Source organism: Hylobates moloch, unplaced genomic scaffold, assembly GCF_009828535.3.
Source record: "Hylobates moloch isolate HMO894 unplaced genomic scaffold, HMol_V3 SCAFFOLD_2, whole genome shotgun sequence".
In the NCBI taxonomy this organism is placed as follows: Eukaryota; Metazoa; Chordata; class Mammalia; order Primates; family Hylobatidae; genus Hylobates; species Hylobates moloch.
This window is the reverse complement of record NW_026652277.1, coordinates 154,316,649-154,893,364: the sequence shown is the minus strand read 5'-3', so window position 1 is coordinate 154,893,364 and position 576,716 is coordinate 154,316,649. Positions and strand designations below refer to the sequence as shown.

The window sequence follows — 576,716 nt, the reverse complement described above, 5'->3', positions numbered from 1 at the left end:
TTAATGACTTTTAAATATATAACATATAAAATATAAAAATATTTATAAAATATATATAAATACAAATATTAAAATATTGAAGAAATCATGAATATATGAAAAGGTGATATTATGGAGATGTTCTTCAATTAAGCATCTATATATATTTCAAACTGTATATGTATTTGTTTCTGCCTATGTAAACAGGAAAGGGTGAACAAAAGCATGTGAGCGGACCAAATAATCCCAGAAAAGTAGGAACTGTGCCAAGAACAGGAAGATCTGATCAGCTCTGCTGATTTTATACAACAGGCAGAGAGAGGAAGGCCCAGCCCCTGTGGGTTCTCATAGGAAGTTCAGTTAGAAAGAGAGGCCACAGGAGGCTTCCGAAAGGACATATTCACCAAATGTTCTAAAGAAGAAAACTACCCAGACAAACTCAATCTCCTATTTTCTAGGAAAGGAAAATTTCTACTAATTATGGCTACTAATTTTAATAAAATACTAATGATAAGTACTTGTATTTTAAGATATCAGCAATCTATATCTATATACCAAAATGTACAGCTATTCTCAAAAACTTAAAGGATACCCCATTTGAAGAAAGACACTTCTCAAAAACTGAGAATCTTCATAAAAGGCAAAGACCTGCGAGTTCCATAATGAATGACTACATTTTTATAAAATAGACTCAGCCTGTTATCAACACTTGGGTTTGAATTTCTTGGATGTTGCCACTCAAAAACTTGTGATTTCTACCCAAGAACCTGCAATGTCAGCTATCCTGCAATAACCTTCATTTTTCTTTGGGTCCAGTAGGGTTACAAAAATCATAAGCTAGTAATAAAACAATGGCTGGCAGGATTATTCAAACCCCTAGAAAATGTAAAAAATAAAACCCTGGGAATGTGCAGGATAAGAACAAAAAGTAATATTTTATCTCTTCTGTTCATAATCATTTTGGTATAGCATCTTTAATTGGTTTTGTAAACTTTGCAATATTTTATACATTTGTGTTTCTTATGGGATTTAAAGTACTTATGAATCTTCATTTAAATTAAAATGTAAAAGGCCTTTAATTAAATGTTTAATAAATGTTTAAATATTTGGTGAAATCTAATTGGTAAAACTCATAAGACTTTTTTTTTATTACTTGTGTAAGTGCCATGTAATCCTTTAGGGAAATGTCACCTTTTTAAAAATGGCAATTGATTGGCGGGGTGCAGTGGCTCACACCTGTAATTCCAGCATTATGGGAGGCCAAGGTGGGTGGATCACCTGAGGTCAGGAATTCAAGACCAGCCTGGCCAACATGGTGAAACCCCATCTCTACTAAAAATACAAAAAAAATAGCCAGGCGTGGTGGCACACACCTGTAGTCCCAGCTACTCGGGAGGCTGAGGCAGGAGAATCACTTGAACCCAGGAGGTGGAGGTTGCAGTGAGCTGAGATTGCACCACTGCACTCCAGCCTGGGTGACAAGAGCGAGACCCTGTCTCAAAAAAAAAAAGGCAATTGATTAATAAATTAAAATTATGTATTAATTGAACATTAAACAACCATTAAGAACATATTTTCTTCAAACATTAAATCTCCTAGGATTAAATAATCTGTCAACCTCCTTCTGCTCTGAGTCTCATGGCCTCAGTAGCACTAGATCCAGTCTCAGTTAAGGTGACCTAATTACTACAGATGATTTGACTCAGTAAAAATACATTGAACATATATTGTACACCACATCCAATGTGCTGGAATGTGTAACCCATAACTCGAAACACCTGCTCTCTTGACCAATACCAGTTATACCACAGGAATAACTGTAGTTCATATCTCTTACCCTATGTCTAGAAATAAAGTAGGGTGTAGAGTGATGGATTCTGCTATGGAGTATGCCAGAGAGACAGCTTCAGACATCAATGAGGACTTGCGAGGTAGAAGTGCTTAAAAGAGAAAAGAAAAATCTATTTGCCAAATCGTTCCTTCCTCACAGCATTAAACTAATAAATGTTTGCATCATGAAGCACCATGTTACAGAAGCATCCATTTACTTGCTTCTGTTCATGCTCCAAAACATGTTTTAGAGGCTTTCACAAACTAGTGTGAGATGTGCAGCAGTTGCACATAGTAGTAGCTAAGAAATACTTTTCCACATTGAACAATTCATTTTTTTCCTAAAACTATATCTAACAGGTGTAGATGTAATATCTCAATTACTTATCTAGACAACTAAAGCAAGATGGAACACTATAATTATAAGTTGTGTTATTTTCATTAATATATGTAGTAAGATTTAATTAAAATTACAAAACATTGTTTCAGCTTAGACCATCTTGATTCTAAAATCTCATCAATTGTACATATAATTTATTAGTTAATTTTATTTTACCTTTTATTTTAACAAGATATCCCAAATATGTTAGTGAAAAATAACTTTTTAAAAATGAAATTATAATTTTTATATTTCACTTTAATATTTATTTTAATTATAGATACATATAAATATATTTAAATTCCAAACAGTCTGAACACAATTATATTTTTTAATACTAAATCATTGAGAATAACTACAAGTCAAGAATACGGTAGGAGTTGATAATCTGGATTTCATAATATAAAACAAATCTTATATAATTTTTTCATCTGCATAATGACAGACTTGATCAAACATGTATCAAAGGGGCGGGGGATGGGAGTTGAACAATGAGAGCACATGGACACAGGGAGGGGAACAACACACACTGGGGCCTGTTGGGGGAGGTGGGGGAGTGGGAGGGAGGGAGAGCATTAGGAAAAATAGCTAATGCATGTTGGGCTTAATACCTAGGGGATGGGTTGATAGGTACAGCAAACCACCATGGCACACATTTACCTATGAAACAAACCTGCACATCCTGCACATGTACCCCAGAAATTAAAATTTAAATTTAAAAAAAGGAGATGGGGGAGGTAAAAAGAAAAAGATATACAAGAACATCTTCAAAGAAATGGTTAGCTTAAACTCAAAATCTGAAAACAATAGGAGAAACTAGACTTTAAAATCTTTCATAAAAATTTAATTACTGGTGAAAACAATGAAAATAAGCAAGAAAAATATTATCATCAAATGCACAGCTTAATCAGTTCAGACCGAATCCTTGCAACTTCACGTTCTTTACTAAATGAAGAAGTAATTACTGATCATGACACATCACTTGCACACATAAAATTATTTAACTGAAAAGACTGAACAAACGGCAGTCAATCAATAGTTTAAACAAAGGCAAGAAAACACCAACAGAAAACACCAATGTGATGTTCTTAAAAGAGTAAGATTATATGTCTATTTAATCAAGTATAATGATGCTTATCTGGAAATAGTAGCAAAATAGTTAAAGGAAACAAACAATGGGAATTTTCTAGACTCTTCTAAAGCAGCTCGTATGGCAGCACAAGGGTAGAGTTGAGGCAGGAGAACAAGTCTGTGTTTCTACTACTCAATCAATATGGCAGAGACAGCGATTTTCTCATGAGACGAATTGGTAGCTGGGTATGAGCTGTCTTGAAGGAACTCAATACAAGAGGGCTACTGGAACTGGAGGAATCCGGGAGGAATTTGCTGTAGGGTAGGCTACTGAGGGCTGAAACTTGAGGGGTCACAAAGCGTCAGTAGGTGTGGTAGCCAGATTCCAAGATTGCCCCCAAAATCCCTGCCTCCTGCTCTTCACACCCTGTGTAGTCCCCTCCCGTATTATATCAGACCTGACCATTATAGCAGAAGTGAGAGTATGTCACTTTTGAGACTGAGTTATAAAAGACACTATATACAGTATTCCCCACCCCGTCTATCCATGGAGGATCTGTTCCCCAGTGGAAAACCCTCGGTGGATGCCTGAAACTGCAGATAGTATAGAATCCTATATACACTATGTTTTTGCCATCTGATAATTGACCCAGCTACTAAGTGACTCATGGCCGGGCAGCACATACAGCGTGAATCCACTGGACAAAAGAATGATTCATGTTCCCGGCAGGATGAAGCAGGGACAGTGCAAGATTTCATTATGCCACTCAAAATGGCATGCAACTGAAAACTTACGAAGGGTTTATTTCTGAAATTTTTCATTTAAGAGTTTTGGCCTGCAGTTGGCAGTGGTAACTGAAATTACAGAAAGCGAAACTCAGATAAGAGGGTACTACTGCATATCTACAGATCTATACTTCTATCTCTATCTCTGTCTCCTATCTTTATCTCTCAGATCACTCCTCTAAGGAAAACCAGCTACCATGTCATGAGCAACCTTATGGAGAAATCCATAATGTGATGAAGTGAAGCCTCCTGCCAGCAACCACCTGAATGAACTTGGGTTTCTGTTTATATCCTCCAGCCTCAGTTAAGCCTTAAGAAGGCTGTATCCCCAGCTCAGCTTGAATGCAACTTCATGAACCAGAACCACCCAACTAATCTGTTCCAAATTCGTAACTCTCAATTATATGAGAAAGCAAATCTTTGTTGTCTTAAATTGCTACCTTTAGGGATAATTTGCTATGCAGCAATAGATAAGTAGATTAGACAGGTAATTCCTCAAGGAATTGTGCAGGATGGGTAGATAGCCTTATAGGAGCAAAGAAAGAAATCACTAACATGCTTTACAAATTATTCACCTGTTGATGGACACTTGGGTCGCTTCCATTTTTTGGCTATTACAAATAATGCTGCTATGAACATGGGTGAACAAATCTCTCTTCAAGTCCCTGCTTTAAATTCTTTTGGGTGTATACCCAGAAATGGCATTGCTGAATCATATGGTAATTCGATTTTTATTTTTTTTAGGAACTGCCATAGTGTTTTCCATAGAGACTGCACCGTTTTACACTCCCATTAACAGTGCTTCATTCCAATTTCCCACATTCTCACCAATACTTGTTATTTTGGGTTTTTTTTTAATAGTAGCCATCCTAATGGGTATAAGGTGTTATATGGTTTTGATTTGCAATCCTCTAAATATTAATGATGTTGAGCATGTTTTCATGTGCTTATTGATCATTTTTATGTCTTCTTTGGAGAAATGTCTATACAGGTCCTTTGCCCATTTTTTAATCAATTTTTTTGGTTTTCTTGTTTTTGAGTTGTAGTTCTCTATGTATTTGGAATATTAACCATTTATCGTATATAGGATTTGCAAACATTTTCTCCCATTCTGTGGATTGACTTTCACTTTGTTGATTGTGTTTTTTGATGCACTGAAGTTTTTAATTTTGATGTAGACTAATGTATTTATTTTTTCTTTTGCTGCTATACTTTCAATAGTTTACCAGCCTTTGATCTACATGATCTACATGAGTGAAGAGAGACACTAGGAAAAAAAGGTGTTATCAGTGATGAAATAAAAGTTATTGAAACCTAAGGATGAAATGAACAGGTAAACTAAATCTGAATAGGATAAGGAATATCAATCTTAAAACCTTGAAGATTTAAAAAGTGTTAACTATGGGCCGGGCGCGGTGGCTCATGCCTGTAATCCCAGCACTTTGGGAGGCTGACGCGGGCAGATCACGAGGTCAAGAGATTGAGACCATCCTGGCTAACACAGTGAAACCACGTCTCTGATAAAAATACAAAAAAAGTTAGCGAGGTGTGGTGGCAGGTGCCTGTAGTGCCAGCTACTCAGGAGGCTGAGGCAGGAGAATGGCGTGAAGCTGGAAGGCAGAGCTTGCAGTGAGCCAAGATCATGCCACTCTGAGCAACAGAGCGAGACTCCGTCTCAAACCAAAAAAAAAAAAAAAAAAGTTAACTGTATTAGTCCTAGTTCTTCAGAGAAACAAATCCAATTAGATAGATGATAGATAGATAGATAGATAGATAGATAGATAGATAGATAGATAGATGATAGATAGATAGATAGATAGATAGATAGATAGATAGATAGATAGATGATATAAAAGGAGATTCATTATGGGAATTGGCTCATATAGTCACAGAGGCTGAGAAGTCCCACGATATGCCATCTGCTAGCTGGAGAATCAGGAAAGCTGATGATGTGTGACTCTAAAGGCCAGAAAAGCCAATGGTGTAACTCAGTCAAAGCCTGCTAGTCTGGGTCCCAGAGTCTGAAGGTCTGAGAACCAAAAGCTCTGATGTCCAAGGGCAGGAAGAAATGGGTGTCCCAGCTCAAGAAAGAGGAAATCCCTCCTTCTTCCACCTTTTTGTTCTATTCTGGCCCTCAACGAATTGAATGACGCCTGCCCACGTTGTTGAGGGTGGAACTTCTTTACCTAGTCCACTGATTCAGATGTTAATCTATTCCCGAAACACCCTCACGACACACCTAGAAATAATGTTTTGCCAGTTATCTGAGAATCCCTCAGCCCTTTCAGGTTGATGTCTAAAATTAACCATCACATTAACTAATATTCACTTTATTAAGTCAAAATATCTTAATAAAGTGTGTGCATTGTGTTTAAAGGACATCTTAATACAGGATCATCTATAGCTCTGCACATGGCTCGAACTGGGCATGAACAAAGAATTCCCACACAGTGAACTTAACATAAGATACTCAGAACAGAGAGGCCATGGCCAGCCCGTTAAATTCCACAATTCATTTGCTAAGAGCCTAGAAATCTTATGAAGCACCTAATCTCTTTTTCTGAATAATAATAATACTTCCATTTCTAGAAAAATCTATTAATTCTATGATCCAGAGTACTGTTTCTAACATAATGCACCTATTAAATGAAACATAGTCCCTTGAATCTTTGGCACTAAAAGCACCATCTGAAAGGAAATACCAATTCTAAACTCCAAGCCGAAGGAACATATGCAACGCTTACACTGTTTTTGGTACGCTTCAATTCTACCTTTTAAGTTATGAAGCTGTTTGAAATTCTAGTTCACACATAAGAAGATTCTAGGCCATCAATGCAGCATATACAGAATTTCCTCCTCATTAAGGAAATTAAATCTATTTACATTTAGGGAAAAAAACTTTATATGAGCATTTGCCTGAAATTCAGGTGGTATTGAAACATTTCCTGCAATGAAAAAATAACACAGACAATAAATGCTGCTTTAGTGTCTTATGTAATCATTGCATGCCATCACCTGGAGTGTTTTCTGTCCTTAGGAGCAGAACCCTATTGCACTTTGTTGGGGTGGAATGAGAGTAGGGACAATATATAAATATCTTTTAAAGAGGATCTAATAAAGTCACAAATAACAGAGTCAAATGGAGTACTAAAGGAAAGTAGGATCATTCAGACTCATCCTGTAACTTTGAGATTGACGTCGAGATGAAAGCTTCAGATGTTTAAGTGGTAATTTCCTTGTTTGTGAAAGGTTTTATTGGGAACAGGCCCCCCAAAATCTGGCCATAAACTGGCCCAAAAAACGACCATAAGCAAAATCTCTGCAGCACTGTGACATGTTCATGATGGCCATGATGCCCATGCTGGAAGGTTGTGGGTTTACCGGAATGACGGCAAGGAACACCTGACCCACCCAGGGCAGAAAACCACTTAAAGTCGTTCTTAATCCACAAACAATAGCATGAGCAATCTGTGCCTTAAGGACATGCTCCTGCTGCAGATAACTAGCCAAACCCATCCCTTTATTTCGGCCCATCCCTTTGTTTCCCATAAGGAATACTTTTAGTTAATCTATAATCTATAGAAACAATGCTTATCACTGGCTTGCTGTTAATAAATAAGTGGGTAAATCTCTGTTTGAGCCTCTCAGCTCTGGAGGCTATGAGACCTCTGATTTCCCACTCCACACCTCCATATTTCTGTGTGTGTGTCTTTAATTCCTCTAGCGCTGCTGGGTTAGGGTCTCCCTGACCGAGCTGGTCTCAGCAGGTTTCAGGGTGGCTGGGGACATGTACTAGAAACAATATACTGGACTGTCTGAATCATGAGTTTGATCCAAAGTGGTGCTTCCAATGTATATGTTTCCATGTGTGTTATGCATAAACATACACACACATCATTATGCTAATGTATGCATGTCTAGGCACACACATGTACAACTGTGCATAGCAATATTATTTTCTAAAGAGAAGAATTATGTTTTCTTTTTTAACATGCAAGAAATGTCCATTTTTTGCTTTTGCCCCAAATTTTTACGTTTATAAAGTTTTACTACAGCTAAGGAATTTTGCAATGCCTGAATAATAACACAGATTATTACTAGCCATACTAACTTGGAAACTCCCTAGATGTTTCTCTTAAAACTTTGGTTTTGGGGTGGTCAGATGTGGAAAGAAAAGGGGAAGAAATGCAGAAGAGGTGAAAAGGAGTCTGATGAGAAAGTATGCCTGTTTTCTACTACTAACTAAATCATGTTTCTCAAACTTTGGATACTTTTTTTCCAAACATGCTTCTCAAACTTTGGAAACTCGAGGAGCTCTTTTCAAAATATACGTGTGCAGCCCACAACACTGGAAATTCTTTCAGGGAGTCTGGGGCAAGAATCAGCAAACTTTTTCTGTGTAAAGATTAGAGAGTAAATATTTTAGGCTCAAGGCCATATAATATTTGTCAAAACCACTCAGTTCAGCCATTGTAGGGCAAAAGCAGCCATAGACCACATGTTAACAAATGAGCATGACTGTGTTCCAATAAAGTGCCATTTACAGGGCAGATTTGGCCTCCAAGCTGTAGTTTGCCCACCTCTGATGTTGACTGACACCCAGGAATACTATACTTGGAAAAGTGTTATGCATCTATAAAATTCTCAATAAAATTTATTTTTAAAACTTACCAAAAACTCAACAGGAAAGTGATAAAGGGTTAGAATAGGCAGTTCCAAAACGAGAGGGAGACGAGAGAGAGAGAAAGAGAGAGAGAAGGAAGGAAGGAAGGAAGGGAGGGAGGGAGGGAGGGATGGACGGATGGGGCGCAGTGGCTCACGTCTGTAATCCCAGCACTTTGGGAGGCCAAGGTGAGTGGATCATCTGAGGTCAGGAGTTCAAGACCAGCCTGGCCAACATGGTGAAACCCCATCTCTACTAAAAAATACAAAAATTATCCGGGCATGGTGGCAGGCACCTTAATCCCAGCTACTTTGGAGGCAGAGGCAGGAGAATCGCTTGAACCCGGGAAGTGGAGGTTGCAGTGAGCTGAGATAAAGCCATTGCACTCAAACCTGGGGGACAAGAATGAGACTTCTCTCAAAAAAAAAAAAAAAAAGAAGGAAGGAAGGAAAAGAAAGAAAAAGAAAGGAAGGAGGGAAGGGAAGGGAAGGGAAGGGAAGGGAAGGGAGAAAGAAAATGATTTTATAAAGAAAGGAAAAAATACTAAACATAATTTTTTAAATGCAAGCTAAAACAAGACACCATCTTTTACCCAATAAATTGGCAAAAACTAAAAAGTCAGATAAGACACAATTTTGCAAAGCCATGGGGAAGCCAGCACACTCAGTACCCTTAGTATGAGGATAGGATAATACTACTTCAGAGGGCAGTTTGGACACAAATTATAAAATTACTGAGCACAAATATTTACGTATAAAGAGGGATTATAATAGCAATACATTGGAAGCAATCTAAAAATCCTCCAAGAGGGACATGGTTGAAAAATTACAGCATATCTGTTAAGTCATATGCTATATAAGCACTATAAAGAATAAGGTAGACCAGTATGCTGACTATAATGTTGGTTATCCCCCCAAAACTATTCTCATTTTTTCTTCGGTGGGGCTGCGCCACTTGAGATGACTGTTTTCAAACTTTTTGCAGCTAACTGTAGCCAGTTATCTGAGTTCTCACCACATGGAAATGAATGAAATTGGTATGTTCATCTTCCAGTTCCTCTTCTGAAAGATGTTTACTTTCAAATCACCTTTCCTTTTTCTATGTCTTTAGCAGCTGTGGAAGCTATGATTTGAAGACAATTGCTTGACTTCACTCAAATGCGTCCCTGAATGATTTCCTGGAACAGAACCTGCACTGTATTGCACTGTAATATGTGAGAGAAATAAATATCTATCATATTTAAACCAGGGCATTTTGGCTTCTCTTTACAGCAGCTTGGTACTTGCCCTAAATAATACAGAAACGTGCATAGTGCTGCCATAACTGAAACCTAAGATGTGGCATTGGTATAATGAGAGAATCACAGGTGATGGGGACGTGGGTATTTCAGGCTAAAATGTTGACCACCCTTGTTCTATTGTCACAAAACATTTCGCAAAACTATTACCTACGATAACTGGAGAAGCAGATCACTTCTCCTGTTACTTCAAATGAAGCTATTGGAAAGAATCCAAATGTCAATCTGTGTTGGCTGCTCTTTGCTGTCTATAAACAGGTTTTTAAAAAAGTGATCAACTAAGACAAGAATTGGCAAGTTTGAAAGCAGAGCTGGAAGCAAGTAGAGATCATCCAAAAAGATGAGACTTGTTAAGGGTTGAAAAGCCAACTGATATGTAAAGAGGCTTAAAATAGCACTTAATTGAACCAGAGCTGCAGGTAACAAAACCATTACTCACACCCTTTCTCAAAGGCCTGTTAAGACTCCTCAGCCACACAGAGAGGAAGCCTCAGGCAAAGAACAAATCCAGGGTGTTGCCTTCCTACCCAAGCCAATTTTTTTTTTCAGGTAGCTTCAAGGTACCTACCATTCAAACAGGAAAGAAAAGTATGTCAAACCTACAAGCCAGGAAATAGGTCAGCCTGAATATCCACGTGCAGAAAAGAACATTGAGAGTGGTCAGTGGCCCAGGTACTGAATGAAAGTAAGCAGACCCAAAGCCAACTGAGTTCTTAGTCAGAAGCAGTGTTTCGATAAAACACCCTGGTGAAAAGACATTCAATAAGTCACGTGAGTATGATGGGCTCAGAAGGCAAACCCAAATCTGGATGTGTCTACCCCATTGAGGACAAATCACTGCCCCCTCCAAGATGTTCACGGGCTGCTTCCTGCCATTGACTGACAGGACACTCAGGCCTGCAGTGGCCAGGTCAGCCTCAGTGAGAGGAGGCCTATGCTTCTGAGCCATGTGGGACCCCCGTCCCTGCTGCACAGACATTTGCTCATGAGCACATTGAGAAAATGCCAGGGTGTCTGGGAAAGAGACTGAGTAGGTCACATGTCCACAGAACAGGTCACCTTGTCCATTGATCCTTGACATTCTGCAGTTTTATTTGTGCTATAAGGTTGGATCCAGTCTTGCTATGCTCCTCCTGCTTCATGGTTTAATGGTCCAGAGAAGACCCATTCATGATGAGAAGTGTGGGCCACATGGTCACAGGGGACCCCAGGGTCAGGCTTTTAGCCTACCTCAGAGACCACTAATAAGCCAACAGATGTTTTCCAGAATGAGGCTAGTTATTTGCTGAAGAGGGTAGGATTTTAGTCCAAAACCCTGGAAGCCATGGCTGTGTGTCTACTGTCAGGGTTTGCTACCAACTTTCTGCTTGGTCTCCTGTCTAGTGTTACCTCTTCCATCTAATTTTCATATTACAGCCAGAGTGATGTTTCTAAAACCGAAATCTGGCCCTGGCTAAAATCTGATCATTAATTTGTACATCTTTAATAAGCATCAATTATGTGCCTGTTCTAGGTCTCGAGAATTCAGCAGAGACAAAGTAGAAGGCCCTTGTTTTATCCTTTGAATCTGTGAAAGAAGCTGACCTCATAATGTGACACAAGGGGCACTAGCCCTGCAGTGGTGGCAAAATTTCACCATTAGATATTCATTCTTTGAACAAAGCTGTTCATCTTATGCTAAAATGCAAATGTGCTTGAGCACAGTAAAGCTTTGTCATTCATGGTCATAAACAATTTTGGGTAAATTTATTTATATGATGAGTTCCAATATGACAACCCAAGCTTATCTAGATGAGTTTTGTGGCATCCTCGATAGGGGCTTTTATAGACAGGAAAAATTACTAAGGGGATACTGTGATTTTCTTAAATTAATACTTTATTTATTAAAATTACAAATTCAAATTCCTCACTATTCCTTGAATTTTTAAGTTCAACTCATAAACCTTATTACTTTGTTTATGAATCTGGTAACTTTTAACCATCACTTTTAAGTAGCCTTTTATACTTTAATTGAATTAGTTTAAATATTAAAAAACTTGATATATTTTTTACCCTTTTTGAATACTTCAATTGTACAACAAAAAAGTTCAAGAACTGTAAGATGTCTAAGCCTTTACCCTACTTGGAAACTAACTAATTGACTTGTCATCGTTTCTTAGATGCTGGCAGAAGACTTGAGACTCTTGGATCAGAGACAAAGGGCTTTAATACTCACAGCAATAGCTTTAACCAGAGTGTCATTCTTTTGCATCAGTTCACTTTTTATTAGGTCTGGAATAGGACCCAAATACAATGTAATGACTAAATTTAATGTGGTACCCTAAATGGGATCCAGGTACAGAAAAAAAAAAGGACATTAAGTAAAAACTAAATAAAGCATGGACATTAGTTAACAATAATGTATCAATTAATTTAGTTCATTATTTGTGACAAATGTACCATATTAATATAAGATTTTAACAATAGGGGAAACCAGGTGTGGGGTATATATATGAGAACTCTCTGTACTACTCACAATCATTTTGAAAATTTGAAAATATTCTTGTTTTTTTAAGTTAAGCAAATGAAAAATATTAGATAAAATGACAATATATATTGTACTTGAATTTAGAAACATTAAGAAAATTATAGCCAAATGACTGAAGTTTGGGAACACTGGTTTTGAGAATCACAGGGATGGCTGAACTATGCTGAACCCTTGATCCTTCCCACCAGTGTGACAGGAAGATGCGTGATTACACCACAGTACTATCTACCCACAGCTTACAATTTCAGATGGTTCTTCCACAGCACTAAGTAGAAGAGTCTTCCATGAACCATCCTGAGAATGAGCAGGCACTAACCACCAAAAGCAGAGCTGAAACTTCTCTGAGAGTGAGACATGTCTTTCTCTAGAGGAACTGGGGCTTCTTAGTGGCCGGGTTCTCAGGGGATTTCTTAGTGGAGAGTTACTATAAACATCTAAGCTCTGGTTTACCACAAAGCTTTGGCCCTTCAGACACCTGGTGTCTTTTAGCAGCACCCTCAGCAAACATGAGTCCTTGTCTACAGATAAGACCTCAGGCTCAGGGAATAGGGATTGGAAGTTGAGGATCACGCCACTGATGCCCCATTCTCAGGAGCCCTCTACCATCTCTCTTCTCACCCTGTTCACAATCACCTATGGATTGTAGCACTTGTCCCCCTCCCCAACCTCAACATCTAAGGTCCCAAAGTGATAGAGTGCCAACATTCCTTATCTGTAAAATAGAGGACACCAGGAGAGGGCTGGTCTACATCAGCAAGTCTGGAGTTTTAGCCTATGCAAGAATTGTCTGGAAGGCTTGTGAAAACACAGGGAACTGGGCCCCACCTCCAGAGTTCCTGTTTCATAAAGTCGGTAATTTGCATTTCTAACAAATCCCAGGTGACACTGATGCTCTGGTTGGGAGCTGCACTTTGAGAACCACTGGTTTAAATGATCTCGGGGCATCTTTCAAATTTCATAGTCATTAAATCCATGTGTCTCAGACTCATGTGATCATGAGACTCACCTGGAATCTTGGTTAAATGCACAGATCGGCCGGGCGCGGTGGCTCATGCTTGTAATCCCAGCACTTTGGGAGGCCGAGGCGGGCGGATCACGAGGTCAGGAGATCGAGACCACGGTGAAACCCCGTCTCTACCGGGCGTGGTGGGCCTTGTCCAGTCACTACTGAGAGGTGAGAGAGAATGGGTGAACCGGAGGAGTTGCAGTGAGCAGACGCACAGATCAGCAGACCCCACCCCAAACTTTCTGACTCAGAATTACAAGGTGAGCAGCCCAGGTGATTCTTATGATCGGAGGAATTTGGGAATCTTTATAATACCAAAAGCCAGTGCACCATCAGTGAATATGGTCTTTGAGCAGGACATGGTGAGAAATTGAGGGCATTCAAAGATGGCACACAGGCCCAGGAGAAATGAGTGAAGCTGAAGGAGGGGGTGAGAAGGGATCAACAGGGTCAAAGTTTTGCCTTGACCCTTGCCCATGGCACGCATAGCACTGCAAAAATCATCTCAACCACTTGACATGAGCCTTTGCTACTCCACTGTCCATTAGATGGGGAGGGAAGGAGGCTCAAGGGAATACAAATGGCCAAGGTGATGCTGGGTCAAAGGGCAACTTCAGAAGGACATAAATTTAACATTCATTGAGTGTTTTGGCCATAAACACTTTGGGGTAAATTCATTTATATGATGAGTTCCAATATGACAGCAACGTAAGCTTGTCTATTAGTTTTACGTCATCCTTGACAGTGGCATTTGTACACAAACAGGTCAATCCACTAGCATGGTGTACTGGGAGGGCTGGAAGAGCTAGAATGGCAGTGCCCATCAAAATACAGCTCAAAGACCCCAGTCATTTTCCCAACAGAAAACAGTACCCAATTAAGCTGGAAGCAAGAAAGCGCATAGTGTCTGTAGTTAAGGGGTTGCTTGCCCATGGACTTCTAAAATCCTGTAATTCTCCCTGTAATACCCTCATTTTGCCCATTTTAAAGCCTTTGGGGGAATACTGTATGGTACAGGATCTCAGGGCAATGAATGAGGTCGTGATCCCAGTCCACCCGTTAGTGGCAGATCCATGTACTCTTCTGACTCGAGTGCCAAGGAATGCAAAATGGTTTTAAGCTTTTTTGGTCAGATGCCTCCTGGGTTGGACTACACACAAGAAGGTCATCCACATGTTGGAGTATACTCCCACTTTCTAACTGAAAATTCCTCAGATCCCTTTCTAGGGCTCGGGCAAAAAAAAAAAAAAAAAAAAAAAAGGCAGCTGTCCCAAAAGCCCTGAGGGAGTAATGTCCAAGGGTAGTGTTTTGTTTTTCTCTGCCATTCAAAAGGAAAAAGGTATTGAGACTCCAGGCTCAGAGGGCTTAAGTGGCGTGACCAATGTCAGAGGCTATAATAGTTGCAAATAAGGACTAAAACCTCTTCTAATCCCTAGACCGATGCGTTTCTTCCAGAGAGTGTTATTTGAAGGTAACGTCATCCATTTCTTTAAACTATTTTACCTATGAGTCCCAGAAAATGAAATTCCATCATTAAGATATTCATTCCTTTGAGCCTTTTAACATCAGTGTCAGATGTCTCTCTTAAAATAAAAATATTTTAAGCCTCTATCAACTAACACATCAATAGGGCTAAACAGAGACGTAGCAGAAAGCCGGGCCTAATATAGTAGGTAATGAAAGGCATGCCACCACCATAACCCCAACCTGCCTGGCAGGAAGTCAAAAGAGAAAGAGTAAGAAGAGAAAGAACCGTGAGTATGGAGACAGGCTTTCTCAGTGGGTGTTTGGGAAGTTCCAGGGCCAGGAAGGCATAATAACTCCTGCTTCTCAATTTTGCCTGTGTAGTCCCCAGAAAATACTAGTTGATTTGAATTAAATAGGAACAATATTATCTCTAACTGAAAGCAATCTGAGGCTTTAGTTTGGCCTAAATTCTCCTCTTATAGACTTTTTTTTTTTTTTTTTTTTTTTTAAGACAGAGTCTCATTCTGTTGCTCAGGCTGGAGGGCAGTGGCACAATCTCAGATTACTGCAGCCTCCACCTCCTGGGTTGAAGTGATTGTCCTGCCTCAGCCTCCTGAGTAGCTAGGATTACAGGTGTGAGCCACCATGCTTGGCTAATTTTTCTATCTTTATTAGAGACGGGGTTTCACCATGTTGGCCAGGCTGGTCTTGAACTCCTGAACTCAAGTGATCCACTCACCTCAGCCTCCCAAAGTGCTGGAATTACAGGCATGAGCCATGGTGCCTGGCCTCCTTTAATAGATTAAGGAGCAGAAAGAAGCTTTCTTCTTATAGAGAAAGACACTATCCCGTGATGGCAACCCAAGATGCCCTATTTAAAAGAATGATTCAGAATGACACTACCCAAAAAAGAACTCAGTCAGGATAAGAATCAAGGCCTTTCTCTCTTTTTTCTCTGAAAGTCAGGATTCTGGGCAGTGTCATTTTTCCCTGGTGATAACCCTCCTTTCTTTCCTGCCACATCATGGGGCTGCTCTATTAAACCAGAGACCCAAGGATAAGGTTGTTAGAAAATTGGAGAGTGGCAGCGAAAGAGCAGATGCTCCCGCCTTATAAATTAGCAGAAGATTATGCACGGCCAGCTGTACCATGGAACTGCCCGGGTTTTATACCACACCGCGATCCTCTGTGTTTATCATATGGTCCGGCATCTGGTCAATTCTGTCCCTAGCTCCCATATATCTATTCAAATCAAGCTTTGGCTGGGGATTTATTTATGTATATAGCTTCAGTCTCAATCAGGATCCCTCCTGAGGTCTTAACTTGCAACATGGCAGGGAATTAACTCAGCAAGTCCTTTGTATCACAACTCTAAGTCACTCATTCACCTGAAGGTAAACTTTTTTTTTTTTTTTTTCTGCAAGGTTTAGGAAGTGAGGGGGTGGCCAAATGAGGAAGATATGTACGTGTGACAAGAGAGAGTCAGAGAGAGAGAGAGAGAAAGACAAGCCTCAAAGTGTTTATACACCAACAAAACCAGACATGGATACTCTGAAATAAGGTAAAAGTAACGTACCGTATGCCTTGAATAAGAAAAAAAGGAAAGAGATTTTCCTGTGTTTAAAAAATCTTGGGCTAAACCTGAAGTTATATAAAAGTTTCCTAAGCATTTTTTTCCTTTGTAACAAGATACTATTTCCAAGAAGAAAATCCACTAATTGATTTCTTGGCATTGAGTGTTTGCCTGGGGTGTCTTTTTCCATTTATTTTAACAGGTAGATATATGGGCCTGTCATTGTGGTTAGGCCAAAAGAAAGTTCTCATTCTCCTCTCACACCGTGCATCAAAACAAATTCTAGGCCGGGCGCAGTGGGTCACGCTTGTAATCCCAGCACTTTGGGAGGCCAAGGCGGGCGAATCACGAGGTCAGGAGATCGAGACCACGGTGAAACCCTGTCCCTACTAAAAATACAAAAAATTAGCCGGGTGTGGTGGCGGGCGCCTGTAGTCCCAGCTACTTGGGAGGCTGAGGCAGGAGAATGGCGTGAACTCAGGAGGCGGAGCTTGCACTGAGCCGAGATTGCGCCACTGCACTCCAGCCTGGGCGACAGAGCAAGACTCTGTCTCAAAAAAAAAAAAAAAAAAAAATGCAGTAAGTTCAAAGTAAGAGTTTAAAAAAGCAAGGGAGATTGTGGGAAATGAGCTGCCACCTTTTTTCCCCAGATTTTTATCTCATTTTAACTTTCTTTTAGGTACAATGGATGCAGACATGTCTGTAAACATTACTAATTTGAAATTACTCCTCTTGAATTAGAAGCATATTATTTGATGGAATACTGTAAATGTGCTCACAGATGTTTCCTCACATGCTTCAAAACATACGTGCCCCAACACGGTCAGCCAAGTGGCTTTTAAATATTGATGATACAAGAAAAATTACCTTGGTTTTATATAATTGGGCACCATTGAGGTTTTGCAAGGCTTCAGATTTTACTGGTAATAAAAGCTATAAATTAAGTCTTCCCTTACTACCAATCTCTTCATCTCAGACCTGCCCCAAAACCCTACTTGTCTGACATAATAAACAGTTGAACCCCAGCATAATTAACCAATTTTATAAGATGGTTTTATGATCAACCTAGAATATAGATGACACAAATGTCTTCCCATGTTACAGGGTGGCAAGCCCATTTTCATCAAACATTTATGAGAAGATCATTTTCTCTGACCACTTCATTCCCAAGGCCAGGGCTGATAGGAGGTAGGATAGGGGGTGAGGGAGACAGTGAGGAAATGAAGGTTCTGTCACCAAGAAAATTTCCTGGTGAGTGTGATATCAGGCAGTGAGAGAGTTTGAGAAGCAAAGAGCAGTGGTTTGCTTTTATTTTTTGGTTTTTGTCTTGTGGTGGTGGTGTGGGGTTTGTTTTCAGCTACAGGCTTTCAATCACAATGAAACATTTCAAAAGTAAATGACATTTAACTTGAATAACTGAACAAATAATTCTTCTAACATCATCTGAAGAGAAGCTATTTACCTTCTGATGCATTGGTGAGGGGCCATATGGTATTGTTATGCAATTTATGCATAGGAATTCCTGTTTTCATACTGAAGTATGTACACACACACGTATATACAGTGTTAGTTCTACTGCTCTCTCATCAGCGGATTTCAGAGATATTTCCATTTAGTCTCATTGAAGGTCTGGTGTGGGAGGATATGAGAGAGGAAGTCACTGGGCCCAGGGGAAACCGAGCTTGGGTGCAACCTCTGAAGCCAGAAGAAGGGGAAGCCACCAGGAACCTAGTTATCTCATCCAGGCAACCAGTGATGATTTACATGCATAGCCGTCCTCAGACAGCCCCGCTGCGTGGCTGACAATTACAGGATGTTTGAAACCCTGCTCTTTGTGTCTAGTAAATATTATTTCTATTGTCATGTCAAAACACTAGGCCTTTTTTCAATTATTCAGCTTTTCTTTTACAATCATCGATTGTACTGTGGAAAAAAACTCAGGAGAAAACTCTGTTATACACCAGCCAGAATCCTTTAATGAGTAATTTTGCACATTCACCGTAAACTTAAACTTGAAGCTTACACTCGTCAGTGTTTTGGGTTGCAAACAACAGTAGATTTTCTGGCTAACCTGAATTTGTTAGAAGGATATAAATAAGCTCCCAGCGTTGTTGGGAAAACTCAGCATACTTAGGCAGAAACGAAGGTAGGCAAAGCCCCACCAACATCCTGCAGGGTCCTGCTGATCCCGGGTACTTGCTATTACGCCACTAGCCTACACCTGACATCACAAATAATATGCAAGTGGCCGAGCCTTTGAGATGCCCGGCCACGCTTTGGTCACATGACCATGCTCCAGCAGCCAGGGGTCAAAGAGTCGAAGAAAGATCGTCCCCCTTTGACTTCCACTATGGTGAGACAAGCCCTGTCCCTCACCCATCTTCAGATTCTCCCCAAACAGGAAGGATACTGGGCATCCAGAAGCACAAAATGTTTAGGGCTTGGTGATCGGTGCTTTAACTACATTTCCTCACTTAATTATGACAATAGCCGTATCATTCCTTTCTTAAAGATGAGAAATCAAGGCTCAAAAAAGACAAGCAATTGCCCGTCATGATGAGATCTAAGATCTTGAAGCCCCATTGCAAACATCAAAGAAGTCTTACATTATGATTAATCTCACTCAAATGTTAGGTGTCTTTGAGTGTATTTCCTTAGAAAAGTTGTGATCTGAATGTGGTAACACTCTTGACCAAAACATAGGTTTCATTAAAAAACAAAACAAAACCATTTCTTCAAACACAGCCGTGTCATAATATGAGTCTTTAAGAATAAGTTAGTGCCTATCAATTCCATATTACAAGCTGAAAGCATAATTTCTTTAAGCTTACCTGTCAATTTATCTGAAAATATGGAAGGAATAACACATTCTTAGTTTACAACAAGGAATTTATGGCTTAAAGATGCTTAGAGGGGATTCAGTTTTTTGCTTCTGCGTAGAACCACAGCACGCTACTGACCTCCTGTGGCCATATTTCAAGATACTGTCTTCAATTTAAAAGCAGCTGCTTTTTTTTTTTTTTTTTTTTTTTAAAAAAAAAAAAAAAAACAGCTTTTTCAAAGAGAACGGCAATTGCAGGAGAGGTCCCCTGGGTGTTTGATCCTGATTTGTGTCATCATTTAGAAACTAGTTGTTGTTGTACTCATATGTGGAATTACTGAGCCAGTAAGTCCAACTGTGCTCTGCCCAAAAGCCACAGTCTTGTTCCTAATAATTTGCCCAAGTCTTTGCCCACAACACAACTTCTATATTTTAAAAAAATATTCACTGAACACCTATTGTGTTTGGGGCATCTGACAAACACTTTACCTTGTCTCATTTAATCATTGCAACAACTATATTATTGCCATTTTATAGAGAAATTGAAGTTCAAGAAAGATCAGTATTTTTTCCCAAAATCAGAGGCACAAAATGGGATTTTGATCAAAGCATTCAATCCCCTTCCCCATCTTCAAGGTCTGTAATATGGTTTGGATACATGTCTCCACCCAAATCCCATGTCAAATTGTAATCCCCAGTGTTGGAAGTGGGGCCTGGTCAGAGATGATTGGACAATTGGAGCGATTTCTTGTCAATGGTTTCACAGCATGCTCTTGGTGCTGTTCTTGTGATAGTGAGTAAGTTCTCAAGAGATCTGGTGGTTTAAAAGCGTGCAGCACCTCCCCACTTCCTCTCTCTTGCTCCCGCTCCAGCCACGTAAGACTCCTGCTCTCCCTTTGCCTTTTACCATGATTGGAAGCTTCCTGAGGCCTCCCCAGAAGCAGAAGCCACCATGCTTTCTGCACAGACTTGCAGAATCATGAGCCAATTAAACCTCTTTTCTTTATAAGTTGCCCAGTTTCAGGTATTTCTTGATAGTAGTGCAAGCACGGACTAAAACAGTCTGCTAATGTCTCCCATGAAGGCTTCCATGACTGCTTGGCACACAGAAATATCACCTCCTCAGGACTTTAGTACTTGGCTCATACTCCTTTATATTATTATTTTTATATGTGTAGTAAAAACCTTGGTCAAAGGCCAGATGGGAGGGATGTTCGTTTGTAAATCTAGAACAAAAAATCCTCCCAGGGTCAATATCTGCACATGTAGTTGTGAACAATAATGATGGCTCACATTTACCAGCTGCTACCTGTGAGCCAGAGATGTCTCGATATGCTTAACATGTTCTAAATGACTGAGCATGAGGCTTCGAGGCTTAGCTGGTTACAGCGGCTGTCTAGGAAGTGAGTGAATCTTTTTTACACCAACTCTGCAATGTGGATGTTACTAATATCCCTGGTTTATAGATGAGAAGACTGAGATGTTAAATCTGTTGTTTTCATGGGTTGAATTGTGTCTCCACAAAACTCGTATGTTGAAGTTCTTACTCCCAGTACCCCAAATGCGGCCTTATTCAAAAATATGATGTGCAGATGTAATTAGTTAAGATGGGGTCTTATTGGAGTAGAGTGGGCCCTTAATCCAATATGACTGGTGTCCTTCAAAAAGAATGCTATGTGAAAACACAGACACACACACACATAGTGATTATACCATGTAATGGCCGGACACGGTGGCTCACGCCTGTAATCCCAGCACTTTGGGAAGCCAAGCCAGGTGGATCACTTGAGGTCAGGAGTTCGAGACCAGCCTGACTAACATGGGGAAATGCTGTCTCTACTAAAAACACAAAAATTATCTGGGCGTGGTGGTGGGTGCCTATAATCCCAGCTACTCGGGAGGCTGAGGCAGGAGAATGGCTTGTACCCAGGGGGCCGAAGTTGCAGTGAGCCGAGATTGCACCACTGCACTCCAGCCTGGGCGACAAAGAGAGACTCTGTCATACACACAAAAAAGACTGGAATTATGCTGCCGCAAGCCAAAGATTGCTGCCAAACCACCAGCAGCTGGGAGTAAGGCCTGGAACAGAGTCTCCTTGGTGGCCCTCAGAAGGAATCAACCCTATTAACACCATGGTCTGACTTGCAGCCCGCAGAACTGTGAGACGACATATTTCTGCTGTTCTAAGCCACCCAACTTGTGGTGCTTTGTTACAGCCCCAGTGAAACCAGGAAGCAGCCCCAGGAAGGTACAGTGCTTGGCTAAGGTCTCAGAGCCACCAGGTGGGGAAGCACAAAAGCAGACCCCAGCAGTATGGCATGAGAGCCAGTGCTCTTCCCTGCACTGCACAGGCTAGAGAGAAACAGGAGAAGGAAGGAGGTAAGTGATTGCAGAAGTACCTCACATCCCTTGGGAGGGTGGCCAGTACCTAGAGCCAGGGGGAAGGGATTTTATACAGAATCCCCACACTGCAGAAGCAGTCACTGTGTGTGTCCCAGTCTCCAGTTGTACTTCTTATCACCCAGGATTCTGGGCAGTCATACTGATATGATATTGAGCAACATACCATCTGCAGCAACAACAGGGGCAAGGGGAATGGGTGCCCATGCCTCCTTTGACCTTTCCATGAGCCCTGTCTTCCAGCTGTCACACACCCACAGCAATAAACAGGGTGCTCCAAAAAGGCTAGTGAGGTTTTTTAAGATTAATTGTTTTATTGGCATTTAATTGCTGTGTTAGTTTATTTGCATTGCTCTAAAGGAATACCTGAGGCTGGGTAATTTGCAAAGAAAAAAAAGGTTTATTTGGTTCACAGTTCTGCAGGTAATACAAGCATGGCACCAGCATCTGCTCCTGGTGAGGCCTCAGGGAGGTTCCAATCATCGCAGAAGGCAAAGGGGGAGCATGCGTGTCACATGGCAAGAGGGGGAGCAGGAGAAATGGGGAGGAGGTGCCAGGCTGTTTTTAAACAACCAGATCTCATGTGAACTCATAGAGCGAGAACAGACTCATCACCATGAGGGTGACCCCAAGCCATTCATGAGGGATCCACCCCCATGATCCAAATACCTCCCACCAGGCCCCACTTCCAACATCGGGGGTCACATTTCAACATGAGAGGAAAAACATTTGGAGGAGAAAAGCATCCAAATTACATCCATTGCCATAAAATAAATTGTACATATTTACAGTGCACAATTTGATAAGTTATGACATCAGTACACATCCATGAAACCATCACCACAACTAAGATACTGAATGTTCCATCATCCACAGAAGTCTCATCACACCCCTGTGTACTCTGTCCCGCCTCGCCATCCTACCCACCTCTCTGTCCACAGGCGATCTTTCACTTGTCTGCTCTCTTTCGCTATGGATAGCTTGGATTTATAGAATCTCATATCAAGAGAATCACACAGTATATTCTATTTTAACTTGGCATAATTATCTTGAGATTCATCCATGTGTTGTGTTATATCAATAGTTCATTCCTTTTTATGTCTGAATAGAATGCCACCATACGAGTATATCACAATGTGTTTATCCATTCACCTATTGATAGGTACTTGGATTGTTTCCACTTCAGAGATATTACAAATAGTCTCGTCCATACATTGTGACAGACTCTTTGTATGGACGGATGCTTTTATTTTTCTTGGGTAAATACATAGGAGTGAAAGGCTGGGACCTATGGTAAGTGTATTGTCACTTTTTAAGGAATGGTCAAATGATTTTCTGTTGTGATTGTACTGTTGTACGTTCCAACCAAGAGTGTGACAGTGTTCTGGTTGCTCCATCTCCTCTTCACCGATATTTGATATTGTCCATTTTTTTTAGATTTGTGCCACTGTAATAGGGGCATATCTCATTGTGGTTTTAATCTGCGTCACCCTAATGATTAATGGTATTCGTGGCGCATCTTTCGGCTTGCTTATTTGCTATACCTTCTTCAGTATATATAACTCTATATCTCATCTATGAGACGTTTAATTTTGGTGACTCTCTGAACATTTCTTCTTAGTTTTTGCCCTCCCCCATCCCTAATTCTTGACTTCTATGCAGATTTAAGCTCTACTTATTACCTTGATGTTCTCCATACTATATAATATTGAGATTAAGATGCCTCCTTGGTGGAGGCAGTGAGACCAGGAGAGACATTTGAGGTTCTTTCTTGCTTTCCCCACATCGCCCCATGACAATTCCTGCCTGGCCTAGAGTCCAGGGGTGTCTTAGTCTGTTTGGGCAGCCATAACAAAGTACTACAAACTGGGTAGCTTATAAACAACAGCAATTTATTTCTCCAAGTTCTGGAGGCTGGGAAGTTCAAGATCAAGGCATTGGCAGATTCAGTATGTGGTGAACATCCTCTTCCTGGTTCACAGATGGCAACTTCTTGCTATGTCTTCACATAGCGGAAGGGGGAGGGAGCTTTCTGGGGTCCCTCTTATAAGGGCACTAATCTCATTCACAAGGGCTTCACCCTCATATTTCATCACCCCCTCCAAAGGCCCTGTCTCCTAATGTCATCACACAGGTGATTAGGTTTCAACATGTGACTTCGGGGGTGGCACAAACATTCATTCCATAGCAAAGAGGTTCCAGGTGAACAGCACAAAAGTACAGCTCAGGTGAAAAGCTGACAAAAACAGGTGCAGACCACTCCCCTGTCTAAACCACTAGGTTGCTGAGGAGTCCAGAAGAGCTTGTCTCCCTCCAAGACACCTCCCTACTAAGGGTTAAAGATGGAGACCTGGCCTGGCCTAGAGTCACCTGGTACACAGGCAGCAGTTGGGAGTGGATCACGCTGCTCCCTTCTGCCTGGGCATGAGGCCTCCTGCATTTCATCTGCTCCCCTCTCCTTAAACTCACGAGGTGCCCACCCTAGGCCTGGCTTTTGACCCTTCCCCAATCCACAGCACCAAGTGGTGTATATAGAAACAAACTACTAAATCATGATTCAAACTTTTAGGGAATACTCCAGAATAAAAGAAGAAAGGTATTTATAGGAAACCAAAAACAAAAAATGAGTAAATAACTTTTTCAAAAGACAATTCCATCACTGACATTAATGGGAACTGCTTCTTGGGTCCTTGAGATGTTTACTTCTGCAAGGTATCAGAACTCTTGGCCGCCCTCTAGCCCTTTCATTACCTGACTGGTCAATTTAGAAAGACTAATGAGGCATTCTTAGCTCTGCTTGGCCTTTCTTCCTCTTGGGGGTGAGCCAGCCGGAGAGTGCAGGAGCTCTCCTCTGCTGTTCTGGACCAGGGGCCTGTCTGCCGCAGGCCAGTGCTGCTTGGGCAGAGTGAGTAAATGGGCCCGGCTGCCAGTCAGAGAGTAAGCCCGTTTGACTCGCATGCTAAGCTGCATACTCCACCTTAGACTCCCATTAGTAATAAAGGTGAGACTTTAGCTTCAATATTTACCTTTTTCTTTCATTTTTCAACTAGTTTAGAACTTATGCAAAAAAAAGGGGGGGGGATGCGCATTATCTCCTGAAGACCTCAGCAACTGGCAGCCAGAATACACTTTTCAGTCAGTCAGTGGAGGCTCAAAAAATCCTTTTTCTCCTACTAACTGTTGCATACCCTCCATCTGCTACTCAAAATCCTTTTTTTCCCTGCTAACTGTTGCATAGCCTCCACCTGCTACTCAAAGTGTGGTCTGCAGAACAGCAGTGTGAGTATTACCTGGGTGCTTGGGAGAAATGCACAGTGTCAGGCCCCACCTCACACAGCAATGGAATCTGCATTCGAACCACATGCCAAGGGGATTCATATGCATGAAAGCTAGTAGCAAATATTAATAAGAAGGTAAGTGTTGCTCTCTCTCAGCTCATTCTCAACAGTTATTTTATTAAACATTTATCATTTTATTTAGCTTTTCATTTTTAGATAGTATTTTACAACAAATTTCTTCACAAATTTGTGCAATAGTGATAAAATGTATCAATATAAAACCAATTTTGCAAATACATAGCACAACTTATATTTTTAAAAAGAAGGTAAAATAAAAACTTTTTTAATAAAAATTGTATTTTATATAATAGAAAAATAGATAAGCTATATTGAGCACATTTGTGTTCATTTCTTTCTTTCTTTCTATTTTCTATTTTTTTTTTTTTTTTTTTTTTTGAGATAAAGTCTTGCTTTGTTTCCCAGTCTGGAGTGCAGTGGCATGATCTTGGATTGGCTCACTTCAACGTCCACTTCCCAGGCTCAAGCAACCCTCCCATCTCAGCCTCCCCAGTAGCTGGGACTACAGGCATGCACCACCATGCCCAGCTAATTTTTGTTTTGTTTTGTTGAGATGGGGTTTCGCCATGTTGCCTAGGCTGGTCTCAAACTCTTGAGCTCAAGCAATCCAACTGCCGTGACCTCTCAAAGTGCTGGGATTACGGGCATGAGCCACTATGCCCAGCCTCATGTTAGTTTCTATAGTAGTAGAATTCAGTATCTCGGTTTCCAGTCAATAGTTTAGTTTTGCTATAACACATAGGGCCTTCAGAGTTTATTTAAGTAGAATAAAACTTTCATATATGAGCCTTTCTGACAGCCTTGTTTTCATTTTTGGTCAATGATTCACTGCTTTTGACAGAAAAGGGGGAGAGGCAAAGGAAGATGTGACTCATTTATTTCTTCTTTTCAACAGAATGTCAGCCTGAGTCTTACTGCACACATTTCAAGATCATATTGTTGTGAGATAATAATACCTTAGGCTTATGTGGTATGCTGCCATTAGCAAAGCACCTTCCCAGGTATTATCTTGTCTATCCTCCCACTAACTGGCAAGGTGGGTGACATTAAGCTTTGCCTACTGATGAAAAAAGTCAGGCATACTGAGGTTGACTTGCCTGAGAATACGTGGTGGGAAATGGCCAAGCAAAGACAGACAAACCGTTCCCCCAACTCCAAGCCCAGGGTCAGCTCCAGACTCAGCCTAGATGGCATTAGTCTCAATGTGCTGTGTTCCACAGAACTAGAGTCTGGATATGGAAATAATAGAAACTACTATTGGCACTGCTTTAAATGCTTTACCTTTGAAAATTTACATCTATTAACACACTTAATTCTCATAACGACCCAATAATCTAGCTATTTTTATTATTCTCCTTATATAGATCATATATATGTATATATGGCCTCGGTTTCAGCTTCTAAGAAAATTCATCAATTATCAGGTAAAAAAATGGCTTCTATTAAATTTCAAAACACAAATCTCCTTATTACTAGGATAAATACATGAGTCTGGGTTATAAATGACTTCAGATATCAAATGACATACATTTAGTAGTATAATGGTAAATGTCTCAAAACCAGATTTCTGAGGAGAAAAGTCCCCAATTTGTAGATTTTGCCAATTTCTGAAATATAAATATTTCTATTTTGGTCGATTCTAAGCTATCCACTTGACATCACTGCACCCGGAGATGGGAAGCGATGAGTACATTCTGCCCTTACAAGTTGGTACTGACACATCACTGGTGCAGAGCCACAGACAGTCTATTTCAGTTGGTATTCTTCACACTCTTCAGTAAGCCCAAATGGTTTTGCCTTTGCCTTTTAAAATATTTTTGCAAGAATTTTGAACACTTTTTTGAGTTACTGTTAATTTTTCCAAATGTTTTTCTAGACTGGATTATGCTAATAGTCCCTACACAGCAGGAAGACCTGTATATAAGGCAAACTCTTATAACGCGCCACACATAAATATTTTAGACTTTGCAGGCCACGTGCTGTCTCTGCCACATATTCTTTGTTTTTATCATCCTTTTAAAAGACAAGATTTATTCTTAGGCCAGGGGCTGTTTAAAAACAGTTGGGTTTGTCCCACAGGCTGTAGTTTGCTGATGCCTGATCTAAGCCTTGGGAACACAGATCAGGGAGAGAAATGAGACTGGTCATGTGGTCAGACACTCCTGATTTTACTGTTTATGTGATATTGGCAGGTCAAAGCTTTCTACCTTACAGGATTATAAGGGTTAAAGTAATTAATTCCTATGAAAGTTCTTTCTAAAGTATAGTATTTCAAGAACCATGGGGTATCATTGATAGCATTATCCTGAATTGCTCATGAACTACTGCAGCTACAGTCCCAGTTTAATCAAAACCTTTACTCACAGCAGAAAGTACCAGCTCTTTAAATATCTGGAAGCCCAACAGCCGGGGAGGACTGAAACAAACTCAGATCATTATTATAAACCCCTCTATCTGTTCTAAGCCACTCTTGGGAAATATCCAGGCCTTCTGGCAATGGATAACAATTTCAACCTTAGCTCTATTTCACATTGTTCAGGTCTCTGACCCTGCGAAGATATTGTCTGACATAGATTAGGTGCTCAATCTATACCGAGTGAATGAATGATTATTTTCAATTACCTGAGTGCTCACCTTCTATGAATCATAGTTCCCCCAAGCCATAGTCCCAAACCATATGCTCAATCAGCCACCTGCCCAACCCAACACTAAGAGGACACCCTCTCCATGTATGGAGATGTTTTTCCTCACTCAGTGGACAGGAAAGAAATGAAAAGAATACTATGTGGGTAACTAATCTACCTCTCCATAATTATTGAATAGATGTCTGAATTTCTTTATAGCTGAAAAATCAACATATTAGGATTGGAATTACATCCTAATGAAATTTAAGAAGAAAAGGAAGAAATTCCACTTTTGAACTGACTGAGAAACCTAATCTGACAATTTAAGGAGGAGTATTCCAAGAGCTGGGTTGATAGGAGGACACCCCAGGAAGAGGTGATCTTAAGCTTCACTTCCATCCCATTCTTATAATATGTAATGTTTAGACAAGGCCTCCTTATTTACAAATGCTTTACAATAATTTATTAATCTGGTACACCTTATGACCTGGCATTTTAGAGTACTTTAAAAACAAAGATTAATTACTCTAGGGCTTAGCAAAAAGGTGGAGGCGTAATAAATGATTCATTAAACTTTGTGGGGTTGAGGAAGGCTTTATCCATTTCACAGAGAGAATATTTGCTATGTCCGGACAGCACAGAGGGATCCAGGAAGGGCCACATAAGAATTCAGAAGCAGAACTGAATTAGAACAAATGCATTTTCATTTCACTACAAAACTATTGTGACGTGAAGTCCCCTTTTACTCTTATAGCTTTTAAACATGATTTCTATTTGAACATACTTGGTAGAATTTTGAATTCTAATGTCAAAATCAAAACTCATTTCTCTCAATTCTACTTCCTCATTCATCTCTCACCTTCAATCTGCAATATGAGCTGGGACCCTGTTTTTAACTTCAAGTGGGGACAGTTCCATCTATCTGAAATGTGTTTATACTTTGTGTTTTAAGTAAATTTTCTAACTATATGGCCAATGTGTTAAAGGATGATAAAGAAAGGTAGATTTAAGAATCTAGTTTCAGAAAGAGAATGCAAACTTTATTTTCAGATGCCAGAGAGGAAAAAAGTACAACTACACTTTTTACTTCTATCAGTACATTAGGAAAAAGAAGTTGGCAATGAATTACAATATTTGTTAGAATCCAAAGAGACGTCAGAAAGTCCCACTGAACATAGAAGTGAGAGTAATTAGGAAAACCGGTATCGAAATAAAGAGAAGGAGATCTTCATAGAGCAATTCAAATTGGTCGATACGTTTTTACAGAGTTATGAAATCATGCAGCATTTTGTTGTATTTCACTTTTATTCATCTCTAGTGAGGCCATATCCTAACCAGGACATTCATTCCAGTAAAAGAAGGATGGAAATACTACAAATTTGTGATATTTAAACCAAATGAGTGAAAAAAGAATTTTTTAAAAATCAACTCTGGTGGATTAAAAGAATTAAGCCAAAATGATTCTAACTTCACATAATGGATCCTAAAAGAACTAGCAATGAATTGCTATCACCAAATCTCACAGTATAGATAAAAACTGCACTGGTGTTCATCTTCACCATGCCATTGTGAAATTAAATAATAGTAACTGTCAACTCTTTAAATGACTTTGTTCCCTATGAATTAGCCATTTTGTGGATTATCTGTAACAACACTTTCATCCCAGACCCATTTACTTCTCTGCTATGCTACATGTTATGAAGCATCTTCCCTGACATCCGTTGGTATCTTCAAAAGAATAAATTTATTTAGAAAGCAATATAAGCCTAATGTTTTCCAAACTTCATTGCAAGCAATACTAGTCCTAGGAGATGTTCTATAAAAAAGAGGTTCATCATCAAATAGATTTGAGCATTACTGCTTAGGATTCCTCTCTTGATGATTCACAATGCATTTTGGATTTTAAAATTTCTGAAAAGTCTTGCAGTAAAGAAACTCGCTGGAGCTTAGCCTGGGGGCCCATGCCTGTAGGCCCAGCTATCTGGGAGACTGAACTGGGAGGATTGCTCCAGCCTGGTAGTTCCAGGGCAGCCTGGGCGGGACCCCATCTTAAACAAAGCAAAATATCTTATTAATTGTTTTTTATTTTGCTTACATATTGAAATGATAATGTTTTTGATATATTAGATTAAATAAAATATTAAAATTTTTTTGAAAGGTTATAGCCACATTTCAAAGCCAAACCTTAGAGTACCAGAATCACCCACACAATGCTAGGGCCTGGGATTTGCACCAACTCATTCTCTGCTTTCCCATGCCTTGTCCCCGCACTAGAATGCCTGAATCCCTCTTCATTTCCTCCCTGTGGCCTGCCCTAGTTACCTGCTAAGATCAGCATTGTTTTTTAAGATAAAACTCTCTGAAGTTCTTTGAGCTTAGATGGAAATTATACTTCTGTCTTTAGTTGAAAGCTGGCAGTATTTGAAAAATACATGCACCTAAACAAGACAATATTAGGAGTGTGTCTAAGAAAAATAGAATAAAAACATAAATACTAATTATTAAAATGTCAGCTTTGGGGGACAGAGGTGCATAGTGGTTTTTAGACTAAGTAAAGGCATTGGAACTATAACTATTTCCCCATAAAATTACATTCGCTCAAAACACCCACAGGCAATTGTTGAGAACGGCCAAGAAGTGGAGAAGAAAGTAGAAAAGAAAGCCATGAGAGGTGGCCTGTTGAATTCTGTAATGTTTCTTTCTGACAACAAAATAACAAGAAAAATAATCTCATGTAAGAAAATGCTAATAAATTATTCTTCCTCATTTCCCCTCCATTGTTTTCACAGCATCCAGGAATTTTCAAACATAGCAGTCACAACAAGTGTAATCAAAAGGTTCTCAGTGAAATTATGTTTAATGTCTGTCTCACCCACTAGAGTGTGATGCTTATAAGGGCAAGTGCTGTGACTGCTTGTTTGCTTCTGTGTCGTTCAGACTAGCACAGTGCCAGCACTTAACAGTTGTCAATACAATATCTGTGGAGAAAGAAGGAAGGAAGGGAGGGATGCTGCATGAGATGATCAATATATTCTCATAGAACAAGAGGAAAAAGTATATAACTAAGTATTTTCCTATTCTCATCAATTTGAAGCAAGAAAAGTCACAAATTAACACATTTTTCATTATTATGCTGAGCAGGGTGTAAAAAATAGTGCTGCTTCAACAAAACAGAAAAGGACTCAGGTATTCTCATATTTCTTTTCTGAGCCTAGATTTGAGCAGGGCCATTACATGTGATTGTAATTCCTGTAGGTAAGCAGATGGTCAGGCAGCACACCAAGAATTATAATAATCTATGTGGGATGTTTCTAAGACATGAGTTAATGCTTTCAAACCCATAAAGCTCCATTTAATGGAGATGAACCACATTATAGACCCACGTGCAAGCATGTGCTCATCAAAATGATCTCAACTGAATCAACAGCTCAGCTCATTTGCACCTCCCAACCTTCTGGAACCGACCCGAAAGATGCATCCTCAAACCCATTTCTTCTTACTAAGGATTGCAATTAGATATAGAAAAATACATATAACTAGCAGTGCTGACATGTGTTTGAGGGTTCCAATCCCTTGATCCAGAACAAATATGGGCAACAAGGTAAACTGTGCTGCTATAAGAAAAAATTCTTAAATTACAATCCACTGCCTCTCTCAGATTTCAAGGAACACACCAGAGGTGATTTTGAAAGCAATGGAAGGGGGCATAAATGGAAAGATTCCCAAGAGTAAACTGATTTCCACTGATTATCCACAATTAATTGAGAGTCAGTTTTGGTGCAGTGGAAAGAAGGCAAGACTCGGAATCCAAAGATCTAGATGTGAATTAGGACTCAGACACTATTACCAATCAATGGCATCAAGTGGTTATTGAGCCTCTCTCAGTCTCAGCATTCTCATCCATAAAATGGGGATAAACAATACCTGCCTCACAGCATGGCTGTGAAATAACCTGTGTGAAGTGCCTGGAACACAGGCCACTGCCAGTGAACGGATTTTCCTTTTCTTTCTTCTTATATTTTTCTATTTTAGTAATAATACTTTCATTTTTTACAACATCTTACTGTTTTCAAAGCTCTTCTTCATAGTTTTTCTTAACCCATCTCACTGCAGCATATGATACAAACATCAATTTTGTTTCACATGTGAGAAAACCAAGGCTCATTCTAAAACCCAAGCTATTTTACTTCTAGTACTGTGCTAATGCCACTAGACTGAATATTTAATACCCAAAACCATATGCAGAAATAGATCAAAACAGTGAGCAGATTCTAAGATAAAAATATAATAATCCAAGTTTTTAAAAGATGATAATAGGTCATACAGACAAAATGATATGGAAATCCAGGTGACATCATTTCATTTTTACTACCTGGTGGGGGCTACAAAAGACTAGAAATAAATATCTCATTAAGAATTATAGCGTGCATGATATAAGATTGAGTAGGCTTATGGAGAGCTGTGAAATGATTCATTTAAACATTTATTCTTATTGCAATTATTGTTTGCAGAAATCTACTAATAACATACACATATATAAATATATAACCTTTATTAACCGTTCTTGCCATTGCAAAATTACAGTTAAATAGGAAGTATGTATCAATTTTAGTAACTTAATAAAATAATGAAGCAATTCATAATATGCTTAATTGCTACTGGGGAAATATCTTTTTGGTTCTTGTCTATTTTCATTTCATTCCTGCAATCAGTGTACATGCCATCACCAGATGTCTTCATTTAAAAATGAAGTTTAGAACAATTTTATGAAATAAAATCTCAGAAATAAAAAGATGGAACAGAGGTAAAATAAAGAGTTTTAACAAATTTTGGAAGACAAAAGGAATAAACGTTAGTATTTGGAAAGAGGGCATATGTGAAGTCCCCAGCATACTGCCTGCTGGATAGTAGGCTTTCTAGTTCAATTTTCCTTTTCTGCCAGGTGAAGATATTCAGACGAACAAAAGGTAGAGATGATGAGTCAACAAAGATTGAATCTGAGAGCAGAGACAGAAGCAAAGAAGGGTCAAGGTAATGAGAAAGCCAGGTGGGAGGGGGTCCCTGGAAAAACTCCAGCTGGCCTGGGCCCTGGGAGGAATGCACGCTGGGGTGGAGCCACAGAGGTTCCCGCTGTTTGCAGCAGGGAGGATCCCGGCCCCTCCTCTTCCTGTGTGGAAACTGGAGTTCAAACAGCGGGCTGGGAAGCACCCCAGCAGGAACTCTGGCCTTGCGGAAAGTCCCTGTTCCCCCCTTTTTTTCCTTTTTGCCCAATAAATTCCATAATTCTCACCCTTCAATCGTCTGAGAGCCTAAATTTTCCTGGCCGTGTGATAAGGACCACTGTCTTTAGCTGAGCTAAGGAAAAAGCCCTGCAATAGTAACAGGTTCATGTTTTATAGAACTAAAAGAACCCATCAATAATTTCTTGAAAACCCACTGTGTGAAGTCTGGCGGGATTTCTGTAGTGGGGGTTCAGCTGTACCACCAAGATCCCAACCTCAGACTGAAGTATTGGTTTCCCAGCAGCCAGAGGTGTTGGCTGCTCACAGCTGTGTCTCTCTTATGGAACTGCCCTTGGCTGAAGAAAGCTGCTTTACTCAAAGTATGCTGCCCTCTTCAGAAGCAGCCAGCACCCAGGGACTAATGGCTGCAGGTTCCAAGGCCCAGTAGCCCCTTGCTATAAATGGAACAACTCTGAAGGGCCATCCCAGCTCCAGGGCCCCCTCTGGGCTTGGCCAAAGCTTCTGTTGAAACTACATCACAGTTGTGCCTCTCTAGGAATATCGCTTCCCTTGCACCTTCCCAGTGTTGATCCTTGGAGCACTCACCAATAAACTGCTGCCCATACATCTCCATGTCAGAGCTGTTTTCAGGGGACCCAACCGAAGACAGTTGGTTACACAGCACAAAAATTTTAGAAGATAACATCAAAAAAACCTTTCTAGACCTTGGCTTAGGCAAAGATTTCAGGAACCCAAAAGCAAATGTAACAAAAACAAAGATCAATAGATGAGACTTAAACTAAAAAGCTGCTTCACTGCAAAAGAAATAATCAGCAGAGTAAACAGACAACCCACAGAATGGGAGAAAATCTTCCCAATCTATACATCTGACAAAGGACTAATACCCAGAATCTACAAGGAACCCAAAAAAGTCAGCAAGAAAAAAATAAACAATCCCATCAAAAAGTGGACTAAGGACATGAATAGACAATTCTCAAAAGAAGATACGTAAATGGCCAACAAACATGAAAAAATGCTCAACATCACTAATAATTGGGGAAATACAAATCAAAACCACAATGTGATACAAACCTCACTCCTGCAAGAATAGCCATAATCAAAAAATCAAAAATTAATAGATGTTGGCATGGATGTGGTGAAAACGGAAGACTTTTACACTGCTAGTGGGAATGTAAACTAGCACAAACACTCTGGAAAATAGTGTGGAGATCCATAAGGAACTAAAAGTAGATCTACCATTTGATCCAGCAATCCCACTACTGGATATCTACCCAGAGGAAAAGAAGTCATTGTATGAAAAAGATACTTGCACACATGTTTATAGCAGCACAATTTGCAATTGCAAAAATATGGAATCAGCCCAAACGCCCATCAATCAATGAGTGGATAAAGAAATTATGGTATATATATATACCATGGAATACTACTCGACCATAAAAATGAATGAAATAATGGCATTCGCAGCAACCTGGATTAAATTGCAGACCATTATTCTAAGTGAAGTAACTCAGGAATGGAAAGCCAAACATCATGTGTCCTCATTCATAAGTGGGAGCTAAGCTATGAGGATGCAAAGGCATAAGAATGATACAATGGACTTTGAGGACTCGGGGGAAAGTGTAGGAGGTGGGTAAGGGATAAAAGACTATATATTGGGTACAGTGTACACTGCTCAGGTGATGGGTGCACCAAAATCTCAAAAATCACCACTAAAGAACTTAGTCATGTAACCAAACACCACCTGTTCCCCCAAAACTGATTGAAAAATAAATAAATAAACAGTTGGTTACAGAAGTGGTCCCAGGAGGCAGACTCCATTATGAAATCTGGGAAATTGATTACCCATTTGGCCAGTTGTGATAAGGACCCCCCACCCAAAGCATGGCAGGTAGAGAACTGATACTCTGACACATTGTAGAGGTCAATTGTAACTGTTCAGTGACTGGAATGAGATAGCACTGGGAAACGATGTGCTGGCTCAGGTCTTTGAGAGGTATGATGGGCATCAATGTTAGAAGGGCTATGGAACTAGGGAAACCTGATTGACCTAGGGGGACTGGCTTCCCTGAAGAAGTGGTTGCAGTTCAAGCTGACACTAAAGGGTGAGTTTGCATGTGAAGGGAGGGAGGGATGATCAGAAAAGAGCTTTCCAGTCAAAGGAAACAGCATATACAGAAGTTCTAATGCAGAAAAGTGCCTGGCAATTAGAGGAAGGGCAAAATGGCCAATGAATCTCTAGAGAGTGGAAGCATGGCTGTCAGCAGAGGCTGGGGAAATAGGCAGGGGCCAACTCACAGCCATGGCAGGATTTGTCTTGTCACTTTAGGAGGAGTGATAAACCATTGAAGGATTTGAAGCAAGGAAGCTACAAGATAAGATTTAACTTTTAAGAATCTCTTTGGCTATTTATGAACTGACTGGAGGAAACAAAAATTAAAATGAAGAAAAGAGCTGCTCAAGGCTGTTACCATTCCTATACTGGGATGTGACTGCTCTCACTAGAGCCTCATCTACTCATTGAGCTACTAAACCACCTTCTTGGTGATGGAAGGCAAGATCCACCGCCTGACACCTACAGAAATGATCTGGGCAATTTTCCTTTAGTTTAATCTCTGTTAAACACTAGAATGTGGGCTCGGCAGTAATAGAGACTTTGTTTCTTGTATCACTGCTGTATCCCCAGCCCCTAAAACAGTGCTTGGGGCTTAGAAGATGGCACTCAATAAATGTCTGGTGAGTCATCGAATAAATACATTTTATTTTATTTATATATATTTTTAGTAATATATATATTGAGACGGTCTCACCCTGTGGCCCAGGCTGGAGTGCAGTGGTACAATCACTACTCCTTGCAGCCTCAAACCCCCGGACTCAATCAATCCTTCCACCTCAGACTCCTGAGTAGCTGGGCTCACAGGCATGTGCCACCACACCCAGCTAATTTTTGTATTTTTTGTAGAGATGAGTTATCGCCATGTTGCCCCAAGCTGGTCTCAAACTTCTGGGATCAAGTAACCCTCCCACCTTTTCCTCCCAAAGTGCTGGGATTACAGGTATGAGCCACAGGGTCTGGCCTGAATAAGTGAATTTTAAAGGAAATACTCCTAATCGGAGTGGAGCAAGTTTCTGAGGATTATTCATGCCTTGAAATCAATAAGTGTGAGCAAAGTCTTCAAGGGGAGACAGCAGACCACAATGAAGCAATCCATAGCAACTCGCCTATTTATTATATTTATATGGTGGATAAGTAATGGAGACAAACAGGTGTTGCCTGCAGGTGGGAGATCTTAATGAGACTGGCTGAAGATAAACTTCCCAGGCGAGCTGTAACCTTGTGCTGCAAATAATTTCATTCAAAGTAAGAGCAGCTGACATGTTTTGGCACAAACTGGTCACTGACCCTTGTTTTTCAATTCCTATTTTTTTGTTTTGTTCTTAAATGGAAGAATTTTGGTGTTATTGTTGAATATCATCTAAACCAGCTGTGAAACCCAAATGCTTTCCAGTCCTTGCCTGTAGGTCTGGACCTGAAGAAAAGCCTATCAGCTCTTGAGTGACAGGGAAATGTCCTGGCAGCTGTGTTCCTAGTCCTGAGCTCCGTTTTAGGGCTGAGATTAAGCTGAGAGCCGCACTTGAGACCACTCATCTCTTCAAACCTTTCTGTGCTGCTCAGAACCGAAAATCAATTTTATGTAGGAACAGTATGTGATTCCATATTGAGAAGGCCTGTACAGGTGAGCCTGTGCCCTCTCTCACAGCTGTAAACCAGGACATTGCATATTCATGCTTAAGGAGACCTGGCAGGACACCTAGGCTGAGGAGCGTGAGAGAACAGTGACATCCAGTGGCTAGCTGGCTGCATCTCCAATGTGCTGGGCACAGAGATGGCTGAGGGTGGAGCCCACTCTGCCCCAGATCCCAACTTCTGCTTTTTGTCCTTTCAAGCTGGAGAACCCTGTGAAACTCCAGGAAAATTCTAATTGCAGACCAGGTTCTACCAATAATATTTATCCTTCCATATTCTCTGCCACACTGTTTACTTTCAGGATAAGCACCTATCTCTTGCTATAGTTACTGCGTTTTAAATTGCATCATAAAATTTAATAAATGTTCATGTTCAACAGTTGATAAAATGTAAAATTCCAAAATTATATTTTTTCTAGTTTTTCAAAACAAAGTTTGTTATTCAGTCAACAAATGTTTACTGTGTACCTACTAGGTGCCAAGCAGTTAATAAAACAGAAATTCTTTTTTTTAATTATCATACTTTAAGTTCTGGGATACATGTGCAGAACGTGCAGGTTTGTTACATAGGTATACACATGCCATGGTGGTTTGCTGCACCCATCAACCCTTCATCTACATTAGGTATTTCTCCTAATGTTATCCCTCCTCTAGGCCCCCAACCCCCAGCAGGCCCCGGTGTGTGACGTTCCCCTCCCTGTGTCCATGTGTACTCATTGTTCAACTCCCAATTATGAGTGAGAACATGCAGCATTTGGTTTTCTGTTCCTGCGTTAGTTTGCTGAGAATGATGATTTCCAGCTTCATCCATGTCCCTGCAAAGGACAAGAACTCATCCTTTTTTATGGCTGCATAGTATTCCATGGTGTATATGTGCCACATTTTCTTTATCCAGTCTATCATTGATGGGCATTTGGGTTGGTTCCAAGTCTTTGCTATTGTGAACAGTATTGCAATAAACATACGTGTGCATGTGTCTTTATAGTAGAATGATTTATAATCCTTTGGGTATATACCCAGTAATGGGATTGCTGGGTCAAATGGTATTTCTGGTTCTAGATCCTTGAGGAATCACCACACTGTCTTCCACAATGGTTGAACTAATTTGCACTCCCACCAACAGGGTAAAAGTGTTCCTATTTCTCCACATCCTCTCCAGCATCTGTTGTTTCCTGACTTTTTACTAATCACCATTCTAACTGATGCAAGATGGTATCTCATTGTGGTTTTGATTTGCATTTCTCTAATGACCAGCAATGATGAGGTTTTTTTCATGTTTGTTGGCCACATAAATGTCTTCTTTTGAGAAGTGCCTGTTCATATCCTTAGCCCACTTTTTGATGGGGTTGTTTTTTTCTTGTAAATTTAAGTTCCTTGTAGATTCTGGATATTAGCCCTTTGTCAGATGAATAGATTGCAAAAATTTTCTCCCACTCTGTAGGTTGCCTGTTCACTCTGATGATAGTTTCTTTTGCGGTGCAGAGGTTCTTTAGTTTAATTAGATCCCATTTGTCAATTTTGGCTTTTGTTGCCATTGCTTTTGGTGTTTTAGTCATGAAGTCTTTGCCCATGCCTATGTCCTGAATGGTATTAGCTAGGTTTTCTTCTAGGGGTTTTATGGCTTTAGGTCTTATGTTTAAGTCTTTAATCCATCTTGAGTTAATTTTTGTATAAAGTGTAAGGAAGGAGTCCAGTTTCAGTTTTCTGCTAGCCAGTTTTCCCAACACCATTTATTAAATAGGGAATCCTTTCCCCATTGCTTGTTTTTGTCAGGTTTGTCAAAGATCAGATGATTGTAGATGTGTGACATTATTTCTGAGGCCTCTGTTATGTTCCATTGGTTTATATATCTGTTTTGGTACCAGTATCATGCTGTTTTGGTTACTGTAGCCTTGTAGTATAGTTTAAAGTCAGGTAGCGTGATGCCTCCAGCTTTGTTATTTTTGCTTAAGATTGTCTTGGCTATAGGGGCTCTTTTTTGGTTCCATACGAAACTTAAAGTAGTTTTTTCTAATTCTGTGAAGAAAGTTAATGGTAGCTTGATTGGGATAGCATTGAATCTATAAATTACTTTGCATGGTAAGGCCATTTTCACAATATTGATTCTTCCTAGCCATGAGCATGGATTGTTTTTCCATTTGTTTATGTCCTCTCTTATTTCCTTGAGCAGTGGTTTGTAGTTCTCCTTGAAGAGGTCCTTCATATCCCTTGTAAGTTGATTCCTAGATATTTTATTCTCTTTGTAGCAATTGTGAATGGGAGTTCACTCATGATTTGGCTCTCTGTCTATTATTGGTGTATAGGAATGCTTGTGATTTTTGCACATTGATTTTGTATCCTGAGACTTTGCTGAAGTGGCTTATCACCTTAAGGAGATTTTGGACTGAGATGATGGGGTTTTCTAAATATACAATCATGTCATCTGCAAACAGAGACAATCTGACTTCCTCTCTTCCTGTTTGAATACCCGTTATTTATTTCTCTTGCCTGATTGCCCTGGCCAGAACTTGCAATACTATGTTGAATAGGAGTGGTGAGAGACAGCATCCTTGTCTTGTGCCAGTTTTCAAAGGGAATGCTTCCAGGTTTGCCCATTCAGTATGATATTGGCTGCAGGTTTGTCATAAATAGCACTTATTATTTTTAGATATGTTCCATCAATACCTAGTTTATTGAGAATGTTTAGTATGAAGGGGTGTTGAATTTTATCGAAGGCCTTTTCTGCATCTATTTAGATAATCATGTGGTTTTTGTCATTGGTTCTGTTTATGTGATGGATTACGTTTATTGATTTGTGTATGTTGAATCAGACTTGCATCCCAGGGATGAAACCGACTTGATCTTGGTGGAGAAGCTTTTTGATGTGCTGCTGGATTCGGTTTGCCAGTATTTTATTAAGGATTTTCGCATCAATGTTCATCAGGGATATTGGCCTAAAATTTTCTTTTTTTGTTGTGTCTCTGCCAGGTTTTGGTATCAGGATGATGCTGGCCTTACAAAATGAGTTAGGGAAGATTCTCTCTCTTTTTATTCTTTGGAATAGTTTCAGAAAGAATGGTACCAGCTCCTCTTTGTACCTCTCGTAGAATTCGGCTGCGAATCCATCTGGTCCTGGGCTTTTTTTGGTTGGTAGGCTATTAATTGCTGCCTCACTTTCAGAACTTGTTATTGATCTATTCAGGGATTTTACTTCTTCCTGGTTTAGTCTTGGGAGGCTGTATGTGTCCAGGAATTTATCCATTTCTTCTAGATTTTCTAGTTTATTTGTGTAGAGGTGTTTATAGTATTCTCTGATGGAAGTTTGTATTTCTGTGGGATCAGCAGTGATATCCCCGTTATCATTTTTTATTGTGTCTATTTGATTCTTCTCTCTTTTCTTCTTTATTAGTCTGGCTAGCGGTCTATCTATTTTCTTAATCTTTTCAAAAAACCAGTTCCTGGATTCAGTGATTTTTTGAAGGGTTTTTCATGTCTCTATCTCCTTCAGTTCTGCTCTGATCTTAATTATTTCTTGTCTTCTGCCAGCTTTTGAATTTGTTTGCTCTTGCTTCTCTAGTTCTTTTCATTGTGATGTTACGGTGTCAATTTTAGATCTTTCCTGCTTTCTCCTGTGGGCATTTAGTGCTATAAATTTCCCTCTAAACACTGCTTTAGCTGTGGCCCAGAGATTCTGGTAGGTTGTGTCTTTGTTCCCATTGGTTTCAAATAACTTATTTATTTCTGCCTTAATTTTGTTATTTACCTAGTAGTCATTCAGGAGCAGGTTGTTCAGTTCCCATGTAGTTGTGCTGTTTTGAGTGAGTTTCTTAATCCTGAGTTCTAATTTGATTGCACTGTGGACTGAGAGAGTCTGTTCTTTTGCATTTGCTGAGGAGTGTTTTACTTCCACTTATGTGGTTGATTTTAGAATAAGTGCGACATGGTGCTGAGAAGAACATATATTCTGTTGATTTGGGGTAGAGAGTTCTGTAGATGTCTATGAGATCCACTTGGTCCAGAGCTGAGTTCAAGTCCTGAATATCCCTGTTAATTTTCAGTCTCATTGATGTGTCTAATATTGACAGTGGGGTGTTAAAGTCTCCCACTATTATTGTGTGGGAGTCTAAGTCTCTTTGTAGGTCTCAAAGAACTTGCTTTATGAATCTGGGTGCTACTGTGTGGATGCATATATATTTAGAATAGTTAGCTCTTCTTGTTGCATTGATCCCTTTACAATTGTGTAATGCCCTTCTGTGTCTTTTTTGATATTTGTTGGTTTAAAGTCTGTTTTATCAGACACTAGGATTGCAACCCCTGCTTTTTCTTTCTTTCCATTTGCTTAGTAAATATTCCTCCATCCCTTTATTTTGAGCCTATGTGTGTCTTTGCACATTTGATGAGTTTCCTGAATACAGCACACTGATGGGTCTTGACTCTTCATCCAATTTGCCAGTCTGTGTCTTTTAATTTGGGCATTTAGCCCATTTACATTTAAGGTTAATATTCTTATGTGTGAATTTGATCCTGTCATTATGATGCTAGCTGGTTATTTTGCCCATTAGTTGATGCAGTTTCTTTGTAGTGTCGATGGTCTTTACAATTTGGTATGTTTTTGCAGTGGCTGGTACTGGTTTTTCCTTCCCATATTTAGTGATTCCTTCAGGAACTCTCAGAAGCCAGACCTAGTGGAGACAAAAATCTCTCAGCATTTGCTTGTCTGTAAAGGATTTTATTTCTCCTTTGCTTATGAAGTTCAGTTTGGCTGGATATGGAATTTTGGATTGAAAATTCTGTTAAGAATATTGAATATTGGCCCCCACTGTCTTCTGACTTGTAGGGTTTCTGCAGAGAGATCTGCTGTTAGTCTGATGGGCTTCCCTTTGTGGTAACCTGACCTTTCTCTCTGGCTGCCCTTAACACTTTTTCCTTCATTTCAACCTTGATGAATCTGAAGATTATGTGTCTTGGGGTTGCTCTTCTTGAGGAGTATCTTTGTGATGTTCTCTGTATGTCTTGAATTTGAATGTTGGCCTGTCTTGCTAGGTTGAGGAAGTTCTCCCGGATAATATCCTGAAGAGCGTTTTCCAACTTGGTTTCATTCTCCTCGTCACTTTCAGGTACACCAATCAAACGTAGGTTTGGTGTTTTCACATAGTCCCATATTTCTTGGAGGCTTTATTCCTTCCTGTTCATTCTTTTTTCTCTAATCTTGTCTTCATGCTTTATTTCATTAAGTTGATCTTCAATCTCTGATATCCTTTCTTCCACTTGATCAATTTGGCTATTGATACTTGTGTATGCTTCACGAAGTCCTCATGCTGTGTTTTTCAGCTCCATCAGGTCATTTATGTTCTTCTCTAAACTGGTTATTCTAGTTTGCAATTCCTCTAACCTTTATTCAAGGTTCTTAGCTTCGTTGCATTGTGTTAGAACACACTCCTTTAGCTCGGAGGAGTTTGTTATTACCCACCTTCTGAATCCTACTTCTGTCAATTCTTCAAACTCATTCTCCATCTAGTTTTGTTCCCTTGCTGACAAGGAGTTGTGATCCTTTGGAGGAGAAGAGGCGTTGGTTTTTGGAATTTTCAGCCTTTTTGCACTGGCTTTTTCCTCATCTTCGTGGATTTATCTACCTTTGGTCTTTGATGTTGGTGACCTTCAGATGGGGTTTTCATGTGGACCTCCTTTTGTTGATGCTGATGCTATTCCTTTCTGTTTGTTAGTTTTCCTCCTAACAGTCAGGCCCCTCTGCTGCAGGTCTTCTGGAGTTTGTTGGAGGTCCACTCCAGACCCTCTTTGCCTGGGTATCACCAGTGGAGGCTGCAGAACAGCAAATATTGCTCTCTGTTTCTTCCTCTGGAAGCTTTGTCCCAGAGGGGCACCCACCAGATGCCAACCAGAGCTCTCCTGTATGAGGTGTCTGTTGACCCCTGCTGGGAGGTGTCTCCCAGTCAGGAGGCACAGGGGTCAGGGACCTACTTGAGGCAGTCTGTCCCTTAGCAGAGCTCAAGCACCATGCTGGGAGATCCACTGCTCTCTTCAGAGCTGCCAGGCAGGAACATTTAAGTCTGCTGAAGCTGCACCCACAGCCACCCTTTCCCTCAGGTGCTCTGTACCAGGAGATGGGAGTTTTATCTATAAGCCCTTGACTGGGGCTGCTGCCTTTCTTTCAGAGATGCCCTGCCCAGAGAGAAGGAATCTAAAGAGGCAGTCTGGCTACAGAGGCTTTGCCGAGCTGTGGTGGGCTCTGCCCAGTTCAAACTTCCTGGCAGCTTTGTTTACACTGTGAGGGGAAAACCACATACTCAATCCTCAGTAATGGCAGACACTCCTCCCCGCACCAAGCTGGAGCATCCCGGGTTGCCTTGAGACTGCTGTGGTGGCAGCAAGAATTTCAAGCCAGTAGATCTTAGCTTGCTGGGCTCCATGGGGGTGGGATTCACTGAGCCAGACCACTTGGCTCTCTGGCTTAAGCCCCCTTTCCAGGGCAGTGAACGGTTCTGTCTCACTGGCGTTCCAGGTGCCACTGGGGTATGAGAAAAAACTCCTGCAGCTAGCTTGGTGTCTGCCCAAATGGCTGCCCAGTTTTGTGCTTGAAACCCAGGGCCCTAGTGGTATAAGCACCCGAGAGAATCTCCTGGTCTGCAGGTTGCAAAGACCACGGGAAAAGTGTAGTATCTGGGCTAGATAGCACCATCCCTCATAGCACAGTTTCTCATGGCTTCCCTTGGCTAGGGGAGGTAGTTCCCTGACCCCTTGTGCTTCCCAGTTGAGGCAATGCTCCACCCTCTTTCGGCTCACCCTCTGTGAGCTGCACCCACTGTCTTAACCAGTCCCAATGAGATGAGCCATGTACCTCAGTTGGAAATGCAGAAATCACCTGCCTTCTGCATTGATCTCACTGGGAGCTGCAGAACGGAGCTGTTCCTATCTGGTCATCTTACCAGCCGCTAAAACTCTCTTGGAAGTTACATTCTTATTGGGGAAGACAATAACATATGCAAATGTTTATGCATATGCACACATGCATACACAGACATACCATAATGTCAGGTCAAGGTAAATGCTAAGAAGGAAAATGAAACTAACTAAAGCATAGAATTTGACAGAGGGATTGGTGTTATTTTGGAGGGTGGTCATACAAAGTCTCTCTGAAAACATTTGAGCAGAAACTGGAATTAAGTGAAAGATCAGATTATAATCATATCAGGGAAGGACTTCCACACAAATAGAAAGGAAAATGATTAAGATAACTTTCATGCAGAACCAAGGTTCTAGAGAAAATTTTAAATTGAGATCATCAGTGTTAAAAGGAAAATAATTATACCTGAAAGCAATTTTAATTCTATTTTTAGTTAAAGAAGAAAAGAAGCTCTGAGCCTAAGCTCAACTTTCATATTTTAGACAGAAGGCACAAAAGCTAATTACGGTCAATCTAGCTGGGCTCAGTGGCTCATGCCTGTAATCCCAACACTTTGGGAGGCTGAGGTGGGTAGATTGCTTGAGCTCAGGAGTTTGAGACCAGCCCGGGCAACACAATGAGACCTCTGTCTCTACAAAAAATTCCCCCCAAAAATTAGCCAGGCATGATGACATGTATCTGCAGTCCCAGCTACTTGGGAAGCTGAGGTAGGAGGATCGGTCGCCTGAATCTGGGAGGCAGAGGTTGCAGTGAGCCAAGATCGTGCCACTGCACTCCAGCCTAAGCGACAAAGTGAGACCCTGTCTCAAAAAAAAATAAAGTTAATTGTGGTCAATCTTTGGATTAGAAACATAGACTCAAAATAGTGTAGTAAAATAACAAAATGCCACTATTTATAAACAATTTATTTTCATGAAAAGGCAAAGAGACCATTAGTCCGGAGTGAGAATAGCCACTCAGGGCCCCACTCTAAGAACATCAACAGGAGCAATGCAACTACAAGCATCCCATTGGTGGTAAGGGCATTTTACACACATGCACACATACACAGGCACACACACACACTTAGAAAGTTTTACATTCATTAAGGTGTTTGATAATAGAAAAGGGAAAGATATGCCTTTTTTCCTTGTATTTCCTCTTTATTGAAGTCTAGCTTACATTCTTATTTCTGCTCATCAAGAAGCACCAAAGGACTAAAAGAAAAAAGTACTCTGGGGTTGCCCTGTCTTTCCTTGTCCATCTCTATTGCCATTTCTAGCACATGCGGCTGATTAACACAGGAAAGAAACAGGAGTAAGAAAGGCTATGATAACTGATATGCAATAATGTACACATCTCTTAAGAGTATGCTTAATTTCTAAAATGTATATATTTAACCACCACCCAGATCAAGACACAGAAAATCCATCCCCACCTTCTCAGAAATCTCCTTCATTCCTCCATCTACCTAAATTTAACCACTATTCTGACTTCTATCGGGATACATTTATGTAGCCTGTATTTTGGACTTCTTACAAATGAAATCACAATAGCATATATTCTTTTTTGTGTCTGAGTTCTTTTACTCAGCAGTCTTTCTGTGAAATTCATTCATCTTGCTCTATATAGCAGTAATCATTTATTTACATTGCTGTTTAGTATTCCATTATATGAATATACTACAGTTTATCCTCTCGATGAACTTTTGGGTTATTTCTTGTTTGGGGTTATTATGAATCAATCTTGGGGTTATTAACATTTTTGTGCATGTCTTTTGGTGAAAATAAGCATTTATTTTTGTTGAGTGTATATCTAGGATTAAAATTACTGTTTCATAAACTGGGCCATTTATCTAATTTGCAAAGCTCAGTGCAAAATGAAAATGTAAGGTCAGTCATTTAAAAAGTGGGGGGAAAATTGTCATTTGAGGTATGAAAATGTAAAGCTTTTCCTTTTTTCCACTTTCTCTCTCTCTCTCAACTTGTCTTGGTATTCTTTTATCTGCAATTTAATGTCATTCTAAGTAGAAAAAAATTAAACTGTTTAAACATTAGCTTGAATTTTGCCATTCATTTTGTATTGTACCCAGTGGCAGTTTTAAATACAGATATGAGAGCATTTAACCTGTATGCAGAATCACTAAATTATGTAATTTGTATTCATTAGCTTGTACATGCATCGGCATTTCATTCTTGAAAATGCTACACAGAACTAAGTTAAATATTTTTCTTTCACTTCTTTAAACATGCACATTATGCTAATACTTTCTACATTCAGTTTATTGCTGAAAAAGAAAAGCTAAAAGTAAAAGAACTCTAGGTTGCCCTATCTTTCCTTTTCCATCTCTACTGCCATTTCTAGCCATGTGGTTAATACATGAAAGTAACACGAGTAAGAAAAGCTATGATAGGATTTATTGGCTGTTTTGCATGTGTGTGGTTTAAAATCGCATTGCCTTCTCTCTGCATTCAAAGCAAATTCTGGTTCAAATGGAAATGAGGGCTCTCCTGGCTTTCAGAGTCCCCTACTTACCATGTACTCCTTTGAGTCTTATTGAACTCCCAGATACTTGGCTCCAACTAAAATTCTAGGCTCATGGAGATGGTGAATGCTAGACCTGAATGTATCAAGAAACAGCAGCAGACACGCAAATTGACCTTACCTCCTCTGGGCATGCTCCATATCAGGCCTCTGAGCCCAAGCTAAGCCATCATATCCCCTGTGACCTGCACGTACACATCCAGATGGCCAGTTCCTGCCTTAACTGATGACATTCCACCACAAAAGAAATGAAAATGGCCAGTTCCTGCCTTAACTGATGACATTATCTTGTGAAATTCCTTCTCCTGGCTCATCTTGGCTCAAAAGCTCCCCTACTGAGCCCCTTGTGACCCCCACTCCTACCCGCCACAGAACAACTCCCCTTTGACTGTAATTTTCCTTTACCTACCCAAATCTTATAAAACGGCCTCACCCCTATCTCCCTTCTCTGACTCTCTTTCAGACTCAGCCCTCCTGCACCCAGGTGATTAAAAGCTTTATTGCTCACACAAAGCCTGTTTGGTGGTCTCTTCACACAGACGCAAGTGAAACTTGGTGCTGTGACTCGGATCGGGGGACCTCCCTTGGGAAATCAATCCCCTGTCCTCCTGCTCTTTGCTCCATGAGAAAGATCCACCTACGACCTCAGGTCCTCAGACCGACCAGCCCAAGGAACATCTCACCAATTTTAAATCGGGTAAGCGGCCTCCTTACTCTCTTCTCCAACCTCCCTCATTATCCCTCAACCACTTTCTCCTTTCAATCTTGTCATCACCCTTCAATCTCTCCCTTGTCTTAATTTCAATTCCTTTCATTTTCTGGTAGAGACAAAGGAGACACATTTTATCCGTGGACCCAAAACTCCGGTGCCGGTCACGGACTCGGGAAGGCAGCCTTCCCTTGGTGTTTAATCATTGCAGGGACACCTCTCTGATTATTCACCCACGTTTCAGAGGTGTCTGACCACGCAGGGACACCTGCCTTGGTCCTTCACCCTTAGCAGCAAGTCCTGCTTTTCTGGGGGAGGGGCAAGAACCCGACCCCTTCTCTCCCTGTCTCTACCCCTTCTCTGCTTTTCTGGGGGGCAAGAATCCCCCAATCCCTTATTTCCACGCCCTGACCTCTTATCTCTGTGCCCCGATCCCTTATTTCTGCACCCCCACCTCTTATCTCTGAGGCCCAACCCCTTATTTCTGTACCCCAACCCCTTTTCCACTTTTCTGGAAGGCAAGAACTCCCCAACCCCTTCTCTCTGTGTCTCTACCCCTTCTCTGCTTTTCTGGAAGGTAAGAACCCCCCCAACCCCTTCTCTCCATGTCTCTACCCATCTCTGCTTTTCTGGAGGGCAAGACTCCCCCCAACCCCTTCTGTCCATGTCTCTACTCTTTTTTCTGGACTTGCCTCCTTCACTATGTGCAACCTTCCACCCTCCATTCCTCCCACTTCTCCCTTAGCCTGTGTTCTCAAGAACTTAAAACCTCTTCAACTCACACCTGACCTAAAACCTAAATGCCTTATTTTCTTCTACAATGCCACTTGGCCCCAATACAAACTGGACAGTTGTTCCAAATAGCCAGAAAATGGCACTTTCAATTTTTCCATCCTACGAGATCCAGATAATTCTTGTAAAATGGGCAAACGGTCTGAGGTGCCTGATGTCCAAGCATTCTTTTACACATTGTTCCCTCCCTACTCTCTGTTCCCAATGCGACTCGTCCCAAATCTTCCTTCTTTCCCTCCTGCTTGTTCCCTCAGTCCCAACTCCAAGCGTCGCTGAGTCTTTCTAATCTTCCTTTTCTACAGACCCATCTGACCTTTCCCCTCCTCCCCAGGCTGCTCCTCGCAATTCTTCCTCAGCCTCTGCTCCCCATCCCTGTAATCCTTTTATCACCTCCCCTCCTCACACCTGGTCCGGCTTACAGTTTTGTTCTGAGACTAGCCCTCCCCCACCTGCCCAGCAATTTCCTTTTAAAAAGGTGGCTGAAGCTAAAGGCATAGTCAAGGTTAATGCTCCTTTTTCTTTATCCGACCTCTCCCAAATCAGTTAGCATTTAGGCTCTTTCATCAAATATGAAAAACCCAGCCCAGTTCATGGCTCGTTCAGCAGCAACCCTGAGACACTTTACAGCCCTAGACCCTAAAATGTCAAAAGGCCATCTTATTCTCAATATACATTTTATTACCCAATCCGCTCCTGACATTAAATAAAACTCCAAAAATTAAATTCTGGCCCTCAAACCCCACAACAGGACTTAATTAATCTCACCCTCAAGGTGTACAATAATAGAGTAGAGGTAGCCAAGTAGCAATGCATTTCTGAGTTGGCAATTCCTTGCCTCCACTGTGAGACAAACCCCAGCCACATCTCCAGCACACAAGAACTCCAAACACCTGAACCGCAGCTGCCAGGGGTTCCTCCAGAACCTCCTCCCCCAGGAGCTTGCTACAAGTGCTGGAAATCTGGCCACTGGGCCAAGGAATGCCCACAGCCCAGGATTCCTCCTAAGCCGTGTCCCATCTGTGTGGGACCCCACTGAAAATCAGACTGTTCAACTCACCTGGCAGCCACTCCCAGAGACCCTGGAACTCTGGCCGAAGACTCTCTGACTGACTCCTTCCCAGATCTTCTTGGGTTAGCAGCTGAAGACTGACGCTGCCCAATCACCTCGGAAGCCTGTGGGACCATCACAGACGCTCTGGATAACTCTCACAGTGGAGGGTAAGTCCATCCCCTTCTTAATCAATACAGAGGCTACCCACTCCACATTACCTTCTTTTCAAGGATCTGTTTCCCTTACCTCCATAACTGTTGTATGTATTGATGGCCAGGCTTCTAAGCCTCTTAAAACTCCCCAACTCTGGTGCCAACTTAGACAATACTTTTTAAAGCCCTCCTTTTTAGTTATCCCCACCTGCCCAGTTCCCTTATTAGGCTGAGACACTTTAACTAAATTATCTGCTTCCCTGACTATTCCTGGACTACAGCCACATCTCATTGCTGCCCTTCTTCCCAATCCAAAGACTCCTTTGCGTCCTCCTCTTGTATCCCCCACCTTAACCCACAAGTATGGGATACTTCTACTGCCTCCTTGGCTACTGATCATGCACCCCTTACCATCTCATTAAAATCTAATCACCCTTACTCCACCCAACGCCTATATCCCATCCCGCAGCATGATTTAAAAGGATTAAAGCCTGTTATCACCCACCTGCTACAGCATGGCCTTTTAAAGCCTATAAACTCTCCTTACAGTTCCCCCATTTTACCTGTCCTAGAACCAGACAAGCCTTACAGGTTAGTTCAGGATCTGAGCCTTATCAACCTAATTGTTTTGCCCATCCACCCCATGGTGCCAAACCCATATACTCTCCTATCCTCAATACCTCCCTCCGCAACCCATTATTCTGTTGTGGATCTCAAACATGCTTTCTTTACTATCCTTTTGCACCCTTCATCCCAGCCTCTCTTCGCTTTCACTTAGACTGACCCTGACACCCATCAGGCTCAGCAAATTACCTGGGCTGTACCGCCACAAGGCTTCACAGATAGCCCCCATTACTTCAGTCAAGCCCAAATTTCATCCTCATCTGTTACCTATCTCAGCATAATTCTCATAAAAACACATGTGCTCTCCCTGCTGATCGTGTCCAACTAATCTCCCAAACCTCAATCCCTTCTACAAAACAACAACTCCTTTCCTTCCTAGGCATGGTTAGATACTTTTGACTTTGGATACCTGGTTTTGCCGTCCTAACAAAATCATTATATAAACTCACAAAAGGAAACCTAGCTGACCCCATAGATCCTAAATCCTTTCCCCACTCCTCTTTCCATTCCTTGAAGACGGCTTTAGAGACTGCCCCCACCCTAGCTCTCCCTGACTCATCCCAACCCTTTTCATTACCCACAGCCGAAGTGCAGGGCTGTGCAGTCAGAATTCTTACACAAGGACCATGACCGCACCCTGTAGCCTTTTTATCCAAACAACTTGACCTTACTGTTTTGCCTAGCCCTCAAGTCTGCATGTGGCAGCTGCCACAGCCCTAATACTTTTAGAGGCCCTTAAAATCACAAACTATGCTCAACTCACTCTCTACAGTTCTCATAACTTCCAAAATCTATTTTCTTCCTCACACCTGACACATATACTTTCTGCTCCCAGGCTCCTTCAGCTGTATTCACCCTTTGTTGAGTCTCCCACAATTACCATTGTTCCTGGCCCAGACTTCAATCTGGCCTCCCACATTATCCCTGATACCACACCTGATCCCCATGATTGTATCTCTCTGATCCACCTGACATACCTGACATTCACTCCATTTCCCCATATTCTTTCATGTTTCTCACCCTGAACACACTTGGTTTATTGATGGCAGTTCCACAAGGCCTAGTCGCCACTCACCAGCAAAGGCAGGCTATGCTATAGTATCTTCCATATCTATCATTGAGGCTACTGCTCTGCCCCCCTCCACTACCTCTCAGCAAGCCGAACTCATTGCCTTAAGTCAAGCCCTCACTCTTGCAAAAGGACTAAACATCAATATTTATCGTGACTCTAAATATGCCTTCCATATCCTGCACCACCATGCAAGAGGTTTCCTCACTACACAAGGGTCCTCTATCATTAATGTCTCTTTAATAAAAACGCTTCTCAAAGCTGCTTTACTTCCAAAGGAAGCTAGAGTCATTCACTGCAACGGCCATCAAAGGGCATCAGATCCCATCACTCAGGACAATGCTTATGTTGATAAGATAGGTAAAAAAGCAGCTAGCATTCCAACTTATATCCCTCACTTTCAGTTTTTCTCCTTCACATCAGTCACTCCCACCTACTCCCCCGCTGAAACTTACACCTATCAATCTCTTCCCACACAAGGCAAATGGTTCTTAGACCAAGGAAAATATCTCCTTCTAGCCTCACAGGCCCATTCTATTCTGTCGTCATTTCATAACCTCTTCCATGTAAGTTACAAGCCACTAGCCCATCTCTTGGAACCTCTCATTTCCTTTCCATCCTAGAAATACATCCTCAAGGAAATCACTTCTCAGTGTTCCATCTGCTATTCTACTACCCCTCAGGGATTGTTCAGGCCTCCTCCCTTTCCTACACATCAAGCTCGGGGATTTGCCCCTGCCCGGGACTGGCAAATTGACTTTACTCACATGCCCCAAGTCAGGAAACTAAAATACCTCTTAGTCTGGGTAGACACTTTCACTGGATGGGTAGGCCTTTCCTACAGGGTCTCAGAAGGCCGCCGCTGTCATTTCTTCCCTTCTGTCAGACATAATTCCTCGGTTTGGCCTTCCCACCTCTATACAGTCCAATAGCAGACTGGCCTTTATTAATCAAATCAGCCAAGCATTTTTTCAGGCTCCTGGTGTTCAGTGAAACCTTTATATCCCTTATGGTCCTCAGTCTTCAGGAAAGGTAGAACGGACTAATGGTCTTTTAAAAACACACCTCACCAAGCTCAGCCACCAACTTTAAAAGGACTGGACAATACTTTTACCACTTTCCCTTCTCAGAATTCAGGCCTGTCCTCGGAATGCTACAGGGTACAGCCCATTTGAGCTCCTGTATGGATGCTCCTTTTTATTAAGCCCCAGTCTCATTCCAGACACCAGACCAACTTGGACTGTGTCCCAAAAAACTTATCATCCCTACTATCTTCTGTCTAGTCATACTCCTATTCACCGTTCTCAACTACTCATACATGCCCTGCTCTTGTTTACACTGCTGGTTTACACTGTTGTTTCTCCAAGACAGCACAGCTGATATCTCCCGGTGCTATGCCCAAACTGCCACTCTTAACTCTTGAAGTAAATAAATAATCTTTGCTGGCAGGACTATGCTGAATCTCCTTAAGCACTCTCTAATTAGATGTCCTGGGTCCTCCCAATTCTTAGAACTTTAATACCTGTTTTTCTCCTTCTGTTATTCTGTTTAGTTTTTCAATTCATACAAAACCATATCCAGGCCATCACCAATAATTCTAAATGACAAATGTTCCTTCTAACAACCCCACAATGTCACCCCTTACCACAAAATCTTCCTTCAGCTTAATCTCTCCCACTCTAGGTTCCCACACCATCCCTAATCCCGCTCGAAGCAGCCCTGAGAAAGATCGTCCATTATCTCTCCATACCATCCCCCAAAATTTTCGCCATCCCAACACTTTACCACTATTTCATTTTATTTTTCTTATTAATATAAGAAGACAGGAATGTCAGGCCTCTGAGCCCGAGCTAAGCCATCATATCCCCTGTAACCTGCACGTACACATCCAGATGGCCGGTTCCTGCCTTAACTGATGACATTCCACCATAAAAGAAATGAAAATGGCCTGTTCCTGCCTTAACTGATGACATTATCTTGTGAAATTCCTTCTCCTGGCTCATCCTAGCTCAAAAGTTCCCCTACTGAGCACCTTGTGACCCTCACTCCTGCCCATCAGAGAACAACCCCCATTTGACTATAATTTTCCTTTACCTACCCAAATCTTATAAAACGGCCCCACCCCTTTGCTGACTCTCTTTTCAGACTCAGCCCGCCTGCACCCAGGTGATTAAAAGCTTTATTGCTCACACAAAGCCTGTTTGGTGGTCTCTTCACATGGACACGAGTGAAACTCCACATTTTCATAATATTACCAAAACAAGTTTAAAAATAAAATTATTAAGAGTTTCAAGACATGGATAGGTAAGCATTAAACCACACACAAAGCTCTTCGGAGTTTGGGACCCTGAGCGACTGTACAGATTGCCTGCCCATGATGCTGGCTCCATCTGGAAAATCATTTGTTTTCTGATATAACCAGTTTAACCAATTTAACACCAGCAACGTCAGAATGTTCTAGATGTTCCAATGTCTCACCAGCACTTGGTATTGTTTAACCATCAAAACGGAAGTGTACTAGTATCTCCTTGTGGTTTTAATTTACATTTCCCTGATGACCAGTGATGTTGAGAGACCTGTTTTCTATTTTGATATCTTCTTTTGTAAAGTATCTGTTCAAAGTTTTGCCCGTTTTTATACTGGGTTGGTCTATCTTTTTCTTGCTGATTTGTAAGAGGTATATTATCTGCTTTCTTTTGACACACATATGTATTGCAAGTATCTTCTGACCTCTACTCTTTCACTCTCTTAATGGTGTCTTTTGGTAATCAACAGTTGTTAATTCTAATGAAATCTAATTTACTAATCTGTAGCTTTATAGTAAATTTTGATATCTTGATGTAAGTTGCCCAATCTTATTTTTCTTGTCTTTTTTTTTTTTTTTTTTTGAGACAGGGTCTCGCTCTGTCACCCAGGCTGGAGTGCAGTGGCACAATCTTGGCTCACTGCAACCTCTGACCCCCGGGCTCAGGTGATTCTCCCACCTCAGCCTCCTGAGTAACTGAGATTACAGGCACACACCATCACGCCTGGGTAATTTTTATGTTTTTAGTAGAGACAGGTTTTTGCCATGCTGCCCAGGCTGGCCCAAACTTACTTTTCTTCTTCAAGATTATCTTGGTTCTTCTAGGCCCTATTTTAAAATTAAAAGCCCCCAACTAACCCATGTGCTAACCTAGCATTTTCAACTCTTCAGATCTTAATTCCTTAAATTACCCAGAAAAGAGAACTATGCTACATCTGAGGTGAAACCAGACTACCTCTGAATTTGAATTAAAGCAAACTGTTAATATTGTGCTTTGTTTTTCCACACCACAAAAGAGGAATCTTCAGTTTCTTTTCACATACTCTAGCTAATTAGCATCCCTGGCAGGTACAACCACCAGCTGAATTATTATCAACAGTTGTTGCATTGAGAATTTTTTCGGTAATCATGAATGCCAAGGTCATTCAACACTTGCAAGGATTTTCATCTTCTTTATGACCATCATTTTTTATGGTACTGACTAAAGTAACTTCTGCAACTATTTACAAACCCTTCTAGAAGCCATTGTTTCTGTTGTCAGCAGTAATGTTTCCATAATAGTTCTCAACCAGAAAATAGAAATGACGAAACAACATTACAAATCATTGAGTTAAAAAAACGTCTTTGAAATTAAGTGAAAAGTACCTAATATCCAGAATATATGTATATATAAAACATAGTGTTCTGCATAATATATGTTATATATGATGCATACATATTCTTCCAGTTTGCAGTTTCTCTTAACTCTCTTTTAGTGTCTTTTCATGGCAGAAATTCTTTATGTTAATGTAGTCAGACTGTCAATCTTCTGATTTATGACTAGTCTTTTTATGTCTAAGAAACGATCTCTGACCCCAGGGTCATATAGATGTTCTACTATCTGGTCTTCGAAAATCTTCCTTCGCATTTAGCTCTTATATTGGCTTGTTAGGACCTGCAATAACAAAGTACCACAAACTGAGTGGCTTAAATAACAGAAAGTGTCTGACGTTTTGAGGGGCTAGAAGTCTGAAATCAAGGTGTTGGCAGGATTTGTTCCTTCTGAGGCCTATGAGAAAAAATCTGTTCCATGTCTCTCTCTCTCTCTCCTGGCTTCTGGTGGTTTACAAGGAGTCTCTGGTGTTCCTTAGCTTACAGACACATCACGCCATCTCTGCTTTTATGTCCATGTGACATTGTCCCTGTGCATGTGTCTGTGCCCAAATTTCCCCTGATTATAAGGACACAGTCATTTGGATGAAGGGCCCACCCTACTCCAGTATAACCTCATCTTAACTTCACTGATTACATCTGCAATAACCTTATTTCTGAATAAGGTCATATTCTGAGGTACTGGGAGTTAGGACTTCAACATTTGAATTTGGGGGGACATCATTCAACCCCTAACAGCTCTTTAATTTACCTAGATTATTTTTGTAGGTGATGTAAAATAAAGTACGTACTCAGTTTTCCCAGAACCACTCACTGAAAATCCCATCCTTTCCCCACTAATCTGAAATGTCCCTTTCACTTATCAAATGTCCCTAAATTTGGGACTCTATATACTGTTTCATAGATCTTTTTGTCTACCACAATGTCTGAAGGTAATTTTACAAGTCTTGTTATGTATAAGGGAAAGTCTCCCTCTCTAAACTTTTTCAAAAATGTCTTGATTATTTTTAGACCTTTGCAATTCCACTCAAATTTTATAATCACTTTGTCAAGTTTCATAAAAATCTGTTACAATGTTGTTGGAATTGTATTACATCTGTAACCTAATTTGAGAGATATTGAGTCCTCAGTCCATAACCACAATCCATATCCCTCCATTTAAAAAGGTCCTCTTCAAAGTCACTCAATGAAAGTTCATACATTTTCCTATAAAGATCTTGTGTGTCTTAGATATTTTTCATGTTATTACAAAATGGTACTTTTATTTCATTTTAACTATGTATTATTGACGTGCAATTGCTTTGAGGATATTGAATGCATGAATAGAATCCTATAAACTCTCACATTCATATTTGTAAATTACCCAGAGATACTTTTCCACTGTCTGTGCATATAATCATATTATCTATGAAAGATAAAAATTTTATCATCATTTGTAATTCTTGTAACTTTCTCTCTTTTTCTTCCCTGCCATAATGGCCAGGACATCCAGCATAATATTGAATTCAGAAGGAATGACAGGAGACACACATGGTTTATTCCTGACCTTAAAGAGATACTTTCAGTATGTCATCATTAAGTATATGCTCATGAAGCACTAAGATCTTCAATATTAGATGAAGGAAATTGACTTCTATTCAGAAGTTGCCAGATTTTTTTTGTTTTGTCCTATTTAAATAGATACCTGATTTTTCTCCTTTATTTGTATTTGTAGTGAATTACAACTACTGATTTTTCTAATGTTAAAACAACTTTACGTTTTTTGAATAAACGCTGCTTTGTTATGATGGATTCGCATCCATTTTCTCAGTGTAATTTTTTGGCAATAGCTTTATGGAGCTGTAATTCACATACCATGCAAGGTATTCATGTGAAGTGTGTAATTCAGTGGTTTTTAGCATGTTTGCAATATTGAGCTACCATCATCACAATCAATTTGGAAATATTTTCATTACCCCAGAAAAAAACTCTGTACTGTTTAGCCATCACCCTCAAACCACTCTCAACCACCACCTGCTCCAGTGCCTGAAAACAACTAATCTATTGTCTGTCTCTATAAATTTGCCTATTATGGACATTCCATATAAATAGAATTTATTCCATATAAATAGAATGTGTGGCCTTTTGTGACTGGCCTCTTTCACTTAGCATACGTTTTCAAGGCTAATCCATCCATGTATCCATACTCCATTCTTTTTGACAAATAATGTTTTATTGCATGGATACGCCTCATTTTATTTATCCATTCATCAGTTGATGGACATTTGGGTTGTTTCCAATTTGGGGCTATTATAAATAATGTTGCTATGAATATTAGTGTACAAGTGTTTGTGTGGACATATATTTTCATTTCTCTTTGTTAGATACCTAGAAGTGCTGGGTCATATCATAGCTCTTTGTTTAACCATTTTAGTAACAGACACACTGTTTTCCAAAGTGGCTGACTCATTTTATAGGCTCACCAGCAGTGTATGAAGGCTTTGATTTCTCTACATCCTTGACAATATTGTTGTCTTTGTTATTATAATACGGCACTTTTACCCTCGTGGGTATGAAGTGTGGGTTTCACTGTGGTTTTAAACTTCATTTTCCTGATGAGTAATGATGTCAAGCTTCTTCTCCTGTGCTTATTAGCCATTTGTAGATCTTCTTTGGAGAAATGTCTTGTCAAGCCCTGTGCCCATTTTTTACTTGAGTTATTTGTCTTTTCATTATCAAGCTGTAAGAGTTATTTATATATTTTAGAATCAAGTCTCATTAGACATACGATTTCCAAATATTTTCTGTCCTTCATTTGGGGTCTTTTCGCTGTTTTGGTGGTGTTCTTTGAAGTGCAATAATTTTTAATTTTTATAAGTACAATTTACCTATATTTTAAATTTTGATAAGTACAATTTACCTATGTTTTCTTTTGTTGCTTGTGTTTTTTCTGTCATATTTAAGAAACCTTTTTCCCACTCAAGGTCATGAAGTTTATCTTATATTTTCTTCTAGGGGTTTTATAACTTCAGCTCTTACACTAGGTCTTTGATCTATTTTGAGTTAATTTTTGCATATAGTATGAGACAAAGTTCAAAGAATTTTATTCTTTGGCTATGGATATACAGTGTTCTGCATCATTTGTTGAAAAGACTACTCTTTTTCCATTGAATTGTGTTGGCACCCTTGTCAAAAGTCAATTGACCATAAATTATTATTACTTTGAAACTCTCATTATATGTCATTGATGTATATGTCTGTCCTTATGTCACTGCAACATTAGCTTGGTAGTAAGTTTTTAATCAGGAAATTTGAGTCCTCCAACTTTGCTCTTTAAGATTATTTTGACCATTCTGGCTCCCTTAAATTTCAATATGAACTTTAAGATTAACTTGTCAATATCTGCAGAGAAACTGGCTGGTATTTTGTTAATGATTGCATTGAATCTGTAGATCAATTTGGGGAATATTACCATATTATCAATATTAAATCTTCCAATTATAAGCATTGAATTCTTTCCATTTATTTAGATCTTCTTTAATTTCCTTCAGCAATGTTTTTTAGTTTTTGTAGTATAAGTTTGTACTTCTTTTACTGAATTTATTCCTCAGCATTTTATAGTTTTTGATACTATATTTTAAGTGGAATTGCATTCGTTTTTCTGATTGTTTGTTGCAACCATGTAAAAGAACAATTGATTTTTGTATACTGATCTTGTATCTTTCAACTTTGCTGAACTCATTCATTAGTTCTAATAGTTTTTTAATGGGTCCCTCCAGATTTTCCATAGACATGATCTACATCTAAGAGTATGTCATCTGTGAATAGAGATAGTTTTACTTCTTCCTTTTCATGCCTTTTATTTATTTATTCCTGCTGAATTGCCCTGTCTGAAACCTCCAGTACAATACTAAACAGAAGGGGTGAGTGTGGACATCTCATCTTGATCTTCATTTCATAGGGAAAGCATTCAGTCTTTCACTATTAATTGTGATCTTAGCTGTTTCTTCACACATGCCATTTATCAGGTTGAAGAATCCATTTTATTTTTAGTTTCTTGAGTATTATGAAGGGGTGCTAGACTTTTTCAAATGCTTTTTCTGAATCTATGGAGACAATCATTCCAGTGGTTTCTGTCCTTTGTTCTGTTGATATGGTATATTACATTAATTGATTTTTGGATATTAAACTAACTTTGCGTTGCTCAGCTAAATCCCACTTAGTCATAATATATAATCTTTTCTATATGTTGGTGGATTCAGTTTGCTAGTATTTTGTTGAGAATGTTTGTGTCTATATTCATAAGGAATATTGATGTGTAGTTTCATTTTATTATTATATCTGTGTCTGGTTTTGGTATTAGAGTAACACTGGCCACTTAGAATGAGTTAAGAAGTGTTCTCTTCATTTTTGGAAGTGTCTATGAGAGATCGATAGTCATTCCTCTTTAAATGTTTGGTAGAATTCACCAGTGAAGCCATCTGGGCCCAAGACATTTTTAAGATGTCTTTCCACGTACATTTTATGAATAAGTTCATCTACATCTAAAAGATAATCTTGCTAGGATTTTGATAGGAATGGAATTAACCTATTCTTTCTTTGGAAAGAATTGACAGCCTTACAAAACCTTTTTAAAAAATTAAAAAGAAAACAAAGACTTTACAACCTTGACTTTTAAATGTATTAATTCATTGAATACTTACATTACTGTGCAGTGGTATAGTTATACGTGATTGATATATTTGAATATTTGAATAACCATGCCTTCCTATGCTAAGTAAATAAAGAAGTACTTAACTGAATTATCAAAACTAACACCAAAACTTTACATTTCACTTTAAATGTATAAATCCTTTTTATGCAAATCTCTGTTAGGTTTAGCTCATATTAATTCAATACACAGAATAAGAAAACAGCTGATGAAAGAAGAAGAAAAGTCAGGATGTATGGATGATAAACAAGATATGATTCTGACTTTCAAATAATAGCTAATTTGTCCCTTTCCAAGTTACTTCATATCCTGTACAGGATAGTTGAACACTGAAATGGAGATGTGAGGATTTCAGAAAGGGAGTGTGTCTGCACTCCTAGATGTGTGTGTATTTTCTGTGTGGGTGCATATACATGCTGGTTAAGAAACAGACCCTTTGGATTTGCAGCTTAAAATATATAGAAAAAAACTTCAGAGAAGTTTTAGTTTTAACAAAATTCATTAGGAATGTACTACATTCCCAGCATTACACTAGACACTGGAGATATAGAAGAGAACAAGGCCGGGCACCATGGCTCACGCCTGTAATACCAGCATTTAGCGAGGCTGAGGAGGGCAGATCACCTAAGATCAGGAGTTCAAGACCAGCCTGGCCAACATGGTGAAACCCTGTTTCTACTAAAAATACAAAAAAATTAGCCAGGTGTAGGTGAATCCCAGCTACTCTGGAGGCTGAGTCAGGAGAATCACTTGAACCTGGGAGGCGAAGGTTGCAGTGAGCCAAGATCACACCATTGCACTCCAGCCTGGGCAACAACAGCAAGACTCCATCTCAAAAAAAAAAAAAAAGAGAGAGAGAGAGAACAAGGTACAGTTCTTGCCCTCAAGAAGTTCACAGTCTAATAGCCATATATGTAACCGCTTCAATGTAGTGTTATAAATACATATATAACTGATACATATTTTTGACATTATCAGAACTGTGTGATATATACAAAATACATATAACAGTGGCACAAAGGAGCCATAAGAAACACTGGAAATAATGCAAGAAATATACTGAAGATGAAGATGGAAGGATATGATGATTGAGTAGAGCCACAAAGGTCTAGCAGAACTCCCAGACTTTTCACTTGGGTAACAGAAAATATAGACCCTGTACAGATGAGTTCAGCTTGGGACAAGTTGAAATTTAGGTACATAGGACTTACAAGTAGAGCTGGGGAATTAAGAGAGGGATTTCTAGAGCTCAGCAAAGAGGCCTAGATTGGAGATTGAAAACTGAAATTGGCCTGGTGCAGTGCCTCACATCTGTAATCCCAACGCCTTGGGAGCCAAGGCAGGAGGACCACTTGAGGCCAGGAGTTCAAGACCAGCCTGGGCAACATAGCAACACTCATCTCTACAAACATAAAAATAAAATTTAAAAGTTAGCCAGGCATGGTGGCACAAACTGTAGTCCTGGCTACTCCGGAGGTTGAGGTAGGAGGACTGCATGAACCCAGGAGTTTGACGCTGCCGTGAGGTATGATTGTGCCACTGCACTCCAGCCTGTGCCACAGACATCGTCCCCCCCACACCAAAAAAAAAATTGAAATCACCTATGGAAATATTGTAGAGTGAGAAAAAAAGTGAATAAAAAGACAAAACTAAAGAACTCTAATGTGTAGGGGATTGTTAGAGAAAGAGGAACCTAGGGAGAAAATCCAGATGCCACTGATTGTATATTATAAAGGTAGTCTGTGGTTGCCTGGGGACAGGGCTGGGGGTGGGGGTGGATGTCAATGAAATTCACAGAGTCCATCACAGGTGTATTCCCCAGGAAGCAGACTCCAAGGTAGACTTTAGTATGTACGGTGTTACTGGGGAGGGCTCTTGTGATAAACACCTGTTGGAGGGAGGAAAAGGAAGCAAGAGTGGACACAGGTGAGCTGTGAGGAAGGTTCAGCAACAGCCTTGGCCAAAGGAGCTCTGGACTTAGAATGGACAGAATTGCCCCAAGTTGGACCAAGATGACTAGGTCTTCATTGTCCCACATCTGATTAGTCATTGGAACTGAGCCTTGGAAAGGGACCTGACCTTGGGTGAATCAGTTCTCAGCCACTGAGAGAGTCCTTGAAAAGGCTGACAGCTGGAGGCTTCTAATATTAGCACTCCCAGGAGCTTGGACAAAAAATCCTTCTTTGAAGTGGAGTCTGGGTGGTGCATCATAGTGTCTAACACAGAGACCAAGGCCACACTGTTTGGATAGAGTGGAACTGAGAATTAATCCATATATGACAACAGAGCCGTGCAGTTTCCTCAACATTAGGCCATCAGTTGGCCCATAACCCATCCTCCACTTGTTCATTAAAGGATGGAGAGATGAAGAGTTATGTCACTCTTTGAACTCTCACTTGGGGGCCAGAAAAATGCTTATTTGGAATTTGGATAAACTGAAGGGGCCATTTCTGTAGTTATTTGACTCTTCCTCTATTCTTTAGGCATCAAGAAAAGAGTAAGTTTCTTTGCTTTCAGCCATATATATATATACCTGTCTATATAAAAATGACCCATCTTTTAAGAAATTGTTTCTCCTTGGTTTCCTCCAGATTAAAGCACACAGAAACTTTCTCTTTCTCTCTCTCTGTCTCTGTCACACACACACACACAAACACACGCACACACACACACACACAGAGTACCTTTATATTCTGCAATTTCCAAACAATGGAATACCATTCTCCAATAAAATAAACCAGGGTTCCATGGAAAAATAGCTGGTCTTAAGGCTAGCAGAGATAAATCCAAGATGAGGCTGGAGTCTCTTACATTACCAGAAAGTAAGGAAGAGCTCAGGACAAATCAAAACAGGATGGGGGTGTATCAAGGCGATACAGGAGTCAACCTGAAGGAGCTCACAATGGCAAAAGCTGGAACAATTTGAGCAAGAAAATAAATAATGTAGCATTGGACTATAACCCAAAGTATAAAATAAATACATTTGAGTCCATATTAATTTAAATAAATGATTTAAATAAATCAATAAGTAAATAGGGAGAAGAGAAGGGACAGATCTTCCTTGCAGAAGATTTCCAAATAACATACAAAGACACTTCCTCCCTTCAGGAGGGGGAGCTTAATTTTGGCCACCACCACTGTCCCTCCCCAAGGGTAGGTTAGACTTAATGATTGTCTTCTAAAATACAGAGTAGGAAAACGTAAAACAATACCTTTACAGTAGAGAAACCTGGCAAACACTTCCTTAAGCAAGTGATGAAGGTTAACGTCATTATCAATGTCATGTGATGTCATATACTCTTGATATGATATGATAAAAAAAGCACTTCACTTCTGTGATACTTTTTTAAGAAACCATTAACTTCAGTCTAATCATGACAAAAAACATCAAACAAACCCAGACTGGGGCACATTCTATAGGATATCTGGCCAATACTCTTCAAGATCATCAAGGTCATTAAAAAAAAAAGGAAAACCTGAGAAACTATCAGAGCAAAGACTGAGAAGACATGCCGACTAAATGTAGCACGGTACTCTGGATTGGATCCTGGAACGGAAATAGAAAAACTAGAGAAATCCAGGCCAGGTGTGGTGGTTCACCTGGGGTGGCCACGGCAGGTGGATCACTTGAGGTCAAGAGTTCAAGACCAGCCTAGCCAACATGGTGAAACCCCCCCATCTCTACTAAAATACAAAAATTAGCTGAGCGTCGTGGTGGGTGCCTGCAATCCCAGCTACTTGGAAGGCTGAGGCAGGAGAATCACATGAACCCTGGAGACAGAGGTTGCAGTGAGCAAGAGATGATGCCACCGCACTCCAGCCTGGGCGACAGAGTGAGTGAGACGCCATCTCAAAACAAAAAAAAAGAAAAAAGAAAAACTAGAGAAATCCAAACAAAATCTAAAGTTTGCTTAACAGTAATGTGCCAACGGAAATGGAAGTTTCTTAGTTTTAAAAATTTACCACGGTGATGCAACTGTGTGAGGAGTGTACAGAAACTCTGTGCTACTGCCTTTGAAACTTTTCGGTATACAAGTAAAAAACTAAAAACTAAAAAGCTGCTTTTGTTAAAACATGGTATTGGTGCAAAATGGACAAATAGACCAAAGAGTAGACATCTAAAAATGACCCAATGCATATATCTTCAATAGCTTTTCAACAATAATGGCTAAAGCAATTTAATGTGGAACGAAAGTCTTTTTAACAAATAGTACAAAAACAATAAGACATCCATTTGGAAAAAAAATCTCTACTCTTTTCTCATACCATATACAAAAATTAGCTCAATGTATTGTAGACCTAATTATAAAAGCTAAAACTACAACATTTCTAGGAAAAACCATCTGTCAACCTTGGGATACACAAAGACTTCTTAGACGAGACACCACAATCATAAAGAAAAAAATGAAAAACTTGACTGTATCAATATTAAAAACTTTTGATCTTGCAGACATCATTGTAAAAATGAAAAGGCAAGCGATGAAATGGGCAAAAATATTTGCAACACACATATCTGACAAAGAACTTGTACCCAGAATACATAAAGGACACCTACAACTCAATGATGAAACAACCCAAATGTCTATCAACCGGAGAATGGGCAATCAAATGGAGTATATTCAAATAATGAGACGTCAGGGAAACATGAATATTTTCACGTTTCTGGATGGTTTGTCTTTCTGAGCAAAGGAAATTGGCATGCCATAGACTGTCTCCTCTTCCACAGAATCATTTCCTCCTCACATTGCAAGGGTGTTAGACCTGGAGCCATCTGGTCTCATTCAGAGAGTAATAAAATTTATCTCCCCACCATAGCCAAATGTTTATATTCCAGGGTAGGTACTTTCCCCTTTGCCTTCCTGAGAGAATTAACTTACTTTCCAAGAAGTGTGTTGACATTAGGGAGCTAGAGTTTTTCTTCCTCTCTCAGAAGAAGACAGTGGCAACTAAGTGGTGTGTAACCTATATAAACTCAATATTAGATTCTCTTTTTATTTTGCTTTTAATTTGTTTGAAGTAATTCATTACATATGCTGAATATTAGGTCTTTGGCAATTCACGCTGTTTTACAGTTCAGATCTCAAAACCCAGTAAGATATCTATATAAAAAATATTAATCTTTACTCTTTCCTCATATACAAAAATTAGCTCAATGTATTGTAGACCTAATTATAAAAGCTAAATCATAACATTTTCTAAAGTGTAAGAGGCATATAAGGAAATTATTAAAAGCACAAACTTTGAAAATAGATGAACGAGCATTCAGTTTCCAGCTTCTGTTGCTTATTAAAGGAATGACCTTTCCAAGTCTGTCTCCTTGTTTTGAAACTTGGGGTAATATGACTAACTCTCAGAATTGTTGTAAGGATTGAAGGAGGTAGTTAGGAAATTTAAATTTCTTAGGTAGGATCTGACTCAAAGAAAGAATTCAGTAACTTCGTATTATTGGTATGTATTATCCTTGGAAACCATTTAGGAATTAAACTAGGATAGAAAGAAATTATTTTTTGTCTGTGGTATTAGTGTTTGGGGTAGGAGGTAAGGAGTAGTGGTTTATGGCCTTCTTCATCATGAAGCCTGGACGTCCTATACATCAGGATCCACAAAATTAAGCTCTCAATGGGGTAAATCATGGCAAGAGGAGTTGTAAAGTTAAGAAGTAGAAGAAAACCTCAATTCAAAAACATCATTTCAAAAGTCTGAAGAACACACCAAAGATTATATTGCCTGGGAAGGCTTAGATGGGGAGGAACCAGGACTGCTGCTTCCCAAAGTTAACAGAGGTGGGTAAGAGGTTAGATTTAAAGGTACTAAGGAAACTCACTAAGGTGAGTTCTGGGTCACAGATGCAAACGAAAGAAAAACTGACTCCACTCTTTATTTCAATGCATGGGAAACATCAACCGAATACATGGTGAGTTCTCAGGTCACACTCATCCTGTAGAACCCTAGGCATTCTGAGGACAGAGTGGTGAGTTTGTGAACATGTAAAAGACAAGCCTTAGAGGTAAAATTTTGACTGCCTTCTGACAAGTGCCAAGGGGAACTTGAAGAGGAAAGCAGAGAGGGGTCGAGAGGCATGCAGAAAACTGTTGGTTCTCAGGCAAGTGACAGCCCACTCATGGGGGAAGAAACTCTAAGTCACAGTTACCCCATCCCCTACCCCGTTCCCACTTCCCAGCTGGAGGAAAAACTTGGTGAAATAATGAAATGTCACTGTTCAAGCTCAGAAGGCTTAAGAGATAAGGGAAGGCTTTGTATAGGTCTGCTTTAGCCTCTTGAAGGAACTGAACGATTCATATTTGAACAGAAATGCATACAAAAGTTTAGATATCCAAAAATGATTGGCCCCAAACACTTCTGTAGCAAATATTTACCCTATTTAACCCACAAGACTTAAGATGATAATGATGAAATTAAACTAATACAATTTATAATTAAAAAGTAAGAACAACAGCAACTCAAGATAATATTGATAATGTACTGATCACACAGAGTCCTTCCTAAAATGTTCTGGGATTACAGTGGAATCAATAAGAGTCCAGCTGGGAAAACAGAAACCACACTAGTTATTTCAACAGAAAGAATTTGCTGTAAGGAATTGTTAAACAGATGTTGGAGTACTAAAAAAGTAAAACGGGGATAATGAGATTGAAAGAGACAGAGTGACTACCGGAAGCAACTACCACCGGTTAAAGGAACACAGGGCAGATGTGGGGTTTAGATCCTAGAAGTGAAGCCTCCATGAAACTGGGACTCAGACCTTTGAGAATGGGGCGTAGCCTACTCAGTGTCGGTATTTCTCAGGAGATGCAGTGAAGCTGATTCTGGGAGTACAGGAAGAAGCTGGGAACTAGAAATAATTGCTCCTGGAACTAGCTGTCCCTTCCAGGGTAAAGAGGCACTGTGGGGCCTTAGTGACAAGAACAGCAAATAAATAGGAAGCAAGTCTCTTCTTTCCTTGTCCAGCTTTCAGGATTCCTTCAGGGCCCCTTTTGGTGGAAAGGAAAAGAACCAGCTAACAAACAAGAAAAGTGGTTTGAAGAGGCCTCACGTCAGCACCACCAAGCTAACATCCCAGCCTAAGGGGCCCTCTGACCCAGAATCCTCCTCTGTTTCTAAGTCTTTCAGGGAGGAGAAAGTAGCATATTTAGGCGACTCAGAAGATCCTGCCCCATCCTCTATCTCCTTACGCCCTCCTCACCAAAAAAAGATCTTTTTTTAATACTGAAGACCTCCTTAAAAAAAAAAAAGAAAGAAAAGAAAAGAAAACAATAGTTGCTCTAATTTGAGTGTCGTTTCCCTTTATTGGAGCATTTGAAAACAGGCATTTAAGGGCAAAAGAGATGGAACACATCTGAGGTAAATCGTGTATCTCTCTATCTTCAGGCTGTGCCCAACCTTTAGAACCACCTCGAAAGGTACAAAGCTGAGAGCCTCTCTCAGATTTTTCATATAGTTTTTCAAGACTTACCTCTTAATTGCACCCTTTCCCCCTCCCATTATAAAGAGCATGGAACCTAGAACCCACCGCCTTGTGTGGAAGTTCACACACCACTGGTCACAGGCCACTCACAAGTTTGGGGCACTTCACGCTCATTCCTAGACTTTCTGAGTTTCCCTTGCCTCATCTGAAAAAGGGCCAGGACCTAATTGCAGGTTATGAGAGTTGAATGAAATCAAATAACAACTTTTCAATCAATGACAGACTGCATATACAAAGGTCCCATACGGTTATAATGGAGCTGAAAAATTCCTATTGTCTCTAAAGACCTTCCAGGAGGACAGGATGTGGAGGTGGCATTAGTGGCACTGACAATCCTGACCCTGTGCAGGCCTAGGCTGATGTGTGTGGTTGTGCCTTAGTTTATAACAAAAAAGTTTAAAAAGTAAAAAAAAAAAAAAAAAAAAAAGAAAAATTTAAAAATAGAAAAAACTTATAGAAAGAATACAAAGAAAAAATATTTTCATACTGCTGCACAATGTGTTTGTGTTTTAAGTTAAACGTTATTACAAGTCAAAAAGTTTAGGTCAGGTGTGGTGGTTCACGCCTGTAATCCCAGCACTTTGGGAGGCCAAGGAGGGTAGATCACTGGAGGTCAGGCGCTCCAGACCAGCCTGGCCAACACGGTGAAAACCAGTCTCTACTAAAAATACAAAAAAATTAGCCGGGCGTGGGGACACACACATGTAATCCCAGCTACTCTGGAGGCTAAGGCAGGAGAATCATCAGAACTGGAAGGCAGATGTTGCAGTGAGCCAAGATCGCACCATTGCACGCCAGCCTGGGCTACAGAGCAAGGCTCCATCTCAAAAATAAATAAATAAATAAATAAATAAATAAATAAATAAATAAATAAAAAATAAATAAATAAATAAATAAATAAATAAATAAATAAATAAATAAATAATAAAGTTTAAAAGATTTAAAAGTAGAAAGTAAAAAATCATAGTAAGCTAAGGTTAATTTATTATTATTGAAGAAATAATTTTTTAATAAATTTAGCACAGCCTAAGTGTAATACAGTGTTGATACAGCCTATAGTAGTACACAGTGATGTCCTACGCCTTCACATTCACTCACCACTCACCGACTCAGCCAGAGCGACTTTCAGTCCTGCAAGCTCCATTCATGGAAAGTGCCCTGTACAGGTGTACCATTTTAAAAATCTTTCATACTGTACTTTTGCTGTACCTTTTCTACGTTCAGACATGTTTAGATACACAGATATTTACCATTGTGTTACAATTGTTTGCAGTATTCAGTATGGTCACTTGCTGCACAGGTTTGTAGCCTAGGAGCAAGCAACAGCCTGTACCATACAGCCGAGGCGTGTAAGAGGCTATACCACATAGGCGTGTGTAAGTACACTCTAAGATGTTCACACAAGAAACTCGCCTAAGACATTTCTCAGGAGGTAATCCTGTCATCTTAAATGGTGCATGACTGTAAGATCTACGGCTGAGTGCCTAACTGTATATTGAGAAATAACTCTCTATTTCATCCGTCTTCCGATATTGAACTTTAAGTGACCATCAGACCGGCCTGAATACCAGAATCTCTTTGCAAAGCACTCGCCTCGCTCATTACCAGAAGGAGGTTTTACCTGCCTAGTGACCCGGTTGGTCTGGGCATGAACCCCGAGAGGTGGAAACTCTCAGACTCTCAGGACTGACAGCCAAGTGGCTGGGGACTATAAATCCGCGAGAACTGCCGTCGCGCTGCCATCCAGCTGGGTAGCCGGGACAGCGTTCGTGGGGGCTCTGCTAGTCGCTCGCCTTTGGTTTCTGGGGAAGCCCGGGGACGCGGCTGCGGCGGAGGCGCCCGGAGCGTCGCGCGCAGAGCCCCGGGCGCGGAGGGGGGCGCCGCGCCGCCGCGCTTGGCCCCAGCGGGCGTGGGACTGAGCAGTCTGCTGCCCCCCGACATGTGACCCAGCCCCGCCGCCCATGCGGGCTCCCGGCCGCCCGGCCCTGCGGCCGCTGCTGCTGCCGCCGCTGCTGCTGCTGCTCCTGGCGGCGCCTTGGGAACGGGCAGGTAGGTGGGTCGCGCCGCCAGGTGCGGGTCGGGGATGTCTCCGGGCCGGGTCCCCGCCGGGCAGAGCACGCGGCCGAGCTCTCCCCTCCCGCCCGCTGGCCGGGTTTCGCTTTCGGGCGGGCAGAGGACTTGGTGCGCGGAGGCCGGCGCTTCCAGCCCAGGGGCTGCAGGGAGCCCGGGGGACACTCGGCGCCGCCTCGCGCACCCTGGCTCGTGGATTGAGGTGGGGTGGGGGGAGTTCGGTGGGGGGCGCTCTGCGCGGTGCCCACAGCCTATGACTTGCGGTCGGGGACGGTAACCATGCGGGGCCCCTCGCCGGCCAGTCCCAGGCTCCCGCCACCACCGCCGCGGCCACGCCGAGGGGCCCCTGTGGATTCCGCGTCTCGGCTGCCGGGCCCCGCAGTCCTGCAAGCCGCGCGTCGCGAGATCCGCGCTTTAAAAGCCAAACTCCCGGAAAGCGTCAGCCCCGAAGGAATAGGATCCAGAAAGACGCAGCTTCTTAAAGTAAGCTCCCCCTGCCCTGGGTACGCCGTTGTTTCCTTTGCAGTTATGACCATGTACAGATAGTGCTCTTTGATTTTTCAGAAATAACAAAACTTTTAACTCGTTTACGACATAAGGTAACTGAAGAGCTCTTTCGTTTTGTTTGGTTTTTAAGTTTAAATTCTCTACCAATTGGAATCCAGTAAACCAGAATGATTCATTAACCTGATTGCTTTTTTTTCCCTGTATTTCTCGTATATAAGAAAAAGATTTTTTAAAAAAACAAAAACCAAGATATCCGGGATCCCTTTTTTAAAAAATTATTTTAAAAAACAACAACAAAGCTTCTCCAAATACTGTGCTTTGTACACTTGGTTCAGTCCCCGCTGACTTTTAACCCAGAACTGAACAGTAAGAGTGAATGCAGGAAGAAAGTTGACGGTGAATCTGGAGTCCTTGGTAGTTAAAGAAAAAGTTAAGTTCAGCATAGTTAACAACGGTAAGAAAAGTATGCACACAGATCTTGGAGAGATTTTGAATGATAGCTATTATACATAAAGTATTTTATCTTCTAAATTTATCAGAAATTATAGTTATTTTGCCTTTTAATATTCGCGGGTAAGCTGAATGGGAAGAAACGACTGACGTGCAAATATTGAGCCTTCAACTAACAGACAGAAATTTGTTTTTATTTTTAATCGAAGAGAGAAGGCTGGGCGCTGTGGCTCACACATGTAATCCTAACACTTTGAGAGACAGAGGCATAGGCGGGAGAATTGCTTGAGGCCAGGAGTTTCAGACCAGCCTGGGCAACATAGGGAGCCTGTCTATACTAAAAATTAAAAATTAAAAATAAAAAACTAGCCAGATGTGGTGGCAAAGACCTGTAGTCCTAGCTACTCCGTGTACCTAGGAGTTCCAGACTGCAGTGAGTTATGATCACACCACTGCACTCCAGTCTGGGCAAGGGTGAGACCCTGTCTTTGGGGAAAAAAACAAAAACAAAGAAAAAGAGAGATAAAATTGTTGGGTGCTGACATTACCAGGTAGTAATATTCTTGACTTCAAAATAAAATTTGCAAAACAAACAGTAAGAACTCTTTTCTGACCCAAGAGATCTTGATACTACTTTCTTAGCTCTTCTTAGGGTATTCCTGTCCTCTCCTGGGTCTTTGGGTTAAGGTCTAAGGACTGCTGGGAAGACCACCTTAAAAGATGTATGTAGTTACCTGGATACTACCTGCTCTTAACTGAAGGATTATCTACAATGTCTTCTGTACATGGGCTTACTAAGGTTCTATGACTCTGCCACTCTCAGGTAGATTAATGCTTTAATGCTCTCATTTTTTGAACTTTTGAAAAATTTCGTCTTGCAGTTCAGTGCCAGATCAGGCTGTAAAATACCAAAACATCCAAAGAGGAAAAAAAAAAAAAAACTCAGCATGTCATGAACCCTGTAGGGAAATCTTGGTATTTCATTTCAGATAAAGTTGTAATGGAATTCAAAATGTCTATGCAGCTGTCTCAAGGCAGTTGCAACGCACTGTCATTCACTCTTGGACCCCTCCAGGGACAGAATTTCACAGGGACGTTTATCCTTATGGCTTATCAAACTCTGCCCTGTTGGCCATTCTCATATCCTGTCCTCAGGAAAGATAAAGAACCATGATTAGCATAATATAAACAGGCATTTAAACTCACTAAGATAGAGTGGGAGACGGTGACTTCTCAGGTCATCTGTCTCCTCTGCTCAAAGCCCTTCAGAGGCTTCTACTGTTCCTGGAATCATTCTCAGTTCTTCTACAAGATCCTGTGTGGCCAACGCCTGCCTGTCTCTCCAGCCTTATCTCACACCACCTAATTCCTGCTATCCTGGCTTTTTTCTACTTCCCAGAGCAAGCCAAAGTGTTTCCCATCTCACTCATACTGGCAGTTCCTCTGGAAGTTCCCACTGGAGATTCGTACTGGCAGCCCCTCTGCTAGAATGCTGCTGTCCCACTCTATTCCCAGCTAGCTCCTGCTCAGACTTTGGCCTCTCACTGCCAATGTGCTTCCCTCAAGAAGGTCTTCCCTAGGGAGTTCAACAATGAAAACACATGGACACAAGGAGGGGAACATCACACATCAGGGCCTGTCGGGCCGTGGGGGCTAGGGGAGAGATAGCGTTAGGAGAAATACCTAATGTAGATGACAGATTGATGAGTGCAACAAACCACCATGGCACATGTATACCTATGTAAGAAACCTGCATGTTCTGCACATGTATTCCAGAACTTAAAGTATATATATATATATAAAAAACAGGGTCTTCCCTAAATCCCCAAAGAGGGAAAAAGTACAGCTTAAGGCCGGGCGCGGTGGCTCACGATTGTAATCCCAGCACTTTGGGAGGCCGAGGCGGGCGGATCACGAGGTCAGGAGATCGAGACCACGGTGAAACCCCGTCTCTACTAAAAATACAAAAAATTAGCCGGGCGAGGTGGCGGGCGCCTGTAGTCCCAGCTACTCAGAGAGGCTGAGGCAGGAGAATGGTGTGAACCCAGGAGGCAGAGCTTGCAGTGAGCCGAGATCGCGCCACTGCACTCCAGCCTGGGTGACAGAGCGAGACTCCGTCTCAAAAAAAAAAAAAAAAAAAAAAAGTACAGCTTATGATGTCTATTAACAAATAAACTTAACTTGAGTTTTGGAGCTTTAGATTGCCATCTAAATATCAAAACAACAACTATGCTTATTAGAGTGAATTAATGGAGTGAGAGTATTTGTCAAAATGTCTCTTCTTTGACACAAACATGGCAGCATTCAGTATTTTATTTCACTGAGAAGTTATTCCAGGACATACTTCACTCACACATACATACACAGACACATAAATGATTCTAGTGAACTAATTAAACTTGCAGAATTATTTTCTTTTATTAACTTTTAATTTTGAACTAATTTGGGACTTGCAGAAAAGTTTCAGAAATAGCACAAAGAATTCCCATATCCCCCTCACCTAGTTTCTCCCAATTAGAACATCTTATGTAACCATTGTACAATGTTCAGACCAAGAAATTAACACTGATATAACACTACTCGCTAAACTATAGACCTTGCTGGAGTATCACCCATTTTTCCAATAATGCCCTTCTTCTGTTTCGGGATCCAGTCCAGGATCTCCCATTACATATAGTGGTCATGACCCCTTAGTCTCCTCCAACTGGTGACAGTTCCTCAGCCTTTCTTTGCTTTCCTGACCTTGATACTTTTGAAGAGTCCCAGTTACCTCTTCCTTAGAATATTGCTCAGTTTGGGTTCATGTAAAGTTTCCTCAAGCTTAGAATGAGGTTATTCAATTTTGGCAGAAATGCCACATAAAATTGTCACTTCAAAGGATTTGTAATATCAACATGTCTTCTTATTGGTGATGTTAACCTTGATCGCTTGGTTAAGGTGGTCTCTTCAGAGTTTCTTACTATAAAGTTATGATTTTTCACTTTGTGACTAATAAATATTTTGCAGAGAGATACTTTGAGATTATGCAAAAATCCTGCTTATCCCCAAACTCACACCCAACTATTTTTAGTATCCATCAGTGGATTTTGACTGCAAAAACTACTATACCTAGTAGTGGTTTTTTATTTCACTCTTTTCTTCCACATTTATTTATTGGAATTCTATTACAAGGAAGGGTCACCTTTTTTGCCTGTTTAGGTATTTATTCATTTGGTTAAGTATATCGGTATGGACTCATGGATGTGTCTTATTCTTTCATTTATAATCCAATACTATCATTATCAGTTTTATTGCTCATGCTGTTCCAGCTTTGGCCACTAAGAGTTCCTTCAGTTTGGCTCCTGTGTCCCTCTAAGGAACCCCATCTTTTTTGAGCACTTCATTAACTTTCTAGCACCAACAACATTTCAGACTCATCTAGTGTTTTCCCTGCCCCAGGCCTGGAATTAATGACTTCCTCAGGAAGCTCTGGTTCCTTCTATTGGAGAAAGGTGTGTAGAAACCAAGATCTGGGTGTGAGACATGCTTATTGCCACTGGAATGTTGTTTCTAGGTACTCTCGGTGGACAGAGCTGGGAAATATGTGTGTGTAAACTAACCTAGTTAACAGTCAAGGTTCATTCTAGCCTTCCTCTTTCATTTACAGCTTCTTTGTCTAAGAGTGAGAAACCTAGATGTCATTATCTACAATAGACTTATTTGCCTGATTCTAATATAAATAGTTTCAGGATTGCTAACTCATGCTCCTATGAGAAAAACATGTACTTACTAAATTATAGCCTTTATGTACAGTTTTCTGGTCTTAAGCTTTATAATATCCCATGAAGATACTATTGACCAAAGTTACCTGGCTTAGTCCTTTTTTTTCTTTACTCCTTTTGGTGTGGTTATTCTATCCATTTGGGATAAGTTCAGTTCATTTGTTAAACTGCTTGTATTACAATTTGGGTTCCCCCCCATGCTAGTTGTTTTGTTTGTGTCATTTGGGGCATTTGGCAGCTAGGTGAAATATTACTGTGCTTATAAAAGTCAGAGCTATACAAACCGGTTTTCTCAGAGAAGTGTGGCTCCCTTCTGAGCCCTACTACCTCCTTTCTATTCCTCACCATACCATCACCTCTTTCCCATTACACTATAAATGTAATTACGATGTTGTGCTTACGTTGTCATTGTGATATTCTGACATCATTTCTGCTTTGTTCTTGGTCCACATTCCATGCCATCTCCTTCGTTTCTTGTTTATTTTTCCCTGAATTTCTTTTGCACCGATGAGCAAATATGTGTATGTTTTAAGATCCAGGTCTAAATCTGATTTCTGTACTGCAGCTAATGGAGGATTTGCTCGCTCAAATGTTCTTTTTATCAAAAAAGCATGTCTTCTTTTCCAGCCTCTCTCCTATTGCCTTTCAAGCAGACTTGGGGTGATTTCTTATCTATAGATTTGCAGGCCTCCCGATCTATCAGCTTGAGGCCCAGCCCCAGCCTCCCCAGCCAGTATCATGTACCCAACATCCAAACGTATGGCTATAGGTATCTCCAGCCTCACTCCTCACAATGTGCACTCCTCCTGCCTGGAACTACTCAGCTTCCTATAGAATGAATTCAGGGAAGGCAGTATTCGCCACCTGGAGAGCAGCCAAGGAGATTGGTTACCCATGGGAAGCAGCGTGGAATAGGAACAAGGTAGTAGGGCTGAGGAGGAAGCACTGCTTCCCTGATTATACCTTTTCATTTAGCTCTGACTCTTAGAACCATAAGGTAGGACATATATGTTTCATTTACTCATAAACTGTGGGTAAAGACAATAGGGAAGTGGGATTATTGCTTTAAAGTTAAGATTTTAGTATAAATATTTCAACATAAAACATTTTGCTGTTTTTATAAGTTTTTAATAAAACTGCATATCTCTATGTTGCCTTTTTTAGTGCTTGGCATAGTATTTTTCACAAAATGGTTGTTCTGTAAAGTTGTTTGGTTTTCTTAAAAGCAACCTTCGTTATATGCATTACATTTTAAAAATGACTTTCTATTTGCACCGTTTTCTTCAAAGTACGATTTTACCAGGTGTCATTGACATGTTGACTTCCACATTGATTTAAAAAAATGATCATCTGAGGCTTAAGGCAGCTTATATTTTATGGAGTAAAATCACGTTATCCATCTTAATTATAACATTATACTTTTGCTATCATCGTGATGTTCTGACAGCATTTTTACACTTTCTTATTCTACAGTTTATGACTACATGACACAAAATTAGCTACCAGAAACATGAATTAAATCACTTTAATCAATTCCAAGTTCTATCAATTACATATGAAATTGGAGAACACGGCCGAGGGCAATGGCTCACGCATGTAATCCCAGAGCTTTGGGAGGTTGAGGCAGGAGGGTCACTTGAGGCCAGGAATTTGAGAGCAGCCAGGAGAGACCCCATCTCCACAAAAAAATTTTTTTTTAAATAGCCAGGCTTGGTAATAGCTGCTTGGGAAGCTGAGGGAGGAGGATCACTTGAGCCTAGGAGTTTGAGGCTGCAGTGAGCTATGACCACACCACTGCAACTCCAGCCTGGGCAACACAGCAAGACTCTGTCTAAAAAAAAAAGGAGAACAGAAGAACTATAGAAAGAAAATATGCTAGTCAGAGATGTTAAAATTAAATACTGCTTCTGCTTTATCTTTCAGAATTCCTTTTGATGTAGAAACCCAGAGTTGACAGGACCTTAAAGGTCACCCCACCCAGCTGCCACTCTCTTGATTGTCCTCTGCAGCATCACTTCCAAGTAATGACCTGTCTGCTATGTGAGCACCTCTCATCACAGGATACTCACTACCCTGCACCCAGGCAGGCAGGATGTCCTGTCACTGCAGATTTCAACTATTAAAAAGTTCTTTCATAAAATGAGCTGAGCCTTGATCCTTCAATTTTTACTCACTTTTAGTCCTCATTCTAAGCCAATGAAGTCATACTGGGCAAGCTGTTCAGATCACTGAATTCAACCATCACATTTCCTCTGTGTCTTCTTTCCTCTCCAGAAAACCACCTCCCCAGAAAACTGCCAGGTGCCTTCTCTCTCCCAGTATTTCCAGTATATGTTCCAGTTTGTTTGCAACCTCTCGGGCTGACTTCCTATAGATCATGATGAGACTGCTGGTCTACAACATTCTAAACACTGAACCTTGGAAGGTTCATTTACCCTCCAATGATTCACATCAGGTTCTTGATGAACGCAGCCTCTGATGTCTAAACAGTGCCCTCCTTTCTTATCTTTGTTGTCATCTATGAGACACAGACCCTCATTCAAACTCAGAATTTCATATTAGTACAATTTCATTTTGCTCTAGAGGTGATTTGTTTCTGTTTGCTTCTTACAGTATAGAGAATGAAAGTATGGCATAGTGTTTTATCTAGAACTTGTGATGATGGTCTTAAATGCACCTAAGGCTACTCTTTTCTGAAAGGACCATTTTTATTGACTATAAATATTATCTATACGAAATTGGGTCTGTTTTTTGAGGGTAGCGATCCCTGCATTACACTTTGCACCACCAAAATGGATACTTCAGGCACTATCCACTGTTCAAGCAAATGCCAACTCTACCCACAACACAGAGAAAAGGCATACTTAGTCCTGTACAGACTTGTGGGGAAGCTTTGTTTATACTTCTTGATTTCAACATGTATACCATGTATACTTTTCACCCAGCTTCCTCTCGGCTGGATAATCCAAAGTTCCATTCCATACAGCTACATTTGCATTTTGATGACGTGGGATATTTTGGCAGCTATGTGCTCCTAGTTAAAGCATTTGTTTACATTGTCAACCCTATTTAAATTTCCTCCTTACCAACTTTGCAGGGCTTTCTTTTCTATTTTTTTTCTCAACATCAGTCCCCTCATCTTCACTCTCAGGAGACTCCAGCAGCTCTTAGAGCATTCATTTTTCTTTTCAATAAACATTGTGCTCATTGTTGAGGAAAGATACAAGCAAGCAACAGACACCTACTCTATTAGCTTCTCAAGGCTGCCATGGCAAAGTGTCACAAACTGGGTGGCTTAAGATAAGGCAACTTTATTGCCTCACAGTCCTGGAGCCTGGAAGTCTGAAATCAAGGTGTCAGCAGGGTGGATTCTTTCTGAAGGCTGTGAGGGAGAATCCATTCTGTGCCTCTTCGTGCTTCTAGTGGTGCTGGCAATCTTAGGCACCCCTTGGCTTGTAGACACAACACCCTTTGATCTCTCCCTGATCTTCACATGGCGTTCTTCCTGTTTGCCTTCACATAGTCTTCCAGAAGACTCTGCATGTCTGTCTGTGTTTAGAGTTCCATTTTTATGAGGACACCAGTCATACTACATTTCGGCCCACCCTACTGACCTCATTGTAACTTGCTCATCTCTTTAAAGACCTTATTTCTGAATGAGATCCCATTCTGAGGTACTAGAAGTTAGGATGTCAACATATTTCTTTTGGGCAACACAATTCAACTCATCACATCTACCGTACCCTCAAAGACTTATAGAGTAGCAAGCAGGATCCATGGGCTTGGCATCTATGGTGGAAAAGAATCTGTTTTCTCAGCCACATGCAGTGGTTCCTCCTCTCCAACATGTTTAGGAGGCTGTGTCCAATGAAGGAAAACTTTTGCAGGAGGGTAAGAGCTGAAAGCCTCTACTGAGAATGTTGAGGGCCGGGACGAGGTCTTCTCTTGTGCTTTCCATAACTTGACCATAAGGCAGAGCTGTCTATGGGTACTTAATAAAGACTAAAGACATTTAAATTTATCCAGCAGAGGAGCTCACTCTTCTGAGACCTCTGCCTCCCATCTTGGCTGCTCTAGGGAGCACTTGCCCTGAGAAATCCTCTCCCTTGTTCCAACAAAGGCCATTTTCATATGTAAGGCATAACTACCCATAGTCTTCCAGCCCAGCATCCCTCTCCATTTCCAACGAACCTATCTATGTTGCAGAATGTCTATAAATTATCTACTAAATGCTCAACTTATTATTTTAAAAATTAGCTTATCAATTTTCAGTGCAAAGTAGAATATCATATGCAGCCTGTAATTCAGGGAATGAGGTATTTGAAGTGATCAGATTTAACAAAATAGGATTACCTTAATACCCCATGCATCCATTTTGAGTTTTCAAAACGTTTAACTATATCCCAACTCAGTGTAATTTCTGAATAATCCTTCGAGTGCTTTTTGCTCACTCATTCATTCAGTGTCATCCTTTTATACACGTGAGGAGCTATTCTAGGCTTCAGGGTGAACAAGAAAACAAGGTGCCGTTCTTAATTTAGTCTTCAGAGAAATATAGACAAGTAAGTGATTGCATTAAAATGTAAATGCCAGAATTGAGGAAAACAGTTTCTTTAGAAGCATAGGATAACACAACTGATCTAATAATGGTGTCAGGCAGGGCTTCCTATAGGAAGGTCCTTTAAACTGAGACTTATAAGAGTTGTTCGTTAATTAATATACATGTATGCATTTGTATATATCACATCACATTCTCCTTACTCAAGGATAAAAGGTGAATCAGAAAAGAAATTTGATATCCAAGTAAATGCCTTTCTATGAATAAATACCTTAAATACTTTTAAGAAAAACCATATTAATTCAATCAGTAGTCGTAAGTAGGTTGCCATCTATATTATATAAAATATTTATAATTTAATATAAATTTAGATCTTTTTAAAAATGTGGTAATATACACCATGGAATACTATGCAGCCATAAAAAGGAATGGGATCATGTCCTTTTGCAGGGACATGGATGGAGCTGGAGGCCATTATCCTCAGCAAACTAACACAGGAACAGAAAACCAAACACCACATGTTCCCACTCTTTTTTTTTTTTTTTTTTTTTTCTGAGACGGAGTCTCGCTCTTTTGCCCAGGCTGGAGTGCAGTGGCGCGATCTCGGCTCACTGCAACCTCCGCCTTCCAGGTTCTCACCATTCTCCTGCCTCAGCCTCCCAAGTAGCTAGGACTACAGGGGCCTGCCACCATGCCCGGCTAATTTTTTTTTAATATTTTTAGTAGAGACAGGGTTTCACCATGTTAGCCAGGATGGTCTCGATCTCCTGACCTTGTGATCCGCCCACCTTGGCCTCCCAAAGTGCTGGGATTACAGGCGTGAGCCACCACACCTGGCCCACATGTTCTCACTCTTAAATGGGAGCTGAACAATGAGAACATATGGACACAGGGAGGGGAACAACACATACCTGGGCCCATGAGGGGTGCTGGGGGAGGGAGAGCATCAGGATAAATAGCTAATGCATGCGGGACTTATTACCTAGGTGATGGGTTGATAGGTGCAGCAAACCATCATGGCACATGTTTACCTGTGTAACAAACCTGCACATTCTGCACGTGAATCCTGAAACTTAAAATAAAATAAAATTAAATATGAAAAATAAAATAAATTCAGGTCTTTTAAATTTAAATATTAGCAAACAAATAAAGCTAAGTCTTGCTATCAGCATATTCCGTATATAAATTACCAAGTAGTTAATATTCCTTTTCACATACATTTCTTTCTTGTAACACTAAAAGTGAACAAACAAACAAAAATCCAATAATAGCAAAATCCCATAGAAAGGATGATTTTTCTGAGTGGTAGTCATATAGTGGGTAGGAGTCAGGAGCTTTGTGACTGTAGGACACTGACCTCAAGATCATTGGCAGCCTCAACAAGCCACTGTGGTCTGCGGCTCTTTGCAATACTCACTCAAACCACAGTAATCAAAAGGCACACATTATGCTGTGGCTTCTGACATAGGTACTATTTACCACTTCCTGAGTCAACCCAGTCCGACTCTGTTAACTTTCATGAACAAGATCAAAGGGACTGTCTTGCCTGGTCCAGTATCCAAGTTGTTTCTGGAGGTGTTCCAATGAAACAGTGAATTGAATAGTGTCCTCTCAAAAGTAATTTCCACCTACAACCTCAGAATATGACCTGATTTGGAAGTAGAGTTTTTGCAGATGTAATTAGTTCAGAATTTTGTATTGGTGCATTCTCGCCTTGCTACAAAGAAATACCTGTGACTGGGAAATTTATAAAGAAAAGAAGTTTAATTGGCACTTGGTTCTACAGGCTACACTGGAAGCATGGTGCTGGCATCTGCTTGGCTTTTGGGGAGGCCTCAGGAAACTTACAATCATGGCAAAAGGTGGAAGGGAGGAAGCATGTCACATGGTCTGAGCAGAAACAAGAGAAAGCGATGGTGGGGAGGTGCTACACACTTTAAACGACCAGATCTTGTGAGAACTCACTATCAAGAGAACAGCACCAAGAGGGTGGTGCTAAACCACTAATGCCCACTTTGTGGGCATTTCATTCATGAGAAATCCACCCCCGTGGTCCAATCACCTCCCACCAGGCCCTACCTCTTACATTGGGAATTTTTAGTACTTCAACATGAGATTTGGGCAAGGACACATATCCAAACTATATTAGATTTCATGATGAAATCATCTCAGAATTAGGGTGGACTGGTGTCCTTGTAAGAAGAGGATGGGACTCAGAAAAGCCACATGAAGGCCAAGGTGGGCAGAGACTGGAGTGATGTTGCCATGAGCCAAGGAACACCTGGGGCCACCAGGAGCTGAAAGAGGCAAGGAAAGATTGTTTTCTAGAACCATCTGAGGGAGTGTGGCCCTGCTGACTCCTTGATATCAGACATCCAGCCTCTAGAGCTGTGAGATAATGAATCTCCATTGTTTTAAGCCACCTACTTTGTGGTACTTTGTTTTGGCAGCCTTAGGAAACTAATGCAAGGGACTTGAACTCTTCTTTGTGGGCATCTCTTCATTATTGCCCTGCTTTTATCCTGACTACTCTTGTTTTACATCTTGTGGCAAAATAATGTAAGTACCTCAAAGAGCCAGTCTTCTGCAAGGCCTGTTCAGCATGTGGAATCTCTGTTCACTTTACTGCATTTGGTTACACAACTTTATCAAGGCGTAATTCAGCCTTGAAGAGGTCTGATCCTAGTCCTGGTCACCCTCAAAACAATTCGCCATTCTGATAGTGTTCTTGATGGCTACCGAACACTTCCATCTTCCTGGTGTGTGATTGGAAAGTATGAGATTCCAGTTGAGATCATGCCGTCAATCTCATTTGCCTCCAAATTCGGAGCAACAATCAGCAGAAGTAAATACTATTCATTATTTTCTTGAAAGTTAAAAGAAATGAAACATTGAAATTACTGTACACAGATGCTTCCACTGAAACAGAAAGTGAGAACTTGGAGCCAGGATCTCAGGGCCACGTGGAAAGAATAGCAATCGGGAAATCAGAGGATGGAAGTTCAGCCCCTCCTCATCCGCTGCCCTCTGTGGGCAAGTCACTTACCTTGAATGGGCTTCGGTTTTCTCATCTATGAAGGAGTAGGGGTCCATGATTTCTGAGGCCCAGAGATGACCACTGCCTGGGCAGTACCAGGCCATCACTTCACCTGCCTTGTGCCCTCCACCTGCCTGAGGGAACCTTCCCTGTCACTCTGTCCTTGGGGCTGGCCTCTGTACCCTGGTTCCCACCAGCTGTCTCCTGCCACTGAGACTAGCCCCTGCCTAACACATTTCTTACATTTCCCCCAGGAGACTCCCCACATTACCACCTATGCAACAACACAACAATCTTTTTCCTCTCCACAGAGCTTATTCTAATTCATACCAAGTGGATACCTTACTGGATTTATTTTCCTTTTTTTCTTTTCTTTTTTTTTTTTTTTTTTTTTTGAGACAGATTCTTGCTCTGTCGCCCAGGCTGCAGTGCAGTGGCACGATCTTGGCTCACTACAACCTCTGCCTCCCAGGTTCAAGTGATTCTCATGACTCAGCCTCCCAAGTAGCTAGGATTACAGGCACGTGCTCTGCCATGCCTGGCTAATTTTTGTATTTTTAGTAGAGATGGGGTTTCGCCATGTTGGCCAGGCTGGTCTAGAACTCCCGGTCTTAAGTGATCTGCCCACCTCAGCCTCCCAAAATGCTATAACTACAGGCATGAGCCAACACACCCAGCCTCATACTGGATAACCATCCTTTTTCATTTTCTTGATCACAACCTGATACAGGATTATACGAAGGACATAGTTCTGTACAGTGAAGCATCACTTGATGATGGGGATACCTTCTCAGAAGTGTGTCCTTAGGCAATTTCATCCTTGTGCAAACATCATAGAATGTACTTGCCCAAACCTAAATGAAATAGCCTACCACCACACACCTAGGATATATGGCATAGCCAGTTGCTCCTAGGTTACCAACCTGTACTGCATGCTACTGTACTGAATACTGTAGGCATTTGTAACACAATGGTATTTGTGTATCTAAAAATAGATACACATCTTATATATACATCATCTTATGGGACGAGCATCATTGACTGAACGTCGTTATGCAGCGCATGACGTTATTTCTGAAGTGTGCAGTGGTTTAAGTTGATCTTTGAGCTAGCAGTGCAGTTTCCCAGCTACACCCAGCTGTACATTGTATCATCCAGGGCCCCAGCAACAGCACTGTTTGTTAATTTATTGTGGCCGTTATGGGCTGAAAGGTAACTTGTGCAGGAAGGGTATCCAGCATAGGTAAGTGAATTGGATGTGCTTGGAGGAAATGGGCTGTTTTAAGTCTTTTGATGTCCACTGCCATTGGCCTGCCATTTGCCTGCTTCCCACAGATAAGTAATTCGTGGCAATGTTTATTACTGATAATAATGGCAGTGATTCATATAATAACAATAGTTACTGTTAATGGTAAGGAACAGTAAATATTTACAATGAATAGTAACTGTTGAGATGGGTGGCTGGGAGGAAATAAGTATAAAAGGTGAGAATGGGTACATAATAGTGGAGGAGGTGAGGGGGAGGTGATGCTGAAAGCATACTCCAGAGATGTCCAAGGAGTGTTTGAATCATCCCTGTACTGATCCACTGGGCAAACTGAAAAGTTACTACATCTGAGTATCAGGAAACACTTTTTTTCATTTTTTCCCTTTCAAAAAGAAAAAGAACAAACTCTTGGGGTTAATCAATAAACTAACATTATTTTCACTGCCTTTCTCAAATGATTGGTTAAGATTAAATCATTGGAGAAAGGCAACAAAAATAATGTTAGTTATTGCCTTGTCCCACTGTTCCTTTTTCTTTACTCTTTCTATCCCTCCTAAGGACAATGTCACATGTGAAAGTGTAAATTAAATACATAAATATAAAACTTTGGGATAGCTGATGATGGGGACACGTGGTCTTTATGAGTAAAGGAGGCACCCAGAAGTGTGTGTCATGAGGGAAAAGAGTTACACTGTTTTTCATCCCATTAATTTTATTTATTATTTGCCAAATAGCCTTGCTGTTGCTTTTCAGCTTACTGAAGTACTTACTGATATATGCATTGAAAACTGGTGGCCGAGCATGGTGGCTCACGCCTGTCATCCCAACAGTTTGGGTGGCTGAGGTAGGAGGATCGCTTGAGCCCAAAAGTTTGAGACCAGCTTGGGCAACATTAGTGAGACCCCGTCTCTACAAAACAATGTTTTAAAACTTAGCCAGGCATGGTGGCATGCATCTGTAGTCCCAGCTACTCGGGAGACTGAGGAGGGAGGATCACTCAAGCCCAGGATTTTGAGGCTGCAGTGAGCTATGATCACGCCACTGCACTCCAGCCTGGGTGATAGAGTCAGACTCTGTCTCAAAAAAAAAAAAAAAAAAAAAAAAAAATCACAAACTGCTGACATTTTCCACCATAATTCTTTAATGAAAATGGAAGAATCTCTATTTTCCTCCCTTTCTCTAATGCTCTTTTGTCCATCATTTACCATTTAATCATTTCTGCCTCATTTTTTTACTTTTTCTGTTATTTGTTTCTTGCACTTTTATCTTGTTGACTTTCCTTCTGAAAATTTCAAGTCATGAAGATATTAATGGAAGAATTGCATTGCCTCTAGGAGAATAAAAAGAAGTACTAGTGTTGAAAATGATTTGAGGAATAAAGTGTTGATATTTAAGAAATAGTTACTGACTGAACTTGGAGTTTCCAACAGCTCTTCTTTTCAGTACTTTAGTGGTCCCAAACAGTTTGTCTTTGACCTTTTTCTTTCTTTTATATTTTCCCTTCTGAGTCATATTATCAAGTAGTAAAGATTTCAATCCACATTCAAATCTACTTTTCCAGTTACTATGATGATCATTACTACCAATTGAGACACTTTGGAGATTATAACATGTGAAGAACATTAGGTACTCACTCTCAAAAAGTTTATTTTATCTTATTTTGAGATGCAGTCTCACTCTGTTGCCCAGGCAGGAGTGCAATGGAGTGATCTCAGCTCTCTACAACCTCCGCCTCCCAGGTTCAGGCAATTCTTCTGTCTCAGCCTCTTGAGTAGCTGAGACTACAGTCACACACCGCCATGCCTGGCTAATTTTGTATTATTAATAGAGATGGAGTTTCACCATATTGGTTAGGCTGATCTCGAACTCAGGTGATCCGCGCACCTTGGCCTCCGAAAGCGCTGGGATTACAGGTGTAAGCCACCGTACCTGGCCCAAAAAGTTTATTTTCTAAAAGGTAAGGGAAGAGCTTTATATAATCTAAGAGATGACATAAAGTAGTGGGACTGGTTTTCTAACAATGGGGCTGGCTTATACAAATTAATAATAGTCTTATGGGAGGCTACACACAAAAATCTCACAACAATGAATTTCATAAGCTCCCTTTTCTCAGTTGCAGGTACAGCTTGGCACACACTGCTCAGAATATCCCACTGAGTGGCAAACTTTCAACTTGGGGGAATGAATTTTATTGTTGAAAGCATTCCAAGCCACTTCCCACAAGTTTGAGTGATCAAGCTGGGAAATGTTATATTGAGCAAAAACAAGATGTAACTATTTAAAAAATGAGATTGAATTTTTTTGCATGTTTCTGAGCTACCTCTGAAGATAATTGTAGCTGAAAGGAAGCATCCCTCAAATGCCATGAGCTAAGAAGTATCATGAGAATAATCATAAACCCTCCCAAGTAAACGACTTTGAAGATACACACTCTTTTTAGTGGGTAAAATTCAATAGATTTATTTTATTTTAAATAGTCTCTATGTTAAAGTCTTACTTGCTATGAAGCACCAACAGCAAAATACTAAAAAAAAACATGTTTAAGCACGTAGATTTACTTACTGAGGTGTGGCCATAAAGAAATAACACCAATTTTTCTGTATGACTTATGTATTGCTCATCCATATAAATGTGCAGGTACCTGGCAGAGAAAGTATATATTGATGGGTGTGCCCCAGACTCAGAAAATATCTCCTCCATGAGAGCAGGGCCTTCTGTCAATTTCTTTCTTTTTTTTTTTTTTTAGATGGAGTCTCACTCTGTCACCCAGGCTGGAGTGCAGTGACGCGATCTCAGCTCACTGCAACCTGTCTCCCGGGTTCAAGCGATTCTCCTGCCTCAGCCTCCCAAGTAGCTGGGACTACAGGGGCACGCCACCATGCCCAGCTAATTTTTGTAATTTTAATAGAGACAGGGTTTCACCATGTTGGCCAGACTGGTCTTGGACTCCTGACCTCAGGTGATCCAACCACCTCGGCCTCCCAGAGTGCTAGGATTATAGGCGTGAGCCACTGCGCCCAGCCCTTCTGTCTATTTCTGTCCTCAACTGTACCCCCATGCCTGTCATATATTCTACTTCTAGCCCATAGTAGGTGCCAGTAACTATTTGTCACACGAATATAACTATGAACAGTTCTGCCAGGAAAAGTTTAAAAGAATAATACTTGAGTTTACCTCATTGACTTTCTTATATCTTTCCTTAGAAGCTACAATCTTTAATATGCAAAATTGATCTTGGTCATATAATCTTTTCTTCCCACAACACTACTTGGGAGCATTTCCCACTCACCTAAATGTAAGTATCCCAGGTGAGAGCCCCGTCTTGGCCAGCACCCTTGGGCCTGAGCATCCACCAAATGGCTGAAAAACCATGGGCAAGTCATTCAACCTCCCTGGGCCTCTATCCACTAAGCTGTAAAATGAGGATAGTAACTTTGGAGGACAATACTGAGCAAATAATTACTGAGCTCTTTGTGCCGGGCACTGTTCCAGGAGCTCTGTGTGAAGAATCTTAATCATTGCAACAAGCCTAAGAGGTAGATAGTACTGTTCCATTTTCCAAATGGGGAAATTGAGGCACAGAGGTTAAGTAACTGGCTTGAGGGCGCATAGCTGGTAAGATGTAGAGCATGGAGTAGGCTCCAGTGTGACTCTAGAACTTTTGTTCTGGAATCTCTCCCTGAGCTACTCACATAAACAATTACTAGAAACCACTGGGTTAGGGCAGTTGGCAGTACGTTGTAAGAATGGACAGTATTATTACAGAGAAAACTGAGGCAGCGCACCGGTCCAGCAATTAGTCAGAGCAATAATAGTGAGGTGGTGGTTAGGGGAAGAAAATCAAGTGCAAAGGAACTAATGCTAGCACCAAATCGTGCTCTGTCCTTTACAGAAGACAGTTGTGCGGCTTTTTTCTCAAGTAGGTCCTCACTGAATCATATTGTAAGTGCTGTTTAGAAGACTTACTTTTCAGCCAGGCGTGATGGCTCGTGCCTGTAATCCCAGCACTTTGGGAGGCCAAGGCGGGTGGACCACCTGAGATCAGGAGTTTGAGGCCAGCCTGGCCAACATGGTGAAACCCCATCTCTACTAAAAATACAAAAATTAGCTGGGCGTGGTGGCGGACGCATGCAAACCCAGCTACTCAGGAGGCTGAGGCAGGAGAATCGCTTGAAACTGGGAGGCGGAGGTTGCAGTGAGCCAAGATTGCACCACTGCACTCCAGCCTGGGCAACAAGAGTGACACTCCATCTCAAAAAAAAAGAAGAAGAAGACTTACTTTTTGTGGGAACTTGATATATAATTAGGAAGAAGAAGGGAGATCAATTAATATTTTTCAAGAGAAAGGGTTTGTAACTTGGGACAGAAGAAAACATGCCGTTCCTTTCAGCATAATGAAATTAAAACAATGCTGAAGATAATCTATGTGAAGGCAGTCATACCTGTTTTGCTCTTTGGTGGTTAGAATGTCATTGTTTACACCATCAGCTTCCTGAAATTAGTCAATCATCCCCTGGTGTTTTTGTACTGCCTTTTAACCTTGTTCCCACAGTAGAAAACTCACCTGGGATGGAAATTTTCTTTCCCTACAAGCCTATGAAGGTATTTTCCTATTTAAAAATACACATAAAATATGTAGCAACCACTTGCCATGCCATGGGTTACTGTGCCTTCATTAAAACGCAGCTGTTGAGTATCTTCTGACTGTGCAGGTCCTGTGTGTAATGTAAGCTTACCAAGGTGATTTCAAGCTACACAGATTTGGTAGTTCAAGCTGTTCCGCTTCAACTCAATGCTCGTGTGAATCTAGGATCTGCCGTGATTTATGTCAGCCCCAAGAGTTCCTGGTCAGTTCATTTCCAAAGCATTTATTTGCCAGACACTGAGAATACAAAGACCTTATAAGACCTGGTGTCCAACAGATCAGAGCCTCTGATTCCTTCACAGCTTCAGCTTTAGAAGGGTAAAGGGGGTAGGACATCTGGGGACCTTTTCTGAGCAAGGTGGAGCAGGGCTTCTGAAATGCTAAGGCTGCACCAGTTGGTCATAAGCTTCAGAAACTTGAATGGTCCCAAAGGGGAGTCTCCAGAAGTGATCACATTTGGCTCTCCAGTCTCTTGCGATTTGTTTGCTTTCTGTACTGGTTAATGAATGTGCTGGCCATAATGGGAAAGTCTAAATGCCTCAGCCACAAAAGAGAGGTTGGGTTAACCACAGAGGCTGATTACCCTGGCTGTTTATGAGTTCACCCTGAGAACCTTACCCTTTTAACTGGTGTTCATCAGTCAGTCACGTATGTATAGGCTTTTCCTTGAGTACAACAAAAAAGAAATAACTTTTACTGTCAGACATATAATTAAAACTGTAACATACTTAGAGGACAACCCTAGTATTCACTTTGAAGCCATTAGGAAAAGGTCATAAACCATTTTGCTATACTTACAGACCTGTATTCAAGGTAACTCTTAGAACCAATGTAGCAGCCGCATTTTATAAAACTCCACTAATGATAAATTTACCCATTTAGATCTGTCTTCTTAATCCATTATCTTCCTACTGGAAGGACCTAAGAGCAAATAGAGGACTTTTTCCTTTGGTGCTAGAGCATAAATGAAGCTGAGCTAGAAGAATTTCCCAAAGGCCAAATGCGTTAGTTCATTCCAGCTGCTAGAACAGAATGTGATAGATTGAATGAATTATAAACAACAGTAGTTTATTTCTCACACTTCTAAGGCTGGGAAGTCCAAGATTAAGGCAGATTTGGTGGATGGGGAGGGCCCACTTCCTGGTTCATAGATGGTCATCTTCTCACTATGTCCTCACATGTTGGGAGGGGCGAGGGACCTCTCTGGGGCCTCTTTTATAAGGGCACTAATCCCACTCATGAGGGCTCTGCCCTTATGACTTAATTACCCCCCAAAGGCCCCACCTCCAAACACCATATATTGGGTGTTAGGATTTAACCTGTGAATTTTTTGGTGGGGAGAAGGCAAACACACATTCCATTTATGGTGCCAAGGTATAATATAATGAAAGGGAAATAAACACTGAGAGGGGACACAAATCTTGATGTGGCTTACAAGCTACAGGAAATCAATCATTACCTCGAAGTTCATTAAATGGATAGTTCCTTGCCAACTCCTCACAGCTTTGTGAAGGCAGAGGCCATCTTTAACCCACAACTCAAAGGGGCATCCTCACATATCCTTCCATCGTTCAAAGCTCAAAGAGAGTCCAGAGTTGATGCCCCTTCCCTCAGTCTTCTGAGTTCTGCCTCCTCTGGAAAGATCAGTCTCCTGACCAGGTGTCTGTGGTCAGGACTGCTCACTTTAGTGGAGACCACACATACCCTACACATCACAGCACAGTCATGTCATTAAAATAGCACAAGCCAATATTTATTCAATGATGCACACATGGAAGACCAAGGGGTCTCTTAGTTCCAAAAGAATACTGGAGGCGGAAGGGACCTAAACTGCAAAGGTGTGAAAAAACAGGGTAGGTTCAGGTATTGAAGGTATTTTGGTGTGTCTGGTGAACACGGTGCATTTGGCAGAATTGCAAAAGGAGACGTTGGACCTGCCCATCTGAAGAATGTGTGTACCAAACCAAAGTCATGATGTTCTGGCACTCCCCAAACATAAAACTATGTGCACCAATCCAATGGCTTTTTAATTTGGGATGTGAAATCTCAGATATCTCAGAGAATCAGAGCCGTGCTTCCAGACCATAAATCTATTTGTTAAAATGCATTTGTTACCCATAAATTGGCACACATTTCCTGATAGCAACGTGGGTGTGACACGTTTTCACTTTGGTGTTGATTCAATGACCTTATCAGTACTAGCAGGTTAGAAAATTGATTTCTCTCCACTGAAACGTTTATTCCGGAATGTCTTTCATCGTGCTTTTCAAACGTGAAACAAACACAGTGCCTGAAAACTTTGCAAATTTTTTTAAACAAAAGAGAATACTAGTTATCAAATCGTATTTCTTTTTTAAATGTACTATTTCTTTTTCTTTAAAGGCGCTAACTCTTGTTGTGTTTTCGTTTTTAGGTAGAGTCTCACTCTGCCACCCAGCCTGGAATGCAGTGGTGCGATCTTGGCTCACTGCAACCTCTACCTCCTGCGTTCAAGCAATTCTCCTGCCTCAGCCTCCCAAGTAGCTGGGATTACAGGTGCCTGCCTCTGTATCTGGCTAATTTTTGTATTTTTAGTAGAGACAGTGTTTCACCATGTTGGCCAGGCTGGTCTCAAACTCCTGACCTCAAGTGATCTGCCTGCCTTGGCTTTCCTAAGTGCTGGGATTACAGGTGTGAGCCCACACACCCGGCCTAATTCTATTTTTTAATCACTCCTTTGCATCATCAAAATAGATAAAAGCATGACTATTCCTTGCTAGATCTTCATCTGTTAATTTTACTTGCACAGCACAGCCACTCTCTTCCTGATGGGACCTGTGCAGTTCTGCTTCATCGGCAGGTCCCACTTCTAGTTTGAAACTTGAGCTCCAAGCTTCCCACGCAACTCCCCCTCCACAGCCTGCATCTTGGTGCACAATGGGGCTACTGCAGTTATGGTCTCACTGGCTTCTCCCTTCTCCTCTTGGTCTATCCAGTCTTTTCTCCCTTCAGCAGTGAAGTGATCCATTTGAAATATAAATAGGTTCATATTTTCCCCTGCAGCAAAGGATTCAATACTTTCCCACGAATTTCAAATATAAACCAGACTTTTTCCCAGAGTTTAGAGAGATGGGGGAATCTAGCTCCTTTGTACTCCTTAGATTTCATCTTGGCCACTGTCCTCTTTGTCAGCTTTCCAAACTGATCTTTTGACAGTTCCAAAGACACTGTCTTTTTGGATAGGCCCTTTCCCATCTCAGGGGTCTCTGCCTAGAACACTGCCCTCTCCTAAGGCCCTGTGTATTTACAGGTTCTGTGACCCACCACTCCAGCCTTACTCCCTTGCTTAGTCTGATCACCAAATTTTTTATGTATACATTTGTTTTTGTTTTTTACGTTTTAATGATGTCTCTCTTCCTACTTCCCTAGAAGCTCTGCAAGGGCAGGAACTTACCTGTCTATTCACCATAAGGTATCCACATGGTAGGCACTGTGTTAGTATTCAAGGGCTGCCATAGCAAAGTACCACTGGGTTGCTTAAAACAACACAATTTATTCTCTCACAGTTTGGGAAGCTAGAAGTCAAAATCAAGGTGTTGGCAGCACCACACTCCTTCTGAAGACTAGAGGAGCCTGCTTCCTTGCTTCTTCCAACTCCTGGTGGTCCCAGGCATTTTTGGCTTGTAGGTGCATCACTCCAGTCCTTCATCGTCACATGGTATTCTCCTTGTGTCTCTGTGTCTTCCCATGGCTGTCTTCTTATAAGGATATCTGTTATACTGAATCAGGAGCCCACCTGACTTCAGTATGATCTCATGTTAACGGTATCTGCAACAACTCCATTTCCAAATCGGTCACATTCTGAAGTACTCAGAGGTTAGGACTTTAATATATATTTTATTTTTATTTATTTGTTTTTGCAAGAGATACCCATAAGCGTACCCAATAAATATGAGTTGAATGACTGAATAAGATGAGTGTCGAACTGATGTTTCTCATCAATACAGATAGGATTGACTATAGTATGATTTATATGGGAGACAAAGAGCCAAAGTGCAAGGCCAAGGTGAAATATGTGTATCCATATCTATAAATTTAACTGTGGTTTCAAATTAATAGAAATCCTGTTCTCAGCAACTAAACATAAATCAGAGTAGAGTCCAACACAGTCTTCTAGGAATCCCTACCTTTGTGGTCACCATATCATCTGGAGAATGTGTCAAAAGAGGAGGAGTTTCCGCTTGCATTCCCTAGGACCAGATAAGGGAGGACATATTCTAGCAGGAAAAGGAACGGACCTCCTGTGACAAAATGTGGTGGGATCCCAAAAAATTTGCTGAATAGATTAGTATCTAACATTTTTAAATTCCCAAATTATTTGATGTATTAATATCATAGATTAATACATGTTTTCTCGTGAGCCTTTTCTTATCTTTAAATTCTGTTTAAATTCTACTTGGTTTACAACCCTGGCATGTGAGTGAGGAGGTTAAGAATGTGGGTTCTGAACTCAGCTCCTCCACTTACTAGCTGTGTGAATTTGTGGCAACTTACTAAACTCCTCTGTGCCTTAGTTTCCTCATCTGTATAATAGAGATGATAACAATAGTACCTACCATAGGGCTGTGATGGAAACTGAATGAGTTGGTTTGTGTAAAGCACATAGACCATGCTGGCTGTGTGGTAAGGATTTAGTAAGTGTTAGCAACTATTTTTATTATATGCCAACCAACTTGCTCATATCGACTAAATACATTTTAACATATAAAGGCTTTCACAATATTTATTATTTTTATTAAAACAGAGCCTCTTCGCCTGTCATAAGTGGATCCCACTTTCAACATTTTATTTTTTGAGACAGAATCTCGCTCTGTTGCCCAGGCTGGAGTGCAGTGGCTCTCTGCAACCTCTGCCTTCCTGGTTCAAGTGATTTTCCTGCCCCAACCTCCCAAGTAGCTGGGACTACAGGTGCCCACCACCATGCAGGCTAATTTTTGTTTCTTGTGGTTTTTTTTGCTAGAAACAGGGTTTCACCATGTTGCCCAGGCTGGTCTCGAACTCCTGACCTCAAGTGATCTACCTGCCTTGGCCTCCCAAAGTGCTGGGGTTACAGGTGTGAGATACCACGCCTGGCCACAACATTATTTTTAATCATACCCAAACGTATGATACCATTTCCAAGTGAAACCAGAACTAATCCAAAGGAACAAGCAGTCCATGTGAGAGAATTCTTTTAACTCCTCTTTGCAGAAAAGTCAAACCTCTCTGTAGTAAGAACCATCTATTTCCATTGATCAAAGACACATTATTAAAAGTCCATAATTAACAAAATACTACTAATCCACAGCAATTTATAAACATCCATTTCTGAAAATAAAATGTCGACAAGCAGAGAGACAAGATGTGCTTTGCCTAATCTAAGGAAAGATGACTAACATGGCTTAATTTGTTCTGACTTAAGAAAAAAAAAAAAAGGTTTCAAAACCAGCAGACCATGTTATAACAGGAATATTTTGTGTCCTGGAGAGATTTAGAGATGGGCTGATATCAAGACGTGACCTACTTTTCTCATAACAGGTCTGCCCCTGAATAATAGTTTGATTTATTGACAACAGGATGATCCAAAACTGAAACATTTTCTGCCTCTGCCGTCAGAAAGATAACGTCAATCCAAAGGAAGAACCTGCAGGTCTAAAAGCTGTAGTATTTTTTCCCCAGATACAGTGTACAAAATATAACATTCATTTTTAAGTGGATTTCTGTTAAAGATGTTTATTACTCTGAAACCTTGTCAGTGTATTTGCAATGAGCTTAACTAAGCATTTGTTTTTTTAAAAAAAATTCAAAAAGTTTTTACTGTGATCTTCACTTGCTATTAAAAAGATAGTAAGTTTCTGGTCTTCTCCTTGGGTAGTTTTTAATTTTCTTCATAAACATAAAATCAAACTATTAGAAAGAACATTTCTCAAAATTGTTAAGGTAAGTGCCATTTATTAAATTATTGGGAATGGAGGATTTTTTTTTTTAGTGATTGGTCTGTCTCAGATGCTTTTCAGTTTTAGAATCATTGTTGTATTCATTCTCTACTATTAAGTAACAAATTACCTTACACTTAATAGCTTTAAACAACAAATATTATCTCACATATTTTTTGAGGGTCAGGATTCCAGTAAGGGCTTAGCCAAGTGGTTTTGGCTGAAGGTCTTTCGCAAGAGTGTAGTCAAGAGGCAAGCTGGGGCTGCAGTCATCCAAAGGCTGGACTGGGGTCGGAGGATCCACTTCTAAGACCACTAACGTTCCTCTTGGCAGGAGGCTTCACTCAGTTCTTCAGCAGCTTTGGGAAGCCTCAGTTACTTTGCCACATGGGCCTCCACAGGGCCACTCACAACAAAGCAACTGGTGTTGCCCATGCAAATGATCCAAGACAAAGAAAACAAGATAGAAGCCACAGTGCCTTTTATTACCTAATCTCAGAAGTGTCTTTTGTCATGGCTTTTGTTATATTTTATTGGACATGTAGACCAACCCAGGCACAATGTGGGAGAGAACGATACAACCTGTGAATGCCAAGAGGAAGGGATTATTGGAGGCCAGCTACCACAGTCATGGTGATAGATAACATTTACCCATAATATAGACGTGCAGGGGAGGCATACGTAGTTCACAGCATTTATAATGAAATATATTCTCTTCTCAAAGAATAGAATGGCATAAGAACATTATTTTTTAATGTTATTATTGTCACATTATTCATTCTGTTGGTTTAATATCATTACCAGAGTTTGCTAACATTTCAACAATTGGCATAGCATTTGTGAAGGACCATTTAGACAATTACAAAGCATTAATCAAAATGTCTACTGAATCAATGAACATTAATTATTGACAGCACATTCCAGAGTATAGTTTATTTCAGAAGAGAAAAAATGCTTTGTTTCCTTATGACAGCAACCAAAAAAACTAAATTAAAATAAAATTGCCTATCTATTTCTTTTACTCCAAGTTGTTTCTCAAAACTTTTTTGGGTATGTTTTAGGCATCTTGAGAGTTCTGTCATTTGTTTACTCACATTAAAAAAACAAATAGGGCTGGGCGCAGTGGCTCATACCTATAATCCCAGCACTTTGGGAGGCCAAGATGGCAGAATCACCTGAGGTCAGGAGTTGGAGACCAGCCTGGCCAACATGGCAAAACCCCATCTCTACTATAAATACAAAAAAATTAGCCAGGCATGGTGGTGAGTGCCTGTAATCCCAACTACTTCGGAGGCTGAGGCAAGAGAATCATTTGAACCTGGGAAGTGGAAGTTGCAGTGAGCTGAGGTCATGCCACTGCACTCCAGCATGGGTGACAGAGTGAGAGTCTGTCTCAGAAAAAAAAAAAAGAAGACAAATAGAATACAGTGTTGTAGAAGATAAAGATTTGTACAGATTGAACCTTGAGACAATATGCCTGGACTATACCATCTAAGATAACTTCTGTTTTCTATCTCCAAACTCATGTTGCCACAAACCAAAATGTTCAATTTCCTTTTCAGTTCTATAAAGCTGTGTTTTGACAATGTCTTCCACCAGTGATATTATAATACACAGTCTATTTTATTTTGTATAAGATGCTAACGACTCTTCATACATTAGGGCCATCTAAAAATGTAGGCCACGGCATTTTATATCTGGAAAGATCCTTGGAAATTTTTATGTTAAATGGGTTCTGCATTTTTGAAGAGCTGAGAAGTGTTATACTCAATGTGCTGCCTCCCCATGTTCTGTTTTGTCTCCAAAAATCTGATTAAAATTGAGAACCTAATAGTACCACAAAGCAGTATTAAATCGTTGATAAATATTCACTGTATATAATCTCCAGAAAATACCAACACCACTTGCTACCCAATGGTTCCAAAGAATTACAAGAAGAAATCAAAGACTGATGTTGGGCAGGCTATGTCCTTTTGAGATTCCCCTACCCCTAACACACACACACACACACACACACACACACACACACGCATGCACGCACACGGCAGTGGTCAATTGATTGTGCCTCTCTGTGAGTAATATTTTTTTAAAAAATAAAACTAAAAATTTTTTAAATGAGCAAGGTTAAAAGTAGGAGTCATTACAATTATAGCACAAGCATACCTACACTCAGCCATCTTTACACTAAAGAGCTAATTTTGCATAGAATCAAGGTGATATTACAAAGTTTAATTCTAAAGTAAATAATTTTTCTTTTCACTTGGCTTGCAAAATAACAATACATTGTATAGAACTAATCTTAACCAAAGATTACCTCACACATAATTCCTTTCTCTGACATTAGTCCCAGCTACTTTACTCAAGAATTATGATACTTAGCCAAGATTGGAGCTGCCATCGGTGACTGAACTAAATTTTATTTCCTAAGTTTGATTTGCAGTATTAATATTTTGTATTTTTCAAGTTCATTGATTGACTAGAATGTGCATATTTGTGACAGGATAAGTTCTTCATAAAACCTGATTGGTTATCACTCCGTGCTTTGTGATCTTTCCAATATTTTAAATTAATATTTTGATTCCTACATATTCCCACTGAATTTTTTCATTTACTTTAATTCAAGGCTTATCTTTGCTTTATTTTATAAGAAAGTAGCCTCTCCTTTCCTTTTCCAAGTTTTTAGTAGTTTCTCAATTCTTTACCATTTCTCCACAAGGATTTCTATAAATTAATCCTCTAGGATACAGTTTTTCTTAGAGTGCCCCTATGTGAACATACCAGTGTTTATTTCAATAAATCGTCTTATTTCATTGGTTCCTTTTCTAATTATTGCTTTACTATATTCTTTAGTAAAGGCAGTCCCAATTCTAACCTTTGAAACTCTGGCCTCTCGGGGCCACCTACTCTAAATTTTATTTTTCTATCTAATAAAGAGATTGTTTTAGTTCTCTGCTGTGCATAACAAACTACCACCAAAACTTAGTGGTTTAAAACAATCTTTTTATTATTTCTTAAACTTCTGGAGATTAACTGGGGCTCTGCCAGATGATTCTTCTGCTGGTCTCACACGAGGTCTCTCATGCAGCTTCAGTCTGTGACAGAAGGGGCTAGAATGGCCACAGTGACTTCATTGTGGCCCCTTTATTAGAAGGCTGGGCTCAGCTGGGACACCAGGACAACTGAGCCTCTCTTCATGCAATCTCTCAGCATGGTCTCTCCAGCAAGTTAGCTGTTATTTTACATAGCAACTCGGGAATTTTGTTTGAAAAGCAAAAGTCCTGGCTTAGTCCCAGAGCCACCTCTGCCACATTCTCTTTTTCATTTCAGAGATGTTACACAGGGCATGCATACTGGAAGGCCATATTGGGGGCCATCTCTGGAGTCTAGCTGCTACAGGAATCATGTTTTCCTTTTCTACCACTAAGACCTCAATTCCTTTCTGCTCCTTTTTCAGTTTCCTGTGTCTCTGGTGGTTTTCCTAAACCTGCAAACATCACCTTCTTATCCATCAACATGAAGAATGTCCTACAATGGACTCCACCAGAGGGTCTTCAAGGAGTTAAAGTTACTTACACTGTGCAGTATTTCATGTAAGTTTCTTCTTTTCCTTTTGGCTAGCTTACAAACACAAGACTCAGACTCCTGTGAATTGTGCAAAGATAAACTCTCTGTGGTATTAAATGTGTTTGAAAGAGAGAAAAGTTTTAAATATTTCAGGTTAAGTTTTCTTGATGTTTTGTAAGATTAAATTAGAAAACAGTTTCTTCATGGAGACAGAGGCATTGGGGGGCTCAGGCAAGGTGAGGTTATTTGGACAGAGAAAAGAAGTTTCTAATAATAAAACATTATTAGGTGGCTGAGCAAACAAGGCAATCCATCATCTCTGAAATTTCTAAGCTGTTTGGAATTATAGGCATCCTTAGACTCCTTGAAACCGCGTGCACATTTTGTGTGATCAGCTGTTGGCACTTAAAGATAGCAGTGAATAGACATTTCATCTGGCCCTCAAAACTCATTGCAAGCAGGAAAGAATGCAAAACAGATAGTCAGTGTCCATCTTCAGAGAGACAAAGGAAATGGCCACAACCCTGACCACAAACTAGGAACCATCCGAGCCAAATCCTGTGGAATCTGAAGAAAAACAGCTGCAGAAACTGAAAGCAAACCTATACCTTCCCAGCTCCAACCACAGGAAATGATTTCACAAAATAAGTGTCACAGTATGAAGAGGCCCACCTAACAATCTGAGAGCATGGAAATCTAAGGATTGCCACCACCAGAAATTAAGGAAATGTCCCCATGGACTCCCAGTTTGGTGCCACAGAATGTCAGAGACGGATGAACTGAAATAGAAATCAGGCACACAGGACTTGTCCATTGTGGAGGCCCTGTCACAGCCCAGGGAGAAGCTGGGAATGAGCCGGGGTCAGGAGGAAAGGGAGGTGGCACTGGCTGGGAGACAGCCTAGGAAGGCTACAACATCAGCCTCCTGCGGCCCAAAACCTGAGGGCAGACAGGCTTCCCAGGGAGCAAAGGGAATAATAGATTTGGTGAGAGGGTATTTGATGGAAACAGAAGTTTAAAATTATGGAGAGCATTGGCCCAACACAGTGGCTCTTACCTGTATCTCAGCACTTTAGGAGGCCGAGACTTCTGGATCACATGAGCTCACAAGTTCGAAACCAACCTGGACAACATGACAAAACCCTGTCTCTACAAAAAATACAAAAATTATGGAGAGCAAAAGCTCATTATCTGAGCCCTATTCTTATATCCATTTGCCTGTTCAACAAACAGCTGGCCCCACTCAAAGAGTAATAGTCCCAAGGGAACTAGCATAGCGCCTATTCATAATTACTGGAACAGGGAAAGAGGAAAAAAGAATACAAGTTTCCAGAAAGCTTTGCTATGGAAGTAAGGAAGAATTAAAATAAATAACAGTCCATAATTTTGTTAGAGTGCATAAACAACAGGATCTGTAAAGGTAAAACTCAAAGAAGAGAAAACAGTGAAAGAAGAGATTCTAAGACAACAGGGAGAACATGCTTTCTTTTAAGGAAGTGTGCAGAGCTTAGGAAAATGCTGGCATATAAAAATACTGTATCAAGGTGAAAAACCTGTTAGAGCTAAGTGATAGTAATGGTTGAACAGGTAATAAAGACTGTTTGGAACTATGTATCATAAATGTGTGGTATGTCTAGAAAAATTTGGTAAAAACAATAGCAAGACATATCCTGGTGAAGTTATTGGACTTTAAGATATTTAAATGACTCATGGCCATTTTAGCAAAAGCAGAACTCAAGTTGGGAGAAAGGGAGAATTTCACTCTGGCAACACTCAATAGAATATATCTTGTGAGGAAAACACAAGCGTAACCTAAGACTCTTACTAAGTTCAGTAGACTGGTGTTTGGAAGCAGGTGGGAACTCAGGAGATCACTTTTCTGAGACCTTCCTGGAGGATGAGGTGGAGCACTAACTAAAGATGACCTCCAGCTAACAGAGAGATAAAGACAAACCCAAAAGAAGAACTTAGTGATGACAAAAAGACGGGTAGCATGCATGGAATTCATCTAAATGTAGAACTAAGACTAAATAGTGATGGAAATGTAATTATAGAAGTTTCTTAGAAATAATTTGAATTTAAACAATAATATACGGTGGAAAAGGGGGGAAACTATAAGTGTACTGATTTTCGTAGCCAGAAGCCATTAAATGTCATCTAAAATGACAATATTTTATTATTTTAATAATTAACCTCTCAATATTTTTCACAAACCATTTTCTTAATTTAAAAGCTCTTTTAGGAACAAATATCTCTTGTGATGACAAACATTTGCACTTCTGTAGTTCCTTTAATCTCACTTCAATTTCTTTTTTCTATCAAAGTTCAAGGCACACTGAATTGACTACTTTTATTAAAACCATATGTATGGTATAATCTAATTTTTGTCCATCTATTTTGCTATCATATCGTCCTTCTGTTTATACAGAAGCACAATGAGATATCCAGAATCACACACACCAAATGTTCCAGGGTAATGGGTTTTAGGATGATTTGTTTCTCTTTTGATTATACTTTCTGAATTGTTTGTTTGAATTAAAAAACATTTACCATATTTTCAAAAAAGCATAAAGTCAGTTTTGTCTTTGAAAAAAAAATTCAGATCACTAAAACCAGTGAAAGACTTCAACAGTGACTCACAGTGACCTCATTTATCCAGAACCTCGTTCTCATTTCCAAGGAGTTTCTCAGGAGCCAGTGTTAGAGGAAAGAAATCACTTTGCAAAGAGAAAAGGCTCGTGAGCATGTCCTTGCCTCCTTATCCATTAGGTGGAGCAAAGAGCTTGCTCTGTCCTTTATGTTTTATGTGATTCAGAAAGGGATTTTTAAAAAATAGACAGAGTCATCACTGCTCTGTGTGAGCAGATCACTCAGATGGTGCAACTTTTAAAAATATGTGTTTAAAAAGAAGCTTGCCACGTTGGAGTTCTTACATGCCTGTGCATGTGAAAGAGGGACAGGAATATAGGGCAACGTATTTCACTGCCAGAGGGCTCCAAGCTCAGCTCTGGAGTCAGATAGTCCCCAGTTCATAGCCAGGCTATGAACCTAGCTGGGAAGGTTACAGATTATACTTTTATACTTTTGAGTGAAGTTTGTTTCCAAGATGAAAATTTACCAAAAGTTTAAATTCTATCCACCAAAACAATTAATGCAAAAAAATAGAATGTAGCACTAAAAACAGAAGTTTTGGCATCAGGGAAGAGTGGTTCAAATCCCAGGAATGCCGTTTACTAGTCATGTGAATTTGAGTGGATCCCTTAATCTCCCTGAGCCTCAGCTGTCTCATCTGTAAAATGGGATGAAAATAAGAGCACCTACCCCCTAGGGTTGTTATGATAATTAGATGAGATAAAGCTTGTAAATCAGACCACTGAGGGCCCCATATGGCTCTTTGCCATGCGTGAGCGTCATTACTGGAATATTTGCTGAGTTATTCTCGTCATCATTCATTTATTTTGTTGAAAATCTTGTAAAGAGCCTTTTCTCCTGCATCAGCATCTGTCATGGGAAGCTGCCTTGCCTTTGGCAGAGTGAGGAAGTTTGAGGAGGGAGGGGTCACATAGGCAATGGCAATAGTCTTCAAGCCACAACTCAGGACTCTTTGATGACTCATGAAATGAATGTTGAGAGACATTATTTTTAATGGAAAGGAATGGAATGGTGTGGAATGGAGTGGAATGAAAAATAACTGAATGCAAGGCATGTGGTAAAGTTTAAATATTTTCTTGTACAATTTTTGTTTTAATATGTTAGATAGTTTTATATTTTGTGAGCTGAATCACAATGTAAAATGTATTTTTTTTCCCTGTGGATCGTGGTTAAAAAAAAAATTGAAAGCCCCTAAGTAACAGTGATCACTTGGATGGAGAAGTTGATCGGTAAGATCTGACTATATTTCTGATGTCTTTTGGTAGGTATGGTACTTAGGAAATGGGAAAAATTTACTTTCAGAAATCTGTTGCCATATTCTGAAAAGAGAAAATATCCTTAAGCTTTGGCAATACATGGACATACCCTCTTTCTCAAGACGCTCTCTTCCCTTGACCTTTATGATATTTTTTTCTCGTCCCTCTTTAGTTGCTGTTTCCAGATCTTCTTTCTATCCAACCTTTAAATCTTGACACTCCTGAAATTTTATCCTAGACTTTGTTTTGTCTCCATGGATCATTCATTCATGCTTGTGCCATCAATGAGCAGTTTGATGACATTGACTCCAAAATCCCTACCTCCCATGCACATACTCAGGCTCAAGGCATCAAAAGTGAACATCTTATCTTCCCCTCCTACCCTGCCTCCCCATCCATTTCCCACTGTTCTGTCTCAGTGCTCTTTATCGTAGTAAATATCACCACCATTCCACCCATCTGCCCCAGACAGAAAGAGACAGCATCCTTAACACCTTCGTTTCCCTAATCTGTTACATGTTTTCTATCACCAAGTCCTATCTCCTAATATTTCTTGCTTTTGTCCTGTCCTTATTTATCCTACTGCCCCCGTCCTTGTCCAAGCGACCTACATCTTCCCCTGGACCACCGTAGTGTCCTCTCAGCTGCTCCCTAGGCTGCCACTTGTAACTCATCACCTTTCCCATGCTGCCTCCCCTGTCCCTTTCACTGGCTTATCACGTTACCTGAACTCTACACTTCAGTCTCTCCCACCTGAAAAGGGCTAAAAATATTGCCACCTCCCTATTTGCTATGGGAGTTGTGTTTTTAATACAGAAAACAAAAATCAATATGACCAACCTAGTCAATATTATCATGATCACTATAATTATCAAAAATGCAGATTTCTGTATGCACTCCTGCCTCATGTATTTTCCCTAGAATCATTGATGCTTAGAGTTTTATATGCTATGAGAACATCAAAGTAGTTTTTCTTCCAAGTAAAAAAATGACAAACTGCTCTTCAAACAATCCATCAAACTGACCTTGTGTACATAGTAGACTGAAAACCTACATAGATAATTACTAGAAGAATTGATCAGACAATATGTAAAAATTTCACTGTAGCCAAAGAATAACAATAAAATATATGCTTTCAAAATATACTATCCATATTATAATTCACAGAAAGAAAGGTGATTACAGAAACTCTGACTCATGTTCCTGACAGCTAATGAAAAAAATTGCCCGCAGCAAAAGTGGATTCTTTTTTATCTCAATGACAGGCACTTTTGTTTTTCTGAAGAGAAGGTCATCAGTTCCACTCAGTTTTATAAAACGACTGAGTTTTTTTATTGTAAAGTATAGAGGGCACCTCATTATTAATTCAACTTCTTTCTTAGCAGATATGGGCAAAAGAAATGGCTGAATAAATCAGAATGCAGAAATATCAATAGAACCTACTGTGATCTTTCTGCTGAAACTTCTGACTATGAACACCAGTATTATGCCAAAGTTAAGGCCATTTGGGGAACAAAGTGTTCCAAATGGGCTGAAAGTGGACGGTTCTATCCTTTTTTAGAAAGTAAGTAATGCCATTATTGCAATGATCAGTTAAACATGTATTAATATCAGGTTTAACAGTCTCAGCCTCATAGACGGCCTTGCCCAGAGGCTTGGCTCTATTCTGGACCAGTGGGTTGAGTGAGCAGGACAAAGTCCTTAACCTTGCTGGCTCTGAGTCTCACCTTGATTGACTGATTGACTGATTGACTGTAGAGACAGGGCCTCATTATGTTGCCAGGCTGGTCTCAAACTCCTGGGCTCATGCTATCTTCCCACCTCAGCTTCTCAAAGTGTTAGAGTTACAGGCGTGAGCCACCGCACCCAGCCTGAGTCTCATCTTTAGAGTGAAAGGTTTAGCCAAGTGATCTCTAAGACCTCTCCCAGATCCAAAATTGATACTAGATGACAATGATATCAAATTTTGACTTTGTCTTACTACTTAGTGGAAGCTACGTAATTTGAGGAACAAAATGACTTTATTTAATGTGGGTTTATGGACTATTAATGTCTCCACAAGATTGATTAAAGATTGTCCTGATTATCCAACTATGCTGCTTCTTGTATGAACTTGGTAGTGTGATGATGTAATTTCCAAGTGTAACTCAGAATTAAGGAAACTTCTTCCTGGTATTTACTTTTATAATGTTGCCATCCCCTGAGCTATGGCTGACTCAGTCATGAAGGACCCACTCAGGGCTGCCATAATGAGCTCTGCAAGCGCTCCATAAGTCCGGGAGCCCTTCCGGATCAGAGGTCAGAAAACTACCCTTGGGACAAATCCAACAACCCCCTTTCTGTTTTTCTACAAGCCAAGAGTTAAGAATGTATTTATATTTTTAGTTTCTAAAAATCCAAGGAATATTTTATGGCATTAGAAAAGTAAAGGAAATTGGAATATTGATGTCTATTCATAAATAAAGTTTTATTGGGACACAAGCCACACTCATTTGTTTACATAGTTACCTTAGATTGCTTTTGCAATACAAGAGTGCAGTAGTGCAACAGAGATCATATGGCCTGCGATGCCTGAAATATTTACTGTCCAGATCTTTAGGATAAAAGTCGCCTGGTCTCTGTTCTAGATCATTCTAATCACATCTCTGACTTTCCACTTACCAAATCATGTTGTTGTCATTTATCACCAACTTCTCAATTCACAAAAATATTACAAACAGTTTTGATTGTATTAACCATCTACTGTTTATGCATGTGACTAAGGAAACAGAACACTTGAATTTGCTGTTCTAACATTGGATCAGGCTGTGTGAAATGGTTTCAAGATTTGGCATAACTCAGGCCCACCTTAGTACATTTTGAGGCATCTCCTGTAAGAAGGTGTCTTTTAAGGCCAGGCACGGTGGCTCACACCTGTAATCCCAAAACTTTGGGAGGCCGAGGTGGACGGATCACAAGATCAGGAGTTCGAGACCAGCCTGGCCAACAAGATGAAACCTCGCCTCTACTAAAAACACAAAAATTAGCTGGGTGTGTTGGCGGGTACCTGTAATCCCAGCTACTTGGGAGGCTGAGGCAGGAGAATTGCTTGAACCCAGGAGGCGGAGGTTGCAGTGAGCCAAGATTGCACCATTGCACTCCAGCCTAGGCGACAGGGCAAGACTCCATCTCAAAAAAAAAAAAAAAAAGAATGTCTTTTAGGGCCTTGATCCAAGTAGGATTATATGGTAGCTTTATCTAAGGTAATTTTTCATCTGAACATGATAATACCCTCTTTCTCCCCCTTTAAGCACAAATTGGCCCACCAGAGGTGGCACTGACTACAGATGAGAAGTCGATTTCTGTTGTCCTGACAGCTCCAGAGAAGTGGAAGAGAAATCCAGAAGACCTTCCTGTTTCCATGCAACAAATATACTCCAATCTGAAGTATAATGTGTCTGTGTTGAATACTAAATCAAATAGAACGGTAAGCCTGAAATGGAATGGGGCATACATTCCTGTACCACTCTGTAGCTAATGTGGGAACAAACAACCCTGATGCATTGATTCTCTGCACGTGAATCTGGGAAGTCATGATATTCAAAAGATACGCCACACAAAATACAATTCTATATACAGAAATTTTACAGAACTCACTTCAGATCTTTACAGAAACTCTGTTGACAGGATATGGTGTTATTGGAGTGTAGAGAGATTGTACACTTCACTTTGATGGAGAGCTTTCACTTGCACAGTCTTTCTCTGAGAAGAAAAAAAAAATGTGAGCAAGGACCCAGGACAATGAATAAAAACTCTATCCATGTGTTGTTTAGAATTGTTCTCAGCATTGGTCCAGTTCCTGACTATATTCTGCTGAGCTAAAGGAAAAGAGTATATTGAAACTGTTGCTGAAAAAAAAAAAAAAAGCTTATACTGATAGTGAAGAATTAAATGGTGCCTTGGTCTTTTATTTCCTTCTACAGTTATTTGTCTGGGGTGGTCCCAGAAATGTCTGGCTCTAACCAGTGTTTGCAATTCCCTATCCTAGTGGTCCCAGTGTGTGACCAACCACACACTGGTGCTCACCTGGCTAGAGCCGAACACTCTTTACTGCGTCCACGTGGAGTCCTTCGTCCCAGGGCCCCCTCGCCGTGCTCAGCCTTCTGAGAAGCAGTGTGCCAGGACTTTGAAAGGTAAGCTTTAAAAAATCTTTGCTGGTCTAGGAAGGAGATCTGCTAAAACTAGAAGTCAGTATGACGGTTTAGACAAGGTTTTGACAAATCCGTGTCTAACAGAAACAGGTTGAGGCAAAGGCAGAAACAACTACCACCAGCAATGCGTGGAGCAACCCGGGACTCTGCCATTGAGCTTGGCCGACGTTCGGAAGTGTTCTCACACCCTCGGAGAACTCATACAGGTCCCGTGTCCACTGCCAGCTGCTTTCCATGGTCCTTCGGCCACCTGCCTTGTGAATTAACAATGATGAACTTTTACACATGCCTTTTTTCTTCTTTAAAATCATAATCAGGCTGGGCATGGTGGCCCACACCTGAAATCTCAGCACTTTGGGAGGCCAAGGAGGGAGGATGGCTTGAGCCCAGGAGTTTAAGACCAGCCTGGGCAACATAGTGAGACCTCATGTCTACAAAAAGTAAAATCAACCAGGCTTGGTAGTGCATGCCTGTAGTCCTAGCTACTTGGGAGGCTGAGGTGGGAGGATCACCTGAGCCCAGGAGAGGCTGCAGTGAGCCATAGGTGCACCACTGCACTCCAGCTTAGGCAACAGAGTGAGACCTTGTCTCAAAAAATAAAAAATAAAATCATAACCACTCTGATCAATAGAAATTCTGTGATCTTCAAGAACATCAGACAACTTTATTGCTAGAAACAAAGCGTTATTCTAAAGCAGAATTCATTTTTTACTTTCCCTGGGGAATACTAATTATAGGTGCTTCCAGTTGTGTTCAAGTGCCACTAATTGGCTGCATGAGGGTCTGGGATCCGCAAATCAGTGATCACTTCCTTATCCTTACAGTTGCTTCTCTCTGTTTCCTTTTATTTATCTCCTTCTCACATTTTCTATACTGGGCTGCCAAGGAACCGTGATTGGAGATACCCATTCCTATGAGAAGACATAGAGTTGTGAGCTTGGCATTTGTTTAATTTTTCTGCCTTCACAGTGAGAGGAGCTTCAACTCAAAACTTGCAAATTGAAAAAAAATAAATCCTAAAGTTTGCCTGCATCGAAGGGCTCTTCATCCATTATTCCTCCGCTTCTTTTCCAAACAGCTGGTCTAGAGACAGAGGCCCACGACCTCCACCCCATGCCTTGGCTCTATCACCAGCCATGGATAGGAATCCATAACCCCTGCTTTCCTCCTCCCTCACCCCTCCCACCTTTCAAGATGAAATGGTCCCAAAGTAAAGGGAACTTTGTGAGTACATATGAAAAGCACAAGGCTTTGCTTTGGACTCTCTGTCTTTATCATAGCTTTTCTTTTACGATGAAGGAGTCTCTACCATATATCAAATGAAACTAAAATGCCAAGCAAAACAAAGCATATTGAAGAAATCATATTTGTATTTGGGAGAAGTGCTGTCTTTACTAACACCTTGATCAGTGCCAGCTGGTGGGAATGAATTTCCAGTGGAAATCATTAACGCAATTGGAGCAAAAGCAGATTAAATTCAAAACTTCTCAGTAAGCAGATGAAGCCCACTTTCTCACTAATATGAAAAAAGTGGCCAAGTGCAGTGGATCATGCCTATAATAACAGCACTTTGGGAGGCCGAGGCAGGAGGATCACTTGAGCCCAGGAGTTCAAGACCAGCCTGGGCAACATGGTGAAACCCCATCTCTACTAAAAATACAAAAATTAGCCAGGCATGGTGGCACACACCTTTAGTCCAAGCTACCTGTGAAGCTGAGATGGGAGGATCACCTGAGCCTGGGGAAGTCAAGGCTACAGTGAGCTGTGACTGTGCCACGGCGCTCCAGCCTGGGCAACAGAGTGAAACCCTGTCTCAAAAAAAAAAAAAAAAAAAAAAAAGAAAGAAAGAAAAATTAACGGAATAACAAGGCTCTATTTCTGGTTCTATACCCCTGCTATCCCAGCTGTTAGATCACCAAAGATATCTTTCCAACACACTGGTGTGAGGACCTGCTTTCTGAATAATCAGTATTACCTCTATTGGAACTATTCTTTAAAACATATTTCTACTCTCTAGGCCCCCATTCCTAAAATACAATTACAGTTTATTAGGTTTGTTGTAGTAAATATGGGTTAGTGTATACTAAATGCTATCAGTCATTGTTATGACATTTTTCAATTAGGACAGGCTCAATCCAGGGACCAGGGATTGTATTAAGAGGGTTGGACTGAGTTATAGGCTACAAGCAGCGCAGGTGGTGTTCTGACACCTGCAGCATCCGCATTGCAGCATTGGCACGTCTCTGTGTGGAACCTGGTGATGAATGTGCTCCTTGGGAATTGTGCAGGGTAACAGGCCCGCATGTGGAACTTTTCCCACCGACTCTTGTTGACCACCCTCATCAGCCATGACACATCTGTTTCCAGGCTGTCAACTGGATAGTTAACCAGATAGTGACTTTGCTGCTTTCTCTTGGGCCCAAGCATCAAGAGCATCCAACATTCTTCTGCATTAGAATGCTCCGGTCACACTCCTGCTGGTTTTGTTAGTGTGTAAGGAGCACACTTGGACTTTTGTCATTTATGCTGAAGCTGCTCTTTTTCCTACAGCTGTATCAGTCAGGATTCTCCAGAGAAACAGGACCAATAGAATACATATAGATGCACATATCGATATATTTATTCGTTTAGAAATATTGACTTGTTTTAAGGCGTTGGCTCACAGGATTGTAGAGGCTGGCAAGTCTGAATTTATAGGATAGGCAGGCTGGAGACCCACGGAAGAGTTATTGTTTGCAGTTCACACCCAAAGGTAGTCTGCTGGCAGAATTCCCTGTTCCTTAGGGTCATCAAGACATTTTTTATGAAAGTCTTCAATTGATTGGATGAGACTCACCCATGTTATAGATAGTAATCTGCTTTACTCAAAAACCTACTGATCGAAATGTTAGACTCCCATTAAAAAAAAACAAAACAACAAAAAAAAACCTTCACAGAAAGCTCTAGAATAATGTTTAGCCAAATATCTGCATACTGTGGCCTAGCCAACTGGACATGTAAAATGTACCATCACAACTTCCAAGTATACCACAGTGGCTTAAAAAGTATGAGCTAGTCACAGTGAGCTCTAGTCATCAGCTATATGGCCTGATCAATGGTGTGGGCCAGGGCTGCTTTTATTAAAACGATTTCCCAGGTCTTTTCATTCCTCTGCGGACTTTTACTCATCATGAGCCTACAGCACAGCGGGCCCGGGAAGGGAGTTAACTGCCATTCGCACTGTACGCTGTCCAGCCACCTCCCTACACACATCCCCAGGCTCCAGCCCTACCCAGAAAGTCCAGCCAAACAGTGCAAGAACGGTTCTGCTACTCACATAAAAGTGGCGTCATGCATTCATGTCCTTCAGTGAACATGCAGAAAGATTGAGTCAAACAGGTGGCGTGGAAAAGTGGAGCAATTCAATGGGATATTCACTGGAGGATTTTGTTGTTTGAAATTCTGTGACTTACTTGAATATCAAATACACTTACTTTCAAATATAGGAACCTGCATGAATCTCATAGCCAGACATACGACGGTGGAATGTGCTGACTTGGATGACTGATGTATTCTTAGTGTAAACATTTGAGGTACATTCAGATGATTCCTTCAGACCGTCTCTTGTCAGGGAGAGTAAGAATTCTGAGACCGCTTATAACATTTAGCTTAAGCTTCTCAATGTAGAGGTGAGAAAACTGAGTTCCCAAATGTAAGTGATCTTCCCAGAAGCAGCTTAACGATACCAGTTTTTTCCCATCACATCAAATCACAACTATCTAATCCCTTCCCCCGACTTCCTACCTTTTTTTTTTTTTTTTTTTTTAACAGATCAATCTTCAGAGTTCAAGGCTAAAATCATCTTCTGGTATGTTTTGCCCGTATCTGTTACCGTGTTTCTTTTTTCTGTGATGGGCTATTCCATCTACCGATATATCCACGTTGGCAAAGAGAAACACCCAGAAAATTTGGTGAGTACTTGGTGTGGCAGGGGTCTTTATTATAATAGTACACCTCCAGGAGGACAGAAGAGGAGGTTCTAGAACAGATTCAGTTCCCTTTAAGGGCAGAGTGAATTTAAAGTTAAATAGCTGGTGAATTAAAAAACACTTTCTGGGCTGGGCATGGTGGCTCACGCCTGTAATCCCAGCACTTTGGGAGGCCGAGGCAGTTGGATCACTTGAGGCCAGGAGTTCAAGACCAGCCTGGCCAACAGTGTGAAACCCCATCTCTACTAAAAATGCAAAAATTAGCTGAGTATGGTGATGCACGCCTATAATCCCAGCTACTCGGGAGGCTGAGACAGGAGAGTCACTTGAACCCAGGAGGCCAAGATTGCAGGAAGCCGACACTGCACCACTGCACTCCAGCCTGGGCGACAGAGTAAGACTCGTCTCAAAACAAACAAACAAACAAACAAACAAACAAAAATGCTTTCTGGATTAGCTCACTAACAGAATCTTTTTCCTTAGCTTTGAAAAGATGTTCTATTTAATGACCAGATTATACAAGGTCCCACAGATAAGTTCAGTCATGATCCCTGCCCTGCCCTTCTAGAAGTTCAAGCCTAGCTGGGGACTAGAATTTCAAAATAATACGTGAAGGCTAAGATGAGAGCAGGCACTGGGAACTCTGGGGGTACAAGGAGGGCCCCAAAACCCTATACAGGGGCTCAGCTCTCATGCCAGGGCTTGGCTATGAGAGGTGAGTAGGAGTTAGCATCCGTAGTGCAGACAGAAGAAACAGCAAGGTGGATGTGTGGAAACTGCATGACATCCCTAAACCAGGAGGCTCCAGATGAGGAGCTAGAGAAGAAGATGAGACTGGAGAGTGGGCGGTGGGTCCAAGTAAGGGGAGAGCTGGGGTGCTGTTCTAAGGAGCTCAGCCTCATTCTACTGGCAAAGAGAAATCTCCATAGGGTTTCAGGTTAGGAGCATCATAGTCAGTATCAAGGTTTAGATCCAACCAGATATTAGTTCCAGGACAACTTGGAGCGGAGTAAGACTAGAAACAGGAAAAGCACCTAGGAAACTGTAGCTTTGTCCAGGGGAGAGATATTCAAGTCTAACAGGCGAGAATGTTAGATTCAAGTCTAACAGCCCTGGACTGGAGAAATACCCACCCAGCGAACCACTTCTCGCTTCCAACTATCTTTCGTGTGTCTTGGGTCTCTTGCCTCCCAGTGAGTGAGGTTTTCTGTATATTGCAAGCATAACTTTCATTTACATGAGTTGGTAAGAGTAGGTCTTTAAAACTATCTGGTGACAAGATATTCTACCTAACAGCTGTTTTTAATGTCTCTCTAAAGTGAAAAGGTGAAAACCATTCTCTTTTCTCTTTATAGATTTTGATTTATGGAAATGAATTTGACAAAAGATTCTTTGTGCCTGCTGAAAAAATCGTGATTAACTTTATCACCCTCAATATCTCGGATGATTCTAAAATTTCTCATCAGGATATGAGTTTACTGGGAAAAAGCAGTGATGTATCCAGCCTTAATGATCCTCAGCCCAGCGGGAACCTGAGGCACCCTCAGGAGGAAGAGGAGGTGAAACATTTAGGGTATGCTTCGCATTTGATGGAAATTTTTTGCGACTCTGACGAAAACACGGAAGGTACTTCCCTCACCCAGCAAGAGTCCCTCAGCAGAACAATACCCCCGGATAAAACAGTCATTGAATATGAATATGATGTCAGAACCACTGACATTTGTGCGGGGCCTGAAGAGCCGGAGCTCAGTTTGCAGGAGGAGGTGTCCACGCAAGGAACATTATTGGAGTCGCAGGCAGCGTTGGCAATCTTGGGCCCGCAAACGTTACAGTACTCATACACCCCTCAGCTCCAAGACTTAGACCCCCTGGCGGGGGAGCACACAGACTCAGAGGAGGGGCCAGAGGAAGAGCCATCGACGACCCTGGTCGACTGGGACCCCCATACTGGCAGGCTGTGTATTCCTTCACTGTCCAGCTTCAACCACGACTCAGAGGGCTGCGAGCCTCCTGAGGGGGTTGGGCTCGGGGAGGAGGGTCTTCTGTCTAGACTCTATGAGGAGCCGGCTCCAGACAGGCCACCAGGAGAAAATGAAACCTATCTCATGCAATTCATGGAGGAATGGGGGTTATATGTGCAGATGGAAAACTGATGCCAACACTTCTTTTGCCTTTTGTTTCCTGTGCAAACAAGTGAGTCACCCCTTTGATCCCAGCCATAAAGTACCTGGGATGAAAGAAGTTTTTTCCAGTTTGTCAGTGTCTGTGAGAATTACTTATTTCTTTTCTCTATTCTCATAGCATGTGTGTGATTAGTTCATGCATGTAGGTCTCTTAACGATGGTGGTGGGCGCCTGGAGTCCAGGGGCTGGCTGGTTGTTCTATGCAGAGAAAGCAGTCAATAAATGTTTGCCAGACTGGGTGCAGAATTTATTCAGGTGGGTGTACTCTCGCCTCTTGGTTCATTATTTTCCAACAAGCACACTTGTACAGTTATTTTCTGGGGACTTCCCATGTGCACATAGCACTGTAAAAAATATTTCCCAAAGATCATTCGTTTTATAAATACCACTTTTTCAGAATTGGGTTTATTGTGAGCCGGAGGAGATACTTAAAACATGCACATACACCAGGTTGGTGGGAAGTTGGTCACATGTGAAAACCTCAATTATTTAATCATCATGATTCATATTTTGAGTGAATACATCAGGCACAGACCTTCATGATATCACACACTCTTGGCTACTTTAAGAGGCCATCTTTAATACTTTATGAGTAGTTCTGGAGTGTAAACATAAATGAGCATTCTTTTGTAGTCCTCTCAATAATTTAGTAGGGACTTATTGTCTCTCACAACCAACCTAAAAGAAAATGACACATTTTATAATAGAATATTACATTTATTTCTGGAAATGTGTTTTCAAAAAGATATTTACATAGTCTGTAAACTAGAAAGTGTTCAGTAAAGCACTAGGTTACTGTGTTACTATTATAATATTAAACATTAGAATAGGCTGTGGTTCAAAGACTCTTTGGAATATCTATGAATGAATATCCTCTATTCTTATAATATTAAAACCCATAAGTAAATATAGGACATACAAGAGAAATAAGTTAAATGACTATGTAAGGGAGAGTTTATTAAAATTTGACAAAATTTACTGTAGGAACTAAACTATGCCATAAAATAATAGCTTTCTAGTTCAATTCCAGTAACTGTTCCCATCTCCTTTACCACTTGCTAAGAAAATTAAATTCTTCAGTCATGCTGCTTTGAAATGGGACACAATCTATGAAGTTGAACCATATATAATTGTTGATATTTGGCTGTTTTTAATCTGACAATCAGTAACTTCATATGGTTTGCCTTAATATATATTTGTTTTAATCATGAACTCATAATCCACTGTTGCTCTTTCATGAGAATAGATATCACCCATATTTCCTTATTGACATTTTTGGTACAGGCGGACAACCCTGCTAGGAGAGATGGATTCTGGGGTCATGACCTTTCGTGATTGTCCACAAATGCAAACAGTTTCAGATCTAATGGTTTAATTTAGAGAGTAATTATATTAATCAGGGTGTTCTGTTATTCTCAATCTTTATAGAAACGATTCTGCTGGTTTTGAAGACAGATGTATTATGCTAACTGTAAAAGTAGTTCAAGAGTGAGAAAGAGTGAATTGTTATTAAGAGCAAAAGAAAAATAAAGTGATCGATGATAGTTTTGCTTATTAATTCCATTCACAAAATATTCTCTAAGCATCTAATATGTCTTTCAGTGTCCTCATCTGTGCAATAGAAATAAGAGCTGCCTTAGGGCTGTTTTGAGGATTGAAAGAGTTGGACTATAGAAGGTACTTAGACCTGTGCTGGGCACATAGTGAGTGCTCCCTAAGTGTTTGTCATCATCATCATTAACTGCCAGGTCCCATTACTAACTGCCAGAAAGAAACGCCATTTAGACATACAACTATAGTGATTCAAAGGCATACCTTGTCTAACTCTGTTTTTCTTACCGGAGAGTAAATAGTAATTTGCTTCCTACTTTGTGCCCTCAGATTGAAATCCTTCAGTGGTTCAGCCACATTATCTGGCCTCGTAAAAGGGGAATCTAATTCTGAGTTGCTTTTACATCTCTTGTTATTCCAAGCATGTCAGAAATATTGAGCATTCTCTAATTTTGCTGTTTCAGTTCTTTGCAACATATGTATATATTGAATCTGTATATGTATACACACACATTCAAACATGAGCATACAGTAGCTATTTCTCATGGGGGTGGTGACATCTTCTTAGATGTGGTATATCTGTGTGGGAGGCAGCTGTCATGCATCCTGTACCTCCTGTGGCCACGCCTCACCATCTCCAAGAAGCCACCCTCTGGTCCACTTCAGATTCCATCTCTATGCCTGAGGTTCAAGTGGAGCTGAGAAGTTGAAGTTTCAGAGTCTAAGTCCAGTTGGCCCTCTGTATCTGTGGGTTCAGCATCCATGGATTCAACCAATAGCAAATCAAACATTCATTTTTTTAAAAATCCACAAAGTTCCAGAAAGTGAAACTTGAATTTGCATCACACTGAGTACTACACTGAATGCACGTACATGAAGTGATGTCTAGGCCTATTGGGCATTACAAGCAATCTAGAGATGATGGAAAGTACACGGGAGAATAAATCTACACCATTTTATACCATGGACTTGAGCATCCATGGATTTTGGTATCCTCAGGGGTCCCGGAACCAATCCCCAATGAATACCAAGGGACAACTATACTGTCCATCGTATCCCTGGTCATTCCCAGGATTTTATATACCACTTGAACATTAGTTAAGTTTTCTTTATCTAATAGAAATAAAAAACATCTATTAGCAGCTCCATTTCCACACCCCATAAATCCTAAACAACTGGTGAACGAAAATACCACCGCTACAAAGTGAATGAAACGTAGTGCCACGTCTTCCTCTCAAGAAGGAAGTGAGGGAAGTGAACTGTCACTGGAGCCCATAACATGGGAAAGATCTGGTGCCCGCCCATGCTGAGCCCAACTGGAAGGAAATCAGTGCAGAGAAAAACTATTTGTACAGCGCAGAGCACAAGACCGCCAGCTTGGTAAATCTAATGAGAACATTAAACAGAGGATTGGTTGTCATGGATGAGTACCCCTGGGTCATTAATCAAGTTATTTCTGGCCCACACATTACCACCCCCACATCTTGCAGATTAATTTTTGCTAAATTATCTTAGAAGAACTTTTCCTTTTTAATTCCCCACATTATATCTTCCATAAACCTATCTACAGATATTTTTCAAAGATTTTGCTCAAAAGCATGTACCTATAATTTTTAAAAAAATAGTGCTATGGTTATGGGTATTTTAATAATAGCTTTTATTTTCATTATAGAAGACATATAGTGAGATATATGTACACATATTCATTGTAGAGTAACTAGAAATAAATAGGGGAAGAAAGAAAAATTACCTGTAATACTGTCACCCAGATTTAACCACCATAAACATATTTGAATAGAGAAATGATTCTCAACTGGGAGAATTTTTGTCCCCCAGGGGATATGTGGCAATGTCTAGAAAATTTTTGATCGTCACCACTCAGGAGGAGGGTGCTGCCGGCATGTAGTGGGGCAAGGCCAGGAATAAATACTGCTAAACATCCTACCATAACAAAGAGTTATCCAGCCCAAAATGCCATAGTGCCTCAGTTCATAAACCTTGGTGTAGGACTTTCCGGACATTTTCATTGCATGCATGTAAATATTTTTGCCAAAAGTGGGGATTATATTGGATTATTTTATAACTTGCTCCTTTCACTCAAAAATACGTAACTATCTGATTTTAACTACAGATTAAGTTTGTAATGCACCAATCTTATTCAAGCTAGAACATTTGAAACAACAGATTGGGAATTATTTTTTCCAAACATAATGCTTTAAAACAGTTTTAGGCCAGGCGTGGTGGCTCCCACCTGTAATCCTGGCACTTTGGGAGGCCGAGGTGGGCAGATCACGTGAGGTCAGGAGTTTGAGATCAGCCTGGCCGACATGGTGAAACCCCATCTGTACTAAAAATACAAAAATTAGCCAGGCGTGGTGGCATGTGCCTATAATCCCAGCTACTCAGGAGGCTGAGGCGGGAGAATCACTTGAACCTGGGAGGCAGAGGTTTCAGTGAACCACGATGGCACCACTGCACACCAGCTGGGGTGACAGAGCGAGACTCCGTCTCGAATAAAATAAAAATGAAAATAAAATAGATTTAGCCAAGCAGCAACCAAAAATACTGTAAGTCCTTTAAAGATAACTGAACCTCTCAAAAACACTATTTCCTGAAAATTACTACCTCTCCAAACTGGCTGGATGACTATTCTGGTCATGTATCGTCCCTTATTGGAGTTAGACTGTCTGTGCTTAGTTTCCACTACCACTTCTCCCAAGCTTTGGGTCCTCAGTGACATGCGCTTGAAGGCAGCCTTGGCCATGCAGGCCATTACTTTGACCATCTCAGCAGGACTGATGTTCCTCCAGCCTCCTTGGCCCGTGTGGTGGCTGCAAAACTTCAGTCCTACTAGTTTTAATCTTTAACAGATTTTCCCTTTGATTTTCACTTCTGGTTTTCATGCCAGTGAGTTAAGGTTCTTTCAATATTGCTACATGCAAGACTCCCTTGAGAGAGGGGGTGAAGGCTGGTGCGTGAGGCTGTTTGGCGGTGCTTTCTGTTGTGCTTGTGTTGATGGGTGGAGGCTCCTTCTGTCCCGAGGAACTGATGCTCTGGCTCTTTGCTATAACTGGAAGCAGATGAGGCATTTTCTCCCTTACTCTCCCCAATAGATCTCTTTAGATTTCTCAATCTGTCATTTTCTGGATTAGGTGGTATTCAGAGGCTTTCCACCAACTCAGAAGATGGACATATGGCTCATGTTTATGTTTTCCTGCACAGGCCACTGAGACAGATGAGCACTGGTGGGGATAAATACCATTGGTCATTTGCCTGTCCCTGGAACTCACTTTTGAGGGGCATATGAATTAGATACTGCTCTTAAATGTCTCATACAGTTAAAATTATTTACGTATTATTCTTTCTTCTCAGGCAAGCGCATTCTTTCCCATTCTGAAATTGGTTTGAAATGAAAAAACATCAGGATATTTGATACGAGAGGAAAAGAAAAAAATGATAGAGATTTTAGCCCCAAGCCCCAAAAAGGAGGTGTGGCATATTGGATCTCTATTAAATTTGTTGACTTTTTGCTTTAAAAAGGATTTGCCAGCATTTGATTAACAAAAGGATATATGGACAAATGGAAACACACCTTAGAACTTTTCAAAGTGACTGATTGAGGGATTGATAAGCCAAAGAAGAATCAGTATGGTATATTGATTGCAAGGAAAGACTCTTGAAGCTGAGATGCTTGGTCTCTGTAGCTTCCTAGGTTTGTCACCTCAAGCAACTTAACTTAATCTCTTTGGACCAAATTCCCTCATCAGTGAAATGAGGATGATAACTTTACATACCTCAGAGGGCAGCAGATTTAAATGAATCAATATATTTGAAGCGCTTAAAACAGTGCCTGACACAAAATAAGTGCTCAATAAATAAAACAATAAAAACAGCACCAGATGCACATATAAGAATGTTCATAGAAGCATCATTCATTTTTTAATCTGCAAAAGAACACAAAGGCTTATCAGCAGAAGAAAGCTTTGAAAATGAACTACAACTTCACAGGGTAACATGATTGAACCTCACAAACATAATATTGAGCAAAAGGATTGATTTCTAAAAGAACACAGAGAGCATAATTCCACCTGTATAAAATACCCAAACATAGAAAACTAAACCCTGTATTGTCTAGGGATACATATATATGTGGTAAGACAAGGAAATGACTAAAAGTTTGAGATTGTGGTTCCCCCTTGGGTACCAAGGACAGAGGTCACATTGGAATTGGCAATGGTCTCCTTAAATGGTGGTGAAAACAAGAGTTTTCCTTTGGTTATTCTTCTTTAGACTGAGCATGTATAGTATACATGCCCAATATATGTCTATTTAATTAAGCAAAACAACAATGGAATCCCAAAGCCCCTGAATTCTAGTGTCATACTCATGGGTTCCATAATCAGTATTAGCTTTGTGACATTGGTCAAAGCATTTGAAATTATAAGAGCTGTCATACATTTTCCCTTGGAATTCAGAAACAAGTATATTAATGGTCATATTCTGTTTATAAAAGCTCTTAGTTTGCAAACTTTTTACTAAGTCTAAAATTCTGAACAGGAAAGAGACGTTGACAGATTGGTTTAGGTTCTATGCAGAAAGGCATGAGCTTAAAACCTTAAGCTTTACTGAGAACTGTCATTATTCAAAATAAACAAATACCTGAACCCTGGTAGGAAATGAGGAGGACACGTGATTCACACAAACTTCTGAAATGCAAGCACCTTTTTCTCACAGGTAATAATGCATTAATAAGTAATAAGATCTCAAACAGGCTGTCCCACTGATAAAAATTACGTAGTGTAAACAAATCCCTTTTTTAAGAAACAGCTAATAGTTTATCTCTGTTAGCTGATTTTAGCATGCAGGGAAGAAGGGTTAGGATTTTTCAGATGCTCTGCCTTTACACTTCAGCTGATTGTTCCTTTCTGTAATAAGCTTGCCTTGGTTACAATCGCTTAGTGACCATTAGCAAATAGAATGTGTTTGCTTTTCCTAAGGTCCATGTTTCCTGCCAGCTTGTTGCCACCAGCTTCCAAAATAAAATATTGTGAAATTACAGATTGAAACAACACTTTCACGTAGAAGCATCTTTAGTCGAGGCATAATGAGGAACTTTAAACATTTAACCTCTGGGAGAAAAAAGAGTATAAACGTATAAACAGAAGTATAGATAAGACATTCATATAAACAGAATTATAGTTAAGTATAATTAAGGTGTTTCCTTACTGGGCACAGTGGCTCATGCTTGTAATCCTAGCACTTTGGGAGGCCTGAGGCGGGAGGATCACTTGAGCCTAGGAGTTCGAGACCAGCCTGGGCAACTAACAAGACCCTGTCTCTACTTAAAATTCAAAAACATTAACCTGATGTGGTGACAAGTGTCTGCGGTCCCAGCTACTCGAGAGGCCAAGGCAGCAGGATGGCTTGAGCCCAGGGGTCAAGGCTGCAGTGAGCCATGATGGTGCCAATGCATTCCAACCTGGGCAGCAAAGCAAGACCCTGTCTCAAAAAAAAAAGTTTCTTGTTAGCAACCCACATCAACTAAACCCTAGGCTCAAATACCACGAGCGTTGTGTTCGTTTTGAGCAGCACCTTTAACAAGGGCTTTAGCCAACCAGAAAACAACTTTAAAAAGTCTCGAAGCCAAGACTTAAGGGGAAGTGCGGAGAGAAAGAATCCAGGACTTAGGGAACCCCCGATAACCATGTGCAAAGGACTTTCTTGCAAACGAGGACATTAGATATATATGTCTGTTGCTTCAGAGAATAAAATTAGGACACATATTTGGGAGTCTCTGGAAGGCAGAGTTCAGTTCTGAGTAAGGGAGGGTCTTCTACAATTAAGTGGCAGCTCTGAGGTACTGAGTTTCCCGTCACTGGAAAGGTTCAAGTACAGGCTGGTTTCTGCTACAGCTTTTGTAGACAGATTCCTCCACAGGGTTGGGAGTTGGGATAGATGATCTCTAAGGTCCCTTTCACTTCTAAATGCCTAATATGAAGTATGAAAAAACAATATTTGAAACCTTTTTTTTTTTTTTTTGAAATGGAGTCTCACTCTGTCTCCCGGGCTGGAGTGCAGTGGCGCGATCTCGGCTCACTGCAACCTCCACCTCCCGGGTTCAAGCGATTCACCTGCCTCAGCCTCCCGAGTAGCTAGGACTATAGGTTAATACCACCACGCCCAGCTAATGTTTTGTATTTTTAGTAGAGACGGGGTTTCACCGTGTTAGCCAGGATAGTCTCGATCTCCTGACCTCATGATCCACCCGCCTCGGCTTCCCAAAGTGCTGGGATTACAGGCGTGACCCACTGCACCTGCCCTGAAATTACTTTTCTTTCCTTTTTCTTCCACGCAATTGACTAGCTTGCAACTCATTCTCTATTTTCCATATACTGCCATAGACTTGCCCTTTGTGTACAGTGAAGAGGAGCCAAGTAATACTCATCTGATATGGTTTGGCTGTGTCCCCATTCAAATCTCAACTTCAATTGTATCTCCCAGAATTCTCATGTGTTGTGGGAGGGACCAGGGGGAGGTAATTGAATTATGGGGGCTAGTCTTTTCTGTGCTATTCTCGTGATGGTGAATAAGTCTCTTGAGATCTGATGGGTTTATCAGGGGTTTCCACTTTTGCTTCCTCCTCATTTTTCTCTTGCCATCACCATGTAAGAAGTGTCTTTCACCTCCTGCCATGATTCTGAGGCCTCCCCAGCCATGTGGAGCTGTAAGTCCAATTAAATCTCTTTTTGGGTATGTCTTTATCAGCAGCATAAAAACAGACAAATATACCATCCTTGAATGGGACACACAGGAGCCCAGAAGTTCCCCCCTGAGGAGTCAGCACCAGACTGACACCTCTGAGTTCTCATCCTTACAAAAAATAAGTTCCAGTCTAGAAATGTCATCTTCCCCTCCCCCTTCCTCATGGCCATGATGCTTAAGCAAGTCCTTTTTACTTCCTTCTTTTTTCCTTAATGAAGTTTTTGGGTTGCCAGAAAAGGAAATACTGTACAAATGAGACTCAAAGCTAACTTATTTCCATAAATCTCTGACTCCTAGATATGTTCCCAGTACCTAAAACTGTACTGATCATATAGTAGTTGCTCAATGAAATATTTGCTGATAGAATGTTTGAATAAAGGAATCTTTAAATTTATATTAATTAGTCCTCAAAAATAGACCCACACAATAGTTAACTGATCTTTGACAAAGGCCCAAAGGCAATTCAATGGAGAAAGGGTTGAGCATTCAACAAATGGTGCTGGAATAATTGGATAGATAATGCCAAAAAAAAAAAAAACGAATCTAGACAAAGACCTACCTTTCACAAAAATTAACTCAAAATAGATCATAGACTAAATGTGAAATTCAAAACTATAAAACTTCCAAAAGAAAAACATATAGCAGAAAATCTAAATGATCTTGGGTTGGCAATGAGTTGTTAGTTACAACACCAAATACATAATCCAAAACGGGGTTCTGGCCAAAGGAAGAGCAAGTGCTCAGTCTCTGAGATGCACATGCACTTGTACTTTGAAGAGAAGGTCAGAAAGCAGGCAGCTGATCATAGAGAGGCAGGAGGAGCCTGGGAGAAGATCTGGGCAGGAGGCAGACAGAGACCAGATCACAGAAGCCTGATGGTTCTGTGTAAGGAGTTTGAGTCACACTTTAATGGCAATGGGGAGCCACTAGAGAGTTTTAAGCAGGAAACCGATATGACTTGATACAGTTAATAAATGTCTATTCACTCTAAATCTGAATGACCCTTTGATGATGGATCAGTGGGCACCTTCAACTTTAAAAGAGAGAATATGGAAGAAGAAAATGAGCTCTTTTGTTTGGGAGGTGGGGTTGGTTATGTTTTTTATTTTTATTTGTTTTTGTTTTGCTGGGAGTTTGGAATAAAGCATTGAGTCTGGGGAATACTAACTTTAAGATACTTGCACTATGATCATGGGAAGATGCCAAGGAATATATGGGGATACAAATCAAAAAGTTGGGGAAAAGGATAGAGCTTAAGGATGAATCATTCTCATAAATAGAATCAGAGGACAAACTAGCTAAGGGAGAGCATAGACTACAAAGAAGGGAAGTCAAGAATAGAATTATGCCTAGATTTGTGGGCATTTAAAGAGAAGGCAGAGGAAGGATGTTGAAAGATAAGGGGAAATGGGGAAATTATAAAGGACACTTTGGCCAAGCTCCATATAGTCTCTAGTAAAGGAATAGAAAACCCAAAGTGAGAAATTTTCAGAGAGACTGTAACTAGAATGAAGACTCAAGTCAGAGGAACTAATATGAAGAACTCAGTAGAGGCAATACTATCTTCTGTATCAGCAAAATCAGCTGAAAAGGCAGCAGGTTGAAGCCATAAGTAAAAGCTCTGGTCAAAATGAAATTGGGGCCCAGAAAATTTATCTTATAAAAATAATTGGGCAAATGCACAAGAATATAAGATGTTCATTGCTGTATTTCCAATAGCAAATATTTTTCAGTAATTTGCATCTCCAACAATAAAGAATTAATTGAATTGATTTTATTACATCTGTATGGGCAAAATTAAGTAGCCATTAGAATAAAGGAAAGTGTTCATGCTTTATTTAGCAGAAAAATGTTTTTAAAATTGAATGTATCATATTTTTATAAATATGCATACATTTTGATATATTCATATTTATAAATATGTACATATAAGTGCATAGTATTTATTTCTGCTTACCTGTTTTCAGTTTTCATCATGGATATATATTACTTGTGACATTTTAAAAGTATTTTTAAAAGAAAAATGTGGAAATTCTATTATGAGCACATTTACTCTGTTACTGGCACCACCCTCAGGATTAGAGAGGCCTCTAGGCTATTGTATTTTAAAGACCAAAGCCTCAAAGAAAAAGTAATTAGGATGGAATGGTGAGAATTCAATGAACGGTATCTTTCCAACAGTGTTATTAAGGACAGGCACAGCATATAAGCTCAGATGGAAACATTCAAAATGCATTTGAACCGAGGAAGTAAAACCAGTTGAGTACAGCTGAAGATGAATAATCCCGTGAGATATTTCTCTATGTGAAATTAAGGAACAATAAGACTAGTGTCAGTAAGGAAAGCTCTTCAACCCAGTCACAGAAAAGGGAGCTCATACAACCTGTGAACCATTATGATTTAATGTTAATTGTTTAAAAGAACCAGAGGAAACTCTGTAGTTGCAAGTGGTGTGTGAATTTTTAAAATATTTTAATACTGTTAGAAAACAGATGCTCACTTATGGAAGCCGTTTTTGTTTGTATAGAATCCGAAATACAAATGTGCAATCGTATAAGCAAATGTCTCCACCTTCAGGTTTGCCTTTTAAATACTATTTGAGGCCCATGGTATGTAGAATAAAAATTATTAAAGTTTCAAAGTTTACAAGGATTTTCTAAAGACCCTACATATCTGATGGGAGAGGGAGCTAGTAAACAAATATTTCTGTGTCATATTTCTATTTTCAGGGGAAGAATGGAAGGCAACGCCTCCGAATTAAATTTTGGGACCCCCAGTAAAATTTCAGGAAAGCCCAGAATTGATCTCAGAATGCACAAACTCGGCATGTCTTTGGCAGAGAAGACTCCGGGATTTCAGCGCGTTCATTGCCCTCCACTAAGGAGCTGCTCAGCAAAGGGGCTTCCCTCTGCTCTGCTCTCGGGTTCGGAATCCGGAGCGAGTTTCCAGTGAGCGGCGCCCGCTGAGCGAGTGGGAAAGCATCGCGCGTACCTTTCCCCGCGCGCGTCTGCGGATCGGTGCAGGCGAGGTGGGTGGGTAAGTGCAGGGGAGCGGGGCGGAGGGCGGCAACGCACAGCAGTCAAGTCTTCCTTGAAATGCTGCAGGGAAAGCCAGACATTTACATCTAAAAATGGCTCGATCTGATTCCACAGTCTTGCCAGGAAAGTCTGTCATTTCTTCGTGACCCTCCGCTGAGGGCTAGGACCCGTTCTTAACAGAGAGCTTTACATTGGCAGCACCCCCGCGTGCGTTCAGAAACGGAGTAGGGTTACTCGCTGTGCCTGGTGCAGCCCCCTACACGTCCTGAGCCTGCCAGGATGCAGGCCACATCTTTCCCGGGGTGGCTTTGGACTGACTGTGTCCCTTCATAGTCACCATGGCCCCTGATTGGAGGCAGCAAGGCCAGGGAGAGGTGATGAGAACCCCATCCCTCCAGACGGGCTCCTCCCACATCCGCCTCCCCCTTACTGGGAGTCTTGGCCCCCATACCAGATAAATGCTTCCAGAGTGACCTCCCCATAAAGAGGTGGCTGAAACGGAAACAGCTTACCTCGGGTTCAGGCTTGCAGAAAATCACAGCTGCTTCAGGAAAATTCAAAAGAATTTCCACACACACAACCATGTCTCCTCCAGCCAAGGGACATAAATCTCCACCCAGAAGACCCACTGCTCAGTTTAGTTTTAGTTCTAGCACCCATCCCCTGCAGCACCGTGTTCCTCTTAATCAGAGATTTTGCAATGAGAACATCTGCTATTCAAGCTCACAAATTTGGCAATCTGATGTAATAACGTATCTTTCATATGCAAGAAGGAACATTGTTGGGAGTGTTTTTGGAAGTTGGTTTTCCTTGTGCAATTTCATTATTTTGTTTTTCTCCCTCACTTCACAGCCAACTGAGATTTTAAAGCTGAGAAAAACTCAAGACATATAAACCATGACTCACAGCTATTTGTAAAAGATAAAATGCTTCTATTCCTCAGGCTTTAACTTTGAAAATTAAATATTCAAATAAAAAATAACATTACTCCAATAGATGTCGGTGATAAAAATCATGAAAACAGTTTCTGAAAAGCTTCATAACACATCCAGATGGTTATTTCCCCCTGTCCAATTCTGACCTAATTCTGAGATTTTCTTTTTAAATACATCTTGACTTAATTGTTTACAAGTTGCCTCTTAAAAGCTTTTTTCCAGCAGAAGCCCCTGAGGAACCTTCTAGGGGTCTAAAAGGTTTCAGGGGACATTTTACTCCCCAAGGTCAGCCGAATGAGGCCTCCTTTTCTTTAGGGTATGACAGTCCTTTTCCGGACCTGTCAGCATGCAGAGTGCCTGTGGGGACAGAGGGCTGCTCCGGTGCCCTGAGGTGCCACCACTTGCCTCTCTCCACACCCCAGAGCCAGTCAGGAAGCTAATTGGTGTCTGCTACTCTCGAAGCAGCTGAAAACCTGAAGCGATGGAAAGGTTGCTTGTCAGGGTCTTAAGATCTGATTCAATAAGACAACAACGTAGACTTTTCAATTCTCCTAAGAAAAATTCTTTTTGAAAGAGAAATATGTCTAGAGCCAACCGTTATCTGCTCAAGGACTAAAGACATCTATAAATTTCCTCAGTTTTATCTTACACTCTAAAGGGAGATGACTAGAAAAGGTCAAGATGATCTAAATTGGTTTCTATAAATCTAGTAAAGACGTTGTTACTAAGCATCTACTGTATTGGGGTACTGGGGACGGAAGGATAAATGTTGGGTGCCCTGCCCTCAAGGAACTTACAAAACCTCCTCCGTATACCAGTCATTTAAGACGAGGTGTTTTCTTCGCCAGCAGAGAAAGTCGCTACTAAATGGATTTCGTACTTCCCTGACCTTTTGTCAGTGATTCCCAAGTCTTCGTTTAAAATGTCAGCTGTAATGAGGTGATGCCCTCTGGAGAGACTGGAGCCTCTAACTCTTTCTTCACAACAGCCAGAAATCTGAGTGACATCCTGGACTCTTTTTTCTCCCTCGCCTTTCACCTCAATCTGTCATCCAGCAGTGCAAATTCTACCTCCATCATCTTTAAAGTCTGACACATTTCTGCATCCCCACTACCCCGATCTTAATTTGGGGTTTCAGATGTCTTACCTGAAATACTTGAAATGCATTTTAGCTTATCTTCTGATTTAAGCCGAATCAGGCACTTAATCATTCTCCACATTATATTGTAATTGCCTTTTTATTTGTCACCCTTTCTGCTAGATTAGAAGCCCCTTAGGGCAGACACTGAGTCCTTAATCTCTGTATCCTGTGCACCTAGCACAGTCATAGGCTAATAGCTGGCATTCAGCCCACACTAATTAAATGTATGTAAGAAAGGTACATGGACGCACGTATGCATTGAGTATCTCCAAAATGGTTTGACAGTTCCGCCTTTCCTGTTTCCTCCCTGATGTCAATAATCACTCTCTATATTTTAGCAGCACCCTTCTACCCTAGTAAATTGTTGGTTTTAACATGCTGTGGGTGGTAAACTGGATAATCAAAGTTATTTAGACAGTGAATAGTAAGGGTGAATAGGCTCTTACTGAGTCCCTCTTCTACAACTAAAACAAATGAGCTTCAGTGAATTGATTTTGTGAAAACTGTTTCAGTGCCTCAGGGAACTTAGTTCCATTGCTGTATTCCGGATTTCAGGAGTTGCCCTTAAGTCCGACTTCTAGGTAACTAAGGTGTTACTATATAAAATATTTTACTATTCAATGATTTTAATTTCTACTTTTATTTCAACAGGAATCTTTCAAATTTGCTTCCGAAAATGTATAGCAAGGGTCTTGCTGTCACTGCTTTTTAATGATAAATATGATTTCTTACCAAAAACGTGTCCTTAAAATTTGTCTTGGTAGAAAATATGAATATTTCTATTTTTATTTAGATCTTTGCTGCTTAACTTTTTTTGTTTGTTTTTTGTTGTTGTTTTTTTTTCTGAGACATAGTCTTGCCCGAGTGCAGTGGTGCGATCTCAGCTCCCTGCAACCACCTCCCAGGTTCAAGCAATTCTCGTGCCTCAGCCTCCTAATAGCTGGGATTACAGGTGCGTGCTACCACACCTGGCACTAATTCTTTTGCATTTTTAGAAGAGACGAGGTTTCACCATGTTGGCCAGGCTGGTCTCGAACTCCTGACCCCAGGTGATCTGCCCGCCTCAGTTTCCCAAAGTGCTGCTGTTTAACTTTTTTGAAGCACGGTTTAATATTGAGACAGGATGTCAAAAATCCATGCTAAAATGAGTTTAGAGTACCCTTAACTAAAAACCTATGAGCATTTGCATTATGCTGTTGAAAATCTCCCCCAGTCCTGTTCTTAATGGGTTGTCAATGGAAAGCTGAGCAAGACAGCCCTAAGATACTTCTGAGGACAGGGCTTTGGTTTCTGCTTTTTAAGCTGTGATTGGTTATATTTATTTTTTGGAGTGAATCTGCTAAACACCTTGTAAAAGGAAGTGGAGCATCAAAGCCAGACAATCCTCTGTGAAAGCATCGTAAGTGCCTCAGTTGGAAGTACAAGTCCAGTCCATGCCATCTCCTCTGAAACTGCCTTCCACCTGAGCCCCAGCAAAGTGTGGGCCTGGACAGCCAGGCATCCTCAGCCCATTGGAACAGGGCACCTGACCCTGGACTAGCAAATGCATGGGCTGGGCTAAGCCAATTAGATTCTTTCTCTCAGAAATGGAGACAGAATTAGTGGGTGGATGTTGCGTACTTGAGTCAGGGTGGAAGCAGCTGATCTAGAGAGAGGAAGGAGAGAGAAGCAGGGAGACAACCGCTCTGAGGCCGTAGGGGAGGCACAGAATGTGACCTCAATTCAGAGTACTGTCGCCTATATAATTTGTGGGGCCCGGTGCAAAATGAAAATCTCGAGCCCCTTGTTTAAAAGTAAGAGGAAAATGTCATTAAAGGCACTAAAATATAAAGATTGTTTTTCATTAAAAATATTTTCTGGGCCGGGCTCGGTGGCTCACGCCTGTAATCCCAGCACTTTGGGAGGCCGAGGAGGGCAGATCATGAGTTCAGGAGTTCGAGACCAGCCTGACCAACATGGTGAGACCCCGTCTCTACTAAAAATACAAAAATTAGCTGGGTGTGGTGACACATGCCTGTAATCCCAGCTACTCAGGAGGCTGAGGCAAGAGAATCACTTGAACCCGGGAGGCAGAGGTTGCGGTGAGCGGAGATCATGCCATTGTTACTCCAGCCTAGGCAACAAGAGCGAAACGCCATCTCAAAAAAAAAAAATTCTTATTTATAAAATGTAATGGGGGCATACATATTAGTTAGCTTGCATTGTCATAAAATACCGCAGATGGTGGCTTAAACAACAGACATTTATTTTCTCACAGTTCTGGAGGCTCGAAGTCCAAGAGGAAGGTGCCAGGAGAGTTGGTTTCTGCTGAGGGCTCTCTTCCTGGCTTGTGGACAACCACCTTCTCACCGTGTCTTCACATGGTCTTTCCTGGTGTGCTTGCTGAATGAGTGCTCTCTCTGGTGTTTCCTCCTCTTCTTATTAGGACACCAGTGCTATTGAATTAGGACCTACCATTAAGGCCTCATTTAACCTTAATGATCTCCTTAAAGGCCCTATCTCCAAATACAGTCACATTAAGGGTTACGGATTCAACATATGAATCTTGGGTGACCACAGTTCAGTCCATAACAAGGGGTAATCATGATACATACGTAACAACGTAGAATTATGAATTGAAGAAAATATTTTTGGTGTCCTAATCTTATATAACATAATAAATAATGTGCTTATTATTTCTCTTCTGTCTGTGAGTTTCTTCTCTTATTTTTGTAACAATACTACTGCTACCACCACCGCCAATACAGTCATCCCTTGGGATCCAAGGGGAATCAGTTCCAGGAACCCCCTTGGATAATAAAATTCTCAGATACTTAAGTCTCTTATATAAAATGGCATTGTATTTGCATATAACCTACATATGTCCTCCTGCATACTTTAAATAATCTCTAGATTACTTATAATACCTAATACAATGTAAATGCTATATAAATAGTTGTCATATTATATTTTTTACTGTGTATTGTTTGTTATTGTGGTTTTTTTAATTGGTTTTTCTTTTCTGAATATTTTCCATCCTCAGTTGGTTGAATCTGTCGATGCAGAGCCCAAGGATGTCTATACTTTATTAGTATGGTATCTTGATTGATCATGAGGTTTTTCTGGCTCACTTCTGCAGATTTGTTTACTAAGTCATCAAAATTTATACTTTTGGCAACTTCATTTTTAGTTGATATAATTGAAAGCCACATGAGTCGCTCTTGGAATATGCAAGATTGCAAATAAATTTGGTAATTTTAATTTTAAGGAGGATCTTTCTGCTGATGTGAATGTTACTGGAGCTGTTAGGAGTATTTTATAGGCTGTGACAACATTAGGATAAATGTCTGATAAATCATACATATTAATACATCGAGAGCTGACAATTCTTTTCGAATAATTTTTCTAAAAAGACTTAACTCTTCATATAAACCAGTTTCGTGTCTGAATTTTATTTTAAATGCAAATTGTACAATGGTTTTTTATTTCCTCTTACATTTTCTGTAACTTGTGGAGGTTTTACAAGAAACTGGCTTTATGATTTGTTGAAAATGCAAACACCTGTTTATGCATTCTATCACTGTATCTTCAATTACAAGATAAAATTTAATTTTAAATGTCTTCTTCATCAATAATTGATTCATCCATTGCTTTATATGAAAATACCAGGTTTTTTTTCACCAAATGAGAATGTCTTTAAATTTAATTTGTTTCTAAGCTTGTGAATATTTGTTTTGCAATGTTGTGGTAGTTTCCAAACCAGGGATTCTAAATTCTAAAGACTCTTAATAACTCCCTGACAGGTTTTATTGCAATGTCTATGTGTACATTTTTATTTTTGTAATAGTTTACTGACAAAGTTTGACTGCCTGACAGCCAGCAGTTTCTAGCCAAGAAGTTATGGTTTGTGCAGATGCCCCAGGAATGGGCTCCAGGGACAGACCAGCAAACTGACCTCCCAACACGAGTCCTAGCACTGCCTTCATGTGGAGCTTCTCCTGTCTCCAGGGCTATGGCTGCTGTCTCTGCAGTTGCTGCTTCTGCTGCTGTTATCACCATCATCACTACCACCAATCTGGGCCCAGGTCCCATCCTGGCCTGTGCAGCTGAGCTAACTGCTTGGCAAGCACATTGCTCATTGCACGCTGTACCACGAGCCTGAGCCAACAAGGGCGTGTGCTGCCACTTCACATATGCTCCATTGTCCCATCAGACTTAATAACACAAGTCCAAAAAACACATATGTTCCATTGTCCCATCAGACTTAATAACAGAAGTCCAAAGACAGAATGTGATTGCTCAGTGACAGCATAGCATGAAACCAAACACAGGGCCCTTGCACACTCCCTGTGCAACTGTACAGGTCACTGCCCATAAAGCAGCCCTACCTCAAGTCCTCATTGGCAGGTTCTGGCACCATCCCTCAGATATCTAAGCTGTCTGTACTTAAATCTTGTCTTAGGAAGCTCCTAAAGCCTATTATTATATTTTTACCAAAAAAAAATCCCCTATTGGATAGACACCACTGTATGCCCAGTCATTGCCCATTCTCTCATCTTCACTAAAAAAAAAAAAAAAAAAAAAAAAAAAAGCAAAGAATGAAAAGTTATTATTTTCAAGGGAACCATATGTCACCTTCCCAGAATTCCATACGTCTAAAGGTAATTATGTGATTCAGTTATAGACGATGGGAAAGAAACCAGAAGTCTGCTAGAGATTTCTGGAAAATACCTGCTTTCCTAGTAGACATACAGCCTTTTCTGTTCTGTTCCTCTTCTTCTTCCTGCCAGGAATGCAGATGTGAGGCTGAAGGCAGTAGAGCCATCTCGCAATCATGCAGCAACAAGCAAGGCAGAGCTGGCATGTTGTTGACCGATAACATCGGGAAGCTGCTGTATTAATCCTGGACTGCCAATGTCTGAACTTCTTGGTATATTGGGAACATAAACTCTTTTGGTTAGGCACTGGGTCAGATTTCTACTACATGCAGCCAAATGCAATCTTAATTGAGATACCCCTTTACCTCAGTTAGCTTTAGCTGTTCTCGCAACTTGCTGTTTGTGCTCCACCCACAGCATATGAGATCCCGTTTGCCCACAGCACCCTCCCTCAGTGTGATGTCGTCCCCCAACCAGTATTTGCAGGTTTTTTTAATCCCAAAACTGCTCTCAGGCTGCCAAATCTGTTGGCCCTAGAGCAAGAAGTGCCATCTCCTGGGATTTTTTTTTTTTTTGAGACAGGATCTTGCTGTCATCCAGGCCGGAGGGCAGTGGCACAAACTTCCGGGCTCAAGCGATCCTCCTGCTTCAGCCTTCCTAGTGGTTGGGACTATAGGTGAGTGCCACCACTCCCAGCTAATTGTTTTTATTTTTTGTAGAGATGGGGGTCGGCAGGGATCTCACTTTTTGCCCGGGCTGGTCTTGAACTCCTGGACTCAAGCCATCCTTCTGCCTTGATCTCTCAAAGTGCTGGGATTACAGGCATGAGCCACCACGCCCAGCCTGGGATCTATTCTTAACCCTTGCCCCACCCCAGGGTGGTCTTCCTGCAGGATTAGGAGTTAGACTCTCTGGGACTCTGATATCACACCCTGGCTTGGCCTTCCCTTCCCTGTCCTACCTCCCCACCCTGCTACCGGTTTCTTCTGGAGATATTTCCTGATAGACTACAGTAGTCCTCCCTTACCTGAGGTTTAACTTTCTGCATGCAGTTTCAGTTATTGGCAGTCAACTTAGATCTGAAAATATTAAATAAAATATCCAGAAATAAAAAATTTATAAATTTTAAATTGCATGCCGTTCTGAGTGGCATGATGAAATCTCAAGCCATCCTGCTCTATCCCATGTGAGACATGAATCCTGCCTTTATCCAGTGTATCCATATCATAGATGCAACCGTCCATTAGCCACTTAGATGTCGGCTCAGTTATCAGATCAACTCTCTGTATCGCGAGGCTTGTGTTCAAGTCATCCTTATTTTTACTTAATAATGGCCCCAAGGTGTAAAGGTAGTAATGTTGGTGTGTTGTCATTTTACTATTAGTTATTGCTGTCAATCTCTTGACTGTGCCTAATTTATAAATTAAACTTTATGTTAGGTACATATGCTAGAGAAATCATATTATATATAGGGTTCTATCTGCAGTTTTGGGCATCCATTGGGGGGCCTACCTACCCAAGGCAGGTAACCCCTGGGGATGAGGGGGGACTACTGAACTTTCACATGAATTTTCATCTCAGGGGCCACTTCTGGAAATTCAGCCTAAGACACAAAGATCCCTGAATAGAATAGGTGTTAACAGGAATTTAAAAATCACTTAAAACTCAATCCATTTTGATGTTTCTTGTACATTTGAGGCTTCAGTAGGAAAAAAGGTATGAAATCCTCATCACTCTTCATATATCCCAACAGATACCCTAGGAATTTTTTGACAGTTCAATTATAATTTGATAGTTCAAATAAATATACATTTATTTAAATATACCACAAATCAGGCTGGGTGCAGTGACTCAGGCCTCTAATCTTACCACTTTGGGAGGCTGAGGCAGGATGATTGCTTGAGACCAGGGGTTCAAGACCAACCTGGGCAACATAGTGAGACCCCTCTCTACAAAAAAAGAAAACTGTTTTAATTAGCCAGGTATGGTGCCACACACTTGTAGTCTTACCTACTTGGAAGGCTATGACAGGGAGATCCCTTGAGCTCAGGAGTTCCAGGCTGCAGTTAGCTATGATCGCAAGGCTGCACTCCAGCTTAGGCAACAGAGTGAAAGACCCTGTCTCTTGAAAATACAGATTAGATAGATAGATAGACAGATGATAGATAGATAGATAGATGATAGATAGATAGATAACTCAAATATAATTGCCATAAGAAGAGAATGTCACTATTTTTATACCAACAAGATGAATAAAACACACAAAAAATTTAAAATATGTATCTGTCAAACTTTTTTAGGGCTCTCGTTCACACCTGAGAACAGCTTTAATGGAGAAAACACCCCGGCATGGGGCTGGCTCCATGGGGACCATAGTCTGTCACTCTGAGCCTCCTCATTACCTCCTAAGACTATAGTTTCCTAATCCTAAACTCCTGGTAATCTTGCTGATCTTTTCTGTTAGTGATTTGAGAAACACATTTCAGGGCGCTGTTTTGCATGTAAAATAAAGCTGCTTTTTTTTTTTTTTTTTTTTTTTTTAAGAGATAGGTCTTGCTCGGTCACCCAGGCTGGAGTGCAGTGGCAGGATTGCAACTCACTGGAGCCTCCAAATCCTGGGCTCAAGCGATCCTCCCGCCTCAGCCTCCTGAGTATCTGGGACTACAGGCGTGCACCACCACACCAGGCTGTTTATTATTTTTGTTATTATTTTGTAAAGACAGAGTCTCACCATCTTGCTCAGGCTGGTCTTAAACTCCTGGGCTCAAGTGACGCTCCCCCTGTGGCCTCCCAAAGCGCAAAGAAAACTTAACAGCTTTTTTTTTTTGAGACGGAGTCTTGCTCTGTCACCCAGGCTGGAGTGCAGTGGCGCGATCTCGGCTCACTGCAAGCTCCGCCTCCCGGGTTCACGCCATTCTCCTGCCTCAGCCTCTCCGAGTAGCTGGGACTACAGGCGCCCGCCACCACGCCCGGCTAATTTTTTTTTTTTTTGTATTTTTAATAGAGACGGGGTTTCACCGTGGTCTCGATCTCCTGACCTCGTGATCCGCCCGCCTCGGCCTCCCAAAGTGCTGGGATTACAAGCGTGAGCCACCGCGCCCGGCGAAAACTTAACAGCTTTATCCACAGTGTGATTTTCTTTTCTCTTGATGCTGTGAATTATCCCCTTGATGTCAATGAAGCTGGGGTTGTTTTGAAAGACTTAAATCAATACTTTCATTGAGAAAATTGGACCTTGCTGGCTAAAGATGAAAAGCTGGAACCCTTTCCAACAGCTCACTTCTGTGGGCTGAGATCAGGGGCAGATGGCTCAGTGTCCCTTGAGGTGATTTGATTACCCGTCATGGCCGGACGCCTGGTCTGGGTACGTGAAGAGAAGCACAGACAGACAGCTGTAGTTACACTGTTTAAAAAAGCAGAGGTACTTTTTCAATTCAATGACAGGAAAGCAAAATGCCCCTTCAGGTTTGAAGGAAAAATAATTTTTTTCAAAATGGAAAATTTCTTCCTGTCTTAAAGGGTCTGTTTCAATAATACATGCCCTTCGGGCTGAATCTTTGTCCTTCTAGAGTTCCATCAAGCTTGGTTAAGAAAATGTCCCAATAAAAAGCTCCATTCATTCCAAAGACTCGTAGAACTAGAGGGTTGAGGGAGAAACTTCAGGATCATACAATGCTGACTTCAACTCTTTTGTTTTTCAGTAGGAAGCCAGTGACCTCCTGGCATTTTGGTAGCACATAACCATGCACTTTATCCAGTGGGGTGGATAGGAAGGTGCACGAGTGTCCCATGAAGGCTTTTTGGTTGCATAATCAGAAACCTACTCCAACTACTTTAAATAAGGAAGAAAAATCAAGAGGAGGGTATGTGATGGAAAGAACCCTGGGGGCTCTCACAGAATCCAAGGACAAAGGGTGCAACTGAAAATCACTGGAAACTTGAGAAACTCCAGAGACTTCAGGAACCCCCTGAGCATCTTCCACCTCTCAGAAACCACAGGGCTTCTTGCATACCTGCTCCTTCATCTTGCACCTGCCCGCCCCAACTGCAGCCCCATCTCTCTGGCTTCAGCTCTCAGCTCCAGCACTCACCACGGACCGACTCAATGTCCCAAGTCCTCAAGAGGGAAACCCATTTGGTTCTTTCTCACTGCCATGCCAGCCTGGCCACTGGTGAGTCTACTGAAGGAACCCTCAGGTCAAGTGTCCAATTATAGTGCACTCATCAGAGGCTTGAAGCTGGGGAGGCAGGGCCACTTATTCAGCTGTGGAAGTGACCCAGAGGCAGGAAACAACTGGCATCTTTTATAACTTGAGATGGTTTGTTCTCCACTCATTTTCGAATGACTGTCAAATACGAACAAAATTATAGCATGTCAAAGTAGTTTATGGAATACAAAAGTAGTCTGGCACATTGTTTTATTGTTATTGCTGCAATATCCCACGTCTTTAAATTTAAAAATAAGAAAACATATCAATAGATACCAATAAGACATTTGGTAAAATTCAATAACCATTCATCATTTTTAAATGGAAAAAATGTTAAAACACCATTCAAAAAGCAAATAGCAAGCTAATTAAAATATATACTAGACAAGAGGTTAATATCTTTAGTACAGAAATATTTCTTTCAAGATCATTTTTTAAAATTAGCTTCTCAATAGAAAAAATGGACAAAGCAAGTGGCCAAAAGGCAATTCATACATCCAAAAATACTCAGCCTTATGAGAGATTTAAATACAAAAACAATACTAAAGTATTATTGGTACTCATCAAGTAGGCGAAGATTGAGATAATGATTATACTTAAGGCTATTTAGGGTATGGTAAAATACACATGCAATGTTTTTGGAAGCACATGTGGTAAAACTTTCCGGCTGGGTGCAGTGGCTCATGCCTGTAATCCCAGCACTTTGGGAAGCCGAGGCAGACAGATCACTTGAGGTCGGAGTTTGAGACCAGCCTGGCCAACATGGTGAAACCTCGACTCTACTAGAAATACAAAAATTAGCCAGGTGTGGTGGTGGGCATCTGCAGTCCCAGCTGCTTGGGAGGCTGAGGCAGGAGAATCGCTTGAGCCTGGGAGGTAGAGTTTGCAGTGAGCAGAGATTGTGCCGCTGCACTCCAGCCTGGGCGACAGAGTGAGACACTGTCTCAAAAAAAAAAAAAAAAAACCTTTCTGGATAGCCTTTTGATATTATTCAGCAAAAGCCTTAAAATCAATTATGTGATTTTACTACGAATGTATCAGATGTATTCTCATACTTATGTAAGTAGCTTATACTATAGTGTCCCTTAAAATAAAGGAAAATTATAAACAAAAATGCATAACAATTAGGAATTTCAATAATTTATGGTATAACAATAAAGATGACATGAGAAGCTGGATAGAAATACACATAAAATAGTTTACAGTTTTATTTTTAGGTAAAAATTTTCATATTACCTATGATTTTCATTTTCTTCTTTGTGCTTTTTTGCATTTTCCAAAATTTGTCTAATGTATAGTAATCTGTCATCAAGAAAGAAAAAAAAATGCAAGCATTTACAGAGATGCAAAAGGAAAATAAAAAATTTAAAATAGCGATAAATGGGGAAAGATTGGAGCTGACCTTGAAATCAGTACCAAGAAAAATGAGAAATGCAGCAATTATTGTTTCATATTTTATATCCTGTCACTGTGAGAAATAAAAAGGAACAAAACAGAGATTAGTCCACGGAAAACAGTTTAGAAAAACTAGCCAGATGCAGTAAAACAGGCTTCTTGAATATATCAATCACAGGCCAGAGAATGTAAAATAGTAAGGAGGAAAATATGCAAATCTGTGATTCATAAAAGATAATCATATCTAACTTATATTCCCAAAGTTGTTGTAAGGATTTAAAAAAATAACAGATTTGAAAGCCTTTTGACATTTTGTAAAAAGTGGTATAATGGTAGGAATAATAATTATATGGCTGAGTTATTTTTAGAAAATTATAAAAATTATGTGATCCCTTCCAAACAATAGTCACTATTGCCCCTCTTGCCAAAAATCACACTTTATGATATTAATATGTTCTCATTATTGGTGTCCAGCAGAACAGAGCTATAAAAACAATGGCTTATGGCAGAAAAATGGTCACTATCCCTCTGCCCCCACGACCCTACACCTTTCTGGGTTTGGCACATACAGAAGCCCAGATATGAAGAGAAATCACTCAGTAGTGCAGTTCTAGAGAGAGCAAAGGACTTGAAGCATAAGAATCCACAGGAGATCCACTAGGGGTGAATGTGCTCTGATTGTCTTGCAGATACCACACATGCAATATCCAAGGTCATTTCCCCCAACCTCTATTCAGAAAGGGTGAGGGAGTGGAATTCTTCTCTACAGGCAGCAGAGGTCACAGGGTCTAGGAGAAATAATAGAGAGGAGGCAGAAGGTTCAAGAAGAAATCAGAATGTCTAAATAGAAAGGGGTGTGCAAGAATGGGGCCCTGGCTCTAAGGGCCAAGCCTGAAGGACCAGCCCTCACTTAGGAGCTGGGAGACAAGGTGAACAGTTTATAGGAGCCACCTCTAACCACTAGCCCCCATCTCCACTCAGCTTCCTCCTTGGGCTCTGAAATGGTTGAAAGACAAAGTTCAAACCTGAAGTTGGGAACTGTTTTGTGCCTGATTAACTCACATCCTGAATCAAGAGCAGTATCTCAAATAGAGAATAATTAATACATTGATTTAAAAAAGAAAGTTTCTGAGGACCTATTTCCAAATGTGTTTTACTTATCTGATACTCTCTCCTGCCTCTCCATCAATATCAGGATCAAAATTTAATGTCCTTCATCCCTCCATATATGTATGTCTATGCCATACCAAAAACCCAACTACTAGGTTCAAATCCCAGCTTCATCACTTTTAGATGCATGATTTTCATTAGACCATTTAACTTCCTTGTGACTCATTTTCTTCATCTGAATAATAGGGAATAGAACACTTATTTTATGCGGTGCCAGCAAAGTGAGTAAGATCAGGCAAGGAAATCACTTGAGAGTGCTACGTACTGGAAATTGCACCATTTAAGTAGTGGTCTTTAAAAGAATCAATTAACATTATTTTGTTTTTAACATGATACTTTGCAAGTTTCATAACACCACTGTTAAAAAATGTAATGGCCTGTAATCCCAGCACTTTGAGAGGCCAAGGCGAGCAGATCATTTGAGGCCAGGAGTTCGACCCACCTAGACAACATGGTGAAATGCCATCTCTATTTAAAAAAAAAAAAAAAGAAAGAAAAGAAAAAGTGCAAAAAATTAACCAGATGTGGTGGCATGCACCTTAATCCCAGCTGCTCCAGAGGCTGAGGCAGGAGAATCCCTTGAACCCAGGAGGTGGAGGTTGCCCTGAGAATGAGCCGAGATCGCACCACTGCACTCCAGCCTGGGCAAGAGAGAGACCCTGTCTCAAAAAAAAAAAAAAAAGGATGCAATGAGACAGAGAAACTTTTATTAAATGAGATTCCTCTGAGGAAGTGCTGTATTTTTATTGGGTAGAAATATTTTGATAAACTGATTGGCATTTAGGGTAAGACCTCAGGGTCATGCTTCAGGTGAGAAAAACGCTAAATTGAGATTCAAGGGGCAAGATGCAGAATTCATTCTACTTCTGAGAAAGAAGGAAGAGAAGAAAAGCAAAATGGAGTGGGGATTGGGGTGGGAGAGAGAGAGAGAGAAGGAGAGAGATAGAAAAAAAAAAACTTTAGAATTTTATGCTCGGGTTACCTAACCAAGCAGTCATAAGGAGAGAGAGTATCCATGGCTAGGATGTCTAGGAGAAAACTATTTCCTCTTGGGATTTAAGAGGGGATTTTCATATAGTTTTGTGCAGTCCTCTCATTTTCCTGGCATTTGTACCTGGAGGAACAGTTAGTTCTCATCTAGACCCTGGCTAACAAACTAGGTTATGTCTCCAGAACTACTAACAGGGCAATGTGAGTTACATGAGTGTAGGATGAGAAGGGGTACTAGTTTGAAATATCCGCCTTCATATAGGGATAGCCAATAGATTTTTCACTCAATGCTGCCCTTTTTTATTTTTAGTCTCCCAAAGACCTCTCGCTTTAGGGAATTTAAGGTGTTTCACACGTCTACACACCCAGTTGGTCTAGGGTTCACTGCACCTGCTCCTGTTTCTTCCGGTGTTGGTTTCTCCACCCCAGCATATTTACTTGATTTCAGCAAAGGCTAAACTTTTGGCAGTTTCACTTCTCTTGCCATACATACCAGTAGGCCCATTAGGAAAAATGAGCTTCTGTTTATCAATTTACATTTAAATGTGTATGTCTTTATATTTCTGTTATACCTGGTATTATAGCATTCAATTTCTTCATATCATTATATGTGTTTTACCTATAAGATTTTAATAAATTGCATAATATTGAATCATATGTATTTATAGTAATTTATGTAACTAATCTATAATGGGTAATGATCATCCTTCTGTACAACTTTTGTTCCCGTCTCACTTAAAAGATTTCCCTGGTCATGTACCCAGAGGACACACACACTATTAATGTTCTTAACATATATTTTCTAGGTGTTTTCTAGGGGGAAAACAATACCAGTTTATAATCTTACCAGACGCCGCTATCAGCCCTGAGTGTTATCAAGTGTTTTAAACTTTTAAGTTTGCCAGGCCTGGCATCATGGCTCATGCCTATAATCCCAGCACTTTGGGAGGCCGAGGCAGGTAGATCACTTGAGGTCAGGACAAGTTCAAGTCCAGTCTGGCCAATATGATGAAACCCTGTCTCTACTAAAAATACAAAAATTAGCTTGGCGTGGTGGCACATGTCTGTAATCTCAGCTACTTGAGAGGCTGAGGCACAAGAATCACTTGAACCTGGGAGGCAGAGGTTATAGTGAGCCAAGATTGTGCAACTGCACTTTAGCCTGGGGGACAGAGTGGGAAAAAAAAAAGTTTGCCAATTTCATGTGCAAAAATATCTTGTTTTCATATCTTTGTGTTCACTTTATTTTCATTATTCATTTATTCAGTGAATATTTATTGTGCCACCATATGCCAAGCACAGCTGCAGGCCTTGAACATACAGTAGTGAGCAAAATGCCTCCCTCGTGGAGTCTGGGTGTGAGTGAGGGTGTCATTTTACATTAGGGGGTCAGGAAAAGTCTCTCTGATATGGTCACATATGAGCAGGAACCTCAGTGAGTCCCCTCCTGTCACCTTGGAGCCTGTGGAGGCCTGCTGGGAACAGGACTTCTTAAAAGGAAATATGTCTGGAAGGCTGTGGTCCAACGCCTTTTTTGCTGGCTATATGCGGGGCCTCCAGAACAAAAGGGTGCATACAGCCCTTCTTAAAATTGAAGGTGGTTATGCCCGAGATGAAACTGAATTCTATTTGGGCAAGAGATGTTCTTGTGTATACAAAGCAAAGAGCAACACGATGATCCCTGGCAGCAAACCAAACAAAAGCAGAGTAATCTGGGGAAAGGTAACCTGGGCCCACAGGAACAGTGGCATGGTTGCTGCCAAATTCCACAGCAATCTTCTGCTAAGGCCAGCCTGGCGCGGTGGTTCACACCTGTAATCCCAGCACTTTGGGAGGCCAAAGCGTGTGGATCACTTGAGGTCAGGAGTTCGAGACCAGCCTGGCCAACACGGCAAAACCCTGCCTCTGCTAAAAAATAAAAATTAAAAAATTAGCCAGGTGTGGTGGCGGCGCACACCTGTGCTCCCAGCTACTCGGGAGGCTGAGGCAGGAGAATCGCTTGAAACCAGCAGAAGAAGGTTGCAGTGGGCTAAGATTGCACCACTGCACTCCAGCCTGAGTGACAGAGTGAGACTCCATCTCAAAAAATAAAAATAAAAATAGAGAGAGAGAAGAAAAGAAACAGACACAGAGAGGAGAACACCAGTTAAAGACAGAGACACACAGGGAGAAGACAGCCACATGAAGATGGAAGCACAGATGGAGTTATTTGCCACAAACCAAGGAAGGCTTGGGCCACCAGAAGCTGGAAGATGCAAGGAAGGAGTCTTTCCTGTGAACTTCAGAGAGAACATGGCCCTGCCTGCACCTTCATTTCAGACTTCCAGCCTCCAGAGCTGTGAGAGAATAAATTTCTGTTGTTTGAAGTCACACAGTTTGTGGCACTTTATTATAACAGCCCTGGGAAACTAATATACCCGCTTTATTATATATTAAATTATCTCGTTGAGTGGGATCTGTCTCTTGATTCCCTTCATTCATTATATCAATATAACACTATTTTATTAAAGTGTGTTGATTGAATACTTCATGCTTTTCCCCCATTACTTACCTTTTCTAAATTTTCTTAGCTTATCTCACACATTGTCCTTCACAATAAGCTTTATTTTTAGAATAGAATGTGTCAAGCTTAACACTGTGTCTCGCACCTGTAATCCCAGCTACACAGAAGGATCCCTTGAGGTGAGGAGTTCAAGATCAGCCTGGGCAACACAGCAAGACTCCATCTATAAAATAATAATAATAATCAGCTGGCTGTGATGACAGGCACCTGTAGTCTCAACTACTCAGGAGGCTGAGGCAAGAGGATTGCTTGAGCCCAGGAGTTCAAGGCAGCAGTGAGCTGTGATCACGCCACTGCACTTCAGCCCAGATGATAGAGTCAGACCCCATCTCTAAGAGAAATTTTAAAATAAAGAACAAATGTGTCAAGTCCTGTTTCCTCCAAAACATAAACCTAATAATTTCAGTATACAAAGTAATTCATTATTTAACAAGAATAAACATTTACAATATGATTAAATTGAATAATAAAATTTTCTCTTTATTTTAAATTATTTCAGTTTTTACAATTGATTTACATTTAACGATTATATTTACTCTAGATAATTCGATCAATATGTGTTTTTAAAACACTTATGTGCTGAGGTTTGGGCACAAAATAAAAAGAAAAAAATTATAGGTCTTAAAAAATAATAAAAAATGCATACTGCCTATAGTTGAAAAGAACTATTTATAAATAATTAGATTTATAGTTGTTATTATTATAGATAATGATGCATGTCTGATTTCCAAATTATTTAAATTTTTAAAAATTCTTTCCCATCACTTACTTCAAGTAAAGAGTAAAATAGACATTCTGCCTCAAGGAATTATTTCCACATTCACCACCCATGCAGTCCAATGCCCCAATTCCAATCATGAATGTTTGTCCAAAACATTCTGCTTTCCCAAAATCTTCCTCTTCCCTATATCATGAATGCTTGGATCCCACTGATCCTTCAAGAACCCCTCAAGAGCTGCTTATACGATGCTAAACGCCCTGAAGCCATCCGAATTAGAAGCAGTTCTTCCCTCTGCTCAAGTTTTTACTTTTTGTCTGTAGCTCATTTGGCACTTATCATTTATTGTATCTTTTATTTATGTTTATGGTTTTGACGATGATTTATTAAGTCATATTAGTTTGAGCAATATCTTTTGTTTTATTGTGCCCTAAAACTTTTTAAAAATCAGATTGGCTCATGCCACTTATTCCCCCTGAATTTGTGCTTCCAAATAACCTGTTCTTATATGGAGAAGATGATGAGAACTGGCCTCACCTAAGACATTTTTATGATGGGGAATTCCCAGCATTTAAAATCCATTTTTATATAGGTCAGGGTTGGTCCCTGTGGCTATTTCTCTGAATGCCAGATGCAGACATCAGTACTACCGTGATATTTTCCAGTGTGCTTCAAATCTAACTTTCTCAATGTGATAAAATAAGCAGTGGGCAAAGGGGTCTGAAAGACTGGATTCAAGCTCTGACTTTATTCTTTTTTTTATTATTATTTTTTAGATGGAGTCTCGCTCTGTCGCCCAGGCTGGCACAATCTCAGCTCACTGCAACCTCTGCCTCCCGGGTTCAAGTGATTCTTTCACCTTTGCCTCCCAGGTAGCTGGAAATGCAGGCACACACCATTATGCCCAGCTAATTTTTGTATTTTTTGCAGAGACGAGGGTTTCACCATGTTGGCCAGGCTGGTCTCGAACTCCTGACCTCAGGTGATCCACCCACCTTGGCCTCCCAAAGTGCTGGGATTACAGGCATGAGCCACTGCGCCTGGCCTAAGCTCTGGCTTTGTTCTAATCTTTTACTTCTCCGGGCCCCAGTTTCTTCATCTATATAGTGATGTTATTGCACCAGATCACTGAGAGATAGGGTTGGAATTCTTTGTTTTATTTTCATTTCAACAGCAGTGGAGACTTTTTTGAAAATTCAAGTGGGAGGAGGGGCAGTGGATAACAGGAAGCTGCTCTTGTGGTAGCTGGGAGAAGGGCTGGGAACCTGCCTCTACTTCCCTCACAGCAGCCCTGGAATCTCCTCTTCTGCTGACCCCAGGATGGCTCCTAAGAACACACTTTGAAACCATTAAACTGGGTCCAAGTTTCCTAAGCTTCAGGCATTCACATGCTACCTTGCGATTTTTGCCGGAATCAGCATATATTGTGTGCTATTTATTCATTCATTCAGCCATTCAACAAGGATTTACTGAGGACCTACTCTGGGATGGAGATCCAGCTAAACCAAAGTCCCTCTGTTGGGGTTGTGGCTACATTCTTAGGAAGCCGTATCTCTCGGTAGTTAGGAGTCTAGGCTCTGAATTCAGACAGATCTATGTTTGTCTGGATTCAGACAGGTCTGCCCTTTAAATTTTTGTGAATTGGACAAGTTATTATGCAACTCCTTTTTGCTTCAATTCAGTTTTCTGGAAAACAAAATTTAACTCACGGGGCTATTGTGAGGATTAAATGAGGAACTACATTCAAAGCACTTAGTACAAGACTCAGCACACAGCTCTTAGTAACAGCTGTTATCTACTTATTTTTTTAACTATTTTTTTAGCCTTATTCTGAGCAAATAAATTTAATACACAAGATGTATATTTCTAACACACTTGAAGATATATGCACAACAATTTCATTTGAAAATGTTTTTCTTCAATTAGCTGGGCATGCTGGCATGTGCCTATAGTCCCAGCTACACTGGAGGCTGAGGCAGGATTATCACTTGAGCCCAGGAGTTCATGGCTGCAGTGAGCTATGATCACCACCACTGCATTCCAGCCTGGGTGGGAAAGCAGGACCCTGTCTCTTAAAAAAAAAAAAAAAAGAAGAAGAAGAAAGAAAATGTTTGTCATCACACATGAAGTCATTTCAGAATACCTATGGTACAGGTGACACATTTGGGAAGCATAATTACATCATTCCTTCTACTATGACCAACCAGTCCATGCTTGGGCTGCATGGACTGTAAGACCTCATTTTGCTTTGTGTACTGCTATCACTCCTATTCATCTTAAGAAAACAGTCATTAGATGTGCTTAATTGCCTCAGCATTTCGTATCTAGGGAACGGCCTGCACCCACTTCTTTGTCATCCAGATAATGATCGCAGTTGCACAAGGTGTGATGAAACCAGGCCCAGATCATGCATGCAACTCAACAAAGACAACAAGACAATCCATGGAAAGATACTAAAATATTTATACCATACAGTGCTTAGGAAAGATTTCTCAGGGACGGAGACAAGAGCAAAGCCCTATGAAGTTAGCGATGTTCAGCACACAAGCTCACCCATCTCCCCATAGTGCTGCTCCCGCCCCAGAGGGCCTATGGAAGCCTGCAATACTCCCTCTCCTGTCTCCCTCTTCCCCAAGATGGAGCCTGGGGACTCTGCAAGGTCAAGGACACCAGGCAATCCCGAGCCAAAGACCTTGCTAGCCTCCTATTTGCTGCCACAAGAAAGCAGCCTTTTCTAAGGCCAGACACCAACTCCCTCCTCCACTCCACGTGCTACACACAAACTTTCATCACCATGAATTACCTGGCAGTTATTAAGAGAGTCATATGGCACACAGAGATAGAGTATGTCAGAGGTAAACACAGACGTTTTCCAGTGACTAGGCTGGGGCCAGCCCTCTGGGCAATTCAGGAACTCTCTGGACACCCAGTTTCTGCTTCAGCACTAAACAGAGACCACCACCTTCGTTACCCTCCTCACCCACCCTATAGCTTACAACCTGATGGGCAACCATATTTGGGTATAGTCAAAGGGCTGTGTCCTAGTCCTTTGTCTGTTACCAGCCAGTGGTGTGACCCTGGACAAGTGTCACTCTCTCAGCCTTATTTTCTTCTTTTGTACAATGAGGAGTGTGTTTGATGGGATTCCTCACGTCCCTTCCAAAACTAGCATTCTAGTTGTAGTTCTTCCAATCTGATTCTAACGACCTCCCTTCTCCACGACAACCCTTCCAATATTTAACTGTAGTGTTCAAGTCATCCCTTCCTCTGCAAACATCCCCTTCTCTTCCACACGTTCCTGTCACTCCTGGTTTCCAGATCCCTCTCTGCTCTGGTCATCCTCCTCTGGACGGGGGCCAGCTCATCAGCTCGGTTCAGATAAGGGGCACAGCAGAGCTTGCCTGGGACTTCTTCCAGAGCACCTGCTCATTGCCAGAACCAAGGCTGACTCAATTAGAACATCTGGTCACCTTCCCGTCCCCAGCGCCTCCTCATCCTGTGGCAAAACCACTGGCTTCGCAGATATAGTTAGATTTAAATTATTAGCCATTAGGAAAAGACAGAAAGGTACCCACTGGCTACGCATGGTGGCCCAAGCCTATAATCCCAGCACTTTGGGAGGCTGAGGCAGGAGGATCACTTGAGCCAAGGAGTTTGAGACCAGCTTGGGCAGCATCATGAGAACCCCATCTCTACAAAAAAAATAGAAAATTAGCCCATGTGGTGGTGCACACCTGTAGCCCCAGCTACTCAGGAGGCTGAGTTGGGAGGATCACTCGAACCTGGGAGGTTGAGGATGCAGTCAGCCAAGATGGCGCCACCGCACTCCAGCCTGGGCGACAGAGTGAGCAAGTTTTTGTTTTGGTGACCCTGCCTCAACACAAAAACAAAAGCAAAAACAAAAGTTACCCGCTAATGCATAACCTCATATTTTCCAAGACATTCATTTAAGGAAAAAGAAAAACATGAAGAAAACTCTTTGTAATAAGTGCTGTGAGGCACCTGAGCTCCTCAAAGAGCAACCTGAAGTCCCAGTGGGGAGAAAGCCATGGCTTCTGCAGTTAGAGAAAAAGCACCCACTAGGCTAGGTGAGCGGAGCCAAGAAGATATTGCTGCCACCGTGTGGCAACAGTTGTTGTATTACCTCTGTCCAGCCCCGGAAGGACTTAGGGATGAACGGCTGAGGAAAACACGTATTGGCTGGTTTCCGTATTAGGAATCCTGAGACCAAAAATTAATGAAGTCAGCACACTTGACCAAAATGTCACCAGATTGGTTCTCCTGTCTGCATTCTTCTCATCTCTCCGACCACTCACTTTCCTCCCAGCCCTCTTTAACATCAGGAACTAAATGTGCTTTGGACTAGACCTTGCGGCATGAGGGTCATCCTTATGGTAGCAAGTGTGGCAGCATCTGACTGCCAACCTCCAACTCCCACCAGAGTGGGGAGTGATTTCTGAACCACAGCACCCATCTCTCTATCTCTTTCTCTCTCTCTCTTTCAATTCTTAACCTTCTGTTACACTCCTGGGACAGATCACATGTGTGAACCTTCTTGTCTCTTTGCCCCTACCTGAAGCGGGTGTGAGCAGTGGCTAACCGAAGTGAGTGTAAGCAGTGGCTAACTGAAGGGGTTGTAAGCAGTGGCTAACACCCTTTCTTGGTCATTTTGCACATCCCTTCAAGCTAGTTAGCTTAACCCCCTGGTCCCGTGCCCCAGCTAACACCAATGTAGAGAAAATGTCTTTGTCCATAATCTAAGCGGAAGATGGAAATCTGACTTCCATCTCTGCAGGAAGATGAACTGCCCCCTGCCCCCTTTTTAATAGTATTATGGCCATAGATTGCTGTCCTATGTGATCGCCGCCAGGAACTCTACCTAGAGATCTCCAGGCTGGATGGTGCCTCCAAGAAGGCACAGTCATAGCATAGTGGCTCTAGGGGTGCACATCACAGCTTCCTGTGGTTGGTCCCTCCAGATTCAGACTCTATGTGCCTGTGCCTGTGTCTACGCCGGTCAGCAGCAACATCTTCTTCCCTCACAGATGTGTCCCTTTTCCTTCTGCTTGTCCCACTGCAGGGAAGTGGAAGGTTGGAGGACCAATGTACAGAAGCAGGGGTGACTATGTATATCTGGTCTAGAGTAATCCCTGGGTGTGATTCTAGGAAGTTTGTCAACCTTAAACTAACTTACTTCCCCATCACTAATTGACGAGTTCTACTGACTGAACAAAAAGTGCAAAAAAGAAGGTAGTGAATTCATCAGTCATAGAAAAGGGCTATATTAAGCTTGCTGTACAGCTCAAACTGATATTTACCTAAGCACCTTCTTCCCCAGACAGCTATAAAAATAACTGTTGCCATCACAAAGAGAAAGAAAAGGACCTAACTGTTCTGGTTAAAAGGTGATGAGGGGCCAGGTGTGGTGGCTCGCGACTGTAATTCCAGCAATTTGAGAAGCGGAGGTAGGCGGATCACCTGAGATCAGGAGTTCAAGACCAGCCTAGCCAACATGTTGAAACCCCATCTCTACAAAAATACAAAAATTAATTGGGCGTGGTGGCATATATCTGTTGTCCCAGCTACTTGGGGGACGGAGGCAGAAGAAGTGCTTGAACGTGGGAGGCAGAGCTTGCAGTGAGCTGAGATTGCGCCACTGCACTCCAGCCTGGGCAACAGAGTGAGACTCCATCTCAAAAAAAAAAAAAAAAAAGAAAAGAAAGAAAAGAAAAAACAAGGTGATGAGGAGAAATCATCTAAAGAAGGGAAAGAGATGGAAACATAAACAAAATGAAACATACTAAATATTCACTACATGATCTGGAGCAGAGGATAGAATCACCCGCACATCACAAACCTGTACTTTCTGAGGAGAAGGATTTACAAACTAACCCATTCCCAAGTGAGGCTGCTTAGCCACATGCAAGATGTAGCATCATGGGAATTCATCCGGGCAGTCACCTCCCAGGTCTTGTGAGCGCCACCGTCCTGTTCTGGTCCCTCATGTGCAGTGAGGCACAGATAGAGATATGAAATTTCTAGAATAAGATCTGGAAAGAGCCACATCAAATGGTGACAGTGGTTACCTTGGGGAATGGAGGTGGGGAAATTAAGAATAGAGAGAGATGATTAATGGGAACATTAACCTATTACATCTTTTTTTGTTTGCAAAGAGAATGTATTCATTTATCACTTGCATGATTTTTTAAAATACATTAAAGATATTACAAAATGCAGTAGAAGGAGTAAGGACGTAAGTTGTACTACTTGGCCTACCTGGGCCCCAGCTCTGTCTATATCTTACTGGTGGGTCTAGCTTTGGGCAAGACACTAAAATTCTTGAGCCTCCATTTCCTCATCTGCAAAATGAAGGCATTAATATGTAACTCACAGGGTTGCTGTATTGATTGAGAATATAATAGAAAGAAACTGAAATACAGTTGGTCCTCAATAAATGCTTAAGAAAAGAGAGATCGTGGTTGGACACAGTGGCTCATGCCTGTAATCCCAGCACTTTGGGAGGCCGAGGCAGTGGATCACCTGAGGTCAGGAGTTTGAGACCAGCCTGACCAACATGGTGAAACCCTGTCTCTACTAAAAATACAAAATTAGCTGGGCGTGGTGGCACATGCCTGTAATCCCAGCTACTCGGGAGGCTGAGGCACGAGAATCACTTGAATCCGGGAGGCAGAGGTTGCAGTGAGCCAAAATCGCACCGTTGCACTCCAGCCTAGGCAACAAGAGCAAAACTGTGTCTCAAAAAAAAAAGAAAGAAAAGAAAAGGAAAGAAAGGAAAAAAAAGAAAGAAAAGAGAGTTCATTACCCAGATGAGAGAGGTGATGAAGGCTTATAAAGACGGTGGCAAAGAAGATGAAAAAGAAGAGAAAGATGGGAGAGACATTTCAGAGACATGACAGAAATGAAGGCAATTTGCCAACAAAGCCAAGGCTTAGGACCCTGCACCCCCTTGCTATCCCAAGCTGACCTTTGTGCCTCTTTTCTCCTTCCAGGCTGCTAGGATGTTGCTGTTGTGTGAGAATATGAAGGGGGATGAGAAAAGAAGAATGGAATGGAATGAATTCAAGACCAAATAAAGCCCGTGGTGAGACTTTTAAATATTTATATTCAGCAATGGCAGTTTTGTAAAAGAATTTGCAATGCACCTACTTTCTGTAAATGAGTGGGTACCCCCATCCTAGGGATATCCTCATCCTAATACCTCTCATTAGGATAGCCTGTCTCTCCCTCTAAGCCATTCTTGGTGGAGATATCATCTTCCAGAAGACAAAAATTGTTCTTGAGAAACAAAAATATCTTACTATGTTAACGTGTAAGGTACAGATACACACAGAGTACACACGCAGATAAGCAGTATGTTTGTGGTATTGAATTTTGTGGGGAGGATATCAGAAAAAAAATCTAAAAAGGTTCTTTAGAGAGGTGACAAAGAAAAAAAGTCAGGAAACTCTAGCCTATACCCTAATCACCTTTGGAGCAGGGATTCTGAATTCACGTTCACTGTGGAATTCTCATTGGGAATGTCTCCATTGTGGAATGTCTCCATCGGGAACATTCAATGGGCTTAAATGATAAACAATGTGAGCTCGCTTCCTTGGAAGTCAGTTAGGTAGTGAGGTGTTGTGGCCAATTTCGGTCCTCATGAAGTAACCTTAAAAGAGAGCACCTTCTGGAAGCTCCCCTAGGCCTCCCCTCCACTACCATCTCATTTGCCTGACTTGAGTGAAGTGCCTTTTCCAGAACCAATCACAAGCAAGGGACTGAAATACCCCTGAGACCTGCAGGACCAGGACCTGGGAAGTGTTGGCTTCCCCGGGGCACAGACGCCGCCCAGGGGCAGGGGAGTGGCAGGGACCCAGATAAAATGAGGGTTCTATAAGGAAGGAAAGAGGAATGAATAGACGTCGGTCTTGGTGGGGCAGACAATGGTGTCCATGTAATTACTGACTCAAATGTTCCCGAACAGTTTTGTTAAGAGAAACAGGCTTCTACCTTGTTACCTCCATATTTTATTAGCTTTTGACAGACCAAACAACTTTTAAAGTTGTAATTTTGGTCACATTTATTTTGGCTAGCTATTATTTAGACACTCGAAGCATAGTTGAATCTTTTCATGTCATATGCATTTCACTGTATGTTGTGGTCTCTTATTTAAGCAATGTGAGAGATGAGAGAGAGAGCACGCGTGTGTGTGTCTTAGGATTTTTCTGGGGACAGGAATAGTATGTTAAATAGGGAACATGGATCTGAGAACCTGGGGACCAAGGCTATTATTGCCTTCTCTTTACTGAGTCAAGTGGGTGACACCAGACAAGTTAGGTGGGTGACACCTAGTCCTCTGAGCTTTGATTTTCTCACTTCTTATGAAATAAAGAAAAGATTATCAAAGTCTCTGCCATCTCCCAGATTCTATGTCTTGGAATTTGCTTTTTTTAAAAAACTATATTATAGATTATAGAGGTTTGTAGGGTTTTATTATACTGTTGCTTTGGCTAAATATTTGGAAGCTTATCAGTAATTATGTCTGATATTTTGAACAGAAGCAAGCTCTCAATTATAATATTGTTTTGATGGAAAAATATAATCTATTTAACTATAAAACCTTGCCACATCACAGTATCCAAGAAGAAATATTTGCACCATCAGATGAAGCCTGCTATATTCAGTTTTAAATGAATACATTCAATCTTTTGGCAGGATGGATGGATGGATGGATGGATGGATGGATGGATGGGTGGATGGATGGATGGACACACAGATATCTGAATGAATACATGTTCTTGCTGTTTGATCTTAGGTATAATTCACAGGTGACACCGAGGAAATTAAGTAGCAGGTGTATGTCATTCAGCAATTAGGAACGGTTGGACATTGTCCCTATTCTAATAATAGGCCTATGGATGGTCTGCAGCTTGAGTCCACATCAGCAGCACACTCTATTTGTCAGCTTCCCAAAGGACATTCTGGCATTTTCATTAGACTCTGCTTTCTTTCTATTAACACATCTGAACAGAATGCGCCCTTGCAAAGGGAGGCCAGTGACAGCATTCAAGTCTGTAATGTCAAAGAAAATCTCCAGCGGTAGACACACTTCCCTGGTCTCCTTTCCCTTAAGGATTATGCGATGTATATACCTAACGAGTCAGAGTGTGTTTTCTTTCTATGCAGTATCCCACATCCAAATAAATAATGAAATAAATACACAAGCACAAACACCACATGCACCTTTTGCCATTTACTGAGTCAGTAAGACTTTGACATTAGTAAGAGCAGCAATGAATTATGAATGTTTCTAAGAGAAATTTTTAATCCAGGAGGACTTTTTAAAAGGCACTTTTCGATTCTGGCCTTATAGATTAGTATAATCAAATAGCTGTTGTTTAAATTATTTAGTTATTCCCAACTAATATATAAAGCCCAACTGACAAAAACCAATTCTAAAATCCAGGCTGAGAAACTCCACTGGCTCCGCTTCCTCATGCTCCCCATTCAGTGGAAGACCTACACTGTCAACACCGCATTGTGATTGTTGCTTTAGCAGCCACTTCCTGCAGCTGCCATCTGGCTGATTAGAAGTGGGGAAGGCCTATGGTGACAAGCCCTCGGGGCATTTTTCCAACCCTTTAGTAAACAGGAGGAAACGCTTGGGACTCTAATTACAGACTAATAAATAGTTCAAGCAGCCTTAAAAAGAAGAGGTTATGGGTCTGAAAGGAGTTGATCCCTTCATCTACCATATTCCACACTCTCTCTTAGCGCCCCTTTTTCATTTTAGAAGATTCCCTATTCTTTTCTTTTTTGTCTTTCCTTTTTTTGTTTTTTTAAGATGGAGTCTCACTCTGTCCCCCAGGCTGGAGTACAGTGGCACAATTTCAGCTCACTGCAACCTCCACCCCCCAGGTTCAAGCAATTCTCCTGCCTCAGCCTCCTGAGAAGCTGGGATTACAGGCGTGTGCTACCATGCCCGGCTAGTTTTCATATTTTTAGTAGAGAGGGGTTTCACTATGTTGGCCAGGGTGGTCTCGAACCCCCGACCTCAGGTGATCTGCCTGCCTCAGCCTCCCAAGGTGCTGGGGTTATAGGAGTGAGTCACTGCACCCAGCCCTTTCTTTCTTTCTTCTTTCTTTCTTTCTTTCTTCTTTCTTTCTTTCGTTCTTTCTTTTTCTTTCTTTCTTTCTTCTTTCTTTTCTTTCTTTCTTTCTTTCTTTCTTCTTTCTTTCTTTTTCTTTCTTTCTTTCTTCTTTCTTTTCTTTCTTTCTTTCTTTCTTTCTTTCTTTCTTTCTTTCTTTCTTTCTTTCTTTCTTTCTTTCTTTCTTTCTTTCTTTCTTTCTTTCTTTCTTTCTTTCTTTTTCTTTCTTTCTATTACAAATCTGAATGGCCAACCCATGGCCCCATTGTTAAGAACCTAAGCATTTCTGCTCTGCATCATGCCTATGACCCTATCCAATGATTCATTTATGAATGTCTATTATGCACCAGGTGTGGAGCTAAATGATGGGAATTCAAAGACAAAGTAAAATCTTGTCTTGAAAGTACTTAAAACATAATCGATCCAATACCCTTCACTATCGTTATTTATCTGCATCTCTCTCTCTCTCTTTCTGTCTCTGCCACTTGTTTATTTTTGCTCCATGTAGCCCAGAAGTTAAGAATACAGGCTCTGCTCCCGAATGGGACTTGAATCTCATTTCCACCTTCCATCCCCACACGTCCAGAGTTCTTGTCCTGTTCATATGTTCAGTAACTTACTCATGGTCACTGAACTTTTAAAAGTGGAACCAGAAAGGGGCAGAGCCATGATCCAAAGCCAAGCAGTCTGACTTCTGATTCCATGCACCAAACCACAGTGCTTGTTAAAAATTGGGGAAAATATTTCAATATCTGTATCAGACCAACGGTTAATATTAAAACCTTTTCTGCTTTTCAAAAATACACGTTATTTTTCACTTAAAAATATATAATGTAAAGTTCTTTCCAGGTTCTTACTATTTTTTTTTTTTTTAAGTCAGTCCCACCCAGGCTGCAGTGCAGCAGCGCAGTCTTGGCTCACTGCCACCTTCACCTCCCGGATTCAAGCAATTCTCATGCCTCAGCCTCCCAAGTAGCTGGGATTACAGACATGCACCACCACGCCTGGCTAATTTTTGTATTTTTAGTAGAGACAGGGTTTTGCCATGTTGGCCAGGCTGGTCTCGAACTCCTGGCCCCAAGTGATCCTCCTGTCTCAGCCTCCCAAAGTGCTGGGATTACAGGTGTGAGCCACTGCACCCAGCCTTAATATACATTTATATAATTATTTTAATAATTTAAAAATCCTATATACATGTAATCCATATAGCCAGGTATGCATATATGTATAGCATACACATCTGTATATATGTATATCTACAAATATATGTATTATGTCATAGTATTTATTATTTATATGTTTATAAATATATATTTATATATTTAACCAATCTCCATTGAGCATTTAGGCTGTTAACAATTTTCACTATTATAAATCACAGTGGCCATACGCCTGATAAACACAGGTATGTCTATTTATTTCTTCAGGATAAATACCTACAAGTAAAATGCCAGATCAAAGAATATTCACTTTCTAATACTTTTAAGAGCTGAAGCCTAAGCACCCTTTGGGAAGCCTGAAGCCAACAGGATGTGAGAGCATCTGTTTCCACCACACCCTTGACAATGCTGATAAAATTTTGTCAGACTGAGAAGTAAAAGCTTTTCAAATATCTGTTTCTGTTGATTAATAGTTGAACATTTCTTTGTTAGGTAATAATCATTTGTAATTATTTTGCAAATTACCTTTCTTGTTTTTTAATAGAGTTTTGAAATTTTTCTTATTGATTATAATTTTTTCTTTTATTAACCTTTTGTCTGATACAGATGTTGAAATATTTTCCCCCAATTTTTAATAAGCTTGGTAATGGAGAATTTTTTTGCCCTATAAAAGTTATATGTGGCTGGGCACAATGGCTCACACCTGTAATCCCACCACTTTGGGAGGCTGAGGTGGGCAGATCACTTGAGCCCAGGAGTTCAAGACCAGCCTCAGCAACATGGTGAAACCCAGTCTCTACAAAAAATACAAAAATCAGCTGGGTGTGGTGGCATGCGCCTGTGGTCCCAGCTACTCCTTCTAGGGAGGCTGAGGTGGGAGGGTCGCTTAAGCCTGGGAGATGGAGGTTGCAGTGAATCATGATCCCGCCACTGCACTCCTGCCTGGGTGACAGAGTGAGACCCTGTGTAGCAGGATGAGCCACAGACAAAACTCCTCAGACACTGGGTTAAAGAAGGAAGGAGGTTTATTTGGCTGGGAACTTCAGCAGACTTGCACCTCAAAAGCCCAACTCTCCGAGTAAGCAATTCCTGTCCCTTTTAAGGGCTTACAACTCTAAGGGGGTCCGTGTGAGAGTGTCCTGATGGATTGAGCAAGCAGGGGGTACTGCATGCACCAGTAATCAGAACAGAACAGAACAGAACAGGACAGGGATTGTCACAATGCTTTTCCATACAATGTCTGGAATCTATAGATAACATAACCGGTTAGGTCAGGGGTCGATCTTTAACTACCAGGTCGAGGGCGTGGTGCCGGGCTGTCTGCCTGTGGATTTCATTTCTGCCTGTGGATTTCATTTCTGCCTTTTAGTTTTTGCTTCTTTCTTTGGAGGCAGAAATTGGGCATAAGACAATATGAGGGGTGGTCTCCTCCCTTACCTGTACCCCTCCGAAAACAGAAAAAAATTATATGTGTGTGAACACGAAGCAGGATATTTCCCTGACCCCTTTGTGGGACTCGAGACAGGGGTGCATCGTTTACTCAGCCCACAACCCTCCATTCCTCACAGGAGGGAGTGCACGAGCCAATGAGGCGGGGATTGGAGTGCACGAGGCCTGGAACTGGCCAGCCGCCTCGGCACCAGCAGGAGCAAGCTCTGTGCAGGCCCCATGGCAACATCCAGGTGGGGGTGCCTGTGACACCTGGAGCCCCAGAGGGTGTGTTACAGTGCTCTTTTAGCTCTGCTGTCCTCTGATAGCTTAAGTGTTAACAGCTCAGTGAGCCCTTTGCCTCATCGTGTGAGATGACTGCCCTCCACCAGCGAGGGCAAAGGGCCAGTGTGACAGCCTTTCATGTCCACACTTGTGGCTCCCAAGCTCTTGTCTGGCGTCCAGGAAAAATGAGGTCACACAAACGAATTGAAGGATGGCAAATGCAGGGGATTTTATTGCCAAGGAAAGTGGCTCTCAGAGGAAATGGGAGATGAAAAGGGGATGGGGGGGTAGGTAATCTTCCCCTGAAGTCCAGCTGTCTCCTCTCAGTGGACAGGGGAACTGAAAAGGGGATGGGGGATAGGTAATCTTCCCCTGAAGTCCAGCCCTCTTTGGCCAGATTCTTCTCCAAATTCTTCTCTGAAGCTCAAGCTGTCCCTCTGAAGTCAAGCTGCTCTCTCCAACTTCCAGCCGTAGACCCCAATGCCCAGCTGCTTCTCCTCTCTGTTGGCTGAGTCTGGAGTCTTCTATGCACAGGATAGGGGCAGGGTGGGCCATGGGTAGTTTAGGGAAAGGCAGCATTCACATGGGAAAACAGGGATAGAAGTTCTCACTTTGGACCACAGGTTTCAGGCTTTTTGGCTTGAGGGTGAGATTTCATCAGGGACCAGACTTTTCTGCCTAGAATTTCTCTGCCCCCATCCCTATCATGCATATAAATGGCATTCTCAGTGCCAAGATTATACGTATATTCACTTATATTAGGATTGTCGTGCAACCACCAGAAGCATGACTGACATCAGTAGAGGGAAATAAGGCATTGTAACCTAACCAGACAGAAATATGACTAAGTTGAAGTATTTCCACTTTGTAGATAATAATTTTATTTAATTTTTAATAACTGAAAAGATGGGGAAGAAGCAAAATATCAGACTAATCATGAAATGATTCCACAGATCCTTATCTGGCAGCTCAGAGTAATTGAGTGACTTGGCCAAGGTCATGGTATTAATGGATGAAATGGATTTGAACCATGACCACCTGGCATCAGAGTCTAAGCTCTACATCATTTAACTTCTCTGAAAAACTAAGTCCCTTATTCCATCCCCACACCTCGTAGTTCATCTTCACTCTATTCATGGCTTTGAAGAGCTGAAGCCCAAGCGCTAGAACTCAGAGCTAAAAGAGCACTGTAACAAGCCCTCTGGGGCTCCAGGTGTCACAGGCACCCCCACCTGGATGTTGCTTAATCGCCTAGATGCTCTCCTTGTGGTCCCTTACTCTGGCCGGAGAAACTTTGACTTCACCTGTGGATGTCAGGCTCCTGCAGGTTCTTAGGAGCGTTCTGGCTGTTGGCAAGGTTGCCTTCCTTTGGGCTTTTTGAGTTGCCGGCTTTGGTGGTGAACCAGTGCATTGGCTCCTGACTGCTACCTACTTTTCAGGGCTCAGTGCAAAATGACAATGTGGGGTCCCTTTTTCAAAAACCAAGAGAAAGGATTTTTCTTTCTTCCCCTCACGGTTTCTCTCTTGCCCCTTCCTGGTGGTTGTTATTTGCTATGTAATGCCACACACCCACGGGCACAAGAATACCTCAAGGTGAGGGCAGATCCTCAGAAGCAAGGGGTTGGCGTGGGGGGGCGGGGGGTGAGCATGCGCATGAGACCACCAGGGCCTGCACTGGGGCAGGGGGTGGTTGCAGTAGGGGAACCTGGGACTGGGTGGTCGGGGGGAGCCTGGGACTTAGGGGGTGGGTGGGAGGGGAGCCTGGTACTGAGTGGTGGGTGGTGGGTGGTGGTAGGGGAGCCTGGGACTGGGTGGGTGGATGGTGGGGTAACCTGGGACTGGGTGGTTGTGGGGAGCCTGGGGCTGGGTGGGCGGTGGTGGGGGAGCCTGGGACTGGGTGGGTGGATGGTGGGGGAGAGCCTGGGACTGGGTGGGTGGGTGGAAGGGGAGCCTGCAGCCAGGGCCAGGAAAGGCAGGGAGGTGGCAGGAGGCTCCAAGGTCCCAGCTTCTGCTCCATCATCCCATTAGGACTTCACTTAAAAGACACCATGTATTCAAAGATAAATCAGAATTCCAAGACGGCAACTGCAGACATTGGGAGTGCGGGGCCCCCTTCTGAGCTCAGAGCCTGTGTGCCAGCACTAGTCGCAGGCCTATGCAGCCATCCCTGCCCCAGCTCCTCTTTCTCCATTGCAGTGCCTCCTCCTTGAGCTCCAGTCTGCCTGCACTGGGCCGTAATTAACATTTTTCTTCCTCCCCTCCTAACTACCCCAGCCCACAGCCCACAGCCCACTACCCACAACCACTGAGCTGGCTGAGATAAGCACGAACAGCCACAAGGAAAGCCAAGAGGCCCTTCTGTGTGAGGCCGACTAGAGTCCCAGAGTGCATTCCGCTTAATTACCAGGAGAAATTCTCTAGAACTGCTTTGGATACTATTCCTAGAACCAATTAGCCCAAACCTTTCATTTACATGCAACCCGAAGATGCAAAAACAAATAACTATGGTACTGTATTTTAACAGCGTAAACAGCTCTGTTTGTTTAGCTAAAACAGATGAATAGCTTTCCAAAAATACACAGAAGAGCACTTCCGGCCTGATGAATGCATAACAATGACAGCTGCGAAGTCACAAAGGAAGTACCATTTAGGTGGCATTTGCTAACAAGTTGTATTTTAGGAGAGAAAGAAAAAAGTTAACATAATTAAAGTCAAAGCCAAAGTAGAAGTCTTTTCCCACCTACTCGATTTTATAAATTAACAACTTGATTATCAGTTTGAAATATGATCTAGTTGCCATCAGCCAGGAGCAGGGTAGAGCATTTCATAAGGGGAGGCTCTGTCTCAGAGGACTTTTTTGACTTTACATTTAAATAGAAATTATATACAAGACATTATTCTATAATTGGGACTATAACATTTGCTTTTGCTTTCATAAAGATATATGTTAACAATGGGATACAGGCTGGGCATAGTGGCTCACACTTGTAATCCCAGCACTTTGGGAGGCCAAGGTGAGTGGATCACATGAGGCCAGGAGTTTGAGACCAGCCTGGACAACATGGCAAAACCCCATCTCTACTAAAAATACAAAAAAAAAAAAAAAAAAAATTAGTCGGGCATGGTGGCACGTGCCTGTAGTCCCCGCTACTAGAGAGCCTGAGGCAGGAGAATTGCTTGAACCTGGGAGGCGGAGGTTGCAATGAGCTGAAATTATATCACTGCACTCCTGAGATCACGTCACTGTTTTTTGAAACAGAGTGAAACTCTGTTTAAAAAAACAAACAAACAAACAAAAACCTATCGGTTACATATATATGCTTAGGAGCCATATTTAGAAAGCAGAATTTCTACAAATAGGCAGATGAGTTTCTCAATTCCAGTGAACAGTTAAAAGCTATGCTAAAAAAATATAAAACCAATTTTCAAATATTTTTTAATTTTAAAGTTGTGTGCTCAAAATAAGTTGAGTTTCATGAACTTTGAATTCATGCAAAGATTTTAAATTTTTATTTTGTTGTTTTACTTCTCATGTCTCATTCAAAGATGGCTTTTAAATTGTAACTTAATTAATTTTCCACGCAAAAAGGCTAATCTTACCAAGGATGATTCTGAATTACATTGGTAACAATGTCAACCTGATAGCAAACATTTCCTGCTATTAATAGAGATCTGTCAATTTGCAAATGAATAGACTGATCCAAGAAATGGCCTGTTTCTGAATGACACTCGAAATGTTCATGTGTATTACACACAAAATAAGGTTACACACAAAATAAAGACCCTTAGCCATTTTGAAAGTGCTGAGAGATAGTATACTCCAGTTTAGAGAGAACTGAACTAGATTATTCCAGCTCTAAGGACAGTTTAATTTAATTTGGGAAGAGGAAGCAACATTTGCAACTAAAACAATGTTAATGATGGAAACCTGGGACACAGAATCAACCTGCCCAGGCTTTATCTTAAGTCCTCTCCCCTTTTTTCCAAATTGTCCCCTTCCTATCTTCTAATCTTCACCTGATTTATAAACCTGGAATTCTAATCTTAATTCCTTTCTTGATTAAATCCCTGAATAAAAATCAACCCCTCCAACACACTGTCTCACAACCAAACGTGTATTATTATTTAGCCTGCTTTGGTGTTAATTGACAAAACAAAACTCAAGACAAAAACACTGGGTTCTAAATTTTGTGCTGGTGAGAGTGAGTCGATGGTCGGTTTATAACACAGAGGGGCCAGCCACAGTCAAAACTGAATTAAGTCTTTTGTGCTCTTTCAGTTCTCCCTTATTTCCCTGCTTGACTGGTACTCCCTCTTCCCCACAGCCCTCTCTACACCCTCCTCCCATCCTTGCCCATCCTATCGTTCAAAAGAGTTCTTACCTCCTTTTTCATTAATGCATCCATCATGCCCTACATTGGTGATCCTCAAAATAGGCACATGTTATATTATGGAAATAACTTCCCAGATCCTCACCATCCTTAGGAGCTTCTGCCTAAAACCATTCTCCCTCAGAAAGAGCCTATGTGGTTCAGGTGTCTTGCTGGTTCTCTGTTCCCATCTCCCTTTTCACAGGCACCCTTTCTTCACCAGAATAAAAAGGAAGGCACCCATCTCATCTACCAGGACTTGCCACCATGGATTGCCTCAGGGCTTAAAAGCCTCTGAGGTACCCAAAATGAAATTATTCTGAAATCCTTGTGTTGGTGCTGAGACCATGAAAGACTCCAGCAACTGGAGAACAAATCCTTTTCCAAGTCAAGTGGTTCCCACCTATTTGGAGGAAGGACTGATAAATCATTAAAAATTTTTTTGGCTGGGTTCAGTGGCTCACACCTGTAATCCCAGCACTTTGGGAGGCCGAGGCGGGCGGATCACGAGGTCAGGAGAGTGAGACCATCCTGGCTAACATGGTGAAACCCCATCTCTACTAAAAATACAAAAATTAGCTGGGCGTGGTGGTGGGTGCCTTAGTCCCAGCTACTGAAGAGGTTAAGGCAGGAGAATTGCTTGAACCTGGGAGGCGGAGGTTGCAGTGAGCCAAGATCGTGCCACTGCACTCCAGCCTGGGCGACAGAGCAAGACTCCGTCTCAAAAAAAAAACAAAACAAAACAAAAAAAAAACAAAAACAAACAAACAAAAAATTCACAATATCTCACCATATGATTTTGTTAGGATATAACTTGGAGAAGTGAATGGCTTTCCTACAACAAAACACTTCTCATTTCCAACTACTTATTTTAGTGAACAAAGTTTCTCAACACTTACATGTGTAAAAATGACAAATACGATGAGAATTGGAATGTAACCCTAGGCCTTTCTGATTTTACTATCATTTGTTCTACTAACTAATGCACTAGCAATATACCAATGGTGATGAGATTTTGTCTGAGAAAGCACATTTCAAGGCTACTGCACACTAATTGTTCAAAAAGACCCATGACACAGAATACTTCTCTTTATTGTGTCAGAAATGTTATGAGAATTGGAGCTGAACCCTATCTTTTCCTAAATAATATTCATCCATGAATATGTAAAATAACTTTGTTTTTTGCTTTTTTAATCCTGCTCCTCCTGTAATGAAATAACTTTGTAAATGCCCTATCTCGTTAAGAGATGTGGTTCTAATGGAATGGTATCTTTATATTTAGTAACTACTAATACTTGTAATATAATGATGTTGAGGACCTATGAGTACTAATAATAATTGTAATGATAACTAAATCCAAAAGAAAACCTTTAAACACTTGGAGTCCTATGGTTAAAGAAAATAGAACATCAATTTCAATTTATATACATATTTTTGTATCAGAAATATATTTAACATTATTAAGCATAGAAAACACTAGGATAAAATTCTATTGGAGAATGAAATTGAAATATGATTTCAAAGAGTTTAAGGAAAAAGGATAGGATATAAAATTTCTCTCTCATATCTACCTATGCCTTTCTTATCATTGTGCTACCTAGCCTCCATTGAATACATTAAAAATAATGTATCAATGTTATTTTAAAGCAAAAGTGGAAATTACTATCCTTCGCAATTGTGTAGATTTAAGTTGAATTTTTTTTAATGTCAATTTTAAAATGTCCAAGGAATACATAGCATTTAAAAATCCTCTTTGGAGACACACAAGCAAAAAAGTTTTAAGCCCACTGCTCCACCTCATTCCAGTGCACACCTCTTCCCTCCCCTGTGTTGCCATCCATAAGGTTCTGCTTTCAGCTATGGTGCAGTAGTTAGAAGCACAGGCTTTTGAGTCAGAAGGACATAGGACAAGGACCAGGTGAGGCAAGCAAGGACCAAAGGTGCAAATCTTGAGACACTCATCTACCGTTCACACTCAACATCAACCCTGCACACACACGTACAGATCAGAGAGTTCGCCTCCCTAAGTATTGCACTCTAGGTGCCCCTCTTGCCTCAGCCTAGTCTCTTCCACTTATTACCGAGTGATCTCAGTAGATTATTTAGCTCCTGTGAGCCTCAGTGATCCCCTTAATAAAATGGGGGAGATAATACTATTGTCCAGAGTTGCAAGAGAGGATTAAATTAGAGAGCATGCAGAGAACTTGGCAAAGTGCCCATCTGTGGTCGCCAGTAATAAGTGGTTGCTCTTTATTCTGACACCAAGGAAGTGTCTGATAAACAGTTCTAATGAGACAATGATCACTGGATGGCTTAATGGATTATCATTCCCAAAAAGGTTGATTTTAGGAGGCCTTTGGAGAGGCAATATTTCTCTCTCTCTCTCTCACACACACACACACACATACACAGAGCCAGAGTGGCCGACCGGTGAAGTCTGTAGGGGATAAAAGGTAATATATCTTTTCTTCACCACCGTGAGGTTTTCGATGACACCCCCATAACGAAGGACAGATTAACAAGATAAAAGCATAACCAATCACATTTAACCTAAGTTTTATGTGACACAGGAGCCTTCAGAAGTAAAGACGCCATGACCTAGGAGACATTGTATGTTTTATGCTTAGGTTTGATGAAGAATTGACAGCGTGTAGAAATGTGATTGGACAAAAGGGTGTGATCTCATGGTAATAGACTGAAGGGGGGATCCCAGTAAGGCCTGTTTAGATTTTTCTTGGTCCGGTTCTAGGGCAGGACCCTTCTGGAATGAGGGTTTTGTGGCCCAGTGTCAGGTGAGGTAGGTCAGAGAATCCCCTATGACCAATGCTTCTGGGGAGAAGGTGGGAGAAGCCAGAGTGACCTTCTTGCTTCAGTAGTTTTCTCCATCGCCAAGGTGCCATATTTTGGGATACGTTCTGAGCCTTAACAGGGCTCTCCTCCTTTCCTCCTGTCTGTCTTCTGCTCACACTCCTATGTGCCCTCTCTGTGCTTGGGAACATCCCTGTCTTTCAAAGCAAACTCGAAAAGAGCAGGAACCTTGCCTTTCCTTTGCAGTTAGCGTAGACATAGGTTATAAGCACTCAGTCTGCATAGTACTTTAGCATAACTATATTATAGTACAATATAACCTAACAGCATGGTCTCCAAAAAGGCACTATTATGGAAATAACTAACATGTGCAGAAAGGGTTGGCCTCCACGTGGGTGCAGTGAATAATTCTATGAAAAGCCTAGTGAAGATTTAATAATCTCCTTTCCTGCCCAACTATTAGCATCTGCCTATAGAAACTGTACCCACCCTCAAGCTTCCAGTTACCAAACAGTGAGTGTGGATCAGGCAGGGCGACCTACAGGATGCAGAGCTGAGGAAACCCAGTGCTTGCCTGCAATTACCTTAAAATTGAGAGGATATATTTAATTTCTCCTCTTGGCTTTTTATTTTCTCTTTTCTAGCTTCACAACATCAAAACTGGTATTCTCATTTGTTTGTTTGTTTTTTGTTTGGTTTTATATGTCCAGGGTCACAGGGATACCAAGGGTTCACTCAACCCTGCTGTGTAAGGGAATTTTACTCATTCAAATACCCATTAGCAAATATTTTCGAGTGCCTAGTCTATGTCAAGCAACTGTTGTAGGTGCTAAGGACGTAGCAGAAACAACAACAACAGAAAAAAACCCTGCTGTTAAGATGGGGTGAAGGAGGTGTCCTTTTCAATAAATTAAAACTGCAGCTGGATGTGGTGGCTCATGCCAGCGCTTTGGGAGGCCAAGGCAAATGGATTGCTCAAGGCCAGGAGTTCAGACAAGCCAAGGCAACATGGCGAAACCCCATCTCCACAGAAAATACAAAAAATTAGCCAAGTATGGTAGAGCACACTTACAGTCCCGGCTACTCGGGAGTCTGAGATGGGAGGATGGCCTGAGTCTGGGAGGCCGAGGCTGTAGTGAGCCATGATCATGCCACTGCACTCCAGCCTAGGTGACAGAGTGAGACTCTGTCTCAAAAAAAAAAAAAAAAAAAAAAAAATTAATTAATACCTAAACCCTCAAGGCTTAAGCAGACAGTGAGAGCCCGGTCTCTCTCCTGAGCCACCTGCTCCTTAGGCTTCTCTCACTTCAATTACTTCTGCCATCATTTACCTTGGGCCCTAGGGATGGGCCAGACCCCCTTTAACTGTCTACTGTACACTGAGGCCAGGAGGCCAAAGCTGCTAGCTCTGTGATTTTGTAAATAAAGTTTGACTGGAACCCAGCCACACTCATTCATTTATGTGTCATCTGTGGCTGCTTTCCCACTACAACAACAGAGTTGAATAGTGGCTACAGAGACCATATGGCCTGCAAAACCTAAAACACTGAAAATATTTACTATCTGATCCTTTAAGGAAAAATAACAAAAGACTCCTAGTCTAGAGGCCTAACCCAAGCCTGCACCTGCCCTGAGCTCCTCAGCATATCCGAAAAAGGCTTAAACTTTCAAAAGGACCTTACTAAATATATACAGAAAACAAAAATGGAAATGAATGCAGAGAAGAAAATAAGCATGCAAACATTCTGAGCCTGGGCTTTGGTATCTGACCCTGTCATGGCTGACTCAGCACGGTTCACTGCTTGTGTCTTCAGTTCCTATCTTCCAATCCAGCCCTAACAGCAAACCCAGAACTGCAGATTCCTTCTCCTGCTCCCAGCCTGTTCTGTGTGGAGATCATCATCTCATGGTCTAACATTTGGGAACTACCTCCGGGACATCTTGATACCCTCAGGTCAGAACCCTGGCACACTTCCATTCCACACTCCTCCTGGGACTCTTTTTTTTTTTTTAAAAAAAAAAAAAAGACTTTTTTTTAAAGAGCAGTTTTAAATTCACAGCAAAATTGAGAGAAATGTACAGAGATTTCCCATTTATCCACTACTCCCACACAGGCGTAACCTCCCCAGTATCAACCGGAGTGGTACATTTGTTACAGCTGATGAGCTTACATTGACACATCATTATCCAAAATCCATAGTTTACGTTAGGGTTCACTCTTGGTGCTGTACATTCTATGGATTTGGACAAAGGTAAAATGATGTATATCTACCATTTGTTGTCTGTTGTTGTTGTCGTTGTTGTTGTTTTGAGTTGGGGTCTTGGTCTGTTGCCCAAGCTGGAGTGCAGTGGTGCAATCATGGCTCTCTGCAGCCTCGAACTCTTGGGCTCAAGCAATCCTCCCACCTCAGCCTCCTGAGTGGCTGGGACTACAGGCATGCAACATTGGGCCCACCTAAGTTTCTTGTTGTTTGTTTTTTGTTTTGTACAGACAGGGTCTGACTATGTTTCCCAGGCTAGTCTCTAACTCCTGGCTCCAAGCAATCCTCCTGACTCAGCTTCCTGAAGTGCTGGGATTATAGGCATGAACCTGTGCCCAGCCTGTAGCCACCATGATAGTATAATATAGAACCGTTTCACTGCCCTTAAAATCTGTGCTGCACCCATTCATCCCTCTCACCACCCGGTCCCTGGTAACCACTGATCTTTTTAGTGTCTCCATAGTTTTGCCTTTTCCAGAATGCCATGTAGTTGGAATCACACAATATGTAGCCTTTTCAGATTGGCTTCTTTCCCTCAATAATATGCATTTAAGTTTCCTCCATGTCTTTTCATGACTTGAGTAAAATTTTAGGCCTGAGTAAAATTCCATTGTCTGGACGAACCACAATTTGTTTATCCATTTACCTACTGACAAACACCTTGATTGTTTCCAAATTTTGGCAATTATAAGTAAAGCTGCCATACATATCTGTGTGTATGTTTCTGTATGGACATAAGAATTCAATTCATTTGGGTAAATACCAAAGAGTACAATTTTTGGATCATATGGTAAGAGTATGTTTAGTTTTGTAAGAAACTGCCAAACTGTCTTCCAAATGGCTGTATTGTTTTTCATTCTCACCAGCAATGAGTGAGAGTTCCTGTTGCTCCACATCTTCATCAGCACTTGGTGTTGTCAGCGTTCTAGATTTTGGCCATTTTCATAGGTGTATAGTGGTATCTCATGGTTGTTTTAATTTGCATTTCCAGAGTGACATATGATGTGGAGCATCTTTTCATATGCTTATTTGCCATCTTTATATCTTCTTTGATTAGGTGCCTGTTAAGGTCTTTGATTTCATTTTTTAAATCAAGTTGTTTCTTTTATTGTTGAGGTTTAAGAGTTCTTTGTATGTTTGGGACAACAGTCCTTTTTTTAGATACATTTTCACAAACATTTTCACCTAGTCACTGGCTTTTTTTTTTTTTTTTTGAAATGAAGTTTCACTCTGTTGCTAAGCCTGGAGTGCAGTGGTGCAATCTCAACTTACTGCAATCTCTGCCCCTAGGTTCAAGCAATTCTCAGCCCCATGAGTAGCTGGGATTACAGGCAAGTGTCACCATGCCCAGCTGATTTTTGTACTTTGTTAGTAGAGATGGGGTTTCACCATGTTGGTCAGGCTGGTCTCGAACTCCTGACCTCAAGTGATCTGCCCACCTCCTCCTCCCAAAATGCTGGGATTACAGGCATGAGCCACAGCGCCCAGCTCAGCTTTTCTTCTTATTCTCTTGACGTTGTCTTTTGCAGAGCAGAAATTTTTAATTTTAATAAAATCCAACATACCAGATTTTTTTTTTCATGGCTCATGGCTTTGGTGTTGCATCTAAAAAGTCATCTCCGAGATGGGCATGGTGGCTCACACCTGTAATCTCACACTTTGAGAGGATCACTTTGGCCCAAGGGCTCAAGTGAGATTAGCCTGGGCAACATGGTGAAACCCCATCTCTACCAAAAAAAAAAAAAAGCTAGCCAGGCATGGTGGTGCACACCTGTAGTTTCAGCTACTTGGGAGGCTGAGGTGGGAGGATCACTTGAGCCCAAGAAGTTGAGGCTGCAGTGAACTGTGATCTCTCCACTGCACTCTAGCCTAGGTGACAAAGCAAGACCCTGTCTCAAAAATGAAAACAAAAATAGCAAGTCATTGGCAAACCCAAGGTCAGCTAGATTTTCTTCTGTTATTTTCTAGGAGTTTTCTAGTTTTGCATTTTATATGTAGGTCTGTGATCCATTTTGGGTTAGTTTTTGTGAGGAGTATAAGGTTCATGTATAAGGTTTGTGTTTAGATTCATTTTTTTACATGAAGATGTCCAGTGTTTCAGCATCATTGCTGAAAAGACGATCTTTGTTCCATTATTTTGCCCCTGCTCTTTTGTCAAAGATCAGTTAACTATATTTATGTGGTTCTATTTCTGGACTCTATTCTGTCCCATTGATATATTTGTTTATTCTTCTACCAATACCACATTGTCTAGATTACTGTAGCTTTACGGTAAGTTTTGAAGTCGGCTAGTGTCAGTCCTCCAACTTTGTTCTTCTCCTTCAATATCGTGTTGGCTTTCCTAGGTCGTTTGCATCTCCATATAAACTTTAGAATCAGTCTGTTGACATCCAAAAGACAACTTGCTGAGCCTCCCGGAACTCTTTCTCTCTGATATTTTCTATAAATATCAAGTGCTGCAGTTTTTTCTCCAATGACTGACCCAATCAACGACCTCACCCTTCATAAAAAGGCCAGGTCCAGACTACAAAACCAATAATATTAAAATTTCTGATAAAGATAATATCCCAGTGAGAGAGTAACTTTCATGTAGTGGCAGTTGGTTCTGTCACCTCCCAATTTCAGAAACCCCATCTCATAGGCTAGAAATTACCTGAGGAAATCAAACCTATTGATGGACAATAATCTGAGAACAACATGAAAAACGTCCAAACATAAGTGTAGGTATAAATGCAGTTGCTGAGGGCTCTGGAATAAAAGAATGGTCAGAGGAGTGGAAAGAAGAGGCAGGGAAGGCTTCTTTGAAGGGGTGGAATTTGAACAAATGTGGGACAGGAATGGACAAGGAACATCTGTATCACTTAGAAACTCTGCTGTGACTGTGCCGCTCTCCATTTCCCCCTCTACATGATTTCTTCCCTTTTCAATTGTCTCAATAGCGACGGCCACAGCAGCGGGTGGCTAGGGGCCTGGTCACAGCAGCAGAAGTATTAATGGCTGTGTTTACTGAAAACAAAACGACGGGGGCGGGGGTGGGGGCGTGGAGAGCATTAGGAAAAATAGCTAATGGATGCTGGGCTGAATACCTGGGGGATGGGTTGATCTGCGCAGCAAACCACCATGGCACTGGCTTACTTATGTAACAAACCTGCATATCCTGTACCTGTACCCAGGAACTTAAAATAAAAGTTGAAGAAAACAACAACAAAAGAAGAGATCGTAACGGTATGGAGATAATTAGGCCTTTGGTAATCAAGAGTAAAATGGAATTTCCTCAAAAAAATCACCCTTTCATTCCCATTTTATTAGTAAAACACCCACTAAAACTAGAGGAAGTAACTGTAAGAGGTTTTCTTTCATCTAGGCAAGATGAATTTTTATAATTGTAAGGTAGCTGCTTGCAGAAACTGATTTCCGCAAAAAGTACAAAATTTCCCCAGTATTGCATACTTCCCCCCACCCAATAACTGGTTTTTAATTCAGTAGTTTTAATTCAATGATGAAGGATCACACAGTCACGGAATAAATATTCTTTTCCTTATAAATTAAGTGGCTGTAGACTTTGATGTAAGATAACAATGAGAAGAATTATTAATAAAGACAAGATTAAGCTTAATCATTTGCCTTTGGATTTTTATCTTCCACTCTATATTAGTATTTCTAAGAAGCAGCAGATGAGGTCAAAAATATATTATGACTAACATTTACTTTACTTCACTTCAAAGGAAAAAAATTCTTTGTTTCTGTGAAATTGTTGGGCCCCTGTTCAGCATCAATTTCCTTCTAATGGGCACTCTTTTCCATCTTGCAAATTACATTTAAATTCCATATATTTTACTTTGATACATTTCCAAAGGAAGATTCAGACAAATTGTGTTTTTTCTTTTAAGTGTAATATTAAAATCCCACCCTATGCCACTCCTCTAGGTGCCTTGTTAAAATTTTTTAAAAATCATCAACTTTCTTCTGTCTGTGGAGGTTTATTGGGGTAGAGGGGGTTGGAACAAGATGAAGGGGCTGCGTTCATTAGAGAATTGTTCCAGGATGAAAAAGCTCCCAGGAATATATAATGTGCCTCAGAAGAATTAAGGAGGAAAAAGCAATGGTTGGAAGGAATCTGATCTTGTGGGTGGCAGACGCACAGGAGAGACTGCTCATGCATGACATGTTTCAGATCTTTTGACACAGTCATGCAAGCAACAGAAAGTTATATGGTTTTTAGTCTTCTAGATAGCTGTGGAATGAGAACGTGGGTGGATCCGGAAGAAAATGAACTTCTCCTTATTTTTTATTTAAATGACTTTTGAGCTAGTTCTAGACTGTGGAAGAGTTGATAAACCACCCAGTTCATATACACTCATACCACCCCACTCCTCCACACTCACATCAAAGTTGTCCACAGACCTTCCCTAGCCAAATCATCATTTGCTCAAATTGCATGGATGCAATTTGACTGATACATGTGGTCATCGTGTTTATGCCCAGGGAAGATAGATGAAAGAACCCACTATTTGCCTCTAATGAGAAAGTCAGACAAGTAGATTTAAAATGACACACAAAGCCAGAAGTCCACTGACAGGAGCAGGAAGTTAGGAACCAGGCACGTAACCCAGCTGGGAATGAGTCTGCAGGGGCTAAGGACACCTTCCTAGGAGAGGTAACAGCTGACTGGATTTTGAAGATGGACAGGAGTTGTTCAGGAAAAGGAAGGACATTTCTGGCATTCTCAGCTGTGCAATTCCCAGATGTAAGACATGGCATGGGAAATTGTGTTTTGAAAAGAAAGCAGAGACAAACACAAAGAGTCTTGGAGGCTACAGTAATTGTGGACATGATTCTGAGGTTGATGGGAAGCAATGACTAGGATATTTAAGAAGGGAGTCATCTGATTTGCGTTAACAGCATCAGTATAGTCTGTCATCTCCTCCCTAAATGACTCGAATCAGGGAAACCAACTAAGGCAACGACAGGGCTGGGGAAGTCAGTGTGAGGACAAAGAAACACATACGATTCAAGAGATATTTATAAGAAAGGGGTGTACCAAACGGGTTGGATGTGGGTAGTGAGTGAGAGCTAAGGCAACCACATAGATGGTTGCACAATTCAGGGCTCAGGAATAGGGGGCTTCATAGGGGAGGAAGTAGGATGGGGGACAATGGTGGGCACAGTTTAGATGAGATGAGTTCAATCAATGGAACTATCCCATGAACAATTGGATCTGAAGCTCAGAAGACAAGAAGAGTAGAAAGAAATATTTGGGTGCCATCCAGGGGATAGGAGCAGTCACTGTTGGGGACAAGATGGGCAACGAGAGATATGGAGCCCACAACATTTACAAGGGACGCTGAGAGAGAAACAGAGATTGAGAAGGGCAGACGGGCAGAAATAAACCATGAAAGGATGTAAAAGCCAAGGCGAGAAATGTGCTTTAGAAATAGAGTGATCTGCCACAGAAAAGTAATGAGATCAAGCTGAAGAAAGGACTTGGCTTTGACATCCTCGTGGATCTTGGCAGAGCAGTTGTAGAGGAGTGGTCAGGGTAGAACCCAGACCTCAAAGACTGAAGACCAAATGGAGATGGGAAAGCAGAGAAAGGAACAGCAACTGGAATCTCAAGAGGCAAAAAGGCAAGTAGGAAGAAGAGACAGAAAAAAGGAGAAGATCCAGGCCAAGGCGGGGGTAGAGTGAGGTAGAGAGAGAAATTTAAGGTTTTCTTTAAGAAGATACCATCTCCTTCTCTTTCCTGCCCACTGAGAACTCCAGCACTAATCTAATCCAATTTTCAGGTAAAAATAAATAACAGTGTGTATTGTCCAGGAATCAATACACATGGAATGCTTACTGCATGTCAGTGGCTTTATGTATTTTTTTCCCTTTTGTCATCCCAGCAGCTCTACCCCATGGACATTTTTATATTGTCTCACTTTGAACTTCTGAAGATACTAAATCAGGAAGGTTCACTGATTTGCCCAAAGGCCCACTGTAGGTAAAAGCGGAGTGGGAATTTGGTTCCAGGTCTTCCTGAATCTAAGCTACTGATGGTAGTGAGAGAGAAGGCCAGCCACTCTACAGCAATTTCACCCCCCTGGGGTCTGTTTCCTTATATGTGAAATGAAAGCATTGGGCTGGGAGGTCACAATGAGGTACTTGCTTACTCTCTTTGGTGCACCTTGCAGTCAAGACTCAAGAGTTCTATTGAAGAAGCAAACCATTTGGCAAACAAACCATGTGAAAATCCACCTATTTTATTTTGCCACTCTGGCTTCCATCTACATACCTGAGCACACAATTCTATTATTTTCAAACTCTAATTTAATTGAGGTGGTTTTAGCACCATAAGTGGCTAGCTCAGCATGCCGAAGGCCCACTACATTAAACACAAATGCCTTTGTTAGGCAGTTTCAGAAGAGTTTTTCTGGGAAGGGTTTTGTTGTGTTTTGTTTTGTTTTGTTTTGTTTTTTGAAACAGGGTGTCACTCTGTCACCCAGGCTTGGGTGCAGTACTGCAGCTTTGACCTCCTGGGCTCAAGTGATCCTCCCACCTAAGCCTCCAGTGTAGCTGGAACCACAGGTGTGCACCCATGACACCTGTGGCTAATTTTTTTATTTTTTTGTAAAGATGGGGGGTGCGTGTGGGGGGGATCTAATCATGTTGCCCAGGCTAGTCTCGAACTCCTGGGCTCAAGCAGTCCTCCCACCTCAGCCTCTCAAAGTGCTGCGATTATAGGCATGAGCCTATAATCTGGGAATCTTTTTTTCTTCACTTTATATCAGGTTTCTTAATATATATATTTAGATTTTAACTTTTCATGGATGTGTGATATACATTTACAATAGTGAACACATCCTAAGCATTCAGCTTGAAAGATTTTCACAAGATGAACACACTGTTGTAACCAGCACTCAAATGGTTGACTCTTTTTGACAATTATTTGTTCTTTGTTCCCACAGTTATAAAGCTTGCTTGGTAATTCAACTCTCTACCTCACAGTGAATTTAGAAGGGCTAGCTAATTATAGCTTTAAATGTAAAACACTTTGACAAACTTGAAGTAGGTAGAGAGCTGCTTAAATTGATTATAATATCACATGGTTTCTACTTAAATTATTTCACCTGGGAGAATGTCAAACTGTCCTCATTAGCAGATCATGAAAGAAATGTGTTGGAAATTCACTTTAATGGAGACTTGCGAATTGGTGGCTCATTACCTGAAATATTCCTGTTTAAGTTCTCTGAGTCAGCCTCCTTCTCTTCCCATGCCTTTCTCTGTATTCCCTTTTTTATAGCAATGGGAAACTTTGCATTTGAAAATAATAGTGGTCCCTAAAATCTCCACGTATTATGAATTGGTTATATATTGGCTGCCACTGATCTCCAGCCGCAAGTCTTAGATTTCAGGTGTTAATGATGTTTTATGCAAAGTCACATTCAGATTCTAACCATCTCCAAGCATGGACAACCTTTCAGAGTCCGATCTTCTTGTAGGTCATTTCTGGTCTGGAGGAGCATGGTTTGAAACAGCTAAAGTATTCTCTTCTCAGTGTAGAGGGAAGGAAACAGGAAAGCAACTGACATGTTTTGAGGGCTCAATTTCCACTACCTTATTGGGCAATGGTGGGGACAGTGAAAGAGCCCTCTGTGACAATGATTCTGTTGGTGAAATCTAGAGTCTCAGAGTGAACATCAAGAAGAAAAGTTCATTAAATTGTGCAAAATTTTCATCCAAAAAAGTCAACAGCAAATCAGCCATTGTGGGAGAAAGATGTGAAGTGCTGGGGTTCAGAAAAATGATACCTGAGAACATTGCACTTTGACATGCTGAGCTAAACAAGCAGCCCTGGCATCTCTCTGATCTTCCCACACCTCCTTGTTTATCTGATCCTCTTTCCAGAAGCACCAAGAGGCACTCTTTCTGGACATTTTCTTATCTGACTAGGAAAACTTCTTTCCAAAACAAATGCCTTGTCTTAAGACCTTCTATGTAGAAATCTCATCAAATAACCAGGCAATATTAACCACTTGAGAAGAGAAGACTCTGTGAGTCATCAACATGCTCAGACAGACTTTTCATCTAGTTTCCTGAGGGCAGCTCCCAGAGATTACCTAGGAGACTTTATGTAATAGACAGCCTTTGTTCCTACGCATTCAGTCCCTCATCTTCCTATAACTTGTTCATCCCATCCAGCTTCCAAAGAGAAACATTTACAAAATAATGCCTGCCTCGCATGTCCACATGACTCTCCCATGAAGAGAGTATCCAGGCATCAAACATCTGCCCCTCTTTGAGTCTAATGCTTTGTGTATGGCTCTTATGTTCATATGCACTTTTGTAAATTTTGGGTATCTTTTCCTCCTATTAATCTGCCTATTGTAAGTTCATTTTTAGTGAACCTTTGGAGTAAGGAAGGGAAGCTTTTCCTTGGTCCCTACGGATGTGAAGAAAAATAATGCTTCTTGTGGCACAGAAAAAGGAGTCTCCTTAATATTATTTAGTTACGCTGTTTGTGTCCAATAATTCCAACATGACTGGGAACTGCTGGAATGATTGGTTCCAGTATTAGTCCATTTTCATACTGCTATAAAGAACTACCTGAAACTGGGTAATTTATAAAGAAAAGAGGTTTAATTGACTGACAGTTTCATGGACTGTACAGGAAGCATGGCTGGGAGGCCTCAGGAAACTTACAACCATGACAGAGGGCCTAGAGGAAGTGAGCACCTTCTTCACGTGGCGGCAGGAGAGAGAGAAAGAGAGAGAGAAGGGGAAGGTGCTACACACTTTTAAACAACCAGATCTCAGGATAACTCACTCACTATCATGAAAACAGCAAGAGGGAAGTCAGGCCCCATGATTCAATCACCTCCCACCAGCCCACACATAGGGATTATAATTCAACATGAGATTTCAGTGGGGACATAGAGCCAAACCATATCAGTTCCCTTTCTGATAGTTATTTTGATAAATCTGGTCTTTTTATATAATCTCTAGGAAATAAATTTTTCTTTTTTTCTTTTCTTTTCTTTTTTTTTTTTTTTTTGAGATGGAGTCTCCTCTGTCCCCCAGGCTGGAGTGCAGTGGCACGATCTCAGCTCACTGCCAGCTCCGCCTCCCAGGTTCACGCCGTTCTCCTGCCTCAACCTCCCAAGTAGCTGGGACTACAGGTGCCTGCCACCACACCCGGCTGGTTTTTTTTGGATTTTTAGTAAAGATGGGGTTTCACCGTGTTAGCCAGGCTGCTCTCGATCTCCTGACCTCGTGATCTGCCTGCCTTGGCCTCCCAAAGTGCTGGGACTACAGGTGTGAGCCACTGCGCCCAGCGAGGAAATTAATTTTTCTTTACTTGCTACCTGCCTGGAAGATCTAGCTCACAATCTAGATTTGTCTTCACTGTAGATAAATAGTTCCCATTCCCAAATTATGTGCCTCCAATCTTTCAAGCTTAGAGATTTACCAGGGGAGTGAGATTTAGCCCAGCTTTGGAAGTTACTAACTTTATTCTCTGTCTTGGAGCAAGCATCTATAGTTAGCAAATTCAGGGTCTATTGTTATTTTTGTTTTGTTTTGCTTTGCCTTTGGAACTGGCTTATGTACTATCTAGGATTCTTACATCACTTGTTATGAATATGTCTTATCTTCTCAAAGAGAATGATAGTTCCTTGAATGTAGAAAGTAAGTCTTATAATTCTTCCTATGCCCAAAGGGCCTTACACAACGTAGTGCTAAAAACTATTTGTTAATTGGACGGTTGGTAAAGGGAAAAAAAAGAGCCTAATAGACCATATTACTATTTTTTACATTTAGGAATATGCTACCTGATTTTGAGGTTTTTCAAGCTTAAATTACTGTTGCAGACAATCAATGAATCAACATCCAATAGAGTATCAGAGGCAACAGCACCTTTCCTCTTATAATTCTAATGATAGCTTCAGATGAGGACCATAACCAATTCTGACCCACCCTGGAAGAGCTAAGGCTTTTTGCCCACAAGCACCTAACGAAGACATCACAAATAAGCTGAATGCCTCCCTACAAAACATTTTAGATTACATTCTTGCTCTCACTCACCTCGATCAATTTGTACAGTCTCAAGAAAACATCATTTTACATATCTGACAATGAAAATTATTCTCTCAGCAAGTGTAACACCCCTCTTAAGCAATCCATGCAAGTGACATGAATAGAAGGAAATAAGAAAGGTACTTCTGAATACATGTAAATGAGCAATGTAGGGGCTTCCTTGACCTTCTCAGAGAAGACAGTCTTTATAAATCCTGAAGAGTGGTATTATTAAGTATTTCAAATGCAAAATATGAATATATCTGTTTTGCTAATTAAGATGTCTGTTCAACCAAGTACTTGGCATCTCATTTAAATAATTACCTAGTAGAGTATATTGCACTTCTATTTGGTATATTAAGAGTGTTCAGTCAGGAGAAACCCTAGCCTGCTTAGGAAAGTTTGTTAATTAAAAGATTTGAAGATTTAAATAGAGTACCTCCAGGTTTGGGAGAATCCTCAAAGTTAAGTCAGTAGAAGTTGTAGCTCTTATTGTTCATCTGGAACTAACAACAAGCTCTGTTAGGCATTTGAACATATTCTTAGACAAATAGAAGTGACTCCGTTGAATAGGCCACTTTAGAATGCCACCTTTGCTATCCTCCCAGAGGTGGACTCTTCCTGCTTCTCCAGCTTTGCTCGTCTCCCCAAGGATCTTTTTCCATTACTGAATCTGAAAACAAAATCAAAAAAAGTTTTTTGGCCCTAGCTGTTCAGCTTATATAATGATGTCTTGCCCAGGTTTGAGGACAGCCTAATTTTCCAGTAAGAGATTAAGAGCCAACTTAATAAAAAGTAAAGAAGAAACTGGATGTCTGTGCTATAATTTGGTTTTAATATTTTGACAGCAATCCAATAGCAGGAAATTCAGGAAGGACTTTCGAAGAGTTACCTGTTTTCAAGGTCTGCCATTGAAGGGTCTATGAATCCCCTTGTAGCAAGTGTTTCATTCATTTTTATGATGAATGTTTTTTGGAAACTAAATTTAGTTTGGGGAAATAGTTTCAGGCTGGGCACAGTGGCTCATGCCTGTAATCCCAGCACTTTGGGAGGATGAGGCAGGAGGATCACTTGAAGCCAGGAACTTGAGACAAGCCTGGGCAAGATAGCATGACCTTATCTCTACAGAATTTTAAAAAATAGGTGGGCATAGTGGCACACACCTGCAGTCTCAGCTACTGAAGAGACTGAGGCAGAAGGATTGCTTAAGCCCAGGAATTGGAGGCTATAGTGAGCCATGATGGTGCCTCTACACTCTAGACTGGATGACAGAGCAAGACATTGCCTCTTAAAAAAAAAAAAAGAAGAGGAAAGAAAGAAAAATTATTTCAAGAAATCAAAACACGTTTTCAGTGCACCAGAAGGAATTCATGCATTGAGTAAGCACTCACCAAATGCCTACTCACAAGGAATGCAGAGATGAACAAACCCAAGCCCTGCTCCTTGGCAGCTCAGTCTAATGGGACCACAAGCACAGAAACATAAATAAAAATACAACGCAGGATGCAAGTACTATGCCAGGTGTTGAATAGACCCTTCTAGATAAGCTAGAGAAAATTGACTAGGCCCTTCAGAAAAACTGTTTAGAATACTTCTGTAAAACAGGCTGGGTGCAGTGGCTTATGCCTGTAATCCCAGCAGTTTGGGAGGCCGAGGCAGGAGGATCACTTGAGGTCAGGAGTTCAAGACAAGCCTGGCCAACATGGTGAAACCCCATCTCTATTAAAAATACAAAAATTAGCCGAGGGTGGTGGTGTACATCTGTAATCCCAGCTACTTGGGAGGCTGAAGCAGGAGAGTCGCTTGAACCTGGAAGGCAGAGGTTGTAGTGAGATCACACCACTGCATTCCAGCCGGGGCAACAGAGCGACACTCTGTCTATAAAAAGAAAAAAAAAATCTGTAATACGAACTATGTCTTTTGTTAGAAGTTCACATTTTAAGCTTTAAAAAAAAACAACTGAGATGTAAACATCATTCTAAAAAAATACAGCATGTGCTCCTGGCTTCCAGTCTTCATACAACTTCCTGCTGATATGACTGAGAACTTAGTAATTAGATTTGCTTCCTATATCAGCAATTAGGCAGTTGTCTTCTAAAGAACACTTCTTTAACTTTTCTTATGGAACCATTAAACTTAAAAATCCTTCTGGACTGGGCACGGTGGCTCATGCCTGTAATCCCAGCATTTTGAGAGGCTGAGGCAGGTAGATCGCTTGAAGTCAGGAGTTTGAGACCAGTCTGGCCAACATGGTGAAACCTCATCTCTACTAAAAATACAAAAATTGGTTGGATGTGGTGGCACACACCTGTGATCCCAGCTACTAGGGAGGCTGAGGCAGGAGAATTGCTTGAACCTGGGAGGTGGAGGTTGCAGTGAGCCGAGATCACACCATTGCACTCCAGCCTGGGCAACAGAGCAAACTGGCAACAGAGCACCCTGGGCTTCTTTGCATTTGAGTCAGCAACCACATACTTTTTTCTCGTTGTTTTATAATCTGAGGTTCTCTTGGGCATGACTTAGATTGTGTTGGCACTGGGATGCACACTTTATAACACTGGCGCCCCTGAAAGCATCTTAGACACCATCGGAGTTACTGACTCCCAGCAAACTCTTATGCTATCCTTCATAAGACCCCCTTGCTTTCTCCTCATTCACCCTCTTCTAGGACTTCTTCTCACACTCATTTGATTCACTTTCTTGCCATCTCTTTTTTCTTATCTTTTTTTTTTCTCTTTAGGTATTGCCTAACTCTGTTAAGACAGCGCAGCACTAACTTAGTACCCTCTAATGGCTCTGTTAAGACCCACATTCCTCCAAACTTGGATGAGGTTGACCAGTTTCCCAGGATGTTTTCTGCTGTGGGGCCCTGTTAGGGAGACTGCTGGCCTCCAGTGTGTTCAGTCTAATCATTTCCTATTTATTAGTTATATTGATTACCACCCCCAGAGGAGTGACAGAAATCCTGGCACAGATATTAACTCCAAAATACAGAACAAATTTCATCTGCCAAAAGCTATTTCAAACACTGTTCAAAAGATTAAAGAAAGGCCAGGACAGCTTCACCCTTCATTTTTTTGTCTGACCTATTTCTACCTTCCCTGTCTGAATTGTTAACAATGTTCTGTATTATTTTTCAAGACAGGCATCCTAGCCAAAAAAAAAAAGTTTCTTTATGAACATTTTTATTGGATTGAGCCAGGGCAAGCCTCTTAAAACTTGCCTGTAGGGAGCTCCTGGGTGCCAGGGGTGCTGGTGAGAGCACTTCTGACTGAGTGAATGTCCAAACACATGCGCCAAGCCTTCCTGCTCCTCTGCTTTTTTTTGTTTGTTTGTTTTGAGACAGAGTTTCACTCTTGTAGCCCAGGCTGGAGTGCAATGGCGCTATCTTGGCTCACTGCAACCTCTGCCTCCTGGGTTCAAGCGATTCTCCTTCCTCAGCCTCCCGAGTAGCCGGGATTACAGGCACCCACCACACCTCCAGCTAGTTTTTTGTATTTTTAGTAGAGACGAGGGTTCACCATGTTGGCCAGGCTGGTCTTGAACTCCTGATCTCAGGCGATCCACCTGCCTCGGCCTCCCAAAGTGCTGGGATTACAGACATGAGCCGCTGCACCCGGCCCTGCTCTACCTTTTATGCAGACTCTACCCAGCCCATTTCTTACCCAGCAGATCTAATTTATAGCATTTGATTTTCTAAGAATGGCACTATAGGCAATTCAGACTTATCTATCAAGCCATCTTCAAGGGAGCTGTAGTTGCCAATTGAAAGAGAAAACTAAAGTTAGTCTGATTTCATGACTTTGATTTCTTTTGTCAAGCAGTAACCAATATTTACTGAGCGCTGGACCAAATTCCAGGCACAGTGTTGGTCACCAGGGAGTACTGGAGCAGATAAGATAGCAGAATGCCTGCCTTTGTGAGGTGTACAGTCAGGCCTCTGCCTCCCCTTCTACAATCATCTCTCCATATGGGTGTGGAATTAAAGAGGACAGTATTTGCTCAAAGTCATTCATCAAATGAAAAAGGCAGTGCTATCCTATGATTACAGCAGTGCTCTGGAGGGCTTAGGTAATATTAAGCAAAGTGAATTTCCCTTTATACCATTGCAATGACAGTAAGTGCCTACAGAAATGGCCGCTTACCAAGTCAGTAATAACGTTTATAAAATATGTAGCAGATTTTGGAAGACAGCCACTAGGTGAATTGCAAAATGTAAAACTTTTCTCTATTTGCCTACCCAATTCATCTGAAAATTAAATGCTACTCCTTAAGGAAAAACAGAAACTAGCCATTTGAACTGGGTTGCTTATTATGGACTGCTTTACGAGTGTAGCAGTTATTGACAAAAAAGCATAGTTGCCCTCCAGAGAGCCAGCAATCAGCGTGGATGCACTCTACATACAGGCAGGGCTTTTGAATTCCAGTTATGACCTTTGTTAACTCTCACTAATCCAAGGCAGGGATGCTATACAGCAGAGATTCACAACTGGTCGTGTTCTATTAAATTATACAATAGATTAGCATTCTAGTCACACCATAATTGTATGAAAAGCCAGCCCCAAGACCAACAGCACCCCACATTCATTAAGAGGTCTTTGATAGGGCCGGGCGTGGTGGCTCACGCTTGTAATCCCAGCACTCTGGGAGGCCGAGGCGGGCGGATCACAAGGTCAGGAGATCGAGACCACGGTGAAACCTCGTCTCTACCAAAAATACAAAAAATTAGCCGGGCGTGGTGGCGGGCGCCTGTAGTCCCAGCTACCCGGAGAGGCTGAGGCAGGAGAATGGCGTGAACCCGGGAGGCGGAGGTTGCAGTGAGCCGAGATCGCGCCACTGCACTCCAGCCTGGGCGACAGAGCAAGACTCCGTCTCAAAAAAAAAAAAAAAAAAAGAGGTCTTTGATACAAGGAAACACACACACACACACACAGAGAGAGAGAGAGAGAGACAGACAGACAGACAGACAGACAGACAGACACGGTCTACATGAAGTCGAGTAGCCAAACAAAAATCAACAAATTTGGTCTACTGCCCAGATACCTTGAAATTTGATGCTCTGCATCAAGTCCCCAAAACATCAAGTTGAATGGGTTTTTACATTTTTTCCAGCTAGGCTTTTTGGTATCAAATTATTGAAATTAAACTTTCTTCCATCACACCGAAAGAGAGGCTTGATTCAGAGGCAGGAATGGATCCAACACATTTGGAATAATATCACATGGAGGGATAAAAACCAATGGCTTGCTTTTTTCTAATAAGTAATTATTCTTTCCGTGGCAACAAGTTTATTTTATGGATTTTTTCAGAACGTATCACAGAGGTTAATCCATTGTTACATTCTTGGAAGCTTTGAAGGTCTACCAAAGCTTACATTTAGTTTACATTTAGTTTACATTAAAGGAGGGGTTTGAAAAAATGGTGATTTCTCTCCTTTAGCTTTCATGGTCTCAAATCTTTTCTATGACGAGATAAAAGGAATAGATGACAAACACACATGCCTTCAATGCCTTTTTTGAACATATCTATTATATTCAATTGACTCTCTGTTGGCATAAACCATGAACTCATCCTTTTTTTTTTTTTCTTTTTTTAGGCTAGTCAAGTGAAGTAGTGGGAATGGAGAAGGAGCAAAGAAATCTGCAACTGGTTGTGATTAATTAGTTGTAAACACCACTACATTCAGACCACCCCATGAACTAATTCTTATCTGAGTTATAATGTAGGATGTTGTACTCATCAAAACTATCAACTATTAATATCAATGAAAACATTAAATGATAGCAGCTTACCCTTATATACAGTACTGTGCCTTCCACAGTTCAGTAAATTCAAAGCAAACTAACGTAGAGGGTACTGGGAGTGTGGAATCTGGGACATGACTGGTTACAAGCTGAGGGCTGGTCAGGATGAGGGAGGAAGAAGAAGAAATAGGGCAGGTAGAAGCCCTCAATTACTGTCTCTTTGTCTTTCTCATGTGAGGTGAGGTGACAGTGGATTAGTTGGAATACGGGCCACAGAGTTGAAGTAAAAAGAATCCTACATATAAAAGCTCAACAGACAAAAGTGTATTTTCTCTCCTAATAGTCTGAAAGCAGGGATGGGGGTAGAATGGTAGAAAGCCTTGCTCAAAGGATGATTCAGGGTCCCAGTTTCTTTCTGTCTATGCTCTGATGTCCGCTGGAGCATTGTCATGGCTGCGCCAGTGCCACAGCCACCGTTGGGCTGTGGGACTGGAAAGGAAGGAAGGAAAGGACAAGAAGGTATCTTTTTTTTTTAAGTGGCTTTATTAAGACATAATTCCCATACCATACAATTCATCCATTTAAAGTGTACAAGTCAACAGATTTTAGTATTACATTATTAATATTTTTAATTGTAGTAAAATATATGTAACACAAATTTTGTCATTTTAACCATTTTTAAATGTACAATTCAGTGGCAGTAATTACATCTACAATGCTGTACAACCATCACTACTATCTATTTCCAAAACTTTTCATCAACAAGCAGTTTTAAACAAGTGATACAGATGTTGTCCATGTTCCTTCCCTTCTGCTTCCCATTGCTGCTTGTACCTGAATAAATCTGGAGTTCTGACTGCAAGGAAGCATTGCTGGGTGGAGGGTGGGGGGGTGACAAATGGGCAGACAACCAACGTTGCATTGGTTGTAACGTTTTCCAGGGTAAGTCTCCACTCAGCATATGAGTTTTGCATAGTGGGACGGAAAAGGGGTGATGTTTTAATAACAATGACTTTTCCACATTCTGGGAAGTGATGAAGAATTATGTTGGAGAATGTCTATTCTTTAGTTTTAGAGAACACTGTTATAGCCTTTCTGGTTTCTTCTTGAGAAAATGAAGAACAGGGGTCCTTGAGTCTAGAGTAAGAGTAATTATGAAAGAAGAGTCTGTTCTGATTTACAGAGGGTCCAGCCACATAGCAGAAGGCAGGGCCCAAGGAGGGAGGACCGAGAAACTCCAAGCAGGGACTTCTGACATTAGCTTTCACGTTTTCCTTTCCTACATTGAGATGCCCTTATAGTAGGTTGCATCAAGCATTCAGTAAATCTCGTCAACTGCATCCCAATGCCAGGTTTGTTCTGCAGTGCTTTGGGTAAAAACAGGAGTGCAGGAGTAGGTTAAGAAAAGCAGGCTGAAAAAACAATTTTGGATACCAAGAAATGATCAGTCCATTTAGGCAGATGTAGATAGAAATTGCTGGGTGCTGGAGGATTGGGAAGAAATGGATAGTGACTTCCAATGGGTGTAGGGTTTTTTATTTTTTGAGGTGAAGGAAATGTTCTAATATTAGACAGTAGTTATGGTTGCACAACTCTATAAATATACTAAAGATCACTAGTTGTACACTTAAATCAGGCTAATTTTATGGTATCTAAATTATATTGCAATGAGGTTTTTTTTTTTAAATTAAAAAAAAATAGAGACAAGGTCTCATTATGTTGCCCAGGCTGGTCTCAAACTCCTGGGCTCAAGTGATCCTCCCACCTCAGCCTCCCAAAGTGCTGGGATTACAGGTGTGAGCCACCATGCCCAGCCTCAGTGAAGCTGTTTTTTTAAAAAAGTGATCATCAGCACAGCAGCCTGGAGCAGGAAGTAACCAGCAGCACTGAGCTATGCTGCTAAGATAGGGCAGCGGAGCCCAATGACTCCTTTGAAATACTAGTGCAGGTCTGTGCTTTCCAAGGTTATATAAGGTGAAAGAATAGGTTATATTATTTGAATATTAAAGGAGATATTGACCCAAAAGGTTGGATAGCTTGGGGCTACTTGGTTATAACAATTGAGACCTTTCTCTACTCTACTGTTCATGGTCCCTCAACTACTTTCTTGGTTCCTAAGCTCTCACAAACAGAAAACTACACACACACACACACACACACACACACCACGTTGCTTCTAATAGCGTTGTATCCTCTTCCCTTCTGAGGACAGCAGAAACGAGTGAATGCTAGAGCCAGGGTCCTCATGGAGCTGCACAACTAACAAGCCCTGGAACTCCCTACTGCCACTTCCACCACCTCCAGCTTTAGGATATCAGACTGAATGCTTCTCACTGAGAGGCAGAATGGCACAGTGGGGAAACATGGGCCCTGAAGCCAGACTACCAGGGTTCATGTCAAATCCCAGACCTACAAGTTACTAGCTATAACACCTAGGGCAAGTTATGTAGCCCCTCCGTACTTCAGTTTACCCCTTGAATGATTGGGCTAATATTCATACCAACATATAGGAATGTTGTGAGAATAAAATTAATTTGTAAATATAAAACATTTAGAACTGAACCTAGCAAACAGCAGGCATACTAATAATAAGCACTGGGTATTATTGGTATTACTATTATATTATTTATAGTAGCATGCAATTTAGAATATCCTGCAATCTCCAGTGAATTTGTGAAGCATAAACATAGGAATCAATTGACTTGCAAATTGAAGAGAAAGAGAGTAGGTAAACTCATGGGTTATTTAGGACTATGGGTGGTACATGCTAGACAGTGATTTGCAAGAGACCAAAGAGGCCTATCTAGTCCGTAGCTGGATGCAAGGGACAACGGGAAGCCAGCTTGTGCTTCTTCGCTCACATCCCTGGAGAAAATCAGAACCAAAAACAAACAAACAATAACTCTCTTTTGGTCCTCTACCCAACCCTGCTTGATAAGAGCCATTAATTTATGTTTGTGTCACTTGGGACTCTTTGGGTTGCAAGTATCAGGAGTCCCAAATCAAAATAGCTTAAGCAATTAACAACAACAACGAAGACTTTGTTTTATGTAACTGATGATCTGAGGAAAAGTGCAAACTCAAGGTGAAAAGTCAGCTTAATACCAGGGCCAATTAAGATCACTAAGACTCAGTCTCCCCAGAAACCCACACTCCACCCCGTTCACCTTTCTGTGTTGTTTCCTTCCTATTACATCTTTTCCTCGTGGCAAGATGGCAACAGCACCTCTGCTTCACCCTACTCCATTCTCCTACGTACAAATCCAGTGAGAAAAAAATATGCAACCTAATTAAGTCTTGCCAAAAGCATCCTTGCACCTCATTGGCTCTGACCAGGTCCCATGACTGTCACTGAACTAACCTGGGTAGCCAAGTGGAGGACATACTTTGGATTGGCTGGAATCTCATTCTGAGGGTGCAGGGATGGAGTCAATACCATATGAACCACCTGAGCTCAGAGTGGGAAGGGGATGGTTTCCCAGGAGGGATTTGGGATTCTGTTTTATGGGTTGTGTGTCCTTCTATTCTGTTATACTCTGCTCTGCCCACAGGCTATCTTCCAAACCCTACTGTTTTATCTTAGGAGCAGGACAAAGCCGACAGGGAGAGAAATATTTCAGAATTAGAAGTACTTGTGATGTATGTAAGGAGGAGGGGACATAGCCAGGGAGAGGGTACCATTTCAGTAGATGCTGTGATGAAGTCCATCCTGGCAGATTTAACATGGTTTCTAGAGACTAAGGCAACAGATGAGTCAGGCTAGCAGTCATCACTGGGAAATTAACATGAAACATACAAGAGTCAGAGAAGGTGGTTGAAACACGGTAAAAGAAAATCCAGAAGTGGAAGAGACTGTGTTATGCAGAAGTGAAGCACTCCAAGAAGGAAAAGGGGTAATTGATACTAATTACAGCCGTCATGGCATGCCAATCTTAATATGCATGGACTCTTGCTCAAGATGCACTTGGATTTGAATGTTACCCACATGCATATGTCACCATGGCTGAATGCAGAAGTGGCCAACACTCAACATGCAGTATGGGAGGGCGGGAGTTACAAGAAGGGCCAGTAGTTTTGGGCACTTTTCTTTTCTCTTGGGAGCTTCCTTAGGAAAGTCTAGGTTCCCTTCACAGCTTCTGTTTTTAGAGAAATTGAGCAGACTTTTCAAAAGTCTTCACCCAGGACTTCTGGTTATAGCTCCAATATATGAAGAACTTAGAAGTGGTTACTTACATCCTTATAATAAGAAAAAAGATGAACAAAAACTGAAAATCAATGACATTTCTTGGACCAATCAGAGAACTGAGGTCACGGGGCAAATTGCCACCCCTAAACCTGGAGAGAAGTAAATCCAGAAAGTTTATAGCTGAGATCTCCTTACCTGGAGCAGAGGCCACTGGGGCCATTTGTCAAAACACTTAAATGGTAATTTTGATAAATTTCTGGAGGCTGAATATGGACTATCAAGAGAGGGAGAAATTCCTGGGGATCACATTTTCATGGGCCTGACCTCCAGGAGCCCCACAGGTGGTGGAGAGGTGAGAAGGCACCCCTTACCCTTTTGATGGGGGAGGGGAGAGTAATCACTGATTACCAGAGCACTCCCCATGACAATACCGGGGCCAATTTTCCTAAGATTCAGCTGGGTGTGGTGGCTCATGCCTGTAATCCCAGCACTTAGGGAGGCTGAGGCAGGTGGATCACCTGAGGTCAGGAGTTCGAGACCAGCCTGGCCAACATGGTGAAACCCCGTCTCTACTAAAAATACAAAAATTAGCTAGGCGTGGTGGCAGGCACCTGTAATCCCAGCTACTCGGGAGCCTGTGGCAGGAGAATGGCTTCAACCCGGGAGGCGGAGGTTGCAGTGAGCCGAGATCACGCCACTGCACTCCAGCCTGGGTGACAGAGTGAGGTTCCATCTCAAAAAAAAAAAAAAAGAAAGATTACTAAGACTCATGCTTATGACTCCCAGGGTCAAAGGCTCACCAGAGCCTTATCCCACCGGGAGAAAGGGCATCTCTCCCATTCTAGGCTCCTCTAACCTTCGTGTCTCGTGTAAGGAGTGGGGGAAACAACCCAGCAAACACTTGTGAAGGTCAGAGACTAGGGACACAGGCCCACTGAAAGGCTGAAGTTTAATAAGATTGCAGACCACTTCCCCTCCCCCACACCTTACCTCCACACCCACAGTGGATTCCAGCTGAAAGAGTGGCAATGTGCCTGGCTCTAAGGAAGGAGGACTTCTCAGGGAAGCTCAAAGACAACAGGGAGACAAAAACAAGGACACTAGAGGAAGTTAGCAGCCTCTGGCACCTACAGTCACAGCAAACATTCAACAGAACCTGACTTCTAGCCAGATTAGCATGAAACTTCACACTAGAGGCCTGTTTGCCTCAGTTTATATTTTCTAATACAGCATGTAACTTCCAAAAAAAAAATTATAAGGCAGGCATGCTAAATAGGTGAGGAAAAAACACATCTGAAGAGACAAAGCAAGTGTCAGAACTAGATTCGGATATAACACAGTTCTGGAATTATCAGATGGAGAATTTAAAATAACTGTGATTAATATGGTAAGGGCTCTAATGGGAAAAGCAGATACATCCAAGAGCAGATGGGTAATGTAAACAGAGAGAAGAAAAACTAAGAATCAAAAGGAAATGCTAGAAGCTAACAATGACACTGTGACAGAAATGAAGAATGCCTTTGATGGGCTCATCCAAAGACTGAACACAGCCAGAGAATCAGTGAGCTTGAACATAGGTCAATAGGAAGTTCCCAAACTGAAATGCAAAAAAGTCTTCGGTCAGTTAAGGACTTAAGAGTTTCACCCACTTTTGTCTTCGTGAAGTATTGTTAGGCGCTTGGACTACTGTGTCTTCTGACAATGAGTGATTGCTTTTGTAGGACTGCTGGTCTTAAAAGAGTTCAGGTCAGTGCTCAGCTCTGCTCGGCAACCCCGGTAACATGCATGCACCCTCTCACCTACACAGTTCTGGCAGTCATTGCCCCATTGTTTCTTTTTTATTTATTTATTTATTTATTTATTTATTTATTTATTTATTGAGACAGAGTCTCGCTCTATCACCCAGGCTGGATTGCAGTGGTGCGATCTCGGCTCACTGCAAGCTCCACCTCCCGGGTTCACACCATTCTCCTGCCTCAGCCTCCTGAGTAGCTGGGACTACAGGCGCCCGCCAACACGCCCGGCTAATTTTTTGTATTTTTAGTAGAAACGGGGTTTCACCGTGTTAGCCAGGATGGTCTCGATCTCCTGACTTCGTGATCCACCCGTCTCAGCCTCCCACAGTGCTGGGATTACAGGCGTGAGCCACCACTCCTGGCCTATTTCTTTATTTTTGAGATAAGGTCTTACTCTGTCACCCAGGCTGGAGTGCCATGGCACGATCACGGCTCACTGCAGCCTCAACTTTCCTGGGCTCAGGTGATCCCCCCACCTCAGCCTCCCAGGTAGATGGGACAATAAGCACACACCACCACGCCTGGCCAATTTTTTTGTATTTTTTGTAGAGGCAGGGTTTCACCATATTGCTCAGGCTGGTCCTGAATTCCTGGGCTTAAGTGATCTGCCCACCCCAGCCTCCCAAAGTGCTGGGATCACAAGTGTCGGCCACTGTGCCCGGTCTTTCCCCAGTGTTTCTGATTGATCTATTCCTCAATAATCGAAAGCTAGGCCCAGGCACAGTGGTTCATGCCTGTAATTCTAATGCTTTAGGAGGCTGAGGTGAGAGGATTGCTTGAGACCAGGAGTTCGAGATCAGCCTGGGCAACATAACGAGAACTTCATCTCTATAAAAAAAATTTTTTTAATTGGCCAGGCATGATGGCATGCAGCTATAGTCCCAGCTACTCGGGAGGCTGAGGTGGGAGCATCGCTTGAGCCCAGGAGTTTGAGGCTGCAGTGAACTATGATCGCACCACTGCACTCCAGCCTGGGTGACAGAGCAAGACCTTGTCTCAGTAAAATAAAATGAGGCTAGACAGCATTTAGGGGGAGGGGGCCAGCAACAGGCCCAGCGTTGAGAAGGTCTGTCTGACATCATGCTGTGTTTTAGAGACAGATTCCAGTTGGGAAGTGACAGGTGAGTGTGAAGCTGGGCCTGAGCCATGAAGAATTGATATAGGAACAGGTTGTCGAAGCGGGGGCCCAGTTGGGCAGTAGGTGGGGGTGTAATCTCACAAACAAGGGAGAATCCAAGTTGTCAGAATGGGGTAGACTGACAAAGACTGGATGAGTCTAGCAACAATGGTGAGTGACTTCCAGTGGAGTCCCACCCATACGGATATCCTGGAGCTCCTCAGAATCCCCCTGCCTGCTTGATGCAAGACCTTACCAGAGCCCGAAGGTCAGGGTGGACCAGAGTCTTGGATTGCCTCCAGTGCTACTGACAGTGGAGGAAGGATTACTTTTATATGTCAGCTTGGCTAGGCTGTGGTACCCAGCTGCTTGGTCAAATAGCAGTCTAGATGTTGCTGCAAAGACATTTGTAAGATGTGTCATCCAATTAGTTGAAGGCCTACAGACCAAAGAGCGAGGTTTCCAGAAGTAGCAACATCAATTCTGCCTCAAGACTGCAACATAGAAACCCTGCCTGAGTCTCCTACCTGCCAGCATGGCCTACAGACTTCAGACTGCCCCATCATTACCACTTACTTAAAATCTCAGTCTCTTATGGGTTCCGTTTCTCTAGAGAAGTGAAATACAGTGTCTCTGCAAGTTCATTGACAGGAAAGAGTTAATCCTTTTGCTATAAATGTAAACCCACATTTTTAACCAAAGGATATATATATATTTTTTTCAGTGAAAAACAATCATTCCACTTATCTGGCAGTGATAGCCACAAGAAGTATATACTTCATCCAACTTTGCTGCTTTTCATTAATTCTCAGCTTTATATAGTTGCAACGCGATGTTGCCCTTTGGCATGTTAGCATTAAAATTAACACTTATTTTTGAAGAAGTCATCATAACCGTGGAAAACCATTTCTAACTGCAGTATGTGAGGTCTCCTGCATCTTAAATGGCTTGTGGAGGCACCTCTGGAAATAGTCAATTGCCTGTGGAAACCAGCAAACCAGGGCCAGTCACAAACCACAATTACACTTGCTCAACCGCTTGTGGAGCCAAACTGATGGAGCTGAAACTTCATTTTTGCTTCTGCTTTTTGCTTTGATTTGATTTTTAGAAAAGAAAGAAAAATATAACATGCTACTATCTGAGAATCTCAGCAACATGCTGGCAGATCTCAGTGCCCCCTCACTCTCAAAGTATCTCTCCTGCCTGGAGCTCACAGAAGGCTTCCTCCTTGGTGGACGTGACCATATATTACTTCTCATACTCCATGTTAACTGAAGTCTGGTGTGGATGGCTTTCATACCTCAGTGCGATGGAGTGTTTTATCATTTTCTGTTTGTTTGTTTGGCCTGTTACCAGGCTGTAGAGCAATGGCGCGATCTCAGCTCACTGCAACCTCCACCTCCCAAGTTCAAGCGATTCTCCTGCCTCAGCCTCCCGAGTAGCTGGGACTACAGGCGCGCGCCACCACGCTCTGTTTGTTTGTTTTTGAGACAGGGTCTCACTCTGTTGCCCAGGCTGTAGTGTAGTGACAAAATCAGAACTCACTGAAGGCTTGACTTCCCCGGCTCAGGTGATCGTCCTACCACAGCCTCCTGAGTAGCTGGGACTACAGGTGCACACCACAATGCTTGGCTAATTTTTGATATTTTTTGGCCAGAGATGGGGTTTTGCTATATTGCTCAGGCTTGCTTCAACTCCTGAGCTCAAGCCATTTGCTTGCCTTGGCCTCCCAAAGTGCTGAGATTACAGGCATGAGCCACTGCACCAGGCCATTAACAGCTTCCTTCACTGGAAGATGTGTTTCTGTTTTTGTTGTTATTTCAAACCAAACAGCTTTGTTAATTTAGGAAGTTTCCAGTGGTGCGGCCCCTACACACCAGATACTATGACCACACATTGGAGGCAAACACAAACAACTATACAGCAACAATAGAACATGTGTCTAAAATAAATTTCTAACAATGTATCTTTTAATAGTTAGACTCATACTTTATTTTGACAAATTTAAGATAGAAAAATATCATAATGTGAATATAGCAGTTGCTCTTTTGGTAACATGGTTTGGGATGTGCAGTGCAACTTGAAAGGACTTGCTTTACAGGTGGTCCCTCTTCTGGCTGGGTTTCAGTTAATTCTGAATTATATTCCAGCCATTGCATTTGCTTGAAAGAATATTGGACACAGTAAAAAAAAAAAAAAGAACAGGTTTGGCATTCAATAATAAATATTATAAAGCAATGAACCAAAACAACTTTTAAAATAATTACTAAAAGCAAACTTCAGACTTCATGATTAAAGCTAAGAACTCATATTTTCAAAATAGCTTTAACAGTTTCTATCAATATATAATACAATAATAAGACACTTATTTTTTAAAAACGAGTAGAATCAGAGTAAATATGATATTTCAGATGACTATAAACAGTAAACATCAATTCAGTATATTTATATATCATTTCAGCAATATACTCTTTGCCCAGCTGGCGATAAAAACTGTAGTTCTGTCATCAAAAAATGCATCCCTGAATGTCATCTTTGAACTTACTAAGTGCTGTCATCATTTCTACACTCCATCTTTGGAGGGGGTGGCTTAGGGACTCTTGGTACATGCAGATATCTAGTTATGGTTATGATGACAAAAAATAAATGTGCCAGGAGTCTGAAGCAGAAACCGTGGCCTTACTTTGTTAAGTACCTTCACATTCTTTTGTCTCTGTGATGCCTCAGGTGAAGTCACACTAAATAATTCACACAGGTGCTAATTTTGTTGCTCTGTGTCAATACCTTTCAGCTTCTTTCTTTTCTTCCCTTTCCCACTCCTCAAAGAATAAAACGGGGAGGCCTCTCATTAAAACATGTCATTTCTAACATATAAGTGTATGCACATAGGTACATACATGCATCTCCTTCTCAAGGATTGGGTAACTCCTCGTTTTCTATCAAATAATCCTTCTTCATATACCTGGTTCCCCTAACCAACCTCCACACCTCGAGGTAAGCATCTTTTAACGACCTCCTGCTCCCTTCTTCAGAGCTCCCAGCCACCAGCGGGACTCCTCGGGGGCTGCCCCTGACCTCTTGCCTGCTCTGCTGAGCGGGGCCACCTGCTGCCTCCCCACCTTCTGACCGGCCATTTCCTCCCTCCCAGGGCAGCTCCTCCATCACGAATGGCAGCTGGTCTCCACTTAGCTGCGCCTCCTCTCCCCCAGGCTGGGCCTCCAGGTCCTCGTAGTTGCTTTGCTTTCTGGTCTCCATGAACTTGGCCACACAGTAAATGATGGAGCCCAGGGTGTTCACCACCACGCCGGCAATGAACAGAGAGGTGGGCTCCACGTCGCTGAAGGCCACCATGCCCACTGTGATGGTGGCGATGCTCTTCACCACGCCCACAAAGCTGGTGGTCACGGCCGAGTTGATGTAGGTGCAGTGCAGCGTGGTGAAGTTCATGGCGCAGCCGATCAGGATGCAGGCCACGAAGATGCAGACCATGGCCGGGTCCTTCCAGCCCGGGAAGGTCCAGGCGTGGATGGAGTCGGTGCTGGCGAAGGAGCAGATGACCAGCAGCGGGGTGGCAGAGACGGCGATGACGTACTGAGCGGTGAGCGGCCCGTGCTCGGTGTCTGCGCTGGCCTTCTGGATGAGCACCAGGTAGGCAGCGTGCACCAGCACCGCCAGCACTCCCGTGACGTACCCGATGGGGTCGCCCGTCAGGTCGCCGGCTCCTGAGGCGCACGAGGAGGACGGCCGAGCCCAGGCAGGAAGGAAAAAGAGAGAAGACAGCAAGTTGGCGTGGGCCGGGACCCACGGGGAAAACGCGTCGGGTAGGAAAGGAGACTGGGTTGGCGCCCCAGCTCTGCCCACCGGATTCCTGAGTGACAGACGCCCGCCGTCCCTCGGCCGCCCGTGTCAAATGCGACAGCCAAACTCAGTCAGTGCTCAGAGCGCCTTCCCGCCATATCCCCGGGTCACCCCATCTTCCCCTGTCCACGACAAAGGCCCCGGAGAGCGCAGATGCCCTCGGGGCAGGTGCTGTGGCTTCCGCGAGCTGGCACCGAGGTCACTCGGGCGCGTGGTACCTGCACCCCGCAGCCCCTGCCCCGTGGGGCACCCAAGGGAGAGGGAGCCCCAGCCAGTGGCCAGTAACCCCGAGTGGGCCAGGCGGGGGGAGAACGCCTGTCCTGGCCCCCAGTGAAGCTTCCCCCTGCCCAGGCTCTCGTCTCGCTTAGCACCTGGGTCGTCTGCCTCAGGGCCGCAGCCCCCTGCGCAGCACGAGACACCCCGCAGTAGCCCCGGGAACCTAAGCTTCGCCCCCATCCCCCACCTCCATTCCAGCCCCTCGTGACCCAAGGAAGTTCACGGCCCCCTCCTTCCGGCTTGGTCCAGGCTTGAAGGACTCCAGCTCCCAGGCTCAGGCGGCCCTCCCACCTCTCCCGGAGAATGGGGTGACAGGGGAAGACCAGGAGAGGGGGCGACAGGAAGGGCGATGCCGGATGAAGCAGGGGCGAGGGCCGGAAGCCAGGACATTAGGGGGCAGGGGGACTTGGTGGGGCGCTGGGGAGCTCGCTGGGTCTCCGAAGTCCCTTTTGCGAGCTGAGCGACCACTCTCAAAGCTCTCCGCCTCTCTCTGCCTCAGTCTCCCCATCTAGAAGTGAGGTCGTTGCACTCAGTGATCCCCGCGGTCTCTGCCCGACGGAGCGGGGTGGGTGGGGTCGGCTGGGGGTCGGCGCGGGGCCCGCTCACCTGCCAGGGCGGCGCCGCAGGTGGTGATGAGCACCGCCGCCAGCACCCCTGGCGAGGGCGCGCCGTTCTTGAGCACCAGAACGCCGATGAGCATGGTGACCAGGGGCAGGCAGCGCTTGAAGACCACGTACATGGGCAGGCTGAGGCCGCGCAGGGACCAGAGCGTGAGGCTGGACTGCAGCGTGGAGAGCACCGCGACCCCCGCGAAGGAGCGCGCCAGGCTCAGACCGAAGGGGGGCACGGCGATGAGCCCGAGGCGCCGCAGCAGCTCCAGGCTCAGCGCAGCGGTGGAGCTGGTCAGGCACTGCACCAGGGTCAGGAAGGAGAACTGGTAGCGGCTGATGAGGAACTTGAGCAAGATGTTGAGGGAGCCCGAGAAGACCCCGTGTGCGATGGCCACCGAGATGCCCAGCACGCGGCCCCGGCACAGCTGCCTCATCGCGCCGGCCTCGCCGCACCCAGCGGTGGCGGAGCTCCGCGACCTGCGCGCGAGGAGCCGGGAGGAGCGGAGTGAGGGCGGCGGGGGCGCCCGCCCAGCGCGGCGGCGAAGGGCAGGGGGCGCCGGCTGGGCTGCAGAGGGCAGCTCTGGCCAGGCGTTCTCGCGGTTCGGCAGCTCTGCGTCCGACTGCCCCGCAGCTCCGGGGAGGCAGTGACGAGGGCGGGGGACTCCGAAAAGTGGCGGAGGTGGCGGGGGGGCCGGTCTGAGAGGAGTGGCGGGAATCCTAGCGACAGCTATTCGTAAGTGGGTGATGAGCCGCGGTGGGTTGTGTCCCGCGCGGTTTCACCGTCAGGGAAGACGCTCTGCGGAGGGAAGCGGGCGGCTGGGAGCCCCGGGGCTGCTGCCGCAGGGCGGGAAGGGGGCTCTTGGAGTGCGGCGCCCCTCTCCCCCCACAGAGCCAGCGGCTCTCGCTTGCCCCTTCCCCCCGGCCGAGGGGCTTGAGTTGGAGGGATCGGGACACAGCTAAAGATTTTGGAAACAGCGCATCAGGATCGAGCGCCGTTTATTGGTCGCAACAAGTGACGGCGCCCCCAGCCCCCTCGCCCCGGAGCTGCAGCGGGTTTTTCCACCCACTGTCCCTCCCGGTGCAGCGGCGGGACCTTGTCCAGCTGCCCGCCAGGGAAGCGAAAACCGTCGGTGCCGGCGGGCCCCTGAAGCTCGCGATCCCGGCGCCGACGCCCGGGCATCGGAGGAGGAACCCGCGGCCCGGGGCGCTGTCCAGGGGGTGCCTCGGAGCCCGGAAGCTGGCTCCTTCCGGTGCCAGGCCACGCGCACCGCTCTCCGCGCGTCTTCCAGAGAGGGTCCCGGGATTATGCGCGCAGCTCCGGGGAAGCTTTCAGGGGATTCAGTGGTCTCGCCCAGCAGCGGAGCCTGGTGGCGGGGACACACATTCGAATTGAGGCAAAGATGTAAATAAGCAAACGCGCAGAAACGAAGTCACTACGGCGAGGAGCCACCACCAGGAACCGAGGAGCTCGGGGGCGACGCTTCCCGAAGCGTGAGAGGAGAGGCTGGCTGCGCTCGCAGAATAGGGGAGTAGATAGATGGGGAGGGGGCGGGAACCCGGGGCCCCTCACTCTGCAGGGAGACTCCGCGTAGCGTTCTCTGGATACAGGGAAATGATCCCAGGGAACCCTCACCATGCGGGACCGTCGTGGGTTGCTTTCGGAAGCAGGACAACCCGGCGGCGGAGGGCGGGGAGAGTCACCACCTCCCTGGGCCAGGGTTCACACCTTTGCACCGCAGGACTTGTGAACGGTGTGTTTCCTCTATGACTAAGAGAAAAAGGGAATTCTAATTTTGGAGAGGGAGTAAGGCTTCGGTGACTCTTTGTTCTGAATTCAGTTCCCTGGAAAGTAACTCGCGCGGACCTGTGGTTAAATCAGCAGCAGCCAAGGGTTTCGCTCAGCCGAGGTAACCGTTGAGCGCCAGACAGTTTGGTTTTCAGGCGATTTGAAATTTGTGGCCTTGGCCAGGGTTTGGCTATAAGGGAAAGGTTCGAGATCGCTGCGCTCCAGCACCCCTTTCGTTCACCGCCAGTAGTTTATTTCTGTTAGCCCCGGGGATCGCAACCTCCTAACCTTTTAACGCTGCATCACGTTGCCTTAATAGACAGGATCCATTTCTCTCGCGGTTCTTCTGTTTTCTGCCTCTTGCTTCCACCTCTGTGCTGAACGCGACACTTCAGCCAAAATGTTGAAGTCGTGATTTACCGCAACAGGGGAAGAAAAAAAATTACAGCAGGGATCAGCAGCATCACAACAGCCCTTCATTTGGCCCAGCATTTGGGGCTCTGGATGCTCACTTTGGTGAGCTCTAGAGAGCTTGGTTTCAACCAGTCCACCAGCTCATGTGCCCGGCGCCTAGGAGGGCCACCTCCCTGCTCCCGACAGGTGGGCACTCAAAAAGTTTGTGAATGGCCCAGGGTGCCAACTTTCCAGGAATAGCTGGAAAGCATTATACTGAAACACGTGCTTCCGGTTCTCTGGGGAGCCCTTGGTTTTTGTTGCTAAAACTTGTGGTTACACACTATTGGCTGCTTAAGTGACTCTGTTTTTGTAGAGTTAATGTTATTTAGGAAATAATGAAGTCTGAAGCACCAGTTCAAATTATGTGTATGTGTGTGGTATAACTGTATATTCAAAATATATTGATTAAAAACTCTGAAAATTAACTTTTTACAGACATCAGCAAATAACAGATTTCTGCTTCTAGAGACTATTCCAATGAAAGTATGGCTGCTTTAAGCCATCCTAAGTGCATATTATTAATATAAAGAAGTGGCTGCACAGACCTACTTTTGGAATGATTCATTTCTGCCCGCAATTATAATTGCATCCATTTGTGATACTAACATTAGATAAAAGATTTGGGGCTGATTCAGCTATCTTACTCTTCTCATTTAGGCAAGACAATTTAGCTTAATATTTGAAACCTACAGAGGCATAAAACTGCACATTTTCTCCACTTTGTTGCATATAATTCTTTTGGAAAGAAAAAAACCTTAACCCCCATCTCCCACAAAACCAGATACTAGATGAGCTCCTTTTAAAAATTGTGAAAAATTAAGAATACCATGTTTAGCAAGGTTAAATGATCTAGATGAACAAAAATGTAGATCCAAAGGTCAAATAGCTATTTGGCCTATTGGTATCAGGGTACCAAGGGTCTAGACTCAAGCACATCACCTTTGGAGCTACTTAATAAATATTAATGACATTAAATAAATCCTTTAGTTTATCCATTCATTAAAAAAACATATAGTACAAGTATTTTGTGCTAGGTATTCTGTTAGCCACAGAGGACTCAAAGATGAACACAGCGCCTTCATCCTTACCAACAGTGGGATTGTGTGGCAGAAAAAGGGGGAGCGCCAGGAGGGCAAGTAATCAGCTTTGACAGCAGTAGAAGAGAAAGCTTCCTGGAGAAGGAATTACAGTCTCTTTGAAAACTTATTTCATTATTTCTAATTATAAAAGTAACACATGCTCATTATGGTACATAAAAGAAAAACAAATTTATAAATAAGTAAACGTGGTCTCTTCAGTGTTCACCATCCCCAACCCTACTACACAGAGCTTGCTGTGTTCAGTGTGGAACCTTTCAGTCTTTTTTGTATGTATGTTTTTACACACAAAAACTCCCCCTTTAAAAAAATAACAAAACTAGGATATCATATATATTTGTCCATAATTTCCTACTTTAAAAAGCGTATTATGGTAATTCGCCTTCTAGATAGTCTCCAGTGATACCCGCTTCCTGGTATTCACACCCTTATGTTAACTCCTCCCACGCTGTACCAGGGTTGGTCTGTGTAGCTAACAGAACCTGGCAGAAGTGATGGAGGTCACTCCTGACTTTAGGTTATAAAACACTGAGGCTTCCATCTTGTATGTCCTTTTTTCTCTTGTATCATTGAGTCTGGGGAAACCGAATGCCACACTGTAGGGACATTCTGCCTATGGAGAGTCCCATGTGGTTGAGTAATTGAGGCCTGATAACCATGTAAATAGCTGTGATGTCATAAGAAAACCTGAGCTCAAACAACTCAGCTGTTTCTGGATTCCTGACCATAGAAACTGTGAGATGATAAACGTGTTGTTTTAAACTACTAAGTTTTGGAGTGATTTTTTACATAGAAATAGCATATTTTTTCAAATGACTTATTCTTTTCAATAACTGTCCTACAGTATAACCTTTCTGTAGACAGGCATTTGGGTTTTAGCAAACGATGTAATGAATACCCTTGGACATAGCCATACTTCTACAGGTTATTTTGGGAAAGGGGGAGAGAGGGAATCCTAGAAGTGGAATTGCTGGGTCAAAGTGTAATTTAAAATTTTGGCCGGGTACGGTGGCTCACACCTGTAATCTCAGCACTTTAGGAGGCCAAGGCAGGCAGATCACTTGAGGTAGGGAGTTCAAGACCAGCCTGGTCAACATGGTGAAACCCTGTCTCTACTAAAATTACAAAAATTAGCAAGGTATGGTGGCGCGTGCCTGTAATCTCAACTGCTCTGGAGGCTGAGGCAGCAGAATCACTGAAACCGGGAGGTGGCACAGGTTGCCTTGAGCCGAGATCATGCCGCTGCACTCCAGCCTGGGTAAAAGAGTGAGACTCCATCTCAAAAATAATAACATAAAATAAAATAAAATCTTGATTTATTGCCAAATTGCCTTCTAAAAAAGCATGTGTTCTCACTTTAACCAATACTAGATATTATCAATATTTTTAATGTTTGCCAAACTGATAAGCAAAAATAGAGATCTCATTTTTAATTTGCATTTATCAGTGAGAGAGTCTGACTGAAACTTTTTGAAATGTAGTAAACGTTTGTCTCTCCACTTCTGTGAATTATTTATTGATATCCTCATCCAATTTTTGTTTGGTTGTCTTCTTAGTGATTTTTTTTTTTTTTTTTGAGACGGAATTTCGCTCTTGTTGCCCAGGCTGGAGTGCAATGTCTCGATCTCAGCTCACTGCAACCTCTGCCTCCAGGGTTCAAGCGATTCTCCTGTCTAGGCCTCCTGAGTAGCTGGGACTACAGGCGTGCACCACCACATTCAGCTAATTTTTTATATTTTTAGTAGAGATGGGGTTTCACCATGTTGGCCAGACTGGTCTCAGACTCCTAAATTCAGGTGATCCACCTGCCTCGGCCTCCCAAAGTGCTGGGATCACAGGCGTGAGCCACCATGCCCGGCCTTCTTAGTGATTTTTAAGAGCTCTTTGTAAAGTTTGGCTATTAACCATCCATTCTATATATGTTGCCAGTATATCCTTTTGTTATGTTCTCTTTTAGCTTTGCTAGTGATGTGTTTTGCAATTTTAATTTTTGTATGTTGTCAATCTTATTCTTTAGTTATTTAATGGGACTTTTATTTTTATTTATTATTATTATTATTTCTTGAGATGGAGTTTCGCTCTTGTTATCCAGGATGGAGTGCAATGTTGCAATCTCGGCTCACTGCAGCCTCCGCCTCCTGGGTTAAAGCAATTCTCCTGCCTCAGCCTCCCAAGTAGCTGGGATTACAAGCACTCGCCACCATGCCTGGCTAATATTTTGTAGTTTTAGTAGTGATGGGGTTTCACCATGTTGGCCAGGCTGGCCTCAGGTGATCCGCCCACCTTGGCCTCCCAAAATGCTGGGATTATAGGCTTGAGCCATCACGCCCAGCCTAATGTGACTTTTAAATGATGGGTAAGAATTTACCAAGCCAAGAGCAGGGCAGTCCAGGCACATGGACCAGCTGAAAATCTGCAACACTTACATGAGGAATTTGTGAGCACACTGGTTGTGTGTGAAGAGAAGCAGTACTGCAGACAGAGGCAAGGGCTATCCCCAGAGGACCCTGGCTGCTTGGTTAGTAAGCTTGAATTTTTTCCCATAGGTAATCCTATAAGCAGAGAAAGGTTTTATACTGAAATTGATGTAATCAGATTGCATTTGAGATCCGTCTCCGGCAGCTGTGTTGAGGAGGATGGCTCTGAGGACACAGAACTGGAAACAGACACACCATTTAGGAAGCTGCTGCAATTGTCCAGAGAACTAATGATGGCCTGAACTGGGGCAATGGTGGTTGGACTGAGGGGAAGAGATATAAGGGAGCAGTGTTTAGGGGGTAAAAAGGATCTCATTCGATGTATGTGGAGAAGTGGGAATAAGGAAAGGACCGAGGATGGTGTTTAGGTCTTTAGTTTGACCCAAATGGATCTTTTATAACAGCTTGACTTTTGACAACAAATGAAAAGGCGTGTGTAGGAGTAAAAGCTGGGTTAGTAGGCAAGTGAGTTTGGTTGGAACAAAATGAATGCAAAGCCTTGTGGGAAACCCAGGTGGGGAAGGTAGGTGTACAGATCTGGGAATATTCAGTATTAACATGAAAGTAAAAAACATTTAAGTGGATCAGCATATACGAGGAGAAGCCTGTTAAGAAATTCGAGCTCATTTTTGGAAGAGCCAAATTATTGCTAAGATACACAGTTAAGAAGTGCCAAAGGCAGAAAGGATAGCTGACTCTCAGCCTGGATCTCCCTGGGCGTGATGGACCTTGGTAGGGTCACTCCAGACTAAGGCTCAGCTTAGCTCTTGAGACTTGGAAACTCAATTCTGTCAATTCTGTCAGGAATAATCAGGATCTACTCACCAGAGAGTTCTACATCTTAACTATTTCTCAGTGTGCTAATTTCTGTTACTCCTAAGAAAAGGAGGCTATGTGGCAGGACCATGGGTTTGGATTCAATCATTCCAGATTTCAAATTCGTTTCATTATTTTTTGGCTATTATGACTCCTGAGAACGTTGGCTTCCTTGTCCTGAAAACAAGGAGGGCTACCTTGCAGGGATGTTATAGAGATTAAAAGTGGTAACATATATAAAGCATCTCACACAGTGCCCTGACCACAAATCAGTAACTGAGTTCCCTTTTCCTTTATCCACTCTTTAGTGCTGTTCTGTCACTGCAGGTGTAGGAGGAGCTTGTGGGGAGGCAGACAAGATGAAAGCTAAGAGCTCAGCAGCCAGGAGACAAATGCTGATTTCCCAACCCGGAAAGAATGACTGGTCATCCTCTGAAGTCCAAAAGCTGCTTAGCTTGTGAGCTACCAAGGATTCAAAAATCTTGCACATTGTCTTTCAGGATAGAATCCAGGTCTGCTCCTCAGAGTTTTCCAATTCTAGTTCCAGGGAACCAACTAGATAAGCATTCACCCACTCTCATATTGATAGACTCCAAGAACCTGAGTTATGTATTATGAGGCCAATGATCTAAATATCTCTAACATCCCTGGAATAGAGGGAAAAAAAAATAAATCAAGGGAGAGGTTAGTTTTTAAATTACAAGTCTTTGTTTCGAAAGATACGTGATAGAACATTTTGTTAATAAAATCTCTTGCATTCTAGAAGGAAAGGGAATAATTTCATTTCATTGTAAATATTATTTGGGTTAGACGTTTTTTGAGACAGGGTCTGTCACCTAGGCTAGAATGCCTTAGTCTGGTCACTGCAGCCTCAACTTCCCAGGATCAAGTGATCCTCCTGACTTAGCCTCCCGAGTATCTGGGACTACAGGCGTGTGCCACCATGTCTGACTACTTTGGGTTGGATACTTTTAAGGGTCTATCACAAATTCTGCTGATACAGAGAACACCCATTGTAGACCCACTTTTACTGACCACACCTTGGTGTAATGCCATTAGTTCATATAGAGGCAAGCAGCAAGAAAAAAGGCTGTCAAACTCATCAGTGTGACAACTCTAAGGATGTGGTTAAGCACCAGGTTCATTGCAGTGCACTTAGGTTAAGCAGTGTCCTCTTTATGGGACCTCTCAAAAGCAATCTGTATTGCTGATTTAAGAACCAAAAAAAAGCTGGGCACTGTGGCATGTACCCGTAGTCCCAGGTAATTGGGAGCCTGAAGTGAAAGGATGGCTTGACCCTAGGAGTTCAAAACCAGTTTTGGGCAACAGAGTGAGGCCCCATTCTCAAAGAACGGAAAAAAAAAAAAAAAAAGAACCAAAAAGAGTTGTATTTTCTCTGAAACCATTCACGTAACTAATAGTTGCTGAGCCCCTTCTGTTGCCTGTGCCAGGCAGGGTGGTAGGGCCAAGCCTGGCACAAGGACAGAGTCTGCCCTCTAGGCTATAGGCACTGAACTGTGTAACTAATCAGATTTCCTATTTACGAAGCTAGAAACCTTAGCAGCAAATCTTTGGCCCAGTCAGTAGTAACTTTACAGGACTTTGAGATATGTATACTCAAGCCCCACTCTTAGCTCCACTTTCTGTCTTTGGTTCCACTTCTTAATTTATGCTGTTTTGTTTTTATATCTTAAGCTGTCTTAAATTTTTTCTGCAACAACAAGGAAATCTATAAAGAAGATAATATACATATATTTTAGTTTATTTTTGCTCTGATTATTATGAGCGTATTTTGTTCTTTAAAAAGAACTTAAGAATTATAATCTTTGCCATTTACAGCATATCTTAATATTACGTAGAAAATATAAGTGTTATGCAAAGTAGTTTGTTTTGCTGATTTTTTCTTCTTTAACTGACTTTTTTTGTTTTGTTTTTTTTTTTTCAGTTCATCTGCACCTAGAGCTTTTTCAAGAAAACTTAGGGAGGTGGCAAGGAGCATGTATAGCAGTACTTAGGCCTGGTTTCAAAGGCAATAGCTAGAAGCCTTAGTGGGACCTAAAACTTTTTGTTTAATTGACAGTTTGAAAAATTTTTGATATTAGAGAAGTACGAAGACAAAATTATAGAATCATGGGTACAATATCTAAAAATATGTGAATAAATGCTAAAAAAAAAAAAAAACAACAGTGAGCTCTTAGCTCACAGCATTCCACGTTCTTAAAAACATGGTACCAGTCCTTGAGATAATCTCATTCAGTCTATGTGTCAAGCACTGAGTAGATGCTCAATAAACAGCTACTAAATAAAAGAATAAATTAAATATATTCTAGTGTCCTGTTACTGAACCACAGATATATCTATATTATATACAGTAATGTATTCACATATACAATGTATTAGAAAGAGCAGTCTTTTGGGGGAAGTTATAAAGTGATAAATGATCAATAGACACAGTTTATTTATCACAGCAGTGATTATATTTTACATTAAAAATGACAAATTAAAAATGAAATATATCACTATCTATATAAGTATAATCTACTTATCTCCCATATTTTAATCCATTTGATGACCCAGAGACTACATTTTAATAGATATTACAAGATATACCATAACATTAATTATTTCTTAGAATTTTAAGAAATATGGCTTATGTATCTATCAGGCTTAACGAGTGAGCCAAAGTCTTTATCAGCTCCCTCAGAACTGATTCCAGGGTAAATTGGAAAGATTTGAAATCTGAATAGCATATAAAAGCATAATGTCTATGTTTTCCATAGTTAATTTATTTGCTGTTAGGCAGTTCTTCAGCCAACATCCTCTGTTTCTCACATAGTAATGTATCTCAAGCAGGAATAGTAAGACAGGCAGGGTCATAGATCTTTATTGTTTCATCCCAAGAACAGTCAGCCACCTAGAAAACAAAAATGAAGTAAGAAGAAATGTATTTAGACATACAAAAATTCAAAATTGGCAGCAAAAACCCAAGTCATTTAGGGTGTCGTAAATCATCCACTAGTAAACATGTTTTTGAATAGGGAAAACACAGGGCTAAGTTTTTGATAAAAGGTCCATATTCCCTTTTTAGGATATACCTCAGGGTATTCCAACTGATTCCCATTGATTGAGTATATTCCAATTGCTATATTTCAATTGATTGAGGTTTCCTATAAGAATGTCCCCCAACTTCACTCCACCCAACAGCTACATAATTCCCTACTATCTGAGATAAATGTTGAAAAGATACCTTCCAGACTGTGAACAAGATGCTGTGCTCAATATTGTGGGACTGGAGAGGAAGATAAAGTAAAGCTTTCGCCTTCAAAAAATGGCTCATTCAAGACTGAGTGTGGAAGGTGCACTAACAGAGACTCTTAGGGGGACTATATGATTCCAGCTGGGACAGTGTCAGACAACTTCACAATGCCATGGCATTCCCACTGGACCTCTGTAGGAGGCAGACATAAAAGACAAGGACATTCACATCTACAAAGCCATAGGAAAACATGAAGGGAAGAAAAGTCCAGGGTGTTCAGGAACTATGCATTAAAAACTTAGTGAATATGGCAATGTCTCTGGGCATAAAATTAATATATGAAAATCAACTGTATTTCTATATACTCGTTTTTTAATAGAAATGGATGAGGCAATTTTTAAAATTTATGTGGAAATGCCAGGACTTAGCCAAAAGAATCTTGAAACGAAACAACAAAGCTGCACTACTTACACTAGCTGACTTCCAAACTCAGTATGAAACTACTGTAATCAAGACCGTGAAGGATTAGGATAAACACAAGTAGATCAAAGGAAGAGAACAGAGTTCAGGAATAGGCCCCATACTTGGACAAATGGCTTTCAACAAAGGTACCAAAACAATTAAAGAGCAAAAAGAAAAAAATAGTCTTTTCAATAAATGGTGGTAGAACAACTGAATACCCATAGGGAAAAAAGTGAATCCTGACCCCAACTTTGCACATAAAAATGAATTTGAGATGGGCCACAGACCTAAATATAAAAGCAAACAGTATAACACTTTTAGAAAAAAAAAAAACAGAAAAATATATTCTCAATACACGGCTAAGTAAAGATTTCTTAGGGATACAAAAAGTAATAATCAAAAATTTGCTAAGTTACACTCAATCAAAAATAAAACTTTTGCTCATCAAAAGACACTGTTAAGAAAATGAACAGGCAAGACACAGTTATATAAAATATTCATAAAATATACACCTGACAACTTGTATCAAGAATACATAAAGAACCAATACAACTCAATAATAAAAGACAATCTAATTAAAAATGATGGGCAAAAGGAAGCACATAAAAAAGTGCTCAACATCATTACGGATTAGGCAAATGCAAATAAAAATGACAATGAGATACCACCATATACTCACATTATGGATAAAATTAAAGATTGACAACACCAAATGTCAGCAGGGATGTGGAACAGCTGTGATCGCATACATTGCTGGTAGGGAGGTACATGGTACCACCATTTTGGAAAACAATTCGGCCGTTTCTTACCAAGTTAAACACAAACCTATCTTTTGACCCAGTGATTCCACTCCCAGATATTTGTCCAAGAAAAATGAAAACATATGTTTGCAAAACAACGTATACACGAATGTTCATAGCAACTTCATTCACGATAGCAAAAAATCGAAAACAAGGCTGGGCGCAGTGGTTCATACCTGTAATCCCAGCATTTTGGGAGGCTGAGGCAGATGGATCACCTCAGGTCAGGAGTTCGAGACCAGCCTGGGCAGCATGGTGAAACTCCGCCTCTACCTAAAATACATAAAATGAGCCAGGTGTGGTGCGCACCTGTAATCCCAGCTACTAGGGATGCTGAGGTGGGAGAATCGCTTGAACCTGGGAGGCAGAGGTTGCAGTGAGCCGAGATCATGCCACTGCACTCCAGCCTGGGCAACAGAGTGAGACTCTGTCTAAAAAAAAAAAAAAAAAGGAGAACAACCAAAATACCCACTAACAAAAGAATTGATAACAAATTGTAGTAAATTCATACAACAGAATGTGCTCAGCAAAACAAAGGGAGGAATTGCTAACAGGCTCAGTACCATGGATGAAGCTCACAGGTAAGAGGCCAGAAACAAGTGAGGACATACAGAAGAGTTCCTTATAGAATTCTAAGACAGGCAAAACTCATCTAAGGTAAACAAACAAACAAACAAAAAATCAGAACAATGTTACTCTTCTCACCTGGAGGGAAGGGTGAGGATAGGGGAGATTGGAAGAGGTAAAAGGAAACTGGAGGAAAGATCAAATAACTGGGATGATGTGAATTTCACAGGCATAGCTATTTGTCAAAAATGTATATCTAAGATTTGCAAATTTCAATATATGTTAATTATACCTAAAAATAGCAAAAATAATGTTAGCGATAACTAAACGATGTGTGAGAGTACAGGAATAAATAAAATAAGAATGTTCATAGTTGTTCAAGCTAAGTAACGAAGTTCATTATCCAATTCTGTTACTTTGTATGTTTTCAAAATTTTCCACAATTTAAAAAAAAGAAGAAAAGAAACAAGGTAGGCAGTAAAATGAAAGATGAAGTAGCAAGAGAGTGCTTTTGACTAAAAGTATTTGCACCCCATTTCCCAGCCTTTCATGGTTATTACAAAGGCTGAAAATTACACAAGAGAACCCTCGTTTTGACTAATGTAATTTCTTGGCTATCACTAATTTTGAATACAAGAACCATTCAAATTAATCAGAGTAATATTAGCTCCTTATCATTCACTAGCAATATTCTGAGATCAGAATCCAAGCTACAGAGAGCATTAAAGACTTTTTAGTCAAACTTTTAAATGTAGAAACCACACTCTTCAAGATCTGGTTGTTCCCACTTCATTTCACATTGCACCAGGCTCACACCTCAAATCCAAGCATGCTGTTTATGCCTTTTTGCTCTTGTTCCTTTACTGATTGCTTCCCTTTAAAAACTCCTCCCTCCCTTTCTGTCTGCTCCTCTGTCCCCTTTGCCTTGCTCTGCCAGAGATGTCTCTTTTTTAAAAAATCAGTTTAGGTATCACCTCCTCTATGAAGTCATTTATTGTACCCATAATACTTGATTGTACTTATTTTACCGACTGAAGACAAACAGTTGTCTTCAGCTCTTTGAGGGCATGGACCATGTCTTATTGGAACATAACTCAATGAATATTAGCTCAACAAATTAATTTTATAGATTACAATTTCAGAGGTTAACTCTGTCCTCATGTTCACACTAGAGTAGCAGAGCTACAGCCAGAACCTAAACCTGTTGAATGCATCCACTAAAAACAGTGCCTCGTAGAAAAGGCAAACTGAAAACCATTATTTGCCTAATCTTGTAGTTTTCAGTTTTTATACCATAGGATACAAAGATCATTATGTTAAATTACCCCTGTCTCATCTATGCTTATTTTTTTCAAGTGCTGGGCCTTTCCACATGTTAAGCATCCGCTACTGGAGAGAAGAGAATCAGAGAAATAACAGTCAGGTTTCTAGTGCAAGGTATCTATAAATTATGTTTCTGAAACCTTATTCAGCACTCTTCAATCCAGCTTCTTATTTATTCAGGACTTATAATAACTACCAAATGTCAAGTCCACTGATTCAGCAAATGTTCATAAATCTATACTTAATTGGATTAAGATAGATCTAAAACTGCAATGATATAGAATTATGAATCGATTAATTCAAATTGATGAAAATAGTATTCCTCTATTTGTTAATTAAACCCTATCTGGTTCTACAAATTTAAGCAAGCTAACAATAAAGAAAATAATAATAAGGTAAGAAAAAAGCACTTTACTAACTAACAAAGAGGCTCTAGATTCTCCAAGGTTGCTGTGTAGGAACTTCCTGGCAAGGAAAAACTATTGTGCCATGTGGTCCCCAGGGGACCTCTTATTAATTATCATCACCACTGCAATGGCTTCTGGTAGCACTGCTTCCCCTCTAATTCTAGAACTGAAAGTAAACACGGGGTTCTTTCTTAATGCCCCATGGTACCTATCTGTGGTCAGCCTAAGAGACATTTAAAAAAGACTATACTAAAAATAAGGGCTAACAAAAAGTCACATAATAAAGACTTTGTTTAAAAAAAAAAGTGTTAACAAACAGAAAAAATAAGTAAAGAAAATGGCATGAAAATAAATAATCTGCTTTATAGGATGAGATATACTCGTTCTTTACCTTGTCAAACAAAGAGGCATCTTTCCTGGCTCCCAGCCTGCTTCCTCATGACAAAAGCTTCCCCTCCCATCCCCAGGAATGCACGCCTGGCCATGAAGACTCCTTCAGCGCCAGACTCAGGATACAGAATGAGAAAGATGATGACAGGAATATCCTTTTCCACCTACCCAAGATTCTCTTTCTCAGTTTCAGTCCCTTATATGAGAACCCCACTTATTTGCCCATTATCTTGCTATCAGAAAAATTGTGAATGACTGAAACCAGAAAAAAAGATGACTAAGTGTTCTTCCAGTGGGAGGCTGGCATTGTCTTAGGGACCATATGGGTTACCTGTTTCTCCAGAGCTCTATGCGTTTCACTTTCTGACTGGATTACTTTACAACTCTGTAAATTACAGGAAACCGATAGCAAGGCAAATGATTCCTATTCATAAAAGTTGCCAGGGAATTCTGTCCTGTAGAGATGCAACTGATGCCCCCCCTTACCCCCTGCAAGAGATGACTCCAAACCTTAAGTCTTATTGCCCTGTGGATAGTGTCCAGTTTTACACCTATTAGCAAATTCATTTCAGCACTCAATGATTGCCTGTGTCTGCTCTTTAGTTCCTTTAAGCTAGCTGTCAAATCTTACATGAGTTACATAAATTAGTTAAATAAAATCTTTGACACATGTTCATACTATGAGAGTCATGTCACCATTTTGAAAATTATCCTTTAACATGGCCACACACAGGGATTCAGTTTACTGTCTCAAGGGGGTAACCATTATTTCAATGAAACATAATAACTCTTGCTTTCTTGTAGGACATACATAGTGAGTAACAGAAAAACCATTTCATTAACAGAACAAACATTATGAAATGGGGAAAAAGGGTAGACAATTATATTTAAAAAAGAGGCTGAGAATAGTTGCTAAAATTGGGCATGAAATTAAAGGCAAACAATAATATAAGATACACAGATATGATCAATTTACCAGCTCATCAGAGGATATAAAAGTTTTTCCTAGTACTTGACTGTAAGAGAAATATATAATATGCTCCCACTACAAAAATTATTCAGTGCCAAAAGAGTGGCTTTATAAAAAATACATCTTTCTTCACATGGCTGTAAAACGCCCAACATCTCAACCCTCCAGTAGGCCAAAGGCATACATTAAACTCTAGTTTACTGGAGGCACTTCTAGAAGACGGTGGTTCTCAAGCTTTAGTGTCCATGAGAATCACCTGGAGGTCATACAGACTGGTCCCCATCTCCCCAGCCTCAGACTTCAAAGTGGGGTCCTGGGATCAGCATCACTGGCTCCACTTTGGGGCTGACACAGGCTGGGGTCTTGAAGCCAAGGTCCACAGATAGGTTTCAGAAAGTCCATACATACAACATTTTGTGTATATTTATGTTCTGGTGGGAAGGGAGAGAGAATCCATAATTTTCCTCAGAGTCTCAACCCCTGACCCCAAACATGAATCCAGAGTCTTCTTCAGCTGGGCATTGTAATCGTCTGCCGTCCTTTCCAAGACTCAGCTAGGACTGAGGACCTCTGAGAAACAGTATAACATATATCAATTTTTTAACTGGGTTTCCGTCATGTGAACTAAGATGGGGTACTTGTGCAGGAATTTTTTGTTGTTGATTAAAAGAAATTCAAAACTTGGCAGGATTGAAATATCCTTAAGGAAGAATTCTCTTCCTTTCCTGAGGAGAAAGAATAAGAATATGCCACTAATACAATGGAAAACACCTTGTGCCACATTTTTACATTTTTATTTAAAATTTAAGTTTCCAATCTGATAGGTTAATATGAGATAGGAGGAGACAGAATTAGGAGGAGGACTAAGAGGAAACATGATTGAACTATCTTTAAACAAAAACCCAAGTCCTCCCTGAAGCATTCCTAAATCAAAAGTTTATGTAGCTTCCTGGTCCTATTCTACATAAGCCAGTATCCAGAATTTCTACTGAAAGGCATGAGAAAATTTTATTAATCATTTAAGCTATGGTTAATAACAACATTTTTATTTACTTTCCTTGAGATTTGTATCCTGCTGAGTTCTAAATGGGCTGATGTGGTTTATAGATTAAACCGCAAAGCCAAATAAAGATTAATAATTTAAAAAAAAAGCCAACTCCAAATAACAAAATCTGTTCTAAAGGGAACAAATGGAGCAAAAGATTTCAGGCATCAGAGCTGAGCACATCGTAATACTGGCAAAATATGCTTTATAACAATGAACGAGGAAGCGAAAGCATGCTGGGTAATATAGTATCTGTTTTCTAGTAACATTCATGCATGTTTAAAAACTAAACCTCAAGATAATTCTTTTTTTTAGAGTCAGGGAGTGTATCTTGATTAAATCTGTAAATCTATATTCCTTGTATTCTACATACGTAAACCTTTGATAGATGCTTGTTGAATAAATGAATCCATGTATGAGCCATAGTTTTCTGCAAGATTTTGTTGAGTAGAGAGAGCCTCTCACATAATAAAAAGCATCCGATTAGGTGTGAGGTCAGAGATGTGGGTAAAAGCAACAAGTTTTATGGGATTTGGAAGATATATATTTTGTTTGTTTTTAATTTCAGGAGTATTTAGAGAAGTTTCACAGGGAGCTTGCCTTTGTGTCCTAAGAACTGTTTGTCAAATATTCCTCAGCATTACAAAGCTATCTAAAAGATAATTTATGTATACATCTATTCATCCATTTATTCAACAAAGACTTATTAAGAGCCTCCTCTGTGTCAGAAGTATGTACAGGTTACGACAATAAACACAAGAGTCCTGGTCTCTGGCTCCACAGATCTTGATTGTAATGGAGAGACAGGTAAGCAAAGAGACACCTATACTGTAGAGTAATATGTAAAATGATAGAGGAATTATGGGGTCCCATAAAAGTAGGCAAGCTGCCATTATAATCGAACGTGAGCGAAGTGCCTGCTTTCAGGTGGAAGCAATATCTAAGCTGAGGCTTAAAGGAGGAGCCCGCCAGACAGCATTTGTTGCTGTTTTTGGGTCAGGGGCACAATGGAAAAAAGGAAAATGTTCTAGGCAGTGGGATACATCAGAGTAAGTGAAGAACTGAAAGTTTTAGTTTTAAGGCAATTTAAAAGTTATAATTGCATTATAACTCCTCTGAAGAAACTCAATCTTTCGAGAGGCAGTTTTTTTCTGAATCCCATCTAGGGTTTTTTGAAGGCTGGGGCATCTCTTGTTTGACCCTCTTCCCTTACAGGATGAGTGTGCACGTGGACACTCCAGGGCAGGGGCCTCCAGGCTCTACTGCTTCTGCCCAAGGATATACAAGTGGAAAATGTATTCCTTTACTCACAAGCCCCTGCTGTGGTACATTTCATCCCTATGCCCTTCTGAATTTCCTTTAAGCTAAGACCAACATGCTAATCTTTTCATCAAAGTCAGAATTAAAATTACTGACATTACAGAAAAAAAATGGTTTGTCAAAATGTTATATTTCTTAATGTAAAATCTGAAGAGAGAATCAATTTTATTATTTCAAAAGATGTTATCTACTAGGGTAGTAAAAAAACTAAACTAATAGGGTAAGATGTCATATAAGTTCTATTCCTAATTATTTCATTTTCACTTTAATACAGCAAAATAGGTATTTCTGTTGTAAGAATAAGCACACCAATCAGAAATATGAATTACTTGCTTTGAACTAATGTGTCAGTTTCTTCAAAACATATAAGAAAGCTTGAAAAACTGAACAGAAATTTATGTCAATAAAGCCTATTAATTTCTAAACAGAGGTATGTATGGCATATACATTAAGACATCTTCATACATGGAATGCCAGAGAGCAACTGTATTAAACCAGTATTTCAGCATTTCCTAGGTGCAAAATACCAGACTAAATGCTACATAAATCCAAAGATAGTAAAGAAACATGCATTCACTAAGGAGACTATAATAAAAATTTACCAACGGTGGATCAAATCACATGTATTACAGAACATCTTCAATAATAATGGTCCCATAAATGTGGATTTTAGAGAAGGAAACATTAAAATGGAAATATAACACTTTAAATACGTGTAAAATTTAGAAAATGAATTTATATCCCTTAATTGTTATCAATTCCCTGTACTTTATTAAAATGTTTACACATGCAACTGATAAGGTAACTTATTTCAAATGATTTAATGTGATTGTTAATAATAATCAAGAATTCCAACTGACTCATTAGGAGCTTTACTTTATTAAGAAGTTTTCCATTTCCTATTTATCATTATACCCTTTTTTTCTCTATTTTGTGGACAATTGCTTTTGCCCTTGGGAAACTTGTTCAATCTACTATAATTATCTTTATGACACATGGCCTCTTTAGCAAAAATGAATAATAGAAACAGGCAGAAAGATACAGACAGAATGAAAAAAAAAATCACAGTTAACTCTACATTTTGAAAAAGCAGCCAAGACATTATACTGCAGTATATTAAATTTGGGACTAAAGGAAGAAACATGCTTTACTTACTCAACCAGCTTACAATAGAAAGTGACTACAGGAGAGAATATCGTTTATTATGATAATCATTATGGAGTTTATGCAAAAGCAAGGAAAGAGTTGACCAATAAACTAAAAAAATCCTTTCAATTAATTCATTCAATAGCTATTTAGCACATATGTATCAGGTGGTTGACATTAATCCACTGTGTATTTCCGGGCACTCGAGATATTTAGTTGACACAAAATATTTACTGAAGCAGAGAAGGAAAGAAGAGGAGGAGAGAAGGAAGAGAAGAACTTAATTCTGGAGTCAAAAAGGCAGAAATAATTTCCATAGGCAGAGGCGGAGGAGAGCAACAGAAACAGGGGTGAAAACATGGATACAACAAATAACAAAATGTAATTGTTCTGCAATAGAGGATTACATAGGATGGTGAGAACTAAAATTAAAAAGGAAAACAGATTATATTGAATCCTGAAAGCAAGATTAAAAGTTCAGACTCTACACTGAAGGGAATGAATGGGCTTCCTCTTGAAGGTTTCTGAGCAAAGATGACAATGATAAAAATGACAATTTAACTGGATTGATTTGTAAATTAAAACTAGTATTTAATAGTATGGCAGGAGGTTAATGGTCAGAGTGGTTTAAAAGCATCACAGGAGTGATTGACCAGGAATTCCAAAAAGAGAAAGATAGGTTAGGAGGCAAATATAGTAGCATCTGTATTGGATGACAAATGCCTTAAAAAAGGGACAGCAATAGGATAAATGTATTCTGTTGCAGGAACATGATATGTCTGTCCATTTATTCCAGTCTTTTTTCAAAGGTCTCTTAGCAAAGTAACATAATCTTCTTAATCTAGAGTCCTGTATGTTTTTAATTTTTTTTCTTTGGGAATCCTACACCCATACACACACACACACATGCATGCACACACATACACAGTTGTTGCCATGTAAAAGTAATTTTTCCCATTTTATTTTCTAACTGATAATTGTTATATCTATAGGTTATTCAATGTTATATATTTATTTTAACTGACTTTCTTATTGGACTCTCTTATTATTTTTAATAGGTTTAAAGTTGATATATTTAATACTTATTCAATTTGACAATCGTATGAATTACAAATGACAATAAAATGTTCTACCTTTAAAAAATTTATATTCTACTTTGTTTTCTCCTATTTCTAACTGGCCACACAATTTTTAGAACCATGTTCATTTACAGTGGTGATGGTGGCAGTTCTCACCTTGCTCCTACCTTTAACATATTTCAGGTCAAGCACTAACAAAATCAGATTTGCATTATGGAAACCTCTCCCTGGAGGCAACATGGAGAATCAATGGGATGATGGAAAGAGCTTAGAGACCAGGTTTGAGATTGTTGCAGTAATCCATGGTGAAGGTACAAATAAGTGCTTATCTAAGGCAGTGAGGTAGAAAGGCATTGTCTGGATTTCAGAGATATTGATGAGAAATAAGTCATAAACTCGATACCAAGTTGAATTTAGGAAGTGTGAAGAGACAGGAAAACCAGGATTACTTCCCAGATCTCTAGTATGGCCCCGAAATGCAATCAATTGACCAGGTTAGGAATATTGAAGGAAAAGCATGACATCTACTCGGATCTCACAGTAAAGTCTGCTGGATACATAGGGCAAGTATCGCTAGCATAGAATTACATGACAGCTTTAAGGAGAAGTTGCCCCAAAGTAAGAGGGCTAAGATTGAATATTGGAGAACATCTACTTTTGGAGGGATGGCGATGAAGATATTTAGCAAAGAGGCAAGGAAGAAGAGGTCGGCATAGTAGCACTGAAAAAATAGGACAGGAAGATTTTTTTCAAATATCAAAATTATACGGCTAAATAAGAAAAAAGTCTGAAAAAAGGCTAATTTGGGTTTCAGGAGTTTACTGGTGATCTTTTTGGGCTTAACTTCAATTGAATGATGAAAGGAAGACAGGTTTAAAAGAGAGTGTAGATTCTGAGAAACTAAAAGCAAGAGGTCAATCTACTAATTCTAGATAGTTAATAATAGAAGAGAAATAGAACTTACTGATAGTGTGACAGGACAGTGGGGTAAGCCCCATAGAGCTTTGAAAACAGAAGAACCGATTGAAGATCTAAAAACAGTGAATAAGTGAAGAAGCAAAGATGTGCATGAGGGAACCAGCGAGAAAATTAGAAAGCCACTGGAAGGATGGGAAAAAATAGAGATAAAATGCAAACATTTCGGGGTGACAGAGACGGAAGAAGATGCTCATTCCTGGGAACTCTCTTTTAACAGTAAGTAGAACATAAGGTCAAACGTCCAGATACTGACACTGAAAAAGGTTGAGGAAAGATTACAGTGGAGAATGGGCTAAAAAAATCAAAGACTTCAAAGGTAAAATCAGAAAGACTTCAAAGGTAAGTTGAGTAGGACCAAGAGCCCAGATGAAGTTTTTTAAAAAGTAATCTGAAGTGTGCCTAGTCAGTATGTTTGGTGGGTTTTTAGAAGCAATGCTTCATAATCAAGAGAAAGGAAATTGAATAGGAAAGTGAGTGATTCAGGAATGGAAGATGAGAGGCAGATGTCAACAGTAATGGGATGCTATAATTGCAAGGGATATGTATTAGTCCATTTTCACGCTGCTGATAAAGACATACCTGACAATAGGAAGAAAAAGAGGTTTAATGGACTTACAGTTCCACATGGCTGGGGAGGCCTCACAACCATGGCAGAAGACAAGGAGGAGCATGTCACGTCTTACATGGATGGCAGCAGTTAAAAAAAAAAAAGAACTTGTGCAGGGAAACTCCCCCTTACAGAACCATCAGATCTCATGAGACTCCTTCACTATCATGAGAACAGTGCAGGAAAGACCTGCCCCCATAATTCAATCACTTCCCACCGGGTTCCTCCCATGCCATGTGGGAATTGTGGGAGTTACAATTCAAGGTGAGATTTGGGTGGGGACACAGCCAAACTATATCAGGGTGTCTATGTAGTGCAGAGGGCAGCAGACCCAGCCTAATACCATCCATCTAAGGAGCACACTGATATCCTACAGAGCTGGACCTGGGAAATGTTTTATGACTTGGCGAAAACAACAAGGACTTGTTATATCATTGTAAGCTAAAAAATTACACAATTATGAAAGCATCAATGAGGAAACAGCAGAGACTAATGCCTGAGGACACTGACTGCTTCTGGCACTTGTTCTTTTTAACTCTAAACCTAGTCTGTGACAGACACAGAAAATATCACCTGACATAAAAGGTGAACAGGACACAAATATCCTAAATATCAATAATGCTTGCCATCTTCTAAAATTCAGTTTTCTAAACTCATTAGAGAATTCTTAAATACTGTTATCTACTGTCAACCATTAAACCTGATATCGAAGATTATGGGAATAGAGATTTGAACCAAAACAAGAGCTGAATTTTTAAATGATATCTAACCAGGCACAGTGGCTCATACCTGTAATCCCGGTACTTTGGGAGGCTGAGGTGGGAGGATCACTTGAGCCCAGGAGATCCAGACCAGCCTGGGCAACACAGTGAGACCTCATCTCTACAAAAAATTAAAAAAATAAAAAAGTGGTGCACACCTGTAGTCCCAGCTACTCAGTAGGGTAGGGTGGGGTGAGGGTAGAGGCTTGAGGTGGGAGGATTGTTTGCACCCAGGAAGTTGAAGCTACAATGAGCCATGACATACCACTGCATTCCAGCCTGGGTGCCACAGTGAGACCCTGTCTCAAATAATAATAATAATTAAAAATAAAAATACATCTAAAGAACTAGTTTAAATCAGAACCAAATCTAATCATCTTTCACTGAAACAAAACAAAAATATACAAAACTACTTCTACTCTATTAATATTTTAAAGAAAACTCATTATATAAGAGCTACGTGTTCCTAGCATGGACAGATTTAGATATTCATTCATTAAAGATTATCTTAGGTGGGGCATGGTAGCTCATGCCTATAATGCCAGCACTTTGGGAGGCTGAGGCAGGAAGACTGCTTGAGCTCAGGAGTTCTAGACCAACCTGGGCAACATAGCAAGATCCTGTCTCTATGAGAAAAAAAAGAGAAAGAAAAGATTGTTTTCCCAAACTTTGAAAAATACACACACACATAGAGACTGGAAGGGTAGCTACCATTGGGAAGGAGGGGTTCAGATTTGGGAAGAGGCTTCTGGAATGCAAGCGATGTTCTGCATCTCAACGTGGATAGTGGTTATACAGGGGTAGTCACTTCTGGATAACTAACTGAGCTGTACACTTAAAAATATGTGCATTTTAAAATATAAATTTACATTTCAATTAAATGTAAGAAACATAATAATATGGTAAAACAGATTTTTAAAAGAAACATAATAATATGGTATAAGAGATTCTTTCTCAAGTGGGGAAACTATAGGTAATCTTTTTTCTTTCTTCTAAATGTAATTTCCAAAATTTTGTCATGAGGAAAACATTAAAGCTTATTAAACATACAGCGGCAACATCTGAAAGTGGTAGTGTTTACTTTAAAAGAGATTAAAATAATAAATAACTATGCCCCCAAAAGAATGTATAAAGATATGTAAACTTGTATCCAGCTTGTAAATGCTAAACTAAACATCACTGAGCATTTGGAAGAGCAGAATTGATACTGCAGAACACAAAGTCAGGAATTCTAAAGATAAACTAATATAGAAATTCCAGTTACATAAGTAGGTGTATTATAGGTCTAGAATCACAAACCTACAAAAAGAAAAAGAGTATCCAATTTAGAAATAATAAGATAAGAAAGCAAAGATAAAATGTTAGAACTGTACAAATCATGATCAGAAAAAAAAAAAAATTTCAAAGAAAACGATGCCTTCAGCCTGGTTAACAAGAGAGGGCGTAGAGCATTTCTCAGCAATTATCCTTAAAGAATGACCCCAGACATTTATTTGTCAAGTTTTAAACTTTTAAAGACAAGATCTTACATTCTGTTAAGAAGAAAGGTGGTGTAATATAAGAATGCCCTTGACCTCATTTCTCAGATCTCTAAGAAAGGAGAAGCTAAAAAGAAAAAGCATTATACACAGAAGAACTCAGATAAATCTCTTTTAAGACTGAGAATATATAAAAACACAGAGCCTGAAAGTAACATCAGCAAGGTCCTAGAGCTGCTAAGATCACAAAAGACAATAGGTATATGAAAGCAGATGGAAAGACACTAAGAGGTGAGAGAAAGATACTTTCTAAGGAAATAAAAAATGATCAAAGAGTAAAATTAAATTAACTTACAATCTGTAAATCTGACACATTATGAGACTAAAGGATAAATATAGTATGTTAAAAATAAGTTGGCTGGGTACAGTGGCTCACGCTTGTAATCTCAGCACTTTGGGAGGCCGAGGTGGGCGGATCACCTGAGGTTGGGAGTTTGCGACCTGCCTGGCCAACATAGAGAAACCCCACCTCTACCAAAAATACAAAATTAGCTGGGCGTGGTGGCACATGCCTGTAATCCCAGCTACTCGGGAGGCTGGGGCAGGAGAATTGCTTGAACCCAGGAGATGGAGGTTGCAGTGAGCTGAGATCACACCATTGCACTCCAGCCTGGGCAACAAGAGCAACATTCCGTCTCAAAACAAACAAACAAAAATAAAACTTAAACCACCTACTATACCAACAAAGGTTAGTGTGGCAGATTTTAAGTGACTATGAATTCTTCACAGGTTCTCCCATCAAGCGGTAGAGTCTATTTCCCACTCTTTGAATCTGGGCTGGCCTCGCAACTTGCTTTGCAACAGAAGGAATGCTGTGTGGCTTCCAAGTCCAGTTCTCAAGAGGACTTGCAGCTTTTGCTCTTGCCCTCTTGGAAACATACAACTGTTAAGTGCAGAGACCTGGGCACACCTAGAGACACATGGCCTGGAAGACAACCAGCACTACCCACCAGACACACTGAACCAGGCCTAATAGGACCACCCGGCCCTAGTTAAGCCACCAGATGGCTAGAACCACATGGGTGGCCACAGGAAAGACCAAAAGAAGAACTGCTAGGGTGAGCCTGGTCCAAATTGCTGACTCACAGAATTGTGAGCAAATAAAATTGTTGTTTTAGGCCACTAAGTCTTGGGAGTTGTTCGTTACACAGTAATAGATAACTGACAAAAGTGAGGGGAAAAATATGGAGATACACGTAGAACTTGATTCATACCTCCCCTAGAAAAGAGTTTGATGTGACTTGTAAAAATACAAATTATCTCTCTCCTATAGCCGCCCAAGATGCCGAAAGGAGACCAAGGGCAAGACGGTGGCCCCAGCCCCTGCTGTCTTGACGCAACAGGCCAAGAAAATGGTGAATCCCCTGTTTGAGTAAAGGCCTAAGAATTCTGGCACTGGACAGGACATCCAGCCCAAAAGGGACCTCGCCCACTTTGTGAAATGGCCCCGCTATGTCAGGCTGCAGCAGCAAAGAGTTATCCTCTACAGGAGCCTGAAAGTGTCTCCTGTGATGAACCAGTTCACCCAGGCCCTGGGACCACCAAACAGCTACTCAACTACATAAGCTGGCCCATAATACAGACCAGAGACAAAGCAAGAGAAGAAGCAGAGACTTGGCCCAGGCTGAGAAGAAAGCTGCTGGCAAAGGGGATGTCCCCACTAAGAGACCACCTGTCCTTCAAGCTGGGGTTAACACCGTCACCACCTTGGTGGAGGAGAAGAAGAAGGCTCAGCTGGCGGTGACTGCACATGACATGGATCCCACCAAGCTGGTCGTCTTCCTGCCTGCCCTGTCTCGTAAAATGGGGGTCCCTGACTGCGCTGTCAAGGGAAAGAAAGGCAAGACTGGTCCGCAGGATGGTCCACATCACCGTCACCTTCACACAGATTAACTTGGAAGACAAAAGGGCTTTGGCTAAGATGGTGGAAGCTATCAGGACCAATTACAATGACAGAGATGATGAGATCTGCTGTCACTGGGGGGGCAAGGTCCTTGGTCCCAAGTCTGTGGCTCACACTGCCAAGCTGGAAAAGGCAAAGGCTAAAGAACCTGCCACTAAACTGGATTAAATGTACACTGTTGAGTTTTCTGTACATAAAAATAATTAAAATAATACAAATTATCCTTTAAAAATATGTAAATTAATAATATACAACTCAATATATATATTATACATATATTATACATATATATTGTAATATATACAACTCAAATGTCTGTGTTTAAAATACTGGTTGAGATCACCATCTTAATTTGAATAAAATCTATTACTTAGGGATGTATGTCCTCTGATTAAGTCCTCTCATCATAAAGTTGCTTTTAATAAGGTAGGCCTACTATGTGTGGAGGATTTAGAAAACATTTGGTATTCTTCAGACCTGGGCGAGGAAGCTCCATAGCTGAGGAAATGGAGGCGCTGCAGCTGCTGCCACAGGTGCTAGTCTGGGCTCACAAAGGACAGGTAATAGAAATACATAAGGATGAGGATTTAATGAATATTTACTTAGGATCCTTTGTTTGCGGGTGCCATGTTTCAGTATGTACATTGCAACTTTTTAAGACTAAAATAGAAAACAGGTAAAATTATTTTAGTAAAATCCATCTATAATAAGTGTATCAGAAAAGGAACTAGCTCATTTGAAACACATTATATTTATGCTGAAAAAATGCCATTTCACTCATCACTATTTCAGTTTTTTCTCTTCTTATATCCTATTAAGTCATTTTAAATGATTATTTCTAATGGTAATGGGAATATTGTAATACCAAATGAGAATCTTTTAAACTCAGAATTACATCTTTAATTCCTAAAATGAAAAATTCATAGGCTGAGAGCTCAAGCCTGTAACGCCAGCACTTTGGGAGGCCAAGGAGGGTGGATCACTTGAGGTTAGGAGTTCGAGACCAGCCTGGCTAACATGGTGAAACCCCATCTCTACTAAAAATATAAAGATTAGGCCAGGCATGGTGGTTCATGTCTGTAATCCCAGCACTTTGGGAGGCCAAAGCAGGTGGATCACTTGAGGTTAGCAGTTTGAGACCAGTCTGGTCAACATGACGAAACCCCATCTCTACTAAAAATACAAAAAATTAGCCAGGCATGGTGGCATGTGCCTGTAATCCCAGCTACTCAGGAGGCTGCAGCAGGAGAATCACTTGAACCTGGGAGGCGAAGGTTGCAGTGAGCCGAGATTGCGCCACTGCACTCCAGCCTGGGCAACAGAGCAAATCTCTGCCAAAAAAAAAAAAAAATTAATTGGGTGTGGTGTGACATGCCTGTAATCCCAGATACTAGCGAGGCTGAGGTGGGAGAATTGTTTGAATCTGGGAGGTGGAGGTTGCAGTGAGCCAAGATTGCACCACTGCACTCCAGCCTGGGTGACAGTGTGAAACTCTGTCTCAAAACAAACAAACAAACAAACAAAAAAACAAAAAACACTTACATATTTATTTAAATTTCAGAACACATTAACGTGAAGCGGGATTTTCTTTTTGTTTAACTTATGAGAGTTATCATAAAAGCACAATTTCACAGTCATGCTCTAGAATTTCCACATATTATTTTGTGTTTCATTGATATGCTGGTTCTTTCACACAGCCTGTATTTAAAGGGCCTTATCACTCAACATATTGTAGTGTTTCTGATTGACTTTACAATTTCTAAAATGAAAAGGCTTGTTTTTAAAAAAAACCTGAGGGATATTTAAAGTCCAAAGTGTCTACTCTCAAGTCCTCAAGAGAACAAAAAGGGAGACATACATTGTTTATTAAATAGCAGACATTGTCCTTTACTTGTTCTCCATCAGAAGCCTCCCATTCGACAAGTGGTGTGAAGACAAGGGCGACAGTCCTGAAAGGGTAGTGACCTGCATGCCCATGGTCTCAACTGCCTAGTGGGACAGCTGAGTCAGGACCACATGCTCCTGACTCCTGCCAACCTGTGGCGACAATCCTGCCGTATTCCATCTTTCTCTTGTCACTTTTCTGTTGGGAGATGCCTAGAGAAAGCCTTCACAATGTTAGGATAATACCTCCTGGGAAGGTTCCTTTTTCTCTCAGGGAAATCAGTCTTTCAAGAGGAGAAAGGTATGTCAACTTTCTTGATACCTCTTATTCCCTAGTAGTTTAATGCTCAAACCCTCCAGCTTATATAGCTAAAATGGCAACAATTTTATTCATAAAAGCAACGCATGCCACACAGAGTTGGCTGTGAACTTGGGCAGAAGAGAATATCATGAGATTGTATCCCTTACCTGAGTGGGGCTCTGAAGACTGAAGTCTAAACCACAAGTAAACTCTGTATGATGCTCCACTGTTTCAAGAAGAGAGTCAGGCTTTGAAAAGTTCCAGAATCTGTGAAGATAAATAAAAGGGAATAATTTAAATGCTAAAACTACCAAAAAACTTATATTAAGAAAAAATAGATATTTGACATAGCAAATATTTTATCCAAACAGGCTCAACCAATTCATAAATACAGAACCCCACTATTAAGCCCTACATAAAAAATCCAGTAAGAAAAAAAATGTACTCCATCCTATTACATATAAAAAAACCCTACATCAATCTACCCTTATAAAAGATTATTCTACTCCCATTAGTATACCTTTTGGGACAGAAGCTTAACAAGTTTTAATTTAAAAAATGTTTTTATATTGCACAAGGACATTGAGATGATAGTCAGTATGCTTTTGTAGCAATTTCTAAAAGCATTCATGGCTATAAAATAAGGATATTGAATTAAATGAACTCTAACATTTTGTGATTTTAAATACGACTTCATTTCTCAACAATTGACATGAAAGATCTTAGGCTTAATTTAAATTTCAACAGCAATTAGAATTCTTTGAAAAAAATCTGTTCTCTTATGAAAATCTCTGTAATTCTGAAACTATCTTTTTTCTTTTTTGAGGCACAGCCTTTCTTACAGATTCCACATCAATATAATTCCTAGAATCAAGAAAAACAGAAATGTATTTTCCTGAGCCAATATTATGTATTCTACTTAACCTCCATAGACTGAAAGTGGTAATATTTACCATAATCAAGCTCTCATTTGTACTGTGCAGACAAGAATTTGGTCCTGTTTTCAATACATAACATAGTACTTTATTTCTAATGCTTTATTTGCTCATCATCTTTTTTATTTGACTCTAAACATACTATAAAAATGGCACATTCAGGATCATAGAGTCATATCCTAATTCAGCTGCTCTAATGATGTACAACATGGCACACTGAAGGTTTAACAGATCCCTTTGAAAGAGAGTAAATACACAGAACCAAGAGCCACAGTTTGTTTAACCTGGTGGTATTATTTCCCTAATAAATACAGAGTTGGCCCTATTAAATTTTGAAAAGGGTTGTTGCTATGGATAATGCACTGTGTGGGTACCAAAGAAACAATGAGTAAATAGCTCATTTGTCAGATTACCGAAATCTACAAAATATTTGAGAAGAGTGATTTTACTTTTGAAAATTTGCCTGTTCAACCAAATGAGGGAACAAGCTGTATGCATTCTCAGAAATCCTAACAGTGGTCTCCATTGTCTTTGTATATTTGTTTCTTTGAATTCTAGAGACAGTGAATTATACCAAAATCTAATTTTCTGGGTCCCGATAATGTTTAGAGAAGCAAAAGTAAACACATAATTTTGTAATTTCATTTCTAAAACATGGTTATTCACTGATTTGCATTATCTGAAACAATAATCAAATGATTCTGCATGTGGCTACTATGTTCCAAAAAATACTCAAAATGATTTTAAAATAGGCATTTAATATGGCAAAAAATGAGTTAAAGGAAAATTAAGGGTAGGAAAGTAAGATGGCATCTGCAACGAGATTGGTACATTCCATGAAGTTCTATGTCCTTCACAGGGAAGGACCTCAAGATGCTAAGCTTTCTAGCAGCCAAAGGAAAAAGGGAGACAATCAAGACCCAAATGCATGGTGTCCACAACCAAATTGCTCCTGGAAAGCTCAGAAGGAAATTCTCCCTTGGGAGTTCAGTGACATGAAACCCAGTGTTTATGTAATAAGATCATCCTCAACATCTGTGAGGAAACATACAGATGCTTTGCCAGCTGCTGCTTATGAGTGAATGGCATCACCCTAAAGGGCAGTTTAAAAGAATGGGTCTAAGGGAAAGTCAATTTTATGTAATCCGGGTATTTAGCTCTCTGACTTCATTTGAAATTTAGATTTTATTTCAGCAGAATGGATAGGCTAAATATTCTTTATGTAAACCATAAAAATTGGTTTCTTTTAGAACGTAAGGATAATACAAAGCAACGAGAATTTATTTATACTCTCCTGATAAATTCCTGGAATGCAGTTTCTGTTGTTTTGAGCCAGCTTAGGACAAAGCTGTATTGAGATAAGATAAGGTGGGCCTTATGAAAATTAAGATGCCTCACAAAGACACATGTGTGCAGCTATCCAACTTCAGCCTGAAAGTATGATGAGGGAAGTCACACGTTCAGGAGAACTGTGATTCTATTCAAAAAGTCCATCTGAATTTGCTCTAATATACAGCTAATGGGTAGTCAAAGCCTCACAGAGTTCTACACCACAGAATCACAGACATAATTTTAACCTGGGAAAAACTACCCAGTATTTATCTGCATATTGCAAAGAGTTAATCAAAGAAAATACATGCTGAAACTCTTTGCTGAAGGGAGGGTTAGTCTACTGAATGGCATAAAGACACTTCATTATACCATTTCACAGCTCTGGTAGAAATTATGTAACACACCAAGTGTATAACATTATGGTGCAAAAACTAAGAGAGGTTCATTTCCAACATAATGGCTGACCTGGTTTCTAGACCAACATTTTAAAAACAACTAAAAACTCTGGACGAGACATAAAAACAAATAACCACCTTAAAACTTCATTAAAGCATTAGTGAGGAACACTATAGTAAAAACCAAGTAAAGACTGGAACCCAGAGCAGTAAATGGAAAAACGAGGCCAGCTTTTGCCTTGAGAGGATTTGCTAAACAGAGACAACCTAAGCTTCAGATTTCTTCACCCCAAGGGGATCAGGAGTCAGGAAAATTTTTTCAATCAATATTAATATGCATAATTTAAAAATAATATTCGGTAGTGAAATACCAAAAATATTGTTAAATACAGTAAATTATACAAGTTGAGAAAACCAAATGCTAAACGGTATGTCAATATACTATAATTTATTGTTTGCTAATGGCTTTTTAATAACAAAACAAATATATGTATTTCTTTCCCCATTCTCACTAATTAGCAACCACTGTTAACAGTTTAATGAGTATACTTCCAGAGTTTTTCTATGTATCTCTATTGAAGTTCCAACCAGAAAGAGTGAGTTGAAAGGAGGGGCTAACAGGGAGAAAGTGGGTGTTTCTCCAAGTTTTCTCAAGTTTGCAATTAAGGGAGTGGGCATGGTCTCTCCTTGCAACCTTCTTCTGGATTCAAACATCCCATAAGTGCTATATATCCAAGGGCCTTCATGCATCTATCGTGTAAGTAAAATGAGCTCCTTTTTGCTGGGAGAAGTCATACTATAATACATCATTAAGTGGTCAAATAAGGTACATTATTCTTAAGTGAAATGTTTGTTTTGATCCAGCATATACACTACTTGGTGCCTTTTTGTCTCTTTGCTGATGAAATCACTGACTAATCTCCCTCATGGGAAGTAAATATACTGGATAAGCCTCCAACTATTAAAAATATTACAGAACTGTAGGAACATTTTTCATTTAAATTGTATATCATAATATAATGTCTTGGTTGAGTTATTTTTTGCTTTTTGGTTCCACAATTCTTTAACAATGCAAGTATACAGCACTGTATTACATCTCTCTTCTTTAAACATTTTATTATTACTTTTATTTTTTTGAGATGGAGTCTCACTCTGTCGCCCAGGCTGGAGTGCAGTGGCGCGATCTCAGCTCACTGCAACCTCCGCCTCCCGGGTTCAAGCGATTCTCTTGCCTCAGCCTCCTGAGTAGCTGGGATTACAGGCGCACGCCACTATGCTCAGCTAATTTTTGTATTTTTAGTAGAGACAGGGTTTCACCATGTTGGTCAGGCTGGTCTTGAACTCCTTACCTCGTGATCTGCCCGCCTCGGCCTCCCAAAGTGCTGGGATTACAGGCACGTGCCACCATCCCCTGCTAATTTTTGTATTTTTAGTAGAGATGGGGTTTCACCATGTTGGTCAGGCTGGTCTTGAATTCCTGACCTCGTGATCTGCCCACCTTGGCCTCCCAAAGTGCTGGGATTACAGGCATGAGCCACCGTTCCTGGCCTATTATTACTTTTTTTGGAGACAGCGAAATCATAGGGCACTGCAGCCTCAAACTCCTGGCCTCAAGCAATCTCCCCACCCCACCCTCCCAAAAAGCTGGGACTACAGGTGGGTACCACTATGCCTGGCTCATCATAGTCTGTATTAAATACAACATCAAAATCATTTCAACAATTAAGCTGAAATTACTTACTTTCTACTTTAACTAAATGTAATTTGAAATCTCTATACTAACACTTTTGAAATTTAGCCAACAGATGAATTCAGCAGAAGGTTTAAAATATTTTTTTAAAGTTCTTTCTTTTCCTTTTCTGTACTCAACTTACGAGTTAGTCCTGAATTACTTACAAGTCTTTCCTTACTATGAGAAAGGGACAATGTTCTGGCTATTTTTCAATGTCTTACATGTACATTAATTTTTGTTGTGTTTTTATAATTTTAAGCAAATTTCACTATTATACTCCTCTCCATTTGCAGTGCTTGGGCACAGTAGTCTTTAGAGCAAGGAGCAAAAATGTCACAACACTTACTTTCACATCATTTAGTTACTCACTCACTCAACAATTGATGAGCCCTTCCATGTGCCAGGTAGGTGCTAAGCACCCTATGCAAGACAGACATGGCCTCAGTCCTCCTGTGCAGCTCATAGTTCAATGGGATCAACTGACATGTTTTTAAAAATCACCAAAACACAAATGTAATGACAATTGACAAGTGCGCCAAAAGACAATGCAGGATGACTTAAGAGGACATCCTGAGGAAGTGACATCTGAGCTGCAAATCTGAAGGTTGAGGAGTTAGCCAGGGAGAGAGCAGAAGAATAGCTTATTCCTTGTCTGCAAGGAGCCTGACAGTGTGTGACCAGAGGGGCCCATGAGGCTGGCACAGGGAAAGGGAAGAATGTTCCAGGGCGTAGGCAGGGCCAGGTCAAACAGGTCTTGTAGGTCATTTGAAGAATTTGGGATTTTCTCTTTAAAAAAAGAAAAAAAAGCCACTGAAGGATTTTAAGCAGCAACTTAAATTTGTGTGGTCAGTTTGCCCTATTTTAAAACATTTTAATAAACATTTTTCATTTAGAAAAGTTCTAAATTTACAGATAACTTGTGAAGATAGTAAAGAGGGGTCCCACACACCTCAACAGCCAGGTTCCCCTACTGTTAACATCTGTCTATGGTCAGCTTTGCCTTCAAAGGTGTCTCTGGCCATAGTGAGAAGAATGGACTTGAGGGCTTGAGTGGGTATGGGAAGATCAGTGGTCCAAAAAGAGGTAATAGCAGCTTGGACTTAAGGTACTGACTGTGATGGTGAAGAAAAGTTGATGGACTGGAGATTTATTTAGGCAGAAGGATTAATACAACCTGGTGATTAACGGAACAGAAGACATCAAAAAAGATTCTCATGTTTCTTGTTTCATTCATAGTACTCATAATACTTCCATGCATTTATTTCTTAATACAAATCTATCCTCCTTTAATAGGCAATAAGCTCCTTGAATTCAGGGACAGTGTCCTATTCTTCTTTGTATCTTTTGCATGTATAAAAGTGTCTGCCACATGGTCAACCAAAGAATTTATGGGCACTCATGAATGAATGAGTGAATGAATGAGCAAATAAATATACAATGGGTATAATTCTCATTTCAAAGGTGAAGACAATATGATCCAAGAAATTAAGCAATCCATGGTTATAGAGCTAATAAATGGCAGCCCCAAAACACAGACTCTCCTGACATCATGTCTAGTACTTTTTCTACTAAAAAAGATGGCACCATACATTTTTTTCTCTAGGCCTAGGTCATGCCAGAAAATTTTAAATATAGGTGGGCAGGATCTGGAATTCTTCAGGCAGTTTTGATTAACACCCTGAAAATTCAAATAGGCCCGGACCAAATCAGGTATCCCCCAAACTCTTCAAACTACAAAAATAATTTCATAAGCCAAAGCCCATGCCAAGAGTCCATTAGTCAGCCTCTTACAATAAAAATCCTAAGGAAATTATGAGCCAGAATACATCTGAACTACCATGGCAAGGACTTTGGGAATTTTCTTTTCTCTCTTTTAATATTTTTTATATGCACTTACTGCATCCTCTAGTCTACTCTGCTGTCTCTTTCTAACATATGTATCACTCAACTCTATTTCTATAACCACTCAGATTTCCATCCTTTTGCAATGAACCCCCTATAGAACACATGGACTCATGGGCCTATTACTTTATGATCTGTAACACTTTTGGAAGGGATTAAAAAATAGAAGTGGTCGGGCTCGGTAGCTCATGCCTGTAATCCCAACACTTTGCAAGGGCAAGGCGGGTGGATCACTTGAGGCCAGGAGTTCAAGCCCAGCCTGGCCAACGTGATGAAACCCTGTCTCTACCAAAAATACAAAAATTAGCCAGGCATGGATGGTAGTGGATGCCTATAGTCCCAGCTATTTGGGAGGCTGAGGCAGGAGGATCACTTGAGCCCAGGAGGTAGAGGCTGCAGTGAACCGCGATCTGCAGTGAGCCTGAGGAACAGAGTGAGACTCAGTCTCAAAAAAAAAAAAAAAAAAAAGAAGTTGTTGAACAATTTTATAGAGTTAAACTATTCATTCACTCAAAAATATTTATTGATGGTAACATTTATTTGCATGACTGGATTAAAAACCGTTTTTTGGTTTTGGAACTTGTATTAATAATAACAAAAATAAAGTTTAAAACAGAAAAAAACCCTAACTACCTGCTAAATGAAGAATACATGATCAATTGTGAAAAACTACTGAACAATTTTCAAAGATGTCTCTTGGAATGCTCAATCACTAATACCCAGAAACCCCACAATTACAAACTTTGAAGGTTACATATGATAAAATTCTAGACGTAAGCTTCCTTCTCAAAATGAGTCCATCACAGTATTTCATCGACAACTCTAATCAGATCAGTATTTTAGAGAAGCAGACTTTACTTCATCACAATAAACATTAAGCCCGGGAACCACATACCACAAAGCCTAGCATACTTTGACAAATTAAAGAAAATCATCAGGCTGATGGAAGGCCTGCTCTGAGAGTATTTATGGCAGAGATCCACAGGGATGCTGGATGACTTTCTGAAGAATGCCACATCTCAATAAGAGGAGATAAAGGAAAAGAGGCAAAACTCCTATGCGGTTTGTGTATTGCTTACTGGTACAAATCAAAGAATCACAAAATAATTTTTGCAATACAGTTTCAAATAAATACTTGACTAAAAAAGAAGTAAAACTGGAAGAACTCTACTCATGAAATAGTATCACTATTTTAGGGATAAGAATAGTCTGTGTATATCTGAAGCGTAACTGGTAGCACCAAAATGTGCCCACCTAGAGCAAAAGAGCATTTCACCAATGGATAACGCTGACCACATGGGGTTGCTTTAGAACTTCACCCCACACCTAAATGTTGACAATCATTAAGCTTACAGCAGCTGCCTATGCTTTGGTCATTTATTAGCGACATTACCATGAAATACTTAATGTCCTGATCTCTGCAGCTAAGCATTTATGAATAAACCTACTCAGGCTGTCATGTAGTGGAATGTCTGCACTGTTTACGATGATCTCCTTTATTTAACAACTCTCTCCTCAGCAGAGGGTGGACACAGTGATGGGGGTGAGGAGGGGTAGAAGACAGACACCGACAAAGAGAAAAAAACAGAGACAGAACAGACCAAATAATTCTGTTCCTTTTCTTGTAACTGGACATGAAAGCTTGAGGTAAAAAAAGAAAAAAAAAATCAGCCTGCAGGAGGAGGAGGAATGACAAAGTTGGCTGTACAGTTTCAATGCCTTCCACAGGCCGCACTACACACCGTGCTCCTGCCTTTGGGCTCTGAGGGACCCCATAGTCTGAGAAATATTTCCCTGCTTATATTTAAGCTATCTAAGGATGGTTTCTGTTTTACACATGTGTGCACAGACACACATACTGTAAATAATATAGTGGAGAAAGATAAGGGACTCTGCTGTATTTAGGATGAAAACACATGAATAATTACGGTTTTTTAAATCTCCACATGGTTCATTCCATTAAGTCCAATCTCCAAGAATTCCATTTTAGAATATTTAGTGTTGCCACACCCTAGACTAGGGTTTCAGGACAGACCTCAAAGGGTGTATTATTCATCCTTATGGTCTCTGGGAACTGTGTAAACTACTACCAGCTGACTGGCAGTACCCAGATGCTCTAAGTAAATAGGCTTACTATGTGTGCAAATAAGAGAGAGGGAAAGACAGGCTTTTCTGCTCAATTATCTTTTTCTTAAAAACTATAATTGCACACATTAGAGTCAACTAATTCTACAAGGTTTGTAACAGAAAACAGCAGCTTCCTGCTGTACTTCCTCAATCTTTCACCTCAGAGGCAATCACTCTAAATTCTTTTAGTTGCTTTTTCTGATATTTTACTCTGTATTTCTAAATAATATGCTCATGGAGCTCATTTATTTTGTCATTTTCAGATATTATCTTTTGACTTCCTACTATGAAAAATGAGAAAAAGCAATATCTACATTTAAAAAATACAAATACATGCAACAAAATCTACTCAGTTGCCTTATTGAAACCACACAATAGGATTTTTTAAAAAGTATGATGCAAATTAATTTACAAAGTCCATTTTTTCTGTTGGAACTAATCAGAATTTACAAAGTCCATAATTTTCTGTTGGAACTAATCAGTACAATTCAAAGTTCAAAGCAGTGACTTATACTGCATTAAGCTAAGGCTTAAGATTCCTTGTTCCTTTTAGATTTATCTATTTATTCATGTGCTTGCATTCGGTTATGAATTAGACATGGATCTGGTTTGATTCTTAAAGAAAAATGTTAGTAACAAATAATTCTGAAAATGCTCTGCAGTTATAAAGCAAGCTATTCAAAATCAAAAGTCTTACAAGTTTCTTTCCAATTAATGTATGTTGTTTCATTTTATAGGAAATTATTTTCATTTTCATCTGGTACTTAACTTACAAACTTCACTTCATGAAAAGATCTTTCCAGTATGACAGTAATTAACACAAGAATTCTCTAATTTAAACAAGCCAAATGGAAAAACTCTTTTGGGACATATTAAAAAATGAACATATCAACAAACTTGGGAGTTATTGCTTCATACATATAAATATGTATCTTAACCCAAAGGTATATGAAGCTTAGAGATTTGTCAGTATATTGCATATTACACTTGATTTGTAGAAAAAAAATAAAAATGTTTATCTGTCACTTTAGTAAACAAATACGACGGTTCCAAATGTGCTAAATAGTAACATTCTATTAGTTAGTCAGTGCTGACTTACCCACAATTGAACAGCAAGTTTTCTCCTTGGAAAAGATTTCTCATCCCAACAGGACTTTCTACCTTAAATTGTTTTATTAATGACTGCTTCAGAAATATTTAAAGTGGAAACCACATTAAAATACAAGTGTTTGAGCTTCTACAGTCAGAGTGACCAAAGGATATCACAATTTTTCATTTAATTCAAATTCACTTACATTTATAAACATGTACTTAGCATATCCACACCCCAGGAGCCAGGGACGAAACAATAAAACAGACAAGTCCTACCCTGTCATCAGGCAATGTGCTTTATTAACAGAGAATAAATTCAGTACTAAAATATCCTTGCAAGGATTACACAAATCGGGGAATGCAAATATTCCCATTCTTAAAAGGAAACCAAAGATGACTACATTAAGATGCTTTTCTAAAGTCATTGGTGAGGTGTGGTGAACCTATCTCACAAAGCAAAAAACGGTGATAGGGTTACAAAGACATTTCTAGCTAAGATATCTGAAGACACAGAACATTTTAAAAATCTCTGATCATCCTAAGAATTTAACTGTAGTTCCTGCAAATGTTAACAATCAGTATCATATCATTAGCTACATGATTTCTTATGGTTTGATGAACAAAAGTAGAGGAATGAAAAACAACTATCTTAAAAGATGAGGTAAAATGATCATTTGAAGCTGCGTGGCAGCTCGTATTCAGCCACATTTCTTATCTGTTTACTCTGACTGACCTTTTTTTGTTGGTAAGGGGGACTAGGCAAAGTTGAAATGAAAGGTTTGTGAGGCAGAGTACATATTCAACTATACTATCTGTTTACTTTGGCTGACCTTTTTTTAAGGGGAAGGGGAAGAAAGAGAAGTATCTGCCTGTGGAAATCTCTGTGCTAATAAACATAAGGATCAAAAAAGCCCATCAGCCACACCAAAGTTAAGACACTTACTAGATAAGGGCAAATCCCATGAGAGTATCTGTGACAAAAGGTATTTCTGCATCCTCTGCTTTAAGATTTTAAGTTTACTACAATCCAATTAAAGATCATTTTCCCACTTAACACAATATAATAAAGCTAGTCATCTTATTCTACAATTAAACTAATACCATTAAATAATAACATTAACTAGAAGGTATTTTAGGGTCTTATTTTGCATGAGTAAATACAAGTTTGCTTTTTTCTCAAATGTTTTTATTTTGAAAATTATCAACCCACAGTAAACCTCAAAGAATAAAATGAACACCCATATGTCCTTTGTCTAGTTTACCAACTGTTAAAATTTTGCCACATTTGTTTTATCTTTCTCTCTTTACACATATGATATGAAGGAATATTTTTGCTGAACCATTTAAAAATAAACTGCAGACATCATAATTTGTCTTTGTCATTTTGCTGGTTTTCAGCAACTTTGATCAGAAATATAAGAACATATTTACAGTGACATGACAACAAGTACAAAGTCTGAAGAATATATATGGGAATAAAAAATAAAATTCTGAATGCCAGATATGGGCCAGGCTCTATGGGAACAGCCTTGCATATATTGATATTTAAATCTCGTAGCAGTACATCTTATGACTGAGGAAACAAAGGCTCAGGGGGGTTAAGTCACTTTGTAAGAGATTAAATGTAACTAAATTACATTAATTATATATTAATATACAACTAAATTATAATATAGCTAGTAATGGCAAATTCAGGATTTTAAGCTGTATCTCTTTTTCTATTACATCACGCTGCCTCCTTATGAAATAATTTTTTCAACAAATGTATGTAGGTAATACATAATAATTTAGGGGAAAATTTCTAAACAGGTTGAAATGAAGTGGTCACCTGGTAACAGGTTTTGTTTGTTTTTTTCAAAACAGGGTCTCACTCTGTTGCCCAGGCAGGAGTACAATGGTGCAAACATGGCTCACTGCAGCTTCCATCTCCTGGGCTCAAGGGATCTTCCTGCCTCAGCACCCAAGTAGCTGAGATCACAGGTGTATGCCACCATACCTGGCTAATGTTTTAATTTTGTAGAGGTGGGGTCTCACCATGTTGTTCAGGCTGGTCTCGAATTCCTGGGCTCAAGAAATTTTCCCGCCTTGGCCTCCCAAAGTGCTAGGAATACAGGCATAAGCCACTGTGACCAGCCCCTCTGGTAATAGATTTGAATCAAATGCCCAGACATATTCAACTTTGTATGGTGACCACTGTCCTGGTTCACGCTGCACCATATTCACTAGGTTCACTCTCCTACTTCACCTTCACAGTGCAATGAAAATTCCTATTCACAAAGCTCCTCAGTGGCTGTAAGCAATATAATTATGTTACTAATGTAATGCTAGGTAAGGCATGAATGATTAATATCTAACTCTCCCTAAAGTACTTACATTTAAAAATGGGAAACGTTATTACTACTAGTATTCTCATTTAAAACGTCTGCTATTTTTTTGAGCTCTTATTATGTGCCAGAGTATTTACAGATACTACTTCATTTAATCCTCTGAACATCCCAGCAAGGTAGATCACAGTATCATTTCCCATATTTCACAACTAGTAAACACAGAAGTCAGCTTTTCACTTCAAGTATGACTCACTCAAAGGTCTACATGCTCACCCCACTACATAATACATGTCTCATCTATAGAACGTTCCTAAGTATCTCCAAAGAACAGGGATGTGGAAGGACAGAGTTGATTCTAGATAACTTCCTATCCCCAATTCGTACTTCTCTTTCACCTCCAAGGAGCAGATGACAACAAAAGGCTAGATGGGGCTGCTTGCTCTTGCTGCTGTAAAATAAAATTACCTCACTCTTGAAGACTAGAGTGCTGAAATGGCCTCAAGCTCAAGGAGACAGCCTTCTGTCACCATCCATTCTAGCCTTAATAATGACAAAAGTAGCAAACACTTACATAGTACTTACTATGTGCCAGCATTTGTGTATATTAGCTCTTCTAACCATCACAACAATCCCATGTGGTGGGTACTACTAGCATCTCCATTTATAGGGATGGGGAAACTGAGCCATCAAGTTTTAAAATAACTTGCTCAAGTTTATACGGCTAGTAGAAGGCAGTCTGGCTCCAAAGTCTGTGGTCCTACTATGTTACCTGGGAATGTGCCAACCCATAATTACTCCATTGAATATATATCTTCCAGTACTCCCTATTTACATTTGTGACTACACATGTCCCACGATACCAACAAAACTGACAGGCTTAGGGTTCTCCTAGGTGTGTTACTACTTGTCTCCAAGCCTTCATTTTTATCGTTTCCTCAAAAAGACATTCCAAACTGTCTATTACAATGGCTGACAGATAACAGACATTCTGTAAATATGCCTGAATTTTAAAGCAGAGTACAGTTGTACAATTTTGTCACCAAAAAGTAGCTTAACAGTTGAGTTGGAAACATTAATGTTGCTGACATAGGCAGAGAGAGACTCACATAACACAAACTGTGGCTGAATAGAGTCTGACAACACTGAAATTAAAATTCACTTTACATTTTTCTTGCCCCCAAATCCATATGTCTAAAAAAATTAAGTGCTTGGTTTGGCTTATTATTATCAAAGGCCATTAAGACCACTGATAAAAAAGTTTTAAAGGTTATAATATTTATAAAAGTATCATGAAACTGGAGTGTTACTCTGAGGCTAAACTGTCATTTTAGCTTTATCAATTAAAATCTTCAAATATCTGAGAATTTGCTACAATGTGGAAGACATGGAATGCTGCTCTTTCTAATGAAAAAAACCATGAATTATAACAGCGTTTACTTTTGTTTGGTTGTCACACATACCTGGTTTGCTGATTTCTGTTTATGAAATGATCTACTTGGTATGAAACCAAAAACAAGCATTCACAACTCAAATAATGCTTATGCACGGTTGGCACAACAAATGTGGCTTGGCAGAAAGAGAAGTTAACTAACTTAAGGGACAGTATATAGGAAAAAGATAATATGCTAAAATCTATGATGATAACATTCATGGAAGAATAGAAATAATCTACTATGAAACATTTTAACTTTAGTATTATCTTGAGTGAAGTTTACAAAGAATCAAGATGTATTTTGATAGACTATACTGTCCACCAGCTGAAGGGAGTTCTGATATTCTTCAGAAAAGTTGAAGTTTTTATTTAACATAAACCATACTAAATAATTTCCAATGCTATGTTATATATCACTTCTTAGATCTTCATTAGTTATTCTGTGAAATGTAATGAGCTACTATAGACGTAAAGGTCTTAAAGCATCTATTATATTTGGTAAATAGCAACATAAAATAGAAATATGAAACTTACATTTTCTAAAATATCCACCATATCATCAGTTTTGATATAACACCCACCATATAAACAATTTTTAAATTAAATGTGAAAAATTTACAAACCTAAATATAATAATGGGCAACTAATTAAAAACTTATATTTAAAAAGCTTGTGTTACAAATATTAGCCATCCAGAGAATCTAAAGGTAGTATCTGTACAGTTATCAGTCCTAAAAATTAAACAGGTTACTGCTGGTCTTATATCTGAAATCTTTTTCTTCTTGTTAAAATGGTTTTCTGACACTAAAAATATCATCAATCCAATCAGATTTAAAATTCTTCAGAGGATAAATTTAACTCATATCACATGGAGTAAAAATCCACCAAAAACGCACCTTTTCTGACCTTTCCAATCAGTGATCACCACATTCAAATAATGAGACTAGACTCACACAGGCATTAGAATGATTAAAGTCTTATTCTTGACATGTGTTGAGAATTACAAATATACATACATGTAATACAGTCAAAAGTGAAGGGTTTTCAAATGATTTTGGTTTCCTTTTCTATTTATTTTCCTTGTTACAAGAAAGTTTTCAATAATCCTATATTGGAATATGCAATCACTAGCCTCCAGTTACATTTAGTATGGAGGTGAAACAGTAATTTAGTAGCTACAATGTATGTTAAAATTAAAATTGTATTTCTAAAAAAAATGATGTTGCTTCTATATACTGCCTGTGAAGCAATGCTCTACTTCGTACTGGGAAAATGTTTACCAATTTTTCAAGAAAAAGGAGAATTCCAGGTTTTTGGCTTGTTTGAATAGGGATAAGGTTCCCATTAACTGAGATAAATAACACAGATAAACAAGCAAAGAAGGAGTTCAGTGTGAGATTCCTGCTTGGACACTCAGGTGCCTGTGTCCAGAAACAGCTGAATATGCAGGCCTAAGGCTCTCAAGAAAGGCCAGACCTGACACAGGGGCTGGAAATTATCATCTAGAATGGGCATGTAAAAAAACTTCTAAACCAAAGGAAGACGATCAAGTTTAAGGGGAAGAGCAGGAGACTGATTCTATGATGAACCCTAAGAAGGAAGGGTCAGAGGAGAGTAAGAAAAACAAATAAATGAAAAAGAACATGGAATCCCTAGGATAAGGAGTTTCCAGAAGGGAAGGTATGATCGACAGTGTAAAACAGAAAAAGGTTCAGCATGACAAATGCTGACAAGTGGACTGGATTTGGTTGTACAGAGGTCGCTAGTGGCTTTTGCCAGAGCAATTTCAGTAAAGAAGGAGGGACTGAAGCCAGTTGTGCCATTAGGAAGAACCATAAGTGCCTATGCCTATAAGCTTTCAAAGGTCTACAAAAATGCCTGAGAGCTGAACATTTAAATTAAACTTTTAAAATAATTAAATTTAAAATTAATAAATTAACATTACTAATTGATAAACCTGGCACTCAGAAACATTTCATTCCACTTGGAAACAATTTCTAGGTTAGGGTTGTTTCTTTTTTACTTCACATGAATTCCTTAGCAAGCATAATGATTGCCAAGAAATCATAATCAATCATAAGTGAGTTACTCAATCCAAATCACTTCAAAAGCAAAAGCCACAAATCTTTTCAAAATAATTAACCCTATTTAATCAGTGATGTGGATCCATTTTAAAGGTTCAAGTGATCCGGAGTGAGACTTCCAACACAGAGTACCCTGGGACAGTGAAGACCTTAAAACGGCCCTGGTGAATGGAAGTTTATGGGGACACTAAAAGCTCGGCTAAGAAAAAAAGAGAGATGTAAGAGAGGAGTTAAAGGCAAATGCAGGATGAAGGAAAATGTTACAGGCTGAGGAAAAAGTCACTAGAGAGTTGGAGACTAAAGATATAGAGAGATATGGGGGGAGAAGAGGTCGCTTCACGGCGTAAAGTCCTGAAGAAAACAAGTATGAGGGATCAACAGCACGCATGTCTAAGGGTTCTAAATAACAGGAGGAATGAAGAGGTACAGATCTAGAGAAAATCAGCAGGCCTAGCTTAGAAATTAAGATAATTTGTGCTTGAGTCCCACAATTATTATTATTATTATTTTAAATGTAAGATCTTTTGCTGAATGTGAGGGAATAGGGTTGGAAAGATGGCTTTAGAAGAGAGGCAAAGGGCCAGGTGCAGTGGCTCACGCCTATAATCCCAGCACTTTGTGAGGCTGTGATGGGCAGATCACTTGAGGTCAGGAGTTCGAGACCAGCCTGGCCAACATGGTAAAACCCCATCTCTACTAAACATACAAAGATTAGCTGGGTGTGGTGGTATGTGCCTGTAGTCCCAGATGGTCAGGAGGCTAAGGTGGGAGAATCGCCTGAACCCTGGAGGTAGAGGTTACAATGAGCCAAGATCGCACAACTGTACTGCAGCCTGGGTGAAAGAGCGAGACTGTCTAAAAAAAAAAGAAGAAGAAGAAGAGAGGGAAAAGCAGTTAAGAATTATCACAGTATTTTCAAGAATGTCTTCTCATATAATTCTTGTAATCACCCTGTGAGCTTGTGAGCACAGATATCACTAGTTGCAATATTACATATTAATAAAAGAAATCTGGACTCTAAGTTATGCAGGATCATTGCTTTCAAGTATCTTTTTAACTTTATGTTTAACTTATGTTAAAGATCTCCTATTATTGAACTATAAATCTCAATTTTTCCAAGTGCTTACAAATATAGCTACAACACCTTTCATCTGGTCTCAGGACCATGACCTAAGTCACGTCCCTCCCCAGGGGCACTAAATATCTATCCCCCACTCCCTGTCCTTGCTCAGGACTCAGCACTTAACAGTGGAAAGAAAAGTAAGACTCAGTGTCAAAAACTATGATGATTCTGAGCATCGTTTGATACTCCCAAGATTTTCAGAAATGTAGTTCACATCCAGTCTTAACAAACATTCCTGAGACAAACTTACATCTACAAAAGCAAGGCATTTTCCCACAGGGTATTTAGGGGTACTTAAATACATAAAACAGGGAGTGGTCAGTCAGTAGGATTAAGATCATAATGACAATTCTGAGAATAAAGTCTCAGTAGTCATTAGATTTTTCTCTTTAATCAGAAACAAAGCAATGAAATGGATTTAAGATGTCCCAATTAAAACTGTTAAGAATACCAAATATGAGATCACCAAAAGATTAATGTCTCATCTCAGTTTATGCCTTCTTGCTTCAAATGCCAGAAAGGTGTTCGCATTCCAAGAACTAGATCCTATATGTGGAAATCTTTTTGAACCCGTGAGTGACAATATGTAAGAGAAGATTCCACGTTCTCTCTTCATCCTACTTAATCTATCTGGTGGATCTGACATTACTGGCCATTCACACCTTGTTGAAAGCCCCTCCTCCCACAGCTTCTGTGACTATTGCATGCTCTAAGGTTGCCTCCTGTTCCTGCTGGACTGCTCCTTCCTGCTTTCCAACATTAATTCCCTCCTGGAGGCTTATTCATTCTTATGGACTGAATTATCAGTAAGCTAATGGTGTCCAAATCTACATACACAGCGTTAACCTCCAGCCAATGATCTAGCTCCACAGTTCCAGTTTCTTCCTTTCTGTTGTGTTGCCATTCGTTGGTTCCCAAGCTGAAAACTCTATAATTATTTTATATGGAATACTAAAAACAAACAAACAAAAGCCTGGTTACAGTATACTTTTGAGAGCGGGGAGCCTCCATGTGGTTACGCTTCCCAGCTATCTGCCTGCTTGTATTGAATGAATCAAGAAAACCAAGTTAAGGCATGAAATACATCTCAAGGCATTGTTGTAATTTATTCTATTAGAAGTACATTTTATACAAACAAAGTTACATAGACTGGGCCATATCTAATATGGACTCAGAAGTGAGGAGAGAGGAGATTTGGGTAGTCTAGGCAATGAGGCCGTGTAAATCCAAAACTGTTACTGTATTCTTACAAAAACCAATACAGAACAACAAAGAGAACAAATAAAACTACACAAACCTCAGGTCTTCCACACATCCAAACTTCAAATTAACTGTAAGAAGAAAAATCAAAACAGAATCCCTATGAGCTCTCTTCCTTGTTCCAGCTGCAAGCCTGTGTGAATGGCAAGGACAGTTTGGGGAACACTGAGTGGTACAGAGAGGGCAGGAGCTAGGATTAGGTCTAACGCTGACCTAAAACCATCATGAGAAAGAGAAAGTGCATCCTATGAGTGAAAATACTGGAAAAAGGCATATACAGATTTTAAAGTACACTGGATACAGGGAGGTGATCTTGGAAAGTTGATAGTTTAGGGGGGAAAGATAATTAAAAGGAAGGAAAGGTGCCAACCTCAAATCATCAACCTTGTCCATAGATACAAAGAGACAAAAAAGTCTTTATTTATTTTTAAAAACACACACATACACAAATAAATGGTTACAAGAATTCCAACAATTCATCTGACAAAAACTTCCCTCAAAAAAAAAAAGAAAAAAACAACAGTGTAGTAGAAAACCGTAACATATTCTAAACTGAATCAAATATCTTCAAGCAAGCATTTAGGGACATGGAAGAAAAAACACAACAAAACCCTTGATCAGGAACTCAAAAACAAAGAAAAGAAGTGGACAAAAACAGAAAGAACTGAAACAGACCTGACTGAACTTAAGAAAGAAACACAAGAAAAAAGGCAAAATCATTTCACAAATAAACACAGAATTCCATTGGAGCCCAAGAAGAGCAGATTCACACAAAAACATAATAAGGGCATTGAGGACAACAGAAAAACAACCAAAAGAATGAAAATGAGATAAAGAAATAAAGAAGGAAAATGTATCAGACAGAAAGTACCTGATAGAGAAGACAGGTAAAGGAGAGTCCTTTTATACATAATGGGAGTTCCACAGACAATAAAACAATTAAGTAGAACTATTATTTAAAATTATAATCCAAAAAACTTTCTGGGAATAAAAGAAGACCCGAATCTATATACTTACAGAGCTCACTGAGCCTGTAGCAAGAAAAACTGAAATGCAACAAGAGTTCTTCTTCCCCAGGGTCTCGAGGAGGAGGGAAAGGGTTGATGGTTGGGGTGGGGGTGGTGCCAAACAACTTACAAGTACAAGAGAGTTAGACTGGCATCAGAATTCTCAAAAATGACATAGAAAGCAAGGTAAAAACATAGTAGCATTTTCAAAAACCTCAAAGAAAGAAATGTAAATCAAGCAGTTTATATTCAGCTAAACTATCCTCCAAGTAGGAAAGCTACAGAAAAATAATTTTAAACATACGAGAGTTCGTGAGAATTCTATGCCCATCAGTCCCTCTTGAGAAATCTATGGCATTTCCTCAAGATAAACTGTATCAGATAATGGGGGAAACTTAGGAATAAAAAATTGATAATGAGCACTTAATATATTTAATTATACATTTAAGACTAAAACAAAGGTAGAAACTAAGTAAAAATATATCATACGATATGTGCTATATGTTACATGTTGCATGTTCTAACAAAGCATAAATGAAACAAAATTGATGGAAAAGGGAAAAATAAAAAGCGAAAGTAGAACAAGTTCACTGGTTATTATATAAGAAATAGGTGGGATTTCACAAAAATATAATGAAAAACTCACAACCAGGCAATAAATGGTTAATTTTTTAAAGAAAACTTATGAAGGCATTTAAAAAGTTGTAACACCAAAGGCAACCACTAAAACACATAAAAACTTACCTAAATGTCAAAAAAATTTTAAGTCAAAGAAAAAAAAACACAACAAAAAAACACATCACACACAGAAACATAGCAAATAAAATACAAATAATAATAACATAAAATATGACACATTCGATGCTAAACATTTTTATCAAGAAATATGAAAGAGTTAAACTTACATATTCTAATGAAAAGACTATTTGTTCACTAAGCGAGATCCTAACATACGTGCTATATAAAAACATACCTAGAACAAAATGGTTCAACAAAATTGTTTAAAGATAAAGGTATGGGGGTTCAACATACGCAAATCAATAAACGTAACCCATCACATAAACAGAACCAATGACAAAAACCCCATGATTATCTCAATAGATGCACAAAAGGCTTTCGACAAAATTCAACACCCTTCATGCTAAAAACTCTCGATAAACTAGGTATTGAAGGAACGTATCTCAAAATAATAAGAGCTACTTATGACAAACCCACAGCCAATATCATACTGAACGGGCAAGAGCTGGAACCATTCCCTTTGAAACCGGCACAAGACAAGGATGCCCTCTCTCTCACCTCTCCTATTCAACATAGTATTGGAAGTTCTGGCCAGGGCAATCAGGCAAGAGAAAGGAATAAAGGGTATTCAAATAGGAAGAGAGGAAGTCAAATCGTCTGTGTTTGCAGATGACATGACTGTATATTTAAGAAAGCCCCATCGTCTCAGCCCAAAATCTCCTTAAGCTGATTAGCAACTTCAGCAAAGTCTCAGGATACAAAATCAATGTGCAAAAATCACAAGCATTCCTATGCACCAATAATAGACAAAAAGAGAGTCAAATCATGAGTGAACTCTCATTCACAAATGCAACAAAGGGAATAAAATACCTAGGAATCCAACTTACAAGGGATGTGAAGGACCTCTTCAAGGAGAACTACAAACCACTGCTCAAGGAAGTAAGAGAGGACACAAACAAATGGAAAAACAATCCATGCTCATGGATAGGAAGAACCAATATCATGAAAATGGCCATACCACCCAAAGTAATTTATAGATTCAATGCTATCCCCATCAAGCTACCATTGACTTTCTTAACAGAATTAGAAAAAAACTACTTTAAATTTCATATGGAACCAAAAAAGAGCCCATAAAGCCAAGACACTCCTACAAAGCTGGAGGTATCACGCTACCCGACTTCAAAGAATACTACAAGACTACAGTAATCAAAACAGCATGGTACTGGTACCAAAACAGATATATAGACCAATGGAACAGAACAGAGGCCTCAGAAATAACACCACACATCTACAACCATCTGCTCTTTGACAAACCTGACAAAAACAAGCAATGGGGGAAGGTTTCCCTATTTAATAATTGGTTTTGGAAAAACTGGTTAGCCATATGCAGAAAACTGAAACTGGACCCCTTCCTTACACCTTACACAAAAATTAACTCAAGATGGATTAAAGACTTAAATGTAAAACCCAAAACCATAAAAACCCTAGAAGAAAACCTAGGCAATACCATTCAGGACATAGGCATGGGCAAAGACTTCATGACTAAAACACCAAAAGCAATGGCAACAAAAGCCAAAATTAACAAATGGGATCTAATTAAACTAAACAGCTTCTGTACAGCAAAACAAACTATCATCAGAGTAAACAAGCAACCTACAGAACAGGAGAAAATTTTTGCAATCTATCCATCTCACAAAGGGCTAATATCCAGAATCAACAATAAATAAACAACCCCATCAAAAAGTGGGTGAAGGATATGAAGAGATACTTCTCAAAAGAAGATAATAATGTGGCCAACAAACGTATGAAAAAAAGCTCACCATCACTGGTCATTAGAGAAACACAAATCAAAACCACAATGAGATACCACCTCACAACAGTTAGAATGGTGATCATTAAAAAGTCAAGAAATAACAGATGCTAGAGAGGATATGGAGAAATACGAAGGCTTTTACACTGTTGGTGCGAGTGTAAATTAGTTCAACCACTGTGGAAGACAGTGTGGTGATTCCTGAAGGATCTAGAACCAGAAATACCATTTGACTCAGCAATCCCATTACAGGGTATATACCCAAAGGATTATAAATCATTCTACAATAAAGACACATGCACACATATGTTTATTGCAGCACTGTTCACAATAGCAAAGACTTGGAACCAACCAAAATGCCCATCAATGATAGACTGAATAAGGAAAATGTGGTACATATACACCATGGAACACTATACAGCCATAAAAAATGATGAGTTCAAGTCCTTTGCAGGGGCATGGATGAAGCTGGAAACCATCATTCTCAGCAAACTAACACAGGAACAGAAAACCAAACACTGCATGTTCTCACTCATAAGTGGGAGGTGAACAATGAGATCACATGGACACAGGGAGGGGAACATCACACATTGGGGCCTTTCGGGGGGTGGGGGACTAGAGGAGGAATAGTATTAGGAGAAACACCTAATGTAGATGACTGGTTGATGGGTGCAGAAAACCACCATAGCACATATATACCTATGTTAACAAACCTGCACGTTCTGCACATGCATCCCAGAACTTAAAGTATAATAAAAAAAATTTAATAAAAGAATTGAAAATATGATAAAACAAAAAAATAAAGGTATGGGGAAAAGTACATCTGGAAAGTAAACAGTATGAAAGCAAGAGCAATGATTCTGATATGAGACAAGGCATAACTGAAGCAAAAAGCATTAACTGTGACAAAGAAGGATATTCTTTAATGCTAAAAGTCTCAATTCACCATAATATCTACATACCAGAAACACAGCATCTGTTTCTATAAAATCAAAACTACAAAAGATGCAGGGAGATATAGAAGCCTGCTAATGATAGGAGATTTTAACATACCACTCTCAGTAACATACCATTCTCAGACTAAGTGGACCAATAATAAGAAAGGATACAGAAGGCCTAAACAACATAATCTGCAAGCTTATGATTATATACTGAACTTTACAGCCTGAAAATGGAGAATATACATTCTTCTCAACTGCAAATGAAACATTCGCAAAAACTGATCATTTATTAGGTTCTACCTCCCCCAAATTTCAATATGTTCCATAAAACAGAATGACTACAATAGTATTCTCTGATTTTAATGCAATAAAACTAGAAATTATTAACAAATTTTTTTAAGTTAAAAGGCATTTTCATATGGAAACGAAATAATTTCCTATTATACAACTCTTGGAAGAAAAGGCAAGTGTAAACGGAACTTACAAATTTTTTTAAATGATAATGAAAACATTATATATCAGAATCTATGGGCTATAGTTTGAATAATAACCAGAAAAAAAATTTATAGCCTTAAACACTTTATTAACAAAATGAAAGAATAAAAATAAATTCCCATCTCAAGAAGCTGAAAAAAAAGAACAAAAAGAAAGTACCAAAAAGGAAATAATAAAAATAAAAGCAGTGATTGATAAAAAAAAAAGTAATTCTTTTTTTTTCTTTTTTGAGACAAGAGTTTTGCTCTTGCTGCCCAGGCTAGAGTGCAATGGCACGATCTCGGCTCACTGCAACCTCTGCCACCTGGGTTCAAGCAATTCTCCTGCCTCAGCCTCCCCAGTAGCAGGGATTACAGGCATGTGCCACCATGCCCAGCTAATTTTGTATTTTTAGTAGAGACAGGGTTTCGCCATGTTGGTCAGGCTGGTCTTGAACTCCTGACCTCAGGTGATCCACCCGCCTCAGCCTCCCAAAGTGCTGGGATTACAGGCATGAGCCACTGCACCCAGCTGAGAAAAGTAGTTCTAATTAATAAATTAAAATTCTGCCTGCTGAAGAAAAATAACAAAATAAACATACCACTAGATATTCAAAGAACTCATAAAGACACAAAATCAGAAATAACAAGAGTAAAACAACCAATGAAAGAGAAGAAATCCTACAACATTCCTTTACAGACTTTTTTTTTTTTTTTTTGAGGCAAAGTTTCACTCTGTCACCCAGGCTGGAGTGCAGTGGCATGATTTTAGCTCAATGCAATCTCCGCCTCCTGGGTTCAAACAATTCCACCTCAGCCTCCCAAGTAGCTGGGATTACAGGCACCTGCCATCATGCCTGGCTAATTTTTCTATTTTTAGTAGAGACAGGTTTCACCATGTTGGCCAGGCTGGTCTCGAACCCTTAACCTCAGATGATCTGCCCACCTCGGCCTCCCAAAGTGCTGGGAATACAGGCATGAGCCACTGTGTCCACCCACTTTACAGACTCCTTTACAAATAAATTTGAAAACCTAAAAGCAAGGGACAATTTCCAAACTTGATCCCATTAGAGATACAAAGTTTAAACAGACTCATTTCCATAAAAGAAATGAAGTTATCAAGAAACTACTCCACAAAAAGCACCATGCTCCACTAGTTTTGCAGAGCAATCCTACCAAGGATTCAAAGACCAAATAGCCTCAATGCTGTACAAGTTGTTCCAGAGCTTTGGAAACAAAGGAAAATTTCTTAATTCTTTTTTATGAAGCAAGTAAAACACAGACACATAAAACAAAATGAAAAAAGGAAGAAAACTGCAACTAATATCACCTTTGAATATTGATGCAAACGCTTTAAATAAAATATTAGCAAACACAATTCAACACCATGGTGAGAAAATGATACACAAAGAACATGAGAGACTTACTCCAGGAATGCAAGGTTGGTTCAATCCATTAATATAGTACATCATAGCCATATCTCTAAGAAGAAAAATCATGATTATCTCCATAAATGCTGGAAAAAAAAGCCTTCAACAAAACTTAAGATCCATTCCTGATTTAAAAAAAAAAAAAAAACTCAAGAAAATAAGAATTCATGCATACTTTCTTAGTATGACAAACAAGTAAACATATGTAATTTGCATTAAAGTCAGAATCTTATTTTTAATAGAGAAACACTAAAGGCATTTGTACTCATATCAGGAATCAGACATTCTCTATAAACTAGCACTGTATTAGTGGTATTTGTGGAGGGAATTTTAAGAAAAATCAATTAGAGGCAGCAGAATTGGAAATGAAGGTGTAGAACCACCCTTTATTTGCAGGTGATAAGATCATACATCTGGAAAACCCTAATGAATCAATGATCTTTACATGGCAGAGAAACAGGTACTCTCAAACATTGCTGCTGAGTATCAAAATTGGCATATTCCTTACAGATGGGAATTCTGTAATATTTAAGAAAACTACATATGTTTACCTTTTAACTCAGCAATCCCACTTCTAGGAATACCAGACATTAATTCTCTAGTAACACAAAGCTATCATTCACTGTGGCACTGTTTATTTACAAAACATTGAAAACAAGCTAAATTTCCATAGATAGGAAGGTAGCCAAATAAACTATAGCACATCCACACAATGGTGTATTATGGAGAATGAGAATGATCTCTTTGATACAGAATGATTTCCAGGATATATTTTAGTGAAAAAATGCAAAATTTAAAGGAGTATGTACCCAAAGTATCCCACTCTTTGTGTAAGAAAGGGGGAAATGAGAAAATATATATCCATCTATGTATATTAGCAAGACTAGTCACCTATAGACTATGGAACAGAATAAAACAGAAAGGCCAAGGAAATAGAAAGGGGGAAATGACACCTTTCTGAACTTTTGAAACCATGTCAATGTTTTGCCTAGACAAAATCAACAAGGACGGGAGGAAAACCCTAAAATAGAATACAAACAGAAACAAAGGAATCAAACTATGTTTCAAGTGAATAACATAACCATACTCTAACAGAGAAGAGGAGAATTAACCTAAGTAACTTCTGAATATAGTATTCGAACTAAAGACAAAAAAAACTCTAAGAAAGTGCTGAGCTCTAATTAGTAAGATTGTTTTTTTCAAAGGTATGGCTTTGCAATTCTGCAACTACTTTCTAAGCATTACAGGGTTTAACACGTAAGAAAATATATTGTGAATAAAATGGAAGTCAAGAGTTACAAATTTGGAAAGGGAAAATAAATCCTGTGTGGTGTGGAACTGTAACTGGATGTATAAATAGAGACACACACCCACACACACCCTTATCTAGATATACATGCACATATATACACATACACGTTAATATATCTACATTCACAAAAAAATCATACACTCATGTTCATTGTTTTTTCATCTAAGCAATCTTAGCCTTAAGACTCATATAATTAGACCAGAAGAAATGAAATTTCCAAATTTCTAAATCTAAATTTAGAATATATTGGCTATGTGATCGATAGTGCAGGAAAGTGTTACCATAGGAACATCTATTAGAAAAGACGGCTTTTAAACAGAATAGCCAGGCTAATATTTGAAGGAAAAAATTTACTCATATATGTGACTGGATCATGAAAACAGGAAAAATATAATACTAATCCTAGTAAATATTTAAAGGTACCCATCTCAGATTATTTTCATGTTAGTAAGAGTAATCATATTATCTTTTATAAAAGTTGCAAAGATGCAAATGTTACCTGGTATTTCACAATGAACTGTATTAAAAACCACTGTACCTTACAGTAAAATCATATGAGCAAGAGGCCAGCACAGAAGCATGAAATGGCGAAAACTACAAAACAAAAGAAAAAAAACCCTTTTTGAAGTCAGCTGTGATTATAACACTGCTTTCTATGATCATTCCATAAATATTATAATAAATTTAAGTTGAGTCAGAGCTGTCACTTAAAATTATGCTTTTTCAAAGCATATATGCTATAATTTGAGGCAAAAATCTCCTGGCCTTTTAAGTATCCATCTTCAGGAAAAATATTTTTACATTCTCCAAAGAAAATTATCCCTCGAGCTTTTTAGAACTCATTTAGAATAAAATATTCCCAAAATGTTGCTATTCTAGAAAAATTAAATACAATTTCATATTGGCTATCCAAAAATGATTCTTACAGGCCAGATGCAGCAGCTCACACCTGTAACCCCAGCACTTTGGGAGGCTGAGGAGGGCAGATCACCTCAGGTCAGGAGTTCGACACCAGCCTGGCCAATATGGTGAAACCCCGTCTCTACTAAAAATACAAAAATTAGCTGGGCATGGTGGCATATGCCTGTAATCTCAGCTTCTCGGGAAGCTGAAGCAGGTGAACTGCTTTAACCCAGAAGGTAAAGGTTGCAGTCAGCCGAGATCATGCCACTGCACTCCAGCCCGGGCGACAGAGAGAGACTCTGGCTCAAAAATAACAAAAGCAAACAAAGTAACAAACAAAAATGATTCTTACAAATATAAGGGATTTAAGTATATAACAGTACAAATATATAATTATATAATTTACCAATTTTACAAATATATGATTGCTATAATCACAAGTTATCAAAATAAACATTTAAATGTTAAAAACATCTTTAAGATATTTTTATGTTATTTGTATATTACAGCTAATGGAAAATGATATCAAGGATAAAAAGCAAATTTACAGACAAGTAACGTCTTCTAGATGAGTAAAAATATACTTAATGAGTTGACCTTTGCAATTATATTTCTTCAGTGTTTGTCTTACCAGCACTTTAATAGTTAAATACACATATACAACTACATTTGACCAGCACTTAGTTTGCAAAGTGCTTTCACTACATTACCTTATTTCATTCTCAGAATCACTCTGAAATATACATAGAGCATATTTTTCAACTGCTAAAACTTGTCCACATAAAATAAATTTTTATTAAAAAATAAAACAGAGCACTGTGTCTCCTATGTTGTATTGCAGACAGTGAAACTTAAAATATTAACTTAACTAAAAATTTAGAATTTTTGGCCAGGCACAGTGACTCGGCCTGTAATCCCAGCACTTTGGAAGGCTAAGGCAGGCGGATCACTTGAGATCAGGAGTTCAAGACCAGCCTGGCCAACACTGTGAAACCTCATCTCCACTAAAAATAGAAAAAAATTAGCTGGGTATGGTGGCGCACACCTGTAGTCCCAGCTACTTAGGAGGCTGAGGCAGGAGAACTGCTTGAACCCAGGAGGCAGAGGTTGCAGTGAGCCAAGATCGTGCCTGGGTGACAGGGCAAGACTCCATCTCAAAAAAAAGAAAAAAAATTTAGAATTTTTAAAATAGTAGGCATAATGTAATTATCTTATCAAAATAATCAATAAGGTACTTTTTTACCCTTAACGTAAAAAAAAAAAAAAAAAAAAAGGATGAAATCAGGAGATGTCAGTTAATAAGATGCTTTCCACAGTCATTTAGCAGAACCTGCCTAAATGAAAGCCAGGAAACTAACCTAAGTCATCTTATAACCCAGATAAATTTACTGGGACCATCATTAAAAATTGACCTCATCCTCTGCTGTTCACAGAGTAGAAAACTTTCTATATCCCAAACATCTGTGAATGGTCATGTATGTTATCATGTTAGAAAAAAGAATTAACCATCTCTTTATACCTGTTTCAACAAAGAGACTCTCACTAATTAGAAACTTATAAAGAACATAATACTAAAAGTGAATTACTATAGTTAAAAGAATAATGTTAAAGGAAATAACAGATTGGGGGTGAAAGAATGAGAAAAAGATCCTTATTTAACCTTAAGTATTGAATGTCTACATTGCCCAAATTCATTCAATAATTATTCAAATATTTTTATCTAATTTTAGCTTTCACTATTAATTAATTGGGTAACAAAAACACATATAAAAAAGAATTAGTAACTCTAATCCCTAAACCCAGAATACTTTTTAATATATGCTTCATTGATTATATTTATATGATTTTATTCTACATATAAAAGAAAAGATAAAAACTTACTTTCACCCTCCTAATAGCATAGGTATGACCAAGAAGTTCAAACACTGGTTGCCGTACATTCCTTAAGTCCCAGCCTCTCAAACTACAGTCAACCGCCCCTGTCACCAGCAAATTCTAAAAACAATTCAGAGAAACATAAACTGTGACATCTTTGCAATTAAACAGTATACAGGCTTTCCTACTAGAAACAACATCTACTTTCTGATAATTATTTAACATGAACCCAGGAGTCATTTTTGAGAAGTTGTATAACAAGTATAGACAGGAATCAACATAGACATTAATAGCAAAAAACTAATATGACTTGTGAGAAAAAGAGCTCAATATGCTTTATGTACACGATGGAACACTACACACAGCTGGAAAAGGCATAGTTCCAAATAGCATTGTGCATTTTCTAATTCACCTTTAGAAGTGGCAGTAAGTACATAGGGGATTAAAAGTTTATCTGACAAATGAGCCCAGCTTTCTCTTCAAAAGATTTTCCCTGGAATCTCAGCACCTTGGGAGGCAAAGGTGGGAGGATCACTTGAGGCCAGGAACTTGAGACCAGCATGGGCAATAAAGCAAGACCCTGTCTACCCAAAAAACTAAAAAATTAGCCAGGTGTGGTAACACACACCTGTAATTTTAGCTACTTGAGAGGCTGAGTGAGGCAGGAGGATTGTGTGAGCCCAAGAGTCAGAGGCTGCAGTGTGCTATGATCACTCCACTGTACATCAGCCTGGATGACAGAGCAAGACCCTGTCTGAAAAAATAAATAAATAAAAACTTAAAAAAGGTTTTCAAGGCTGGGTGCAGTGGTTCACTCCTGTAATCCCAGCACTTTGGGAGGCCGAGGCCGGTGGATCACTTGAGCCCAGGAGTTTGAGACCAGCCTGGGTAACAGTGAGACCTCGTCTCTAAAAAACAAACAAACAAAAAGGGTTTCAACATACTCTGAGGTTTTTCCAGGCATTAAAAGGCAAGAGGTCTGTTCATTTAGGCACATCTGAAAAAGCAAAGGCTATGAATTAAAATTTTCCACGTTCTCTAAATCTAAATTAATCATTGTTTCCAACTCTCTTGGACCAAAATTTTTAATACAATATCTAACCATATCCAAGAACGTTATCAAATAGTGGTGAGTCTCTTATCTATTCCGGCTTTACAAATTCTATCTAGAGCCCCAAGTAAACCCAGAGGTCCTGGCTGAATAGGCCAAGTGCTGGGTCCACACTCAGTCCACCCCACATAACCGAGAACAGCAACGGATTTAAGTTGGTGCAAAAGTAGTTGCAGTTTTTGCCATTGAAAGTAACGGCAAAAACTGCAACTACTTTTGGACCAACCTAACATTGTCTGACTATGTTGGGCTTTAGTTTAAGCTAATTTGAAGAAAAGTTTCAGTTATTAGAAAATAATTTTTGTAAACCACTCTTAAATGTCTATTAGCATCTTTCTTTAGAATTCCCAAACATCTAACATACAGGCCATAATTAAATTTCCAATATGAAACATTCATTTATGAGTTTGAAACTGTAGTCATCAGCACTGAAATGTTTAGATTGAGTAATATCATTGCATATGTACTGTAGTTTAACTTATTTTACTTATTTTTATTTAAAGAACTCTGCCAATACAATGTTCTTTTAACTTTAATTAATTTAAAACTGGGAAAAAAACAAAGCATACATTTTACCTATTTGTCACAGTCAACAGACCACTTCAGGGACATAAATACAGTCATGCATCACTTAATGATGGGAATATGCTCTCAGAAATGTGACATTAGGTAATTTCATCTTTGCGTGAACATCACAGAGTCTACTTACACAAACCTAGGTGGTACAGCCTACTACACACCCAGGCTAGATGAAACAGCCTATTGCTCCCAGGCTACAAGCCTGTCCAGCATGTTACTGTATTGAATACTGTAGGCTACAGTAATACAATGGTAAGGATTTCTGTATCTAAACATAGAAAAGGTATAGTAAAAATACAGTATGGAAGATAAAAAATGGTAGTAGGGTACTTACCATGAATGGAGCTTACAAAACTGGAAATTACTCTGGGTGAGTCAGTGAGTGAGTGAGTAGTGAGTGAATGGAAATGCCTAGAACATTACTGTACACTAAATTTATTTTTTTATTTCCTTTCTTCAATAATAAATTAACCTTAGCTTACTGTAATCTTTTGCTTCATAAACTTTCTAATTTTTTTTAATTTTGTTGTTGTTGTTTTGAGATGGAGTCTTGCTCTGTCGCCAGGCTGGAGTGCAGTGGCGTGATCTTGGCTCACTGCATCCTCTGCCTCCCAGTTCAAGCGATTCCCCTGCCTCAGCCTTCCGAGTAGCTGGGACTACAGGCGCCTGCCACCACGCCTGGCTTTTTTTACTTTTTGACTCTTCATAATAACAAAACTTAAAACACACACACATTGTAGACCTTTACAAAAAAAAATTCTTTCTTTATATCCCTATTTTATAAGCTTTTTTCTATTTAATTTTTTTTTCTTTTTTTACTTTTTAAACTCTTTTTTAAAAACTGAGATACATATTAATTTAGGACTACACTGAGTCAGGATTATCAATATCACTGTCTTCTACCTCCACATCTTGTCCTGCTGGAAGGTCTTCGGGGGCAATAGGAATTTTTCAGCTCCATTATATCTTATGGGACCTGTCACATATGCAATCTGTCACTGGCTGAAATGTTGTTATGCAGTGCATGACTGTAGTATATTAACACATATTTAATCCATTTCTATCTCTGATTCATATGCTCACGTGGTTAACTGAAGCTTTAAAAAGGTTGCACATGGACACTTATCTTACAGCGGCATGAAAACTGGTTAGGCTTAAAAAGGAAGATGAAACAGAAAAATTTAAAAACTGATGGATGTCAAATTAAAAATCAAATTACAAATAGTTCAACAGCCTGACTAGCAAAGTGAAAAAGAAATAAAAGCAAAAGATGATACAAAATTGCAGGGTTAAGAGCAATAAAGAAAAAAATTACATAAATTGGAAAGGCAGCTTCCCAAAACAAACAAGTAAGGCTGCACTGTTGAACTTTGAGAATTTCTGTTTCTTATTTTGCCCGTTTTATAAGCACTTAAATCCAATTAATGCTAATGCAGGTCAGTCACAATCATTAATTAGCAAGGAAAGGGACAGAATTTAACTTCATGGTCCAGGAACACCACCAAAGTCCACATAAACAAAGATAAATAAAATTCAGAACATTTTAACATTAGGAAGGACAGCAGCTTAGGATAGAGCCATACACTATACCTCATTGTATTTACACCAGTCACAACTCAAGATTTCTGCCTGATGTGCGGGAATCACGATTCTGACTCCTGCTGCCTTCACATCCCATATTCTCAGAGTCTGATCACCTAGGAAAAAGGAAGACTTGATCATTTCCCATCACACCACTTGAATGTGCAGTGATATAATGTGTTCATAATAATAAGTCAAGTAAAAATACACTGCTTTCAGTGTTAGGATATTGCCACCTTTAGACTTATTTTTTAAACCATAATAATGTATAGGAACTATTCAAATGAAGGAATACAAAAAGTGACATTGCACCGTGATAATGCTATTAGGAGGAAAATTTGAATCTCACACTGAGATAAACACAGTATTGACTAAACACACACCTGGTATGTGTTCGAGGCAGGAAAGGCCCTGAAAATTCTCGTGTTAGGAAATAAAGTGATCACTCTGTACCAGTGTATTGTACTAGAAACCAACAATAGAGTAACAATTTTACTGCTAAAGGTGGGCAAAGTCTACCAAGCCAAAATGGAGAATTTTTTACTTTTCATTGTCAAGTATACTATATTTTAATGGGCCAGCTATAAGTGTATTTTTCTCCTCAAAAAAAAGCTAAAAAAATTTATTTATTTATTTTTATGTAATTATTTATTTATTTTGAGACAGAGTCTCACTGTCGCCAGGCTGGAGTGCAGTGGCGCGATATCGGCTTACTGTAATCTCCGCCTCCCAGGTTCAAGTGATTCTCCTGCCTCAGCCTCCCAAGTAGCCAGGACTACAGGTGTGCACCACCACGCCCAGCTAATTTTTGTATTTTTAGTAGAGATGGGGTTTCGCCATGTTGGCCAGGATGATCTTGATCACCTGACCTCGTGATCCACCCGCCTCAGCCTCCCAAAGTGCTGGGATTATAGGCGTGAGCCACAGCGCCCGGCCTATTTATTTATTTTGATATTTTTTTGAGACAGAGTCTTCCTCTATTGCCCAGGCTGGAGTGCGGAGGCACAGTCTCAGCTCATTGCAACTTCCACCTCCTGGGTTCAAGCAATTCTCATGCCTCAGCCCCCCAAGTAGCTGGGATTACAGATGTGTGCTACCACGCCCAGCTATTTTTTGTATTTTTAGTAGAGATGGAGTTTTGGCCAGGCGTGGTGGCTCACGCCTGTAATCCCTACCCTTCGGGAAGCCAAGGTGGGCAGATCACCTGTGGTCAGGAGTCTGAGACCAGCCTGGCCAACATGATGAAACTCTGTCTCTACTAAACAAAAAATTAGTTGGGCGTGGTAGTGGCGGGCACCTGCAATCCCAGCTACTGGGGAAGCTAAGGCAGAAGAATCACTTGAACCTGGGAGGCAGAGGTTGTAGTGAGCCGAGATTGTGCCACTGCACTCCAACCCAGACAACAAGAGTGAAATTCTATCTAAAAAAAAAAAAAAAAAAAAAAAAGAGTGAGAGAGATGGGGTTTCACCACACTGGCCAGGCTAGTCTCGAATTTCTGACCTCAGGCAATCTTCCCACCTCAGCCTCCCAAAGTACTGGGATTACAGGTGTGAGCCACCATGCCTGGCCAACAAGCTACAAACATTTAAAGATTACACTTTGCATTATTACAAAAACAGTTTGCATTACTTAATTGCACAGACACCCAATTAAATGTTTTCCATGTTGTTTGCCTCCAGTTTTTCTAAACTATGAGGAAACAAAAGATGACAAGATGAATAAAATCCAGAATATATATACCTACCTCAAAAGTAAAATATAAACAACTGATGATGGGAGAAAACCAGTTCCATGTAATGAAAAGCATGTAGTTTCTGGCATGATAGCAGGTGGAGTCTTGAATGCCATTTTGTGATTATAGGATACATACCCTGCATAGGATATGTAATATCTCTGAGACTGATTCATTCTAAAGGAGACACAGAATGCCCAACATGCAGTGCTGTCTAAGAATTTCATCACATTTCTGTAAAGCACCTGGCATGGTCTCTAACACATAGTAGGAACTGCCAAATACGATATATAAAAATGCTAAATTTTTAAAGTATCTATTACTTATCTACATATTTTCCTATATTCTCAATTTTAAATCATATATTGTTAAGCTAAATTTAGCTATCCTAGGCAATTTTTTCCTGGCTTCTTTGGCAGTTGCTGAAGAAAGATAAGAAATGTGTTGGCAGTAATGAAATGCAGAGGTTAAGAACAGGGCCTTTGGAGTTCCTGAGCTTGGTTCTAATCCAGCTCAATCATTTGGTGGTCACTGATGCTTAATCAAGTTACTTCGCTGATCTTCAGTTTCCTACCTACAATAAAATAACTGCCTTGTAAGGCTGAAATGAGACAAGGTAGTAGCATGAGTACGGTGCCAGATATGCAGTAAGCTCTCAATATGTGGTTTTTTTTTTTAATGAGAAAAAATACCCATGATTAGAAGTTATTTCTGTCCCCCCAATAACAACAACATGAATAACAGTTAATATTTATTGAGTGCTTCCAATGTGCCACATACTGTTCTAAGCATTTTATACATGTTTTTTCTAAAAACATCACAACTACATAAAGTAGGAATTTGGAGATATAAAAAGTAATTGTATAGTACTATACAAATGAGGAATATAGTACTATACAAATAAGGAATATAGTACTATACAAATGCAGCATATAGAGATGAAATAACTCACCCAGGATAGTAAGCAACAGAACCAGGACCTGGAACCAGAACCCAAGGAGTCTGGGTCCCCAGCATGCACACTTCACAGCTTTACAACAACACTACACTGCTGCCTCCTTGTGTTGCTGGAGGACAAATGCCATACAATCAATGTTGGCTAATTCTGGAGGAATTATTTTAATTATTTTAATTTCCAGGCTGGAGTGCAGTGATGCGATCTCAGCTCACTGCAACCTCCACCTCCCAGACTCAAGCAATCCTCCCACCTCAGCCTCCCAAGTAGCTGGGACTACAAGCACACACCACCATGACCTGCTAATTTTTCTATTTTTGGCAGAGACGGGGTTTTGCCATGTTGTCCAGGCTGGTCTCCAGCTCCTGAGCTCAAGCAATCCACCTGCCTCAGCCTCCCAAAGTGCTGGGATTACAGGTGTGAGCCACTGCGTCCAGCCCTGCATTACTTTTTCTATAAATTGGAGAAAAATCTCTATTATATTTTCAATACCACTTCCCATCCTCCCTGCCCAGAGGCCACAACAGTCATGAATTTGGTCCGCAGCCCTTTAGTTTGCATTTTGGTAATACTTTTATTATATATTTATGGATCCATAAATATGTACTACTACTGCTTTGTATGTAGGATTTTTTTTCCTTTTTTGATTTAAAAATACTGTCCTGCTACATTAAAAAAAGGTTGAAAACCACTTTGATAGATGAGAGTAACAAACATTTTTGGACCTAGCTAAGGATGGTACCTCCGTCCATAGCACCTCATTCCTTGCTCAGACCACAGCTGACAGGCCAAATGGGAGTACTTGGGATTTTTCTGAACTACACCTGAAAAATAATGTCAGTCCCTCTTCTATGGCAGAATTGACAAGTTATAAAATTCAGGACCCACTAGTGACAACATATCTCATTGTGAAAAATGAATGATGAGTTTGAAAGTACCAAAAGGAAATTGTTCAGAATTGGTACAGGTTAGAGCTTCAAATAACTCCAAGGGCCCTCATTATAATCACTGTCTGTGGTCTAGCCACCAGTCAGTAGAATCTGCTTCTAGAATGCCAAATAGCTTTGATGAAATGATCTCTCATGACTTTCTCCAGCCTTCAGTGTATAATGCAGGGTGACATGGATGTCTAGTGTTTGGCCTGCCCCGAAATACCCTTTTTCTAGGAACAGCATGTCCTTGTCTCACCAAGTGATTCTATAAAGACTTACACCTCAACACAATTGACTGACCAAAGACAGGTCCAGGCAAGACCAACCACAGGACCTCATTCCCTGCTTTGACTACAGCTGAAAGGTCAAAGGTAGGTACTTGGGATTTTTCTGAACTATAACTGAAAAAATAATGTCTGTCCTTCTCTTATGGTAGCATTTACAACTTATAAAATTCAGGAGGCCGGGCATGATGGCTTACACCTGTAATCCCAGCATTTTAAGGGGCTAAGGCAGGAGGATCGCTTGAGCCCAGGAGCTTGAGATCAGCCTGAGCAACATAGTGAGATTCCACCTCTACAAAAAATTTAAAAATTAGCCAGGCACGGTGGCACACACCTGTAGTCCCAGCTACTCCAGAAGTTGAGGTAGGAGAACTGGTTGAGTCCGGGAGGTCGAGGCTGCGGTGAGCCATGATCGCACCACTGCACTCCACCCTGGGTGACAGAACAAGACCCTGTCTCAAAAATGTAAAAATATGGCCAGGCACAGTGGCTCATGCCTGTCATTCCAGCACTTTGGGAGGCTAAAGCAGGTGGGTCACCTGAGGCCAGGCGTTTGAGACCCAGCCTGGCCAACATGGCAAAACCCTGTCTCTACTAAAAATACAAAATAATTTTTTTTATTTTAGCCAGGCATGGTGGCACACGCCTGTAATCCCAGCTACTCAAGCCAGGCATGGTGGCGCACGCCTGTAATCCCAGCTACTCAAGACGCTGGGGCATAAAAATTACTTGAATCCCAGAATGGAGGTTGCAGTGAGCTGGATTACACCCCTGAACTCCAGCCTGGGCAATGGAGCGAGATTCTGTCTCAAAAAAAAAAAAAAACTACATATATATATATAGTATAGATACAGAAAAAATATATATATATAAGTTTGATGAAATGATCTCTCGTGACCTATGCAGGGTGATTGGATGTCACACTGATTATATATTGTAATAAATATATATATATATATACAATATACACTCATAGTGAATTATATATATAAATCTCAGGAGCCACTAGTGGCCATGTGTCTCACTGTGTGGAGAAAGCCAGTCCGCAGAGTCAAGTCAACAAGTAGAGAAAAGTCCAGATGAGAAACAGAACGTGTCCTGGGGCCTTTCAAACAGCCCTTCCCTTTCTGGAGTATGCTTTTTAACAAATTTCACAAAGATCTAACATAGTCCCAGTTCTACCACTTGTAGGCAAAGGAAATCACTCATTATCATAAGGGAGCGAAGGGTATTCTCCTGAAGCTTCAGTCTCCTGAAACTAGCTCCAAAGAAAACCATTTGATTAAGCACAAGGCTTCCATTAAAACATACAAAATGCCTAAATAATATATACTAACTTTCAGGAATTTATATCTATATTATACTAGGTTAAAAGTATAAATTCTGGTATAGCTATAGCATTGTCTCAAGATCAATGAGCTTGGGTTTACCCTAATAACATATGAGTATGTAAATTGACTTAAAGTACCAAAACAGGCCAGGCATGGTGGCTCACACTTGTAATCCTAGCACTTTGGAAGGTCAAGGCAGGCAGGTCGTTTGAGTTTAAGAGTTCCAGACCAGCCTGGGCAACCATGAAATCCTGTCTCTACAGAAAATACAAAAATTAGTCGGGCTTGGTAGCATGCACCTATAGTCCCAGCTACTCAGGAGGCTGAGGTGGGAGGACTGCTTGAGCCTAGGAAGCAGAGGCTGCAATGAGCCAAGATTGTGCCGCTGCACTCCAGCCTGGGTGATAGAGCCAGACTCTGTCTCAAAAAATAAAAATTAAAAAATTAAAAAGTACCAAAACATTACAATGAATGCAGACTACAAGATTAAGAACCGTTATTGTAGCAATAACATGGATGAGTCTCACAAGACATAATGAAAAAAGCCAGTAACAAAGGTATGAAAATGGGCAACATTAATCCATGCTATTGGAAGGCCACACGGTGGTCACCTGGGGTGGGGGGTGGTGAGAAGTGACTATAAGGATGGGAGGAGGCCCTCTGGGAACGTTCTGTTTCTTCACCTGGGTGGCAGTTACAAGGATGTGTTCATTGTGAGAATTCACCAAATTGTATATTAAGATTATACACTGTTCAATATGTGTATTATACTTCAATAAAAGATTAAAAAACACAATAACAAAGGTTGGGAGGTTTTGTTCCACATCACCACTTTCTTTCTTTTTTTTTTAATTATACTTTAAGTTTTAGGGTACATGTGCACAACGTGCAGGTTTGTTACGTATGTATACATGTGCCATGCTGGTGTGCTGCACCCATTAACTCATCATTTAACATTAGGTATATCTCCTAATACTATCCCTCCCCCCTTCTCCCACCCCACAACAGGCCCTGGTGTGTGATGTTCTCCTTCCTGTGTCCATGTGTTCTCATTGTTCAATTCACACCACCACTTTCACGCAATATTAAAAAAAAAAAAAAGCCATGGCTTGAGCTGTCCCCTCTTGCAGTTAATTTAATGGGCACAAAAATGTGAAGACTGCTGGGCAGGAGCTGAGAATTCCACTTCCTTGACAGCAACTCCTGATGTAACCATTTGGCACTTTGTCCTTGCCATTTTGTTTTCCAGGTAGGAAACAGACCTAATGACCAAATGGTACAATGACTCAATTCAGCTCTTTCAGCTGCCAGGACATCTGTATTTATGTTATTTTTTCAATTGAATTTTCTAGACAACTGGCCTTTCATTGACAGGCAGACATTTATCAGGGCCCTGTGATGGTGCCATAGACTCACCTGAATTGCCAGCTTCTCTTATCAATTGCAGACCTGCCACTGACAGAACCAGTGAATTTTTTTTTCTTTCTTTTTTTTTTTCTGAGACAGAGTCTAACTCTGTCACCCAGGCTGGAGTATAGTGGCTCACTGCAACCTCTGCCTCCAGGGTTCAAGCGATTCTCCTGCCTCAGCCTCCCAGTAGCTGGGATTACAGGCACCCGACATCATGCCTGGCTAATTTTTTTGAGTTTTTAGTAGAGATGGGGTCTCACCATGTTGGTCAGGCTGGTCTCAAACTCCTGACCTCAAGTGATCCGCTCACCTTGGCCTCCCAAAGTGCTGGGATTACAGATGTGAGCCCTGTGCCTGGCCAGAACCAGTGAATTTAAATGTACAATATGGGCGAGGAAGTGCTGGCTGTTACTATGTCTAATTTCAAATTGCAGCAGGTACGAGGAAGTTGCATAAGGAGAATGAGTGTAAACATAAAGTCTAAAACTGGGACGTGAACTGAGTAGCAAAAGGGGACTTTGGGGCCAATATAATATAACTTAACCGAAACGCCTTGTGCCTCTTGGATGTAATATGACTTTTTCTTACAGTAGAATGAGGTTTGCTTTAACTACTAGATCCCACACATTCAGGCATGGTTATGACTTACGCAACTAGATGGAGTCTGTGACAGCAATAATTTAGTTTTCATGATTCCAAAGATAATTTACTTCATATTAATCCTCTTCATAAAAAGAGCTCAAATATTCTTCCCTTCTATCTCACATAATTTAGAAATATGATTTCTGTACTAAGACAACTATCATGAATTAGGCAAAATGCAATGTCTTTAGGCAACTCTGCTATGGAAGGTAAATCTAGATCTGTTGGTAGTTCTCTAAAAACTTCCCCCATTTTGGCCTGTCTTAGCTTAGCTAATGATAACTAATTTGATGCTAGATTTGCAAAACTATACAACTTTGAAGGTGACTAAATTCTTGGAGCAAACTAAATGCTACGTTCTTAAAATATAAATTGTTGTAATCTGTTGAAAGATATACTTAACTATATGTGTGCAACAGGATTAGACATAAAAATACATCTTGACTGCCTATCACATAAGCTTCCACTATGAAAAACAAGTATTTTACAACTATGGGTTCTACACTACAAACTTTGCAGTTGGGATTATTTTATGCAAAGATTATGTTATGTTTTATAACAAGCACTCTTCTGCAAGCAAGAAGACAAAGCAAGAGAATTAATAAAGATAAACTCACTAGCAAAACAGAAAAAACTAAGCAGTTCTCCAACTAAAGCAACCAATTCTCTGAATTCGACACTGAAACCATTCTGTAGATTTTTTTAAAAAGAGTTGAGTATATTCCTTTGAAAACAGACATGCAATTCCCATTACCTCAAATAGAACTAAGCTGTCAATTTGGCATCTCAAACAGAGCTATTCCATAGACTAGTACAGTGCTTCCCAAATTGGGCTGCTCACTAGATTCAGCTGGGATTTAAAAATATATCTCCCAGGGGTATTCTGCCTCTTTATTCAGCAAGACTTAAGATGAAGCCCACAATTCTGCTGCTGTTTTTTAATGCTCTCCTAATGGTTCTGATGATTAGCCAGATTCTAGAATCACTGGACTAGTATGTTACTATACAACCATGCATTCCAGAGTCTACCTAGAGCAAATTACTCTAGAGCTCTAAGAGTTTTAGCTCTTAGATAAGCACTAACTGTCCACTGTTAACAGCACATATACACTGCAAAGGCCATTCTGATGGTCCTCAAATATGCTCTGTTCTCTCCACATTCCAGCTTTTGCCTCCCACTTCCCATTTCCTCTTACTTGTTCATAAGGCAGCAGCTTAGACTATTTCTTCAGGGAAGTGACCTGACCAGCCAACCCTGACAAGCTCAGGAATCCATTTATACATTTCCACAGAATTCTGGGCACACGTGTCAATAATAACAGGTAACACTTAAGGTCGGGTGCAGTGGCTCATGCCTGTAATCCCAGCACTTTGGGAGGCTGAGGCGGGAGGATTGCTCGAGCCCAGGAGTTCTAGACCAGCCTGGGCAACACGGTGAAACCCTGTCTCTACCAAAAATACAAAAATTAGCTGGGTGGTGGCGCACGCCTGTGGTCCTAGCTAGTAGGCTGAGGTGGGAGGATTGTTTGAGCCTGCGAGGCAGAGGTTTCAGTGAGCTAAGATGGCACCACTGCATTCCAGCGGGGGCAACAGAGCCAGACCCTGTCTCAAAAAAAAAAAAAAAAAAAAAAGAGATAATGCTCACGGAGCTTTTACTCTGCCAGTCACTGTTCTAACTAAGCCCTTTATGCACATTAGCCACTTAATCCTCCTCAGAACTCTGTGATGTGGATACCATTATCACCCGGATTTTAGAAATGAGGAATGAGGAGACAGAGGTTAAATGACATGACCAAAGAAAGTCCCCTAACAGCAGGAAAGTAGAACTTGATCTGAAGTAGTCCAGCTCCAGAATCCTTGTTCCTGACCACTGTGCTATATTACCTCTCCTTAAAGAACTTCACAGTCTTCATCACTAGCTGCTTCTAGATTTTGTCTTAGCATTCCTCTTTCTTACTGGACTATATGCTCTAGGAGGGCAGGAACTCCATCTGTTGTCTTCCTCACTGAATCTCCAGTAAATGATGGACATTCAATAAATATCTGACTGACTCACTGGCAGCGTCATTCTCAACAATCAAAATGAACTCAGATATGTTTTAAAAATTTGAATAAGATGGTTACTCCCATATCTTATATAACAACAATCAAAAACATTTTCGTGTTTGGCTATGTAAGGCATTCGGCTATGTAAAAGAATACACAAGTGTTATAGGAAATGTATGAAAACAAGAGAAGCAAAGAAGATCTAAGCACTGCATTTGCTTACAAACGCATGGTATCACAGCTCAGTAAGTAAATGTTCTTGTCTCTGAAATGGCTATGGCACAGTGAGAGTTTTGCAACTTGCCTTGACTTTTTACTGTACCCCAACTCCTTCCAATATTTTTGCAGACTGGAAGAAGAACTTTGAATCTTTCAAAAAGTACTAAGTAGACTAATATTTGTAAATCACCACAAAGGATTATTTCAGGAAAACGGCAAATGTTTGAAAAATCAATCTCCGATGAGTTCCCCAAGTCATAAAAATTGGCAGAAAACAACTTTACTGTATCCATTTCACAAGGAAAGTTTTTGAAGAACATATTTTAGAACTTACAGGTCCAGTACTTGATTTTCATCAAATCCCCTCTGATTTATCTGAAGCCTTAGATGTGCCACCAATTTAGTGAATACTGGCCCCTTAGACTCCGTCCACCTACTTTCACCTAATCTGGATTCACTCTTTCCATCCTCAATCCACATTGTTTGGATAACACCCTCTCTCATTTTCCATTCCCAACTGCAGGGACTAACCAAGCCTAAGCCAATCAAAATATTATATCCCCCTCACCCACACACAGTGATTAGTTCAGGAACATCCACGAGGACCCATCAGAGCCCATGACAGAAAATGAAACAGTCTGGATGTCTGAGAAGGAATCTTTCACTTTTTCCTACTGGACAGAAATCAGAAAGGATGTAGGGGTTGGAGCTACTACCATCTTGCCATCATGTGGCGCCTGATACCCTGATTCTGAAACCAACACAACAGAAGACAGGGCCCTACATCCAACCATGCCTATAAAGCCAGATTTAATTCTGAACTTTTCACTTATGTGAGCAAGTAAGTTATCTTCTTCCTTAAAGCACTTTGGGTCAGAATTTTTTTTTTTTTTTTTACTTTCAACCAAAGAAGTCCTGGCTGATATGACCAAGATTTATATTAATTTCTAACACAACATATGAAGGTAATGTAATGAAACAGGGGTCTTCTACAGAAGCAAACAGTCATTCTGTTGATAAAAGATCACTTTTCTACTACCCACTTACACTATACAGATAGTTTGAAAAGTGAAGTGTTGTGATTATAGTAACGCTCTACAAACAATTCATCTTCTGTTATTCAGTCTCATACAGTGCATATTCTACAGCACTACACACAGTCAATGCTATGTATTCCATGCTACACAAAGACCAATGTAAAAAGAAGAGGTGTGTGTGACTCAGCTCAAATGAAGGGCTAATACACACAATTCTGACTGACATCTAAAAAATGCAGCTGTATTAGTTTCTGATTTTGTCACTATCAGATTTATATTTGGTCATACACATAAACAGAACAATGATTAAAAACAAATCAACACCCTCTTTCCACTTTGCCAACTGGATGTATGTCTTTACCGGTCATTCCAGTGGGGCAAACGACATATCCTTTTTAAAACTCAGGCAAACTGGGTGTTTGTCATGGTCATGTATCCTGTCAGAGAAAACAAACTGAAAAAAAACAAACAAAAAATGCCCAAATCAAGGCAAATTTAGAACCTTAAATAGGCCGGGCACGGTGGCTCGACCCTATAATCCTAGCACTTTGGGAGGCCAAGGCGGGCGGATCACCTGAGGTCAGGAGTTCGAGACCAGCCTGGCCAACAAGGCGAAAGCCCGGCTCTACTAAAAGTACAAAAATTAGCCAGACATAGTGGCACGTGCCTGTAATCCCAGCTACTCAGGAGGATGAGGCAGGAGAATCGCTTGAAGGTGGGAGGCGGAAGTTGCAGTGAGCTGAGATTGCAGCATTGCACTCCAGCCTGGGGGACAGAGACTCCGTCTCAAAAAAAAAAGAAAAAGAAAAGAACCTTGAATAATAACAAACATCAACAAGATTACATAAAATAGAAAGGTAAGGAATTTTTTTAAGACCTATCAATTGTTCAAGGAATTGTATTTACTAATACTTTTCCAACTATACAAAATTATATTCTCATTATTAATTTTAGTTTACTATGTATGTTGCCAATTAGAGCTCCCAGCAGATAAGTCTTCACTGTTTCACTAGAAGAGAAGCATGCTTCAGTCCTTTTTTTTTCTTTTCTTTCCTTTTTTTTTTTTTTTTTTTTTAGACAGTCTTGCTCTGTTGCCCAGGCTGGAGTACGGTGGCGCTATCTCGGGTCACTGCAATCTCCACTTCCCGTGTTCAAGTGATTCTCCTGCCTCAGCCTCCCAAGTAGCTGGGATTACAGGTGTGTGCCACCATGCCCGGCTAATTTTTGTATTTTTGTAGAGACAGGTTTCACCATGTTGGTTAGCCAGGCTGGTCTCAAACTCCTGTTCTCAAGTGATCCATCTGCCTCAGCCTCCCAAAGTGCTGGGATTACAGATGTGAGCCACCGTGCCTGGCCTCAGTTCATTTTTGAGGTGGATCTATTCTACACCACTAATTCAATCTAGAGTTTGAAATGACTCCTTTGAAACTGTAGGATATAAGGCCAAAAGGCATCCCTCCCCTAAGAAAATAATGCTAATGTCAATCTAATTCACATCCTTACAAGAACTTTAATTTGACTTGGACTAATACTCTCTGTGGCAGAATCTTTCACCAACGGTAAAATTACAAAGTGGTAAAATTATAAACCAGTAAACTGAACTGTGGTCAACTTACAGATCCGATTCACTATAAGCGCAAAACTCATTACCATTTATACTAAATTAAAAACACTGGCCAGGCGCAGTAGCTCACACCTGTAATCCCAACACTTTGGGAGGCCAAGGCGGGTCGATCACCTGAGGTCAGGAGTTCGAGACCAGCATGGCCAACATGGTGAAACCCCATCTCTACTAAAAATACAAAAATTAGCTGGGTGTGATGGCGCACGCCTGTACTCAGAAGGCTGAGGTAGGAGAATTGCTTGAACCCGGAAGGCGGAGGTTGCAGTGAGCCAAGATTGTACCACTGCACTCCAGCCTGGGCGACAGAGCTAGACTCTGACTCAGTAACAATAATAAAAACATAAAAGATGATTAACTCAAGTTATATATGTAAATGAAAGCGTTAATTGGTTCAAATTAAATATATTAATATTGCTACCACTGACTTAATACACACTCAGACTTATGGTTAACTATGTTACAGAAGGATAAAAGACCAAAGAAGGAGTTCAGGCTTGGAAAAGGCAACATAAGAAGAAAAAATACATTACTGGTCCCATTCCAAAAGACTTCATATATTAGAAAAGATTTAATTCAGATTATGGACAAAAAAAGCTATGACTTAGCTTAAAAATTCAAAAAATAATAGTTTATAACCTTATAAGTTGACAGTGTGTACTGCTCATCATTCTAGAAAAGAAAGCTATTAATTTTTATCAGAGAACAAAAACATTTTTTCTTAAATTAACTATGCCTCTATACATAGGCATTACTAGTATTCATTCTTAGGATCTCAAAAAATTACATAATCTTTCACCTCAATCATGCTCCCTGTAAAAAGAAAGTTGCATAATCTAAATGGATATACTTGTCTGTATATAATTTACCTGAAGGTTTCCATTTCTGAGTATTTTCAACCTAATAGTACTTTCACAATTTAGGATGGTTTGGTCAGTTTTTACTTTCAAAATTAAAAATAATGAAATAACGGGGAAAAAGTGTGTGATATTATATTTCCTAAGAAAGCCAATCAACATAATTCAACAACTCAGGGCATTGGTATAGTTTATTAGCAAGAAAGGAACAATTATCCTACCTATTGTCTATCTTTGGATGCTGCATAACTGAAAGAGGAGACACTATTAGGAGCACCACTTCCTCCTCTAGCTAATGTCTTCTGTCCTCTACTAAACAGCCAACTGCACAAAAGAGTTTCCACTTCTTTCTCTCTCCTTGAGGATTTATGCCAGAGGTCAGCAAACATTTTCTGTCAAGGGCCACAGGCGGTAAATATTTTTGGCTTTGAGGACCTTTCAGTCTCTCTCACAACTACTCAACTCCACCACTGTAGTGTGAAAGCAACCATAAACAATATGTTAATAAACGGGCATAGCTGTACCCCAATGAAACTATTTACAAAAACCATCAGTTTTGATCTGAGGGCAGTAGTTTACCAACTTGTGCTCTATTCCAAGGTTTCTTTGACTTAGTCTTTCCTAGGTGCTCTGATTTACTGCAATGGCTTTAGTTACCAATTCTAAGCCAATGATACAATTTTTATTCATGAGGCCAGAGTTCTCAGCTCCAAGCTCAACCTGCTCATTGACAAGCAGATGCGTGTCTCACAGGTTCTGAAACAGTGTTCTAAAACAAAACTCAAGACCTTCTCTTTCAAACATGTATCATATCTCAGTTATAGCATTACCATCCATGAATTTGTCCTTGCCAGAAATCTAGGAATTATTCTTTAGGAGTTGGAATTATTGAAAAGTAATCTGAACCACAGCTAACTCTTGTCAAGAGGTTGATGAAGTAAAGTCCTAAACATGGAAAGGAATAATCGGTAACAGCCACTGCAAAAACATGCCAAATTGTAAAGACCATCGAGGCTAGGAAGAAACTGCATCAACTAACGAGCAAAATAACCAGCTAACATCATAATGACAGGATCAAATTCACACATAACAATATTAACCTTAAATGTAAATGGGCTAAATGCTCCAATTAAAAGACACAGACTGGCAAATTGGATAAAGAGTCAAGACCCATCAGTGGGCTGTATTCAGAAGACCCACTTCACGTGCAGAGACACATAAAGGCTCAAAACAAAGGGATGGAGGAAGATCTACCAAGCAAATGGAAAACAAAAAAAAGCAGGGGTTGCAATCCTAGTCTCTGATAAAACAGACTTTAAACCAACAAAGATCAGAAAAGACAAAGAAGGCCATTACATAATGGTAAAGGGATCAATTAAACAAGAAGAGCTAACTGTCCTAAATATATATGCACCCAATACAGGAGCACCCAGATTCATAAAGCAAGTCCTGAGTGACCTACAAAGAGACTTAGACTCCCACACAATAATAATGGGAGACTTTAACACCCCACTGTCAACATTAGACAGATCAATGAGACAGAAAGTTAACAAGGATATCCAGGAATTAAACTCACCTCTGCACCAAGCGGACCTAACAGACATCTACAGAACTCTCCACCCCAGATCAACAGAATATACATTCTTCTCAGCACCACATCGCACTTATTCTAAAACTGACCACATACTTGGAAGTAAAGCACGCCTCAGCAAATGTAAAAGAACAGAAATTATAACAAACTGTCTCCCGGACCACAGTGCAATCAAACTAGAACTCAGGATTAAGAAACTCACTCAAAACCGCAGAGCCACGTGGAAACTGAACAACCTGCTCCTGAATGACTACTGGGTACATAACGAAATGAAGGCAGAAATAAAGATGTTCTTTGAAACCAATGAGAACAAAGACACAACATACCAGAATCTCTGGGACACATTTAAAGCAGTGTGTAGAGGGAAATTTATAGCACTAAATGCCCACAAGAGAAAGCAGGGAAGATCTAAAATTGACACCCTAATATCACAATTAAAAGAACTAGAGAAGCAAGAGCAAACACATTCAAAAGCTAGCAGAAGGCAAGAAATAACTAAGATCAGAGCAGAACTGAAGGAGATAGAGACACAAAAACCCTTCAAAAAATCAATGAATCAAGGAGCTGGTTTTTTGAAAAGATCAACAAAATTGATAGACCACTAGCAAGACTAATAAAGAAGAAAAGGGAGAAGAAAAAGAAGACGCAATAAAAAATGATAAAGGGGATATCACTACTGATCCCACAGAAATAAAAACTACCATCAGAGAATACTATAAACACCTCTATGCAAATAAACTAGAAAATCTAGAAGAAATGGATAAATTCCTCGACACATACACCCACCCAAGACTAAACCAGGAAGAAGCTGAATCCCTGAATAGACCAATAACAGGCTCTGAAATTCAGGGAATAATTAATAGCCTACCAACCAAAAAAAGTCCAGAACCAGACGGATTCACAGACGAATTCTACCAGAGGTACAAAGAGGAGCTGGTACCATTCCTTCTGAAACTATTCCAATCAATAGAACAAGACGGAATCCTCCCTAACTCATTTTATGAGGCCAGCAGCATACTGATACCAAAGCCTGGTAGAGACACAACAAAAAAAAGAGAATTTTAGACCAATATCCCTGATGAACATCAATGCAAAAAGCCTCAGTAAAATACTGGCAAACTGAATCCAGCAGCACATCAGAAAGCTTATCCACCATGATCAAGTAAGTGGGCGTCATCCCTGGGATACAAGCTTGGTTCAACATATGCAAATCAATAAATGTAATCCATCATATAAACAGAACCAAACACAAAAACCACATGATTATCTCAATAGATGCAGAAAAGGCCTTCAACCAAATTGAACAGCCCTTCATGCTAAAAACTCTCAATAAATTAGGTATTGATGGGACATATCTCAAAATAATAAGAGCTATTTATGACAAACCCACAGCCAATATCATAATATTTACTGAATGGGTAAAAACTGGAAGCATTCCCTTTGAAAACTGGCAAAAGACAGGGATGCCCTCTCTCACTACTCCTATTCAACATAGTGTTGGAAGTTCTGGCCAGGGCAATTAGGCAGGAGAAAGAAATAAAGGGTATTGAATTAGGAAAAGAGGAAGTCAAATTGTCCCTGTTTGCAGATGACATGATTGTATATTTAGAAAACCCCACCGTCTCAGCCCAAAATCTCAAGTTGATAAGCAGCTTCAGCAAAGTCTCAGGATACAAAATCAATGTGCAAGAATCACGAGCATTCCTATACACCAATAACAGACAAACAGAGGCCAAATCATGAGTGAACTCCCATTCACAATTGCTTCAAAGAGAATAAAATACCTAGGAATCCAACTTACAAGGGATGTGAAGGACCTCTTCAAGGAGAACTACAAACCACTCCTCAACGAAATAAAAGAGGACACAAACAAATGGAAAAACACTCTATGCTCATGGATAGGAAGAATTAATATCGTGAAAATGGCCATATTGCCCAAGTTAATTTATAGATTCAATGCCATCCCCATCAAGCTACCAATGACTTTCTTCACAGAATTGGAAAAAACTACTTTAAAGTTCATATGGAACCAAAAAAGAGCCCGCATTGCCAAGACAATCCTAAGCCAAAAGAACAAAGCTGGAGGCATCACGCTACCTGACTTCAAACTATACTACAAGGCTACAGTAATCAAAACAGCATGGTACTGGTACCAAAACTGAGATACAGACCAATGGAACAGAACAGCGCCTTCAGAAATAATATCACACATCTGCAACCATCTGATCTTTGACAAACCTGACAAAAACAAGAAATGGGGAAAGGATTCCCTATTTAATAAATGGTGCTGGGAAAACTGGCTAGCCATATGTAGAAAGCTGAAACTGGATCCCTTCCTTACACCTTATATAAAAATTAATTCAAGATGGATTAAAGACTTAAATGTTAGACCTAAAACCATAAAAACCCTAGAAGAAAACCTAGGCAATACCATTCAGGACATAGGCATGGGCAAGGACTTCATGTCTAAAACACCAAAAGCAATGGCAACGAAAGCCAAAATTGACAAATGGGATCTAATTAAACTAAAGAGCTTCTGCACAGCAAAAGAAACTACCATCAGAGTGAACAGGCAACCTACAGAATGGGAGAAAATTTTTGCAATCTACTTATCTGATAGAAGGCTAATATCCAGAATCTACAAAGAACTTATACAAATTTACAAGAAAAAATCAAACAACTCCATCAAAAAGTGGGTGGAGGATATGAACAGACACTTCTCAAAAGAAGACATTTATGCAGCCAACAGACACATGAAAAAATGCTCATAATCACTGGCCATCAGAGAAATGCAAATCAAAACCAGAATGAGATACCATCTCACATCAGTCAGAATGGTGATCATTAAAAAGTTAGGAAACAACAGGTGCTGGAGAGGATGTGGATAAATAGGAACACCTTTATACTGTTGGTGGGACTGTAAACCAGTTCAACCATTGTGGAAGACAGTGTGGCGATTCCTCAAGGATCTAGAATTAGAAATACCATTTGACCCAGCCATCCCATTACTGGGTCTATACCCAAAGATTATAAATCATGCTGCTATAAAGACACATGCACATGTATGTTTATTGTGGCACTATTCACAATGACAAAGACTTGGAACCAATCCAAATGTTGAACAACGATAGACTGGATCAAGAAAATGTGGCACATATACACCATGGAATACTATGCAGCCATAAAAAAGGATGAGTTCATGTGCTTTGTAGGGACATGGACAAAGCTGGAAACCATCATTCTGAGCAAACTATTCCAAGGACAGAAAACCAAACACCGCATGTTCTCACTCATAGGTGGGAACTGAACAATGAGAACACTTGGACACAGGATGGGGAACATCACATACCGGGGCCTGTTGTGGGGTGGGGGGAGGGGGGAGAGATAGCATTAGGAGATATATGCAATATAAATGATGAGTTAATGGGTGCAGCACACCAACATGGCACATGTACACATATGTAACAAACCTGCACGTTGTGCACATGTACCCTAGAACTTAAAGTATAATAATAAAAATAAAAAAATAAAAATAAACAAAGAAGTAAAGTCTTAAGAGCACAAAAGAATAGTAATATTCTCCTGTTTTCTCTCTGAAGCTAAGGTACACAGCGCCACCTAATGGTAAAAACAAGGCCACCATTCACTACAAGTAAGGCTTTTGGTAAATACACAATAATTTACCTGAGGCTGAAGCAAAACAACCAGGGATGTGGGGAGACCAGATTGTGCTATAAATAATACTTTCATGGCCTCTAAAGGTGCACAGAGACTTTCCAACAGTTGGATCCCACTACAAATAAATGAATAGATCAATTACTCAAGAGGGATAAATTCAAATTTATGCTTTTACATATATTACATACACCAATAAACTATATACATTTTTATATATGCATACAATATATATACAGATCTCAAGGATTTTTAAAGATCTGTTTTGATATAAAGCAAGATTGTATTTAAGGGCCAAACTAATGCTGAGCTAACTATTAGTTCACAGCCAAAGTTTAGAAAATTTTAAGTTCTAATAAATGTTTTAATTTTTTTTTTTTCAAAGAAAGCTCAGCCATCCAATCATAGAGCTACAGAAATATGTTTGGAAAAGAAAAGAAAATTTAGCGGAAGCTATAGAGAGGGGAATATTTGTTTTTGAATACAATAATGCTAACATACCAATTTGACAGTTTGATCCCATGAGCCAGACACCACAAGCTGTTCACCTCTGGTTTGGCTCCAATCAACACTATACACCTAAAAACATTGAAAAGCATTTAGAAAGCAAAAGACCATCAAGTTCAACATTGCATTTTATCTCTTGTTATATAACAGTGAAAGGCAGAACAACTAATTTACTATGTCAAAACATCAAATAATTCCTATCCATCTCAACAAGGTGTCTAAGAAATGAAAAGTTGATCTTGTCCATTTCTCCAGACTTATTCCTTACAGATAAGACTCCATTCTGCTTTCACAGAATTCTACAGTATACTTCCAAACCTTCTTCACTAAAACAAATTATACATATTTTAAAACCTACCAACAAATCACTGTTTGCAGCCCCACAAAGAAATGTCAAAGCAGATTAGAAAGTTAGTCATCTAAAAAAGCTTGCGGGGTCAATGTTTATTGGAAAGCATTAAAATTCAATTAATATCCCTATCTGGCCTTTCTTAGAAAAAGCTTGCAGAAACCAGGTGATCCTTCCAGATCTCTTGGTAAACAGTTTTAGTTATCCAATGCTGCTATTCTAAAGTATATGCTTCACTGCTCTCAGTAAACCATTTCAAATGAAACATTTGAAAACTTTTGGAAATGTTTTCATTCTTTCATTTTATACAACAGATTATACACAAATCACTCCTGTAAACTAAGTTCAACAAAATATGTGCATAATTATACTTTATGAAATTAGTCCTGACAAGGACCTGAGTATATGCCATTGGTATACCACATTGGTGATCAGCCAGCAGGTTACTTTGAATCTTATTACTCTCTCCCACATATATTTAGGAAGTATGAGTATCTGGGCTTAAGCTGCTTACATGTGGGTTACTTTCTCTCTGCTGCCCAGTATTATGTTGAGCCATGTTGGAGGCTGAGGAAAAAAAACATCAGTAATACTGATCCTGTCACTTATAGGTGGAATCTAAAAAAGTCAAACTTAGAGAAACATACGGTAGAATAGTGTTTGCCAGGGGCTGGGGGTGGGGGAAACGGGGATATGTTGGTCAAAGGATACAAACTTTTAGTTATAGGATGAATAATTTCTAGAGATTCAGTGTACACCATGGTAACTATTATAAATAATAATGTATTACTGAATACTTGAAATTTGCTGAGAGTAGATCTGAAATGTTCTTATCTCACACACAAGAAAATGGTAACCATTCAAGTGATGGATATGTTAATTAGCTTGACTGTAGGAATCATTACTCAAGATATATTTAGATCAAAACACTAAGCTGTACAACTTAGATTTTTTTTTTTTCCCCCAAAAACAGGGTCTTGTGCAGTCGCCCAGGCTGGAGTGCAGTGGCACAATCTCAGCTCACTGCAGCCATGACCTCCTGGGCTCAAGCGGTCCTCCCACACCTCAGCCTCCTAAGTAGCTGGAGTCACGCTTGCGTGCCACCACACCCAGCTAATTTTTTTCTTAGTTTTGTAGAGACAGTGTCTCACCATGTTCCCCAGGCTGGTCTCAAACTCCTAGGCTCAAGCAGTCCTACCGCCTCAGCCTCCCAAAGTGCTAGGATTACAGGCATGAGCCACCATGCCCAGCCTACAAATTTTTATTTGCCAATCATAATAAACCTGGAAAAAAGCTTAATAAAATATTAAGCCTCAAAAAAGTAAAATATTGATATTTTGTTCATAATGGGTTTTTTGCATTAATTTTTATTTTTAAAAACATTAATAAATTATCTTGATTATCAAGTTTTTTGGGGCCCCCTTAAGTTGTGTACCTAGAGTGAGTGCCTCACACATCCTACCCTAGTCCTGGCCCTGCCTCTGCCCATATTCACGCAAAAGACAGAAGAGTAGTTGCAACACTAAAGGAAGCACAATCCAGCAACAGACAGCAGCTATGAAAGGAACAGAAGGGCCAGTGAAAACCAAAGAGCTGCTGTGACCATCTGTTAGTTACGGATAGAAAAAAGGCTGGTTTGGAAGCAATCACTGAAGATCTTGAGAGCTAAAGAGTTTGATTTTATCCTCTAAATTTCTCCTACAAAGGACCATATAGTAAACGGTAAGTTTCTTCAAAAAAGGTACATTTCTTCTATAAAGGGACATATGGTAAATACTTTAGATTTTATAGGCTATTTGGTCACTGTCACAACTACTAAACTCAGCTCTTATAGCACACACCAAGCAGCCATAGTCAATACTGAATGAATGGGCATGGCTTGATTCCAAAAAACTTTATTTGTAAATCTAACTGCAGGCCAGATTTGGTCCTGGCCCACATGACGTAGTTTGCCAACCCCTGCTCTAGGCTGATGTAAACAGTCAAAAACAAAAATAGCAAACCTTTATTGAACACTCTGAGTGTCAGATCCTGTTCATAAGCACTTTATGTATTTTATTTCATTTAATCTTCATTTATATGAAGTAGATACTATGTCAAGGCCCAGAGAGGTTAAGTAACTTGTCCAGAGTCCCAAAGCTAGTAAGGTGCAGATATGAAATCTGAACCTGGGCAGCCTAATTGCAGAGTCCACTCTTAATCGCAATGCGAGGCTATCTGTACAGCATGCTACTTGAGGGCACTGTCGAATCAGAACTTCTTGGCTACCTTAAGCCATGATATCAAGGAACTAAAGCTCTACCCCTGCTGATATCACCCTTTACTGGAGCTACATTTGAGCCCAGATTGATTCCATTGTGTTTTCATGAATTACCTATACACAGATCTTAAAACCCCTGTCCACTTGTGAATTTCCATTTATCCATCAAGACACGGCCCATTACATCCCTTATGAAATAAGCCTCCCCTGATAAGCCCTTCAATGAGTCATATGCTGCCTTCAACAGCAGCTCACACCTACTTCTAACTCAGCATTTACCATATTTTATTTAGTAAAAAGAATGTTACATAACTCACATACCTGCTAGATTTTGGAGACTCCTAATGAGCAAAACATCTTGTACATCTATGTTCATCACAGTAAAATAGGCACTCAAACGTTGGTTAAAATAATTTAACCAATTAAATTTTTCTTTACAACCTGAATCACTGCTAGCTAGGTACAGAGAACTACTAAGTAAATACTAGCATCATCAGCTCAGACTCCACTGCCTCCACACACTTACAGTGTGATGCAGCAGGTGAGACCTTATGACTATTCATGAGGTTACAGAGAACAGGGAAAGACCTTGAACAGGGAACAAGCTTGCCAGATTCAGGGAAGAGCAAGGCTGAATAGCTGGGAGGGATAAGATCCTAAAGGGCTATGGCTAAGAATTTGTCTATGATTTCTCTTAAGAGGTTACAACCATCAACCGTAAGTTACCACTTAGATTATAACATCCTTCTAACTGCTCTCCCCATCCATTTTTGTTTACCTCCAATCCATTAACCACACTGCATAAAAAGTAATCTTTAGAAAATACAAATTAAATGTCACTCCCCTGTGCAAAGCCTTTCAATGGTTTCACACTATATGTAGCTCCTACAACTTAGCATCTTCGCTCAACATTATGTGAGATTCATCCATGTTGATTCTTATTACTCAAAGGTCAAAATCATGCAAAACTATGCATGACTTAGGGATGCATACATATGTAGTAAAAATAGAAAGAAAAGCAAAAAATATATAAATAGAAAATTCAGGCTAGTGGTTACTCCTGGGAAGAAGGGAGGAAGAAAAAAAAGCAGAGAGAGGAAGGATAAGACTAGAAAGGGTAAGCAGGGGATGCTAATGGTATAGGTAATGTTTCATTTCTTAAGCTAGATGGTGAATATGTGTGTTCAATATATCATTTTTACATCTTACATGTATTTTATAATGTATAAAATATTTCATTGATTTTTAAAATCTGCAATGTCTTTCCACTGATCTTGGCACAATGGCCAAAACGCTGACAGCTCTAAGCACACAGGATCTATCCTTTCCGGTCAAGCATGCTCTTTCCTTTGCCTCTAACACTACTACCCTGGCCTCTCCACTTGAATAATTCATTCCAACTTCCCCTTTAGACCAAAGGATGCCCTCTCTCCCCTTCCCCAGACAAATCCTCCCTTCCCATAACACTGCATAGATTCACAGTGCTTACCACATTAGACATTAGACAACCAGAAGCCTGCCTCCCCAGACAGGGCAAGGACCCCAGGAGGGCAAGGGCATGCCTAAGGTGTTTGTCTTCCCAGCTAGCCTGGGAACAGTATCTTGCACATAGTAGAGTTAATAAAAGTTTCTGGAATGAATGAAGGAAAAGAGAAACAAATCTGAATGGAAAGCACATCTTCTATTAGTCTCCTCTTCCATCTCTTCCTTATTCCCAACCTCCCCGTCCACTCCCACTCAAATAGTGGGCATGGCAAATGGTCAAATTAAATATAAAAAGGAAGAGAGCTATGCAGTGCCTGACTTTATGCTTTAAGAGCAGGGTCCTCTAGAGGCCTATCTGATGAAATTACTCTTGGCAGTGGTGAAGAAAATTAACCAGGAAAATGGAAAAAGAAAAAAACCCACTGCACAATGTTTTGAGCTGCTTTATGAAATCTGAACCTCATCAAAACCAGTTTGAGAGGACAAATTTTATTACTGAAACCAATTCCCAAAGAGCTCATCTTTAATCTACTGTAAAGCATTGCCCTTTTTAAGTTGGTCTACTTAATTAAAAATTGTCAAATAAAAAACTATGTCCAGAATTTTTATTATTATCTGTATGAATACAAAGGAAAGGGTCACTGACTTTTAATTACCGAGTGATTAGAAAGGGCTATATATTTCTTTTAAGGTGAAACTTAAATTTTCCCTTTTTTTCTCTTTTGAGACAGGGTCTCACTCTGTTATCCAGGCTGGAGTGCAGTGTCACGAATGAGCACAGCTCACTGCAGCCTCCACCTTCTGGGCTCAATTGATCCTCCTACCTCAGCCCCCCGAGTAGCTGGGACCACAGGTGCACACAACACCAGCTAATTTTTTAATTTTTTGTAGAGACAGGGTTTTACCATGTTACCCAGGCTGGTCTCTAAATCATGGGCTCAGGTAATCCCCCTGCCTAGGCCTTCCAAAGTGCTGGAATTACATGCACCAGCCACCACACCCAGCCCTGAAACTTAAATTTTCAAATTTTGTTCATTATGGAAATTTTAAAACATGCATAAAAGTAGAGAGAATAGTATAATAAACCCCCAGGCACCCATTACACACCTTCCATAATGATCAACATGTTGCCCATCATGTTTCATCTGTCCCATTATTGACTGAATGACTGACTGCTGGAGTATTTTAACATCAGACCTTTTACTCCTAAATACTTCAGCAGGTAAGGCTGGTTTATCTTTTTTTACATAAGCACAGGCCAATTTCACCCCCAACAAGATTAACAATTGCTACTTAATACCATTTAACACTCAGTCCTTATTCATATTTCCCTGACTGTCCCAAAAATGTTTCTTTTACTGTCGGCTTATTTGAATCAGTACCCAAACAAGACCCACATTTTACACTTAGCTGTTATGTCTCTTAAGTATCCTCTAAGCTAGGACAGTCCTCCTCCCGACACCTTGCTCTTTCTGCCCCACATCCCATAACATTTATTTGTTGAAGAAACCAAGTTATTGGTCTTGTAGAATGTCTTGCCTTCTGGATTATCCCAAATGTTTCCTCATGGTGAAAATTAACTTTTTTCTCTACCCTTCCAATTTCCTTTAAATTAGAAGTTAGGTCTGGAGGCTTAATCAGATTCAGTTCATTTTTTTTAGCTTCCAATTATATTAGGAGGCATATAATTTCTGGTTGACCCACTTTTAGTGATCCTAAGATTGTTCAGAGAATGTTTCAATCTTAAACTAATGGTTTTAGATCACCCACATGATCCCTGCCTAGTCATTATTTCATTAGGGACTACTAAATAGTGATTTTCTGTTATTCCTTCTGCATTTATTAGCTAGAACTCTGTTATAAAGAACTTTTCTTATCAACTATTTTAAAATACCACAATAAAACTCATACAAGAAAGGGAAGGTAAATGCCTTGATTCTTTACTTTTGTTTATCAATTTTCAGAATAATGAGCTGGATGTCCTAATAATCTTCAATGGTGACTACATTTTTCCTAATCACAACTCCATCTCCACATAAGGACTGAAAATACACGTGTGTGTGTGTGTGTGTGTGTGTGTGGTGTTTAAATTTATTGCTTTCATTCTTTTGGTTGTTCCAATAGTCTCATCTTTGGCAATGAGGGTCCCTTCAAGTTGTACATTCTAAACCTTTGATATGTCTCCAGTGGCCTTTCATAGCTTTCCTGCTTTCTGACACAAGAAGATGTCTTGAATTCCTGCCCAGCTCTGGAATAAATGACTTCTCCAAAGACACTATTCCTGTTAGTGGCAAACAGTATTTAGAGGCCATACTCAGGGCACTAACAATATTCACTACTACTCAGTTGTCACTGCTTCTAAATCTTTACTGTGCAAAAAACTAAGAAATATGTACTTTTTTTAGACAGAGAAAAATAAATCACAAGTTTATATGACTATTCCCTATTCAACTTTAAGATCGCTTCTACTTCTCTATTCTCATAACGCTTTTCTCTTACTTTAAAACTTTCAATTTCTTTTTCTTTTTTTTTTTTGTTTTTTTTGAGACAGAGTCTCACTCTGTCGCCCAGGCTGGAGTGCAGTGGTGCGATCTCGGCGCACTGCAAGCTCCACCTCCCAGGTTCACGCCATTCTCCCGCCTCAGCCTCCTGAGCAGCTAGAATTACAGAGGCTGCCACCATACCCGGCTAATTTTTTTTTATATTTTTAGTAGAGACAGGGTTTCACAGTGTTAGCCAGGATGGTCTCAATCTCCTGACCTTGTGATCCGCCCACCTCAGCCTCCCAAAGTGCTGGGATTATAGGCGTAAGCCCGGCCAAAACTTTCAGTTTCTAATGACATAATTACTGATATGCCTTATCCTGCAATGTACATATAAGTTTCAAAGTAACAATGTTAATTTTTTTGAATGCAGTTTCAAATTTCTTTCCAATTCTTTGTTTGTTTTTGTTTCTTGTGACAAGAGTCTCACTCTGTTGCCCAGGCTGGAGTGCAGTGGCATGATTTCACTCACTGCAACCTCTGCCTCCCGGGTTCAAGCCATTCTCCTGCCTCAGCCTCCTAAGTAGCTGAGATTACAGATGTTCACCACCACACCCGGCTAATTTTTGTATTTTTAGTTGAGATGGGGTTTCACCATGTTGGCCAGGCTGGTCTTGAACTCCTGGCCTCAAGTGACCCACTCGCCTTGATCTCCCAAAGTGCTGGGATTACAGGCGTGAACCACTATGCCCAGGCCTAATTATTTTTGTTTATTAGACTGATCTTATTAAGAATGTATAATCACAATGCTGGGTTTTTAAAGTCACTTGAATAATTATTTTCAATACCTAGTTATGGCACCAATTTGATAGATCTTTAGATTCAAGTGCTTTCAATTTTTAGCAATTGCTTTTTCTTTCCAACTTATTAATATATTGGGATTCTTAATTACATAAAACATTTCAATGGTTCCAAGGTCAAAACTATAATACAAGTTATATTTGAAGAAATCTTATTTCCATTCTGGTCCCCTTTCCCCTGCTTTCTACCTTACCCCCCTTTCAAGGTAACCATTTTTATTAGTTTTTGAATAATGTTTCCATTGTTTCTTTTTGAAACGTATATATACTATATATATTTATAATATATAACAGCTATAAATATATATGCTTCTATTCCTCTCTTTATGTAAAACAAATTTTACATATATTCACATAGCTCTGCCAATAATTTCACTTCATATTAGCTTGCAGCAAAACAAAACATAATTTCTAGTTTCATATAAGTTCTCAAATAAGATTGCATAATTCTCCTACATATGCTTTTTAATAGATTCTACAATCAGAGATGGGGATTTTAATTTCTATCTACAATTCACTCACTAACTCACTTCAGAGACATGCATAGTGTTGACACCTACACTGTGTGTATGAGAGAGACTACAGATATAGTAGCAGTAGTCATGCTTGAAAGTCCTTCTCTATCTGAACATATTCTATTATAGTTTCCATCATTTTCTCTTCTTTAAAAAATTTTAGAAACTTTGAGGTTAGATAATGGGTTGGGAATAATGATTTTGCAAGGTAAATCAAATCGCTCCTTTTATTAAAGATTTTTTAAATCTACATTTTGAATATTGCAATCTCCAAATTATTAGATAACACACGCATCAAGGTCATTAGAACTGAATGCTTACCAAGTCAAGGCAGTGGCTTCCAAACAATGCTGCACATTGAAATCATCTGGGAATCTTTAAATAATACTGATGTCTGGCTCCAGCCCCAGACTCTGTGACCTGGGCATGAAGATATTTTAAAGCTCCTGGCTGGACGCAGTGGCTCACGCCTGCAATCCTAGCACTTTGGGAGGACGAGTCAGGCGATCACAAGGTCAGGAGTTTGAGACCAGCCTGGCCAACATGGTGAAATCCTGTCTCTACTGAAAATACAAAAATCAGCCAAACATGGTGGCACACGCCTATAATCCGAGCTACTCATGAGGCTGAGGCAGGAGAATCACTTGAACCCAGGAGGCAGAAGTTGCAGTGAGCTGAGAACATGCCACTGCACTCCAGCCTGGGCAAGAGAGGAAGACTTTGTCTCAAAAAAAAAAAGAAAAAAAAAAAGATTTTTACAAGCTCCCAAAGTGATGCTAATCTGTTGCAAAGTTTAAGAACCACAGACTTAAGGCTAGGGACAGTGGCTCAAGCCTGTAATCCCAACACTTTGGGAGGCTGAGGCGGGCAGAACACCTCAGGTCAGGAGTTCCAGACCAGCCTGACCAACATGGTGAAACCCCATCTCTACTAAAAATACAAAATTAGTCATGCCTGTTAGCCCAGATACTTGGGAGAGTGAGGCAGGAGAATCACTTGAACCTGGGAGGCAGAGGTTGCGGTGGGCCAAGATCACACCATTGCACTCCAGCATGGGCAACAAGAGTGAAACTCCACCTCAAAAAAAAAAAAACAAAAAACAAAAAGCTACAGAGTTAAGACAAGCCTTTGCACACCTTTTTAATGTTAAATATTAAAATTCCAAATGCCTGAACTGTAGTCTAGTCCTACCTAACAGCTAATACTTGAAGAAGTAGATTAAGTAGAAAATGGGTAATACTTACCTATCCATGTATGTCCTGTTTTCTGCCCACAGTGCGTGGCCCAAAATCTATACAATCCATCTTTCTCCTGAATTTTCAAAGCATAAAGTCCAACCCCCACCATCCAGGTATTCAAGGCCCATCAGGATATGATCTTTACCCACCTCCATTACACCATCTCCTAGTACACACACTCTATGCTCCAGGCACATCAAAGGACATCTGGTTGTGTGGACATGCCACGTTCCTTCACAAATCTAACTTTTGTAGAGGCTCTTCTCCATCAGAAATGTCCTTTTCAGTTGGGTGTGGTGGCTCATGCCTATAATCCCAGGACTTTGGGAGGCCAAGGCAAGTGGATTGCTTGAGCCCAGGTGTTCGAGACCAGCCTGGGCAACATGGAGAAACCCCATCTCTACAAAAAATTCAAAAATTAGCCAGGCATGGTGGCATGTGCCTATAGTCCCAGCTACTCAGGAGGCTGAGGCAGGAGGGTTGCTCGAGCTCAGGAGGCCAGAGGATTGCTTGCCTCAGGAGTCAGAGGTTGCAGTGAACTGAGTTTGTGCCACTGCACTCTGCCTGGGCAACAGAGTGAGACTCCATCTCAAGATAAAAACAAAACAAAAAATGTCCCTTTCCCTTAGGGCTGCCTAGCAAACTACTAAAAACTACTAACTGCCCAAGACTCAGGTCAAATAGCACCTCTTCTGTGGCAGTCCCTGGTTCTCCTCTCTGTCTACCTTCTAGATACCTCTTTTCAACATCTATCATGTTGTACTGAATGGTTGCTTTTTTGTTGTTGTTGTTGTTGTTTTAATTTACATGGGACCCTAAATGGTTTGTTTGCATGTCCCAAACTACAACCAGAGAACGGCACATAAGTCTTATTTATACCTGCATCTTCAATGACTGGCACATGTCTGGCACATAATATGTGCTACAAGTAGAGACAGGTCTGCCTTTTTTAATACAAGTCTAAACTTTAAAATATAAAACAAAGCCAAAAGAAGGTAAATGCTTTTAAAACATGAGAATTGAAAAGTGATGACATATCACATCCTAATGGCAGTAAAATCCAAAAAGGGAGAATTGATTCAAGTGACATCTAATAGAAACCATTTTTCTGTACAATCACAATCTTTACAGGGAAAAGCTTTAAATGGCTATTATAAATTGTAATAAATCTTACTGCAGTAACCTACTCCAAAATGAATGGTTGGGCATGACTAAATATGCAAACAGAAATATATCAAGTCCAACTATTTCCTCAATTTTTAAAAAAGAAACAGGATGCAAAGAAAAAAATGCCTTCAGTTGATAAATCTGTTGTGTAGTTTTAAACATAAATGCATTTCTGAAGAAAACACACTAGTTTTAAATGCAGGACTGGTTGTCATTCTGCATTAATATTTTTTATTGGCACCTGATATGGATCTCATCTTGAATTGTAATTCCCACGTGTCGAGAGAGGGACCTGGTGGGAGGTGACTGGATCATGGGTGCAGTTTCCCCCATGCTGTTCTAGTGATCGTGAGTTTTCATGTGATCTGATGCTTTTAAAAGTGGCAGTTTCCCTTGCTCTCTCTCTGCTCTCTCTCTCCTGCCACCTTCTGAAGAAGGTGTCTGCTTCCACCATGATTGTAAGTTTCCTAAGGCCTCCCCAGTCATGCAGAACCGTGAGTCAATTAAGCCTCTTTCCTTTATAAATTACCCAGCCTCAGGTATTTCTTTATAGCAGAGTGAAAAAGGACTAATATAGAGAATTGGTACCAGGATAGTAAGGTACTGCTATAAAGATAATCTGAAAATGTAAAAGCAACTTTGGAACTGGGTAACGGGCAAAGGCTGGAAGAGTCTGAGGGCTCAGAAGAAGACAGGAAGATGTGGGAAAGTTTGAAACTCCTTAAAGACTTCTTGAATGGTTCTGAACAAAATGCTAATAGTGATATGAACAATGAAATTCAGGCTGAGGTGGTCTCAAATAGAGATGAGGAACTTATTGGGAACTGGAGTAAAGGTCATTCATGTGATGCTTTAGCAAAGAGACTGGTGGCATTTTGCCCCTGCCCTAGAGATCCATGGAAGTTTGAATTTGAGAGATGATTTAGAGTGTCTGATGAAAGAGATTTCTAAGCACCAAAGCATTCAAGAAGTGACCCGGTTGTTTCTAAAAGTGTATAGTCACATGCATTCATGAAGAGATTATTTGAATTTGGAACTTATATTTAAAAGGGAAGCAGAGCATAAAAGTTTAGAAAATTTGCAGCCTAACCATAAGGTAGAAAAGAAAAACCTATTTCCTGGGGGGAAATTCAAACCTGCTGCAGAAATTTGCATAAGTAACAAGGAGCCAAATATTAATAGCCAAAACAATGGGAAAAATGTATCCAGGGCATGTCAGCGATCTTTGCAGCAGCCCCTCCCATCACAGGCCCAGCGGCCTAGGAGGGAAAAATGGTTCTGTGGGCCTGAGTGGCCCTGCTGCTCTGTGCAGCCTCAAGACATGGTGCCCTGCATCCAGCTGCTCTAGCTCCAGCCATGGCTAAAAGGAGCCAAGGTACAGCTCGAGGCATTGCTTCCGAGGGTGCAAGCCCTAAACCTTGGCAGCTTCCATGTGGTGTTGGGTCTGTGGGTGCACAGGAAACAAGAAGAGTTTAGAAGACAAGAGTTTAACCTCCACCTAGATTTCAGAGGATGTATGGAAACACCTGAATGTCCAGGCAGAAGTCTGCTGCAGGGGAGGAGCCCTCATGGAGAACCTTTGCTAGGGCAGTACAGAAGGAAAATGTGGGGTTGAAGCCCCCACACAGAGTCCCCACTGGGGCACTGCCTACTGGAGCTGTGAGGAGAGAGCCACTGTCCCCCAGGCCCCAGAAAGGTAGATTCACTGACAGCTTGTATTGTACAGCTGGAAAAGCCACAGGCACTCAAGCCAGCCAGTGAAAGCAGACATGAGGACTGCACCTTTCAGAGCTACAAGGGTAGAGCTGCCCAAGGCCATGGGAGCCTACCCCTTGGATGTGAGATATGGCGTCAAAGGAAATCATTTCAGAGCTTTAAGATTTAGTAACTGCACTGCTGGGTTTCAGACTTGCATGGAGCCTGTGGCCCCTTTGTTTTGGCCAATTTCTCCCATTTGAAACACTTAGCTAATGCCTATAGCCCCATTGTATCTTAGAAGTAACTAACTTGTTTTTGACTTTATAGGCTCATAGGCAAAAGGGACTTGCCTTGTCTCAGATGAGACTTTGGACTTGGACTTTTGGGTTAATGCTGGAATAAATTAAGACTTTGGGGGACTGTTGGAAAGTCATGATTGGTTTTGAAATGTGAAAAAGACATGAGATTTGAGAGGGTCTAGGAGTGGAATGATATGGTTTGGCTTTGTATCCCCACCCAAATCTCATCTTGAATTGTAATCCCCACGTGTCCAGGGAGGAACCTGGTAGGAAGTGATCAGATCACAGGGGCAGTTTCCCCCATGCTATTCTTGTGATAGTGAGGGAGCTCTCAAAAGATCTGATGGCTTTAAAAGTGGTAGTTTCCCCTGCTTTCTCTCTCTCTTTCTCTCTCTCCTGCCGACTTGTGAAGAAGGTTATCTGCTTCCCCTTCACCTTCTGCCATAATTTTAAGTTTCCTGAGGACTCCCCAGTCATGTGGAACTGTGAGTCAATTAAACCTCTTTCCTTTATAAATTACCCACTCTCAGGTATTTCTTTATAACAATGTGAAAACAGACTAATACAATACCTATCATTATTGACTTCTCAGCTTGTATCATTATCAAAAAGGAAATAATTGATTCATTTTTTAAAGTAAACAAGATTTTAACTCTTAAAATGTATAAGCAAATACATTTCCTCCATAACAGAATACTAATAGTTGCATACTTAGGTCAAAAATAAGTTTTTATAAGCAATGCTCAAAAACCTCAATGGATCAAATATGTTATAAAAATTCAGCGAATTGATAAACCTTGTTATTTGACAATGAGAACAAATTTTAACTCATTTTTAAATTGTGATAAGCAAACTCATTAGTTTGAAAATTAGAAATATATTACATTGATTTATGTCATATAAATGTGACTTTTTAAAGTCACTTTAACTCACTCTCAGTAGCACAGTGTTTTAAGTCAGAAAGCAGTGAAATAAAATTGTCAATTCACTCTTATTTTTCTATTCTCACTGAACTTTTAAAAATTTTTATTATATATTCAGCAGCATTAGAATAAGCAAAGCCAAAGGCATTTTATGGGACTCAAAAGACATAATGACCTCTGCAGACACCAGTTAAACAACAGACAGAAGAATTTGATTCCTACTTCGATGCTAGGTTTAGCAACCATTCACATAGATAAGTCCATGTTTTTCTTTCTTTTCATTTCACCAAGACCTTCATTCCTCAAAGCCTAAGATATATCTAAATCTTGGATTTCTCTTTTTTGCTTCATCTGACAACTTGAAAATTGACTGTTGGACACATAGCCATCAAGTGGTATGTGTCCACTTGACACATAACTTGTTTTACATTTTTCAAACCCTATTAGAATAAAAGCAAATAATAATACTAGCTCATATTTATTCAATGCTGGTCTGTGATACAGACTACTAATAAACTTAGTTTGCAAATAAAAACACTCAAGTTTAGGAAAAATATGTGACATATGCAAGGTCTCACAACAGGTAACTTACAAAGCTGGGATTCAAATCCAAGATTGACTAAAACCATGCTATACATCTTTATTATATACTCTCTTCCATAGAAGAAAATGACCCATTAGTTGCTCTTCTATTTCACAACATAGCTTCCCTGAACATACTGGTGGGGAAAAAAAAAAAACAAAAAAAACAAAAACAGAAATTGGCTATGTTCATTATCAACTTTTTTTTTAATAACTTTTTTTTTTTGAGACGGAGTCTCGCTCTGTTGTCCAGGCTGGAGTGCAGTGGCACGATCTCAGCTCACTGCAACCTCCACCTCCCAGGCTCAAATGATTCTTATGCCTCAGCCACCAAATAGCTGGGACTACAGGTGTGCACCACCACACCCAGCTAATTTTTGTATTTTTAGTAGAGGCGGGGTTTTTGCCACGTTGGCCAGGCTGGTCCCAAACTCCTGGCCTTCAGTGATCTGCCCACCTCGACCTTCCAAAGTGTTAGGATTATAGGCATGACTCACCGCACTCAGCCTCATTTATTAATTTATTCAACAAATATTTACTAGCTCCTTAAAACTCTCATTTGCGCTTAAATCCTTTTAAGTATTTTTGAGTATCTGGCATATGCAATGGACTGAATATGTCCCCACAAAACTCACACGTTGAAATCTTAACCCCCCAATGTAATGGTATTAGGAGGTAGGGCCTCTGGGGGGTAATTAGGTCATGAATGTAGAGCCCTCATGAATGGGATTAGTGCCCTTATAAAAGGGATTTCCAAAACCTCTCTCATTCTCTTTCCACCACCTGCAGATACAATGAAAAGACAGTAGTAGTCTTTGACCTGAAAGAGGGCCCTCATCAGAACCCAAACATGTGGGCACCCTGACCTTGGACTTCCAACCTCCAGAATAGTGAGAAATAAATTTCTGTTCTTTATAAGGCACCCAGTCTATAATACTTTGTTATAGCAGCCTGAACAGACTGAGGCAGAAACTGGTGGCAAGAATTAGGGGTGCTGCTGTAACAAATACCTAAAAAGGTTATCTTCATTTATTTTTCATATAACCAAGCAAAATGTGTGAAACAGTAAACTCTGACTGTTGAAGCCACTTAACTGTTTTCTATTACACTAACATTCAAGGCATCCTGATACAAACGCTTACCAAAAATTGCATTTGAAAAGAAAACGAGGAAGTCTAACTAGAATAGCAGTACGCAAAACAAATTTAAAAAATTAAAAAACAGAAGTGTGTCTTCGGTTCAATAAATCAGTTGCAAAATTATAGAATGATGTAAAACCGGTTTAATAGCAGTTCAAATAACAAAAGAGGTAAGTGTGTTACTAGTAGACTCAAAGTAACCTAACACTAAGACATGGCTGAGAACTATGTATAGCCACTTTAGGTAATATTAGAACTAGGGGCTCAAGACTATGGTGGTAAAATCTTATAAAGCTTAGCCCTTCATCACATTTCTGGAATAAATTAGGTATATATTGAAAGGGGCGCTGAAAAACAGGATTATCAAAGGAGGCTATCAGAAGGATGAAAGATGTAGAGATCATGTCATCTGAGGACAGGACAATGAAATGACAAGTGCACAGTCTGGAAGAGAGCACAATGGCTATTTTCAAGAGGTTTCCTGGACAAGAGGGGCTGGACTTGGTCTTACCACTTCAGAGAAAGACACTAAAAGCAACAGTTGGTTGCTATAGAAGGTAGAGCTGGGATTACAAGAAGCAGTTTCTTAATAATCAGAACAACCTAAAAGTCAAATAAGTTATCTCAAGAGAAAGTGAAATTTACTTTCACTGAGATGAAGTAAAGACTGAGTGAGCATCCATCCAGGACATCCTAGAACAGTATTTCCCAGACAGTAGTTACATCAGAGATTATTTTAACTGGTACATACATTTATTTTATTCATTACTTATTTATCTCAATGTACATTAAAAACAAATAAATGTACATACTAAAGTAGCCATCGACCCCATTGTTTCATGAATATTACTGTTTTAGGATAAATGAAGCAACAACTTTAGTTGATTGAAAGAAAAACATTAAGTCAATATATTGAATTTACCTTAACTAGTTATATTATTTTATGATGTTAGTTATCATCCTTGAATTTATATAGATAATAAAAGGCACCAAAGATTTAAGAAAAAGGAAAAAAAAAAAACTTCTGAAAAGAAAGATTTTTTTTAAAAAGAAAGAAGGAAAAGAAAAACATTAATTATAATACAAGTGGTATAAAAAGATGTCAAACATCACAAAAACGAGCCTGGGCAACATAGCGAAACTCCATCTCTACAAAAAAAACAACAACAACAACAACAAAAAAACACACACACAAAAACTGGCTGGGCACGGTGGCTCACACCTGTAATCCTAGCACTTTGGGAGGCCAAGGCAGGTGGATCATGTGAGCCCAGGAGTTCAAGACCAGCCTAGCCAACATGGTGAAACCTGTCTCTACTTAAAATACAAAAATTAGCAGGGCATGGTGGCGCACGTCTGTAATTCCAGCTACTCGGGTAAGACATGACAGTAGCTTGAGCCCATTCCAGAAGGTGGAGGTTGCAGTAAGCCAGGATGGCACCACTGCACTCTAGCCTGGGCAACAGAGTGAGACCCTGACACACACACACACACACACACACACACACACAAATTCACACAGGTTCCACAAAAGTATCAGAATTTTGGACATACTGTTCTGTAGAGATTCGTGCATTGATCATCCTGAAACTAAAATTTCCCCTTTACCAAAATTGTCTTAATATTCAGTAATTCCCTGAAAACATAGTAATTTACAACTACATTTATTCAAATAGCTATCGCAATTAAAATAGAAACTAAAATTTTTCATTATTTCAGTAACAATCTTAGAAATCTTGATTGTCAATAGCTATAGCTATAAAACATCTGGACCCTTCACATAACTAATCTTTACCACAAAAGACTGATATTCTTGCATCTAATAAGCATTTATTGAGGGCCTTCTAGGGCCAGGCACTGTGGTGAACAAAAATTTGAAAGTAGATTAGCTAGTTTTCATTTGAAGGATGTACTGCTACCTTAAGGAAAATCTTAAAACATTTAAGGTAAAAACACAAAAAGAGGATGTCTTTATGTTCACTGAAAATACACATGTATGTTAGTACAACTGAAGCCCAAACTATTTTCTATGCTATACATACACACACACAAAATCTAGACACATGAACCAGATTTAGATATAAAATCCCTTCAGTAAGGGTTCTGCCTCATACTCAGTATTTTATGCTTTTGCTCCAATATACTCTGAAACACCTCGGGAATCTCACTGAAGCCCCAAAGGCAATCTTGTGATGTCTATGTGAAAAGTCCACCTACCTCTACCTTAAGGCACCATGTGGCAAGCACATTCTTAGAGCACAAAGAAAGTGATGGGCCTCTCAGGAGGAAATGGTGCCAGAGTACACTGCTGGAGGTGTTTTTTCTGCCTAATGAGAAGACTGACCTTTTCTTTTCTTTCCCAGCTCCTTAGGCCAAGAGGTACTTTATGTTTGAATAATCAAATAATAAGTGACATCTAGTATGTATAAGAAATGCTAAAGTTTAAACTTGTCCCCTGAAGATATTTCTCCATGTGTCCCTCCCCAAATGGATTTCAACCAAAGTCGAAGAAAGAAAAATAATCAGCCCAGAAAGATTCCCCTCCTACCTCCTGAGTGTGCTCTTTATAGACTTGCAGTGGCCCTGCAGCTTTGGCAGTGTCCCAGAGCTGCAGCGAGCCATCGCCACTACAGGTGATGAGGACATGTTCGTTGTTCTCACTCCAAGTCACATCAAACAAACCATCATTCCAGTCAAAGCTACACTAGGAAAAAACAAACAACAAAAAAATACAACACTTACATAGGCAGCTACACAACAACAAAAAAAAATTATGGTTTTTTTCTTACAATTTATCACATATTTTAACACATGTATCTCATGTAATCTGCACAACTATGGGAGTTAAGTAGAGTAGGTACTTGACAAATATGGCAACAGATTCAGAAAGGTTAAAAAAACAGTGCAGTGGAATGTAATAGTCCAAAAATGTAATAGTACACAGTATACTGCTCCACTTTTTTTATGTTTAAATTTTATAATTTACGAGTGGACACTAAGAGACAGGCTTCAGATTTGTTTTGTTTTTTATTTGAGAGAAAGAGTCTTGTTCTGTCATCCAGGCTGAAGTGTAGTGGCCCAATCACAGCTCACTATAGCCTTGAACTGGACTCAAGAAATCCTCCCACCTCAGCCTCCCAAGTAGCTAGGACTACAGGTGTGCACCACCAGGGCACAGCTAATTTTTTTAAAACAATTTTTAGGCCAGGCCCAGTGGCTCACACATATAATACCAGCAATTTGGGAGGCCAAGGCGGGCAGATCACCTGAGGTCAGGAATTTGAGACCAACCTGGCCAAAATGATGAAACCCTGTCTCTACTAAAAAATACAAAAATTAGCCGGGCGTGGTGGTGGGCACCTATAATCCCAGCTACTTGGGAGGCTGAGGCAGGAGAATCACTTGAACACAGGAGGCAGAAAAATTGCAGTGAGCCAAGATGGCGCCACTATACTCCAGCCTGGGTGACAGAGCCAGACTCTGTGCATAAAAAAAAAAATTTCTTTTAGAGAGGGGGTCCTCCTATGTTGCCCACGAGGCTGGTCTTGAACTCCTGGCCTCAAGTGGTTCTTCTGCCTCAGACTTGGGAATAGCTGGGACTACAGGTGCGCACCACCACAACCAGCTAAAAATAAGCTTCATCCTATGCAAACGCCGAGGTTCCTTTTATACTATATATTAAAACATTAATCAGAGTCAAAACCTAATTCTATTAAGGCTTTAATAGCAACAATATATACCTTTAATAATTCCAGCCCCCTTACCTTCTAAAAAGCCTTAGCCCAGCTTCATCTGGATCCAATATTAGTAGGGTTCCACAGCCTAAAGAGAAAAAAAATCAAGGTCATCCCTTTGAACCTGCCAGGGTAACATCAAAAGTCAACGAGTTATCAAGTAATTGGTACCTGATTTTAATACCACAAATTTTTCCCCAAAGTTTTTGGGACCTTGAATACCAAACGGTCAGGTGATCAATTTCTCCCTAAAGTTTTTGGGACATGAATACCAAATGTGTTCTCTATTTCTGTTTTTCCATATTGTACTTCAGTTACTAAATATTCAACTTCCCATTGCACCTATGATTGGAATCCAGACATGGACCTAACAGGGGGGTGAAATACTTAAGGGCCTACCCTGTAGCCAGACAAGGCACCAGCGACACAAACTTCCAAGTTGATGTTATCGTTCCTACTGACAGATGAGAAACCTCTGGCTTACAGACCCCAGGGACTGCACTCCTCACCAGTAAATCTAAAACACATCTCACACAGGATTTTAAAGCAAAATATGAATGCGGAGACACCTGGTGGGATTTACCACACAACTGGTGGTAATAAAGTGCTGAAAACAGTATTAATATGTTACCTGTCAAAGATTAATTATTTTACCAAAGGGCCATTGTATTTTAAAAGTTATATTTACTTTTATAGAGACCAACGGGGAAAATCGCTTCTATTTAAACGTGACTGAATTTTTTTTTTTAATACCAATTCCTTTTAAAGAGTTTTTGCATAAGATTTTAAGTAGCATTACAGGCGAGTCACAGTGGCTCACGCCTGTAATCCCAGCACTTTGGGAGGCCAAGGCAGGAGGATCGCTTGCACCCAGTTCAGGATCAGCCTGGGCAACATAGTGATACCCTGTCTCCACAAAAATAAAAAATCAAAAATTAGCCAGGTGTGGTGGTACATGCCTGTGGTCCCAGCTACTGGTGAGGTTGAGACAGGAGGATCATATGAGCCCAGGAGGCTGAGGCTACGGTGAGCCGTGATTGCACCACTCTACTCAACCTAGGCAACAGGGTGAAACCCCGTCTCCAAAAAGAAAAAGAAAACTACTACCATTATAGACTCGTGAGTCTTCAATCTAACTAGTGGGCCATGTAAATCTGAATGTGCAAGCACTAAGAGCTAAAAATGAAAACAAATCAAGTATTTCTCTGAGTTTTAGAAGTAACATTTTTTTCTGCTGTAGGACAAAACAAAAAAATACAATAGACCACTGACATTATGAAATGAGTTGTTGCATCTCGCTTCAGTGCGGATAATAGCTAGGACATGAATTAAGGCAAAAGCGAGAATGAACCCAGGCCTTTTCATCTAGTCCACGGACTAGATGGACTCTTTTTTTTTTTTTTTTTTTTTTTTCTGAGACGGAGTTTTGCTCTTGTTGCCCAGGCTGGAGTGCAATGGTGTGATCTCGGCTTACTGCAACCTCCGCCTCCTGGGTTCAAACTATTCTCTTGCCTCAGCCTCCCGAGTAGCTGGGATTACAGGCATGCGCCACCACGCCCGGCTAATTTTGTATTTTCAGTAGAGACGGGGTTTCTCCATGTTGGTCAGGCTGGTCTGGAACTCCCAAACTCAGGTGATCCGCCCATCTCGGCCTCCCAAAGTGCTGGGATTACAGACGTGAACCACCGCACCGCGCCTTTTTTCTTTTTTTTTTAAGACGGGGTCTCAGTCTGTCATCCAGGCTGGAGTGGAGTGATATGATCTCAGCTCACTGGGCTGGGGCAGAGTGATGTGATCTCAGCTCACTGTAGCTCAACATCCCGGGCTCAAGCGATCCTCCCGCCTCAGCCTCCTGAGCAGCTTTAACCACAGGCCGAGCCAATGGGCGCGATGGGAGACAATTAACTGGAGTCTGTAACACCTACTTGGGAATGTGTGAATTCCTCGTGAGACAACTACAGGTGAGAACTGAACTTGATATATTTCATGGTGTCACCTGTGGGACTCCAGGCGTCCATTCAGGAGCATCGTCCTTAGGAAGGCCAGCCCGCAGGTCGTGGCTCAGTACTCGAATGCAGACTGGGAATTGTGGACCAACTCATGAGCTCTGGGGCGGTTCTGGCTCAGACCGTCTTCCCCGTACTGCTGTGCCTAGCGGACCAATCTGAGGGACCGCGCAGGCTCCCCCGGCTCTCCCCACGGGGACGTGTGCCTGGGCGTGTGGCAGGTGGCGGAGGCAGCGCGGTCTCAAGGAACAAGGACACGGGCTACTAGGCTACACCTATATGCACTTGCACACAACTGGAAGAAGATCGACTCCCGCTTCAGACCAACTCCTCGCGCTCCGCAAATAAGGGAGAGGCGCCGACTAGCGCCTCTTCTGCCCCCTGGCGTGGACCCGTGGAACAGTCTACGCTCAGAGGGGCTTTCCCTCGAGCGCGAGGAGCTGGAGCCCGGCTGGCCCCCGCCTCCGCCTCAGCCCCCGCCCCCCGGCCCCGGCTGCGCGCCCCCGCCCCGGCTGCGCGGCCCCGCCTCACCCGCGATGCCGTAGTGCTGCGCGGTGGCGCAGGCCAGGCGGCCCGGCAGGTACGGGGAGAACTCGGCGGCGTAGCCGTGGCGTCCCGGCGTCCGCAGCGTCCGCGCTGCTCCACCGCACACCTCACTCATCCCGCCCGCCGCCCCCGGCCCTCGCCGCCCCGGCCGCGGAAGCCGTTCCGAGTCGGAGGCACACTGGCGCGGTTAGAAAGACTACGGAGGCCGGACGGAAGTGTAGGCCCCGTGCCCTGTGTTTGAGATTCTGATTGGTCCGCACAGGAAAGGGCGTTGACTCCGACGGAGACCATTTTTGTTTTGGGTGAAACCAAACTGAATTGCGCCTGCTGCAAAGATACAGATCTATCAGGGGAGTGATCCAGGGTTAGGTATGATTAATAATTACGGCAGCTTTTGTCGTTGCATCTCAGCCTCCTCTGCGGTGCTATCTGGTTTTCATTTCATTGAGCGTTCGGAAGACTGGCATCAGGAACTTTTCCTGATGATTATGGAGTGAGAAAAGTTACAGCCGACTCTGAAACCACGCAGCGCGTCCAAAATTGCGTGCTGCGTTGCCCAAGGAAACTGGAAGCAATGATAACTTAAGTCCGTGGAGTCACTGCGGTCTTTAGGAATAAGAGGGTGGGCTGGTGGGCTACTTTCACACTATAACTGGAAAAGATGAAACAACTCCAAACCAACTCCCCATGCTTGGCAAGTGAGAAAAAGGAGCTGGCCAGTTCTAATGAAGCTAAGCAAAAAAGCAGCACATCATTATAAACAACTTTTTTAAAAAGTATTACTATACATGTATATATTGTATGGTAATAAGTGCTCAGATGCTGGCGCTCATTCATTCATTGCCAGGCATGTACTATGTGGAGAATGACCAAATATAATTTATCTGCCAAACCAAGATACTTTTGAGAGTAAAGAGAGTGTAATTATTAAGCCAGGTCAACAGGCACAAACCAAGTCGTATGATCACCTTAACCATATACCTAGAACAGTACTAGGCATTTGGGATTCAAAATAATAGGATATGGTCCACGGCCTCAAGAGATTAGAGAAGAAGACTAAAAGAGAAGTCATGTAATTAGTTAAGTGTAATCAAAATACTGTAGAGGCTATGAGAAATATATATGGGGTGTTTTTAAAAGGTGATTGTCCGTGCCAGAGGTATGGGAATTGCAGGAAAGGCTGCAGAAGAGAGATGGTCTTTATGGTGATTGCACACAGATGAGTAGGTTTTCTTTAAGTAGACAAGAAGATGGAGATCTTTGTAGGAGCAGGAATAACATGAGCAACCCAGGAGATTTAAACCAGCATGATCCATAGGGGATCGTGGCTGCCAGGACTCAGCCTGGCCAGATGGAAGGGATACGGTGAAAAAAATTTTGGGTGGGGAGACTCTAAGTGTTGTACTGGGGCTAGATCATGAAGAGTCTTATATACCATACTAAGAGAATTGGATTTCTACTGTAAACAATGAAAAAGAGTGGAAGTTTTCTAATGTGAGAAATTAAATGACCAAGGTTTTATTTTAAAAAGTCCTGCAACACTAATATGGAGGATAGAGTTTGGAGATGGGGAGGCCGGTTAAAAGACTTTTGCAGGCCGGGCGCGGTGGCTCACACCTGTAATCCCAGCACACTAGGAGGCCGAGGCAGGCAGGTCACTTGAGGATCCAGACCAGCGTGGCCTCTATTATTTTGGATTTTTATCATATGTAGTCACTGGAATGTATGCTGCATGAGGGCAGAAATTTTTGCTTGTTATGTTCGCTGTTGTATCCCAAGGACCTGGTATTTAAGCATTCAGGAAATGTTGAGTGAATGTAGCCTAACACAATGCCTAAATGATCAGTGTGTTTTTCATAATACTACAAAAAGTAACCTGGAAACATTCTGGAGTTTATTGAAATGCTAAATAGGTGTTAATAAAATCTCAAAGTAAGCAAACATGAAGCAGCTAGGACCTGGGCAAAGAGTTGTATATAAAGAGTTATCCAATCTAAGCTAAAAACAGTGTGGTATCTCTGGGAGGGACAAAGGCTGGTTCCAGCTAGGGTAAACTATTTACAGTGACCTTGGACATACACACACACACAAATTGAGCTATTACCTGCTCCTTACCTAACCATACATGATTATAGCATTGTAAAATATTTCATCCCACCTGTGAAGCTTTCTAAAATATAAACTAAACATAAAAAATAAACCATACTCTTACACTAGATTTTGAGCATCTTGAAGTAATATCCAAGTCTAATTTGTTTACGTCTCCAGTACCTTGAAGAATGTCCGCTATATAGTAAAGACTACACAAATGTTTGACAACTGGAGCTGAACTGGAAAATTAAGGAAAAGGAACATGAAATGCTCCTTAGATTCTCCTTGTCCCCTGCTCTTGCTCCACACCCCTTCCTCCACCCATGCTTTACCAAGTGGAGTCCAAGTTTGCTAGGGGTATGGATAGAATTGGAGTTAAGAATTGCCTGGAAGGGCCGGGCATGGTGGCTTATGCCTGTAATCCCAACAATTTGGGAGGCGGTGGGCAGAACACTTGAGGTCAAGAGTTTGAGACCAGCCTGGCCAACATGGTGAAACCCTGTCTCTACTAAAAATACAAAAATTAGCCAGGCATGGTGGTGGGCACCTGTAATCCCAGCTACTCTGGAGCAGGCTGAGGCAGGAGAATCGCTTGAACCCTGGAGGCAGAGGTTGCAGTGAACTGAGATCACACCACTGCACTTCAGCCTGGGCGACAGAGCAAAACTCCGTCTCAAAAAAAAAAAAAAAGACTCTCTTTGTTGTCTTCCACCTGTTCTTGTCATTGTTTAGGAGTACTTGGTATTTCCCAACTGAGACAGAAACCATTTTTTATAAACATTCATTACACCTCAGAGTTGTGTAACTTCTAAACTTGGCTAACTCTGTGAAAGACCATTTAACTCTGTGGAAGGCCTAATAATGTAGGCGGACATGGCTAGATGTCAGGTTTCTATAAGGATCTACAATTATATTTAGATTATTTTGTTTTATAACTGCTATGGTGACCTCACAAAGACTCTAACTGCAAATATTTACCAACCCACATCATTTTTAAAACTAGTTTATCTTTCCCATGGGGAGAGACCGGAAGTAAAATAATTGAAATATGTGGTCTTTCCACCCAGGTGAATCATTATCCTAGGTAAATCGACAGGTTGCTATGTTTAAGGCTGCATATGGTAGTTATGGGAAATAATTCCAAGAAAGGATGGATAATTTCATTGTTCCTTTTAGCTCTGCACAGCATTGTGCTGGGTACCTAGTTAGCCTTTAATCAACGTTTGCCAGAGGGTTGATGTAATCATCATCCAAGAACTTTAAGCACTATCTTCAAATATATGATGGATACTTGGACTGATGCACTTTAGAGACCCTTAAAGTTCCGAAAGTCTCTAATTATGGGCTAATTGTCTACCTTGCTCATTTTATATCATTCATCACTTATTATTTTAGTTATACTTTCTTGTTAAAAATTTTAGAATCTGTGGTAATGTAAAATGGTGCAGCTGATATGGGAAATAGGATAGCAATTGCTTAAAAAATTAAACATAGAATTACCATATAATCTCGCAATTCCACTTTTGGGTATATATCTAAAAGAAACTGAAATTTTAGTGGCCATAAATGGCCATAAATATTGTGATAAATATGCCCCAACTTACTGGGGGAATAAACACAAAATGCTTTTATTTTCCAGTTATTTCCACCAACTATTCCTTATCTAATCTTCTTCATGCTGGGTAGCAGGACTACTGGCAAAAACATAGTCTCTCTTATGTGATTACGACCTTGAGTAACCTTGACTACTGTATCTCAGACAGTTCTCAATCAATTTAGAAAGTTTATTTTGCCAAGGTTAAGGATGTGCCTGTGACACAGCCTCAGAAGGTCCTGATGACATGTCCACAAGGTGGTTGGGGTACAGCTTGGTTTTATGCATTTGAGGGAGACATGAGACATCGATTAATACATGTAAGATTTACACTGGTTTGGTCCAGAAGGGTGGGACACTCAGAGAGGGGGTGGCTTCCAGGTCATAGGTAGATTTAAATATTTTCTGATTAGTGATTGGTTGAGTCATTATCAACAGAAAGGAACGTCTGGATTACTAATAAGGGGTTGTAGAGACCAAGGCTTTATCATGCAGATGAAGCCTGGAAATGTTTCTTTTTTTTTAATTTTATAAAAAATTTATTCAGGATCCAAAGCAGTATGTAAATGTTTCTTATCGGATTTAAAGAGTCTGTTCTATCAGTAATTCCAAAAGGGAGGAGGGTATAATGAGGCGTGTCCAGCTCCCCATTCCCATCATGGCCTCAGCTTATTTTCCAGGCTAACTTTGGAATGCCCTTGCCTAGAGAAGGGGTCCATTCAGATGATTGGGGCTTAGAATTTTATTTTTGGCTTACACTATTTGCAAAGGATTACTAGTGTCACAAAGGCTGAGGATTCAGGAAAAGCTGATGGGAATAATGCTATGGAATTCATGCAAAAGCAGGTTATAGTAGGTCATTCCTTTCAGACCACAAGGAGTGATTATATATCTTGGCAGAGGCTATTGAGTCAGTCTGCCCAGCACCCCTGACTTCTCTGGAAGCTAACATCTGCTCCACCTAACCTTCACTACACAGCCCTGTGCTTAGGACTGAGCCTCTCCTAACACCCCTACCTAGATACCATGTTGTCCCAGGACTACACGTGATCCAAGCCACATTAGTCAGAGTTAGTCCCTGGGACTTTTCTAATTACCTTCTACTTTGTTGTTGTTGCTGTTGTTTGAGACATGGTCTTTGTCACCCAGGCTGGAGTGCAGTGGCACGATCGCAGCTGTCTGCAACCTCTGCCTCCCAGGTTCAAGCAATTCTCCTGACTCAGACTCCTGAGTAGCTGGGATTACAGGCACACACCACCACAGCCGGCTAATTTTTATATTTTTAATAGAGATGGGTTTTTGCCTTGTTGGCCAGGCTTGTCTTGAACTCCTGGCCTCATGTGATCTACCTGCCTTGGCCTCCCAAAGTGCTAGGATTACATGTGTGAGCCACCATGCCCGGCCCTAATTATCTTGTACTTTGATGAGAAGCTAGCCTGAGAGAATATTCCAAAAATGATAGTTCTAGGATCACCAGAGTATGTACCTTATAAAAGTGCTGTACTACAGTGGAGGTTGTCCCATCTCTCTTAAATGGACTAAAGGCACCTCTCCAGGAGAGTTGAGATGTATTAAAATCCACCTCCTCATAGTCTAAGCCATAGAATTTCAGAAATTGCAAATCAAAATAAGCCTAGACTACAAGGGTAAAGGAATTGGCTACATTTGAGGGAAAGAATCCCAGTAAATCAGAAGGCAGGAAGTAGATGCTAGATTTTAAATATTCATAAATGTTAAGACTTTGGTTTAGAGTATAAGATAATCTGTTTTACAGATAAAAGTTTCTGTACTTTCCAAAAGGAGCTGGGAGCACTGTGAATCACACAAACGTATTAGAAGCCTCTTGAATTGGAAATGGCATTCAGAGAACTCTGGGCACAAGAATGAGATTCGTATATTCCAAAGATGATGAAACTGAAATTAGATTGGTAAAATGCATGATACACAAGGAACTGGAAGTTGAATAGTTCACCTGAAATTATTTTTAATCCAAAAAGGGTAACTATAAATGTGTTCATATAAAGCTAAAAGTGGTATAAATTAAACTTTTAAAAACATGTATTTTTTTCTGAAATTAGTTGTAAGCTCAGAAAAAATGAAATATAACAGGCTACAAGAGAAGAATAAAAACTTCAAAAGGACTTCAAAGATAGAAAATAGGCAAGAAACTTCAAAGAAAGAAAGGAAAAAAATGGCATTTTTAAATAATGTCTAACAGCAAAATCTCTGGTTTTTCCAAGATGGGGATTGAACCAACTGCTCCTCATCCTTTTCTTAAGTAAAATAATGATTTATGAATATTAGTTTCTTTAAAAAATTCTAAATTTGGGTATTTTTATATTAAACACATTTTAAATATCTAAAGGGATAACATTCTACAATGAATCAGGGAGATTTAATTTTACCTTAATTTTAAAGGAATATAGTTTTATTATAGATTTTCTCAATAATGATAAGTACACTTACTAAAGGATATAAAACTGGTAATTGAGGCATAGAATGGCTTGCTTGTTTGTTTGTTTTTTTCATTTTGATTTGTTTTAAGACAGTCTCAGGGCTGGGCGCGGTGGCTCACGCCTGTAATCTCAGCACTTTGGGAGGCTGAGGCGGGTGGATCATGAGGTCAGGAGATCGAGACCATCTTGGCTAACATGGTGAAACCCTGTCTCTACTAAAAATGTAAAAAAAAAAAAATTAGCCGGGCATGGTGGTGGGCGCCTGTAGTCCCAGCTACTTGGGAGGCTGAGGCAGGAGTATGGCAAGAACCCAGGAGGCGGAGCTTGCAGTGAGCTGAGATCGCGCCACTGCACTCCAGCCTGGGCAACAAAGCGAGACTCTGTCTCAGAAAAAAAAAAAAGATCACTTCAGTGATCCTCTCACCTCAGCCTCCCCAGTAGCTGGGACTACAGGCATGCCCAGCTAATGTTTGTATTTTTTGTAGAGACAGAGTTTCACCATGTTGCCCAGGCTGTTCTCAAACTTCTGGTCTCCAGCCATCTGCCTGCCTTGGCCTCCCAAAGTGCTGGGATTACAGGCCTGAGCCACTGTCCCCAACCTATTATCATTTTTAATTGACACGTAATAATTGTATATATTTATGGGGCACCAATCAAGATAATGAACAAATCTATTATCCTCAAAAGTTTCTTCATGCCCCTTTGTCATCTCTCCTTCCTGTGCTCCCCTCCTCCTTCCCCAGGAAACCACTAATCTGCTTCATTATAAATTAATTTGCATTTTTAAAGAATTTTACAGGCCCATCACCGTGGTTCACACCTGTAATCGTATGGCTTTGGGAGGCCCAGGTGAGAGAATGCTTGACTCGAGGAGCTCAAGACCAACCTGGGCAAAAAAGTGAGACCCTGTCTCTACAAAAAATCAAAAGGTTAGTTAGCCAGGCATGGTGGCCCATGACTATGGTCTCAGCTACAATGAAAGGCTGAGGCAGGAGGATTCCTTGAGCCCAGGAGGTCCAGGCTACAGTGAGCTTTGATGGGGCCACTGCACTCCAGCCTGGTCAACAGACTGAGACCCTGCCTCAAAAAAAAAAAAAAAAAAAACCCAAAAAACTTTCTTTCACCTTGTTTTCAGCTTCATTGTTTTTATGTGTATCTGCAGTCCATTATTTTTATTGTGTACTCCTTTTTGTTGTATGCATATACCACAATTTGTGCATTCAGTCACCTAATGGTGGACATTTGGGTTGTTTACAGGTTTTGCCTATGACAAAGCTTTGATAAATATTAATATTCAAATCTTTTTATGAATATATTCTTTCATTTATCTTGGCTAAATACACCAAAGTGATATGGTGAGTCACAATGAAGATGTGTGTTCAAGTTTTAAAGGAACTGTCAAACTATTCCCAAAAGAGTTCTACCATTTTACATTCCCACCAGCAGTGTAAGAGAGTTTTAGTTCCTCCATATTCTCACTAACAGTTGCTATGGCCAGTTGTCATACTTCATTGTGATTTTTAGTATGTGTTTCCTTAATGACTACAGATATTTAGCATGTTTTCCTGTGCTTGTTTGTTACTGGAGAAATATCTGTTAAAACCTTTTGCTCGTTATTTGTTGGATTTTTTGTTTTCTTATTGTTGAGCTTTACAAATTACATATCCTTACAAGCCTTTTGTCAGATAGGTGATTTGCAAATATTTTCTTCCAGTTTGTGGTTTGTTTCTTCATTCTCTTAATACGGTTTTCCAAAGAGCAGAAGTTTTTAATTATAATGACATCCAATTTATTGATTCGTTCAGTTATGGATCATGCTTTTGGTGTCTTATCTAAAAAATCTTTGCCTAATTCAAAGTTGCAAAGGTTTTCTGCTTTTTTTTTTTTTTTAGATGGAGTCTCACTCTGCCTGTTACCCAGGCTGGAGTGCAATGGCATAATCTTGGCTCACTACAACCTCCACCCCCAGGGTTCAAGTGATTCTCCTGTCTCAGCCTCCTAAGTAGCTGGGATTACAGGCACCCACCACCACGCCCAGTTAATTTTGTATTTTTAGTAGAGACAGGGTTTCACCCTGTTGACCAGACTGGTCTCGAACTCCTGACCTCAGGTGATCCACCCGCCTGGGTCTCCCAAAGTGCTGGGATTACAGGCATGAGCTGTGGCGCTCAGCCCTCTGCTATGTTTTCTTCTAGAACTTTTCTGGTTTTAAGTTTTACATTTAGGACTATGATAATTTTGAATTAATTTTGTATAAGGTGAGAGGTATGGATCAAAGTCCATATTTTTGCACATAGATGATTGTTTTTGCATATGGATATCTATAGTAACCAGATATCTATACACAAACAGACTATCCTTTCTCTACTGAATTGCTTTTGAAACTTTCTTCAAAGTCAGCCATCCATATACATGTACTATATATCTATTTCTGGACTCCATTCTGTTTCATGTCTCTATTTATCTCCCAAGTAGCTGGGTATTGATGCCAATACCACACTGTGTTGATTACTACAGCTTTATAGTCTTAAAATAAGTAATGTTTGTCCTCCAACTTTATTTCTATTTTTCACAGTTGTTTCAACTATTCTATGTCCTTTCCATTTCAATATGAATTTTAGAATCAGATTTTTTATTGGAATTATGTCAAACATATAGTTCAAATTCAGGAGAACTGGCATCTTAACAATATTGGATATTTCCATTTATTTAGCTTCCTTCCTCCCTCTCTCTTTCTCTCTTTCTTTCTTCTCCTTCCTTCCTTCCTTCCTCCCTCCCTCCCTCCCTCCCTTCCTTCCTTTCCTTCCTTCCTTCTTTTCTGTCTTGCCCTTGCAGTGGCACACTCTCAGCTCACTGACACCTCTTCCTCCCAGGTTCAAGCAGTTCTCATGTTTCAGCCTCCCAAGTAGCTGGGATTACAGACACACACCACCAAACCCGGCTAAATTTTTGTATTTTTAGTAAAGACAGTGTTTCACCATGTTGACCAGGCTGGTCCTGAACTCCTGACCTCAAGTGATGTGCCTGCCTCGGCCTCCCAAAGTGCTGGGATTACAGGTGCGAGCCACTACATCTGGGCAACCAAGCCTTTCCATTTTTATACAATGTCTAGGAACTGCATATATTTTAATTTTGACTAAGTCCAATATATAACATTTTAATATATTTATATAACATTTGTATATAAATTATATATTTATAATTTATTTTATTTTAGGTCATATCTAAGACATCTTTGCCTAACCCAAGTTCACAAAAGTTTTCTCCATTATTTTGTTCTATTAGGTTTGCAGCTTTTGCTTTAAATTTAGGCCCATGATCAATTTTTAGTTATTTTTGTGTATAGCATAAGTAAGGATTGTGGTTCATTTTTTTTCTTTGTGGGTATCTGGTTATTCAAACACTGTTTTTGAAAAGACTGCCTTATCCCCATTGAATTACCGAGACACCCTTATTGAAAACAAATTGAACATATCTATGTGCCTATTTATGGACTCTATTCATATTCAGTCTTTTCATATTGTCAGGTTACCAGAGCTTTATAACAAGCAGTATAAGACCTCCTTTGAAAATTGTTTAGCTACACAAGTCCCTTTGCTTTTCATATGTTTATATATGTATTCATATCCTTTAAAAGTATATTTTAGATGTAGCTTATCAATTTCTACAAAAATAAGCCTGCACAAATTTTGCTTGACATTGTGTTGAACTTTTAGATCACATTTGGGATATCTAAATTGGGACTTATTAGTCCTAGTATTTTTTATTTTTGGTGATTTTTTAAGATGTTATACATACACAATCATGTCTACAAATAAAGGCAGTTTTACTTTTTTAGTTCCAATATTTATTCATTTTATTACTCTTTCTTGCCTTATTGCACTAGCTAGGACTTTGATACAAAAAAAATTTTTTTTCTTTGAAACTGGTTGTTGCTCTATCTATCACCTGGTCTGGAATACAGAGACACCATCATAGCTCACTGCAACCTTGAACTTCTGGGCTCAAATGATCCCCCCACCTCAGCCTCCTGAGTAGACTGGATTACAGGCATGTGCCACCATGCTGTTTTGTTTTGTTTTGTTTTGTTTTGTTTTGTTTTGTTTTGTTTTGTTTTAAGAGATGGGGTCTGGCTATGCTTTCCAGGCTGGTCTCGAATCTGGCTTCAAGTGATCCTCTTGCCTCAGGCTCCCAATGTGTGAGGATTATAGGTGTGAGCCACCATGCCCTACCTAAAAGTTATTAATCAGGCTAATATACTATTAAATAAATATATTTGTCCTTGACAAATATACTTGCATAAAGGCTAGGAAGGTGAATTTTGAAGTTACAATTGAACTTCTTGGAGTTCCACACCCAAGTGCGGTAGCATGGAGACAGTGACCTTTCTTGCCATCTTTAGCTCTACAAGATCTTATAGACATTTTTGGAGACATCCCAGCCTCAGCGGCCAAACTCTATCTATAGCCCTCACAGACAGGCTCTGAAAATGGGCTTGATGAGGCTTGAGCAGATAATCCTGGGGTCTGGGGTCTCCAGAGGGCAAATTAGAAGAGGCGGATTTTTCTGTGGGTTCATACCACTGATTCTCTGAGAAAGGGACATGGCTGGGCCCTCTAAAACATAGGGCCCAAGGGAGGGGCCTCTCTTGTGCAAGCAGTACTGCAGGGCAAACTGAGTCACTCTTACCCTGTTGTACTTCCATCTGCAGGCCACTCTCATAATGATTTACCATTGCTGTTTCTTTCCTTGGGGTTATTGACCTTCATAAGGCTTCTCTATTGGCCATGAACTGATTCTCCTGGTGGACTCTTCTCTGAGTCTTCTACATATGCCCAGGCATGGCTTAATTTTCAAAGTAAAAACTGTTTAGGCTCTCAATAAGAACACTAACCACATTAAAATAGATATTAATTAGACCAGGTGCAGTGGCTCACGCCTGTAATCCCAACACTTTGGGAGACCGAGGCAGGTGGATCACCTGAAGTCAGGAGTTCGAGATTAGCCTGACCAACATGGTGAAACCCTGTCTCTACTAAAATACAAAAATTAGCTGGGTGTGGTGGCACACACCTGTAATCCCAGCTACTCGGGAGGCTGAGGCAGGAGAATTGCTTGAATTGGGAGGTGGAGATTGCAGTGAGCTGAGGAGCTGAGATCGTGCCACTGCACTCCAGCCTGGGTGAAAGAGTGAGACTCCGTCTCAAAAATAAAAAATGAAATAAAAAGATGATTTGCATGAGACTATACAAATGTTCTTTTGTGGTCAGAATGTTAAAACATTTTCCATTCTTTCTGTTTCCATGGTTTTATTTTATTTAAACTTTTTATTATGAAATATTTCAGGCACATACAAGAGTAGAAAGACTAGTATAATGAACCTCTTCCATGTACCCACTATAAAAAATCATTAGTTCAGGGCCAATCTTCTTTCATCTGTATTCTCACGCATTCCTGTACCTCCTACCATATTATTTTTAAGCCAATCCCAGAAATCATTTTACCTCATTTGTAAGTATTTCTGCATGGAGTCTCTGAAATATGAAGACTTCCTTTTTAACATAAGCACAATATTATTATTATATCTTTACAAATTAACAATCTTTTAATCTCAACGTTGCCCTCTTCCACCACTGCAATTTATTTGTGCAAGAAAGTGAGCCATTTGTCTTATAGAGTTTCCCACAGTCTAGATTTTACTCATTGCATCTCCAGAGTATTTGACCCTGTTTTTATGACTTTAATATTTCCTGAAATTCACTGTTGAACCCAGGCCTTAGGTTCTGGGGCTTTGACAGATTCATGTCCACTGTTTTTGGGATGACTACTTCATGATTGGTGGTGTGTTCTTTCATCAGGAGGCATGCAATAATCTGGTCATCTCTCTTTTAATGATATTAGTGACTATTAATGATTGATATGTAGGCTGGGTGCAGTGGCTTATGCCAGTAATCCCAGCACTGTGGGAGGCTGAGGCAGGAGCATTGCTTGAGCCCAGGAGTTCTAGACTAGCCTGGGCAACATGGTGAAACCCTGTCTCTACCAAAAATACAAAAATTAACTGGGTGTGGTAGCACGTGTCTGTGTCCCAGCTACTAGGCTGAGGCAGGATGATTGCTTGAGCCTAGGAGGCAGAGGTTGCAGTAAGCTGGGATGGAGCCACTGCACACTAGCTTGGGCAATAGAGCCAGAAGCTGTCTCAAAAAAAAAAAAAAAAAAAAAAAAAAGATTGATATCTGAATCCAAATTCATTAAGAGTTACCAAATGGTGACATTATAATGACATCAGGTTTTTGTATGCATTAGCTAGAATATTTCTGTAAAGAAAAAGTTCCCTTATTACTATTTGGTTGCCCAGTGGTATTTTCATTCTTTACATATTTCAATTCAGTATAAGAACTGGAATCTTAACTAAATACTTAAAATAGCACATTGGAGCTTCAAAGGATTTTCAGTGGAATCTAATTCAACACTGTGTTTTGTGGATGAAGAAACAGGTCCAGAAAGGTTAAATTAGTTTTCTCATTTCTAAACGCTCATTAGTAGTTATCAGACTCTCAACAGGAAACAGGTAGGATAATTTGAAGTTGGTTTATTTACAAAAAGAGTAATTACAAAGGTGTGGAAGGGTATAAGGAGGCTTCAAGGAATTGTGCATGAGCTTGGGGCTAGCAACTTTATCATTTCTAGGTGCCAATAAACAACAAAGCAAGGGACAGTTATGAGACCCTGTAAGAAAGGGAGTCCCATAGGAGCTGTCACCTTGGGAAGAGCAATAACCTTCTGTTGAAGAACACAGCCAGCCTGTAGTGACTCATAGAGAGTGAGTCCAGGAGAGAAATACCCAACTCCCAATGTCCTTCCTCCTGCAGATCCCTGCCTGGACTCCCCACTGACCAAATCCAACTGATAAACAGAAAGGAAGGGAGCCCATTGACTTAATTCATTGCCTCCCAAGACAGAGACTCTGGGGGATATAAATGGAGAGTGGATCTAGAGGGGAAAAGTCAGAAACAGATGGCAAAATTTTCAGCTCACATTCTTGTTCCGATTCCACCATTCTAGCGTGCATTCAAATATTTGCTTACATTTACAGATCTTATATTTGTAGAAATGATTCATGGCCCAAGATGATGTCATCTTCCTCTGGAGTAAATTTTGTTTCTCAAATGCAGGGAACTACCTTAATACAATTTTAGGGTTTGAGACTTCTTTCTGGGTTACTCAGATGTCTGGAAGCAGGATTGCTGTCCACGTATGGGCCATCTAACCTATAGTTCACTCTTACTTGTAGGGTATGTCATCTTTAATTTTGTCCTCAAAATGTTATCAAGAATTCAGTTCAGATAAACACAGGCACAAAAATCCTCAACAAAATACCAGCAAACTGAATCTAGCCACACGTCGAAAAGTTAATTCACCCTGATCAAATAGGCTTCATTCCTAAGATCCAAGGTTGGTTCAATATATGCAAATCAATAAATGTGACTCACCACATAAACAGATTTAAAAACAAAAACTAGATGAATATCTCAATAGGTATGGGAAAAGCTGTTGATAAAATCCAACATCCCTTCATGATAAAAACCCTTAACAAACTAGGCATCAAAGGAACATACCTCAAAATAATAAGAGCCATTTATGACAAACCCACAGCTAACACATACTGAACAGGCAAAAGCTAAAGACATTCCCCTTAAGAACAGGAACAAGACAAGGATGCCTATCCTCAATATTCCACATAGTACTGGAGGTCCTAGCCACAGCAATCAGGCAAGAGAAAGAAATAAAAAGCATCCAAATAAGAAAAGGAGTCAGATTATCTCTCTTCCCTGAAGATAAGAATCTTTTTTTTTTTTTTGAGATAGAATCTCACTCTGTTAGCCAGGCTGGAGTGCAGTGGCACCATCTTTGCTCTCTGCAACCTCCATCTCAAGTAGCTGGGACTACAGACTACATGCTCAGCTAATTTGTTTTTCAGTATTTTTAGTAGAGATGGGGCTTCACTGTGTTGGCCAGGCTGGTCTCGAACTTCTGGCCTCAAGTGATCTACCCGCCTTGGCCTTCCAAGTCCTGGGATTACAGGCATGAGCCACTGCGCCTCATCCCCTGAAGATAAGATTCTATACCTAGACTCCACCAAATGGCTCCTAGAATTGATAAACAATGTCAGTATAGTTTCAGGATACAAAATCAATGTACAAAAATCAGTAGCATTTTCATATACCAATAACGTTCAAGCTGAGAGACAAGTCAAGAACACAGTTCCATTTATAATAGCCACACACACACACACACACACAAAATCTAGGAATATATCTAATCAAGGAAGTGAAAGATCTCTACAAGGAGAATTACAAAACACTGTTGAAGGAAATCATAGATGACACAAACAAACGGAAAAACATTCCATGCTGATGGACTGGAAGAATCAATACTGTTTAAATGGCCACACTGCCCAAAGCAATCTACAGATTCAATGGTATTCCTAAGAAACTACCAAGATCATTTTCCACAGAATTAGAAAAACTATTCTACAATTCATATGGAAGCAAAAAGGAGCCTGCAGAACAGCAGGAAAAAATAAAATAAAACCCCAAAAGAGCCTGAATAGCTAAAGCCAAAGCCAGAGGCATCATATTACCCAACTTCAAACTATACTATAAGGCAACAGTAACCCAAACAGCACGGTACTGGTACAAAAACAGACACTCAGACCGATGGAATGGAACAGACAACCCAGAAATAAAGCTGTACACCTACAGCCATCTGATCTTCAACAAAGTCAACAAAAATAAGCAATGGGGAAGGACTCCCTATTCAATAAGTGGTGCTGGCTAGCCTTATGCAGAATAAAATTGGACCCCTACCCATCACCATATATAAAAATTCACTCAAAATGGGTTAAAGATTTAAATGTAAGACCTCAAACCCTAGGAATCATAGAAGAAAACCTAGGAAATACCATTCTAGACATCGGCCTTGGGAAAGAATTTTGACTAAGTCCTGAAAAGCAATTTGCAGCAAAACGAAAAACTGACAAGTGGGACCTAATCTAAACAGCTTCTGCACAACCAAAGAAACTATGAACAGAGTGTGGTGTTATGATATATATTGGTTTTCATCTGTGGTTTCTGGCTTGTAACTCCCATAACCCTTGTTATAGTCTTTTGTTACGTTGAGTGTGTTAGGCCTCAGAGGCAGGCCTCTAATTTTTTCCTGCTCTCCTTTTACCTGCTAACAACCCCTCACCTTTCTGATTGTGAGTCTTAAGACCTTCCCAGGAGAGGGTCCCATTGGATACACATGGACATAAAGATGGGAACAGACACTGCGGACGGGAGGGAAGGAGGGAGCAAGGGTTGAAAAAACAACTGTTGGGTGCTATGTCTACTACCTGAGTAACAAGAACAATCGTGCCCTCAACTTGAGCATCATGCAATATATCCATGTAACCTGCACATGTACTCCCAAGTCCAAAATAAAACTTGAAATTACTTTTAAAAAAGCACTATTTTGCATAGCTCAGTGATTTTTAGGAACTCATGTGTGCCTTCACAGTGGAAGTGACTGTGCTCCTCCCAGAGTATTTTCTTCATATACTTCTTCAAATACCTCCTACACTTCAGAAACTTCTCCAGATTTTCTTCATACCCTTCAACCAAAACAACCTGCTGCAACAGCATGAATGTAGAAGCAGAAATGAGAATCCACTGTCATCTTTTAAGCCAGACATTAAAAAGATTTGCGAAAATGCACAACGGTGTCACCATTCTTTTTGTTTTGTTTTGCAAAATACTGTTATTTTTCATTAAAAAAATTCACTTCAGCCTTTCAGCTGCCTAATTCAGATCCACAAAAATCCCACAGCCAAAGGGAACCCTGACTGTAGACTCATCCTCTGGATTCCCGTCCTTTCTTCCAGAATCTTGCCAGCTAGTTCCTCATTATCTCATAACCCTATGCTATGGAACATAAATTACCTAAACCGTGCCTTTTAGGTAGAGGGAGAATCTCTGGACCAGCCAGAAGCAGCTTTTCAGCATTGTATTGAGGTTTGGGTGCCTAACATAAAAAACATATTTAAAGTTAATAAATCAAAAAAGCCAGCAAAGTAAAACAAAAAATAAAAATTATGTATGAAAATGGCTCTGAAAGGATCTGGAAGGAAAGCACAAAGTGAGAGGGTATAAAAAGTTACGGCTTTGGAAAATAGCTTGATATATAATCTCAGATTTTGTATTTCTACAGTAAAATGCCACTTGAGCATTTAGGCATTTTAGTTTTCCACACATGACCCTCATCGGTTTCCAGAGTTTTGGTGAGGATAGCGGGGAGGATTATCTTACTCCTACAAGGTTTTGGAGGTTTGACAAGTTGTTGAAAATATTAAAAGGCACGTAACTATTAGTAGCTCACCAAAATTTTGTTTCAGTATAATCACTGATTCACTACCTATTTTTACTATTGATATTAATTCCAAAAGCTAGTGTGGGTCACATAGATTCCATTTTACATGAAGAATATAAAGTTTCCTACTAGAAATTTAATTCTATTATTTTACACATCTTTAGAAAAATCTAATGTCACATTGATTCATTGAGGATACAGTTGTGTAGCGGCTAGGTGTTTTTCCTCATGACTATTTCCTTCCTTCCTTTAATTATTATTTTTTTTAAGATGGGGGTCTCACTATGTTGTCCAGGCTGATCTTGAACTCTTGGGCTCGAGCGATCCTCCCACCTTGGAGAAAATTAAAGAACTCTTTCCTTTAATTCTTTTTCTTTTCTTTTTTTTGAGATGAAGTCTCGCTCTGTCACCCAGTCTAGAGTGCAGTGTCGCCATCTTGGCTCACTGCAACCTCCACCTCCCGGGTGCAAACAATTCTCCTGCCTCAGCCTCCCGAGTAGCTGGGATTACAGGCGGCTGCCACCACGTCCGGCTAATTTTTGCATTTTTAGTAGAGACAGGGGTTTCACATGTTGGCCAGGCTGGTCTCGAACTCCTGACCTCAAGTAATCTGCCCGCCTCGGCCTCCCAAAGTGTTGGGATTACAGGAGTGAGCCACTGCGCCCAGCCTTTCCTTTAATTCTTTACTATTCAACTATTTTATCCTTCCTTCTTACCCAGTTTGAAATGTAATTCATGGCTGGGCTCGGTGGTTCACGCCTGTAATCCCAGCACTTTGGGAGGCCGACGCGGGCTTATCACCTCAGGTCAGGAGTTCGAGACCAGCCTGACCAACATGGTGAACTCCCCCACCCCGTCTCCGCTAGAAATACAAAATTAGCCGGGCGTGGTGGCGAATGCCCGTAATCCCAGCTATTCGAAAGGCTGAGGCAGGGGAATCGCTTGAATCCGGGAGGCGGAGGTTGCAGGGAGTCGAAATCGCGCCATTGCACTCCAGCTCGGGCAAGAAGAGTGAAACTCCGTCTCAAAACAAAAAAAAGTAATTTACATTTTCTTCTCCCTTTTTCATAGGACTCACTAGTCTCAGTTCCTGGAGATGAGAAGTACACAACCTGTTTCTTTACTCAGTTGTAACTTGCACTGGCTTTCCTAACAATTACAGCATTCTGGGGTTCTCTGGGAACGGACACGTCTGTTCTTTGCTCCCCAAATAAGCAGGTACTTTTTTTGATTGCTCTTAAACAATCTGGGTATTTCCCTCCCGGCCTCGCATGATGCAGTTTAAAAAATAGAATAGGTCACGTTATTCCCCTGTTTCATCTTGTTGATAATTTGTGGAGTCGGGTATAGCCTCCATCTTCTATCTTAAGTAAGTATCTGGCGCTTGTGGGGGAATTAAGATCCTAAATGAGAATGCTAAGTCCTTCGGCAGTTGGCACTAATCAATTACTCATTACTGATAACGGAATGAGCCACCGGAAATTTTAAAGCACTGGAAAAGTACATGGGAGAACCTGATGAATTTAGCCAGCCACTTCTGGAGTGCCACAGTCGCCAATGAAGCACCCTCCAGTGTAGGCCCTGGCTCCAGGGCGCTATGCGCAACCTCCTGCCTCGCGCAACGTGGGTCTCCCGGAGCCTGTCCTGCCAGCGCCGCGCACGGTCCCAGTCCACTAGGCCGCCAAGGCCCGGAGGGGGGCGCCCTCGTCGCGGGGAACACTGGAAATGCTTCAGGGGCGGACTCCGAAGACCCAGTATTGGCTGGAGGGACTTTTTGCGCCACCCCGTAATGGCTTGAGCTCCAGTTCTTCTTAGGTGGGGGCCAGGTGGGTGAGGACTGGGACCCTATGCCACGCGCGGCACTCAGAGGAGGGCTGGGGTCCGAGGGCCGCAGCGCGGTCAGTTCCGTCCGGGCTCGAGGTTCCTAGCAGCTCCCTCCCTGGGGGCGGGCCCTGACCCTCGGTGCCGCGACGAGTGGGTGGCCAGAAGCTGGTGGTGGAGAGGGAGAGCGGCTGCAAGGAACGACGAGGCTGGCGCGGGGACCACGCGGCGGAGGCGATCGAAAGAGAAACGAGGCCAGGCAAGGAGGAGGAAATCCAGCCGATGAAGGCGAGCTGCCGCCGAGGAGGGAGGAGGGTCCTTTCGGCTGCCGCTGCTGCTGTTCCGGGACGCCGCCCGGGGAGCCAGCCCGCTCGTAAGGTGCGCGCCAGGTAGCTCCGCACCCAGGGGGCGCCCTTCCTGGCCCCTCCCAGAGCGGCCAGGACGGAAGGAGCTGCGCGGCGCGGCGCGGCGGCTGGCGAGGGCGGGCTGCACCCCGAGCGCGGCGCCCTTGAGCTGCACCGCGGCGCAGGTTTGCGAACCGACTTGTCAGCCGGCCAAGAAAAGGAAGCTCCGTCCCTTCCCGCTCACCCGGCTTCCCCACCCCTTGAACTCTAAACCCTGCAGAGGGCGAGCATCGCGGCCACGGAGGCGCCGAGGAGGAGCGAGCCGCCGCCGGGCAGCGGCGTGCCCTCGGGGGAGAGGGCGCCGGAGAGGAGGCGGCGGCGCGGCGGCGAGGGCGCGGCGCGCGATGGCAGCTGCTTAGCCCGGCGGGCGCGGAGCAGCCCCGAGCTGTGGCTGGCCAGGCGGTGCGGCTGGGCGGGGGACGCCGCCGCCGTTGCTGCCCGGTCCGGAGAGATGAGCACGGAGGCGGGCGAGGGCATCACTTTCTCCGTGCCACCCTTCGCCCCCTCGGGCTTCTGCACCATCCCCGAGGGAGGCATCTGCAGGAGGGGAGGAGCGGCGGCGGTGGGCGAGGGCGAGGAGCACCAGCTGCCACCGCCGCCGCCGGGCAGCTTCTGGAACGTGGAGAGCGCCGCTGCCCCTGGCATCGGTTGTCCGGCGGCCACCTCCGCGAGCAGTGCCACCCGAGGCCGGGGCAGCTCTGTTGGCGGGGGCAGCCGACGGACCACGGTGGCATATGTGATCAACGAAGCGAGCCAGGGGCAACTGGTGGTGGCCGAGAGCGAGGCCCTGCAGAGCTTGCGGGAGGCGTGCGAGACAGTGGGCGCCACCCTGGAAACCCTGCATTTTGGGAAACTCGACTTTGGAGAAACCACCGTGCTGGACCGCTTTTACAATGCAGGTGCGTGTGTGACCCCTTTCCAATCCCGCGCGGTCGGGACCCGTGTTTAATCTGGCCGTCTTCGGGGCATTTCATTTTTCTGGGCGGGAAGCATTTACTTCTTGCCCCACTTTGGGGGCAGCGAGCGCCGCTGCGTGACTGCTCCTGTCGCTCGCCGCTCCGGAGAGAGCGTGTGTGCTTGTGCAAGAGTCTGTGTGTATTTGTGCGAGAGACCCATGGATCCACCCACCGCCCAGCGCTGGAGCCCTGGGTCCATGGGATCGACTTGAACTGTTCTCCAGCAGTGTGAGATATTTGCCCCAGTCAGTCCTTCTCCTTTCGGTGTCTCGGTTTCGTTTCTGTGAGGTTTGGTCCCTGTTTTCTTTCTGCATATACCTGTGACTGTTTTAGATGAAGTTCTCCTTTTCTCTGTGTAGTTTTGAGAGTACGGGAACGATGACGTACCTTGCACGCAGAGTGTAACTATATTAATTTGCATGCCATGTGATGATCTTCCCAACTCACCTTACCTTCAATAAATTTTAGTAGCTTGAATTTCCTCTCACCAACCCAGACTTTGAAGTAATTACAATGCTTCCAAAGGCAATAACATCACAACTTACACTGAACTTGTGTGGTATCTTTGTAAGGATTTTGGTCAAAGAACCAGGGCCTGTTTTTTATTACCCCATAAACCATGGTGGGCTAGAAAGTTTATAATTTAACATTGTCTAAAACACCTATATGCTATCCTAATAATAAGATTAGTTTGGCCATTAAAGTGATTACTAGCATAATCCATGAAAGAAATGTATCTTTTCAATCTATCTCAAATTTCAGAAAATGTTAAGGCAGTTCTAGTAACGGAAGCAATGAGCTGTTAGCAAATGTTAGGAATAATACCATGTTATGGAAATCGACCTTTAGTCCCCTGTACGTCCAGTGTTGAGAATATATACATATTTATGTTTACATTTGTGGGTAAAACTTGTTTTAATAGTGTCAAAACAATACACTTCTTGCATTTGTGATCACATAAAAGGCTTTATTTTCCAATCTTATTTTCAATTCTGATTCTCTTCAGTGTCTTCCAAACACCTGAAGTAGGCTTATGTCAGTTTTGGAATTCAGCCAAAGCTGAATATTTTAAGAACAACAAGAACTTCATGTTAAGGAAGCCAGACTAAATAAACTAGGACTTTCTGGTTCTGGTATTTTTAAAATAGTTTTGGTCTTCATAACTGAGCATGGCTATAATATAGCTTGATTCTTTGGGTAGCTTGCTATAAAAGTTACATCAACATAACTTTTCTAAAAGTTGTAGCACACTTATTTTTGGATTATAATTTGGAAGAAGCTTCAAAGAACTAAAAGATATGAGAGGAAAATACCCAACTGAACACTTGAGCCTATTTTTATTGCACTGATTGGGTGTTTTTTTCTAGGGCTCTGGAAAAAAAAAATTTTAACTCTAAGCTAATTTGAAAGAAACTTTCATAACAACGCTTGGTTTCTGTTATTCTCCAAATACTGTCTCTGGGAAAGGGAGAGAGAATGATTAGAAGGGAGCTGAAGTTTGAGTGTATTTCATTGAATCCTCCAAACAAGCCTGTGAAGGAAGTACTTACTTACCTTCTTAGGTGAGAAAACCCTGGGATCCCTAACTGACCCTAGGATTCATAGGGAGTAAGTGGCCAGTGCAGGATTCCACTTCAAGTGGCTGACCCTAAAAGGTTGTGCTTGGGCCAGGCATGGTGGCTCACGCCTGTAATCCCAGCACTTTGGGAGGCCAACGTGGGTGGATCACCTGAGGTCAGGAGTTCCAGGCCAGCCTCCTGGCCAACATGGTGAAACCCCGTCTCTACTAAAATGACAAAAATTAGCCAGTCATGGTGGTGCACACCTGTAGTCCTAGCTACTCAGGAGGCTGAGGCAGGATAATCACTTGAACCTGGGAGAACTGGTAGAGGTTGCAGTGAGTTGAGATTGTACCACTGCACTCCAGACTGGGTGACAGAATCAGACTCTGTCTCAAAAAAAAAAAAAAAAGGTCGTGCTTGGCCCTTGCTTCCTCCATTTAGGTGGGCTGAGTTACTCTCAGAATCAAGGGAAGCTCCCTATCTTGGAATCATGTGAGTGAGCTGGCAAAGATCTTACCAGGCATTTAGGTGCATATGGAATAGTGGGGAGGGCATGCTCTCAGAAGCCTCTTGTTCCTGGGCCCGCTCTGTCCCTTCCTACTGCTTCTTTCAACCTAGACAGGTCTCAGTTTAACCCCTGTCTATCTGGGTGGCATGAACTCCCAGGATGAGTGCCCTCTCATTCAGCATGAAAGCATGAAAATGTGACAGAATGAAGGTAGTGCATCAGTTTTATCCAAACCCTTTGTTTTTATTTTATTTTATTTTATTTTATTTTATTTTATTTTATTTTATTTTATTTTATTTTATTTTATTTTATTTTATTTTATTTTATTTTATTTTATTTGTTTTAGAGACAGGGTCTCACTCTGTTGCCCAGCCTGGAGTACAGTGGCATGATCATGGTTCACTGCTGGCTCGAACTCCTGGGCTCTAGTGATCCTCCTGCCTCAGCCTCCCGAGTAGCTGGGACGACAGGCATGAGCCACCATGCTGGGCTAATTTTATTTTATTTTACTATTTTTTTTTGTAGAGATGGGGTCTTGCTATGTTGCCCAGACTGGTCTCAAACCTGGCCTCAAGCAGTCCTCCCGCCTTGGCCTCCCAAAGTGTTGGGATTACAGGCGTGAGCCCTGTACCCAGCCTCCCTTTGTTTTTTCTAAACTAAGGGCCGTGGAGTTTTGTGGTAGTAGAACTTATTTTCTTCTGACTTCTAAGAGGGCTTGTTCTTCCCCATTAGGGGTTGACAAACTTCTGTAGAGGTCCAGATACTAAATATTTTAGACTTTGCAGTTTTTAAAAAACTTTTATTTCAGAATCAGAGGGTATTTGTGCAGGTTTGTTTAAGAGTTATATTGTGTGATGCTGAGGTTTGGGGTATGAATGAAAAAAAATTTCATTGTACCCAATAGGTAGTTTTTCAGCCCCCTCTCTTTTCTCCTTCTAGTAGTCCCCACTGTCTGTTGTTCCCATCTTTAAGCTTTTTTTTTTTTTTTTTTTGGAGACAGAGTCTCGCTCTGTTGCCCAGGCTGGAACGCAGTGGCGTGACCTTGGCTCCCCATAACCTCTGCCTCCCAGGTTCAAGCGATTCTCCTGCTTCAACCTCTCGAGTAGCTGGGACTACAGCTGCACGTCACCATGCCTGGCTAATTTTTGTATTTGTAGTAGAGACAGGGTTTCACCATGTTGGCCAGGCTGGCCTCGAACTCCTGACCTCACGATCTGCCTGCCTTGGCCTCACAAAGTGCTGAGATTACAGGCGTGAGCCACCGCGCCCAGCCTCCCATCTTTAAGTTTACTTGTACCCAGTGTTTAGCTCCCACTTACAAGTGAGAACATGCAATATCTGGTTTTGGTGTCTTTTTGGTAGAATAATTTATTTTCCTTTGGGTATATACCTAGTAATGGGATTGCTGGGTTGAACAGTAGTTCAGCTCTTAGTTCTTTGAGAACTCTCCAAATTACTTTCCACAGTGGCAGGACTAATTTACATTCTCACCAACAGTGTGTACGTGTTCCCTTTTCTCTGCAGCCTCGCCAACATCTGTTATTTTTTGACTTTTTAACAAAAGCCATTCTGACTGGTGTGAGATGTTATCTCATTGTGGTTTTGATTTGCATTTCTCTGATGATTAGTGATGATGAACATTTTTTTGTATGTTTGTTGGCTGCTTGTATGTCTTCTGAGAAGTGTCTGTTCATATCTTTCACCTACTTTTTAATGGGGTTATTTGTTTTTTTGCTTGTTGATTTGTAGCCCTTTCTTAAATGCGTAGTTTGTGAATATTTTCTCCCATTCTGAGGTTGTCTGTTTACTCTCTTAATAGTGTCTCTTGTTGTGCAGAAGCTCTTTAGTTTAATTAGGTCCCATTTGTCATTTTTGTTTTTGTTGCAATTGCTTTTGAGGACTTAGTCATAAATTCTTTCCCAAGGCTGATGCAGAATGATATTTCCTGGGCTTTCTTCTAGAATTCTTATGGTTTGAGGTCTTACATTTAAATCTTAATCCATCTTGAATGAATTTTTGTATATGGTGATAGATAGGGGTCCAATTTTATTCTGCATATGGCTAGCCAGCACCATTTATTGAATAGGGAGTCCTTTCTCCATTACTTATTTTTGTCGACTTTGTTGAAGATCAGATGGTTTTAGGTGTGTGGTTTCATTTCTTGAGGTCTCTTTCACAACTTCTCAACTCTGCCCTGTTACTCAAGAGCAGCCATAAACAGGACCTAAACAAATGATCGTGACTATGTTCCAACCAAACTTTATTCATGGACACTGAAATTCGAACTTCATATACTTCACAAAGTATGATTTCTTGTTTTATAACCATTTTAAAATGTAAAAACCATTCTTAGCTTGCAAGCCATACTCAAAAACAGGTGGTCCGCACAATTTGTCCCCTGTGCCATGCTGACCTTTGCTCTACACCCACGACCTGCACTTGAAAGTTGAATTTTTATGAGATGGTGGGAAGAACATGGTCCCTCATATGAGATCCGAGTTTTCATCCCAGCTCTGCTGTGAACCATGTAATTGTGAGAACGGCCCTTCATTGCCTCCAGTGGTGTTTCTTTGCCTGTAAAATTGACCAGGTTAGAAGTGAAGGGGGAATTGAACACAATTTTTAGGATTCCCGTATTTAATCCTATGAATTTACAAAGGCAAGGCAGCATGGGATACAGGCACAAAGCATTAGAACAGCATTTTCAAGGTTTGGCTTCGGGTCCTGATTCTTTTCTAACTTGGAGCAAGTCATTTAAAGCCTCAGAAAAGAGTGGAGTGTTGGAATAATTGGTATCTGAGATTCCCTCCAGCTCTCAAATTCTGTACTTTAAAATGACATTAAGACAAATGAATCATTTCAGCTCATAGAGATTAAATGAACTGCTTGTATATATCATATTCCTGCCCCTGAAGCACTCAGAGTTGGTGGGGAGGGCAAACCAATGCCTTTGCCGTAGCAGTGCCTCTGTGCCAGGATGCCCCGGGCTCCCAGGAAACAGCTTCAAAAATCAGATCGAGGGTGCAGTGGGTTCAAGGGTAGCTTCTTACGCTTGTTTTTTGTTTGCTTTTTTCCTTTTTGTGGAGAATGGGGTCTTGCTATATTGCCCAGGCAGGTCTCAATTTCCTGGGCTCAAGCTATCCTCCTGCCTCTGCCTCCCTAAGAGCTGGGATTACAGGCGTAAGCCACCACACCTGGCAAGGGGTAGCTTCTTAAAGAAGGTGACACCTGAAGTGAAATGGCAGGGTAAGCAAGGAGAGCCTAATGAAGGTCTCAACGTTTACATGGGAAACAGTGATGTTCTAACAGCTCAACCTAATGGAGTAAGAACTTAGTCCCAGCTGCTCGGGAGGCTGAGGTGGGAGGATCCCTTGAGCTTGGGAGGCTGAGGCTGCGGTGAGCTGAGATCGTGCTACTGCAGTCCAGCCTGGGTGACAGAATGAGACCCTGTTTCAAAAAAAAAAAAAGAAGAACTTAAAGTTTGGTAACATTTTTAATAAACTTTCCCAATTTTTGTGTACTGGTGTCTTGAAAAAGAATAGGTTGCAAGTTAAAGGTTTTCACTGATTTTTTTCTCGATCTGATTACTATTTAACTATATTTTAATTTCTTCTTTGACTACACTTGTCAATTGCTTTTTCATTTTCTTTCTGAGGTGAAACTAATGCTCTGTTAATGCTTTTATGAAAATTCATCTTATTTACGTACACAGGAGACTGTCACTCAGAGACAGCAAAGCCAAGCTGACAATACCCCTTCTTTGCCCTCTGCATTGTAGGCAGAAAATTCCATAAAAGCTAAGAGATGTCAGTACTATCGTGTTGCCCTGTGTAGGTGGACAGATCCCAAATGGGAAGCTTTCCAAAATTTTTTTTTTTTGAGATGGAGTTTTGCTCTTGTCGCCCAGGCTGGAGTGCAGTGGCTTGATCTCGGCTCACTGCAACCTCTGCTTCCTGGGTTCAAGTGATTCTCTTGCCTCAGCCTCCTGAGTAGCTGGGATTACAGTCATGTGCCACCACATCCAGCTAATTTTTTTGTATTGTTAGTAGAGACAGGGTTTCACCTTGTTGGCCAGACTGGTCTCGAACTCCTGACCTCAGGAGTTATCCGCCTGCCTTGGCCTCCCAAAGTGTTGGGATTACAGGCGTGAGCCACCGTGCCCAGCCCTAAATTTTTTTTAAAAGACATAAATTCTGTTATTCTCTCGTTTTGCTTATGAAAACACTGAACCGTGAAGAGGTTATATTCATTCATTCAGGTTAAATGTTTGAAGGTTCTTGCTTGGAGCACACTTTTCTTAGAACCAGTATTGCACATGGTGGTCAGATTCTGGGACTAGCCTGTAAGAAGCCTGGTTAACACAGTTTATGGAACCATTCACCATTTTAAACATTTGGGAAAATTCTGTTTCTGAAACCTAAAACCGGGACTTTTCCTGTGTTAGAGCAGTGACTTTTGCTTTCATCCAGCTCTGAGTAGCATTTTGGCCAGATGTAGGAGAAGCATCAACTTGGAGTGGTGAAGGTGGTGGGGCTATGGTGAGGAAGGGGACAAAGGGAAGATCATGTGGCTGCAGGGAGAACTGGGATGCTGTGTGAAGGAGGAGGAAATGCCAGCAGATCCAGCAACACTTTCACTTCCTTTAGCCTTCTTCACCTTCTACTTCCTGCCGATGTAAGACCGAGGGATGCTGCTGTACTCAAGGCCACCTCACTCCCTCAGTGGACACAGGGTTAGCTTGGCTGCCTGCTTCCCATTTCCTTGCCACCAGCCTTCACATCCGCCCGGGCCTTTCAGCCTGTCTCACTGCAGATTGCAATCTCTTACTCAGCCTTTCACCCTGTAGCAATCATAGGTAACAGGAAGGAAGCACATGCTAGTTAAAATTGTAAGAACTTAGCTTCTCTATTCTCATCCATGGTATGTTCCCACTTTACTTGAGCTTGTGACAAAAGTCACCCATGTGTTAATATGCCACCTCGCTGGAGAGGCATCTGACCTTGCCAGGCTTTGGCTCCAACTTGCTTCCAGCAAAGCTACTTGGGACTTCTAATCTTATTTGGTAAAACAATAAAACAAAACAGAACATAACCTTGTATCCCATCTATCCCAGATGGAGAAGTTCTTGAAGATTTTCCAGCCCACTTCTGCGTTTCTACTTTCAACATACCTTCCAAGTATATCGTCTCATATATTTTGAAGGAGAGGGAAAGTCTGTGTGTCCTAAATAGTGGTTCCCACGAACCAGTTAAAAAAATTTGGAGGACAGACATGTGTTTGCCAACATTTAAATTTTTCCAAGTAAGAGTATTATAAGTAGAGAAAGTGAGGAAAATAGAGAGAGAGAGAGGCAGAGAGAGAGAAGAAAATCAACAACCAGCCACCTTTTGCCATGATTTCTTAAAAAGGAAAGTTTTATGTTAAAAGAAATTAGGGGAGGACATAACCTTAGAATGAAGGGCAGATCTTTGCATACAGAAAATGTATGGAAAAACTCATGACTTTTTATTTATTTTTCCCATTTTCCCATGGATGAGTGAAAACTTTATCACACCAGTCAACAAGTTGTGTTTGAGAGCCTCTGATTGGAGCTGCCCTGCAGCCCCTTCCCACCTTTCAGCCACTGCTTCACGTGAGAAACGAACCTTAGTAAAATTATCAAAAGAGCAAACGTAGGTAAACTCATAAGGGAAAACTCTGGTTAGGAAAGGATTTAAAAAAAAAATCCCAGTGGTGTCCAACACATGGTTTTTCTCTGAGCTGTTCACGTTCCCTGGCACACCATTGCAGCAGCTGCCACCCACCCCACACAAACCGACAGCACTGCTGCTTCTTGCTTTCTTGGATAATGGGTCAATTAAGGCAAAACTATAATTTTTTTGAAAAGAACTTAACTAGAAAATCGGACGGAAAAAAGCAAAATCAAAAAGAAAACTCCAGAGCACAAAAATAGATTAGTTTTTAGAGTACCAATTTCTTACCCCACATCATCAACTGCATGTTGTCATGACCGGCTCTGCTTCCTGGGCTGCCAGGATCCTGGTTTCTTTCCCTAATTTGGTCACCTTTTGTCTACTTGAGACATTATCAGTTGGTAGTTCGAGCTGGTTCCATCTTTAGGTGAAGCCTGTGCATTATATAAGCACATAACACAGGCTTGTCTCACTAGTGGCCTTGGCTGGAGCCAGTCTTTTGGGAGTTCTCTGTTTATAGGGCAGTTCCCCTCTAGTGGTATAAGAACTGTGCCCTGCTTCCTGTTTCAGAGGTCTGGTTAGAGGCCCATTCAGTTCCTGTTTCTGGTTTGCAGGATAAAATTGGTTCACACTTTCTTTGTGGAGCGGTGGGAGATGGACAAGCAAAGTCCAGGAAATGTGCAAGTCTCTCCAGCATGAGGTACCAACCGTGCCTACTTTCCAAGTACTTCCTCCAAGTGGTCCCTTCAAACACCACCCCAAGCCAGGAAAGTAGAGAACCATAGGAAAATGCATTACTGGCTACTGACTCCAGGGCTGACAGTGTGCTGTGCAGTGATGGCCCCTCCCAGGAGGCCATTCGAGGGCCTTTTATCGCACACTCCCCTTTCTGTCACCCATGGGACCGTCACTGTGGCTGTAGAACATGCCAGCATGTGCCCCACTCCACCTGGGGCAAGATGAGAGTGGGAAATATGGTGGAGGCGGGCAGTGTTGCAGGCACCCACAGCTATGTGGTTATCAGAAGAAACTGGGAACCCACAGCTTTGGGAAAATATATCTTGAAGACAGCCTCATCTTCCTGTAATTTGGATATAGGTAAGTGGGGAAACTGACTAGATAGGAGAAAGATACCCTTATTTTCAGGGAGTAAAATTAAACTTGAAAATTTTATTAGTGGCATAAAAGGGAAATAAAGGAAATCAAGGCAAAATAATACATTAGAAATCCATTGGTGACTCTAATATATTGGTTTCTGTAGTTGTGGGTTTTTTTTTTTTTTTTTAAGAAGATCTTGCTCTGTCACGCATGCTGAAGCGCGTTGTCATGATTTCAGCTCCAACTGCAGCCTCTGCCTCCTAGGCTCAAGTGATCCTCCTGCTTTGAGCACAGCCAAGCCTGGCCAATTTTTGTATTTTTATGTAGAGATGGGGTTTTACCATGTTGCCCAGGCTGGTCTCAAACTCCTGGACTCAAGCTTTCCTCCTGCCTCAGCCTCCCAAAGTGCTGGGATTACAGGCGTGGGCCACTGCACCTAGCCTAGTTGTTTTAATGTATTAGTTTTTCTCTTTGGCTAAAGGTATTGACTAGAGACACTAATCGAAATATGTGCCAGGTTAGTGGAAAAGCAGGAAGGATATGAGACAAAGCTGATTTTCAAAATCTTGTCTAATTGTTCAAAAAATGTAAATAATTGATCACTTGCATTTCATATGAATTTTATTTTGTAGTGTTTTTGGTTTTCCAAAGGAAAACAGAAATAACTGAAACTACATTGTGATAATTTTCTTAGGGGAGACAGGAGAGAGACTTTTAAATATTAAGGGCATTTCCTATTTAATAAAATCATAGTAGAGCAGATCTGTGTAACTTAAAAATGCCACAGAAGTTGCACAGGGTAACAGAAAACATTCCACTATAAGCAGACCTTTTCTGTTACAGTAGTTCATCGACAATGAGGAAAGCAATTGCCTTTGGTATATGATTCATACAGGAAGTAAGTTATATTCCTTTGTACAGGCAATCTCTAAAAATGGTTGAGACCAGTTATACCAGTACTTTCCAATACTTGTAGCCTCTTCTACACCCATGAACTCTTAAGAAACAGAAACATGGAGGAGAGCTGCCCTAGTCAGTATCAATCAGCATCAGCTTATCTGTCCACTGACCCCAAGCCATATAAAACCAAGTCTTTGCCTAAGCCAGAGAATTCTCTCTCCTTTAAAAATGTTGATTACTTCTATTTCTTTTGTTTTTTCTTGTCTTCTTTTTTTCTTTTTCTTTTTTTTTTTTTTGAGACAGGGTGTCACTCTCTCTCCCAGGCTGGAATGCAGTGTCCTAATCATAGCTCACTGCAGCCTCTAACTCCTGGACTCAAAGGAATTTCCCACCTTAGCCTTCCAAAGTGTTGGAGTTACAGGCATGAGCCACTGTGCCTGGCCTAATTACTCCTATTTATTATTTTTAAAAAGTCATCCAAAGCTATTACATGTCAAATACCCTTTTTTATTTTTTCCTGTAGAGACAGGGTTTTGCCTTGTTGCCGAGGCTGGTCTTGAACTGCTGGGCTCAAGCAGTTCACCTGCCCCTGCCTCCTAAAATGCTAGGATTACTGGCATAAGCCACCATGCCTGGCCATGTCAAATACCTCTTAATGTCACACTCAAGTTTTGTAATATGGTCATTGTGACAAATGTCAGCTTAAAGCTGGGGCAGCCAGGACAGGAGTGCTATTTCTGCTGTCCAGGGGCCACCGCTTTGGCCTGTAGCTAGATATTTCCCAATTTATAATTTGATCACTCCGAGGTTCGGGTGATTTTATGCAGTTGGGTCAGAATGATAGTATCAATGAATCAGTTGTTCAGTGCTACTCCTCCTCCTTTGATTATCTTACTCTTCAATAAGATGATCCTATTTCTTATAAAATAGTAGGCGTGGCAGTGTAATTAACTATATCTTACAGTTGGAAAGGCTATGAGAGCGGCCAGATTAAATCAAGTGGTTGAATAGGAGGTCTTCCAACTTCCAAACAATACAGATGTTTCGTTCGCTATACTACCGTTTCCACCTGCAGTGAAAAACATTTCAAAACATTTTGAACTACATGTTCTGTTTAAGAGGATCAGTTCTAATATTTTGGTCCACGATGGCAGTTATTATTATGAGGAAGAGTCATAGTAGTCACACAACTTCTGATCCCCTCTTGCTAGCAGATTTTAGTGACATCTTAATCAGAAAACCGACTTACCTTTTTCAGTCAGTGTCAACAAGGGAGCCAACTCAATAGTGGTTGCCAGTTGCTTGGCCTTAAGTTGTAAGTTGGGCTTTCTTCAGGCAAGTCTTGGGCTGTTTTCTGGGCATGATGTTTAGATGGACTGTGATAGATCAAAACTAGCCTTTCTCTAGAATGATCCAGAGAGCTGAGTTTACATCACAGCCTGGGGACAGTTCTTTCCTTGTTTCCCTGAGATGTGCTGGCTCTGGAGTCTGATGCAGTTTCCCTTAACGTGGTAGCATATTCTAGTAATTAAATTTTGTAAGCATTTATTATTAATGGCCTATAACATGCCTCTTACTGAATCAGGATGTATCGAAGAACTAAGAAGCAGAAGAAGGCATAAGTCTTCAGGAGTATAAAGATGTATAACATGTATCTGTTTGCATGGGAAAAACTGAAGCTAAGGGAAGCAGTCAGGAGGAACGACCTAGATTCCCCATTCCTCTCTACCAGACTAATTCTTTTTAGAAAAAACGTTAAAAAAATTTATGGAACATTTTAGTCATAAAGAAAGTATATAAAATAGTTTAATAGACACTTATGCATCTACATACTACCTACATGTAATAGCTAATAGCAGTTAAACACTTTGACATACTTGTTTTACTTCTCTTTCTTTTTTAGAAAAATAAATCATTCTGGGCAAAACTAAAAGCTCCTTTCTAGCTTATCAATTTCCCTTCCTGAGAAAGTGCATTCTTCACGGGAAGCGCCACGTTACAATGTTCTAAACTATAATTTACAACAATCTAAAATAACGACTCTCTACAAATATAAACATATGCCAAATATTGAATTAATTCATTATGTAATGAGAAAAACCAGAAAGATATTAGAACTGGTTGAAAGGAGAGTTCAAAGAGCAAATATTATATACACACATACAGAATCAGGAATGGTGAAATGAATTTGCTAATAGATGCAAAATTGGCTAATATTATGTAAGGCAATTCTATAATGTTGGAGTCATCGATTCTACAGGGTAGAAATCAATTGTATCTCTACCAAACTGTATTCATTTGTATTGCTGTGGACAAAAAATATTTGCATTACTATCAGTTTTGCATAAGGTAATATTTACCCCAATAGCATTGTAAAATAGCCAAATCACTAGGAGGACAATCAAAGGTACACACCCCTTTAAAAATCTGATAATTCCCAGAGGGAGTGCTGCCCTAAGCCCAGCCCTCCACTGAAAGGATACTCAGTAGTTTTTGACCTTTTCCAAGTCTTTGACAACTCTTCCCTGCAGAAGGTTGGTCATTCTCAGCAGGCTCTATGCCTGTCTCTCCAAGTGCTTTTAACTTAACCTGACTTAAAGGACCTGTTGTCTCTGCTACTCTGCCCTCTGAAGCCGTTTGCCCTGAGAGGGTCCTAGAATACCTTGCTTTAACCAGCATTCCTAGTCACGGTTATTTTAGGTCAGGGAACATGTACAAATTGACAACAGGATGTCAGTCCCCTAGGTTTTGGATGTGAGACAAGATATAAGCCATGTGGCCATAACCAAGTCAGGAATATGCCAGTGGGATGCCTGTGGTGTCTGGAAGCCCAACTTCATTCTTATACTAGGAGAATCTAATTGTTACTGTGGGACCCTCAGTAGTTTAGACTGTTCCAAATAAGCCTATTTTATGGAGGAAAAAGGTCCTTATTATATTTTAGAGGGCTAGCAAACTGCTGTAAAATTACATAAGCTGACAAGCTGAATATATGACACTTTGGTCTTATAAATTAAAGCAAGCCATACACAAACAGCATGCATTACTGTGTACTAGGTGTACGTGCTAATCACTCTATCACTCTATATGTGTGACCTTATTTAATCTTTTTTTTTTTTTGAGACAGGGTCTCACTCTGTTGCCCAAGCTAAAGTTCAGTGGCGTGATCATGGCTCACTGCAGTCTTGATCTCCCAGACTCAAGTGATCCTCCTGCCTCAGCCTCCCACGTAGCTGGGACTACAAGCGTGCACCACCAGACTGGGCTAATTTTTTATGTTTTTATTTTTATTTATTTATTTATTTTGAGACAGGCTCACTCTGTACCCAGGCTGGAGTACAGTGGTGTGATCTTGGCTCACTGCAACCTCTGCCACCCAGGTTACCATGCCCAGCTAATTTTTTGTGTTTTTAGTAGAGACAGGGTTTTGCCATGTTGGCCAGGCTGGTCTCGAACTCCTGGCCTCAAGTGATCTGCCTGCCTTGGCCTCCCAAAGTGCTGGGATTACAGGCGTGAGCCGCTGTGCCAAGCCTTATTTTTTGTAGAGACAAGGTCTCACCATGTTACCTAGGCTGGTCTCAAACTCCTGAGGTCAAGTGATCCTCCCGCATCTGTCCCCCAAAGTGCTGGCACTGGCATTACAGGCGTGAGCCACTGCATCTGGTCTATTTAATCTTTAAAACAACTTTGTGAGGCAGATAGCATTAGTTGATCAGTTTTTTTGTTTGGGGAAACTGAGCCCCTGAAACTGTTACCAACAGTGGTCTCAGTGTCACATAGCTACTGAGGGGCAGAGTCCAATTCTGAACCCAAGTCTGTCAGATTCCAGAATCTATTCACTTATAACTTATGTTCTCCTGTCTCACAGAAATACATTTTCTATTTGAAAAGATCGAAATAACTATTAATATCATGATTACAGGCATCACATCAGCAGACATTTTTTGGCCACTTAAAATCTGCAAGATTTCTTTCTAAGGTCTATATAAAATTAGGTTAAAAAGGTTAATTTCTGCCTTTTATGATTTTACAGTCTACTATTTGAATTCAGCAATTTAATAAATAATTGTTGGGAGCCTACAACATGCAAGATTATATAGTGAACTAAGTAATGAATAAATCTAAGGGAGTATTTTAAGGACTTCATAATGTAGATCATTTCACTGAACTGTATACTTGAGAACAGTGTTTATTACTGCTATAAAAGATGTGAAAATGCATCAGAAATAAAAATCTTACACAATAGTATAATATGCATTACACCCCCACTTATTTTTTTAATGAAATCAGTATCATAGTGAAAATTACGTATATAAATTCCAAGATTTTACTAAAAACCTTTCATATCTCTTATAAATACAGATAAAATATTATTAAATTTACTTCTAAGAGGGGTATTATGATTCTTAAATTAAGAAGAACTTGTTTATACTGACTCTGAGGGAAACAAATAAGAGTTATTGCCTGAGATTTAGAACTTTTTAAAAAATATATTATTTTCCTAGTAGTGGAATTTCAAGTCCTTTGTATTAATCTTTTCAGCTTGCGAAAAAATCTAGGTTGTTTTAGATAATTAAAATATGCTAACAACATAATTTCAATTTAGCATTTTTCTGACCTGTGTTACATAATAAAATTGTGTTGCTTGCTTGTTGATGATGTGTAGAGTGTGTGGTTCTTGGCTGACAGAAAATTGTCAACCTGAATGCCAAGCATTTGAATGGCTGGGCCAGAAAAAAATAGCAAATAAACAAACCAGGTTGCTTTAGATAATAAAGGCAGATGTAGTAGATGCGTTGTCAATGCAGAACCATATCTGTATTATGAGATACATAAAACATGACTAAGAGAGAAATCTGGGCTACCTCTGAAGGTTCTAAGTAACATTAATGAATATATACTTTATATAACATTTCTTTTTTAAACATTTATGTAACATTTCTGATTGTTTTTGAGTCACATACATACAGTTGATGTGTGTTAGTTCTTCCATGACATCTCCTAGATTTTTAGGAAATTGGTGTTGGGAAACTAGCTTTGGTTGATCCAGGGAAAATTCAGGTTTCAAATCTGGACAGTAGGATTTTAATTTTTCAGGCTGCAGTGAGCTGTAATTGCACCACTGCACTTTAGCCTGGGCAAATGGAGACCCTGTCTCAAAAAATTAAACAACACCTCCTGGTCAGTTTCCCAGATACAGTGACCCAGTGTTTACTGTATACATAGAGTTTGAGTAAGCAAAAGATTTGTAGATACTCTAGAGGAGCCTGGAGTCTGGTTTTAAAAACTGATACATCTCTTAGTGTGTGTGTATTATTGCAAAGCAGGGTTGGGGCACAAGTTGCTTGGCTTGACCTAGTGAAAGAGAACAATGTTGTAGCTTGCACGTGAGTTATGACAAGAATAGTTGACTTGACTTTTCTTGCCGAGCAACTCAGTGCTACCAGTATTTTATGTGCTTGAAGTACACTTGGCAGTTGGTAAATCTGAAATAAAATTGGAAAAGAAATACTATCCTAGACTGTTAACAGAGTTCCAGACTCTTCTTTCCCTTATAAAACCAGTAGTATAGAAAACTCATTTAGCCATTAAATATGACATATGAGTGGGTTACCCAAGGACCGATCCTGCTGTGATGATTAGAATGTCATTTTGCAGATCTGCGTTGTTTGTATTCCAAAGTCTGAAAGTAAGGGCTGTCAGCATTAAGAAATCTTTGCAGTCACTTACAATTTTGACTTGATTACCATTTAACTTACAGGACCATTGTGTTAGTGCTTACCAATCCATTCAGCATATATTCAAATAAAGGGCAACAGAGGGCAGGCAAAAGGCAGACAACTCCAAGCTAAAGAATTTGTTGGTGTTGGAGGTTTGAGCTTAAGTAACCTTCCAGGAGTATTATGGTTAAATTTATAACATCCTCACCTGTGGCTCATTTGGTGCCCATTTGTGAAATCTTTAAGAAGGTTAAACCTTAATAGCAGCCGGGTGCAGTGACTCATGCCCATAATCCCAGCACTTTGGGAGGCAGAAGCTGGTGGATCACTTGAGCACAAGAGTTCAAGACCAGAATGGGCAACGTGGTGAGACCTCATCTTTACAAAAAATACAAAAATTAGCTGGTTGTGGTGGTACACACCTGTGGTCCCAGCTACTCAGGAGGCTGAGGTGGGAGGATCACTTTGAGCCAGAGAGGCAGAGGCTGCAGTGAGCCGTAATTGCGCCACTGTACTCCAGCCTGGGTGACAGCAATGCCCTGTCTCAAAAATAAATAAACAAACAAATAAAAAATAAAAAAACAACCCAAAAACCTTAATAGCATATAAGTGACACTCTTTTACTTTAGACGAATCGTGTATACACTTAGAACTAAAATTAAGATATTGATGTATCTCCTTGGTTTACCTGGAGAGACATTTTCACTGCTGGGTGAAATATACATAAGTAATGAGAAAGTACAGCCTCACAATTTCCAAGCTTCATAGGACTCAGGACTCTCCACTTAGTGTAGGTTTAATTAAAGAAATAGGTTTTTTATCATGTTAAATAAATAATGAACATTCTTCTTGATGGATAATCTCTTGATTATTCAGGATTGGATCTTGTTACCATTACCTGTTTGCAGGCAAGTTAACTTCTAATTTGAGGTAGCCCAAGAAGGGCCAGATCTCATCTTCAAGTGATCCCAGAAGGGAACGCATTGTACGCACAAAAGCTATTGCCACTGTGTTGTGACATTGCTTGAGAATTTTCAAGCAAAATTGCACTGTGGTATTTGTATATTGCCATGCCTTAATTTTCCCAGGCCACAACTATTTAATAGGCTTGTATGTTCCTCTAAAAACATCATTAGACACGTTGGACTAAGTTTGCAGGAGTGGATGTATGAAGCAATCAGGATTTTTCTGTTTTCACACTGTATGTTCTTTGGGTTATTCTCCATGGTTTATTATCAGGGAAGTTAGGAGCATGTCACCTAAAGAGTTGTGTGCCAGAGAATATGCCACATTTAATATGAGGAGGTTTTCTGAGAGCATAGAAGATGAAAAAGGCTATGATAGGAGAATTCGAGACTCTCATCTGCTTTCAGTTTTCAGTTACCTGGTCTATGTGCTGAAAGCTTAATTTGAGACCTGGACTAGGTTACAAGCTTCTGATGACTTAATATTTAGTCTATGAGAATTATTTTTTCAAGACTTGTCGTTGTCCCATTTAGCCACAGCAAAAAATATTACCCAACTTTTGAGCCATAATCTATACCTAATATGTGGTCACCAGGTGAATTTCTTCCTGGATCCAGCACATTGCATAGTTGCTTATAAGCTTGACCTTAGCATTCTTTTTCTTTTAAGGTACAAATAATCATGAAACTATTTATCCTTCTATTTTTATTCTCTCTTTAAGATCTGAATTTTTTTTAATGCATATTTCTGTTAGCAGCCCTATCTGTTCCCTCTTGAAATGATCTCTGAAGGCTGTTAAATAAATTTTGATTTGCTTTAAGGATTCAGTATTCAAATCATGCTTGATTCTTTGGGAGATATAAAAAAAGCTATTGCTCCATAGGTCTTGCATCATATGTGATATGACTAAGGAGGAACAACTGAAAAAGTCAAGTCCAATTTACACAATAATGAAAAACCTTTTGTCAGAAACATCTGACAAACAAGGAGCAGTTTCTGGTTTTTTAAAGAATCGTTAGAATATAGTTCCATGTCTCTTTTTCTGTCTTGTTAACCCTGCACCTCTAGTACCTAATAGAGTGCTTGGCACTTGATACAGATTGATTGATTGAATGAATATCACACTTTCCCCCCAGTGGTGTTTTAGCTATTGGTTTTGATGTCTGCTTTTTCTGCTTAAGCGTGAGTTAATGACAAAGATCACATTTTATGGTTCTTGACATCCCCCAGGTCTTCTGTATCAGTGTGTGACCTGTAGATGACACTTAGTGATGTTTATAGAATACAATTCAATGATGTCATCCCTTTCCTGGAGGGGCTCACAGTCTGGTAAGGGAGACCAGCCTATGAACGTATTATATATATTGTGCTAATTGTTTGTTGTTGTTGTTTTTTAAAAAATTTGAGACTGAGTCACTCTGTCACCCAGGCTGGAGTGCAGTGGTGCGATCACAGCTCACTGCAGCCGTAACCTCCTTGGGCTCAGGCGATCCTCCCACTTCAGCCTTCTGAGTAGCTGGGATCACAGGTGTGTGCCACCACGCTGGCTAATTTTTTAATTCTTTTTTTGTAGAGATGGGGTTTTGCCATGTTGCCTAGGCTGGTGCTAATTGTTATATTAGAGGTTTATGTAAGGTTCTTTGAGAGCCCAAATCATGGAGGATTCTTCAGGGGGAGAAGGAAGTGTGGAGGAGGTTGGCTAAGACATTGGACAGGAGGTGACATTTGAACTGGGTTTTGAAGGATAATGATGAAAGCTAACATTTATTGAGCATTTAATATGTGCCAGGCATTTTATAATAAATCATGGAAATAAATGAGTCTCTCCATAAGGAAGGGGTAGGATAAAGAGAAGGCCTATGATAGAACTAAGGAAACACTGGCATTTAAAGATGGACAGCCGGGCACGGTGGCTTATGCCTGTAATGTAATCCCAGCACTTTGGGAGGCTGAGGCAGGCAGATCACCTGATGTTTGAGACCAGTCTGGCCAACGTGGCGAAACCCCATCTTTACTAAAAATAGAAAAATTAGCTGGGTGTGGTGGCACGCGCCTGTGGTCCCAGTTACTTGGGAGGCTTAGGCATGAGAATCATTTGAACCCAGGAGGCAGAGGCTGCAGTGAGCTGAGATCGTACCACTGCACTCCAGCCTGGGTGAAACAGCCAGACTGTCTCAAAAAAACAACCAACCAACCAACAACAACAACAAAAAAAAAAATGGGCAGAGGAAGGCATCATCTAGTGAAAAAGGGAAGATGGTAAGATGGCACAACAGATGAGAGAAAGTTCAGAGAGGGAGAGAGAGAAGGGATTAGCTCTAAAAGCGATGCAAACAGGGCTTGTCCGAAGATCAGTGAAGTTGAATGTTTCAGAGAAATAACTGGACTTGGAGATCAGAAAACCCCTGACAACTTTGCCAGAGCAGTTTCAGGAAAGCAGGTGGTGGTAGATGTCAGGTACAGTGACTTGACTGATTTCTGGAGAACAACAGAAGGCATGTAACAGGGAGTGTTATTTAAAGAAATGTGTTCACGAGGGAAGCAGAAAGAGAAGGCAGTCTCTGGAAGCAGTGCAGGCCACTCCCAAGGTAAGGCACGTGGCCTGGCTGCTGGTATTCATGCCTCAGACGGGATGAGGTCAGTAGGCCTTTGTGGGCTCAGGTGTTATTTAACAGGGTTTCCATGGGAACGTGGAAGGCAAATTCCCAACCACTTTCTTACGAGAATAACTTCTGGAGCATGACCCTTTGTAAATGTACTTGTTTTCTTGCTAATTTTAATTGGCTGAAAATAGAGTTGTTTTTCCTTCCGAGAATCTCTTAACTTAGAGAAATTCGAATTCACGCTGATACAGCTTAAGTTGAGAATTCTTGAGTAGTTTGAACCCAATTTACAGAAGTGTAGGACTTCTTCAGGAAGGGAAAGTGCCCATCTCTCAGGCCAGGTAAGTCTTCCATGCATCTGCCCCCAATGGCCAGATTTCACAGGCTTTTGAAAGCTCAAGAATAGGAACTGGAACCCGAAACGCCTTTCTTGTTTTCTCAACCACTCGAAACACTTAATTGCTCATAATGCTGGCTGCATAACAGTGAACATGATTCATTTTTAAAAATGAGATTTTTTTTTGCTCAGTTTGCCACCTTACTTTGTAAACTTACAGTGGAAACAGTTAACATTTTTTCAAAACTCTGCTTGATTTTTAGGTTTTCTTCATCTTAAGCTTCCTAACCCCTCCTCAGTGGAGGGCTGCTGTCAGTAAGTTACTGAAGTAAACCCTGGATTAACCTGCATTGTCTGACTACTGTGTGTGCATTCATTCATTTTCATTGTCTGTTCATCCATTCCAAAAAGAAGCACCCCGCCACTGCCCCCAACCACCCTTTTCTGAATAGGTACTATTATTTTACTGCACATCTTGGAATGAACTTCCTTCTGCCTTATCTGTATATAGAGAGGTGCACAGTATTGACTGCTGTTTCTGATGATATCTTCTACAGGGTCTTCTGTGCCATGCTTACCACAGTAGGGTAGGAAGGAACACATTTGCATGGAAACATTTCATATACTTAGTATGCTAAAGAATTACTTTACTATGGACTAAGGTCTCTCTCTCTCTCTCTCTCTCTTTCTCTCTCTCAAAATAATGGAAGACCACAGGCTGGGTGTGGTGGCTCACGCCTGTAATCCCAGCACTTTGGGAGGCCGAAGGGGGCAGATCACCTGAGGTTGGGAGTTCGAGACCAGCCTGGCCAACCTGGTGAAACCCCCCGTTTCTACTAAAAAATACAAAAATTAGTTGGGCGTGGTGGCACACACCTGTAGTCCCAGCTACTTGGGAGGCTGAGGCAGGAGAATCACTTGAACCTGGGAAGCAGAGGTTGCAGTGAGCCACTGCACTCCAGCCTGAGTGATGGAGCAAGACTCTGTCTCAAAAAATAAAAAAAATAAAAAGGGAGGCCATTATAAAGCCAAATATTTTGAAAACCTATTTTGAAAATCAGCTCTCAGGTTGGAAACATGAAGTTTCCAAAAAGAACATATTTTAAAGTATCGGGTTGTTGAGATAGAGCTGCTGCGGGGTAGACGAGACCCAAAGTGGAGCTTAGCCCATGAGGGTTCTTGGCTTTGCCCAGGAAAGAATTCAAGGGCAAGCCAGAGGTAGAAGAAAACAGCTTTATTGAAGAGGCAGTGCTACAGCTCTGTGACTGCTCCTTCAGAGCACAGCTACCCAGTAGGCAGAGAGTAGTAGCTCAGGGTAGCTTTGCAGTCATATTTATACCTACTTTTAATTGCATGCAGATTAAGGGGTGGTTTATGCAGAAATTTCTAGGGAAAGGGTAGTAACTTTTGGGTCACTAGGTCATTGCCATGGAAAGGGGCAGTAACTCCCTGGTATTGCTATGGCAACAGTAAATTGACATGGCACACTGGTGGGCGTGTCATTTTGTTGTTGACAGCTGCTTCTGCTCTGGCTTTGTTTTAGCTAGTCCTCAATCTGGTCCGGTGTCCAAGCCCCACCTCTGGAGTCAAGTTCTGCCTTCTACCTCAGTACAGAATGGTTTTTGATGGCAGTAATAATAATGATAATAATAATAATGAGATTAGGGTAGTATGTTTTCTGTTTGCAGTAGGGGGACATCAGCTAGGTTTCATTCCTTTGTTTCATGTGAAATGAAAAAAATGCCTTTTTGATTATCAGATGATTGCCTAATACATATTTGTAGCCCAGACCTCAGAGCTGTAGGTTAAGCATCTGCTGTACTCTCCATACCTGCTGGCTGGCCCACAGGAGCCTCAAACGTACTTTCATAGAGAAATTGGTTTCCATCTCTAGTTCCTAACATCACATTAAATTACATCCAGTGTTTAAAACCAGAAATGTGCTTGAGATTCCTTTAATATAATAAGGAGTTGTATACATATTAAGAATATTAACCCTTTGTTTTTAAAAATTTATTTTTCCTTAGTTTTATGTTTATGATAATTTTTTATGTGAATTCTTGACAGATTTTTTAATTAGTCAAAATTATCCCCTTTAAGTGCAGATTCTTGCTTCGTACATATATCTGAGAAGTATTCATTTGTATTTTATTTTATTATTTTGAGAGACAAAGTCTCGCTGTGTTGCCCAGGCTGGAGTACAGTGGTGCCTTCATAGCTCACTGCGGCCTCGAATTCCTGGGCTCAGGCAATCCTTCTGCCTCAGCCTTCCAAAGTACTGGGATTACAGGCGTGAGCCACTGCATCTGGCTTATATTTTATTCTGTAAAGTTTAATATGTTTTATTTTTACACTTGACTCTTACCTCCATCTTGAATTTATTTTGTTGTATGATATAGAAAAAGTAATATGTCTGTATTGAAATGTACTATGATTGATGAGAAGAAACAATTTTTGGGCAAAGTGAAATTTATAAACTTAACATTTCTTTAAATAATACATAGTATTTGGTCATGGCATGGTCTAAAATATATCAGTTATTTGTATGAAAAATCTTTTCCCTTGCTTTTAAGGATTATACTGAAGATAATTTAACCTTTTCTACTTTGCCCAGAATTGCTATTATAAACATTGCACTGTTCTGTATGTATTGTATTATACTGTAATATAATTTGTGAAAGGGGCTTAGCGTTCCCTTTTACCATATGCCTCAGTCCATCCGTTAGGGGAGAGATGCCCCAACATGGTCTCAAAAAAATAAACATGGTCTCTGTCTCAAAAAATAAAAAAATAAAATAAAATAAAAAGGGAGACCATTATAAAGCCAAATATTTTGAAACCTATTTTGAACATGGTCTCCCCTTCCGTTGCAGGAAGAGGCAAACTTAGTAGCAGTCTTTTAGTCACTTTTAGTGTGGCATAGGACTTACTGATGTATATAGTTGCTGTCTATTTTAAACTTCACTTTTTCCTTCCTTCCTCCCTCTGTCTCTTTTTCTCTTCCTCCTTCCCTTCCTCCCTCTCCCCCTTCCCCTTACCCCTTCCCCTTCCCCTCCCTCCCTCCCTTCCTTCCTTCCTTCCTTCCTTTCTTCCTTTCTTCCTTCCTTCCTTCCTTCCTTCCTTCCTTCCTTCCTTCCTTCCTTCCTTCCTTCCTTCCTTCCTTCAGTGCACATTGGTTGGGTCAGCCTTCTGTGCCAGTGCCAGACATCAGGGATAGAAAGTGAACGTGACATGGAGCCTGCCCATTGAATACTCAGTGGTGGTAGGCTTTCCTCTTCCGTCTCCTCACTATTTGTTTTTCTGTTTACTGTTACCCATAACCCGCTTCTGTATACTTCTCTCTTCTATTTTTAAATTTATTTTAAAAATTGAGAGATAACTTATAGACCATAAAAGTAACCATTTTAAAGTACTGTGTACAATTTGGTGGTTTTCAGTAGACTTACAAAGTGTGCAACCATTGCCAATATCTAATTCCAAAACATTTTTAGCACCTCAGAAATAAACCCTGTACCCATTTGCTGTTACTCCCCATATCTCCCTTCAGCCAGCCCTTGGCAACCACTAATCTGCTGTCTCCATGAATTTGCCTATTCTAGGTATTTCTTAGAAGTGGAATCATGCAATATGTGGCATTTTGTGACTGGCTTCTTTCACTTAGCATAATGCTTTCATGCTTCATCCATGTTGTAGCAGGGATCTATACTTCATTCACTTTTCTGGCTGAATACTATCCTGTTGTATGGTGCTTGAACACCTTTTGTTTATCCATTCATCAGCTGATGGACCTTTGGATTGTTTCCACTTTTTGACTGTCATGAATAAACCATGAATATCCATGTCAAGTTTTTGGGTGGACATGATTTCAGCTTGCTTAAGTATGTATCTAGGAGTGGAATTGCTGGGTCATACGGTAATTCAATGCTTAACTTTTTGAGGAACCACCAAGCCATTTTCTTTCTTTCTTTCTTCTTTTTTTTTTTTTTTTTTTTTGACATGGAGTTTCACTGTGTCACCCAGGCTGGAGTGCAGTGGCATGATCTTGGCTCACTGCAACCTCTGTCTCCCGGGTTCAAGCGATTCTCCTGCTTTAGCCTCCCAAGTAGCTGGGATTACAGGCACCTGCCACCATGCCTAGCTACTTTTGAATTTTTAGGAGAGATGGGGTTTCACCAAGTTGTTTAGGCTGGTCTCGAACCCCTGACCTCAAGTGATATACCCACCTCGGCCTCCCAAAGTGCTGGGATTACAGGCGTGAGCCACCATGCCCGGCCACCAAGCCATTTTCTAAAGTGGCTGTACCATTTTGCAGTACCAATAATGAATGAAGGTTCCAGTTTCTCCACATCTTCACCAATGCTTGTTATTATCTTGTCTTTTATTATGTCATCCTAGTGGGTATGAAGTGGTACCTTACTGTGGTTTTGATTTGCGTTTACCTAATGACTAATGATGTTGACATCTGTTCATGTGTTTATTTGCCATTTGTATATCTTTGGAGAACTGTCCGTTCAGATTCTTTGCTTATTTTTAAATTGGTCATTTTATTCCTGAGTTGTAATAGTCTGTATCTATTCTGGATACAAGCCCCTTATCAAATATATGATTTGCAAATATTTTCTATCATCTTGTGGGTTTTCATTTCCTTGATAATGTCTTTTGAAGCACAAAATGTTTTAATTTGGATGAAGTCCATATTTATCTGTTTTTTCTTTTGTTGTTTGTGCTTTCATTGTCTTACGTAAGAAAGCATTGCCCAATTCGATGTCACAGAGATTTACACCTATGTTTTCTCCTAAGAGTTAGATATTTTTGCTCTTAGGTTAGGTCATTGCTCCACTTTGAGTTAATTTTTATCTATCATGTGAGTTAGGGGGCCAGCTTCATTCTTTTGCATGTGGATATCTAATTGTCCCAGCATCATTTGTTGAAAACACCACTCTTTTTGCCATTGGATTTTCTTAGCACCCTTGTAAAAAATCAATTAACCATAAATGTATGAGTTTATTCCCATACTCTCCATTTGATTTCCATTGATCTATGTTTGTCCTTATGCCAGTACCACATAGTCTTGATTACTTTTGCTTTGTATTAAGTTGTGAAATCAGGAAGTGTGAGGCCTCCAGCTTTCTTCTTTTTCAAGACTGTTTAGGCTATTTTGGTTCCCTTGTGTTTCCATATGAATTTTAGGCTTGTTAATTTCTGCAAAAAAGGCAGTTAGATCTTCCTCCTATTTTTAACTGTCCCCGATATTCTTTCTTTTGTCATGACATTTTTTTTGCCTTTTTGTTTCATTTACGTTTCTTGATTTTCATGACAGCTGGACTCAAGTTTTGCTTCTTACCTAGTGACTACTGAACTGATCAGTGAATTGTAGATTGCAGTTTTCAGGTTTTCAGTGTTTTGGGATTTATTGTCATTTATCACAGCCCAGCAGTGGGTGGTTTTCCCTCCTTGCCCTCCTCTCTTCCTTCCTCCTCCTCTCACCCCTCCCGTTCTTTACTCCCCTCTCTCCTCCTTCCTCCCTTCTTTCTCCTTCCTTTCTTCTTTTCTTCCTTCCTTTCTGTTCTTTCTCCTTTATTTCTTTGCTCCTTCCCTCCTTTATGTTGTCTTCCTTCCCTCTTTCTCGTGGGTTTAGTGCTTGTGAATTATGGGTGTTAGTAGACTCTGACTTTGAAATAAATGAGAATCACTACTTACCTTATCTACCTATTACCTAAAACTTAAATATTTCAATGTGGAAAGTCAAAATATTTTTTGATAGATTTATTATAGAGATTTAACTTGTCCTTTGTGATTTAGTTTCTTATGCAAATATATATACATATATGAAATAGAACTTTAGAGGTCATATAATTTATCACCTTATCTAATGCATACATCTACCAAGTGGCTTTTAAATGTGCTTTTATTATGTTTCTATTTTGCCTTGTAAATTTGATAGTGGAAATCTAATGAAACTTCCTAATTTTTGTTAGGATACTGTGTAAAAACTCTGATTTTTTTAAGAAAAAAACTTACAAAAAATTAATTTTCCTGTAATATACTTACTAGTTCATGCTCTTTCTGGAAATAATTCCTGTCTGTAAATATTTCCAGGGTGCATAGTTTAGCATCCTGTGTTTTGCAGAGTACATTTTAGCATTAAGATACAAGATGAAGAAATGGAGTTTATTATAGATTTAAATTGGTCTTATGTTGATCTAATATGCAACCTTCTCTGAAATGTTACCTTGAATTTGGAGATCACACCGACATGCTCTTTGCTGTGTAAATCCTTTAATGACCTCTGTTCCTAACTGCAAATTCTGACTTGTTCAGTTTTGTTGAGCCAGATGTCCTTGTACTCAGTACCCTAAAACCCAGTTATTGGCTGGTATGTCTGGTAATGAAGGGAAGACGTCAGAACTTCAGATAACCTACCCTTCTATTCGTGACCCTGAGTGAATTCAGATAAAGCAGATATGGATGTGTAGAACTGGCAGGGGCCACAGCCTTGAACTACTTGGCTGTGGGATCAGCGGTGCCCAGCTATTCTGGTTTTTAAGTTATGAAGTGTTTCCAGAGGTCATCCTTGTAGGCATTTCTTTACAGAGTTATTGCTTGGCCTTGTTCTGAAAGATGAACTAGAGCCGCAATTCAGAAATTTATTCCATAGAACAGTTGGTGCAGATTTGTAGGCTTAGTGTTTATACACTCAGTCTCCAACTTCTCCCCAGGGTGGGAAGTAGAAGTTGGCTTGGGTTCTGGCTTTACCTGCAGCTTCCATGGTGTTATGCTGTACCAGATAGATTCTTGCACACCTCATGACCTGTGGTGCAGCTGGGATGGCTCTTTGGGAGTTGGGACAATTTCTTGGAATATGTATAATCCAAGCAAGTCCACAAATTATGTCTTCCTAGTGCAGGAATGGAAACTGTATATTTTATGATAAAACTTAGACTGTGGATCTGGGAGACCTGTGGTGTTTAATCTTGGCTCTGCCACTTACTATTTCTGTGTTCTTTCTTCTCTAAGCCTTAGTTTTCTCATCTATAAGGTAGAGATAAAAGCAGTTACTGCCGGGCAAAGTGGCTCACGCCTGTAATCCCAGCACTTTGGGAGGCTGAGCCGGGCAGATCACCTGAGGTCAGGAGTTCGAGACCAGCCTGGTCAACATGGTGAAACCCTGTCTCTACTAAAAATGCAAAAAAAAAAATTAGCCAGGCATGGTGGTGGGCACTTGTAATGCCAGCTACTTGGGAGGTTGAGGCAGGAGATTTGCTTGAACCCAGGAGGTGAAGGTTGCAGTGAGCCGAGATGGCACCACTGTATTCCAGCCTGGGCGACAGAGCAAGACTCTGTCTCAAAAAAAATAAAAAATAAAAAATAAATACATAAATAAGTTAAATTAGCTGCTCATGGTGTTGTGTGCCTGTAGTTCCAGTTATTCAGGAGGTGGAGGTGGGAGGATGTCCTGAGTGTAGGAGTTTGAGGTTAAAGTGAGCTGTGTTTGCACACTGCACACCAAGCAAGGTAACAGAGCAAGACCCCAAAGACCTCTAAAGAAAATAGTTTCTGCTTTATAAGTATAGGCTTATTGAGAAAGTTAAATGAGATCATACACGTAAGGAATTTTGCACAGTGCTTGGCAGGTCATAGATTGCTGGAAGAAAAAGGACTTCACAGTTTGTATAATCCATCATCTTATCTGATGCATGAATCTACCAAGAGGCTTTTAGATGTGCTTTTGTTTCTTTATTGTCTTATACATTTGATTAGAGGGAATCTAATGATGACTTCCTAATTTTTGTTAGGCTACTGTATAAAAAGTTCTCCATTGTCTGCGCATTAGTGGCTACATGGTAGAGGAACATGATCCTGAAAACACGCATGGTAATACTGATCCCCAAAGCAGGTACATGTTCAGAGAGCTGAGAGTTGACCCCGCAGAGTCACTTGTCCCAGCTTCTGAGATGCAGTGAGACAAACACATCAATTAGGGCCAGGAAGTGTGCCTTGAGTTTCAGTTCTGCCTCTTACATAATCTCTCTGCCATGAGAAAGCTGATATCTTAGCATAGTTTTGAGCATTAACTGAGAAAATATATATTAAAGGAGCAGGCCCATAGTGGGTGCTTTGCTAGCATTTATATATTCACAGTGTGGACTTGTGATTTTGAGAGGTCTGTGTTTCATTTTTCTGTTGCGGTATAACCACAAAAAAGTGTAGTGGCTTCAAACAACAACCTGTTATCTCTCACAATTGAGTGGGTTGAGTGGGTTCAACTGTGTGGCTCTTCTGTTTCACATAAACTTGGTTGGGTCTGAAGCCATCTGGGGGCTTGACAAAGCTGGAACGTCCAGTAAGGTTCATTCCCATGACTGGAAGGTGGTGTGGGCTGTCGGACCTCAGTTCTTTTCCATGTGGCCTCTCCACATGACCTGGTTGGACTTCTTGCATGGTATCTGTGTTCTGAGAAGGAGCATTCTATGAGTGAGTGTTCCAAGAAGAAGGACATGGAAGCTATCAGTCTGTTAGGTTTTGATCTCGAAATTCTCAGAACATTATTTTTGTCTGCATCCTATTGGTAAAAGCAGTTACAGCACTAACTCAGACTCACGGGAAGGAGGGTAACTGAATGGGAGAGGGGGCATGTGCATGCACAGGGGTAAGGACTTGATGGGGGCCATCTTTGGAAACATCTACCATGGTCTGAACATTCTTGCATATGTCATCTGGGTGTGCACAGGTACAGGTGGCTGATCAGCAGGGCAGTAGCTTAGTCCATTTTCTGTTGCTTATAACAGGATTTCTGAAACTGAGTAATTTATGAGAAATGAAATTTATTTTTTACTGTTCTGGAGGCGAAGAAGTCCAAGGTCAAGGGGGTGCATCTGGTGAGAGCTTCCTTGTTGGTGGGGACTCTCTGCAGAATCTCAAGGTGGTGCAGGGTATCACATGGCAAGGGGGCTATCTTAGGTCTCTTTTCCTCTTTAGTCACCAGTCCCACTCCTGCGATAACCTGTTAATAGATTAATCCATTCATGAGAGCAGAGCCATCATGACCCAGTCACCTCCTAGGGGCCCCACCTCTCAATACGCCCGTGTTGGAGATTAAATTTCACCATGAGACTTGGAGGGGACACCTGTTCAAATCACAGCAGTAGCTCTCTGCCTGTTTTGCATCCATCAGGTAGCCAAGTCATAGAGGGAAACTGAGGCCTTGAGAACAGTCATCAGATTTTGAAAAAGTAGCAATTGAAATTCAAAATAGAAGGTACCTGAATAGATTCAGCAGGAATAAGCTTTGCATGAAAACTTTTTTTTCCCTCTGTAAATTTTCAGTTTCTATAGATAGGGTGGGTAGAAAACATACTGTCAGAATACTGCACCTGAGACTTTTTGCTAACCAGTCAGAAGAGCATATGCTTGTAAACTGACCTGTTTCCCCACATCTTTGGGTATATTGAGATTAAATGGTTGAACAGAGACAAGACAGCTAAAGATCTACCCTGCTGATGTTTGAAGTGGAGAGGGCAATGAACAATCTTGTAAAAATCCTGTTTACTCATCCAAGACTTCATCTTAGATGACTAGTTATGCAGGAAAACAGAGATGGTTACCTTTTAAAAAGATACACCAGGAGTTCGAGACCAGCCTGGGCAACATAGTGACACCCCGTCTCTACAAAAAAATGCAAAAATTAGCTGGGCATGGTGGCGTGCACCTGTGGTCCCAGCTATTCGAGAGGCTGAGGTAGGAGGACGGTTTGAGCCTGGGGGGCGGAGGTTGCAGTGATCTGTGCCACTGCACTCCAGCCTGGGTGTCTGAGTGAGAGCCTGTCTCAAAATAAATGAACAAGTAAATAATATAAAATAAATAAAAGATACATAAGCTAACATGCATCCGGTATGTATTATTTCATTGCAGCCTTGGAAATAGGCAGCATTTGCCATTTTTATTCTCTAGCTGTGAAGAGGGCAAGGCAATGAAGGGGTGGATTCACAGAGAGTATAAGGGTAGCAATGGTGCTAGAAACCTCCAGGAGACTGGGAGGAGGAAGGGGGAGAGGACTTTCCCCAGGGGCAATGCAGACATTGGCATGTGGTTTATGGACTGCTTTAATTCACCTGCAACCTGCCTGTCCCTAGAGAAGCTTGCAGCAAGCATTCTAGTTTCCAGATAAAGACAGAGGACAGGAGGTGTACTTTCCCTGGTATAATTTCCCTCGGTGCTTTACCCTGTTTAATTCCACTTGGCTTTAGAAACTCAACTAGGAGTTTATTTTTCTTTTTGTACTTTTCTAGAACTAGGCCCTCTTCCCCCCTTACCCTCACACACTCACTATCTTATTTCTGATGCTGCCCGTGGCTGAACCAGTTGAGGCACATGAGCCACCCTCTCTCCCTAATCTTTGTCCATGGAACACCTGAGGGTCATGTGCAAGCATGGGCAGACAGCTCTTGGCTGTGTATCCTATCAAATGTACTGTCTATATTTGGAGAAAGCATGGGTTCCTCTGCTTGGTGAACAAAATGTTTACAGCTTTAACCATACAAAGTCAGGAGCTCTGTTTTCTGTGTGCTCATTCCCATACCCTCTCCCTTCCCATTTACTTCTCTGTCTCTTCTCTATCTCTTTCTTCCAATTTTTCCCTGGCTGGGCATCAGGATAGATTTCCCTTTCTTATTTTTGTCACTTACTCCAGACTGACAGTGTTGTTCTCTGCCTAAAATTAGAAACAAAAAATATTTGCATAACTTTCTGTAGGGTCATGGATTTTAAATTTTAAAAGGCTGCGGAGTTCATTTCAAGATTATGTTGTTCCTTTTTCTAATATTTGGTTGGTGAACAGACACTCTACTCATTTTAATTTTCTGCAGGATTTCTGCCTGATTAGGAGAATGCCCAGTTCTCCCCAAATGCGTTATATCTGCCTTAAACTTTTGACCTTTTCTGGTCTCAAGTGGGCCATTCAGTGGCTTTCCCTTCTTCCCTTCCTTCTCCGTCGCTTCTCTGTGCTGTCTGAGTAGTTGCTATGAAATTACCTTCTGATCAGTGCAGTTTCCTGCTTAGAGTTCACTGGGTTCCTGACTAGCTATGGGAGGAAACTAAATTTGCTAGCACAGCAGCAAAGCCTGTCGAGGTTTGGCATCCATCTGCCTCATCGCAGCCCCTCTCATGAGGCCCCCTTTCTATGACCAGCCCCAGCTGCAGGGTTGCCAGTCTTTTCTCTAATAAAGAGGTCGGGATCTCCTCACCCTGGTGCACATCTGTCCTTCTGTGCTTATTTTCCCATTTTCCCCCTTTCAATTTCTGTAGTTTTATTGTGTTGACAGTTGCTGGAACCACTGATTTGGAATGTGAGAACGATTCCCCCAGGCTCCTGGCTTCTTCCCGGGCTGCATGGCATCCTGCAGGACAGCTCTGGGAACCTTCTCTCCTCCATGCAGCCCTGCCCAGACACCTGGGATCTACTCTTCTGTCTTCCCACAGTGCCTGCTGCATGCACTCTTGCATTTTAGTGGCCAGCCTCCTGGCTGACTATTTGTTTTTTTTTTTTTTTTTTTTTTAAGTTAGGGTCTGTTTTCTTTATTCTTGTGCCCATACTGCTCATATGTAATAGGTACTCTACAAGTATTTGTCCTATTCAGTTCTGGCTGCCATAATCTCCCATAAGCGAAGTGGCATATAAACATCAGCAATGTATTTTCTCACAGTTCTGGAGGCTATAAGGTCCACGATCAAGGCACCAGCAGATTCAGTGTTTGTGAGGGCCCACTTCCTCATAAATAGCTGTCTTCCCTCTGTTATCGCACAGGGCAAGAAAGGAGAGGGATCTCTCCTTTCTGGAGCTTCTCTCTGGTTTTTCGTTTTGTTTTGTTTTGAGACAGAGTCTTGCTCTGTCACCCAGGCTGGAGTGCAGTGGTGCAATCTCGGCTCACTGCTACATCTGCCTCCCAGGCTCAAGCCGTTCTCATGCCTCAGCCTCTCGAGTAGCTGGGATTACAGGCATGTGCCACCATGCCTGGTTAATTTTTGTATTTTTAGTAGAGACAGGGTTTTGACACATTGACCAGGCTGGTCTGGAACTCCTGACCTCAGATGATCCACCAACCTCAGCCTCCCAAAGTGCTGGGATTACGGGCGTGAGCCACAGTGCCTGGCCTGGAGTGTTTTATAAGGGCACTAATCCCATTCATGAGGGTTCCACCCTCCTAACCTAATCACTTCCCAAAGCCCTCACCTCCTAATATTATCACCTTGGGGGGGAGGATTTCAACATATGAATTTTAGGGAACACAAAAATGAGACCTTAGTAGTATTTATTGAATCAATAAATTAACAAAGAATACCATTAATTACATTCAGTGAACGTATGCAAATTAAGGATTTGATCATTTTCATAAATAATACTTCATCTAAGAGCTTTCTTTATTCAGAAAATCTTTTGCCTTTTCTTCTAGTTATGGCCCAAAGAGAGAGCTAATTAATATATAAGATGGCATGTGCCTTGAGATTTATGATAGGATTTACTAGTACTAAATGACTTTATGTTTGCTGTTTCTATAAGGAAAAAAATTGTAGGCTGGTGACACTTATATATATAACTGACTGCTGACTAGTCTTTACTATTTAAGCATGAGATAGCATGTTTATGCCACCTTATTGCAATTGGACTATCCTAATTGAAGACATTAAAAAATACTCTATCACTTTCCACAAGGTGACAGAGGACAAATCAACAAATTGAATAGTGCAATGTGCATTCTGTCCTGCTTTCTTTGGTGTCTGTAAGAACAGGATTCAAAAATTATTTTCATTTCTCTCTTAAACTAATATGGATATTTACCATGATAATAGTAGATAGAACCTATTCTTTGAAAATAGAGGGCTGGGTCCCTTGCGAATGTACTTTGTGAGATCTACCCACTGCCCCCACAACATCGCTCTTAACTCCACTGCCTATCCCAAAACCTGTAAGAACTAATGATAATCCCACCACCCTTGCTGACTCCTTTTTCGGACTCAGCCCACCTGCACCCAGGTTAAATAAACAGCCATCTTGCTCAAAAAAAAAAAAAAAAAAAAAAAAATAGAGGGCTGAGTGCAGTGGCTCACACCTATAATCCTGAGGTGGGCAGATCGCTTGAGCCCAGGAGTTTGAGACCAGCCTGGGCAGTATGGCAAAAACCTTGTCTCTACAAAAAATAGAAAAAATTAGCTGGATGTGGTGGTGTGGGCCTGTAGTCCCAGCTATTCAGGAGGCTGAGGTGGGAGGATCGCTTGAGCCCCGGAGGTAGAGGTTGCAGTGAGCTGTCATTGTGCCACTACACTCCAGCCTGGGTGACAGAGTGATACTCTGTCTCAAACTTTTAACTTTTATATATATATATAGTTTTAGTATAAAGGTTATTTTAGGAAGCTTTCTTCTTTGAAGATTTTCTCAGGATCATATTATTCTTAGGTTACAATGTGGGTTTTTGTTACTGACTTTTGCTTTTTTATCTTTATTGGAACATGGTACATTCATGAATCAACTTCTTGTTCGTCTTTGCCTGTATTGTTCAGCCTATGTTCAGGCACATAATACTTAGTCAATAAATATTTTTTGAATGAATAAGTAAGGCTATATAGAGTAACATTTTACTTTCAAAAGTCTATTCTTTTAGTTTATTTTTTTTTAGACAGTCTCACTGTGTTGCCCAGACTGGAGTACAGTGGCACAATCTTGGCTCACTGCAACCTTCACCTCCCAGGTTCAAGTGATTCTTGTGCCTCAGCCTCCTGAGTAGGGATTACAGGTGCCTGCCACCACACCTGGCTAATTTTTTGTATTTTTGATAGAAACAGAGCTTCACCATGTTGGCCAGGCTGGTCTCAAACTTCTGGCCTCAAGTGATCTGCCTGCCTCGGCCTCCCAAAGGGCTGGGATTACAGGTGTGAGCCGCCATGCCTGGCAAAAAGTCTATATTTAATACAGGTTTGGCACATAGAAACATAGGCAGAAACAGGATTCCTACCGTGAACGTAAGATGTGCAAAAACTCAAAATACGTTTTAATTTTCTTGGATAGACTAACAGTTTTAATCAAGGCAGAATACACTGAAACCTAATAATTGATTCCTTGTAAATTATTACAGTATAAACAGAGCGTTCACTTATGAATTTGTCATTTGCGTCCTGCTAGTCTCTATTTTATTCATTTTTCTAATCCATAGGTAAAGGAGGGGTAAAGATGATTTGCTTCCGAAGTCTAAGAATCTAGATCTGGATTGACTGTCCACACTGCAAAAATGGTTTGGCATGCCACTTGAAAGTGGTTGAGGCGGTGGGCAAGGCCAATGGCTTTTTAAAAAAAATGGGAAACAAAAGATATATTTATGAATTTGAAGTCCTGGAAGAATGTCTCTGAGAGGTATAAATGCAGTGTAAATTCAGAGACTGTTTTCATTTTCATTCAGTTTTCATCATATGTAAAGTTATGAGACTAAAAATTCTATCATGGGAACATCATAAAGGATATAAATTAGTCAAAATAATACAAATGAAAAACTACAAGGCTTTGTTATGTAATGATTTTTTGTAGTGCTCTAAAATATTATATAAGAACAAATTTGCAGGGGCAAAGATTACTTTTAAAAGGCATGAAGATTGTTGAACCTTAAATTTTAGTATGACGTGATGACATTGATCTGCAGCGTATCTAAGAGAAAGTAAAATCAAAATAGCATTTGTTCCTAAATTACCAAAGTGCCTAATGTACTCTCAATATTTTAGCAAAAGTCGTGCATTGGGTGCTGGTATTAAAATAAGCTTTAATTATTTACAGAAAGGCTATTTAGTTATAATACTTTTATATAACTCTCCTATTACCATTTTGCCACTTTAAATGGTTTTATTTTTGTGTTCCCTAAAATATATTCAGATATTTCAGGTATGAAAAGAAGTCTCTAAGATCTATAAAATGAGGCTGGGCACGGTGGCTTACGCCTGGAATCCCGCATTTTGGGAGGCCGAGGCAGGTGGATCATCTGAGATCAGGAGTTCCAGACCAGCCTGACCAACAAGGTGAAGCCCCATCTCTACTAAAAACAAAAAATAGCTGGGTGTGGTGGTGCATGCCTGTAATCCCAGCTACTTGTGAGGCTGAGGCAGGAGAATCGCTTGAACCGGGAGGTGGAGGTTGCAGTGAGCCAACATTGCGCCATTGCACTCCAGCCTGGGCAGCAAGAGTGAAACTCTATCTCAAAAAAATAAATAAGTAAAATAAAATAAATAAATAAATCTATAAAATGAGTTCTCTGATTAATATGCCTATTGATCTTCTCATATTTCTAATTGGTAAACACAGTAATAGAAAGGAATCTTGCTAATTATTATGAACATTATTTACAAATCTGTGATGCTGTCTGTCTAGACAGACAGCTCATAAATTCTTGCTTCCCAACACAGAAACATCTCCCTTGAGCTTATTTCTCCAAAGCCCCAGTCCTGACTCTCTTACTTCCTGTAAACTGTGTTGAAACTGAGATGCTGTTATAGTTGTATTTGGCTGGGTTGCTAAGGAATATCACAATCTTTCCCTGGAACTTATTTTCTTGAAAAGTCCTAGAGGTAAGTATGTAGTCAGAAAATAAACCAAAGCAAAGCATCTCTTGATTATTACACGGGGCTCTTGCTCCACTTCCCAGCGTAAAACTCTGGTGAGCCAGGCTGGGACCCTACGACACCTTCCCTGGGCTAGGTGACTTGAATGGTCTAGAACCAAAGCAGGCCAAAGTCTTCCTAGCAGTTTCTACTGCAGCACTGAAACCTGAGTTTTCTCGGGTGTTCACCCTGATTTGCTGGAAAACCATAGAGATGCTGGAAAGCCAAAATGAGCTTTGCTTCTGGGCCTCGTGTGGTTCTGAAGAGAAAGCCTATGCACACTTGAGAAAGTGTCTCTTGGAGTCTTGGGGTCAGTCTTCCTAATGAGATAGAAGAGGAAAAGGAGACCTTATCCACATGCACCGGGCCATCAGCCCCTCAGTGCTGACAATGCTCTGATAATCTAGAAAAAGTGACTCATGTTACTCACCTAAGTCTTGCAAGTGTCTTTCTCCCATCAGTTTGTGGAAACTGTCTTCTGATGAATCAGCAGGGCCTTTAAGCATCCAATAGTATGACCTTCAGGCTTAATTTTCCTTGACAGGAGGGTAAAGGGGCTGACCACTCCTTTTCTCTTGAAGAATTGTTCTCTCATTATTTAGGAGACTTATGATCAAGAGATGAGTACAACACAGGCAATACCCTTCCGGGAGGCGGAGGTTGCAGTGAGCCGAGATCGCGCCACTGCACTCTAGCCTGGGCGACAGTGAGAGAGACTGTCTCAACAACAACAAAAAGGCAATACCCTTAAGGAGCTTCTAGTCTAGTTGGAAAGACATATTCAAAGAGATCATTTCATTGCACTCTGACTTAGCCGTATAGCATCCATGCCCAGCTTAATGAAAATGACCTACATTTTGTTTTTTTGAGACAGGTCTGGCTCTGTCGTGCAGGCTGGAGTGCAGAGGTACCATCTCAGCTCACTGCAACGTCTGCCTCCCGGGCTCAAGTGATCCTCCCACCTCAGTCTTCCGAGTAGCTAGGACTACAGGCATGCGCCACCATGCCCGGCTTATTTTTGTAGTGTTTTTTTTTTGTTTTTTTTGTTTTGTAGAGGCGGGGTTTTGCCATGTTGCCTAGGCTCGTCTTGAACTCCTGGGCTCAAGCGATCTGCCCATTTTGGCCTCCCAAAGTGTGACAGTGACTTTCAAATACATATTTCTAGCCCATTCTTCTCTCCTTAGCTCCATTTCTACTTTTCCACCAATCTGCTGAACATATTTTTCAACTTCCAACTTTAATGTCATAATTTTTTCCTTTTAACTTACACCCCTTTGCTTACCAGTGATAGTGTTTTCTCTGTAGTCACCCTGACTAGAAACCTCAGTGTCATCTTTGACTGCTTGCTTCTTATTCATCTGTTCATCTGAGTGCCTTCTGTATACAAGATACTATTCTAACCTGTATGGTTACGGTAAGCCTGGAGCAGAGGGCACTTGTCTAGGGAAATTGTCATTAAAAAGTAGCTTTTCAACTTTAACTTTTTTTTTTTTTTTTTTGGAGACAGAGTCTCGCTCTGTCACCCAGGCTGGAGTGTGGTGGCAAGATCATGGCTCACTGCATCCTTGACCTCCCAGGCTCTTAGCTGTGACCACAGGCATATGCCACCATGCCCGGCTAATTATTTTATTTTATTATATTTTTTGAAGAGTCAGAGTCTCACTATGTTGCCTAGGCTGATCTTGAACTCCTGGGCTCAGGCGATCCTCCTGCCTGGGCCTCCCAAAGTGCTGGGACTACAGGCATGAGCCACTGCACCATGGCTGCTTTCCAGCTATTGAATTACAAATTATGTGCTCAAAGGGAGGTTTAGAGGTCTGGGAGAGGAGACCCTGTGTCTGAGGGCCTAGGTGAAGAGTGAGGGGCATTTCTTGGGGTGGCGGAAACAGGGAAGAGCTGAGTTGTGCATGAGGATCTAGGAGGAAGCCAGGGGGCAGAGAGGAGCTGGATGCGGCTGGAGAGGGAGGCAGGAACACAGTTAAGCAGGGCATTAGAGACTAAAGTGAAGGGTTTTCAGCCTCTTTCTAAGCCATTACAGGTTTTTTTCATGTAAGAGAATGCCATCATCAGCTTAGCATTTTTTACAGGATCAACATGAATTTTGTGTTGCGAATGGAGTGGAGTTGCATGCGTTAGGAGACCAGATGGGCCATATAGATAGAGAGGAGTAAATGGACTCAACAGGAAGTAGAATTGATGGGACTTCATGATTCAGTGGATTGAGGAGGAGACGACAGCCTCATATTTCTGGAATGGGCAACTGCGTGAATAGAATAATGGTTTCCCCAACATCCGAAGCATCAAGGTCTTGTCAATGGACCCCAGGAACGTGCCTCAGCCCTGTTTCCTCTGTTCCATCTGCACTGCCATCATTCTTCCCTAGGCTGCCGAGGACCTCCCTTGAGGCATCCTCTGCAGATTTAATCCTCTCTAGTCCAGCACGTGGGTGTCCTGTTCTTCCCGAAGCATTCTTCTGGACATCTTACTGTGCCCATGCAAAACCTTTGCTCAATCTCCCTTTTCTGCAGATTAAGCACAGGGTGGGGGAGCCCTACGATCTACCTTCAAACAGGATTTTCTTTCCTTTTTCTTTTTTTTTTTTTTGAGAGCGGTCTCTCTCTGTTGCCCAGGCTGGAGTGCAGTGGTGCATGCCATCATCACTTGCTGCAGGCCTCGACCTCCCCAGCTCAAGTGTTCCACCCACCTCAGCCTTCAGAGTAGCTAGGACTATAGACATGTGCCACCACATCTGGCAACTTTCTTGTATTTTTAGTAGAAACAGGGTTTCACCATGTTGCTCAGGCTGATGTCAAATTCCTGGGCTCAAGCAGTTCCCCCATGTCAGCTTCCCAAAGTGCTGGATTACAGGCGTGAGCCACTGCACCCAGCCTGGGATTTTCTTTTCTTTTTTTTTTTTTTTTTGAGATCGAGTCTTGCTCTGTCGCCCAGGCTGGGGAGCAGTGGCATGATCTCGGCTCACTGCAACCTCTGCCTCCCAGGTTCAAGTGATTCTCCTGCCTTAGCCTCCTGAGTAGCTGGGATTACAGGCGCCTGCCACCAGGCCCAGGTAATTTTTGTATTTTTAGTAGAGATGGGGTTTCATCATGCTGTCCAGACTGGTGTTGAACTCATGGACTCAAGCGATTCTCTGTGTCAGCCTCCCAAAGTGCTGGATTACAGGCGTGAGCCACTGCACCCAGCCTCGGATTTTCTAGTACTCCTTCACTTCCACCAGACTGAACTTGCTGCTTCTCACTAGCACCTTTCAGTTTCCCGCATCTGCCTGAAATGCGCTCATCACTTCAGCAGGGCTGCGTTCTCCCTTTACCTCAAAGCCCTGTCTGATGCTGCTGTTCTCCTTGTGCTGAAGCACCATCTACCCTCAAGTGCATCCTCTTTGCCTGTCTTGTGGCATTTGGGGCTTTCAGACAGGCCTTAGCATTATTTATGAGATAAGATACCTGAGGTCTGATTCATCTTTGTATTTCACTCAGACCTAGTACAAATGCCTGAATGAGACATGATGGAATATTCGTGGAGAGTGAATAAGCATTCAGTGGATACTTTTTCACCTGACCCAAGAATAATTAATTTTCAGATAATTTAGAGTCCATCAATTTAATACCATGCCTTTTTAAAGTATTTTAACAAGATTATCAAAATGCTTTCTGGTCCTTTTAGATTCCGGAAAAAAAGAAATACTATCTGTGGTGATATTCCCCTGCTGCCACAGAATTTCCCTTTCTATAATTTATAACTTGGCAAGGCCAAGAGAGATTCATGCCCCATCCTTACCATTCTGCATGCTGTACCAAAAAAGGTGTTTTCATCAACACCATGGGGACCCACACTGTTGCTGCCTAATGCTAGGTTCATATACTTTTGTGGTAAAAGAAAATAGGGAAATCCTGTGTTCACTTGAAAAAACGCAGTATAGGCCTATTATTGTTTTAATGGACTGACAACTCAGATGTATTTAAATACAGTCTTCTCATGTTAAAAACAAAAGTACTTAAAGTGTAGACATTCTTTTTTTATGCGTCTGTGGGTCCTAAAGTGTGTGTTAGAAAAATGTCACTCAATAAACAGGCAGAGAAATAGTGGGTTCCTGTTGGGATAAGTACCAGGAAGGAAAGATAAAGTGTTGGAGGGCACAGAAGCAGGCTAGAGCTAGGGATTATAAATTTGGGGGTGGGGCATGTGGGCAAGAACTATGGGGTGGTGGTGTTGGTAACCAGGCCTGAGTGGTGTGAAGGAGCCATGCAGAGATCTGGGAGGAGCATGTACCAGGCAGAGGGAGCAGAGTCTGCCTTCTAAAAGCTGACCTTTGCACTTGCAGCCTGACCCCTTTCTCTTTCCCCTCCAGCCATTGTCCCAGCCACGCTGAACTTCTGCCCTTTCACAGCTCTGTGCTTTTGCATAACTGCCTTTGTCTGGAGTGCCCTTCATCTTTTTCCTGGAGTGAAGTCACACTCAGAACCCAGCTAAAGGCTGGGCCCAGTGGCTCACGCCCATAATCCCAGCACTTTGGGAGGCCGAGGAGGGCGGATCACCTGAGGTCATGGGTTCGAGACCAGCCTGGCCAACATGGCAAAACCCCATCTCTACTAAAAATACAAAAATTAGCTGGGTGTGGTGGCACGCGCCTGTAATCCCAGCTACTTGGGAGGCTGAAGTAGGAGAATCGCCTGAACCCAGGAGGTGGAGGTTGCAGTGAGCCAAGATCACACCATTGCACTCCAGCCTGGAAGACAGAACGAGACTCCATCTCAAAAACAAACAAACAAACAAACAAACAAACAAAAAACCCAGCTGAAATGGCAGATATGACCCACCTGCCCACCCACCTCCCAACCTTCCTCCTCAGGAAGAGCTGGGCTCTCTGACTGTGTTGCTTCCTCGGTGCTATCCCTGTTTCTAATACAGCCCTTATTGATTTGAATGGTAGGTGGTGTGCTTAAAAGTCTCCTCCCCCACTAGCTGTAAGTCCTTAAGAACAGGTACTATGACTTGATCATCTCTGTAGTGCCAGGGCCTAGAACCTTGCCTGGGACAGGGTAGATGCTAACTCATTGTGGAGTGCATGAATGAATGAAGGAGAGAGGGAATGGGGGAAGGAGGGATGGAAGTAGGAATGAAGGGAGGCAGAGAACGAATGTAAAAATTTTTTTTTGAACTCTGAAGCACACTGAGAAAAAGGCTCTAGAATGAAAAGTAAATTAAGATGACTTAAAAAATAATACCAGAGATGTTTCTAAAAATTTAACTAATACCCAACTGATTACTCTGGTCACTGGGATTCTGTCAAGCCATAAATCAAACTGAAAGTTCACCTATGTCTCAAGGGTGGCAACCTTCCGAAAGTAGGAGTGGCTTGGCTTCGTTCTTTTAAGTTCATGTGTTTTCGATATTTTACATGTTTGGTGGCTTCGATTACAAGAATGCAAGCCTAAATCTACTTTCTGTATAACCACATCCCTTTAGCAGCCTGCATTGGCAAATCATACTCTGGGCCAGAAAAAGAGAAGCATACCAATATGCTTTCTTCCTCTTAAGCAGTCTTCACAGTTTTTCTAGGCTGAGGTCACATCTTTAAACTTCATAAAACATTACTGCCTGATTGTTGAGTGGGATGGGAAGGGAGCGTTTAATTCAGCACCTGCAAGCTGCAACTGCCAGCAGATTTCTGCATTCAGAGGCATTTTGGTGTTTATGTATGCATAGGGTAGAAGGAAGAAATAAGCAGGCCTTTATCAGTATGTTCTTTTCTAAAGATCATTACTAGATTTGACCAAAGTTCTCATAACTATGTTTAACAGTCTATCAGTGCTTTCTTGAGTGTTTCGTTAATGCTAGTAAATTCTAACTCTCACAAATTCCCATGGGCTACAGCAGTGCCATCTGGAATTTTGTTCTTTTTACTAATCTGTGATTTAAACATCAGAAAGATATTGCCGTAATCCCCAAATAAACACTTAATGTGTGTGGGAAGATTCAGGATAATGGGCCTTCTGATGACCTAATGAAAAAATGAAGGTGGTAAAATCATAAGCCAAAAAAGCAGCCAGAGCCCACAGAGAAGCAGAGATTATCAGCAGATTTGTGCAGAGAAATCTGCATTAGAGCAAAAGAATGCTACTCTGGGATGAAGTGGTCAAAAAGTGGGGAAAAAACAACTCACTGGGGTTATAAGTCATGAGAAAATTTGACCTCAGAAGGGTCCCAAAAGAGAGGAACGTATTCTCTGGTTAGTCATTCTGATGAGCTGAGTTGAAAAGTTATTTCAGAAAAAATTTCTGAAGAAACTCAGAGCTTTTAACATCCCGAAATACTAAGTAGGAATATTCGTGGAAAATTTTGCATTTTGTAGTTGATCCTTAGGAGCAGGAGACAATTGTGTAAACACATTGCAGGACTAGGACTCAGGATGACTTTCTTTAGAAGGAGGAAGAAGATGAGATCTGTGAGAATGACAGGATTTTCACAAGTTTAAGACCTCCATTTGAAACGAAAGATAAATTAGGGGAAAAGGCTGAACTTTTTCATCTAGATTCAGAAATACTTTCAAAAAGCAACACATTCTAAATCTATCTAAGATGCCACATGATCTTGTCGAAACGGTAATTTGACAAATTATTTTTAACAACAAAAATACTCAAGTGCGACATGAACAATTCACCGCTTCATTGTTGAAGAGAACTGTTGGTTCTCAGCAATCCTGAAAAACACCTCACTGGCATGAGAAGAGGTATTTACGGTCTTTTAGAGATCTACAGGAAATGTTTTTGAACTAATCTGTATTAACTACTGAAAAACTGGAAGGACAAGGCAGGGTGCGGTGGCTCACACCTGTAATCCCAGCACTTTGGGAGGCCGAGGCGGGCAGATCACTTGAGGCCAGGAGTTTGAGACCAGCCTGGCCAAGATGGCGAAACCCTGTCTCTACTAAAAATACAAAAATTAGCCAGGCGTGCTCGTGCACACCTGTAATCCCAGCTATTCAAGAGGCTGAAGCAGGAGAATCGCTCGAACCTAGGAGGCAGAGGTTACAATGAGCCGAGATCATGCCACTGCACTCCAGCCTGGGTGACAGAACGAGACCCCATCTTAAAAAAATAACAAAACTGGAAGGACAGAAGGCCAATGGGGTGTGGAGAGAGGGTGACCACACCTTGTCTCTAATTTCTGCTTTGATGAGTACCTTTGGCAAGGGCATTTGGATAATGACTGGTTGTTTGCGGGTTTATATGTTGGAGGAGGAGGAATTTGAAAGCAGCATCAGTAGGTGGTTTACCGATATAGCTGCTCACCGTGAGCATTAAATACTGGGTGGATGAGTGTGGCAAAGCACAGCCTGCCCCAGGTTCCTCCATGTGCTTCCTTCATCCCTGGCTGCTGACATCCAGCCTTATTCATCCTGGCCCTCAGTCTTACAGTCAACATCCATGTGGGCTTATAGACATCAGATGAATTAGACTTGCCGCCTGCCTGAAAGTTCACATTCTGTTGGACAAGACTGTTAAAAAAATGACAGATTTTAAGTTCATGGTAATTGCAAACTAGACGTGGTGCTGTGGGTGGCAGGAAATCTTGTAGGAGGCAATGTTTGAGCCCTCCCTTTTGGGAGATGAATGAACATTCCCTAGGTGCTGATGAGCATTTCGTTTTGAAGGAGGTTATCTCGCCATGGGTGTGACAGTGGTCCTGAGATATTGGAGTCATAGTAGACAGCAAAACCGGCCAACAGAGTATCATGGAGGCATTGTATTTTCACTGGCGACCTTAATGCACCCTAATGGAGCCCTCATAATTCCTTTTTTTTTCTTTTTTTTTTTTTTTTGATACAGAGTTTCGCTCTGTTGCCCAGGCTGGAGTGCTGTAGCATGATCTTGGCTCACTGCAACCTCTGCCTCTCAGGTTCAAGCGATTCTTCTACCTCAGCCTCCTGAGTAGCTGGGATTACAGGCGCGTGCCACCATGCTCGGCTAATTTGTGTATTTTTAGTAGAGATGGGGTTTCACCATGTTGGCCAGGCTGGTCTCGAACTCCTGACCTCAAGTGATCTGCCAGCACCCCTGACACTTTCTTCGCCAGGTTACAAACAGCTTTGGCCTCTCAAAGTACTGGGATTATAGGCATGAGCCACTGTGCCCAGCCAGCCCTAATAATTAAGGCAATTTGACTATAACTTTTGAGCATATTATATAATTTTCTTTCTTGTTCCAGTTTTTTTTCTTAACTAAAATCGGGAATTTATCTATAACTGTATCTGAAAGATGCTGAGTAAAACAACAGCCACTGGCTGATTTTCTTCTCCTTAATTATACAAAATAAATTGCATATGCAGGTATCCAAAAGCCGTAGTCAGTGTTAATCTAGTTAAAGCTACCTAGTTAAAGCTGTTTTAAAATATTTTACACTCATTTCTTAGAAGTTATTCTCTTACCTTTGACCACAATTTCTACAAAACAGGTACTTCAACTTTTAACTTCTAAAAATTTGCCTTCAAGTTTTAATTCTTTATTTCTAAGGTATCTTATTGTACCATGCCAGGTGTTAAATTTTGTAATTTAATTGTATCTTTATTATTCAAAAACCTAACCTTATAGTCTTTTATGTATTTTCTCAGGTTTTATTTGCCCTGTGTCTTTTCTTTGCATATGTTTTGTGAAGAACAGTCCCCCATATTTTTAGAACAATTTTCTTCATTTTTTTTTCTGAACAAATACATATTTGTGTGAGCATACACATATAGACATTTTGGGAGATTTTAACCCATTTGTTACTGAGGCTGCAATTTTTTGAATTTTTGCAATCAAACCTTGGCGATGACCTTGAGCAGTAGGATATAAATAACTCCTACATGCTTGGTGTTCCAATAATGGAACACTAGGTATAAATTAATATGAATCATTACAAGGTTCAAATGTGGCTGTATAGTGATAAATATTGACATTTTTCCAAGTGCCTTCTTTATCTGAATACATTTGAGAGGCTTGTCAACCAAGATATCCACACCTGATTCAGAAAGGTGGGATTAAGTCAACTGAATAAGGATGTGAAATGGATAATATTATACACTCTATGCCTACATGGACACATTCACAGCTCTACAAATGACTCGAGGAATACTGCTTTATTTAGGATTTCTCACTTTGGGGCAGAAAATGGAAATTTTGGTTTTTTTTTAGAGATCATTTTGAAATCCATCTCTTAGCTCATGGTAATAAATAATGGCCTCCAAAGAACCACCATATATCTGATAGACCTGGGTTTTTAAATATAGCAATATTTGCTCTGTTGGCTAAAGTTGGCTTCATTGTATGCTGAAAGCATTCCTTTTTACCCTGTTTATGGATTTACAATATGGCCACTGCTTGGAGATCACCTGACAATAGTCTACACCTTTGCTACTCAAAATGTGGTCCCTATACAGCAGCATGGGCATCAACTGGGTGCTTATGAGAAAGGTAATCATCACCCAGTATCACACAGCTCAATCAGAATCTGTTTTTTTGACACAATATCCTGGTGATTCATGTACACATTAAATTTGAGAACACTAGTCTGAACTCACAATTTTTGCCTCATAACCTCCCACTTATTCTTCAATCCGTTGTTTTTAATCTGCCAATCTTGCAAAAGACACTCATGACCTGTTAATAGCTAAACATGCACAAGGTTTCTCAGCCTTTGCTGCACATTTCCAGCATATACTATTGTGGTGGGTTTTCGGTTCTGTTGGTTCCTTTTAGAGTTATACTTTGTTTCGCCCCAGAAAATTCTTTTAATGGGCATTGGCTCCCTGTACATTCTTTGGCCAGAGTGTATCTAGACAGCATCCATATTAACAGGACTAGAAGCCCTGCTGCCCTATGAAGGGACCAGAGATGTTGTAACCTGGAGAAGAAAATGTCATGAATGCCAAGATTGCTGTTCTTAAGTGTCTGAAGGTTTCTGGAAGAGAAGGAATTTGGGATTTTCAGTGAAGCTTTAGGAAAGCAGAAAATAGAAGCAATGGGCCAGACATGGCAGCTCATGCCTGTAATTCCAGCACTTTGGGAGGCAAATAAGACCAAGAGTTCAAAACCAGCCTGGGCAATGTAGCAAGACCCTGCCTCTACGAAGATTTAAAAATTAGCTAGACATGGTGGCGCATGCTTATAATCCCAGCTACTGGGGAGGCTGAGGTGGGAGGATCCCTTGAGTCCAGGAGTTTGAGGCTGCAGTGAGTTATGATCGAGAGAACAAGACCCTGTCTCTAAAAAAAACAAAAGAAAATTGAAGCAGTGAATCAGTAGAAGTTAGAGAGAGACAGATTCTGCATTTGCATAAAAATATATTTTTAAAGAATTTGAATATTCTAACAAGAAGTGTAATTCTTCCAACTGTATGTAGCAAACTGACCATTCTTAGAGCACTGACGGTATTCAAACCAAGGCCACCAGAGGTACTGAAGAGTAGGGGTCAGAAAGAGGACTGGGGGATTTCCCCTAATCTTTCTCACTAATCCTCATTGCTTTTTTATTGCAAAAAGGAAAGAATATTGTTGTGCATACTCAAATTGGTTTTTTTCCCCTGTTAAACCATGATTATACATAGATTTTGTCTCCCTCTCTCGTGGGTATTAGAACCCTGCATTGTTTTCTCTGTGTGGTGGGGCCATAGCTTTCTTCTAGGATAGTTATTAAAATGCATACCACTTTCAATTGTCTATCTGGTATTCTTTCTGTGATGCTCAGTACCTTGCTAGTCATTTTCATTTAAAGAGACCCAAATACCTCCATAGAACAGTACATAGAAATTCCTGGGTCAGATATCTTGTTATTACAGGTAAGATTATCTTCCACCTGTATCATTTTTCACAGACCTACAGACACGAACGTATTTGTATTTTCCTGCCCCCGTCAAAATTTTATGAAATTTATTTCATTTGCTTCCTTTATGTCTAGTTTTTTCATTCCGTAAACCTAGAGAATACTTATTAACTTGAACATTAAGCCATAAACCTGCTATATTTACCATAGTTGGTATTTGTTCTATTGGGGAAGTCAAGAGTTAAGATATTTAATCATTTGAAGTATCTGACACTCTTCCAAAACTGCCACCATCCTAGTTCAAACATCATCAGCATTTCGCACCTGGTCCCATGCAGCTGCCTCCTAACTAGTCTTCCTGCTTCTTCTCTTGACCCTGTTTCCAGGCTATGCGTGCTCCTTACCAACTGACATCCCATAAGCAGATGTTACAGAATCAATCTGGGTTTAAGGGAGAAGCGATGTTAGACATTAAGCTAACATTAGGATGAGACTTTGGAACGTGACTAAGAAATCTCTGGGCTATGCTGACTCTCCTTGCAATTATCTAGATTAAATTTCTTGCTACCAAAAAAGACATAATCTATGCCTTTATTGAAAATATTGTTAAGTAGCAGATGCAGATGTGAGCTCTTTTTCATGTCCATGGGCCCTTTTTCTGTGGGTGTAGCTGGAAAGCTTTGAACAAACAAGCAGCGGAAACATGCAGAATGCCTGCAGAAAAACTGAGGCACAGGCAGCGGCACAAGGAATTTTATTTTTAGAGTCCACCCTGTGAACAGGGTTTTGTGATGTTCATGGGCAGGATGGTAGGTGTGCTGGGAGTCACTGCATTCCTCTACTCCCAGCTCAAAGAAGGGGAGAAAGAGCCATTCAGTGGGGAGAGTTCCCAGCATCCTCCTCCCTCCCACAGCAGCCAGAGGCAGGGAGCTGGCTGGCCTTTCCTTTAACTCTTTGAGTGCCCTGGCAAAACCTCTTTTCTAGGTCACATCAGTGTTCTTGTATTTTCAAAAAGTGTATTCATGTGTTGAGAGTTGAAAATGGAGGGAAAATTTTCTTCCCAACAATTTGTGTGTTGGTGAAATACATGATTATGATATTTATCCCATTTTTAATACTCTGATACAGGAAAGGGAAAAATGGTCATCTTCATCTGTTCAATTTAAAGGAACTTTTCTAAACAAGATACATAATAGATGCAGAAGCTCCAATTAAGTTGCTAAAAAAAAAAACTTTAATAACTGCCAAGTGTATGCCCGCTGCTGCCCTGTCAGCATTCTGAACAGGAAACATTATGTTCCAGCCAAAAACTACTTACACTGGTCTTCATTTTAAGAGCAATTTATTTCCATTAATGTGAAAATGAATATTTGTTGCCAGAATTTCTAAGGAGCATGATAATGGATCAAAACGCTAAAATAAGCAGTCCGTGCTCTGTGGCATGGTCGATGGATGAGTGTCTTTAAATCAGCTTCCAAATCTGTGGTTCTTAGTATTATTGAAAATTAGAATCACCTGATTCCAAAAATCCTGATGGCCACCCTACACCCAAGACCAAGTAAATTAGGATCTCTGGGGTGAGGACTCAGACTTGCTGCTTTTCAAAGCCCCCAGGTGATTACAGTGTGCAGCCAAGGCTGTGAATTATTCTTTAAGTGACTAGGCTTTGCAGCTGCACTTCATTGAACCGTAATTTCTCTAACCAGAACTCCCTGGTGTAGCGGTTGATGAGGGGTGTGCAAGATGTGGATACCTGTCCATGTTGGAGTGCATGGGGGGTTGGAGGTTCTACTTTCTGCTACTGGATTGGGAGCTGCTGATTTCCAAACTGTGGTGGCATGGACTAGGTCCTCCTTCCAGCACAATCTCAAGATATCTGTGGTAGTTCTTTGGCTTCTGTCAAAGTGTCAGGAGCCTTCCTTATAACCCTGACACCATGAACAGAGACTTTTCTGGGCATGGGAGAGTCAAGGGTTCTCATATATACATATATATATATGTATATACGTATGTACACACATATATACACACACGTGTACATATATATACATGTATATATATACATGTATATGTATATTTCAGAGCGGTTTTAGATTTACAGCAAAACTGAGCAAAAGGTAGAGAGACTGCCCATAAACTCCTTACCCTCCCACAAACACAGCCTCCTCTGCTGTTAATATACTGATCTAGAGTGGTGCATTTGTTACAGTTGATAAACCTACATTGACACATCATTATCACCTGATGCCCATAGCTTACATTAGGGTTCACTCTTGGTGCTGTATATTCTATGGGTTTGGACAAATGTATAATGACATGTATCCACAATTATAGTAGTATATTGTACAGCATAGTTGCACTGCCCTAAAAATCTTGGTTCTCTGCCTATTCATCCCTCCTCACAACCCTTGGCAACCACTTATCCTTTTGCTTTTTCCATAGTTTCTCTTTTTCAGAATGTCGCAGGTTTTCATACTGGCTTCTTTCATTTACCAGTGTACATTTATGTTTCCTTCATGTCTTTTCATGGCTTGATGGCTCATTTCTTTTTAGCCCTAAATAATAATGAATTGTCTGTCTGTACCACAGTTTATTTATCCACTTACATCCTGAAAGACATCTTGGTTGCTTCCAAGTTTTAGCAATTATGAATAAAGCTGTTATACACATCTGTGTGCAAGTTTTATGTGGATATAATAATTCACTTCATTTGGGTAGATACCAAGGAGTGCAAATGCTGGGTTGTATAGCAATAGTATGTTTAGTTTTATCATAAACCACCAGACTGTCTTCCAAAGTGGCTGTATCATTTTGCATTCCCATTATCAATGAATGAGACTTCCTGTGGTTCCACATCCTTACTGGCCTTTGATGGCGTCAGTGTTTTGGATTTCAGCCATTCGAATAGGTGTGTAGTGGTATCTCAATGTTTTGTTTTTGTTTTTGTTTGAGACAGAGTCTTGCTCTGTCACCCAGGCTGGAGTGCAGTGGCGCGATCTTGGCTCACTGCAACCTCCGCCTCCCGGGTTCACGCCATTCTCCTGCCTCAGCCTCCCGAGTAGCTGGGACTACAGGTGCCTGCCAGCACGCCCAGCTAATTTTTTGTATTTTCAGTAGAGAGGGGTTTCAACGTGTTAGCCAGGATGGTCTCGATTTCCTGACCTCATGATCTGCCTGCCTCGGCCTCCCAAAGTGCTGGGATTACAGGAGTGAGCCACCGCGCCCAGCAGTATCTTAATGTTTTAATTTGCAATTCCCTGATGACAGATGATGTTGAGCATCTTTTGTTCTTTTTCTTTTTCTTTTTTTTTAGAGGCAAGGTCTCTGTCACCCAGGCTGGAGTGCCAGTGGCATAAGCATAGTTCACTGCAGCCTTCAGCTTTCTGGGCTCAGGTAGTCCTTCTACCATGACTCCTGTCCTTAAGTGATCCTCCTGCCTTGGCCTCCCAAAGTGCTGGGATTACAACAATGAGCCACTTTGCCTGGCCCCATGAACATGTTTTCATATGCTTACTTGCTGTCTGTATATCTTCTTTGATGAGATATCCATTCAGATCTTTGGCCCATTTTTTAATCTCATTGTTTGTTTTCTTATTTTTTAGTTTTAAGTATTCTTTGTATATTTTGGATAACACTCTTTAACAGATATGTCTTTTGCAAATATATTTTATCAGTCTGTGGCTTGTCTTCTCATTCTCTTCACAGTCTTGACAGTTTTTTTTGCAGAGCAGAAATTTTTAATTTTAATAAGGTCGAGCTTATAATTCTTTTATTATGCCTTTGACATTGTATCTAAAAAGTTATGATGATACCAGTGGTCATTTAGATTTTCTTCTATGTTATTTTCGAGGAGTTTTATAGTTTTTCATTTTACATTTAGAACTATGATCCATTTGAGTTAATTTCTGCAGAGGGTGTAAGGTCTGTATCTTTGTTTTATTTTGTTGTTGTTGTTTTTTGTTTGTTTTGTTTTGCATGTAGAGGTTCAGTTGTTCCAGCACCATTTGTTGAAAAGATTATCCTTGTTTCGTTATATTGCCTCTGCTTCTTTGTCAAACATCAGTTGACTGTGTTTATATGGATCTATTTCTGGGCCTTCTATTCTGTTCCGATGATCTATTTCTGTAGTCTTTCACCTTTACCACACTGTCTTGTTATAGAGCTTTAGAGTAAGTTTTGAAATCAAGTAATGTCAGTTTGTTCTTCTTCAGTATTGTGTTGGCTCTTCTGGTCTTTTCTCTCTCCACATAAACTTAAGAATCAATTTGTCAATATCCACCAAATAACTTGCTGGGATTTTGCTTGAGATTGCATTGAATATATAGGTCAAATTTTGAAGAACTGACATCTTGACAACATTGAGTCTTCCTATCTATGAACATGGAATATCTCTCAATTTATTTAGTTCTTTTTTGATTTCTTTTATTAGGGTTTTATAGATTTCCTCATACAGTTTTTATCCATATTTTGTGAGATTTATACCTAAGTACTTCATTTTTGGGGGTGCTAATGTAAATGGCATTGTGTTTTTAATTTCAAATTCCACTTGTTTATTGCAGGCATATAGAAAAGCAATTTACTTTTGCATATTAATCTTGAATCCTGAAACCCTGCTATAATTCCTTATTAATTTTAGGAGGGTTTTTGTTATTGTTAATTCTTTTGGGTTTTCTACATAGATGATCCTGCCATCTGTGAACAAAGACAAGTTTTATTTCTTGTCTCCATCAGTATACTTTTTTTTTTTTCTCATTTTATTTCATTAGCTGGGATTTCCAGTATGATGTTGAAAAGGAGTGGTGACAGGGAACAACTTTGCCCTTTTCTTCACCTTAGTGGGAAAGCTAGTTTCTCACCATTAAGTATGATGTTAGCTATAGGGTTTTTTTTTTTGTAGGTGTTTGAACACTTTTATTATTTTGATTTGACTGCAAATTATCAACATCTTATTCAGGCTTCTCCAGCTGTGAAGTTAGCAGTTAGAAGTGGTTGTGATTGAAACATTATCTATAATTCAATTTTGAATTGATAGTATATAAATCAGTAATTTGAATTTTGCTCCCATACCAAATGGGCATGTGTATTTTTATGTGTATGCATAATAAATTGTATAGGGAAATGCTTAGAGTGAAATACCAAAATGGTTAGTATCTCCGTGTGCTAACTAATAACAGGTCATTTTAATATGTATATTTCTTTGCTACTAAGGACTAAATAGATTATATTTTTGAGGGTTGCCAACCATTAAATTGTTTATCATTTGCCTGGATATAGTTTCATTATTTCTTACATTTAGTTAAGAGGCTCACATTGCTAGTGTCATGGTCTATATCAACAACCAAGACAGTCTTATTGATGGAAAAGCAAGTGCATATATTATAATGAAATGTGGTGAGAACTATTGGGAATTCAACATGAAGAAGTACATAGTCTCTCCAGGAGTGAAAAAAATTCACCATCTTAATGTAACCCTCATTTTCAAAACAAGTAAAAAATCTAGCTCTCGTACAGAGCAGTAGGATCCAATTAAATGGCAGAAAATTGCCCCTTTGTTATTTAGCACTCAAGCTCCTTCTCAGAAGTCTGGTTTATTTATGATGACAGGCACAAAGGGAAGATTCAGAGCAGTTTAAGAAAATAACTTGTGTAGCACTTTTTCTAAAAGTAAGCTAACATAAAAACTCACTCGAGAATCCAAGGAAAAATGTCATTTGGTTAATGGTGGGATTATGGATGGTGGAATTTCAAGTAACATTTCTTCTTTTTTTAAATCTCTTTTTTTTATTGTCTCAATCTTGCTCTTAAATAAATCACACGGAGGTAGAAAGAGCTGGGGAGAAGTCTTTCAGATATGACCACCTGGTTTAAACCAGTTTCCAAAGAGTATTTGGGACTTTTAGTCCAGGACTCAGGGGACACGTGGCCTGCATTATAAAACCAACTCTGGCTTGTTGATGTCTAAAAGAAACTTGATGTGACATGAATATTTTCAGTAAGAAATCATAAGTAAACAGCAGAAATTCAAGAAGACAAAGATCAGCCCTTGGAGGAAGATGTAGATTTCAAAAAAAGAAAACCAAGATTAAAGGTGAAAGAGGGGGAAGGTAAACAGAAGGGAAAAACACCTCACCTCCCCTGTCCCCAGCCCCACTGTGCACACTCCCACACAAACAAAAAAAAATGACCAAAGAAAAGATGAAAAATCGCAGCAAGATGAAATGCAATTTACTGCGAAGAGCAAGGGCTGGAGTTTAAAAGCTGTCTGATTCTACTCCATGCCATTTGTAAAATTTCTGTCATTACCTTGGCTGGGAGATTTGGAAAAAGCAGCTTGTGTCTGAGAATAATTTGAAGAACATGCAGGGCTGAGGTCTTTATCCTGTGAAAGCCCCGGGGCCAAGCCACCTAGAGTAGCAGCTGTAAAGAGGGGCTCCTGCTGAGTTTCTTGGCTGCTGCAGGCCCCTGCTGCCACTGTCCATGGAAGGGACAGCTAATGGTGTGGGAACTGCCCCTTGCTTAGGGCCCAACCAGGACACTTGAGAATGAAAGGGGGAATCTACTAGAAATGACAATGAGATCATACACGTCATGGGATAACAGACATCTAAGACTGTTTGAAGCAAACTGGAATATGTATTCAGCTGGAAAATTTCTGCACCTTCTACGGGGCTTGCCATTAGCTGCCCTGGTCTGCCCCCTTTAGACCCCCAAAATAGTAACTGCAAATATTGGTTGTGTCCATATGGTCTAGGACCTCTCTTGAAGATGCTCTTTACAGACTTTTTTAAGGCACTAAAGTGTCTACTGAAAACAATGAAACTAATTTTACTGATTCCATACCTCCTGTTTATTGAATAGGAAAAGTACAAGAAATAAGTACAGGAAATAGGAAAAATGTCTGTAAGTGATTGACAGTACCCTGGGGTGGGAGTGAGGAGTGAAGGTCCCCCCTGACCCATGGCCCACTCTGTAGTCATGGCTGATGTTCATTGACACCTCTTTGTTGTTAAGCCCTTTCTGTGACAGGGACTATTGTTATTGTTGGTTGACAGGTGAGGAAATGGGCTCAGGGTGTTGAGGGCTGCACAGAGCAAGTGTGGATTTGGGCATTCTGACATCAACCAGCTACACCCCAGGCATAGCAGGCAGGAGCGACACCAAGATCATTTGTAATGCCTGGTCAGCACTGACTACTGATAGGCCACATTTACTTCTACATCCCTTTATTTCTATATCTCCTTCAGACACCATTACTTTGTCAGGGGAGCACCACCGATGAGTCAGTTCTGTCTGTTGTACTGTTCAAAATGCCCTGTGTCATGTCGTCAACACACTTACCACAGTGTGCATTTGTTTTTGTACGTTTATTTGATTGTCTCTTCTCTCGCTAGATCATCAGCTTTCTGAGGGCAGGAACCTAGTGTGCATGGGTGTGTGTGTGTGCGTGTGTGCGTGTGCATGCGCGTGTGTGTGTTTGGATGACTTTTGTATCCCTTGGACCTTAGCACTTAGTATCCCTTGGCACTTAGTAGGGATTTCATGAACATTGGCTGCACTGATGACTGAACCGGTCCCTACTTTGGAGCTGATGTGGCTACAGGTTCCTCAGGCCGTCAGCCGTCTGTTCCCAGTAGAGCTAGCTGTATGTGGTACCCTGACTGTTCTCACCAGCACTTCGGCTCATTCGCTCTTTCTGTTTCTGATGGCTAATATACATATAGAAGCAAATGCTACAAATTCAGGAGCTTATATAGTCTCCTTGAAATGAATTAATTTTGCTAATGCCTTTGTCAGATCTGCATTTTGTGCTCCTCATTGCCTCCAAATACTGTCTGTTGCTGTGGTGATGATCTGTGGACTCTTGGGCTGAGTGCCAGTTGGAAGACTTTATTATTCAGCAGCCTTTTCCACAGGTTGTCTTCTGTTTGTTTGTCTCTCATTTTAGCAATGTGAATTAGAAGGTGTCTCCTTACCATCAAATGCCTCCTCTGCCGGGTATTTCTATTAAAACAGTCAGGTCCCTTGGAGGACACAGACAAGCAGGTCCGCAGCTATAAGGTCTCAAGTAGAGAAAGCTTTGCCAGGAAGAGGTACCAAAACTCCCCTTGGACCAGGGAAGTAGGGGATCCAAGTGATACGTTACAGGAGAGGATGCATTTAGTTGGGCATGGTAGAATGCATAAAGACACAAGTAAAAGGAAATTTCTCTCTCCCTAATAAAAATTTTTACTGAAAAGTATTCCCAAAAAATGATTGTGCAATTTATTTTTCTCTCTGTAAACTTCCTGTGGAAAGACCAGCTGGGCAGAGTGATAAGCCATTTCTCATTCGGTGGGTGGTGGTGTGTACATGTCCATTCTTAGGTAGTGGAGCAATTTTTTCTGGTAAAAAGAAACTCCTATATTATGCAATTGCAAAGCAGCCAGGAATGTCCCTTCTTCCTAGGCCCTGCATCCTGAAATTCTACCACTTCTCAAGGCTTACTGTGAAGCTGTTGCCCTGAATGGCCTTCTCTGTTACTCCTGTAAGAACCAGCCACTCCTTGTCCTCTGCTCCCAAAGAACATTTACATCTATTTCATTTGACTTTGCACTTCTGCTGCTCACATGTCCAGCCATCGCACTTGAAGATTATCAGCCCGTGAAGGGCTGGTGCTGATTTCTTTGACCCCTTCTCAGTACTTTGCACAGAATAGACAATCAAGTGTGTTAAAATCAACATGTGGGAGAGCAGAGTAAAGGGAGTTCTTACTTCCATGGTGCTGTGATGGATGGAGGCTGAGGCGAAGAAACCGGAGCCTCCTGGGCAGCGTGATAAGAAGCCGTCAAAGGGCTCCTTGGAGGGACTTAGTGTGTGATACATGGCGGGGGCTGCCCTCTCCTTTCCTTTCTGGTCTGTTGTCTCTATTCAGCAGGCTTATCTCATTTTCCCCATTGCGGGGCTGGTGAGGGTCTTTGGTTCCCTGTCTTCATCTCTGTGTGGCTGGCCTTTTTTTCAACTTTTAGTTTCAGAGGATGCATGTGCAGGTTTGTTAGGGGGTGAATTGAGTGTCACTGAGGTTTGGTGTACGAAGGATCCCATCACCCAGGTGTAGTGAGCATAATATCTGATAGGTAGTTCTTCAACCCTCAACCCCTTCCCACCCTCCCGTCTCTAGTATCCCCAGTGTCTATTCCTATTTTTATGTCCATGTGTACTTAATGTTTAGCTCTCATTTACAAGTGAGAACATGCAGAATTTGGTTTTCTGTACTTGCAGTAATTTGCTTAGGATATTGGCCTCTGTCGATAGCCTTCTTTTTTTTTTTTTTTTTTTTTTGAAACGGAGTCTCGCTCTGTCGCCCAGGCTGGAGTGCAGTGGCGCAATCTCGGCTCACTGCAAGCTCCGCCTCCCGGGTTCACGCCATTCTCCTGCCTCAGCCTCTCCGAGTAGCTGGGACTACAGGCGCCCGCCACCACGCCCGGCTAATTTTTTTTTTGTATTTTTAGTAGAGACGGGGTTTCACCGTGGTCTCGATCTCCTGACCTCGTGATCCGCCCGCCTCGGCCTCCCAAAGTGCTGGGATTACAAGCGTGAGCCACCGCGCCCGGCCTGATAGCCTTCTTTTAAAGAGATTTATATAATCACATGTAAGTTTATGTATAGATATATGTGTGTAAAATTAATTTGTCACATTAAAAAAATAACAACAGGGCTGGACACAGTGGCTTACATCCGTACCTGTAATCCCAACACTTTGGGAGGCTGAGGTGGGAGGATCACTTGAGTCCAGGGGTTTGAGACCAGCCTGGGCCAATTAGCAAGACATTGTCTCTAGAAAAAATGTGTAAAACATTAACCAGAAGTGGTGCTGCATGCCTGTAGTCTCAGCTACTTGGGAGGCTGAGGTGGGAGGATCAGTTGAGCCCAATGAGCTATGACCATACCATTGCACTCCAGCCTGGGTGACAGAGTGAGACTCTGTCTCTAAAACAACAATAACATTAGTTTTCCTAGAGAGTATGCGAATTCCTTTACTGATAGATTTAATCAATTGGAAGAAAGAAAGAAAAAGAAAGAAAGAAAGAAAGAAAGAAAGAACCAGACTATTTCATTATAGTCAGCGAAGTCCAGCCACCTGTCTGTCAGCAGTTAAAAGATCAGTAAACAATAAATAGTTTTAATCCTATTCATTTCCTCTAATTATTCTCAAGAAAGAAATCTCAAACCCCCTTAAATGGATTGTTGGACTTAAATGGAATGTCAACACGTATGCTAGGAATGAAATTATTTACTGGCAGAATCATTTATATATCTGTCATGTCAACAGAATTACAGATACTGTTAGAAGAAGTAAATTTGAACAAAAACTATTGCACATTTTGACTAGATCAAATTATTTATTAGGTGTCGAAAGTGAGTTTAACGGAGTAGAAAGAAAGGGTATGGCATCTTTTAGAGATGTTGAATCCTGACTGTGAGAGGTTTCCATTTGTTGACACATTAAGGATCTTGGAGCACTGTGGAGCTCCCAGGCGCTCACCCACACTTCTTAGATCCAATTGGATTTAAGACCACAAGAAATGACAGCCATAATTACAAGAGGAAAACCCTCCAAACTAGCTTGCTTACCAGGATGAGCAACAATTTCTGCCCATAAGTAGTATGCAACTGGATTTCATTTAATTTAGTTTCTACAGGAGTAGAAAGAAAAAAAAATACTGATTTTCTTTCTACAACAATAATGGTATAGTGTTTATTGCTTACAATTATATTTCTATGGCATGCAAGATAATGCTTTTTTTTTGATAAGGAATGCATATATCATGTGGTGCCAGACATTAGCATTCTTTATTTTTTAACATAGGATGAAATTATCATGCTTTTTTTGTTTGTTTTTTTTAGAGATAGGTTCATGCTCTGTCACCCAGATTGGAGTAGAGTGGCATGATCATAGCTCACTGTAACCTCGAACTCCTGGGCCCAAGCCATCCTCCTGCCTCAGCTCCTGAGTAGCTGGGACTGCAGGCAGGCATCACCACACCCAGCTATTTTTAACACTTTTTATAGAGATGGGATCTGACTATGTTGCTCAGGCTGGTCTCAAACTCCCGAACTCAAGCGATCGTCTTGCCTCAGCCTCGCAAAGTGCTAGGAATTACAGGCTTGAGCCACCTCACCTGGCCTATCGTGCTACATTTTTCTTCTCTAAAAGATAAGGACTCCTACCACAGTACCTTATCATACTTAAAATAATTCATTTCTTGATATCATCAAATATCCTGTCAGTTTTCAAAGTTTTTATTATCTCATAAATGCCATGATTTTTTAAAGTTTGCTTTTGTAGAATCCAACCAAGGTCCACACATTACAGTTGACTATGTTCCTTAAGTCTCTTTTAATATCTAATTTCTACTTCCATCTCTTCTTCTCCCCTGTGATGTTTTTGTTAAGGAATTCAGATCATTTTTCCTGTAGAATTTTCTAGAGTCTAAGTTTTCCTGTATCACCATGTTACACTGCTTTAATAACTATTAATGTTTATGTAAACATAATTCACGTAAATGACAGTTGTTTCTCTAGCCAGAGTGAGAAATACCTCCTCTTAATCAGAACAACCTCAAGCATGAGTTAAACTACCACAGCCATTTTTGCTACTGAACATCATCAGAGAATGTGAAGTTCTCCCTGTCCTCTTTCTGTTTTCCATGTGAAGAGGTTGTAAAGGTATAGGACGATTAGGTAAGAGTATGTCACTCAGCATCCACATCTGTGAGGAACAGTTGGATTTTCTTCAAAAATTATCACAAGTCAACTCCTATAACCTCATGTAACTTAAACAAGTGCCAATTAAATGAGGCAGATTATTGGTTTGGGTTGTGAGGGAGGATGCTCCCATAAGAATCTTACAGTTACAAAGGGCTACTCTGTGTGCCTGAGGAACTTCACTGAAGCATAAATGAATGAAGCTTTGATGGTTTAATTAAAACTAAATATGAGAGACCAAAAAAACAAATGACATAGACCTTAACCACAATAAAACTGTAATAAGCTTCACAAAAGCCTGTTCATATATTCATGAGCAGCCTTTTCAGTATCTAATTAAAATAGATTGATTACTTAAGGACTGAAATGTATTATACAAAATGAGTTTATAGAGATCTGAATTTATGCATATAGACTCAAACCCAGCACACCTTCATGAAATATAAACATTTCAAGGAGAAAAATAGTTTGCCATGGTGATACAGAAATTTTTACCAACAAAGCAGCCTCCTATCCCATTTCTTTTTTTTTTTTTTGAGACAGAGTCTCGCTTTGTTGGCTAGGCTGGAGTGCAGTGGCATGATCTCTGCTCACTGTAACCTCCATCTCTCGAGCTCAAGCAATTCTCCTGCCTCAGCCTCCCAAGTAGCTGGGATTACAGGTGTGTGCCACTGCACCTGGCTAATTTTTTATATTGTTAGTAGAGACAGGGTTTCACCATGTTGGCCAGGCTGGTCTCGAACTCCTGACCTCAGGTAATCCGCCTGCCTCAGCCTCCCAGAGTGCTGGGATTACAGGCCTGAGCCACCGCGCCCAGCCCCCATTTCTGTTTATAATGTATAGCATGTCCCTGTCACATAATAAACCTTACGGTTGATTTTGACTTATGCATTTCTTATATACTCTTTATAGGTCATTGACCTGTTGTATTGCTGTTACCATGACATTAAAACATAAATTTTTAAATGGATAGGCAAAGCCTGGAGGATTTTTAGGGCAGGGGATTTTTAGGGTGTTATGGTCTCATACTCTGTAAGATACTATAATTATGATACTATAGTGGTAGATACATATCATGATAAATTTATCCAAACCCAAGGAATGTACAGCACCAAGAGTGAACCCTAATGTAAACTATGGACTTTGTGTGACTATGATGTGTCAATGTAGGCTCATCAGTTGTAAAAAACGTACCACTCTGGTGGGGGATGTTGACAATGGGGGAGGCTGTGTGTGTGTGAGGGCATCAGGTATATCGGATATCTTTGTACCTTCCTCTCAATTTTGCCGTGAACCTAAAACAGCTCTAAAAAAAAGGTTTTTTTTGTTTGTTTTTTGTTTTTTTAACTTAAAGACCAAAAAAAAAGTTCAGGCATAAATCAGGCTCTGTTTTAACTTGGAAGGAGAATAACACTTTTTTGGGTAGGACCTATTTGTACTTTTCTAATAAGCAAAATTATGTAGGGGACTGCTATGCTCATATCAGGAAAATATCTCTTCATAAAGTACTTGGTATGCACCAGAAGATATAAATTGTGATTTACCCACTTTTTTTTGTGAAGTGATATGAGGGATTCACTTGAAGACAACCCAGTGACAGTACTTGCAGGGCTCCCTCAATAACACTTACTAAACCATCATCAAAATGCTGTGTGCTTGAAGTTGGGCATGGTGGCTTATGCCTGTAATCCCAGTACTTTAGGAGGCCAAGAAAGGAGGACTGGTTGAGACCAGGAATTCAAGACCAGGGAGACACTGTCTCTACAAAAAATAAATAAAATTAGCTGGGCATAGTGGTGCATGCCTATAGTCCTAGGTACTTGAGAGCTGAGGTGGGAGGATCGCTTGGGCCCAGGAGGTCGAGGATGCAGTGAGCCGTGATTATGCCACTGTACTTCAGCCTGGGTAACAGAGCAAGACCCTGTCTCAAAAAAGAAAAAGTACTATGTGCATGAAACTGAATTTTTTGTTAGTCCAGTCCATTTTGTGACCAAGAACATTCATTTGTAAGATTGGGATTTTAATGTCTATTTAAGGCTTTTGCCTGTGGCCACTAAGCAGAATAAAGTTCAAATCTAGTCTAGATCTTCCCTCTTTTCATATTTTCCTTTACCTCTATTGTGGGCAGATAAGAGTTCAAAAAACGGTGTTTTTGATACTTATGAGGCTTACATCTTGCTTCTGTTGCTGTGGTTGTAAGCGTTGTTACTATCACAAGTAAAAGGAATGCTAAAATGAATTCCTTTTAGTGAAAAAGAAGATGAATTGGGGTCACGACATGCAGAAGCTCAGGTGGTGCTACTTGCAGGCACATTTCTGGTGATGTCACTCAGGCATGTTTCAGCTGTCCCTGGAGAGGGCTTTCCTTTCTGTTGGCTACCGGCCGTCTATCAGTGAGTCACTACCTGAAGTGAAGGAGGAGATTGGTGTTCTTCCTTTCACCTCATCACTTCCTTGTCTTTGCCATTAATTACTTCCTTCCTTTTTTTTTTTTTTTTTTTGTTTGTTTTGTTTTGTTTGTGATGGAGCCTCGCTCTGTCACCCAGGCTGGAGTGCAGTGCTATGATCTCGGCTCACTGCAACTTCCACTTCCCGGGTTCAAGTGATTCTCCAGCCTCAGCCTCCCTAGTGACTGGGACTACAAGCGCCCGCCACTGTGCCTGGCTAATTTTTGTATTTTTGATAGAGACGGGATTTCACCATGTTGGTCAGGCTGGTCTTGAACTCCTGACCTTGAGTGATTTGCCCGCCTCAGCCTCCCAAAGTGCTGGGATTACAGACGTGAGCCACTGCGCCTGGTACTTCCCTCCTTCTTACCTTTAAAGTATCCCTTTTCCCCCATGGTTGACTTTTCTCCTCTGTCATAGAACCCAACCCATCTGTCTCATCTGAAAATATAGAGATAGCCTCCATTAATTAGCACTCCCTTTAAAATCTTTCTCTTTTTTTCTTCTTTCAGCTTGACTTCAAAAATGCATACAATCTCCACTTGTTCTAATAATGTTCAAGTACACCATTCTAACACTAAAAACCTTTAGATCTTTCTGTCCCGTTAAAGTATTGTCTGATCTTTTGCTTTCCTTACTGATTGTAAAGGTGCCTACCATGGACCTTGGAAAACGTTAATCACCTTTTGTTCTTCGCCAGTCGTTGGAGACTCCTTTGGGCTCATTCCCTCCATTTCCTCATCTTGTATTCAGCACCTTTTGTTCTGTTGTACTTACCTTCGTTATCATGCAGCTTCTTTATAATCCTTGTGGTAAGCTAAAATTTGTCCCTCACCTCCCCTGCCACCCTAATATCTATGTCAAAACTGGAACGTGTGCATGGTACCTTATTTGGAAAACGGGTCTTTGCAGATATGATGAAGTGAAGGATCTTGAGGTAAGATAATCCTGGATCATCTGGGTGTGTCCTAAATGCCATCACAAGTGTCCTTATAAAAGAGGCAGAGGGCGATTTGACACCATATGCATACACATCACAAGCCAAGGAGTGCCGAAAACTTAGAATCTTGAAGCGGCAAGGAACTGATTATCTTCTAGAGCCTCTGGAGGAAGCATGGCTCTGGCCCTGCCTACACCTTGATTTTGGACTTCTGGCCTCTAGAACTGTGAAAGAAGACATTTCTGCTGTTTTAAGGCATCAAGCTTGTAATAATTGGTTACAATGGCACAGGAAACTAATGCAATTCTCTTTTAACATTCTGGGCAAAATGATCGATTAGAAATGAGTTAATTTTCACAAGGCAAACATGCAGGAGTAACCAGCACCTAGATCAAGAAGTAGAACTTTACCAGCACCCCAGAAGACCCCTTCAAGCCCCCTTTAGCCATGGCCCATCCTCTCCAAGGTGTGCGCCATTGTGACTTTTAATATTGCAGAATCACACGGTGCCTAGTCCTTTGTATCTGGATTCCTCCTCCCAACAATGCATTTGTGAGATTCATCCATGTAGTCACGTGTGGTTGTAGATTTTTCATGCTCATTACTGTATAGTATCCATTGTTTCTACATAGCATGCTTTTTAATTTCTTCTGCTGTTAATGGTTTACAAATAGTATGGCTATGAACATTCATTACATAAGCACATATCTGTGTTTCTATTGGGTATATAATGAGGAGGAGAATTCCTGAGTCCAGGAAGCCTCATTTCTTTCTGTACTCTAAGTTGACAACCTCACTACATTCACTGTTTCAGTGGTCACTCATTGCTGTGACTCTTTTTTTATTTTTATTTTTTTGAGGCGGAGTCTCACTCTGTCGCCCAGGCTGGAGTACAGTGGCGCCATCTTGGCTCACTGCAAGCTCCGCCTCCTGGGTTCACACCATTCTCCTGCCTCAGCCTCCTGAGTAGCTGGGACTACAGGCACCCGCCACCACACCTGGCTGATTTTTTGTATTTTTAGTGGAGACGGGGTTTCACTGTGTTAGCCAGGATGGTCTCGATCTCCTGACCTCATGATCCACCCGCCTCGGTCTGCCACAGTGCTGGGATTACAGGCATGAGTCACCACGCCCGGCCTGCTGTTATTCTTAGATCTTTCTGTTTTTGATCTTTCTGCTGAGATTCAAAAGGACTGCTATCAGTAATATATTCACCCCCACCCCCCAATTTAGTGTGTTCCAATTTGAACTCAAGCTCCTATCAAAAAAAAAAAAAAAGTTTGGCCAGTTGTGGTGGCTCACACCTGTTATCCCAGCACTTGGGAGGCCTAGGCGGGTGGATCACTTGAGCCCAGGAGTTCGAGACCAGCCTGGTCAACATAGTGAGACCTTGTTTCTACAAAACAAACAAACAAACAAACAAACAAACAAAAAAACAGGTATGGTGGCATGTACTTGTAGTCTCAGTTACTCAGGAGGCTGAGGTAGGAGGATTGCTTCAGCCTAGTAGTTGGAGGCTGCAGTGAGCTGTGATTGCATCACTGCACTCCAGCCTGGGTGACAGAGTGAGACCCTGTCTCAGAAAAATACCACAAAACCTCCCTTGTGTCCCTTACTATGTTAATGGCAAATCATTATCCTTAATTATCCATGTTCAAAGCAGAAACATCTTTAATTCTTTCTTTGCCTGTAGCCACCAAGTCCCTGAAGCCTGTTGAGTTTCCCCACATGTTGTCTGTGTTAGTTGAGGGACACGCTCTCTCGGATGACTCCCACACAATCTCCCAGCCCCCAGTCTGTGTAGTCTATCATCCATCTACAAATTCTAGCTTTATCTTTCCAAAGCGAAGCTTAGATCCTGACATACCTCTTCTCAAACCTCATGGACATGGATGGATCCATCTATTGATTATAGGATCAAGTCAAAATTCTTTATGTTGGCTTTCTATGTTTTCATAAGTTTGCCTTCAACATCATTTCTATGAGAAATTACTCATGTAAGGCTTTATCAGGAGGTGTTGAGTTGTATCATAGCATTATCTTCCATCACATTTTAATGATACATTGCTCAAAGGGTCTCCTCTGGGCATTTCTTGTCCTGGCTCTGTGTGATTACCATTCATGGTGAGTTTACTGTGCCTAGCACACATGTAATCCTTACAACAATTTTGTGCAGTAAATACCTATGTTGTTATTCTCAATTTATAGTTGAAGAAACCACAGCTCAGAGAGTTCGAGGTATTGTCTGACGTCATCCACCCAGAAACACAACTGGGATTCAAACACTGGAAGTCAAAGAACAGCTTGTCTGTTATTTACATGCTCATTACTCTTCTGGAGATGAGAGTGTTTCCTTTCCAGCTCTTCAGCTCCGTGGAGTGCTTTACTGAGGCTGTGTGTCCTCCTGGCATTGAGCTGTGGCTCTAGGTCCTGACCTTCTGGTCTGGTCACCTCTGAAGGATGTGTGCTTTCTCTGCCTTCACATTCTCTAAAGCTGAGCTCTTGCAGCTATTGCCTGGGTAAGGGGTCTTTAGTTATTATAACACCCATCTTAGTTTTGCACCCTCCTCTGTCTCTGTTTCACTCCTCCTTCCTCTCCCTCTTCTCTTTTTCTCTTCTGTCCCTCCCTCCACACTAGGTTTCTCCCTTTTCCTCTCTTCCCTTTGCTTTTGTAAGTGTAGTGGCTCTCAACTCTTTTTAAGGCCAACCTCTGGAAGCGCAAAATATCCCTCTGATTACCTCCCTACCAGGCCTCACTTAGCAGATTAACAACAACAACAAAAAGCCAGCAGAACACTTCAGTGTAATACAATGTCACCAAATAAGAAAATTAGGGCTGGGTTGGAGAGGTTAGGTATAATTTGCTTTAGCAATGTAAGAATGATTCATGTTTGAATCACCATGCATACATTTATTAGAGTTTAGTTATGAGGAAATTATGGACCAGAATATACTGTTGATATAAATTTCCATCATTTTACATGGTATAATTAACCAAATAACACACAAGAAATTAAAGGGAGGCTGATGAAGCTAAAAGAGTAGTCATTTATAGCAGGGATTGCCCAACTGTGACCAATTCAAGACTATGATGATAGATGATTCTTATGTCCTTCTTGAAAATTTCAACAATCCTAGCTGTATAACAGGACTTCTGCAGTTTCCTGATGTTATCTACTTGCCAAACTTTAGAAAACTGACTTGGAGTCTTTAGGAGACTCTACCAGGACATGACTTTTAGGTCAAATTTCAGCAAATACCAATTAACATCTTCCCTCAACTCTTCTCTTCACAAGCAGCAGCAACTCATGTGAGATATTTAACTAACAGATACCTTATTATGAAGGGAAAATTCAATTTAAAAACCCCACAGACTACCAGCCCCTGCCATTCGATGACCAAAATGCAATTAAGCTTAATAGTTTAATGTTATTACCCTAAAAATTGTATTATGCTTTAATAAACCCCTGGTAAGCCTCATGTTATCCTCCACTTAACATTAACTCAATCAGAACAAGGAAACAAATTACACCTTAAGTAAAAATGTTAGGAGATTTTTGTGTCTTTGTCTATACTTTTAAATGACTTTCTTAAATTTCTTTTTTTTTTTTTTTTTTTTTGAGGCGGAGTCTCACTCTGTCACCCAGGCTGGAGTGCAGTGGTGCTATCTCGGCTCACTGCAAGCTCCGCCTCCCAGGTTCACGCCATTCTCCTGCCTCAGCCTCCCAAGTAGCTGGGACTACAGGCACCTGCCACCGCGCCCAGCTAATTTTTTTTGTATTTTTAATAGAGACGGGGTTTCACCGTGTTAGCCAGGATAGTCTTGATCTCCTGACCTCGTGATCCGCCCGCCTCTGCCTCCCAAAGTGCTGGGATTACAGGCATGAGCCACCGTGCCTGGCCCGAACTTTCTTAAATTTCTAAATGTGGCAGTTTTACTCACAGTATTATTACAACAACTCAATTAGATAATTATTAAGTGCATTTACTCGTGAAATATACAATAAGACTGGTATTATTTCATCCCCAAATCTATTTTCACATCTCACTTGTGTTCTAAACTTGTGAATTTCTGTCTCCTGTAAGTTTAGGGTGTGAGTCAGTGAAGAATTAAAAGAGCTTGGACTCTAGAGCTGGATTGCTTGGGTTTGAATTCCGGTGGCAATACTTTCTAGCTGATCTGTGGCAGGTACATTCTCTGCTTCAGTGTCCTGAAATAATACCACCAATCACAAAGGGGTATTAGGAAGATTGAGTTAATATTTGAAAAGCATATACTGTCTGACACATAGTAAGTACTGAATATATGTTTATAAAATGAAATGGATAAACTGTTCCTCCTATAAATGGGGCTCAGGAATTCTTGAGTATCAAGTGTTTGTTTAATTTATTATAATTACATCTTCATTTGTATTTTTAATATATCTTAGGATCATTTCACAAGGAAGATAATTTTCACCTGTTTATTTTACTACTTTTGAGAAGGTACCCAGCAGAGTCAGAAAGTAGCCACGGATAGTATTTTCTTTAGTTAGGTAATGAAATATTACTGTTTAAACAGTGCTGTGTTACTGGAAGTCCTAGTGAGTATAACAAGGCAAAAACAAACAAAAAACAAAAGGCATACAAATTGGAAAGGAAAAAACAAAATCACTTCTAGTTGCAGATTACGTGACTGTCCATGTAAAATACTATATATGAAAAAAGCTTCTAGAACTTATAACTGAGTTCAGTTAAATTTCAGGATACAAGATCAATCTACAAAAATTATTGTATTTTTATATGCTAGCAATGAGCAATTGTGATTTGAAATTTTTAAAAACAGGCCGGGCACGGTGGCTCAAGCCTGTAATCCTAGCACTTTGGGAGGCCGAGGTGGGTGGATCACGAGGTCAGGAGTTCGAGACCATCCTGGCCAACATAGTGAAACCCTGTCTCTACTAAAAATACAAAAAAATTGGCAGGGCATGGTGGCGGGTGCCTGTAATTGCAGCTACTTGGGAGGCTGAGGCAGGAGAATGGTATGAACCTGGGAGGCGGAGCTTGCAGTGAGCCAAGATAGCACTGCTGCACTCCAGCCTGGGAGACAGAGCCAGACTCTGTCTCAAAAAAAAAAAAGAAATTTTTAAAAACACTACCATCTATAATAGCACCAAAAAGAGGAATCATTTAGGTATAAATTTAACAAACTATGTGCAGGATCTACATGTTGAAAATTATGAAATACTAATAAAAAAACAACAACAGCCTAAGTAAGTGGAGAGATATTCCATATTCTTTTTTTTTTTTTTTTTTTTTTTTTAGGCAGAGTCTTGCTCTGTCACCCAGGCTGGAGTGCAGTCATGTGATCTTGGCTCACTGCAGCCTCTGCCTCCAAGGTTCAAGTGATGCTTGTGCCTCAGCCTCCCAAGTAGCTGGGATTATAGGCATGTGCCACCATACCTGGCTAATTTTTGTATTTTTAGTAGAGACAGGGTTTTTACCACGTTGGCCAGGCTGGTCTGGAACTCCTGGCCTCAAGTGAGCCGCCTGCTTCGGCCTCCCAAAGTGTTGAGATTACAGGTGAGATATTCCATTTTCATGGATTGAAAGACTCAATATTGTTAAGATGTCAGTTCTTTCTAAAGTGATTTTTTAGATGCAACACAATTCCAATCAAAATCCCAGGATTTTTTTGTAGCTATCGATTGATAGATATCAACAGCCAGCTGATTCTCAAATTTACATAGGAAAGCAAAGAGAACAACTAAAGCAGCCAAAACCAATTTGAAAACAGAATAGAGTTGAAAAACAGAATAGAGTTGACCTACCTGATTTTAGTAGCTACCGTAAAGCTCCAGCAGTCCAAACAGTGTTGTGTTGACAAAGGATAAACACATAAATTAATGAAATAAAACAGAGAATCCAGAAAAAAACCCACCAAAGTGTAGCCAGTTAATGTTTGATGAAAATGCAGAGGCAATTCAATGGAGAAAGGACAGTCTTTACAACAAATATGAACCTTGACCCATGCCTCACACCATATACAAAAATCAACTCTAAATGGTTCATAGACTTAAATTTAACACAAACCTATAAAACTTCTAGAAGAAACCATAAAAGAAAACTTTTGTGACCTTGGGTTACACAAAGATTTTTTTCAATACCACACCTGAAGCACAATCCATTAAAGAAAAAGTTGATGAACTGGACTTAATTAAATTTAAATACACTTCTCTTGTAAAGACACACTTAAGAGAATGAAAAGACAAGTCATAATCTGACAGTATCTGCAAATTGCATATCTGACAGAAGAACAATATTCAGAAAATATAAAAAACATTCAAACCTCAACAATAAGAAAACAAACTCAACAATAATTTTTAAATGGGCAAAAGCATTGAGTACTTAACTAAATAAGATATACAGATAGCAAATAAGCACATGAAAAGATGCTCAACCTCATTAGTCATTAGGGAAATACAAATTAAAACCACAACCAACGAGGTACCACTACATACCTATTAGACTGGCTTTAGAAGAAAAACGGACAATACCAAGTGCTGCCAAAGATGTTGGACAGCTGAGATGCTCCTCATACCTTGCAGGCAGGAATGCAAAATGTTTGAGTCACTTTGGGAGAGCTTGGCATTTTCTTATTAAGGTAAACATACCCTTACCTATGACCCAGTAATCCTACTCCTAGGTCTTTAGTCAAGACAAATGAAAGCATGTGTCTATATAAAGACTTGTACATGAATAGCAACTTTATTCAAAATTGCTCAACCTGGAGACAACCCAAATGTCCTCAAACCTGTGAATGGACATCTATGGATGAATCTCACATGCATTTTGCTAAGTCAAAGAAGCCAAACCCAAAAGGCTACATACTGTATGATTCCATTTATATGACATTCTGGGAAAGGTAAAACTTTAGGGACAGTAAATAAATCAGTGGTTGCCAGGGACTGGGATTTGGGGTGTGGGGAAGACTAACCTCAAAAGGACAGCATGAAGGAGATTTTTGGAGTGAAGGATCTATTTTGTATCATAACTATGGTGGTATGTATGCATTTTTCAAAACCCATTAGACTGTACATCAGAGACAAAGAGAATGAATTTTGCTCTATGACAATTAAAAAATAAATTTAGAAGAGAACAGAAATGTCTTAGAACAAGTCACTTATTTGAATTTGGAATAGAAAAAAGCCAACGTTTTTCTGAGTTACCATAATGTATTACTGTATTTTAAAATTATACCAATAAGCACCTTTCAGTGTTCTTTATAGCATCCAGAAATGGATCTGTTCCTGTTTAGATGTTCAGAGGTAATAAATATACCTTACTTTGCTTGCACCATTTATTTTAAATGTCTAAGCTGGGCATAGTGGCTCATGCTTGCTATCCCAGCACTTTGGGAGGCTGAGGCGGGCAGATTACCTGAGGTCAGGAGTTCGAGACCAGCCTGGGCAACATGGCGAAACCCTGTCTCTACTAAAAATACAAAAATTAGCTGGATGTGGTGGTGCACACCTGTAACCCCAGCTACTTGGGAGGCTGAGGTAGGAGAATCACTTGAACCTGGGAGGTGGAGGTTGCAGTGAGCTGAGATCATGCCCCTGCACTCCAGCCTGGGAGACAGAGTAAGACTCTATCTCAAAAAAAAAAAAAAATCTAGTTTCTCTCTTAATCTGAAAACTTTCTGCAGTGTTTTTATTTTATTTTAGCATCCAATTCCACATGTCAGTTCTCTGGAAAAATTTATCCACTCCTTTCATTACTTTAACTTAGCTAGTATTTTTCTTTGCATGTCTCTTATTTTTCATCAGTAAGTGTTTTATTTGGTTTCTTCCAGCCCCACATTACACAGCTTCTTGATTTTAAAGCAATGTGATTGACTGCTGAGTGGCTGGCACCTGTGGGAGGAGGAAGCTGTGTGGGTGCAGGAGGCAGCTGGGCTGTGTGGGTAGGATGCAATGACTCACTTTTGTCATGTGTTGATTTTTGATGCAGAAATGTTAAGGACCCCAAAAGAAAACTCTTTATTTGTATTAAAGAGTCTTTAAGTCATTTTTAGCCTTGAGGGGGGAAAAAAAACTTCTGAAGCTCCCTTGACCTGTCTTCCTATTTCATAAACTTCTGTGGCTTTTACCTCCATTTCATCTGATTGATTTCTCATTCACCAAAGTTTAATGCTAATTTCATGCTCATTAGACAAGGTGGACTCTGCACCAAACAGCTTCTCAAGGATCTGCGGTATTTTTATGTGCTGCACTTTGGTTTTATATTCCGTCACACAAGTCTTGAATGTTGTTCATTTTACATTTTGATAGGTTCCTAAATTGTGAAAGTAATCAATGTTCGTAATAGAAATTATGGGAAATATAGAAAGTATAAAATAGAAAAATAAAGTAATCCATAATCCCTATAACACAGCTATTACCAACAAAAGTTGGTGTACAACTTTTCAGGTATTTTTTATGCGCATGGATATACGCATAGAATGTAGACATCATAATGCACTCATTATAATGTATACATTATATTTTTAATGTATATGCTATACATGGCAGTATGTATATTATATTTTACTTTTTATTTTTACTTAATATAGTTTGAATTTATCCCCTGTTGCTAAGTATTCTTCTACTTTTTTTCTTTGGTTACATGGTATCCCATTATTTGAAATTATTATATACATGTATATATCATTATTAAATATATACACATACACACATGTATATAAACATTTTCTTACTGATAGGTATTTAGATATTTTCCATTATTTTATTGTAAAAAATATTTTTTTCAATGGACAGGTAAATTTATTCACATTTATAATAATTTTCTCAGAGTAAATTCCAAGGAATGGAATTACTGGGTCAGAGTGTACATAATTTTTAGGATTTAAGCCTTCTAGAAAGTTTACACTTGGCTGGGATGTGGTGGCTCATGCCTGTAATCCCAGCACTTTAGGTGGCTGAAGCAGAAGGATTGCTTGAGGTCAGGAGTCTGAGACCAGCCTGTGCAGCATAGTGACACCTGTGTTTACAGAAAATTTTAAAAAATTAGCCAGGCATGGTGGCACACGCCTTAGTCCCAGCTACTCAGGAGGCTGAGGCTGAAGGATCACTTGAGCCCACGATTTTGAGGCTGTGCATATATAGTGAGCTATGATTTTGTCACTGCACTCTAGTATGGGCAACACACTGCGAACTGTCTACCTTAAGAAAAAAAAAAGGAAAAAAAGAAAGAAGAAAGTTTACACTTCCCACAGCATAAAAGAGTGTCATTTCTCTGCATTTTCATTGACTCCTTTACTTTGCCCACTTCTTAGGCAAAACAATTGGCATTTTATAGTTGGTTTAATGTGCATTTATTAGAAGCAAGATGGAGAGTAATTTCTCATATGTTTATTTACCATTTTAAATTTCTGTGAATTTGCTTGTTGATGTCTGTAACCTGATTGTCTAATGTAATGTTTTTATCATTGCTGAGTTATTTTAAGTTGATCATAAGAGATGATTTATAAAGATATTAACCTTTCATCTCTCACATATTGCATATATTTTTAAGAAATTATCTTCTTTTAAATTTGTTATATATTAACATTTTCATTGTAATTATGAATGGCTTCTGTTTTATATTTCCTAAATGTTTATTGCAATTACAAAGGAAGCTCTGTTTTCATAATAGTTTTGCATCTTGACACCTTACTAAATTGTATTATTACTTCTAATAGCTATTCAACTAAGTCTGTTGGGGTATTTGGTTGACATCCACAACATCTGCAAATAGAGATAATTATCTATTTTATTTTCTAGAATTATATCTTCTTACTTTCTAGAAATCTTATTGCAGTGGCTGGGATTTTCAGAAAGCCATTATATAGTAAGTAGTGGGAATAGTTGACAGCCTTTATTTCTGATTTTCATGGGAATACCTAAATGCACAAAGTTGGAAGTTGTTATGAAATGTGTATTATTCTCTATGTTAAGGAAATGCCCTTATATTTTTAATTTGCAGTTATTTTTTAATTTAAAATTTTTATTCTTCTTAGAGCTAGGGGTCTTGCTGTGTTGCCTAGGCTGGCCTCAAACTCCTGGCCTCAGGTGATACTCTCAACTCAGCCTCCTGAGTAGCTGAGATTACAGGTGCGTGCCACTATGCCCAGCTCAGCAATTATTTTTAATGAGAAATGGATTGAGAATTTTAATTAATGCACTTGGAGCATATTCGAGATGCTGATGAGTTTTTTCCATTGAGCTATCCTTGCATTCCGCAAATAAATTTTAAACTCACTATTTAGGTCTTATAACACTTGGTACATTTTGTTAGTTTTTCTTTCATATTTTTGTTTATAGCCATAAAGGAGTTTTAGACTAATCCAAATTTCATTTTTGTGACATTGTCAAATTTTGATATCAAATTTCTACTACCTTGTTACTGGTCATCTTTAAGCCTTGGATGGATTTGCGTCTGTGGTTATATTACCCTTCATTATATTTTCTATACCTTTTTTCTCTCTTTTGTTCTTGATTATACTTACCAGGGACTTACTAGATATCAACTATTTAACTCTAAAACCCAGTTCTGGATTAATTAATAAGCTTACCTATTTATTTTTTTAAAATCTCATTTTGTGTGTGTTACTGCTATTTTTTAATGAATCTGCTTTTTTTTTTTAAATTTCCTTATTTGGAACCTTAGTTAATGTGTTTTAGTGTTGAAATTTATGAGAGAGCATTAGCCCCTGCTTCCCACCATTGCAAATTCTCCTCGGTTTCCAGTAATCACATGATCTCCTTCTTCTTTAAAAAAATGCAGGTTTGGGCCAGGCATGGTGGCTCACACCTGTAATCCCAGCATTTTGGAAAGCCGAGACAGGAGGATTATTTGAGGCCAGGAGTTTGAGTTCAACCTGGGAAACATAGGAAGACCCTGTCTCTAAAAAAATTTTTTTAATTAGCTGGGCATGATGCCGCATGCCTGTAGTCCCAGTTACTAGGGGGACTGAGGTAGGAGGATCATTTGAGCCTAGGAGTTCAAGGCTGCAGTCAGCCATGATTATGCCACTGCACTCCAGTCTGGGTGACAGAGCAAGACCTTGTCTCTTAAAAACAGAAAAAGGAGGTTTGTTCCATTTTATAAAACCACTTCCAGGTAGAGCTGCAAATTCAAAATTCAGTAATAAATGAAGAGAGAAAATCCCTGTCATTTCCTTATTTCCTCTTTTGAATACTAAGTAAGATAATTCAAACCAAAATGTGCTGATTGGGCATTATTTGGGTGTCATCCTTTGGGGGACTTTGTTTTCTGTTTGCAGATATTGCAGTGGTGGAGATGAGCGATGCCTTCCGGCAGCCGTCCTTGTTTTACCACCTTGGGGTGAGAGAAAGTTTCAGCATGGCCAACAACATCATCCTCTACTGTGATACTAACTCGGACTCTCTGCAGTCACTGAAGGTACCTCCCTTGTTTACTGAATGTTTCATTTTAGCATCAGCATTTCAGGGATACTGGTTTGTCATCCAAACATTTTAAGTAGCTTTTATTTGTGAAAGACGTTTATATGTGTGGTTAGTATGCACCAATTACTAGTCAAGTTGGGAGGTTTATCTAGAATTCAGTGTAGAAATTTGATGACACGAGTAGGAAAAAAGTTCACATTGAGTTCTGAGTTTCAGTTATGGTTGTAGCAGAGGAGACTGTGTTAATAGGAAGTCATTAGCACAGATGTGGAGAAGGGAGATTGCATAAAGTATGGTCAAGCCTTCATGCTTTGTCACTTTGGGGAGCTTCATGGTGCCCACCGGTCTCCCAACTAAAAGTACACTTCCTACTTGAAAGTGCTCTGAGAAATTCTCTCGGAGTATACCAAAATAGTTTCCATCCTCTTTCACTAGGGTATGATTTAAACTAAGGTGGGAGAAAAGGAAGAGAAAGTCACTATGTTTGTCTACAAAATTCAACCTGTCTCAATGTCATTCTCTCCCGTAATGGGAACTTACCGCTGTAAAGGCATTTCCTCCATCCAAAGAAGTTTGCCTAAAATGCTTTTTGCAAGGCCAAGTGATTTTACACTGTGTGATTCTTTGAAAAGCATCCCACAGTTCAGTGAATCGCATGCTGAGCTTGCCATCATCCATTTCCTTTGTGAAACTTCCAGCTAGCTTCATGTGGCTTTTTCTCAGCTCTGTCTTCCAGTTCTCAAATCTGAGCCAACCTTAGGACATTGAGCTCTAGAATCCTGAACCATATTACTAATGACTTAGCAATTGTTGTATGAGTATCTCTAACCCATATTTCATGCAAAAAAGTCAGTAGTATTTTGCATTCTGAGTATTTAAAGCATGTGTGGCTTTCTTTGAGAAATCTGCAGAACTTCATTGAGCAAACATACCTACTACATGCCAGGCATTGTGCTGTTGATTGACAGGTATATCCCTTTCCAGAATACTCTGAAACAGTTCTAAGAGATTTGCTCCTACTTGTCCTGTTTTTTTATCCTACAGCAATCCTTTACCTGGAGCAATCCTTAAGCCCCTCCTTAATTTTCCTCCAGATTTACCCCTTTAGTTAGTACATCATAAAATGTTGAAACTCATTTTTAATTAGACATTTTGATTTGCTGCTATTTGCAACCCATATTAGCATTTGATGAAGGAATTAGATTATTTTATTTAGCTCTTTTCATTTTTCTTTGGGTTAAGTTTATGTATGTATTTATTTAGACAGGATCTCGCTCTGTCACCCAGGCTGGAATGCAGTGCTGTGATCACAGCTCACTGCAGCCATGACCTCCTGCGTTCAAGTGATCCTCCCTCCTCAGCCTCCTGAGTAGCTGGGACTACAGATGCATGCTACCTCACCGAGCTAATTTTTCTCTTTTTTGTAGAGATGGGGTTTTGCCATGTTGCCCAGGCTGGTCTTGAACTCCTGGGTTCAAGTGATTCTCCCACCTTGGCCTCCCAAAGGGTTGAGATTATAGGTGTGAGCCGCCACACCTACGTCACCTAGATAGATTAAGTTTATTTAAGCAGGCACTATTATGTTGGAGATTTTTTACTCTCTACATTTTTTTGCTCTTGCTCCTACTAGTATCTGGTGATTTAATTTTGTGCCCATTCTTTCCTAGGGAAGTATTTTTAAATGAAATAAAGTTACATTTGAGAGAAAGAGATAAAGCTAATCTTATCACACATATGTCTGGGACAAATAAACTGGCTTACTGTTTTAAGCTAGCCTTTGTTTAGGAGTGTTATTGGCATTTGATTGAAGTAGTTCCTTAAAAAGGCTAATGATGTCTAAACTGTGCTCATTTATCTTGTACATATTATCTGCTTCTTACTGAGTACTTACTATATAGTAGGTACCAAGTGCTTTATCTGCATACATTTTCAGATTCTTAAAGGAGAGGCTGGGTGTGGTAATCCCAGCACTTTGCAGAGCTGAGGAGTTGGATCACTTGAGGCCAGGAGTTCAAGACCAGCCTGGCCAACGTGGTGAAACATTGTCTCTACTAAATACAAAAATTAGCCAGGTGTGGCAGCACATGCCTGTAATCCCAGCTACTTGGGAGGCATGAGAATCTCTTGAACCCAGGAGGCAGAGGTTGCAGTAAGCTGAGATCACACCACTGCACTCCAGTCTGGGCGACACAGCAAGACCTTGTCTCAAAAAAATCACAAAACAAAGAATAATAATAATAATAATTCTTAAAAGAGCTCTGTAAGATGTATTTTCTATTAGCATTTTTTTAGTATCGCAAACCGAAGCTCAAAGAAATTCAGTCATTTGCCTAAGGTGATATAGCTAGGAAAATTTGGGATTAGGACTGCCTGACTCCAAAGCCTGTTGCCCTTGACCGCTAAGCATTATTGTTAGTTACTTCTAGTTAAAATTATGTCATATATTCCTGATGAGTGTGTTCATTTAGAAAAGCCTATCAGCTATGCCTCCTGAGTTTTCCTAGGTAACATCCGTCTTTTTTTCTTTTCCCTTCCCCCTTCTATTAACTTAAACTTTTGCTGTTTTCTTATTTAGACTATTCCTAGCCTGGTAGGTCATGTGTCTGGTTGCAGAGGACAGAAATATCTGGGATAGGAAGCATATTTGGCAGTCTAGCAATTTCCTCTGAGTCCTGAAAGTTCCTCAGGTCCTACGCTACCGAAAAGAGTTGGGGTGTGTATGTATTTTTAGTTTTATTCATTTCTGGGCAATTGGTTAAAGATGTAACCCTTATTCCTGCCATTGACCAACAGATAGGAAAACTGCAATGAAAGAAGCAGAACAAGAGATATTTAAAATAATATATCATGTAAGGATTAGCCAAGTGAAATAAAAACAAAGCATCTCTCTGTTTTCACAGGGCAAAGACAGTTTTAGAATGCTATTCTTGTCATATGTTTAGTTTCACTTAGGTTGATTCTTTGGCCATCTAGAAAGTACAGCTGCACAAGTTTTATTTTAATCTGCTGGTCTTCGTTGAAGACTGCAGTTTCTCTTAGGTGGCAAATTCTCAGGAAGAAATCGTAGAAAAAAAAATTTTTTTTTTTTTTTAATTTAAGCTCCTGGAAAAGTAATGGGAGTTATAAAAGTACTTTAAAAATCTATGTCTCAAGTATCATTTGAAAGGATATTTAGAATCTAGTCATAGCATTTAATTGTAATAAGATTTATATCCATTGCTTTAAATCACAAGTACTATTTTATTGTACTAAGAATGAAAAATTTTAGTATTTTCTTTCAAGAAAAGATGATCATTACACTTTGAGAGAAGGAAGTTTTTTTCTTTTTTTTTTTTTTTAATGCAATGGAGCAATCTTGGCTCACTGCAACCTCTGCCTCCAGAGTAGCTGGGATTATAGGCATGTGCCACCATGCCTGGCTAATTTTTATATTTCTGGTAGAGATGGGGTTTCACCGTGTTGGCTAGGCTGGTCTCAAACTCCTGACCTCAAGTAATCTGCCCACCTCAGCCCCTGAAAGTGCTGGGATCACAGGCGTTAGCCACTGCACCCAGCCAATTCTTTAACATTGTAACAACACTTTTATTTTTTACAATTTTCTTTAAATAAATCTCATGAGAATTTCTCACGTGCCTACTAATGTTTATTGAGAGAATATCTATGCCAATATTACATTGGTTTAAAATAAGAAATGCTAGTAACAATTATTTTCTGATTTATTTCATGCATTATGAAATGATCATACTTCCACTTGGGGTCTCTCAGTAAGTGGTGAGTAAGTCTGGACACTCCTGGTCAATGAGCTGTGGTGCAGATGCATTAAACACCTCTGATGACTTAGGAGAAATGAACCTGTTTTGTGTAGAGTGAGGAAGTTGTTTTAATAAACCATCTCTTATCACTTGAAATTCCTTTATAACACCAGCTCTCAGCTTATCTTCTTGTGATCCTTTCCTCCACTCCCTTCCTCAGCTCCTTCTCTATGTTCTGGGCCACTCCCCACTCACTTTAAACAATGCTACCTATAAAACAAAGCAAAACAAAACGATGAAACATGACTGCACATGCCAGATAGTCGAGAATTAAAAGCTCTTATACTACAGATGGCCAGATTGCGGAGAGTGGCAAACCTACACACTGCTGGTGGGAGAGATACTACCTCTGAAGCGCAATTTGGGAATATTTAATAATATCAAACGAGCATATAACCAAGACTTAGTCATTCCAACCCTAAATGTATACTGTAAAAAAAGTCTCTTACATGCATAAGGAGATATAATCAAGAATGTTCATGTTAACATGTTTATAATAGCTCCTCCTCCCAAGGAAATGGAGAATTAATAGATACCTTCAGCTGTAATCTTTTTTTTTTTTGAGACGCTGTTGCTCTGTCACCCGGGCTGGAGTGCAGTGGTGCTATCTCGGCTGACTACAACCTCCACCTCCTGGGTTCAAGCAATTCTCCTGCCTCAGCCTCCCTCGTAGCTGGGATGACAGGCTCCCACCACCATGCCCAGCTGATTTTTGTATTTTAGTAGAGACAGGGTTTCACCATGTTGGCCAGGCTGATCTCAAACTCCTGATCTCAAGCAATCCACCCACCTTGGCCTCTCAAAGTGCTGGGATTACAGGTGTGAACCACCATGCCCAGACAGCTCTAATCATTTAATGGAATATTATAGAGCACTTAAAACAAATCAACTAGTGCTTTAGACATCAATATCAATATATCTCAAAGCAACAGTGTTGGGGTAAAAAAATTACTTGTATACAATATCATACCATCTATATAAAATATCATCATGTGCAAGATGATGCTTTTATACACACTTGTGTTATAAAAGGATAGACATGCATGGGAATTATAAACAATATTCGGAATAGTTACCTCTTAGGGGATAGGAATGGAATAAAATTTGGAAGGGAAGATGAGAGTCTTCAACTATATCTGTAATGTTATAGTTCTAAATCTAGGTAGTAGATCATGAGTGCTAATTTTTATACTCTTTATATACTTGAAGTATTTAATAATTAACCATTTTTTAAAAAAAGAATAGGTTGCTATATTCTTTTATTTTTTGTATCCATCAGGATAACGTATATGCATTTTGGACACTGGAATCCCCAAATGTTTTTACTGTCTTTTTTCTGTGTTCTGGCTGCGGTTAGAAAGCTTCAGATATTTGGATATTTCCTTTCTGCACTCAAACAGACTTTATTCTCATTTTATCCATTACAGAAGTAATGTTTCTTGATAGATTGGTAGGCACATCAGTTAGTGGTGATGCAGTTTGTGTTGAAGCATAATGATTATGTTAGATTATTTCTTGTTCAAAAAATTTAGTTGTATTCTTTAACCATTGGCTGAAAAGTTACTTTACGGATGGGATTTTCATTAATAGACTATTCTCTGTAGCAACCTGTCTACATGCTTACTCCTTCACTATCTCACTGAATAGAGAACACACATATGTGATGCTTGAAACCCTTACTTTGCCTCAGTGCATCTATTATTTTCTAGATTGGGATCTGGCTAGCATGAAATCTTATGTGCACAAACGAAAATTTGTAACACCTCACTAAATTAGCCCTTAAAAATCAGCAAATTTTAATAATACGGCAGCTCCCAAAAACATTAAAAATAAAATTACCACATGATCCAGCAATTCCACTTCTGGATATATACCCAAAAGAATTGAAAGCGGGATCTTGAAGAGGTATTTATATACCTATGTTCGTAGCCAAAAGGTGGAAGCAACCCACATGTTTATCAACAAATCATTGGCTAAACAACATGTGGTATATACATATAATGGAATGTTGTTCAATCTTAAAAAGGAAGGAAATTTTGACACATGGTACAATATAAATGAATGTTGAAAACTACTGCTCATTCAAGCAGTTCTGTGATACCTAGACCCATGATCTTTTATCTGCAGGCACTGAGGGACCCAATCTCCTTTAGAACTTAAACACGGAGTCTTGTCTTTCTGGCACTCATTCATATCCGTTTGAAGCAAATGGTTATAGTTTTGAAAATAGCAGTGATGCCCATGTGTAAATTTTAATGATTATACCAGTTCATAAATTGGCGAGGACATCTGATAATTTGTTACAAATACCTCACACTTAAATTGAATTTTTACCTGTATTTGGAGAATCTACTCGGATTCCAGAGTGTTCTTAAACCCATAAAAATATTTATCTCTTTTTTTGTTTTTACAAACAAAAAACAGTACTTCCTTTTGTTAAAGTTTTGCCTCCTTTATCAAAGTAGATAAGGTGAATTTGGTTTAATTTACCTTTAATTTAATTGTGCATGGAATTAAAATTTTTTATTTTTCAAAGATTTAGGATTCTTTTAGTTTAACAAAGAATTTTTGCTGGATTCTTTTCAGCATTTTAAAAATTATCAACTTGTTAATGGTACAAAGTACACACTCAGTAAATGTTTTTTAAAAACATCCTTGGAAAATATGATCCTATAAAGTGGTCTCACAATTTGTGAACCGGAAACATTGGCCTTACCCCTTTTTAATAGTGCTGCCTCTGGACATCTCTGAAAGTCTCTAGCTTACTTTATAACCAGCTGTTGATTTAAAAACCCTGGGACTCTGTACTCTTCCTGGTTCAACATTGCCATCCCGTACACTTCTTTTCATTTGGTAGAAACAATCTTGTTCCTTTATTTTATTTATTCAGAAATGATCTAACTTTCATCTAAGCTATAATCATTCCATCTCAAATTGGGGAAAGAAAGAGGTAATTTGTGGGGAGGAGCAAATAAGCAATTCATGTACTGCTTTATGAAGGTTTTCTCTGAAGATCTTGAATTGACAAGCTGGATGAATGATTTATTTAGCAGGAGTTGACTTCCCAATTGTAGAATCCCTGAGGTTATTGAAAGGACTCAAGACTGGAGAATTCAGCTTTCTTGGATGTCAATTAGCAATAGTATACCTTCTAAGAAATTATGTGTAGACTGGATAAAATATGCCCTTGCTTTCTCCTTCCTGATACCTCTTTAACCACCCTCACCCCTTGCCCACTGTTTTGAATCTCTTATTACCATTTTGTCTAAGAGGCGATGCACAATGCCATTATATGACTGTGGGCACCAGCTATTTTCCTCACTTGTAGTGACTCTGGTCATAGGCCTATGATTTTGAATACCCTTAAAGAGCAAGAAGGACTACCTCTGCACACAGAGGAAGGAGTGGGGCAAGCCTTGCTGAATTATCTTTCTTTTCATTTATTCTAAATAAATGACTCTTTCTGTGGAAGTTGATCTTTTTGGCATTGTAACCCATCACCCTCTTTGGGCCTTTTTAGAATATATCTTTGAAACTATTACTGAAATATGTGTGTGTATTAGTTCATTTTCACACTGCTGATAAAGACATACCTGAGACTGTGTAATTTTTAAAGAAAAAGAGGTTTAATGGACTCACAGTTCTATGTGGCTGGGGAGGCCTCACAATCATGGCAGAAGGTGAAAGCCACGTCTTACATGGCAGCAGACAAGATAGAATGAGAGCCAAGTGGAAGGGGAAACCCCTTATAAAATCATCAGACCTTGTGAGACTTATTCACTACCACAAGAACAGTATGGGGGAACCACTCCCGTAATTCAGTTATCTCCCACCAGGTCCCTCCCACAACATGTGGGAATCATGGGAGCTACAATTCGAGATGAGATTTGGGTGGGGACACAGCCAAACCATATCAGTGTGGAAAGTATGATTTACTGTAGAAAACTTCATTATACCTCCAACTTTAACAATACGGTTTAAAAAAAGTAATACATGCACTTGAATAATATGGCCCAATTAGGTGTTGCTGAAAGAAACAGCTGGTTAAAAAGAAGAAGTTAATTATCATAGCAACACAGTATAAAGTGAAGTTTGTGTTAAGAAGCTCTGTTAGGCTGGGCACAGTGGCTCATGCCTGTAATCCCAGCACTTTGGGAGGCTGAGGCAGGTGGATCACCTAAGCCCAGGAGTTCAAGACCAGCCTGGTCAGCATAGTGAGACCCAGTTTCTACAAAAATTACAAAAATTAGCTGGTCATGGTGGTGCGTGCCTGTAGTCCCAGCTACTTGGGAGGCTGAGGTAGGAGAATTGCCTGAGCCTGGGGAGGTTGAGGTTGCAGTGAGCTGAGATCACGTCACTGCACTCCGGCCTGGGTGATAGAGTGACAGAAAAAAAAAAAAGCTCTATTAAATGCTTTATGTATAAAATGTCATTCATCAGCATTCCAGCCAGTTTAGAGACAGATATCTACTTACGGCAGAGTTCTTCCACCAAGATATACTTATTTAAATATGAAAATAATAGGGAAAGAAGAGAGGCTAGAATTCCTTTTAGGATTACTTTCCAGCTTTGGTATAATTTAACCTGATTTTTGGTACAGGTTGTTTTAATTCATAGGTGTTCATATTCAAGAGAAGGATGTGTTCTTAGCCCCTGTCATGAATAATATAGGTGTAAAAGGTCTCTAGACCTGGCATTGCAGGAATTGAGTTGGAGTTGTTTGCTTTGGTTTATTAATACCTCCTCCTATAAATGGCATTAAAGTACTGCAAGTAGTTTCATTAACTTACTCCATTGGGCCTTTACATAGAACCCAATGAGACAGATAAGTTAGATATTATTTGGATTGGAGAGATGGAAGGTATTCATTTTCTTTCTTTCTTTCTTTCTTTTTTTCTTTCTTTCTTTCTTTCTTTCTTTCTTTTCTTTTCTTTTCTTTTCTTTCTTTCTTTCTTTTAGAAGGTCTGACTTTGTCACCCAGCCTGGGGTGCAGTGGTGCCATTTTGGCTCAGTGCAACCTCCACCTCCCAGGTTCAATCACTCCTCCCATCTCGACCTCCTGAGTAGCTGGGTGTATAGGCATGTGCTGCTACACCTGGCTAATTTTTGTATTTTTTTGTGGAGATAGGGTTTTGCCATGTTTCCCAGGCTGGTCTCAAACTCTTGGGCTCCAGTGATCTGCCTGCCTCTGTCTCCCAAAGTGCTGTGATTACAGGCATGAGCCAACGTTCCTGGCCAGAATATATTTTCTTTACAGAAGAGAAATGAGACGTGTGACAGCTTGTTTGGGGAACACACACAGCTAGTGTCAGGGCAAGGATAAGCCCCATATTCTTTGACTTGTCATCTGGTACTTTTCTCTCACAGTCTGTCCACAGATTTCATATGTTCTGCAAAAAGATGATTTTCTAGGTTTTTTTTTTAAGATTATTGAGATTTTTTTCTTTTAAAGCTTGAGCTTTTATGTAGGCATAACATGTAAACACAAAAGTACTTTGTTTCCTATCTATCTTTAAAGACTCTGTGTCACGGCTCTATGACACTTGTGTTGGATTACTCTCCCCAAGTCTGCTCAGCTTGTTTTAGCAGTGTGCAGAAAGGGTAAAGGGGGTGTTTCTCCTTCTCAGCAAGGCCTAGAAGGCCCAGACAGCCCATCTGATAGTTCCTTATTTTGCTTTTTTGACACATTGAAGTGAGTTAAGAAGATGGAGCTGAGGAGTATAGGGATTATTCTTCTTTTCCCCAACTTTAATGGAAAACTTGCCAAGTTCCACTAGGACAGAAAGATGGTTCAGAATGGAAGACCCAGAAAGTCACCAGCCAGGGCCAGGTTCTTTCCCTGGGCAAGAACTCCAAGCCTGCTCCTTTCTCTTCTTTCAGGAAGCTGAAATCCTGGTTCCTATTTCTGCTTCTCCCACCCCAAATCTGATTTGACTTGGCCACCCCATGCCTGCTTTTCCCACTTCTTCCCCTGGCTGCAGTTACCTAAATTTTAGGCACAAAAACTTTCTAGTGGTGGAAATACTCCATTTAGTCATCCCTGAGATGTCCCAGAGAGCTATCGAAAGTTAGTCATTGCCTTCAAATGAGCCCTGGACTAGACTTTTTTTGTCTTGCTTCCCTTAGTTGGTTATCGACCAACACCAGAAAATCAGGAAAAAAGTTTTTTTGAATGTTTCTGGTATAGCCGGGGCTACGCTGACCAAAAGGCCCCTTAAGACCTCAGACAAGTAGGAGTTGTAGTGGGGTAATGCATCTTCAGAAATGTGCCCCTGGTAAGGAACTGGAGTTTATGTTGATTTTATCTTCTTATTCATAGGTACTTGAGATGAAAATTTCCATGAGCTGTTGTGAAATAGAGCAGTTATGTCTTAAATTTATTCCCTTGCCTTCCCACCCCTCTTTAGTGGATTTAATACAAATTAAGCATTCTCTGCTCTAAATACCTTTCAAGGTCTTATTTGTTATTTATTTGGATTGAGTTAAATGCACAAACAGTACTTTTGCTCCATTAAAGTTGATGCCTCCTTTAAGGTTACATGACAAACTGTGAATAAACTCTGTCTTCTTCAGGAGAACAGGATTTGTAGCCCTTTAGCTTCTACAAAGCATAAGCAATAGCTAACAAGAATTCAGAAGTTACACGAATGATTTTTCTTTCTCTTTTTAAGAGATGGGACTCTCGTCACCCAGGCTGGAGTGCAGTGGTGCAATCATAGCTCACTGTGGCCTCGAACTCCTGGCCTCAAGCAACCCTCCTGGCTCTGCCTCTTGAGTAGCTGGGATTACAGGTGCACACCATCATCTGGCTCAGGAATGATTTTAATAGAGTTTTGTAATTTGCAGGCACAATCTGCAAGCATAATCTGAAATGCATGCATTATAAGGTATGCATAATCTGAAATGAAGATGGAGGAGACATGTAAGAGGGTTATTATTCCAGTGAGCAATTCATAAGGAATACATAGCATATTGGCACTAAGCCAGTAGCGGCCATTTGCTTTTCTATAGAGCCTTCTGCTCACTGAGTACTCACCACTGCTCCCTTCCCTGCCACTTCCATTTCTGTGCCTGGTGCATCAAAAACAGAGTCAAGGGTAGCATATCTTGTATGCTAGGGGAGCATGAGGGCATCTCTCCTTCTAGCAGCACAAGGACAAGACTGACTATGAGAGCCCTTTAGGCAAAAGCAAATGATGAACACAGCGCTGGAAGAGACTAGCAATCACTTAGTCAACTCTCTTAGTGTCACATTAGAGAGAAGTGAAATGGCTAGCTGGGAGCAGAGCCATATCTTACACATATCTACCCCTAATTCATAGTCCAATGTTTTATACATTCATTAATTTATTCATTCATGCTTTTGTAGTACCTGCTATATGTCATGACATTTGCTAGACAGTCAGGATACAAATATGAATAAAATACATGTTCTTTGCACCCCAGGAAGTCATGATGTAGGGTGAGAGAATCATAGGAACAAAAATGTGCAATGTAGAAAATGAAGTGCTATCGAGGAGCTCTGTATGAGGATTAATGACAACACAGATAAAGACATAATCTACTTCTGTTGGGGGTGTCACAGAACACAGTGAAGGCCAGCTTCACACAGGACAGGTTTCTTATACATTGCACAGAGGATGCTGCACAGAGAGGACGGAGAGGGGAAGAGAGAAGGATATTCTATCAAGTGAGAGCCATATTTGCAAGCGTATGGTTTGCTACTCTGGAGAGATGCTCCATAAATCAAGTTTGAAAAATTCTGCATACCGTGTTCCTGGCTTTGTGATTATCCAACATTTTTCAACTTCCTTGTTCATGAGCCATTTCTGTGTGTGTGCAATAGTAACTATTTGAAACACCTGCAGGAAAAGCCACTTTCAACCTTCCTCTACAATGCCACTCATCTGTCCCTTGATTTCCATTCCTGGGGCACCCCCATTGACTAAGCACTTATTATGATGTCTCTGGACTTTTTCAGTAGCCACCTAAATGCTTTTCCCCATCAAATACTAAGTACTGGCCAGGCATGGTGGCTCACATCTGTAATCCTAGCGCTTTGGGAGGCTGAGGCAGGCGGATTGCTTGAGCCCAGGAGTTAGAAACCAGCCTGGGAAACGTGGTGAAACCCCATCTCTACTAAAAATACAAAAATTAGCCAGGCGTGGTGGCACACACCTGTGGTCCCAGCTACTTGGGAGGCTGAGGTGGGAGGATTGCTGGAGCCTGGGAAGTTGAGGCTGCAGTGAGCCGTGATCACGCCACTGCACTCCAGCCTGGGTAACAGAGTGAGATCCTGTCTCAAAAAATTAAAAAAATAATAATTAATACTAAGTACCGTCATCAAATTAGTCTGTGTAAAACTTTAACAAGGTTTACCTTTTATTTATTTGTCCAAGGTAATACATTCACTTGCTACAAACATTTAAAAGTACAAAATGATATACAGTGAAAATTTATTATTTTACCTTTATCCTCTAGTCAGCCAACTGACTCCATTGGCAACCACTGTTATTAGTTTCTTATACATCCTTCCAGAGAGATTTTATGAATTTACAAATTAGAATTTCATTTTTCTCTCTTTTATATATAAATAGGAGCATAGGATAAAAAACTGTTCTCTACTTTGCTTTTTTTACTTAGCAGATCTGGGAGATACTTCTCTATCACTTCACTGTTTGTTTGGTTCTTCATTGTTTGGGTGTAATGTATTCCAGTGTATGGAGGTACTAGTGTTTATTCAACTAGTTTTTAAATGATGGCCATTTATGTTGTTCTCAGCCTTTACTGTTACAAACGGTGCCCCAATATGTGCTGATACTTCTTTGAACATATCACTCACCTTAAAAAACACGTTGACTGCCAGGTGCTCACAGAGCAGAGTACTTGATTGTAGCATTCAAAGCCTTCTTCAATAAGGCTCCAAATAGCTTTCTAATCTTACTTTTTGTATGTGTCAGAATGAACTTTCTGCTTTAGCCAAATGACTACGTTCAAGGATTTTTTCCCCCCCAAGTACCTCTTTAATTCACTCTTCCATAGGTCCCCAAATGAGCTGTCTTCTTTAGCTCCCTGTGATAACATTTATTGTTCCTCAAATGGGCCTTTGCTTTACCTAGCTCTCCGGCCTGGATCCCCACCTTCGGGCTTTGCGTTTGGAGGTCGTGTCTGTCCTTCACAGCTCAGCTTGAGTTCCACCTTCTCTCCTGAGCTTCCTAGGCTTTCTCAATCTACAGGAACATCTTTCTCTGATAAAGCATAGCCCTTGCTGTCTGTGTCATTCTTTTTACTTTTAGCAAGTGTGCGTATACACACATTTCCATCCAGACTTACATAAATATTAAATGTGTACATGTCCTTTTTTTTTATCAGCAAGATTGTGAGGTATTGAAGAATATCTTTTAGTGATTGTTTTTTTGTTTGTTTGTTTTTGTGAGTCAGGATCTTGCTCTGTTGCCCAAGCTGGAGTGCAGTGGCACAGTCATAGCTCACTGCAGCCTCGATCTTCAGGGCTCAAGTGATCCTCCTGCCTCAGCCTCCCAAGTAGCTTGGTCTATAGATGTGAGGTGTGTGCCACTACACCCAGCTAATTTTTAAATGTTTTCTAGAGACGGAGTCTCATCATGTTGCCTAGGCTGGCCTCAAACTCCTAGTCTCAAGTGATCTTCTGGCCTCAGCCTCCCAAAGCACTGAGATTTACAGGCATGAGCCACGGCACCAGGCATTTTTAGTATTTTGCATACATCTTCATGGCCCTCAGAACTACCCAGTGCAATTCTTTCCTCTGTCAGTTTTTGTTTTCTCATCTGCTATCCTTAAACATTTAAAAATCTTACATGCTCTTTTGCATGAAAGCCCTCGTTGGTTCTTCTTTGCCCCATGTGGATTCAGCATCCTGGTCCTGGGCTGAAGATGATGGCCACTCAACCAGGCCTCGCCTGGCCACGCTCTTCCCTCCCAGATCTGGATCCTTGCCTCAGCCAGATGGACTCGCCCTTGAGGCTCCACAAATGCCTTACTATTTCTGTTTCCATGGCAACATTCATGCCATCCTTTCCAATATGCTGTTCCCTTTTCCCTTTTCTAAATCATGATTCCCCAACCTCAGTGAAGCCTTGATACAACAGGCTTTTCTAGATCGTCTCTCCAGTGTCTGTAGTTATGGTGAGGTATAGGAATAACAATACTGATAATTAGCTTATATTGAGAGCTTTTATGTGTCAGGCACTGTATAGCTATATTATTTGTATGATCTCACTCATTCTTCACAACCTAGAAGATAGGCACACTGCCCACACTGTGTACTTATCCCATTCTTTTTTTTTTTTTTTTGAGGAGTCTCACTCTATCAAAAAGTACTCCACCCAGGTTGGAGTGCAGTGGCGTGATCTTGGCTCACTGCAGCCTCCGCCTCTCAGATTCAAGGGATTCTTCTGCCTCAGCCTCCTGAGTAGCTGGGATTACAGTCATGCAGTCATGTGCCACCATGCCTAGCTAATTTTTGTATTTTTAGTAGAGATGGGGTTTCACCATGTTGGCCAGGCTGGTCTCGAGCTCGTGACCTCAGGTGATCCACCTGCCTCCGCCTCCCAAAGTGCTGGGATTACAGGCATGAGCCACTGCACCCGGCCACTTATCCCATTATATTTCATAATGAAAAACACACAAATTATGACTATATTTTGTCAGATGTCTTGATTATCTGTGTGTGGATTTGCCGGTGGCCAGTACCCTTTATTTCTAGCTGCTCAGGATGTAACACACTGTTTTTTCCCCTCCCGGAGTGTGAGAGACATTGTATTCAGGGAAAGCAAACTCGTTTTAACCTCCTCCCAAAGAGATGGTGGCTGATCAAGTAATCTGCAGAAATTATTGTTAGGTTATTCAGTTTGGGGATTTTACATATTTGTGCTGGTTTTTTGTTTTGTTTTTTATTTTTTTAATTTTATTTTAAACACAAAATAATATAATTTATTTACAAAAGATTTTTGATTTTGTTAATCTCTTTGTATTAAAATATAAGTGAGTCAAACACAGCTTTAAAGTTTGTAATTGTCTTCTCAAGAAAAAAAAGACACCCACAATCCTCATTGACATTAGTTAGTTAATACCCTCAATAAGAGCGTATCATATTATTATTATCCCCTGGTGTAAATGAGGACAGGCACTCTTACAGTCTTTTTAATTGATTGTTTTACATTATAACCAGGACAACCATAACTATATAAATCTCATCACCAATTTTTTGTGGCTCAAATAATTTTAGTTGACTGATTTTTCACATTGAAGAAGTGTTACTGGTTACATCAAACAAATTATCAAGAGCTAGCATTTAAAAAAAGTACCAATCAAAATTTTAAAGTGGAGCTCCATTCTTGTGAGATTTCAAGAGTTTCTGTGTCAGTCTTTGTGTAATGCATGAAGAATTTGAATTCCTTAGTATTCATGCCTGAATGGGGGAATATATAAGAAAGTCATGATTTATATTTATTGTAATAAAAAGTTCAGCTTTTATCAGTTCAGTACCCTTTAGATGGGTCGGACTGAATCAAATCTCTCATTTTTTAAACTTATTTTTTAAATTTTACCTTTTTAAAAAAATTTTCTTATTATTATACTTTAAGTTTTAGGGTACATGTGCACAATGTGCAGGTTTGTTACGTATGTATACATGTGCCATGTTGGTGTGCTGCACCCATTAACTCGTCATTTAGCGTTAGGTATATCTCCTAATGCTATCCCTCCCCCCTCCCCCCATCCCACAACAGTCCCTGGAGTGTGATGTTCCCCTTCCTGTGTTTTGTTTTTTAAACCGCGGACAATACTTTTGTATTCTCCTGTCTCCTCCACAGATTTGTAAACTTTCTGGGCCGAGCATGGTGGCTCATACCTGTAATCCCAGCATTTTGGGAGGCCAGAGTGGGAAAATTGCTTGAGGCCAGGAGTTTGAGACCAACCTGAGCAACATAGTGAGATCTTGTCTCTACAAAAACAATTATTAAAATTAGCTGGATGTGGTGGCATGCACCTGTAGGCCTGTAGTCCTAGCTACTTGGGAGGCTGAGGTGGGAGGATCACTTGAGCCCAGGAGCTTGTGGCTGTTATGATTGTGCCATTGTACTCCAGCCTGGGCAACAGAGGCAGACCCTTTCTCTGAAATAAGTAGATAGATAGATAGAAAACTTTTCAGATGCAGGAACTGAATCTACACTTCCTAAAATTTCTAATTGCTAATATCATTTTTAATACAAATTTTCCCACATAGTTCAATAAATGTTGTTGAATTATTCAGTTTTGTATTAACTTGTGGTATATTTTTTTTCTTGTTTTTCAGGAAATCATTTGCCAGAAGAATACTGTGAGTACTTTATTTAACCTTCCAGAGTTTTAAAAATATTTTCTTTTCCATTAACTAATCTTTGGTATTTTTAAAATCTCCACAAATTGTTAATTTCTATCTCTGTTATTCCTCTTTAGATTTTCTGATGTATCAATATAAATATGGTTATCTAAGTACTTCATTGTAGTGAAACCTTATTTTTCATAATGAGAGATGGCACTGATACCTCTCTTTTTCTGCATATAATTATGTTTTGGAAGAAAATGTTTCATAGTATATTCAGGCCAGGTGTGATGGCTCACGCCTGTAATCCCAGCATTTTGGGAGGCAGAGGCAGGCAGATCACCTGAGGTCAGGAGTTCAAGAACAGTCTGGCCATCATGGTGAAACCCCATCTCTACTAAAAATACAAAAATTAGCCAGGCGTGGTGGCGTGCTCCTGTAATCCCAGTTACTCAGGAGGCTGAGGCAGGAGAATCGCTTGAACCTGGGAGGCGGAGGTTGCAATGAGCCAAGATCATACCACAGCATTCCAGTCTGGGTGACAGAGTGAGACTACGTCTCAAAAAATAAATAAATAAAAAGAAAATCTTTTATAGTGTATTCAATGTTGTGGAATTATGAGTGGCACTGAAGCAGCCTATATCCACACAGAGATACACACACATATGTGTATATGTATATGTGTCTGTAGTATGTTTCCATGGCAGCATTCATGCCATCCTTTCCAATATGCTGTTCCCTTTTCCCTTTTCTAAATCATGATTCCCCAACCTCAGTGAAGCCTTGATATGACAGGCTTTTCAAGATCATCTCTCCAGTGTCTGTAATCATGGTAAGGTATAGGAATAACAATACTGGTAGCTAGCTTATATTGAGAGCTAGCTAGCTCAATATAATATAATTACATATACACTGATATATAGATATCTTCATCTATCTTCTACTTGAAGAGATTGATTTAAGTTCCTAAGTATTGTATTCTGCCTCTGAGACCACACTACAGAATTCCTACCCTCCACACAGAATTAAACAAATGTGAAAACATGAAAAAAGTAAATTTTAAACTTTAAAAATGCTGCGTGAAGAAGAATTATAATATAAAGTGGAAACAGCCTTGTTAGGCCAATGGTTGTGGCCAATGGTTGTACATTTATTTCAGAAAGTAAGCCAGTATTTAAAAACCTTAAAGAATGTACCTCTGCAACTCGGAGTGAAGAGAATATACAATATATTATAAAAGCCTGCACAAGATTTGATTTAAGACGACAAAATTAACAATACAATTAGTAATTTCTCCTTAAATGAGAAATTTTAAGTCTTTTTTTATAGTAGTGATTATACAACTCTGAAGTAATTTTGAAACTTATGCTTAAGATTTAACCAGGGCAGAGGCATATTTCAGCATAAATAATGTTGCCATTATAAACTCTTATCCTTCCTATCTCAACAGGAAATGAGCAATTATTGCTTCATGCTTCAATGCACTGTTTTTAAATACTGTTTAATTTGTTAAAGGTGTGAAACTGTTTAATTTATCTCATACTTTTTTTAAACAAATATTGATTGGACATGTACTGCACGCCAGGCTTTGGGCTTGGTGCCTCAGGATTCTCACAGGGGAGGCTGGAAGTGGAAACAAGCACATGTGTAACTGTTGTGTAGAAAGTCTAATTGGTAGAAAATCAGCGAACAAAGAAGCAGACAAATTAGAAAATGAACGTAAGGTGATGTGCTAAAGAGAGGGTAGCCATTATGTCAGTGTCCTTCAGAGAAGGTAGCACTCCCTGAGACGGGAATGGCAGAAAGAAGTCCTTCCTGCCTAGCCCAGCTTGGACTTGTGAAGAAGCAGGCTGATAAAAGAACCAAATATTGTACATTTTGAAGAAGTTGCCCGCTGACTTGAGAGAGAGGTGTTGCATTTCAGGTGCTGAATGTCTTTATAAAAAGTTGAATATTTCGAGCATCTGTATCAATACATTTTAATGCTGAGAGCTTTTCCTTCCAGAAGCTCATTTCATTTTCAACACACACTTCTGTTTATCTTTATGTAGTTTCTAAAAATTGAAAACCAGAATTGGAGGTTTTTTAAAAAAAAAAACAAAACAAAACGGTGAAAATAATTAATTAGGGGCCAGGGCAGTGGCTCATGCCTGTAATCCCAGCGGGAGGCTGAGGCAGGAGGATCATTTGAGGCCAGGAGTTTGAGACCAGTCTGGCCAACATGGTGAAACCCTGTCTCTACTAAAAATACAACAATTAGCCAAGTGTGGTGGTGCATGCCTGTAATCCCAGTTACTTGGGAGGCTGAGGCACGAGAATCACTTGCACCCAGGAGGCAGAGGCTGCAGTGAGCCGAGATCATGTTACTGTGCTCCAGCCTAGGCAACAGAGCGAGATTCTGTCTTAAAAACAACAACAACAACAACAAAATGAATTAGAATAAGACTAGATTTTGAGCTGTGGGATTTTATAGCATGTGTTGTTATTTTATGACCATGCCTCAGTGTTTTGAAATTTAAGGAAACAAGGTCTTTGAAGCAAGTTTAAATATTTTAGAATGAGTACTTTATTAATAAAAGGCAATTGTTCCACTTAAGTGTCTGTTCTTGATCACATAGGGGTTGTTTTTATTTACTTTGGATTATCAGCTATTTCAAACTATGGGTCTGGTGGCAATCTGCACACAGAAAATACAGAAATAACATTTCTAAGTTACATGTGAGCCAACTTGGGAAATAAATGTTCCCATGCTATTAGTTTTCATTATTTTGCAAAAGTGCTTTTCTGGGCAGTTGTATCTTTTTGAAAAACACAACTTTTCCTCCACTGCATACTCACTGAGCTGTCTCTTAGCTCAGGCCCAGTTGTATCCATGTGGCTTCTGCAGCTTATCACCCCCCTTTTTTCCTGACATTGGCAATGGGAAATCGAAAAAAAAATAAAATAAAAGATTGCCTTAGAAACACAAGAAAGAAACTCCAAAGAATGCACTGAAGCCTAGAACTTGGGAAAACCCTTAGCATGCTTAGGTTTGTTTCAGGAACTGCTTTTCTCTGCTGTTAGCGTACTCATTATTACCCCTTTACCTCTCCTCTGCCTAACACACACCCAGACATCTGATAGTCATTCTCTCCCAGAATTAGTTTTACACAGGTGCAGTATTCCCCATTGCCCCGTATTTCAATAATAATGTCTGATAAACTAATATAGGTAGTATCAAGGTTTCTGAGGATACATAATTTTATCCAGCAGCTAAAACTCTGATACCACTTTTCTGCTTTATTGGCTTTTTGGCTCTTTGTTCTCATTTTGTGACTTGGAGGATTCAGATAATTTTCGTTTGTAATTTTGAGTTACGGTGCTTATCTACAATAGTGTTTAATTCTGTTGTTCTTTTAGAACCATTCTCATAGTTGAAGCTTTAGATGCTTTGGAAAGCAGCCTCTTTGGTATCCTTGCCTTTCTCTTCTGCTTTGGCAGTAGCTTGGGTAAAAGGATTAAATTGGGCGGATGTGCTGTGGGATCTTGGTAACATTTTAGAAGCAGGACATGTTCACTTTCCCTTTTCCAATTATTGTTTCCTCTTCTAATTATTGTTTCTAGGAGGAGAACTTGAGACAGGAACAATTTAGCATACTTGATTTTCAAATCAAATCTCACTCTCTGGAAGTTCTTCTCGTGCTTTAACTGGAAGTGAGGTTTGGTTTCTGCTTCATTACCTGACATACAAGAAGCAGCCTTAAAGGGTGACATAGTCATAAATAATTAAGTCTGGTCATAAGGGCATTTGGCATTTCTTGCCTGTTTTCTGTGAACAGTCATTTGGCTCATACAGGGTTCCCGTAGAAAGTGACAGAAGGTTAGAGAGCAGGTGTGTCTGCTGTAAAGGCCACTCAGGAGGGTGCATAGCCCCCTAGTGGGAAGGACATGCCATCTAGAGAAAGAGTCCCTGGGCTGGAGTGCCAAATATGTCACAGACCAACTGTATGATCTCTCTAAGCCTTACCTGTCTCCTCACTTTTAAAATGAAGGCCACAGCAGCTTCTTTGTAGGTTGTGACCCCCTGACTTATGACTGTTCATACTCTGGCACACACGCACATGGTGAATACATGTTTGTACTTATTACTTAAGTGCTAAGGGTAAGAGAAATGCTGTATTATTCTCCGTATGCTAATATGGCTAGGAATGGATAACCTGGACTTTTTTTGTTCCCCATAACGGCAGTAGTTGGGTGTCTCACATATCTCTTTCTAGTTCTCAGCCTCTGCCTTTTTCTATGGTTTTTCTCATAGAGATCTCTCCCACTTCTTTTGATTCTACCATATCCAATAATTCTCAGGTCTGTATTTTGGCTTGAAACTATTTTATGTTTCAATCACGTATTTCTAGCTCTCTTTTGGACATTTTCACATTAGGTGTCGTGCCCCACCTTAATCCCAACCTCTTTAAAAGTGACTGTTTCACCCCATCCCACCAAATTCAAATCTCAACCTTTTGAAGTTCTTCTCATATTTTAACTAAAATTCAGATTCTTTGATTAATTACCTGATATACAAGTGTCTTGAAGAGTCATGTGTTCATAGATAACTTAGTCTGGTTCTGCTTTCTGAATTCTTGCTTTCTGTTAATGATACCACTCTGTATAGGTAGTCGCCCTTAGAATTGCAGAGTTGCCTTTAATGCCTTACCCTTTCTCAGGTCATTATCAGTTACCAGATCCAGCTGATTCCTTCTTCTTCAGTCAAGCACGTGTCTGTTTCTCTGTCACCACCTCTGCGGACTTTGTCATGCCACAGCATGACTCATCTCCTCAAACCTCATATCTTTTCCCTTTAGTGCATCTTGTTACCTGCCCAGGCTGCCAAAATGCAGTTTTCATTGTGTATTTTGATTTGTGCATTTTGATTGTGCATTGTGAAAATGCACAATTGTCCCTCCCTCCCTCCTTCCTCCCTTCCTCTTTCCTTCTTTCTCTCTCTCTCTTTCTCCTTCTTTCATTTGTTCATTTGTTCGTTCTCCTTGACAGAGTCTCGCTCTGTCACCCAGGCTGGAGTGCAATGGCACAATCTCGGCTCACTACAAGTGATTCTCGCACCTCAGCCTCCTGAGTATCTGGGATTACAGGCATGCACCACCACACCTGGATAATTTTTGTATTTTTAGTAGAGACGGGGTTTCACCATATTGGCCAGGCTGATCTTGAACTCCTGGCTTCAAGCAATCTGCCCACCTTGGCTTCCCAAAGTGCTGGGATTACAGGTGTGAGCCATCACACTCAGCTGATTGTGTTTTCTTTCCCGCTATGGATCCTTCTATGATTCTGCATTGTCCAGAATGTACAGTCTAACATCCTTAACTTTGCATTTAGTTCCCTTCCTTGAGCTCTGAGCTCCAGTCAGATTTGCTTACTCAGAGTATCCAACTCACTTTCCACTTTCATCCCTGCTCTGCTTTTGTTTGCAACAGTTTATCCTCGCTTGGGCATCATCCAGGAACCAAGAGAAGGTCAGTGAGCCCAGGTTGTAGCGGGCGAGGGGAGCGTGGCAGGGCTGAGGTTAGAGAGGGGCAGGATCTGCATAGTCAGGCCCTTGTACATTGCACTGCAATTTCTTCTTCCTCCCAAGAGCAAGAGATGGGGCTTTAAGCAGCTGTGGGAAGTGATCTGAGGGAGGGTATTGAAAGATCACTCTGATGGCTGAGTGGAGAGTAAATTAGAGGACAAGAGTGGAAGCAGGGGGACCAGTTAAAGCTGATGACAGTGGCTCGGGCCAGGTCCATTGGCACATGGACTAAAGTGTTGGCCGAGAAGATGGAGGGAAATGGACAAATATGACATTATATTTTGAAGGCAGGACAGATGGGACTTTGATAGGATGTGGAAGGGGAAGGGAATGGAAGCATCAAGGATAACTTCTGGGCTTGTAGTTTTAGTAGTGAGGAGGCAGAGGGAGAGCAGCCTCCCAGGGGGTGGATTTGAGCGGGATCCACTTGCAGCATCACCTTACATGTAGGAAGCCCTTCAAATGTGAGCTTGTAGCATTTTCATATGTGTATGCTGCGCCCTGTGACTAAATTATAAGTTCCCTGAAGGCTGAAGGCCATGCTTTAAACTACTTTTTCCAACAGCAATAACGTAGTGCCCTAGCCTTGAAAGATGGTGAATAAATATTTAATTGATGGATAGAAACTGTTCCACTCTTTTTTTGGTATCATCTGTAAGTCCTAATTATTTGAAGTAAGCAGTGAGAGGAATTGGGGAAATTTTCATTGTTGTAGGTCATAAATAAATAATGAGGCTTTTCTATTTCCCTTTGCATTTGGAATTATTTAAAATGAGTAAGACATGGGATTCCGTCTGTGCCGTGTCTCCAGGCCAGCTCCCCACTTGCTGGTGCCTCCTCTCTCCACAGATGTGCACTGGGAACTACACCTTTGTTCCTTACATGATAACTCCACATAACAAAGTCTACTGCTGTGACAGCAGCTTCATGAAGGGGTTGACAGAGCTCATGCAACCAAACTTCGAGCTGCTTCTTGGACCCATCTGCTTACCTCTTGTGGATCGTTTTATTCAACTTTTGAAGGTGGCACAAGCAAGTTCTAGGTAAAGTTTAATTAATAATGCCATTTGGTGATGATAATAAAGTGTTATTCTACTTCTTTGTGCATGATATCAGGTGCTCCTGAGATATCAGTATACAGCTAAGAACTAGGGGGAAAATGTTTATTATCCTCCAAGTAGATAAAATAGATGCCATATAATACATTTTATTCACAGAACGGCAACAGAACAACAACTTGAAATCAGCAAAAAATTAAAAAGTCTGCTAACTGCTTTACAGTGATGGTAGAACTAAAAATATATGCAAAGCAAGTACAGAAACAATACCAGGATAAATGTCCAGAGACTTTTAGTGTAAGGGTAAGAACACTTCAACTTTAATTAACTCTTAACTCTAATTGTTCTTTCAGTGAAGAACAATTATTTATGTTAATAAATGATAGGCTGAGTCAGAAAGTTAAGGTTATATTATGTTCAAATCATAGGTACATCACAGCCGGTGCTGTGGCTCATGCCTGTAATCTCAGCATTTTGGGAGGCCAAGGTGGACAGATCACTTGAGATCAGGAGTTCGAGACCAGCCTGGCCAACATGCCGAAACCCTGTCTCTACCAAAAATACAAAAATTAGCCAGGTGTGGTGGCGCACACCTGTAATCCCAGCTATTCACGAGGCTGAGGCAAGAGAATTGCTTGAACCCAGGAGATGGAGGTTGCAGTGAGCCAAGATCATGCCAGTATACTCTAGTCTGGGCAACAGAGTGAGACTCTGTCTCAAAAACAAAAACAAAAAACAAACAAAAAATCATAGGTACATCTAATTTATTTAGAACAATTTGTACTGGAAACAGTAAAATGGAAAACAAAGTTTGGCAATTTAAGTGTTTTGCAGGAAAATTTATTAATATGGAGTACCTTTACCTTTAATTCTTTCTGAAGGTAGCGTAATAAAAGAAATACATTGGCTTCTGAATTTCTTAATAATGCCAGATATGTAAGATACTTATTTAGGCATCTGAATGAATTGAAAGCTACAAATGCTTTATAGCTAATGCTGCAATATCATTCATTTCTTTATTAAAATTATTGCTTTTCATTGAAATCGTTTCTAATGTCAAACTCTTTGAAATGTGTGTGTTTTTACCAGCCAGTATTTCCGGGAATCTATACTCAATGACATCAGGAAAGCTCGTAATTTATACACTGGGAGAGAATTGGCAGCTGAGTTGGCAAGAATTCGGCAGCGAGTAGATAATATCGAAGTCTTGACAGCAGATATTGTCATAAATCTGTTACTTTCCTACAGAGATATCCAGGTGAGAAGATGTTTAAAGTGAAATCTTTGTCATGTAGCATGTTGGAGAGATGAGGGAGTATTAACCTCAAATTTCAGTTTGCTGGTAAGCAGTTCATGTTACTACACGTAATTTTTTTATTGACTCTCTTAAGCTTTCCATCCTATAATTTTATGATGAATGAAAAAGACTCATGTGAGTTAACCATCAGTGATTGTGAAAGACTTGTATGGTAAAGGCCTGACTTTTTCCTCCAAAAGAACAAAAAGAAAAATCTGCTGGCACAGCAAACCTGTGGACACAGTCTATTCTACTGTTAGCCTCAGGCACACCTGTCAGTGAAAGCTTTGTTTTGGCAAATAGCAGACATTTTTAGAGCTTTCTGGACATACCTTTTATCCCTTGAAATTGTATTGCTTGAAATTGATAGTGCTGAATCTAACTCGCCCGAAGGAAAAAACATGTAATTGATTACTTACAGAAATAACTTTAAAAATATGTAATGTAAAACACACTAACAGGTTATATCATTTTGATTGACATGTCTTAAAATTTTAAAAATAGGGTAAGTAGAATAAAATCCTCTCCCAGTTAGGGATTTGCTCTTAGGTTTTAATAGTAAAATTTAAGTGACATCTGGTTTCTTCTTTCCATTCCTAGCCTTTCAGGTCTGTGTAAAGGCTTCGTGTGGTCGAGACAGACTCACATCCATGGAGGGCTGTGGCACATAGGATCCTGTGGCTAGAGTGCTTACTCATGTGACATGAAACTGTGTTGCTACTTGTAACAGAAGTTCAACCAATTGCCTCATGTCCTTGACATTTTTATTTCCCTGTAATTGTTAGAACGCTGCATACCGGGAATCTGGCTCTATGGAGAAATAAACCACCCATATTTAGACAGTAGAGCATATCATGCTTGGTGTTTTTGTTTCTTTTGCTTTTTTAGTTTTTGTTCCACATGGTAACTCTATGTTTCTAATGTTTTTATATATGTGATCTAAACCTTTTAGATCACATGATCTAAACTGTTTATCCTAGGTTCTTCAAAGTGTTCTGTGGATTCTAATGTCTTTTTAATGTGTTTCTTGAATTCAGATATCTGGTTGTCAAAAGACATGTTATTGTGAGAATTTTCTCCTAATGGTTTAATTCTGTGCTATTCTCATCTCATTTGAAAGGACTATGATTCTATTGTGAAGCTGGTAGAGACTTTAGAAAAACTGCCAACCTTTGATTTGGCCTCCCATCACCATGTGAAGTTTCATTATGCATTTGCACTGAATAGGTAAGAAGAAAAAGTTCCCTTCCAGAATGCGTTAACATATTATTGTGTAACCTGCAATTCTTTACAGGGAATGTGTTTACTGCAGCATTGCAAGAAGTCCCTATTAAAATGTAATATTAGCATATCTGCTTCAACCCCGTGAAATATAGGAAGCATGCATTCTCATTTTTTTCTGATTTATTTTTCAGTAAAAAAAGTCTCACACTGTTGGCATATTTAAATTCTTACAGTTTTTCTGCTCTGTCAAAGTTTGTATTTGCTATTCATATTTTTTAGAATTGTAAAAGTTACATGAATATGATGTTATCTTTAAGCAAATACACTCAACACCAGATGGTCATTCACACAGAAGTTTTCACTAGAGTAAGGATGATTATGTTTAGGTGAACATAGTGTTAGATATTTAGTACAAAGGATAAAAAGGAATTCCATGGACAGAAGATTTGAAGTAGTAATTGAGAATAGAAATGATACTTTTTTTTAATAGCTTTATTGAAATATATTTCACAGGCTGGGCATGGTGGCTCACACCTGCAATCCTAGCACTTTGAGAGGCCACAGTGGTTGGATTGCCGGAGCTCAGGAGTTCAAGACCAGCCTGGGCAACAACATGAATCCCCGTCTCTACTAAAATACAAAAAAATTAGCCAGGTGTGGCAGTGTACGCCTGTAGTTCTGGCTACTCGGGAGGCTGAGGCAGGAGAATCGCTTGAACCTGGGAGGCAGAAGTTGCAGTGAGCCAAGATCATGCCACCGCCCTCCAGCCTGGGCAACAGAGCAAGACTCTGTCTCCAAACAAACAAAAAGAAATATATTTCATCAAAACAATAAATTTTATAACATTTTCATTACTCCACAAGGAAACCCTGTACCCATTAGCAGCCCCCCTTCCATTTCCCTCCCAAATCCCCCAACTCTAGGCAACTACGAATCTACTTTCAGTCTTTACAGATTTGCCTATTCTGGACATTTCATATAAATGGAATCATACAGTATGTGGTCCCTTGTGACTGACCTCTTTCACTTAGCATAATATTTTCAAGGTCCAAGAAATGATAACTCTTATAGAATTTTTATCTGGTTTTGTGAACTGTCTACACATACTATTTTAAAACATGCTACATAAAGCAACTTCCTTAGATAATCAGTTAGTCACATGTAAATATCAAGCAGTTCTTGGGTTTGATTTGATTTTTGGTATCATCTGTGAATGAGTTTGCTAAGTTTTGGAGCAAAAGCCATTGAAACCTAAGGTCAGAGTTTTGTCCCTACTTGGATTAATTTACTCTACCCTATTCAAAAACACAGACTACAACTCTAATCTCGGTTCACCAGCTTGAACCTGCGTATAGGCTACAGGGAAATTGGAAGGATTGTGGATGAGTAAGTACAAATCCATCTCCATTACTAACATAGAAACTCAAAAGAAATCCTTGTTAGACCTAGTAGACATACAATGGGATAAAACAAAAAATTAGGCTTAGGACAGAGGTTTACAGAGGACTCTCAAAATCTAATTGTTTCTATCCTGGCAAATTTCTCTAATATGAATCAACATGTTAAATAGGGGTTTTTAAAAAGAAATGACCTATATTGCTTCTGTAATGTATATTGAAACAATAATGTTTTCTGCCTTAGGAGAAATCTCCCTGGTGACAGAGCAAAAGCTCTTGATATTATGATTCCCATGGTGCAAAGTGAAGGACAAGTTGCTTCAGATATGTATTGCCTAGTTGGTCGAATCTACAAAGATATGTTTTTGGACTCTAATTTCACAGACACTGAAAGCAGGGACCATGGAGCTTCTTGGTAAGTATACAGTATTTAAATGAGCTACTTACTTGGTAAATCCATGGCATAAAAAAGTATTTGCAAATGAGAGTGTTAAAGTATTATTATAATCCATAAGATTGTGTATTATGAACTAAACCTTAGATTTTTTTTTTTTTTATTATACTTTAGGGTTTTAGGGTACATGTGCACAATGTGCAGGTTTGTTACATATGTATCCATGTGCCATGTTGATTTCCTGCACCCATTAACTCGTCATTTAGCATTAGGTGTATCTCCTAATGCTGTCCCTCCCCCCTCCCCCCACCCCACAACAGTCCCCGGAGTGTGATGTTCCCCTTCCTGTGTCCATGAGTTCTCATTGTTCAATTCCCACCTATGAGTGAGAACATGCGGTGTTTGGTTTTTTGTCCTTGCGATTTTATTTTATTTTATTTTTAAGATGGAGTCTTGTTCTGTTGCCCAGGCTGGAGTGCAGTGGTGTGATTTTGGCTCACTGCAACTACTGCCTCCCAGGTTCAAGCGATTCTCCTGCCTCAGCCTCTCAAGTAACTGTGATTACAGGTGCCTGCCACCACACCTGGCTAATTTTTGTATTTTTAGTAGAGACGGGTTTTGCCCTGTTGGCCAGGCTGGTCTTGAATTCCTGACCTCAGGTGATCCACCTGCCTCTGCCTCCTAAAGTGCTGGGATTACAGGCGTGAGCCACCGTGACCAGCCAATCTTAGATTTTATAACTTTAGTAAATAATTTGGTGAAATTCATTTAACATGGTAGAGTAAATTGGGATAAATGGATGAAAAGATAATTTAAGAAATATAATTTTAAAAAGATATTTTAAATAAGTAATATAAATAATAAAATATAATTTTGTAGAAAAATTTATATAAAGACATTTTAAAAGACCCGAATGAAAGGAAAAATATACCAAGTTTGTAGATAAGAAGACCTGATATTTTAAAGATTTTAATTCCCCCCAGCAGGGGTTTTCATGTGATTTGACAAACCAATTCCAAAATTTATTTGAAAGAATAAAGGACTGAGAATAGGCAAAGCAATTCTGGAAAAGGACAAGGTGGAAGGACTTGCTCCACCAGTTAACAAGACTCATTATAAAGCTGTAATGATTAAGATATTGCAGTATGGCTATAGGCATAGACAAACAAAGCACTGGAATAGAAGAGACAGCCTGGAACAGACTAAGATATACATGAGTCTAGATTTGTGGCAGAATCAGCTTCATGAGCAGTAAAGGAGAGGATGGACTCTGTAGTAATGATACTGGGAAAATTTCTTTATCTGCTTGGAAAAATAAAGTTCTATCCCCATTTTAAGCCGTGCACAAAAAAATGAAATCTAAGTGAATTAAATACCTAAATATGAAAAAATACTTTAGAAAAATGTTTTTAGAATAAAATGTACAAATTATGTGTGACTATTGGATAAGCAAAGATTTCTTTCTTGGTTTTTTTTGAGACAAGGTCTTGCTCCGTCACTCAGGCTGTAGTGTAGTGGTGCAATCTTGGCCCACTGCCACCTCCACCTCCTGAGCTCAAGTGATCTTCCCACCTCAGCCTCCTGAGTAGCTGGGACCACAGGTGTGTGCCACCACACCTGGCTAATTGTTTCTATTTTCGGTAGAGAGAGGGTTTCACCATGTTGCCCTGGCTGGGGCAAAGATTTCTTAAACAAGGCTTAAAAACGCCATATACCATAAACAATAAGACTGGGAAAATGGTCTGCATGAAAATTGGCTTCTGCTCATCAAAGTAGTAGCTTTTTTGGAAACAGCAGAGTAGATTCCATTGTGCTGATCTTCCTATTGATAACAATTAGAAATGTTGGAAAAAAGTTGGAAAGCACTGAAGAGTGATTAAAAGTAGCCAGAAACTGGAAAGGTTTTCATCCTTGGATGAAGGGCACCGCGTAGGATAAACTCCACATTTAAATGGCTTTTCCCTCGGGGCATTCCCTGGTCTGCAGGGAGCAGGACAGATAGAACTCTAGCAGGAAATCACAGTCTTACTGGCCTGAGAGTGAGTTTGAGGCTGCCAGAGGACCTGGACATTGAGCGGGATAAGCCTTTGTGTGAACAAGGTGAACCACCAATAATTTATTTACCTTTTATTAAAAAACTACATACTCTTAAGAGGAGGATAACAAATCCAAACTCCCTACAGCTTATCATACAAAATGTCTAATACGCCATAAAAATTACTAAGCAACCTGGATGTGGTGGCATGTTCCCATTGTTCCAGCTACTCAGGAGGCTGAGGTGGGAAGATGGCTTGAGCCCAGGAGTTCAAGACCTGCCTGGACAATATAAAAATACTTTGTCTTATTAAAAAGAAAGAAAGAAAGAAAGAAAAACTCTCAACTACTAAAGAGGTGAAGAAAGAGGAAAGTGTGATTCATAATTAAGAAAAAATTATTCATAGAAATAAACCTATAGATAAAACAGAGTTTAGAATTACCAGACAAGGACATAAAAACAACAATGATAAATATATCAAAGAATCTACTTGAAAAGATGAATATAATGGGTAAAAATATGAGGAATTATAGGAGATATTTGGAAACTGGAAATAACCAAACGGGAGTTCTAGAACTGAAAAGTACAATATCTAAAGTTGAAATGTCATCAAATCAGATTAACAGCAGATAGGACACAATACGATAAAAGAACAATAAACTTCAAAAAAGTTTATTAGAAATCACTAAAATTGAAGTAGAGGAAAGAAAAAGATTAAGTCATTAATAATTCCAATGATCTGTGGCATTTAGTGGTCTAAATACTTTTTTTTTCTTTTTGAGACGAGTCTTGCTCTGTCACCGAGGCTGGAGTTCAGTGGCGCAATCTCACCTCACTACAACCTCGCCTCCTGGGTTCAAGCGATTCTCCGGCCTCAGCCTCCCAAGTAGCTGGGATTACAGGCATGCCCCACCATGCCTAGCTACTTTTTGTATTTTTAGTAGAGTCTGGGTTTCCCCATGTTGTCCAGGCTGGTGTCAAACTCCTGACCTCAAGTGATCCACCTGCCTCGGCCTCCTGAAGTGCTGAGATTACAGGTGTGAGCCACCATGCCCAGCCTTGAGTCGTCCATATACTTTTAATTGGAGTCCCAGAAGGAGAGGAGAGATATACTGTTGCAGGGATAATATTTGAAGAATTAGTGGTCAAATATCCAAATCTGTTCAAACAAACAAATAAAAAACAGCTCACAGATCTAGGAAGCTCAGCAAAACCCAAGAAGCATAAATATCAAAGAAAATTATCTCTTGGCACATCATAGTAAAATTGGTGAAAAACAGAAATACAAGAAAAGGTCATAAATGCAGCCTAAGAAAGAAGATACATCAGGGGAAAGAGTGAGTGCTGAAGGAAGCCAAAAGATAATGGAATAACATTAAAGTGCTGAAAGAAAAAAAACCCAATCAACCAAGAACTCTATGTCCACTGATAATGTCTTTAAAATATGGAGGTGAAGTAAAGACAATTCTAGATAAATCAAAACTGAGATAATTTGTTGCCAGCAGAACTTCAAGAAACGTTAAAGTCTTTAGGCTGAAGGGAAATAAAACCAAATGGATCTATAGGAAAAAGCATATAGCACTGGAAATGATAAATATATGAATAAATATAAAAGATACCATCAACAAAGAAATCACAGGGAACAATGCATGTAACCAATATAGGATATATATTCAGTATGTATAAATAACTCCTCAAAATATCTTTAAGAAAAAGAGATTAAAAAATGCATAGGATATGAACAGGTTATTCACAAAAATGGAATCACAAATGGCCAATAAACATATTTTTGAAACATATAAAAAGATTATTTTTATACTACTTTACACTATTCAGATTAACCAAAATGTATAAATCTGACAATATCAATTGTTAGCCAGGATGTTAGAGAAATGTGAGTCCTAATGCCTGCTGGTTGTGCCATAAATTTCTATACACACTTAAAAGATTTTGGCATTATTGAGGAAAGTTGAGAACTTGCCTCCCCTACGTCCAGCAGATTTATATACCCTAGAGTAAATCTTAGACATTTCTCTACATAAAAGTTTCAACATAAAAAAAAAACTTTTTTAAAGTTGAGCAAAGTAAGCAAGTGGCAGAAGGATACAGAATACAGTATCATTTATAGAATGTTTAAAAACAGTCATAGAGATTTAGTATAAGTATAGATGCACGGATGGGCATCATGAACTCCAAATTCAGTATAATGGTTACCAGTGGGGAGGAAGAAGTAGAAAGAGATCCTGGAGTGATTCACATGCAATTTCAAGTATATTAAAAATATTTTATTTCTTAAGCTGAGTAGGAAGTATATCGGGGTGTTGCTTATATTATTCTTTTGTACTTAGTATTCCTACCACATTCCCAAAATAGTCCTTGATTTAAAAAAAAAATTAAAGGAGGCCAACTTAGTTTAGGAGTTCCTGTATGGTAGCCATAATTTTTTTTAAGTTTTGAAACAGAAATCTTAGCTTTTAGAAACCTTAGATCATTTTCACACTTTAGAGGGACTGTTTAGTTCTTTTATGTGCTGCCAAGACAGAATACAAGAGACTGGGTAATTTACAATGAATACACATGTACTTCTCATAGTCCTGGAGGCTGGGAAGTCCAAGAGCAAGGAGCCAGCATCTGTCAAGGGCCTTCTTGTTACATCAGCTCATGGCAGAAGGGGAAAGACAGAGTGGGCAAATGGGGCTGAACACCTTCTTTTAAAAGGAGCCCACTCCCTCTATACAGAACCAACTTCTGATATAACAGCATTAATCCCTTCATGGGGTCAGAGCCCTCGTGGCCTTTCACCTTTCATTAGGCTTCATCTCCTAACACTATTGCACTGGGGATTAAGCTTCCAAGACATGCTTTTGGGGAGAAACATTCAAACCATAGCAAGAACTGAAAGTAGGGTAATGGGGAGAAGGAGAAACACTTGGGGACAGTAATTTCCTAGATCCTTTAGGGAAGCTTTCGTTTGGACTTTTAAATTTGTACTATAAATTTTTATTACACCGCTAAGAGTTTCACAGTTTATCTTAACCAAATTTATTTTTAAAACTTTTGTTTTTTAGAAATAGTGTCTTGCTCTGTTGTCTAGGCTGGAGTACAGTGACACAATCATAACTCACTGCAGTCTCGAACTCCTGGCCTCAGGCAGTCCTCGTGCCTCAGTCTCCTGAGTAGCTGGGACTAGAGTGCACGCTATAACACTTGGCTAATTTTTAAATTTTTTGCAGAGATGCGGTCTTGCTGTGTTGGCCAGGTTGGTCTTGAACTCCTGGCCTCAAATGATGCTCCTGCCTCTGCCTCCCAGAATGGTGGGATTATAGGCATGAGCCCCTGTACTTGGCCTTAACCAAGTTTTTTTTTTTTTTTTTTCTGCTGTTACATAAGAGGAGTGTAATTGTGCAGCCCTTTTATTACCCTGATGTTTACACTTTAGGAAAATTCTTAATTGTAGGAGATTTAAAATCGGATATTTGAGAAGCATTATGCCCAGTATAAATGCTTTGGTATGTGACAATGAAATGCATAGGTAATCCAAAAAGGCCTGGTTTTCAAGGTCAATGAATCAAGATAGAAAACGTCTCCTATGAAGTTAGAGTGCATTGTGTACAAGGATAAAATAGAAGTGTTTTTCCATTTGAAAACAAAATAATTTAGAAGACTGAGAGCTTTCAAGGTCACATAAAGTTCAGTTAAGGAGCAGAGTTTTTTCTGGTTTTATTTTTGTTTCAATTTTCTGTACTTACAAATTCTGGCTCTTTTATTTTAATAATTCCCATTTAGCCTAGGAACATTAACTGCCTCTCAAAAGAGCTTTGTGTTCAAGGTCTTCAGGTCAAATTGAAGATGTCAGGATTTTTATGATTTCATTTTAAGCTATCCATTTATTTTCTGGTAAGAACAGAAAATGCTGTTAGAGCCCAAAGATTTCTAGATTTTTTTTTTAATTATACGTTAAGTTCTGGGATACATGTCCAGAATGTGCAGGTTTGTTACATAGGTATATATATGCCATAGTGGTTTGCTGCACCCATCAACCCATCATCTACATTAGGTATTTCTCCTAATGCTATGCCTCCCCTAGTCCCTCACCCACCAACAGGTCCCAGTGTGTGATGTTCCCCTCCCTATGTCCATGTGTTCTCATTGTTCAACACCCACTTATGAGTGAGAACATGCAGTGTTTGGTTTTCCATTCCTGTGTTAGTTTGCTGAGAATGATGGTTTCCAGCTTCATCCATGTCCCTGCAAAGGACGTGAACTCACCCTTTTTATGGCTGCATACTATTCCATCGTGTATATGTGCCACATTTTCTTTATCCAGTTTATCATTGATGGGCATTTGGGTTGGGTCCAAGTCTTTGCTCTTGTGAACAGTGCTGCAATAAACACGTGTGTGCATATGTCTTTATAGTAGAATGATTTATAATCCTTCGGGTATATGCGAATAATGGGATTGCTGGGTCAAATGGCATTTCTGGTTCTAGATCCTTGAGGAATCGCCACACTGTCTTCCACAATAGTTGGACTAATTTACACTCCCACCGACAGTGTAAAAACGTTCTTATTTCTCCACACCTTCTCCAGCATCTGCTGTTTCTTGACTTTTTAATGATCACCGTTCTAACTGGTGTGAGATGGTATCTCATTTTGGTTTTGATTTGCATTTCTCTAATGACCAGTGATAATGAGCTTTTTTTCATATGTTTGTTGGCCGCATAAATGTCTTCTTTTGAGAAGTGTCTGTTCATATCCTTCACCCACTTTTTCATGGGATTGTTTATTTTTTTCTTGTAAATGTGTTTAAGTTCCTTGTAGATTCTGGATATTAGCCCTTTGTCAAATGGATAGATAGCAAAAATTTTCTCCCATTCTGTAGGTTGCCTGTTCATGCTGATGGTAGTTTCTTTTGCTGTGCAGAAGCTCTTTAGTTTAATTAGATCCCATTTGTCTATTTTGGCTTTTGTTGCCATTGCTTTTGGTGTTTTAGTCATGAAGTCTTTGCTCATACCTATTTCCTGCATGGTATTGCCTAGGTTTTCTTCTAGGATTTTTATGGCTTTAGGTCTTACATTTAAGTCTTTAATCCATCTCAAGTTAATTTTTGTATAAGGCGTAAGGAAGGGGTCCAGTTTCAGCTTTCTGCATATGGCTAGCCGGTTTATCCAGCATCATTTATTAAATAGGGAATTCTTTCCCCGTTGCTTCTTTTGTCAGGCTTGTCAAAGATCAGATGGTTGTAGTTGTGTGGTGGTATTTCTGAGGCCTCTGTTCTGTTCCATTGGTCTATGTATCTGTTTTGGTTCCAGTACCATGCTGTTTTCATTACTGAAGCCTTGTAGTATAGTTTGAAGTCAGGTAGCATGATGCCTCCAGCTTTGTTCTTTTTGCTTAAGATTGTCTTGGCTATGTGGGCTCTTTTGGTTCCATCTGAAGTTTAAAGTAGTTTTTTCTAATTCTGTGAAGAATGTCAATGGTAGCTTGATGGGGATAACATTGAATCTATAAATTACTTTGGACAGTATGGCCATTTTCATGATATTGATCCTTCCTATCCATGAGCATGGAATGTTTTTCCATTTGTTTGTGTCCTCTCTGATTTCCTTGAGCAGTGGTTTGTAGTTCTTGAAGAGGTCCTTCACATCCCTTGTAAGTTGGATTCTTAGGTATTTTATTCTCTTTGTGGCAGTTGTGAATAGGAGTTCACTCATGATTTGGCTCTCTGTTTGTCTATTATTGGTGTATAGGAATGCTTGTGATTTTTGCACATTGATTTTGTATCCTGAGACTGCTGAAAGTGCTTATCAGCTTAAGGAGATTTTGGGCTGAGACGATGGGGTTTTCTAAATATACAATCATGTCATCTGCAAACAGAGACAATTTGACTTCCTCTCTTCCTATTTGAATATCCTTTCTTTCTCTTACCTGATTGCCCTGGCCATAACTTCCAATACTATGTTGAATAGGAGTGGTGAGAGAGGGCATCCTTGTCTTGTGCCGGTTTTCAAAGGGAATGCTTCCAGCTTTTGCCCATTCAGTATGATATTGCTTGTAGGTTTGTCATATGTAGCTCTTATTATTTTGAGATACGTTCCATCAACCTAGTTTATGAGCTCAAAGATTTCTAATGGGACAGTCTTCAGGAGTTGATCTTGCACATGACACTTACTGATTTATTTAGTAATGTAAGAATGCCACTTTTACTGTAGAGGACCTATCTGTAACCTGCCATTATTGTCATTATATCCATTTGTCCTATTAACACTAAAAGGGATCCTCCACTCCCCAATCTTAAAATGGATGCCTTTTCATGCTCTTGCTTATAAAGCTATTTTGGTATTTCTTAGTGCTTTGTCCAGCTTCCGCTGTAGTGCAAACATACTCTTATTTGTGTTGGCATTGTCCCCAACCTCCCTTTCTGTTAGAGCTGAGAAGGAAAACTGCCCTGTCAAGGTGCTCACAGGGAGGAGGGCTGCTGAGGTTGTTGGGCATCTGGCCACATGTACCCAGGATTATGCCCCTCGTTAGTCATGGGTCCCAAAGGGATGTTTCAACTGACCTTTTTTTTTTCTTTTGAGTCATAATCCTCTGGGTTTTCATTTCTTAAATGCTGTTGCTGGCATAAGGAGTGAGGTGTTAGGGCAGGTAGTCAGTCCCTCGGGCTTCTTTCCATGGACTGAATCATTTTCTGTTGACTTGAATAAACAGTAAGCCACTGACCATGGAAAGTTTAAGGATAAGAGTTCCAACTCAATGGAAAGAGAACCCAAGCAGTTGTGATTACAATGGCTCGTCAAACTCTTTCTGCAATTCTCCTTTTTAATAATATTAATGAATGTTCCTGACCCACAGTAGAGGGAGGAAGTTTTACTCTCCTGGACATATTATCTGATTCAAGTACTAAATGGCAGCGTGTTAGTGCTACAGAGAGTCTCTAATGTGATCTATTTTCTGATAGCTTTAGTTCTGAGTTCAGAATGTGAAAACAGAAAATAGGGGAAAAAATGGCTTAGATTATTATTATTAGTAGTAGTATTATTATTATTATTATTATTATTTTTAGAACAGGATCTTGCTCTGTCATCCAGGCTCAAGTGCAGGGGTATAATCTTGGCTCACTGCAGCCTTGAACTCCTGGGTTCAAGCTATCCTTCTGTCTCAGCCTACTGAGTAGCTGGGACTATAGGCGCATGCCACCATGCCCAGCTAATTTTTGTATTTTTTGCAGTGACAAGGTTTCCCCATGTTGCCCAGGCTGATCCTGAACTCCTGGGCTCCAGATCCACCTGCCTCACCTCCCAAAGTGCTGGGATTACAGGCATGAGCCACCGCGCCTGGCTGGTTTAGATTTTTCTAAGTGTGCTGAATTACAGTATATTGTTGGAACAAACTGTGATTCTTGACTCTTATGTGAGACAGAGAGCGAATGGTTTGAATGAATACATCCTAATTTAAGCATTAAAAAAATAGTTCTCTAACATTTGATGTTTTGCGTTGTCATTTCCTTAGTTATTTTTGTTCATCCCAGCTCTTGAGAATGGCTGAAATAATGCAATTTGTATTTAAAAGGTTGTGGCATTTTTCTCATAGCTTTTCAATATAAAGATTTAAATTAGTTAAAGGCAGCAGTGGTGCCCATCACATGCTAGTTAGAGGACAACTTGGGCTGCAGGAGAAGGAGCAAGATGACAGCAGAGAGGATGAGAAGCTGGGAGGAGAGCCAGCTTTCAAAGGGTGAGAATTTGTGACTAAAGAGCTGAGACTTACATCCTAAAAAACAGCCATCAAGTTTCTGAAGTGGCATAGTTAACCCCTGGAGATGATCCAAGGTAGTGTTAGGGACAAATCACCATGCCTTAGAGGACCATGGAAGTTCTCATTGCCAGATTATCTCCACATTTTCTTTTTTAAGCAAATCTAAAAAGAAATAACCACGAAATGGTTATGCTGAATTCCTATGCAGTATGACTTATTTAGAAAATTTTGTTATATGCAGTATTTGCTCACATAGGTAGAAATATTAATAATAATTGAGCCCTTAACCCTTAGAGTTCACAGAACGTTTCTGTGCATGTTACTAATGAGGGAGGCTTACAGGAACCTTGTGAAGTAGGCAAGGCTGACATTTTTCTTCCTTTTCTTAAAAAAAAAAAAAATTGAGATAGGGTCTCATTCCGTCGCCCAGTGCAGACCACAGCTTGCTGCAGCCCTGAACTCCTGGGCTCAAGTGATCCTCCCACCTCAGCCTCCCAAGTAGCTGGGACCACAGGCGTATGCCGCCATGCCTGGCTCATTTTTTATTTTTTGTAGAGATGGGATCTCGCTATGTGGCCCAGACTAGTCTCAAATACCTGGAGCAAAGTGATACTAACGCCCCAGCTTCCCAAAGTGCTGGGATTACAGATGGGAGCCACCACACCTGGTCACTTCTTCCCATTTTGCAACTGATAAAAATCAAAGAACTCCAGTGAATTTCCTGTTGCCCTGTGATTAATAAAATTTCAGATCTTATTTTTTCAGATCCAGTGTTATTTTTACTGTATCCTAGGCCTTCCTTCCTGAAGTTTCCAGGAATAGACATTTCCAGAAATGTCTAGATTTCAGTTTTGTTGAAGAAGTATGAACTAATGGGAGACTCACAAGGGATCAGTGTTGACACAATACTTGGAAACAGTGTGATCTTGGGCAAATTACCCTTAGAATATTCTATTTTATTACTTAAAAAAAATTAACACTTGCTTAGATGGGTTAGAATGCTCTCGGCATATTGCAAGTAGCAGAACACCTTACTCCAATGGGTTTAATCATAAGAAAGTGTATCTCTTAAAACATGAAGTTCAGAAGTAGGACTGGCTCAAGTGCAGGTTGAACCAGCAGCTGAAAGACATCAGTCAGGTCCTTTTTCTTGCTATGGCCATGGGTGGCTTTGACCTTGGGCTGCCCTACTCAGGATTGCAAGATAGCTATGGCCATTCCAAGATCAATCCAGATTAGCTGTACCAGTGTCGAGGGGAACTGAGGCAATCTTTTCCTGTATCTTTCTCTTAGGACTGAGAAAACATGTTTGTAAAAACTTACTCCAGACTTTCTTTACGCCTTCATGCTTCTAGTATTTCATCAGCCCCAAACTACACAAATCACCAGCAAAGAGGATGGGATTATTACAACCGGTTTAGACTAATCTCTTTGGGATGAGTGCTTTGTTGTGAGGATTAAATGAAACAACATATGTTAAAGTCCTGAAATTTAGTAAGCCTTTAGTGCTATATCCTTGGTGTTATACATCTTTAGTGAATAATTTTGTATTTTTTTCTGCCCCCCCATTTTGTATTTCTTTACATATTTGATATATTTATCCATGTTCAAAATGGACATTGACTATATTAAATTTCCCTTGCTCTAAAATATTTCTAAAAGTCTTTTTTTTCTTTCTGGATGTAGCTGAACATTTTAGCTAATGAGGGAAAATGTATAGAGTCTGCATAATTTTTACACAGGCCCTGTCTGAATTTCATATATCAGGGCTATTGTGGCACCATGTAGGATAGGCAATACTTGCCTGAAATCACATTTGGTTTTGGAGAAAAACAGTGTTCTCATTCTTAAGGGAAGATATGAAGTCATTTTTAGAACTCTGAAAGGAAATTAGGTGCTTGTACTGTATTAGCATAATCATGTCTTTCTTGTTATAATGCCAAAAAAGATCCATGGCCAGGAAATTAAAAGCATTAAGTCTGTTTTTTGCATTAATATGTTCATTTTTCCATAGTAACTTCGGGAAGAACAGCGAGCCTGGCCTTATCAACTAGTTTTCTTTTACGTCAGTGACAGTGCTATTCAAACAGTAATGTGTGCCTATTAAAGATTTAGTTTTTACAGTATTAATGGGGTTGGCTCTACTTTGGAAGAGTTATATAACAAACTAATCAACAGACAAATAAAGACCAATGTCGATTTTCCATTTGCCAGATTAGCCTTGTTTCCTTTGTCTTGGCTTCGAGTTATGTTTCTCAGTGTTCTCTTCATTTTTACCACCCTCCTTCCCCCTCTCTCCCCACCTCCAGAGTTTTATCTCACTGTTGTTGCATTAACATTATTTTTGCTTCGTCCTTTATTGTGTCTATTATATGAGTCCCCAAATTTTGGATGATTTTTATTTTTAGAACACAAGGCCTGAAAAGTTTTTAGTAATTCAGCATGACACCAGCTCATTGGTGACCAGAGGTACAGGATTCCTAAGGGATCGCTAGTTCCAGGATGACCTAGGAACTTGGGTAAAACACACAGTGTGTCCACAGTTGCTTTGTAAAAAAGTGCCCTGGAACATTGGTTTCATGCTTTGACCTTGATTTAATACCACATTCTGCAGATGATGGATTGGATGAAGCTGTGTTGTGGCATGACCAAGTTGAGGTTTTTTTTTAAGACAGAGTCTTGCTCTGTTGCCCAGGCTGGAGTGCAATGGCGCCATCTTGGCTCACTGCAAGCTCTGCCTCCCAGGTTCACACCATTCTCCTGCCTCAGCCTCCCAAGTAGGTGGGACTACAGGCACCCACCACCACGCCTGGCTAATTTTTGTTTTTATTTTTAGTAGAGACGGAGTTTCACCGTGTTAGCCAGAATGGCCTTGATCTCCTGACCTCGTGATCTGCCCACCTCGGCCTCCCAAAGTGCTGGGATTACAGGCGTTTTGTTTTGTTTTGTTTTTTGAGACAAGGTCTCCCTCTGTCACCTAGGCTGGAGTGCAGTGGTGTGATCATGGCTCACTGCAGCCTCAGCCTCCTGGGTTCAAACTGTCCTCCTGCCTCAGCCTCTGAAGTATCCATGACTACTGATGTGCACCACCACTCAGCTAATTTTTCAAATTTTTTCTAGAGATGGGGATCTCACTGTGTTGCCCAGGCTGATCTTGAACACCTGGGCTCAAGTGATCCTCCTTCCTCAGCCTTCCAGAGTGCTGGGATTACAGGTGTGAACCATTGCACATGGCCAGAATTAGAGTATTTACTGTCTCTGTAGAGGTCTCCTAATTGACTAACGAAGATGGAGCACCTAAGGAGAGAAACTAAGGCTTGCTTTATGTAATTCAGTTATTAGAGAAATGAGTGAGAGAAATAGATATTTGCCAGGCATTATACTGAAAAGGAAGGAGAATATGGAAGAATAGGAGTGATTTCACTTAGTGAACCAAAGCGATTGTTTGCAAATCTGGCTGAGAACATCAGAATTGCTTGGGGAATTTTTTAGCAATGTGAAATTCTTTGCCCCTGAAGATTCTGCTTTAGTGGTTCCATCTGACAGCATAGATTAATCATAATTGGTTAATGTGACTATTCCCCTTGCATGAAATATTTAGATTTTCCCCATATTTGCTGTCACTCCCTTCCTCCTAAATCTTTACTGTTCTTCATAGCCTCCGAGATTAAATCTACACCCCAGCCCCACCCCTGCCTCCCCTGCAGAGCTCTTCCAAGGGTGTCTCTTCCTATCTTTCCAGCCTTCTCAGAATATGGATTTGCATTGTTGTTTAAAGAATTGGGGCAGTTATTGCAAGAGGAAGTGTACATATGAAAACTACTCACCCTTAAGAGTAATCAAATTTGAGCTGTTCTTTTTTGTTGTAATCAATTGGCAAAGATGAGAAGAGATGAGAATAATTTATATTTGCATGGGAGCACTGTAAAAGTCACTCTCCTACACTGCTCTTGAGAATGTGAATTGGTAAAGACCTTTCTGGAAAGCAGTTTGGCATTGTGCATCAAGAGCTTTGAAATAATTCATGTTCTTTGATCCAGTTCTGTCACTGGGAAACTATCCTAAAGAAATGGTAGATATGGAAACAAAGATCTGCAATGGTGTTCATGACACTGAACTTTATGGTAACAAAAAATTGGAAGAAATCTAAATATCCAAAAATAGATAAGTTGTTAAGCAAAGGGGACACATTGCCAAAGGATAGAATATCATTTATTCAAAATTTGGTGGTAAAATATATATAACATAAAATTTACCCTTTTAACCATTTTAAGTGTACAGTTCAGTGGCATTAAGTACATTCATATTGTTATGCAACCATCATCACCATCCATCCACAGAAAATTTTTTCATCTTGCACGACTAAAACTCTGTATCTGCTGGACAACAATTTCCCATTCTCTCCTTCCCCCGGCCCTGGGCACCACCATTACTTTCTGTCTTTCTATAAATCTGTCTGAATTTGACTACTCTAGGTACCTCATGTAAGTGGTATTATATCTGGTTTGAGTTTTGTGTATGTGTGTGGCTAGCTTATTTTGCTAAGCATAAGGCCCTCAAATCTTCCTCTGCGTTGTAGCATGTGTCTGAATTTCCTTCCTTTGTAAGGTTGAATAATAATTGTGTTGTATGTATATACCACATTTTGTTTATCCATTCATCTCTTGATGGACATTTAAATCGTTTCCAACTTTTCTGGCTATTGTAAGTGATGCTACTTTAAACATTGGTGTATAAATATCTCTTTAAGGTTCTACTTTTAATTATTTTAAGTATATACCCAGAAGAAAATTGTGGTTTTGAAAAATGTTTAATAGTAACATGCATCATGATATTTTATCAATTAAACAGCAGATCATAAAAATAGGGTGATTCTCTTTTTTTGGAAAAAAAAAATATGTGCGTGGTAAAAGGACTGGAAAAACACAGTTAGAACTTGGGGTTCTTTTATTTTTGTTCCTGAGTTTTCTATTATAACAAGATATGTACACAAATAAGTAGTTTGAATTGGAGGGTTATACCCCCACCAGCAGATCACAGCAGCAGGGTGATTCAGCGTTAGTTTCTTCACATGCTGTCCTGCTTTGTTTCTGAGTTATTTTATGAGTGTTAATTTCAGAAATATCCCTAGAGATAAAACACACCATGAAATTCTAATTTAATTACCTTTGTGTCTCATAGAAAGAATCACAACTGTTATATCACAAACAAGGAAAAATAGCAAGAACTTGACTTGAGCACAGTGTCTTCTTTGTTGGAAAGTACATATTCCAGCTAGAAATAATCAGTTCAAGAATATTTCCTTTATTTTTGATTTCTGTTGAACATCTCAGTGTGGATGCAAAAAGTGAAGTCTTTTTTTGTGAAGACTTCATCACTCACTCTATATCAGAGACTTAACTTCTTTTAAGCTAGTTTGCAATCAGGTAACAAATACAGTACTAATCATAAGGCAATTCTTGAACAAAAACCTATTGCTTTGAAAGCTTGAAAGAGAAGTTTGCATCTTTTAAATGAAATAATGAATTAAATAGTGGCAAATTATTTGCCCCCTTTTGGCTGGGTGCAGTGGCTCATGCTTGTAATCCCAGCACTTTGGGAGGCCGAGGAGTGTGGATCACCTGAGGTCAGGAATTCGAGACCAGTCTGGCCAACATGGTGAAACCCCATCTCTACTAAAAATACAAAAATTACCTGGGTGTGGTGGCACATGGCTGTAGTCCCAGCTACTTGGGAGGCTGAGGCAGGAGAATCGCTTGAACCTGGGAGGCGGCAGTTACAGTGAGCCAAGATTGCACCATTGTACTCTAGCCTGGATGACAGAGCGAGACTCCATTTCAAGAAAAAAAAAAAAATATTTGCCCCCTTTCAACAAATATTTAGTGCTAAAATAAAAAAAAAATCAACAGGAGTGGAAATAACTTTGTATGGTTACTCAAATATAGCCACTAAATTTCTCTTAAGATGTAAATGTATAGTTGGCTAAGATTTATTTCCTTCTTAAAGTCTTATCCAATTTAGCTTCATCATTTTATTTCTCTATCTTTATAGTTTTGCACTTTTAATCATTGTTTAGATTTCTTTATGTATAGATTTACATATTGTTCATATTTGTATATCTTTTTGCTAAACTATGACATTCTCAGCATTATAAAACTCTTGTTTGGTGTGTTTTTATGGGTACATTTCAGCAGATTTGCCATGTGAGTCTTTTTGAAATATTAGTCTTTTGTTTTATGAGACTGATCAAATATATTGTGAAAAACTCCATTTTTTTCTTAGAATATATCAATATCTGTTTCTGTTGTATATAGAATACAAGCTTTATCCTTAATATAAAAGCAATACAAGCTTTATCCTTAATATAAAAGCAATTTGTATTTTTCCTGTTTCATTCAACTCCCTTTTATTAAAAACAAAAACAAAAAGACCCAGAAAATAATGAAAAAGAACTACAAAAATTGTTAGTACAAACCAAAGGGTAGGCAGAGCCATACAAAGAAAAGGGCCTAGGCTTATGGAATCCAGCAGAACTGGGTAGAGTTCCTGCTTGACCACTTCCACACTGCATAACTTAATATTCCTGTGCTTCAATTTGCTTGTTGGTAAGGAATTCCCCCTACTTTAAAGAGTTGTCAGAATTAGAAGTATTATGCCTGAAAAGTCTCATTCAATGCCTTGTACCTGGTAGGTTCTCAGTAATCAGAGGCAGGTACTATTGATTCTTTTACCATTTGATGTTAATCACAGCTTTTTTTGATACAGACTATCATCTATGCTGTTGTATTATTGTTAGAAATACACTGTCCTCATTTGTAGGAAGATTAAATATTCCCACCCATGACACCAGACTTGGTTGTGTCTCTTGATTGATGTGCTTTCTAAGCAGAAGCTTTGAGAACAATTTTGTGATTGTACCACATGTACTTTTTCCTTGGCCATTTCCATGAGAAGGCTGCTCCTTCAGGCTGGATCCCAGATGGAAGACAATGTGGAGCAGAGCTGAACCATGACACAGAGTTCATGACACAGGCATGTGGCATGAACAGGAGTTGCAAGCCACTGGGATTTGCAAGTTGTTTGATACTGTGACACTCTTACCCTAAAATGTCTGAGATAGCATCTTCAGTTGAAATGGATATCGCCAGGTGCGGTGGCTCATGCCTGTAATCCCAGCACTTTGGGAGGCCGAAGCAGGCGGATCACGAGGTCAGGAGATCGAGACCATCCTGGTTAACACGGTGAAACCCCGTCTCTACTAAAAATAAAAAAAATTAGCCGGGCATGGTGGTGGGCGCCTGTAGTCCCAGCTACTTGGGAGGCTGAGGCAGGAGAATGGCATGAACCTGGGAGGCAGAGCTTGCAGTGAGCTGAGATTGTGCCACTGCACTCCAGCCAGGGCGACAGAGCAAGAATCCGCTTCAAACAAACAAAAAATTGGATATCATCATTATTTTAACATCTACATTTGTAAAATCAAGTTTGAGTCTTCTTAGAAAAACCAATAAAATGAACTGGGCGCAGTGGCTCATGCCTGTAATCCCAGCACTTTGGGAGGCCGAGGCGGGCGGTTCACAAGGTCAGGAGTTCAAGACCAGCCTGACCAACATGGTGAAACCCCGTCTCTACTAAAAATAGAAAAATTAGCCGGGCATGGTGCCGTGTGCCTGTAATCCCAGCTACTCAGGAGGATGAGGCAGGAGAATCGCTTGAACCTGGGAGGCAGAGGTTGCAGTGAGCTGAGATCACACCACTGAACTCCAGCCTGGATGACAGAGCGAGACTCCATCACAAAAAAAAAGAAAAATTAACAAAATGATAAAATATGTATGAAAATTAACACAAAGAAACTAGAGAATGTAAATATGGCAATAATAAGGATCAACATGCTTGCTATGACTAAGCTTCCAGCCAATATGCTTTTTAGTAATAGAATGAAAAAAAAATCATATACCAATTCTTCAGAGGAAGCTAAATTCTCCCTAGCAGTAAATTAAAGGAATTTCTCATGACAGACTCTGTGTAAATAAAATCTACATAAACAACAATCAATAAAAGATATATAAACAACATTATCAATATTTTTATTGACGTCGTGAACTCCAGTAACATTAAGATGTAACACAGTGAATAATGTAACACAGTGAAAGTGATATGCAATTCACTTGTTTAAGGTGGTCCAAGGATGTAGTTTCTAGTAATATACTTTTATCCAGATCAGAGTTTAGATCACTAAAGGAAGTTAAAAGATTATTTGTATCTTGTATGAACTGACATATTTACCAGTTATCTCAGCCTGGTTCTTGGTAGGAAGTGGATGCATTCTTTCTTCATTTCACAAGTATTTCATAATCACCTGCAGCGTGTCAGATATTCTGATGATTCAAGTACCAGATATTCATTGGTCAGCAAGGTTGATAAGGTTCCTGCTCTTACGGAGCTTACATTCTCTTGGAGCAGATAGGCAATAAAAAGAAGAATTTCAGATTATAATAAATTCTGTTAACAGATATGGAGCAATTCAGAGCTTTCATTTTTTTCTTGTATCATGCTTACATGTGATTTTAAGAAATTTTTTTCATTTTACCCATGTTGTTATATTTATTGGCATAAAGTTGTTCCAAATGTCTTTTACTTTGCTTTTAATGCTCATATCATCTGTATGGATGCCCCTCTTTTTGTTTATGAGGGCTTAGCAGTAATTTTTATTTCTCTGTCTTTCATGAGAAGTCTGCCTAGGAGTTTATCAATTTTATTAATTTTTGTAAAGAACCACATTTTGACACTATTTTCTTTATTGCATGTTTGCTTTTTATTTCACTGATTTCAGCTCTTTTCTTTATTATACCCTTCCTTCTACTTTGAAGATGATGTGCTGTTTGTTTACTAGATGGAAGCTTGGAGCATTGATTTTCAACCTTGCTCCTTTTCCAATATCTACATTTAAAGGTATAATTTGTTCTACATCCCAGACATTTTATCTATTAGACTTTCATTACCTTATATATAACAACATATATATATTGTTCAGTTTAAATACCTTCTAATTTTCAGTATGATTTCTTCTTTGACCTTTGGGTTATGAACTGAGTTGCCCAATTTCCAAATATATCTCTGTTTGTTGTTCTGTGGTTTAATTCTGTTGTGGTGAGAGAACACATTTTTAATCATTTCAGTCCTTTGAAATTTGTTGAGAAGTACTTTACGGCCCAGAATATGGTACACAGTTGTTAGGTGCAGTGTTCCAGATAAGTCAGTTAGATTAACTTGGCTAATAATGTTATTCAAATCTATATCCTCACTGATAATTTTTGTCTGTTTGTTTGATCATCACTGGGAAAGTGTTTTAAGATCTCTACTTATGATTGTAGATTTGTATATCTGCTTTTTTAGTTCTGTCCATTTTTTCTGTATATGTTTTGAAGCCATGCTATTAGGTACATTTGGGACTATTATATTTTCCTATTGGATTTACCTCTTTATCATTATGAAACATTCCTTTTTTCTCATAATGATTTTTACCTTAAAGTCAATTTTGTCTGATATTAATATATAATGATAACATTTATTTAATATTTGGATAATACATCTTTATGCATCATTTCACTTTCAACTACCTGTGTCCTAATACTTGTTAAGTATCTTTTCTGTATAAAATGCTTGGGACCAGAAGTGTTTTGGATTTTTTTATATTTTTGAATTTGGGAATATTTGCATTATAATTGCCAGCTGAGCATCCCTAATCTGAAAATTGGAAATCAGAAATTCTCCAATGAACATTGCCTTTGAGCATCACGTTGGCACTCAAAAAGTTTTGGATTTTGGAGCGTTTTAGATTTCAAATTTTTTTATTAGGGTTACTCAACTTGTGTTTACAGTGTGCCTTTTTAAAATGAATATAATTGCATTTTTTGCTGTTATTGTTCAGTCTAATTTGAAAAATCTCTCATTAGGAATGATTAGATCATTTACATTTAATGTGGTAACTGATAGTTGGGGCTATATCAATAATATTGACTATTTGTCTTATTTATTTTTTATTTGTCTTACATGTTTTTTGTTCCTTTAGTCCTCCATTCTTGCTTTATTTTTATTAACTTAGTATTACATTTTCTCCTACATTAGCACTTTAGTAATAGTTTTCATATTATTCTTTGAGTATTCCCTAGAGATTACAACCTGCATCCTTGACTTTTATAGTCTACCTTACATTTTGTATTTTACTGCCTCTTGAACAAGGAAAGAAACTTGGAGCAGTTTAAATAATCCATAGATTTTAAATGATTTTTATATTTTAGATCTAGTCACATATTTACTCTTTCTGATGCTCTTTCTTTCTGAAGTTCAGTGCTTCCAAATGAAATCACTTTACTTTAGTCTGAAGCACTTTTAGTATTTTTTTATAGTTCAGATCTGTTGGCAACTAGTTCCCAGTTTTTGTCTGAAAATATCTTTTTTAGACTTTTTTTTTCTTTTATTACTCTAAAGATGTCACTACGTTGTATTCTGGCTTCCATAGTTTGTATGGCAAAGTCTACTGTCAATTTTACTGCTTCTTTAAAAGTAATGTATCTTTTTTCTCTGGCTGATTTTAAAAGATTTTCCACTGTGTTTTCGGATTTTGGTAACATGTTTTGGCATTTAGACTATAATTATCTTATTTTATCCTGCTTGAGTTTTGCTGAGCTTCTTGAATCTGTAGGTTGATGTTTTCATCCGTTTTGAAATGTTTTTATCCATTATATCTCACATATTTCTTGTGCTCCATATTCTCTTTCTTCTTTTTCTGGGGCTACAGTAATACATAGGTTAGGTGGTTTAACTGTGTCTCCTCTGTTTCTTATGCTTTGTTGTTGTATGTGTGTGTGTTTTCTTTCTTTCTTTTTTTTCTATATCTCTGCTTCAGTTTAGATACCTTCTATTGACATGCATTTTAGTTCACCAAAACTGTTTTTCCACTTTGTTGAATTAACTTGTAAGGCTATACATTGAATTATTGTTTTCAGGTATTGTATGATTTGGTGCTAGATTATGTGATTTCTTTGATTCTGATTCTCTTTTGAAGTTGTTTATATCTTTTATCCATTTTATCTTTTTCTCTATATTCTTTACTATATTTGTCATAATTATCCTAAAGTCCTTGTCTATAAACTCTAGTATCCGAATTATCTGTAGGTCAGCTTTTTTTTTTTTTTCTTTTTTCTTTTTTATTATACTTTAGGGTTTTAGGGTACATGTGCACAATGTGACAATGTGCAGGTTTGTTACATATGTATCCATGTGCCATGTTGATTTCCTGCACCCATTAACTCGTCCTTTAGCATTAGGTGTATCTCCTAATGCTGTCCCTCCCCCCTCCCCCCACCCCACAACAGTCCCCGGAGTGTGATGTTCCCCTTCCTGTGTCCATGAGTTCTCATTGTTCAATTCCCACCTATGAGTGAGAACATGCGGTGTTTGGTTTTTTGTCCTTGCGATAGTTTACTGAGAATGATGTTTTCCAGTTTCATCCATGTCCCTACAAAGGACACGAACTCATCATTTTTTATGGCTGCATAGTATTCCATGGTGTATATGTGCCACATTTTCTTAATCCAGTCTATCGTTGTTGGACATTTGGGTTGGTTCCAACTCTTTGCTATTGTGAATAGTGCCGCAATAAACATACGTGTGCATGTGTCTTTATAGCAGCATGATTTATAGTCCTTTGGGTATATACCCAGTAATGGGATGGCTGGGTCAAATGGTATTTCTAGTTCGAGATCCCTGAGGAATCGCCACACTGACTTCCACAATGGTCGAACTAGTTTACAGTCCCACCAACAGTGTAAAAGTGTTCCTATTTCTCCACATCCTCTCCAGCACCTGTTGTTTCCTGATTTTTTAATGATGGCCATTCTAACTGGTGTGAGATGGTATCTCACTGTGGTTTTGATTTGCATTTCTCTGATGGCCAGTGATGATGAGCATTTCTTCATGTGTTTTTCGGCTGCATAAATGTCTTCTTTTGAGAAGTGTCTGTTCATGTCCTCTGCCCACTTTTTGATGGGGTTGTTTGTTTTTTTCTTGTAAATTTGTTTGAGTTCATTGTAGATTCTGGATATTAGCCCTTTGTCAGATGAGTAGGTTGCAAAAATTTTCTCCCATTCTGTAGGTTGCCTGTTCACTCTGATGATAGTTTCTTTTGCTGTGCAGAAGCTCTTTAGTTTAATGAGATCCCATTTGTCGATTTTGGCTTTTGTTGCCATTGCTTTTGGTGTTTTAGACATGAAGTCCTTGCCCACGCCTATGTCCTGAATGGTATTGCCTAGGTTTTCTTGTAGGATTTTAATGGTTTTAGGTCTAACATATAAGTCTTTAATCCATCTTGAATTAATTTTTGTATAAGGTGTAAGGAAGGGATCCAGTTTCAGCTTTCTACATATGGCTAGCCAGTTTTCCCAGCACCATTTATTAAATAGGGAATCCTTTCCCCATTTCTTGTTTTTGTCAGGTTTGTCAAAGATCAGATAGTTGTAGCTATGCGGCATCATTTCTGAGGGCTCTGTTCTGTTCCATTGATCTATGTCTCTGTTGTGGTACCAGTACCATGCTGTTTTGGATACTGTAGCCTTGTAGTATAGTTTAAAGTCAGGTAGCGTGATGCCTCCAGCTTTGTTCTTTTGGCTTAGGATTGACTTGGCGATGCGGGCTCTTTTTTGGTTCCATATGAACTTTAAAGTAGTTTTTTCCAATTCTGTGAAGAAAGTCATTGGTAGCTTGATGGGGATGGCATTGAATCTATAAATTACCTTGGGCAGTATGGCCATTTTCACGATATTGATTCTTCCAACCCATGAGCATGGAATGTTCTTCCATTTGTTTGTATCCTCTTTTATTTCATTGAGCAGTGGTTTGTAGTTCTCCTTGAAGAGGTCCTTCACATCCCTTGTAAGTTGGATTCCTAGGTATTTTATTCTCTTTGAAGCAATTGTGAATGGTAGTTCACTCATGATTTGGCTCTCTGTTTGCCTGTTATTGGTGTACAAGAATGCTTGTGATTTTTGTACATTAATTTTGTATCCTGAGACTTTGCTGAAGTTGCTAATCAGCTTAAGGAGATTTCGGGCTGAGACAATGGGGTTTTCTAGATATACAATCATGTCATCTGCAAACAGGGACAATTTGACTTCCTCTTTTCCTAATTGAATACCCTTTATTTCCTTCTCCTGCCTGATTGCTCTGGCCAGAACTTCCAGCACTATGTTGAAAAGGAGCGGTGAGAGAGGGCATCCCTGTCTTGTGCCAGTTTTCAGAGGGAATGCTTCCAGTTTTTGCCCATTCAGTATGATATTGGCTGTGGGTTTGTCATAGATAGCTCTTATTATTTTGAGATACGTCCCATCAATACCTAATTTATTGAGAGTTTTTAGCATGAAGAGATGTTGAATTTTGTCAAAGGCCTTTTCTGCATCTATTGAGATAATCATGTGGTTTTTGTCTTTGGTTCTGTTTATATGCTGGATTACATTTATTGATTTGCGTATGTTGAACCAGCCTTGCATCCCAGGGATGAAGCCCACTTGATTATGGTGGATAAGCTTTTTGATGTGCTGCTGGATTCGGTTTGCCAGTATTTTATTGAGGATTTTTGCATCAATGTTCATCAAGGATATTGGTCTGAAATTCTCTTTTTTGGTTATGTCTCTGCCAGGTTTTGGTATCAGGATGATGCTGGCTTCATAAAATGTGTTAGGGAGGATTCCCTCTTTTTCTATCGATTGGAATAGTTTCAGAAGGAATGGTACCAGTTCCTCCTTGTACCTCTGGTAGAATTCAGCTGTGAATCCATCAGGTCCTGGACTCTTTTTGGTTGGTAAGCTATTGATTATTGCCACAATTTCAGAAGCTGTTATTGGTCTATTCAGAGATTCAACTTCTTCCTGGTTTAGTCTTGGGAGGGTGTATTTGTCGAGGAATTTATCCATTTCTTCTAGATTTTCTAGCTTATTTGCATAGAGGTGTTTGTAGTATTCTCTGATGGTAGATTGTATTTCTGTGGGATCGGTGGTGATATCCCCTTTTTCGTTTTTTATTGCATCTATTTGATTCTTCTCTCTTTTCTTCTTTATTAGTCTTGCTAGCGGTCCATCAATTTTGTTGATCTTTTCAAAAAACCAGCTCCTGGATTCATTAATTTTTTGAAGGGTTTTTTGTGTCTCTATTTCCTTCAGTTCTGCTCTGATTTTAGTTATTTCTAGCCTTCTGCTAGCTTTTGAATGTGTTTGCTCTTGCTTTTCTAGTTCTTTTAATTGTGATGTTAGGGTGTCAATTTTGGATCTTTCCTGCTTTCTCTTGTGGGCATTTAGTGCTATAAATTTCCCTCTACACACTGCTTTGAATGTGTCCCAGAGATTCTGGTATGTTGTGTCTTTGTTCTCGTTGGTTTCAAAGAACATCTTTATTTCTGCCTTCATTTCATTATGTACCCAATAGTCATTCAGGAGCAGGTTGTTCAGTTTCCATGTAGTTGAGCGGTTTTGAGTGAGTTTCTTAATCCTGAGTTCTAGTTTGATTGCACTGTGGTCTGAGAGACAGTTTGTTATAATTTCTGTTCTTTTACATTTGCTGAGGAGAGCTTTACTTCCAACTATGTGGTCAATTTTGGAATCGGTGTGGTGTGGTGCTGAAAAAAATGTATATTCTGTTGACTTGGGGTGGAGAGTTCTGTAGATGTCTATTAGGTCCACTTTATGTAGAGCTGAGTTCAATTCCTGGATATCCTTGTTAACTTTCTGTCTCGTTGATCTGTCTAATGCTGACAGTGGGGTGTTAAAATCTCCCATTATTATTGTGTGGGAGTTTAAGTCCCTTTGTAGGTCACTGAGGACTTGCTTTATGAATCTGGGTGCTCCTGTGTTGGGTGCATATATATTTAGGATAGTTAGCTCTTCTTGTTGAATTGATCCCTTTACCATTATGTAATGGCCTTCTTTGTCTCTTATGATCTTTGTTGGTTTAAAGTCTATTTTATCAGAGACTAGGATTGCAACCCCTGCCTTTTTTTGTTTTCCAGTTGCTTGATAGATCTTCCTCCATCCCTTTATTTTGAGTCTATGTGTGTCTCTGCACGTGAGATGGGTTTCCTGAATACAGCACACTGATGGGTCCTGACTCCTTATCCAGTTTGCCAGTCTGTGTCTTTTGATTGGAGCATTTAGCCCATTTACATTTAACGTTAATATTGTTATGTGTGAATCTGATCCTGTCATTATGATGTTAGTTGGTTATTTTGCTCGTTAGTTGCTATAGTTTCTTCCTAGCCTCGATGGTCTTTACAATTTGGCATGTTTTTGCAGTGGCTGGTACCGGTTGTTCCTTTCCATGTTTAGTGCTTCCTTCAGGAGCTCTTTTAGGGCAGGCCTGGTGGTGACAAAATCACTCAGCGTTTGCTTGTCTATAAAGTATTTTATTTCTCCTTCACTTATGAAGCTTAGTTTGGCGGGATAGCAAATTCTGGGTTGAAAATTCTTTTCTTTAAGAATGTTGAATATCGGCCCCCACTCTCTTCTGGCTTGTAGAGTTTCTGCTGAGAGATCAGCTGTTAGTCTGATGGGCTTCCCTTTGTGGGTAACCCGACCTTTCTCTCTGGCTGCCCTTAACATTTTTTCCTTCATTTCAACTTTGGTGAATCTGACAATTATGTGTCTTGGAGTTGCCCTTCTCGAGGAGTATCTTTGTGGCGTTCTCTGTATTTCCTGAATCTGAATGCTGGCCTGCCTTGCTAGATTGGGGAAGTTCTCCTGGATAATATCTTGCAGAGTGTTTTCCAACTTGGTTCCATTCTCCCCATCATTTTCAGGTACACCAATCAGACGTAGGTTTGGTCTTTTCACATAGTCTCAAATTTCTTGGAGGCTTTGTTCATTTCTTTTTATTCTTTTTTCTCTAAACTTCCCTTCTCTCTTCATTTCATTCATTTCATCTTCCATCAGTGATACCCTTTCTTCCAGTTGATCGCATCTGCTACTGAGGCTTCTGCAATCTTCGCGTAGTTCTCGAAACTTGGCTTTCAGCTCCATCAGCTCCTTTAAGCCCTTCTCTCCATTGGTTATTCTAGTTATCCATCCTTCTAATTTTTTTTCAAAGTTTTTAACTTCTTTGCTATTGTTTTGAATTTCCTCTCGTAGCTCAGAGTAGTTTGATCGTCTAAAGCCTTCTTCTCTCAACTCATCAAAGTCATCCTCCATCCAGCTTTGTTCCGTTGCTGGTGAGGAACTGCGTTCCTTTGGAGGAGGAGAGGTGCTCTGTTTTTTAGAGTTTCCAGTTTTTCTGCTCTGTTTTTTCCCCATCTTTGTGGTTTTATCTACTTTTTGTCTTTGGTGATGGTGATGTACAGATGGGTTTTTGGTGTTGAAGTCCTTTCTGTTTGTTAGTTTTCCTTCTACCAGACAGGACCCTCAGCTGCAGGTCTGTTGGAGTTTACTAGAGGTCCACTCCAGACCCTGTTTGGCTGGGTGTCAGCAGCGGTGGCTGCAGAACAGCGGATTTTCGTGAGACCACAAATTCAGCTGTCTGATAGTTCCTCTGAAAGTTTTGTCTCAGAGGAGTACCCGGTTGAATGAGGTGTCAGTCTGACCCTACTGGGGGGGTGCCTCCGAGTTAGGCTGCTCAGGGGTGAGGGACCCACTTTAGGAGGCAGTCTGTCTGTTCTCAGATCTCCAGCTGCGTGCTGGGAGAACCACTACTCTCTTCAAAGCTGTCAGTCAGACAGGGGCATTTAAGTCTGTGGAGGTTCTTTGCTGAGTTTTTGTTTGTCTGTGCCCTGCCCCCAGAGGTGGAGCCTACAGAGGCAGGCAGGCCTCCTTGAGCTATGGTGGGCTCCACCCAGTTCGAGCTTCCTGGCTGCTTTGTTTACCTAAGCAAGCCTGGGCAATGGCGGGCGCCCCTCCCCCAGCCTCGCTGCCGCCTTGCAGCTTGATCTCAGACTGCTGTGCTAGCAATCAGCGAGACTCCGTGGGCATAGGACCCTCCGAGCCAGGTGCGGGACACAATCTCCTAGTGTGCCGTTTTCCAGGCCCGTTGGAGAAGCGCAGTATTAGGATGGGACTGACCCGATATTCCAGGTGCCGTCTGTTTCCCCTTTCTTTGACTAGGAAATGGAACTCCCTGACCCCTTGCACTTCCCGAGTGAGGCAATGCCTCGCCCTGCTTCGGCTCGCGCACAGTGCGCTTCACCGTCTGTCCTGCACCCACTGTTAGGCACTCCCTAGTGAGATGAAACCGGTACCTCAAGCAGAAATGCAGAAATCACCAGTCTTCTGTGTCGCTGGGGCTGGGAGCTGGAGACCAGAGCTGTTCCTATTCGGCCATCTTGGCTCCACCCTGTAGGTCAGCTTTTCTTGTCTGTGTTTGCTCTTGTTTATTGGTCACAACTTCCTGGCTCTTTGCATGTCTTGTATTTCTCTATTGTATCCCAGACATTTGTATTAAAAAATTATTGAGAGTTGGAGATGATTTTATTTTCACTCACAGAGATTCTCCCTTTCCTCTGTTAGCCAGATAGAGTAAGAAGCTGATTACCTCAACAAATGCAGTTGAGTCGGGTTGGGTCTGTTTCTATTTTGTCTCTGCTTCTTAGCTGTGACCCTCTTGAACTTCTAGTTGATAGGCAGGCAGATTTCTATCTTCTTATCCTTTAAATACCGTTGGAGATTTCATATCTTTCCTTAGGAGTTTTGTGTTGAGCTCTTTATTCTCCAAAATTTGGTAGATTTATTTTTTTCTGTTTCTTTTTTTTTTTTTTTTTTTTGAGACAGAGTCTTTCTCTGTTGCCCGGGCAGGAGGGCAGTGGTGTGATTTTGGCTCACTGCAACCTCCACCTCCAGGGTTCAAGTGATTCTCCTGCCTCAGCCTCCCGAGTAGCTGGGACTATGGGCACACACCACCATGCCTGGCTAATTTTTATTTTTAGTAGAAATAGGATTTCATCATGTTGGCCAGGCTGGTCTTGAACTACTGACCTCAAGTGATCCGCCTATCTTGGCTTCCCAAAGGGCTGGGAGCCAGCACGCCCAGCCCAAAATGTGGTAAATTTCTTAAAGGGAAGACTTTTTTCCTATGGTTGTTGTGGTCTCCTTTCCCTAGTGGGACTTTCCTCCTAAACACTCAGGAGATTTCACTCTGTCATCCCAGCTCTATTCCACGCCCTAGCCTCCTATACAACTCAGCATTCAACGAATGTCCTGTGAAGAAAACAGCCACACATTTGGGGCTCCTTCAGGTTTCATTCTGTCATGCCAAACCATGCAATTATCAAGAAATCCACTAGTTTCTCTTTTTCTTGGTAAAGTTTAAAATAGACAGAGTTTCTCTGCCAATGCCAAGCCCAAGCCTAATCTTAGGGTCAGAATCAGCAAATGCCCCATGAAAGACAACAGCAATTCAGCTCATCTTGGAAGCCCACTTCCCTCTTTGGAGTTTATTTCAGTGATTTTTTTGTTGCTTCCATAGATCTCCAGTGTCCGTAAAAATGTGTTTTTGATATGTATTCTTATTTCCCCCTAGTTACTGAAGCAGGAGTGATGGCTTCCAAGTAGACAACTACATCTTACTTGGAAACACAAGTTTTCCCCCTCACATTTAATATTTGTCCACAATATAAATGGCTATGTAGGTTCCCAGCATTTGTATAATATTTTATTCCATGTTATACTTTATAGTATTATTGGAAATTTAATTTTTCATCTTGTAACAAATGCCCTTGTAAATGAAACTTCTGATTACATGTTTAATGTTTTTTTCTTGGTATAAATTTGTAAATGTGTAATTGTTTTGTTAAGAAGTATACAGTTTTAAAAAATTTCTATAGTTGGCCAGGTGCAGTGGCTCACACCTGTAATCCCAGCACTTTGGGAGGCCGAGGTGGGCAGATCACCTGAGGTCTGGAGTTCGAGACCAGCCTGACTCACATGACAAAACCCCATTTCTTCTAAAAAAAAAAAAATACAAAAAAAATTAGCTGGGCATGGTGGTGCATGCCTGTAATCCAAGCTACTCGGGAGGCTGAGGCAGGAGAATCACTTGACCCCTGGAGGCAGAGGTTCCAGTGAGCCGAGATCGTGTCACTGCACTCCAGCCTGGGCAATGAGAGCGAAACTCCATCTCAAAGAAACAAACAAACAAAAATTCTATAATTTTGATATTGGCAAATTCCTGCCAAGAATACTATACTTCTTTGCTTTTACAGTATGGGAGAATTCCCACTTCCTGCAGTGGTATGCTAATGATATATGACAGGATTTTATTTCTTTTGTAATATACCTACATGCTCTTTTAATCTCCAGAAAACATTAAGACTTTTTCCTCAATACAGTACTCAATTTAGTCTCATGGATTGAGGGGAGCTCGAGAAAAATGTGAATTATTAATTTTATTGGTATTTATATTTTCATTTAAAATACAAAAATATATATTGTTTGTGGTAACAGAAAAACAGATATAAGCCCAAATATTCATTTGGGTTGGTTTTGGCACATAGGAGGTATTCAGCCAATATTTATTGATTCATTTCCATATGTCTTCATTTTTGCATCTTCCTTTTCATATCTTTAAGAGACATTTCATGTTCTTCGGTTTCAGGGAAAATGCCATAATGTATTTAATGAAAAATATTACGTATCTTGATATGAATTGGTAGAAAGGGAAGTGTCTACTTCTTTCTTCTCCTAAATCCTTTTTTGTTGGGACATTATACTTGCCTCTGAACAAAGACAAAGAACTTTGAGACTTATGTTAGTCTAAGACCTGTAAGCTGTGACTTGCCTTGATATAGTTTCGAATATCTGTAGTCTAGGTGTTTATACTTTTTTCATTTTAGAATGGAAACATGTATACTTCTGGAAACATTAAAAAATGCTTTTTAATCACCTATAGTGATGCAGTGGTACCTTTTTTTCATATTCCATAGGTACATAACTATCAGAGCCAACTAGTTAAGATTCATAGTTATTTTTGCTTCCATTCAGAGATGCTCGTTCTACTTAAAGAGCAAGATGTTTAAAAAAGAGATGTGGTCCTCAATATTCAGAAAAATATATTTTTTGTTTTCATTTGATGTTTAATTTATTTTAAATTATAGAAAATTTTGAGTATATATAAAAGCCAAGAATATACACGTATTGTGCCTACAGTATCCACTATTGTGCCTATCACTATGTTTACTATTCCTGTCTTTTATTTACACAGTTATGACTTAGGTGAGAATGCTTTTATCTTGGAATTGTAATGTATTTCTTCCCACATAACCTTTTTTTGGTATCATCAAATGGTCATTTAGTTCTTATGTTTTCTTCAGCATGATTTTTTTTTAAATTAAAGTTTCATTTTTCATGCATTGGCCTCAGGCAGTTCCTCTTAGTCACTAGGGCATTTATTTTATTTTTCTCGTTTTACATACCCCTAAGCGAAATTATATTGAATATCATTGCCCGTTTAATGATGCATGTGAGGAAACCCTTAAATGTATCCTAGGAAGTATTACCTTGAAAATAAAGTAAATATTCAAACACTGAGGTCCTTTTAAATATTGAAGTATTTTCAAAGGTTGATACTAGGTTTTATGCATATTCAGAAAAGTCTTTTTATAACTCTCTGAGCCAAAATTAGGATGTAGAGACACAATCTCTGCTTTTTTAAATTTCATCCTATAATTGACAGTCTATTTCATTTTTATATCATTCTTATGGAATTGATCATTTCAGTATGTTACCTCCTCAGTGCTCTGTATATTTTTAAGAGTTTTTAAAAACTACTTTGAAAAATATGTGCCGGGTTCTCATTTTTAAATGTTCATTGCACACACACACACACACACACACACACACACACACCCTGAATAATGGCTTCCAAGTAGACGACTACATTTTGCTTGGAAACACTAGTTTTCTTCTGACTTTTAACATGCTTCTACAACACAAATGACTACATAGCTTTCTAACATTTGGAATATATGTTATTCCATATTATACTGTATAATATTATTGGATATTTAGAGTAATTTTTCATCTTGTAACAAATGCCCTTGTAACTAAATTTTCACATTCATGTATTTCTGGTAGATGATTGAAGAGAGGATTTTTTTAAAGACTAGGGTTACTAGGTAGGTTGAGGGTGAGCTAAGTGGGGGGCTGTGGACAAAGATAAGCAGTTTCTGAAGCGTTAAGTCCGAATAGCACACCAGATTCTGGGGTGAAGGCCAGTGCAATATTTTTACTTGCTCAGACATTGGAGTTATACAAACAGAAGCTATTACACACCCAGGGTTTCATGATTGAGAAAGTTAACTTGTGCATTTGTGGTTTTTTATAGGTTCAAAAAGGCATTTGAATCTGAGCCAACACTACAGTCAGGAATTAATTATGCGGTCCTCCTCCTGGCAGCTGGGCACCAGTTTGAATCTTCCTTTGAGCTCCGGAAAGTTGGTAATTACAACTTGATATTTTACATGGAAATCAAGAAACTGGACCTAACTTTGTGCAAAGGAAAAGAATCATGAATAGATAAATCTTTTGCTTTCTGTCTTTTCATACTTCCCAAAGAGAAAAAAAAACATTATATCTCCTTGTTTGGAGTTTCATACTATTGTACAGAATCCTGATATGAGGACATAATTCAGTTTTTAATGTATCTTACCTGCTTCTAAAAGTCCCCCTGGTTAATATTCCAGCTCAAACTAATATTGAGGATATGAGTCCTGCATTCAGCCCCCAACTCCCAAATAAGGTTACTGTTTTGTGAGACATCAGGAATATTTCCTATTTTAGATTGCGCTTTTGTGGTGCTTTTTTTTCAAAAACCTCTGCTGTTTCCTTTAGCTGTTTCTCAAGCACACCTGTCCCTATGATTTCATTGGTGTTGGGGGAAGAGCCTCCCAAAGCCCCAGGAGCAACAGGTTAGGCAAATGGTGGTCTTGGTAGGAAGTAGGCTCCTCAGACCGTCTTTGAATCATAGCCATCGACAGAATGTGCTTTTGTCCCTTTTTTCTGTAGACGTTATCTCATCTGCTGCCTTTCCCTGAGAATTTAAAGAAGTTAGGGCATCTTAGTGAACACATTTCAAGTGATTTTTTTGGTTTTGGCTTTGATCACGTTTTTTAAAGATTCTAGATACTGGAATCCTGTCTATGGGAATCATATTTTGCTCCGTTGGGTGTCTAATGACCCCCTTTCAGAGAACCTTTCCAACCTTTTAGGAGCTACTACAGACATAGAAATATTCAGCCTTGTTTTTCATAGGGAAAAAATAACACGTTCATCTTAGTGAAGCTATGAATTGTAGAAGAAATTTTTTCTTCAAAATAAAAAAAAAAATTTTTTAGAGACCAGTTTTCCCTCTGTCACCCAGGCAAGAGCGCAGTGATGCGATCATAGCTCACTGCAGTCTCGAATTCTTAAGCTCAAGCGATCCTCCTACTTTGGCCTCCTAAGACGCTGGGACTGTAGGCGTGCACCACCACACCTGACTAATTAAAAAAATTTTTTTTCATAGAGACGTGGCCACACTGTGTTGCCCAGGCTGGTCTTGAACTCCTGGCTTCAAGCAGTTCTGCCACAGCCTCCCAAAGTACTGGTATTACAGGTGTGAGCCACCGCACCTGGCCCACTTTAACTGGAGAATTTCTTTTTACTTTTCTTAAAGAGAAATGAATCCTAGACTTTAAAAAAAAAAAAACATTATTTTGGAAGAGCTTATATCTTTATGTAATGTTCTAGAGAAACTTTGAAGCTAAATAAAGTCAGAATATTAATTTGTTTATTTAAATGCCCAGACTAAAAGAATGATAAAGTATTTATTACTGTGGGATAGCAGGGGCATTAAAGGTATAAAGGTCTGTTTGAAATAATTTTTTTTTCTTGTGAGACAGGGTCTCACTCTGCTGCTCAGGGCACAATGGCACAATCACAGCTCACTGCAGCCTCGACCCCCGAGACTTAAGTGATCCTCCCACCTCAGCCTCCCGGGTAGCTGAGACTACAGGCATGTACCACCACACCCGGATAATTTTTTTGTATTTTTTGTAAAGATGAGGTTTTTCCATGTTGCCCAGGCTGGTTTAGATTGTGCTTTCTTAGTGCTTTTTTCAAAAACCTCTGCTATTTTATTTATTTATTTATTTTTAAGGTTGGGTCTCACTCTGTCATCCAGGCTGGAGTGCACTGGCACAATCATGGCTCACTGCAACCTCAACCTCCTGAGCTCAGGAGATTCTTCCACCTGGGCCTCCCAAGGTGCTAGGATTGCAGGTGTGAGCCACCTTGCCCAGCCTGAAATAACTCTTTTGATTGGTTCAATGAAATCAGAGAAGGTACATTGCAATTTGTGCTGTTCAGAAATTATGATTATAATAAAATTTTGTGTCTAAGACTAAATTAAAAACTCTATACTAGCCACTAGCCAAAATCCCTGTATCAGTATTCTAAAAATCTTTTTATTGCTCCTTTGTTGCTTTTTTCATTGTTTTTATTGATATACAATAGATATATATTTTTTTAGTATATATGTTCTATTTTGATACAGTCATATATTTATTGTTCTGTTCTTAACTCAAGGTGAGGTTTTGTTGAAGCCTCTAAATTATTGCAGGAATTGACAGTGATTTGCATATGTAGGCAAAGCAGTGACAATGGTTTGAAAATGTACTTATTCTAAATCTCATTTTGAAGGTAAATACTTATTAAGATGGTCAGAACTCTGAGGTTTGAGGAAATGTGATTAATATGTAAAAGAAACATGTTAATTTTTTTCAGGAAGAACTCACTTGTAATACATGTTAAACAAACATTCGAAAACATATAAAGTTAGTTAAAAATTTTAGAAATTGCATAACATATACAGACTTAAAATATGGCTTATCAGTGAATTTTTAGCTATCATGAGAACTGTTTTAGGCTTCTAAAATACTGTGATATGCATTCTAAATTGTATTGTCCTTCAATAATAAAAACATTGTTAAAACTCACTAACTTAAGTCCTATTCAATTGTAAATTATGCTAATCAACATAGATTGATCTAAAGTTAATTTTTATATGGTAAGAGGATTAAATGGATTTTCAAGGAAAGACAGGTTGGCTAAATAAATTAATAGTTTAATATAATAATGATGTAAATGAGACAATATACTTGGCATATTTTAAAGATACACATAGTTTCATTCTTTCTTTAAATGCTCCAATCAACTTTTCCAGTAATTTATATCTCCCATTCCTCCTGTTGGCCTCTGCAAACATAAATTATTCCGAATTACTGAGTTCTTATAATCCTCAGACTTTTACTTATGAAATCCCTTCTTTAGATGCTTTTTGAAATTTTGATTTATAAAGGGTAAACAATTAAAAATTAAGATGAGCACTCAATCTGAAGCTCCCTAAATGTATTATTTTAAGATCTCAAATGTAAGAAATGATTCTTAACTGTCATACTGTGTTGCCCAAAGACTCTTAATTCTAGTTGTGTGTTTGTTTGCGGTTATGACTAATTGCTTCATGGATCTGTGTTTTACTTTTCCAGTTTTTGAAGAATCATTGATGCTTAGGCTATTTAGAGCTAGGATTTAAAAACACAGAGCCTTATCCTACATCTTCTTCCTGTTTTCACCTTTGCAAGCCTTAAAAATAATATTCAAACTTTAGCTAAATACAAGATGATGCTTCCATCCTCTGTGGAATTTTCCAATTGTGAAACATTTTATGGGTGAGAGTTATACTTAGAGGTTTGAGTCTCCAACAGTGATGATATAGTGAAAGAACACTATGTTTGGAATTCAGACAACCACTATTTAAATATCATTTTCAGTGAACATTAAAAAATATTGAATATAAAATATATATTACTGTACACAAAAATCCATGAGTCAATAGAGATAATCAAGGAAAAGTAATCAGAACAAAATCTATCACCAACCACTGAAAAACTCCTTTGTCACCTATGGAAGTGACCACCTTTTCAGAAAATTAGAAGTTATAAGGAAAGAAGTAAGTACTTTTCCTTCCTCTTTCAGAGATACTGTAGTTCATCCCGTTGATGAAATATAGCACTTCTTAGGCTGGGCATGGTGGTTCATGCCTGTAATCCCAGCACTTTGGGAGGCCAAGGCGGGTGGATCACCTGAGGTCAGGAGTTCAAGACCAGCCTGATCAACATGGTGAATCCCTGTCTCTACTAAAATTACAAAATTAGCCGGGTGTGGTGGCATGCTTCTGTAATTCCAGCTACTTGGGAGACTGAGGCAAAAGAATCGCTTGAACCCGGGAGATGGAAGTTGCAGTGAGCCAAGATTGCGCCACTGCACTCCAGCCTGGGCGACAAGAGCAAAACTCCATCTCAAAAAAAAAAAAAAAAAATACAGCTCTTCTTGAGGTATGCTACATAGTAAATGTATTATTCTTCCAGAGAATGTATTCTTCAAAAGTACACTATTATAGTTAATAAAGTAATAATAAAGCTGATAATGAGAGTGATGTTGAAATAATTGATTCTGGCAAGGATCATCAATTAGAACTAAAAGTATTAAATTGAAATGCTTTTTTTAAAACAAATTACATTTTACCCCTTTTACATGATACCAAAGCTAACTTATAGATAACTTGTTAGTCACAAAGAAACAAATGTACCTGTAGAATGGAGGGACCCAGCTGTCAGTGATCCATCCTTATATCACTAATAATAGGGTGGCCAGACATGTGCCCTTAGGACTTTATTATGATAACTATGAAGTGTACAGCAGCTCTTCTTTTTGATTTTTTAACTTTAATTTTTTGAGATAGTGTTTCACTCTGTCACCCAGGCTGGAGTGCAGTCGTGCGATCTTGGCTCACTGCAACCTCCACCTCCCAGGTTCAAGCGATTCTCATGCTGCAGCCTCCTAAGTGGCTGGGATTACAGGTGCATGCCACCATGCCCAACTAATTTTTGCATTTTTAGTAGAGAAAGGGTTTTGCCATGTTGGCCAAGCTGGTCTTGAACTCCTGGCCTCAAGTGATCCGCCCACTTCGACCTCCCAAAGTGCTGGAATGACAGGTGTGAGCCACCACATCTGGCCGAGTGTACAGCAACTCTTGTGAAATATTCTCACCAAAAATGTTTAACTTGAATCTTAAGATCTAAAGTTCGCTTAATAGGAATCACAAGCTCTAGAGAAATAAGTTAAATAATCCCAAGAAGTTACATCAGACAGATCAGAAAGTGAGAACACTATAGCAGCACTCCCCAACCTTTTTAGCAATAGGGACTGGTTTTGTGGAAGAGAATTTTTCCATGGACCAGGGATAGGGGGTGGTTCAGGGATGATTCAGGCACATTACATTTATTGTGCACTTGATTTCTATTATTGCATTGTAATCTATAATGAAATAATTATACAACTCTCCATAGTGTAGAATCAGTGGGAGCGCTGAGCTTGTTTCCCTGCAACTAGATGGTCCCATCTGGGAGCGATGGGAGACAGTGACAAATCATCAGGCATTAGGTTCTCGTAAGGAGCACACAACCTACATCCCTCTCATGCACAGTTCCGATAGTGTTCACGCTCCTATGAGAATCTAATGCTGTCGCTGATCTGACAGGAGGCGGAGCTCAGGCAATAATAAGAGCAATGGGGAATGGCTGTAAATACAGATGAAGAAGCTTTTTGCTCACTTTCCTGCTACTCACCTCCTGGGATTGAGGACCCTGGGACTGAGGCCCTGGGATTGAGGACCCTGCACTATAGCACTCCTTGTCTTTTCGAAAAGTCAGGGTCATAAAAAAAAAAATGTGTAGAGGGATTGAGGCCGGATGCAGTGGCTCATGCCTGTAATCCCAGCACTTTGGGAGGCCAAGGTGGGCCTCACTTGAGGTCAGGAGTTAGAGATCAGCCTGCCCAACATGATGAAACCCCATCTCTACTAAAAAAATACAAAGATTAGCCAGGTGTGGTGGTTCACACCTGTAATTCCAGCTACCTGGGAGACTGAGACAGGAGAATCGCTTGAACCTGGGAGGTGGAGGTTGCAGTGAGCAGAGATCACACCACTGCACTCCAGCTTGGGCAATACAGTGACATTCTTTCTCAAAAAAAAAAAGAAAAAAAAAGTGAAAAATTTAGAGATGTAAAAACTAAATGCAATTAATGTTCCTTGATTAGATTCTGGTTTGGAAAAAAAAAACTGTAAGAGACATTTGGGAGTCAATCTGAATCAGGACTAGATGATAGATAATATCAGTGAATTGTTTTTGTTAGGTGCAATAATGGAATAGAATACGTAGGAAGATTTTTTAGGTATATGCTGTAATATTTCAGAGTGGAATGTCATGATGTCTGCAATTTAATTTGAAATGGTTCAGCAAAAATATTCAGGGAGATGAAGCAATAGCAAAATGTTAACGATTGTTGAAAATATGGTCATTCATTGTTGTTTTATTTTGATGTATGTTTGAGATTCTTTATGATGGAAAATTAAAAAGGATCTAATCTCCACCACTTATGAGGTATATGGCTTTAGACATGTTGCTAAACCTCTCTGGGTTTTATTTTTCCTTACTACAAAAGGGAGATAATCTCTAACTCATTGTGGCGGTGTATGGATTGAGAGAGTTAATATTTTCAGTACACACAGTGCTAGGCATCTGAGTATTCAGTAAAGTCTGCCATTTTCCACTAAAACAGCCTTGAACATAATAACAGCTGCAAGGTGATAAGACTATGATAAAAACTAAACTATTAAAAAATCCTCAGTGTAAATCAACCAATTTCAATGACAGCATTGTCAGCATTTAAATTGCATAAATATGCAACTGAATCAAATAAATGGTGAACTGGTTGTTAACATAGCAATGACATACTGCTCATTGCTTACAAATTCAACCAAAATGTTTTTAAATAGAGAAAAATATTGATCTGGAAGGACTTGGTTTAAAAGGTACAATTGAACATCATGAATTGTGCTTTATTAATTTTTCCCTATGGATGATGAGCCTAAAAATATTGTAGTCTAGAACCGAGTATAACAGTAATCCTGAAATTCTATCCTATAGAAAAAATCCTAAATACAAAACAAATTTTATGCACTAAGATGTTTATTTCTATATTCTGTGTGGGTGTGAGAGAGAGAGAGGAAGAGAGAGAGAGAAAGGAAGAGAGAGAGGGAGAGAAAGAAAGGGAGAGAGAGAGAGAACGGACTTCTAAATATAAAAAATTAGAGCCATGTTCTTAACTCCATACTTAAAAGATTAATGTCTTCGTGTAGAAACAAGTTTGTGCAAAGAGCATAAATGCTCATTCACAAAAGAAATACAAACATGAAAAGAGAGCCAATCTCAGTGGTTAAAAAAAACAATGTTCCTTTTTTTCCTCTGTCATAATGCACGTGATAGTCCCCCTCACTGGGAAGGGTGTGGGTAAGAGCTTATTGTCAGATGCCTCCAGTGAAAGTGTAAATTGGTACAGCATTTTCTAAGGGCAATTTGGCAAAAATGCATCAACACTAAAAATGGGCATGTCTTCTGTCCCTAACAAATCCACGTTTAGAACTTTATTATAAAGAAATAATTGAGCAAATACACAAAGCTGTGTGTACAAGAATGTTTAGAGTAATAAAAATGGCCACCCATCTGCATTTGGGTGAATAAATTGTGATACATCCATATGCTAAAATACTAATTGACATCAAAAATATACATTTTATCCAAATGCTTGTTGGGTGTCACGATCATGTGATAAATGTATGGCAAGGCCAAAACCAAATATCACCACCACAAAATGAACTTCTGAGGTTCAAGAGTGCATCTGAAATTTTATTTTAAAACTATTATTGGTTCAGGTATGGTGGTTCATGCCTGTAATCCCAGAACTTTGGGAGGCCAAGGCGAGAGGATTGCTTGAGCCCAGGAGTTGGAGATGAGCCTGGCCCACAGAGTGAGACCCTGTCTCTACAAAAAAATAAAAAGTAAAAACTACAAAGAAATTTAATTAGCCAGTTGTGGTAGCATCTGTTATCTCAGCTAGCAGGTCTAAGCAGGAGGATCACTTGAGCCCAGGAGTTCGGCTGGGCAACATGGCGAAAACTTGTTTTTCCAGAAAAAACCCCAAAAATTAGCTAGGCATCGTGGCTCATGCCTGTATTCCCAGCTACCTGGGAGGCTGAGGTGGAAGGATCACTTGAGCCCAGAAATTCAAGGCTGCAGTAAGCAGTGATCATGCCACTGCACTCCAGCCTGGGCGACAGAGTGAGACCTTGTCTCAAAAACAACAACAAAAAAATTATGTCCAGATAGAAGACCGTGGGTGTTGTCCTATGCATGTATAATTTTTTTTTTCATCTTGTGAAACAGCAGTGGCAAAGCTGTTCCCTCTTTACCCTCACAAAATGTGAAGAATTCCCAAATGGACATTTCCCTGAAATACTTGTGGTTTGAGTTGAATTATATGATAAAAAGTAACATGAAAAATTTTAAAGGTTATTTTATTTCATTCACAGATAATTTTCAAAAAGGTAAAATCATGACTCTCATCAAATATAAAATGGACACATATAAAATCATGACCCTCAGCAAATATGAAATAGACACATATAAAATATTTTATTTAACTCAACTAATATGGAAACTAGTAAGATGGAATGTACAGTTCAAAAAACATTTCTATTCATAGACAACAAAGAAATGTTAAGATAAGATATCTGAGTTTGATTACGGAAAAAAAAAAGCTGTTTTATGTCCATAGGCCATAAATCTTAGGGATTTATTCATTCCACTCTACAGAAATTTGCATCTCTACTGGACAAAAGTCTGCAAGTTAACAAGTAAACTTCTGTATGTCTGGAGCCTTTAATAAGTGGTACATAATGAGATGAACTAGCGTCACTTTCCTGAGACAGTCCTTGAGTGGCCTTATCCTCTCGTATGATATTGAAATGATATGTCCTACCTTTTTGCCTTATTCCTAAATCTCAGATAATTTTCCCAACAATTTAATGTGGTGGATGTTAGTGGCACCAAACAATGCTACAAGGATATATTCTTTTTAAGCAAACAAATACTAATAAAATGAAAAAATAATACAAGACACAGTAGAATTGAAAATATCTAATGAAACCTTAAGAACATAGAAGTCCCAAAACAGTGTTGAAAAAGAACAAAGTTGGAGTATCTACATTACCAGATTTCAGGACTTTTAAGACAGTGACATAACAAGACAGTATTATCTGTCAGTCTAGTTCCTTTTTTTTCTGTTTTTTCTTTTTTTTCAATTTTTAAATTTTTTTCATGAGACAGAATCTTGCTATGTTGCCCAGGCCGGTCTAGTACTTCTGAGCTCAAGCAGTCCTCCCACCTCAGCCCTCCAAAGTGCTGGGGTTACAGGTGTGAGCCACCACGTCAGGCATATTTCCTTATTTCTTTAATGTTTTAAGTGTATAACTTTTTGTGTCTAAAATTATTATTATAGCATTTTACTCTTGCAAAATATATATACTGTATACATTTATACTTCAACTGATAGAATTTCAGCATAAAAAAGGTGAGATTTTCCTTTTAAGTTATTTAAGAATCTATGTTATAAAAAGACAAAGAAGAAGGTTACATAACAATGTTTGTATTGTGACCTTTTAATTTATGCATATACTGTCATATATAAAAATTCTAGATTTATGTACATTAAAGTGACCATAGCAGTTATCCTTGGGTTTTCAAATTAAAGGTTAATTTTCACTTTCTTCTGTGTGCCTTTCTGGTTAGTCTGACTTACTATTGTTTTTTTACCAAAGTTTTTATTGTGATAAAATGTACATAACAAAAATTTCCATTTGAAGTGCACGCTTCAGTGGCATTAAGAACATTCACACTGTTACGCAGCCAACACCACTATTCACCTCCCGAACTTTTTTATCTTTTCAAATTAAAACTCTGTACACATTAAACTATCGCTTCTCATTCCCTTCTTCCCCCAGTCCCTAGTAACCTCTATTCTGCTTTCCACGTTTAGGAATTTGACTGTTATCGGTACCTCTTGTAAGTGGAATCACTCAACCTTTGTCTTTTTGGGTCTGGCTTATTTAATTTAGCATGTTTTCCAAGTTCATCTATGGTATGTATCAGTGTTCCATTCCTTTTTATGACTTATTTTTACAGTGAACTGAAACCACCTTAATAATCAGAAACTTAACAAAGCTGTTTTAATCTGAAAAGAGGAATGAAAGCTTAATTTTACTTTTTAGTGAAAACCTGGTTCTACCTGTCTGGGGTGCATTTGTAACATTCTACTTCCTGTTTGTATTCTAGGGGTGAAGCTAAGTAGTCTTCTTGGTAAAAAGGGAAACTTGGAAAAACTCCAGAGCTACTGGGAAGTTGGATTTTTTCTGGGAGCCAGTGTCCTAGCCAATGACCATATGAGAGTCATTCAAGCATCTGAAAAGCTTTTTAAACTGAAGACACCAGCATGGTAATAATTTGCTATTATATGTTGATACAATTATTTTTAATAAACAGCTCCATATTGTTCCCATATTATATTTATTGAACTGACAATTAGATGATTTTATTTGCTTATAAAATAAAATGCAGAATATAGAGGAAAATTGTGATATTCATAAAATGTGTTACACATAAATTCTGATGACTTTGGACATAGCTGATGTCAGCAGGTTCCTGACTTAGCCTGTCCTGCACATTGACCAACCCACTGGCCCAGGTTGGCCAGTGTCACCCATGTGAATCATGCAGAGGCCACGCATTTTGCACCTGCAAATATAACTTATGTTTGGGGCCTGAGACCACATTTCTATTGCAGCTGTTAGACCTCTACTCCAAACATACACCCTTTGTTTCCTCTGTAATCTAATCTCAGTTTTGGAATTCTCATTCTTGATTTTCTTTTCTTCTTAGGATTTGACTGACACATTTGAGTGTTTCCTATATATGTGTGTTTTTCTAATTTCATATTGTTCTTGGAGTGCACCCAAATCTCATCATTATTTATGTGGTAATTGGAAAGGTGGAAACAAAATTCCATCTGCATTCAGGACCATATTGAAAAACAATGTTGGCTGGGTGCGTGGTGTCTCACCCCTGTAATCCCAGCACTTGGAAGGCTGAGGTGGACAGATCACTTGAGGTCAGGAGTTTGAGACCAGCGTGGACAACTGGGTGAAACCCCATCTCTACTAAAAATACAAAAATTAGCTGGGCATGATCACGGGTGCCTGTAATCCCAGCTTCTTGGGAGGCTGAGGCAGGAGAATCACTTGAACCCAGGAGGCAGAGGTTGCAGTGAGCCAAGATCGTGCCACTGCATTTCAACCTGGGCGACAGGGCAAGACTCTGTCCAAAAAAAAAAAAAAAAGAAAAAAAAAAAGAAAGAGAAAGAAGGAAAGAGAAAGAAAGAGAAAGAAAGAAAGAAAAGAAAGAAAGAAGAAAGAAAAGAAAAAGAAAAAAGAAAAAGAATTTTTATTAGCATCATATGTAGCGATTAATCATTAGCTATAAAACCTTTAAAAGGCTAACCATGATATAGTGAAAGTCTCTTTCCAGAGCTGCTCAGAGCCCAGGCCACCGACTCAGCTGTTTTCATCACAGAAACCGTGTGAGGAAGAGACCACCATGTTAGGCCCTCATGGCTTTGTAAAGAATTTTCCTCATGTTCAGGTCTCCTTTAGCCAATCCTCCCCCGGGATCTTTCTAAAGATCACAGTGATCTTTCAAAAATGCACACCTGACACTTCCCCTGCACTGAAATCCTTAAATCAATATAGTTTAATTGTTCCTCAAAGCCTAAGGGATAAAGTCCATCATTTTGTCATAGCAAACAAGATTTGCCTTTAGCCATTCCAGCCTCGGCTCTTGTCACACCCCTGGGTTTACACTGCTGTCTCTTCATACCACACTGCCGGTTTCATGCATGAGTGTCTGAGCACGTGCTGAGCATGCCTCTCACAATGCACACATTCTCCGGGGAACACTCATCCATCACACCTGCTCATAAAGCCGACCTTGACCTAGAGCCCTTCCTCACACCCAAGTCCCTTCTTTAGTGTTTCTGTCATTCTTTAGTTATGCCTCTCTTGATACTGACGGTATAGCTTTTTAAGTTGTCTCTCTCTTTAATCATATCTCCATGGATATTTATTCTTGGTGTTATAACACCTTTTGATATTTATCCCCACAGCACTGTGTGTAGCAGTAGGCATTCAGCAAGTGATATGAAATAAAGGAACCAATAGATGCACACATGATATTGAGTCACATTTGCTATTTCTTTACAGTGACCATTCTGATGGCAGTATTTTAGGCATCCTGGTTCTGTTAACAAGAAAACAGGCACTATTCTATGCCATGGTACTCGCAGCCGCAAAACAGTGCCTTAAGGTTCCACTAACTTAATTTTTATGGAATGTTAACTTCCATGTTTATAGTCCATAAAGTGCCTGCATAGCTATTATCACCTATAATTATCCCACTCCTCATTTTTCCTAACTTTTTCTTTTGAGGCACCATCTGTCTTATTAGGTTTGAGGGTATTTGTATAATATGTAAGCTGAGTTGCTTCAGAGCTAAATAATGATCTCTTATGAAGTGTCTATTTAGGAAAGCTTCCTCAAAGAAGCATAATTAAAAACAAATGCATTAACTGCTTCCTTGAATAGAATTTAGGCATTTTAAAGTTCATGTTTTAACTAGATGTGTGGTCCTAGTCCAAGTTACCAAGCCCTCTAAGCCTGTTTCCTCATCTCTAAAATAGGGATAAAATAACCAACGTTATTGAGTTTTTGTGAGATTGAAATGAGATAATGTGTGAAAGCACGGCTGGGCGTGGTGGCTCACACCTATAATCCCAGCACGTTGGGAGGCCGAGGCAGCCGGATCACTTGAGGTCAGGGGTTCGAGACCAGCCTGGCCAACATGGTGAAACTCCATCTCTACTAAAAATGCAAAACGTAGCCAGGCGTGGTGGCGCATGCCTGTGATCCCAGCTACTCAGGAGGCTGAGGCAGGAGAATGGCGTGAATCCGGGAGGCAGAGCTTGCAGTGAGCCGGGAGTGCGCCACTGCACTCCAGCCTGCGCAACAGAGCGAGACTCCGTCTCAACATAAAAAAAAAAAAAAAAAAAAAGTGTGAAAGCACATGATGTATAACAAATAACGAATAACGTTTGGTGAATCTGAATGCATAACTATTAATGTCATACATAAATTACATTTACAGAATTAGACTGGGATACATGGGAACAGGTGGTTCTAAATTTGTCTGTTACATGTTTTATATCTTTTCCTTCTCAGGTACCTCAAGTCTATTGTAGAGACAATTTTGATATATAAGCATTTTGTGAAACTGACCACAGAACAGCCTGTGGCCAAGCAAGAACTTGTGGACTTTTGGATGGATTTCCTGGTCGAGGCCACAAAGACAGATGTTACTGTGGTTAGGTTTCCAGTGAGTACTCTTCCTTTAAATCTAAGTACATTTCTCTATTTAAAGAACATCTTGTACTGTGATTGTATCAGTGCTTGGGGGCTGATTTTTATGCCCTGAAACTGCAGTCATCTGGTTAATACCTTTATTTCCTGCACGTGGGTTTGCGTTAGCTTACTTTTAAAAATAACTTCTCAAAATCAGAGAAATGAGATCTATTTTTATGTTTTTGCCATGGAATTTGGGTGGTTCCTTTTCATAAGTGGTGAAGTGTACTTCCGAAGCAATGCAAAGATTGTCTCTTGGCTTAGCTTCAGGCCAGCCCAATGTATGCTTTTCCTTAATACTGCAGTTGTATTGACACGGTCTTCAGTATTATCTCCTGTATTGTGGTGAAAAGTATCAGGCTTACCTGCATTGTTATCCCATCCCCACTACCCATTACCCAGGTGGGTCAGAGTTAGATGTAATATCCCCAACCACTATTTACAACATTTTAGACCGTGGGAAATAATGACTTGCAGTTTCTGGTCTGCGACTCATTTTGGCTGGTCTCTAGTGGACTTCAGATATATAGATTTAAATGTATAACACACACAGACACACACACACACACACACTTTAAAAAAATCTATTGCTCTTCTCAGATGGTGCCATGCCCCTCCTGATAGTTCTTAATATTGTCAAGCATCCAATGCAAGAATTACTGGCAACTCCCTGTGTGTACAAATTTCTTTCCACATCAAAGTGATGCCATAAATCTCTCTGAGCTCTCTAATCTCTATCTTCCATACTCAGAGGTGGTGACAGTTCTCAATTCTTTTTGTGAAATCTTGTTTTCTAGTTCTTGTTGATAGGATCATCTACTTCACTTAATTAAATCCATTGCTGACATGAGCATGCTTTACTCTTGCTTCCAGATGGAGCCTTGAGCTCAGCAGGATCCTTAAGCGAAAGCCTTTCTAACTGAAACACTTCACTTTATTTTCTAGCCTAGATAATGTGTAGCCTAGGAAAACACTTACCTTAGAATGAGCTGGCAGCTTGCCTGTAGCTGGTGCTCTCAGTAGCAGTAAATGTAGTGAAAGAAGAGAACATAGAATTCAGGTATTTAATTGACTGTTGACTTGATCGACTAGAAAACTGGCTATGAAAGGAAACCATTCAAATTAGTCACTTTGAGCCCATTTAGATTAGTATCATATGAATTTGTCTGTCATAATATAAGTGAACATAAAAAATATTTGTCTGACAGAATTTGTCATAATATAAATATAAATAAGTGAATATAAAAAATAAACCAGAAAATATTAAGTGAGAAGTTAGGAGAATATAGGTATAAACACCAGTTCAGAGAGGCATCCTTAAGCAAGAAAGGGACTTTTAAGTCCTAAAGGAAAATATTCACCAATTTGATTTCACTAAAAAATGGATATTTTTGTTTGATTAAAAAAAAAACACCGTGAACATGCCAAATAGGAACTGCTAGGCAGGGAGAAAATGTTTTATAAAACTGTGCAAAATGGTCAATTTGCCAAATATGCAAAAAAATCCTATAAAGTGATAAGCAAAAGAAGAAGAGACCGGGCGTGGTGACTTATGCCTGTAATCCCAGCACTTTGGGAGACCAAGGTGGGTGGATCACCTGAGGTTGGGAGTTTGAGACTAGCCTGACCAATATGGAGAAACCCTGCCTCTACTAAAAATACAAAATTAGCCAGGTGTGGTGGCGCATACCTGTAATCCCAGCTACTTGGGAGGCTGAGGCAGGAGAATCGCTTGAACCTGCGAGGCAGAGGTTGCAGTGAGTCGAGACCATGCCGTTGCACTCCAGACTGGGCAACAAGAGCAAAACTCCATCTCAAAATAAATAAATGGATAAAATAAAATAAAAATAAAAAGAATAAAAAATTTATATGAAGAGATAATTAACTTCTGGTTAGTCAAGAAAATGCAAATCAAATGAGACACTATTTTTTTGCCCATTGGACTCAAAGAATTAAAACATTTTACAACGGTTGACACCATTATGGAGACAAGAGCATTTTTAGAGCCTGCTGGTGGGCATAGGAATTGCTGAATATTCTGGGATTCTATCTGGGAAGGGGATGATAGGATTGTGTAAGGGATCCTGAAGACCTCAACTTTATTTGCAACATTTCATTTCTTTAGAAAACATTTCGAAGCAAATATGACAGCATGTTAACACTTAGTTATCTGCAAGTGGTAGGCACATAGGTGTTATCTTGCCAACATATTTATGGCATATTTGATTTTTCTCAGTAATCCATTTCCTTCTTGAAACTCTGTGGCTTATTTGGGGTCTGTCTTTTTGTGACAAGACTCTAAAGTGCAGTGTTTTCCCCCTCATCTCTAAATACTACTTCTACATCAGAATTCATAACTCGGGTACTCAAAACTTCTTTTCTGTAGTTTGTTGTTACACAGAGGACAAAATTGTACAATTTTGTAGTTCTTCTTGAGTTTTCCTACAACGACTTCACCTGTGTGAGTTCCAGAAAATGCCAGTCTACCAAGAAGCTCCAAATTTAATGGAAATTGCTTTAGGATTAACCGCTTGATTGTTTTCTTATATTTACATGTATGATGAAGCACAGCAGAAACTGTAAAGATATTGCTTTAAAAAATAATGAAAGCCATATAGATGATTTTTAAATCTCAATATCCATGATAGCATAGCAGAAAAACAGGACCAATATTTGGGTAATAAGTTGTAACCACTTCTGGAATTTGCCACCCGTGCTCTCCCTCATAGAGAAAGGCAGCCTGTTAGTATCTGTGGGGCGATCTTGGTCACTGCAACTTGTTATGTCCTTAGCATAGCATCTTCCATGACTCACACTACAAAGGTTGCAGTAGGTATTGATTAGGATGATAACATTATCCTTCTTTTGAAATGTATCTAAATAAAATCCAGGATGGCCTATTTTAGAAAATATTATTTGATTGTTTTTATTTATCTCAATACTGTATTCATTCTCATTTCTCCAAGAATTAACTGTGACTCTAGGCAAAAGAAAATTGAAGGTTTATTTGGGAAATGATTTGAATGGTACCATCATTTATCACTTCAACTTATTCTTTTTTCTTACCTCTCCTCTTGGTATATTTCCTTTCCTTCTTACAGTGAAAAGTTTGGAGACCATCAACTCATTATCTAATGTCAGGAGAGAGAACTAGGAGAGAAGTATGGTACTTCAAAGACCCTGTAGAAATTTAAACATCTGGTTAATATCTGTTCTTTATAGGCCTTGCAGTCTTCCTTTTTGATTCAGATACATGAAATTAGCAGTTAATTATAATATTAACCTAAAAACAAGAAACTAAAAGCAAGAATATATAAACTCATAAGTGAGGTGTATCTAGCTTTAAGGCTTTGTCAAATTGCCTCCATTCCCTGGTCTGTTTCCCAGCCTTTCTGTGACCTCTGTAATGTGTGCTATGCATTTCTCACATTTTGTCATTTCAAGGATAGAGCAAAGAGCTCAACAAATATTAGACAATGATAGTTACAACCTTGTTTTTATTTCCTGTCTCAAGTTAGGGACACATAGTTCAGATTTTATCTGTTAGAAATATTGAGATGACAATAAAGACATAATTTAACAAGAGAGGAGTTAGTGCTTTTCTTTTCTTCTGTTGAATATAATAGTGTGCCCACATAATTTGGGAATGGGGTATATTCTCACTTGTCAATGAAGAGAGTTGGATGATGTTTTGGGAAACCCACCTTTTATTCTCTATTATTTTGATTTCATATACATTGTGATACTCAGATATGAGAGCACCGTTTCTGCAAAGTTTAGATGGGAAAATGATTTTCATTATTCATCATTACTGCTTATGTCTCTGTTGATTGGAATTAAGATTTTGATTCACTGGATGAGTTTGTTCCTGAGTCAGAATATGTTCACTTATGGACTCTCACTGTGTGTTTATTTGTGGCATAGCCCATCTTATTTTCACAGCTAGAGACTGACTGAGAATTCTTGGAGCCCTTAACATTTTTAATATTCAAAGAGTAAAGAAAAATTGGTTTTTCTACCTCCCTTTCTCTAGTTCCCTGTACCTTAAGTAAATGCACTGTTAAGGTAAGTTTAGAGTAAAACAAATATGCCCAGATTCTTGTGTCTTCTTTCTAAGGGTGCATTTCATGTTTTACTGTATTACGAATCTGTAATTCCTTATGGGTGGAGCCTTCTGAAGGAGTTTTCCTCCACTTTTATTTGGAAAACTTGCTTGATTCAAGATTAGTTCTAAAGATAATTTTCTTGAGTGTTAAGCAGTAGAGTAGAAAGACTATTCCAAAATTGGACCAATTTGAAATTCAGTAAAATCTTGTTTCCAACATGTCTCTAAAAAAAAAAAAAAAAGAAAGAAAGACTATTCAGTTTCTCTAATAGTTAAGTATTGACTTTTCTTTTTTCAAACATTCCTAGTGAAGTCTGCCTAGGAAATTTGGGCCCGGAAGATGCCTTTAAGCATCTATACAAGTAGATAATGAATTGTAGTACCTTTGAAGTCAGGGCATGTGTATTATTTTAGTATTATTCACTCCAAATGCGAGATATTAGTAATAATATAATACTTCATGCTGTCCTTTGATGAGATTCTCAACTCATTTATCACATACTCCTCATAGAGCTTCAAAATAGGAACAAATTTTATTTCTCTTTTTCTCTTACAAGGCTAAATGTATCATTATTGAAGATGCCAGTTTCATCTGGAAGGCAGTGCAAAAACGTGTTTATTATTTCATATAGCTAAGTTTGTTTCTTTGGTTTATATATAAAACTCAGGAATAACCAAAACCATTTCTAAATTTATTTACATGGGTATGAAAACCATACTACTACATCTGTATGATAAAGTGTGATAGCAGAAAAACTAAAATAAGGATGTGACATTCTATGTACGGACCTTTTCTGTCTTTCTTTGACACATTTATATTTATAGAAATAGCTTATGTAGTACGTGATAAAATAGAAGATTTTTTAAAGTTATCACTAGTAGATACCCTGAGGATAGCTGAGCCCATATATGGACTTCAAAAATTTATTTCCAAGCTTATTAGCAATACAAGGTGATGCATTATTGAACCTTATGATAATTGATAAACACTGTAAAATGCTTGGAGGATTCATAGGAATAATAGCAATCAGAAGTTGAAATGGTTTACTGCAGGAACAGATTCAGAAGCTCATCCAATAATCCTCTACGTTGGTGCTGGGGTGTTACAGAAGCTCTAAGTGGTTTCAATCTTAAGTCACTGATATTAGTTTCTTTGCCATATCTTTTCAAGGTATTAATATTAGAACCAACCAAAATCTATCAACCTTCTTACTTGTCTATCAACAATGAAGTTGAGGAAAAGACAATCTCTATTTGGCACGTGCTTCCTGATGACAAGGTAAATTGTGCAATTATTAACACAAGAGCATTAGTAACAAAGGACTTTACACCCTTCTAGCATTTACATACTCCAGCAAATGTCTGTGTTAGTTAAGAAGAAATAGCTCAGCTGTGTGTCTGTCGTGGCATAAATGCATTCTGTATTATAAAACTTGTTAAATTTGAATTATGAATTTTTATCAATATTAATAAAATGAACTATTTGGATTTTTATTATAGATGGCATAACCATCCAAAGCATACTCAGAATTGGAATATTTCTCTTTTGTAAATTCATGCCGTAAGTTATGCACCAAAGAACTAATACTTAAAATACATGACATAAAATATGCATATGTTAATTTTAGGAAGCCTGTCAGAATGATGCCACTTTTAATCTTACACTGGTACCATTATAGTTATCATTACACCTAGCTGTTTTGTTATCTAAGTAGTTGCCAAATCTCAGATTAGCCACTGACTCAGTGTGCTGTGCACAAAGTGAGGTGGGCTGTGCGACCACCTATTTTGAGAAAGATCTTAAAACAGTCTCACTTCCGCTCATAGCAGTCATGTGGATAAGCCTTTCCACTTCTATATTCATCAGTTTTAATGCATGTACAAATCATCCTACTATTTTTTAAAAACAGACATTTTCAGGACCTGGCTTCAGTTCACAGAATAAACCAACAGAAATAAGGGAAGTCTTGTGGAAAAATAGTTCCTTTATTTTCTTTCTTGTAACTGTTTCCCAGAATGCCCTTATAATTTTATTTAACCATCATTCATCAGCTTACTCATTTAATAAATGTTTATTGAGCACTTACTCTGGACCAGGCACTACCAGACACGGTGTTAGACCCTAGAGAAACAGCTGTGTCCAAAATGAGTGAAATTCCTGCCTCTGTGGTGCTTGCTTTCCACTCAGATAGGGCAATAAACCAATAAATAAATGTATAGGTATATTCAATAGTGAGAAGGGAAAAATAAAGCAGGAAGTGGAAGCAGGAAGTAAATTTGGGAGTATGGGCTTGCAGTTTTTTACATGTGGACTTGAGTCAATAGACCTGGATTCAAATCCCACCACTGCCCTTGGGCACCTTGGCTTTTTCAAGCTATGGTGTCCTCATCTGTAGAATGAGGTAATAATGTCCACATCAAAAGGTTGTTGTGAAGGTTAAATGAAATAATTTGGTAGAGTGCATTTCACAGAGCCTGGCATATAATAAATGTTCAATATATCTTAACTACAGTAACAACAAAAGCAATTATAAATCACTGCAGTGTGCATATTATGTGGACTAAACCCTAACTTTGAAACCCCAGAGTTTAACCCTGCTTTGCTCTTTAAATGGCATGGGAATAATCATTTGGGAGGTTGTTGGTGTTGAACTGGGGCACAAACCTGGCTCTGCGTCAGAATTATCTGCAGTACCCTGGATCCCAGGAGACCGACTGAGTTGGAATCCTTTATACTTAGAGTGAAGCTTGGACACACGCATTTTTATGAAGCTTTATCCATGATTCTGATGTGCAGCCATGGTTGATAACAACTTTAATAGGGATGTAAACATAGTAATTACTCAATTGTAGTAGCTCAAGAATTATTACATCCTTGACTTTATGGCTAAGCTGGTTCCTGGGGATGGTGCTTTTCAAGATGTGTTTCCCTGGAACACCAGCATTAGAGTCACCCACGGAGCTGGTTTAATTAAATGGCAGATTCCAGCTGGGCACAGTGGCTCACGCCTATAATCGCAGCACTTTGGGAGGCTGAGGTGGGTGGATCACTTGAGGTCAGGAGTTCGAGATCAGCCTGGCCAACATGGTGAAACCCCATCTCTACTAAAAATACAAAAATTAGCCGGGCGTGGTGGCACTTGCCTGTAATCCCCACTACTCAGGAGACTGAGGCAGGAGAATTGCTGGAACCCGGGAGGCAGAGGTTGCAGTGAGCCAAAATTGTGCCACTGCACTCCAGCCTGGGCGACAGAGCAAGACTCCATCTCAAAAAATAAATAAACAAAATAAAATAAATTGCAGATTCCTAATCTGCACATCAGACCTACTGAGGACAATTCTGTGAGGTAGACTGTCAGACCTCACATATGTGAACCACTACCTTAGGAAGTTCAACAGGAAAACAACACAGCATGTCCATAATCTAGCAAGAAGAATGTCCCATGCTTTAATGTGTCCAAATCAGCTGGGACAGATCCCTCCTGGATGTCAATCATGGCCAGGCCCTGTGACCTCTATCAGAGTGGCAAGAAATCACCAGTCCCAGTGCTATAGTTTCTAGGAAGGGCAGTATCTTGTGTTTAAAATGAATAGATACTAAGCAGCACCCAGAAGGCATGTTATTTATATTTTAATTTGTTCTACGTTAGATAAAGTTGGTCATGTTAAGTCTTGTAACTTAGTATTTTAGCAGGCACACTAAATGTTGGCCACATGAAATTACATAATAAGCGTGGAGAAAACCATCCATTCTCACACTCTCAACACCAAGTCCATCTAGTAGCACTGAGAAATACCAAGCAGCATCTTTCAGAACTGTGGTCTTTCTCCAATCCCAGTTTGTGAAACACTGTCCTAGCTGACACTTTTACAAGTCAGTTTGGGACTGGCTGCATCCAAATTTTAGAGACACTCTACCAATAGGTTGTGGTAACTTAAGGATCTTCACCTAACAGGCCCCAAATTACACATGCCAATATTTGCCACTATGTGCAGAGTCAGAAGCTTGATTCTTTTTCATTATTAGGAGTGCCAATTGTATGGAGAAACACTTGAAAAAGTTACTTGTGATATTAATTTATTCATAACAGAAAACTTCCTTGACAAAGGACTTTGAAGACAGGCTTTCAGCTAAGACATAGCTTTCCATGAGACTCACTTCCATGAGTGAAGTAAATAGAGGGAAGACTTTGAAAGAAGTCATTGCCCCAACAACCCCATCAGCAACATTTCTAACATGTCATTTTAATTATGTTGAAATGCATCATGCTACACCCGAGGAAAGCACTGTTGAGATGATAGTAGAGCAAATCAATCTACCAGCATTCTTTTGAGTTCTGTGAACTTTGGGACTGTGCTGGTTCCTCAGGAGGACACTATGGGTTCTTGGTCTGTGGCATTCAGTGAGGAGGAAGATCAGTGAGGCATGGAGTCCTTCGAGAAGGCTTGCTAAAGGAAGTGGAACCTGGACTTTGGCTGTGGGTAGAACTAGAAGAGATAAATTAACACAGGAAGACAAACTAGATTAGAAGAATAAGGCAGAATTCCAACCAAGGCACCAAAGCGAAAGCAAGCATGGGGCGTTCAGGGGCCTGCAGAGTCTGACTCATTCCACAAGGGGAAACGTGTTGAGGGAGGTGGGAGATATGATTGGTTGGGCAGGATGACATAAAACTCTAGAGTGCCATGTAAGCTAGGAAGAAGAATTTTAAACGTGTCGGTAGGAAACAGGACGTCACTGGCGTTTCTGAAAATCTGAGAGCTGGCAGGAAGGCAGAACAGGATATGAATTATGAAGCCAGGGTCAGCATCAAAGTGCATAGGTGTGAAGGTTGATGTTAGCTCCTGCATGCCTTGTGGCCTAGGCATCCGCTTCAACTCCTCATGCTTTAGTTGCCATATATGTAAAATGAGAATAACAGTACCTCATAGAATTGTTGTGAAGATTAAGTGAGAGGATGAATGGAAATCATTTAGCACAGTGCTAAGTGGCTTGGAACAAGTGCTCCATAATGGTTGCTAGTGTAGCTATAAGACTGATCTGGTCTTGACATTGGATTTCTGAAGTCTGAGGCTCTGGAGGGTCACAGAGAAGACTGTTAGAGGAACTAGCTAGATATGAGGCAGGTAGAGATCCTAGAGTGGAATAATACAATTGTGACTGCAAAGGGACAGATGATTTGGAAAGAAAAGTATACGACTTAATCACAAATTAGGAAGAAGGATTAAAAAGAGGGAATAAGTGTAAGGTGACTCAAGTTTTGATTGCATTGATAAAAGTGGTAGGATTTTTAGAAGGAAAACCTGAGTTGTAGAGGAATCATGAGGAATTTCATTTCGGACGTGTTTAGTTGAAACTAATGGCAAGACTCCAAGTGGAATCATCCAGTGGCAAAATTGGGAATAATCAATGTAACTGTCTATATACATGTTAGTGATATTGCTTTAAAGTGCAGTGCAATATTTATATTGTTTTGCATGTGTGCAAGTATATACATACATGGTTCTCACAAGCTGAGATACACTAATCATCTGGTGGAAACTACAAAAACTAAGAGAAGTTAGGAGACATGAACATTATGGACACGAGAGCAGGACTGGAGGAAGAGATTTTCAAAGGCTTGATTGAAAAGAGCAAGGTTATCCAAGGACACTTGGAAACAGAGTGAGGCTAAAGGAATTAGCGATTAGCAAGGCCTAGAGAATGAGTAGAGAGCCAGAAGAATTTGGAAGACAGAAGAAGAATAGAAAGTAAGCCAGAGATTTTTGGAAAATGAGTACTATTTCCAGCAATTTGTTATTGTTTTCTCCTTCCTGGAGGTTCTTTGCTCAGTAAAGTGAGCCTCGTTTTAATTCTCTTATGTTTGGTGACAATTATAGAGATAATTTTTATATTATGCTAAGAAATATTAGGATATATATTAGGATATAAACAAGTACATTAAATAAGTTTACAAATTTAAGTTATGTGCTGTCCATTTTCCATTTTCAGCATCTTTCGATCAGGAGGAATTATATTTATGTTGTCCTTATTTCCTATAACTTTTAGTGCTAAAAATATTCCTTGTTCAAAAATTGAAGCTTTCTTCTATCAGTTTCCATTCTGAATTCATGTCAATTTCTTTGCAAACCCTGATTCTATCCATAATGTATTCATTATCACTACTGTTTTCTCAATTTTTTAAAATAAAAGTGGTAAAATTGGAAGGAGGACAAGCAATAAAAACAAAAAAAACTTTATTATTACCATGTTACTTTAAAACAACTATAAATAACAGAGAAGCAACCAGTTTAATAGGTCTTATGTTAAACTAAAAATGGGTTGTTTTTATCATACAATGTTTAAAAATTTTTCCTAAAATTAGAATAGAGAATGTAGCTTTTCATTTATCATGTTTATTTCTTTAGTCACTCCTCTCACTATTTTTATTCTAACATATGGAATAAATAGCTCTGTGAGCTAGTATATACTTTATACTGCAACTTTCAAAACTTTAAGCACATTATATACCAAATCCCAATTCCCAAGGACTCTTAGAGCTACTCTACATTCAGGGGTAAAATTAATTGAAATCCCGATCTTTTAACAGTTCTCTCTTTGTTGAATGAATGGTTACTGCTAAAAAGTAAGTTAGTCCTTGAAGAAAGTCTGCATGTGTACAATGAAAGAAAAACTTAGACTGAGGAAGAGAGAAGTTATTTGCAGGGCATTTTAAATGGTTATTTAGAATTTCCCCCCCTTTTGGGGGTTGAAGTTTGGGCACCCTTGGCCTATCTCATGAATTATCAAACAAGGCAGGGGCCTAGTGGAGGACTAAGTGCTGACTCTCCTCCCTCACTTCAGCTCTGGCCAGTGGCCACTCACAGAAGGCCCAGGAAATTGATGAGGGAAACATGCTTACCCCTGATTCTAGATTAAGATTATTTGATGCTCTCATCCACCAAGGATGCTTTCTGCTACAAACTCCCTGCTAAAAGCAACTTAAATAAAGAAATGGTATTTCATATTACAAGAAATTACAGGCCCAGCATGGTGACTCACACCTGTAATCCCAGCAATTTGGGAGGCCAGAGCAGGAGGATTGCTTGAGGCCAGGAGTTCAAGACCAGCCTGAGCAACGTAGCAAGACCCCCGTCTCTACAAAAAAATTTAAAAAAATTAACTAGGTTTGGTGACATGTGCCTGTAGTCCCAGCTGCTGGGGAGGCTGAGGCAGGAGGATTGCTTGAGCCTAGGAGATCCAGTCTGTAGTGAGCTATGATTACACCACTACACTCCAGCCTGGATGGAAAAAAATAAATTTTGAGGTGGGGTGATTCTGAGGGTAGTTTCAGCATCAGAATTCTGAATTCTGGCTTCTCTGCATACTCTTGGTGTTAGTCTCATGTTCTTAAGTAGCTAGCTATTCCAAGAATCACCTCATACAGGCGGCATCCCAGGGAGGAGGGCCAAGCCCTCTCCTTTATACCATAAGTTGTATCACATGACCATGCTTACACCCATCCCCAGCAAGGCAAATGGACTTACCGTGGCCAATTTAGACTAATCAATTTCACCATTCATAAACATTGCCACCTGAACCTGGGCAAAATTTATTTTTTTGTCAGCAGAGGAGAAGGAGGGAATGACAGTTGCTGAGGGAGCCGACAGTGCCTACTACAGTATAACTCCTGCCACCTTCAGTCAATGCAGTGTTAACTTGCAGCTCCTATTCTAGCCCTAACTGGGGCCTGGGATCTGAGACTAACCCGTTCCTAGAAAATGGTGCTTGTGCTGATTAAATTAGGTTGAGTGTTGGTTTGAGGCCTGTTGGGGATAATTATCGCTAGCGCTGCCTTTGGCCTTGCTGTTTTCCCTGATTCCCAGACAGATCCCAGGAGCCTTTAAACTACCTGTTGGCTTTATAGCTCATCAGCGCCTCCTTGTGGTGTGTCCTACAGGCAGGTGGGGAAGGAGGCCTCCTTCCACCTTCCATCTCAGGGCTTGGGCTTTATTTACATCACTGAAATAGAACGTTCCCTGGCAGCACTGGCAACCTTTCAGGAACCAAGCATTCTGGAAATGCTCCACTCCTTTCCTACAAAACCAGTCCAAAATTTTTACTTAGCTGTTCCCAGAAAAGGATTGATAGAAGATGGGTTTTACCAGTGCTGTCTTGTTAGTATTTGCCAGTTGCTGTGTTCAGGGGCAGGTTTGCATACTGCCTCAGCTCTGCACTTGCCTCCCACCTCCTGCTCCTGGACATGGTCTTGGAAAGCAGCTCAGCTGCAGGCTCTGAGGATAAGGCTGCATTGTATGCAACTAGGGTACAGGTAACAGCTGCAGCTCCTGGGTCATATATATATATATTTAGAAGTTCAGCTGAGGCCAACAGGATTTAGAAGCAACTTTCCAAATTACCAGCTGAGGCTGCAGTCTGCTATTTTAATTTCACTCCCTCTGTACTCTGGTTAAGAGAGCCACCGCATACCTTTTTATGGTATCTTCCCTCCTGGACTTCATGCAACAAAATTTGCTCTGCGTTCATTCAGGTCACATCCCCGTGACCTGACTGATACGCACTGAAACTAGCTTTTTAGTAAATTCACATCTGACTTGAGAGGATCTATTTTTATTTTAAGTTGCATGGACCTAGCAAAGAATTATGGGCTGTAGATATAAATTGTGGCTTTTGAGTTGCTTTAGCCAAAAGGAGCGTTCTCGGCCACCTCAGAGCCACAAGGCTTTGTCACCCATTTCATTAGCCCAGGCAAGACCTCAGCCTCCTGGCAGTGGGTGGGTAAGAACTCCTTTTCCTGGTTGTTTTAACTTTACAGAATTGAATTTCAGTGTCAGTTTATTGCTGTACTATACTTGCTCAACTTAGACACATGGATAAACTACTTTATTTCTGTAAAAATATTTATGCTATTTTATACTGTTGACATATTTTTAAAGGGATTATGATCCATTTTGTAATTTATTTTAGGGACATATCAATTTGATAATAATTTTATCTTAGCTTTAGTAATAAACTCAAGAAATAAATTCCCACATTTTTCTTTACCTTGGCTCTGCAAATCACCCATGTTTAGAGTATGACAATTGAATTTTTTATGTTCAAACTTTATTAGCATATGGAATTTTGCATAAATTAGGTAGCAATACCTTGTAGTTATGATGGGTACTGTACACATGTGTGTTCACGTACATTCTTGTTCTACTAGTTTCTGAAGAAATAGAACCGCCTATTTAGTTGGAAATCCTAAGATAATTCAGAAATAGTTATCTTTAAAACCTTGCCGAGATGTTATTCAAATTAATGTTTATCTTTCTCAGAAAAGAAGTATTTCTCAACTGTAATCATAGAATTACCTTGATCATTGAGTTTTTTTACTTAAAAATTAACACACAACAGTTATTACTAGATATCAAGTTTTAGAATTTAATGAGACTAATTCTCCTAGGCTCTTTTGGAAGCTGTTTTATTGAAGTACAGGAATTATTAAGTAGAGTAATCATTACCCTTGTGACTTGAGAATAAATAGTGCTTTCCATCCAGATAATTCTTTCATGAAAAATAGTGTACCAGGAAAAATGGCTGTGTATATCACTTTAAAAATAATTAAACAAAATTATTGTTGTTATGTTATTTTCCATTTGGATGACTCAGTATATTTTCTTGTTGTTGTTCTAGAAAGGTATACATGAGTGGAATTTTAGTGCCTCTTCCGTCAGGGGAGTGAGGTAAGTTTCCTTGGTACTTTTTGTTTACTTATAAGACATTTTTCTCCACTATTCATGGGCTGGATAGAACTTTTAATCATGATTTTAAAATACAAGGAATGTCAAGAATCGTTCAATTGGTGGAAATGCCCAACCTTCTTCAGTGTCACTATCTCCTTTAGGAAAAGATTTGCAACAAAATGTTCACTGCTGGTTGAACTGACTCTGTGCTCCTGACCTACTTAAAATGTAACTATGGGGTCAATGTGAACTATGGACCAGAATCAAAATGTAGATTACACTCAGCCATGTGGAGGTCCTCTTTAGCTGAGCTGTTGGTTTATGTAATAGGATGATTTCTGTCCTTTTGGTATACCAGGAACTCATCTCTCTTTGCGTGGATCCAAAGCACACATGCCATCTACTAGATTGTGTCCTGCCACTTAGTTTAGTTATGTTATGTTATGTTATGTTATGTTATGTTATGTTATGTTATGTTTTATGTTATGTTATGTTATGTTATGTTATGTTATGTTATGTTATGTTGTGTTATTTTGTGAGACAGAGTTTTGCTGTTGTCGCCCAGGCTGGAGTGCAGTGGCATGATCTCAGTTCACTGCAACCTCTGCCTCCCAGGTCCAAAAGATTCTCCTGCCTCAGCCTCCCAGGTAGCTGGGATTATGGGCGCATGCCACCATGCCCAGCTAATTTTTGTAATTTTAGTAGAGACAGGGTTTCACCGTGTTGGCTGGGCTGGTCTGAAGCTCCTGACCTCAGTGATCCACCCGCTTAGGGCTCCCAAAGTGCCGGGATTACAGGTGTGAGCCACCCCACCCGGCCCCTGCCACTAATATTAATGACTTCAGATGATAAGGAGTCCATTAAAAAAAAAAACAACTTTCTGTAAGGTCACTTTCCTGAATTGATCTTGAGATTACAGTGTTGAACTTCAGTTTGGTTCAGTTCTGACTGCTGTCACAATGCCAGTAGCTTAGAAAATGCCATTTCTTGGGATTTAGAAATAAGATTTTTTTTTTTTTTTTTTTAAGAATCAAGAGTCAGTGGTTAAGTCTTTAAATAATTGTTCTATTGAAGCTCACGCTAAATCAACTCTTGCAAATTTCAAACCAAATTAGATGTGCTTACTACTGTTTACCCCCACGTCATAGCAATGAGAGACAACAGATTTTTGCAGCCTGGTTATGCAATATCCTGTTGCTTTTGGAATAATAATAATTGGTTTTATTAGAGCATAAATTGGTAGAGCGGTCTGAGTCACTAATAATTGGAGTTCTCCTGGTAAAGTTACCTGTTACCTCATGAATGATCTGAACAGAAACAAGCAAGATGATGGACTGACTCATTATATATCTTTCAGTCGATACTTTCTCAAATAAAACTGTACTCTTAATATTTAATTTTTAAAGCCAGTCATTAGCAAGGCATTCACTATTTATTGCTGCATTTTTAAGCAATCCACTTAAGAAAGTATGGTAAATGTAAATTTCACTTTATCATATCTGTTTTCCAATGAATAAATTTTCTTTAATTAGGTATGGTAGCCCTATGTAACAGTTGTTGTGATTTATGACTTATACATAGCCTGCTACTATCTTACTATTGCTGGCTTATATGCTGAGAAACTTGAGTTGTAGTCTGTGACTTCAAAGACAGCTCATTCTTCCTGGCCTCCTCCTCCATAAAGAAGAGATGACAAACTATGGAAGAAAATCCAACTAGGTCAGCAGCTTGCCTTGCGTCACCTCAGAACTTGCACAGCTCGAGTTAGTGGGCATTAACTGAGCACGAGCTGTGTGTCAAATGTTGAGTCCTGTTCTGCCAAAGATGCAAAAATGACTAAGACATCAACTCCTCTCTTGAAGAATTCACAGCCCAGCAGGGAGAGGAACAGACATTTAACAACTCATGACAATACAGTGTGAGAAGAGCAATGAAAGAAGTATACTCAGAGGACACGGGTATAAGAGGAAGTCTTTCTGTTTAGGGCAGAAGTAGGGCAGGGAGAGAAGGTAAGGTCTAAGCTGGGCCTTAAATCATGAGTAGAGTTTCTTTTAAAAGTAAAAAACGACATGCATTCCAAATGGAAGGAACAGCAGGCACAAAGGCACAAAATAAGGGTTGACAAACTATGCCCCATGGACTACATCTGGTCCCTCGCCTGTCTTGTAAATAAAGTTTTATTGGAACACAGCCATGTTCATTCATTTATGCATCCTCTTAGGCAGCTGTCATGCTTCAGCAGCAGAATTACATAGTTTGGCCTGAAAAACCTAAAGTATTTTACTATCTGGCCTGTTACAGAAAATGGTCGCCAAGCCCTGGCATAAAACAGCATGGCCTAGTGGGTTGACTCAAAACTGTTTCATATTGCCATAAAGTCAGCCACTCACTGAGTCCTAACCGAGCGCACTTGCGCATTGCTTCACTCCTCTAAAATCTCTATAACGAATGAGGTGCTTTTACTGCCTCCACAAATTGCCTGCCTAGCTTTGGAAACATTTCATTGTTCTACAGATTGCATAGCACCAGAATCACCAAGGTCAGCCAGCCAGTTGGTATTTATGCTTTTCCTCCCAGCACACAGAATAGTGTAGTAGGCAGGACACCTTTCCCTGCTCTGTTGAAAGGATGTGTAGTTTACGTGTGCTTGCAACACCCTAGAGCAGCCCTGCTCTGCAGAGATGAGGAGGAGGACACCTCTCAGAAGAGTAAATAATTTTAGTAGTGTGGTGCAGGAAGTATCACTTTTTAAAGTGCTATTTATAACTTCTTGTTATAAACAACATTGATATAAATGGGATTGAATTTAAAACTTATTTCTTTTTCATCATCGGACTGTGGAAGAATTGATAGTTCTCTGAATAATGCCTTTTTGTTTGTTGGTTTCAGTATTTCTAAATTTGAAGAAAGATGCTGCTTTCTTTATGTGCTCCACAATTCTGATGATTTCCAAATCTATTTCTGTACAGAGCTTCATTGTAAAAAGTACGTATTAGTCATTGTGTGTGAAAAAGATTCTTCTTACCTGATCATTATTTTCAACTAATGAGTGAACATGTACCTCCTGTGAAGAATTCATGGCTATGTGGTTATATAAATATTTTATTTGGGCTAATATTTTATAATTATGTCACAAATTTCACAGATTTTGGGGGGTTTCTTTAATAAGTCAAACTTTATCTTAGTCATAACTTATTTTCCCACAGATAAAACATTAACTAAGACTTATTGGTTAATTGTTAAATATTATAATTCATATTTTAAGTGCTCACTTACTGTATGTGATTACCAGAATTTTCATTCTCAAATTCTTTTAAATCATCTCACTGTTGGCCGGGCGCGGTGGCTCACGCCTGTAATCCCAGCACTTTGGGAGGCCGAGGCGGGCGGATCACAAGGTCAGGAGATCGAGACCATCCTGGCTAACACAGTGAAACCCCGTCTCTACTAAAAAGTACAAAAAATTAGCCGGGCGTGGTGGCGGGCGCCTGTAGTCCCAGCTACGGGGGAGGCTGAGGCAAGAGAATGGCGTGAACCCAGGAGGCGGAGCTTGCAGTGAGCCAAGATCGCGCCACTGCACTCCAGCCTAGGCGACTGAGCGAGACTCCGTCTCAAAAAAAAAAAAAAAAAAAAAAACATCTCACTATTATCTACAATAGTACCTCTTTACCTTGGCTCACATTAGTTAGATTCACCTGGTAGGATTTAAAAAAACATACATGGCCCCCACCTCAGACTAATTATATTGGACGTTCTGGTGGGGTGAAGCCTGTGTTAAAAGCCACTGATCTGATCTGTACCAATAAAAGAGATCATCCAAAAATCCATGGACTGCATTGTACGTGTTTTTCTCCATTGTATGTTTCTCTTGGGCTAATAATTGAATTCTTCTTACTTCTTTAGAACACTATGATTGACTGTGGGAAACTAGAGAAGTGAGTGATAATTTAAAAGCCAAAGTGTAGGTGAAAGTTAGTTTGGACTCAGAATTTTGCTGGGGATTGTTCTTATTTAAATAATTACTATTTGACTTCATTGTAAATGATATGCTAGCTACAATATACAGTCATTCATTTTTATCTTGGTGTGAAAAAGAAAAGTGTTTGTTGAATCCACAATTCTTGGCTTAAGCTTTATCTTTATTATCATAAAACATATGGTAGGGGGAAAAAAAACACTTGGAAATAAGAAAATTCCTAGCTCTCGTATGGACTAATTCTCTACTTACACTTAAATTCTCAAGTCTGTTGACTTGTTTCTATGATAATTATAGCTAAGATTTATGAAGTGTGTGCCCCAGAACTAATATTTGTTTCAGTCTTCAAAGAAACTGTATTAGATGGGTAGTATTAATATCTTTATTGAAAAGAATAAAAAAAGTAGTCTTGGAGAGTATAGCCTAAAATCATGTAGTCAATAAGCATAAAAATCTGGGGTTTGAACCAGGCACAGGAGACTTCAGAATGCAAGCTTCTAAAAATTACACTAGTGCTCCCATCCCACTGTCGAGTGTTATATTCTGCCTAGAGATGTTCATATTGAAAATTTTTGCATGAGTGGCTGATGCAAATCCTTAACCCAGATCTTAAATCATGTCTGTAACACCAGATTTTTTTTGATCTTTCACTTTATTCTTCCTCTTGGTTGAACTAGCTTTTCTCTCTCACTCATTGTGCTGTTTAATAGCACATACTGTTATTCCAATCAGGCTTGGAAATTTTTTTCTTGTCATGGACCTCCAAGAAATGTGTATAGAGACAGGAAGAGTGAGGAAGTTGATACCACATATGAACTCCATCAATGGGGTCCAAATTCCAAGATAGACTTTGTTCATCATCATGCTCTCAATGGCCAGAACAGTTCTTTATCCTAGTAGACACTCAGTGAGTATTTGTTAAATGAATGGATGGATGGGTGGGTAAGAAAGGTTCTGAGTTGTGTTAGGGAAACTTTTCTTGTCACACCATAACCTGCTCTTCCCTTAGGCTGGCATCGCATAGCATGACCTGCCTGTGGGATCATCAGCCCTTGTTCACAGTGCTTCCTGGCTTTATGTCTGTGAACCATCAGCCTCCTCTCCGAATGGCCTAGCCACAGCGAGCAGGATGCCAATCTGTTTCTCACTGTAATCACTTTGCTTGTCTCTGAAATGGTCTCCAGAAAAAAAAAAAAAAAAAAAAAAAAAACTTTACAAGAAGAGTTCCTGAAGAAAAATGTATTTGAAGTGAGGCATTAGGTTAGAAATTTCTAGAAAATCCTACCAACCTGTATTTTCTTTTTGAAAAATTATATTTTTCACATGATCTTGATAGTGTGATATTGCCTGGTTCTAGAGACTCTTAGCTCTCAGTTTTGGTTCTGAAGTCACTTTGAGATGTACTTGCTTATATTTGCTATTGTTTGTGTTATGAATGCTCATGTGCTAACTTGTATTGTAGGTTTTTTGAGATGGTGAACACCATTACCGAAGAGAAGGGGAGAAGCACAGAGGAAGGAGACTGTGAAAGTGACTCGCTGGAGGTAATGACTTAGGTGTCCATTTACATTTAGAGTTCATTTTAAAACAAACTATTTGAAGCTTTACTGAGGCAGGAGGCAGGGTGTATGAGGGGTAGGAGACTGTCTGTAAGCTTTCCTTTAATGTTAAAAGCAACTTCTGGAATTCCTTTGCTAAAAAAGGGCTAAAAAGTAAACATCGGAGAATTCTTATTCCACAGCACCAAGCGTTAGCATTTTACTTAGCTGATAGCGAGTAACTATGCTTTATCTATGACAGTGTCAATGCATGGGCCACGGGTGTCCTTACGCATTTTCTATTCTCCTCTGAGATATGTGCAATTCAGACAAAGAAGATTCAGTGAAGATTCTGGTTGATAGCACCCTTGTGGCAGGCATTAATATGCTACCCAGAGAACCTGAAACCATGGAAGATTAATGGAATTAAGAGAGGAGGGAATGACAATGACTTCAAATGTTGTTCCTCTCAACTGGCATCCTTTCACTAACATCTAATGGACACAGAGCACTATGGATACCTACTTTTGTATGGTTTTTATTTTTATTTTCGTAGAGACTTGGTCTTGTTATGTTGCCCAGACTGGTCTTGAATTCGTGGGCACGAGCAATCCTCCCACCTTAGCCTCCTAAAGCACTAGAATTACAGGCATGAGCCACCGCACCTGACTGCTGGATACCTACTTTTAGTTTGTATCCATTTTCTCTGCCATGTCTGCTGTGTGAAGAAGAGCCTTCCTCCACTGCAAGGACCAATGCTGGAGTGTGTCAACAATGCTGACTCCAGCATCTTCGATGTCTGAAGGATGACACTGCTCCAGGCTTGACACATGGCCACCATTTTCTCCAAGCCCTTCCCAGTGTTTGACTTGGGAGAGAACTCTGAATCCAAGTATCTTAGTCCATTGGGCTGCTATAACAAAATACTGTAAACAATGTGGCTTATAAACAGTAGACATTTATTTTCTTATAGTTCTGGAGGCTGGGAAGTCTAAGATCAAGGTGCTGGTAGATTCAGTGTCTGGTGAGGGCCTGTTCCTCATAGAAGGTGCCCTCTTGCTGTGTCTTTACATGGTAGAAGAAGCTGGCTAGCTCTCTGTGGTCTCTCTTATAAGGCCACTAATGTTACTCTGCTCTGCCTTCAAGACCTAATCACCTCCCAAAGTCCTCACCTCCTAATAACCAGCACCTTGGGGTATGATTTCAACATAGGAATTTGGGGAGGACATAAATATTCAGTCCACAGCACCAAGCCATACTGAAAATTACATTTTTAATGTTAAAGTGAAATTGAAGAAACTATAGCTCACCAATCTAATTGGCATACTTATTTATTAGATCACTTTGATGTCATCTCATAAACTAAAATTTTTATAAAAACACTGAATTAGTAAGATAATAGTTGAGAAAAAGATGTCATATAATCAATTGTTTGTTTTTTGAGACCAGCTCTTGCTCTGTTACCCGGGCTGGAGTTGGAGTGCAGTGGCACAATCACGGCTCACTGTAGCCTCTTGACCTCCTGGGCTCAAGCAATCCTCCCACTTCAACCAGAGCATGCCACCATACCTGGCTAACTTTTTTTTTTTTTTTTTTTCTTTGGTGGAGACGGGATCTCACTTTGTTGCCCAGGTTGGTTTTGAACTCCTGGGCTCAAGCAGTTCTCCCTCTTCCGCCTCCCAAAGTGCTGGGATTATAGGGATAAGCACCATGCCTGGCCTATAATAGCTAGTTGCTAACTCTGCCTGTAGTTAAGTTCTATGATTATCTAGCAATTGTATAGCTTTGATATTTGTAGTTAAGCCTGAGCCTCTTTCATTAAAGTTGTAAAAAGATGACAGACCTAATTTGGAAAAAAAAAATTTCCTGTGCATTAGCTTGCTGTCTATAGAAGTAATAGATACTACTTCTTATTTATGTATGTTTTATATTTTACAATTTTTTATTTCTTATTCAAGTGATTGTTAGGAATTAGCTTTCTTGACTCCTACTTCAGGGCTTGTTTGATTATACCTTGTTATCTTTGTTTCTGTGTTAAATTTTGCATCACTTCATACATAGCAATTTGCCAAGGTAAAACTTAAAGAAATTGAAAATGAAACAATTCTATCAATAATATAGAATTATGAAGGGGATGACTGGAAAATTCATAAAGTATTCTGCAATGTTACAAATTTCTGGCTTTTTTTTTTTTTTTTTAAACCAGAGATAGCTATCCTTCGTTTCATACCCTCCTTTCAGGAACTAACTACATCTTACCAAAAATATGCATAGCCTAGCCAGGCTGTGGTGGCGGGTGCCTGTAATCCCAGCTACTCAGGAGGCTGAGGCAGGAGAATTGCTTGAACCTGGGAGGCAGAGGTTGCAGTGAGCCAAGATTGTGCCACTGCACTCCAGCCTGGGTGACAAGAGCAAAACTCCATCTCAAAAAAAAAAAAAAAAAAAAAAAGAAGAAAAGAAAATATTCTGAAGTCAGGCGTGGTGGCTCATGCCTATCATCTCAGCACTTTGGGATGCTGAGGTGGGTGGATCACTTGAGGCCAGGAGTTCGAGACCAGCCTGGCCAACATGGTGAAACCCTGTCTCTACTTAGCTGAGCATGGTGGCGTGCACCTGTAGTCCCAGCTACTGAGGAGGCTGAGGCAAGAGAATTGCTTGAACCTGGGAGTTGGAGGTTGCAATGAGCCAAGATTGCACCACTGCACTCCAGCCTGGGCTACAGAGTGAGACTTGGTCTCAAAAAAAAAAAAAGAAAACATTCTTACATTTCTATCCTTTGCATTTCATTAGAATAATGTAAAATTTCTGACACAGAATGGCTTCTACAGTATTCCCAATGGGCTTTAGAGTCTGTAGGAAGAATTCAAGCAGACTGGCTTCAAGAGTCTTGGCTTAGTTTGCCATTGTGCCAGCTAGTGATATTGCTGATGTTTTTCGTGGGTGTTCTGTTAGCAAAACGTGAATGAATGTATGTTTACAGGGATGCTCTGGACTGGAGGATGGTGAAATCCATCGTGGTTGTCCTTCTCCCTGAATGTCCTTTCGTAGCCAGGGCATCTTTCCAATATGAATTATTAAGCCTTAACTTACATTTTTGCATAACTTATAACTCTCCATTATATATTTGGTTACATTTCTTAGATGTTTTCAACATTCTTTATTAAAGTTATCAGCATCCTGCATATTTGATTAAAATGAATTCTTTAATTTCATTACCACAAATTGAACTCAAACTTCAGCCCATGAATAACAAGCTAAAAATAATTCCTCCACTTCCCATTCTTTACAGTGGAAACAAGAAGAATTACTTTAGAGATCATCTTAACACAGTGATTAAGATTTGTATGCAGAATAATTATTTTCTGATGTTTACCTCAATTGAAGGTAGAATTAACATTGTTTCAATACACGAGTCAATTATTCCTGAAGCCTTTGGCTACCTTGGCCCAGAACAAAATAAAAATGTTGGAAAGGCCAAGAAATGCTACTTAATGTTTTTAACTTCATTTAGGGTGTTGTCAGCAGTCAGCAAACAGTAACTGTTAATGTGGTTCTATAAACTACAAATGTGAAACTAATTCCTAGAATTTGAAAGAATTCTTAGAAGCCCAAGGCAAGAACTCCTTTTCTTTCTGATTGGAACAATAAGGTTTATTTGAAGCAGTACAACTGTGGGTTGGATTCGGCTTCTTTCAGGTCACCAGCCCCTTCTTCCTTCTGATTCAAGCTGGATCTACTAAGAACTCCAGGCTGGGGTCAGGAGCCTTGGGCCCTGGTTCTGACTTTGCCAACAGTCAGTTTCATAACCCCAGACAAAGTTCATACTCCTGCTGGGCTAAGATGACTTCATTCCTTAAGTTAGAGTTGAAAAGAATATATATATATATATATTTTTTTTTTCAGACAGAGTCTCGCTCTGTCACCCAGGCTGGAGTGCAGTGGCATGATCTTGGCTCACTGCAACCTCCACCCCCGGGTTCAAGCAGTGCTCCCACCGCATCCTCCTGAGTAGCTGGGATTACAGACGCCCACCATCACGCCCAGCTAATTTTTGTATTTTTAGTAGAGACAGGGTTTCACCATGTTGGCCAGGCTGGTCTTGAACTTCTGACCTCAGGTGATCTACCCGCCTCTGCCTCCCAAAGTGCTGGGATTACAGGCGTGAGCCACTGCGCCCAGCCAAGAGCAACAAGCTCTTTAATGTCCTTTCCTACCTCTAATTTTTTAAATAATATTCAAGATTGGTATAAATTGTACAAGGTTATTTCAAATATAATGTAATACCAGTTCTCAGAGAGGGACTTTTCTGTCTTTTAACAGAAAGAAAATCAATTTCTTTTGATTCAAGGCTATGTTTTTTGACTCAAGGATGTATTTTGACATGGAAGGGTAATGAACTCATATCTTAAGTAATTTAATATGTTATTATTATAATACATTTATATTGAAATCATCAAACAGTTGATCAGAGTTAACCAGCCTTGGTCTGCACTGTTCTTCTTCCTGCTTTCCATGTCTTCATTAAGAGTAAAGGCATCCAGCACCCCAAGCCAGATTCCTGAGAAACCCCTCCCAAACTCCTCTTAATCCCTCATGCCAGTTCTTTCCTGCAGCCCCTTCATTTCATCTTCTCGGTCACTTCCCTGATCTCAGTTCTTCATCCTCTATCATAGCCTAACATGTTTCACGCTTTGTCTCTGTTATCATCAGAGAAAGCTCTCACACAGATTTAATCCTGTGACTCCCCAAATTGAAAACCTTTGATGCTCCTTTTTGTTTTTTGATACAGAGTCTCACTCTGTTGCCCAGGTGGGAGAGCAGTGGCACAATCTCGGCTCACTGCAACCTCTGCCTCCTGGGTTCAAGCAATTCTCCTGCCTCAGCCTCCTAGGTAGCTGGGACTACAGGCATGCACCACCATGCCCAGCTAATTTTTGTATTTTTAGTATGGAGTTTCACCATGTTGGCCAGGCTGGCTTTGAACTCCTGACTTCAAGTGATCCACCTGCCTTGGCCTCCCAAAGTGCTAGGATTACAGACGTGAGCCACCGTGCCCAGCTGATGCTCCTTTTTATAGAAGGAAGTATTTGCAGCATACAGTGTTCTCACCCCCTCTGGCTGTAGCTTCCCTTTTCCTTTCCACTCTGTGGTCCAGCAGTGCCAACCTCCTTTCCACTTTCCAGGTGGCCCTGCTTCTCCGGCCTCTGGGCTTGACATGCAGATGCCCAGCCTCACAAGCTTTTCTGCTCAGTCCTACTTAGTGACCAAAGCCTTAATTTTTCAGATCGAGGTCCTGTGTCCTTTTCTCTTTGAATCATTTCTCAACTCCCCTTCTTGCTTTTCTCTGTTCTCATAGCATTTTGGCCTTCTCAGTGCATTGTAATCTGGTAGCCTGCACTGGACTGGACTGTTAATGTCCCATGGCAGGATGGTGGCTTTATGTCCTTTTTAGTCACATGAGCTCACATGGTGCCAGGTGTCCAAGTAGAAGAGATTCAATCTGAAGGGTTTGAAGCTAGGCAGTGACAAAATCAGAATTGTTTTAATTTTAGGTTGTAGCAATAATGGCAAAAACCACAATTACTTTTGCACCAACCGAATATCTCAAACTAGGAGGAGAGAGATATGGATGGGAGAAGGCCTCCAATCCATATGGATCTCTCAGCTTGAGCCCAAGAGGTCAAGGCTGCAGTGAGCTAGGATTGCACCACTGCACTCCAGCCTTGGTGACAGAGCCAGACCCTGTCTAAAAAAAAAAGACAAAAAAGTGACATTATTTTCATTTGACTCAAATATCTGCAGGATGATGGAAGACCTTACTGGTTTCTTTTCTGATGATTGGCCTCATATACTTTAGTAATTATGGTTTGGAATTTACTTCAGTCAGTTTGGAATCATCATGTAGCAAACTCTTTTTTAACATCCTATTTCTATTTTTGTACAGATATGAAGCTAAATACCCACAGTTACTTCCCTGCCTGAGAAAATACATCACTTATAGTGTTGCATGATATGATTATCAATTTGTTATTCATTCATTCTTTCTGTTGGGAACGGGGAAAAGCCTTTTTCTTCTACCAGCTTATGTTCAATGGTCAGGGGCCTGCAAATTAACTGACAAAAGACAAGTTAACAGGAGAACAGACAAACTTTATTCTTTTGTTTTGTTTTGTTTTTGAAACAGAATCTCCCTCTGTCCCCCAGGCTGGAGTGCAGTGGTGTGATCTCGGCTCATTGCAGCCTCTATCTCTTGGGCTCAAGCGATCCTCCCACCTCAGCCTTCTGAGTAGCTGGGACTAAGGTGTGCACCACCACGCCTGACTAATTTTTATACTTTTTATAGAGACAGGGTTTCACTATGTTGCCTAAGCTGCCTGCCTTGGCCTCCCAAAATGCAGAGATTACAGACGTGAGCCACCGTGCCTAGCCAAAATTTATTCATGTAGTCAATGCTAGGTCAATGAAAGAGACTTACACAAAGAATTGGCTCCCTAAACAGCTAGAGTTGAGTGTTTATATATCATCTTAGTAAGAAAGAGGGTTAAAACTTTAAGAAAGTGTATGGTGGGAGACTAATGAGAAACAAGTGTGAGGAACAGAAAGTTTTGATAAGGTTTTGTTTATGCAACATCTCCTCTAGGTGCAAGTGGTCCATCTCCTCTTTGGTCATTAACCTCCTGGAGAGGAAATAAATGGCAGATGTATTTTAGGAGGCATTGCTTATGTCCACAAAAGAAGTTTAGATCAGGTTTTTTTCTGCTGCTGCTGTTTTTCTGATGTTTTCAGGCTAAAATCATCTTCATCCACATCAGTGGGTCCAAATGGATCTCACTAATGCACTCACATATTTTTTGGACAGCTATTGAATGGTAAGCATCATTCCATGTGCTGGAGAGATGGCAGAGAACAAAATGGAGAGAAATTCCTGCTCTCACTGAGAGCTTGCATGCTCTCATCTAAGTCCTAATCGGTCCCAACTCTGCTTAGCTTCCGAGATCAGAAGAGATTGAACGCATTCAGGGTGGTATGGCTGTAGACTCAGCTTACTTTCTAATGAGAGACGGACAATAAACACAAATAAGTAAAATACCGTCTATACTATGTTAGATGGTGACCAGGGTTAAGGAGAATAATAAACCAGGGAAGGGTTTAGGAAGTTACAGTGTAGCAGGGACATGCAATTTTAGACAGGAAGGCCTGGGAAGCCCATTAAGAAGGTAAGATTTAGGTCGGGTGTGGTGGCTCATGCCTGTAATCCCGGCACTTTGGGAGCCCGAGGCAGGTGGATCGTTTGAGGTCAGGAGTTCAAGACCAACCCAGCTAACATGGCGAAACCCCATCTCTACTGAAAATACAAAAATTAGCCAGGCATGATGGCAAGCGCCTGTAATCCCAGCTACTCGGGAGGCTAAAGCGGGAGAATCACTTGAACCTAGGCACTCCAGCCTGGGCGACAGAGTGAGACTCTAAATAAATAAATAAATAAATAAATAAATAAATAAATAAATAAAAGAAGGTGAGATGTGGCCGGGCGCCATGGCTCACGCCTGTAATCCCAGTACTTTGGGAGGCCAAGGCGGGTGGATCACGAGGTCAGGAGATTGAGACCATCCTGGCTAACAAGGTGAAACCCCGTCTCTACTAAAAATACAAAAAATTAGTCGGGCGTGGTGGCGGGCGCCTGCAGTCCCAGCTACTCGGGAGGCTGAGGCAGGAGAATGGCATGAACCTGGGAGGCGGAGCTTGCAGTAAGCCGAGATTGCGCCACTGCACTCCAGCCTGGGCGACAAAGCGAGACTCCATCTCAAAAAAAAAAGGTGAGATGTGAGTAAAGATCTAAGGGAGGAGAGATCCATCACACTATATATTTGTACCTGCAGTGTTTTTGGCATTCTATTAATGTTAGTAGTAGTTATTAATGTTTTGGCATTTACATTTTAAGAAGGTCATACCGACTGAACATTAACAAAGCTGCCATTTGGGTCTTCGAGGTGATTACTCACCTAACGTGGTTAAGCCCCCGCCGAAAGTGCATGGCTTTTTCTAAAGTGGTTGTTTCCTTCGAGAGTGCGAGGACTCAGTGAGTCACCACTTCGTTGTTTGGCCTTGTCAATGTTGTCTTCCTACACTGATTCTCTTCCTGCTACCCGTTTAGATTGTTCTGGGCAGACAGCAATAAAGAGATGATTCTAGAAAAATTCTCATGATTGCCTCAGAATGAAATTCTTGTTTCCCTTAGCAACAACCTGATTTGCTAACCTATTACCATAGAAATAGAATGCAAAATATATAAGCAATGTAATGTTAACTTTTATTTTTTAAAACCCTCCCTTTCCTCCGCCCCCCACACTGTTTTTTTCTTACTTGTCATTAACAGACCTTGCCTTTCTTGGTTTGTGGTCCAGGCTCTCTTCTACTATTCCTGGCCATTTCATAGATGATTCTATGTCCTTCTAGGCTGAACCAGTTTCTTCTTTCTTTTCAGCTTTCTTTCAAAACTGCCATTTCAATTTCTATCTTTCTCTCATAAGAATAGAAAGGGGAGATAGAAAAACAAAGCAGCAATTACCCACAGAGATGGTTTTACTTAAATAACACTGGTCTGTTTACAAGTCCTTTTCATTTTTACTATCACCATTTTGCTTAACAGGAGTCAGCTTCTATATCTAATACATAATCTTTTAAAAAATAGTGTTCTGATGCCTTAGATTCCTAGGGGAAATGAAAACTTTAGCAGCCTCATCAAGGTTTATGTATTCTTCACTCTTCTATATAAGCATACCTGTTGTAGAGCTGGACCTGGTGGTGTGCACCTGAGTCTCAGCTATTTGGGAGGATCACTTGAGTCCAGGACTTTGAGTCCAGCCTGGGTAACATAGCAAGACTCCATCTCTTAAGAAAAAAAAAATGCTGAGTATGATGGCTCTCACCTGTACTCCCAGTGCCTGGGAGGCCGAGGCAGGAGGATCAGTTGAGGCCAGGAGTTCAAGGCCAGCCTGGGCAACGTAGCAAGACCCCATCTCTACAAAAAATAGAAAAAATTAGCTGGACATAGTGCTGTACACCTGAAGTCCCAGCTGTTGAGGAGGCTGAAGTGGGAGGATTTCTTGAACCTAGGAGTTCAAGGCTGCAATGAGCTATGATGGCACCACTGCACTCCGGCCTAGGCGACAGAGCAAAACACTCTTTAAAAAAAAAAAAAAGATTGTAAATATATCTATTGGAAAAATGCTTTCACCCAAGAATAAACCAATAATGACTCTAAATGTTTTGTTTTGGGATCTAGCTCTTTTCTAAAAAAGTTCTCATCACATTTTTCTATAACTTGATTAATTAATTAAGCAAATAATTACCGAGCATCTACTACAAGCTACATGCTAAAACTGGGGATGGAGTAATTAAGGATGAAGTCTCAAGTCTTGAAGAACTCAAGTGTCCAGACAAGGATGACAGAGGCAGCCGTAAGATCTTGAAGGGCATTGTCTTGGTCCATCCAGGCCACTATAACAAAATGCCTTAGACTGGGTAATTTATGCCCAATAGAAATGCTTTGCTCGCAGTTCCGGAGACTGAGAAATCCAAGATCAAGGCACCAGCAGATTCAGTGTCTGGTGAGGGCCTACTTCCTCTAGATGGTACCTTCTGTGGGTGCTCACATGGCTGAAGGTTCAACCAGGCCCCCTCAAGCCTCTTTCATAAGGGGACTAATCCCGTTCATGAGGGCTCTAGCCTCATGACCTAGTCACCTTCTAAAGGGCCTAACTCTTAATACATTGTGATTTGGTTTCAACATACAGATTTTGAGCGTGCTGAAGAGGGGGGTACGCAAGCATTCAGACCATAGCAGGCATTTATGCTGTGCTAAGGAGTTTGGATTTCTTCTGGAAAGTAACAAGCTGCCAGTAAAATAGATGCAGTGGCACTGACATGGAAAGCTCATGTGGAACCTTGGACTTTGGAAAGTTCACTGTCAATTTAGTGGAGAATAAATTGAGGATTGGAGCAACAAGAGAGGAGAAAAGCCTCCGAACTTTTTTTTGGGGAGAAGTGCTTTTCTTCTGTGCTACTTCTACAGAGATTCTGAGGCAATTGTGGTGAGAATAAGGAGGTAAAATGGATTTGTGAGATTTTAAGAAGAAAAATCTGAGAACAGTTGGCAATAAATTTGAAATACAGAGTAAGAGAAGGAAAAAAACAAAATTCTAAGAGGACAGTGGCTACCAGATGTCTGCTAAAAAAAAGCAAATGGATGTTCAATGGATATTAACATATACTGTAATATCTTTATAACACTGGTATTTGGAAACAATTAATAATCACCCTGTAAGCTCTTATTCTATGATAGGGGTTCCCTAACACATAGGTAGTGGAAAGGTTACAAAATCTGGAATCTTACAAGCTGGTTTCAAACCACAACTCTGATATATTTTCACTGGAAAAAAAAATTTCTGATCATTTGTAAATTGAAAGTAATCAGAAAGCTATGACACAGGCTTATGATGATAGTCAAGTGAGGTGGGTTATTGAAAGTTGTTTTTTTTTTTTCCTTTAAAATTATAAAGCATTGTAGTGTAAAAGGGTGGTGGTACTAGTTTGAGTGTATAGGTTTCTAATCCTTTGAGAGGGCACATCGGCAAAGTTGAGCTTCTTTACCTGCTGCTGGCTGGGTCCCACTGGTGGAATTCCAGCGTGGCAGGCACAGCACTGCAGAAGTCTAGACCACAGGAATTGGGTGTGGAGACTTGGGCTCCTTCAGGTGGCATTGTTTGGATTATGCTTCCTGCCTCCTCGCAGGAGCCCAGTTTTAACTCTGAGTTATGGCATGTTGCTAAATGATCCCTGCTGCCTGTTCCTTCACTCTGACCACCTATCACCTGGTCACTCTGATCATCTGCCCTGGACCAAGACAGTCTTCAGCTTTACGTTAGGTAGCCAGAACAGGGCTATTCTCTAATGTGCCACTGGGTACTTGGCAATGGGTAAGTAGTCATCTCCCTTCCAGAGCTCGGCCTCTGTCCTGAGCCCGAGAAGGATTTATGCTAAGGAGGCCGGTGCTCACTCCAGCCCTAGCATTGTATTAGGCATAATTTTCCCCAGAAGACACCACCTGACTGCCTTCTATAAGGGCTTGGAAACCTGTTGGAAACAAATAACCTGGAGCTGGTAGGGACATGCTCCACCCCAGCCCCATCCTCTCGAGTCATGCATGTGTACCCAAGAGTTTGCAGAGTGATCTGATGAGCTACCTTTTTAGGTAATTTGCCCTTTTATTATCTTTCTGTCTTTCGTATTTTGTAGTTTCCCTATATCACATCTGAGTGAGTTTGTTTTTATTTTTCCGATTTAGGGCTGAATTTCTGGAAGTTGTATTCAATTCTCTTTCAAGTCTGGCTTTTTTTAGAATATCTTATCTTCTCATTTTTAAATATTTGATATCTTTATGTTAAATGTACATATTTTATAACTATATTCTATCATTTCTGATTTAATGAAGTCTTGAGGATTGAGATTTGTCATATTTGTTTTCACTGATGCTGAACTGTTTCCTTACATAGTTTATATTTTTTGGATTGTGAGTTCAACTTTAGTGGTGCATTATCAGTAAGAATTCTGCATAGCAAACTTCAAGGGGTCTGCCATTAAAATGTTTTTGCTTTGTTTCTGCCAGGCACTCCAGGGATATACCAGGCTCAAGAGCAATTATGAGTATTATAATAAGTGTTAATTTGAAGTTCAAACAGCGCCAGGATCAGCTATGGTTGAAAGTGTTTAGAGAAGACCTATTTTTGCTCCTCCAGAGCTCAGTCTTGAGACAAACCAGCCTTATTTTTATTTCACAGTGTAGTGGGCTGACTTTTCTAATCTACCCTTTCACCAAGGGCCTGGTTTTGTGTGTTTCTGCTCTTTGCCTGGCGTAGGCACTAGGCCATACTTCCTATCCCCTCCTGGGCATTAAGACCCAAGCTGGGCATTAAGACCCAAGCCCCACATGAGAGGTCAGCAAACTATAGCCCCAGGATCAAATCCAGCTCACTGTTAATCTTGGTAAATAAAGCCTTATTGGAACATAAGCACACCCATTTGTTTATATATCAGCTGGGCTGCTTTCACCTCACAATGGCAGAATTGACTAGTTGCTACAAAGACTAGATGGCCCTCAAAGCTAAAACATTCACTATCTGACCTTTTATCAAAAAAAAAAAAAAAAAGCAGGCAAACTCCTGCCCTAGATTAATGAAACTGCGAATCCTGCCTTCATCCCCACCCTTTGGGCTGCAGGAGTTCTTGTGATTACCTGCTAGTATTCCTTTCCTCTTCATTTCTAGCTTCTGCAATCACTTTTACTCTTCAGTAAGCCCAGCTGGACCTTTAAAAGTATGTCCGTTTTATTTTACCTATGTGTTTTTAGCAGGAAGGTTCTCAGGTATCTGGTCTACCATCTTGCCAAATCCAGAGCCTCTCTTCTACTGTCTTGGTAGCGATATGTTATTCTTTTTCTGTTTCCGTGACTTGACCATTAAACTTATTCATGTTAAATTTTTATTTTCTAATGGATTTTTTTAAGATCATGAAATTTTTCATCTACCTAACTCCATATCTATGGAATTTGATAAATAATGCTTTTCTTCTCATTTAAAAAGTTATTGTGTAATTCCCATGGTCATTTCCTTTTTCACCCATTGGTTATTTTAAAGTAAAGTAAAATATAGTTTTGGCTGTCTTATTTTTAGTATTCTGTGCTCAGAGATCATGGTCTTTATGATATCAGTTCTTTGGAATTTGTTGAAATTTTTCTTTGTTGTCTAATATGTGATCAATTATAATATATTTTTCATATATGCATGAAAGGAATCTGTATCTGGGTACAGAGCTCTCTCTGTAGATGTTATATCAAACTTGTCCATTGTGCCATTAGATTCTCTATTTTAAAATCTGTGTGCCAGATATATTCCTTTCTAAAAGAGTTCTGTTAAAATCTATTGTGGTTGATATTTGTGTATTTTTCTTTGAAATTTTATCAACTCTGCTTTATATATTTCAAGGCTATGTTGTTAAAGAGCATTAAAAACTCATGATCATTGCCCTCTTCATAGATTACTCATCAGTATTAACGTTAAGTTTGTTGACTTATACATGTTAGAAACCATTTTTTTTTTCTTTGAGATGGAGTCTCGCTCTGTTGCTCACCTGGAGTGCAGTGTCACCATCTCAGCTCACTGCGACCTCCGTCTCCCAGGTTCAACCAATTCTCCTGCCTCAGCCTCTTGAGTAGTTGGGATTACAGGCGTGCACCACCACACCCGGCTAATTTTTGTGTTTTCAATAGAGACAGGGTTTTGCCATGTTGGCTAGGCTGGTCTCAAGCTCCTGACCTCAAGTGGTGTGCCTGCCTCAACCTCCCCAAGTGCTAGAATTACAGGCATGAGCCACCACACCTGGCCAGAAATAATTTTTTTAAATGGCCAACTCAGACCCTGCTGTGAGATGAATCTAACTATGGACTGCCAGTTTTAAACTCCAGCAAAATGTAGACTATATGAAAAGCTAGTTCTAATGTTCTCTCCCCGGGGTCTGTAGTTTTATGCTAGGTTTCTACAGGGACATGCCTTGATCATGTGATGGCCCTAAATCATTTAGTTCCAGTCCAACACAAAGGATGTCACTTTGGGGTGATGCTTCCAGATCTGAGGAGGTTTCTACTGAATCCTTTCTGTAGATCCAGTTTTCCATATTTTGCTGACACACTTGACAGTTTGAAGTTTAGAACTATAGATATTTCCTTTCTACATCAGAGATCAAAATTTCCCTCTATTTTTCATTAAAAAATGTTTTTGGGTCTTGGGGGGAAGTGGGCGGGGGCGGGGGGGGGGTGATGAAGTAAAATAATCCTGACTTTATCATCGGCACCTGGTAAGCTGTCACAATTTTCTTCTTATCCAAAGCCTTTCAGTGGTTTTATTCTCCTGGCAGTGTGAAATGCTTTAACAGCATCAAAAGCTGAATAACAAAAGGAAGATTTATTAGATGTGATAGACATTGACAGATGTTGATGCTAGTTATACACTGTTTCATTGATCTCCAGAATCAATGAAAAACAGGACTGAGTGGATAAAATAATCCACATGGCTTTTGGAGAAGCGCTTCTATGAAGTTAATTATGTAATCCCCACTGTATTTGTAACAGTTGTGAAAACATAAACACAGTATCTGCTTTATGTTGGGAGCATTTATTTGTTCATCCTTGAAGCTGCTTCTTAGAACTTCAGCCTGTTAATGCCGTCTGATAAGATAAGGAATAATGCTCTTGGAAAAAAATTTGATGTTTGAAATGTAGAATGAACTAATGTTTCGATCTTTTCTCCCCGTTTTTCCTTTTGTAGTATGACTATGAATATGATGAAAATGGTGACAGAGTCGTTTTAGGAAAAGGCACTTACGGGATAGTCTACGCAGGTCGGGACTTGAGCAACCAAGTCAGAATTGCTATTAAGGAAATCCCAGAGAGAGACAGCAGGTACAGTAATTGTAGCTACTAAAAGCTGTTCTATAGTACTTTGGGTTGTTCATAGTATTTTAGAAAATACTTGATGATATTCTAATGAATGAAACTGCAAACTTCCTTGTGTGAATTAGCTCCTTCTGAGGTTTTGCTGCTGCATCATTCAGTGTTTGAAGTGCCAGACTGGTGGGGAAGAATGGGGCTTTCAAAGACTAGAAAAGAGAATGGCCCTGTGTGTGTTGGGCTCAGGTTGTCTTGGATAAAGGTGGATGTATTATGTGAATAGATGAGGAATAAGCACTATCAGAAATGGTTTAGGTTGGAACCAGTTCTAGGTTCCAATTGGGCATGTGAGGAGCTTGGAAGTTATCATTCCATCTTAACAAGTGGAAAGCTGAACAGACTGAAATCAATGGCTCTTCTTGAATTCATCAGTGAAGTTTCAAGGGAGGCAGCTGCCCCTGAAGTTGGAGAGACTCATAACTTACTGAGCAGAAATCCATGATCTGCTCACCTCTGTGGGAACCAGTGCTGGGGTAGGAAAACTGAACTGTAACTGACAAATCTCTAGAGGCCCACTGTGAAGTCTGAGTTAAAAACTCCAGTGGGACCCAGTCACTGGGGGCTAGGGGTGAGGGTCATACTTTCATGAGTTTTGGAGCTTTACCAGGTCCTCACAGAGACTTGAAATGAGAGAAATCCCATTGTGCTTCTGGCAGCAAGAAAGGAAAAGTCATCTTTTTTTTTTTTTTTTTTTTTTTTTTGTGGAGTGCTCTGTCACCCAGGCTGGAGTTCAGTGGCATGATCTCGGCTCACTGCAAGCTCTACCTCCAGGGTCCACGCCATTCTCCTGCCTTGGCCTCCTGAGTAGCTGGGACTACAGGTGCCCGCCACCATGCCCAGCTAATTTTTTGTTAGTAGAGACGGGGTTTCACCGTGTTAAACAGGACGGTCTCGATCTCCTGACCTCGTGATCCGCCCGCCTCAGCCTCCCAAAGTGCCGGGATTACAGGCGTGCACCACCACGCCCGGCAAAGTCACCGTTTTTAAATACGCTGGAGCATTCTGTTCTTAACAAGGTCTGTCCACAAGAGACTGTATTTTACCGGAGCCTAACCAAACTGGGGGAAGTGGAGTACCAAATTTAGCCCAACTCTAGCTGTCCTGTCTCACCTATGGGGGCTAAAGCTAAGGAGCACTTGTAAAATTTACAGCCCAGGGGCAAAGGCTCACTAAAAGACTGAGACCTAATCACAGACCTGTCGAACTCTTCCCCTCCCTGACTGCTTCCCACCACATCACTAAAGGCCTATTTACTGCAGTACTTTCACCTAGGACATCATGTCCACCTTTCTGTAGAAAACTATAAGGCATACTGAAAGACAAAAAACACAGTTTAAGCAACATAGCAAGTGTCAGAACCTGAACCAGATATGGCGGGGATATTAGAGTTATCAGATTGTGAATCGTATTCACATGCTTAGGGCTCTCATGGAAAAGTAGAGATTATGCAGGCGCAGATGGTAATGTAAGCTCAGAGACAGAAATCCTAGGAATAATTTTTTAAAATTCTGGAGATCAAAAACAGTAATAGAAGTGAAGAATGGCTTTGATGGCTTATTAATAGACTGGACACAGTTAAAGAATCTCCAAGTTTGGGAATATATCAGTAGAAACTTTCAAAATTAAAAAAGCAAAGAGAAAAAAAGACTGAAAAAAAAAAACTGGGACAATATCCAAGAACTGTGTGACAACTACAAAATGTATAATATATACATTATTGCCATCAAAAGTAATTAATGGCAAAAACCGCAATTACTTTTGCACTAACCTATACTTGAAGAAATGAGTTGAACCTCACATAGTGAGGCCTTGTGAAAGGTGGAATCTTTTTTAGGAACAAAAATGTTGTTCAGGAAACTGAAGCGCTCTGGTGATAGGATTATCTGTTGCTCACTGCTCTTGTGCTCTGCCTTATGGTTTGTTTCTCCAACTAATAATTCTGTCTTCTCTCAACCTCATGATTTCTGCTGCCTTAGGGCTTCCCTTACATCTCTCTGTAAGGCAGTGCTCCTATAATTAGTGAAACACAGTTGTAGTGTATTATACACAGTTGTGTGTGTTGTGTATTCAAAGTCTGAAAGAGAGAGGATTGGATTATTTAATAGATGGTTATTATTATCCATATTTGGCCAGGCTTTATGCTGCGCTACATCATGGGCTGATTCTGGCTGCCCTTGAGTCCACGTTCTGTGGCCGTGGCCATAGGCCACGTGACCAGCCTTCCTTAGGAAGGACCCACCCCTGAGTTCCCCAGGTTACCTGTCTACCCCACATCTCCAGTTGTAGATCTCAAAGGCATCTCAAGGTTAACGTGACCAAAACTGAACCTGGAGTTTTTTCCTTTTTTAACTTTTATTTTAGAACCGGGGGTACATGCGCAGGTTTGTTACAAAAGAATATTGTGTGTTGCTTAGGTTTAGAGTACAAAGGAATCCATCAAATATACCTAGGTAGTGAGTATATTACCCAATAGCAAACCCGGATTTTATTTTTATTTCCTTATTTTTTTAAGACAGAGACTCACTCTGTCATTCAGGCTGGAGTGCAGTGGCCCCATCTCAGCTCATTGCAACCTCCACCTCCCGAGTTCAAGCAATTCTCATGCTTCAGCCTCCTGAGTAGCTGGGATTACAGGCCTGTGTCATCATGCCCGGCTAATTTTTGTGTTTTTAGTAGAGACAGAGTTTCGCCATGTTGGCCAGGCTGGTCTTGAACTCCTGCCCTCAAGTGATCTGCCCACCTCAGCCTCCCAAAGTGCTGAGATTACAGGCGTGAGCCACCACGCCAGGCCGTGAACCCGATTTTTATTCCCAAATGTACTCTCCCTAAAGTACTCCTTGTGTCATCAGTTATTGTCTCCCCATGCATCCAGCTGCTCAGGCTAACCTCCAGGATTCATTTGATTCCTGTCTTTCTTTTGCACTCCACATCTACTCCATCAGTAGGTCATACTGTTTGTTGTATCAGCCTCTGCAATATATTCTGAATCTCTCTACTCTTTCTGATCACCACAGCTGCACCTCTAATCTAAGCCTTCAGGCCTGTCACCCGGACTCCCTTCTAGTCTCTGCAATCACCTCCTAATTGGTCTCTGCTTTCACTCTTTCCTCCACGCCTTCTTTGAGGAGTCACAGAGGTCTTTCTGATGTTAAAATCAAATCATGTAGTGATAATGATGTGTCAGTGAAGGTCCATCAGTTGTAACAAATGGACTACTCTGGTGGGGAATGTTGATAATGGGGGAGGTTGTGCATGTGTGGGAACCAGGAGTGTGTGGGAAATCTCTGTACCTCCCTCTCAATTTTTCTGTGAACTTATGAACTGCTCTAAAAAATAACATCTATTTTTAAAAATCACATCACGTCACTACTGCCTAAAACCCTTCAGTGGATTCTTATTGCAACCAGCATGAAACCCAGAACCCTTACTTTGAATCACAAGGCCACAGGCGATCTGCTTCCTCTCTGGCCTCACTTCCGCTCCAGCCACACTGGTGTCTCTCTATCAGGCATACCAAGATCAACCCAGACCTTGGCAGGATTGCCTCATTTTCATCATTTAAGCTTTAATTCAAATGTCAAGCCCTCAGAGAGGTCTTCTCTGACTGCCCCAAACTGAAAAAGACACCCCCTCCCATGCAAGCACTGTGTCCGGTCCCAGCTCTTTATCCTTAGTGCGTGACTTTCAGGCTGCCTCCAGGCTCCGTATGTCAGTCCAGAAAGAAAAGGAAAACAGAGCTTCCCAGAACTGCCCAGTATACTTTCTCCTCTGTTGCACTCGCCCAAAATGCCTACCCCTACCTACAAGGAACTAGGAACTCCGGCCTTTTAGCCAGCCATTTGTTTCTCCAAACAAAATCATAGAAAGAGGGAAGAATAGATATTAGGTAAGCAAACAGCTGTTGCTGCCTGCCGCATGTGTAGTTTCATTCAATTTCATATTTGTTTGGTGTCGTTCCAGAGTTTCCTCTTAGTTAATTCATGAGACATGATTATGGATTCTTATGAAACAGTAATAGAAATTACTCATTAAATACCTAGGTAATATATATAAAGTTGTCATCTTAAAATTTTTCTTTTAGTCCTATGCGTTCTTAAGGAGCATATGTATAGATAGTGTAGACTTTGAAACAATATGAAATTTAACGAGGTCATCACTATCAAATTGCTGCAGCCAAATTCACTAACCTTTAGCCACAGCTCCTCTCTTCTCTCCTCCTGATGGATTTAGGTGAACACTTGGAAGAAACTCACTTTTAAAATCAGTCTGTAGTTTAAGTTTATTCGAATGCTACTATACACACACAAAGCACACCAATACCAACAAGATGTTTCAGTTCCTGTTCTGTAACAATGCAGTTGGTATATGTGATTTGCACATGACAAGCCTTTAGCTTGAACAGCTGGTGCAGGTCGTCTTCTTGTTGACAATATAAAGAGATTGCAGACAAGTCTATTATTGTGAAAATACAGCAAACAAAGTTGTTTCTATCCATGTAACCTGGAGGGGTGTGGACGTTCTGTTGAAAAAGATAGCAGTTACAGTTACAAAGCATAATTACAAAAGTAATGTGATGTGAATAATGCATGATACAACCTGAGTGTACACTAAACTACCATCTGTAAAGAAGGATCAGAGCAATGGAAACAATTTCTCCTCTGTTTCTTTCATGTTCTAAAACCACTTTGTTAGAGAATCAAAGTGGTTGTAAGAGAGAAGAGGTAGATGTAGTATGCTCTCATCATCTACCCCCAACTAGTTGTTAATCTCAGGTTGGCTTTCTCTTCTGATATTCTACATATCCTGAACTGGTTATTTTTATTTTATTTTTGAGATGGAGTTTCATTCTGTCGCCCAGGCTGGAGTGCAGTGGTGCGATCTCGGCTCACTGCAACCTCTGCCTCCTGGGTTCGAGTGATTCTCCTGCCTCAGCCTCCCAAGTAGCTGAGATTACAGGCACCTGCCACTACACCCAGCTAATTTTTATATTTTTAGTAGAGACGGGGTTTCACCATGTGGCCAGGCTGGTCTTGAACTCCTGACCTCAAGTGATCTGCCCACCTTGGCCTCCCAAAGTGCTGGGATTACAGGAGTGAACCACTGCACCCAGCCATGGACTGTTTATTTCTATGTCATTTTTCACCCAGCTGTATATGAAAGACAACAGGGGAGCTTTTAAAGATACTAATGCTCAAGCTCTACTTCCAAAAATCCTGGGGTGGTCCTGGACAATTAGAAGCCCTCTAGGGGATGTAAATGTTCAGTCAAGGTTGGCAACCACTTGGTCTAGATGGTTAGCAGTAGGGATTTGACTCAGAGGGGATGTCTGGAGATATCTTTGGATTAATAGTTTTGTCAAAACCAAAATATGTAAGTATCTCTGATTATCTAGGCCATTTCTTCTTTCCCTTGTTACAGGTAATTGAGAAGAAATATGATTTTCTTATAACTCTCATAGACAAGAATAATTTGTTGATGTGAACAAATTATAATTCCATCCTTGTTTAATGCTTGGCACTTACACTTAGTGAAAATGCTGGGTGTTTGTAATATTTTTTATATTGGAGAAGAGTACTTGTCCTTAGCTAGGTTGGATTCTGACTATTATTGCAAATTTTGAGCTATCTCCTTAGTTTAAGTAATGAGGTAAAGATATTGCTTCTCCAGGATCTTAAGTTTAAGCATTGATGTTTTGATTTTCAGTAGAGAATCAGGAGGTGGGAGCCTTTTGATTAATAATTAACTGAGGGCCCGGTATGGTGGTGCATGCCTGTAATCTCAGCACTTTGGGAGGCTGAGGCTGGCGGATCACTTGAAGTCAGGAGTTTGAGACTAGCCTGGGCAACATGGTAAAACAAAAAAATACAAAAATTAGCTGGGCATGGTGGTGCACTCCTGTAGTCACAGCTACTCGGGAGGCTGAAATGGAAGCATTGCTTGAGCCTGGGAGGCTGAGGCTGCAGTGAGCTGTAATCGTGCCACTGCATTCCAGCCTGGGTGACAGAGAGAGATCCTGTCTCAAATCATCATCATCATCATCTGAGTTAGTTGGTTGTTTCAGATTTTTCTTTATCTCTTAACTCTGTAGAATACAGAGGCACAGTATTTGCCACTAATCCATATCAAGAGCAGTTATAAGCCAGGTTTGTTGGCTCACGCCTGTAATCCCAGCCCTTTGGGAGGCTGAGGTGGGCAGATCACCTGTGATCAGGAGTTCGAGACTAGCCTGGCCAACATGGTGAAACTCCATTCTCTACTAAAAATGCAAAAATTAGCCAGGCGTTGTGGCAGATGCCTGTAATCCCAGCTACTTGGGAGGCTGAGGCAGGAGAATCACTTGAACTCAGGAGGCAGAGGTTGCAGTGAGCCAAGATCGTGCCATTGCACCCCAGCCTGGGCGACAAGAGTGAAACTCCGTCTCAAAAAAAAAAAAAAAAAAAAAAAACAGGTATGAACCAATATAAAAGTGTCTTAACCCTCATGGAAGAAGCAACTTGTAAATACCCTTATAGTTGAGAGTCATTACCTAAGTATCTTATTGGTAACTCTGTATGTTGATATTTCTGGTGTTATCTCACTCAAGCAATTATCAAAATGTTGTTGCTATCTCTAACTGGTATACTATTAAAGTGCTCATTTTAATACCTGCCCTTCATAGTTCCTAAAGCAATTCTAAAGAAAAAAAGAATAATCGATCTAAAATACAAGTCTTTTGTTATTGTTATTGCTGTTGGCTGCTTTCTGGAAATATTACACAGACAATAAAAATTAAATTAAATGAACTTAAATGTTTATAAACTAATTGCTTTAGCTAAAGCACTTACTACTCTAAAAAGCTTATTGAAAATAACATAATTCAATATTAACCAATGGATTTGTCAGTGTAAGATCTAAGGATTTCCTACATGTAGGACTGAAGCAAGTGTGAGACACCAGGTTTGCACTAATGTGAATTATTAGTGTATTTCACACCTGTAGCCTCCATTATAGAAGATATATATGTATTCAATTTAGATTATATATAGATCTAGATCTCGAGGAATTGCTTTGAGTCTGTATTTATTGCTACATAAATTTGCTACAATATTGCTACAATATTTAGCTTCTTAAGTAAAATTTGAGGCTACTGATTTGGACTGAGCTCCTGCACTAGGCTCCAACAGAGCAACCTGTGGAACCATGCTAGGGTTCCACATCACCAAACCAAAACTAAGCAGTTTACTTGTAAGATCTGACCTTCTGAAAAATCAGGAGAGAGATGATGGCCAAATCCTCAAACAGGCCAGTTTTCAAAAAAACAAAAATAAAACAGAGTCACAGGGACTGATCAAAAGGTACCCAGCCAACCTGAGCTGGCATGAAAAGAAGTCCCCTCTGCTTTAACCCCTGCAAGGGAAGTAACCTGAACTAAGCTAATGTTAACCACTTGGTTTTTGCTCTGTGTTGTTTTTGTTCCTGCTCAAGCTACCTTAGGAAAGAAAACCCACTGTTTTGCGACGCCCAGTGGACCTCATATTTTGATTGGATACTGCCTGGCTCATGAATCATGAATAAAAGCCAATTTGATTTTTAAAACTCAATTTGCTGAAATTATGTTCTTTGGCAAGCAGTACAATAATTACATTAGGGCTACATTAAATTCAGGTTGGTCAAGAGTCTATAAAGCTTTACAGTACTTCCAATAATCATCAAAAGTGTTGTTCTGCTCCAGAAATATAAAATAACTTTCATAATTTGAATCAGCAACATATATCAAGTACATAAATTTGAAGTCACACTTTCATTGTGGAGGCTTCATGAGGATTAGGTAAAAATCATGATATAATAGGATTAGTGGATACAGTAAGGTGAAGATTTTGACGCAAGGGGCTCAAAGAGATTTGACATATGAGTGGTTTTATGTTTGCTATTGAAGAATTGATGGGCCTTTCAGGAAGTTCTGGAATGTACATTATGCAAGTTTTGTCTTCCTGGGCAAGAGTCTCCTGATTAATAGTAAATTGTAATAGTAAAGTTTTATAGTCAATAATAAAGTTGAGTTGATGAGGCCAGTGGAATAGAAAGTCATGTTAATATGTTAATATGGAGAGTAAACTGTGTGGACGATTTCCATTCAACTGGGTTTGAATCTTAGCTCTGTCACTTACTAGCTTTGGGATCTTGAGCAAGTCAGTCATCCTCTCTGTGAATCAGTTTCCTTATCTGTAAAATGGGCATACCAATACTACCTTCTCATGGAAATGAATTAATGTATACAACTGGCTTAGTACCTGACACATTTCCCTTCAGATCCTACCATACCTTCAACCTCATAGAATTTACCTTAGGAGAAATAAAGTCCTTAAATCGTTGTTTTGGTTTTACATATGGACATATATTTGGCTGACATTTTCCATTTGTATTGTTTAAATTTATACAGTAAAGTCTGGCTACATAATTAACTCATTGACAATTGCATGTCTTTTAGATACTCTCAGCCCCTGCATGAAGAAATAGCATTGCATAAGCACCTGAAGCACAAAAATATTGTCCAGTATCTGGGCTCTTTCAGTGAGAATGGTTTCATTAAAATCTTCATGGAGCAGGTCCCTGGAGGTAAGAGATATTTCTTTCTTTAAAAAGTGTGAATTTTTAGAGCCTCAAAGGGGAGTAAAATTGAATGGGATTTACCAGAGTACAGGTCTTAATCTGTCTAAACTGAAAGAAAAATTGGACATGTGACATTACCTCCAGTTTGTTAGGAGATGTCAACCATAAATGATGAGATTTAGAAAATATCCTGATGTATAGAGTTTATTCCAGTGCAAAGCTTGGAAACACAGACTCCAAAAGAATGGGCCAGTGTTCCAAAGTGAGGAAGTTCATGTTTCACTTATATAGGCTGAAGACTAACAGGGTGGCAACATCTTCTACACAAAGTCATTACATTTAAGTGGTTACAGCTTGCTGTATTCCAAGGCAGATTATTTCAGTGTTCCATAAGGAGGGGTAATGGTCCCAAGGGATCTTTTCTTTGGCACCATTTAGTCTTCCCCAATCATTTACAGGACAAAAATGCAGAAGAGATTTAGCCTATAATGGCAGAATCAGAAGTTACAACTGAATGCTACATGACTCAGGCCACAAAGTCACATTCCTTAAATAATAAGAAGGCTTAAATAATTTAAAGTTCTAGAAACTTTACATTTGAATTATGTAATTTCACAGAGACAATACATAAATATGGGAACCATTTCAGTATCTATCATCATGACTTGAATTAAAGTTAGCAATTGACGTTGGCCTTTTACTTAGACATATTTGATTACAAGCATCTTTAGAGTAGGGATATTTGCAAATTCCTGTTTGAGCCCAATATCCAGTATAGCTCCTGGGCCACTGTGAAGAACCAGTGACTGTTAGCTTAAATTACTGTTACATGGCCAGGCACAGTGGCTCACGCCTGTAACCCCAGCACTTTGGGAGGCTGAGGCAGGCGGATCACGAGGTCAGGAGATCGAGACCATCCTGGCTAACACGGTGAAACCCCGTCTCTACTAAAAATACAAAAAATTAGCCGGGCGTCATGGCGGGCACCTGTAGTCCCAGCTACTTGGGAGGCTGAGGCAGGAGAATGGCGTGAACCCAGGAGGCAGAGCTTGCAGTGAGCCGAGATCGCGCCACTGTGCTCCAGCCTGGGCAACAGAGTGAGACTTCGTCTCAAGAAAAAAAAAATTACTGTTACATTATTAATACACTTTAAAGAGCTCATTTGAATGAGGATTTATTTACTATTTATCCCTACTTTACAGGAAGTCTTTCTGCTCTCCTTCGTTCCAAATGGGGTCCATTAAAAGACAATGAGCAAACAATTGGCTTTTATACAAAGCAAATACTGGAAGGATTAAAATATCTCCATGACAATCAGATAGTTCACCGCGACATAAAGGTAAGGTACACCAGCATTCATTTTCATGAGTTCTTTCTTTGCTGGGTTATGATTTTACTTGCAAAAGTCATATTGTGTTATGAGTATTAATTTAGAATGGTGAATAAGTAAATCTTAGAAACAGCAGAAATATAAAATATCATTCACCCCTGAATCAGTTATTTATGTTCATGTCTTAACGCTTCTGCTCAAGGAACAAACTGCTTAACTGCGTTCAGCCAACAAGATTGTGCTCCCCACTACACAATGTTTCCTAGGAGCTCTGTGGTGTGGGATGCAGCTGTCTAAACGGGAGATGGCCCCTGGTCCTGAGGAGCTTATAGGCTGGTTGATCTTTGTATCCTTGCCCATAGTAGCTACTCAGTAAATACTTACTGAATCAATGGATGAATGGTTAGAAGAAAAAAAATTTCTCTTTTCTCACACGTATCACATATTCATTGACTTAACTATAATTATAAGGTATAGATTCTCTAAAATAAGCTAAAATAATTACATTAACTTTTTAAAAAGAAAATTCAGAACTAATACATTTCTTACAAAGTCTGGACTATTGAAAATAAGTTAATATTACTACCCTAAAATCAACCAAAAAGCCCATTTATCTGTCATGTCCCTACATATTCCACGAAAAGAAGTAAAGAAACATAGAAAAGAAAGTAAAGTAACTGGAAAGTTATGACAATCGTAATTTAATTATACGTACATCATTATATATCTGTAAATAGCAACAAGCTCTAACCAGTTAGGAATCATATTTGATCTTGTGATCTGAGTAGATTATGAAGAACTTATAACCACCCAATGAGTTCATGTTGCCCACTGACCAGATAGAGCTGATTGCTCAAGATGTAAGAATTGCAACTGAGAAAGAGTTTAATACACATAGAGATGGCCAAACAAGATACTGGATTTTATAATTATTCGAATCAGCTTCTCCAAAAATTTAGAGGCTAGGGTTTTTCAAAGATAGTTTGGTGAGCAGGGGGCTAGGGTCTGGGTCGTTGGGGATGCAATTATAGGGGTGTGGAAGATGGTTCTTGTGTGTTGAGTCCACTTCTGGGTGGGGGCCACAGGACTGGTTGAGTCCAGAGTCACAGGTCTGGGTGATGCCATCTGATAGTCAGAAATGGAAAAGCCTGTAAAGACATCTCAAAAGGCCGGTCTTCGGTTCTACAATAGTGATGTCAATTATAGGAACAATTGGGGAAGTTGCAAATCTTATGACCCCCAGAAAATGGGCTGATAATCATTTGACTGTGCCTACATCTTAGCGGACTTTAGGCCCCTCTCATCCTCCTAACCTGGTGGCCTTTCATTAGTTTTACAAAGATGGTTTAGTTTTGGGGAAGGGCTATTATCAACTAAACTATAAATTAAATTTCTCCAAGTGAGCTTGGTCTACACCCTGGAATGACCAAGGGCAGTTTGGAAATTTAAGGCAAGATGGTTGTGGTTAGATCAGATCTCTTTTACTGTCATAATTTTCTCACTGTTATAATTTTTGCAAAGGCGGTTGGTTTCAAACTGATAATATGTAAACAAAAAATAGTGTCAAGAATGCACTATTGAGATAAACTATTAATGAAGAATACAGAATTAATGTCGTTGGTAGCTGTAAGGACACCTTTTTTTTTTTTTTTTTTTTTGAATTGGACTTACCAAGTCAACAGACAGTATCTGAAGAAAGATAACATTCGTGATTAAAGTCCTCTGTTCTCTAGGGTGACAATGTGTTGATTAATACCTACAGTGGTGTTCTCAAGATCTCTGACTTCGGGACATCAAAGAGGCTTGCTGGCATAAACCCCTGTACTGAAACTTTTACTGGTATGTTTTTGCAATGACGATACAGATCTTATGTAATTAAAGAAATAATTGCTGAGTTTGAGCACAATGTGAGAGAGAAATTCAGTTGGTGTTCTCACACACAGTAATGTTGGTATCTTTTCTCTTTTCTTTCTTTTCTTTTCTTTCTTTCTTTCTTTCTTTTTTTTTTTTTTTTTTGAGATAGGGTCTTGCCCTGTCACCTAGGCTGGAATGCAGTGGTGTGATCACCTATCACTGCAGCCTCAAACTCCCAGGCTCAAGCAATCCTCCCACCTCAGCCTCTTGAGTAGCTGGGACTACAGGCATGCACCACCACGCCCAGCTAATTTTTTTGTATTTTTGATGGAGACAAGGTTTCACCATGTTGCCCAGGCTGATCTCAAACTCCTGGGCTCAAGCAATATACCTGTGCCCTCCAAAAGCGTTGGGATTACAGGCGTGAGACACTGCGCCTGGCCAATGTTGGTGTCTTTTGATGCTCACTGAAAAATGCGTTACAGAATTTGATTTGGCCCTTTTCTCTTCCTGTATTTATATGACTTGCTTAGTCTCCTGCTTAATGCCACTGAAGATTTTTTTTTTTTTTTTTTAATTCTCAACTTGTTACTTGTTTTTCTTTTAATGTAATTACTTCTTTCCTGGTTGGCCTACAATAACTCTAGCAAGATTTTTTTTTTTTATTAAACATTTCCTTGGCCCAACCTCTCTGTGATTCTTACTCATACCCTAATCACTTCCCATATGGACGATGAATTCCCTCTTTTACTGTTTACTCTCTGTGGTTGACTCCCATACTCCACAATATAAATAACCGTAGGATTTCAATTCAGAGGAGGAAGTGAGTCACGGACTCAGAAGAAGGGAGGGAGAGAGCTTTCCTGAGAAATTAGGCAATGCAGCCACTGAGCTGCCTCTGGTGCAAAGTACTGGGAGGGTGGAGACCAAGTGATTTCCAAAAAGGTAACAGTAGCCAAGAGGAAGCTCAGACTCAAGAGATTCATGACTGCCCAACAGTTATAGGGAGGGTGTGTGAGATTTCAAACCTGATCTCCACTTAGTTCTTAATCACTCCATCATGCTGACTCTCATGAAGTGTTGAGTTCTTCTTACAGAGAGAAATGTAGCAGGAAAAAAAAAGGGTGGGGGGAAGGGAAGAGAAAAAGATCATGCATAATCTTTGGTCTAATATGAAGCAACATGGCCCCATCTCAATTCTGTGAGGTAGGTGGGAGTACCTCTATTTTGTAGATGAGGAAATTACCTGGGAGAGAAGTGACATTGCAGTGAGAAGTCACAGCAGTGTGTACCTCATAGAACGCAGATTGGTTTTTTGTTTTTGTTTTGGGGTTTTTTTTTGAGACTGGGTCTTGCTATGTTGCCCAGGCTGGTCTTGAACTCCTGGGTTTAAGCAGTCCACCCACCCCACTCTCCTAAGTATCTAGGATGTCATGCCTGGCAAAACTCAGTTTTTTTGTTTTTGTTTTTTCTTTTGAGATGGGGTCTCGCTCTGTAACCCAGGCTGAAGTACAGTAGTGTAATCTCTGCTCACTGTGACCTCCCCCACCCTGGGCTCAAGTGATGCTCCTCCCTCAGCCTCCCTAGTAGCTGGGACCATAGGCACGCACCTCCATGCCTGGCTAATTTTTTGTATTTTTGGTAGAGACAGGGTTTCACCATGTTGCCCAGGCTGGTCTCAAACTCCTGACCTCAAGTGATCCACCTGCCTTGGACTCCCAAAGTGCTGGGATTACATGTGTGAACCCCCACACCTAACCAGAACTCAGATTTTGTATCTACTGTTCGCTCTTTGCTTTTACCTTCTGGCTCTAGTCCATCTTTCTCTCTGCCTTCCTGCAGGAGAGAGAGACATTCTGTGTAAGTTTTTTCCCTAGAGCATTCAGTCAGCAATACCCCTGGCCCAGCTCCCACCTCAAGGCAATGGGTATTTTAGGGCACAGAATTAAACACATTTTGAATATATTTGTTTGAAAAAACTAAATTCTGACCTACTAATAACTTCAAATGTCTTTACATTTCTTTCCTCATACTCTTAACTTGGCAAGCGGCAGTTTCAGTGCTGTCAAGACTCAGTAACTTCTGAGAGGAAAATCCCTCGTTTCACACACTTTGTGGGACAGGATGTTAACGCAATACCTTCTGCTACTAATCTGGGGAACATCTTTTTTGTAAAATCTCCAAAGGAATTGTAGGAAAGCAGTCCTCACAGAGCCCTTTGCTTGGACCTCTTCCACTGGTGTCACATAAGACTGACGTGCGTCACTAACATGCATAGATCTGTCCCCAGCACTGGTCCCGAGGGCCGTGTACATCGTAGGCCTCAAACATGAACTTGGTGGTCACCAAGTCCCAGGTGCTTAGTCCCAGGTGCTCAGTCAATAAATTGGTCTCTATCACCTCTTGGTGATTTTGATGAGGGAAAAGGCAGCAGTGATCACCATTTATGGAGTGCTTACTGTATTACCTAGCTCTGCACTAAGTGCTTTACATATGTTGTTTTATTGAAATTCATACATCAGCCTTAATCATTAGGTATCATTATCCCAGTTTGTGGTGAGAAAATGAAGGTTCAAAGAGGTTGAATAACTTGCCCAAGGTCACAAAGCTAGTTGGTAATAGAGCTGAGACTCAAGCAAGACTTAACAGGCCAAAGGGAATTAATTATCTTCTCCCAAACCTGTCCCCGGCACACTCTTCTGTCTCAGTTGGCAGCCACTCCCGACATAGTGTTATCCAGGGCGCTTCTCTTTTCTCACACTCCAACCCAGTCCATCCACGAAGGCTTCAAAACGTGTCCAACATTGGGCCGGTTCTCACCGCCTCTGCTGCTGCCACTCTCATCGCTCACCTGCATTTTCAGTGGCTTCCCCAACTGTGCTCCTGCTTCACTTTTGCCCCCTACTGTCTACTCTCAGCACTGCAGCCAGAGTGATCCCTCTGAAACATAAACCAAGTCCTATTGCTCAGAGCCCTCAGTGGCTTTCTTTTTTTTTTGTTCAGAGTAAACAAATGTCAAAACCCTTATAGTGGGGGACAAGGCTCTGACCTGATTCGGAGTCTGTTCCCTTTCAGACCCCATTTCCTACTCCTCTTCTGTTGTTTACTCAGAGCCAGAAACGTGGACCTTCCTGCATTTCCTCCATGACAACAGACAGGGTCCCGTCACAGGGCCTTTGCACGGGCTTTTCCTCCTGCCGCTACCCCAGCTGTCTGCGTGGGTAATTTTCTTACCTTCTTCCAGTCTCAACGCAGATGTCACCTCTACAGTGAGACCACCCATGAACACCCTATTTACCATGGCAGCCTTCCTTCCTGCTGATCCTCTTCACTTGGGTCTATATTTTTTTGGTCATAACATGTCACTTTCTAACATGCTGTATAATTTACTTACTATGCTGACAATTTATCATCTGGCTTCTACTGCAAAAACATAAGCCCGGGTGTTTCTGTCTGTTTTCTCCTCTGCTGTATTCTAACTGCCTAGAACAGTGCCTGGCCCATAGTAGGCACTCAATGTGGATCTGTTAAATGAATGAATGAAATGTGACATTAGAGTTTAATTAACCACTAAGCTGTACCACCTCCCCGGGTAGTTGCAGCAGCAAAGAAATTCTACAATAGATATTTCAAAGCAAATTTTTAAAAAAACTTTAGAATGCAGATACGTGAGGTATGAGTTTTAGAGCAAATACTTTCATTGGTTTTTCTTAAGCCAATGTTCAGGTTGGCTCTCATCTTCATTATCCAGCTTCATAAATTGCTTTGTTTAAAATATTATGTGTCATGTGTTTGTGGAGTAAAAAGAGGAGCAGATAAGAACACATGACTCAACCTGTTTTTCTGACACTTGCTCAGTGGGGGATAATTAAACACAATTGGCAGATTGTTATCTGACAAATCAAATATTGCATAATTTGTTGTTGACATTACTTGAATTGTCCAATTTACGATGTTTAAAAATTAAAAATTTCCAAATTTTGATCCGCTGTAATTCCTACTTAGCTATTAGTGCAACTTAAATTCTCTCATTAATTCTATTCTAGGCCCTGAGACAACAAAAGGGGGTGGTAGGCTTCAACGCATTTTCGAAAAGACCATTTGAGCTTATTTGAATCATACAAAATTATCACTTGGGGGAAAAGCTACAAATGAAAAGAAATCATACCAATTTTGTAGTAAGGGTGGGCGAGCGTCTTTGGGGAGCGTGGTTACCTTGTCTTTGGCCAGGTGAAAGGCTTTCTGAGAGCAGACGTGCAGTTGTATGTGAGCGTGAACTACTGCTATGCAGTGATAAGATCTGCAGGATAAACCTAGAAAGACGGCAATATGTAACAAAAATGATCACTTTTATTTTGGTAAACAATAGTCCATTTCTCACCTATGATAGTGGTTTTCAGAGGAACAGTTTGCAGGAATTTTACACAATTGTTTTCACCTAAAACCATGCATGAGGCATTCCTAAAAGGTATCATCTGTGTTTATCAAAATGTCTGTCACTTTGGTTATGAATCAGAAAATCTGAAGCAGTGCTTTTGGCAAACACCTCATGATTTGAAGTAATTCAACATGGCATCTTGGATGAGTTCTTGTTTGCTGACTATATTACTTGTATATCAGAAGCAGGGTATGTGGTGATATGTTTCTATTCATGCTCCTAACTCAATGCTAGACTTTAGGAAACCACTTTATGGGGTATTCGAGGTTCAAATCCAGCCTCTTATTTGGGTTGATGAGGTAATTGTACTTGAGTGTTTACTTGGGGTATACTAGGCCAGAAGCAGACTAAGGGCTCATGGCCCCCTCCACTTAATTCTTTCCATTATACCACACTCTCCACCTCTCTGATTCCATGCAGGCTTAAAGCTCTTCCCTTTTTCATTTTATTCTTTTTTTTTTTTGAGACAGAGTCTCACTCTGCCAGGCTGGAGTGCAGTGGCATGATCTCGGCTCACTGCAACCTCCGCCTCCTGGGTTCAAGTGATTCTTCTGCCTCAGCCTCCTGAGTAGCTGGGATTATAGGCGCCTGCCACCATGCCCGGCTAATTTTTGTATTTTTAGTAGAGACAGGGTTTCACCATGTTTGCCAGGCTGGTCTCAAACTCCTGACCTCGTGATCCGTCCACCTTGGCCTCCCAAAGTGCTGGGATTACAGGCGTGAGCCACCACACCCAGCCTTCATTTTATTCTTAGTCACTGTGTCTGATTATCTGTCTGTATGGATGGCTCATGGCCTGCCTTTGATCTCTTAAACCTGTTAGTCCATGGACCACAGACAGCAGCAGGAGTCATGTGTATTTGGATTACAGAATAGGGCACACCAGAAATTTATTTGCATTAATTTTCACAATGGCTTTCAGAATCTTTATGCTGTCATGATTAAGAAATAAGAATGAAAACAGAAGAGTTAAAGCATTCAATTTAGGAACTGAAAAATAGAGATAGAGCTAAGGAAATGGATGAATGAACTATATTCTCTTCTGGAAAAGATTAGAAGTATACATGATAACAGTCTTCATGCATTTCAAGAAATGTGTGCCGATGTTACTGTTCTCAAAAGACTAATTGTTAGAAGTTTCTAAGAGGCCCAATGAAATGATGCCTCACTTATACTCCACTGTCTAGGGAATGAGAGCATACCTATTCGTAACCAGATAATATGGGTAAAGTATCTTTATGTCACTGATGAAATCCATTATAAAAACTGCTATTTCCACTTTTATTAATAGCAGAGAAAACTGGAACTCACAAATGATATTAGGACTTGAATCATGTTTTTACAGTTGTCTCATTTCTGTTGAAAAATTCTGTTGAAAAACTGTCATTAGATACCCTTCTGTTGTATCTTTTTAAAATGGAAATGTATTTGAATTGTTTCCAGGCACCCTCCAGTATATGGCACCAGAAATAATAGATAAAGGACCAAGAGGCTACGGAAAAGCAGCAGACATCTGGTCTCTGGGCTGTACAATCATCGAAATGGCCACAGGAAAACCCCCATTTTATGAACTGGGAGAACCACAAGCAGCTATGTTCAAGGTCATACTTCATTTCTCTTAAAAACAAATGGATAAAGCTTTTTATAGCTATTGGATGTTCTGTGTGTGTGTGTCATATTCTTTTTAGATAAAGGGAGCTAAGTAAACACGAACTGAGAATACATTAAAGGTCAAGAAGATTCTCTCTCGATTAGAGCCAGCGCTGGTGCCTCACACAGTGGACCTCTCTGTGCCTTAGTTTTCTCAGCTATAAAGTGAGATTCAATGTAACTTCCATTGACCACCTTTTAACAACGCAGTATAAATAACATATGACTATACTGAAGATGATTTAAGCCCTTTGGGAAACAGTCTGAAAATTTTCCATGGAGGAAGATAGAAGAACTTTTTTTTTACCCATTTAGGAATTAAATCAAAGTTAATAATTTCCTTTACTTCTCTACCATAATAGTTTGAAGGCTTCATTTTTTGAAAAAAGAGCATAATTACCATTTTAAGTAAATCAATCTTATTCTCATATACCTACTCCTCTAGCTTGTTAATTTGCCCATCAGTAGCTCCTATGGGAGGAGGAAGAAGCCCCACCTTTTGCAGTAGGAGGTATCTGATAATAGAAATAGGCTTATGAGAGCACAAGTGCCAGCATTTTGAGATCTGGGGACTGAGCATGGCTATGATCTGCCTCTTGAATCCCTGCAGTCCTCCCCTGCCAGACTGCCAGGCCAACAGGAAGTTTGAAATGGATACATGCTTCCCAAGTAGTAAAACTCACACATCTGCTACTTTCTAAGGCAGAGGACTTAAAAAAAAAAATTATTTATTTATTTATTTATTTATTTTTTTGTGCTCCCCTGTGGGATCCAAGGCAGAGGAGTTTTTCTTTTCTTTTTTTTTTTTTTTTTTTTTTTTTTGTGGAGACAGAGTCTTGATCTATCACCCAGGCTGGAGTGCAGTGGCACGATCTCGGCTCACTGCAACCTCCGTCTCCTGAGTTCAAGCAATTCTCATGCCTCAGCCTCCTGAGTAGCTGGGATTGCAGGCACACACCACCACACCCAGCTAATTTTTTTTTTTTTTTTTTTTGAGACGGAGTCTTGCTCTGTTGCCCAGGCTGGAATGCAGTGGCGCAATCTCGGCTCACTGCAAGCTCCGCCTCCCAGGTTCACGCCATTCTCCTGCCTCAGCCTTCCTAGTAGCTGGGACTACAGGCACCTGCCACCACGCCCGGCTAATTTTTTGTATTTTTTAGTAGAGATGGGGTTTCATCGTATTAGCCAGGATGGTCTTGATCTCCTGACCTCGTGATCTGCCCCCCTCAGCCTCCCAAAGTTAATTTTTTATATTTTAGTACAGATGGGGTTTCACCATGTTGCCCAGGCTGGTCTCAAACTCCTGAGCTCAGGCCCTCCACCTGCCTTGGCCTCCCAAAGTGTTAGGATTACAGGAATGAGCCACGCGTTCGGCCCGAGAGGACTTTTGATGGTAATTATTATTCCTCTCCCTGCAGCAGACCATGTTTCTAGCCCTTATTCCATCTGTGCATAGCCTCTTATGAGGGGCCATGTGTTGTTACAGACCTTCTGCTTTTGTGCAAAGCTTGGCTTTATGCTTGAAGACAATCTGACAGGACACTGCTGGTATAAAAATGAGTAGTGTGACCAAACCTCAAAGATCAATGACAGGTGCCAAGAGAGGAGCCTTTCTTGCCATGAGTGGATGTCTTTCTCTTCTTGGCCAGTCTTTCAGGTTTTCTCCAGTGTCTAAGACTTATCTGAAATGCTGCTTTATAATTCACGAATGCAATGATTATTATACCATGTGTTTTTTGTCACATTAGGCCAGTCTAAGCTGTGCCCAGGAAGTTGCTATCTTAGAGAGATGACATGACACAGACTGTGGCACCAGTTTATGATGTTTGAATCCAGGCTCCAACATGGTCAAGATATTTGAGACTTTGAGCAAATGATTTAATCTGCTTGTGCCTCAGTTTTCTCATCTATAAAATAAAGATAAAAATAGTACCTGTCGGCCAAGCATGGTGGCTCACACCTGTAATCCCAGCACTTTGGGAGGCCGAGGCAGGCAGATCAAGACCAGCCAGGAGTTCAAGACCAGCCTGGCCAACATGGTGAAACCTCGTCTCTACTAAAAAAAAAAAAAAAAAAAAAATTAGGGGGCCACAGGGGCAGGCACCTGTAATCCCAGCTACTTGGGAGGCTGAGGCAGGAGAATCACTTGAACTGGGGAGGTGGAGGTTGCACTGAGTCTGGATAGCACCACTGCACTCCAACCTGGGCAACAAAATGAGACTCCATCTTTAAAAAAAAAAACAAAAACCTGTATAATAAGAGCTTTTTGAGAAGTGTATGAGGTAAAATGTACCAAGCACTTAGAAATGTGTCTGACACATAGTATAGGCTATATAATTCTTACAAATAATTATATATTGTTTATATTACAATGAATTTACATAAGCTATATAAGAACAAAAGGATTTCCTTTGAAAATTTGCTCTGTACTAAAAAATGAAAATACCATTAATTTTTTTTAGAATAGTGGTAATAAGTAAATTCTAATTGTTATAAAAATATTGTTTGTTTAATTTTAAAGTACTTCTAAATATCTCTTTTCATGTAGGCGATTTGAGACAGGGAAGATATTCACAAATCATGTAATAGGGAAAAGAACATAGGCTTTAATCCAAACAATTCAGGTTCAAATCCCAGATCTCCCTTTTCTTAGCCATGTTACCTCATCCTTTCTAAGCCTTATTTTCCTCATTGGTGTAACAAGGAAAATATTTAATCCACTGGGTTGTTGGCAGGATTTGATGAGATTCATAAGTGGAAAAACCCCAGCACAATGCCCAGCACTTAGCTATTGTGAGCTACTCAGTGTTCTCAGCTCAGTGGCTGAGCATGGTGGCTCATGGCTGTAATCCCAGCACTCTGGGAGGCCGAGGTGGGTGGATTGCTTGAGCCCAGGAGTTTGGACCAGCCTGTGCAACATGGCAAAACCCCGTCTCTACAAAAAGTACAAAAAATTAGCCACGCGTGGTGGCATAAGCCTGTAGTCTGAGCTACCTCAGGAGGCTGAGGTGAAAGGATCACTTGAGCCTGCGAGGTCGAGACTGCAGTGAGCTGAGACTGCACCATTCTGCACTCCAGCCTGGGCGACGGAGTGAGATCTTGTCTCAAAAAAAAAAAAAAAAAGAAATAAAAATAAAGATCCTTTTTGTGTGCCAGTGTACCAATATGTTCTAAAGCTTTGAAGGACCAAATTATTATTATTTTTTTATTATACTTTAGGGTTTTAGGGTACATGTGCACAATGTGCAGGTTTGTTACATATGTATCCATGTGCCATGTTGATTTCCTGCACCCATTAACTCGTCATTTAGCATTAGGTGTATCTCCTAATGCTGTCCCTCCCCCCTCCCCCCACCCCACAACAGTCCCTGGAGTGTGATGTTCCCCTTCCTGTGTGAAGGACCAAATTATTACTCCGTAGTGCTGTCTACTGTCTTCAACTAATTATTCTGCCTGTGCCATTGGTAAAGGTACCAAGGCACTCTGTCAATCTTCTATAACCTGCAACAAACACATCTTACCTCCGTTTGAGAAAAGCCATAAATTTGTGTTGTATGATAAAGGATTTTGTTGCACTGGGGGATCAAGTTATGGAAGCTGGCGTTCAGGTGCTGAGGTGTTCACGCAGGAGACACATTGCACTTTTTATATTTATGTCTTAGGTGGGAATGTTTAAAGTCCACCCTGAGATCCCAGAGTCCATGTCTGCAGAGGCCAAGGCATTCATACTGAAATGTTTTGAACCAGACCCTGACAAGAGAGCCTGTGCTAACGACTTGCTTGTTGATGAGTTTTTAAAAGTTTCAAGCAAAAAGAAAAAGACACAACCTAAGCTTTCAGGTATGTGGTTGCATTGAAGAGGATATAGTGTGAGTCCTTCAATCCTAAGCTTTTAAGAAGGAAGAATTTTCCAGAAGTAAACTAACCTGTTTACAGATATCACTGGAAATTGGTATAAATATTAGCACAGTGTTCTCAGGCATTTGGTTCCAGTATGAGGGAGCTGTGTTCCATCAATTTCACAAATGCTGGACCTCATACATAATAGTCTTCAATCACATAGTTATTAGGTAGTAAATATGTCAGCATCTATATCACTCTAACATTGTGGATACTAAGGTTCAAGTGTAAGAGGGGTTAAATTTAGCCTTTTAGAGCTGAAACCCCAGATTACCACAAACGGGCCTACAGAGCCATTATAGAGCTGTTGAATTTCCAAGCCCTGTAGGTAATAGGTTCTTTTAAGGCAGTAGAAAATACCTATTGCCTCTTAGGGTATATATTTCTGAATAATTACACCCAAAAAAAGGAAAGAAGGAAAAAGAAAGAGAGCAAAGATTGCCAGCTATAAATAAAACAGCAGTGTAAAAATATAAGTACATTCTATTTTTGCAATAATTGTCTATAACTCAGAAAAAAAAGTAAAAGTTCCAATTGTTCTTGGCAGTTTTTGGTGTTTATATTGGATGAGAACGGGCAGATTGAATGTTTGGAAAGGACATTGACCCCATTTCAGGCATTGACTTTTTGTTGATTTCTCAGTTTAACAACAAACCCAGCACGTGCTTATTCATGGCTGTTTGCTTTTCTTTCCACAGCTCTTTCAGCTGGATCAAATGGTGAGTTTGTTTTTACTTTGCCCATTGAGCCGAGACCTGGTGTCTCGTGTGATAAACTCCAGACTTCCCATCAAGTAGCCTTATCCTCTGCTCCTGGCTTACATGGGGGCAGGGGTACTATAAGGATGTGTGCAGTTGCAAGCCTGGCTAGGCTTATTCTTTTGGAAACCCCCATCTTTCTCTTTCATGAGTGGGGATGGCTTAAATTTTTTCTCTCTAAAAGCAAGAAGGTGACTGTGTTTTTGACAGCTTCAATTTGAGTGAAGTAAATTCTTCCTTATCTAGGAGCCGTTGCCTCCCTAATGTATTTCTTGTGGAAAATGTCAATGCCAGATACCTTCCTCTATCATCTTTAGGGTGATACATTCTATTTTTAGTGGCCAGGAGTTACTGTGCCTTTGTTTTCTAATGTCGGCTTTTTCGGATCATAACTAGGAAGGTAGAGAAGTAGATTTGCTCTAGGAAGATCCATTAAAGCATTTCAAAGAATAGTAAAGAAATGAACATGAGGCTGGGCGTGGTGGTTCATGCCTGTAATCTCAGCACTTTGGGAGGCTGAGGTGGGTGGATTGCTTGAGCTCAGGAATTTGATACCAGCCTGGGCAATATGGTGAGACCCCATCTCTACTAAAAATACAGAAAAATAGCTGGGTGTGGTGGTGCATGCCTATGGTCCCAGCTACTCGGGAGGCTGAGGTGGGAGGATTGCTTGAGCCTGGGTGGTGGAGGTTGCAGTGAGCCATGATTACACCACTGCACTCCAGCCTGGGTGACAGAGTGAGACCCTGTCTCAAAAAAAAAAAAAAAAAAATGAACAGCATGGTGTTGGATTTTCCTAAGTTGGATGAGTGGTTGATCAAACAGTTTAGGGGGCTTAATGTTCATTGTGCATGGGTTCTGCAGGCCAAGGGCAGGTTTTTGCAGGTTCCTCTGATGCCCCAAAGCCAGTCAGCCCAGAGTAGAGGCCTGTTAATTGGGGTTTCCTGGGTACAGCCTCTCTACTTTTTCTTCTTCCGTTTCTTCCATTCTGAGAATCTGGGGAAACTCAGAAGAGGAAAGGCACACCCTTGTACCTCTTTTCTCCACAGACAGCCTGGGCCCTGGAAGGCAGCCTTGCATTGTCACAAAGTCGGCCCTGCAGCGCTTGGCAACCTTCTGACCAGCCTGCTTCTGGTGTCCTAAAATGGGCACTTACTTCAGAATTACACAGAAGTGGGTTCTGATCCCACTGACCCACTTTCTAAATATAGGACATGCATATTTCTTCTGTCATTCTGTGCTGGTAACATTATCTACTTCACAGATTTGGTTCTGAGAATAAAATAAAATAATATCCTAAAAGAGCCTTGGAGCTGTGCCTGGAAGTTTAATCCATGATTGTTTTATCCCTTCCACATGGCTTGGTTTTTGTTCGCAGGAAATAGTTTCCCATCACACACATGCATTTAACTTCTGTGAACTCAACTATACACACTTGGCAAGAGTGTGCATGTACAAGAGAGACAGAGATCATTTAAGTGGACAGTTCTACGTCTTCTCAGTGACTGTATACCTTGGAGTGAGCGTGAGATGGAAGGTGTAAACCTGCTGAACTCTAATCAGTCAGGTTCCCACTGCCCTTTTGCCCTTCTTGCTCACACTTGGACTTGGGCTTAGAAAAAAGGGCAGTCCCCAATTCCCTGCATGATTAAACTGTTCAGACCCTCAGCTAAAACAATATCATTACGTGGATGATGAGCCTCCTCCCTCTCCTTCCTAGGAGAGCAGGACAGATGTGCTAACCAAATTAGGAGCTAAAATCCATCCCCCCCTTTTTTTTTTGAGACGGAGTCCCAGGCTGGAGTGCAGTGGTACAATCTCAGCTCACTGCAGCCTCTGCCTCCCAGGCTCAAGCGATCCTCCCACCTCACCCTCCTGAGTAGGTGTGACTGTAGGTGCCCACTACCACACCCAGCTAATTTTTGTATTTTTAGTAAAGACGGGGTTTCGCCATGTTGGCCAGGCTGGTCTGGAACTCCTGGCCTCAAGTGATCTACCACCTCGGCCTCCCAAAGTGCTGGGATTACATGTGCCACCATGCCTTGCCTAAAATCCCATTTGATTGTTCCCAGGTATTATAGGAAATGGCATGCCTCATGTTAATTGAAACAATGATCTATTAGCTGGTCTTACTCTCCTTCTAGGTGAGTAGAAGATACAGGCCTCTTCCTTTCCCAGGTACTTTCTGTAGGCCGTATATGTGTTTCTGTCCAGAGCACAGGCCCACCTCTCAAGGTTCTCCACCTCCCATAACTGCACTTGGCTTCCCCTCAAGAGGGGAGTAAGAGGGTGGTGACGATGAGACCCCCTTCCCCTTTAGAGAGAGACATGACTTGTCTCATTCTGACTCCTCTCCCATGGCCACACACAGACCCAGAGATTTAAGTAATTCACGTTAGCTTAAATATTAATTGTGCAGTTATGGTGTGCACAGGAAATGTGCTAGGCCCTGAATGTGTAAGGATGATAAAGACAGAGTTCCTGATTTTAAAGAGCCATTGACCTTATAGGAGAAAAACACTGGAAAAAATGACCTCCATCATAGTATAGTTCAGTCTGTGCAGAGGAGTCAAAAGGGAGAGACAGTGACTGAAGTCAGTCTGAGAATGCCGTTTCAAGGCAGACTCTCCAGTGAGGTGCACCTGATGAGTAAGGACAAATATGAACTTAACTGGTGGATGGGGAGTGGAGATCCAGGTGAGGCGACTCCTCCCATGAGTTAATGCCAGGATGTGTGAAACTTTACTGTATGTTAAGGGAGCCTTGCTGGCTCAGCAGCACTGGTGCTTAAAGTAAAAGGGAAGGGATGATGCTGGAGTGGGGAGCAGGCTCAGATTCCAAAGGGTTCCTTATGAAATGCTAAGGAATCAGCAAGGAGGGTTGGGGAGCCGGAGAAAATTTTTATCTGAAATAATATTATAGACCAGCACCGGACCTATGATTCTACAGTAAGAGAAACGTCATGTATCTGCCCTGTCCAATACATTAGCCACTAGTCATATGTGGCTATTAGACACTAAACATGGCTACTGTGGCTGAGGCACTGAATTTTTATTATTTAAATGTTGATATTAATAACCATATGAGGGTAGTAGCGACCATATTGGACAGTGAAGCTATTGATGGATCGTTCCGATAGCTGTGTGAGGATGGTTTATTTAATACGTTTTATTCCATAACATTTTTAACCCTCTGCTTTGCACTTGGCACTAGAATGTAGGCACAAGGCAGTAGGAATATAGCTGTGCCTCAGTTGGTCCCAGATCCTGCCTGCATGGATCTCTTGCGATGCTTGTTAAAAATTAGGATGCCTGGCCCTTCTCAGAATCTGGAGGTGCAAGCTGGAATTCTGTACTTTTAAGCAAACCCAGATGATTCTTGTCATCACTGCAGTGTGAGAACCACTATTCTCCACTATTGGCCAGTTGGAGACTGGAGGCAGGATGGCCAGTTGGGAGACTCTGTGTTGTGGCCAGACTTTGTTCCTAAACTGTCTAGGAGAAGGAGGACCATAAAGATCCTTCTAGTGATCATGAATAGCTGTTAGGATCTGAGGCCACCCTCACAGCAATGGAAGGGATTTAGAAAATCCCCATTTTCCCAAAGCAGGAATGTATCTAATTCCTTAAAGGTCGCACTATCTCCCTTCCGTAGATGGGAGCTCCCAGCAATCTGGAGTCCATAGAGTGGCCAGTCACCCCTCCCGACTCCAGCCTACTCCTGGCCTCTTGGTAAAGCTGTCTCTTAGGGGATATGGGGCTCACACCCCTTCCCGTCAGCCCCTGAAATAGGGCAATGAGAATCATCTCCTTAGAGACACACCTTTGACATGTCCCGTCCTCAGAGAGGTTCATTCATCCTCTTTTAGACTCTTCATGGTCAGCCCCATAGAGGAGGGCTTCTTAATACCTGGCAAGATAGCAGCAGTAAGGCTACCCATGACTGGAAATCCTGCCAGGCTCCTCTCTTGCAACCTGGGGTCCCAATCACTCACATGTATGAGCTGATGTTCAAGGAACTTGTAACCTCTGTGATATCTGGAAACTGTCACCATGCTCCCCTGGAAATAGTTATACTTGAGCTTCTTCCCATTTACAGTGACACAGAAAGACACTATGCATTCTCACTTGCCTGGAAATCTTCATAACTTAAGAAGGTATAAATCTCAGGCGTGGATTTGATCATATTTCCACCACAAACGTATAAAGCAACCTGTCTCAGCACCACCTGTCTCGCTCTTTCCACTCCTTACAATGGAGAAAATATCCATTTTCCTACAGAAGGCCAATCCCCCACAGTTGAGTTATGGCTCCTGTGGAGCCCCTATGACTCCACCAGCTTCTGCCTCTCCCGATGAGTTCCATATACACATGCTGTAGTGTCTTCTGTCCTAAACCCGTCCTTCCCCTGATCTACAAATGGCCTCACTGGCTGACACCACCACCATTTTTTTGCCCCCCATCACAGCTTCCCATCTTGAAGTACAGTATCTCCAGATCTCCACCTCTTCCTTCCTACCCATGTAGCGTCTCCCCTTCCACGTGATCACTGGGCCTGCTCTGGCCAAGGTCTAATGAGATCTCTTTAGCCAAATCCAACAAGTGCTTTTCTCACCCTACTCAACTTCTCAATGGCTCTCGGCCTGGATGAGTGTTCTCTCTTACTTTTGCCCTCTCCTGTGTGGGCTTCCATGACACCCCATTTTCTCTGTTTTCCTCCAACCTCATGGCTGCTCCTTGTCATTCTCCTTGGCTGCCTGTTCATCCCCTTCTTTTCCTCTAAATATTGGCATTCTTAAGGGCCGGGTCTATGCTGTCTTTTTATCTTTCCCCGAATTATGTCATCTTTTACTTTAAATACCATCTCCAGCCAGTAGGCTGCTGAGGTTCTATCTAGCCCAGTCTTCTGAGCTCCAGACTCATATCCAATTGCTTTTTTTTTTTTAGATGGAGTCTTGCTGGCGGCTGGAGTGCAGTGGCATGATCTTGGCTCACTGCAACTTCCGCCTCCTGGGTTCAAGCAATTCTCCTGCCTCAGCCTCCTGAGCCTCAGCCATCACTACAGGCACACACCACCATGTCAGGCTAATTTTTGTATTTTTAGTAGAGGCGGGGTTTCACCAGTTGTCTCGAACCCCCAACATCAGATGATCCGCCTGCCTCAGCCTCCCAAAGTGCTGGGATTACAGGCGTGAGCCACCGTGCCCGGCCCCCCAATTGCCTTCTTCATTTTTCAAACTGAACTGTCAAATAACGCCCCTTATCCACTAAAAAGAACTTTCCTTTTTGGCCTGTATTATTTCTCATCTTAGTATCTAAGTACTGTATGCATCCATTATGTTTCTTAGGCCAGAATTCTACTTTGGGGTCATTTTTTAGTCTTCCTTTTCACACCCTTCACTCCAGTCCATCAGCAACTCCTGCTGGCTACCTGACAAATAGTAGATGATCCACAACTGTATGCTGGATGAATGAATGCATGTGCCTAACAGGGAAGGGGGACTCAATCTAGAATCAGGTTCACTCATTTAAAATCAAGCAGGCCGGGTGCGGTGGCTCACACCTGTAATCCCAGCACTTTGGGAGGCTGAAGCGGGTGGATTACTTGATGTCAGGAGTTTGAGACAAGCCTGGCCAACATGGCGAAACCCTATCTCTACAAAAAATACAAAAATTAGCCAGGCGTGGTGGCACATGCCTGTAATCCCTGCTACTCGGGAAGCTAAGACAGGAAAATCACTTGAACCCAGGAGACGGAGGTTGTAGTGAGCCGAGATCGTGCCACTGCACTCCAGCCTGAGCAAAAGAGTGTGACTGTGTCTCAAAAATAAAAATAAAATCAAGCCAAGGAGGGAATCAGGGCTTTGCACATAGAACATGCAGAATATCTGTAAGTCCCTTTATTTCCTTAATGAGCCATAGTGACAGGCACTGGGTTCCATCCTTAAGCATATACAGTTTTACCTCATTAGGCCTCCTTTTAGGCAGTTGGTAGTCACAGCAATGTTAAAATTCACAGGTGTGACACAAATCCTCTCATTACTGGATAATCAAACCACATGATATGACCAAAAAGCCAAAATACAGAATAATTCAAGTCCTTACTCCCTCTCTTCTTTAGATACACATACATTTACTAACACACACACACACACACACACACACAAACACGGAAACACATGATAGGAATCCCTCATCTTCTACTGTTCTAATCTAGTCTGTACTAGTCTCTTTACTCCCAAGAAACAACAATTTTGTCTTTGAAATATGAATGATGAACACCTCCATTTCTGAGTGTGGCATGCATCTCATAAAAATGGGCTGGTGAAGAAACTCACCAAGTCTCAAGGATCAGCAGTGAGTTCCACTGCAGGGCTTGTATCCCTTCTTATAAAGAGATCGGCTACTCAGTCAAGCCAAGAGATCTTCTTCAGCTGTATTCTTCCATCAGCAACATTTAACTTTAGGGGCTTGACATCTCATAGTAGTGAAACTCTTTCTCCCAAGCAGCTATTTTTTTCTGTTCTGAAGTCTGTTCCCCCCAAATAGCGATGATGTTGACTCTAAAGTGAAACAAGGCACACTATAGACCTTGACCTTCCCCAGGAATGACTCAAAAGCAGTTTGGTGTTTGGGCCCCCCTTCAAACCTTTCTTCTCTCAGACAACCTTACTATTACCAGCAAGGAAGAGGTCACCCATTTCCTTTCTGCTGTAGCATTACTGCCTGAAATATGGTCCATGAAATGCTAGGCCCATGAGCTGCTCCAGAATATGTGGAAACAGTACATGCCAGGCATTTCCCCTGCCATATATCATTTGCATACTGGTACTTAATTGGTCAATTCAGCAACTCTTTGTGGCTTCCTCTTGCTTCCTGCCTTCTAGTGATTCAGCTACAGAACTATTTAAATAACAGCAGATAAGTCAACCAATTCATCCTGGGGAGACTTTCCAGTTACTGACCAGTAAGGTGGTTTCCCCCGAGGTCAGCTGTTCCCGAAAGCTGTATATACTTCCGTCTTTCTCCCTACAGCTGAAACCAATGTCATGAGTCCCCTGCTATCCTTGAGATCAGGGCAGTTGATTCAGTTCAGCCCACGAGGAATTAAGTAAGAAGGAGATTCCAGGCAACAGTGGATTTCCTTTTCTATAATTTTATACCTTCATTCTTTATTAAAATACTTTTGTAGCATTAGGATGTTGTTTGTTAAAGATGTTTCTAGCAAAAACTACTTTCTTTAAAACCAATGTTTGAGGAAATATAGGCAACTCCACCGTCTTATTCTCCATCCAAATAAAGAAGCAGCTCATGTCACTAGAGAATCATAGTATCTGAGAACCAGGACAGACCTAAGAGATCATCTAGTCCATCTGTTTCCAAAATTTGTTTTCAGTGATGAATCCTTTTTTATATGAATCCTTAGACAGAACTGTGATATATGACAGTTATCGTATTTGCTCTGGTTTCAGGTATAACAGGATTAGAACCTGTGGTCCAGACTTACAGCATCCCACTCACTCATCCCAACCAATGCAGCCCCAAGATGCTAACGGAGACCCTTAAGCCCCTGAAGAACAGGCTTAAAGATTATCAGTCTGACCCTGAATTTTATAAATATGAAAACTGAGACCCATAAATAGAAATAACTAGTAGTCAGTAAAAATGAGGGGATCAGACCCTCAGTAGACCCGCTGAACCTGGTGCTTCCTTGACTGTTTTGGTACCCCAGAGATATCCCTCCCAGGGCCTGGGAGGCCCTTTCCTGCCTACCCTGCCGTATGGGTTATGCTGAGCAAGGGAGGCAGTCATAACACATGACGTCCCCCTACATAGCATAATTATGCTGCTCACTGCAACAAGATATTTGACAAAGAATATGGCTCTCTTTCAATGGGTGTTTCAGTATGTGTACATTTTTTAAAGCGTCAATTATCTTTTCCCTCCTCTCATCACAAGCAGAATATCTCAGGAGTATATCCTTGCCGGTACCTGTGCTGGTGGAGGACACCAGCAGCAGCAGTGAGTACGGCTCAGTTTCACCCGACACGGAGTTGAAAGCGGACCCCTTCTCTTTCAAAACAAGGGCCAAGTCCTGTGGAGAAAGAGATGTCAAGGGAATTCGGACACTCTTTTTGGGGTAAAGACCTGACTTATTTGGGGTGAGAGAAGTGTGTTGTTAAGTGTGTCATTTTATAAAGGGAACTGTGATTTATGCCGCATAAATTTTCTCAGCATTCCAGATGAGAATTTTGAAGATCACAGTGCTCCTCCTTCCCCTGAAGAAAAAGATTCTGGATTCTTCATGCTGAGAAAGGACAGTGAGAGGCGAGCTACCCTTCACCGGATCCTGACGGAAGACCAAGACAAAATTGTGAGAAACCTAATGGAATCTTTAGCTCAGGTAAATCCTCTCCCAGGTGCTTCATTTCCCAAAGGTTACATATTTTACCTGTGTCCTAACCGCCTGCAGCTGTCACAGATGATGTGACAGGCAGGGGGAACCTGTAGTGCTCATCATGATAAACAAACCTACCCTACAGGAAAAAAGAAGGCAAACCCTACGGTAGGGAATATATTAATATGAAAATAGGGAAACGATTTTTTCACTGCATTTTTGAATATAAGCTATTTTTAAGTCAGAAACAAATTTTTCACATTGGTGACATTCCAACTAGGCCCTACAAACCTCTTTTACTCTTCCTTCATTTGTTTATTCATTCCATCAATAAACACGCATTAAGCCACGTGAGTTGCTAATTCTGACATTAGCGTGAGGCTACCTGCCAGTCGCTCCTCTCAGCATTTGGGAAACATCAGCAAATACAACAGAACCCCTGAGCTTGTGAGGTTACATTTAGATGGAGGGTGAAGCGCAAAGGGAAGTAAATTGTAGTGAGTCTTCACTTAATGTAGTTGATAGGTCCTTGTAAACTGTGACTGAAGCAAAATTACATATAACCAAACCACTTTTGCCATAGACTAATTGACGTAAACAAGAGTTAAGTTCCTATGGCATATTTCTGGTCACAAAAACATGACCAAACTCCTAAATAAAGACTAAAACACTTCTAATATTCTACATTGAAATAAATGTGAACTCTATATACATTTAAGAAAGATGAATAAAAACAAGATAACTGTCTACCCAGTTCAAGGCCATGGGTGGCCAGAGCCTATTCTGGCAGCTCAGTACCAGGCGGGCACCCGCCCTAGACAGGACACTATTCCACTGTAGGGCACATCCACACACACACCCACACTCACTCACACTGAGACCACGTAGACACACAAATGAACCTAACGTGCACATCCTTGGGATACAGAGGAAACTATATGTATTAGTCTGTTCTCACGCTACTAATGAAGACATACCTGAGACTGGGTAATTTCTAAAGGAAAGAAGTTTAACTGATTCACAGTTAGTTCCACATAGCTGGGGAGGCCTCACAATCATGGTGGAAAGTGAATGAGGAGCAAAGTCACATCTTACATGGCGGCAGGCAAGAGAGCTTGTGCAGGGGAATTCCCATTTATAAAACCATCAGATCTCATGAGACTTATTCACTATCATGAGAACAGCACAGGAAAGACCCACCCCCGTGATTCAGTTACCTCCCACTGGGTCCCTCCCATGACACATGGGGATTATGGGAGCTACAATTCAAGGTGAGATTTGGGTGGGGACACAGCTAAACCATATCACCAGAGTACCCAGGGAAAGCCACACAGACTTTGAGAAAATGTGCAAATTTGCCAGGCATGGTGGCTCACGCCTGTAATCCCAGCACTTTGGGAGGCTGAGGCGGGTGGATCACGAGGTCAGGAGATCAAGACCGTCCTGGCTAACATGGTGAAACCCTGTCTCTACTAAAAATACAAAAAATTAGCCAGGCATGATGGCGGGCGCCTGTAGTCCCAGCTACCCAGCTGAGGCAGGAGAATGACGTGAACCTGGGAGGCGGAGCTTGCAGTGAGCCGAGATCGCACCACTGCACTCCAGCCTGGGTGACAGAAGGAGACTATGTCTCAAAAAAAAAAAAAAAGAAAAAGAAAAGAAAATGTACAAACTCCACACATCCACACAGACAGTGGCCCCTACCAGGAATCAATTCTTTTTTTTCTCATCGAGGTTATAAGGAAACAACATTGGGCAAAACAGTGTTATTTGAGGATCTGCTGTATATAATAGTTTAGAAGGCCGTATGTACTCTGAAGAAAACAAAAGCTTGTCAGTGAAACTATCATTCCTTGGTGTACTAGTTTGCTAGGGCTGTGTCTTAGTCCATTTTCTGTTGCTATAATAGAATATGTGAGACTCAGTAATTTATAAAGAAAAGAGGTTTATTTGGGCTCATGGTTCTGGAGGCTAGGAAGTCCAAGATCTAGTGTCCCATCTGCATCTGGTGAGGGCCTCATGCTGCTTCAACTCATGGTAGAAAGTAGAAAGACAGTGGGGCTTAAGTGGAGAAAAGAGAGGGACAAGGAGAGCCAACTGGCTTTATGACATCTTGCTTTCCTGAGAACTAACCCAGTCTGTTGAGAACTGCATTAACTGCATTAATCCCTTCATGAGCCTCATGACCCAAATGCCTCTTTAAAGACTCTGCCACCTCTCAGCATCATTTCATTGGCTATTAAATTTCAACATGAATTTTGGCAGGACAAATCACATCCAAACCAGAGCAAGCAACCATAAGAAACTGTCACACACTGGGTGGCTTAAACAACAGAAATGTATTTTCTCACAGTTCTGGAGGCTGAAAGTCCAGGATCAAGGGGTTGCCATGTTTGGTTTCTCCTGAGGCCTATCTGCTTAGCTTGCAGATGGCCACCTTCTTATCATGCGCTCAAATGGCCTTTTCTGGTGCACTTGCGGCCCTGGTGTCTCTTCCTCTTCTGATATGGACACCAGAAACATCAGTTCAATTGGATTAGGGCCCCATCCTTACGACCTCACTTAGTCCTAATTATCCCTTTTGAGGATATATTTGTCTCCAAATATATCCCATTGAGTGTTAGGGCTTCAACATATGAATTTGGAGGACACGGAACCGTAATACCTGGGAAAATGTGTTCCGTGGAATTCTATGTACAAATACAAGGAAGAATCCCCTTCCCAAATATGCACCAGGAGAAAAATGGGTTTCCCTCAGCCCCAAGCTTCTTGTGGATACAACCTCCCACAGACACACTCGGTCCCTGGTATGACACTTCTCATCCTCTTTTAGTTCAGTGGGTACCGGGAACTCATCTACCTGCCTCCCTTGCCGCGGCCTCCACCTGTCCTTCACGATCACTGTGGACTACTGCACATAGCTTCTTCCCTCCCTGTGTCCTGAGGAAATAGCTGCAAAAAACGGTTGGGGCTAGAGGAGTCCAGCCAAGTTTTTAAAGTCTCTCAGTACAACAGTTTACCCATTCTCATCTTTTATTGAGATGTAAATGGAGCAAAGCTCCCTCTTGGCTCTTACTAAACAATCTCAGCCTGTCTCTGTCTTGAGAACCTCACTGTGCTTCTTTGCTGAACATTTTATCGCCTTAGGAATTCCCTAACGTCCACCTCTTTAGATCTCATGGAAGGAGCTGAAAGGCCATATATGTGCCAGTAGGGCCTCGGCACAAGGAGGACTGAAATGAGTGTTTTCTACAGATGCTCAAAAACCCTGACTTGGGTCCTAAAGGAAAGCTGTCTCGGGCAGTTACTCTGAGGCCCAGGAAGAAGGTGCTCTAGAGTGAGGGGTAGCTGGCCTCTGAGTCCGGGGAGGATGAGTGTCATGCATGCTTCGTGGCGGTGGAGACTGGAGTGGTCTCGAGCCATCAGCTTTCTCTCTGGCCTTTCCTTTGACTCACTGTGATCATTCAAGGACTGAGAACAGGACTGGGTTGACCCAAGAAGAGGAACCAAGCTGGATGGAGAGAGCAGCTGGGCAGCACTTGGAGTTCTTTCATTTATTCATTCAACAAATACTTATTGAGCATCAGTCAAAGGCCAGGCACTGTACTATGTGCTGGTGATACCCTGGCGAACCAAACAAAAATATCTGCATCCCCTTGAAGTTGACGTTCTAGTGGAAGAAGGAAAACTATATATATATATATATATAACATATAGTAATAACAGCTAACATTTTCTTTAGGCCAGGTACTATTCTTAGTATTCCATGTATATTTGCTCATTTAATCTTCATGACAGTAGTACTATACCAATAATTCTATTAGCATCCTCATTTTACATATGAGGAAACAGGCACAGAGGACTTGAATAGTTTGCCAAAGTCATGCAGTCCTAAGTGATGGAGTTAGGATTTTGACCCAGGCAGTTTGGCTGCGAAGTTTTTGCTTTAACCACCGCATTCCTCTGCCTCACTGGTAGGCCCGATGGTGACAAGTGCTAGGAAAAACATAAAGTGGGGTAGGGGGTAGGTGTTGGAGGTGAAGAAGGAAAGTAAATCATCATTAGCCACTGCAGAGTGAAGGCCTCTTCTGTGGACCTTTAAGATGCTTGATTTTAGGTCAAAAACACATAAAACCCAGGAATTGCCTAAATCTCTAATTACCCCCCAAAGAATGTGCTTTTCCAGTACAGGAAATGCCAGCTTGTTGGGGTCTATTCTTTGCCTCCCTGCTGGACCATGCGCCATCAGGGATAGGACTGCCTTGGTCGTCACTTCTATGACTGTGCTGAAATACTTAAATGTGGGAGTGGTTAGTCATATTCAATTGTTTGGTACCTCCTGGTTTTAAAGTGCATTTGAATGTTCTCTGTAAAAGGAGAAATGAAAGAAAACCTTAAAAGCAACCATCAGAGGGCGTGCCTTAGGGGACCAGCATGAAGCTACCAGTGAGTACCGGAAACTGATCAGAATCACGTGCTGAATCCATAATGGCCACATGATGGTGGGGGCCCTTCTGACTGCTGTTAAGGATGTTGGGAATCCTTTCCTGTGACATCAAATGGTGATTCAGTGGTAGAACAGGTCCTGACCCAGGTTGACAGCTGCTATTGCAGGTCATTGGGGCAGTAGAATATAATGGTTAGGAGCTTGGGTTTAGCTTGCTGTTTGAGGCCTGGTTCCATCACTTAAAGGCTGTGCAATTTGGGCAACTGATTTAACTTCTCAGAGCCTGAATTTCCTCATCTATGATGGAGGAGTCTACTTTATAAGGTTGCTATCAGGAGTAACTGAGATTGTGAGTGATTTAAATCATAACAAAATATTCCACAATTGTTAACTGTTATTGTTATCATTATCAAGCAGGCTAATAATAGTTATCTAATATCTTTAATTTTTTTCTATGATCAATCAGAAGTAATTATTGCCATTGTATTATTTCTAGACACATATTTATATCTGTATTTAAGCCTACACTTTATAACGAAACCAAATCTAGATATTGGTCAGGTCCTCAAACCCTTAAACCATGAAGAGCCTTTTAATCTGTAACATCCTTCTGAAATCCATTCCTGGTTTCTGAGGAAGTTTAAAGGATAAAGACTGGAGAGCATCTTTGCAGAAGACCCTGTGTGTTAGTCAGAGTTCTCTAGAGGGACAGAACTAATGGAATACATATATATATAAAGGGGAGTTTATTAAGTATTAACTCACATAATCACAAGGTCCCACAATAGGCTGTCTGCAGGCTGAGGAGCAAGGAGAGCCAGTCTGAGTTCCAAAACTGAAGAACTTGGAGTCTAATATTCGAGGGCAGGAAGCATCTAGCACAAGAGAAAGATGTAGGGTGGGAAGCTAGGTCACTCTCTCTTTTCACATTTTTCTGCCTGCTTATATTCTAGCCACATTGGCAGCTGATTAAATTTTGACCACCCAGATTAAGGGTGGGTCCGCCTTTCCCAGCCCACAGACTCAAATGTTAATCTCCTTTGGCAACACCCTCACAGACACACCCAGGATCAATACTTTGTATCCTTCGATCCAATCACGTAGACACTCAGTATTAACCATCACACCCTGGTACTAGGAGTGCAGGAAACACTTACTGTTAAATCTATGCTGATGCTGAGTCAGGCTCACCAGATACTAGCCAAGATGCTTGTTTTTGAAGGCACATGAATGAATTAACATGGAGAGATAGGAGTCAGAACAGAAATAAATGATGACATAAGTAGATGAAATAGCCTGAACAGAAAACATTTCCCAGAGTAGAGCATGTTCCTTTGTAGGACAGTAACACACACATCAAAAAACCAGAGGCAACATGTTTTTCTGTTGTAAAAACAAAGTTAATGTCGAAAAAAAAGTTTGCCATTTGAAGTTTGCTGTTGGCAAACATGTTGCAACTGAGTTTTTACTAAGAGAAGCTTCTAATTTCTGCATAACCCACATTTTTCTTCTTGAACATACTTTCATGGTGTTATGATTTTGCCTGTGAATCTTTACCTTGGGTGCAATTTAGTTTGTGGTAAGGAAAAAACCAACAAAGTTTATAATGGTTCCCATTGTGATTTTAAAATATTTCTTTAATGACAGCTTTCAAGCTTTTCAATATAATCTTCTCTCATGAAAACATAAACATGAGACCGAGCTTCCAAATGAAAATATATTAAGAGAAAGAACTCGATGGTGCATTTCTTTTTTATTTTAATAGACTCCTAGAAATTATAATTTTCACAGCCCAGTGGAGGAATTTTAATTTTAATGATACAGTAAGAAAATGTACAATATAAAATAAAAATGATATAATAGTTTCTTAAAGTTTCTTATATTTTCTTAAAGTTAAATGGGAACAAATAACATCCTACTATGCTTCCTTAAAGAAGCAGTGTGGGCCACGCATGGTGGCTCATGCCTATAGTCCCAGCACTTTGGGATTACAGCACTCGGGAGGCGGAGGCAGGTGGATCACTTGAGGTCACAAGTTCAAGACCAGCGTGGCCAACATGGTGAAACCTCAGCTCTACTAAAAATACAAAAGTTAGCCAGGCACGACAGGTGCCTGTAATCCCAGCTACTTGGGAAGCTGAGGCAGGAGAATCACTTGAAGTTGGGAGGCAGAGGTTGTAGTGAGCTGAAATGGAGCCACTGCACTCCAACTTGGGCGACAAAGCAAGACTTTGTCAAAAAAAAAAAAAAAAAAAAAAAAAAGCGCAGTATGCCTTGCTCAAAGGAGGAAAGTTCCATTTGAGGTTGGGGAAAGTGGTTCACATCTATAATCCCAGCACTTTGGGAGGCTGAGGTGGGAGGATCACTTGAGCCCAGGAGTTTGAGACCAGCCTGGACAACTTAGCAAAACCCAGTCTCTACAAAAAGTTTATCTGGGTGCAGTGGCACATGCCTGTAGTCCCTAGCTACTCAGGAGGCTGAGGTGGGAAGAGAGCTAGAACCCTGGAGTTAGGGGCTACAGTGAGCTATGATTGTGCCACTGCACTCCAGCCTGGACGACAAAGAGAGGTCCTGTCTCTTAAAAAAAAAAAAAAACAAAAAGAAAAATTCGTTTTGAGAAAGAGCATTTGTTTGAACATTGTAATATATTTTAGTGTAATAAAATAGTCCATCGGTGCATTCTTAGAAGCAATTGCCTCATTGACAGGTAAGGAGTAGTTTCAAGAATGAAGTTTGAGATCAGCCCCTCTTAGTTGCAAGGAACTGACACGCTCTAAGGACAACTGAAGTACCAAGGACATGTTATAGGTAGACACGCATAGCAATAAGGGAAGTAGACTCTTAAGGAATTCCAACCATAGTGCCTACCTAGCCAAGTCTCACAGACACTGAAAACAGAATATGAGCCTAAGGAACTTCAAGTCCCTGGAGTTTGCACATCTTTTCTCTGGCTTGGTTTCTGTTGACCCTCTTGGTGTGCATTTCTGTTTTTGCCCACTTCTCCTCTCCCTCCCTGATACGGTTTGGCTGTGCCCCCACCCAAATCTCATCTTGAATTGTAACTCCTACAATTCCCATGTGTCGTGGGAGGAACCCTGTGGGAGGTGATTGAATTATGGGGGCAGGTCTTTCCTGCGCTGTTCTTGTGATAGTGAATGAGTCTCACAAGATTTGATGGTTTTAAAAAATGGGAGTTTCCCCACACAAGCTCTCTCTTTTTGCCTGCTGCCATCCACGTGAGATGTGACTTGCTCCTCCTTACCTTCCGCCATGATTGTGAGGCCTCCCCAGCCACGTGGAACTCTAAGTCCAATTAAACCTCTTTCTTTTGTAAATTGCCCAGTCTCGGGTATGTGTTTTCAGCAGTGTGAAAACGAACTAATACACTCCCTATTGTCTTTCTCAATTCCATTTCTTCTGCTATGGTTGGACATATTCATGACCCTGTTTTATAGCTCCTCTTTCCAGGCAGACTTTCAGGTTGAGATCCTATGGCTTATTGCTCAAATCTCTTTTTAGTTCCCAATTAAAATGTCTGAAAGAATCTTATGGCCTTAGTCTTTTTGGGCAAAGCTTTGTTATCTGACTATATCATGGCTACTGACCAGCGTGTGAGGCAGGTACCTTTTCTCTCTGATTATTTCTTGGTGTTGGTGGGAGGACTGAAAAGGAGCCATATAGTTCAAAATATGGTCTTTCCTTTGGAGACATTTGGAAGTCCAGTTCTTCTCAGAAAGGGGTGTGGGAATTGGATAGGTGTGGTGGCTCACGCCTGGAATCCCAACACTTTGGGAAGTAGTGATGGGAGGCTTGCTTGAGCCCAGGAGTTCGAGACCAGCCTGGGCAATATAGTGAGACCTTGTCTCTACCAAAAGAAAAAAAAAAGCGGGGGCAGGGGGTATGGAGATAGGATTCCCATGGCAGGTATATCCAGCATATGTTGACTGAAGGATTGTTGGTTTTTATTCACAGGGGGCTGAAGAACCGAAACTAAAATGGGAACACATCACAACCCTCATTGCAAGCCTCAGAGAATTTGTGAGATCCACTGACCGAAAAATCATAGCCACCACACTGTCAAAGCTGAAACTGGAGCTGGACTTCGACAGCCACGGCATTAGCCAAGTCCAGGTGGTACTCTTTGGTTTTCAAGATGCTGTAAGTATGATATTTTGCCAGTGTTTTCCCACACACTAAAATTAGTTAGAAAAATAAGATAAAACATAAGTTCTGTTATTTTTCTTTAAAAATTCCAATGAACTCTATTCTTTTTGGATGAAAAATGTGAGATATTCACCTCTCAGTGTGCTTCTAAGTATCTGATTTGTTGTTTTGTGTGTTTGCACTCCCCAAATTAAAAAACACATAAAACCAAATCACCATGGAAAATAACAAAATATTTCCCATGGCTGAACTTCGTTCTTAAGAAATTATGTTCGGTCATTGTTTATTTTGACGGCTTTAGCAACCTAACACACTTTAGTCATACATTTTCTAATGCTATATGAGAAATGCCATCTAGTGGCCATTGAGAAAAATTTAACAGTACAGATTGAAATGGTCACTGCTGAGTAAAACCAGTAATTTTTTTCCAGTTTTTCTCTAGTTTTCATACAGAACATTTTTAACATGTTTGTTTCATAAATACCTGCTCTGTTCTAGCCAGAAATATACTTTCAGAGTACAGAGCATCACTGATTAAAAATTAAAGCACATGATCTAATGAGAGATTTCTGAGAAGTCTTCTCTCCAAAATTGAGTTGCTATGCAACACAAACTAAAGCCAGTCTTCTGTAATGCATTCAGAACCCTCTGTGTTATTCTTGGGTGAGACTTATCTGTGGAGCTCAGTGCCAAAAAAGCCTCAAGCCACCTCCTGAAGACCCTTAACAAGATGTGGGAGACTGAAATAAGAAGGTTCTTGATGGTGCTTACGGTATAAATATGGAAGTATAATTTTATTTAAATTCCAAAATTAATTCAGCCCTAATGTGTGTATTGCTTCTACGTAGAAAGTGTGTTGACAGTTTTATTCGCAGCATCAAATGATCCCCAATTTAAAGCCAAATTAGAACCCTTCAATAACTACTAGCATTCTCTGAGACACTGTGTAAGCCACTTGGTCTTTATGCTATATTGTGGGCAGGGACAAGAGTCCTGACTTGATTGAGGTCATAAGAAATTAAAGCAACTGGCAAAGCCTATCACTAATATTAAATGCTAAAAGCATGCTTATGCTGCAACTAGGGAAACCCAACTGCCTGCAAGTAGAGTGAAATAATTTAGCTAATTTGCACTTGCCCACACATTTGGCTTCTAGCCTAGAGGTTGGAAAGCAAGTTTGCTATAGAATTCAGACTGAGAGCTATTGGGTTGTACTCCTGGGCCTTGGGCCAGGTCAGACACACACACACACACACACACACACACACACGTGTACACACACACACGTACACACACACATGTGTATACACACAACGCCTGCTCTTGTTCATTCACTGTCCAGGATGAGAATGAACCCAAAGTATGGGCCCTATGATGTAATTTGCTATGTAATAAAGAGCTGAGAGGAGCAGGTCATGGTTATAACAGATCCCTCTTCCACCTAATAAGAATGTAAATTCTTTTTTTTTTTTTTTTTTTTTTTGAGATGGAGTCTCCCTCTGTTGGCTAGGCTGGAGTGCAGTGGCATGATCTCAGCTCACTGCAACCTCTGTCTCCCGGGTTCAAGCAATTCTTGTGCCTCAGCCTCCCGAGTAGCTGGAACTACAGGCGCCTGCCATCATGCCCAGCTAATTTTTGTATTTTTAGTAGAGATTGGATTTTGCCATGATGGCCAGGCTGGTCTTGAACTCCTGGCTTCAGGTGATCTGCCTGCCTCGGACTCCCAAAGTGCTGGGATTACAGGGCGTGAGCCACCGTGTCCAGCCAGCATGTAAATTCTTTAAAGAAATGAAGGTACTAGGACAAACTCAGCCTGGATGGATTTTCTAGAACAAGTGGGAACCTAGCAAGGGTTCATTTCTTGTGCAACTACTATGATGAAGTCCTCAAACTGACTCTCTTCCAAACTAAATGTCATTCTCTCTCCAGGTCAATAAAGTTCTTCGGAATCATAACATCAAGCCGCACTGGATGTTTGCCTTAGACAGTATCATCCGGAAGGCGGTACAGACAGCCATTACCATCCTGGTTCCAGGTCAGAGATATTTAATTACTCTGCACATATTTAGTGCTTGGATATTTTAGATTACTGTTCATCTGTTATTTCTGATATCACCTTAGTACTTTAAAAACCATAATACCCTTTTTTAAGGAAATATTTTCAACATCACGAAATAGTACATATAGTCTGGATAATGGTACACCAAGCAAAATGTTTACTAAGAATGAGGAAGACTAGCTTCCCCTGTCTTTAAGGAATGTGTTTGGATGTGAAGAGAAAAAGTATACAGGTGACTCAGATAAATATGCATTTCAAAATATAGATATCTGGACTACAAAACACATTCCTACGTCTTTTACCCAGTGGTTCCCAAATCTTCCAATGTATTGAGCAATTTAAGGAGGCATTGCATAGCTCGTTGCATTGAGCAATTTAATTGTCTTTAAAATTACAGCTTTCAAAGCCCCATCTGAAGCCAAATAAGAATCTGCCAGGAATAAAGCCCAGGAATCTGATTTTTTTAAAAAAGACTAGTCTTTTAGAGCAGTTTAAGATTCACAGCAAAATTGAGCAGAAGGTACAGAGATTTTGCACATACCCCTTAGCCTCACACATGCATAGCCTCCTCCACTATCAAGGTCCCCCACAGAGTGGTATATTGGTTACAATCAGTGAATCTACATTGACACGTTATCATCACCAAGAGTCCATAGTTTACATTAGGGTTCAGTCTTGGTGTTGTACATTCTCTAGGAATTCTACATACATAATAACATGTATCCACCATTATAGTATCATAAAGAATATTTTCACAGCCCTGGACATCCTCCTTGTCCCATCTGGAAGAACTTGATTTTAATACAACTCTCAGGTCATGTTGATGAATAGCCAAGTTTGGAAATCACTGGTCTAGACACAGCCCCAGCTATGTTGGCAGTGAGATACAAAAGGGGTAGTGTTGATGAAACAAGGGTTTTTGGCGTAAGTGAGGAGTGTATTCATACTCTAAGGCAAAACCTCCAACGTGTTTTGATAGTCTACCCATTAATAAAAAATTGTAGGCAAAGCTCTTCCACCCTGTGTGTGTGTTGGGGTGGTGGGTGGATGCATGGATGAGTATGTAGGTAGGTAGAAAGAAAGAGCAGTTGACCAATTGATAGATGGATAGATACAGATTTATATATATTTATATAAACAAATTAGAAACATGTTCTGTTGTACTAATTTGTACCTATATTATAAAGCATTCTGAAATATAAATTTAAAAGGATAAGATCAATATGAAATATTTTCATTTTAGTTTTCTTTCTTTTTTTTTTGTAAGTAGAGACGAAGTCTCACTCTGTTGCCCAGGCTAGTCTCAAACCCCTGGGCTCAAGCTGTCCTCCCGCCTCGGCCTCCCAAAGTGCTGTGATTATAGGCGTGAGCCACTGCACCTGGCCCTGAAATATTTTTAAATTAAAATTATTTATAAATGGTACTACAAACTTTTAAGTTCAGGCCAACCCTTCTGAGTTGTGGAATTCCGTCTCTTCTCATAGATCACGTGAGTGTTTGACATGACAGTGAGAGCATCCGTGTCAATCTTTATGTTAAACATTGGTCAAGATTAAGTTATTTCTTATGTAAGAAAGAAACAGAAGTTCTGCTATCCCTGAGCATGTTACTTCTACCTGGAACACACCTCCACCCCATGTCTCTCCTGTCCTGTGGCTTGCATCTTTGCATTCTTCAGGCCACCGAGAGTCTGAACCTATCACCAAATCTAAAGTAGGTTCCCTCTGTTATTCTCTCTCCTTGGAAATGGTTTTCACCTATTTGTGACGCCACAATCTGAAACTCCTTTTGTTTCTAGTTTAATGGCTACCCTCACCAGAGGGTAACTGTTCGTGGTTTATTTTATTCTGAGCCTAGCATACTGTCCAGCACAGTGTCTGGAAAACAGTGGATCCCTGATTCATATTTGGTTGAAACAATAAGTAAATGAGTTTCACCTGATTATAACAAATTAGGGTGGAAAATTTGTATGGTGTAGAAACTTAGAAAAAAATTCTAGAGAGACTTTGAAGCACATGATTAGTAGTTGGATGTGAACCTAAGAAATTCATGCTCTAAGGAAGTCAAACAATACTTATATTCAGATGCTTTATCATTAGGATAAGGCTGGTTGTAGGGAATGTACTACAGAGGGGTTAGATATTCAAAAGATCTATGGGATGAAGGGGGAATAGTGTATATCACTGAAAGGGAGAGATATGGGCCATGAGTTAAACACAGTAGTAACCTAAATTAAGGACACCTAAGTGAAGAAAGGAAAAAGAGTATATTTTGAAACAACTTAAATAGCATATAAATGATCCGTTCACTTAATTAAAAAAAGCAAACTTCCTTTTAGTAATGATTACCTAATGTAATGTGGTATCCAGAATAGAAGATGAACATTAGTGAAAAACTGAGAATCTGAGTGAAGTCTGCAATTTAGTTAATAGTTTGTACCAATGTTAGTTTAATCATTCTGAAAAACATGCCATAGTTATGTAAGATATATTAGGAAGAGCTGTGTGGATGGTATACAGGAATTCTTTGTACTATCTTTGCAATGTTTCCATGAATCTAAAATTCTCCCAGAATAGAAAGTTTAAAAAGCAAAAGTAACTGTAGGTGAAACTCTGTTAGGTTTAGGGAGAACAGCAGGGAGGTTGCAGAGAGGGAGCTGTCCTTGCGCGAGTGTCCCAGGGATGGACACTGCTGTGATCAACCATGTGTGGAACAAGGCACATTGTTTATTAAAAGTGTTTGCTAAAGAAAGGACTTTGTCCTTCCACCATGAAATTGGTTTCTTCGAGGCCACTAGGAGTTTCTGATTTCAATTGAAGTTACTGTTTGAAAACATTTATTTTTGAAAAGTGGAAATTTTAGAGGAGAATTACATGGAGACAGTACTTTTTGTATTTCCCTCAGGATAAGATAAGTCCATATACACTGTGTACCAATATACAAATGATGAAATATGTGGACAAGATGAAGTGATGTCAGTCATTCAACAACTCCATCAAATTTCCAGATGTCCTGAAAGATTTTGTTATGCCATTAAGATACAAAGAAATTACATGAAAAACAGACGGTCTTCAAATGCCCCTGGTAAAAATTCCTTTTAGATATAAGATACTACAGTTAACCTGCCATTTCAGAAGACACGCGAAAGAAGACCACAAATTTTAAAAAGTATACCATCAGTGGTACAATCATGCATTGCTTAACGCCAGGGCTGTGTTCTGAGACATGCGTCCTTAGGCAATTTTTTCCTTCTGCAAACATCCTAGAGTGGACTTACACAAACCTAGATGGCAGAGCCTACTAGATGCCCAGGCCGTATGGTATGACCTATTGCTCCCGGGCTACAAATTTGTATGGTGTGTTACTATACTGAATATTGTAGGCAATTTTAACACAGTGGTAAGTGTTTGTGTGTCTAAACATACAAAAGGTATCATAAAATACAGTATTACAATCTTATGGGACCACTGTAGTATATGCGAGCCATCCTTGACTGAAATGTTATTATACCATACACGATCGTACATTCATTTCCTAGATCTGTCTGCTGAGAAGACTCAAATCTTGGTTTCTAAATGCCATTCTTCAATAAAAGGAATCAGTTTCCTTGGAGAAGTGGTTGATTCTGGGCTGGGGGCAGGGGAAATAAAAGATTGTAGCTGGGCATGGTGTCTCACCCCTGTAATCCTAAGGCTTTGTGAGGCCAAGGCAGGAGGATTGCTTGAGGCCAGGAGTTTGAGACCAGCCTGGCCAAAATATCAAGACCCTGTCTCTAAAAAAATAAAAATAAATTAGCCAGACATAGTGGTGCGTGCCCATAGCTACTTGGGAGGCTGAGGTGGGAGGATCACTTGAGCCCAGGAGATAGAGGCTACAGTGAGCTATGATTGCACTACTGTACTCCAGCCTGGGTGACAGAGCGAGACCCCAAGTCATAAATAAATAAAGAAATACCTGGAACACCTTGTGATGCCAGAAATAAGAAAGTGTCAAAAAGGATGGAGATTTATTGAAAGGACACTAGAGCCAACCTGAAAATGTTCCAAACAGTCCAAGCCAGAACAATCTGAACAATAAAATAATTATCATATTGGATTATAGATTATAGAATAAGCATCCATGAGTTCATATTAATATAAATAATTGAATAAATATATGGATGAGAAAGGTCAGCTTTTTGTTATGGTAGAATTGCGATTGATAAATAAAAATGAATGAGGAAAACAGAAAATCAGTAGTAGGCAAACACCACAGTAATAATTATTGCAGGCAAGGATCATCAATGACTGCTAAAGTAGGCAAAAGAATGAGGAGAAACAGGATATGTGGATGGTTTTCAAAGTGTCTCCCCACAAGATATTTACTAACTACAAAGAGAAAACAGTAATTTTACCGTGAAGGAATGTGGCAGACACCCCCTCAACCAAATGATCAAGGTAAGCATCACTAGTAAGAAGACACATCAGCGTCATGTACCTCCTGATAGGATGCCCTGAGAAGGACACAGCGTCACACTGTGGTGTTCTTGCCAAAAATGCACAGCCCTCAACCTAATCACAGCAAGACATCAGTAAACCTCAAATAAAAGACATTTTACAAAAACCTGACCAATACTCCTCAAAAGGGTGAAAGTCGTGAGAAATAAAGAAATACTAGCTACATATTGGAAGAGACTAAGGCAACATGACAACTAATTATAATGAGGGTTCCTTGATCAGAAAAAGGACATTGGTAGGAAAACTGGTGAAATTCAAATAGTGTCCATAGATTAATTAATAATATTGTATCAAAGCCAGGTGTGGTGACTCACATCTATAATCCCAGCACTTTGGGAGGCTAAGGTGGGAGGATTGCTTGAGCCTAGGAGTTTGAGATCACCCCAGGCAGTGTGGCAAAACCCCATCTCTACATAAAAAATACAAAAATAAGTCAGGCATGGCAGCATGTGCCTGTGGTCCTGGCTACTAGGGAGGCTGAGGCGGGAGGATCCATTGAGCCCAGGAGGTCAAGGCCACAGTGAGCAGAGACTGCCCCACTGCACTCTGGCCTGGGGGACAGAGTGAGACCCTATCTCAAAAAAAAATAGTATTGTATCAATGTTAATTTCCTGGTTTTGATAATAGTGCCAAAGGTATATAAACTGTTAAGGTGAGGGCAAGTGGCTGAAGGCTGTACAGGAACTCTCTGCACTGTTTTTGCAACTTCTCTGTTATCCTAAAATTATTTCAAAATAAAAAGTTAAAAAAAAAGTGTTTAATCTTTTTTCCAAAAGGAGCACACAGAACAGAGAGTACAGTACAAGTCCCTTAAGAATTTGTTTTTTCTCAGACAATTTTCTCACTTGTCATCAAGAATCAGCCTTTAGATTATTGGCAGCATTAGTCCTCTAGTAGTCTGCTTGTGGGTGACCAGATGGAGTAATGCTGAGTGCAGAGACTATGATGGCAGTGCTAAGTTAAGAGTATTGATAATGTAAGCATACTTCCTATATCAACAATAATCGTTAAAAGCTGCTTCAAGCACTTGATATTACCACCAGTTGTTAACTGAATCAAGCACGTGCTCCAAGTTCACATTAATGTGAATTGAACAGCATTGTGTACATACGAGGAGCTTTGTGCAAGTGTGATACCCTGCACTCACAAGTATTATGATCTTACTAAGCATTAGAAATACCCTGTGTTAAAGAAGCTTGGCCTAGGCCAAGCATGGTGGCTCATGCCTATAATCTCAGCACTTTGAGAGGCCAAGGCCTCTCAAAATGAGGCCAGGAATTTGAGACCAGCTTGGCCAACATGGTGAAACCCCGTCTCTACTAAAAATACAAATATTAGCCAGGTGTGATGCTGCACGCCTATAATCCCAGCTACTCAGGAGGCTGAGGCAGGAGAATTACTTGAACCTGGGAGGCGGAGGTTGCTGTGAGCCGAGATCATGCCACTGCACTCCAGCCTGGGCGACAGAGTGAGACTCCGTCTCAAAAAAAAAAAAAGAAAGAAAGAAAGAAAAGAAAAAGAAACTTGGTGTAGTTATTTTCCTTCCTCTGGGGAAGTAACCATTTGGGTGGGAATAGTTTTGTTGTTGATCCCATCTTGCTGGTTTGGAAACAATACACTGCCTCCGCTTTTCCACTCATGGGCTTTAAGGCCCCCTTGAGTCCCAACCTTTCTCCTGACACATGGCTCTCTCCTGACAGTCCCCTCTGCTTTACATTGTTCCCAGAGGGTCCTGGGCCACTGTTTGAGCTTCATTCTCTCAAATACATTTCCCTCTTTCTCTATCAAGCCAAGGCTCCCCTCCTTCCGAACTCTGCATAGGCCCTTCAGCCTCCATGAATCCCTCAGTGAGTGAGTAAACTACCACTGGATTTAGTCACTGCAAATGTACTTTATTTACCACTTAGCACTCTTACTACATGTATGTGTTAGGGTCCTTCAAAGAAACAGAACCAATAGGATACATAGAGATATATAAGAGAAGATTTATTATGGGAATTGGCTCATGTGATTATGGAGGCTGAGAAGTTCTACCATATAACATCAGTAAACTGGAGAACCAAGAAAGTTGGTGGTATGTATAATCAGTCTGACTCCAAAGGCCTGAGAACCAGGGGAGCTGACTGAAATTGAAGGCCTGAGAACCAAGAGCTCTGATATCCAAGAGTGGGAGAAGGTGGATGTCCCAGCTCAAGAAGAGAGAAAGAGAATTCACCCTTTCTCCATCTTTTTGTTCTATTCAGGTCCTCAGTGGATTAGATGATGCCTGCCCACATTGGAGAGGGCTATCTTCTTTACCAAGTGCATTGATTCAAATGCTAATCTCTCCTGGAAACACCCTCACCCCTCACAGACACATCCAAAATAATGTTTTACCAGCTATCTGGCCATCCTTAGCCCAGTCAAGTTGACATATACAATTAACTATCTCAATGTACATGTGAATTATATATATAACTGGGTCTATACCTGAGATAATCTGAGATATTTGTAGCTGCATTAATTTATACTTATAATTTCATGTTATATTTGCATGTGCTCTCAGCACTCTTCTGTATATTTGCCCTAGTTCTCCTTTAGATCGTCATCTCTTTGAGAAAAAGGACCAGATGTTCTATGTCATTTGCATATTTTACAATGTCTAATCTGATGACATGCACTCAGGGAGCCACCACGAAAGACCAAAATAACAAAGCACTGCATGAACTTACAAGTTTCTACTTTCTTTAAATTATTTCAGAGAACTTTTTATGTCATATATACATACATAAAATGATAATTTAAAGTTTACAGAATTGAGAGGATATTTAAATATAATAGGATTATAAATTTTCCTTCCCTAAAAGTGAGATTATAGTCAACAGGACTACAAACCTTTTAACATTATTTAAAAATTTTTTAATTTAAAAAAGTGAATTGTAATCATAGAAGTTTGCAGTTCATAAGCCGGGCCAATGTAGACTACATTTAAAATATAGGTGCCTTCTGTGATTGTGAAAGTGCTGCAGGGAATAAACCTCTTCTAATTAAAAAAAAAAAAAAAAAAAATTCAGTTTAGGGCCAGGCACGGCAGCTCACGCCTGTAATCCCAGCACTTTGGGAGGCCGAGGTGGGCAGATCACCTGAGGTCAGGAGTTCGAGACCAGCCTGACCAATATGGAGAAACCCCATCTCTACAAAAATACAAAATTAGCCAGACTTGGTGGCGCATGCCTGTAATCCCAGCTACTCGGAAGGCTGAGGCAGGAGAATCGCTTGAACCCAGGAGGTGGAGGTTGCAGTGAGCCAAGATCGCGTCATTGCACTCCAGCCTGGGCAACAAGAGCAAAATCCCGTCTTAAAAAAAAAAAAATCAGTTTAGAAATCATAAAATAAATTTAAGAATAATTATAGAAAGTTGTAAAAGGTCTAACCTTGTCCTCTAATTTAATCTAGAATCACACTTTCTTAAATTATTTTTAAATTATTTTATTGCTTTATAAATACAAATAACCCTAGTAGGAATACTCTTCCATTCTGCCAACAATTTTTGAAGACCTAATATGTTTACCCCCTGCAATCAGTGCTGGGTTTACAAAACTAAAACACATGATTTTGACTTACTCCTACTATACTATCGATAAATTAAGAAATGGGATTTTGGAATAAGAGATGAGATAGAGTAGAAGTGAAGTTTGGTTAGCCTTAAGACGTAAAGCGTGAGGACATGGAGAAATTGGAATCCTTGTACACTGTTGTTGGGAATGTAAAATGGTACAGCTACTGTGGAAAACAGTATGATGGCTCCTCAGAAATTAAAGATAGAAGCAAGCACCCTTGTGAACCAGCAATTTCTCTTCTGGATATATATTCAAAAAAACTAGAAGAAGGATTTCAAAGAGACATTTGCACATTCATATTCATAGCAGTACTATTTACAATTGCCAAGAGGTGGAAGCAACCCAAGTATCTAGCAACAGATGAATGGATAAACAAAATGTGGTGTATACATATAATGGAACATTATTCAGCCCTAGAAAGGAAGGAAATTCTGACCCATGCTACAACATGGATGAACTTTAAGGGCATTATGCTAAGTAAAATAAGCCAGTCACAAAAAGACAAATAGTATATGATTCCATAATTTTATGGCCTTTTCACTCCTGTAATTCAGCAAGTGGGATGGAGTGGCACCCGGTGGCTTCTTCTCTCCCATTGTTCGGCAAGTGGGAGGGAGTGTTACAGCTCTATTACTTCTGCTGCCGACAGCTTGGCGAGCAGGAGTGCTACATCGCTTTCATTCCCACAGTTCAGTGAGTTCTGGGTTCTCGTCCCGTGACCAAGAGGAATCAAGGCACATGGACATTGGAGAGTGAGTGAAGCAGAGTAGAATCTAATTGAGTGACAGAAAGAAAGTTCTCAGCATTGAGAGGGGACTTGAAATTGGGTAGCCATCTGTGATGCTGAGTCTGGGGTTTTTATGGGCTTAGAATAGGGGGGTGCATGCTGATTGGCCCATGGATGGTCTTGGAAAAAGCACCATTTGATTCGTTAAAAGATGTCATTCAGAAGGAACCAACTGAGAGAGAGTAAGATGGGGATAGAAGTTCTCACTCTGGTTGTGGACTCTCTCCGGATTTGGCAGCTTGCTTCTCAGGCCTTAAACTGTCCTTGGCTTGAAGATCAGGTCACTGGAGATCGATCCCTGTCTGCCCAGGAATTTATCTGTCTCCTATAACTATAAACGTGAGGTATCTAGAGTAGTCAAATTCATAGAAACAGAAAGTAGAATGGTAGTTTCCAGAAACTGAGAAGAGGGAGTAATGGGGAGTTGTTGATGGGCAGAGTTTGAGTTTTGCAAAATGAAAATGTTTTGAAGATTGGTAGCATAGCACTGTTAATATACTTAACAATACTGAACTGTGTACTCAGAAATGGTTAAGATGCTACATTTTCTGTCATGCACTTTTTAAAACCACTATACAGAATTTTAAAAGAGGGATAAAGAAAGCCAGGTCTGTGTAAACCGGGCCTTGAAAAAGGACACTCTGGTTTTTGTTATGATCAAAAGATGATGAGTTCTCTTTAGATTGTTGAATTTAAGGTGCCTACCAAACAGTAATGTCCAGGATGTTCTAGATGTAACAGGACTGGGGCTAGAAGTGTAGAGTTTGTCATCCACACATCAGAAGTACTTAACCTTCATGGAGTTGAATGAGCTCATCTATGGAGCAAAAGTAGAAACATAAAAAAATTGAAGGATAGAATCCCAGGTTCCAGCTTAAAAAGTGGGCAGGTAGTAGATAAGAAGGCTCTGAAGAAGAGAAATAGCAGCCAGAGATTTAGAGGAAAATACTGTCCACAGATCAAGTAGAGTAAAGATAAAAAGTTACCTAGAGGATTTGGCTGGCAGGCCTTTGGTGACCTTGCCAAAGTGCCCATATAAGAATGGTGGGATGGGGTCCTCCATTTCTCCCACTGGACTCCCCTCCTCTACACACAGGCTCTTAACCTGTGGTTCATGGGCTTGGGAGAGGCTTCAGGCAGTCTGTGCAAATATAGCAAAATCTAGGTAAAACCAGGAAATCTAGGCAAAATGTTGCATGAATGTGTTTTTCTTCTGGGAAGAGTTTTTATGACTTTCATCAGATTTTTAGTAGGTTCCGTGATCTGATAAATGTTCTATGGGCCAGAGCATATGGAGTGAAAATTCAGTATTTCTGCTACCTTGATTTCACTTAAATTATGACTGTAATTCCTTTTTGTGGACCAAGTTTAAGGATTTAATTACAATTTATAGTATTTTTTCTTATGGGAAGATATTGTTGACAAAAAATAGCCAAACTCTGTAAAATATTTAGAAGTTTATTCTGAGCCAAATATGAGTGACTATGGCCTGTGACAGAGCTTCTGGAGGTCCTGAAAACATGTGCCCAGGGCAGTTGGGTTATAGCTTGCTTGTATACATTCTAGGGAGACAGAAGTTACAGGCAAAGACATAAAGCAATATACGTAAGGTAGACATTCAGCCCAGCAAGGCAGGACATCTGGCAGGGACTGGGAGGTAGGGAGGTGGTTGGGGTCCCAGGTCATAGGTAGATTCAAAGATTGGCAATTGGTTGAAAGAGTTAAGCTTTGCCTGAAGAGTTGAAGTCAGCGTAAAGAAATGCTTGAGTTAAGATAAGGGCTATTGTGGAAGCCAAGGTTCTTATTATGTAGATGAAGCCCCTAAGTAACAAGCTACAGAGAGAATAGATGGTAAAATCTCTTATTGGACCTTAAAAAGTGTCAGACTCTTAGTTGAATCTGTCCTGGATCAGGAAAAGACCTGGAAAGGGAAGGGGATTCTCTACAGAATGCAGATTTCTCCCACAAGTGATGACTTTGCAGGACCATTCCAAAATATGTCAAAGAAATATATTTTGGGGCAAAATACTTTGACTTCCTTTATGGCCCGTTGTTTGTCATGGGATGCTATACTAGAGTCAGGTTGGAATTTGTTATCTTATTGCTACAAAGAGTCTGTTTTGTCAGCCTTATGATCTTTGTTTTAATGGTAATGCTGGTCAGTTGTGCCTAAACTCCAAAAGGAGGAGGTATAACAAGGAGTATCTGACCTTGTCTTCCCATCATGGCCTGAACTAATTTTTTCAGGTTTTCTTGGGGATCCCCTTGGCCTGGGGGTAGGTGGTTCTTCAGTCAGTTGCAGGGCTTAGAATTTTATTTTTGGTTTACAATATCATCCAAGTTTTTTTTTTTTTCTTTTTTTTTGAGACGGAGTCTCGCTCTGTTGCCAGGCTGGAGTACAGTGGCACGATCTCGGCTCACCACAACCTCTGCCTCCTGGGTTCAAGTGATTCTCCTACCTCAGCCTCCCAAGTAGCATGCCACCACGTCCGGCTAATTTTTGTATTTTTAGTAAAGACAGGGTTTCACTGTGTTGGCCAGGCTGATCTCGAACTCCTGACCTCATGATCTGCCTGCCTTGGCCTCCCAAAGTGCTGGGATTACAGGCATGAGCCACTGTGCCCAGCCACAATATCATCCAAGTTCTAAATTGACATGCAGATGATCCCATGTTATATAGTATGTTTAAGTTGGAAACTTGTGACTTCTATAGTTTAAATTTCAATGGTTAGTCAACAGGTTAGAGGAGAACACGCACTAGAAATCAGCCCAATAGTCAAAGAGAGATAGTCTTACTAATGTATCAGCCTGCGTGTGGCATTTTCAGCACCTGCCCTGCATCCCCTTATATTTTGGATGTTACAGGCAGAAAGCATTCTGCATATTCATATGTGTTTATATAATCTCTGTATAGCTCAGTTTCCTTACCTGTAAGCAAGTTAATAGTTGTCAGATATTATGTAATCTGAAAATGAACTTTACTTGTATAAACACTTTTAAATATTCTTTTTTTTTTTTTTTTTGAGACGGAGTCTCGCTCTGTCGCCCAGGCTGGAGTGCAGTGGCGCAATCTCGGCTCACTGCAAGCTCCACCTCCTGGGTTCACGCCATTCTCCTGCCTCAGCCTCTCCGAGTAGCTGGGACTACAGGTGCCCGCCGCCACCACGCCCGGCTAATTTTTTTGTATTTTTAGTAGAGACGTGGTTTCACCGTGGTCTCGATCTCCTGACCTCGTGATCCGCCTGCCTCAGCCTCCCAAAGTGCTAGGATTACAAGCATGAGCCACCGCGCCTGGCCTTAAATATTCTTAAAAGGTTTTTACATCTTTACCTTTCTTTCAGATTTCTAGCATTTTCCCCACATGTGTGCAATATGAATATGTATTGATCATTCAATACATATGTATTGATCATTCTTGAATTAAATCATTCTGTTTGAATTAGATCATTCTTTCCTTCTGTTTGAATTAGATCATATCTTGTGAATTTTGCAAGTTCAATAGAAGAACAAATCTGAGTGCACAGAAATCCATCCTCACTTTTGGAAAAGCAGTTTGGAATATATATCTCATTGATGGTGGTGCAGGAGGGTAGCATTCCTATCTTAAGAAATTAAGGCAATGAGTCATATTTTATAAACTCTACCACTGATATTATGCCAAACAGAACTAAGGCCACATTTCAGCCTTGCATCTGAGAGTGATACTGCTGATCAAGAAGACTTGGATGTAGAAGATGACCATGAAGAACAGCCTTCAAATCAAACTGTCCGAAGACCTCAGGCTGTCTTTGAAGATGCCGTGGCTACCTCAGGCGTGAGCACGCTCAGTTCTACTGTGTCTCATGATTCCCAGAGTGCTCACCGGTCACTGAATGTACAGCTTGGAAGGATGAAAATAGAAACCAACAGGTAAGTCCTACACTGACGTGGGTTGGTTTCTTTTCTTTTACTTTTACTAAAGAGCATGTGTTTTTGGTCTACAGAATATGATGCCCTTATCCCATTCATGGAAACTTGATTGAATGCCTTTCTTTATAAAACAAGAGAGGTTTAGTTTAGCCTCTTTTGTCAAATACCACTTTCTGCCTCTACCAATTTAAGCCTTTTTCAGCAGCATTTGATTACTTCTTCATCTCCAGGTGCCCTAAGAGTTTTCCAATAGCTTCGTTGTAGCCTCATAGACTGTCTAAGAAACAGGCTCAGAGCAGCATGTACTTCCCACTAGATAGCTGAAAGAACAGAAAGCTCATGTTTTTCAAAGCCGTTCTTATAGGAGAGGAAGATCACTGAGGTCGAGGGAACAAAACTAATTAATGTTGCTAAAGATTTGTATTTTAGAACCTAAAAAGGAAGATAATTGACCACATTTATGATTCTATTTTATTTTTGATATGCTGTAACATATCTGGAGTATAATTTGCCTTTGATAATTTGGTAGCATAGAACCCACAGGATCAGATTATTAACAGCAAATGTTTCCTGTTCTTCGCAGATGTTGTTGGTACAGTTCAAGGTCTGAATTTTTATGATTTATAGCTTCCTGTGCTGCCTACAGTTGACATGTGGGAAACTGACTTTATGACTCTGGGTTTGCATTAAAAACTTTTTTTTTAAGCGAATCAATAAAAGTTGTTCAAATATTTAGAAACCTTAATTGAAAATTCTAGTTGTTCACCAGGGAGATTAAAAATATCTTATTTCCAGTCATAAAGTTTAGGTTTTTAAAGGCAAGCTTGTATACCAAAATGAGTACGAGTGGTAAAAGCTCATCCTATATTCAGAAACATGAAATTTGGTTGCATGGTTAAGTAAATCCATATAGACACATCTTCTACGATGTGCATAGAGCAGTCTTATTTTAATAAAGGGAGATTGCCTCTCTGACTTTCATATCCCAGTTTTGTCCTCTGAAACCCAGCTCTTGCCATCTCTACTATTTAGTGAGAAAGAACTTGGGTCTTTTCTCTTCTGAGACTTCATGGAAATCTTGGTTTGCCTCATTCCTCCTCTTCTCAAGCACGAGTCCAAGGATAACACCCCATCGTTATGGAAGGTGTCCGTGTTAGTCACTTATCTCTAGGTTTCCCTTTGTTGCCCAGTCCTGCGTGGTGGTGTTTTTTGGACTCCTGCTGTGATCTCTGGAGGAAGAAAGTTCACTCATTACTGTTTTGGTTGACCTCCTCCCACCCATGACTTCTGGTTAGAATTACACAGATAGTAAAGCTACTTTGTTTACCAAAGAGCTGGTATATCTGCTTTTCTGGCCCTGAAACCTCCTGTCTACACACCTGGCTATGTCAATAGGACCTGCCTCTCCTAATGCAGCCTAGACACAACTCCTTTCTGTTCTCTCCTTGGTCTATTTGGTTAGCGTTGTGTTCACCACCCTGGCGCCACTGTCTACGATGCTTGGGCCATCTGCAGTCCCTGAGGGCTTCCGGCCACTTTCTTCACAGCTTCCCCTTTCTCTTCTGAGGGTCTCTTGGTTCTAGCTGAGGGCCTGCTTCTCACATCTGCCCATCTCTGTTGAAAAGACTAGCATTTACCCACATTTCTTTATTACATTAGTATGTAACTGCAGTTTTCACAACAACCCACACATTTACGCTTTTTACTCTATATATTTACATTTGAACCTGTGAAATCTACAGATAATCAGCCTCGTTTTTCCTTTTTCAGTAATATCTCCCACGGCTCTCCATCACCTGCAGAAAAGTGAGATGAGGGACGATGTTTGCTTCATGCATGATTTGAAGAAAGGACAGCTGCTCTAGTACAAAAACCAAGTAATTGAAATAAGGGACCAGTCCTGTCCATATTGGTCCTTCTAATTTTCAGTTGAATACTACCTGAAATATAAAGGCATACCTATCGCAAAATGAATCTAGAGGAAATGTTAGTGTGTTTTTAGGAAAGGTTGTAGCTCTCATATTAAAAATTGTAAGCTTAGAATATTTAGGATGATCACTGATGAAGGGAAATCAGGTTTATCCTGCTTGGAGGATCACCTGAGCCCAAGAGGTTGAGGCTGCAGTGAGCCATGATTGCACTATTGCACTCCAGCCTGGGTGACAGAGCAAGACCCTATCTCAAAAACAAAAACAAAAACCTGTCTCAATAGGAGCTGCCTGTTTATCTAATTTCCCCATCCTACAGTTCTGGAATTACCCACCAATCCACCTCACCACTCCTGCCCATCCAAGGTTAAAAATTGACCTCGTGGCAGATCCTGCCATACTTTTTTGGAACAGAAAGGCAGACAGTTGCCTTGATTTCAAAATATTGCCCTACTAAATAAACACAAAGTAAAAATAAAATTGATGTACTGGATTGTTCTTAAGACAAATACTTCTAAGAGCTGGATTTGGAGCAAATGAGGTAGGCTGTCAATACTCTGCTTCCAGTGTTGAAGTTCTGGTGTTTAAGGTGTTAAAAGAAAGCTTCAGACAAATTAAATTTAATGGAGTTTAACTGAAGAAGAAAAAAATAGTTTGTGAATCAGGTGGCCTCTAGAATCACAGCAGATTCAGAGAGACTCCAGGGATGCCTTGTGGCCAGAACAAATTTATAGAAAATAAAAGTAAAGTGATGTACAGAAATCAGAAGTGTACAGAAAAAGCTGGATTTGTTATGGGTTGGCGTTCACCTTATTTGAACACTCAGCAGTGTATGAGTGATTAAAGTATGGCTCCTGGGATTAGCCAAGACTCAGCTATTGTTACAGACGCATACTCTTAAGTTAGGTTTCAATCTTGCCTACCTGTTAAGTTATAGTTTGTCCACGAAGACTCAAATATGCAAGAACGGAGTCCTTCTCAGACCATATTTCATTTACTTCAACAAAAGATAAAAAGAAATTACATAGTCTAGACAAACATAGGTTAAACTCTAGAAAACGTCACTGTGTTCCTTGAGAAAACAGTAAGAAGATACCATCACTATCCTATACGTATAAATTAGCAAGTAGGACAAAAATACATACCAGATCAAAAAACTGCCAACTTAAACATTCACACAGAGCTTCCTGCCCATTTCTTTGGATATCATTTGTTTTGGAAGAGATAAGAAGCCTCCCTCCAAGACCCTCTGCTCCCTCTTCTAGCTTTCAGTTCATGCTATTTCATCCACCTCATTGTGCACCACACTGACCCTGCAGCTGTCTTTGTTAACTTATTTTCCTCCACCCACCTTCTCTGTCTACCTCTCATTGTGTTTTACTTTTGTCCCACCTCTGCTACCTCTCTGCTGTGATCCCTTCTCTCTGAGGATCTCATCTTTATGTCCTGTGGGAATGGGGTCGAGCCTGGGGGTCTAGGAAGGTTTCCTTCCCACTGAGTCCTGGAAAGGCTCTTTTCCAGGGACTGAGGCAGCAAGGAACAGAACAGCCCTTATTAAAGACCAGACACTGACTTGGCACTGTACCTATGCTGTCTCATTTAATGCTCACAATAATCTTTTCTGGAAGCTTTAGTTTTCTTTTTTACAAATGATTTGAAAACTGAAGCCTGGAGGCATTAGGTAATTTATCTAAGGTTAACACAGGAAGTGCAGGGCTGAACCAGAACACAAGCCCAGATCTATCAGTTGCACGATGCTGCCTTCAGAGTATGTCAAGTGAAGCAGAAACAAACTTTTCGATGGAACATGGTCTTGAGTTAAATCTATCAATACTCAGAAAATGAAACAAATAGAGTTGGTTAAGAGCTGTAGGTTATGCAATGATTTATCTTGATAATCTTAATAATGATATATTTTAAATTATTTCTGAATCCAACTTACATTAAGATACTTTTCTAAAAAATTAGAGCACCTCTTTTCATAACTTGGAATGTTTTCTTTGAGAAATTCTATTGGAAATGGTGAGTAGGTTACCAGTTGGCTCTCAGTTGCACAGCAAACCTTCTGTGGGTAAGAACTTTGGTATGAATATCACAGTTTCTCCTTGTTTCTTTGGAGACTGCATCAGATGCCAACTAGGAACTGAATGTACCAGGAACACAGCTATCCTTTTACCCACTTCACCCCCGCCCCCTTAGAAGGGAGAGGAATAATAGCAACAATCACAATTGTAGCCACAACCATGAACATTTATCGAGAATTTGTTATGTGCCAGATATTCTAGGCGACCTCACGTATGACTGTTTCTCAAATTTACATAGTTTACAAAAAGTGATTACCTTTCTGATTTGCATTGATTATGATATTATGCACATTTGCCAACTTTTTTAAATGGGGGTCCATACCTGTAAAATATAGGTCTGTTAATATCTGTATCCCATATTTATATCTTTGACATTTATGGTCATAAAAAGAAATATCAGAACACATCTCTGAAGATTTTGGCAAACAGTCTGTGGTGGAGGTTTTGAATTCTTGCTGGCAAGCACAGTCTTCCAAAGCTTTGCTTCTGGACATGAGGGTCTGTGAACCTGCAACATCAGTGTCACTTGGGAGCTCATTATAAATACAGTCTCAGAACTCACCCCAGGGGGGACAAGAATCTTTATTTCAATAAAATCAGGGGTGTCTGTGCTTATTATAGCTCATGTCTAGAAGGTTACCCTAGGCCTGGCACAGTGGCGTGTGCACACACCTATAATCCCAGAGCTTTGGGAGGCTGAGGTGGAAAGACCATTTGAGGCCAGGAGTTCAGAGACCAGCTTGGACAACATAGCAAAACTCTGTCTCTACAAAAAAAAAAACAAATTAGCCAGGCATGGTGGTGCATGCCTGTGTTCCCAGCTGCTTGGAAAACTGAGATAGGAGGATCGCTTGAGTCCAAGAGTTTAAGGATGCAGTGAGCTATAATTGGGCCACTACACTCAGCCTAGGCAACAGAGAGAGACCTTGTATCTAAAAAATAAAAATAAAAATAGAAGGTCACCCTGTGTCACCTCCTGTCAAACAATATATTTTTCTTCTGCAGATTACTGGAAGAATTGGTTCGGAAAGAGAAAGAATTACAAGCACTCCTTCATCGAGCTATTGAAGAAAAAGACCAAGAAATTAAACACCTGAAGCTTAAGTCCCAACCCATAGGTGAATAGCAGAAAGTTTTGTAGTAATACTGTTCAGCCAGGCTGCCACAAAGAGCCAAGAAAGCCAACAGGAAGTTTTATTTGTGGCTAAGTCAGCATTTCTCACTTCTACCATGACTGCAAGCAGGAATTCCTTTAAAAAAAAAATCCAATTTTTAACTGTAGCAAACTCATTTCTTACAAGTGCAGTAAAAATAGATTATTCATAATCATCTTTTCCTGAGATTATGTATTACTGAGGTAAATAGGGCTCTCTGTTTTTAGTCTTTATTTTTAAAGATTTCACAATGAGATTACTAGAATAAATAATACTTTTTTGTCATATTGTATTTATATTCTGTGTATTCTAGCTTTTTTTCCTTATAATTTGAAGAGGCTTAAATAGAATAAAGATGTATTAGTAAAAAGGCATAGGTGGGGAGAATGTTATTTAGCCCATTTAGAGGAAAACAGAATTCATAGTTATTTGTTTAGATATGTGGCTCTTTCACAGTGGAAAAAGAGATTATGATAATTATATAGTTCTCTGCTAATTGTGTTCATCTGTATTGCATGAAAAACACAAAGTCTAATTTTGGTGCACAGAGTTTATTCTAAGAAACCATAAACTTGATATGAAAGTGTAACATAGGAGTATCATTTCATTATTGCTTTTGCTCCTTGTTTACTAGTAAATTCACTTGTCTGAGTTTTATTCATATTATCATTTATACTGCTCATCTCAATTGTTTCTATGAAGTGTTCTCTGATAGAGCAAAATCTTTTAAAGTATCAATAAATGTCTGTTGATTGTGAGGGTCTCAGATGACCTCTGTTCGGTGAAACTAAGAATATCTTCCCAAAATTCTGTTCTAGAAATTCCTGAATTGCCTGTATTTCATCTAAATTCTTCTGGCACAAATACTGAAGATTCTGAACTTACTGACTGGCTGAGAGTGAATGGAGCTGATGAAGACACTATAAGCCGGGTAAAGAAAACTGTCTGTGGGACAAGTATTCTTTCACTTGGTTTCATAATGTTGGGTGCCTGCTATGTGATGGGCACAGGGGATACACTGGTGAGCAAATCAGACCCAGCCCTGCCCTCCTGAGGCTTACAGACCAGGGTAGGCACGTGATAATCAGCTGACTCCACAGATACAAATGTGATTCCACACTGGTAAATTCTATGAAGAAAAAGGTATCAGGTGTTATTAGACAGGGAGAGAGAGGTTGGGGAAGGTTGTTGGAGAAGGGGATGAAAGAGCTGAAGGCTAACGGAATATGAGGGAATAAATAGGCGAATTGTATGTATGTTCAGGAGGGGTGTGGGAGGGAGACCAGAGAAGAACCTTGTGCAGTGGGGCTGCAGTGTGCACAAGACAGCGAGGCAGGCAAAAGCTCTGTGGTCCTGAGCCCCTTAGGAATTTTATATGTTTGAAATGAAAACCAGAAAGAGTGGGAAAAAAATAAAGACAGAATTAAAAGAAAAAATTTCTTGTTTCTAATTCTTTGTATGTTTATTTTTATTTTATTTTATTTTATTTTTTTGGAGACAAGGTCTTGCTGTTACCCTGGCTGGAGTGCAGTGATCATAGCTCCCTGCAGCCTTGACCTGCTGGGCTCAAGTGATCCTCCCACCTTAGCCTCCTGAATAGTTGGGACTACAGACATGAACCATCATACCCGGCTAATTAAGAAAAAAAACTTAGAGACTCTCACCATGTTGCCCAGGCTGGTCTTAAACTCCTGGGCCCAAGCGATTCTCTCACCTCAGCCTCTCAGAGTACTGGGGTTACAGGCATGAACCACCACGCCAGGCCTGTTTGTTAAATTTTTAATTCTTTTTCAACATTATTAGATTCTACTGGGCAGCAGCTATTTTATTGCTACTTAATAAAATGAATCCAGTCAACTTATTTCAGAAATATTTTCTATACAAACCATATTTTACCTGTAATAATCTAATTCCTCTCTGCTCTGTATAGACTTTTTTTTAATTTTGTTTTTTGAGACAGAATCTCACTCTGTCGCCCAGGCTGCAATGCTGTGGTGCGATCTCAGCTCACTGCAATCTTTGCCTGCCAGGCTCAAGAAATTCTCCTGCCTCAACCTCTCAAGTAGCTGGGATCACAGGCATAATGCCACCAAGCCTGGCTAATTTTTGTACTTTTAGTAGAAACTGAGTTTCACCATATTGGCCAGGGTGGTCTCGAACTCCTGGCCTCAAGTGATCCACCCACCTCAGCCTCCCAAAGTGCTGAGATTACAAGTGAGAGTCACTGCACCCAGCCCCTATAGACTTTTGTAATGAGCGTGAATAGCATTTGTTTATGTTCATTATATGAACACACAGGCATACATTAAAAGATTGTAATATTTAATAGAAAGGCCCTCTTAATACAATATTGTTTTAATTTGTTTTATATTTAAAATTTTAAAATAATTAAGAATAAAGATATCTCTTCTTTTGACTTGATAATTTATTAACTAAGTAGAATTTCAGGCCGCCTTAGAAATCTACATTTAACAAGTTATGCTGAATACATTTAAACAACTCCAGAATATACATTCCTCTAACTTAGGCTCAAATCCCAATTAAGGAACAGTAATTGATAATCTACTAAATAATTGCCCTTTTTATTTGGTTTAAAAGTAAAAGCTTGAGGCCAGGTGCAGTGGCTCCTGCCTGTAATCCCAATACTTTGGGAATCATAGGCAGATTGCTTGGGGCCACGTGTTGGAGATTAGGCTGGTCAATATAGTGAGACTTTGTCTCTATATATAAAAAATAATAATAAAATTTAAAACTATAAAGGTGCAGTTTAAATTAAGACTCTGCTTTTATGGTGAATTACAGTCAAGTGCCTTTGCTTAACCATGAAAAAATAAGTTCAGAAATTAAGCATAGGAAATACCTTTCCAGGAACACTTTTTATCCACTTGAGAAAAAACAAAGCTATGTAGCATTGAACTTCTAAATACAGGATTTGCTTTTGAACAGCAGATGTGATTACAAGTGAGTCTCATCTGTTCATTAGAAGACCGTTCAGAAGTTCTGTGTCACTTGTAATCTTTTTGCATTTGGAAGTTAATATGGATGCATTTCTATTTTTTTTTTTTTTTTTTTTTTTTGAGACGGAGTCTCACTCTGTCGCCCAGGCTGGAGTGCAGTGGGTCAATCTCAGCTCACTGCAACCTCTGCCTCCCGGGTTCAAGCGATTCCCCTGCCTCAGCCTCCCATGTAGCTGGGATTACAGGCACACGCCACCACGCCCAGCTAATTTTTTGTATTTTTAGTAGAGATGGGGTTTCACCACTTTGGTCAGGCTGGTCTCAAATTCCTGACCTCAGATGATCCGCCTGCCTCAGCCTCCCAAAGTGCTGGGGTTACAGGCGTGAGCCACTGTGCCCGGCCTGGATGCATTTCTTTGTATTTATTGAGTAATAGGGAGGCCTTTCCCCTAATAATCCTGGAAGATTGTGTTTTTAGTAGATTCCATTATTAGATTCATTTTTAATTATAGTCAAGGTTTACATTATGAATAGAGTTTGCGCTTTATTAAAGTTATATAAAACATCTTTTGTGCATATTCTACTTTCTCTACAGTTTTTGGCTGAAGATTATACACTATTGGATGTTCTCTACTATGTTACACGTGATGACTTAAAATGCTTGCGACTAAGGTACCACTTTTCTTTCTGTTGTCACTGTGGAAAGAGCACCAGGCTAATATCAAAAAGTCTTGAGTATCTGCCCAGGCTGAGTCAAAGGCTACAAAACTAGCTTTGTAGTTCTGGACAGAGCTCTCTAGCTCTTAGCTGCTCTGAGTAAACTGAGTTAGTTGGACAATGCTATTTTTGAGGGCTCTAATAACCAATATTTCTGTATTAGTAAGTGAAAATCAACTGGAAGAATTTTTTTGAATTTTTTTGAATAAGATGCAGACTAAGTCCATGCAGATATTCTGAAGCTGCCTTAAACAAGTGCTTTAATTGAGTTCATGATGGTGTTATACTCAATAAATATTTGGAGGAGGTGCTGACTTGCCCTCCAAAAACCTGGTATAATCTGAGATAATTTCCTATTAATTAAGGCCAAGCATATAACTTTTTTTTTTTTTCCGAGATGGAGTCTCACTCTGTCACCCAGGCTGGAGTGCAGTGGCATGATCTCAGCTCACTGCAAGCTCTGCCTCCCGGGTTCACACCATTCTTCTGCCTCAGCCTCCCAAGTAGCTGGGACTACAGGCGCCCACCACCACGCCCAGCTAATTTTTTTGTGTTTTTAGTAGAGACGGGGTTTCACCGTGTTAGCCAGGATGGTCTCAATCTCCTGACCTCGTGATCTGCCTGCCTCGGCCTTCCAAAGTGCTGGGATTATAGGCGTGAGCCACCGCGCCCAGCCCAAGCATAAAACTATTATACCCACCGTTACAAAGACAAATTTCAAAAATGCTGAAACTCTAAAATGATGTTTTGGGACATAGCAGTTTGTGGGGGTGAAAAGGGAAGGAATGGAGGGAAGATGAGAAAATATATACAAAAATAATACATAATAACTGATCAGACTTTGGGATCTTCTTCTGACCAGAGCAGATGAAAGCTAAGAAGTCACTTTTCTATTTCAAGGGCAATGTTTCAAATGAAATGTTCGTTTCACCATGTTCTTGTGTCTTTAAACAGGGGAGGGATGCTGTGCACACTGTGGAAGGCTATCATTGACTTTCGAAACAAACAGACTTGACTGTCGTTCAATTTAATCTTTGATGGAAATTCTAAAAATTAATACAGAGCTGATCTTCTTGGGTGTGGGAAAATCGAACGGAGAGGAGAAAGGAGCTGCACTTTAAATCCAGTATTTGTTTACTCATGTTAAAAAAAAAAAAAAAACAGACAAAACACACTGAAATTTCCTAACTACATCTATTTCTATAATTTTTAAGGACTCTTCATAAGGACTCTTAAAATAATCCTGAACATTAGAACTCTAATGTTCAGGAAGATTTTAATCTAAGCATTTTTATGGAAATATTTTTAATGCAGCAGCTATTGCACTTCAGCCAAATGTTTATTTCACACAAAACGGATGTAACATTTCATGTGATTGTGCACCACTGGAACAAAACCAAAATGTGACCATAACTGTTTAGGCTTCTGTGTGTTTGTAATATGCTCTAGTAATGTGAGTAGAAATACATAATTTCAATTACTGTATAAAGTTTATGTTTTTTTAAGTGTGCAGAATCTGAGAGCAATGGTTTTTACTTCTCTGTGTTAATTATAATATTGACTCTATTTTGTAACTTAAGTTTCTGACCTGTCGTACATTTGTTGAGTCGTTTATGTACTACTGAACTGTACCAGTTGCACATGCTTGAACCGTAGTAATGTTAGCTTGTTCTAAAGCTATCCATTGTGTCATATTTACTTTAAAAATTAAAGAGACTCTCAACATACTGTTTTCATAAATTCTAAAGAATTCTTATTTTGTGTTGACAAACTAGATAATCTGCTGTTAAATTTCCAGTCATTTCTCCAGCTGTAACATTAAGTAAAATCTGTCTTCTATTCAAGCAGTCAGACAACTGACATGCAGGTTGTTCCTCAGAGGAACAGAGGTTTAAGAAAGAGGGTAAGCCTGGGCAACAAAGTGAGACCCCATCTCTACAAAAACTCAAAAATTCAGCTAGGTGTGGTGGTGCACACCTGTGGTCCTAGCTACATGGGAGGCTGAGGCAAGAGGATCACTTGAGCCCAGGAGGTCAAGATTGCAGTGAGCCATGATTGTACCATTGCACTCCAGCTTGGGCAACAGAGTAAGACCCTGTCCCACCAAAAAAAAAAAAAAAGAGGATGAAGAAAAAGAATAAAGGAAAGTCAGTATATTTTTCTCAAGGCCCCAAGTTATCTTGGATGACTATTGTATATCTTAAGGGGTCTGCAAAGACCATCTTAATGGAGAATACTGCTTTACTGCTTGCTTTTTTTTTTTTTTTTTGAGAGAGTCTTGCTCTGTTGCTCAGGCTGGAGTGCAGTGGCACCATCTCAGCTTACTGCATTCTCCACCTCCCGGGTTCAAGCGATTCTTGTACCTCAGCCTCCTGAGTAGCTGGGATTATAGGCATGTACCACCACACCCAGCTAATTTGTATTTGTAGTAGAGATGGGGTTTCGCCATGTTGGGCAGGCTGGTCTCGAACTCCTGCCCTCAAGTGATCTGTCAACCTTAGCCTCCTAAAGTGCTGGGATTACAGGGATGAGCTACTATGCCTGGCCAAGAATACTGTATTTTTCTATCTCCTTAATTTTCTTATATTTGGATAAATATTTTTATTTATTTTAAGCTGAATAATATATTTTTATGAGCCTGCCCGTATTGATCAGAGGAAGTCTGATGCTCCTAGATGGATAAATGAAATACATTTTCTTAAATACAGAGGAACCTGTTTATTAGGCAGGATAGAAATAACATAGAGCTGTTTGTATATCATGATTTCACTCATAAATAACAGTCTTTGACAAAGCAGAAGACATCTTTATTTTGAAAACATTCTCACTAATGTTTTCTGATTGATTGATTGAGACAGGGTCTCACTCTGTTGCCTAGACTGGAATGCAGTGGTGCGATCACAGCTCACTGCAGCCCTGACCCCTTAGGCTCAAGCAATCCTCTCATGTCAGCCTACAGAGTAGCTTGGGACTGCAGAGGCACACCATCACAACCAGCTAATTTTTAAATTTTTAGTAGAGGTGGGATCTCACTGTGTTATCCAGGCTGGTCTTGAACCCCTGGCCTCAAGTGATCCTCCTGCCTTGGCCTCCCAAAGTGCTGGGATTGTAGGTGTGAACCACTGCTTCTGGCCTCTTTTTTAACATCCTAATTTGGAGGACAGAGTTGCCTCTGGTATCCCGTGTGGATATTCTGAAATAAGTGAGGTATAAATTCAATGATATGCCATTTGGCTCATACTGAAACACAGAGTCAGCTGTTTATTAAGCCACAGTTCATCTTCTCAATTCTAATAGTGAAGTGCCTCTTTTGACTGTATGTAGGATCAAGCTACCCACCTTAAACCAAATCTTCAATGATAACAATCTTTCCTTGGTACCTTCCTCTTACCCTGTCTTTGTGCAGATGATCCTCTGTCCCTACAGGGTTCTAACACATTCCCAGGCCAACATCATTAGCCATTTGTCAGAATTTTGGGTCTCGGGCACAAAAGAAGACAGTTCCATTATGGAAGGCTCCATTATGGAAAGGTTTGCATTTGAAACGCTTTTAGGATCAGTCTAGGCCAGTGATTCTCAGCTTCACATTAAAATGACTTGGATGCTTGTTCAAAAATGTTGATGCCACCACCTTGGGACGACTGAGTTGTTGTTGTTAATTGTTTTTTTCTTGAGACAGAGTCTCTGTCACCCAGGCTAGAATGCAGTGGCACTATCATAGCTCACTGCATCCTTGACCTCCTGGGTTCAAGTAGTCCTCCCACCTCAGCATCCCAAGTAGCTGGGACTACAGGCGTGTACCACCATGTCTGGCTAATTTTTAAATTTTGTAGAGACAAGGTCTATGTTCAGCTCGCTCTAGTCTCAAACTTTGAGGCTCAAGTGATCATCCCGCCTCAACCTCCCAAAGTGTTGGGATTACAGGCATGAGCCACTGTGTCCAGCCGGAAAACTGTTTTTACTGGTCTGGGGTGGGGCCCAGATACCCTTTTTAAAAATTAGTTTCACAGGTGTTTTAACATGATCAAGCCTCACCTCCTTATTTCAGGTAACAGCTAGAGAGGGAAATGGAGTGCCCCTTTCTATAGAGGGAATAGCAAGATGGTTAACATTCATCATTTGTTTAGTGTAGCAGGAGGCTACACACCCAGGCCTGAAGCAAAACTGTAACTTGACTTGTGACCTGGAACAAGTGAATTAGCTTCTCCAAGTCTCAGCTTCCTCATCTGTGAAATGGAGGAAATGATGTACCTTCCACATAGGTCTGCTATAAGATGTAAACAAGAAAATGGAGGCTGGGTGCAGTGGCTCATGCCTGTAATCCCAGCACTTTGGGAGGCCAAGGTGGGTGAATCACTTGAGGCCAGGAGTTCAAGATCAGCCTGGCCTACACGGCGAAACCCTGTCTCTACTAAAATTACAAAAACTAGCCAGGCGTGGTGGCGCACAGCTATAATCCCATCTACTCGGGAGGCTGAGGTACGAGAATTGCTTGAACCCAGGAGGCGAATGTTGCAGTGAGCCGAGATCATGCCATTGCAATCCAGCCTGGGCGACAGAGCAAGACTCTGTCTCAAAAAAGAAAAGACAATGCAGGAGAGGTGCTCAGCACAATGCTTAGCATATAGTAAACACTGAGATATGCTTGCTATTGCCATCACTCATCCTTCATTCAAAAGTATTTATTAAATACTGGGTACTACATACGGTGGTGCACCAACAAGATACAGTTCTTTCCCCTGAAGTTTCTTGTCAAGGAATCAAGACAAAGCAGAAACAACAGTGGTGCAGTCAGTGCTATAGTTACATTTACTGTCAGAAGGGGTCAAGGAAAGCTTTCCAGAGGAGCAAAGGTGCAGAGCTGAGCCTGGAAAGATGGTTTGAAACAGAACAGTTATGCAGTGGTGGCGGCAGTGTTAAAAAGAAACAAAACAGGAATTTGCTGGGAGAAGTAGATCTAATGTTTCCTTTTAACTGCATTTTGATCTCTTTCTCCTGTCATCGGATACTTGGTTTCATTCATCCCTAGGCCACCACATAAAAAAGCTTGGCATTGAGGAATTATTAACCCATTTGAATGCCCACTGTGTGTGAGGCACGGTAGCAACACAAAAGATATATACCATGCCTACCAAGTTCAGAATGCAGGCAGTGCACATGATGTCATCAAGAACATCTGCAACTTGTGAGCAAATAAAATAACTGATCGTTCTAGACTTTATGGACACCCTGTAGAGAAGGAGAGGACAAAGACCCTACTACCAAAAATGTGCATCAGATTGAGGAGGCAAATTTGCAATAACTCATGCCTAGTCTATTTTAACAGCTGGACAAGTACCAAGCCCAGCAAGCCCTGGCCAAGTCCAAAGGACAGGCATGCTGCGAGCCAGGGCAGGAAGAACAGGCTTCATGGAGGAAGTAGACCTTGACCTGGGCCTCAGAGGGAAAGTATTATTGAAAATGTCAGGATGAAGGAAATCACTTTGGGCAGAGCAGCTTCAAGCACAAAGACTAGAAAGCAGGGATTTGGAAGGTGTTCTGGGGAATGAACAACTCCATGGGCTAGAAATATGAGTTACGGAGGTGAAAAGTGGAAATGTGTAGTAGAGAGCTCAGGGCCCAATTAGGGGGTGGTGGTGGTGATGGTGAGGAGGTGAAGTTAATATTTAATTATATAGGAACGGGGAATCTATTAAAGGTTTTTGAGCAGGGGAGGGGTATGTGTAAAGGGTTGTATACTGCAAGATTAATGTGGTTTGTAACATATTAAATTAATGGCGGGGTATCTTGATAGAATTATGCAGGGACCATTCAGAATGTATTAGTGGAAGTCAGGAGTGAGGTTAAGGATATATATTCTGGAGTTGGGAGTCACCGGGATCCAGGATGGAAGTAATAGTAAATGAGGGCTGTGAGAGACAGTAAAGATAAAAAAGCTGTGGCTTACAATTAGGGGATGGTAAAAATATTAGAGGATTAGAAGGGAGGAAGAATCTGAGTCAACAAAGACAAAAGGACTGCTACAGAGGAATGAGAAAAACCAAGCCAATGGTAGACCAAGAGCAAGGTGATTAGAGGATCAAGTGCTGCAGAAACTCTAGGGGCAGAAAGTCTAGGGGAATGATGGATTTAAAAATAAGTAATTTGATTTGTATACATAGGCAAGATAAACTATTAATATATAGCTTTTTTTGAAAAATAATGGCACCAAAATCCACATTTATTTTTATTACCTTTCGTGAACAAAACATATGACAATAGATTCTGGAGGATGGGACGTTAAAGGAAGACATTTTCAGAATCGAAGAGTCTTAGCTGTGTTTATTGGGGTAGAGCCCTTGGGTGCAGAAACATTTAGGGATTAGGGAGAAAAAAGGGATGATGTTTGAAGGAGGCAGGCGGGGAGTGGACTGTGTCAGGAGGTTCAGCTCCTCCCCTGGAATGGGAAACCCTGAAGATTTGAAATGGATGTGGGAGCTCCAGACAGATGGCTTCCATGTTCCAAGTAAAGTACAACTTGAAGTACAACGTGATGGTGTTTGACATTTAACAGATGTCATCCGTTCTCTGCAGAGTCACTCAGCAGCCTCCCCTGTTGCAGACACCTCCTTAGGTTTGGAACACACTGTCTACACAGGACCTAAGTGCAGGATTTTGGTGTGTTCCTTATTTCATTTATTTTTGTTTAACTTGTGGCAGACAAATATAGGTTATCAAAAGAATGGGATAATGAGTAAGTATACACCAACCTAAACAAAACAGAACAAATAGAAACATCACAAGTCTTGACTTTTTTTTTTTTTTGGTCAAAGAAAGAACTCATTGGTTGATTTAAGTCGGTGGTAAATCAGAAGGTTGAAAATAAATCACCTTCCTTCTCCAGGGTTCTTCCGGATAGTTCAACTCTCTAAATTCAGCGGAGAGTATTTCTGATGCTCAAAGTGTCTTAAACTCTGATGTTTTAATGTAGTAAAAAAAAAAAAACAACACAAAAAATCTTTGCTGAGGCCCAAGCTGAGGTCAAAAACTACCTCTAGCCACCTGGTGCTTTATTTTTATTGATTAGAAGTCTCTGATAAGACTGATTTGAATATGATTTAGGAATATCACATTCTAAATGGTCAGTTTGCCTATTCCATTATAGAAATGACACTATGGGAAAATTCATCATCACAGACCACAGCAGAAGTGTTCTTTAGTTAAATCTCTACCTAGTCATCCAGAAATCCAGTAAGTAAACCAAATAAAAATAGTTCACTGGGCTCAGAGTGGCAAGTTTTGCATGCAAAGATAGTGAAAATTGTAACCCTAACAATAAATCCAATACTGTTCTCGACTCTCTTGTGTGTCCAGTGCTGCTGCAGTCCTTGGAAGGGTTTTAAACTGTTCAGAGCTTGCTGGTTATCTTCAGCCAAGCCAGAGTGTGGGACTGCAATTTAGTGTAACCATGCGGAACTGGTCGCTCCTTGATTTTGTTCCGTATATTTCCATTTGTGTAGGCTTTTCCCCCCCTCAGTATTTTGTTGCTTATCTTTTAGAGCGAAATTGGTTTTTCCTCGGCCAATAATCTGTTTCTTTAAAAAAAGAAAAATTCGTTACCTATTGCCTTTTTTTTCTGGTCTTCCTGAGCAAGCCAGAAGTCACAAGGTCGTTTACTAATCGGAAACCAAGAAAAAGAAAAGCCACATCAGCCGGCACAAGCCTCTCTAACTTGTGTGCCCTGAGGCTCATCAGATGCGAAGTCCTGGCGACAAGATAGGGTCGCCCGCAGGGGCTTCCTAAAGAGCAGATCCAGGCCGGCTCCCAGCGTGGAATCCGACCCATGAACTTCGCCTCTCCACGTGGCATCAGATGCTCTGCCGGCTGTCACCGTGAACTCTAGCCCTCGCGGAGCCGACACTGACCTGGCTGCTTCAGAGTTCGGAGGGGAATAGCGTCTCCGTACCCTCGCCCCACCTGGGCTGCTCCTCGAACCGCCGCTCGTCCCAGACTCCAGGAGGCGCCACCAGGCCTCGCGGACCCCGCTCCGTATCTCCGGGAGCCCTCAGTTGGTCGGCCGCGGCGACCGGAAGCTCCGGACCGAGGTACTGGTTCCGCCCGCCTCTCTTCCAGCCGAGACTCGGCAGCGGCGGTCGGAGCGGCTGCCACGCCGCACCTGCCCGCGAGGGGGCGCGCCGGGCCCAGGCCGCAGCCGACTGCCGCGCTCCCTGCCCCCGCCCTCCGTCGTCCCCTGACTGCGCTCACCTGTCTGGGCCGCTGGCCTGGGAGGCGGGGGCCGGCGGGAGCCAAGCCGAGGAAAGGGCGGAGCGGCTCTCCGGGCGCGTCATCGGAGCACTATGGCGGAGCTAGGAGCTGGCGGCGACGGCCACAGGGGCGGCGACGGCGCAGTGCGAAGCGAAACAGGTGACCGCGCAGCGGGGATAGTGGGGGTCCGGTCGGGCCGGGGACGGAGAGCGGGGCCGGCGGACTGGCACTGAAATCACCCGGCGCCGGCAGCCCCCTCTCCGTCCGCGCTGCCGTGGCCCGGAACAACCGGCCCTGCGTGCCGCGCACCCTGCTCCGAGCGCGCCTTCCCCCGCCCTTCGCCGCCGCGCCTCGGCCTCCCGGCTCGGCCCCGGCCGGGGTTCCGGCCGCCCTCGGGCGCTCCACCGCGACTTTTCCGCAACAGGTGGAGGCGAGCCGGGGGGCGCGGGCTGGGGAGGAAACGGAGAGACCCCGGCCGCTGCCCTCCCCGCCGCGGGCTCGGGTCTAATTCAGTTGAATGGGAAATCGTATCCCCCAGACCAAACCAGCGGCCAGAGAGTCGTCGGCCAGGTGCGACTGGCAGGACGAGCAGTTTCTGGGCACCTCTTCCCGCCTTCCCTGGTCGCCCCGGCTGCCGGGAGCTCCTCAGCGGGGTCGGTGTGGGGCAGGACCGCGGGTTGAGCGGCCCGCCCCCCAACCCGGTGCCCGCAGTGGCGACGACCCTCGTCCGAGGGGACCGAGGTCGGGAGGGCCGGGGCCCAGTGCAGGACGGTGGGGGTTTGCGAGTGCCGGCTTGACGGGATCAGACATTCGTTGACTTGTAAGAGTTCTCAGAGTTTTTTGTTTTTAGTCTGTGCAGGAGCCCAAAGGAGGATTGTTGGCTCTGCAGCCCGGGATTTGGTGGTCAGGCCTCTGTGTTGAGGATGCCCCTCCCCCACAACCTCCAGGGGCACACTTAGGGACAGGGGATCACGTCCCCAAGACCAGCAGCAAGGCTTCCGGAGACCAGCAGCAAGGCTTCCCAACCCCGCCCATCTCTCCATAGTATGAAGCCGATTTTTCTCCCTCGTGATTTTTTTTCTCCAAAGGCTATTTTGCAAATCCGCCCCTCTCCACTGGTTCCCTCTTCTATTCTTGGCCAGTAAGCTGTTTCTGTATCTTTCTACACTTGGGGATGGGGCGGTGAGGCAGTTTCTTACTTTAAAAAGAAATTCAATTCTTAGACTCTCCAATTGCAAGCTGTTTTCCACTTCCATACGCTCACAATCGGAAGCAATTGTTTCCTCAATATAAGCATCACTGTCTCCCCACCATCAAGTATGCTTATTTTAACGTGAAAGGTCCAGAGAGCTCTAAAACAGTATTTGCAAATTATGTATCTGCTATTGCTAGGAAGAGGTTGGGTACCTAAAGTCTAATGATTTAATCCCTTCAGCCAAGATACCTGAGGTTAAGACTGACAACGTATCTTGAACTTAAGTCATGCTTCTTCCTGTAGGGAGTTTATCTTAATGTGTTTGCAAGATTGGTAGATCATTATTTTGTTTTGGAGTGGAGAAGAGATGCCTTTGTAATTGCTTTCGGGAATTTGATGAGCTAGACACTGGGACGGGGCTCCCCCACCTGAGGGCCCCGGGAGAGCAGCATCCTCATTTGTAAATATACGGCATGATTTTTGTGCCTAACCCTGACTCAGTAACTGCATGTGAAACAGCATTGTTCTAGCGAGCTAAGTGTCAGTTTGTGCTCAAAAATAAACTTTCTAGAATCTGCACGTGAACAACTTGTTTAGACATAAGTGAACTAACTACAAACTGTAGCATATTCAGTGCCTGAGCATGTTAAGGAATAGGCTGTGCTTCCAACAATTAATATACAAATCAACCATGTGCCTGTCAGTGTAATATTTTCTTTTATTAAAAAGGGAGTTAAATTGGCTGTTATCTCCTTCATAGAAAACATTTCTTCCACATTTTTGCCTAAAAACTTCAGTTTCCAAAGGACACATTTTATATATGGTCTTGAATAATTATACTTTATAATTTCACTGAAAACTTAATTCTGGCCTCACATCTCTTTCCTATTTTCCTACCCCGAGATTACTATTAATGTTTTTAGTGTTCAGAAGCATTTGTGTCAGCAGGTGCCAAAGAAAGAAGGAAGGTGTAAATGTGTTTTTTTGAATCTAGGTGATAGTTATTTCGAGAGAACAAGTGGGATTGTTTGAATTTCAACAACTTAAGTTATTCCATATATTTAAAACACATGACCTATATCTGAATATGAGACTTTAATTTAGCACTTTATTCTGGTGAATATATTTCACATTATACACATCCAAATACTGCAAGTCTCATTTTTTTAAACGATCAGAAGTTTGTATGGAAATGTGGGGGGTGGGGGGTGGGGGGTGGTGGGTGGCTGTGGACAGAGAAACTTGTATTACCATCAAGAGTTGAAAATTGCCACCTTAAATGGCAACATTTCTTGAGGGATTAATTTTATTTCTTTTTAGAACTCATTATTATGAGGTAGAGTCCCCTCTTGAATAGCTCTTAGTTTTTGTGTCTCTGTACAAAGACTGGTCTAATTTTAGGGCACTTTAGATTAGAATATCAGGTTATTATAAAAATGATACCTGTAATGTGTTCAGAATTACATGCGTGTGTGTGTGTATGTGTATCAAAGATGAATTGACAGTGGTGGTGTGCAGCCTATGAAACGAGACCGTTCTTAAGCATATTGAAAGCTATTATATAAACCCAACATTTAAAAACCATATTTCTGTGGGTATATGTTTATCTTCTCAAAGTTAGTCAAATCACATTCCTTGTGGTGAAAACGTTTATTTTTCTTGAGGATGAAAAGTTCTTCCAGTATAATATTTTTGCCAACAGCCAAAGTTAAGAGCTAGGGGAAAAAAAATTGCCTTGGAAACAAGTTTAAGACATCACCACTAGAGGATGTCAAGTCCTTTTTCAGGTTTTTTTGAGTAGTCGACCTACGATAGGTGATATTCACAAAACTGCCTTGACCTAAGCTTTGTAGATTTAATTTTATGTTCAGTTCAAGAGCTGTGGAAAGCGAGTGTACAGCACTAATTTCCTAGTCTGATAGCCTGTTTTAAAAACCTCCTGAACTAAAAGCAAATTTAAAGCTGCTTTTGATTAATTCATGAAGCTTTGATGCACAAAGGAGTAAGTTAATACTAATAACCTGTCAATTCTGTTGATATTTTGGGAAGTGGGTCATGACTTGGAATCTGGAGTTGGGCTTTTTGTCCACTTTAGCAACTTGTGTGGTGAACATGGCCTCCTTTGTGACCATCCTTTCATGAACTTTTCCAACTCAAAGTGATCTTGTAGATGTCACTTAACTCTAAGGGTCTACATGAAATATCTACAATTAAATAGGGGCTCAGACATCAATTTGGTATTAAGCTTGTCCCCTTTGAAAGAGATGCTTCATTCACATAGCTAGATAGCTTTTCTCCCATCCTATATGGCTGTTACCGTTACATCTTTTTTTTTTTTTTTTTTTGAGACTGAGTCTCGCTCTGTCTCCCAGGCTGGAGTGCAGTGGCGCGATCTCGGCTCGCTGCAAGCTGCGCCTCCCGGGTTCACGCCATTCTCCTGCCTCAGCCTCTCCGAGTAGCTGGGACTACAGGCGCCTGCCACCACGCCCGGCTAATTTTTTGTATTTTTAGTAGAGACGGGGTTTCACCGTGTTAGCCAGGATGGTCTCGATCTCCTGACCTCGTGATCCGCCCGCCTCGGCCTCCCAAAGTGCTGGGATTACAAGCGTGAGCCACCGCGCCCGGCTTACCTTTACATCTTGCTAAGTAGGAGGAAGCGTTATTATTAGACTAGGCAATTGTGCTCAGGAGCATGCATTTATGTGATATTGATAGGCGTGTGTGAAATATTTTTACACAGTTTATTTACACTGGCATTTTCTCAAAAAAAAATTCTAACATCTTTGCTTCCCAATGCACGAGAAATAATCATTTGGAAGAGTTGTTTTTAAAAACTCAGGCCTTGTATTGATGTAGGAATTGAAAATATTGAGGCTTAGAATAAGAAATGTGTACCTTCTGTATATTCAGCATTATGGTAGTTAGAAGGCTGTTGAACAAATGATCCTTGAATTTAGCAAGGAAGACAAAATTCACCAACAAAGAGTTGCAGGTTATGAGGAGTTCAGTGAAGGAGGAATCACTTCCGGCTATGGGCAGCAGGAAGAACATACCGGATACAGCACTGAAGTTAAATTTTAAAAAGTGGTGGAACTGGAGATCATTATGTTAAGTGAAATAAGCCAGGCACAGAAAGACAAACATCTTCTCACTCATTTGTAGGATCTAAAAATCAAAACAATTGAACTCATGGACAGAGAGAGTAGAAGAATGGTTACCAGAGGCTGAGAAGGGTAGTGGGGGTAGAGGGTGGGAGGTGGCAGGCAGGTGGGGATGGTTAATGGTTTAAAAAAAAAAAAAGAAAAGACCAGAAGCAGTAGCTCACGCCTGTAATCCCACCACTTTGTGAGGCTGAGGCAGGCAGATCACATGAGGCCAGGAGTTCGAGACTAGCCTGGGCAACGTGGTAAAACCCCATCTCTACTAAAAATAAAAAAATTAGCCTGGTATGGTGGTGCATGCTTATAGTTCCAGCTCTTTGGGAGGCTGAGGCAGAAGAATCACTTGAACCTGGGAGGTTGAGGTTGCAGTGAGCCAAGATTGCACCACTGCACTCCAGCCTGGGTGACAGAGCAAGACCATGTCTCAAAAAACAAAAAGTTAGAAAGAATAAGAGTAGTATCAAATACTATTTGATAGCACAGCAGATTGATTATAGTCAATAACTTAATTGTACTTTTTAAAATAACTAAGAGTGTAATTGTATTGTTTGTAACACAAAGGATAAATGCTTGAGGGGATGGATACCCCATTCTCCATGATGTAATTATTTCACATTGCATGCCTGTATCAAAACATTTCATGTACCACGTAAATATATATATACCTACTATTTACCCACAAAAATAAAAAAATTAAAAAAATTTTGTTTTAATTTAAAAAATAAATTTTTAAAAATGGGTAAGCGAGATATAAAATTGGATGGAGGAAAGGGAGAAAAACAAAGATGCAGGTGTGAAAAAGAGCAAAGTTTTGGTCATATTGACACATGTGTAAAGCTCAAAGAAAATCCTAGGTCAGTTAGGAATGATTGTTCATCGAAGCCAAATTGTGGAAGGGCTGAAGGCCAAACTGAGAGATTAGTACATTTTTCTGGGGTAGGGTAGTGGGGGGACGTGTTGAGGATTCTTGAGCATAAAGGATATTGATTAAAGCAGGAATAATCAGGTAGTTCTGTGTCCATGAATCTTGAAATATTGATTGCAAGTTCTAACAAGAGCTCAGCTGTGCCTTTAGCTAATGAAAGCAAAGTTCCTGCCTCTGGGAAAGTCATTCTCTTCCATTGATTTTTTTTTTTTTTTTTTTTGAGACAGAGTCTCGCTCTGTCGCCCAGGCTGGAGTGCAGTGGCGCAATCTCGGCTCACTGCAAGCTCCGCCTCCCGGGTTCACGCCATTCTCCTGCCTCAGCCTCCGAATAGCTGGGACTACAGGCGCCCGCCACCGCGCCCGGCTAATTTTTTGTATTTTTTTAGTAGAGACGGGGTTTCACCGTGGTCTCGATCTCCTGACCTCGTGATCCGCCCGCCTCGGCCTCCCAAAGTGCTGGGATTACAAGCGTGAGCCACCGCGCCCGGCTTTTTTTTTTTTCTTTTACTGCTTTGGGAAGGGTGCACCTGGAGGGATGAGAATGCATGAGGAACATCTGCCTAGCCAGATTAGCCAAATCTCTGGAGATCAATGAAGGGCTAGGTCTACTCAGCCGGCGCTCATTTCAAAGTAGCAATGTAGACTTGAGGACGGACTGAAGAAGAGTTCAGCGACATACACACCAACTTTGAGATTCCTGCAGAAATCCAGGCAGTCATTAGCATGGCAATAGGAAGAGACGATTAATTTAAGGTTCTGCAGGGGCATGTTCAAAGGATTGCAGGTAAAAAGGTGACATATGAGACTTTTCCAAGTTTGAGTTTGGCTCATTGACTTATTGGAAAATATTCATGAGGAGGACCTGTTTTGTTTTTTACCCCAAAGAGGTGGGGGGCGGGTCTTGCTATGTTACCCGGGCTGGACTTGAACTCCTGGGCTCAAGTGATCCTCCCGGCTTAGCTGCCCGAGTAGCTGGGACTACAAGCATGCACCACTGTGTCCAGCAGAATCAGGTTTTGGTAGGAGAAACAGGAAAAAAAACCCTCTGCTTTAGACATGAAAATGTGTGGTACAAGAGAGATCTGTAAGTGGAAATGTTCAAAAGGCAACTGGAAGCACAGGACTAAAAGAGAAAAATAGAGGTCAGGACTCTGGGATTCACTCCATAAAGGAATAACAACTGAAGGTTTGGGAGTGAGGAGCGCTCAGAAAAACCACAAAGGGGTGAGACGACGTGTAAAGCATGGGAGGAGGAAGAGCCAGCAAAGCAGACAGATGGAAAAGCACAGCTGAGTAATGTCACACCTGCTGAGAGGGATGGAGAGGTAAGGGATTCAAAGACTGATGAAGACATTTTATAAAAAGCTGTTGGTTTGGTTTCAAGTAGTCACTGACCAACCCCAGAAGAGGAATTTCAGTTGTTGGGGCTACATCAGATTATAAGTGATTATTAGATAAGCAGTTTGGGAAAGAAAGGTAGCCAATTTAACAGACCCTCCCATAAAGCTTGCTGGTGAAAGGAAAAAATTACAAATCCTTGAACAGGCAGAGGGATTTTTAAAAATCTATTCTAAAATTTGCATACAGTCCAGGCGCGGTGGCTCATGCCTGTAATCCCAGCACTTTGGGAGACCGAGGCAGGCAGATTGCTTGAGCTCCGGAGTTCGAGACCAGCCTGGGCAACATGGCAAAGCCCCATCTCTACTGAAAATACAAAAATTAGCCAGGTGTGGTGGCATATGCCTGTAATCCGAACTACGCAGGAGACTGAGGCAGGAGAATTGTTTGAACCTGAGAGACGGAAGTTGTAGTGAGCCGAGATGGTAGCACCACACTCCAGCCTGGGCAGCAGAGCAAGACACCGTCTCAAAAAAAATAATTTGTGTACAAAAAAATTACTGATTTTCTTTTCTTTTCTTTTTTTAGTTTTGTTGAATGTATAGAGTAATGTAAGCACCACTGTTAACATTATCCCAAAGAGTCCTCTGCCTCCAACCCAAATTCCCTAATGCTGCCCCTTTGTAATGAGACTCTCTTCCTACACCTAAACCCCTGACGACCACTGATCTGTTTACCATCCTCCTAGTTTTGCCTTTTCCAGAATGTCGTAAAAGTGGAATCATACATTGTGTAACCTTTTTTTCTTTTTTTTGTGAGACGGAGTTTTACTCTTGTTGCCCAGGCTGGAGTGCAATGGCACCATCTCGGCTCACAGGAACCTCCTCCGCCTCCCAGGTTCAAGCGATTCTCCTGCCTCAGCCTCCCAGATAGCTGTGATTACAGGCATGTGCCACTATGCCCGGCTAATTTTGTATTTTTAGTAGAGACGGGGTTTCTACTAAACCCCATCAGGCTTTTCGTGAACTCCCGACCAAAGGTGATCCATCCGCTTTGGTATCCCAAAGTGCTGGGATTACAGGCGTGAGCCACCGCACCCAGCCCCACATTGTGTAACCATTTGAGTCTGAATTTTTCACCTGGCATCATGTTTTTGAGATTCAGGCACGCTGTTGTGCATATTAGGATGTTGTACATCCTTTTTCTTGATGAAGTAGTTTGCCATTGTATGGAAGTATCACAGATGGTTTATCGAAGAACATTTGAGTTGTTCCCAGGTTTCGGCAATTATGAATAATGCTGCGGTAAACACTTACCTACAGGTTTTTGTGTGAGCATAGTTTTCATTTATCCTGGGTAAATACCTAGGAGTGGGATTGCTGATTCATGTAACTGTACGTTTAACTTTATAAGAAATGGCCAAGCTTTTCCAGAGCATCTCTGTGGTTTTACATTCTTACAAGCAGTGTATGTGAGTTCTGGTTGCCCTGCATCCTCACTAATACTTAGTATTGTTAGTTTTGTTTGTTTTTAAAACTTAAGCCATTCCATCAAGTTCTTTGAGTAAAGCAATGTAATCACCTCAAAGTAAAATAGTGCCTTTTTAATGCTAACCCATGCTCACATGAATTAGGAAAGCCTGGAGGTAGTGTTGATCCCAGAGCCCAGGTATAATATGGAGTTTGTATTTGGCTCTAATATCTTTATTCTCCTTCGTTCTTTTTCCCCATAGTATTTCTTTTCTTTTTTTTTTTAAATTTTAACACACTGTTGCTGGCTTGAAGGTCCATAGTATCTCTTATTTCCTGTGGAGTATGCATTCTGAAGTTGATTATGGACGGGAGTGCCATTATATAGCACATTCCCTGCCAATTCAAGTTCTCTCTTCCTCCTTAATGGTCTGTGTTGTAATCCCTTGAGATATGGCTTTCTAGAACTTGGAAATAACTTGTTTTGTTGTTAGAAAGCTAGACATATTGGTCATATACCTTGTTTATTATCCTGATTAATTCCTTATTGGCACATTTTATATTGTCAAACTGAATACTTACCAGTTCTCAGATACAGTGCTTTGTAAAGCCTTGATAGTCTGTCATTGGACGTTTCATCAGTTGCTCATGGTCTAAGGTTCCGTAGGCTAAATGTGAAGGTATTTAGGCTTATTTTTTATAAAATTCAGTTTTAGGGTTTGTCTAGTTCTCTAGCAGTGATGCTATCTACCTCTTTACTATCTTAGCTCTTGTAAAACTCTGAGTTATGGTTGTTGACACATTTAAATGGCATTTGGATTTTCTCTTCAGTAATTATTTTTCTCTTTGGTATCTTTTTAATTTGAGAAATAGCCTGTTGAAAAAGATCTATAAGATTTTTTTATTAGGTACCACTTTGAAATTTTTTTTAAAATATATTTTTTGAGACAGTCTCGCTCTGTTGCCCAGGCTGGAGTGCAGTGGCACGATCTTGGCTCACGGCAACCTCCGCCTCCCGGGTTCAAATGATTCTTGTGCCTCAGCCTCCCGGGTAGCTGGGACTACAGGTGCCCACCACCATGCCCGGCTAATTTTTGGATTTTTAGTAGAGAGGGGGTTTTGCCGTGTTGGCCAGGCTGGTCTCAAACTCCTGAGCTCAAGCAATCTGCCCAACTCAGCCTCCTAAAGTGCTGGAATTACAGGTGTGAGCCACCACACCTGGCTCCACTTTGAATTTTGATTTGAAGAGTAATATATAGTATTTGACAGTGAGAAAAACTGCATTCAACAGTTCTTCATCCTTGATGCTCCTGTAGAAATAGTCGTGAAAAAAAGAATCATGAGAAAGTGCCAAGGAGGATTGACATACCTGACCAGATGGCACAGAGGAGCACGGGGTATAAAACAATGCAGGGAGAGGCCGGGCACGGTGGCTCACGCTTGTAATCCCAGCACTTTGGGAGGCTGAGGCGGGCGGATCATGAGGTCAGGAGATCGAGACCACGGTGAAACCCCGTCTCTACTAAAAATACAAAAAATTAGCCCGGCGTGGTGGCGGGCACCTGTGGTCCCAGCTACTCGGAGAGGCTGAGGCAGGAGAATGGCGTGAACCCGGGAGGCGGAGCTTGCAGTGAGCTGAGATCGCGCCACTGCACTCCTGCGTGGGTGACAGAGCGAGACTCTTTCTCAAAAAAAAAACAAAAAAAAAACAAAAAAAAACCCACAATGCAGGGAGGAGGCTGGGAGCGGTGCACTTGGCCTATGTGAGCTGCACTTCATAGGTACTGTTAGTAAATGATATATCTTTAAGTTTAGAGTATTGAGTTTTGGGGTATCTTAAAATTTCTTCTTCTGTGACTTTTACAATTAAATGATATGTAAGCTTCCTTTTTGGAGTTGGCTTTCTGGTAAAGAGAACTATCCTTCACTATGGCATAACCTCTGAGTATAAAACTCATTTCCCCAACACTGTTGAATGTTGAAAAGAAGTTCTCTAGGATCAGTTTAAATGTCAAGGTGAAGTTCTAGAAAGGAGCCCTTCCTTTAGCACCTCCACCCCTCATCATGAAGCCTACTTGGTGGCAATAACGTGCATAATAATTGGCTCTAAGATGTGTTCCTGTAGCAAAACTTTTGGCTGCTTCTCAAGATTCGAATCTGGGCTTCTGGTTCTCAGAAGCTCCTGACCCAAGTCTATGAGGTGGCAGGCACACCAGACAGGACCTGGTTGCTTACTTCTTGCATTCCAGCTGGATTGGTTTCTATTCATGGTAGATGCTCCAAATTAGTTCAGTGACAACTTCACCACAGGCCTGGTGGGTTTATTTAAATATGGGTCACTCCTTCACCCTAAGGTTATGTTGTTGAAATGATTATTGGGCCCATGTGCTGGAGCATCATTGATTCACGTCATTGGCTCTCAATCTTGGCAGTGATTTAAAATCACCTGGGGACCATTTAAATATCAGGATGCCCAGGTGGCATCCAAGGTAATTATCTGAGAATCTTGCAGGATGGGAGTCAGGTGGCAGTGGTTTTAAAACTCCCCAGGTGATCTGGTGTGCAATCACTGCTGAGAACTAATGATTCAGAACCATTTCCTATTGTATTCCCTTCCATTTGACCATTGTGGTGGGTGGTGTCAAGTGTGTGCACCTTGCCTATGGAAACCACATGGAAAATCATAATAGCAATTGCCGTAAATCTAGTGAGTTTACTCAAGTTATCTCATTTTGCCCCAGGACTTTTTTGAAGGAAATATAGACGTGAATACAGGTATGAGTAAAATTGAATAGCTAAGTACACACACATATACTCAGTGTCCACAGGTATGCACATTTCTGTATGAGTATGTGCAGTGAGACAAAATACCATTCAGCTTTCTTTTTTTTTGACTTTGCTTAGCTCCTACACTGCCTTCCTCTCCCTCCTGCCCCTTAAAACCAGGAAAGGTTAAATTGGGGTAGATATTAAAGTATTTTGTAGAAAATTACACACTTTTCCCAGAGATCTTTCTAGTGACCCCTGACCTCTGATCACCAGGTCCCTGGCTCTGGAGACTGGGCCTTGTTTCTTCTGTCTATAAATAGTTGACCCAAGTACGACCTTTTCCCTTCCGTGTGACCAGATGCTAATACCCTTCAGGCTAATCTTTCTTTCCTTCACCTCTCTTCTTTCTCCTCACCGCATGCTGCTGTGCCCAAGGCCCAGCTGGTAACCTCTGTGGTTTTTACTGTGCATTGTTTTCTCAGCAGGATTATTCAACTTGTGCTTTAATTATCACCTCAAATTATCATCTCTGGCTCTGCACACTGAAATGTGTACAGGCACTTCTGGTTTTGTTTTTGAGACAGGGTCTCGCTCTGTCACCCAAGCTGGAATGCAGTGGCACAGTCATGACTCACTACAGCCTTGACCTCTTGGTCTCAAGCTGTTCTCCTACCTTAGCCTCCCGAGTACCTGAGACTACGGGTGCATGCCACCATGCTTGGCTAATTTTGTTTGTTTTTTGTAGAGATGAGATTTCTCTATGTTGCCCAGGTGGGTTTCAAACTCCTGGACACAAGCAATCCTCCTGCCTCAGCCTCTGAAAGCGCTGGAATTATAGGCATGAGCCACCACACCCAGCTTACAGGCACTTCTGAGTTGCATTCGTGCCTGCTCCTGAGGTTTTGTGGTGCCATCTTTTGTGATTTGAAGCTTTTTCTGGGAGGGCTTACCTTTGGCAGCATGATTTCCTATCCTTTTCTCCTCTTTTCAGCTAGCATGTGTCTAACTGTGAAGTCCAAGGCAAAAATGAAGAGGTCAGTAGGGGATATTGGATGGGACTGATCCCTAAATAAGAGTATCTTTGATTTCTCTTTAAGATTATATGGAAACTGAGCATGTGTGAGACTGTGAGGTCTGAAGCTCAAAACTAACACTAATTATTTAGGAGTAATTCTAACCTACTATTTTGTGCATGGTCTCTGGAGTCTGGCTGCCTGGGTTCCAATCTCAGCTCCACCACTTGGTACTTGTGGGATCTTGGGCATGTCTTGTAAGCATTCTCTTCCTCAGTGTCTTCCTTTTTAAAATGGGATATTGGTAATATCGTCACAGGGATTAAATGAGTTAATACTAAAGTTCTTAGAACAGTGCTTGACACAGCATAGGCACCAAGTATTTGTTATAATTCTCATGATTACTGAAGATTAGTATTGCATTATTGTGAAATGATGGGCATACCCTGGCATGCTAAGTTTCTTCCTTAAGCCATTTTTTCTTTGTAATAGTAAGCTCTCCATAATGAAGGCATCAGAATGTAATGATGATTCAGACCTCATTGTAGCTGTGTGATCACATTGTCATAGGCTTGGCACTGGGATCAAAGGCATCATTAAAGCACTTGGGATGATGGTTTTTACCTGTCAAATGTTCCAGGAGGTTGCTGTACACTGGCCTGTGAGACCCTTAGATTGTGTTATGTGATCACGCTAAACACTCATAAAAGCCCTTCTTGGCTTTTTTTTTTGGGATGGAGTTTCACTCCTGTCGCCAGGCTGGAATGCAATGGTGCAATCTTGGCTCACTGCAACCTCCACTTCCTGGGTTCAAGTGATTCTCCTGCCTCAGCCTCCTGAGTAGATGGAATTACAGGCATCTGCCACCACACCCAGCTAATTTTTGTATTTTTAGTAGAGGTGGGGTTTCACCATGTTGCCCAGGTTGGTCCCGAATTCTTGACCTCAGGTGATCCGCCCACCTTGGCCTCCCAAATTGCTGGGATTACAGGTGTGAGTCACCACACCCGGCCTTGGCTTATTTTTTTTTCCTTTTTATGGTATCCAAAAGTGTTTTTTTAATGGCTATATCATAGTTCTAATTTTTTTTTTTTTTTTGAGACAAAGTCTTGCTCTGGTGCTCTGTCACCCAGGCTAGAGTTAAGTGGCACCATCATGGCTCACTGCAGCTTTGACATCTGGGCTCCAACGATCCTCCCATCTCAGCCCCCTGAGGTAGCTGGGACTACAGGTACACGCCACTATTTCCGGCACCAGCTAATTTTTTTTTTTTTTGGTATCTTTTTGTAGAGACAGGGTCTCACTATGTTGCTCAGGCTGGTTTCGAACTCAAGCGATCCTCCTGCCTCGGCCTCCCAAAGTGCTGGGATTACAGGCGTGAGCCACCACACCTGGCCCATAGTTCTAAATTTTAAGTCCTTTGCTAAAATATTGCTACAGAGGTTATGTTGCTTTAAGCCATAGAGAGATGGACCTCCTAACACTCATTCTGAATTTAAACAAGGCACTATCACCACATTGAATATGCTTCTCTACCAGGAAAATAGAGGAAACATACAACTTGCCTTCCACAAAATGTTCATGAGAAGCAGGAGGCAGTTTGGGTTTCTTCAAGCAAAGTACACACATGAAATAGAAAATATCAGTAAATTATTAAGGTCACAAATTTTAGAAGAAACTTTCTTAAGTTGCAGAGGACCATTTACAAGGTGTATCCTGGGTGTGGTGTGTGGGCATGTGGGTGAGGCACATTTCTCACTAAGAAAATGATATCTTGTTCAACTTGGAATTCAGAATTTTATATCTTTTAAAAATTTTCAGCCAGGCACGGTGGCTCACGCCTGTAATCCCAGCACTTTGGGAGGCCAAGGCGGGCTGATCACCTGAGGTCGGGAGTTCGAGACCAGCCTCACCAATGTGGAGAAACCCCCATCTCTACTAAAACTACAAAATTAGCCGGGCGTGGTGGTGCATGCCTGTAATCCCAGCTACTCGGGATGCAGAGGCAGGAGAATCGCTTGAACCTGGAAAGAGGAGGGTGCGGTGAGCTGAGATCGTGCCATTGCACTCTAGCCTGGGCAACAAAAGCGAAACTCCATCTCAAAAAAAAAAAAAAAAAAATTTCATAACTTCGTAAATCTGAAAATACGTCACTTCCTCAGATGGGTCCTGGGTTTAGATTCTCCCAGCAATGCTCCCAAATTGTCTTTTTGTATACAGTAGCCACTGTGGAAATTGATTAAACAAGTGTTCCTGATGCCACCTTTGAAATATTAAAATGTGTTATTCAGTAAAAATAGAACTGAATTATTATTGAAAATAAGTTTTGTATGGATTTACTTAACACTAGGAATAAACTCATCCCAATATCCTGGTGAAGATGCCCTCCCTGTGTATATAAAAAGATACATCCATATGCTTTGTGCAGTGACTGTATAAGGCCCAGATAGAGAAAAAATGCAAGAGATGTCTCAACAGTTGAAAGTATTGAAATAAATTGAGAAGAGGGAAGCTATTTTTAGTCTAGAAGACCTATGAGACTCAAACAACTTTGGATAGAAAAACCCCATAATCTTATAATCCAGTGAAGCCTCACAGGGAAGAGCCCTAGGTTGGCATTTCAGATTCAATCCTCGGTATCCCAGCTGTGTCTAAAATGGACAGATTTGAGAATGTCAGTGCTTCAACTTATTTACAAACTGATCAGGTCCAATATTTATCTGCTGCTTGCTGAGAACAGCATCAAAGTTAAAAAAAAAAAATGTTCCAACCATCAACCAACTGTGGAACACAAATCTAAACCATATATGTGATGAGACCCACATGTCATTGTGAGAGTGTTGCAGGACTCATTAATGACACCCACTGTAGCAAGTAAGTCTTCAAGAAGCCTTTGGAAGAGAGAAGGCCTGTATATGAAATGCCAGAAGGAAGAGGCAGAAGGTTCAGAACTAGGACTCTGGGTATGGAGTTCAGACACCTGTGAATTGGGCATTCTGAACTACTTGTACGATGTGCAAAGCTGTTTTTTTCTTACCATAGCACAGTGTTGCTTTCTATTACAGATGTACCTATCTGGAAACATGTTCATTCAACAGTTTGCAGTCCTGCAGTTATTTTCAAAACAGCTTTTGCTTCCTTCTTTTTGTTGTAAACACGGTCTTTTTCCAGTGCGCTGGATAAAGTCTGGCTCTGGGCAGTAAAGGGACATGGCTGCTGCTTATTTCAGGGACTTAGGGGCAAGTGTCTTCATGCCTGTGGAAACAGGAGCCAGCTAGTACTATTTCCAGCAAAAAATTTAAGAGAAAGGAGAGATTTTTATTACAATTTTGATTTCTTTACTACAACATTGCATGTGTCTGGAGTATAGCCATTACACTTTATGAAAAAGGCAAAATGGTCATTTGGGGTGTTTTAGGAAGTTTGCCAAAAGGCTCCTTTGTCATTATAATCCTTCCTAAGTTGCCATCCATGGGTTTAGCTCATGGATATGAAAAGTGAAAGGGTCTTAGAGATGAAGTAGGTGTCCCCTGAGTGCTTGCCAACCTGTTAATCTTTTTGAGATGTTAATTTTTTCATATAGAGCCCCTTAAAATCTTGATGGCTCTAGGTCAGTTAAGCCTAAGAGAAGACATATTTATCAAAAAAAACAAAAAACAAAAAAACCTTGCTGGATTGCTAGTAATATCTACTTCTTGGAAATTAATACTTCATATTTAAAAAAAAATTATTGATGCATTATGAATATTTTTTGCTTAGCAGTTACAAATTTTAAGAGGCACATATACATGGAATATTATGCAGCCATAAAAAAGGATGAGTTCATGTCCTTTGTAGGGACATAGATGAAGCTGGAAACCATCATTCTCAGCAAACTATCGCCAGGACAAACAACCAAACACCGCATGTTCTCACTCATAGGTGGGAATTGAACAATGAGAACACTGGGACACAGGAAGGGGAACATCACACATTGGGGCCTGTCATGGGGTAAGGGGAGGGGGGAGGGATAGCATTAGGAGATATACCTAATGTAAATGATGAGTTAATGGGTACAGCACACCAACATGGCACATGTATACGTATGTAACAAACCTGCACACCTGCATGTTGTGCACATGTACCCTAGAACTTAAAGTATAATAAAAAGAAAAAAAAAAGATGATAAATACTAAAAAAAAAAAAAAAAGCTTCTAAGCTTGTCACTCAATCCTAAATATACTTATATCTTTATAATTTAGCTTAAAGGCTTTTGGTGTTCTGGTTGGTTACTAACAATTCTCAGTGTGGCTTTCGCTGAAGGAAAATGGACCAAGCCTCAAACTTACCCACCACAGTTATATAATTTGGCATTTCTATTAGGCACTTCCTTCCTCTAGGTTGGTTTCAGAACTATGCTGGAGAATTGTATGTAATTTTTGTTTTCTTTTGTCAGAATTGGTGTGTTAGGCCTTTTTTTGTGTCACTTAAACACCTGAGGCTAGGCAATTTATAAAGAAAAAAGGTTTAATGGCTCAGGGATCTGCAGGCTGTACAAGCATGGTGCTGACATCTGCTCGGCTTCTGCTGAGGGTCCCAGGAAGCCTACAATCATTGTGGAAGGTGAAGCAGGAGCAGGCACATTCACATGGCAAGAGAGTGGTGTGAGGGGAGGTCCCAGACTTTTAAACAACCAGACCTTATGTAAACTAACTGAGGGAGAACTTACTTATCACCACAGGGATGGCGCTAAACCATTCATGAAGGATGCACTGCCATGATCCAGTCGCCTCCCACCAGGCCCCACCTCCAACATTGGGGGTTACATTTCAACATGAGATTTGGAGGAGACAAACATCCAAACTGTATCAATTGGTTTCAGTTAATAAATAAACCAAAAAATAAAGTTTAATGCCTCAAACCTTCATACGCTTTTCTCGCGAAAAGCATTTTATCCAACCCTCTCCATCCCCATGTACGTATCTATGTACTTTAGTTTCTACTGATTGAGAAAGTGGGGTTACTTCATTATAATTGAGAAGGATTTTTTGTAATCTATATATCTGTACTTTTGAATCATTTAATGTTCAGATGAACAGACTGCTTAGTTCTCATTAAAAGGGTTTATTTGATAATGCTTTTAAGCTCACCAGTACTTGATTCTCAACGGGTGATCATTAGTGAAAATAGGGATTTAATAAGTCTAAGATGTCATGACCCCACCTGTAGGAACATTATATTAATAGAGCATTACAGTATTGGAAAATTATCTGAGTAAATAGAATCCATCCTATTGAATGAAGATTATGATGATTGATACATAAACCTTTGACTTTTGAATGGCATGCTTTCGTTCGCAGCATATTGACTTGAATGTGGGAATGGAGTATCTTAATCTCTCTGAGATCACTGACTGATAGGTAATTTTAAGTGTCAGCTGGGCTCAGCCTAAACATTAGATGTTGCTTGGAAGGTATTTTGTAACTATGATTAACATTTACCATCAGTTGACTTTAAGTAAAGGGGATTATCCTGGCTATGGGTGGGCCAAATCCAATCAGGTGAAGGCCTGGGAAAGAAGAAGAAGGAGGAAGAAGGAGGAAGTCTGCCTTAAGGCTGTGACATGGAAATCCTGCTTGAGTTTCAAGCCTGCCAGCCTGCTGCACAGATTTCACACTTGTTTGCCCCCACAGTGGCAGCAGCCATTATTCCTTAAAATCTTTATATACAATATATTTCTCTCCAGAGAAACAACCAAAAATACTATTGGTTCTATTGCCTGGAAGAACCCTCACTGATACACTGACCCTCAGGAAGAAAATTAACAGTTTTTACCTGGAATCGTACAAATCATTTTATTTAAGAGATAAAATTTAAAAATCTTTTCTGATTTTTTAAGGTAAAAACAGGATATTAAACTTTCAGTAAAAAAAAAGGGTTGTCTTTTAATTTCAGGGGGTTTTAGGAGAAAGAAATGGAAAGAGTGGCAAAGTAGCAAAGGACGGTGATACGGTTTAGATATGGTTTTATGTTGAAATATGATATCCAATGTTAGAGGCAGACCTAGTGGGATATGTTTGGGCCATGGGAGCCGATCTTATGAATGGCTTGGTACTCCTCTCATGGTAATGAGTGAGTTCTCATTCTGTTCGTTCATGTCAGAGCTGGTTGCTTAAAAGAGCCTGACATCTCTCTTGCTCCCTCTCTTGCCATGTGACACACCTGTTCCCCTTTCGCCTTCTGCAAGTGTCCTGAGCCCTCAACAGAAGCAAATATCAGCACTGTGCTCCTTGTACAGTCTGCAGGACTGTGAGCCAAAATAAAACTTTTATTTATAAATTATCCAGTCTCAGGTATTTATAGCAACACAAAACAGACTAACACAGATGGGATTGAGGAAAAGTTTTAAAACATTCTGAAATGAATGTTCTTCACCTGTCCAATGCTTTGCTATCACTATCCTTAAAATGCCCATAAAGTCATACACTCAATTGGTTTGCTGTTCTTTAGTATCACTCTTCATTCACAAACTTTTAGATTTCATCTCTCAAGTCACATAGCTATAGGGATCCACCTATAACAAATTGGCTCATTGAGGGGAAAACTGTCTTATTCATCTTTATCAGTAGGTTTTTTTGTTGTTGTTTTAGACTCGCTGTTGTTGCCCAGGCTGGAGTGCAATGGCCCAATCTCGGCTCACCGCAAACTCCGCCTCCTGGGTTCAGGCGATTCTCCTGCCTCAGCCTCCCGAGTAGCTGAGATTACAGGCATGCGCCACCATGCCCAGCTAATTTAGTATTTTAGTAGAGATGGCGTTTCTCCATGTTGGTCAGGCTGGTCCCGAACTCCTGACCTCAGGTGATCCACCCACCTTGGCCTCCCAAAGTGCTGGGATTACAGGCATGTATATCAGTAGGTTTTCGTTACATTGTGGGTGAGAGAATGTGGGAAGTCTGGAAGCTGCAGGTGTGGAGATCAGAGTAGTGTGGTCCTCTTCTAACCCAAACACCTGGAGAAGGTTCAGTTGTTTCTGTGATCTAGCGTTTAAGGCTAAAACCTCAGGGCCATCAGTTGAATAAGTAAAATCATGAAAGGCAGAGTTGCTTACAAAATGAAGCCATGTGAGTAAGTATGTGCACAGGTACAGCAAAGGAGAGGGCTTTATCTCAGCCTTGCTTTTTCCCTCTGCCTGAGTGTTCTCTCTTGGTTATGTAACTCGACTTTCCATTTGCATCAAGTCATGGAATCTCAGGATCAGAAGAAGCTCTAGAGATCAAAAAAAAAAAAAAAAAA

At 40.5% G+C, this 576,716-nt stretch overlaps 5 protein-coding genes, 1 long non-coding RNA gene, 1 other non-coding gene and 1 pseudogene across 13 annotated transcripts in view; 6 read left to right on the top strand and 2 right to left on the bottom strand.

Annotated features, from left to right (window-relative positions):
• Positions 1 to 68,180: 68,180 nt before the first annotated feature.
• IL20RA (interleukin 20 receptor subunit alpha) lies at positions 68,181 to 112,045 on the top strand. Its single transcript, XM_032165864.2, has 7 exons — positions 68,181 to 68,488; positions 96,143 to 96,278; positions 101,546 to 101,724; positions 103,451 to 103,626; positions 104,188 to 104,332; positions 108,161 to 108,300; positions 109,674 to 112,045. The coding sequence occupies exons 1-7, from the start codon at positions 68,401 to 68,403 to the stop codon at positions 110,469 to 110,471; spliced, it is 1,662 nt and encodes a 553-aa protein (XP_032021755.1). The 5' UTR covers positions 68,181 to 68,400; the 3' UTR covers positions 110,472 to 112,045.
• A 6,673-nt stretch (positions 112,046 to 118,718) lies between these two features.
• On the top strand, positions 118,719 to 129,686 carry LOC116476132 (uncharacterized). The gene is made up of 3 exons (XR_004250167.2): positions 118,719 to 118,776; positions 121,544 to 121,850; positions 128,698 to 129,686. It is a non-coding gene; the product is annotated as an uncharacterized LOC116476132 (long non-coding RNA).
• Positions 129,687 to 186,915: 57,229 nt separating this feature from the next.
• Positions 186,916 to 190,274, bottom strand: SLC35D3 (solute carrier family 35 member D3). The gene is made up of 2 exons (XM_032165855.2): positions 189,708 to 190,274; positions 186,916 to 188,689 (listed from the first exon to the last, which is right to left on the bottom strand). Exons 1-2 carry the CDS (start codon positions 190,144 to 190,146, stop codon positions 187,878 to 187,880), a joined length of 1,251 nt encoding a protein of 416 aa, XP_032021746.1. The 5' UTR covers positions 190,147 to 190,274; the 3' UTR covers positions 186,916 to 187,877.
• Positions 190,275 to 198,770: 8,496 nt separating this feature from the next.
• On the bottom strand, positions 198,771 to 288,898 carry PEX7 (peroxisomal biogenesis factor 7). Its single transcript, XM_032160014.2, has 10 exons — positions 288,692 to 288,898; positions 286,185 to 286,242; positions 284,969 to 285,119; positions 267,417 to 267,494; positions 266,925 to 267,033; positions 248,592 to 248,698; positions 245,318 to 245,431; positions 243,072 to 243,127; positions 217,249 to 217,348; positions 198,771 to 199,258 (listed from the first exon to the last, which is right to left on the bottom strand). The coding sequence occupies exons 1-10, from the start codon at positions 288,819 to 288,821 to the stop codon at positions 199,190 to 199,192; spliced, it is 972 nt and encodes a 323-aa protein (XP_032015905.1). The 5' UTR covers positions 288,822 to 288,898; the 3' UTR covers positions 198,771 to 199,189.
• LOC116477713 (small nucleolar RNA SNORA27) lies at positions 259,493 to 259,626 on the top strand. The gene has a single exon (XR_004250609.1). It is a non-coding gene; the product is annotated as a small nucleolar RNA SNORA27 (small nucleolar RNA).
• A 13,668-nt stretch (positions 288,899 to 302,566) lies between the features above and the next one.
• On the top strand, positions 302,567 to 307,047 carry LOC131382921 (uncharacterized; annotated as a pseudogene).
• Positions 307,048 to 307,394: 347 nt separating this feature from the next.
• On the top strand, positions 307,395 to 550,500 carry MAP3K5 (mitogen-activated protein kinase kinase kinase 5). Of its 6 annotated transcripts, XM_058435589.1 has the most exons (32): positions 327,604 to 327,829; positions 330,992 to 331,087; positions 380,713 to 380,852; positions 397,004 to 397,027; positions 402,481 to 402,519; positions 403,425 to 403,618; positions 404,723 to 404,891; positions 406,051 to 406,157; positions 407,796 to 407,966; positions 439,087 to 439,199; positions 449,033 to 449,192; positions 452,026 to 452,179; positions 457,482 to 457,589; positions 465,987 to 466,036; positions 468,926 to 469,021; positions 471,475 to 471,556; positions 485,932 to 486,065; positions 494,581 to 494,708; positions 495,905 to 496,041; positions 497,766 to 497,871; positions 503,768 to 503,925; positions 507,637 to 507,814; positions 508,573 to 508,593; positions 516,591 to 516,771; positions 516,867 to 517,035; positions 525,449 to 525,634; positions 527,570 to 527,675; positions 540,247 to 540,490; positions 545,508 to 545,620; positions 546,475 to 546,587; positions 549,209 to 549,285; positions 550,285 to 550,500. In XM_058435589.1, the coding sequence occupies exons 3-32, from the start codon at positions 380,730 to 380,732 to the stop codon at positions 550,343 to 550,345; spliced, it is 3,702 nt and encodes a 1,233-aa protein (XP_058291572.1). In that variant the 5' UTR covers positions 327,604 to 327,829; positions 330,992 to 331,087; positions 380,713 to 380,729; the 3' UTR covers positions 550,346 to 550,500. The 6 variants fall into 6 exon arrangements, with proteins under 6 accessions (XP_032015738.1, XP_058291570.1, XP_032015727.1 ...); XM_058435587.1 differs by lacking the exons at positions 327,604 to 327,829; positions 330,992 to 331,087 and adding an exon at positions 307,705 to 308,381; XM_032159836.2 differs by lacking the exons at positions 327,604 to 327,829; positions 330,992 to 331,087 and adding an exon at positions 307,846 to 308,381 and having other exon boundaries at positions 516,594 to 516,771.
• A 5,092-nt stretch (positions 550,501 to 555,592) lies between these two features.
• The window catches only part of MAP7 (microtubule associated protein 7), a 212,207-nt gene continuing 191,083 nt past the window's right edge, over positions 555,593 to 576,716 (top strand). For both annotated transcript variants that reach the window (XM_032159912.2, XM_032159903.2), the window contains exon 1: positions 555,593 to 557,733. In XM_032159912.2, the coding sequence (XP_032015803.1) occupies positions 557,667 to 557,733 (67 nt within the window). In that variant the 5' untranslated portion in view covers positions 555,593 to 557,666. The remainder of the gene's footprint in view (positions 557,734 to 576,716) is intronic.

Bases quoted from the DNA above. Each gene is read 5' to 3' on its own strand.
- IL20RA (XM_032165864.2), top strand. From the start codon at position 68,401: ATGCGGGCTCCCGGCCGCCCGGCCCTGCGGCCGCTGCTGCTGCCGCCG. The intron at 101,725-103,450 runs GTAAGTAATGCC...TCCCCCTTTAAG, and splicing joins GTTCTATCCTTTTTTAGAAA to CACAAATTGGCCCACCAGAG. The intron at 104,333-108,160 runs GTAAGCTTTAAA...TTTTTTTAACAG, and splicing joins GTGTGCCAGGACTTTGAAAG to ATCAATCTTCAGAGTTCAAG.
- SLC35D3 (XM_032165855.2), bottom strand. From the start codon at position 190,146: ATGAGGCAGCTGTGCCGGGGCCGCGTGCTGGGCATCTCGGTGGCCATC. The intron at 188,690-189,707 runs GTGAGCGGGCCC...CGTGCGCCTCAG, and splicing joins CTGCGGCGCCGCCCTGGCAG to GAGCCGGCGACCTGACGGGC.
- PEX7 (XM_032160014.2), bottom strand. From the start codon at position 288,821: ATGAGTGAGGTGTGCGGTGGAGCAGCGCGGACGCTGCGGACGCCGGGA. The intron at 286,243-288,691 runs GTGAGGCGGGGC...TTTTCTCTTTAG, and splicing joins GCAGCACTACGGCATCGCGG to GCTGTGGAACCCTACTAATA. The intron at 248,699-266,924 runs GTAAATTATTGT...CCTTTTTCCTAG, and splicing joins TTGTTTTGCTTCAGCCTCAG to GTGATCAGACTCTGAGAATA.
- MAP3K5 (XM_058435587.1), top strand. From the start codon at position 307,934: ATGAGCACGGAGGCGGGCGAGGGCATCACTTTCTCCGTGCCACCCTTC. The intron at 497,872-503,767 runs GTATGTTTTTGC...AATTGTTTCCAG, and splicing joins CTGTACTGAAACTTTTACTG to GCACCCTCCAGTATATGGCA. The intron at 527,676-540,246 runs GTCAGAGATATT...TATGCCAAACAG, and splicing joins CATTACCATCCTGGTTCCAG to AACTAAGGCCACATTTCAGC.